The sequence below is a fragment of the Parasteatoda tepidariorum genome, chromosome 3 (assembly GCF_982258835.1).
Source record: "Parasteatoda tepidariorum strain Cologne lab strain chromosome 3, Ptep-v5.0, whole genome shotgun sequence".
NCBI lineage: Eukaryota > Metazoa > Arthropoda > Arachnida > Araneae > Theridiidae > Parasteatoda > Parasteatoda tepidariorum.
The window spans coordinates 119,306,875-119,883,590 of NC_141757.1; the positions used below are offsets into that span (position 1 = coordinate 119,306,875).

General features: G+C 30.7%; 7 protein-coding genes and 1 long non-coding RNA gene across 13 annotated transcripts; 6 read left to right on the plus strand and 2 right to left on the minus strand.

Annotated features, from left to right (window-relative positions):
- Positions 1 to 57,571: 57,571 nt before the first annotated feature.
- Positions 57,572 to 383,389, minus strand: LOC107449226 (homeobox protein extradenticle). Of its 5 annotated transcripts, none has more exons than XM_087159977.1 (10): positions 382,674 to 383,389; positions 382,399 to 382,472; positions 119,653 to 119,912; positions 97,258 to 97,448; positions 90,806 to 90,941; positions 85,237 to 85,330; positions 72,943 to 73,130; positions 63,448 to 63,549; positions 59,832 to 61,168; positions 57,572 to 58,562 (listed from the first exon to the last, which is right to left on the minus strand). In XM_087159977.1, the coding sequence occupies exons 1-9, from the start codon at positions 382,901 to 382,903 to the stop codon at positions 61,148 to 61,150; spliced, it is 1,296 nt and encodes a 431-aa protein (XP_087016103.1). In that variant the 5' UTR covers positions 382,904 to 383,389; the 3' UTR covers positions 57,572 to 58,562; positions 59,832 to 61,147. The 5 variants fall into 5 exon arrangements, with proteins under 5 accessions (XP_087016103.1, XP_087016105.1, XP_087016104.1 ...); XM_087159979.1 differs by having other exon boundaries at positions 63,432 to 63,549; positions 382,674 to 383,209; XM_087159978.1 differs by lacking the exon at positions 85,237 to 85,330 and adding an exon at positions 85,368 to 85,461 and having other exon boundaries at positions 382,674 to 383,141.
- Positions 249,139 to 252,568, plus strand: LOC147814230 (uncharacterized). The gene is made up of 2 exons (XR_015432723.1): positions 249,139 to 252,333; positions 252,378 to 252,568. It is a non-coding gene; the product is annotated as an uncharacterized LOC147814230 (long non-coding RNA).
- A 46,353-nt stretch (positions 383,390 to 429,742) lies between the features above and the next one.
- On the plus strand, positions 429,743 to 432,754 carry LOC147814231 (uncharacterized). The gene is made up of 2 exons (XM_087160281.1): positions 429,743 to 431,324; positions 431,369 to 432,754. The coding sequence occupies exons 1-2, from the start codon at positions 430,431 to 430,433 to the stop codon at positions 431,813 to 431,815; spliced, it is 1,341 nt and encodes a 446-aa protein (XP_087016407.1). The 5' UTR covers positions 429,743 to 430,430; the 3' UTR covers positions 431,816 to 432,754.
- Positions 432,755 to 465,992: 33,238 nt separating this feature from the next.
- Positions 465,993 to 478,521, plus strand: LOC107448811 (uncharacterized). 2 transcript variants are annotated; one of them, XM_087159982.1, is made up of 6 exons: positions 466,021 to 466,592; positions 468,885 to 469,032; positions 472,691 to 472,780; positions 472,860 to 472,924; positions 474,009 to 474,087; positions 478,272 to 478,521. In XM_087159982.1, exons 1-5 carry the CDS (start codon positions 466,289 to 466,291, stop codon positions 474,080 to 474,082), a joined length of 681 nt encoding a protein of 226 aa, XP_087016108.1. In that variant the 5' UTR covers positions 466,021 to 466,288; the 3' UTR covers positions 474,083 to 474,087; positions 478,272 to 478,521. The 2 variants fall into 2 exon arrangements, with proteins under 2 accessions (XP_015919643.1, XP_087016108.1); XM_016064157.5 differs by lacking the exon at positions 474,009 to 474,087 and having other exon boundaries at positions 465,993 to 466,592.
- Positions 478,522 to 479,168: 647 nt separating this feature from the next.
- On the plus strand, positions 479,169 to 479,951 carry LOC147814232 (uncharacterized). The gene has a single exon (XM_087160282.1). It carries the CDS (start codon positions 479,169 to 479,171, stop codon positions 479,949 to 479,951), a length of 783 nt encoding a protein of 260 aa, XP_087016408.1.
- Positions 479,952 to 529,726: 49,775 nt separating this feature from the next.
- On the plus strand, positions 529,727 to 534,454 carry LOC147814233 (uncharacterized). The gene is made up of 3 exons (XM_087160283.1): positions 529,727 to 530,323; positions 530,478 to 530,976; positions 531,123 to 534,454. The coding sequence occupies exons 1-3, from the start codon at positions 529,727 to 529,729 to the stop codon at positions 534,452 to 534,454; spliced, it is 4,428 nt and encodes a 1,475-aa protein (XP_087016409.1).
- A 12,417-nt stretch (positions 534,455 to 546,871) lies between these two features.
- Positions 546,872 to 547,874, minus strand: LOC122272873 (SCAN domain-containing protein 3). The gene is made up of 2 exons (XM_043056908.2): positions 547,629 to 547,874; positions 546,872 to 547,150 (listed from the first exon to the last, which is right to left on the minus strand). Exons 1-2 carry the CDS (start codon positions 547,872 to 547,874, stop codon positions 546,872 to 546,874), a joined length of 525 nt encoding a protein of 174 aa, XP_042912842.2.
- A 10,878-nt stretch (positions 547,875 to 558,752) lies between these two features.
- On the plus strand, positions 558,753 to 559,892 carry LOC147814234 (uncharacterized). The gene has a single exon (XM_087160284.1). The coding sequence runs from the start codon at positions 558,753 to 558,755 to the stop codon at positions 559,890 to 559,892; it is 1,140 nt and encodes a 379-aa protein (XP_087016410.1).
- Positions 559,893 to 576,716: the final 16,824 nt, after the last annotated feature.

A 576,716-nucleotide genomic window follows, 5' to 3' on the forward strand; every position in this document is an offset into this window, starting at 1 on the left:
TTAAAATTGATGAGAGCTGCAAAAAGTATAACAAATGATATTTATGTGTAAACAGTGACCCGAAATTCATACAAAAAATATTCTCCTCCTTTCTAATTTATACGATGAGCACTTTTTGATCTTCTCTCGGCTTTTATTAGGTGCAAATGTATAAGGAAAATGTTGCATACTACTTAATTAAAATTGATGAGAGCTGCAAAAAGTATAACAAATGATATTTATGTGTAAACAGTGACCCGAAATTCATACAAAAAATATTCTCCTCCTTTCTAATTTATACGATGAGCACTTTTTGATCTTCTCTCGGCTTTTATTAGGTGCAAATGTATAAGGAAAATGTTGCATACTACTAAATCAAAATTGATGAGAGCTGCAAAACCTACACGATGAGCACTTTTTGATCTTCTCTCGATTTTTATCGGGTGCAAATGTATAAGAAATGAATAACCATGAGACGCCAATGTGAAATGCGATAATCCCAGGATCAACGGTTCTTCATTCGAATGGTTATTCCGGCGAATCTCACCGGCATTCAACGAACATCTCACATTTCTTCAATTCTGTCACGCATCACTTTTAAGAGTGTGCATTTTGCTCAAAAATGAGTACATTCTGTTTCAATTTTGATTAGATGGGGTATTCAAATTCTACTATTATTAGCTTCGGTTATCTTAATCCATTTTTGCTCCATTTTGAAAAACCATTTTTTACTGTGTACTACAATGCATTTCTGTTCTGGAAGTTCTATTCGGCCTTTTCTATCGTAGCACGACTTTACATTCAGTTTAAATGCTCTCACGAGAACTGGTTTAGTTATTATTTACTTTTATAACCGTCGTTGAATAGCCGACCCAATTTTTTGGGTTTAATACTACTGATGTTCAACTCTGTAGCCTACTCCCTACTACTTACAAGTATGCAGATACACTCTACAAACTTACATTTCTAACCAGGTGGCGCTGCTATCGCTATCGTATTTCTCATGCTATAACGTGTGTCTACTTTTTATTAGCATAACCCTTATACAGTCTCTGGCCAAATTATTAGACGCACTTTTGGATTCTATGTGAAATCTTAATTATCAGGTGATACTCTATACAGCTTTATTGTTCTTACGCAGCTGTAACCGGTTTACGCTTTTTTATATTCACGTATCAATTAGTTAATATTGTAATGCAATACCTTAAAAATAAATACAAATAGGAAATCTCCTGAATAAAAACTCATTACATGTATGTTTAAATATAAAAGTATTATACGTGCAAAACATGTCATTATTAAAACACTACAAGTGCGTCTAATAATTGGGTCTAATTATTATAATGTACTAATATAATACCTGATGTAATAAATATTTTGTATTTATATAATATATAGTCTAATTTATCCAACCGTCGAATTTATATTATATATAATCTAATTTAACCAATTGATTAATCTAATTTAAAGAAGTGCAAACCGATTTCAGTATCGTAGAAACAATAATACTGTATCACCTGATCATTAAGATTTTACACAGAATCCTATAGAGTGTGTCTAATAATTCGGGCAGGGACCGTATTATTGTGATCACTCTGTGTACTGAGCACTAATTTGCACGAGTTGAACCTTCTTTGACTTTGATAACAAACTATATAAGTCTAGCGAGAATTTGATACTTCGATGATCTGTTGATGGCAAATATTATATCTTGTTAACGAAATATAGTTAGCTATTCCCTCTCATTAGTTTATGGCATTCCGGAGATTTGGACATACCTCACAATCTTATCACGAATGTTCTCTGTACTATACTTATAGTAATTAAAAGATCAATGTAGAATATAAATTAGGAATGATATATCCTAGGAAACGTTTTCAAAGAGAATTTATAAAATTCGGCGAATAGTTTTCAAGTGTAAGAAGAAAACTTTTGAAGTCTTCGTCGCATTCTCTCAGAGTAAGAAAGGTTGAATGCACAGATTGTTGAAAATAACCGAAAATATACGAGCAATATTCGTTGTAAGTTAAGAAAAGACTGTTGCGGTACAGGATTTAAATAACCATCCACGACTGCATATAGTTCCATTTTATTTCCTTATCAAATTATACAAATATGCTTTCAAAACAATATAAAAGCTTTCAAAAATTAAACACGTTAAGTAGAAAGTGAATGTGTACTACCTTTAGCGATATATCGCTGGTTCAAAACTAAAACGACACTTCTGCATTCACTTCTCATGCTATTTGAAGGGGAAGTGAGTGCAGAAGTGTCGTTTTAGTTTTGAATCAGCGATATATCGTAGAATTATTCTTTAAAAAAAGTTCAGTTTTGTATCTTTATTGGAATCCCAGACTTGGCGACGTATTTCGATAAATAAGAAGAACATCATTCTTGAAAAGAAAGCAAGTATATGACGTCGCAAGAGCATTGGATTTCATTGAACCACTAAAAATGACATGCCTTATGCTGGCATGCTCTTATTAAATCATATGTGAGATAAAGAATTTTTACTGTTGTTTTGCTGTAGAGGAAAATAATTTGCAAAAAACAATATTTATTATTCTTTCATCAGTTTCTTTAAATGCGAACAGAAAAACGTATATTTGTTATGATTCTTATATATCATTTTTATTCATTCTTATTACTAATTAATTGATCATTGTTTTTAATAACTGCTGTGATATTAATAAGAAAGAAAGCAAAAGTGAGGCTGTGTAAAGTTATTTCAAAAATGGTAGATGTTGGTTCGCGCTGGGAGCTTGGCATCCATTTGGCACTTGCATTGATAGATATATCGAATGTAACAAAAACAATGATAGTCTAATAATGCCCACCATCAGGATAGATAACTTGTGGTTGCACACGGGCACACCAGCGGTGAAGGCTTACTGACTGACAGGTAATGGCATCAACCAGCGGATCATAGGGTCAGTAGTTATGCATCGGCAACAATGAAAAAAATATTCCGCGAAAGATAATTATGTCGATTTGTCTGAGAAATCTAAGAAGCTCATTTAGGTTTCCTGCTGCGAAAATGCATACACTTCAAGTGCCGTTTAGTTGAATGTCTATTTCATGATTATTCAAAGTAGCATTGCGTGCAATACTGCTGTCAACTGATACAATTGGGCACTAAACGATTTTCATTCAATTTTTTTTACAAAACTAATCTAAGTCCTTGCAGCAATCATGCCACGTTCAAATCTTGCTTTTCACTCATAATTTCAAACTTGAGGAATGTAGTATATTAGGGGGCTCAGCCCCCCTGTTCACTGGCGTTTATCAGCCCCGATGATTGCTTTGCCATAATTGTTGTTCCTTGGCAGAAAACAGTTTTTCTACTAAAGTTAAAATTATTCACTTAACATGTATACTAAAAGGAATTCTGTTTGCTTAGGATTGTGTCTCGTCCCTCAGTGGATTAATCGCAAAGCCACGGTTCCCAGTAGAACACGGAAGTCAAGCATCCCTGACTGCGGTCAGTAAGCTTTTGGGTGGGTGACCACTTTGATCAGCCTGCGTAGGGACCGAGGGTGTGCGGTGTCGGTCCTCGTTTAACTGTTCTACCGTAAAGTGCTCGACTTCGCATTTAGGTCGTCTGGCTACCAAAGTAGGGGAGCTATCCCTTCTGCAGAGGATCAAAATTGCGATGTCATGTCTTCGAATCATCCTCTGGGATGTTTCCTAGACCGTCTCCAATAGCCCATTGTGCAGCTCTAGTGCGACGTAAATAAAGTACCTACTTTATTTATTTGTGCCTCTAATTCCCACGTCCAAATATTATTTTCTATTAGTATTATAAATATTTAGATCTATTGGTGAACAGTGATTTTTCGAAGTAATCATTTTATAAAATAACATTTGTATCGCTTTCACATTATATTGATCAAACACGTGAGTTAACAACTGTAATTTAATGTTTTCGCTTATCAAACGGGTGGATATCCTAAATACTATTTTTTGCTTGCATCTCATTATGCATGAAGCTGATCATTACCTTCTAAATCATCTAGCAGATCTCTTTAACTCTAATTTATAACAGTATATTAATGCTATTGCCACAAAAGTAATAATTGTAAAACAGTTAATAATAGACCGCTTTTCTAAATAACTTTATCTTAAAATGTAGTGCAGAATAATAATAAAAAAATTAAGAAAAACAACAATTCTCTTAGTTTTAAACTCTTGAATTAAAAGCGTAAAATAGCAGTACAGGAAAATAACTTTAAATTAGGAATGCGAAAATATTGATAGTAAAACAATACTTTTATGACCTTTATTATGCTGATGACAACCAAAACAACATGGAAATGAATGAGGAAAGACAGGATTTTCCGGCCTATAAAAATACACGGACAACAATGGAAAACTGCGACAACATCCTTAGATTTTTATCTATAGTAAGATTTTTGGCATGTAGTGTATAAAATTTACAGAAATCAAGAATTAGCTTTACAGGAAATAAACAAGCTTATCACAATACAGTGATTCAGTTTGAACGGAAAAATTTGATTTGTAACCCATATTTGAACAATATTTTGGTTCAAAGCACCATCTCTTCAACGTTATATTACGGAGTAAATATTAAGTAAAACGGTACGGAAAAGTGACTGTAGCACCAGGATTCAGGTGGCTGACAACCCAACTAATATTAATCGTTGATGAAAGGTTAAATTAACGTTTTAATTATATTCGATTTTTTAAAATAATTTTTTCCATGGTTTTTAAAAAAAAATTTACTTTTAAGAAACGCTTTTGAATGATTATTTTGATTTATTGACAGAAAATGTTGATGACTTGATTTTTGAATTTTTTTGGTCAAAAAATAATCGACTTTATTCTTGAATATTTAGGAAAAAATTCAAAACCTTTGAAGTTTTTGTGACAAGCTTTCTTCAATAGCCTTTTTAAAATTTTGTTTACCTATAGAATAATTACTCCTGATTTACTGGTAGAAATTGTTCACTTAATTCTTAAATTTTTTTTTCTTTGTAAAAAACGTTCAACTTCATAATTGCATTTTTGCAAGAAAATTCTAACTCTTTGAGTTTTTTGTAAAAAACATAGTTGGGTTTTTATTAACTATCTTCAGAAGCATTTTTTTTTTTTTTTTTGTGTTTTTATGTAAGTTTTTCTGTAACTACTATTAACCGATTATTCTTGATTTATTGGTTATCCTTGATTTATCCTGGATTTATTGAAAATATTGACTTGATCCTTATGTCTTTTGCAAAAAAAAAATTTCAACTTTATTCATAAACTCTAATAAATTCCTTCTCGAATAAATTCTCAAGAAAATTCCAATTTTTTAAATTTTTTTGTAAAAATACAGGTGTTTTTACCCTATACTTCTCCCCAAACTCTCTGCAATTTGATAGAATTTTTTTTTCAGGAAATCGCCAATACAGTCTCTAAATTCGCCAAAACAGATGGTACTCGAAGAAAGTACCATCATGTACTTTTTGGGAAGCGCGCGAAAGAGGAGGAGAAGCGAGGATAGAACCTCTTTCTCTTTTATCAAAAAGGTCCATCTGTCTTCTTGTAGCACTCTCTTTTCTTCAACGAAAAACGAAAGCCGAAATAAGATTAAAACGGGAAAAAAAGAACAAAAATTGTTCCTTTTTGATTACTTACTCCACTCAGAATTTAAGGAATGGGTCCCCCTTCAGCTATTTAGACTAAATTGATTCTCCACTCGAAGAAATTAGACATCATCAAAAATATCATCACTCATATTTCCGTGCTCTGCCCTTTTGCTGCATTATATTGTTCTTCGAAAGTAAGCACAACCATCTATAACACGATAAAGTTCTTTTCTTACTTTCTCAACTCTTTTCGATACTTAATGCTGCGTAATTGTTGCGGCTGCTTTCTTCTCCTCTTTTTCATTTTCCCAATTTGGCAACATCAACATTGTTTAAATGTGATTGGCTTTCAACTCACTTTTCCCACAGGAAGGAATGCTCATTAAACGCTTCCGTGATAGTGAAATAAAATAGGTTAACAGTGCATAGATTTTGTTATCTTACTTGTCTTATCTTTGTTATCTTTTACTGATTTCAGTCTTCTTCTTTTTTTTTTTTTGTTTAGTTTCCGAACTATTTTTTGAACATAAAAAACGATTAAAAATGTATGAATTTCCTTATTCTCCAAATCTTAATTTTGATTCATGATTAAAAGTACTTTTTTTGAATGCGTAAGCATTAATATAAATTTGAATATTGTAAGTTGAATATCGTAATTATTAGACATTTACTACTTCATAATTAAGTAATTTTCGCATGCATTTGACTTTTCATATTAAGCGTCTTTTTTTATCAGAATATGTCAGTCTGAACAGATGTCACTAAAATGTCATGTTAGTGGGGGATAAACTTATAATCGAAAATTCAACCGCATTAACACTTAAATCTCCAGCGGAGTTCCATGCGTAATAACAATACAAGCTTCGATCATTTTGTTTTATTTATTTTCTTAATTATTATTATTATTTTTTAGTAACAAACTGAAAATATTGCCATATCACCTAGAATAATTATTAATTAGAAAACTCTAATTTGACTAGTTAGATTATTTAAAACCGAACTAGAGCTCTATGCTGGATGACATTACAAGTTTCAATCATTTCCTCCCCACAGCAAGAATAATTTATATCACCAAATATAACTTATCGTCAATGAAACTCCCCATCACTTTGTTTCCTCACTTCAACAAACATAATTTATATCACCAAATATAACTTGTCGTCAATGAAACTCCCCATCACTTTGTTTCCTCACTTCAACAAACATAATTTATATCACCAAATAGAACTTATCGTCAATGAAACTCCCCATCATATTGTTTCCTCACTTCAACAAACATAATTTATATCACCAAATAGAACTTATCGTCAATGAAACTCCTCATCATATTGTTTCCTCACTTCAACAAACATAATTTATATCACCAAATAGAACTTATCGTCAATGAAACTCCTCATCATACTGTTTCCTCACTTCAACAAACAAAATTTATACTATCACCAAATAGAACTTATCGTCAATGAAACTCCTCATCACTTTGTTTCCTCACTTCAACAAACACAATTCATATCACCAAATAGAACTTATCGTCAATGAAACTCCTCATCATATTGTTTCCTCACTTCAACAAACACAATTCATATCACCAAATAGAACTTATCGTCAATGAAACTCCTCATCATATTGTTTCCTCACTTCAACAAACACAATTCATATCACCAAATAGAACTTATCGTCAATGAAACTCCTCATCATATTGTTTCCTCACTTCAACAAGCACAATTCATATCACCAAATAGAACTTATCGTCAATGAAACTCCTCATCATGCTGTTTCCTCACTTCAACAAACAAAATTTATACTATCACCAAATAGAACTTATCGTCAATGAAACTCCTCATCATATTGTTTCCTCACTTCAACAAACACAATTCATATCACCAAATAGAACTTATCGTCAATGAAACTCCTCATCATATTGTTTCCTCACTTCAACAAACACAATTCATATCACCAAATAGAACTTATCGTCAATGAAACTCCTCATCATATTGTTTCCTCACTTCAACAAACACAATTCATATCACCAAATAGAACTTATCGTCAATGAAACTCCTCATCATATTGTTTCCTCACTTCAACAAACACAATTCATATCACCAAATAGAACTTATCGTCAATGAAACTCCTCATCATATTGTTTCCTCACTTCAACAAGCACAATTCATATCACCAAATAGAACTTATCGTCAATGAAACTCCTCATCATGCTGTTTCCTCACTTCAACAAACAAAATTTATACTATCACCAAATAGAACTTATCGTCAATGAAACTCCTCATCATATTGTTTCCTCACTTCAACAAACACAATTCATATCACCAAATAGAACTTATCGTCAATGAAACTCCTCATCATATTGTTTCCTCACTTCAGCAAACACAATTCATATCACCAAATAGAACTTATCGTCAATGAAACTCCTCATCATATTGTTTCCTCACTTCAACAAACACAATTCATATCACCAAATAGAACTTATCGTCAATGAAACTCCTCATCATATTGTTTCCTCACTTCAACAAGCACAATTCATATCACCAAATAGAACTTATCGTCAATGAAACTCCTCATCATGCTGTTTCCTCACTTCAACAAACAAAATTTATACTATCACCAAATAGAACTTATCGTCAATGAAACTCCTCATCATATTGTTTCCTCACTTCAACAAACACAATTCATATCACCAAATAGAACTTATCGTCAATGAAACTCCTCATCATATTGTTTCCTCACTTCAACAAACATAATTTATACTATCACCAAATAGAACTTATCGTCAATTAAAATTCCCTTTACTTCGTTTCCTCACCGCAACAAGAAGGATTTACATCTCCAAATTGAACTTATCATTAATCAAAATCCTCATAACCTCGTTATCACACCTCAAAAAGCATAATTTGCATCGTCAAATAGAACTTACAACCAATCAAAAACATAAGTTTTTTTCAAATGTTTAAATTGAAAAAATGATTTTATTAAAAACAAAAGATGCAGGGAGCCACCACGGTGCATCACTTTTATAATAAATGTCTATCACCATTGAAATCCCCCCCCCCGCATTTTTGAAAGTGATACCCTCAATGTTTTTTGTTTTCAGACAAAACTAAAATATTCTTCTCAAAAAACTGCATTATTCATAACTACGTTTTTCAAATAGACATAAAGTCTATTTGAAAAACGTAGTTATTAAAATTTTTATTTATTATATTATTTAACTTGTTCTTATTTTTGTCTTCCATATAGAAACTATTTAGACATAATTCAGAAAGCATTCGACATCAATAAAGAATAATCCAGAAGTTAACTACAATATTCTCAATCAAATGTTAACTTACATAATTGATACCTTTTCAAATCATTCCGACGTCCTTGCATCTTTTTAAAACACATCGCTCGAAACGTACCACAATACCAGGAAGTCATCAAGGAATATGAAGTCGCATTTAAAATATTCATTAGAATCGATTAAACCTCTCAAAAGGGTTGAGGCAAAATTTATATCAAATAAACAGTTTCGACTGATAAAACTCGGCAAACGTTAACTCTATGCACCTTCGTCTTGAATTGAGTCGTACATCGATTAAGTCGACTTGCTACAAAACCCTCCAGGGATTCAGCCATGGAAATTAATTTAGTGATGCCATAATTCAAATGAAAAGTTTATAATTAATGCTAAGTAAATTTTCTACTAGGCTTCTGGGAAAGTAAAAGTTAATGTTTTTCCAAATATTTTAATTTGCGCTTTTTTCTAATTTAGAAAAATTTCGAAATTCGTTTATTTTCCATTTTGATTTTTAAGAAATTAATTGAATTAGTAGGTGATGTTAATAAATATCTGTTAATGTTCGCACATTTGTTAATTAAATTAAAATTTGAATCATAAAAGCTCTCAAAAATGAAAGCGATAAGTGGTTAGATACGAAAATTGCGAAAGGATTTGTTTCGATTTCAAATTTTTCTCTCAATATTAATTAGTGAAAAATATTTAATGTCAATTCATAAAATATGGTCTACTTTTTTTTTTAATTTTTTTTTTTTTTTTTTGATAAATGCGTATTTTTTAACTCCTGAAATTCAACTTTTTTTTTTTAACTTCGTGGTTTTAGAAATTTTTGATTTCAATTTTTTCACTATTTTTTTTTCCTTGCTATGCGTTTCCCGACTTTTTTTTTTTGTTTATTGTTTATAATACTAGGTTAGTATTTTGTCACCAGAATATTATGCCAAACTTAAGCATTATATGCTTTTTCTTATAATACTGATTAATAGCTATCGATCTGAAGATCTGTGGATTTCAAGTCATCATCGGGAATAGACCCTCGTCCTTCCTAATAACAGGGTTAACAGCGAGCGAATGCATCTCAGCATATAAATTACAATCGTATAAAATACGTAAAAATCTTAAACAGTTGATGCATGATGTAATGAGTCATTTTGTCCAATTGAAAATGGACATTATAACGAATGTTCATTGTATCGAGCACACACAAGGATTTCGTAAATATTTTCTCGTGACTAAAAAAAAATACAACCGTTCCACGTAGGAAAAAGACCTCTTATGAAATGGTTGTGATACTCTTAATTCAGAAGAAATTCAAGATGTTTCTCGTTTAATGTGCGATATCTTCGAAAGAAATTCTGGTATTAATAATTTCTTTTAAATTTTTGCTACATCAAGTGACTCATTTCTTTAATATCATTTCCTTAAAATTATTTTCCTTTTACATTTTGATTTTTTGAAACCGGAAATAAAGGAAATGTCATTTTGAAATCGATATTCACAGAAATTAGAAAAAAAGTGAAAGTGAATGTTGGTCGCTACATTGGAATGGACAGTTCAGTGCGAATGGTCTAGTAGGCGTTAAAATGACGCTGCGTCTAATGGAATAGAAAAATGAAACATGTGTATCGGTCGTTGTAATGGAAGTGTCGAAGTAAGGAGGTTCGTATTAAAGAGCACAGAATATATGACAACATCAAACATGCATTTAATCAGAATAATTTTTTAATCTAAACATTTATGAAAATTAAAATTAAAACGAAATGAGGGAACAAAAAAAAAAAAACTTATAAACATCAATCAAAAAATGAAATAAATTTAACCTTTTGCCGCCTCCATGCATGTATAGAGGAAAAGAAAACAAAGCAACATCCACCTGGTAAAAGTGAGAAAAGGTCTTTGCAAGAACAAAGTACACAGAACGATTTAAATTCCCTGCACTTCAAACAAACAATAAAATTTATCACCGAATAAAAGCAGTAATATATTACTCCAATAAATATAGACCAAGCAGAAGAGCAACATCAATTTTCTCAACACTTAGCTCCTCAGCACGTTTAACAAGACTTTTCTCCTCTGTTTGCAGTGTCAACAAGAACACTCCGCTTTTATGGCTCAGTTTTGTGCCGGACAACGCCACTGCAAGAGACCACCGCCACTGCATTCGTTTGCTCAGCTCTTATATCTACTCAACAACAAGCGTGAATTTTTATGGCCGTTTACCATTAAAAGCGAGACAAAGTTTTGAGAAAAGTAAAAATGTTTTAATAGAGCTCTAATCATTGTACTCTTGAAATCCATGCATACAGTTTGCATCCTTTTTCTATGGATTTTCCTGCATTATTTCTTTGTATGGATATCTGGGCATTAACTTTTAACGTACAGAACTTAAATACACATGAAACATCACAATTGTACATATAAAACATGATATTTAACATTAGATACATATGAAGCATCCCAAATGTACACATAAAACATCGTATCAAACATAAAATGTATATGAAACATCAAGAATGTTCGTATAAAACATCATACGAAACTTTAAACACATAGGAAGCATCACAAATGTACATATAAAACATGATGAAACATTATACAATATATATGTTACCGTTAAAGTATATAATGCAGTTATTTCATAGAATAACTAGTTATTCCATGAAATAACTGATTGTGTCCGTTAAAGTGTGTAATAGGTTATAAATTTGACACTTTAACTAGTTATTCTATGAAATAACTAGGTATTCTATAAATTAACTAATGAGAGACAGTTAAAGTGTAAAATAAACAATTTATCTAAAATGAAATAACTAGGTATTCTATAAATGAACTAATGATAGACAATTAAAATGAAAACGAAGCAATTTATCCAATTTATGCAGCGTATAAATGGTATTTATGGAAACGTACCATAAAATCATTTGTTACAACAAAGATTACTAAAATGACACTTGGACTTGCAAAGAACATTATTTCTAAAATAAAAACATTTTTTGTTGACACACGGGGTTTTACACGAACATTTTTTAAATCCCTGACCAGTACCTAAACTTTGAGCTGTAGCAACCGACCGGAGCGATATTTCTACATCCGGTACTTCTTCGATTTTAATTCATTTTTGTTCGCAGATACTGAACTAGGATCAGGAATATAATTGTTTTATGCGGCCGTTTCTTGTGCCCAATTGGAAAAATCCTTCTTCGGTAATTTTTATGATGATAGCTAAAATAGATTTGGCATCAACTTTTCCTCTGTCAACTTCAGGCACTGGGATACGGTCGGTAAACCCCACAGAGGCTTCAGAATGAGATTTATCTAACATTAATTTCATCTTTTTCGCTTGAATTTCTAAACATTTGTCGTGCGAGATCTATGATATAGATTATTTTACACTTTAACGGGCTGCAGATCGTTATTCCATGAAATAACTAGTTAAACCATGAAATACAAGAGAGTTTTACACTTTAACGGACACGATCAGTTATTTCATGGAATAACTAGGTATTCTATAAAATAACGGATTTCATACTTTAACGGTAACATATATATGAAGCATCACAAATGTAAACATAAGACATCATAAGAAACATAAAATGTATATGAAGCATAAAATTTAAAGAAACTTCATAAATTCTCATATAAAACATCATACGAAATTTTAAATACACATGAAACAAATGTATATATGAAGCATTATATATATATGAAGCATTTCAAGTGTACACTTAAAGCATCATATGAAACATTAAATGGGCATGAAACATCACAAATAGTCATATGAAACATCATATGAAACTTTAAATACGTATGTGAAACATCGCAAATAGTGCGTAAAAAAACGGACCACCCTGAATAACATTTGATCTAATGATCGGATCATCACGTTCTATGACTCAATCTTAACCGCTCGAGGGGCTGCTCTCAAATATGCTAATTAGTTAGCGCAGACTATGTTTTAAGTTACGAAATCATAAACAAAAACATATTTTAACTGAAAACATACCTTTTTCTCGACGGATTCGGATCTCTGACCCCCCTCCCCAAAATATAGTCGATAGCCATATTCTGGGAAATAGGGTCCTAATAATTTGGTCAAGAGAGCGCTCCAAAGTTTGGACCCCTTAATGTTAACTTTACTTTCTGCGTATTTCGCAATATATTGAGAACTTTTTAAGTGAATTGAAAAAGTTTTGCACACAATTATAAAATTCGTTTATCCAAAGACAATTCCATGTAAAAAAATAACTTTTAGTAAATATTTATTATTGTATTTAAGAATGGTCAAGAAAATGCTGAAGAGTAAGGTATGCAATTTTTTGCATCATTTTAAAGAATGAAATTTTATGCAGCAAAATACAAAATTTGAGCAAAATCGGTCGAATAGTTCCTAAGAAATCGAATTTTAAGTATCTCGATCAAGTATCAAAGTTTTTTCGACTATTATTTTATAAAATAATAAAAAATAATAAATATTTACTAAATCTTATTTTTTGCATGACCTATCTTTAGGTAAACAAATCTTATAATTGTGTGCAAACATTTTTCCATTCGCCTTGAAATTTCTCAAGATATTGCGAAATACGCAAAAAGTAAAATTAGCAATAAGGGGACCCTTCATTAGATCATTAGATCCAGACCCAACTATTGGGACCCTATTCACCAGATTTCGGCTACCCCCTATATTTTGGGGGACAGAAATCCGAATCAGTCGAAAGGTATTTTTATTCAGAGAAAGTACGTTTTTGTACCAATATCTTATTTGAAAGTGCGTATTGTTTCCTAATTTAAATATCGTCTACATTTACTACTTAGCATATTTGAGGCCATCCCTTCGAACCATTAAGAATGACTCCTGGAGCGTGAAAATTCGACCATTAAATTAAAAAGTTATTCACGGTGAAGAGTTTTTTTTTTTTTTTGCTGTTCATTTTATATAAAACAATATATGAAACATTAAATACATATGAAACACATAATTAAAAACTAGAAACTTTTTCGATAAGCAAGTTTTAAATATCAGTTTCAATCCTTTTTTTTCTCGAAAAAATATACCAGATTTAACTGATTAATAGTAAGTATTACTCTAAAATGAAATATAATATTGTCTTGTCTTCATAAACTGTTTCAACAAACAACTTTTAATATCAATTTTGACATCTCTCCTAGAGAAAATATACCAGATTTAGTTTGTTTTATATTGTAAATAATTCTATAAAATGTTATATAATATTGTCCCACATTTCGATACAACTTTTAAAAATCAATTTTGATTTTTTCTTGAAAAAATACGTTATATTTAACTTGTTATACATTGTAAATATTGCAGTAAAAGGTAATACAATATTATCCCCTCTTTATGCATTGATTAAACCCGAACACTTTTAAACATCAATTTTGACTTTTTTTTCTAATAACCGTATACCAGATTTAATTTTTTTTTCACGTAGAAAGATTTAAATTTCTCCTTGCAAAAAAAAATCCCCAAATTTTAAAATCTGAGCTGTTAAGAAAAGAAAAAAGAAAAGTTATGCTTCCAGCCAGCAACTCCATTTTTAAAAAAATTCTTATCAGCAAGCAGCTCAATTTTTTGAGAATTTCTAGGTAACCATATATTTTACAAGCAAACCATTATGAACCTTTTTAGAATCAGGTCTAATTATAGATGGAAGTAGAATTATTAATTTCATATAATTTTATAGTCTATTGAGTAAAATGAATTACGTTTGACTATTAATTTTGGAACTTTAACAAAATAATAATAAAAGTTTAAAATAAATTTTAGGATTTTAACTCAATGTTATAATTCTGAATTTGTAGTTACTGAATTAAATTAGAAAAAGCTCTTAGACAAAGCGTTTCTTAAAATCTTTATAAATTTCATTTTTGTTGACGTTATCCTTTAAACTGTAATGTTTCAATTCAAGTTCGCGAAGTACAATTCGTTAAACTGTAATGTTTTAAAACTAGTTCGAAAAGTACAATTCTTTAAACTGTTATATTTTAAACCAGTGCACTAAGTACAAATTTTTAAACTATACTGTTTTAAAACCAATAAGCGAAGCATTCCAGACAACAATATATCAGTTTTACGTTAGCTTGGAATCAATTTCTGCATGAAATTCATCATAATCTGAAATCCAATTGAATAATCAATCAATCACTCGTGTTGTAACTAAGCCACAAAATAAATGACCTGTGTAAATCATTAAGCGAAGATATTTATCCTGTATCTGTTAATCTGTTACGAAGTTTGTTTCTGAAAATTAGCTCCGTTTTTTAACCACAAAATATCGTATTTTTACCTAATTTTTCTGTTTAAAGATATATATATATATATATATATATATATATATATATATATATATATATATATATATATATATATATATATATATATATATATATATATATATATATATATATATATATATATATATATATATATATATATATATATATATATATATATATTCTGAATCTAGAATTTGGTTGAGTTTTTTAAAACAAACCTGTAGTAAATTTTAATGTTAGCAAACGATTTCTAAAACTAATGGACAAATACGATAGAATTTACTGATTAGTTTTCTGAAATAACTAAGACTAATTGTTTCATTATCATTAATAAGTAAGATCGCTTAATTTTCAAAAATTAATAAAATCAAATTTTTTTTTCTTTGAAAGAGTAAGGCCAAATTATTTTTAGAAATAAAAAAGATTAATTAATTTTAATTTTTAGAGACAGCTAAGATAAATATTTTGATTATATTTTTTAAATAATCCATAAACTAAACAAAGTGACAACAAGGCTAAACAAAGTGAAATAATATGAATCTTGTTGTTTGTTAAATCCAACCAGTTAATGAAATCTTACCCAAAATAATTGGCGGAAATGCATTTCATGTGAAGATTTTGGTGTTCTTTTAATTGTTAACCTCCCGCAGTGGACTGACCGTTAAGACACTGTTCCCAGCAGATCACCGAAGGCTGCGGTCAGTGTGCGGGTGGGTGACCACTTGGATCAGTCTGCGTAGGGACCGAGGGTGTGCGGTATGGGTCCTCGTTAAACTGCTCTACCGTAAAGTGCACGACTTTGCGTGCAGGTCGTCGGGCTACCGAAGCGGGGGTGCCATCTCCTCTGCTGAGGATCAAAATTGTGATGGCATGTCTTCGGATCATCCTCAGGGATGTTTCCCAGACCGTCGCCAATAGCCCATTGTGCAACTCTAGTGCGACGTAAATGAACAAATCAAATCAATTTAATCGTTAACAAATGATAGACCAATTCAACTACAGATGAGGTCACTAGATTTTTACATCTTGTCCACTTTCGTCTCTTTTGGTGCTCGAACCTCAACGGCATAAAAATAGTTGGATCTATTTATTGGAATTATTTAAGAATGACAATTTTTGCTGCATTTTAAAAATCAGAAATATTTCAATAAAAATCACCACGATCCTACGAGAGGCTGAACTATATCACTTGACTTTCATGATTATATCAAGTGCTGTAACATTGTGGTTGTCAAATTGCTTACACTGTTTTACTGTGAAACGGAACGTATTTCAATTTCTTACTGTACTTGTAACTGATTGATAATTAGATAAATTTCCAGTGTCAAGCTGAGAGAATTTGCTTCAACTTAGTCATCTCTGTTCCGTAGGAGTTGTTGTATGTAACTCAATCGCCACTTCAGCGCAATGATAGCTAATAAAGTAATTAATGCTTAAGTCACGGGAAACTTTTGAGTATGTGTCATTCAACAAATATTGATAAACTACAGATTAAGGAACCATCTTGTAGTAAAATGTAGAACCAAAATTGCTAAAAAATGACCTTCAATGACCAACATATTTAAAGTATTGCAAAACGAATCAACGTAAATGGTATATTTAAGCTACCGTAAACCGGGGCGAGTCTACCCATTTTTTCAGTTTGTCAACTTTCAAGTGGTCAAACTTTTGTAAATATTAAAGAAAAAAGGCTTTTAATAGGTGTTTCGGAATCACTATTTATCCCTCTTTAAAGCTGTGAAATCGATTTCAGAAAATATTAACAGTTACGCTGTTACTGTATATTTTTATAGAACTGCTGACAAATCTCTCGTATGGGGCGAGTCTACCCATTCTACTAAAATGAATGTTAACATTGTAAATAATCAAATTTTATTATTAAATTGTTATTTTAGTTACTATATAGGATATTTATGAAGTAAAATTCATAACTTTATTATATATTCCATTTTTTTATTCATAAAATAACACAAATTGAGTATTTGATCGATTATCACATTTTGATCACAGTTTTGTTTTTATAATCGTTAACATTATAAAATAAAAAAAAATTTCTGATTATTGTTGATAAAAATAAATTAAAATTAATATAAATTTAAATTAATATAAATTTGCAATTAAATAATTAATAAATAATAATAATTAAAGATTATTAACAAATTGAAATTCAAACATTGAGAATCATGAAAAATCCTTTTCCCATTCTTTTGGGAGGTAATAATAATTTATAAATAATAATTTATTTAACTTGCATTAAATAAAAAAAGTTAATTTTGTAATATAAAAATTGAAAAAATAGGTAAAATAAACATATTTTATATTTACATTTATATTTAACCTATAAATTTTCTTATTAATGATAAATTTATCAATGCAAAATTAAAATAATATACTCAAATTCATTTAAAATGACTTAATTTTGATATAAACAAAGTTCTAAATTATATTATTATGCTTTATTAAAACTAAATACGAATGGGTAGACTCGCCCAGCGAATTCTGGCTTTTTGTTTACAACAGCAAAACTTACATTCTTTTTGTTTGTTTTTTTCATATAAAATTAATGTAATCTTAGTCTTAGAAAAGTTTATCACTTAACCAAAGTAAAAATAGTAATAATAATAATATACTTACGGAGCACCAACTAAAAGTTTGCTGATTTTCAATACAAATCTCTCAAAAGACGTTTGAACAGGTCGGTTAAAAAGACACTAAATAAATAAAAACGGATCAAACTACTACAGCGCCATCTTCCTTAGAGTCTGAACTAAGTCCTCCGTTGGTAAAAATTTTTTTATTTGCAATTTAAAATAGTGAAAATTAAATAAAACTAAAATGGGTAGACTCGCCCCTGGATGGGTAGACTCGCCCCGGTTTACGGTACTAGAATTTAAAAACTCTCTTTAATTCTAGAATAACCCATGTTTTTATGTTTCATTTCAATGTATCAATCTATTTTTGTGTTACATATGGTTAAAAAAAAAAACATGAAAAACAAAGCATGTAATGCTTGAACCGTATATGCTCAGTGATTAAGACTGTAGTGGAATATTTCAGGTCCCCCAATTGATTGATTTCCGTTGGCTACTTGAAACCCACACACCATTAGATCAATGGATATCAGCTTGTCTAGGAAGTACCACCCAGCCATGACCCAGTCCTTATTTTGAAGAGTCTATCTTTCAAAATGTTGGTTGGAATGCCACGTAATTTTAATACAAGTTAAACAACGTGGACAAAGCCTGAGTCGCAACAGATAACTTCCGATTTCCGGATCGCATACTGTTGCAGATATGTGTATTACGGTAAAATGTCTTCAATTCATTACAAATTAAAGAGAAGTCAACATTGCTTTCTTCATTCCAGTGAATAAATGTGAATTCAGAACTGTAATAGTTATAGAATATTCTTCTTCTTTATAGAATAGTATATATTTCTGTATCTATATAATTCGAAAAGCAATAAAGAATCATCCGAATTACATGAAATAGTTTTATTTGTGCTGATTATTAATAAATTTTTATCGTTTTCTTGCTAAGTATTTTTGTTTTTTTTTTGTTTTGAAAGAATAATTTAAACTAGAATTCAGCTATTCTGTTTTTAAGTAACATATTGAAATTCATATCGAGATCTTACAATTATAAAATTTTGCTCTGTGGTATGTAATCTAAAAGTAATGAAGGGATAATCTAAGTACATATTTGAAAATAAAACTTTCAAACGAAGAACATTTCATTTGGAATTCTGCGGATTTATAAAGAAGGTAAGTGTCATGATTTTAATAATAAAAAATTAGCTTGTAAATTTTTTTTCTTAGTTGATGATTGTTCTCTACAGAATGGTTTTTTACGTCCGATTATGAATAAAAAAATAAAAAAACATGAAAGTTTTTTATTTTAATGTGAAGAATCTTTAGAATTGTTTTTTTTCCCCATAAACATTCTTTATTTTACGTTTTTTAGTTTCTAAATAATGATTTTTTTTGAAACGTAAAATTTTCTGATAAAAATTGTTGTCAAAAAACTCTTTTTACAAAATTTAGTTATATACAATTATGAGGCTTATGTACACTTTTTGCTTATTTTAATGTTTGAAGTAATATAATTCTTAAAACTATGGAATGTAAAGATTAAATAGGCCTTTCATGTTATATCATTAAATTTTGTAAAACTATTTCCCAGATATTAGATTTTAACTCTAATAAGAAGATACATACTTTTTTCTGTTTACTTAAATATTTTTCCGATGTGTTTTGGATGTTCCTTCTCTAAAAAAAAGAGATACCATTTTGTTTTCGTTTGCATACGAAAGAATATCAAACATTTTTCATTTTTAAATTTAATAAGCCACAATAAAGAAGGAACGTTACAATGCTATACGCTACATTAAAGACGTCTCTAGAGTAACTGTTCATATAAAAATCGCAGGTATTCGTCTCATACAACAACGCCCCCTATAGTTCGTTGCGATCGCGAATATCTTTACGACATTTGTTAAATTTATGCTGATGACAACCAAAGCAATAAGAAATGAATGAGGAAAAACTGGATCCAACCTCGTGACTTTTAGGCCAATAGAAATGCACGGACAACAACGGAAAACTGTGACACCATCATTAGACATTCTCAAAATAAAATAAAAGTCGCCACTCAGCTTTAGCTGGAAAGTTTAGTCGTAACATTTTAGCAAGCAGCTTGATTAAAAACTATTAATTTTTCACACACATATGAGTTCTCAATTTTAATTGGCTGTTTTGTGCGTTACTAACCGCAAGTCTCCTGTGATTGGCTATTTTTTATCATTTCATTGTTTTCTTATATATATATATATATATATATATATATATATATATATATATATATATATATATATATATATATATATATATATATATATATATATATATATATATATATATATATATATATATATATATATATATATATATATATATATATATATATATATATATATATATATATATATGTATATATATATATATATATATATATATATATATATATATATATATATATATATATATATATATATATATATATATATATATATATATATATATATACAGGGTGTCCCAAAAGGTCGTTTACAAACTTAACATGCTGGTCTGTCATATCATGATGAACAAGATTTACTCAGGAACTTGCGTCCGAAAATTAAAACTGCGACCGCTAGAGGGCGATAATTGCACGAAAACGGGAGAGTGGGGAAAACAATCATTTCAGGCGTGGACGTTGAAGGAGAAGGATGAATGAGTTTAGTAACGCAGAAATGGCCGACATGCATTACGTATACGGCGCCGCTGATGGAAATGGACGAGCCGCGGCACGGACGTACCTTGAGCGCTTCCCAAACAGATGTCAGCCAAGTCATGTTTTGTTTGGACGATTGCACCGCAGATTATGTGAATCAAGTGCTTTCGTAGCACGTAGCCACATCGGTCGAGAACGTGCTACACGCACACCTGTCGTAGAGGAAACCGTGCTACAGGAGTATGCCATCAACCCGCAAAGAAGTCTCCGAGAAGGCGAACGTGTCTTGGGTGTAGCTCGTTCTACCATAATGCGCATACTTTGCAACACCCAAACAACACTTCCAAAAAGTACAGGCATTGTGCGCTGACGATTATCCCAAACGCATTGCATTCTCACGCTGGTATTTGCAACAGCGGGTCGCACAGCCAGATTTTCCATCATGGATTTTGTTTTCTGATGAATCCTGCTTTACACGGGATGGTGTCGTGAACCTGCACAACATGCAAGTATGGGCGCATGAAAACCCAAGATGTACACGTGCCCATGCACATCAACAACGTTTCAGCGTAAACGTTTGGGCTGGTATTATCGGTCGGTGACATGTTGATTGGCCCTTACCTTCTACCTGAACGCCTCGACGGAAATACCTATCGCATTTTTATAGAAAGAGTTTTGCCGGATCTGATGGGTGATGTTCCAGCCGCTACACGCCGAAACATCTGGTTTCAGCATGATGGAGCACGTGCCCACTTTAGCTACGCTGTTCGAGAATACCTCGATAGGATTTATCCTAATCGCTGGATCGGTAGAGGCGGACCAGTCCCATGGCCACCGCGATCCCCCGACCCGACTCCCCTGGATTTCTACATGTGGGGACACATGAAGTCCATAGTGTACGAGACACCTGTAACATCGGACATGGATCTTATCGCCAGGATCGCGCAAGCGGCAGCACGTGTCCGTGACACTCCTGGCCAATTTGAACGGGTTCGTGAATCCATGCGCCGACGCTGTGAAACGTACATTGTGGCGAATGGAAGGAATTTTGAGCATTTGCTGTGATGTAATGATGTTTTATAATAAAAATCATATTAACACCACTATCGATATCATTTTTTTTTCTCCTCATCCAAACCTGCACTTATCGCCCCCTCTAGCGGTCTCAGTTTTAATTTTCGGACACAAATTCCTATGTAAATCTTGTTCATCATGATATGACAGACCAGCATGTTAAGTTTGTAAACGACCTTTTGGGACACCCTGTATATATATATATATATATATATATATATATATATATATATTGGTGAAAAATATATATATATATATATATATTTTTCACCAAGCAGATTCTTTCTAAAGATAGAGCCCTTTCCTTTCTGTATATATATATATATATATATATACAGAAAGGAAAGGGCTCTATCTTTAGAAAGAATCTGCTTGGTGAAAAATTCTGAAAACATTTTTATTTCGGAAAAAAAGGAGGAAATGCAGATGTATTTGTATGAAAGATGTACAATGTAATTTTTTTTCAATTGATAAATTCAATTAAAAACTTGATATGCAAACATTTATTTACAGAATGATATAATTTTACATACAGTGCTATTTTTGCATTTTCTCCAAACATAACTCAATTTCAAATTCGGTTCATAATATCTCATTTTTATTACATATCGTCACATTCACTAAAAATCATAATTAACTTTGTCGCACAATTCACTAAATTCATGCTCACTAAAAGTCCTAGTCGCACTCTTAACCCCTCATAGGTTGATGTTGGAAATAAAAATCGACCTTTTTTAATCGAAAGATGTATCTTTAAGGAGAAATGATTAAATAATTACTCCATATAGTGACGAAAATTTTGAAAAAAATAATAATTTTTGAAAAAGTAGGAAATAGAGATGGTTTTTGTTTAAGAAAAAAATAAATAATGTTTCTTTATATGATTTTACTACATTTAAATTTGAAGGTAACTACGCATTTATTCATGGAATGATATAATTTCACAAGTCTTTCTATTTTTAACTTTTTCCATAACAATAACTCAATTTCGATTGATAAAGTCTCATTCATTTTTGTTACCTGATATCACATTCACTAAAAGTCGCCAATCAACATCGAAGTAAGCGGAATTAATGTTTTAATAAATCAAATTCTTAACATACATTTTTTCCCCAATATCGAACGCTCGTTATATGCAACCTCATAATTCCTTATCGATTTGGGAACAAGGAAAAAAAAAACAGATCTGCAACCAAAATAGCGAGAGTACATATTTACCATTAAGACAAACGATAAAATTTAAAGAAAATAAAAATGTAAAGAAAAATCGAAGGAAAAGGCAAGATCTTGGAACAACAGAATAAAAAACCAAAACGACAAAAAAATAAATGCTTGGAAGGGAAAAAAAAAAAAAAAAGGAGGGTCTAGAGGGGGCAATACTATAAAGTGTTCCACTTTTTGCAGACTATCGACTATTAGTTAGTGTTTCAGCGGCGTGTAAAATTAACTTGTCAAAAATATAAATTAGTAGGGGGGAGTTGAGAAGAGGGGAGGGGGGTAGGATTGCGGGCCGATCTCTCCGATCAATGGAAACATCTGGTGTTTTCAGACCCTGTCAAAGCAAGGGGCATTAATTAAATCCAATCAATATCTAGCACAAGCAACCGACAGTTGTTGCTCTATACACGATGAAGGGTCTACTTCGAAAGGGGGGTATATATTCCATCAGCCCCTTTACCCTGACCCCCTTCCTTTAAAGCAAATGTCGATGTTTTAGTGGACGTATTAGGACATTGGTAAAGGAGGGGTGGGCATGATTGGGAATTTCAGGTATTACGATTTGTGACAGTCTTAAAATACATGTAATCATGACGAATTTTTAATTAGAGGGGTTGCTGGCGTTCTCCAAAGAAGAATGACGCTGGAATTCGAATTGGACGTCTTTGTTTCTAATTGTCTTGGTGGTTGGATCTTTTAATTATATTGGGATGAAGGATGATTAGTATTTATTACGCATTTTTATTGATCACTCATGTAGGGTGAAAAATTACCAGACTGATATGTATCACGAAATTGGTTTTAGGATATTCGAATTTGTCTTTTAGAAGTTTCAGTGCACACTCGAAAATTAATTGTCAACGAAAATGTCTCAATTTTTGCAATTTTTTTTCTCCTTTTTTTATAATATTCTTTTTTAAATTTACATTTTTATTTGATTTCAAAGTTCTGTGGGTCAATTCTCAAGAAAAATATTCTTTGTTATTTTAATGCAATTAAATGGGCAGCAATCCTTTTTTTTTTTTAATAGATCATTTGTATAATTATATTTTTTTCAAAAAAATCCAAGAAATAATTTTCAAACAATTAGGCTATTTTTTGTTATTCGCTTAGACATATTAATAAGACATATACATTAGGCATAATAATAATTTTGGTCGTAATGTCTTACCTGATAAATTCATATTGTATAATAATTATAAAACATGTTTTAAGTATAATTGTATTGCTTGCATCACAAGAAATTTTGAAATACGTGGCAATAATTTAGAGGTATTTTATTGCTTTATTCTCTCAACATTAAAGAAGCTAATTATAGTAAAAATGACTGTGAGATGCTCATAGGATTCTCAAACAAAACTGAAACACGTGACTTCGGCATGCTTTTCATTATAATAAAGTAATTATATTACTTTAATTTTTCCAACAGCACCTAATCGCATAAAATCAAAATTATATGAGCCAAGAATTTCAAGCAAGAATCTTACTTTCGCAAAACATGTTTATATCAAAAACAAATCCCATATAGTCAATATCACATTATATTCAGATAATTTAATCTCCGTAAGACCTGTCATCTCATTCAAAAATTATTATCTTCCTTTCAAAATTACATTTAATCCCTTATCTCTTAATATATGCAAAATTCTGTCTCTCTCTCTCTCTCTGGATGTATGTTCGCTAATAACTCGAGAACGGGAGTATTGATTTGGATTGTTTTAATTTTTTTGCTTCATTTTTTATTTTTATTTTATAACAGTCGTTGAACAACCGACCCAGTTTTTGGGTTTACGACTACTAGTAACAAGCCTAAGCCCGTCCCGCACCCGTAAGGGGGCATCCGGGGGCACTCCAAAAGTTCGAAGTGAGCGTAACAGTTCAATTACATGAGCAAACATATTCAAAATTTTCAAATTAGAGTTTTAACAAATAGGTAGAATATTAAATATGAAATTCAGAAAACAGTGCTACTTAGAAATAAACTAAATGCAAACAAACATTACGAAGAAATTAAACAGTAACAATCAGAAGAGATATTGATGTCGCATCTTCAGTAATAAAGCAAAGTTAATGAAAGGAAACAATTTCACATGTATATATTTCATATTTAATATTCTACCTATTTGTTAAAACTCTAATTTGAAAATTTTGAATATGTTTGCTCATGTAATTGAACTGTTACGTTCACAAAATTTTAATCACTTGTGTTCCTAGAGTTTATATATATATATATATATATATATATATATATATATATATATATATATATATATATATATATATATATATATATATATATATATATATATATATATATATATATATATATATATATATATATATATATATATATATATATATATATATATATATATATATATATATACATATATATATATTCCTTATTATATATATATAATTTCCTTTGTTAATCTATACAGTTTTTCCATGTGCAAATCCATTTCGGGCAAATCCGTGGATAAAATTGTTTGCTAAAAATTTCTTTATTAATTTATACAATTTTCCATGTGCAAATCCGTGGTTAAAATTATCTGCTAAAATTTTTTCTTTGTTAATTTTTCCATGTGCAAATCCATTTCGGGCAAATCCGTGTTAAAATTATTTATTAAAATTTTTTCTTTGATAATTTAAATAATTTTTCTATGTGCTAATCCATATCGTGCAAATCCGCGGCTAAAATTATTTGCAAAGCAGGCAATTTATGTTTCTCTTTTCTATTTTATATTTTTTCTTAAATAAACATCTATCTTCTAAAACTATTTATGATCAATTTTTAAAATTATCCAGTATAATATTACCTTACGCACATCCATTTCGGGCCCATCCTTGGTAACTAATAAATCAAAACTCAAAATAACAAATCACTTCAGCAGTGCAGTAAGAACGACACTTTAAAACCCTCTTGTTACACTCTATTTGCGCTTTTGTTTTCATATTTTGTAATCTGGCAATCTTTCTGCGAAAACATTTTTAAATCATTCTTGAAAAATATCCGTCCAAGTAAGTTGTTATGATTTTGCTACTCGCTTTATAGTCCCCCCTTTTTAATGTTTTTACTTTTTATTTTATTTTATGATCTGTTTCTACATGTTATTTTTACTTTTTATGATCTATTTTTATGTAGTTATTTTATAAAAAAAAATTTTTGAGTGCTCCTCACACTATTGTATTACTATATTTTGCTTTGGCTTTATTGATACAATATCAGAAAGCACTCTGTTTTGCGGATATAATCGTGTGGGCTGAAGAAAAGATTATATCTTTTTTTTCCGGCTTTTTTTCCGGTTTAATTAACATTTCATTTTTTTTTTTCCCCTTCTTCTTTTTAATAAAATGTTTGTTATTTTTTTACTTATTATTTCCCACCCCCTTTTTTTCATGTCTATAATTTTTCTTTGTTTTATTCTTCATTTTGAACTTATATATATATATATATATATATATATATATATATATATATATATATATATATATATATATATATATATATATATATATATATATATATATATATATATATATATATATATATATATATATATATATATATATATATATATATATATATATATATATATATATATATATATATATATATATATATATATATATATATATATATATATATATAAATTCTAGGAACACAAGTGATTAAAATTTTCAAAATGAGGAATCACATAGGTGCAGAGATTGACAAAAGCATGAAACTAAAGCACAAAAAGCATTTTAAGAGAAAATTCAAGTAAAAATCAAACCATAACAGGTAAACTAATAAGCCGTGATTTAAAGTGTATCTTTCCTAACAATAGGCAGCAAAAGGCCATCAGGAATCAGGGAGGTGCCTTGTTACTAAACAATTTTCTTATTACTTCCTCAATTCCTTTTTTTATTTTAGGGTTTGACCAATGCTGCTTTATAAACTCATAGGTGGTTTTTGAATGAAAAAATTTCTCTCTAATGTGCTTGAAATTTGTACACTGGATTAATATATGTTCCCAATCCTCAGCAAGCTGACAGGTACTGCACAGCTGAGCTCCCCCAAAAAACCTGGCCTGATGTTGTCCATGACAGCCGTGATTAGTTAGGAATTGATTTAAAAAGAAATTCCCCATGATTTTCCTCGTTTGAACTTTCGGGAGGAGCTCGAATGTGTGCCGTCCCTTTGTAAAGCTGTCACTCCATCTCTCCTGACATTCAATCAATTTTTCGCTTTCCAAAGTTTTTCTTGCAGTCCGTCTGCTAGGATCTTTACGACTACTAATGTTCAACACCGTAGCCTTGTCATTTTGCACCCAGTCCAGAAGACGAGGGAACTCCTGGAAGAAGTATTGGGAGAAATTTGCCTTCGTGAAGGACATTTTGATGAAACTAACCCGAATCTGCGTTACATGGCGAGAAAAACGATGAAAACCTCCCACGCTTAACCTGACGGCAAAGGAACTCTAACCCAGGCTCCGTCTACCACTGAGGATAATTTACGTCAGCACTGTGGTCGGGGCAAGTTGGATGCGGAATTCGTATCAATCAGCTATCGTTGGGATTCCAACCCGGCTCACCTCTTTGGATGGCGAACGCTCTATTCCCTGAGCTATCACGGCTCAGTGATTAGGATTGTGTGTGGTTTTTTTCCAGCAATTTGTAAATTTTTGAGGGGTGTTTTGTAAACAATTATCTTTTTCTGGCTTTATGTGGTTCAAGGAGAGTATCAAAAATACGAAATTTCATTGATGAAAAAAATTTAAATGTAAAAAATACAATAAGGAAAACATTACAATTAAAATACAGATTAAAACGTGCATTATCAAAGAAAGAGAGTTTTTACAAAATAATTATCTAAAATAGAAGAAGGCGAAACCACTGGAAAAAATTCCATATTCTTAAAGCTTACTTGTACAGAAATAAAGCATGCTAGAGACAAACATGCAGGTAAACATCGAAAATTTAGGAAATATGTATTATATTTCACCTTCCGTGGTAATGTTAAACACAAATATGCTTATCCTTATTCGTCATAACGGGATTTCAATTTCAAAGCTTTTAAATTTACTACATTTTTATTCTAAAATATTTCAATAGCATTAATTAATTGTAATAATTAATCGTTTATATCTTTTTTTTAATCACGGAATTAAAATTCTCTAACTTTATATTATTATCCTTAAAATAAAAATATTATAAACTTGGTAAAAATACAAAATTAGTTTGGAATGAAAATTAGTTTGTTTATGTTCTACGTGGCTTCGTACCTGTCTTTATGTTAAGCAAGAGATATATAGTGAAAGAGTTGAAATCTTTACGAAAGAATTTTTCTGAAGGAATATAGAATGTGTCACTTAAGAGAATTGATACTTGACGGGTTTGGCTCACTCGGAATAAAATGGAGAGAACAGTGGCTAACATAAACGAATGCCACGTTTCAGCAGCCAATCAGGATCGCGATACCTACACTACGTCACTTGCAAGTTTCCCATTGGCAAGCCAAAGAGCTCGCGATATCAAGCTACCAAAAAAATGACAACGATTCAAGTGATCGAATGAAATTAATAATACAGCGGGAGAAGACAATAAGAATAACAGATGATCGAAATTTTAGATAAGTTTGGAAAATACCTTCATTTAGCTATTGATTGATAATGGTTGAAATTGATCTGAAAACGAGATAATAAATGAATTCGAATACGTGGGGAGGAACACCAAAGTCTTAATTTGATGAATCGAATGAGTTGTTGCAAGATAAAATAAACACATACGTTTTTAAAACATGCAGCAATTTTTTAAGTGCCGAAGCCTGTGCCAGATATTTACTTCAAAAAAAAATCAAGAAATTAAAAATGGGATTATAATATTTCTACAATTGAATTCTCAAATAATTATTTTTCAAAAGCCTCAATAGCTCTTGGAAACAGCAAGCTAGAGCTTCCCAACAATTTTTACGCGACTATTCCTGCATCATGCACCACCCTCTCGCTTACTCCCTCCCCCCCTGGAACCCTTTTCTCTCCCAATTTATCAGGCTCCCCCTCACTCTCTTCTTCCCTTCAAAGCAAGAGAAGAAGAAGTGGAACATGGACACCTGAAAGAACTCTGCAAGACTTAGCAAAATAATTAATTTCGTTTTCTTCTCCCCCCTTCCTTCATTCCCCGATTCCTTGCCCTTCATTTATCAGGGGTGGGGGTGATTAAATTTCATTAAAACACAAAACTTTTCTTCGGCCTGCCATCCATTCTCTTCCTAGAGATTAAGAGGTAAGAAAAGTAAGTTATGATGTAATATTTTGTAATTTGCCTTAACCCTAATTTTGTCTTTTTCATCAACCGTTCGTTTTATTCTTTGAAGAGAGGTATTCCCTTTATCTGAACTGGCTGTTGCATGTGATTTTCAATTCAGAGCATCAAGCTAGGTTACTCTATAGTCTGCGGAAGTTGGTAAAAAAAAAAGAGATTGATAAAATTAAAAGAATATAATTTTAATTAAGTGGATGCGCATGAGCTGCATCAGTTTGCCCAAACTCCCGAAGCAACGGCATCGTTTTTAAATCCTAATGTGAGCTTCCAATGAAAACGGCTACCCACTTTTTTAACAGAAATTTTATATTTGATTCATTGCCTATAAACTTGCATTTTTAGCAAACACGACATTAATTTCAATGAAACTCTGTATAATAAAAAGTGAATTTGAGAACTGAAATTGATTTGTACGTACGAAAGAAATTGAAATGTAGTTGACGATCATTAACAAATTTAATAACATATATTTTTTTATCAAACTTATTTTTCAGGCTTTACTTTTTATTAGACTTGTATATATGATGCATTTTTTAACTTATTCTATTATATCTTTAATGATAAGGATGGAATCCTTTTTCGTCATCAACAAGTTCAACTCAGTGAAGGAATTAAGTTTAAGTTGAGCGTCGACGCGACTGGGATAGACAGAACACTTGCAATAAAAATAGATAATCTCACCGTACATAAACTCTTCACCAGTAGAGAAAGCCTTTCATCAATATCTACATGATATTTGAGGATCAATCTATTTGATGATGATCTACTTGGTCAATATAAGTATATTTTTCAAGATGATGAAAAATGATCGAAATTCATCGGGTGCTGAAGGAATTGTGATTTTAGGACACTTGTTTTACACTCGCATACCTTATTACATCTCGATTTGCTGGCAAACCCATCTGACTTGAGCACCATAAAAAATGTGCGGGACATTCTAAAATAGCGGGTGAAACAACGAAACGGGTGTCCCTATCGTTTAAGGGATTTATGTGAGGAAATATTTGACCAGTGGCTTGAATTGAATGTGACATGTTTGTGAACTCACTTTCAAACCGAATTCAAATGGTTGTTAAGACAGAGTTAAATGTAATTAAATTATGATTTTCATAATTTCTATAGGAGTGACTAATTCTCTGTCCGATGAACTATTCTACATATCGCACTTATTTTCGAAGCATTATTATTTCACAAATAGGATAATTATGGGATAAGAATGTCACTGTGGTTCTTGTCTGAGCTGATAACACTCTTTCCAAACTTCCACCCTACACCAACGGATGGGCTTTTAATGGCAATTTATAATTAACGCGAAACTTGTTGCATGCATGTAATGGATTTTAGTTAAATACTACACTGTCAAAAAATCAATTAAACTCTGAACCATATTATCCACACAGTTAGCAATAATACGAAGCAAATTTTCTAATAAGCAAATCGCTACTTAATTTAGCCCCCAGTCGGACACCGTGGTTGTTATCTGAACAGGTGCCTGTTTCTCCAATCTTCCAACTATAGCAACGACGGAAGAGCTTTCAATGACAATGTATCAACCAAAACCTATCTTGTACGAGCACCTTGTTGCATGCGCAAGATAGATTTTAGTTGAATACTACACTCTCAAAAAAAAAATTAAACGTTGAATCCTATTATCTGTACACTGAAACAATTTTGCTTGAACCTCATTGAACCAAGAGAAAAATTTTCTGTAAGGTAAATTGATGCGCAATTTTGCACCCAGGCAGACAGTTAGGTTGTTGTGTGAGCTGCTTACTGTCTCTCCAAACTTTCACTCAACACAAACGACGGAAGAGCTTTCAATTACAATGTATTATTAACTTGTACCTTGTTTCGTGTACAAGATGGTTTTTTATTCAATACTGTACGGTCCTAATAATCAATCAAGCGTTGAACCAAATTACTCGTACATTGAAGGAAACAAGTTTTTTGATAGGCAATTTGCCTCGTAATTTAGCTTCCTGTCAAACACCGTAGTTATTGTCTGAGCTAGCCATGCTAGTTTCTCCAAGCTTTCATGCTACGCTAACAACAAAAGAGCTTTTAATTACAATGTATTATTAACGTGCATCTTCTTGCATGTACAAGATGGATTTTAGTTGAATATCACACTCTCCTAAAGATCAATTAAACGTTGAAACTATTTCCTGCACATTGAACCATAACAAGATGCAAAATTTCTGAGAGGCAAATTGACACGCAAATTAGTTCCCAGATGGACACTGTCGTTGTTGTATCAACTAGTAACTGCCTCTCCAAACTTCCACGCTGCACCAACGATGGAAGAGCTTTTAATGACAATGCACTGTCTTGCAACCCGTATAATGAAATTGGAACATCTATTTCGCATATAACAGTCTCGCCCAGATACTTAATACAGGTTGCAGTATGCAGATTGCAGTATGTAAACCCGAGAGTCGATATCGGCCATTTAACATTGTCGAAAAAGACCACTATGATCCAGGTGGTCTGATGGTCTTGGCAGGCATCATGGCATAACGATCTTCATGTTTTCGATAGAGGTACTCTGATAGACAAGTGGTATAGGGACGAGATCTTTTTATTGAGACTTTTTCGTGGAGCACATGGACGAAATTTCATCTCTGGATACGAAAACGCCCGTCCACGCAGGGCTCAGTTGGTGAACAAATACCTTCAACCGGAGGAGGTTCAACGATTGGAGTGGCCTGCAATGCCCCCATACCTTCCTTAATCCCATCGAACACCTATGGGATGTCCTTTGACGCTCAATTGCAGCTCGAAGACCAGCTCCAACGACCATCGATGAGCAAAAGGGTGCAAGATACGGGCTGTGCCCATTTTTGTTTTTCAATATATTGGTCTTATATCGAATGATATTTTGGCAAGGTTTTATTTGCTTTCTTAGTTTTAATTGAAAAAAAAAACATTTGTTTTTTTTAAATTGTTTTCACCAATTCAAAGTATCGATAATATCGTTCAACTTCAAATTTCTGATAGTGTATAGTTAATCCTCTACTGCATTGAAGCTTCATTCAAATTTGATCCGTATTATGGTTCTAGACATCGATTATATGAATTAACTTTATACCGACTTTTCTGATAGTGTAGGGTTAATCCTCTTCAGCGTTAAAGTTAATCGTATTCATTTCATTTTCCATTTCATAAAAATTCTCATTTTGTTTTCTTCAGAATGCTCAATACAACATGACATTTTCTATCAGGACATTGAAATAAATTTCATATTCACATTTTTTGGACCGCCTGCTTGGATTTTAAAGTAAAAAGGAAACATTTCTATATTGAGGCGTTGCTTGCCTGTTTGACAAATATTATTTAATTACTAAAAACGTTTAAATTCGAAGGAATGATTTATGTGATAACGTTTTGATATTATGAAATTTCTATGATTACTTGTGTAAAGTTATTAACTTTCTATGATTTCAGAATTCTAATTTTGTACGAACACTATTACTCCACTATCACAGAAAGTTTTTATCTAAAACAGCGATCCAAATCGTTGTAGATTTTTCAATATTGTTTGTGCTTTAGTCCACTTTTTTTTTATCTTCGACTACTTCAATCTCCATCAATTAATCTTATTTCCACAATACGTGTGAGCATCAGTATTTGCAAAGAGAAAAGAACATATATTAAAAGAGAAAACTCCGTACTTATGGAATTCCATAATCGTCGTACGTGTATCACGTTCAGAATAACGGGAAAATAGTCGCCAATTATTGCGAAGAGGCAGTCAGACGAAGAAATAGAAATTACTTCACAATTTACCCATTTTTGGGGAGGGCTGAAGCAAAAAAAAAGGTAACGAAAACCAAACCGGCGAGTTACAATAAAATAAAAATTATTAAGCACCCACTTTTACTAATGGACTTTTAGAGCCCGCATACTCGAAAGCTTGAACGTCCTCATTAAAAATGCCCCGCACGTACAGCACGACTTAGCCCCGCCCACTCTTAAGCTAGATTATTGTACCACCGACGAGACGACACCTATATTCGTATAATTCGGCAGAGGGCGCAGTTATCATTCTTCAACTGACTAGTTGCCAGGTGAAATTTCTCCAAATGAATGTAATCGGAACCATTAATGGTTGCAGTGAGTGAAAAAAAAAGTTCGCACAAAACTGCTGGCATCAGCTACGATCGTTTCTACAGCTTCGTTTCAGATGCGAACACGACGATGCATTAATCATTGTTATATATAAAGGTCAAAATTGTGGATATATTTATATAAATTGAAGCGGGCAGCGAAATTTCGAGATTCTCTTAACTCCGCGACTATTATTATTTCGTTTGAGATTTTTTCTTTTATCTTTGTGTGCGTGGTTTAAAAGTGGTTTTCTTAATCACGTTTTACGCTTTTCGCTAGTTCTTTTAAAATTGCTTCTAAATACTGCTTTTCATTTTTTTACCACGAAGATCTTGAAACTTGTAGGTATTCATCCTGCTTTTTAATAATCAAAGTTATGCACACTCTTAGAAAAATCTGTCCAATGTTAAAGTATAGTATCGATTTCATAAACCATAATACGGTGCAAATTTTCTGCAAACTTAATAAGGTGTTAAATTAAACAATGTTTGCGTCCTAGTTGAATTGTTTATAGAACTGAAAACATAATTTAGTTTCAGAAGTACAATAATGTACAAGTGAAGATAGGGTATACTTTGTGTGACTCATAGTAAAACAAAAACAACATGAATAAAGCATAAATAAAATTTAAAAAATTGCTCATTATAGTTTCAGTTCCATGAACAAGAATCTTTCTCAGAGTCTCATAAAAAAAGGAGGAAGATTTTTTTTTACTATAGTATATCCATTTTATTCTTTTCTTTGTGCTTTATTCACGATCATATAATTAAACTTAGCACTACATTAAGTTTACAAGTTACAACAAATATAAAGAATAATATAGTACAACACACTGCAAAATTGTAAATATGTTCAAAACTAATAAATTGATTAATTAATTGATTGGAAATAAAGTGATTCGAGGCTAGAAGATAAGTCGTCGCATGAAATAATGCTTTTTTTGCAAATAATAGGCTATTTTCATAACTGCTGCGAGTTTGCAACAGCCATGACTGTTAGGTCACGTTTAGCCTATTTTTAACCAGTGCTCTCTACTCTTATTCTGAAAATAGCGCAAAATGTCAATATCGAGAAAAGCCACAGTTTTATGAAAATGATTTTTTAATATTTAGAAACTTACTCCAAGCTGCATTATCTGGGCTCAAAAAAACTTGCAAAAACTGAGATTTTTAAATAAGTTTTATAACTTTTAAACTATTCAAAATATTTGTCCCGTCCCACAAGATCAGATAATTCTTCACGGTAAGATGGCAACAGTGAAGAATTACACTGTGAATTTCACAGTGCAATTATTACATCACAATGTGATCTGTGTGTGTCTTATGACCTATAAAATATTTTAAAATTCGAGTCCATTTGATTTTTTTTTCATGATTAAAATATGAAGAAATCCACTATTAAAATATCCTACGATGTGCCAAAAAAATTTAAAGTAACATTAATTAATTTTTAATATTTTCATTTTATGTAAGAGCAAAAAATAACTTAAAGAAAGTTGATTAAAAAAAGTTTAATTGGATTTTCTTTTCAAAAAACTTGTTTTATTGCCTATATGAGATAATTTTCTTCATAGCTACAATTTTTGTTAAGTTCTTCTCATTGTAATTGGTATAAAATAAATAAATAAATATGTAGTGTCTTGCCCGGAGATATATCGTTTTTCTATCCATACAATTTTTTCACGCTGTATCAGTGCTGAAAAAAAAAAGAATTGTTTTAAGGGCCCTCCGAGTACATATAATTCAAATTCAAAGACTTTAAAGCCATTGACTGTGGGTTCTAGATGCTTTATTGTCATTAAGATACATTTTTTTGCCATCCTAGAATGTAATCCTTTTTCTATTCTTTTTCTTTTCTTTTTTTTATTTTGCATAAGTTCACTAATTTTTAATATCAAGTTAAATTCATCAACTCATGACTTTACCCTCAACTTAAGATAACATTCTCGCATCCTGAAAAGTTTTGAAACAGTTTGATCACATTGTATTGAAGGTTAGACGAATATGACTGTAATATTTTCTTTTTATCCAGCTCTCCAATATTTAAAGATTTGATTGGGGGGTCAAGAGGTCAAAAAAGATATCGTGAAACTCTTCTCACCCTCCCCCTAATTTCTCAGAATGATTTCATGAACATGCTGATCACGTTTCTACCATTGTGAAAACTCCTCCCCTCATTTGCCCTTTCGACCCCCCTCCTCAACACACTTTCAAAAATTATATTTTTATTATTTTTTTTCTCAATATTCTTTAATAAATTTTTGTTCCACCAAAAAAAAAAAAAAATGAAAATAAAAAAAACGTTCGTTTTAAATCAAAGAAATATGTTTCCCCTGAACCATAGTATCATCCGAATGTGACGTAGCCTTATTAAAAGATGGCGTCTAATTTCATGAATCATAATATCATTCAAACTTGATGCAGTTTAGTTTTTGTAAGATACTTTGCTTGAACCATAGTATCATACAATTTGATTTAAATTTATTGAAGAATGAGGTCTTTAAATTTCCTGAATCATAATACCATTCAAGCTTGATGCAAATGTAACGCTATATTATCGCCAATTAGAATTTATAGTCACTCGAAATTCTACCCACTTTTATGCTAGCTCTTCAATACTCAATGTTGTGTCTAATGACAATTCAAGTTACGATTGTTTCCTGAACGTTGCAAGCAAAATCTATCGTATAATGAAATTTTAACAAATTTTTAATACTAGGTTTTTCAATTGGAGAAAATGTAGAAAATAAGTCTGAGTTTGTCAGATCAAAAACTGAAAATGAAGCGTACATCCCTATCATAATGAACTTCTATCGCTACTAAAAAAAACCTCACGGCTTTCGAAAGTGATGCACCCTACGGAAATTTTTTTTTTTTTTCTTTATCCTTTTTAGTTCGCTTGCAGAAAGGGATTACAAAATTAATTTTTTAAATTTATTTTATTATTCAACAATTCAATCTTATTTGACAATCTAATAATTGTTATAAAACTAAATAATTTTTTGAGGTTTCCTTTAATATTTTTTTAAACAATTCAAAATTTTCTTTTTTTTCTTCTTTTTATTGAATAATAATAATAATTATAATAATAAAGAAAAAAAGAAAGAAAACGGAATTTTGGTATCTTTTGTACCCATGTTGTAAAACTATTGTTTATTTAGATATATTTAAGATGTTTTGCAAACTTTTATGTATTCCATGTTTAACAAAACATTTTCTACTTTGTCGTAAAGTACAAAAAGTAAATAATTTAGACGGCGTTTGACTGATACTTCGATTAGACTATTTAGACTTCTAGAGGCATTGTTTCTTAGGAAATTCTTAAAAGTTTTGTCATTTTATGCATCTTATATTTCATATACAGTCGAATAACATAAGTAAATAATTTAGATTCCTCTAATCTGAAAAAATAACTATTTCATCAAAAAGTTCAGCAGATCTACGAATTACATGCATATTCACAATTCATTATTTTTCATTTTAGATGAATAACAGTAAGTAAATAATTTAGATGTCCTCTCCTGAGCTCTTGTAGAAAAATTGTTCCTTCCTTGAATATTTTTTAAAAAAATGTGCAGATTTTCATGCATCACTTGTATGCATTCGCACTAAACCAACGAAGAAAGTGCAAAGCGATTGTAGAACCATTTACGGGTAAATACCCGGGGGATTTTCAACAGAAAAGGATTTTCACCCCAAACCAAAAGAGAAAGGACTTTAAATGGCTAAATAAAGTTTGCTTCCCCGCTCTCCGGAAAACTGTGAATATTTAAAAATAGTTCCCGTAAGGAAAAGTCAGGAAAGACGGTCTCCCTAATCAACCAAGTTCGAAATCGTTCGAAAATTGCATTAGCAACCTGGAAAAGCCTTTTCAAGAATCACTTTCAGGTTGCTTGGGAGTTACGGGAAAAGAGGGGATAGATTTGAAGACTTTTATTCAATTTCCTCACCGGGAGTTTTAAAAATTTGGAATTTTGTGGAAGAGAAGGCAGTTTCTTTTCTTTGAAGAACTGTTGCTTAAAGATTTACAGTCACAATGCTTTTTTATGCACCTATTGTTTATACTGTGTGGTAAGATTTTCTAATTTCAGTCATTGATTTTCCTGTTTGTGTCTCAAAACAATTAAAAAAAAAATACTCATACGGGAGCATGCTTTTACGTAGAAAAATAATATGAGTTGTTTTTCAAGAAAAAGAAATATTCATTCGCAGATTTGAGAACTTTTTAAAACTGTGCAAACCAAAATCTTTACTCTAAATAATCTCAAAGCTAGTTTTATTTCTTATCGGCAATTAGCTCTTAAAAACTCAAGTAACTAAAATTTTCTGTCTTCACAAACTTATTTTGAAATAATGTTTGTTTATAACGGAAGTCGAAAAATTTTAATCAATAAATAAAGATCAAAATGGGTGAAGGTTTTAAGCGACATTTCAATTAATTCGAGTAAACTAGCTTTGAAATGTATGAACTTTTTTGTGATAGTGTGAAGAAATAATAATCATATGTCTTGCTTTTTATTTCTTATCCTGAAACCTCCAATTGGCGAATAACATAAGAATTCCCGTAAAATTAAATTGTTGCGTTAAATTGTTAAATCTAGAAAAAAGCATCAGAACAACTGACAGTTTTAGGGTTCGTTCGTAAAAATGGAGCTCTGTGCGAAATATCAGCGTATTTTAATTATTGTGCAATGTTTTAAGTCATTCCCTGGTTTTCCGTTTCGGACACCAGATTCGGGCACCCATTTATTTATTTATTATTTTTTTTAAATCTTTTATGCCAACAAGCCTAGCTCCCAGCCTTAAAACAGGAAATTTTTCGCTCTTTCATCGAAATTAGGTTATAGTATTTATACAAAATAATAATTTTTATTAGAAATTTCGCAAAAGAATGCGTAGGTACGAGCAAAACTGTCCATGCTATTTACCGAATATGATATTCCATACACAACTCTACACCCCAATTACTTTTTGCACTGATTTTGAGACACCCTATATTGCATACTTGTGAAAATTCATTACGGATTTTAATGAAGGTTCTATCCAAAAATTTGCTTATTAACTGAAATAATGAAAGCAAAATTGATTTTACATCCACTGATTTCGTAAATTTTACGAGTCCACCAATGTGTGTAAAGAAACTTAATTTCTTCAAACAAATACCATTACGGAAATGTATTCACTACAGACAAAGAAATAAATGTATTTGGTAATAATGCTTTATTATATGTATTTGAAATATCAGTTTGAGTTGGCTGAGCGTGTAAAACGTGAATGTAAAAGTAAGTAAGTGTTCATTTCCAATTCATCCAATTGAGCCTTAGTCACGATAGTTGAATTCTCATTGGGCAACAGGAAACGTAATTATGAGTTCTGCAAAGACACACAAAATTACAGATGGAAAATTGTAACCAACTGACATTAATGGAAGGTGGGGTCGAAGCGGCGGTTGGTGAACCTTTAAGTATCTCTTCGACTGTTGGGCGTTACTACTAAAGAACTTTCTTTCAAAAACTAAAAGAATCGTTTGAGAAGGTGTTGATTATTTAGAATAACTATGTAAATTGAAGTAAATATTAATACAAGTACGTTACTTTGTTCATGTTTCTTATTATTTTGATGTATTCATAATAAGTAAGAATAAGCTGCAAAAGCTAGTAAAGATGAACATTCCAAACCCGATTGACAATAGAGTCGCTAAACTAAACGATTTATTATCAGACATTTAATTACGTTAATCTTTCAATTTATATTGAAACTATTTATGTTAAAATTATTTATAATAAAATTATTTGTATTAAAATAATTTTTAACTTAAATTGATTTTGTAACAAATTGCAGCTGCATAAAAACTTATGCTCATTTTGAAATGTGCATTGATGGCGTGCTGGAGATATTGTAAAATTACAGCAAAATTCGATTATCCAACACCTACAAGTAGGGCAGTAAATCTAAAACCTCGCATAATCGACGGTGCATTATCTGAGGATATAGTGAACCCAAAAAATATGCATCACCATCAATAACTGTCATTCAAATAATCGTAACTTTCTATGTTATTTCAATAACTGTTATTATAATGATCGTAACTTTTGCTCTTCTTTCAATGACTGTTGTTCTAACAATCATAATATTCGTTCTTCTTTAAATAACTGCGATCCTGACTTTCGTTCTTTTTTCAGTAACTGTTATTCAAATAATCGTATAACTTTGTATGTTCCTTCAATAACTGTTATTATAATGATTGTAACTTTCGTTATTTTTTTAATATCTGTTATTCCTTTAATAACTGTTGTTCTTAATGATCGTAACTTTTCTTCTTTCAATAACTGTTATTCTTTCAATCAATGTCAAATGATACTAACTTCCGTTATTCCTGCAATAACTGTTATTCTAACGATCGCAACTTTCGTTGTTTTTGTACTTCTGATAAACATCCCCCCCCCCCCAACTGACTTTGATTTTTGTTCATCAAAGTACGGGGTAGAGGTTGCCGAAATCTGCAAGATAATTTCTCAAATAGTTTATTCAGGACAACGGTTAAAAGTTTGAATCTCTTTATATTAATTTCGCTTTCCGCATATTTCATTTTATCCTGAAAACAGTTTCAGCGAATCAAAAAATTTGTGCACACAATTTTAAGATCCATTTATCCAAAAAAAAAAAAGAAAGGTCACGTAAAAATTAATAATTTGAATCATTATTTATTATTTTTCATTATTTTATTTAATGTTGATGGGGAAAAAAATTGAATTGTAGAGCATACGAAATTTTACATCATATTTAACTATGATTTTTTAAACCGGAAATTACAAAATTTGTTAAACTAGTTACAGAATAAAAAGAATTTAAAAAGTTGCCTTTTTAAATTTTTATTTCTGTTCAAATTTTTTATTTAAATTTTCATTCAATCGACCCACTCCTTTCAAATTTTGCATTTTCTCTTTAAATATTATGCATTTTAAAGTAGTGAAATCATACAACTTTATTTATTTCTCAAACAGGTTATTTCACCTTTGATATGGGGCAACTTTGCCCCTAAATATAAATTACATTGAATAACATAATAGGTTATAGAGAGACCAATGGATTAATTATTAGGCTTCCAAGAATTGTTCTACTTCACGCAAAAAAGGAGGGAAAAAATGCATGAGTAAAATAAATTATTATATTTTCGTAAAAACATTTTTTAATGAAATTCTGCTTTTCACATATCCAGTTTGTAGTTGTTTTTTCCTGTGTTGTCATTGTTTGAAAAAATTTAAGCATATAAACTAATATACAAATAATATGCAATGATACCTAATATTGTGTTGTGTTCATTGGTTATTTATTTATTATTATTATCTCTTATTAATATTATTCCCTATTATTATCATTCCTTATTATAACTATTAATAATACCATTGCCATTATTAATTTAATTGTTGTTATTAATTTTATTATTATTATTATTCCTTATTATAACTATTAATACCATTGTTATTATTACTTTCATTGCTCTTATTTATTATTATTTCATATTAATATTTTTCCCTATTGGTATCATTCCTTATTATAACTATTAATAATATCATTGCTATTATTAATTTCATTGCTGTTATTAATTTTATTATTATTTCCTTATTATTATTATTTCCTTATCATTGTTATTTCCTTATCATTATTTCTTTATTATTATTATTTCCTTATTATTATAATTTACTTATTCTTATTATTTACTTACTATTATTATCTCCTTATTGGTGTTACTACTTTGCCATTAATATTATTTCCTCTCATTATTATTTCATATTAATATTATTTCCTATTATTATCATTCCTTATTATAACTAATTATAATAAAACAATTAAATCAACATCGGACAAATTATTAGAAATTTTATCAATTATTAATTTTTTCTATTTGATTTTACTTGTAATATTAAGAAATTTCACCATGTCTTAGAAATATATTTTTCTATGTCCTTAGGAGAAATCGGTACCCCTTCGTTCACATCAACAAGTATTCTCCTAGGGTACAGTTTCCAGCAATACTGAACAACAACAACATCATGTTAGTCTTTCTTTCATTCACCTCAACCACTTCTTTTTTGTATTGTGACGTCAGAACAACAGTTTCATCATCATTGTTATCAGTTAACTCATAATCAAAAAATGATTCAAAGTCAAAATGCCATTACTCTAGATTTTCGATCTATTTAAAATAAATAGAAATGTAACTATATATCTATTTGTCAACATGCTGTGTTCATTATACTTGAAATCCGAATAATAACGCCGTAAATATGTACCATAGATATGAGATATTTCAGCCCAAAATGATCAATGACAATTTTTAAAGGTCAACAGATATCACAGGTATGAATGAACAGTAGTTTCACAACCTATAGTTCGTCTGGAGTAGTGGCTGTGACTATGGTTACGAGACTGGTGGACAAAATTAAGAGATGGAAAGCATTTCCGCACATTTCTATGACTCTATTTCTGGACGGTTATTGATATGGAGGGAACCTGGAACCCGATACCACACCGCTCCATGTGTTTGACAATGGTTCCGTGAATATCCAGAGGTACAGGCAGGAGGTCCTAGAGCCCTATGTGCGTCTTTTCAGGGGAGCTGTTGGCCTTGAGTTCATTTTTATGGACGACAATGTGCGACCACATAGGGCTCTCATGGTTGATGAGTATCTGGAAAGCGAGGATATTCAACGAATGGATTGGCCAGCCAAATCCCCTGACCTGAATCCTATTAAACATGCTTGGGATGCTTTTGGGAGAGCTATTGCGATGCGCCAACCTCCCCCCAGAACCATTCTGGAGTTAAAAATTTCTCTGGTGGAAGAATGGGAGGCTCTGCCACAAGTCCTCCTTAATTCTCTTATTAACAGCATGCATACTCGTTGTGCATGCTGTCTGTCTGTCAGGGGTGACCATACACCATACTAGAGGCAACACACACTGTACAAGCCTCACTTTTATTGTCCTCTTTTATCCTTAAGTTCAAACTACATTGGATTTATTGGCAATAGGTCTTGCCAGTGAATGGCACTTTCATTTTTGTTTTGCATACTTCATTATCATGGAATAAGCTATATCCATACCAAATTTCATAACGCAGTGTTATTCTTAGGAAAGCACTTATCTTGCCACTTTATTGTGAAAAATAAATTCCTTAATCCAGCTCAGGGCATGAATGTCTCTCTCTCTGTGTTGTACTCTGTTGTGTGATGTGTGAATGTGGCTCACCCTATGAACTGGTCCGTCACCCTATCACCTATCTGTGGCAGTGTGGAACTTTCAGTCGCCCTCGTGACAGAAAGTTCACAGGTGCAAACCGGGTAACATTAAAGATGTCCGGCATGTCAAAGAATTATGCACATTATGTGGGTTGCAAAATTAATATTCAAATGCGGACGAAGAGTAAACGGTGTCTTATACCAACTTTATACATATTTATATAACCGTCATTGACCCAATTTGGAGTTGGCGACTACCAATGTTCAACTCCGTAGCCTTGTCATTTTGAACCCAATCCGGAAGACAAGGGAACACCTGGATCAAGTATTGGGAAAAACTTGTTTTTGTGGAGGACATTTTTATGGAACTCACCAGCATTTGCGTTGCATGAAGAAGGAAACCACGATAATTTCCCCCAGTTTGCATGACGGCAATGGGACTCTAACCCGTGAACTGTCTACCACTGATGATATTTTACGTCCAGTTCGGTGTCAGCCCGGAACGGATATCGAAGCCTACTGAGAAAATGGACTAAGAACATCCAAACCAGTTTGATTGACAGAGGAACTATTACAAATGCCTCCAAGTTTAAACATTCGATCAAACTGGTTTTGATATTTTTCATCCCGCCTTTCTCAGTAGTGGTTAGATATATTTCGATACCATCAGCCGAGGTTGTTGTTCCCATTCTCTAAATAAAAAACGTTTTGGGTTGCAAAGAAAAGTTACTCATTATCCAGTAAATAATCAGTGCTGTTGAATATAATGCTGGAAATGTTATATAAGTTTCCATTAAGCTCATCCATGTGAAAATAATCACTTTGTAAAATGACTATTGAGCATTTAATTTGAGTTCCCTATCAACTTTGATCCGTGAAAGGATAAATTATTACAGTATCCATCCCATAGTGATGGATGATAAATTAAGAATAATTCAGTGACGAATGGGTGCATTGAATAAAGAAACTATATTTAATAACAAACAAATTTAATAATAGTAAAACAATATGATGGTACGAAATAATGGGGCTTTCCAATAAGCCATCCAGTTTACATTGCCTGCCACATAAGTGATTAAAGAATTATTGTGAGTGATTACAACGCCCTCTTTTGGTCAGGCAGATATTCGTAACATAAGTCATTCATGTAATTTCCATTGCGTATCATAACAATTGGCGAGATATCATAGCGGAACTCTTATGCTTTAATTTTATGAAATTTCTTTATGCAATGTTACCCCACAATGCATTAGAAAATATGGGTTGATTTTCCTTCCTGTTAGTAACTACCTGTTAGTAGCGATACCGAATCGAGCATAATGCTGACATTTCTACCCATGACCTAAGTAGTTCTGGTTAAAAACGAAAAATAGAAATTTATCAAAACATTTAAATGGATGAAATATCATTGAACTTGCAAACAGGAGAATTCGTGATTTGACTCATGTTTCCAAACTCGAAGGGAAAGATCCCCGGTCATTTTTTCGAAGAAGATTTCTCAAGATTTTTTCAAACCTATAAGTAGTAATATTCTGTACCTATAAGTTTTTCCTCTTTCTTTTTTATTATTATATTTGCTGATAATTATCTACTAAGATAATTATATAATAACTAGCGCTAATCTAAAAATTTACACAGTACTTAATACAACTATAAATTTAAAAAAGTAATAAATAGCAATACATAATTTTTTTTCAATTGTTCTCAAGTTTATTTTACCCAAGACAAAGGTAACATTTCGCAGAAATTGACCTTACAGGTATAGTTTTTAATAAAAAAAATATCTGCTGGGCAAAGTTACTCCGGCTGCAAGGGTGACTTTGCTCACCCGATTTCAAAATTTATACATATAGGGAAAGCAATGTAAAAAGCAAATACTTAACAATGCTTTTCGAAGCTCTTTCCTGAAAGAAAATGAATTAAACTGAGCGTTTTTATATTTTATATCTATTTTATTATTTTTTCAAGTGCTTTACTCATAGGGCAGAGCAATAATTTTCGTACATCTATACCATCTTGATGAAAAGAATTACCTGTGATTTATAAAATAAAGAACTGTAATAGTTTAAAGGTTTTTAAACTTCTTTAAATTCACCAAATTGGTGAGATTTTTTTCACTTGAAAGAAAATAATAAAAATTTATGAATAATTCGGAACAGAAAAAAAAACTAACATTGTTTACATTTTCAGAAGATATATATATATATTCCTTTAAATAATTTACCTATCAGGATTCTTTTTTCCTATTCTTTGGTAACTTCAGAGCTAATTCTGCTTTTTCTTACAATGTAATTGAAAATCACGTCAATTGAAAGGCCGTTGATAATAAAGGTCAATAGTTATAAAGATGGAACTCTTTTTTTTAAGCATTATAAAATGGTAGCACTAACATTACTGTACCATTTTATGAAAAATTGCAAGTAAAATTGCCAAACAACAAACGCAAATACTCATATAGTCCACATAATAAATAAAAATTTCAGCACAGGATTAATATTCTTACAAATAAACGCAAATTTGAATGACTCAATGAGTAAGACAAATGAAGTTGAATTCTCGTTTTAAGTGAAAATCGAAGGGTTCGATCTTTTATTCTTATTCAATTAGCAGCCTATTTATTACACAAGTAAATACAATTCGCAACATTTATATTAATTTTCCCGCCATCTAGAAACGGTGATAATGAAAGTATAGCATTTCAACAATAGATGGCGTTATTTGCCCAAGAAATATCGTGTATTGGCTGGATGAAGGATTGCATAAAGTGTATGAGGGAACATTTAAATTTGCAAGTATACTTTTTTATTATAAAGGAGATCTAACTCAGATAAGTAGTGGGCATATTTTCTTAACATAGGATTACTCAGAAAACGAGTATTTTTGTCCTAGCCAGAACAAAAACTAATGCCATAGATATTCTCTATGTTATATATTCTCTATATTATACTCAATATTCTCCATATTATATATTCTCTATGTTATATATTCTATATATTCTCTATGTTATATATTCCATATATTCTCTATGCTATATATTGCATATATTCTCTATATTATTTCCATATTCCATATTAATGTTATTATTCTCTATTAATTTCTCTAGGAAAAATAATGAAATACAATTCGGCAATCAACAGTTTTTGTTAGGTTGTTAAATAACATACGTTACCTGAATCTGTTTTTGAAAAATTTAAACAGTAATAAAATTTGATTCAAAAAAATTTAAAAACTTAGAAATTAATTACTAAAAACTTTAAAATTACTTACTTTATTTTTAAATTACTTACTCAAGACCACAATATGCATAATTTCATTGCTTTAAAGTTTTGGGGAAAATTCTTAGAAGTTATATAAATAATCAAGCGCTATTTTTCCTAATCTACCCTTGTATTTTCTTTTTTTTAACTATGTCATCTAACAATACAGGGTGTTAATAAAGTCCCGGACCCATTTTGATGTTTAATAACTTATAAAATAATAAAGATAGATTAAAATTAATAACATAAATGGTTAGATAGACTCAAAAAGCTTCATGACCCTTATCAATGAACTTCCACGTGTGCCCCCTTCGTCGCACGGAGAATATCAAGTCGATAGTCAATTTCACGCCAGGTAGTGGCAAGCATGTCGGCATCCACAGAGGCTATTGCGGTTGTAATTCTGGCTTTTAGGTCATCAATGTTCGACACGATCCTCCTGTAAACATTGTCCTTTATAAATCTCCAAAGAAAAAAGTCCAGTGGCGTTATATCAGGTGATCTGGGTGGCCAAGGAATTGAACCTCCTCGCCCAATTCATCTTCCTGGAAAATGGTCATTCAAAAAACTACGAACGATCATACCCCAATGAGGTGGTGTACCATCTTGTTGCAAAAAGACATGTGGCTGAAGCTCTTCTAGTTGTGAAAATACGAAGTTTTCCAACATGTCTAAGTATACGACTGATGAAAGCGTCTTTTCTGTAAAAAAGAAAGGACCAATGACTCGGTCGTACCTTAGTCCACACCACACATTAACCTTTGGGGAATCCCTTTGTGTCTCACGGTATTCATGGGGGTTTTCAGATCCCCATAAGCGCACATTATGGCGATAAACAATGCCAGAAACATGAAAGGATGCTTCGAGCAAAAGAGTGAAAAATGCAATTAATAAGCAGACGATATTTATAAGCAGACGAAAGTACAGATATTTAGACTGGAAAATGAAATTATCTGAAATTAACCACACGCGCAGATGATATTTACAAAAGTAAAGATATTCAAACCTGAAAAGGAAAATATATGAGTTATTCCATCAATAAATGCCATAAGTTTGTTTATATCATACATCCTTATAAACATCAAAATGGGTCCGGGAATTTATAAACACCCTGTACTATATAATCAAAAGTTTAAGAACAAAGAAATGTCAAGAAAAGATAAATTAAAATTTAAACCTTGAATCCGACATTCCTAGCAAAATTTTTACCTTGGCTCCAATTGGTCTACGTAAAATATCGTCAGTAGTAGACGGATCATCTGTTAGATTCCACTTGCCGTTAGGCTAACCGTGGGTGGTGTTCTTCTTCATGTAACGCAAATGGGGGTTAGTTCCATCAAAAAGTCCTCCACGAAGGCAAATTTCTCCTAATACTTGATCCAGGATTTCCCTCGTCTTCTGGATTAGGATCAAAATTAAGAGTTAAACATGAATAGTCGTAAGCCCATAAAATCGGGTCAGTTGTTCAACGATGATTATAAAATACAATATGGGTCCTATATATAGAGCTAATATCGGAAAAATAACGGCCCTTTTGAACCCTTACTCGTGACTATGGGTCCAGTGAGGGGGCCCCAAGTTATTGTGTTGCTCTTATCTGTCATAGAGCTTTATCTTGGAGAAAAAGAATTTCTTGTCATTATTCTGCATATTTTATTCGTCCCACAAAAATTAATTTCGGCCAGCATGATAACTTTATATAAACTAAATAACACCCGCATAAGTTTAGAAACTGTGACTGTCATGTATTTGTGTCTAATCTAATTTATTTGAATTGTGAATTTTATTTTATAACCGTCGTTGAACAGTCGATTCAATAAAAAAGGTTTATGTTCAAGTATTGAGAGAAATTTGCCTTCGTGGATGACTTCTTAATGACACTTACCCGTATTTGCGTTGCATCGAGAGGAACACCAATACCTCCCACGGTCAGCCTGACGGCAAGGGGATTCTAACCCATGATTCGTCTACCACTGAGGATATTTTACGACAACATTGTGGTCGGTGCAACCTAGAAGCAGAATTCCTGACAAACAGCCACCGCTGAGATTCGAACTCGATTCACCTCATTGGAAGGAAAAACAATGGTGGAAAGGATCTGAAATTTAAACAATGGTATCTAGACAAGAGAGGTATTGTGCACCTTTTTTGGTTCAATAGAATGAGATCATACCTAAATCAATAAAAATAAGAGTTTCGTGTATAAAAAATACAGTTTTGCACTTATACCTGTCTACACATTCGGTATCTAGACAAGTAAACTATTGTTTTTAACGTATTTGTTTATTTGATGAAAAAATTGGAGGAAATCATACTTAAGTCAATAGGATTTAAAATTATGAAGGTTATGGTTTTTTTTTTTTTTTTTTTTTTTTTTTACCTGAAGCTTTTTTCCCCATGAGATCCGTTTTACTTGGAAGCTATAAGTACTAATTATATGATTTTGATTTTATTGGATTTAAGATTTAAAAAAAAAAATGTTTTACTTGCCTAGATGGCAATATTCAAGTTCTTTAATATAGGTTTTTGTAGAATTTTTATCAAAAACAAAGACAAAAAAGAACATACATTAATATTCGAAAATTAATATTTCAGCGAAGAAAAAACTTAACCAAAATTTAATAAATGACAACTGAAGAAAGCGGGACTCAAGATATCAAAGCCTGTACAGCTGCCAGGAAAAGCATAGAAAACTAAAAGGCGATTTTCAGAAACACCATGCTTCCCCAAGTAATCAAACTGGTTTTAATTTTACTTTCTTCGCTTTACTAACTATTTAATCCACATACTTTTGTGTGTACTTTTTTTAACTTTATTTCCGACAAGAATTTTAAAAATATACATTAAGGGTTGTCATAACAGAACATATTGCACAAATACATGACGGATCTTCGGTGTTACGCGAGTTTAAAACTACGACTACATGCTCTCTAAATTATGAGCAGTGTCTCCGTTAATCACACCAACGAGATCTTAAATGTAGAGCTAGTATCCTTCTGCCAACTTCTCTTAGTGCGTAGAAGACAGCTAAGTTTGTTTCCCGTTATAACCCTTCTTTTCTTCCATCCTTTGTATGTAGCTGTCTTTTAACACGGCAAAGACTTATCAACTGGTTTTGAATCGAACATTCTTGGCTAAAGATTACAAATCTAAACAAGGCTCTTAGGTAACAGCACAGAAAAACATTGCTCTCTGAAGTATCTGTAAACGAACAACGTGCAAGTTTGTCTCCATTTATGCTATATTATAGAGGGTGTAGCAAAGCGACAGGTCGCAAATGTGAGGAGGATATAACTTGCCAAAACAAACAACTTTTACTAAACTTCAATGCGGGGTCGCAAAACGAATGGGCATGTTCTCTGGAGTAGCCTTTAGAAAAATCCGTCATCCAACTGTTATTTGTACGAAGATAGAAAGGAATATTCGAATGCAGAGAAGGTTTGCACTTGCGTATGGAGCTAAAAACGGCACATTTCCAACATAACGCTGTCCGATCGAACAATCACCGCAGCTACAGATGTTAAGTGGATGCCGAAATCTCCCAGCTTTTGCGTGATTTACTCTATTGCCAACGTGTTACCTAGATTTTTAATCGCTCTTTTGAGCATTTATTTAAAGTTTGTAATAATAACAATTTTCTACCATTTATTGTTCGCCTTTGTTCTCCCTTTTCAAACCGCTATGGCTCAGTGGTTAAGGTATTGAACTATCATTATAAAGAACCCGGGTTCGATCCCCGGTGGCTGCTTAAATCTTCATATCCATAGACACCAGCTTATCTGGAAAGTGCCCAATGCTGACCACAATGCAACTAATGCGACTTTGATCACGAAACTGTAGTACCTTAACCTCCGTGATTCAACTGGCCGTTGGGGGAATGCTTTATTTTCAATTTTCATCGAGCATGCACCATCTCGAGGCTCACCATTTTCTTTCCGACCCCACAGTGCATGGTGAAATTTGTTTGACTTCGAAAATTCCATTATTCTTTAGAGTGGAGATCGATGCAAATATCAAATAGGCAGAGTATCTTGTCTTAACCAGCATATTTTATCCTTGCATGTTTGATACATAAATCGTATGGCATGTATACTTTATTCAAGAGTCGATTGTAGCTTTTTAAATCGAAAGGTTCATAACTTAACGCTGCAGTGAGTGAGAGAAGAATTTTTTCTTTTAAAATGGGAAATGCTTTAAGCCAGCAGCAAACTTTCTATTCTCAAGGGCCTATTTCTGCTGCAGTTCGAGTACTTTTAGTCTCGTGACTAACCATATCTCATGATATTTGCATCTAAGTGCTGGTTTTTTCCAGTAACTCACAACATATACATACGATTGTCGCAAATACTAAGATTAATCTCTCAAACACAAATGACCAATCAATTTATTCAATGACGTATGCAGGCTCCTGTGCCCAATACAGAGAATGATTTGTAAGCTCTTGACAAATTCAGTTGTTATTGTAGCTCATTAACGTCACACCAGAGCTGCACAGTGGGCTATTGGCGACGGTCTGGGAAACATCCCTGAGGATGATCCGAAGACATGCCAAGGTAATTTTGATCCTCTGCAAAGGGGATGATTCCCCTGCTTTGGTAGCCCGACGACCTGCGCGCGAAATCGAGCACTTTACCGAAGAACAGGTTAACGAGGACCGACACCGCACACCCTCGGTCCCTACGCAGGCTGATCAAAGTGGTCACCCACCCGCTTACTGACCGCAGCCATTGATGCTTGACTTCGGTGTTCTACTGGGAACCGTGTCTTAACGATCAGTCCACTGTGGGACGTTGATTGTTTAGATAGGATGAAGAATTTTTAAGTGTGAATCTAGAAATGTAACCGTGAAGATAAACATCATGATGTCTGGAAATTCCTTCCAGAAGTCGAGTTTCTTCCAAAAATAGTAAGTTTTTCCATTTGTTTAATGCCTATTGTATAAAATTTATAACTGTTTTAAGAAAAAATTACATTAATGCACTTCATTGATGTTAATTTATTTAATTCTTCGTCTTGTTTACTTATGGAGGATTCATTCCAAAGATGTATACTAAGACTGATTTGATGGTAATTTTTGTTTCATTCAACGTATTTTATTTGAAATTAATTTTGCTTACAATATTTTTTATACTGAAATTTGAATGTCAGAATTTTTAATAATTTTCCAATTTGTACAATCAATTTGATATGTTCAAATAATTGGACGTTTTTCGCTAGAATGTTTTTTAAAAATCATTTTATAATGGTTTTAAATCAGTAACTAATTTCTATTATACAATAATATTGGTGTATTATTGTAATAATAATAACAATTGTAAGTATTGTAGTAACAATAACAATTATAAATTAGATGTTAATTTTTGTTGTTTCATTCAGCATATTTTACTTGAAATTCATTTTGTTTGCCGTATTTCTGAAATTGAAATTCGTTAAGGTCAGAATTTTTCATATTGTACATTCGGTTTTATTTATCCAAATAATCGAACGTTTTTCACTGAAAGATTTTAAAAAGCATAATTTTTTAATGGTTTCAAATCAGTAACTAATTTTTATATTACCATGATATTGGTGTATTATTGTAATAATGATAGCAATTATAAGTATTATAGTAATAATAAGTTCAGTAACAATAACAATTGTAGAAATGAGAACAAAATGCGAAGAAATTATAAAAGTACTTTTAAATTTAACTTTTAAACTTTTGCCACGATAAAATATTTATCTAAGTACAGAAATTATAGTATATTCAGTTGAACGGGTACAGAATTTATAGAGCACCTATACTAAAATTTCTTTCAATTATGTGAATTACTGAAAAGCTCGAATTATTTTTGGAATCTAATGAACTAGCGCAGTTATTTTTGAGAGTGCTATGCGCTCATGTCTTTGCCGTGATTTAAAAACATAGCATTTTATAAGAGAAAACATTTTACTTAAATTTGCTACTTATCTCAATCTATAAATTATTGTTTGATTTGAAACATTAACATTTGATTGTAGAATAACGTAATCATGCGTTAACTTTTTTCTAAACCTTAATGAATTAATAATCTTTTACGACTTTGAAAGAGAAGGGGTAAAGTTCTGTGTAAATAAAAACAGATAAACTGCTGATTCATGATGCAATCCGTTTCAGATTATTTTCAGAAAAAGTTACAGTTGTTCGTATTTTATTCCAATCAGATAATATAACTTTGAAACCTTATTTTTAAATATTTTAATTTAAAAGAATTTTCAGAAATATTCTGTAGTTTTTACTGTTTAAAATTTGTAATTTTTAATGTTCAAAGAATGCTCAAAATTATTTTGGCTGCCACGAAAATTGACAATTTATCATTATTTTATATATATATCTGTTATTTAAAACTTCCTTTTTCTCATATTTCAAAAGTTTTTTAAAAGATAATTTCAATGAAAGTCAAATTCCAGAGGCTTTTTCTTTTTACATATTTTTTAAACGTTTAAATAAGGTCAATCGGGAATATGGGAAAATAATTTAAACTTTCACTTTGATTTTTTATTCATTCAATCTGGGCAACAAAAAAACAACTTAATCTTGTTTTCGCTTATCGGCGTGAAAATTATCAAAAACAATAAGGAAAGAAATGAAAAGTGAGAGACACAGACTGTATTATATCTATCTCATGGTTTAATGGGTTGAAAAAACTTATCATTTTGTATCTCCCATGCACACACACCATCAAACGAATTCTTTTTACAAAATGAACCAGACCATTTTTGCTTAATTTACTAAGAATTATTAAACATAAATCACATCTTGACCCAGTGTTCTAATTTATGACTAATAAGAAGCCTTTAAATTTAATTGCGATTTTTTTTTCTCATTAATCTATTTAATTTGGGCGCATCGCAGTCTTATGGATCGTCTTAAAGACACTTCTCAATTTAAACCTATACACTGAGCAAGTGTATACTTATTTTATTCATTTTTTACTCTAGCTGTAGAAATCAAAAACTGACTTATTAAAAAAAAAGAGAGAAAAAAATTTTAAAAAAAAGAAAAAAGATCATACCTTTTTTTTTATTGTTGAATAAAACGATAATAAAATCATTTACTGGAATGTTTTGAAAAATTTAAGTCTTAACAGGAAAAGTAATTTAGTATACATATATTTCTTTAAAAAAAATTCCTTTTTGAATACGTTTGTAATGACTATAGATACTATTATAGGGTACTTTTGTGTTAGTCGGACGCAAGTATCTTCAATTATATATATATATATTATGAAATTTATTATTATTTTTTTGTAATTAGTTTTAAATTGATTTTTATTACTATATTTTTAGTCTTTTCAATTTTATTTACTTATTGAAGAAGTACGTTCACAAATATTTGAAATAAAAAAGACAAATTTGTAAAATTCGATATTAATTCCATAATTTTAAGTATACCATATACACAATTTCATATGCAAAACTATAAAAATACTTGCAGAAAAAAGTTTTTTAAATAAAATACTCGAATTGTAAAAAAAGAATTTTTATCTATATTTATAAATCTACATAATTTTTAATTTAATAATTCGAACAATACAAAATTTTCCGATCAAATTAACTATGCATGACATAAGAGAAAGTTAATTTTTTTAAAAATAATAGTAGTAATTGGTAAAAAAATAAAATAAATAGTATTCCTATCTAGCCTCAGGTAATAGATGTAAAAATAGGAACTTTATTCAAGGCTTCCATAAATTTTGTGACATTGAAAAATTACTCAAACATTTTTCAAATTTAAAAGTCGTTGAAAATATTTAAGATTGAGCTCTTAAAAAATAAATTACTTCTTCATACCCATTTTAGAAACCTTTAATGCTCTTTTAAAATGTTCGCATTACAGAGTTTTAATTTGCTGCCAAAAGAAAGGCTATTGGAGGTTACTCGTCGATTGTTAGTTGCCAACTGGACTTGGAACCTTCTTCCACTCCGGAAACCTTCATCCACTGAACCTTTTTTAAAGTACAAAATAGGATATGTTCACAAAAAATCTTTTTCAGAAATGTAACTGAAAACCTTGACCAGTTAACTCTTCAATCATTTTTCATGAAAGTAGAGATTAGAATGTGTTGTGAACAAATTTCCTAATCAACCATACAAAAATATAGATATACTAGGGGCAGATCTCCCTAGCTGCTTGGTAAAAATCCTCCCCTTCTAAACTTGAAATTAAATTCACTTAAAATGCATGTACTAAAATGTTTGCTCCTCACTTCCTAACATTTATATTATTCTGTTCTAACTTATCTACGTATTTGCGAATGTAAAAAAATATCCTACAAACCACTTTATTAAAGCAGGGTGCGTAGCCAGATTTTTCAACAAGATATAAGCACCTTTTAGGCAAGCAAAAATATCTTTAGTCACTTTCCAAAAAAAAGAAAAAATTTATAATTAGGATCTGAGCAGTTATAAGAATTATTTTTTTCTATCGTTTAAAGTTCTTAATTTAGAAACATAAAATCAATAAAATTCAAAAACATTTTTCAAAAACTTTACATAATCCTGATAAAATAACTAATTTCTGATTTTGCGGAGAAAATCATGCATTTTTAGTAATTTAGAACAATTGATACGGCAAAGAAAAAATCTCTTTTTAAAAGATAGAAAATTAAGCACTTTTTACAAACCCCGAATTGGAAAATGCATCTTTAAGTGCTTTTAAAAAACGTAAATCAAAAATTAGCACTTTCTAAAAATACTACGCACCCTGTCAAGTAATATATAAATTAAAAAAAACTATATATGATTGTGACTCTGTTTATAAATTTATATTTAATTCTTATGTAGCTATAAATTGGACACATTATTTCAATTGCATATGTTGACATGACAGATGTTAACGAAAAGCTTACAATAACAGTAAATATAACTTACTTACAGTCGGATAATTGTTAAAGCAATAAGTTTAGCCTTACATTTCAAGACTAAATTCAGAATAATAATCGAAAATAAATAAAAATCTTCTTTAACCCTTAGACTGCTATGTGTTGTGTCCGGTGACCAGCGATTCCCAATTTTTTTCGGCTATTTAACCCTAAATAATCGACCTTATTTTGGAGGAACTATCGAAACCTAAAGAATAAATTTTATTAGCATATTAACCAACGACTGACAGTTAATTATTTTGAAAAATATTGATGAATGAATGAAATATTTTTCCATCGTAGCGTTTCATCATCTTGGAACTTATAAAATCTTTTGAATTTATAGGTTTGAAGCCGGTACCTAGGCCTAGTTCTTGATTTGATTTAGTGTATGCATAAACTGAAAATGAATGGCGAATTGTGGTTTTCGATGAAATAATAACTTAAAAAAAAGAAAAGAAGAGAGAGTTAAAATCAGAGAAACTTACATGGTTGAATTCAATAATTTTTAGTCGATGCAAAACACTAATGCAATTTTACATAATCAATAATTTGTTATTAGAGAAGACATTTTCTTAATTTTGCTTTTACTTCTTCCCGAGTATTTTAACAAAGGTTTCGAAAATCATAACTGATTAAAAAAAAAAAAAACCTAACTTTCGGAACCCCTGCAATTTTTATCCCAGGAATACCTTTTGGGAAAAGATGGTGTACCATAGACAGGGGTGATTGTGAACCCAACTCAAAATTCCTGAAAATTTCTTGAGTAATGACGCATTTCAAACAATTATGCCAAGTATAAATTCTAGATATAAATAAAATATACAAGAATTTTTATGCATAAATGTTATAAGGCTTTCCGGAAACTTTCGGATCACGGTTTGCGAAAAATCTGGAAATCCGGAGCAGAATCATCTCTGAATAGATACATGCTCGCCTTAATTATGGTTGTTTACTGTTCTCTCACGGGTTATGCTATGGAACTCAGGGTGAGCAGCCAAATTATTCAACAAAAAATAAGCACCTTTTAAGCACTCAAGAAAAACTAAGCACTAAGCAAAAAATATCATTAATTAGGCTGGGTTGAAAAGTTTTTGACAATTGTCGGTTTTATCTTGTCATCATGCAAAAAAAAAAAAAAAAAAAAAAAAAAAAAATTTGCATTCTTTTTGACAATTGTCAAAAATTATGAAATTTTGAATCATGTAAAACGAATGGCGTTTTCATACGCTACGGACTGACAATACGCCGAAATAGATTGAGGTTGAATGAATTGGGAAAACGTTGAATAGAACAATATGAACTGTCTTTTTGCATAATTCGAAGCGAAAATCTACATTGTAAAGGAAAAATCTCATTTTGGAAAAGGGAAAATTAAGCACTCTTTAAAAACACCCAATGAAAAAAGCACCTTCAAGAACTTTTTAAAATCGCCTACGCACCCTGGAATTGTTTTTCTCGTCCAATATTTGCAGAAATCTCGATTAAAAGTCTAAATTTTCTGTCTTAAATTCGTTTCCAGAGATGTGTGATTATTGTATAAGCATTTAATGTTTCATTACATTTGTGGTATATGTGATTTTTATATTATTATTTGCTGCTATTAATACTTAAAAATAAACAGTTGTTTTCCAAACTGCTATTACTCTTCACTTTCGACTGAGACTTGAATAAAAACTCAGACTTAAGTGAAACTTATAACGGTGAAATACAAGAAACGCACCAATATATTTTCTGATTTCGAAATTAACACTAAATTGCCTAAAGAAGTCACTTTGACTGCCTTTTAATTTCAATTAGAAAAACAATGATGTATAATAATGACACAATTTCTTAAAATTTTGTACAACATATAATTTTTTTTTATTGTTAATATTTTCTAATAACTTTTTACATAACTGTAAATAATATAAAAAATGTTAAAAATTAATTTTAAACAAATTTACTTATGCATTCACAATCCTGTCATTTTGACTGCTTTTGGGTACTAATTTTCCGTCTTTCTAGTGTTAATAATGGGAAAGTTGTGTGTCAAAAGAAAGATAAACGAAGGAGAATATATCGAAGTAAGAGAATTTAAATCCAATTAGTATTTAGAGAATTCTGATGAAATGTTTGAATGAGTCATACATTTTCATATCACTCTTTATCTCTTGAAAGAAAGTTTTTGATAAATATAGCTCGTTCATTTTCCAATTACATGCATTATTTACTATAAAATCATGGCATTTTAAAAAGAGGTGGATGAACAATAGTTTATTTTATAACCGTCATTGGAACAACCAACCCAATTCTGAGTTAACGACTATCAGTGTTCAACTCCGTATCTTTGAATTCAACCCACAGAACTCATCGATCAAGAGCTGGAACAAACTAGCCTTCGCTGAGGAATTTTTGATGGAACTCACCCGTATTTGCGTTACACGGAGGGAAAACCACCACGGTTAGCCTGACGGCAAGGGAATTCTAAAGAATAATCAGTCTATCACTAATATTTTACGTCAGCATTGTGGTCGATGAGAAGAGGGAGCAGAATTCGTATAAATTAGCCACTACTGGGATTCGAACCTGGGTCATTTCTTTCATAGGCTCCATCCCCCCGAGTCGCTACGAATCTAACAATATATATTTTATTTGTATTTAAAATCTCAGATCGTCGTTGAACAGCCGATCCAATTTTGAGTTTACAGCTACCTATATTCAACTCCGTAGCCTTGTCATTTTATACCTAATCCCGAAGACAAGAGAACTCCTAGTTCAAGAATTGGGAGACATTTTTCTTCGTGGAGGAGTTTTTTTGACGGCAACTAACCCGCATTTGAGTTGCACGGGGAGGAAAACAACGAAAACCTCTCACGGTTATCCTGGCGGCAGCTGATCGCAACCAAAGAAACTGGTCTAAACTCGATCATCATTCCTGCTACATTTTCACTTACAGTAAATCTCGTGATAATTTTTTTATTGGCTGGGAGTAATAACGGCATTATTTTTTTTTTTTTTTTTTATATAGTCATAAATATATCCCACCCATCTTCCCGTGTTGAACAAAAAATAGAAAGAAAACAGACAAAATTCTTTAACGAATAACATAATTTATATTTCGTTTATTCAATACATTATGTGCAGTTTGCAAAGTTCATACAACATAACTTTTATTATTGATTGTACACTACGAGAGATTTTTTCTTTCCTTTAAGATTTGTATCGCGATATGTAAATTTAGAGACACTGCACAGTGGTAACAAAACGATTTATTATTATTATTTTTACATAACTTGCACATAGGGGAAAAAAATGAGTATTGTGAATGCTGACACTGCTTGTTCAAAACCAGACAGTTTAAGAGGGCTGGTATCACAGATTAAATCAGCAGTCAGCATTATTAAAAATTTAAGTACATTTAATCTGATCGAAAACAATAAAAGAAATACTGAAAACTGATATTTACAAAGCATTTTTTTTTAAGAAACAAAGAAAAATCTGCACAATCACTTTCTATCACTGATTGTTAGATGACACAAACATGTTAGGTACCTAAATTTTGCATTATTGCAAGAAAAAGTCTGGTTAAAAACTATTGTGACTGCATTAGTTGAGATAATTAAAGCATGTATATAGTCTTAATTTCATGTACTTAATAATGTTTACATATTAAAGTTTAAAAAAAAGTTACTAAAATATTAATAAAATTTTTATAATACTGTGCTTGATGATTAAAAATATAAATCAAATTCAAAGTAATTTGATAAATGTTTGAATAGAAATGTGAAAGGATTATATCTTGTCCTGCAAAATAAAATTTTAATAATATATCTAGTATTGGATGTTATATGCATAAAGGGAAAATCAATCCATTAGAATTTTATTAATTTGAATCTTAATTATTCCGAATCTTTTAAGAAGATCACCCGAGTAAATTGATAACCTAAAATGACTTCAATAATTATGGACTTAATACTCTTGATAAGTTGACCACCTGTCTATAAGGATTGTACTTAAGTGTACCAGGAGGGATTCAAAACTTTTACAAACGCATATTCTAAAGAAACTAATTGTTTTAACCCTTTGAAGCACAGTGGTACGACAGCGAAACCGCACTTTTTAAAAAATTATTCCTAGCGGCACAAAGGTCAATCTCCGAAACCAATAATATTAAAGTATTATTTTAACTTTACTAAACATCACCAGATAGCAGCACTACACTTAGATTATATCTTCCTTTGAAAAAAATAAAAAGTTTTCAAGGCCCTTTTTCATTACTACAAGTTTTTTTTTTTTTACTCAATAAAATACAAAAAAAGTTTGAAGCATATCACTCAGATTTGTTGTTTATGAGCTTCTTTTGACACACAAATTTTTCCCAATAAAGATTCCTCAGAAAAGTATTTAATTTTTACCTTTATATTTTTTGGTTTCAGAGTGAAGCCACTGTGCCCCTAGAACATTATATCCACCAACACGAGTCTTTATACTTTTTCCCCCTTCCTTCACTCAGATAGTGAAGTGGGTAAAAATTTATTAGGGTTTTTTCTTCATGGGGCTTATAAATGGGGAGCAATGTGTCTCTTATCTATTTCTATTGAAAATAAAGTCTATTACTTCAAATTTCTTATCTGAAACAAGTTAATTCTGCTCATTTGAGTTCTTTTTGAATAAGCGAACAGTCGTATTTAGTTGATGCTATAATATCTATTTTCTACTATTAAAATTTTTCTGCATTTTATTTGTCTTAAAAATTAAGAATTTAAATTTTTTATTATTATTATTATTTATTTATATTGTTGATTTTCAATTAAGATAATCAATTTCAATTCAATGATAATCAATTCATTTTATTTCATATTTTATTTTTATTATTATACATTTTATTTTTATTATTATATATTTCTGTACTATTTATTTTATCCTGATATTGTATAATATATATTATATTTTACTTAGAATATTTTTTGTGTTTGAAATTCATGCGTTTTATTTTTCACTAATATATATTTTATTATATACTATTTTTGTATTATATTATATTTGTTAAAGCCTTTTTTGGTCTTTAAAATTATATAAATAGTTTTAGTACTTTAAGTTTATTGTTTGATTTCTGAAAAGTGAAAATTTATTGTAAAAAAAGTTAAAAAAGATGATATTTTTTTTTCACATGAAAATGTTCTATGTGGACACTGGTTAACCACCGAAACCACCACCCCCTGTGTGGTGCAATGAATCAGAATTTTTTTTAAATGTCATTTTCCCATTCTTAGATCCTAAGCATCATAATTAGTTTCTCAATTTTAAAAAAATATGAAAATTTATGTTCGTGTGCCTCAAAGGGTTAAACATATGTATGTTAATGTTTGCAGTGCTTTGGGAAGGTGTTAAATCTTTTTGAAATGAAAGTTGACAGCAAAATCAGTAGAATACTTTTATAGATTTAAATGTGATTAAAAAAAATATAAAATTCTAATTAACGATGAAATCAAGATCATTCAGTACTCTCAAACAGGATTTTACTAGATTCAAAATTATTTTTTCATCTCTTTAGTAATGAATTCGTTTAGTTAATAAAATCTCTTGGTATACATTTTTGTGTTTAAATTAAAAATAAGTTTAACATCTGGTTAATTATTATTTTTTTGTAGATTTGAGCAATTCAGTGGTATTATAAAAAGCCAATAAAGAGCGCTAATCATCAAGCACAGTTAAAATGAGAGAGAGAAAATGTAAATTTGATGTAGACCGAAAGTTATGAAACTAAATCTCTCGTTAGATCGGCTACTTTAAGCAAAATTTATACAAGTTTTTGTGAAAAATTACAAACATATTTGGAACTTTGCTATAAATTGAACACTAGAAGTACACTGGCAAATAAAAAAAAAAGTTAACAAATTGAATAGACGAATGGACGTGAGTAACAGCAATCTTTGGGCCTTTTTTAAGAAATATTATATATAAAAAAACAACTTGTAGCATCACACAGCGCGTAATCTTGCGTGAACTGCACTCCAGGTGGCGTTCCGCTAGATGTCGCTTCTGAAGCGAATACTCAAACGATATAGCCACCTTTTTTTTTTATTTCAGTTTCAAATTCAAGATTGAATGGAACGAACATGAAAAAGTATGTTTTCGGTTATTTTTTTTCTGCAATAGCACAAAAAAGTTTTTATTTTTTTTTATATATATATACATACATGTATACACGTGCATATTGCCGATTGCTACAGTCTTAAAACAACAACACAAAGAAGACGCTGAACCATGATGCTGATGTTTTAAATTGCAGATGAATCATCACAATGATATTTTTTTGTTGTTGTTTGTTTAAAGTTTTCTGAGAAAAAAATGTACACTTAAAATCCTTATGCACGCACTTGATGAAAAAAAAAAAGAAGAACGACAGATGAAATCTTTTTTCCTTTGGAATCTGTACACACTCTCGAAGAAGAGATAAATGGAGTTGAGAAGTTCTTCAGCCATTTATGTGTGACAAAAGTGCAGCAAGAAACGATGTTTGAAGATTTGATGAAAAATGATTCTTGAGGTCTGAGATATTCATCCGAAACGTATATAAGTGAAGTACAAAGTCCTTCCTGATTGGCTAGTTTTGAGCCTGGGCCTGTACATCAATTGGCTAATTTTTACAATTCTCTTGCTTCACTAGGGATGAAGCTCTGAAGGCTGTAAAAGAAAATAATATAAGTTAAACAATCAATTGAAATTAAAAAGAAGCAAGAATCAGAAAAACGCTAGCAAGTTTGAGTGTTTAACAGCTCTGGGAGAAAACCTATGGCGCCCCAATGAATTATCATGACCTTCTTGTGGCACAGGCCTACAGAGTCCCCTGTGAAGAGGCACTAGATATCAGAAAGTATTTTTCTATTCTTTCTCTAATTTTTAATGAGATGCAATCAACTACATTATTATTTACATTATAACAAATCGCAATCTTTAAATTCCTATGTTCGTACCAAATCTATAATCAATATACGGTATTCTTATGTACTCCAAAAAATGTGTCGATTTCGGAAATTTTAAAGTATATTTTTTAAAGGAGGCGCTAAACCAAAGTTCATCATAGTCGACACCAGATCATTTTTGCTAAACTTATATGGGTTATCTATAGCTTTAGCAGTGGTTATCAACTGGCGGCCCGCGAAGCCTTTTTTTGTGGCCCGCGAACTAAAATATATTAGTTACTTTTTTGGCGGACCATTTTCGTAAAAAATATTTATGGGTTTAAAATACTTTTCTTTCGTTAAAAAAAAAAATCCAATTTCTTCGTTTCTGGGAAATTTAACATACCAACGGTGTAAAAAAATTTTTTTTCTCAGGTAAAATTCTACTTCGCATTTTGATTTGTAATTCAATACTTTTGTTTTGTACAACTTGATAAAAATCTGACAGTAATATTTAATGTTAATACAAACATAAATGAGTCCTATATAAAATTTTGATAAAATTGCAGCCTCCGGCCGCAATTAAAAGTAAGTTGGAAACCCCTGATCTATAGTATAAGAGTTTCTAGTGCCATTTCAATTTAACGACTCATTTTTAGTTAAAATCTTCAGGGAACCGTTAGTTTGGGCAAACCACTTATAAAATTATCATTTATATTATTATTAAACAAATATTTTAAACTATTTTTGCTGGGTTCCAAAACTATAAGGTAAACCCCGTTATTTCGATATCTTTCTCGTATTTTTTGAGGGCGCTAGACTAAGTTAATTTCATATTTGATCAGTTTACAAAATTCCTTTGGCACACTCTGGCCGCCTGTTTTGCTAAAACTCAGAATTTCCATGATTGAACAAGGATCCATTAGAATATTATGGAAACGGAAATTTTTAGTTTTGACTAGCTACTGCATTATTTATTTCATTTTTATAATAAATGAACCAAAAGAATTAAAGTTCAAATTGAAAAAGCATTTTGAAATAGATCTGGAGAAAAATTGAGGAAGGCAATTTTTAATCTGAACATTTTATGCATGGTCTTGTCAAACACCGATATCTGGATATTTATCATAGCACTCTGTAACTATTAACTCATAAGTATTTATGTTTAAAAAATGTATTTTGAACAATATATTCACATTCATTAATGAATACCCACCCGTATAGTTGTGAGTTTTTGCTTAACTCATGCTTTCTTAAAATAATCGAATATCATTACTTGACTAAACACTTAATTCACTTCATAAATATATAAATTGGAAATAACAGTCGATATGTTTCAAGCGCTCAAAAACAGGCACCCATTTTCAAAACCTGCCAGACGTGAAAATGGGCGCCTATTTTTGAGCACTCGAAACATATCGACTGTTTTTTCCAATCAAGTAATATCTTTCCGTTTCAGTTTCTTGGGACTATTCAATTCATCGAATATCATGTCAATTAGCTCTATAAATCAGGGCTAAAGAGAATAGAAGGGCTAGTTCATTATGCTCTTAGAGCTGAAGCTACGATTGGAAATTTATATATTTTTCCTTTTGTGTTTCTATCAGAATTTTTGTAAGTTGCAATCGCACAAACTGGCATTTCATAAATAATTTTAAATTTTTGTAATTCACATCACAAAATTGAGAAAAAATCATTATAGGAAACAAAGAATGTTTTGGAATATGTCACAAAAAGGAATGCTCCAATATTAGTTAAAAGCTAGTTAGACCGAATGCTTCGTTCTTGAAGTAAAAGCTCAAGCTTTGCGCCATCGTGACGTCACAGGCGAAAATCGAAGGTTCAGCGCGGCGAGAGTTAAAGGAGTGAACTAGCCCTTCTATTCTCTTTAGCCCTGTCTATAAATACAGACAAGACCTAGACCGTTAGTTTATAATAATTGAATCAGAGTCTAAAATTTATTTTTTATTCATTACAAATTAAAACAAAAAAAAAAAGGTTATACACAAAGATGTTTTTGGGGGAGAGATGATAATAGTTGATACCTCTTCATATACGCACCTGATGCATGCCTGCAGGATCGTACATAGAGGCTGAAGATTGTGGTGGCAGGCCATCAGGATATCCCGCCGTTTGAGAGATCACGTGCCTCAACGCATTCGCCTGAAAAAACAAAATATACTCATTTATTCAACAAAAAAAAATTTTTTTTTCAACGCATATGAAAATAATAGTTTTTATCTAGAGGAGAACTCGATGAATAAATCTGCCGAGTAAAGTGTGTTTTTAAAGAAAATAATTAAAAACTGAATTTAGGTCGAATTTTGTATCCTCACAGCGTTTTTACTGTCTAACAAGCACGAGATTTTAGTAAGGTTGCTTTCAGTTAGGCCAGCAATTATTTTGTTAAAATAAACAAAAGAATTTTACAATTGTAAGGAATAAAGTTTTTTATGTCAGATGCCGAAAGAAATAAGTCGAATTCTGCGCAAAAAAGAATTTTTAATTTCATTTCTCAGAAATAATTTGAGCGATTTTTATTACTCTAAGGCTGTTATTCGAAAGCTCGTCGTAATGTGAAATGCTTTTGTGAGAATAATATCCTATTTTTATAACTGCTGTGAGTTTGCAACTGTTACTCATGACTGTTACAGCACGTTTAACCTATCTAAAACCAGCGCTGTCTACGCTTAGTTTGAAAATGGCGCAAAACTTCAATATAGAGAATTTTTTATAACTAAAAAAATACCAAAACATATTAGTTTTAATTAGAGCATCAGAAAAAAAAAAAAAAAATTGGACACCCATCTGTGCTAACTAAAAAGTTATTTGTGATGATATCTTTTTTCTTTTGCAATTTACTTGTTTTAACGTTCCGAACAAAAATTTTAATTGTGATTTAGAGGTAGAAATTTTTTTATTGATACCTATTTTAGTAAAGAATGTGCGGTATTCAAAACTAAGTGTTTTTCCATTTTTGTTCAGTATACACATTGTATAGTAGGTATTTTAAGGTTGCTTGCCTATACTGATTCAGTAAATATATGAACATAATATGAGCAAGGATAGCAGTCAGGCAAAAAAATCATTAAAAAAAATTGCAATTTTAAATCCAAGTAAAAGAATTTTGAAAATATGCCAGATGTTGAATTAGTTCTCCCTTTTTGGAAACGTTATTTCAGGCAGTTTCAGATGGAAACAAAAACTAGTTTCTACTCCTGAGTTTTTTTTTTTCTTTTTCCGAAGTTGTGTGGATCGAGCAGCTGAAAGAAATCGATCGAAATTGAGTAGCTATCAGACACAACTTCTTCTTCTAGCTCCAAACTCCGGTTGAAAGAACGCCATCCAACTTTCTTTAATTACTCATTGGGCATGTCACCGCCCAGAGAAAAGAAACAAAAGAAGTCTTCGTAAATAAAATATAAAAAGTAAAAGGAAAAAAAAAATACACTAATAAAAAGTATCGTAAGAAAATTGAGGGAAAATCCACTAAACTGAGTAAAAAGGAATGAACGGGAAAAACAAGGATTGGGAACAGGAAAAGAAGAAAAAAAAGTCTATATCTATAAGAAAAGAAATGTTTTTTAGGTCTCTCTCTCCAATTGAATTTGGTGGCTGTATTCTTAGTTTAACTGGATTTCGTTGCCTGACAAGGCAGTTAACGAATTTGTGACGCCGCTGGTGTTCCAGGAATCAACTGGAGCTACCGCTCACAAATTAGGTCGCCTATAGGCCTTGTCGGTCCTCGATTGCCTAATGTCTGTCTTCCGCCGCCTTCCTTTCCTCTTCAATTTAATTATTTCGTCAATCTTTTTTCACACCTGTCGTCTACCCTTAACTCCAATTTCAACTACTTTTCCCTCCTTTGCTAAATGCAGCTTCCCTCGTCCCTTGGGTCGCTTTTAATGAAGATCTTTTAATTTAATTGCGACTCTTTTTAGAACATAAATCATAACTACAATGCGTTCGCCAAGGAGAAAAAAAAAACAGTTTAAGTATCTTATATTTGAAGCAAAGCTATCATTTTCAACTATAGCTGTTTACATCTTGTTGTGAAGAATTATCTGGGCTTTAGAACGGACAAATAACTAAAATATTTTTAAAGTTATTAAACTTTTTTTAAAAAAAAAAAACGCCAATTTAGCGACATTTTCCCACCAAGATGAAATTATCAAAATCAATGCCTCATTCAGTTTTTAAATATTAAAATATTAGACCACAAACGCCTTTCATTTTCTCAAAACTGTGGCTCCATAATGACGTTTCGCGCCATTTTCAGAATTAAGATATAACCAATGCTATTATTTGGTGTTTAGAGACTGAAAAAGGTTCCTGTTTATAGAATCGAAACAATAGTTATGTCCATTTTCGTTGCATTACTTGTGCTTTTTTTTTACGTATTTTTTGCTTTATTGCCTTCGTTTGTCAACAATCAAAATTCGGAGAATGCCGTCCGGTTTACTCCTAGCAAACTAACTTTTAACCATTAAAACTTAGTGGATTCAGAACCTAAGTAACATTAAAGAAAAAAGTGCATTTGGCTACAAACAATGTACGAGTAACCTTTGGTAGCCAATAAAAACGATAAGAGGGCGAACGCTATGAAGTTTAAATGAATACTAGCGATTTATAGATTTCGACAATTGGAAGCTTGCGGATAAGAAATAAAAGCACAACTCATTACCCAACCACGTCAAGCATTTTAGTGCTGCTTTTTTTGACGTCTACATAAGGAGTGCTAAGTACTTTAGACAGTGTTCAGACGACGTGAGCTAGGAAACCACCCCTTGTACCTTTCTGACCATACACATCGGATTTTCGTCGGCAGCCAGGATCGAACTCATGACCTCCAGTGGTGTGATTGACGTTAGAAATAAAAGCAGTGCATACGTTTCATATAGTCGACGCATAAATTTAAATCAGATACTTACTTATTCCAATTAAAAAATTTTAAAATTACTTCATCCACCATTAACTATTCAATTGTGGCACTTTTCTCAAATTGCATTTTCGATATTTTATTTTATAAAATGATTTTTTTTTTAAATCATAATTCCTAAAAATCCTGAAGTCAATAACTATAATGTTTACAGAACATAAAAAAGAAAAAAAATCTACGATACAAATTATTAAATTTTCACTAAACTCAACTAGAAAAACAATTTGGTTATAGAAAGAAAAAAAAACTTTAAATGTGGTGAAAACTTAAACTTACCGACATTGTTTTTAAATTAATTAATAGCAGCGCTAAGTACTTATGCAAATAATTTACAGCATAGTGTCATTACTTCAAGACGAAGAACAAAGAAGGGGAGGGGAGGAAGAAGAGGGATCTTTTTAGGTATAACATTACCAAAGAGATAAATAAAAGGGGAAAAAAAAATTAAAAATAAATCTCGTATACATGAGGCAGAAGAAGAGATTTTCCGGAAAGAGTAACAAAAAGGGGAAAAAAATAACTTCCTTTAGTTTCCCAAAGAAAAGCTAAAGTGCAAGGTAATGATGACAAAAGGAAAAAAATATATATAAAAGGTGGTAAGGCTGTAAAAAAATATTGTTAAGAAAAGGAATAAAAAAAAAAGTGGGATATACTTGAAAAAAAAAACTTCATTGCCGGATAAGTGCGATCCATTAAGTAGATTAACGAGGTTGGGTAAATAACAATAATGAAAAAAAGAAAAAAAAAAAAAAAAAAAAAAACTATCCCTTCTCACACTTAAACCGAAAAAAGCAAAAAGCAGCGTCACTAAGGGATAAGTGAAAAACCGACACTTCGGTTTAAGAAAAAGGAAGGGTAAAAAAAAAAAGGGGGGAAGGAAAAAGTTGTTTTTATTAAAGGATCGAAACTTTTAAACTTTTTTTTTTTTATTCGTTTAAAAAAATAGCGTAATGTTTGTTAAGTCATTGACGCTTGTGTTTTTGTCGCGTCTAGTTTGACAAATTGTTTCAATACAGTTATTGTGATTTGTCGCTACGTTAAAATATGCTCTAAGTTACCATTAAAATGTTAGAGGAAAAATTGGTTAAATGTCTTGCCTGGTCATTGGGAATAGGGTTAAATCAGGCTGCAAATAAATAGCTGTTTTTGATAGAGTGGTTAGGCAAGAATTTAATGAAATGTAATGCTCCGCGATAAAAAAAAAAAAAAAAAGTGGCCGGTCTGTAATTTTGAACTATATTGAATCGATTATCTTCCTATCAACTCAAAATTATTCGTGTTCTACAATTTTGGTGCTAAAATTTTTGCTGTTTTTAATATTTCTTTTAAATTTAATAAGTACTACAGCAGGAAAAGTGCAATTTATTAAGCAAAACTTATTGAACGCCCTCTAGCGGATTCTTCCACAGAACTAACTCTTCATGTAATTATGAGTTAAAGGTTTATTAAAAATTTAAATTGTCTGCATGTTTTCAGTTTTGCAGACTTTAATATCATTGGCAGTGCAGGTTTAGCAGTTCTGTTTATAAATGGTTTGAAATTTTTAAAGATTTTGTTATTTGTTTCAAAAAATATCAGCGTAACGTGTAAGGCAATGCGCTTCCAGTTTGACAAATTGCTTCAATTGTGAATTGGATTTAAGTTAAAATACGGTTATATTCCAGAAAATGTGCTGGAGGAAAATTTGATTGAATGTCCTTTAATGAACATTGGGAAAAAGAGTTAAATTGAGTTTGCAAATAGGTAGTTTGCCGAATTGTTGAATAATTTAATGAAATTCAATGCACCCATCTCGTTCAATCCGAAACGGACAAATGTTACCATGAATTTTAACTCATTGTACTTTTAATCTTTGTACGTTTTAATCTTTTTGGTGCGGTTTTTTGGACACTCCAGCTCAGAAATATCACAGGTACGTGAGGTCAAAACTTCACTTTGTTATTTTGTATGAAGCCGGGAAGGAAGGGACCAATATAATGATATGTTTGTAGTTAACTAAAGTTTAATTACATAATCTTTGTGGTAGAGCATGTTAGATTACTGAAAACGCTTAAATTCCCAGGTTTAAGAATATACTATGACTGATTGTAATTAATATATGACATTAATTTACTTTCATTAAATTAGGTGATTTTCAAAGCGAAAAAAAGTTCTATATAGTTCACATACTCAAAAATTGATTTATTCTTAATATTTACTAATTGCCATCGAGCGCACTTCTCCACCGAACTCTTCATTTAATTATTATTTAAACCAGTTAAAGCTGATGTTATTAAAAATCGGCTGCAAATATACAATTTTGCAGAGGGTTTGAAATTGGATGAAAGAATTAAAACTCGATTTTAATCGTCTGCAAAACAGCACGTTTGCAAACGATTTTAAGTTTCAATAACTTTAGTTTCCACAGATTTAACTCATAACTGGGTATAATATGAAAAAAACACAACTACTTCGATTTAGTAGGAACAACATATGACGCAATGCTAAACGAATGGAATTTAGTTGTTGTTTATTTAGTTATTGTTATTAGTAGTTGTTGTTATTTGTTTTAGTTGTTGTTGTTTATTTAGTTGTATTTAGTTTCAATAACTTTTCTTTATAATGCAATAAAATCTGGCGAGCAGCTATTTAAACGATCGAACACTTCGTTTGTTTATTTGTGGCTTGAAGTTAGGCTCGCAGAAAATGCCGTTCATGGGTTAAATTTAGTAGGAACAACACAACCTGTGACGTAGGCAATAGTATACCCAACTATGCATTTAGTAACTAATTAAAAAAATCAGCTTACTAGAAAGGGAATTCAAAAACTCTATCATGACAAAAATGCAGCGTCATAAAACATCTGCTATTTACGTACAAAGATTTGTATCAAAATATGAAGGCAAAAACGAAACCAATGTGCCTTGAAAGGGCTGAACTCTTTTTTTATTTCCAGACGATTTAAAATTTTAATACATGGCAGATCTTAAAAAAATAAATCAATGTTCTACATGCACGTATAACCGATCATAATTTATTCCTAATTTGGAAAATTAAATACTCTCAAACAGTTACTAAGCAAGTTATTCTATTAAGCTCTTCCCTTGTCAATTTTTTAAACAAAGTATAAAAATAATTTGCAAGTATATAAAGTTGTATCAAAAAAATCGAAAGGTTTTTATGAGCCCGCAGAATATATATGGAAGCTTTCTTACCATACTTTAATACAGGCATCCTCCAAATCGAATGGAACGAAAATGCATAGAATGAAAAGTAGAAGCTTTTTCTTAGACCAAAACTTGCGGCACAAGCGCCAAATGCCTAAGTGGCCATCTCTGTTCTCATTAGTATCCCAGTAATCCTGTTTAGTAGAAGCCAACTTACGTTTTTCCTTTTATCCTCTAACATATAAGGACGAACAGAAAAAGTAGGGCCTCGAAATTACGTATATCCCCCCCCCCCAACTTTTTTCGTCTCCCCTCCTTAGACTACCGAACCTGCACCATTATTGAATTAGAAGAGTGTTTAGCCATAGCATTTTTTTTTTCTCCCTTCTCTCTTTTTTTCCTTATTCAATCTTTTTTTACACATATATTCTTTAGAAAAAAAAAATTCGTTGACCAAAAGATTTTTCTCTGCTTTTATCTCTCTGTATAAAGATAGATTTTATTTTGTTGTTGGCAGGGAAAGGCAGTCTTTTCAAATTAGGGTTCCTTATTTGTCCTTAACTCGCGTCTTTTATAACGAGCTACGCCAAAAGCAGTTTTCACTGCCACGTTCTTCAAAAGAATTTCCTTACTTTTTCACTTGGTCCCCCTCTTCTTATTTTTTTCTTATTTAAGATTAGATTTTTTTTTCTTTTATTATTTTTATTATATTTCTTTTCTTTTTTTTTATTTTCGAGTTGCCGTTGTTTAAGTACTTGTTTTTACACCAAGCTCCTTTTTTTTCTACTTTAGAATACTTATTTCACCCCCTCCCAAGCGCTATACCCAACAGCTTGACTGTTGCCACCTTCCTACACAAAACTTCGATTCTCATTTTCTTAAATTCTCTTCAGCGGTTGTCTCGTCGATAAAATGGCTACTCTGATTCAATTTTTAAGAGACGGCACTTATTTTTGAACAAAAAAAAAAAAAAATAAATAAATAAATTACTTTATTTAATAATTCACTTTCAATGAAAAGATAAAATATTTTTAGAAGTGACGTCAACAAAAGAGTGAATATTTCCATACCTGATTTAATTCATTTTAAATGCATATTTTACTAATAAAAATTCTAAATATCAAATGATTCATTTTATTCTGAATGTCTAATCATTTATTCTCTCGCACATACAGTATGAGAGTCAATTTTTCCTGATAGCGAAAAATTGTTTTCTACACCATCATCCCCCGACTATAGCCAAGAACGTAGCCCCATTTTTAGGGCTCTATCTATAAACGGCCATGCTAGGAATGTCTCGTCATTTTGACCCTGACGCCTCAATTGATACCCTCTCTCCTCAACCGACGGCCGGACTTTCAATCACGACAGATTTGCGTATCAGCCTTTCAGACTTGTTGCTTAACACACGCCGGTTGTTTTGTTGGTTGACACAAGGATTGAACTCACTACCTCCAGAGTGACCGGAACGATTTTTTCTCCCCGATATCATCACATAGTGTTCATCAAAATATATATGCATCTCGAATCCGATACCGAAATAATGGCGATACCACCGATAATAGACAATCAGATTTCAGACAGTTTGAAAACCAAAATAGTTTCGAAATTTTTAAAACCTTATTAAGTTAAATCATAAAAATATTTTCACAGGTTGTAGTAAAAAGTATCACTAAACACACCATCGTGTAATATAACCGTTAAGTGTGGGATTCAAAATTATTGTTCCTTTATCACATCTTGCGTATTTAAATTATTATTAGATTTTAAATTGAGCTCAATAGAGTAGTTAGGTGCTGCACCACCAAAATCAATACATTTTTCCTAAATATCTAAACTTGCCCTATAAGAAGCATCATATGTAAAGAATGTCCCACTAGCCTATAAAAAAAACTTTAAAATATTAACCAAAATAGGATAACACTAACGAACAATTTTATTTCATTTATTTATTGATTGATTTCTGTTGCATGAGAGTTTTCAACAGACACTTTCATATCGCTGATTTCAAATCTTCTCTCTCAAAGTCAATTTTTAATCTATTTTTTTATTTTGTCGAAATGTACAAGTCTAAAAAGCGTTGTATATACGAGGGGGTAGTATAAGTATTGTGACAAACTTCTAGGAGAGTTAAGGCACATCACCAGGATTAAAATGACATAGGAATTCATTTTCGGAAAATACGCCGCCAGGGGCGCTTACCTTTTATGGACCGTATGCTTCTGAACAGTTCATAATAGAGAAGCGTTCCGAGCCGCACACAAAAAGATTTATGGGCATGGGCTCCTATGCAATTTCAATCCTGATGATGTGCCCTCACTCCCCCAAGAAGTTTGTCCACAATATTTATACGACCCTTTATTATATACAACGTTTTTAAACTTGTACATTTCGACAAAAAATACATAAAAAATGTTATTTAAAAAAAAAATGTGCAGTTGTAGGAGTAAAACTAATTTCAGATTTGAAATTTCTAGAACTCCTCAAGCGAATTAGACAACATCAAGTATTTATAGAAATGCAGCAAACAATTTTTTTATGTAATCTATACCCGCACAGTCTAATAATTAATGTTACTTCAGATATTTTATTATAGATCAGTAGTAGAGCATCGTTTATACGACGCCGAAGGAACCACCGAAAAACGTCGTATAATCGATTTTTACTTCTAAAACTGAAACTAACTCTGTTTTCAGTTAATTTTAATGTTTAACGTGTTGATTTACATAAATTTATAAATTAGACAAAGCAAAACAAACAAATAACCAAAGAAGAAAAATTGCAGTGAGCAATTTGAATGTATGTTACCTTTAATTATATTTTCTTGCTATTAGTCTCTACAATGCTTTGAATAGCGAGTAGAACTTACTGCTTTCTATGATGCAATTTTAGATTTCTAATCGCTGCCAAATCTAATGGCTGAAGCGCACTTGTGCAATTTGCATGAAAAAAGAGAGCTTTTACATTTTCCAAAATAATTAGTATCGATGGGTGCGCTGGACATTGGTCGATGAATAGCAAACTTTTTTTTCGTTTTTGCCTCTTCATAACATTGTCTAGTTTTTTCAGTCATCTAGTAAAAATTACGGTCGTCATCCAAGCATTCTTGTTGGCACCCTTTTCTGTATCATTCATTTTGGCAAATACCGCCCTTTTTTTAAAATACACAAGAAAAAATAAAAAATTTAATAAACGTGAACAAAATTTAAAAACCGACGTATAACCGATTCTGTGCGTCGTATAAACGATATATTTTTACATTAAAAAAAAATAGGAATGATTTGGGACCTCACTAAAACGTCGTATAAATGTAAACGTCGTATAAGTGATCGTCGTTAAAACGATGCTCCACTGTATTACGAACATTTAAATCTAGAATTGTCTTGCCTATTGCGTCAAACTAAAAAGTAGGAGAGACATGAACAAACTTTGGCAAAGATAGTGAAAGAGACAGAAGAATAAAATCCTTACCTGTGACTGTACGTTGGCTCCCATAGAGGAATAGGAGTCACCACCATTCATACTCATATTGTACATGGAATCTTGAGGAGTTCCCGAACCCGGGGGTGGACTGATCATCTGGCCCTGCGAAGAAGGAGCCAGACTGTAAGGTGAAGAACCTGCTGCTGAAGGAGGTGAGTAGCAGTCGTTTATGTAATCTGTAATGATAATTAGTACATACTTCAGACATTCTTTCAACAGAATTGGAATAAATCATCAAAAAAATAAACAACAGCGAAATCTCCATAATCTTACTCACTTTACTGCACGGGAATGCATTAGTTAATAAATGGAATTTTCCTAAAAATGACCCATACTACGTGAAAATAAATATTCGTTCCGAAAAATGTGTTCATCTATTTCGAATTCTGCACACTACTGTCCTTTATGAATCCAGATAATCTTAAAAAAACCGTTTGCGCTTGAAAACAGAAACCTAGCTTTTCATAGTATTATTTTTAATATTTGGGCTTACTTCAGAAGATTAATTTCCTGACTTTAACCCTTTGACGCAGAATTTTTGTTAAACATATTTTTCAGACTTTTTTTTTTTATACTTATGTCTGTATTAATTTAGGTCAAAATAAGTGAAAAGTATTATATTTAGCATTTTAATAATTTATGGTTATGAAATACAGCCTAAAACACCTGTGTCTTTTCCTGCGTTAGAGGTAAAATCTTTCAAACGCGAATTACAAACAGTACTGTTTCATATCTGCAGTTATTTCGATATAGGAGAAACAGTTGTTCATCATTTAGATTTCTTTAATTTTTAAAATTAAATATTAATTTTTGAATATGAATGAAAAAAAAAAATTTTTAAAACTATTTTTTTTAGATTATTACAAATATTTTATTTTAGCACAAATATAATTTCGATAGTCTAACAGATTTTTTAAAATAACTATTAGGCTATTTTTTGTAGCTAAAAAATATAAAAATATTAATTAATGAGAGCGTCAGAAAAAAATACATAAAAGGGACACCGATGTTCCATCTGCGTCAAAGGGTTAAGTTTCATCTGTCATTTTGAAGAAGAAAAAAAATTTTTTTTTTTCCAAACCGGTTTGGCAGAAGCAAACATTATCAAAATGGTAAAGTTTGCTTCCATCTATAGCGTTTGCTATGAAGATGTTGCGAATCTGACCATTGCTATAAATTTGAATCTCAAGGAGATAAAAAAAGTTGATTTTTCATTCAGCAAATCTAATTTTTTGGCTAATTTAAATAATCTAATTTAATCGTGAAAACAGATAATGTATTTTGCATTCGGGCATAAACTGTAGCGTTGATAAATTAAAAATGACATTTGGAAACAGCACTAACGAACAGATTAGACTGTAGACAGTTTTACATCCTGTTTGCTGTATTTTCAAGCAACGATTTTTCCAAATGGAGATTTCACTTTTGCTTTTCCTTTGAGTTGAATTAAAAGAAAACTCTACATTTAAATTTTCCATAACAGAGTTTTTTAAAAAAAAGAAGAAAAAAAAAAAACTTACTAATTTGCAAGTGCATTTGCATTTCTGTGAAAATGTTTGTAGAAAGAGTTCTAATTTGATTAAAATTCATGCTCCATTTAGTTATGGAAAATGTGTCGCAATAATTTTATCACAGAAAAATACAAATGTAGAGCTTTTAATCTTAAAAAAGCAGACCGTATAGTTTAATGCAAACACTTTAAAATTGCAATTACCCATTTTATAATACAGTGACTTGAAAATTATGAGATTATTAGATATTGAACTTAAAACAATGTAGGAAAGGAAAAAAAGGAGATAAGAAGAAGAAGAAAAAAATTATTTAACAGTAACCACATCTTACACACGCAAGTTTATTAAGGAATGGATTGAAAACATTCTCCCAAAGAAAAAAAAAAAGAAGTAATTAATACTAAGTCACGCATCTAGTTCGTCAACTAAAAATTCGACACGACTCATATTTCCACAATTAGTTCTAGACGAAAACAGAAACACGGCTTCTGTATGGATTTTAATCACGTGGAAAGCTTTTTGTAAATGTAGACTACAAGCAGATTTGGTAAAAAAAAAAAAAAATAAATAAAAAAAAAAAAAATATGGCGTAGTTCTTTTTATAAGAGACCTTAATTTCTTTAAAGAACGAATCGATAAAGTTCGGCAAGAAAAAAAAAGATGAGTATGCAAACTAATTTTTTCCTCTAACTTTAAAAATTTTAATTTCAAGAAAAGCATAAAAGGGTCTATCTGATTTTTTGTTCCCTGTATTTTTTCCCCTTCTTCTAGAACGTTTTTCAGTTGGCGGAGATGATGCAGACTGCCAAGCACTTGGCGGAATGAGAGTACGACGCCAAGGGTCCCCTTTGCCACCCACCATCACCACCCACGCACCCCCATCAGACAGACAGACTGACTAATGTCTTGTCATTTGTCCATCTAAGCCCCCAGCTAGGATCAGACAATTTACCAGATTAAAGCTTTGCTGCAAGAAACTGAGATTCGGCCCCATCTCATTAGACAAATATCTTTATTTGCTATATTTTCAGCTTTTTTTTTTTTTAATTTGAGAGAGAAAAAATTGATTTCTGTCACTCGATTAAAAAAGAAAAAATGGAAAGCGTAAAAAAAATGTTTTAAAAAAAATCAAAATAGTATTGAAATTCCTTGTCAAAAGGAGAAACTGACTTGAAAGCATTTGGAAATGATAAATTTATATATTTAAATAGTTTCCTTACAAGGTGATTAAGGTAATGTTTCTTCTTCTTTAAAATAATAACCATATTTTTTAGTAAAACTTCGTTAAAGATACGGAAAGTTACATTATCCTTCGCATTCTTAAAATCTGTTTCACAATTAAAAATTCTTCAACTCGAATACTCTTACAATCTTCCCCTAATTTAAATATTAGATAATAATTAACCTTAATTTTTAGATAATAATTATTTTTAATGAGACTATCAATAAAATCTTCGAATTTGCACACAAGTTGCTAATAACTAAGTTGGCGATAAGCTATACAAAAGTCATAACAAATTAGTTACAGAATTAATCTAAATTAAAAAGCTATTACGATAAATAATCAAATTTTGAAAAAAAATTCCTATTAAAGGTTTTTAAATTCAGTCCTTACAAGCACACATTTCTAACACTCCAAGAAAAACCTATTATTTTCAAAAACTCTGAAGTCTCCAATAGTATTCCAACTTAGAAAGTGTGCAAATTTTGATTTGACAGTATCAGACAAAGGCACACGCAAATTGATAACAACAGACTAAGCCCGGCGATAAATGCAATTTGGCGCAGAAAAGTTCCAAAAGCGAGTATTCACCATGGCGATACAGGCATTCCAAATGACTGCGAAGAAGATACGAAGAAAGTCGCATTATTCTTCGAATTCACAGAATCAGTTCCGTATTAAAATTCTTTTCAATTCAAATACTCCCACTTTCTTTCCCTAATTTAAATATTAGATAATAATCAACTGGCACTTGTTTGTTTGGCAGACCATTGTTGGAAGTCGTGCGGGGCCCTCAACACTAGATGCAAGGGAAAAAAATAGTTTGCTGAAAAGAATCTGAATTTTAAAGTTCTTTCTATAGGTTAATAAATGTCAATTTAAGAATTTGAGTGTGGAATGAAATCCTTTTTGTTCAGTTCGTCTGCGTCTTTGTAAACATTCCACCCCCTCTCACAATTCTATTTTTATTGTATTTGTTGAAACTGCGGCAATCTGCTTACAATTGTTGAGCTTATTTTTTTATTAAATAGTCTAATTTTTTTTTCTTTACAAAAATAAAGTAGATGCGATTCTTTTAAAAATGGAAAAAACTGATTCACAAAAACCAAAATTGACACATTTATCTTATTATTATTATACACTAATAAAAGACCATTATGTTAAAAAAAAAACGAAGATTTTAATCATTAGCGGCTAACCCATTAATTAACTAGTTTCTTTAAATAGCAGTTTCTGTTCAGTTAACTTTTCGACATAAACATTTTTTTCATTTTGAAATAAACTATTCCGCTTTCTATTAGAAATGGTATTAATGTAATATAATTATTTCATATTGCACAAAAAAAGTTATCTTTTAGCAAAAAATGGATTTATAGTTTTGTGCTGAAATAATTTTTCTTAAATAATTATAAATTAGTTGAAATTATAACCTTTTGTTGCATAATCCTCAATTTAAATCTCTCGAATTAAATTATAGGATAGTTTTGAACTAATTCCTTTAAAAACTATTCGTTTTGTTTATTAAATTGCTACCGTAACATTAACATAATTTTGAAAACCTGCAAAAAAATTATGGTTGAATAATTGAAGCTTTATTCTAGTTTAAACTATTTTCCATATTATATTATTATATGGATATGGTATGTCCATATTATATATATATATATATATATATATATATATATATATATATATATATATATATATATATATATATATATATATATATATATATATATATATATATATGGTATGTCCGGTGGAAAGAGAAAGAATAGAGTTTATACAAACTAAAGAGTACGTATACGTACTAATACAAGATAAAATACGAAAGTACAGTATTGAGATCACGCCTGTGTGATCTTGGGCCGCTAGAGTCAGAAAGGCTCATTTCATATCGTGGGTCGTGAAGGGAGAATCACGTGAACACGTATATGTGATAACGCTTCTAAGGGGGTTAACTTATACAGAACAAACGTAACGATACAACAGTGACTGATAACGCCAGACGAGATGCTTTCAGTAAGCGAGGATCAGCGAGGTCCGTTTAGAGGTTAAAAGGTTCATAAAATAAAGTATGAACCATTCAAAAGAGATAATTTTCTTTTTTTAGATATAATAAATATTTAAGTTGATAAAACAATGTCCTTTGAATTATTTTTTTAAAAGTTATAAATTTATGAATTTATTTATTATTTTTTTTAGTTATTTTTTTTTAAATAAGACATACGATTATGTATTTATTTTTTTCTAGAACAGACATATTTCCATTTTCATTAAGAGAGGAATGAGGAAGAAACCAATTGCAAATGAAAACGCAACAATTCTTTTCCACATAACGAATCAATCATTTCCATCTTTTTTTTTATTTACAACCATTATTATTCCTGTCGCAATAGGAGATGAAGAAAGCCAAGATAATATCTTAAGTATTTTATTTTATCATCGCAAAATGAAATGAAATAAAAAGAGAGATAAAAAGAAAAGAAGATATTCAGGGAAAAATCCTCGCACCAAAAAGCAAGAGGCAGCATTCCGGAAACGGCAAAAACTTTTTCAGGAAAATTTACCCTTCCACAAAATAATGCAAAAGGTAAGAAAAGGGTACGGAGGGGGTGGGTGATCAGGGGGTTACTTTCGATATAATTAGCGAGAAAGCATTCTGTAGAGAAAGAAAAGAAGAGGGGGAAAAAACATAAAGAAAAAGCAAAACTTTTCTCAACGCTAGTTGGCGCATGAGAGCTAGAACTTCCATGGAATGCGCGCGAAAATTTCCTAACTTATTTGATTCCCCGGTCTGTAAGGCGGAAGGGTGGGTGGGACAGAAGCAAGGTAATAAAAACAAAAGAATGCTGCTAAGCTAGCTACAGCTTCTAGCTGATCTCGAGTAACCAGCCACTAATATTAAATTCCGTAGATGCTTAGTGGAGGATCACACCAAGGGCTGCTGCAATGACAACAAGTCGCCAAGAAATGTCGCCAATTCAGGATATCTTCCATTCTTTTTAAGCTAAATTTTAATTTTTAAGAGAATTAGTTAAAAACATAATATGAATAGTGTTCATAATAATGACGATTTAAAATTGCGACACTTTAATGTGAGAATATTTTTTTAAAAAAAGTTGCTTTTTCGTCACTTTTAACCTACAGGAGTAATACTTATCAACTAGATTCTTATCTTAAAATTTTATTCTCGTCAAAAAATTGAAAAAATGGAAATAAAGACAAGGATGAATTGCAACATTTTAAAGTTTACTAGTCAGCTCAAAAGATGAAAGATTGTTACTTTTTTTAATGAACAGATTTTTCATTTCCAATTTAATTTATTTTTATCTGTTAAATATATTTTTGAAATCACTGCTCATTTTAAAAATTTTTTTACAAGTAACTAAAATTTTTTTTCCAAATAAATAAAATAAAAAACGAAAAAATAAAATTAAAACCCATGATAAGTGAAACATTCAAATCAAGACACTATTTGCTGCAAAAGAAGAAGAAAAAACGCTGCTTTTTTTGTTACTTTTTGAGTAATACGGACACACGTGTAACAATTTCTTTCGTCTTTCTCATTGTCATTCTGGTCGTAAAATAAATAAATGATAAAAACAAAGACGATGAAAAGTTGCAAGGTGTTAATATTAATAAACGCTTATGCCATTGCTATTTTTTTTTTTTTTTTTAGTTAACAGAGTTTTATTTGAACTCCTCATTCGAAACATCTTTAACTATTTATAAACCATTAAAAAACTAAAATATAGAAATAAAGAAACGATTCGTAAAAATTTAAATTACATATACGATTTTAAAGTAACATTAATTGATACTTCTATTTTAACTATGAGTGATTTAACTTTAAGCTCATTCTTTATTTTAATTATCTACATCAGCGTTTTTGCAGCTATGGAACCCCTCTCTAAATCCATCTTTTGCCAGAACCCCGACTGTTATAAACTTAGTGTATTAAGAAAAATAAAATACTACTTTATTTTGAAAATATTTAATAAGAGAAATGTGAAGTGAACCGGGTTCGAATCCCAGCGATAACTGGTCAATACGAATTTCGTATCCGGCTTGCACCGATACAGTGTTGATGCAGTCAGTGATAGACTGGTTAAAGCCTTGCCGTCAAGATGGGGGGTTTTCGTTGTTTTCTTCTCCATGTGACGCAAATGCGGTTAGTTCCATCAAAAAGTCCTCCACGAAAGGCAAATTTCTTCCGATACTTGATTCAGGAGTTCCCTTGTCTTCTGGATTGGGTTCAAAATGACAAGGCTACGGAGTTAACGTTCGTAGTCCTAAACCCAAAAAATTGTTCGACCATGGTTATAAAATAAAATAATAAGAGAAACGTAGTTTTAATTGTTTTATCATTAATAATCTCAGATAATGTTTTATGTCCGACAGATGAATTCGCAGTCCTGGAGTTGAATCTAGTCTAGTTATGATTTTTGTTGTTGGTGTACATACATAAGTTGAAAATGAATGAAATAAGCCGAATTATGATTTTTGTTGAAACTAAACTAACTGCAATAATGGTTGAAATCGTTAAAAGGGAAGCATGTTTCCTTTTTTTTTTAAGACGAATTTAGTTATTTTATTTCGATTTGAAAAGTGTGATGGAACTTCAATTTTTTTTTAAAAGTCCTTTTATACGTCCATTCAATACGTTGTTAATAAAAAAATTATATTTTCTGAAGAAAAAAAAACTTGCCATTTCTTTTTTATTGCTGTTTTAAATAATTAAAAGCAACTGAAATATTATGTAAATGGATTTAAATATGATTATTTGTTTCAAAAACGTTAGTAAAAAATTTATTTCAAAAAAAGTCTTAAATCTCGAAACCCTTGTAACTTTTTCATGGAATATTATAATTCCGCGGAACACTACTTGTGAGCCGGTAATCTAGATAAAATAGAATACTTCTAATCAAAATAAGTAAATAATATAATGGGGATAGAGGCAAAAATTAATTGCATTTAAACTAGATTTAACTATTTATAAAAGCTTTGAAGATTGCAACAAAGACGCTGCGTATATTGCCGCTTCGGAGCAATTGATTATAATGCTTGGGAAATTCTATAGGCTCAATTAAGAGCAAAAGAGATACGCAATAACTGAAATCCAAATTTGTAACTTTTCCTGGCATCAATAGTACGAATTAACTTTACTCAGATTTCAAACCATTGAAAAATAAAAATAAAAAACACCTCATTCATCAAATACATAATCACATAAAGGGAGAAAACCAGGAGAAATTAAAGCCGAATTTGAAAACTCCACGAAAAACAGACGAGGTAAAAAAAAAAAAAAATCGCGGCATACACTAGTAATTTGAAACCTGCAAATAAAAAAAAAAAAAGTCATATTTTTATACCCTTTTTTCCTATTTGTGAGCTATTTTACAGACACTTGGGAATGGTAGCGTTTTCAGGCCAATCATATTTTGGAGGCTTCTATTATGATGTTGGAAATTACAGTGATACTTTTCGCCCACGGCCCAATCAAATTGCGACGAGACAGAAATAGGGGCACAGGGAATTTCGCCTTACAATACAATCAGATTTCATAGTGGGTTGCCTTTTTAAACGCGTTGGGGGTCGAGTGTTTAGTACCTCAAGAATTATTAATAGATCCTCCTCCCCACCTCTCAAACTGAGAACTTCTTTTTTTTTAAATAATAATAAAAATTGTTATTGAATAATATTCTTAGTATCTCTAGACATCGATATTTTGCGAAATGATACATTTCATTATAATAATCAAAAAGTCAGATTTTATACCCTCAAAGTATCTATTTAAATCAATAAGATTATGATTTGCCATTGAAATATAAAATCACGATGAAAACTTAATTTTAAACGTCCTAATGTTTTAAAAATTTATAGACAAAAAAAAAAAATTTTAAGTTTGTAAAAAATTGTGTTTAAAAAATAAATACACCTAGGCAAAAATCTAATTTTAAAACATAAATATCAAGTAATTTTTAATATTAATTCAGTGCTTTGAGAAAATTCTGATTTCAATAAATTGCTATTTCGATTCATATTAAATTTTCTTTAGTTACGAAAATTATGTTAAAGGAACAAACGCATAAGGTACTTTATTAACGTTGCACTAGAGCTGCACTACGGGCTATTGGCGACGGTCTAGGAAACATCCCTCAGGATGATCCGAAGACATTCCATCGTAATTTTCTACCTCTGCAGAGGGGATGGCTCCCTTGCTTTGTTAGCCCGACGACCTGGGCGCGAATTAGAGCACTTTACCGTAGCACAGTTTAATGAGGACCCATGCAGCGCACTCTCGGTCCCTACGCAGGCTGATCAAAGTGGTCACCCACCCGCTTACTGACCGCAGCCAATGATACTTGACTTCGGTGTTCTACTGGGAATCGTCTCTTTAAGATCAGTCCACTGTAGGACATATAAATACATAAAAATTTCTTGTTTTTTTTAAAAAATTTTTTTTATGAATATATAAAAAAACATGATATTTCCTATTAACATAACAACGGTTCCATTATAAATTCTGTTCTTTCCAAAAATTGATAATTTTTCAAAAATGTAATTAACTTTTAAAATTTTTGTTATATAACTATAAGAGAATAAATATATACCGATAACCTAATCAAATGGGAACTAATAAAACAACGTAAATATTGTCTACAATGTTATGTTACCTCCAATTTAAGAGGTAACATGTTTAAAAAAAAAAACCGATTTGAAAGGAAATTTGTTTTAAAAAATGTATTAAAAAGAAAGTTGTTAAAAATATATATATTGTCTATTTTATAATAACTTATTGTTGGAAAACTAAAATAAATTTTTAAATAAACTGAAATTCATAAAAAAGAATCTAATAACATTAATAAAATAAGATAGCTATTAATGAACATAGATCAATTGTCAAAAGGCAATAATCCTTATTATTTCAAACACCTTGAAAATACTTATTCAACAACGCTAGATAGAAAACAAGAAAAGGTATGTTAAGTCGGGAAACCAAAAATATATTTTTGTTATTAACACTTTTATGTGGTATATATTTCGGCATTATGTTAAATGAGGAAACCAAAAAAATTGAAATAAGATACTTTATGGGATACATTTCGGCATCCATAAACCAATTCCATAGCACAACAGCTTTTAACAGTCGTTTATATTATTTACCTCCCCACCCCCCTATTGAAATAAAAGGATTGCAAAATAAGCAGGTTGAGAAAGAGATTCTCAGACATAAATATTGAAACGACCCCGGGGTCCCTTTGTAAATGGTCGGATAGGCCTAAGCAGGAGCGCAGAAGGGAAGTGTTGGGTGGACCCCCCTGCTTTGGCATACGTCATTATCGGCGTTGGTAGAGGAGGGCGACGCCTATGGCTCAGGGCCCTGCAATCAAGCAGAAAGACCTCCCCCCCCCCTACAATTCAAAGCTATCTACAGAACAGAAACCCATTATACTGATGAAAACGACGGACCATCGCGATTGCGGGTCACTCCCTTGACTTTTCATTCTTTCGTCTGTCTCTACCCCCCCCCCATGCACACTTGGCAGTTAAATAGTTTTTCATTTCAAAGTTACAATTGTGTTTTATTTTTCATTATTATTATTATTATTTCTTTCATTTCATTCAGTGTCCATTACAATCCCTTTTACATCAGGTGCAATTTGGTATAGTGATGATGATACCTCTCTCTCTAGAGTTGATGAAAAGCTGAGGAAAGAGGTAACTAGGTTTCGAATCTTCCAAAGAGTGAAAATCACGATAAGTGTGAGGCAATGAATTTAAAAAAAAAAAAAAAAAAAAAAACTAAAATCTAGAATTGAGTAAGGTAATACTACAATCTTTCCTACTAAATGCATTAACAACACAATCTGCAATTAAAAAAAGAAAAGAAAGAAAAAGAGAGGGTATCAATTATTTATTATTGAAACTAGGAATTGAAATTATCGGACTTCAGTCGAAAATTTAAGGAAATAGACAACTATATTATATAGATTAGGTATAAATATGGATTAGGTATGAAAGAGCTGCAAAAATTATGAATATCAAATCAACTGAAAACGCGAAATTTCTACTAGCCGTTGGCGATCAAATATTTAAGGCTTGCGAATATATTTAATCTTTTAAATTGTTGAGTCTTAAATTAAACTATGCATGTTTATATTATTGATCAACGAAACGACTGATAATGTAAAACCTTAAGACAACCTTATTTTGATTTAATATTACTGTAATAAATATATTTCGATTTTCATTCTTTTTTTTTAAAGGATTTCTACATTTTAAATTGTTTTACAATATTTTATTATTACCAAAATGCACTTCATATGTTATATCTGATGACATTTTAAAAATTGTTCATATTTTTCATAAATGTAAAAAGATTGGCGAGCAAAACTCTTTGATCTTCAAAACTGAAATTTATGTCCCAACCATCACCCTATATATACACTACCAAAAAATAAATAAAATAAAAATTGCTTACAGAATGAATAAAAATAATAAACTTCTGCATCACGACCTGCACAAAACGTTTCTTGCATATTTTTAAATGCAAAACAGTTCGTAATTAAGTTTAATTTGTAACTAATTATCATGAATACAAATCATTTTTTGCCTTTTAATCACTATAAATTTGGAGGTCTAAAATTATCAAATTTATATAATAGTAGTTGCTGTAGTGTAATAATTGAATTTTTTTTTAAAAATTACCTTAAATAAATGTGGTTTTAGAATATGTTTAAACATAAAAATCCATTATTTAAAGAAAGACAGGAAAATAAGAATAAAGGATCAGAATAATAAACATAAGTAAAGGAATAATAAGCATACGTATAGTAATGATAAACATATGAATAGTAATAAATAATATACATCTTTATATTCAAGTTATACCAATTAATGAATACACTTATGGAAATAAAAAAAAAAAATTTTACATTTTATTTTCTTAGTTTCTCATGCGAAGAAAAGATTACTTAGTTTTCGTTAAGAATATTTTTTAAAAATCATCAAATGCAATGCAATCAAAATAATTAAATGAAAATTTCAAAAATTTTTATAACACAGTAATTTACATTTCATGGTATAAAATTTTAATTTCTAATAGTACGTGCGTCAAAAAGTACTTTTAGTTTTTAATGAATTTTTGAAAAGTTATTGATAAAAAGTAAAAAGAAAGAAAAAAAAATTATTAATCAATAAATCGGTTTAATCAAGTATTTATATAACATTGTAATTCATATTATAACATTTCGAATATTCCACATCTGAGAAAAAAGAAAGATCATTTTTTGTTTAAAATGAATTTTAAAATTTTTTTAACAAAGGTAAAATTTTTTTTATTTAATCGACGGTTAAGTTTTTTCAGATATTGCAACTTTTATTTCATATTGTAACATACTTAAATATTTCTCATGAAAAAAAAAATTATTACTTTTAGTTTGTGCATTTCTAAAAGTTATTAAAACAAGTAAAATAACTATGTTCAAACATTTTTATGACACTTTTATGAACGCAATAGATTTATTTAAATGAACACAGCACCTGCTTTTTTCGCAGCATAAAGGTTGGCCTCTTCTTGAGCTTTGCCTATGTTCTTTTTATATCGTATCCTTTTATTACCAAACCAATTTGATATCTAAAATAAAAAATGGTAAAATTAAATAAAACAGCACCTGCTTTTTTCGCCGCATAGAGGTTGGCTTCCTCTTGGGCTTTGGTTATGTTCTTTTTATACCGTATCCTTTTATTACCAAACCAATTAGATACCTAGGGAAAGAAAAAGAGGAAGAACAAGAAAAAGTCTCAAAATTGGTGCAACTCAAAAAGTGACATTTTAAAACAAGATCTAAATGAATTATAATAGGGGAAAAAAATGTATATGTAATAATTTATAGCCCAAAACGTGACTAATACACATCTTAATTATATTTTAAAATGCATACTTTGTCAAACGTGAAATTACAAATCGATTTTATAGGTGTTGCAAAGAAGAAGAAAAATTATATAAAGACAACTTTTGCGTTGCAAAGTATTTGACTGCAATACTGCAAGTTGTACAAAATGTAAGAAATTAAAATTGATTGAAAGAGTTATGTTTATTGTTCATCTTATAAATCATCAAAACATCTGATCCAACTAGAAAAAAAAAAAAATACTGAAATGGCATGACTAAGTCAATCTGCAAACATATTTTTTGAGATATTAGCTCATAAAAATATTGAAAAAACCCCGCTAAAATGACTGAATTCAGTAAAGATACTGAAAAATCGCTTGTCTGTTTTATTAGCACAGTCTTGTATCAAATATGAAGCTTTATCGCGCATCTTTTTTGGGGGTGGGGTTAAATCTAAACACAAACTACGTGCTTATTTTCAGTTTAAAGGTTCTCCAAAAAGTAGATTGCGTCCCTGTGATGGATCAATAAATTCTCTCGTCTTCTGGGTGGAGTTTAAAATTACAAGGACTTTAACATTGGTGGCCGCATATCTGATATGGATCGGCTGTTACTCATTGGTATAAATGCATAATATTGTACAGTATATGTATAATATTACAAAAGTGTATCATGTACAGCTTGTACAGAAATAGCTGCATCATGTTATAAAGCTATTTCTTCAAGTGTTCAAATTTTAATTCCCATAGGGGAACAAATAAAAGCAAGCCAAAACTCAAAAAGTTTGTAAAAGTTAAGGTTAGAAGGCAATGCCAATAATCGAAGTAAAACGACTTCCATTTCTTATCGTCTGATAAATATAAATAAAAGGTATAACAGGAGGTGGTAGTGCAGTGGGGAAATCTGCCGATCACATGACTGATGGTGACGTCACGGTAAATAAGCGAGAAAATGCGAAAAAGGCATCACATGCGTGAATGCATGTTGAAGAGAGAAGCATAAATATGTTCTTTGAACGAACGTAACGCGGGTACGGATACAGCTACTCCTCCCTGAGCCCTGATTCATTATAATTTAATGAGTTTGTCGTTCACATTTCGCGATGAGGTTATAAATATTAATAACCTGTCGTGGATGGACTCGGTAAATTTTGAGCACACCCTAAATATGTGCTCTCCTTCCAACAAGATCTTCTTCTTCTTCTTTCCTTCGGGCTTCTTTTTTTTTCTTTCTTCAATCCTTCTTTTATTCGTTTATTTTGCTCTTCTCTTTTTCAACCACAACAGAGAATTTTTGTAAGCAAAAGAAAAATATCGCCATGTTTGCTATAAAAATATGCAAGAATTGTTGATTTTGTTTTTAACAGTAGACAACTCACCGAAGAAAGGTTTGAGGGGATGGCGGAAGGTAATAAAATGTTCGCGTATTAAGAACGTTTTGTCAAATAATGTGTATGGCTAATTTATGTTTATAAATAATCGAAAAGCTAGTTAAGTTTTACCGAATTTGAGAAAAATAAGGTTTAGAATGGTTAAATGTACAGAAACACCAAGATGGGGTTAACAAAGCATCTCTTTCTCTTCAAAACATCTTAACTTAAAAGATCTGATAAAATAAATTAATATTCTACAATGCTTATAGACAGTCAATCCAAACATGGCCTTCTAAAAATTGAAAATTAAAAAAGACAAAGTTGATACCATCAATTTAAGAAGAAAAAAAAAAAAAACCTTAACACGTAAGTAACACTCACTTTTCATAAGCTAGTATTATTCGCAACTCATAATTATTTCATTACTTTCAACTTCTTTTAATTCGTCTATTCATGGTATATTCTTACACTCTTATCTCTGAAATCTTGCACAGTTCTTTATAGTGAATCTTCTTGAGTTCTTTATGTCGATACAATATTAAAATATTTTTAAATATTAAGAAATAAAATTATAAATTTTTTTTCATAAAAATAAAAAAAAAACATATTTAAATTATGAAACCAAATAAAGTATTTTATACAAATAATAAAATTTTATAAATATATAAGTAATAATAAAAAAACTTAGGAGTTTGCTCACACTGTTTCAATACAAATCAACATTGCAAGCTTAAAGTTGGCATTTTATTATTATTATTATTATATATATATTTATATATTTTTTTACAGTGCATTCGGATTTTCCGTTATTACAGTGGTAACCATAATCACCGGTAACCTCAATAGAGAAATTTAGCATTTTGACCCATTATCCCAACATACTCACGTACGTATGTCTCGAACGAATAGTGTTTGTTCAGTCTACTTATGAAATGAAAGTCGTTATGTTCTTAGATTATTGGCAATGGATATCCGCGAAACTAGCTTTCACGCTATTCCCCTATAGTTAAGCATCAAGTTTTTACTTTTACCATTAACATCACTTTTTTAAATGTAAAAATATTTGCAATGATATATGTGGGTTTTGCCCAGGGTTTGAAAAAACCCGGGGATTTTTGAAAAAACCCAACCCGCCTGGGTTTTATTGAAAAAACCCGGGGAAAATTGAGTTTTATTTGAAAAAACCCGGGGAAAAGTGGGTTTTTTCATTTAGTGCTCATAAATTTTACTGTGAAAATATTTTTATTTATTAAATAGTGTTGTATAAGTAAGCACTAAAATTTCATCTGACTTTTACCTGTAATAAAATTAAACTGGAATAAATATTTATTGGTCTTCCATGTTTTTACAATACGATTAATGGAAAGTGAAATTAAAATTATGTATAATTATAAAGAGTATCAGTTACTTGTTCCTTTTTTAAAATATTTAGATAAATATATGCATTTTTAGATACATTTTAACTTTATAGTTTCAAAGAGCAAATTAATCTTAAAATTATAAAAAAGCATAGATAAAAAGTTATAGCTTATTTTTTTAAAATCAGAAAATAAAACTTTAAATTTGTTTATTGTTGTTTAATGTATCACTTAATAGAAATTTTTTTGTTTGCTTTCAATATTTTTAAACATGATTAAAAGAAACAAAATAAATTGTATTCAAATGAAATCTTAAAAATAATATTTAAAAAATCTTAAAAGTAATATTTTAATTGTTTTTTAATTGTGATAAACTTTCTCCAAATAGTTAAAAATTGTCAGCAGATGTTAGGAGTTAACTTTAAAAAAAGGTCAATTTTTTCCTTTATTATTATTATCATACAACAGATTCAAAGTGTCTACATTTCTCTCTTAGATGGTGATGCACTTTTGTGAGTTTTGTAACTTTATCTATTTCTAATCTATTTCGAAGTTTACTCTGCACCAAACCGAAAGTTGAAAAGTGTCTTTCGATAGAGACAGAGGATGCTGGTGTTGAGTGCAAAAAAAAAAAAGAATTGACAGAAGTTTTGCGAAAGCTAGGAATTTTATTTATTTACTTATTTAGTTTTTTTTTTGCCATAATTTTTCACTATTTTTTGATGAAAACTGTTGAATAACAGTGTCAAGCATCATTGATTTTGAAAAGTATTCAGGATCGGAAATTTTGAATGCCATAACACGTGGCAGAAATTCTGGATGGTGCTTAGAAAGACAGTTTTCTGCTACTTGGTCCTGCTCCTCATTTAAAAATTGTCCCCTTGTTTCGGGATTCAGGATGCATATGCTAATAAATGATGTGGCTGAACAGCCTGATTGAATCTTTTTACAAAATGTTTATGGGGTTCTAATTCATCACACGATAGTAAGTTTATTCATATTTCAACAGCTTCTGAAATTGAAATGTTTTCTGATTGAAGCTTTTTTAGAGCTTCAGAAACAATTGATATCTGTTTTTCTCAATTGATAGTTTATTGGTAAAGCCCAACAGTATTTGATATTTTTGACATATTATTATTAGATTCATTTTGATGTTCAAGAACAATCTCTTCATATTTATGGTAATTATTGGCAAAAGTTTTTACGCGCTTACAATATGAATTCCACCTAGTGTCATTGGGTCATCAAGCAGTTTTTTTCATTTACCCATCCATGTGGTTGATGCACGTTTCAAAAATATTTGTTAACTTCAACGATGTGTCCAATGATAGTATTAGGAGATACTTCTTTTTGAACCAAATTAAAAAAAAAAAAACAATTTGTGAAAAAAACCACCAAGTGGGTTTTTTCAAAGTGGGCCCACTTGGGGAACCCTGGTTATATGTATTCTATATTAAGTTTAAATAATGCATTATCACTATTATCACATATTTGAATCTTCTTTATTGTTAAGTACATTATGTTTCATAATTTTTTAACTCAAGAATTATAAAATATAAATGCAGTAATATAAAAGAAACAAGTTTATTAATCTTTTTGTTTTCACACACATTTATTTACTATATTTATTAAACATATGGATATTACCTATTATAAAATTATAATCTGTAAATATTTATAATCAGTAAAAGCTAAAATTTCATTTGACTTGAGTTAAATAAAAAACTGAAATAAATATTTAATGGTCTTACATGTTTTTATAATAAGATTAATAGAAAGTGAAATTAAAACTACGTATAATTATAAAGAGTATCAGTTACTTGTCCCATTTGTTTTTAAAGAATTAACCCTAGGAAAATGATTTCATTTTTCGATAAATAATTTAAAAAAATTCTCTTATAAAAAGTTTTAGCTTCTTTTTTTTTTTAAAGCCAGAAAATAAAACTGTTTAAATTTGTTAATGTATCACTTGGTAAAAAAAGAAAAAAATTGTTTCTTTTCAATTTTTTTAAACATATGAATTAATAATAATAACTTGTTTATTAATATATAAAGCATGCAACTATATTCGAAAAATTGATCTTTTCAGACTATATTATTTAAATTATTATTTGATTTAATATCATTAAAATATTACTTTTTGAAAAAACCCACTTAAAGTTTTCAATAGTACCTACTATAAAACTATATGAAGATTCGAGTTTCTTTTACTTTACTAATATTAAAAAATTAATCACATAAAACATGCAACTCTATTTGACAAATTTATGCTGCACAATAAATTATATAAAAGTAAATGCAAAACAATAAGTTTTAGTAAAAAAAAAAAAAAAAATTTTTTTAAAAAACCCACTTATCGTTCCAAGTGGGTTTTTTCAAGGTGGGCCCACCCAATAAAACCCAGGCGGGTTTTTTCAAAGTGGGCCCACTTGGCGAACCCTGGTTTTGCCACTGTGAAATCAGATAGTGTTACTATCCAGAACATACCTGAGAGACTGTGATTCCACACTTCCTGGCAAGCTCTTCCTTTGCTTCTTCACTAGGGTAAGGATTGCTCAGATGAGAATAGAAATACTCATTCAGGATCTCCGTCGCCTGCTTGCTGAAGTTCCGCCTTTTTCTCCTGAAAAACAAACACATGAAACATATAGGATGAAGAAAGAAAAAAAAAAAATACACCAAAATACATACTTTTGATAGGATTTTAAAACATCGGCATGAAATGGTAAATATGGCTGCGTCAATCTGTCATAGTCTAAACTATGATGAAATTTGCCAGGACAAAAAGGTCCATCACCCCTATTTTGAGGAGATGCCCAAAGGACATGACGATTTTATAAATGGACAACTTTTATCTATATATGCATGCGTTCCTTTAATCTCAGAAAATATACCATCAGCGTTTTGCATACAAATTTAAACAATAATAATATAAATGAAATATTTGTGATTGTTCGTCAATGGACGTATTTGTCTAGAGACGTCTTAAATAAATTTATTACAAGCTCAAACTTCCTGGCATCGGTGCCAGGATTCAGACTTTAAACAGCTGAGGGGATCTGCGACTTAGGTTTAACTTCCAAGCCTTCTAATGAATGAACCCAACCCAAGAGGCAAAGGATCTCTATTGTCGAAACATTGGGGCCAATTCAGTTTCAAGGACTATTTTGAGTAAAACTAGTTCCCATTTGCAAAACAGAGGAGGGGGAAAAAATCCAAAAACAAGACAAACTTGAGCCCATAATGCATCTATAATTAATGATATTTTAAGAGATCACTACGGTTGGTGCAAACCGATAATAATATATACTAAATCGAATAGACGCAGATTCAAATGTGGTCCTACAACGCCCCAAGGCAAATGAATGCCTTTTATTCCAACATGATGAAATCATTGCATTTGATCTGAAATTCTTCAATGTTACCATGCACTGTTTGAATACAACCTAAAAGTATTAAAATAAATGTTATGGAACTTGAAAGTTTTTTTTATTCACGGTATTCCTATTTCTGTAGATTTCATCACGATATAGAAAAGAATACCTTGCAAAAAAAAAGCTGCTTATTGGTGTAAATGAAACCTTGCATTAGGTGACGTCCGTCGTAAATAAGAAGGAAACAACAAGACACTTCTACTAATTTGACGATAGGTGTGGTTATAGAGAGAGAGATGTTCATTTTGCTGCAATATCTGGACCTTTTTCCATGCAGTCGACTCAAATTCACACGCTCTCTTCACGCGAGGGTTCCTTTAAAAATTCCGGAACACTTTTAAGGAGTTTTCGGGAATCTATTTCCGTGCATAAAACTTGTTCGAACCTCCATATATTTTCTCCTAAAGTAAAATATTCCACATTAGAGGTGGGGGGGATGAGGAAAGGGAATTTTAAACGCATTCAGAAACCATTAAAACGACATTTTTCAAGAGAAAACTTTTGCACGGGAGAAAACTTTTCCCTGTTTTAAAAGTGCGAGTCAGGAATAGGGGGTAAAGGGTAGGAGGGCAGAGATTATTCCAAGTGCGTTTATATTCCTGGTGTGTGTTAAAAGTGAAGCAAAGAGTCAGTGGGAAAAGAGGGAAAAATATAGGCATCCCGGCTCATTCAGGCGTTAGTCCACAAAACTAATCCCTTTACCTGCCATGAGCGTACCATTAATTAGAATTCAGATGTCATACGTTGAGCTGCTAAGCTAATTAGGCACGTTTCTTAAAACCTCGCCCGTTAACTGCTGCTGTTTTTGGTTTTATATGCCTTTTCTAGCTTGACTTCTCCAAAAGTTTTCGGCAGACTCTTTTCACTTTGAAGGGGGCACTTCTCTTTGGTTTTACGAGCGAAATACCAGGGCAGTACGTGGCGATGACACGGGCTTATTAAGAATCGTTTATGACTCTGGAAGCTCCTAAAAGCCGATTACCAAACAAAGTTTTCTTTCTTTTCAACTCAATGAACTGAAAGATGGATAATACAGTGAAAACCAACCATTTGCAAAGTTTGTAAACTTGATATTTTCCAACAACTTTTGAAAACAAAAATTCTTTTTTTCACCGATTAAAATAAGCTTGTTTAGAAAATCCAAATTCCCAAAAAGAAATCAAAACAAAAACATCTTCAATGGTTTCAGTTTTTCGCGACTTCTTTGCACCAATATTTGCTAAAGAGACACAAGCTAATATGTAACTTACAGAAAGAGAATGCCATAAAACTAAATATTTACAACTTCCAACATCAACAAAATTTAAAATAAACACAATTAGTAGGAAGAAATTCTTAAAAAGGAACTAAACCATTAAAATTTTCATCAATGTTTTTGATAAGCTTGTTTCTTACACCTTGCGGCTAAAAGCACAGGCTAATTAGTAACTTATAAGATGCAAAAAAAAACCATTTCTTTATAATTTCCAACATTAATAATGTTGAAGAAAAGAAATTGAACGACGATAATTCAACATCTGGGTAGTTGAACTCTCACGCTGTTCACATAAATTTAGTAATTGGTTTAATGAAAATTGGTTATTTCAAACTTAAAATTTTAATAACATAACTACAGAAATGCTATTTCAAATAACGCGGTTAGCTAGAAATTGTTAACAAATAACCCTCGCAAAAAAAAATTCGAGATATTTTTTTAATGATGCAAAATTAATGGTAAAGCATTTAATAATTAAAATCAAAAATATTATACATTTTAACCAAAATTTGAAACATATGGTTTACTAGACACAAGGTTTTAATAATCTTACATTTATTATTTCCACCTTTACATTTGCCTATCGAAATAAGGTTTATAAATCTATGCAACCAACCCAAAAAGTATAATTTAATTTAGATATTTTGTGTAAGAAAAAGAAGGTCCGTAACACATTTCCATGTAAACATCTTAAACATACAAGTATTTTATATAATACTTCAAAGATCATTAAGTTTGGATTGCTCACTTGACTAGGCGAACTTTTCATAGCAACTGCTGCTACTAATTTTCAGTCAAAGAAAATTTATTTCAATACTAAAAAAAATAATGCACTTCACACTACTTATTTTTTTAAAAACTGGAAAAACAACGCACTCAATTTATTTAAAAAATATACAATATTCACTCATAACACAAATTTTATATAATATTTCAATAATCGCTAAATTTGGAGCATTCATTTAAATTGGCGAATTTTTAAGAGCAACTGTTGCTACTAATTTTCATTAAAAAAAATTTTTTTTTCAATTCTCAAACAATAATGCACTTTAACTTCTAGCTCTTTATTTTTTTTTAACAACTTTTCAAAACAGGAAAAACAACTCAGTCAAAAATTTATTATAAAAAAAAAAACCTTCAATTAAGAGGCTAACATCTTTTTTTCAAGTTTTATTAGCTATAAGGAATATGGGTATGTAAGGTAACTACTTTTTTTTTTAACAGCCATTCTTGGCGACGGTCTTTTCATGTGTCAAGAAATAATTGATTTGGAAAACGGTCTCCTCTCTACACTTTTCCTGCCGGAATTCCGGAAACTTTCTCCCCTTCTCTCCTATAGGGGGCTCCCATTGTTATTAAAGAAAAGACTTATTGTTTCGCTTTTAAATTAACACTTTTTGAGAGAGGGGGGAGAGGCGAATTCCTAGCGAAATCTGAATTCTTATTATAAACGAATTTGCTGCCTTTTATTGCAGACCGGAGGAAAATATATATATATATATATATATATATATATATATAAATAGAAAAAAGCGAATGAACTACTTTAATTGCAGAATTACTGTTAGTTAATACATCACTGTGTATCAACAAACAAATCACTATGTTGAAACATTCGTAAAGCAAAAATATGAAATATTTGAATGAGTGTAAGTTGATACATGCCTACATTAGTAAAGCAAAAGTAAAGTATTCCATAATTATTTTAATAACTTTGATGAGCATAAAAAAAGTAAACTAAATAGTTGTGTTGGTATAAGTGGATACATAACTACGTGATACAGTACTAAAGCTTATTAATAAACCAAAAGTATAAAGTGTCCCAAAATTATCTTTCCAATTGTGATGTGCACATGAAATGTATAGAATAGTTGAATAGTCTAAGTTGATACATTACTTTTAATGGATACAATACTATTAGTTCATACACTACTATGTGCTTACATTAGTAAATTAATTATAAAATATCCCGAACTTATTTTTTCAACTATGATGTGCACAGAAAATGCATAAAGTAGTTGAAATGAGATATTATTAATTAGATATCGTTAATTTTTCTGATATTGTACTCAGAAAGCACTCTGTTTTGCGGATATAATCGTGTGGGCTGAAGAAAAGATTATATCTTTTTTTTCCCGGTTTTTTAAATAAAATTTCATCCTTTTTTTTTATTTTTTTACATATATTATATAAACTGTTGTTTGTTATTTTTTACTTATTATTCCCCCCCCCTTTTTTTCCCCTTCATATGTCTATAATTTTTCTTTGTTTTATTCTTCATTTTGAACTTATCTAATGAGTTCTGTTTACTTGCAGCTTAAGCGCAATAAATGAAACTTATTGTTTTTCTTAACTTTCTTCATGTTTTCTTGTATTTACTTATTTATTATATATATATATATAATGGCGAAAGTAAAATTCTGGCTTTGTTTATTTGTTTAGAATGTGTTACGTATAGAATACGAAATCCGCATTTTTTTTTTCCAAATAATATTTAACACCTTTCAAAAAAGAAATTTATTCAACGTTAAAAGAAATAAAATGATCAGAAAGAAACTAATATTTAATTCATTCTTGAATTTCCCGCCAAAGCTAATTTAGAAAACGAAAAAAAAGAAAGAAGAATTTAGAACTGTTTCAGGAGGAACTTAACACTCGAACATTAACCCAATTCATCTTAGACTTGTTTCTGTCACTCTTCAAAAAGTGAAATTTCATCTCCAACTCTCGGAAAAAAAAAAAAGATAAAAAGAAAAACAAAAAGAAACAGAGAACAAAAAAAAAAACAGACATTTCACTGAAACATTTTTCAAAGAGTAAAAATTCACACTAAGATACAGAAATGGCAAAAAAGGAGAAATGGCGAAATTCGACGCTGTATAAAGGGGCCATCCTTTTCATCCTCAAGGAAGAAAAAAATATATATATATTCTTCGTCCTTTACTAACATCTAAGCAATCCGACATCCAAAAGTGGTGCTCTATCTTTCTCTTATTCGTTGGCGATTACTCAAGAAATAAAAATGCGAAAAAAATTGGCTACTCTCTTATGCCGCCAAATTCACCTTTTCTTTTTCCGTAATATCCTTTCCGACATCTAAGATCTCTGGATGCGAAATAATAAGCGAATGGAAGAAGAGATCCCTTTACTATTTCCCACATTCTATTCGAATAGTCCGCGTGCATAATTTGGGAATCGTCTGTCACATCGAAGATCATGGAATCGAATAAAACTCAGAAGAGACGCCTTGCGTGCAAGTATTGGGGTGGCTTCATTTATTTAATATTTTGTGACAAAGGCCCTATTGATTTCATTTAGACGTTTTCAAAGGGTACCACCTCATCTGTGGTATATTCAGAAATAATATTGCATACATAATAAGGTAAAGAATTTTATTCCACCGCTGTCGAAAAATATAGCAGATAAAATTCTGTAATCTCTTAATGTTTTATTTTGCAATACTGAATGAAACACAACAGAGGAAGAAACACCGGCATCTTGACACTTGGGTAAACAACTGCATAGAAAACTTTTTGAGAGAACTAATTGGAATTTGCATTACTATTACGCTAGTAAACAGCTTTAATAGTTAACGCAATTAGAATGTTAATATTTTTAGGACGTGTGCCTCCAAATAATAGAATAAATATAATTTATTGACGAAATTAGAAGTTTTTAGTAGAAAATATCCCCCTTTCCAGAATGACCTAAAAGTTTAAGAAGGAAATAGATTTTTGTATATCCACGAGCGAATGACAAGTTTTTAGCAGAATCTTTTTACGAGGAAATTCGCAAGATTTTCGAAGAAAACAGATCCTTTCAAGACAAGTGTACAAGATTTTAGTACGAAATAGATCATTCGAAAAGGTAATTTTCCAATAGTTTAGAAGGAAATCGATCCTTTCATGACGGGATTACAAAATGTTAGTAGAAATCAGATTTGTTTATGAGCGAATAAGACGGTTTTAGCAACAAAAAAAAAAAAAAAAAAACCTGTTCATGAGTAAATAAGAAGATTTTAGCAGGAAATAGATCTGTTCATGAGTAAATAAGAAGATTTTAGCAGGAAATAGATCTGTTCATGAGTAAATAAGAAGATTTTAGCAGGAAATAGATCTGTTCATGAGTAAATAAGAAGATTTTAGCAGGAAATAGATCTGTTCATGAGTAAATAAGAAGATTTTAGCAGGAAATAGATCTGTTCATGAGTAAATAAGAAGATTTTATTAAGTTAGGCAGATAAAGCTTACCTGGCGTCTAGAAACCTCGACCTAAGGATCATGACGGCTTCACACGTGCTCTGTTTGAGCTGGACTTGGATGGAGTTGAACTTCTTGTGGATGATCTGAACCATACGTTCTATTTCTTTGGGCGTGATGGGCCGCGTCCGACTTTGTTCACGTAGCAGGTTCATAACATGCGTCGTAAATTCATTACACGCCTGTTAAAAAAAAAGACAAACATTTAAGAATATATGCAAAAGAGAAAAATAATTTTTTTAAAAATTTATTAGTTCAGTAATAAAAATTTCAGTACCGCGTTCGATTTCAAACGACCCTAGTCAAGTCGAAAAACGGTTATTTTTATATAGTCAGTAAACATTGGGTAGATCAGACAAATAAATCTTAGAGAATAAATGTCAAACTAGTGTTACAAAGAAAAATGACAAAATATGAAAAAATGTTGCAATTCTGTATTATCACAAATATTTGGAAAGAAAAAATTGCATAAGAGGAATAAAAAAAATCATTTTAATGCATATGACAGATGTCCACTAATTTATCATAGAGGAATATTCTATTCCATTTTTTTTTTTTTTTACTGAACGGTTGGATGTTTCTATAATCAATACACCATAAGTAGTTTCTTAACCCTTCGGTCAAAGATGCATAAACGCACCATTTCAATAAATACTTTAGTTTAACACTGTTACGTACGTTTTTCACTAATTTTATTTTTCTACTATTTTTCAGGGTTTTGAAGACATCATCTAAAATATTACTAATTCAATTGGGAAAAAAAATGAAAAAAACTTTTTGTTGAAAATTTTTACGCTGGAAAATACCCTGTTTTTTTCTTTTCTTTTTTACTTCAAACGGTTATTGATCCAAATTCGAGTAGAATAATCTTATATTTATGTTGTGGATTAAAATTGCAAGTTCTGTAAATAAAAATACCATCTATGCACCATTACTATTATGCATCTTATTACCATTTATGTATCATTTCATTCCTTAATTATAGCATTACTTTTCATCCACGAATTGTCTTCTTTATTTTTTTTGGGGGGGGGGGTGCCTAAATGAATGTAATTTAAGCATATTTCAATGAAAACAGTACCAGTAGTTTTATAAAATTTCAATGCTTAATCAAAAATGGGTTATAGTTTAGTATTTTAAAATGTAACTTATTTGATTAATGTCCAATATAACGTTTGCAGCACAAATAATATAATTGTAGGAGAGGAAGGTTTTGGAACTAAGACAAGTACCAACGAGAATTTGTTTCTCATTATGTTAATGCTTTAAACATTGTTTTAGGCTTTATTATTGATATTAAGGAAGAAAAAAAAACCTTATTTCTTTGAATAGTCATTAACTTAATAAGTTATGACTTAGAAGAATAAAGCATTTTAAATAACAAAAAAGAAAAAAAAGGAGCTAACAATTATACTAATCTTATTTACTAAAAAAGTAAATATTTTCGAGAAGAAAAATCAACATTTTTTTTTAACATTCTTAACTGATTTTATTACCGACAAAATTTATAATCTAATCATAATTTATAAACAAAAACAAATTAAATTAATCTTAAAAACATGACAAACAAACAATTTCTGTAAAACGACTTAGAAAGAATAAAAAATATACATTTTTTTTAAAAAAAAATCGTTTCGCTTTCTTTTAAATAAGTAAAATAGACTACTTAAAAAATAAACTTATATTTTTTAATTTCTTTTCCAATTTCCATGAAAAATGAGGGTTCAGAAATTACAGTTAAAAAGTCTCCACACTTCTGTCATTGAAAACTACCGTGCCATCACGATAAAACGGGGAATTAAGTTCCTTAAAAGCTCACGAAAAAGCACTCAGCTTAAAGAAAACGCTATAAATCAGAACGCATTTAAAGCATCCGGCCCACAATGACATAGCACACCCGTACACCATTATTTACTTCTTCCATTAAACAAAAAGTTGTTAGCAGAAAAAGAAAATCAGAAGGAAAAAAAAACATAATTAATCATTTGATTTTCCTTATCGACTACTCTTAAAGAAAACAACTCCTGGTGACACCTTGGCACTGTAATCAGTATCATTGTACTATTAAACTAAACACATAATGCTTGAGGGGCGAGTATAGAAGAACTTGCCCCCTTGTCAATTTCTTTCGATTTTTATTATTATAGGGGGTAGAGGAAGAAGTTTAATGTTTTAGTTTGGTGGTGATAAATGATTTTTTTTTCTCTGCCTCTTTGGTACGAGTCCTATTGAAATGGATTTCAAATAGTTGTTATGTGCGCAGTGTAAACCGCAACAGTTTTCCTGTCATTGTGATTGTTGTGTTTCTGCCTAATAGGTGTAGTTACGCTAAACGATTGGGATTGGGTTTTTTTTTTTCTTCATCCGCCAAGTCGGAAGTTTTATTGGATTATTTATTGCTTTTCGGAATTACAGTCTGGAAAGGAATAAGATTGTTATACCGCCGATAGCAAAGTTTGATATTTGCTTCCGGCACTGGATGTTCTTAACCTCCATAAATGTGTCGAATATGCAGTAATAATGCACTTATTTAAACCACGTATTAAAGCAATTAACCCTTCCAGCAGAACTAATCGTTAATTTCCATGAACAAAAAGGAACTCCCCTGGTAAGTAAACATTTAAACCGTAGCCAGTGACTTCATTTGATAGGGTTGCAGTGTGTAATGCATATGATTTGACATGGCTGCAGTGTGTACAAGATCATCGATCTGAATCGACTAGAATGTACAATGGATCACAGATATGATTTGACATGGCTGCAGTGCACACAGGATCATTTAAACGGTTTGACATGTTTGTTGTGTGTAATGGATCATTGATACGATTTGATATGGTTGTAGTGTGTAATAAATCACCAGACATGGTTGATCATATTTTTTCTCATGCGTTAAATAATATATGGCACTATCTTAATATGTGGCACAGTCTTAATATATAGCACTATGCTCCTTTTCAGAAAGCTGCTTGTTGAAAAAGAGCTGTAATAAAAGAATGCTTTAAAATTTAATAATTTCAGGTCTTATGTTCACGATGAAGTTCGATGAATTTCACTTGTATAATTACCAAACGTTTCCTTACCCTATTACATTAATAAAAGAAGAAGGCATTTTGTTGTTATTAAAAAATAAATATGATGGCTAAGCACTAAGAACTAGATTCACAAACATTACAACTTTATGTATCTCTTATACTACTAACAAGACAAAGTTGAGAGATTTTTCAGGCAAAGACAAAATTAATAAGAAATTAGACGAGGCAGAAAATTAATTATCTTTGGTTTTGCATCAGGCATTCCTTCTACCATCTTAATGTACACAAGAGTCCTCCAGCCACACTTCCAGACCCATTAGCACAAACAAACAGTGCTGTCCAATTTGTCTCCGCCGGCAGGGGAAAAATTAATAATGGTTGTAGTGGCTTGACCCCAACCAGAGGAGCAAGTAGAGGCAAGATGTAGGGGTTAAAAGATATAATATATATATTAGATGTCAGAGACAAGGACAATGATATCACTTAAGACTCGCCTTGTCATTAGGACAGTTAGCGGTTTGGTGGCACTTATGAGTTTGTAAACCATAGAACATGTCGCTGAAATGTGCAAGAATTAAATGAACAGCAGAGTGCAGTGCAATTTCCCCAGTAAGTGTTTATAATCTACTTCTAACTCGGCTAGATCAGTGCGAATACACAGATCTTAAAGCATGGCGTTAATGTTAAAATATTAAATGGAATAACTTTTTTTCAAATCATCGAGTTTGGATCCTACTGAAGAGAAAATAATTTCAGCCATTATCTAAGTCAAATAGAAAATAGAAGTCTATGTTGAGAGGAAGAGAGGTTTTCAATTCATAGTTCACTAGCGATCACCATTTCAAAATTAATACCAGCAATATTTTTACCTTTCGTGCTTAATGTTTCGTTAATGATGTATTTTTACTTGAACAATATATTAGTTATGATATCCAGAATCCAGACTAAAGTGCAACTACGTAATAGCCAAGTCTATTACTGTGAGGAAGGTAAAAGTGCCATTGAAAGTCGAATATCTGTTGTGAAATTTCAATTCCCTGTTGACTGAAGATCACTGTTGCAGTCACACCAATGGATGGGACAGATATATACCAGTTATAAATTCTGTCGTCATGGGGAGGAAAGGACGCTTGGAATGGGGTAGCGAGAAAATTACAAGGTCTCTTCTGCCTACTATTGTAATTAATGGCAACCGCCGGAATAGGTTGCCAGGGAGACCTACCATCCTTCTCCTAAGACACCGAGGGGTTAATTAAGACGACAGGGGGGAGAGGACAGAAGGAAAGGGGGGTGTCCTGACAGGAATCTTCCTTGATCCGTGAAATGCAGTGTCCAAGATCCCATATTATAACCCTTAGGCAAGTGATAACTATTTTAGGGGACCTGTTATTAGTTTCCAGATACTGATGCTTGATGAAATAGATGAGGGTAAAAAAAAAATGGCCACGGAAGTAGTGAGTTATGTGAAAGAGTGTGTGTGGGGGGAAAGGGTGGACATGATGTGAAGAATGATTACGTCCAAGGGTTGTCAAAGACTGTTAGTTGCAGGAAATATGATGTGGATAGATATCATCACTGTGTGATTTATTTCTATAGACTTTAATTCTAGAGTAAGCGTCATGCTTGCTATGGCGTTTAAGTTCCTGAGAATAAAAAAATTTCTTTTGTAATAAACGAGTTATATTATTAAATATGATTTTCGTAACTATCGTATTGTAACTGTCGGTTTTTTTGGCCATAATTTCTTATTAATAATTAATTATAAGAAAGAAATTGTTTAAGATATTCAGTTGAACAATTTAGAAAAATTTCTATTATCCCAAACTTTTTAAAAATCGGTGGGTATTTTGTTTTTACAAAGATTAAAAATTATTTCTTTGTTAAACTAAAATTTTTTGTTCTTTTTTTTTCTAAATGAATTCAATAATCAAAATTCAGAAGCATTTAAAACTACACGATAAAAAGAAAAAGCTAGTTACCGAAAAATTTTCCAGACCTAGTTCATTATTACAAATGAATCGAGCTACACGGCTTATTTTTAGCGACAACACTGTATTTGAACCAAAGTAAATTACTTTAAATTGCTAATTGGCTTTTATCTGACTATAAATTTATCAAAAATACCATCATGGCTCAGATGATTTAAGTTCAAAACCATATAAGAAAATTAAATAAATAAAACATTTCCAATAATCTGAGAGCAAGTGTTACAGTCGAAAATAAAGTAGACACGTTAAAAATATTACACGTCTGATTTTCTGCTTGCTGTTTTACTTCAATGAAAATTCATTGGAATAAAAAACGCTAAAAAGAATCCATAGCTGATTTTTTAATAGTTAAAATTATACATAGTAATACGAATACGTGAAAAAAAAATTCTATTACTGATTTTTTTGACGAATAATATTATACAATAAAGCACGAAATGCATTGAAAGGACCCGAAAAAGATTTTTTCGCTGGCTGATAACAAAAATGTTTAAATAAATTTTCAAAAGCCGATTTTCTGTTAATCGACAATATATATTTAAACAGAAAACCAATCAAGTATACTAGATTTAAAATTAACCAGCCACACATAATTTTGAACAGCACGGGGTAAATTTTCGTAACACGCTATTTTTTATTTTCTGGCTCTCCATATAACATATATGACAAAGGAAAAAAAAATTTCTTTTTTTTGCCCAAAATCTTAGAATCTGGGTTTAGTTTAATTATATTAGTCTTAACAGGATGAAACGTCAGAGGAAGGCCAATTTTATAAAAGCACTATTTATCCGATCTTTTCATTTTTATTTAGAATAAAAAAAGCATGCAGAAAAGCGTGATTATAATGAACCCGAAAATTGCCCGTGATACTGGTACACAATTTGGAGTAATCATTTTTTCGCCGCTCGTCTCTTATTTTTTTTTATTTTTATCATTATTATTATTAAACCTAAAAGGAACTGCAGAATGTGAGCAAGAGATTTGGAGAAAAAACTTTTTTTTTTTTATCGTGATCGAATATAATAAACCAATCACAGATGTAGAAAATTAAAGTCAATTATCCCGCCTTAAACACTACTTCAAACACTAGAATTAAACGGATTGCCATTGGTTGGCTATCTTATCTAAGTCTTTTTCTCAAGGCCTAGTTGCTGTGAGCAGAAAGCAGCAATAATAAGCGCTGATATATACACTACATACATGCAGGAAGAGAAGAAGAAAAAAAAAAAAGGAAAAGAAATTACACGTTTTAACCGCCTTTTTCGTACTTGTAATTTTGACAGAATTTTTTTTTCAACCTATTTTTATTTCCATCTCTCTTACCATGTGAACGTACGAGAAAACAGATCGGCCCCTTCGGTAAAAATAACAAAGAACTCGAATCATTTTCAGAAACATAATAACGTAATGGCGCCGAATCTATTCGGGTAAAGATGTTTAAAAAAAGAAGAAAACGAAAATTGTTTGTGAACCTTAAAAATCGTTTGAGCTAATTGCGGCTTATAATAATCGATATCAATTCATTCGGGAAAAATGGTAGCATTTAAGTGATGTTATTTTCTTAAATGGCTGTGCGGTTTTGAAAGCTTATTTCTTTATCAATTATGCCAGGCTCAGAATACGTGATTTTGTAGATTAAGAGTTAATATCCACTTTACATTAAACAAAAGTCGAAATATAATTTGCTCACACAATAAAACTTTTAAAACCTGTTGTTCATAATTATGGATTTAAAAAGAGAGAGCGGCTAGAATTTTTTTGTATTACACATTATTTGCTGATTAAGTTAATAAAAACTTCACACAAAACTACATATACAAATTATTTATTATCATTATTTTGGAGAATTTTTATCACTCAAATAGAAATTCATGGAAAGAAAGAAAACCAAAGAAACATTTCTTAATATCAAGAAAACTGAACTAGAGGCATATCAAGAAATAAAAACTACCGAAGTTTCAGTACATTAAAAAATAAATAATAATAATTAAATGAATGCTAGAACAATTACATAAAAATAAATAAAGTAAATAAAACTAGAAGCATGTCATGAAATGAAAACTAGAGACTTGCCGTGAAGTAGAAAATAGGGACTTAACATAAAATGAAAAGTAGGGATATGCCATGAAAAGAAAACAAGGAACATGTCATGAAAATAAATCTTAGAGCCATGAAACGAAAACAAGGCTAGCCACGAAACGATTTCGTTGCAAATAACATCTAACATAAAATTTCTTCGAATAATTCAGATTAAAAACAAAATTATGACACAATTTTAACAATGAGTAAATGTGCTTAAATACACAAAAATTTACCTCCTCATTTACCAATAAAGAGGGGATTATTAAAAGCAAGCCATTCAAAAACTGCCATCCAATATAAGCTCATCAACCATAAATCAAAAGAGCACAGATGCTTTCGCAATTTCAAACACTTAAAAGTGCAACTTTTATAGCCTTCGTTTCATTAGAAATGAAGTAACAGAGACGGAGACATTAAAACGACAATAGAAATTAAGTCCTAAACGAGAAAGGAGATAAAACATTGACAAGTCCCATTTCCAGTCATTTTAATTTTAGTACCGTTTATGCCACAACGATGGGATGTTGCGGTTACGCTCCCTTGATCAACCACCTCTTTAGATAGACAAATAAAGAAAATAAAAATACTAATCATAATAATAAAAAAACAATACTAAAAGTAAAAAAGAAAGTTCAGAATTTACGATCGTCATGGCAGTTTACGGTCACAGATAAGATGAAATCTCGATGGCAGTGATAAGATTTATTGAAATAACTACTCCGTGAATAAAAGAAGACGTTTTAGGCGAATTTTTCTCATTTTAATTTTTAGCATTTATAAACGTAAGATAGCAGAAATGAATAACATGTAAAAGTGATAGTTATATTTTCTTCGGTGGGCTCGTTTAAAAAAATTAACCAGCATATTGACCACAAAGGTCGAAATGGTGCAACTGAATTGAGTAAACTGGTAAACGATATGGAAGCACTTATTCTTTGAATCACAAAGGTTGAAATGGTGCAACTTCGAACAAATAGAGTAAACGGGAAGTCCGACATCCAGAAAATATTTTTTATTTATTTATTCGGTTAAAATACGTTGAATGGAATAATGCAGGAAATAGCTATTTTTTACGGTTCTGGTCAAACTTTTTTTTCCCTTCAAATTCTTATCTTACTATTTTGCGATATTACATTAAAGTGAATTAAAAGTCTTTATTTAAAAAGCTATTCTTTTCATATTCACGAAAAAACACGCACAATCTTCAGAAATAATAACACGTTTTAAAAATTATGAGCGCGAGTAAAACCTAGTAATAAGGTTTCAGACACCTGGTGAACCTATAAGGTTTAACGAGTAAAACCTAAAAATAAGGTTTATGAAACCTAGTAAACCTATCGAAGGGGTGGAGACGGAACATTCTAAATATGCTTTTAATCCTCCTTACTTAATTTTCACAAATAATAAACTGATGGTTGATATTTACATTATTCGGCTGTCTCTTTCTATACATGTAAAATACAAAGCTATCATCCAATCAGAACTGGACATATAAAAAGCGTGCGGTAATTTAGATTTTCTATTCATTTTTCTTCCGACAAAATTATATTCAAGTTTTGCAATCGGTAGTTTGCGAAAGGCAGTTCAGTAGTATACATTTCTCTGTTTTTATATTTTTGACAAATATCGTTGTTTTTGTGCAATTCACGTGATAAGAATCCTCCTAATCGATTTACATTAGTTTAAATTATAATAAAATTGAATTTAAAAAAAAAAAAATCTAAAAACTGACAAATGTGTAGTTTTAAATTACTGATTCAAAGCCACAAACCACAGATTTAAAATTTTGAGGAAAATTTCACAGAAGTTCTATCAAACTCCTATTTTTCCTTATCTAATAAAGTTACCTGTTCGGAAATATATTTTGCTGCCATATACTATCATCAGAAGTTTTTTAAGTGCAAAAGAATTTTAAAAAACGAAAATAAAAAAATTTAGCCTAAAATTTAAGATGACGCGGGGAGAGGGCCTCCTTAACAATTTGACACACACTGGAGTCCCTTTCATATATATATTTCTTTCTGACGCTCTAATTAGTAAAAAAATGCGCTCTAATTAAGCAAAAAATATTTTTTTGGTATTTTTTAATTATAAAAAACAGTCTAATAGTTACTAAAAATATCTGTTAAAGTATCGGAATTATATTCGTACTAAAATATAAAATCTTAAAAATATAGCTTGAAATTTTTTTTTTTTCATTCTTATTCAAAAAGTTAACAATAATTGATTTTGTAAGTTAAAAAATTTCAATGATGAATGAATGTTTTCCTAAGATCTAAATAATTGCAAACAAGTGCAAATTTGAAAATAATTATTGTATGGAATTGAGATGCGTTAGAAAGATTTTAATTGTAAATACATTTTTTTTGCAGAGAAAGACACCGGTGTTTCATAATGTATTTCATGACCATAAGTAATTAAAATGCTAAATATAATATTTTTCACTTATTTCAACAAAAATTAATAAAAAATAATAAAAAATACATTTAATAAAAATTTTACGTCAAAAGGTTAAATGACAAAATTATACTAAATATATTGAACGCAAGAAGAAATTAACAAATTGAAAAGTAAGTTAACAAATTGACACGTAACACCCAGAAGAAAAAGAGATCTAGATCCCAGTGATAAAATTTTTAAGTTTTTTAAATCGTTTATCTCATTAAATGACAATAAAAAATTTAAAAAAATAAACAAAGTGCAAAAATCTAAACCTTTTTAAAATTTTTACTTAGAATACCGCATCTCCACCTGGGATAAAATTTCCCTCCATAAATAAACAAAATGTGCCGTAAATCAAACTAAAAATCGAAAACTTTTAATACAAAAAAAAAAGGTCAAAATTTTCCAAATATCTCTTACATACTAGACAGCATCACATTTGCTGAGACTTTACAGAAAACTACCGCTGTCATATATTTATTTCAACATCGAAAACTACAGGGAAAAAAAAATATTTTTCAGAAACTACTCTTTTTAAAGACAAACGCTCATTTCTTACACAGCTATTGAATTTTAAAGAAATGAATTCTGGAGTTTAAAAAAAAAAAAAAAAAAAAAAAAAAAAAAAAGAGAAGCCATTTTCTTCAAAACCCGAAAAAAGAGTATAAAATAATCACCCGCAGAAACCGCATCCCTCACTTCAGAATTATTATTTTTTTTAAAACTTTTCTTCATCATTACATGCTTATTTCTCATCTTTTCCTTGGAGGGCATTATTAATGAGGGTACGGGAACCAAAAGAGGAAGAAAAAAAAATACTGTACCCAGACGCTTGTAAAGGGTACACATGACATACGGAGTCCGCAAATCTCGTAAAGATTATCACATTGCAAGGGGGGGGACGGAAAATTTTGGCGAAGAAAAACTTTTCCTTTACTTAGTATCATCAAGGCGGCGTTAATACATATTCTTCGAACACATATCTCATCCCTAGAAAAGAGGTAATTTCCTTAACTAGCTCCTCTGCCCAACTCTTGGCGAAGCCCCGGCGCGGCTAATCATATTCTTGTTTTACATCTTTATACCTTCATCAGTTTTACGCCAAGCTATGACACTTCATACGGATATATGGAAAAATTTTCCACCCCTAAGTGCGGACGGTGAGCTAATTCATTAAAAATGATATTCGAGAGAGGAGAAGGGGAGAGTGGACGCGCCTTTTTGCGTTCCTGAAGGGTTCAGCTATAATAATAATCATGCCTAGTGTTGGCGCGCTCTTTTCCCTTTTCTCGTTCTTCTGTATCGCCTTACCACGCGCTTATAAAGAACCTCAATTGAGGGAAGGGTTGCAAAACTCGCCAATTCCAAGGAAGAGAAGGTCGCCAAACAAGGGCCAAATTTCACCTTCCGAGACGTCTTATGAACATATTAATATTTGTAATTTTTTTTTATTTTTTTGCAATATTTATAGATCTAAGTGAAAAAGCAATATTTCTGATCTTTTGTGAAATATTTAAGGCTCTCAGTGAAAAAGACTGAAGATATTTAAGTTTTTTTGAGTAATATTAAAAAAATCTGTAGGGAAAAAATGTGATGATATTTCTTACATTTTGTACAATGCTTTAGCAGCTAGCTAGAGGGTGTCGGTTTTTCTGACCCTTTTTCTTTGGAAAGGGGTGATATTTATTTAAAGAGCTTAATGAAAAAGCATGACGACATCTGCCCTTTCTTAGGAAAAAAAATTTATTTAAAGATTGATTATTATGGAAAATGTAATGAACGACTTGAGTAATTTTAATAAAAATAATAATATAAGCATTAAAATGTAAGTAAGTAGTAGTAAGTTTTTTTTTAAAAAAAAAAAAAGACCTTTAAAAACATTTTTTCCTTAATATGTATACAAAAAACTCTGTTAATATTTTTCGTAAAAAGTCATATGGATAGATAAAATAACAAGTTTTAACTGAAGATATTATTTCACAATTAAAAGGCATACAGTGAGTTTCAGAAAATCAATATTAAAATACGTTTAGAAAGGTGTTAATATGTACAAAGGTGCTAGTCATATTCAAAGCTCCTTTGTTTAAAGCCATAACATGTTAAACAAGTTAATAGCAATAAGTTTTAATACGAAATGAAAAATGAAATATTTGTAAAAATGATTGCCCGGTGGAATATTTACAACATGAAAGTTGAATAGCATTAGTGTCAGTATCGGCTATCCTATCGCCAAATGCAAAAGGTACTATGCAATCTCAACGCGTCGATCAAACAATGCTATAAACAAAGTTTGACGAAAGAATTAGCATTCATTAAGAACTTAGGAATTTCTAAAAATAAGAAATAGATTTATTAAAAATGAATTTATGAACGAGTTGCAAACATGTAAAAAAGGGGAAAATTAGCAAAGTTAGGTAAAAAAAAAGGAGTAAAATTAAAACTAATTTATTTAATTGCATAACTAAACTTTACTATTTAAACAAAATGTAAAATTTTGCAAAGGAAATGTAGAAAATCGCATTACTTTTTTTAAGAAAAAAATTGCACGTTGCATCGAATTCATTTTAGAATATATATTATTTATTAAAAAAATAAATAAATAAATAAACAACACCCATAACTATGAATGATAAAGATGCTTCAAAAACTATTCGGTGCTTTTTAATTAGATAAGCATAACTCAAAAACTTAAATAAGCATTTTCAAATATAGTAGTTTCATTTGTTGAAGGAAACAATAAAAATCTTTTTAAATCTGAATTTTAAAATCGTGAAAAATAATTTGGAGGAAAAAAAATTGAGCGTAAAAAAAGGTAGAAAAGTCGCCAATGTGGCACACCCTTCAACCTCTCCGACGTCTTTTCCCTTGGCGTAAGGTATGGCTCATCAATCTTAAAGTCGACTTAATGTCATTATGTTCGGTCGCAAAAGGCTTTCGGAGAAGAGGTGGGGAAGGGTGGGGTGTTGGAGGGAGAGGGTGGGGGATGCAAAATAAGACAGAATAAGGCGTGAATATTTCATAGTTGATTTTACGCCGAAACTTCAGGAGGGGGAAGACAAAAACACAAAAAACAAGGTTTTCTAGTGGATATTACTACCACATATTAGGTTAACTGAGTGGTTCGTTCGCACAATGGATTTCAATCTCTAGTTTATTAAATTTTTTTTTTTTCTTCAGAGAGGGAGAGGAATGGTGCCTTTAAAAGCTTGATTTAATTGAAACTTATCCTCTTCTTCATAATTCCCCCGGTATATTTTCAGAATTGTTATAAAATTTGTTGGCGTCATCTATAATTTAAATCCCTTTTCAACTCAATTATCGAATATATCGTTGGAGGCTACTTTTTTAAAACCAGCGGTCCACCGTTGCAAATTTAGAAGCTACTTTAATGTTGTCAAGAGCAAGAATTGCAAATGTTTTGTGAAGGGTCGTTTTGAAAGATAAATATGTTAAGGTACTTAGTGGTAAGTACTACTTATAATTTAAATAAAGGAAAATCTTTAAGTTGTTCCTTAATGTTAATAAATTATATACAAAGTTATATAATTTTATTTAACTTCAATTTTTTTTTAAATCAAAAAGTTTAAGTTAGGCTTTCGAATTTTACAAACACAGTTTATGATCATCGTTTGCTCCTAAAACTGTTTTGGGAAAGGTTTTATAAGATAACGGTATTGGATGTTTAAAAGCACTATTCATAATAAATTAATTTTGAAACAATTGCTTACATCGTTTAAAAGTAATATTCATAAGAAATGAATTTTGAAATGTTTGCTTACAACGTTTAAAAGTACTATTCATAATCAATGAAATCTGAAACAATTACTTAGATCGTTTAAAAGTACTATTCACAATAAAAGAATTTCGAAACAATTGCTTACAACGTTTAAAAGTGCTATTCAAAATAAATGAATTTTGAAATGTTTGCTTGATAACAAATTATTTTCAAACATTTTAATGGAAAAAAGAAAACTCAAGTTATTCCTAAATGCATAAGTACATACTAACTTATAATTCTGATATTATATAATTTTTTTACTAAACAATTTTTAAGATAAAGATATTAATGTCAGCTTTTAAATTTTACAGTCTAATTATGCAAGTTGCAGCCCTAAATATGAACATTATATAACATTAAGAAAATAATACAGAGATGTAGAGGAGACAAATAAAAAATATTTTACATTGTATACATTGTATATACTACGAAGTTAATTTTAATTACATAAAAGAAAAAGAGACGAATACTTTACATTAAATTATTAACTACGAAGATTATTTTACAATAAATTATAACGAAGTTAATTTTAATTTAAATATGTTAAAGGAGAAGGAAATAACATTTTAAAATACGTTATTTATTACGAAAATAATTTTGCAATACATACATTTAGAGGAGAAAAATGAAGGAATATTTTACATTAAATTATTTACTATGAAAATAATTTTGTAAAAAATTATACAGGAGAAAAGGGAAGAATATTTTACATTGCTTTATTTACTACGAAAGTAATTTTACAATATATACATTTGGAGGAGAAAATGGAAGAATATTTTACATCAAATTATAAACTATTTTGATTTTGCAATTAATTATAAAAAAGATAAAGGAAAGAATGTTTTGCATCAAATTACTTACAAGGAAGATGATTTCACACGAAATTATGTATTTAAAGATTTAGTTCGCAATAATCCAAGCAATCTATGATTCAGACAATCATAAACAACTAACGCCGACCCATACTTGAGAATAAGTTGTTGAAAAGCTAGAAAGCATTGGTGTTAAAACACCATTTTCCACGAGAATATACGAAAATGTTTGAATTTACGGGAAATAACCATAGAGATATAAAAAAAAGAAAGAGGGAAGAAAAATAGAACACACGCAAAGCATCGCATTTGCTAAATCCGGGTGATGATAAAATATATAAAATAAAGTGGCTAGAGAAGGAAAATAGGAGGCAGGAAAAGGCAACGAAAAAAACCCCACACTTTCCCTTTTACCAGAAAAATCCCTAGCGCACCCTTAGAAAAGGGAAATGAAAAATTTAAACAGATCACATGGATTCAAGTTCCTAAATTCCAAAAACCTCCTGTTGGTCATACGTAGAACTGGACACATCTGGTATCAAAGAAAAGGGAAATAAAAAGGGGGGCCAGCCAACCATCCCTCCTTTTCTAGCAAGTACTATTTCACCTTTAAACCCCCCCTATACTTCCCCCTTGAAAACCATTATTCCCTCACAAAGCTTTCAAAATGCCTTACTGTTTTTCTTGCGTTTCTATTTTATAAAATATCTTTTGCCCCCTATATCCCCCCCATATATGCGTCCAGCTATTCCTTTTTCTCTTCTACGAAATCTTCTATTCTGGATTTTGTAGAAATGCAATGCAAAAGGGGGCCGAGGGGCTAGATGGACGAAAAAAAAAAAAATCAAATAAAATGGTTGAAATGAAAATTCGCTGTGTCGGCTAGCAGGACAGCTTGTCACGGTAACACGTGATACAACCCCGTACAAAATATATATATGTATAAAGAAAACAAAACAAATGTAGAATACGACCTGTTCCAAAGCTTTTCGTATGCTTCCCCCCCCCCGCAATATATATGTTGGTGTATGGTAAGCCATTTGAGGGAGGAAAGAATATCTTATCATTTTAGGAGCCGTTTACAAAGTGAATTAGTTTATAAAAGATTTCTAGTTTTAGATTTAAAAAAAAAAAGCAAAAATATAAAAGTTAAATTTATAATGCCATAAAAATATTAAAAGAAAATTATTACGAATGAAAAAATTAATATGAATGTAATGTATACTAAGTGCAATTTCCAAAAATTATGTACTACAGCTAGGCGATAGTGTCAAATATCGATAGTTCGCGATAAAATATATTTTATTATTTTAATATTATTTTATTATTATTTTAGTTCTCGTTGTTAAATAACCGATCCATGTTAAGTTTCCGACTATATTAATATTTAACTTTGCAGTCTAGGAATTCTAATCCCAGAAGACAAGAGCACACCTGAATCAGCATTGAGGTACACTCGCTTTCGTAGACGAGAGGGCTTAATGATGACACTATCGCGCAATTCCGTTGTGTTGTACACAGAAAGGAAATACTTGAAGGAAGAAAACAATTTTTTTTTTTTTAAAGTTCTCCGATTGTTTAGTAAAAATATTTTGGAATGTAAAAATATTTTAAATCAGTTGTATGGAAAATTATTGCGTATATCACATATTTCTGACGATACATCGTGATGTTAAAATACCTACATCACTCAGAACTTAAATACATACTGTACTGTATGCGAATCAAAGTAATTTATTTAAATCGAATTATATCTTAAAATCTCGTTTTCTGACGATAAATCAAGATACTGAAATTCTTGAACCATTTAGCACTACTAAATATGCAATTTATGAATAGTAGTAGGGAAAAAAAGAATCAAAATGACTGCTTATCTTATAATAAATAGACAATTTACTTTCATTAAGGGGAAAAAATGGACAACATGAGACAAGATAAAGATTGTTTTGGACAAGACAATCTATTTTGGACAAGATTGTTTTGCATGGGACAAGATAAAGATTGTTTTTGAGTTTTGCTTTAATATACTTTTTTTAAATTAAATATACTTATAATACAAAATAAAAAATATACTTATAATACATCTTAATATACTAATATTATATTTGATATGAAAATCGCTAACACAAATCAGATAGTGTGGAGCTTTTTTATGATTTTTTTTTTTTTTTTTTTGTTTGCTCCAAGTACGTGTTGAGTAATATATTCGGAAAAATCTTTTTAGAATAACATTATTAAGGTCAAGAAAAGTTCTATGAATAGGATAATTACAGGCCTTGGGTTACTTCAGAAACAAGTTCTTGGAGTGATATAAAACTGTTGATACTGAAAAAACTAGATACGATGAATAATTTCTACAACTGAAAACAGTTAAAAAGTTTATGAAATCACAGAAGTTAACTAGAATTTTCTATTTAAAAAAAAAATGGAGATCTCTCAACAAACAAATGATTTCTTGAAAATTAAGTTAGATTAATAAAAAAGCATATAGGTACGGTGACCAGAATTTCTCGAATGTTCAGGGCAGCCCTCGAATTTCATGGATCGTTTTTTAAAACTTTCAAACTCCGTGAGGACATAAAATGTTCCCAAATTTTAATATGTGCTCTCAAATCTTGCGAGCAGTCCACGAATTCATTCATTTCAAATTTTAATATAATGTCTCAAATGTTCTGGAATTTCTCCGAAAAACATATAATCTTTTTTGTAGGCAGTGAAATAACAAAACAAAAAATAAATAAAATAAAAAAAGCGCATGTTTTTCTTTGCTTCTTTTTTTTTTTTTTTTTTTTTTTTCAAAGAAAAAATGATGGTTTTGTTTTACAGAGAAAACAAACCAAAAAAAAAAAAAAAAAACATTATGCTAAAATCAAACAGATGAAAACGCCATACTTGTCTTAAAATAATTTCAGCAAAAAGAAACAAATATCAAACGTAAAATGGTTATTTTAAGTGATTTCAAATGCAAAATAGTATATGTATAATATTTAAATGTATGATGAAGGTGGTTTTGCATCTGGTATCAGTTATCACCAAAAAAAAAATTTTTGTTGAACATATAAATTAATATTTTCCATAAATATATGAGTGTCCTCAAATCATGGATTATAAAATCTGGTCACATCCTACATCAATTTCAACAAAGTTGATTTTTTTTAACAATTAAAATGCCAACAAGGGTTGAACTTGAATAAAAAATGCCAACACTCAAATGCAATGGTTGAAAAATTGATTGTCTACTAACAGATTTTTTTTATTTTTAGATTCATGAAGTAGCTTACTATTTTTCTGAAACTTGGAACAAAGGTGCTCATCCCAACTCATTTCTGAAAACTTCACACCCATAAATTGAAAACTGCAGTTAACACAAGAATGAAGGGCACAATTTAATACCTCTGGAGGTGAATATATTAGATACGCACTCAAAATAGGTAGAGGAGAGGGGATACTAGTGTGAATATTTTCTACAAATTTGCCAAAAAACCTCATTAAATATAGTTCTTAACTCGTGAAGCATTTTTTTTAAAACAAAAATTTGAATGTTTTACTGCATTCCTGATTTATATTTGGACTTAAAGTTCAGCTGAGCTTAAAAGTCCAGTTTTTCCATAATATTTTTTTTTCAAAAAGGTTGTTTTTAATTTGCATCGGAATCAATATTGATGTATTAGCTTCAGATGATGTGACAAGCATAAAAATGGTTGACTCTAAACAATAAAAAAATGTCTACACTGTTTACTTTAAATATTAAAAAAATAAATAAATCACAAGGTTGATTTTAGACCATAGAAAAATATCAACAAGGTTAACTTAATATTAATTTCCACCAAGTTGCCTGAAGCACTAAGAAATAGGCTAACTTGGCTGACTTTCAACTCTAAAATTGTCAACATGGTTGAACATCAACAATAAATTTATTTTAACAAAGTTAAATTTAAACAATAAAGATTTCAAACCCTCTTCCTAACAAATGGTTGAAAAACAAGTTGTCTACAAACTCTTTCGCATAATAATGATGCACCGCTTTATTCATAATACTATATCGAAAATGAACTCGCACATCGGTGGTCGATATATCGCACAGCTCTCGATAAGATAGGTCAAATCGAAGGTATCGGTATTCCTAATTAATAGAAACCTGAAGAATGTAAGAGTTGTTAATGATGGAAATAAAGAATCCAATTCCAAATATAAACACATACGAAGGTGCAATTTGTACTCCATCCCGATGTCTGTATTTTTAGTAGAGGGAAAAAACAGCATGAAGGGGCCGATTGATAAATAGGTGAGGGGTGAGGGGGAGAGTTTTTCCGTATCGTTTTACACTGATCATTAGATGTCTCAGCAGTTTTGCAAAAAAGGGAGGGGCAGGGGGATATCTAATACCAGAAGATGACCAGCTGCCCCCTTCGTCTCATTGTTCCTTCAAGCCCTCGTTTATTTTATTTTTTTTATGTAAGAGAAAAGATATTTTCCTGGTTTTTGCTAGATTCAGCAAGCATTGTATTTCAATTTTGATACTGTTTTACTGTTTGTTCAGTAAAAAAAAAAAATTTTACGCACCTAAGTTTAGTTTCAGAGGCTATGGAAAATAAAAGAAGAGTGTCATAAGCTTCTTAAAGGTTAAAATTAATGGATAACCATTCGTTAACTTAAATATTTGTCTAGATTATAAATTTCAGCCACATCCCTATAAATTCATCATATCATCCTATTTGTATAGTTAATGCAATAAGAAGGACATAGTCAACTTAATATTACAATTTAAAACATTAAATATCAATATAGTTTTGCAAGAAAGCATTATTGCATGGTAAATAAATATGATTGTTCTAAATAATAATATTTCAATGTATAGAATCATGAAGAATGTTTAAATTTTGATTTCACTAACAAGCAGAGACTGATTTACGGGAGAGCATTAGAGGCACGTGCCCAGAGCCCCCCCCCCCCACTTGTGGGGGATCCGCATCTCAAATTACACTTGAAAAGAAAATATTTTTATTTATTTATTTTAACTAATTCGGCCAGTAACTTATAAGGTCTCCCCCTCTCCCATACTTTTCTTTTACTTTTTTAGTAAAAAACTTTTTTCTTTAAAAAATAATGCTATAAACAAACACAGTAACATATATATAACAATAACACATATATATAACAATAATATTGTTGTAAACATACACTTACGCTGCATACAGAATTACGATAATTTATTTATGTGAGTTGCTTTCATTTCATAAATTTATTATTACCTCAAATATACTTTATAAATAGTAAATCTTACAAATGATTCTTTATAATGCTACAGATGCTTTGCTAGGTACTACAAGAATAAATATCTTCTTTCCTACATGGTTTTCATTTTTCGCATTTACAGTTCTTACTCTATCAATTAATCTTCAGCATTTTCTTCATAGTTAAACAAATTAAACTTTGAATATTTTTTTCTACATGATGTACTTAGTAAGGCTTCAGGTTGTTTACAATTTGCTGTTGTCTGAAAAAATTATTTTTTGATATTGCGATTTAAAGACCATGCATGTCAACAAGTATTCTAAATATGTACATATTTCGGAATTATGAACACATTTGGCTTATATAAGTACATATCGTACAAATTTTAAGTACATATGCACAGTGTTTCGCACTGTAAATATTCAGCAATTATTAACAGCTATGAAAATTATGATAGAATAGATTTTTTTCCCACTACTTTATAAGTGGTGGGGCATTATAAAATGGATACGATGTCCAGAACCATGGAAATAATTAAAAAATAAACAAGGTTTCTGACAACAAAATGAAATGAGAGCAACGAAAATGAATGAACGAAACGAAATGAATGGACTCCTTAAACACTAAAAAAAAAAAAAAAAAAAAAAAATATTTTGAAAAAATTCAAATTTTTAAGTGCACACTATTAGAAAACGTTGTTTTGAGAAATTGGTAACAGAAATTTGGCAGCATGCGAAATTATTTGTGAAATATATGTTTGCATTTGTGAAATATGTCTTTGTATTTGATAACTTTCATGATACTATGGTAAACAAAGTGTAATCAGAAATGAGAGTTAATACTGTTCTTCGATGCTTCGCCGGAATAGCAATACGATCCATAAAAAAATAAATAAGTTATGAAAAACAATACCCATTCTTTATTACAAAGCATTCGAAAATCCTAGAAAACAAATACTCCAGATCTTTCACCTAAACATACACACCTAACCTACATCTGATAAAAGTAAATAAATAAATAAAATAAAATAGAAAAAAAGAGAGTGAACACAAAATTTCTTCATTTAACCAATCCTTCAGCCATTATAATCAATTGGGCGAGGCTTATGAAGCAATATTAAAAGCATTCTTACTAAAGGGCCACACCTCTTCGCCAAGCATACATGTCACAGAAACTGGTCCAATTTGTATGCTAATTTCAGGGAGTGTTGGCACTAATGAATGCACCAAGCTGGTCCAGACCATCAGTAAAATGCAGGATAGTATTTTAAAACTCCATTTATAGATAATCCAAAACTCTGTGGGGTATCCTATCGGTTTTTCGAAAACGTCCTTCAGCGAAACTTAATAGATTTGGCTCAGCAGGTTATAATCCAGAGAAACTGACCATTGTAGAAGGCAGCGAAGGAAGCAAATGGTTTTTGTGTCACGTTGCTTTTTAAGTTTAAAAATTCAATCACTTTCAAGCACGTATAGATTTTTGCTAGTTATGATAGTTGGGAAAAAATAATAAATAGTAATGAAATTAGCAAAATCGGTGAAATATACAGTGATGCATTATGAAGGCAATCCACAGATTTCACAAGTTGTAACTCGCAAAACAAATTTCCTTAATTTTAATATTCCTAATGCTTTTGTAAAGTGAAATAGTAAATCCAAAACAATAAAGATTTATAAAACTCCAAATGGCATTCATTTAGAATGCAATATGTGATAATAACAAGAATGCAACATAAATTAACAGGCTAATTTATGTTGCAATGACTATGAGCGATAGGATAATTTATGTTGATTATGACTATGAGCAATAGTCTAATTAATGAGCGACTAATGTAAAATTTTTTGAACAGTGCCTATTTTAGAGTAGGTTGGAATATAGCTAGAATGAATCGGATCTGGATTGGAACAGATTGGAAGCAATTTTGCAAAAAATAAGTATGTTACATGCTGGATGACGACTGGAATAAACTGGATAAGGAGTGGAACAGGTTCGAAGCAATTTTGTAAAAAATAAGTATTTTAGAATATGTTAGAATACCGCTGGAATAAACAAACTGGATCTCTGGATTAGAATAAGTTGGAGGTAATTTTGCAAAAAATATGATTGTAACGAATTTGAGGCAATTTCATAAAAAGCATATATTTCAGAGCAGATAGGGGAATAATGAATGAAATAAGCAAAATCGGTTAAATGTACAGAATGAGTGATAGACAAGCAGCACAAACAAATTCAAAAGTTATAGTTTATAAAACAGATTTTCTCTATTTTAAGTGATTTCTAATGCGTATGTAAATTAAAATTGAAACTCCAATAAAGAATTATAAAACTTCAAATGGCACAAAATTAAGAATTTATAGTTTAATAATATTAAGAATGTGCAACATAAATTCGTAGACTGTATGAGCAATTGGAGCAAATTTTTTTAACAGAACCTTTTTCATAGTAGGTTAGAGCATAGCTATAACAAACTGGATCTCAATTGAAACATGCTTAAAAGCAGTTTTGTAAAAAGAAAAGTTTTTTGAACATGTTGGAACACAACTGGAGCATAATGGAATAGGATTGGAAGAGGTAGGAAGCAATTTTGTAACAGGTATGATTGTAACGGATTGGAAGCAATTTTGTAAAAAGAAAAGTTTTTTGAACATGTTGGAACACAGCTGGAGCACACTGGGATTGGAAGCAATTTTGCGAAAACTATATATTTCAGAGCAGGTTAGAGCACAGTTAGATTATATTGGGTCTAAATTGGAAAAAAAAGTGGAGTAATTTTGTGTCTAAGTACCTATTTTATTCATCTCAACTTTGTAAAACACATTTATGTAAATTTTTTAAGCCTATTTTCGTATCTAACAATGAAATATGGACACTCTGCATGACATGCATATTATTGCGTAAGAATTTAATTTTTAGAGCTGTAATTTTATCATAACAAAATTATTAAATGTATTAATTATTTATTAAAGATACAAAAGTTTTAAAGGCATTATGAAATAATAAATACAAACAGGACTTACCTGTTCATATTTTTCGAGCTCTTGGTGATATATTTGACGTATTTGGGCAAGTTTCGCCCGATAATCTGAATGTTCGATTGCATTTTCTGCCTGGGGCCCGCCAGGACTTTGGGACGCAGCGGCCGCAGATGCGTTCGCTGCTGCACCAGCACCACCACCTTTTTCAGGTCCCGCTACACCCTCAGCTATTAGCATGTTGTCCAGTCTCATCAGCTGAGGGTCGGGCGGTTCATCTTCTTGTGTATTTCTCAGACTGAGAACTAAAATAGAAGAGGAAAAAAATTAGAACATTCGAATAATATTTCTTGTTTAATGTAATGAAACAAGTAAAAATTTGGCCATTGAGATTTTTCTATTTTGAAAATTAACAATGCTGTTTAAGACAATTATTTTTAAGTTATTGCATTTACTTGTATTTCTTTATTATACTTAAATATCCAGAGTGATTCGAAACGAGTGTTCTTAATACATAGGAAATATAGATTTCAGATATAAATATTTCGATGTAAAAAAAAAATTTTTTTTTAATGGCTAGTGAATAAATATGAAATGAAGAAAAATAAAACACTATCGAATTAAGAGTGAGTTAAGCGAGGTGGAAAACATCAGAACCAAAGTAAGTGCGTGATAATACTTAGGGGAATTTTTAAAATCGCTTTTCACTCCTCAATTTTCCGGACATTCAAACAGGTTTTAACGTTATTTGTCCCACCTTCCTCAATAGTGATTCGATACCGTTTTGTGTTTTCCTTGTTTAAATAACTAACGATCCTCTATCTTTTAACGTCATTTTCGACAAGGATTCCAAAAATATACGATGATTGTAAATAAGTAAGTACTTTTTTATTTATTCATTTTTAATTTTACTCTAAAAATATCGAGAAGATTGATACAAACTACAAAAGAATAAGTTTAACATCTAAAGATATCAAATTATCAAAACACACGCATAAAGTGTAGAAAAGTACAAATATTTTTCACGCAATTCATGTGTATAAGTTATTAACATAAAATTTAATAGTGATTCACTTTTAGCAGTGACTCAGGTTACCTCAGAAATTCAAAAGAAAACTGACTCAAATCATATTTTATGATGCATTTTTTAAACTCCATCATTCTCAAAACGCAAACAATGCATTCATCAAAAATAGTTGACAACGTTTTATAAATCACATCTAATAGTCAACTAGCTCGCAAAATACTTGGCAGAAAACTATAATTTAAGTAAAATTTTTTTGAAGGTAAGAAACTTTGGTTTAATGGTTCTATGGAACAAAACATTCTAAAAATGGCAAATATTTGGAATCCTTATACCTACTAGTTATTAAAAAGCGAAAAAAAAAAATTTAAAAGAAATTTCCACCCCAGGCGGCGAAAGAAACACTAAGCCCCCGCGAACAATGCATTTAAATTTTAATTTCGGCGCGAGGACCTCTAATTATAATAATACTTCATTACTGCGTGTTTTCAGAAGTTTTTCTATCCCTCTCAGTGGCGTACGCCTCTTTTTAATCTTCCCGCACAAGAAACGTCGGGTTGGAAAAAAAAAATGAAATAAAAAAAACATACGCAGACAGAAAAAATGTATACCTAGTTTTTTAATAAACGTTACTTTCATTAAAGAAAAGGGAGAGGAAGAAAAAAAAATAGCGTACCTGGTTACCTGTGCTCTCGGAACATAATCAATTTTTTTAAATGTGCTTAAAGTTTTAGAATTTTTTTTTTTTACTTTCTCTCCAACATAAAACCACCTATCATTAATAAGATTTTTTCTCACGTTCCGCTTGTGGAGTTAGAAAAAAATAATAATGAAAAAAAAAAAAAATTTTTTTTTTTTTGATGAAAAAAATAGTGTTAATTCCGTGCCGTTGATTTCAACTGTTAAAAACTTAAGACGCAGAAGGAAAAAGCCGGAATTAGGGGAAAAAATTCGCCATTTTTTTTTCCTATGCACCTTGTGTGTTAGATTTAATTTCAACAAAGCTCTGATGATACGGCGGTTAAAAAATTGCAGGAATAAAGCTAAAAAAAAAAATATACCTGTACGGGAAATGGTTATATAAAAAAGAAAATATATCCCCCTCCCGAATACTGTTGTATAATCTTCTTTTAAAAGAGGCAAAGTGCAGCTAACTTGTGGTTTTTACGCTGGAACAAACTTCAGAAAATACTAGCATTAATTTTTCCATTAATTTTTGCCACCAAGTTAATAAGATAAAATTAACTTTTTGCGCAATTTTTTTAAAACTTATTATTTTTTTATAATGATAATGCGCAAGGAGGGGGACACAAGGGGAAAAAATTGCCTAAGTCCCCGTGCTTTAGAAAATGACACGCGTTTGTCATATTTCTTTTTTACACTAACGTAACTAATTTTTTTTTATAAAAGTAATAGTGTTAATTTTTTTTATGGCGACGATAAAAACTTTGCAGTGTTTTTTTTCCTCTTTATAAAACTCTTCTATCAAAAAAAAACTTATGAAAAGTGACCAAAATTATAAACAAGCTAAAATTGCACAAAGAATTTTAAAAAAATTAAGAAAAAAAAAAAAGAAAAAAAAATGGGGAAGAGAGAGACAAAGATTAAAACTTCTAAAAGTAGCAACATTATAACAAGCATTTCATAACGAATACGGAAAGGTAAAAAGTAAAATTGCAACACATAATTTAATACATGATTCAGCATGCTAATAAGGAAATTTATCTATAAAATACTAACAATGATAATTACAACTACGAATACAGTGCGACTTAATTTTTTTAATAGTAGCTAATTGTAAAAATTCATGACACAAATATTACGAGTGTGAAACCACTTAAAATCAGAATTCTTAAACTTTCTTTTAAACTTGTTTGAAATAATTATCAAATAAATAATAAAGAAAACAAACGTATCATTTTTCGTTAGTCATTATTAAAATGTTTTAGAAAAAATTACCCTTGTTACAAATTGAAAGGTAAAATCCCAAAATATATATAGTAATTAAGATCTACTGAAATTAAAAATAGCATACACTTGTCTACTATCAATGTTTAAAATGCCTTCCGACAATAGTGCTGACTTAAAATATCCTCAGTAACAATCGGATCTAGAGTCAAGAGTCCCCTTGCAGTCAGGCTAACCATGTGAGGTTTTCATATAACGCAAATTTCTCCCTAATACCGACTCTATTTAAAATTACAAGGCTACGGACACTGTTAGTCGTAAACTCAAAATTGGATCAACGACGTTTAGAAAATAAAAATAAAATCCCTTTTAGAAAAACGTAAGTTGACTATGAACTATAAATTTTGAAATTTTTTTGAATATGAGTTCAGAAATTAATTTATGTTAAAACTTAAAAATCTTTCGTTCTGTTTTTTCATCTAGCAAAGCAACACATCTTAAAGTTTTTTAAATAAATAAAAATATCAGCAATGACTGGTGTTGTATGAGTAATAGTACCTGGCACTGTTATTAACAGCTATAATAGTACACGTAGTATTAATTTCTATGGATAATAGTTATAGAAGTTACGTGTAAAACAGCAGTATCACAAATGAGTATTGAACTTAGAAAAACTGAGATTCACCTATTAATGACTTCACAAAGAAATATAAGATAATAAAGAAAACTGAGCAGCTACAGGTTTGAATAATTTAGATAACCAATTAAATATATTATTTAAAATAATCTCAGAATGCGTTTTTTAATATATACCACTGTAGTGTGTCTACCACTACAAAAATACAATTCCAATTCACTAGTATATAAGACTCGATTCTAAATTGGGATACCTTTTCATAGATGACATTGTCGATAACTACTAGCCTCTCATTGGTGACCTTCGGACAAGATATGAACACCTGGATAGCATATTTAAAATTTTGAGCTTTGATAGTCTCACATAAACCTGATCTTTAAAGATTTAAATTCACAACTAGCAGGTCTAGTTAATGTTGCCAATGTCCAAAAAAGGAAAATCTCATTCCTAAAATATACATTGACGGAATAGAAGAGTAGACCAGACGTTGTCCAGCAATTAATTATTGATTTATTTACCAATACCATATTTTAAAACTTTGAGCTTTGATTGTCTCACATAAATCTGATCTTTACACATTTAAATTCAAAACTAGCAGGTCTAGTTTATGTTGCCAATATCCAAAAAAGGAAAAATCCTATTCCTAAAATATACATTGAAGGTATTGGTAAAGTAGACCAGTCGTTGTCCAACTCCGATTTCTTATCAGTCCAGAAACAGGCTGCGGTGAATGAAAGTGCGAATTGCAGGTTTGAGCAAGGGGTCAAGCCGTGCAGGAAAATCGAGCAAGTCCACAATCTCGTTAGTTCAAAATTCCGAAGAGCAGAAAAATGAAACATGGCCGAGGAACGATAAGGAGAATGTGCTGCAACTGAAGGTCGGAAAGTTTGGGATGTATGGCCCCCAAAGCGGTCATCTATTACAATTTTAATGGACCACTCCGACTAAAGCCGCCTTCCAGAAGGTGGGGGTTCTAGATAGGAAGACCCCGGAGTAGAGACTTTCGAACTAGAACTTAGAAAACTGGAACGCACCAAGTTTTTAAGGATATGAAAAAGATTTTTAAAAAGTCGTTAATAGTTTCAACAAAAAAATTTAAATAGTATTTGCTGTTGCAATAAAATGATTTTGCGTTTTATATCTGATCTGAATTACTTATCTATATTTGTTAACTTTTACCTTCGGTAAAAATAGACGTGTTTTACTTCATCTGATACAAATTTCAATCAAAATAAATACAAAATTGAAAAGCACTCGTTTATGCGATTTCTAATTGGAAATAGGGTTTTTAAATGTTGTGAAATTGATTCCTAGTGATTATTTGAAAAATGCTCAGAAAAAACCTACATCTAACTAGTTTGTAAAGCGCTGTAAAAATAATGCTCAATAAAACATCCTACAAAATTCCTAACCAATGAAGCGCCTGTTTACGATGTAAAACCAAACTCCTGAAATTTCTAAGAGAAATTTCAGTTGGAAATATAACGATGGATTCTGTGTACATCGATAATTCTTTCATAAAAGTTCTCATTCTGTGCCAAGATTAGAAACACAGGAAAAGATTCGTCTTTAACAGATAAGTACAAGAGTACATGCCAGCTAAGCTATTGTTTTAAGAAACTGCTTTATAAATACCAGAATCACAACTTCTTGAATCTCACACATTGGAAACCGCTTACAACGGCATAACGAGGAGCTCTAAGCAGTAACTACACGACAAAGAAAACGTCGACTTGAACTACCATAGACTCTGTGTCCGAAAGAATCTTATAGACTTTTATTTTATAACCGTCGTTGAACAGCCGACCCAATTTTTGGGTTTACAACTACCAATGTTCAAGCCCTGTCATTTTGAACCCATTCCAGAATGACAAGGGAATTCCTGAATCAAGTATTGGAAGAAATTTGAGCTCTTTGATGGAACTAACCTGATTTGCGATACATGGAGAGGAAAACCACGGAAACCTCCCACGGTTTCCTGACGGCAAGGAGACTCTAACCTATGATTCGTCTACCACTGATAATATTTTACGTCAGCACTATGGTCGGTGCAATCCGGATGCGGAATTCGCATTGAAAAGCCATCGCTGGGATTCGAACCCGGTTTATCTCATAGGAAGTGGAACGCTCTATTCTCTGAGCAACCACGGCTCTTATAGACTTATAGGAATGATTGGAAATTTAAAGGTGAACACACCTAATGACGTGAATTCAACTCTTTTCTCTACAAGTCTACGCATGCGACGCACAAAGTCTGCGTGCAAATGTCTCTTAAGTTGATAACTTTTGCAACTTAGTAAAGATCAGGATCTTAGAGAACCAAACATACAACGAAAATATTTGTGAAAAAATGGCCGCTGTGTAAACGAATTGCTGCAACATGTCTCGCAAGCAAATCAGCACATCGTCCCAAAGGCACAATTACAATAAATAAAAATAATATAACATTAATTACGTAAGAATTTTTTTAAAAATAGATCAGAATTGAATGTAAGCTAATCAAGCAACAACTCGTGAAAATCTAAACAAAAAATAGGCATGAAGCAATTGTCTACAAATAATACAAATATATAAAACTTTCACTTTGTTTTTATAAATGGAAAAGGGATAACCGAATAACAACTGTAGACTTAAATATGTTTATACTTTTCTTGAGTTTAGATAGTGTGATTATTATGCATTTATCTGTTTTACGGCAGACATGTAGTATGTGTTTTATACAAACAGAGAACCTCTTTTTTATAATTAAAAAAATGCAAAAGAAAATTTATGATTTTATTGAAAAGAAATGATTTAAAAAAAACTCACAGCATATATTATTACAAAATATAATAATAAAAAATGGGAGGCCAATAATACTTAGTGGAAATAGTTACATACATTTTTTAAAATTGTTTTTTTTTTTTAGAAATAAATAGAAATAGATACAAAAAAAGGTGGAAAAGCAAATTCTATTTTGAGAGAAATATTATACATTTTTACATAAACAAACAAACAAACAAAAAGAATTTTAATAAATAAAAACTCATCAGCAAATCCAAAAATACCACATACCAAGCTAAAGTATCGGCTCACAGTTAAGAATATAAAAGATTCTCTTTTATTATTTTAACAGCACTCGATTCCTTTTGCATACTTCTCAATTCCTTCCTATTCATTTAGAATTCGAAGATACTTTTTTTTTTCTTATTCAACCCTCTTCGAATTTTTTTCCTTCCATTATTCTATCTCCTCTTCACCCTCGGAGGGCATTCATGTTACGAATTGTTGGGAAAGCAATTAACACTATCATCATATCAGTAGGGGGAGGGGATCAAAATTATTAAAAAAAAAAAAAAAAATCTAGAAAACCGAGAGCTTCCTTAGTTTTCTTTATTAACATTACAATCGCCTTCAGTCATTACCGAGAGATAGGGGATACGTCAGGATGAGGGGGGTTTGGGGGGTTAAATTGCATTTCCCCCCCATTCCTTAATGTTTATTATTAATAAGAAAAGGGGATTCTCTTGCTGGTATGAGTGTGGAAAATTATAAGAATTAAAAAAAAAAAAAAAGTTGAAAAAAAATACCACATTAATGATCTGGCAATGAAAAGGAGTCAAAGTAATTTGTGCTTTTAGAAATAATATACCTATGAAGAAGTAAGTAAAAAAATACTCGAGGGAGAGAAATTATTACAAAAAAAAAGAACTTTTTTTTTCGTCTTCATTTATTTTTATGGGATATTTAACTTATTTTTCAACCGAGTGTTTTAAAGTATTTTGTATATTGCGGGTTTAGGAAGAATGTATTTGAGAAGGTTGAGAGCAATTAAGAATTGGAAAGACAATATAAAGTGTTCAAAATAATTATATTCTTGCTCATTTCAAAGTGTATGTTAACTTGTTGTGCATAAACACATTTTAATATAAAAAATCCATAGGTGGAAGAACTTATGCACATACGAAGTATTGATTCGTTGTGCACAAATATATTTCAGCAAAAAAAATCTCTACGAGAATGAATTTTCACTTAGTTCAAAACGATGATTTATTATGCAAAAATACATGCATTCTGACAGGTGAAAGTACGAGTATTTCTGCTTATTTCAAAGAGTGCGTTGATTTGTTGCGCATGAATACCTTTTAGTATGAAAAGTTCATAAGTGAAAGAATTTTTGTTTATTCAAAGTGTTGATTTGTTGTGTATAAATACATTCAAGGAGGAAAAATCTCTAGATGAAACAATTTTTGCTTATTGCAAAGTGTATGTTGATTTGTTGAGGCATAAATACAGTTAAGCAAAAAAAAAAAAAAAAAAAAAATCTCTATGCAATGAAAGTTTCAAAATATGAGATATGATGATTTATTCACATAATACATACATTAATGCATAATAAAATTAATACATTCTGACGATATGTAGTACATTAAAAGTACTAAGGTGTGTATGTACTAATGTGTTGATTTATTCTATATAAATACATTTTAGTATGTAAAATCTCTATACGTATAAACGTTTGAGTATTTCAAAGTGTACACTAATTAGGTGTACATAAATACATTTTAGTATGAGAAGAGTATCATTTTAGTATCAGGTAAAAGAAATTTTGCTGACATTGAAGTTTTATTTTGAGTATAGTTAGCAAAATCTACTGATCTACGTGAGTGGACCAAAAAGAGCAAAACAATTAATTTACGCTCAAGTTTTCAACTTTATTGTGCAATGTGTACTCTTAAACAAAAATAAATAATTTTGTTTAAAATTCATGTATGCATAAATAGGCTGCATAATGTTACTTTATAGATATTGGTATTGTTAGTTTGATACAAAGTTCTTGTGTACGTTTAGAAAAGTTATTCACCAAATAAATTTCAAACTACGAGATATACATAGATTAAAACAAGATTGTTTTTAGAAGAAGAATTGCCTTGTTCCCTTAAAATCGTTAATGCTGTGCGTAAAAGATGATCATAAACAAACATCAATATGAGCTGTAATTCAACAAAAAAATCCATTATGCTAACTCAGTTATTTCATGCGGAAATACACTTTTAACGAGTTCAATATTTCATTCATAAAATATAAATACGCTAGGATCGTGAATTTTCATTCATAAAAGAGTTAATTAAGGCACCTGTATAAGGCGCATTATCATGTCACCCTTCAGGACATCGAGGGGATTTAAAAGCAACCAATCATGGTTAATGGACATGCAAGCAAGAGCAAGTCCACCCTTTTCCCAATCCTTTCAAATATATTCCCCTTCTTGATTTAAAAGGTTCGCCTGGATGTTGCCAGAATAATTTGGCGACTGACTTGTCAATCAAAGATCGTGGCGACCAAATTTGTAGAATGTCTTACAACATAATATACATTTTTTTCTTCTTCTTTTCTGCAAGCGTAGCTGAACAATTAATGGTAAAAAGAATGACATAATTTTGCCAAAGGTCTGAAGAAGAGCCTTGTCAATCAAAGAGCATGGCGGGCAATAATTGTAAGAGGTTGTATTCATAAACATACATGATGGCAATTCTAAGTGCGTTGAGATAAAACGATTTTAATTGAGCAATTAATGAATAATAGAATGATATCATTGTGACACAATTAATGAGAGTTGCACAACGTGAAATGAGAATGAGATGCGAAAAGATGAAATAAAGTGAAACACACATTGGTGAATTAATACTTTTTGCGTGTTTATATTCTACGTGTAAAGCATGAAAAGCACATTTTTAACATAAGGCAATCATTTGTTTCCTTACGAAACAAAAATATTCGTTTTAGCATGTATCAATTAAAGAGAAAAAGTACACAAAATCAAAATAAATATTGTAGTACAAAAAACAGATACGTTACATCGGGAATAATTATAATTTATTAAAATTAATAATCATAATTGGTTGTTAATTTAATTAACTTCATAATTATTTTAATTGTCGAACGGTTAAAAAAAAATTAAATAAAAATAAATAAATAAATAAAAAGAAACCAGTTTAAATTGCTAATCTGACAGTTAACTTTATAAGAAAAAGTTTTTGCACATCAAGATGAAATGTATAACGTTACAAATAAATAAACGCCGGTCAGGTGACCGAGTGGTTAGCGTGCCTGACTTCAAAGTCAATGGCTGCGGGTTCGAATCCTGCTCTGGGCATGGATGTTTCTCTCTCTGTGTGTTGTCCTCTGATGTGTGAATGTATGAATGTGGCCCACCCTATGAACGGGTATTTGTGGCAGTGTGGCGTGGGTAATGTTGCTCGCCTCCGTGACATTGGTTCACAGGTGCCCACTGGGTAACGATAAATGAGCAACACTTCCGGCGTCTTCTAAGGCGAAGAACAAAAGCTCAGTGCCTGCCGTTATTAAAAATAAATAAATAAACAAATAAATTAAGCGATTGCAGAGTGGGAGTTAATTAGTACCTACTTTGAAAAAAAAAAGTTGAAACATATTAACAAAGTTGATTCAGTTCTAAGTTAAAAGTTGATTTGACCATAAAAGGCAACATATAATTTCTTTTTAGGTGATTTGAAATTTAGGGCATACATATTTAGTGAAATTATCCCTCCTTATACAATAATTTTAGGTACGTTGATGAAAATAATAATATCTATAATTATTGAATAATTAGGTGCCAATGACTTATTAATTAATTTCAAATGAAAAATCATAAAGAAGAAAGGCAAGAATTCTTTCAGAAATTAAATTTCATTTCGGGGGTGAATTTTAGGGCATACATATTATCTGAGAAGGTATCTGTCTCATTCAGCAATTTTAGATAAATTAATGAAAATTATCTATAATTATTGAATAATTCGTTACAATTCACTGAATTAATTAATTTCAAATGGAAAATAATAATAAAAAATGACAAGAATTCTTTCAGAAATAAATTTCGTTTTGGGCGATTTCAACTTCAGAACATATACATTTCGCTACATTTTATAAACTAATAATTGTAGAGAAATTAATGAAAATTATCTTAATTAAAATAATCAAATTATTAGGTGCAATTTGTTAAATTATGTAATGTGAAATGAAAAATCATGAAGAACAATGGCAAGAACTCTTTCCAAATTCAGAATTTTAGGGAGAATTCAGAATTCGAAATTAATTTCAGAATTGGAAAATCATGAAGGAGAATGGTAAGATATTTATTTATTTATTTAATTTTTTTTTTTTTGGACGCTCTGAACTTCCGAACGTATTTTGTAAAATTGTTGTATTAGCTTATTCAATAATTTTAATTAAGTTGATAACATTTAAAGGTAATGTAAAAAATTACCCTCTCTCTCTTAAAATTATAAAAAATATAACTGGATTTTCATAGAACTTTAAAAATATACATGTTAATATGCTATTGCTTTCTCTTCACAGAAATGTTTTAACTATAAATTTGGCATTTACACTCAGTGAAATCATATATCAAAATTTTGAGTCATAATACTGAGTAAATTTGCTGCAGTCTGAATAAGGTATGTTTCCGCCCAAGACGAGCCATTGCATTGTGTAATCCAAGTTAAGAAGCACTATAATAACCTAATTTGGCATATTAAGGTTGCAGTAACCACTCTATTGTGGTTCACGTTACAAAATTTTTGACAGATTACGCCACACAAATCAACTTTGGCCATCATACATCAATTGACAATTCATATACTCAGATGAGATAATTGTGAACATCTTTCCAAACTGCATGCTAAAAAAAAAATTGAATTCTGCAATTAGTAGAAAAGAAAGAGAAGGCAATAAATGCGCCAAATATAGTTGACCACCCCTTTCAAATCCCAATCTAGAGAACAGAAGGAAAGATGCGAGGGTGGAAAGAGAGAGAGAAAAGATAGGTTGGACACAATCTCTTTTCTAATTACAGTCGTGGTCTAGGCTCTGCCCGGGGGCGCCAAGGGAAAACCCAAACGACACCCAAGGGGTTTACCTTGGCAGTAAATGGGGTTCACTGGCGTTCGAGTTTACTCAGGCAAGGCTAGCTTCCTTCCTCACACACTATTAGTGGCCTGGTATATTATGTGAGTTGGCAAACCTTCGAAAGAACAAACAATAGATACAATTGTTTCGAATTCGTAATCCATTTATACCTGACTTCCCAGTACAAACTAAGAAAAGTTCTTCTAATATCCAAAACTCTTTATTACGGTTTCTATAACTGTGCCTAAACCCAGAGATCGGTAATGGCATATACAACGACGAATATATCCGTCATTCGGGGAAACTTTTCCTTGTGACCACATTTCAGAAAATTCTTTAAGTTCTTCGTTGTAATAGCACGCTGTGGAATTTTGCATGCTAAAGCGGGGATGGGAGAAGCAAAAGTTTTGCAGAGATCAAAAGAGAGAAAATATTCTCTCCCCTTTGGAATGAAGTTTTAATGTCTGCAGCAGACGGTTTTAAGTGCGAGGGAAGGTTTCGTACGTCCTTCTGACTTTGTATAATGGCACGCACATTGGGGGTTTTGGGTAGCTGTTTTGAGGAAAGAACTTACATGGCATAGCACGGATTCTCGTGGCGAGGAATGATTACATCCCCTCCAACCACAATTTCGTGTAAAGGTCAACTTACGAGAACATTCCTCATGAATTTCTTGTATTTTTAAAAAGCTCTTCTCCAACAGAATTCTGCCGCTGTATTGGCAGGTTACGATTTTCACGAAAGCAAAACAACAGGCTTAATAGAGTCAGTTACAGGAATTTATTTGGCTGATGAATTAATGAAAAATCCCTTAGGAGTGGTCATTATTTATAAAAATGCCAATGACACCATACTAGAGAAGCGTTTGCTAAATTTGTCAAATACATACCCTCCATCATTAGAAGTTTAAGCGATAATTTTTTTAAGGGTACTGCTAAATTTTTTAAAACAAGTAAAATTTTATAAAACTTAGAAACCTGATTATTAGTCAATCTCACCTTTTATAACTGTTTAAAATAGTTATACGTAGCGATAGATAAAATTCCTTTTATTCTAATTTATTATCAATGCATTATCTTTATTACTATGAAAAATAATTTCATAAGCTACGGAAATTCCGTGTTTGTTGCAGGTTTTCTGGAATAGTTTTAATTACAGAAACATTCCATAATAGTTCAGTTATAGCAATTGTAATAATGTAAAATTTATTTTGTCAAGCAGATTTCGAGTCTTGCATACTTTCACAACTTATGTAGCTAGACCATGCTGTACTTTTTTCATTGTTCGCTAGCATAACCATTCTATAAGAAGTATAGCAACCATTTATAGTTCTTATAGAACTGAAACTGTTATTACTAAAACTATTCTATGAAGCTTATCTTATAACCGTACTATAAAATTAATAAAACCGCACTTACAAACATATTTCGAATTTATTTGGCCTATATATGGGAAATAGATTAAAGTAAGTTTACTACATAATATTCATAAACTAAACAAGTAAAACAAGTGTTCAATTTCTTAAAAATAGTTTTAAAGCTAAGCAACAAGAGAAAAAATGAATATTGTTCAAGAAAATAATTAATATGGTTCAAAGGACAACGTCCTTATATTAAGTCAAAAAAATCCTAATTTTCTCTTTATATATATATATATGCAGGAAATTTATAAGGTGCAGTCAAAATATTCTTTTGTTTCAATTAATATACAATTTTAAGAAGTCAATTGTAAAAAGAAAAATACGGTACAACCGACAGTGGCGCGAAAATAGAACGCTATTGTGGTTCAACTTACAACAGTTTTAGAACGATAATATGGTTCGTTTAACTTAACATAAAAACAAAAGTTTCAGTAAATTTGCAGACTATAGCGTACCAACACTCTAAACAGCATAAGGAAGAAAGCCTAGAAAATGCCAATACTTAAATTTTTTTTTTTTTTTTAAATATAGCCAAATTATTTATTAGGGAAAGATCGACAGTACCTACCACCACCATAAATCAAAATAATATAATTCATAAATAAACATCCTATAACGCGACGATTAAAACATAAATTCAAAACAGTTTAAATCGATATTTACGAAAACATATGCATTGTTATTTTTGTTTGATGGTGCTTCAAAAAAATAACAGAGATTCGAAACAAGTCATTTTTCTGAAAGGTTTGTTCCAAACATCATCGCTCGTCTACTACTTTCTCACGGATCAAAAGCGGCAGACAAGTACCATCAGTGTTTTCCTAAACCCCCCTTTCCACAAAAGAACATTCTTCGCGAAAGTATTGATGATTCCACTTTTTGCCTGTTTAAAAATCATCTGCATGCAACGTTTCGTTTGCTGATTAGATTTTAATGGCGCGCCAACACAGAACCAGATTCCCCCTCTTCGTGGCCCACACTACAATCATTTGCATGCAAATTTCTTTCGCATTTTAAATAAACCCTCTACAACAAAGCGTTTTCCGCGCATAAAACACAAATGAAAAGTGGAAATATATTTACATACGCAACGTTTTTTGTTGTTTATTCACCCCCCCACTCTCTTTTTTTTGTGATCAAAAAGAATGGAGCACAGGGTAAAAGATAATAATAAAAAAGAAAACAAACATAATCACGCCTTGGCCAGACTTTCTGGAGCATTAACGTTTCTTGTAGAGGGCCAACAAGTTGTAAGCGAAAAAACAAGCAAACAAAGAACAAACCTCATTCAGATCTTCCTTGCCAATGCTAATACGGTCGATCTTTTTCCAATAAGATTTTTTTTTGCTTTATTATTTTCCCCCGTGGAAAGGGTATTTGCAAAGTGCTGTGAACGAAGGCACATGGCTAAAAACAAAATACACAAAATAAAAAAAACGAAGCTTTAACCACAGTGGGATGCAAGTTCGTTACCTAGAAGACCCCCTAGCTTTGTGGGGTTATTATTTCTATACTCCTTCTTTCTTTATTTTTTGTTGTATTTAGGTAGCTATATAATGCACCCAGAAGTTTATAGCTTTCAATATAAGGAAAGGGCTTATTCGATTCTGGAATAGGAGGCTAAAGGGGGGTTGGAATTTGGATGCGCATATGTTTATGATTGTATCCACACAAAAAAGCGGGGGAGGAATGTCATTTTCTCAAGTAGGTAATGAACTGGAGCTAGAACATTCTATGAGTATTTATTTCGTTATGTTGATCTAAAGTGGTTATGTTTCTTCCCCCAGCCATATGATTTTATTATTTTTTTTTATGTTTATTTTCGTATTTCGTGCAATAACTTCCGCTAATGCATTTTGAATCGAAATGCATTTTCAGGAAAAACTTATCCAAAATCAAAATTCATCGTAGAAATAGTTGATGAAAATGAAATGAATGGTTAGATCCGTACCAGTTGTAATTTTTCGAATGATTTATCGCACTGAAAACTTATTTGCCTTTTTTCTTAATCAATGGAATGCTCGAAATTAATTTTTAACATTGCTCTAGTTCAGTGGTCGGCAAACTTATTAGCCAAATATGAACATTACAGCAATTTTTAAAAAAATTGGGAGCCAAATCTGCTTATTTCGTCAGCTTTTATTACACTAAATAAGTAGTACACTAAATAAAACTAAATTTCATACTTAATAAGTATTTATTAATGCGAACAATGTGCTTGCATCTCATGGGAAAGTTTGAGTAAGTCAGGTTTGTATGTTGTTGTTCTTAATTTTAGGCATGGATCCAAGTTCTCATCAATAGGACGACTTCTCAGTTTACTCTTGATAATGTTCATGCTTGAAAAAGATTGTTATCATATATATGTAGAACCGAAAAGGGAAAGAACAGCAAACGCGAGCTTTTTCAGCTGATCGAAAGAGTCAGGAATACTATTCCAAGCGTTGAAAATGATCATGTTTTCCTTCTCCAGGTCATTCAAAGAAGACCACTTGTGTTGTGAACTAACATCACATTTTTCCTCCTCCAATATTTCCAATTCAACACAAAGACGTTCGAATTTAGAGCCCCATATCTTCTTGTTTTTTAAATCCACCAATTGTATTTAAATTTTTTAAGTTTTTTTTTTTTTAAATGAAAATATTATTGTGCCCTCCGTGGATATTTGTGCCAGAGCCGCACTTAAGGAGCCAAAGAGCCACATGCGGCTCTGGAGCCGCACTTTGCCGACCACTGCTCTAGTTGAATTAATTATTTATTTTTCCAAACTTTAACTGTAAATGGCACTATATTCAATACTTGTACGCTTCTGCGATGACTGGACCACTTCCTGGGTGATTCTTTTTGAGCGTTTTCCTGCATTACCAAAATAAGGAAAGTTTAAAAAAAAGTACTCGGGTACTGTTGGAAATGTTGGAGCACGGTGTACTATAATTTTGCTCAAATTTATTTGCGACCTTCATAGGATGCGAAGTTGAGCCACATTATTGTATTTCTCAAACTGGATTGTACGATACTATGGTTCAACAATTCAATTAAACACCTTATTAAATTCACTGCAAATTTACATAGTATGTAATATGGTTCAGCGCTGAACCCATTTTTCTAATAGTGTGGCACCCTTTAAAGGCGGTTCAATCATTTCATTTTCCCGACAGTTCCAAATAATTAATAACAAGAACAAAATAAATGAAAATTAAACGACAAAAATAGTTTTTGACAAGTTTTAAAATTACGCATACAATTTTGAACAGGATTTTGGAACAGGAGCGATAGAGAGAAAATCTAACTTCAACAGCACTGAGACCATTGAGTTCTATTTTATAATGCAAAATTAGCGACTCTTCAAATTATATAAACCGGTCAAGTGGTATCAAAATAGATAACATATTAGAATTCATATCAAAATTTAATACATCATGCTTCTTTTCTTTTACACTTGGTGCCATTTCTCCCGTTAGTTAGGAAACTAGAATTATGATATGAACTGAGAAAAGGCTAATTAAAGATGAAGAAAAAGCAAATAATTTTTTCCATATATTTTTGTTCCACAACTCTTAAATGTAGATATTTACTCTCAGGCAATCGGGAATATGCATTGAGTCTGTTTTTCCAAAACAAAAATAAAAACCATTAAAACCTAGACTTAATAGCTGAAAAACATTGATTTTCCTTTTCATTAACTTTTCGCTGTCAGTAAGTTAATATTTTATTCATTTACCAATTAGAGTTGATATTATGACTTTTTGGACCGTGACAGGTACTTTTGGACTAGAGAACTATAGACCGAAACAGTATTTTCATTTTTCAATGCTACTTCATTATTTTTATGGCACGCATTCTAAAATAGCTATAATGATGAAAGAAACATTTTATTTAAACTTTTATAGTGGTTATATTGAAGTTTTTTTTTATTTTTTTTTTATTTGTTTAATCATTACCTTGTAGTTTAGACGATTTTTCTTTAGAAACACTATTTCTTAGAAATTACATGATTTATGTAAGCTGAACCGATCTAAATCTTTGGGGGAAAATGCCTTTGGTTAATACGCATTTTCAACTGCACCCTAATTTAAGTGGGAGCTGGCAAGCGAGCCACATATAACTTTAAAGATTTAAATAAACAAAATAAGACTATAAATTGGATTTTTTTTAAAAATATTTTATGGAAATTCTAAAAACCATGACAAACTAAAGCCATTTCGAAAGATGGTACACATAAAGAAGAAAAACCTAACCTTAATGGAGTATCGAATATAAAAGGGGAAAAGCATTTTAACGACTTTGCCAGAAGAGATTTTTTTCTGCGAGCTGCTGTTCAATAAATAGAGAAGAGCGAACCACAAAGTAAAAGATCTCCACACCAACCTAATGTTGTTCTAAACTAGAGAGCAGAGGGGGCCTCCTAGAGTCGACCGCCCTTGTATTTTGTTCCAAAGAGACATCTGGCAATATCGACCGGGCAGGAATTGTGCTGGGGACCCCCTGCCCAAACGCCCCATCTCTCTCTCTCACCCCCCAGCTTCATCACTAACTAGTTTTGCATGAATGCCCCCCCCCTTCCTCGAAGCAAGCCCCAGCACTACTGGTGTTCCGAAGGGCATGTTATCTACGGAAACAACCTCTGTGCAAGAAAATGCTCTGAACATTCATTGGAGATAATGCACGATATTTCTACGCAATGAAACATCGTTATGAGATCTACTTTGCTTCTGGCTATGGAAGGAAAATGCAATTAGTTTATCTCTCTCTGTTGTTAGACCAATAGTCCTTATAACAATCGAACTACAATAAACAGTCGCCCAATGGAAATTACTAACATAACCAAAATTCAAAGTAAAACAGAAAAAAATAATTTCTTTTTTTGAATTTCTACGGAATATAAATAAAAGTGGTTCTTCATATTTAAATACCGAATGAAACATTTTATTTAATTTTAAATACTGCTACAATTTATAGTTTTAATTAAAATGAAGGGGTTGTTTATGCACGTAAGTAAATTAATTGAAGACATAGGAATAAAAAAGGGATAACCCACATTTTTGAAATTCAGTTGCTCATTTTAAAAATTACTGTTTGGAAGATTTTACCTTTAACGTAGAAAAAGACACCGATGTCTCATGCTGTATTTCAAAACCATAAATTATTATAACTCTAAATATAATTTTTTTCCACTTATTTTGAAGTAAATTAATACAAAATAAGGAAAAAGTAAGAAAAATATGTATAATATAAATTCTGTGTCAAAGTGTTAAGCAGGCGTTTGACAGAAGAATAAATGTCAAACTTTTATTTATTTTAAATCGCGAGGTTACCAAGGTTGTGAGGAGTAACCGTCAAAACAAAAGTGTCTGAGCTAGGGGAAATGCATATTATACCACAATCAGTTTTAAATGACTTCGTCAATTAATGATTTTATCTTTAATAAAAATATATAAGAGCATTTTCGCACCAACAAAATTTAAGGAAGGGAAAAGAAAAAAGATTTTTCAAATTTTATAAGTTCACCCAGAGAATAAAAAAAATACAGTTAAATGAGTTAAATTTCAAAATCAACTCGCTAATTTTCGAACAGTTTTGATTGTAAAAACAATACATTTTACTGCCAGATTTAAAATATAATTATAGATTTTTAAATGATTTCTGTAGCTTTGAAAAATAAATTATATAGTATAAAATAATACCACTTTCGTAGTTATATTTTAATCAGTTCAAATTTTGTTTTGTAGAAGAATTGCATTTGTTTTGTAGAAGACTTATTTTATTTTGTTGCATTATGGCACAAAACAATTTAATTGTAACTTTAAAAAATTTATATGATTTTTATACTTTTAATTCACATTTTTATGATCGGGACTTAGCAAAACACTGGTTAACTTTTGCCACTGGAGAGGTATTCATTTCTTCTAACCGAGTCACGACCATTGTTTGAAAATCTTCTTAAACACACTTAAGTTTTGATGCACAGAACATTAGATATAAATGTGGTGTGCAAATAATATATTTCTTGCACACGAAAAAAATGTGAATAAATAAATTAACAAAAAGCTATTTAAAAGTAGACCGAAATTCGTAGCCTATATTTTTACTCTATTACAATAATGTAAACAGATATGACACATTTTTTTTAATCATATTTTTTGCTACTTTATAAGCTTAAAGTTCGTTTGTTTAAACGCAGTACAGACAGAATACTAATGGAGGTTCTAGGTATGAAAATTGCGGTTTCTTTCACAGATTAAAATAAGTAAAATTAATTAAAAAAAAATACTTATCTTTGAATTGCATTGCACCATTTGCACGCAATGAACGCGGGCTATGCATAACAAGATTTAAAATAGGCTAAATTCTGAAATTTATAAATAAACCAAGGTTGGCAGTTTTTCGTATACATGAAAATACTTAAAAAAAAAAAAAAAAAAACAAGGGACTATATCACGATATCGAAGAAAAGATAACTGTTTATTATTTTAAAAAATAGTTTAAAAGCTAGCTTAATGAAATTACCAAATTAAAAAAAAAAAAATTGATTTTCGAAACAAGTTTATGTTTCTACATAGTATATAAAGAAACGTAGATACCGCCCTTTTAGTACATATACATTCCTAAAAATGTGCAAAGTTTAGCCTTTGTATATTTTAAATATGTTTACCTTTTTGCATGTAGGGAATTTTATATAAACTTCAAAGTTATTTAGTAATATTAAATAATAATAGTATAATTTGCAGCAAAATAAAAATATTTACTTAGTTTACTATAGCGAAAAAGTTATGTAGTAGTTATAGTAAAGAGTTATAAAGTAATTCTAGAGTAAAAACTATACAGTTATCCATTAAAAATATGCTTATAAATGCTATAGTTTTTTATACATACATATTAATATTAAATTACAATAAAGAACTTACTACGCATCAAAAAATGGCCATACACAATAAATGCATAAACAATTAAAACTAAAATAAGTGTTCTTCCATACTAAAAATTAGCTAAACAAAAAAGTATTAATAATTTGGCCGAAAAAGGTAAAAAACAAAGAAAAAAGAAAAAACGGAAAGAACAAGGGAAACAGGAGAGTCACAATAAGGAAGAAAAAAAAACAGTGGGAGGGGGGGGGAATATGGCAAGAAGAGATGCTTTAAAAAATTCATTAAGTTGCCCAACAGAAAACAACTTCATTGAAAGACTTGACAAATGGTTATTCATTTCAAAAAAACCAAAATTCAAAAGTCTGCCAGTGTTTAATACAGTCGACGCATATCTTTATCCTCCAATAAGGGGGACGAGAAAAAAAAAGATTTTTTTTTTTTTTTATTAGACGATGAACCAAAGAAGGGAAGGAAAAAAAAATGGTAAAATGAAAAACTACAGGCGTTAAGACATATACGCAAAAAATATTCATTACAGCGTGGTAAAATAATAACCCAAACAAAAAAATTGACCAGCGTCGTCTTTCTTCTATCAAAGAGTTGGCATCAATCATATAGGCAAATGGCGATTTTCAGCTCGTTTTTTAAGACCTATTATATACAAGTAATTTTTTTTTTCCAGAAAAAATTTCTTCAACAGGAGAAGTTGGGAGGAGGAGGATAAAAAGGAGCACTTGAGGGCACTTCGTCGGGAATCTGGTTCATTTTTTTCACCACCCCCTCCCACACCCACTCCTTTAAACACTGCACCCCCCAAATCATTAGAAACTGTGTTAATGTATTCATAATGGCGGAGGCAGCTGGATATCATTAAGTCTGAAGTGGTTGTGGGGGGGGGGGTGTATGGCTAAAGGATCCACCAAGAAAAGGGGGGTAAAAAAAAAAAGAAGGATCTGTTTAACAGCTCCTTCTGAATTTCACTCAATTGATCTCGCCCCCGCCCACCCCCTTAATTTTTTATGACTTCCACACCCCCCCCCTCCCTGATAGGGTAGTCTGTCTCCCATCAAGCTCCCATCCATATTTCACAGGAAAAAAGTTCTGGAAAAAAAAAAAAAAAAAAAAGGAGAAGCGATTATAAAACACTGCAGGTTCCAGATTTTTCTATCTCCTCTATGAAATTATTTTAACGAAATTAAAATAAAATCTTAACTTTTTGGGATTAATTAAAAACCAACGCTGATGATATGATCTTCGGATCATTTATTTTCTTTCTCCCCCTCCCCCATTGATTGTCAGTTCAAATGATTGTTCCCCCCCGCGCATTTATGAATGACCTTTTAATTCAATGATATAAATCACGAAATGAAGTCGCAATTTATAGCTATGCAAATGATTAGAACTTCATTCATATTTATAGAATCACTGAGAGTAGATAGTTAGAGAATCAATTTTTAAATCACAATAACGATAAAATGAATGCAAAAAAAATTTATATTTTTTTAAGTTTATGATTTTATATGTGAAATCGGGGAGACAAACATTTAAACAATGCGCAAAAAAAAAAAAAAAAAATTATATATATATACTTTTTTTTTATCGTATCCAAAATAAAATTGTGGGATTTTGCTATCAGTAAATCAGTAACAGGTTTTTTGAAATAGTATTTTTTAATTGATTGTTCTTTTTTTAATAGCTTGATATGGTCAAAAATTTCAACTTGTACTGTAGGAAAGTGGCTTTGGTTTATAAGCAAGTACATCGAAATTAATTGCGGTAAAACTTGCTAAAAAAAAACTAGTTAGTATAATAAAAAACGAATCTTATCCGTAAGGCTCGTATAACATAACATTCACATTCCCCCCCCCCCCTCCTTTTTTTGAGATTTTCATTTTAGGCATTTTTAGAAATATTTTCATTTTAGGGCTTTTAACACTTTAAGATATTGGATCATGTTTGTATACGTTACTTTTCTAATAATTTTGCCCTTTTTTTAATGTCTTTTACCTTGTTTTCCCAATAGTATGTAAATTTTTAATTATTTCCGACATTAATGAAAAATTCCCCTCTCCTTAAATTTCTCGTAACAGAAATTTAATACAATTACACATTAATTATTATATAAAGAAAAATGTTTTAGATTGAAATTCTTGTTTAATTACTTTCTATTTTTAAAAAAAATTCTTAGATGATTAAAAAAAAAAAATATTAGGGCATTTTCAATTAATTTTTGGTCATCAAAATCTGGGATTCAACTACGAGCTTTTACTACAATCCATAATGCATACTGTCAATTAATCATTAATTTTGAAGCAATAGACCACTAAGTATGAAAACTATAATAAAAAAATAAAAAAGTTTACATTACAAAATCTACCAAAGGTTTGTGAAAACGAAGAAATAATAAGCCTGTTGAAGTGCTCGTTTAATTTATAGGTTAAAATACGAAATGAAATAAAAGTAAGCATGCTCATGTAGTAATGCGACATTACTCTCTGAATTAAAACTCTCACTTTTGACGATTCGGCAATCTTTGAGCTGTATTTCATTAATTTCGAAAATCATTTCCTAATGGAATCACGTGATTTGTGACGAAACGCGAACTCCTAAATGTATGACAAAAATGTTTTCCGCAACTCGAAACCTCATCACAACGCGTTGTGGGAGATTGCTAACTCGAATGAAGACTAGGCGATCGAAACTAAAATGGCTAAATAAGACGATCGAAAATAATGGTGGTCTAAGTGTTGAGCTCATACCAGGAAGATTCTGGGTTCAAATCCCGTTTCTATCTGTCCTTCCTGCGTTGTTGTGTCCACGAAGAAGTGATAAACAGTAAATGATCACAGCTGTTAAACACCATGAATAGTCAAAAAATATATACTGACGAAATATTTCTTTACTTTCGGTGAAATCCTGATAGTCTTTTTCCTTGTAGAAATGACGATAGTTATTTCGTCCCTTTGACGAAGTGTTCACTCGGAGCATATAACAGAAAACGGTTTCGTCAAAAAAAATCTCCATTATTAACAGTACTAACAAATTGAGTTAGATCTCTTTTAAAAGTTTTTACGAAGCCAAATAGCTCGGAGCGGCATTTTTACAACCTCAAAAGATTCTACGACTCAAAACTTTAAAAAAAAAAATAATAATAATAATAATAAAAAAAAATAGGGAGAAAGAAAAAAAGCTTGGAATTAAAGAATAGGTACAATGCAGCACGTGGGGATAACTTCACAATAAACTCGCGTCAAATAAATTATTAGTTCGCAAAATAGCTGATGCATCCATGTGAACTCATTCATTTTTTTTAAAAGCCTAACACTTTTCAGTTTATTTTATGGAAAGCAATAAGAGAAGATTTGTGCACTGAGAAATTTAGTCTGAAAGTGCCATTGAAAGCGAGTGTAAATGAGACAAATCGGTCGTGAAAAATAAAATATACCTATACTCTCTTTAGGTATATATATTTGAGATAACACCCGTCTAAATATGCATATATATATACATATATTGGCAAACGATTTCGGGAGGGGGTGAGGAAAGTAAGTAACCTAAAACCGATTTTAAATAAGAGCAATTTTTCACTTCAAAGGCAAGGGCTGCACCCTTCTTAAAGGTAAAATATTGTAATGCGATAGTCGCGTTCTGGGGAGAGAGAGTAAGGGAGATAGCACGTTAAAATGAAATAAATAAATGAATAAAAATTGAAGTGTGATCCTCCCCGATTTTTTTCTTTCTTCTTCTTTTAAACAATGGAATTTTAAAAGGAGAAAATCGGATATATTCTTGATTTGTGACACCCCCAGCTAACGCTATTCGGAAAAATGGAGTAAACATTACGAAAAGGCACACTAGAAAAGCTAATTCACATCTTTAATTTTTTGGGAGATTCTTCGACACTTGTGTACTCTGCAAATGTTTGATTTTTTTCAAAAAGATAGCCATGCAATTATAATATTTACATCTCTAAACTGTTCGTACAAAAATATATGATTTACAAGTTTTATTTTAATAGGAGTTAAAAAGCTTTAGATTTATTGTACAAAACCAAGTGAATTACAAGATTTGTTTAAATATTAGCTTCTAAGCTTCATTGTCTTCTATTTCTAAGCTTTAAATTTATCTGTATTTCTTGAATTACAAGTTTTGATTTAATATTAGTTTAAAAGCTTTAAATTTAATGTTACTTTAATTTACAAAATTATATGAATTACAAGATAATATTAGTTTTAAAATTTTAACTTAATAGTTCGTGATTATCACTTTGTTTTCTTGGAATTTAAACAGCAACTCAATATCAGAGTATCCGAAATGGAATGAAAATAGAATCCGAAAATAGGAACGAAATTAGGTCCCAAAGAAATCTGGTAAAAGATATAGTTAGTCCGACTGCAACGAATTTATCATTCTTAATTTTTAAGTCGCTGCATTTCGATAAGTATCTATTTATAGATATTTTGGCAATCGAGATTCGAACCTGGAATGATTTTGATAAGAGAATGTTTAGCCTCACGTATGAATATCTAACACATGACAATTTTAGATGAATGACTCCACGATTTTAAAAGAAGAATCAAGTATATATTCTTGATTTGTGACAATAATTTAAAAGCTTAAGCGTAATGTTACTTCAATTTAAAAAACTATATGAATTATAAGTAAATAGTAGTTCTTAAGTTTTAACTTAATTGTTTTTGATTATTACTTCCGGCACAGTATTTTTGTTTTATACAGCAACATATAAAATAATTCAAAACTTAACGTGCTGATAAATTAGTAATTATTTATATCAACCTCAATTCTCTATTAATAGATCCGTGGTGGCTCAGGGGATAGAGCGCTCACCTCCCATGAGGTGTCCCTGGTTCCAATCCCAGCAATGGCTGGTCGATACAAATTTCGCACCAACTTCAGTGCTGACGTAAAATATCCTCAGTGGCAGACGGATCGTGGGTCAGAGTTCACTCGCTGTCAGGCTAATCGCGGGAGGTTTTGTGGTTTTCTTTTCCAAGTAACGCAAATGTAGGTTACTTGCATCAAAAAGTCCCCGAAGGAGGCAATATTTGATGCAAGAGTTTCTTGTCTTCTGGATTGGATTCAAAATTACAAGACCACGGAGTAGAACAATTGAAGTCGTAAATTCAAAATTCAGTCGACTGTTTAAAGCCGATGATAATACAAAATAAAATTCTTATTAATTTACTATCTTGCGTTAAACTATTAAAAAGAAAAGAAGAAATAAATTGTTGAAGGAAACGCAGAAGTAAAAATAAACGTGGCAGCACAATCAGGAAATACCCAGTATCTATTCAAATAATTTAACGAATCATTTAAATGGAATCCACAAAAATCATGTGTGCCAGAGGTAAGCACACATAGAGGGCTTTCCAACTTACTTAGTTGAATTTTATTAATTTATTTTTCTTTAAAAAAAAAATATTGTTAAAGGCAAACTTAGAAACCAGTAACAGACGGGTCCGCACAATCACGAAATCACCAGTACCTATTTAAAAGATTTAACAAATCATTTAAATAGAATGAACCTAAAATCACGTGGGGCAGAAAGAAAGAACATCAAACGGACTTTTCCAATTCTCAATGGTATTTTGCAAGCGCTTTATCTATCTCAAGCACAGGAATTGGGGTTGGAAAATATGGCCTTCACTGTCATCACATGCAAATCTACCGTCGTCACGTGACAAATTTAAGATCGGACTTACCCCCTTCCTACAGATAAATATCCCCGCTATTCAAGCCTCATCGCGCACAAAGTAATGGGCCAGTCAACTGACTGTTAAAAAACTGAAGGAAAGGGGAAAAAAAATGCAATACTATAAAAATCAGCTTTATATGCATCGCGTAATAAATATTTAGAAGAAGGGGGAGAAATTTTTATCGTCTTAGAGAAGGGTGAAAATGACAATGTGCAGGCAAAGAATAGGTTCGCATTTGATATCCAAAATAGCCAGCTCAGAGTTAGAAGATGTCTATTTTTAGTAAAGAGATAGTATAAATCTATTTTTAGTAAGAAGTTTTTATTAGAATTCAAAGTTTAGAATTTTAAAATTAAGTTTAAAATTTTAACGTACATTAGAAACCATAAAAAAATGATGCTTTAATCACAAGTACTAGACATGTGCGATTTAAATCAAAAATTACCAAGAAGGTATTAGAATTCGCTTTCCGTTTCAAAGAGTGTAAAAGAAAAGTCATTAGAATCCACACATTTCTATTTTTAAAAATTTGCTTCACAAAGATTTCCGTTTGTATCAACATAGCATATGAAATTTAAAGAGATCTTGAGGGCATTCGTGATTGTGTAGGATCAGTAGCGGTTTGAAGCCCACACAGCTTCAGATTGATGAGTACCAACTTATCTGGGAAGTGAAAAAGACAGGTGGGTCACCATCACACTGTAATCGTGAAAGCTTCCATGAACCTTCCCTTTGTTTGCCAACAACTGGCTGTTGCTGTGATAACCAAATTTATGAAGCTTCTTACCTATTACTGTAACGTTTTTAAATCACCCTACTATGAGTTACTAACCAAGAGAAGATTTGGTCTATTAGTTCAATGGAGGAATAATCAAAGTATTTATTCTATTTGGAGCATTATCGCGATCTACAGAAAATGCTCCCGCTAGCTACTAGTAACTCGTGATCAACGATTTGATAATAACTGGTAATTTGAAAGTTATCGTGGGTTATTTAACCACTCATTTCAAGCATTGAAGAAAAAATGACTGTTTAATTTTAAAAATAAGTATTTTCTGGATAACAATTTTTCAATAATGTATTCTAAAATTTCCTTGCGTGTGTATCTCTCTCTCTCTCTCTCTCTATATATATATATATATATAATTCTTAAAAATAGATACATAAAACAGACTTTAAAAGAGTAATAGTATTCTTCAACAAAAGTACGATCTAAAGTGCGTTGTCACTTATGTAAATTTAATACACTTTTTAATAACTTAAAAATTTCTTAGAAAAATGGTAACGGCCATTAAAGAGCAATCTCTCATTCTAGATATTCCGTACAAGGAAATTAACTTTAATCATCCGGAGATTCGGATATGTCAGAACCGGATAATCGAGGTTCTAGCACATATCATCCACTCAACATCTCATAAAATGTCTAAAAAAAAGCGACATGTAAGGAATTGTAGTTTCTCTTTTTTACTAACCAAAGCATGCAAGGAGAGAAAGATGGCTTTTCCCCAACTCTCCAGGATAGAAGTGGGAAAAGGAGGAAAAGTGGGGGTTCTGGGTGGCTGAGGGCTGTGTGTCACGTGCAGCTGCAACGGGAGATAGCACGGAAGCTGATTGGGTCCGAATGCAGTGGTCTGTCTCCGGGCGATAACCCCCCCTCCCCTTCTTTTCGGACATTAGGTTTGCCACGTTCAAGACATCCAAAACATTGGCGACGCTGTGGTTTTTCTGGATTGCAAACAATAGGTTGCAAAATATTATTTCTACCCGGATAGGAACATTTGGATTAAAGGATTACGCTTATGTATATATTTTCTTTTAACTGCGAAAGAACAGTTTTAGGAGAAAAGGAAAACAATGTTCCTAAAAGCACATGTGGATATTTAACATGTTAGCAGTTTGCAGCGATATTTTACAATAAAATATATTTACAAGTGTTCCAAACGGAATATAAGATCAGGTTTTAATAACAGCAAACAAACTTCCAGCAATATTAGCATATCAAGTTGAAATCAGGGTTAAAAATTTCCAACGTCCGATACCAAAATCAAAAAAAGAAAGAAAAAAATGAAACAAGCATATTATCAACTATGAAGAATGTCAACATTATTGTCATAAAAAAACAGAAATGTCTGTTACTCTTTCAATGAATTTCTTATAGAGTTAACGCGTGTATCCGGTTTCAGCCCATTAGAGAGTAAAGACCGAGTGATTAAACCTTTTATAGAGAAAAAAAAATTATAAAAAGGAAGTACATCTATGAATTTTTAGGAATGATACATCATACACAACTAAACAATGTATATCTTTATAAAATCCAATATTTCCAGGTCGAACAGTTCAGCTTCAACAAGCCTTCGAATCTTAGTTACCCAGTCTTGCTCCACTTTCCACACTGTTGTCCCATTCAGGGGACAATACTGGCATTATTACAACTTGGTTCTAAATTAATTACTGTCAATGTAACTACTATTTTGAACGTAACTCAAAATTGGGATTATCGAATTACGTCTCAGGGGTATTGAATTGAATTGTGATTTTTATCTGATTCAAAGGATTCTTATCTGAATCGAACCAATAATCCATATACATCTTAATCAATTAAGCATTTTGCATAGATATATCCCTTAGTTACGTTTCTTGTTTCGCAATACAAACCAACTGGTTACAAGCCTATCATAGTTTTCTTTCCGATGTTCTTTATTCTGTTTAACAAATCAAGTGTTGGGTATACATCAACGACGGTAAGCTGACTTATTGCTCATGCAAGAGTTTGATGAACGTTCAAGAACGCTTTGATGGGTTAAAGAAGACAACCCAAACTTGTTAGAAACTAACATAACCGAATTTTCTTAATCAATGTACGCTGAGTTAGAGAATACAATTAAACATTTACATTTTGATTCAACAAATATAAGTCCATTTTAATCTGAAAATTACACGCTGATAACACCCAATAGCTAAAGGTGGTTGATATGTTACTTATGCTTGTTAATTTCACTAAACAAACACTGTCCCAAAAATATGAGATTAAATAACTACCGAATCCATATCCTCATCATAAACACTAAGTTTAAGCAATTTCAGAAACAAAAATCAGTCAATTCATCAGTCTTCTAGTTTATTTTTGAGCAGTATTCAAAAACGGGTGGAGATTAGTAACTTCGTGCACACATCGGTTAAGAATACGAAAACATAATCTTCATCATTAACACTAAGTTTAAGCAATTTTAGAAATAAAAATCATTGGATTCATCAGTTTCCCAGTTCAATTTTGAGTAGCATCCGACTGGTGACTAGGTGCACACATCGGTTTAATAATAATAAATTATGTAACTATCAAGTCATAACCCCCAAGTTTGCAGCAGTTTCAGAAATAAAAACCATTCTATTCATCAGTGTCCCAGTAGTTCATCTTTAAACAGCATTCAAAGGCGATCTTCATCTGATTAGAATGGATGATGCACATATTGGTACATAGAATTAAACAACAACTATCAACTACTCATAATCTTCGCCATAACCCCCAAGTTAGCAGCAATTTCGGAAATCATCCTATTCATCAGTTTCTCAGTAGTTCATTTTTGAACAGCATCCAAAGGCAGATCTGACTTGAACCGATGGTGCACACATTCCTTAATGTAAAAGCACATAAGGAATCCTCCCCTCCCCAGTAAAGACGTGGCATTTAAAGGTATTAAGCCTTTTGTTCCACCGGACCCAAGGAAGGTTTCCAAAGCGCCACCAAATTGCATCTTACCCATTGCGATTTAATTGAAAGCAGCTTTTGTGCCGGACCGATGCGAAATTAATGGGATGCGTAAACTTGGTTGGATGGATGGACGGACAAACGAGGCAGGGGTGCCCGGGTGGGCAGGGGGAGTTCTTAATGGTACTAGGAGAACGATTTAGATATTAGGAGGAAGATTTTAAAAGCGTCCAAGGAATGGGGTGGAAGAGGTGAAAGAGTTGGCACACAAATTGGAACGCTGGAGTTAGCCAATACAGAATTAATACGGAAGGTACTGTCGAGGAAAAGGAGAATATAAAAGTGAGTTTTGACTGTTAAAATGCTGAGAAAATTAGATGGATTCACCACCCGTGCATAAACTGCTCTAGTTAGATAAATGAAAATTCGTTTTTGATAACGATGGCTACAGCTATTTAATGGATTGATTAAGCAGTGGAAGCTACTTTTTGTTAATATGGAAATGCATGATTAAAATTCTTTTATTCATAAACAATTTCGAACCATAGTTGGCCAATGCAATACGAATTGCGTACGTTTCTGATCAATGCATCTACAGTATATTGGAAACCTAAAAGTTAACATTTAAATACACAGTAGTGTACTTAAAGATCACAATAAATCAAACATAACAATTTTATAGATTGTTCGTCACTCCACCCACTAAGCTTTTCGGAAAGTCTACAACTCTGCATAATACTTGGTATCTTCAAGAAAATAATTTTTGAGCTTCCGTTAGTTATAGACACTCATGAAACAAGGGTATCTATGGTTAGAAGGAGAGTCTGATTTTCTGATTGCAATTCAAGTGTGGCCATGCTGTTGCTTTATACTGATGTATCTAAACGTACAGAAATCTTGCAACATTTTACTCAATATTTACAAACATACTGTAGGCGAAAAAGGAGTATACGTGACTAGAAGTAGGACAATAGGATCTCAAAAGATACTTGCAAACTATTTCGAGAGTAATAGACAATGATGTTTCTAACAGGACAGAATAATTTTGTATAAAAAAAAAAGCTTAAGTGCCAAGAGAGTCTTTCATTTTTGGTTACAGTCTTTGGGTTAAGTCCAGTTAATCATGAATAGTTAATCTTAGTAGTATCAGTATCTAGTTAATCTCGGAATAGTACAATATTCTATTCGAAGACAATTTTTAAAATAAGAAAGATATATTTAGAAAAACAATTAATAACGAAACCTGACCCAATAACACTGACATTTTTGTTTCCAATTCTCTTTGCATTGATAAATATAAGGTGAAAAGATTCTAAATAATTCTTTCTTGATTGCTACACATAAAACACGATGAAAGAAAAGTGCAAAAAGCAGAACCGGAATCAAAAGATAAGAAAAAAGCTTCGATGTTATGACGCAAATTTTATTCTACTTATCCTTAATCGCGTCTTACACTTCTTAGAAAGATACCTACCAGAGACGCAAGGCGATAACGGCAACAACAGAAAGAAAAAACACCACAAGGATCCTCCAACCCCAGAATCCTTCAGGGGGGTGGACTAAAGAAGAACTGCAAGAGATAGTGTGTGCAAAAGGGAAAAGGGTAGTGTAGTCGATAGCCCATCAAATCATCATCCCAAAGCATTGATGTTGTCCCGGGGGTTGCATTAGAGGCAACCCCCTCTCTCCTTGATGACGTCAGGACGGGGTAGGGGGGTGGAATGCAGTAATCAGCCAAAGGGGTCAATAAGCGGTGGCAAAGGGTTAGGCCCAATGGACATTGCGGGGGTGGAAGAGGATACTAACTAGATGGAGATGAACGTGCTCCACATGATATAGTAAGATGCTGCTAATTCAGTTAAGAGGTGGACGATCTGTGAATGATATTCCGGTCAGGGGTGGAAGAAGTTGTTTTTAATCAGGTGTGGTACGGGATGCACGATTTTATAAAAGCTTATTGCAATCTATCTAGCAAAATCACATAGGTCTGTTAAAATACAATTGTTTGTTGACATTACCAATTTGTTTACATTAGAGCAAAATATGCTGTCAAGTTCAAAACAGAAATTTTTTATTTTTTTTTTAAAGATTTTTTTTTTTTTTTAATTTGATGACATTCTTAGATGGTGGACGATGTGCGGATGAGATATTCAGTCAAAGCATGAAATTAAATTAATTTAAATATTAAGGAAAAAAAACTTAAAAATAAAAAGTCAAAATGGAAAAGCGCTGAAAGCAGTAACACTTCACTGGAGCCTTTCTGTAGAAGAAGTGCTGCAAACATCTTTAGAATTTCGTTTTTACTTTCCAGCTTTTTATTTAAATGATATATTCAGGTCAGACGTGGAAGAAGTTGTCTTTAATCAGGTGCACGATTCTTCAAAAGTTTGTTGTAATCCATCTAGTAAAATCGCAAAAGGCAGCGAATCTGTGAAAAGGCAAATTATTTGATGACATTTCCAATTTGCTTATAGTAGGACAAAAAGTGCTGGCAAGTTCAAAAAGCGAAGTGGACGATATATTCAGGTCAGACGTGGAAGAAGTTGTCTTTAATCAGGTGCACGATTCTTCAAAAGTTTGTTGTAATCAATCTAGTAAAATCGCTAATGACAACAGATCAGTAAAAATGCAATTTCAAACAATTTATCTGACTAACTTAGTCTTTCATTTCTATTAGACAATCAAGTTGGTTGACTTTATTTTTCATCCTGTTAAACACATACACAATTTACTTTTCATTGTTCTTCAGAATTTGATAACATTTTTGCCATTTCACACTTTCAAACATTAAACGGAGGCCATATTTGACTTCATTTATAGGAAAGATTCTAAAAATATCTATAAAAAAAAATGCAGTGCTAACAGAATATTTTGTTTAACATTATAAAATTTGGACCATTTAAATTATGGTATTCTCATGACAAATACAAAGAACGAAAAACTATTTCAGTTAAAATCATGCCCTTTAGAGATGAGTTTAAAATAAATGGTAATCATAGATGTTTTCAGCTTCAGCGCCAAACTGGTTCGAAGTCATATTATTCGAAGTACTTCTTGAAACCAAACTGGCTTCGATGTTTGAAAGTTTTGGAATGATCAAGGTTCAATCATTATAATCATAGAATCGCTTTCATCAACCATTGTTATTAATCAAGCAGGTACCAACTTTGATATAGATTTTTTTTCTTCCTTTTGAGTGTTTGCAGTGTTCTTGCCAAAATTTGCGTAAAGATTTAGACTATAAGTCGAGTAGAGCCTCGATTAGCAGAAATAATTGTAATCAAACCCATTTCAATTGGGGATACTCAAGGCTCACCGTTTTAACCCTAAAATTTCCTGTATAATTCAGGGAAACTAAATTTAGATTGAAATTTTTCGTTCGAAAAAATGACACACACAAAAAAAAAAAAAAAAAAAAAAAAATGCTTTAGACGTATTATAAATCTGTCCCCCTATTTTCAAACGATAATAATTTTTTTTTTTTTTAAGTGAGTTAAAATACTAAGTAATATTTTATTTGAATAGATTTTAACAATTTATTCAAAATCATAATTAATAAATACACAATCAAAGAAAATATAATGCTTGAAAGTTCTTAGTAACGATAACTGTCGAATAAAAATTTATAAGTACAATTATGCACGAATCAAAGTTATCTTCAATGAGAAGAGCAGAAAAAAAAAAAAAGGCAAATCTTCGTTCTCGCTTATTTCCAACCAGCGCTTTTAAAATCCGAGACAATTTAGGAAAAATTTAATTTATAAGATTTCACAAATTGAAAGCAATCGCAGAAAACGACGCAACAGAAAAGGGAAGGAAAAAAAAAACACTGGAGATTAGATTTATTTTTATATGAGCAGATGATCCACCATTAACAAGTGCATACTTAGCCAGAAAATACAAGGGTAGCAAGTGGAAAAAATAAAACGAATAACAGCTCAAAATCCCTCAGAATATTCTCCGCATTTTAATCAACGAGCTTGTTTTAAAACGGAAAAGAAAAAGAAATCAGGAGAAAAAAAAGATTTTATAAAAGAGATATATATATACAACCAAAAGCAGTGCCGGGTAGATCAAACAAACTTTCTCTTCCTTATTCTCAACTTTTCCCGTTTTTTTCCTATTTATAAATGCACAGGGTTGACCGGATTTCCCATTATGTAGGCAAATTGCCGTCGCCAAAGATTTTAATCCGGAGGAATGAAATAATAAAATTAAAACGACATGGTTGGTGAGGGGGGGGGGTGCAATGCAAAGTAAGAGAAAGGTTGAAAAATACCAAAAATAAGAGATCTTGTTCGGTTGCAGCTTTAAACACGACAGAGCTCGAAAAGCAAGAGGAAAAGGGATATAATGGAGAAAAATAAAAAACGGAAATAACCCCATCACTAGTTCTGGCTAGGAAAGAAGAACGTGCATTTTGAATGAAAGTGGTACAAAGGAAAACTTTTTAAGTGGAAAACATTCACCCAAGTATAGTTGACATCTATAAGAAGAAAAGTAAAGTGATGTGATTGGATGTTTGATGTTTCAGATAAGTCTGGAGGAACGGCTGCTATCAACATTTAGAACAAAAAACTTGTCCTTTTGGAACATTTAGAGCTGTATTTTTTAATGTTAATGCAATAAGGAGCAGTAATTTTAATGTATATAGAATTATTAATAATAAAGCTTTTCTTTTTATTAATGCAACATAAACCGTTAACTAATAGTATCTAAACTAAAGTTACCTATTTCCCAATTTTGAAACCGATTGATGTGAATTTGGAAACATTTGCTTACAAAGAGAATATCTGTTCTGATACCAATTGATATGACTTAGGAAATATTATGTATAAAGAGAATATCTGTTTTGAAACCGATTGAGTGAATTTGGAAACATTTGGCTATAAAAAGAATGTGTATTTTGGAACAAATAAGAATTTGGAAACATTTGTTGACAAAGAGAAAAATTTAGAAACTCTGTACCGAAAATCTGAGTTTTGAGCAAACTGGAGAATTTTGGAGCAAGAATCATATCACTTTAAGCTTGGGCTATCATCAACCCAACAGAATTTTCTGTTGTTTACAAAAATAGAGAAATAAAATTTTAGTAATGATTACACAGATCTACAAAAATATCCATTTGTTGAGAGACAATGATGTGGCAGTTATAAATAAATAAAAAGAAAATAAGTTTTCTACTTCTTGAAGATAGGGTATACCAATGAGTGCAAAATAATTGAATTTGTACAAATTAGGTAATTATCACAGTCTATAAAAAAATTTTGGGTTGTTCCTGTAAGTTTTAAACTCTCGACTAAATTTACTTTGCTGGCTTTAAATACGGAAAAAAAAATTATTACATCCACTAACGTTTGGAAATTTAGCATACCTTAAATAATTTTGTTGTTGAACCTCCAAAATAAAAGCTTGTGTACTGCTACATGATTGAAATCTGAAAATCGTATCATCACATAAAAATAAGTATATAAGATTTTTTTTAAGAAAACCTAAATTTAAATAATTCAATTCCCTGCAACGCCAGTTTTAATTTAAAATCTATGAAATTGCTCAGCTTCATTCGATGCGGCCTTTAAAAAAAATTCTATTGCCGTGGTTATTGAGAGTACAAAAGCATATTTGATAATGAACAAATCCTCAGGGGGTATTTTAATTTCTTTAATTAAGTTTCGTGCCGAATGGAGCTGCAAGTATCGCATATAAATAACTTGAACCAGCATTAAAAATAAATGTCATATTATTTTTGCTACAGCACGTTTTAGGCGATATTAAATAAAATATAAAGAAAAAGAAATATCTGCTTTATATTTATGGCGGTCAAGTATTACGCTTCTTGTAAAAGAATTCGATTTTTATTTTAGTAGACATGATTTAAACGATTTTAATTACTGAGACTATTGATTCTAACTTGTATAAAAGATTTTAAAACTATGAAAAATGATTTTCAGATACTAAGGAAATGGAGCAAATTTTTTGCGAAATTAAAAAATTTTTTATTATGTTACTGCAAAAAAGAACAAAACTTTAGAATCGGAAGCTTTGTTATATTGAGTCTTAAAATTTATTGAAGCAATAGACTTCAAAAATTAAAACTTAAATTTTAGGGAGCGGGGAAAAGAGGAAAAAAACAGATTTAAAAAAGTAAATCTTGAAATCAAAGATAACGTAATGCGAAAATAAGATGATGCATTTATACATGCCAATGCGCTGCATGGTTAAAATTAAACTGTTTTTATTTAATATTTTATCCTTCAATAAATACACTTCACCATTGATATTTAAATATAATAATTCGGAACAGATGGGAAACAATTAATACTGATTAAAACCTTAGGGTATAAACTATAATACTAAGTTTGTTATTACAGCAAAGACCGGATTTAAGAATCAATCCACTTTGCCTCTAAAAATCTTTCATTTTTCTATCCATTTCGGGAAAAGGGGTTGTTGGGAAGGAAGGAGAAAGAATCGGTTATACGCGACCCTCTCTCTCTCAGACCCCATCTCTTTGCGTCGGTGTGTTCCCAGCGTAAAATGTCATTACAAGACCTGTCTTCATTTGCATGGGAATGAGAAATTAATGAAGTGTATGATGGAATTTTCGCAAACAACAGGGGGAGGACGAGAGGCCATTAGCCATCTTGTGCAATTTGAGTTCACAGTAGTGTAAAATCTAAATGGCTCCCTCAACGTTCGTTTTCTTCTTCACTTACCTCTTTTTTCTTTTCTTCTTTCTTCTTCATCTTTACGAACAAGAACTGAAAATCTTTCTTGCGCGCGATATCATTGTACACGTTATTTCATAATTCGTTTTTCGTTCTTTCCGAACTGATTCAATTGGATCAGAACACAGCCCAACCATATAAAGTACTTGGATCTTTTTTTTTCCTTCCCTTTTTCATTTTTGTAAAAATTCGAATTTCCTGGAAATTTTGTAACAAATGCCTCAAGATACGAACGAGATAATAGACGCTATTATTAGAAAAACGAAATAAAATTCTAGTTTCTATATTTGAAAATATGCAAAAGCAAGCAGCAGTTCGCTTCCTCGTCTTTAAGAATAAGAACTGAAAATCTTTTCTGCGCGAGATGTCATAGTACACGTTATTTCATAATTCATTTTACGTTCTTTCCGAACTGATTCAATAGGATCAGAACATAGCCCTATTCATAATTCGTTACTTTTTTCTCCACCGAACTAATTCAATTGGATCAGAACATAGCCCAATCATACAAAGTACTTGGATCTTTTTTCCTTTTGTGTAAAAAATAAGAATTTCCAGGAACTTTGAATATCTGTAACAAGTACTTGAGCACACGTAAGAGGTAATAGACGTTATTATTCGGAAATCGATAAAAGTATCTTGCTCGCTACTATATTTGAAACATATGCAAAAGCAAGCAGTGGTTTACTTCCTCGTGTTTACGAATAAGAACTGAAAATCATAGAGCGAGTAATTTCATAAAATGTTTTTTTTTTTTTTTTTTTTTTTCCCGAACTGATTTAATTGGACCATGTCATAGCCTAATCATATGAAATAATTTGATTTTCATTTAATTTTAGAGCTATAGAGCTAACTTCTTAATATCATTTGCACGAAAAAAATCGCGATTTTAATACTTAGAGTATTACTTTATTTCTATTTCGTAATGTTGCCAGTTCGTAATGACGCCTCACTTTATTGCAATTTTTACAACTCGAAGAAACGAGCTTAATTCTCAACTCGCCCTTTTTTTAATTTCAAGAATTCTAAAAGAAAATTCTAATTTATCTTTATTATTCAGCTTTTTATTTGGTGAAATCACTACTTTAAACCCAATAACTTTTTGGGAATCGTATACTAACACTTCACTAGTATTTAAAAAACACATAATTAATTCTTCATCACTCATCCTTTTACGAACAAATTGTCTTAAGTAAAATATTTAAGCACTAGACGATTCTTAAAAGAAAATCAAAGTATTTTCGCCCCCATCGAGATTATGGCCAACATAAAACAGCCAAAGTTTTAAATCTGCGGCTTTAGAGTACAACTAAAAGAATTAGAGCACCTAAAATAAGCAAAACATTCGACAAAATAGGAAAGAACGAAGACAGTATTAAAAATCAAAACAGTAACTTATGCATAAAAGGAAAAGGGCATTGCCTATTAAATAAAAGCGCTTTATCCAAAAAGGCAAATATTCTCTCTCCTGAGCGGCACGACGAAGAAAAGTATGGAAATAAGTGAGTAAAAACCCAGAATTTGGTTCGAAAAATTTCCGGCGCGACATTTTATTGGCACTTGAGCATCAAGTGCCGTATAACGGAGGTTATTAATTCTTCCTAAAGGAAGAGAGAAGATACTACAAGAAAAGAATACGGCAAAACGGATACTGTGTCGTGAACACAGAGGATTATTAGGTGAGGTAAAGAATGCAAGGAAAAAGTTGTTAAGGTTTGTAGGAAGTAAAAATTGCGTGGGCGGAAAATATAAACCGGGAATAGTGATTGGGTACTTGTCGACGCTTCCGTTGGAAGATATAAAGAAGACTTGTAGTGAAGGTAGCGTCGACAATGAAAACTAAGTATACAAACCCTTTTCGAGGACTTTTATAGAGCATAAAAGTATTTTAGAAAAGAACGATAGTGTTTTTAGTTAAATAATATGGTTTTCGGTTACATTTTTTTATTTTTATTAATGTTTTTTTTCAGGAGTCGGATGAAATTAAATAATGCATTAAGTTGATGATGATTAGATCTAAACGAGTGTAAAATATCAATTCTCAATTAATTTCGAAGTATGCATATCGTATTCAGGTAAAAGCAGTTGATATATTAAATAAATTTCGAAATAGTATATCTATTCAATGAAGTGAAAAAAAATTATATTTTCAATTTTAAAGTATGCGTATTTAATTGAAGTTTAAAACTGTTGGCAATTTCAATGATGTTTCAGGTACACCTATTCAAACTGAGGTAAAAACAGTTGGCATTTTCACTGATTTTGCTTAGGTATACTTATTAAACTGAGGTAAAAACAGTTGGCATTTTCAATAATTTTCAAAGTATGCTATAAAAAGGAGATAAAACTATCTTAATATTGATAAATCTTTACATTGTAAACATTTATCAATATTAAGGTAAAGAATACAGGTAAAGAATGGTAAGGTAAAGAATTTACAAACGAACAAATCAATTGATGTTTCTTTCCCCTTTAACTCTGTTACAACGAAGCCATAATAAACTATTCATAGAAATATTCAAAAAATGTAAGTGAAATATAAATAAGGCAAAATGAACGGCCGCCAACGGTCATCTAAATATGACATATGGCGATTAAAAATTTGTTTGCCAGTCGCCATCCGATTGCTGACTAAGTGCATTTTATTGTTATCTCTTTTAATGAATATGGAAACATGAAATATTATAAATAATTAATAATATTCTGAAAAAGCACTTTATTTAAGGCTTATTTTTTTAGAAATTTTTTCTACATTTTAGAAATGAACCTTTTATTGTTTGTTTACTATATTTTGAGAGATGCTTCCAAAGAAATGCCGTACATTATAAATATCAAAAATTTTCTTTTCTTTTAATCGTTTAAAATTTCTAATTTTGAAATAATTGACCACTATTAAAAAGGCTTCAACTAAACACTGGATAATAACAAAATTTCCTAATTTTGTCTTGTATTGCTAGTACCTTTTATTGAAATATTAATAAATTAAAATAGAAACAAAAAAGAGTATTATAATTAGAAGTAATTAAATGACAACGTATTCAATGTACTTTTTCTTTTGTGAATTTAAATTCGATTCGATTAAATGCTGAATTTAGACAGGGCTTTTGGGAGAAGTAACAACTAAGATTAATGCCATAAAAATTACACAATGAAAAAATAGCTTTATTTTAATTTTCTAATCAAGATTTGAAAATTCAAAAAAGATTCGTTTTGCATGTTAAAATCTTATCATAAGCAAACAAAATTGAATAGATAAACTGACGTACGAATTCTTAAATCTTTTTATTGATATTATTTATTTAGTACGGTTTAATTTAAAATAAATAAAGATAGGATTGTTGGACAACTCACATCAGCTCATCTTGATGCCTTGGAATCTTGTTTTATTCATATGACAGCTGATTCCCTTGTTAACAACATTAGTTCTCACCACCTCTCGATTGCAGGTGAAAATACAATTTACCCTAATTTGCCTCCTCTACGCTACAGTTTTTGGTTTTTTTTTTTTGCCGTTTTAAATCGTTTTTCTTTTTCAGCTACTTCAAGTTTTGTTTCTCACCTTTATTTTTTTTTTAATTTTTCGTGGATAACTTAACGTTTTATATTTCAAATCACTAATGTTCAATCTCATTCATGTCTCGCAAGTCCTGAAAATAGGCGCCTGTGTTTGAGTGCTTGAAACATCTCAACTGTTATTTTCGATTCGAATGAAGTTTTTAATCAAGTAATATCTTTTAATTTCTCGGAATTCTTGGAATATCTAAATTTTGATGTTCGAATTCTTAAATCTTTTATTGATATATAATATATTAATTGCGATTTGATTTAAAATAAATATATTTAAAAAAAAATTTGCAAGAATTTTTAACATAATTTATTTTATTATTTTTTCGATTTGATTGTTCTAAATAAATACACATATTGAAAGAATTATAAAACTAAAACAAGGTTAAAAAAAAAAGAAGTTAAAAGTAGGAATTTTTATAAGAAAAAATACATGTCGGAAACTATATTTAAAATATACAATATATATGTGGGCAATATATATTATATGCATATTCTCAAAATAATAGCAATACTAGGGAGGGGAAAATGGAAGGAAGAAAAAAAAATGAAGAAACGGGAAACCATCCGTGAAATTGGTTGGCTACCAGGACTGCCCCCCTAATTCGCTTGATTCTTCATTATGTTCGATGTTGCATAGCCATTTCGCAAGATGCCGTTCCTTCCATCTCCGTTCTTCCCATTCTAGAATATTCTTCGCCAGATCAATTCTTTACTTTATTCATATAATTATGTTAGAAGGTAAGAGGACGAAGATAACAAGGTATGGAAATCGAAGGCAGGAAGATAATGGTATTTCTTTTGGTCAGCAATGCGTTTCAGAGTACAGAAAAGTTTTATATTTAAAAAAAGAAAGAGTAGGACAAGACACAAAACAATTGTATTAAAAAATAATGCCCTCCTAAAAACAGTCGAAGTAATGATTCAGATTCTCAATATTTTTAATCTTACATAGTAACGATGAAGTTTTAATGAAATCAAGTCTCAGCACGAATTAAGTTCCCACTCAAATTCAGAAAGAAAGAAAAAACTCCCCGACTTTCCTATGTTCAATGGTAAGTAGAGGTATTTTATTGATGTAGCACTCGAGCTGCACAATGAGCTATTGGCTGGGAAACATCCCTGAGGATGATCCCAAGACATGCCATCACAATTTCGATCCTCTGCGGAGGGGATGGCTCCTCTGCTTTGGTAGACCGATGTCGAGCACTTTACGGTAGAGCAGCTAAACGAGGACCGATACCGCGCACCCTCGGACTCTACGCGGGCTGATCAAAGTGGTCACCCACCCGCTTACTGACCGCAGCCAGTGATGCTTGACTTCAGTGTTCATTGGGAATCGTGTTCACAGTTCAATGGAAATCCATATAATATTTTTTAACTTTAATCTCAATAACTGATAATTCTAAGACTGGTTATTTTCCAGGTATAATACAGGAATTTTCTGGGCTTTTTGTAAAAAATTTGCAACTTTCCCGGCTTTTTAGAGTTAAAATAGAATTCAATGACAATTCCAGGTTTTTCCTGTTCTCCCTGAAACATGGGGGAGCCCTGTTATTAATCATAATCAAGCAAATTCCAGATAATCGAATAGACCAAAATTTCGTAATCTTTTAGCAGAGGGGACCCAGCAGCATTTACAAAAATTTTGTGCGATTCCATAAATATTGTGCAAACTCGACGAATTGTCTGTTTCTTCATTTGTACTGTAATATACTATTGCATTTTTTAAGTCTTTAATTTTTAATTTTGAAATATGGAGTAATAGAAACTTTAAATAGGTCACAAACTTGAAAATATAATATTATAGCAAAAATAGGTAGAAAGTTTTTCATTTTTTCGTTGTCTGTATAGTCTTATCTTTCTCTAATTTCAGATACATCGAGTAAAAATATTTTGTAATTGCGAAAATATTATAATAAGTTCAAAATTGCTCAAATTTTTGGCGATCTTTCCTACAGGTCCCACGAACCCCAATTGGGGTCGTGAATCACAGTTTAAGAAACTCTGGAAAATACAGCCAAAATAATCTAGTAACTTTTAGAAACAAAATATAAATTTCTCTTAAAAGAGATTTTAAACACCATGAGATGGGAAATATTCTTAATAAAAGGAATGCAGTCTTCATTTAAAATTTAAAAAAAAAAAAAAAAAAAAAAACAGGAAACAATATAAATAGTTTCAGACAAACATAAACACTCCATGAACATGATTTGTAATTTCGATTATAATCATTGAATAAAGATGTAAACGCAAAGTTCTCAGTTCCACTTAAAAAGAAAAGAAAAAAATTCTTAAAATACCTGTCAAGCTGTTTTTTAGATAAGATTTAGATAAATTAGATAAGATCACACATCACAAACTTATGATCAAGAGCTTACCTGAAAAAAGAAAGAAAAGTATATTAACAATATGAAATGAATGAGCATGAATAAATGTTTCAATACCAACTTGATGATATGAACAAACAATATTATCAAAAATTAATCAATTAGCAAAATATCAGTGAACTATATCTTACAATGTTTCAATTCATTTTCTAATGAAAAAAAAAAAAAATTTAATTAGCAACTCGAGTCTTAATCTTTCGTAGCAAATAAATCGAGACACAGTTAAAATAGTCAGCGTCACAAGCAAAACAATAAAACATCACAACCCGAATTTATGCATCACCATTAAATTTACCATTCGTCATATCACCAATCAGATAATCACCCATTATTTATTCAGAAATTTTTTTTAAGATAATCTTTAAACAAATGCCTTAATAACAACTCGATGATAATACGATGAACATTATTATCATAAAATTAATGAATACTTTGAGTAATATCAGCAAAATAAATAAATCTTATCATCATGATTATTTTTTGTTTTTGTTTTTAATAAACAATAAACAAAAACTAAATTAGATGCCATAGTCATTCGCACTTCTTTCTTTCATAGAAAAAATAACGATGACTATTAAATTAGTTAGAGGCAAAAAATGAATTAATGCACCAGATTAGGATTTTTTTTAAATTTTTAAATTCAGTATTATAGTTCATTTTTAATAATTTTGGTCAACAATCAGCTTTGATAAACAAACAATGCAAGACATTAACGCGATATTTTGTGCAATATCAGTGAACTAAGTAAATTTAATCATAATTTTTCAATTCATTTTTGTAAAATAATAAAAACTAAACTAGCAGCTAGTGTCTTTCATTCTTTCGTAAAAAAGTAAATGATGACTCTGTTAAAGCACGCAAATAAAAGGCGATAGAAAAAGCTACCGAAAAGAGTGGAAAAAAAATTGGCGGAACATTCTTGAAAGCATGAAAGAACAATGATAATAACAAAAAAAGGGTTTCCACTCATAAAAACACGAACAATCTGCATGATTAATAAGTTTAATGGTCGAAAGATACATTTCAAGCATTGAAAAGGTGTTCAACATATTAATATGTGAATCAAAAAGTATTCATTTATAATAAATTCGTAAAAATAAATCTTTTAATGCCAATTAAAAGATGCGATATGATAAACAGTAACATACTAAAATTAATCGATACCTTGAGTAACAACGGTGAACTAAATGAATCTTATCATCATGTTTCCATTCATTTTTTTAAAACAATAAATAAAAACTAAAGTAGCAGCTCGGGGCTTTCATTCTTTCGTAGAAAGTAAATGATGACTCTGTTAAAACATGCATCAAATAAGTGGTGATAGAAAAAGTTGCTGGAAAAAAAATGGCGGAATACTCTTGAAAGCACGAAAGAACAATAATAATAACAAAAAAAAGGGGGTCTATCCTCATAAAAACACGGGCAATCTGCATGGGTAATAAGTTTAATGGTCGAAAGGTGCATTTCAAGTATGGGAAAGGCGTTCAACGTTAAAACCATTAATTACAAAATTAAGCATGGCGTTTTAATTTGCGCTATTAAAGACAAATTAACACCCTCAACGCAATGTGAAACGACACATTTGCGCCATAGAAACAAAATCACAGCGTTATTTTAGCGCCATTTAATACACGAGTAGAAAAAGTAAACATTTAAAAAAAAAAAGATTTTTTTTTTCTTCATATTTTAGTCATTTATAAACGTTTATGTATACTATCTCGACAGATTATTATTATTATTTTTTTCAACTCTCCTCAGTCCACTTAACTTTTTCATCTCCCCCAAAACAATCGTTTGTCACGGGGGTTTTATGACTTTTCCCTTTTCCCCTACTCCATTTTTTACACGCCGCCCCTTTTTACCACAACTGGTATTCGTTATTCAATTAGAAAAGCCACAAATTATAATAAGTTACGACGATGAAGGAAGAAAAAAAAAAAAATGGAAAAAATGTATTTATGTATTAAGCGGAATTAAGTAAGAACAATAAGTGAGGGAAAAGCGAGGAAAAGGGGAAAAAATCATAAATAATAAAACGACTCTTTCAAAGGTTGAAGGAAAAAAAAAATAGAGAGTTATGGATTGAAATACCTTAGCTAACTTAAAAAGAGGGGGAAAAAAGGCGAGCATTTACGGGGGGGATAGTAATTGAGAAAGACGGACACAGACAATTTTTTTCCTGACTAATTTATATTCAAATGCTAAGTTAGTAAAGTGTTTTGGCCATATGTTTTGGCAGTTCTGTCAAGTTCATAATGCAATTAAAAGACGTTTTATTTTGGAAGAACAAATTTTTTTTTTCTTGTTTTTTTTCCTTCTCGTTCCTCAGATTAAGAAGAAACATTTTTATCACAGAGAGTTTTTGAGAAAAAGTGAGAAATTAATTCTAATTTACAGTCAGCAGAATTGTAGAGTGATGATATAAAACGTCGGAATTGAACATTATTTTCTTATTGTAATATGATACGATGTTTTGTTTAATGGGCGTTCGAAACATATTTTTGAAACATATTTAAAAAGGAAATATTTATTTACTTATTTTTTGTACTGTTTTACCATTAGCAAATAAAAACTCTTTAAGAGATAGTTTAAATAATAATTATTATTCTTTGAGAAAACAAAATTGTTATTTCCACTTTTTTTTTTATAAAACTCAAAATATCATGCCTTAATATTGGAAAAATGAGTCATTATTTTGGGTAAAAATAACCATGTTTCAATTAACCTTCGGTATATTTTTCTAAACCTAAAACTTCAAAATGTATAATAGTTTTACATATTATTTCACTATAATTAAACGTAAATATTATATCTAACCTTATTACCAAAACTAAAATTCTAAAATTTATATTCCTGTTTTATTTATTTTTAGAATTATTGTTACTTATAATTTTGAAATAGAATAAACATGAAGACAACAAAAAAAAAAAAGTCGACATTTCGGCACAACTTAAAGTTCAATATATATACTATAGAGAAAAAATGAATCTTAAAGATCGATTTTTAATTGTCTTTATAATATTTTATATGTCATTTTTAGCCTGTAGTTGCATTAATTCTTATTAAAATATTTACATTTTTAATAGGATTCTAAAAGGTCAGAAACCATAAAATATAAATTCTAATAGTACACTTATAATAATTTTAATGCCTGCATACTTAATGAACGACATATTCAATTACCTGATAAGGTACTAAGGAAGCAAAAAGTACACTTATAATAATTTTAATGCCTGCATAATTTATGTACGACATATCCAATTACTTAATAAGGTACTAAAGAAGCACAAATTATTAATTCTTATAATTCACTAATGAAATTTTAATATCCATTACTTTAGCAAAAACATATTCAGGTACTTTTTAAGGTACTAAGAGGTCAGAAAACCACAAAATATTGCACTTATGAAACTTAAATGCACATTTACTTAGGAAACAGCATATTCAACTACTTCCTATTCCTATTTAAAAGGGGCTCTCCTAAAAAAAGAAGAATTATTATAAAAAATATACTTCACCCCAGAAGAAAAAAAAATACAACTACCAGGGGACTGTTCCACTTAAGTTGACCATGACTCTTATGGTCTTTTTACACAGAAGCAACCATCGCTCTAAGCACATTCCATGAAGAGAAGGAACTTAAGAAATTTGGTGCTTTTATATAAAACTTCTATTCTTTTAGAAGGGATTTCTTTTCGGGGGGAAAAGGTTTCTTTGGAAGGGAGTGAGGCAAACATTTTGTCTTGTCTCCGAGAAAAATGGGTGTTTCCTGTTTCCTTGAATCCGCAAATTCATTTGGAAAGGGGGGGAGGGAGAGCATCAAATTTTTCCAAGTTTCGCTTCCAAAGTTCTTTTTGCGACAACAAGACAGAGGCATTAATTTTGACGCCCCAAACTCAAACAACCCCTAAGAGTAGTTCGCAGAGTGGAAAAAGGACAAAAGAAAAGACAAAAGTTTTCTTTGGGTTATAACTCTTTTTTAAGACGAGGGGGGCTAGGGGAAAAAAATAAATAATCCAAGAATCTAAGACCGACTTTTTAACTTAAAATAGGTTAGGAAATGCGTTTCGATTTAAAAAAAAAAAAATTAATCCATTGATGACAAAGTATTATTTAGTAATAAATTTGTACTAATAATAATGAAGTATCCTATTATTTTATTTTATTATCAATGGTGCCTCACAGAGTAAATTACATTCTTGTAGAGCTGTTAGGGATTATCAAATTGCTGTAGTAGAAGTGCGCTGAACCATATTCTGTTGTAAATTAAGCCTAAATTTGCTTGTCAGAATAATTTAACCTGAATCTGAACATAGTACAATTCAACAATTTTGTTGCAATCTTAATCTTATTAAGGTCGCAGCAAATTTGCCCGATTCTTTATGGTTTCAGGAACGGATAATATGGTTCAACGTTGCACCGATCTTTCTGAAGTGTTCAGTTCTGAGGTTCGTTCAGATAATCGTATGCAACTATAAATAGTTAAATATTTTTGCGGTCAACTACCATAAACATAAAATTGAATAATTAGACGGTACGGATAACCAGATTCGTGATAGTCAATCAACAATCATAATTTTATAACCATTGATGAACAGTCGACCCAATTTTGAGTGTATGACTATCAATGTTCTACTCCGTAGTCATGTAATTGTGAACACAATCCAGAAGACAAGGGAGAATCCAGAACACAATCAAGTATTAGGAGAAATTTTGCCTTCTTGGAGGACTTTCTGATGGAACTAAACAGCATTTGCGTTACATGGCGAGAAAAACACAATAACCTTCCACTGTTAGACTGACGGCAAGGGGAGTCTTAATCCATCTACCACTGAGGATGTTTTACGTCAACACCGTTGGTGCGGAATTCGTATCGATCAGCCATCGCTGGAATTCGAACCCGGTTTACCTCATTGGAAGGCGAACGCTCTATCCCTTGCGCCACCACGGCTCAACAAATATAATTTGCAATTATCTCATATTTTAACTCAACATTTAAATGAAAAAGTATTGCTTGCTTCATTTTTTTCCTACATAGATAACATATTCTTTTGCCTTGTTCCAAAACTTCGTGCCCAATTGCAGTCCAATTTCTTTTTTTCTTTTCTTTCTTGATACGAAAATAAGTGAAGTTCTTAATTGATCTTAATTTCCTTTATTGTAAAAGAACACAACTGAACATAATATCTATCTGTTGAGTCTGTAGAAAATCTTTAAGTCAGTCTGTTAAGTTCGTAACAGAAGTTGTTTTCCCTTCAAATAAAAAATACAAAAAAAAGTGGATGGTTTATAATGTGTTTTGCATCAGAATGACACAAATAATAGTGCTTGCTGGTAAGTGAAAAAGAGTAAACCGCAAGGTTAAAATTTTGACTATATTTCTGGCAACTTTTGGAGGATTAAGAAAGTCGTTGATCTTATTGACTTATGATGTCCCACAGCATTCATTAAAGTTTACAATAATCAAATGCCTCGAGTTGTTTACTATGCACTATTTGCCATATTTCCACTTTTATGAGAAGTAGCCACGCAGCGATGTAGTACCACCTCGGGAGCAATTGTTGTTGGAGAGCAACATTTAAAGTGAGAGAAAATCCTTCTCCAGTTTTCACTTTCAGCTCAATTCGTTTGGGCTAAAAATAAATGCTAATTGCTCTCTTTGGCTTCCGTTTCTTTCCCTCCGCACCAATCTCTGTAAACTCGCCTCTCATGCAAATTAAACAGACAAAAACCGAAACGTCTATGTGGTTCGTGAGTTTTCCAACTATTTATTTTTCATACCGTCTCCGGCTGATGTAGGACATTATAGTAAATATGTATGTTACATTTACACTTAAATTAGCCACGTAAATCACTTTTCATGCCTTTCAGCGCCTGCAAATAAGAGTGGAGGAACGGAAGCAAAAAAAAAAAGTTGTTTGCCTATGTGGGAAGAGTGTATTGTTTTAGTTGACGCGTGCACTGTGTTCTTAATTATGGGCAGCTCTTTTCCACAGGAGTTTTAAAAAGTTGGTTAAGGGGTCTTGCATCGAGTGCTGTTTTCACTTCCTTCGATCTAATATGCATTTCTTGATGGGACAGAAACAGCATTAAATACTGTTCCGTGGTGTACTAGAAACATTCCACACGTTGTAAAAGGAACAGTACTATGTGAAATATTGTACCGTGGTGCATTAAGGAAAGAATTCGACATATTACACACACGTTGTAAAAGAAACAGTACAAGCAATTCTTTAAAAGTTTTTAAAGTTCCTTTTACAATTATTTCGCTTTCTTTTCAACGATATTCTGTAACAGACCGCACTCTACATCAATACTTTTTAGATATTTTAAAGTTCCTTTTACAATTAGTATTTCGCTTTCTTTTCTACGATATTCTGTAACAGAACATCCAAGTTCTTAAAGCTACTACGATGTATTCTATTATTACTCCGCCTTTTGCAGTTGCGTTAACGATTTCTTCTACAATTCTATAACAGAACTTCTTACTTAACATCATGCAATTTCTAGCCTCTGTTTTCGAACTCGGTATGACTTAATCAGATTTGTTCCAATTTTACGTGAATAAGTAGAGAATCAGTTACAATTTTATGCACAAAAATAAATAAATCTAAAATGTGTATAATTTCCCACAAATAGATATTTAAAAGAGTACACCTAACACATTTATTGGTTTTTGCAAATGGCCGAATTTGCATTTTTCAATGCCAGCCTTTCAAAAAGAAATAAAGTACAGTTTATGCGTTCATTAACACATGCATTCATTAACATGGGTAACATTCATTTATAAAATGAAAACTTTTGGTTGGGATTTAAGATTCTTAAGAAGCTATTTACATAAAAAATTAATGTTTTTTTTAATTTTTTTATAAGTGAATGGAAATGAATATTTTAAGTGATTCAATTCAAATTTTTGTACGACAGCTTTTCTGACAACAGAAATGCAATACGGTGATTCGTAGAAAATCAATGACACTCAAACACAAAATAAGATTCCTTCGCTGGAATCTATAGATGTTTATAAAAGTATGGACATCTTTATAAAATGGACCATTTTATAAATGCATATAGTTGACTCACGTTTAAAATGGTTGCATTTTGGCAATTTTTTGTCCTAAATAAGGATAGAAATAAATTCCATTTATTGTTCTTTTTAATGGTTCAATTCACATTTTTCCTTCTCAGCTGGAAGAAATAACTTCCCTTCCTAGACTGCGTGTTTCAAATTTTTGCGCCTACCCCTTTGGGGCCCCGAGTTTTCCATCTGCAATAGTATTTACTTTTCTCCCCTTTCCTCAAATGTCTCTCTTATGGCTCATAAAAGCAAGAGAGGCCCCAAACTCTAAAACAAAAATAAAACAAACATTTTTCCCACTCCTATTCTCGCGCGCAATAATAATTGTACCATTCGAGTAGCTTGTGAATTTTTAACAAGATTTATCGCCAAAACACCTCAGCTAAAATTTTTACCCGCCAAAACAAGAAAACTTTTCTCTTCCTCCTCCCCCCAAAACAACAAGAAAATATTAATAACGCCCCACTTTACGAACGAACCGGAAGAGAGAGAAAACCTAATTGAAGAGAACGAAATGAAATTATTCTTTTAAAGCATAATGGGGGTGGAAGATGTACAAAACTCTTGGTATCTTGTTCATTCTTTGTAAAAGAGGCTCCACCAATAAAAGGGTAATACTGATGCCACTTAACATTCAGCTAACACCACTGTGAAAAGCATGTTTTTTTTTTTCCCACTTCGCTTCGGGAGCTGTTTATGATGGGTGGAAAGAGAGAGAGCATTATAACGTTATATGTTATTGCCGCGTGTTAATCATAAGTAATGATGAATAAATGTAATTGGTTTTGTACTGTTATACGTCCGACTTTTGGCGGTTTTCGCTGAAATTTTGGTTTATTAGAATTGGCCCTGAGGGGACGTTTATCCCATTGTCCAAACAAACGTTCGCTCAATGCTCTTTCACTAGTTATTGCTGCGCGGAAAAGGATATTGAATAAAAGTACAGATGCGGAGCTGCTTTACGTTTTGTTTTTTCACACTTGCAAACAAATTAGAAAATTTTCACTAGTAAAAACAATTGATAAAGAGATGATATAAATACGAAAATCGTAAACCAAGTTGACCGTTTATTATTTTAGTTCATATGCTACTTACTATTTTCGGTTTTAACAAAATTTTAATTTATTCAGGATATTAGACATGCTCCTCACTATATTTTTCTATAAAGCAGATATTAAAAACAAAATGCAACATTTAAAAATAGCAGATATTTTCTTATTTAAAATGATAAAATAGTACATTAAAGAAGTGGCTCGATGTATACTGTTTAATATACAAAAACAGATATTTTCTTATTGAATTAAATGTAATTAAAAAAATATGTTCTTATCTAAATTTCGAAAATGACTACTAAAATTATCTTTTTTTGTACTTATATCAAATACCATTGGATTATTACGATTCACTTAAATTTTTTTTATTTAAACATAAGGAATAAAAAAGCTAATTTATTTAAATAGCTTTATTATAATCATTTTTATTTCATATGAAGGGAGGTCCATATTATAAGCAGAGAGTTTCAAATTCATCCGAAAGGTATAAATTTAGAATTCTTTTCAAAAAATGAAGTAAAAAAGTTGGGGTGTGCAAATCGGTATTTATGCAACGCTATTGAAATCTCTCCAATCATTAGTGAGGAAGGTGGTACGAAACATATTAAAAACTAATTTGATATTTCTGATTATACTTGGAAACGTTTTCAACACTATCAGAGCTTTTGTCGTTTTAACTCGTTCTTTCTGAAGAGTGTAGCTTTTTTTTCTTGCCTAAATATTAATTTGCAATACTTAATGCGTATGCTTTATGAAATATGTTTTAAAAGTATTTATGAATACACGCATTATGGATTATCTAGTACATAAATACAGATATAACAAGTTTTATTACAAAAATTAAGTTTTTTAAAAAAAGGGCTAAAAATCCCTGACATAACAATTGTAGCTTGTACGGCAATGTTTTAGAATAGCAGCAAATAAAGTAAAAATAAGAAAGAAAGAAAAACTTATTCAATTTAAAGAAATACCAGAGATTTTAAAAACTTTAAAAGTAACCAATTCAACAATCGAAAAACTACATTTCATCCTTTGCTTTTCCATGAGAATATAGTTTTTTTTAAAAACAATTTCTTCATGGATGTAAAAATATTTCAAAAATCTGAAAAATAGGACTTTTTTTCTTCTTTTCTTTCAAAAGAAAGTAAAATTGAATAAGGAAACGAAAAGAAAGTCTAAACCAGTTTGTTTTGAAAAATACAATAGAGATTGTCATGTGTTTTCAATTCTCCATTTTATGATACTGACCAGATAGCCCTCTATACTTTAATACAGCTCTAGCTTTTATTGAAACAAAAACTTTTAAAAAAAAAATTTCGCTACGGCCGTTCTTTTTGAACCCCCCTTCAAACCTGGAAGTTCTAGATAAATAACTTTTCGGACGACAAAAAAAAAAAAAAAAAAAAAAAAAAAAAAGAGAGAGAGAGAGAGAAATATTTATTTGTAAGGGTATCTGTATCTACGTGAACAATGGAAATGTGTATGTTTATTGCCTTGTGAAAACATCTCTATGTTTCACTATTGCCTTAGATTTCAGGAAACAGAAAGAAAACATAAGGGGGGAAAAAATGAGGAGGTTTAAGAGAATAGATTTTTAAAGGATCGGAAACATTTTTGGAAAGTTTAAAAACATAGGCGTCAAAGTAAATGATTTTAACATGCAAAATATAAATCATTTTGCCGGTGACTTAGGATTTCTTGTACCGAAACAATTATCTAATATCGTTAGTTTTTATTATTAGTTAATAAATTTTTACCAGTTTTTCTTTCAATTTATCACTAAAAATAAAAATTTGAAATATAAATCGTAATTTGATTAATTATTAAAATTTTTCCGATTTATATTACAATGCGAACGAATAACAATAAGAATGACAATTATTAAAATCTTCGACTACAAAATTTGTACACGCAAAAAATAACTATACACCACATAAAATAAAAAAATAAAAATGGTTTAACGTTGAACAATATTTTGATGAATGATTTTGTTGAAGAAATGAACTGAACTAAGTCATCGTGGTAAGTTTAACCACATTGTAGCGCAATCAAGTTGAAGTAGTACGATACCATGTTTCAGCTTAAAACCATATTAAGTTTGTAGCAAACATTTTGATCGTTCAATACGATCTAAAATTTTTAATAGTGTGTAATATGATTCTTGAGAACTTTAATTTGATAATTCTTTTTACTTTAACTTTATAAGCTGATAAGAAAAAAAATAAATTTTAATGGTATGTACAGACAAGAAAAATTTTAGAAAGAATAAGTGGCATTGAAGAAAGATACAAAGAGTATTTTGATCAGCTTTTAAAATTTTTCTAATTTATATTAAAATGAATAAATAACAATAACAATGATTATCAAAACTTTCAACTGCATAATATGCACATTCAATACATAAATAAATAAAATAATAATAAAAAAAAGGGTTTAATGTTAAACAATATTTTGATGCGAAGTTGAACCATATTGTGGTGCAATTAAGATCAAGAAATACTATTTGTATTATGTTTCACCTTAAAACCATATTGAGTTAGGAGCGAACTTAAAAAAATTTTATCGCTTAACACGATTCAAAATTGTTAATATGACATATTACAATTCTCGAGAGCTTAAATTTAATAAATCCTTTAACGATAACTTTTATATGAATTATCTGTTAAAAACATAAATATTAATGGTTTCTACAGGCATGAAAAAATATAGAAAAAATAAATGGTATTGAAGAAAAAAAAAAAAAAATCTTTTCAGTTGCTAACCATGTTGCATACCGCCTTTTAAAGCGAATAATATGTTTTTTTTTTTTAATATAAAACTGTTGTAAGTTAGCAACTGTTACTCATGACTGTTAGGTAAATTTTAGCCTATCTAAAGCCAGCGCTTTTCTACGCTTATTTTGAAAAGGACGCAAAACGTCAATATGGAGAAAAGCCACACTTTAGTGAAAATGATAAGGTTTTGCTATAATATATATATGATAAGGATTTTTTAAGATTTAAAAATCCAATGCTGCCTTACTTGGGCTCATAAAAATTTACAAAAACTGAGAATAAGGCAGCGATTTTGATAATTTTCACCCAGGTTGGGAAATGTCGCAAAATTGGCGATTTTTAAAGAACTTTAATGACATTTAAAATATTTAAGTTAAGTCTGTTTTAAAGCTCAGATAATTCTTCACTTCAAGATAATATATATGTTTTTTAAAATCATCGCATTGTTTTATAAGGCACTTAAAGGCGTTTTTATTTTCCTTGGCGACAAAGCTTCGAAAAACAGCATTAAGTTAATCATTCTAAATCCAATCACGCAAAACAGGTTAAAATATTAGAAAAATAAATAGTCACAGAAAAAAATAACACCAATCATCACGTGTATTTGATGAATAGCACTAGTAAATCACGGTTGGTTTATTGTGTAGCTACTGTAAGAATTTCAAAACTATTCTTTTTCGTATTTCTTCATTTCGTGGAGGATCTTAAACACTGAGCCACACCAACATCTGTTTCCGCTGGACTAGGCGTAATTGTTAGAGATCACGATAATCTTTAATTAGTATAATCTTTCAAAGCATCTTTAAATTTGCTCTTTTTTTTCCCTTCTCTACACTCTCAATCGGATGTAATGAGTGTTGTTTGGCGAGGCCGAATTAATTACGACAAGCATAATGACGCCTGACACAGACTACGTTAGAAGTGGTGTTATAAAACTTAATAAGCGTATTTAAGTGTTAAAGTAACCATCTCTACGTAAAACATAATTATTTAATAAGCATTAATGCTTTTCCGTGAGATAAAATGAAAGAATAAAAATAAAATAAAAAACTACCAGGAGGAAAAATGAATTCCGTAATTAAAAACGAACTGAGGTCTAAGGATTTATTCCGTTTCTAATTTATTTTATTTCATTGAAAGAGAAAAAAAAAATTTGGGCTGTGTCATCTTAATATAATAAGCGGAAATAGTGTTACGTATATCGTGATGATGTAGTCAAGGACTTTAACGCATTGTAATTCAAATGTCTTCTTCAAAAACATATAAAAAAAAAAAAGGCTGAATAAAAAACGCATTTGTACGCGGAAATGCAAGTTATGAAACTTTACATGTGATTGTTTGAAACCAAAAAGAAAATCAATACCGTTTATTTTTCAAAATGAATTAAATGAACAATATAAAATTTAATAATTAGTGTAATTGAAGATTTATTTTTTTTAAATTTCAAATAAAAGAACAAAAATAAAATAGTCTGTGTTAATAAATGTTCAAATTTTACATCAAATTATCTTAAATCGAAAAGAAAATCAATACCATTTATTTTTCAAAATATATTCAAAAAACAATAATAAAGTGTAATAGTCAGAGTAATTCAAGATTTATTTTTTAAAATTATAAATAAAAGAACAAAAAAAAAACAGTCTGTGTTAATAAAAGTTCAAATTTTACACGAAATTGTCTTAAATCAATACATTAATTTTTAAAATATATTCCATAAACAGTAATGAACTTAAGTTAGTGTAAATACTAATTTATTTTTTGGAATTATAAATAAAAGGTCAAAAAATAGTTTGAGTTACTAAATTTTCTAACATAGTATGAAACTGTTTTAAATCAAAAAGAAAATCAATACCATTTTTTTTTTCAAAACATATTCAATAAGAAATATTGAAGTTCAATAGTTAGTGTAATTCATGATTTATTTTTAAAATTATAAATAAAAAGTAAAAAGAAAAATAGTCTGTATTAATAAATTGTAAAACTTTGCATGAAATTATTTCAAATTGAAAGAAAATCAAAATCATTTATTTTTCAAAATATTTTTAATAAACAATATTGAAGTTCAATAGTTAGATTAATTTATGATTTGTTTTTTTTAAAATTTTATATAAAAGAACAAAAAAATAGTCTGCGTTAATAAATTTTCAAACTTTACATGAGATTGTCCTAAATCAAGAAGAAAATAAATACCATTTATATTTCAAAATATATTCAATAATGAATATTACTTGATTATAAAAACTACATACACTTCAAATATATAAAAAATTTAGTGCCTATTTCTGAGCACATGACGGCTGTTATTTCCAATTTGTATAATTTTGAACGAATGTAGTTTTCAATCAAATAATATCTTGGTCCTTCAGTTTCTTGGGATCATTTATTTAAATAAAAATGAAGTTTAGCTAGTGTAAATAATTTTTTATGGAGTTATAAATTAAAGGTTCAAAAATAGTCCGTTGTAAAAAATTTTTAACTTTAATTTTCTTTATTTCACAAAATCATTTGTTTTGTAGTTGCAATTACAATTTATGATTAATTAGCTTGAAATTTTAGTTCATTGAACATTCTAATTCAAATAGTAAATCATTACACATTCTATTTCATACTGAAAATTCATCAAATATTCAAATTTGAAATGAGACTCATTAAACATATCAATTCAGCTATTCGTTAAACATTCTAATTCAAACTGCAATTCATTAAACATTCTAACTCTGCTACTCATTGAACATTCTAATTCAAATTGTAATTCATTAAACATTTTAGAGGTACGAAATCTTAAAGTAGTATAAAAGCATTAAATAAGAGTCAAAGTAAATTTTTTTTATTTAATACTAACTTCTTTTTAAACATATTAAAAATTCTGGCTTAATATAAAAATTTAAATTATTGAACAGAAAATAAAAATTATAAATCTTTAATCATGCATTTAGGTACAGCAGTGATATAAATAATTATACTGTAAAGCCTGAGATATGTTAAAATACTTATTTCATAAGATATACTATTATAAAACAAAATTAATTTTAATATCAGTTGAATATATGTAACTAATTATTACTATTTTTAAATTATAACTAAAAAAAGAAATGTATTATATTCTCATTGTTTTAATTTAAAAATACAATGTTAAGGAAAACTCGAATTTTCCATCAACCCAAAACAATTTGATATTTATAAAAAACTTTAATTTATTTCTGAGAAGAAAAAAAATGCAAAAAATAAAATAAAATCAAACTGTATAAAAAGGGAAACGGAATCAAATGTTCCACATATATTAAGTATTCAAAGATTTAGAATCTAAAAGTGGATAATTTTAATAGCAACCGCGCTGTAGTAAATCCAATCTTTTTGATTGAATTTGGAATTTTAGATTTTCAAATAAATACCAAACGAATAAATAATTCGTTTCAACAATTTTTCCTTTGATATTATAATTTTTTTTAGTAAGAAGAAAATTAAAACAAAATAATAAATAAATAAATAAAAAAACATACAACATTTTTTCCAACGATATTCTAGTAATAAGATACGGAAAAGCAACAAATAACCCAAAAAACTCATTAAATGAGGAGAGGGATTTTTTTCCCCCAATTTCATTTTATTTTTCCCCGAAACAAAAAGTTCAATCAACAAAGAGAAGAAGAAAAAACGTAATCGAAAACTAAAACCTGGAACCTAAATAGGAGATGGAAAATAGAAATGAGCTAAAATGAATAAATAAAAAATCTATTATTTATAATATGATTGGATAAAATATTCCGTTACTTTACGAACGATGAAGACAAATTAACTCTTATTGATTGAAATGAAAAGGGGGCGGGGGTGAAACTGTAAAGTGTGATGAAAATAAAAAGGGAAAACTATTTAAATATTCGTAGAAACATTTTAAAAGCGATTAAATATAATGCATACTTTAGAAAGTTAACTGTTCGCGATGAAATTTCTCTCTAAATGTCGCAATTAACCGCTAGAGGGCACTCAAATCTTAATTTACAGCTTTTTTTTACCACCACCCTCCCCTCTTTTTACCAAGAAGAGAGTAAATGAATTTTAATATTGCAAGTTTATTTTTCATAAAAGGAAGAAAAAAAGAAGAAGAAATTTAACACCCCGAATGTGTTTAATTTATTTTTTATTTTCCTTTCCCCGCAATCTAAACAAAAAATCTAGAAGGAAAAAAAAATGGAAATTTAAATAATAATCAACGGTTTTATTATAATCAGACTTTATCAACTTATGTCTCATTCGAATTAAAAACAGTTTTCCGAAATGATTAAAACATACGTTCCGTACGCGTTCGTATACTGTTAATAGGTGCTACCCCCCCCCCCACTTCATCATAAAATTTAGTTAAACATTAAAAAAAAGCATTAAAAACAAGTAATAAAGATATATTAATGGAGGGGGGATTTTAAGTTGTACTCAATTACTTTTCAACTATGTTATTGCATAGTTTCAAAAAAAATTTCCCCGTGAATTCACATTTGAATTTTTTTAAATAATAAATGTAAAGAGGGTATTATTTTAATTGTACTTACAAATTCAATCATGGGACAATAAAATTTTGTCCACTCGTTATAGTTATTAGCGATAATTTACTTTCAAATAAAATGTTATACTTCAATGAGTACACGCACTCATCGTTAACTGATTTCTACAGATTAAAAAAATAATAAATAAATAGAAAATAAAGGGAAAACAAAAAGAAAAGAACGCAGAAAGTAATTGAGTATATATATACGAATGCTTTAAAAGAGCAAAAATTTAAATTGAATTTTATCAATAAAACGCAACATTTCGCTGAATTTGATATTGTAACTGATTACTATGCACTTACAAAAATAAATGAATGAAAAAATACTAAAGAAACTAACATTTATGTCTTAAATGTTTCCTAACAGCTAAGATTCAAATCGAATGCTATTAAAAAATCTTATCAATACAAAATGTAAAATTTCACTAAATATTGTGCCTTTTTTTTTTTTTTTTTTAAACTTGAGGAAAAATCAAACTTAATAATTGTTACATAATTCATGTTATAAGGTACACATCAAAAGATATTAATTGCTATACATAAGACTCTAAAACTAATTAGGTTCATTAGCCCATAAAGATTGAAAATAAGTATTTATTAAAATTAAGTGTAAAAAGGATAAAATAATATTAATAAATAGATTCAGCATAGAGATTAGAATGTTAAGACCAAATAAATGAGGAAAACAGAGAAAGTAAGAACTGACAAAATATTACATTAAAAATTATCTAAAAATATAATTATAAACCAACTATAACATCAGTTCATGAATCTAAAACAGAGCACAACAGACAGAAGAAAGCACAGCACAAAGTATTTTGATTAAATTTCACCTGCACAGTGGATTATTTGATAAAATTTTCTATAAACGTTGAATTGTTTTATGAAATTTAGTTTGAACACTGTATGGCGTCCGTTTAGATTTATAAAAAGTTAAAACACTTCCATCACTCAACAAAAAAAAAAAAAAAAAAAAATAGTTGTATAATATGAATCATAATCAATCAAAAAAAAAAAGGCCCAAATAATTTTTGGTGTTATGATAGGATTTTCAACCATTAAGATGCATTCTTAAAAAAAAAAAACTAAAATAGGTTGAGTAATAAAGGCAAATTATTAATTAAATTGCGAAATTGGGCGCAAGCGTGTCATTTCTTCGATATGTTTGGATTTTGATCCTAAAAATATGGGAGGGGGGAGATGCAATTTGGGAAATCGGGAAAAAATAAAAATCTAACGTTAACGGACAGACACCTGGATGCGTACATATTTGAACAGACCTATCTTCATGTCATAAAATACATCTTTCATAATAACCCTAAAACAGAAAACAAACAGGATTTGATACTTCACTACAGTGACACACGAGACATATGTTAAATTAAATAAAATACAAATAAATGACGCTTTTCCATTCATACCAACAATCAAGTTAAAAAAAACTGTTAAAAACAACTCATAAATTTATAAAAATCGTTAATCTTTCTCAACTCTGAAGACGATGTTTTCCTATCCATCTCTAAAACTTATACATGGCGCTCCAGGCAGAACGAATTTTCCCAAATTATTCATCCCAACATGTCCCTGAATGTAACTTCATTACAAGGCAGGAACTAGTTGTAGTCACAATCAGCGCGACGAATTCGAAATCAGAAAAGAGGGGCACAATACCCTTCCTTACCCACCCTTTTCGGCCTCACTTATCAATCAAAATAGTGTCACCGCCGCACGGCCCCATTTTCGAATGAAAACGCTACTTTTCTCTCGTCTGCATGTAATTGCCTATCCATTCTACTATTGTGTTAAAGCTTTGGGACAAGGGCGCGATTACAAGTGTTTTCTCGCCCGCCCCGCTTGGCGCATCTCAGTGCAGCCCCATTCTACTGCTTTGGCATATCCCAGTACGCCCACTGGCTATTCAGTGATTGATCAGTTTCTCCCCTCTCACTGAATGTGATATGGAATTGGAAATTTTCGTGTTGAGTTGTTGGAGACAATGCCAACTTGAAAAAAGAATATTTTATTGTCCTCAAAATGCATTCTGCATAGACGATGAAGGACATAAACAATCAGGCATTTTTTCAGGAAATGAATACGGCATATTTATTTCATCATTCTTTGATTTTTTTTCCTTCATGTTTTTATAACAACTGGATTTAATATAGTAATTCTAGCCATTCGATACATCGCGATTTTGCTGCATTAATAATCTTAATTATACATTAAATCAATCAGACAAACTGTTGTTGCACTAGTATGCCAATGTCAGACAAACACTGGAAAATCTTATGGAACACTGTTGAGGAACATTTGATCACGAGGAACAATTGACTATAGGAACAATTGACTATAAGATGTGACGACCTTCCAGAATTTTTAAAAATCTCGCCAAAAATGGAGCAAAAAAAGTAAGCACATTAAGGATCGCAAAATAATATTTAAGCGAAAGAAGAAAAAGTAAAAAAAAAGCTATCGAATTATTACTACTAAAACACTAAAATCTGAAGAAACGAAAATAAATTGAAATACAATAACCAGAAATACACAATATAATATTTAAATGGAGAAAAAACAAATGTTATCGAAATATAAGGAAGCATTAATGAGGGAACATTAAATCCTGTTTGATGGTCGAAATAAACAGAGTGAAATCAAAAGGTAATAATTAAAAAAAATTTCATAAGACAAAAAATTTTTAATAAATTTTTCATAAGACAATCGAACTGCATCAGATATTTTCAAATAGTGATTCGATAAGAGCTTTTTTCTAGCTGAAATGTATTTATTTGTGATTCACAAAATGAATACTTTTTTTTTTTTTTTTTTACTTCAGTTTTGAAAGGAGTCCAAAATATAAATGAAGGACAGTCCTTACGGAACACTCTGTGTAAAAGCAATATAAACTAGAGTTGTATATAATTGGCAAATGTTTTATAAACCCTTTGTGTTTCTTACTACACCCTTTAACATAGTTTTAGGCATGGGCACAGGAAGCAAGTGCTTCCCCTGTAAAATTCTAGGGGGGGCCCCAAATGATTGAAATTAAGGGCCCAATTTCCTATTTTTTGCAAAAGCAAAAAATAATAATAAAAGAAGTAAGAAAAAAATTGGCGTAAAAAAAGAGACTAATCTTGCAAAGAACCTTTCGTATAACAACAAGAAATTTTATAATTTAATTTAGTGAAATATTTAAATTTTGTTAACGTATGTGCTAGCTACTCCCTCATGTTTTTGTTACTATAAAGCACGTAAAGAAGGGTCCAACATGATTGCATAAGATCTCCGTATTCCTTTCTAAGGTTCTTTTAGTTTTCACATGGTTCTTGTCTCTTTAAAATGTACTGTTTATGGGCGAAAAATATCAAAAGTTTCTTTTGCTCAAATTAGGGGGGGGGGGCTCCAAAATCCAATTATGCTTCCCCTATTTTCAGAGGTTAATCGGGCCCTGGGTGTGATCACAACTGTGTTACGATTCTAATGAAGATTTAATATACAGCAATATCTAGAGAGGAATCGTTTAAATATTACGTAAGCACACAAAGGGTTTGTAACTTTTATCTTTGTTGAGAAAGGAAGAAAAGAAATGCTTCTCAGGGTGCGTAACCAGATTTTACAGCAAAAAGTATGCACCTTTTAAGTACATTTTAAGCACTCAAGAAATATTTTTAATCACTTTCCAAAAAAAAAAAAAAAAAAAAAAAAAAAATCATTATTAGGATCTGTGAGGTAATAAAAATTATTATTTTTCAAACGTTTAAAGTTCCTAATTTATAAACATACGATCAATAAAATTCCAAAAAATTTCCTTAATCTTAAAAAAAGTAACTAGTTTCAGATAAATATTACATAGAAAATTGTGAAAATCATGCATTTTTTGTAATTTAGAACGACCATCGACATGACAAAGAAAATATCTTTTTTAAAAAGATAGAAAATTAAGCACTTTTTACAAATTCCAAACAAAAAAATTCAACGGCTTTTAAAAAACGTAAATCAAAAATAAGCACCTTTAAGCACTTTTTAAAAACGCTACGCACTCTGCTTCTGTAAGAACCGAAACCCTATTTTCTCATTTTTAAAACAAGAAAATGCAAGGAAGAAAAAAACCTGGATAAAAATTACACCTGGAAAAAATTTTAACTCCGAGAAGGAAAAATTAGAAAAAATTTCTTGAAAAAGCTGCTTTAAAATTCTATAACAGGAATCAAAACTTAAATTTTGTTTCATGCTTGGTCAAATGGTCTAAAATAGGCTGACGCTATATTTGAACGTTTTCCAAACGATTTCCATCTCTAATGATCAGAATTTTCATATCGTTCGACCCAATTTTTTTGTCATCAAATTATAAGAATACAAAAACTTTAGAATAATGAATTCATTTTTTACAAGGATTCAAAAAATACATATTATATTATATACGGTAACATACATTAGGATAAATAAACAACTTGAAATATACATCCGGAGAAAAGTTTAGAAATTAGCAGATTCATTTCAAAGGCTAACAGATAAATACAAATTCAGAAATAACTACAATCGACTCTATAAATCAATGCAATTTAAAAGTTAAGTCTTGATATCGACAACATAGAAATTTTCCCTCTTCTATTTAGCCCTGGGCCGGGGCGTATCTCGGTTTAATATTCAAGTCTCGCGACGTCGGGGCAGGGCGAAGATGAGGGGCTTAAAACGGCTTTAAATCCTCGATAAGGTGCAAGGTGCTCCAGCGATATCCAACCCGTTATTATGGAAAACGGGAAAACGAATTGATACTTCAAATTTCGGGAAAAGAGTTTTCCCGCCGATTATCATAAGCCTTTCATTAAGTTTTCCGGTTTAGATCCGAATACTTCGAAAAGGGGTTCCCGTCGAACAAAAGCGAGAGACTGCATTGAAATTGCCACATCGATAATAATTAGGTCATTAAGGTTTCAGAAACTGCCTCGGCCATAGTTACAGGAACGAAAAAGACAAGTTGGTTTTTAATGTAAAGGAGAATTAGAACGCCTGGGGAATTATCGGGAGGAATTAGCTCATTAAAACAAATCTGATGTGAATTTCGTCCGTCCTATGGAATTCAGAAAATGACTAATGGAATTGATAATAAATAGAACTAATTATATTTTCGAATTAATATGATTGAACAAAATAGAATAGGACGAGCATTCGAAATGAAAGAATGTAAAATTGTAAATCGAAATGTAAAAATTAGCTAAACAGCTAGATTTAACAGGTATATTAGACTTACAATTCATTCAATCAGGATAGGTTCCGTCCAGAAGAATTGATAATAAATAGGACTAATTATATTTTCGAATTAATATGATTGAACAAAATAGAATAGGACGAGCATTCGAAATGAAACATAACAATGTTTGTAAAAATGAACTTAACTGCTAGATTAGAAGAAAAAATATAATTCATTCAATCCAGATCGTTATATGGAATTCTGAAATAATTAATGGCACTGATAATAGAATTTGATAAGCATTCAAAGTGAGAAATTTGTTGTTGTTGTTGTTAAGTTACGTCGCACTAGAGCTGCACAATGGGCTATTGGCGACGGTCTGGGAAACATCCCGGAGGATGATCCGAAGACATGCCATCACAATTTTGATCCTCTGCGGAGGGGATGGCACCCCCGCTTCGGTAGCCCGACGACCTGCGCGCGAAGTCGAGCACTTTACGGTAGCACAGTTTAACGAGGACCAATACCGCACACCCTCGGTCCCTACGCAGACTGATCCAAGTGGTCACCCTCCCGCACACTGACCGCAGCCAGTGATGCTTGACTTCGGTGATCTGCTGGGAACCGTGTCTTAACGATCAGTCCACTGCGGGACCTGTGAGAAATTTGCAAAAATAAACCTAACAGTGACATTAAAAGGTATAAAACAATATGGAATAACCCTTTAACGATAGTATTTAAGAATTATAGTTAATTGCAGTTTAGAATGAAGTGAACTGAAGAAACTGAAGCGAGAAGGTAAACTTATTAATGGAAAAACTTATGAAGACTGTTTGAGAAATACTGTTTAGTATGTTGAAATGTCAAATTTAGTGATTTAGAAATGTTATTTCAATTCACTTTTATAACGCGTTTCAGACATGGAGACTAAAAATAGTAATTTTATAACAATATTAATAGTAAAAAAGGTTTAGCAATTAAGAATACTAGTTTCAAATGAGTATCTTGCAACGTCACCTTCAGCGATAAAGAATAGGAATTTTAGCTGTGTTATAATATGCTGAAACGGCAAGTTTAGCAATAAGAACATTAGTTTCAGTTGAGCATGTTGAAATGTAGTCTTCAGCTAAAGGAATAGGAATTCTAATGAATGAGTTAGAAGATGCTGAAATGGCAGGATATTAATTTTAGTTGCGAAGGTTGAAATGTCGTTTTTAGCTATAAGAATAGGAATTTTAGTTTTGTTAGAACACATTGAAGTGGCAGGTTTAGCAATTAAGAATAGGAATTTCGATATCCTTTTATGGTATGAAACAAGATTAGGAACAGAAATTTAAGTTCAATGTAATATCACATTAAAAAGGTAGAAACTAATAATTAATTTCAGCTTAATATTTTGAAATGACAATTTTGACAAATAAATTAATAATTTCAGTTATGTATTTAACGCGTTGAAGGGTTAGGTTTAGTAATTAAGAATAATAATTTCAGTTAAATATTATAACACGTTGACATTGTTGTATTAAGAAGAAAAAATTCAGTTCGTTAAAAACTCACACGATTGAAAAGACAAGTTTTATGATGGAAAACAATTGCAGAACAAAAGTAACTTGGTTAACTGGAACCTCATATTTAGTAAGTCAAAGACTAACTACTCACAGAGGTATTTTTTGACAAGGTACAATCAGATAACTGCAATAAAAGCATGGAACAAAAATAAAAGAACCATAATTAGTCTTCACCCTGCAACCCCCCCCCCAAACTACCTTATCCAGGCTTAATTCCAATCGCGATGGATTATGGGTCCAGTGTGACGTCAGCAAGATAAGACTTTTCTTGCACAAGAACAAGACGAAGAGACCAAGGTCCGAGGAAAGGAAAATGAAAAAAAAAAATTCCGGGAAAAAGGCTAAAATAAGTCGATAAACAACTAAATAAGCAAGTAAATAATAAGGAAGAGAAAAAGGCTTACCAGAGATTAAGATCATTTGAAGCCGAAGCAAAAAGAGGATCGGGAAAAGTAAGAATTCCGGAGAGATGGCAAGACTGCTTATCAGCTGGCTGCGGACTCTCAAACAATTGGGCACGCAGGGATTATGGCAATCACTAGGGGGACATTATTTTCCACAATTTTATCCGCGGCCTTACTTTTTTTTTCTTCCCTTCCATCCCTGGCTCTTCTTCCTTTACGTCGAGCAAAAATTCTTTAGGTAGTTGTTTTTATAAAGCATCCTCACGTCTAGCGTTAAAGCCAAAAGTTTTAAGAGTAAACAAGAAACATTCTTAGTTCTTTACTTAAAGATTTCAGCATCTTTTGGGCCCTAGTAAATATTTGAAAGCGTACATACATTCTTTTGGTTAAAGTTTATAATAATACTAATTAAATTAAGAAGTTACGAAAATAGGGGGGGGGGGGAAATTGAAGGGGGCGTTTTATAATAAAGAAAATATAAATGTCGACGCTTTGGGAAAAAAAAATTACGAAATAGAATCCAAAATTGGAGCGATTTTAAATAAAAATGCTTTTTATAGGTATATTAGGGGCCTTCTCAATATCACGTAATCAAATTACAAGAGGGATTGTATGGTGCACAGTAAGAAAAAAAAAATTCCAGCATTGGGGGATTGGAGGATACTGGCACTAGTAAATGGCAAAATATTTGGAAAAAAATTATAACATAAACGTCGAGGAAGCACTTTGAATATTTTTTTTTTTTTTTAAAAGAGCGAAGTTAGAAAAAACAATGAAGTTAACGTTAAATTTACAGAAATCAAAATGCTTTATCATCTAATGATAGTTTGTTTGCAATGGTGCCGTTTAGCTCAATATGTTGTTATATTTTCCTTTTTTAAAGAAAAATATAATTTTTTTTTCAAAATTTTTGTGCATTATTTAAAAAAAACTTATTTATAATATTCATTCTACTCATAATTTCTTTTAATAGTAGATAGTCCTTTTCTTTCGCTTAAACACTAAAGTGGACAATCCATCCATAAAATAATAAAGACAATTGAAGAAGAAGAAAAAGAAGAAAGAACAATAAACTCCCAATTGCGCAATAAATGATCTCTCAATGATATCAATTCCTCATGAAAAAAGTATACTCAACATAAATTTCAGAACGAATAATTATTTGAAGATATCAGTTGGAAAAACCTTCTCCTTAAATGATGCTGTATACAGTATTTAAATATCTTTTAATCCTAAAACAGGAGAAGAAGAAAAAAAGTAATGGGGATTAAGCCTTTTCTTTTTTAGACCTTTGAAAGAAAAATCACTCTGAACTCTAAAACATAAATAAATTAAAAATGATTTCATTTATTTATTTTAACAACGTTTTTCACCATCAATAGATGAATCCATTTCGGGCCAAGCATAGAAATTTAATGAAAGGTGGAATGGATTTTCCTTAAAATATGCATACATTACATTTATTGAGACACAACAAAAAAAATTTTATTTTAGAAATAAGATGATGCGTAAATGGACAATTGGCAAAATCAAAGAAAAAATTATTTCGATGAAATTTAGTTTTTTTTCTTATGACAATTGCATTATTTTTGCATCATAACTGCTAACATAGAAAAAATCCAGTAGATTTCACGAAATATAAATTTCATGATAATAGTTGCATAATGTATTCTACACAAAGGGATTTTTATAGTCATCAAAATAGAAAATTTGCAATATTTTTTCAGTCATGATTGGCATTAAATAATGTTTGGAAATGTTTACTCACAATTTTGAACAGTAAGAGGCATCTCATTCATAAAAAATAATTAAGATTTTTTTAATTAATTTAAAAAGGGAGCGCTGAATAAAAATAAACTGAACATTTTAGAACAAAGAAAGTTTTAAACTTATTTCTATAAATGAGGCTCGCTTCATTACATATTAGAAATACTTATTTAAACATTCAAGCAAGCAGTATTCCGAGCAAAAATTCTATTTCAATCGGGGTTTTTTAGGAAACTCACTGAATTTTAGAGAATTTTCTAAAATGTACAAAAACCAGTAGACTAGGAGAAACTGGCAAAATCCAGTAGAGTTGGCAGCTATGTTGTTTTATTTACAGAACTTGCAGCTTTAATCCATCATAAAAACATAGGATTATTTTCAAATGGAATAATTATAATTTTTTCAAAAAGTAAAATTTGCTTGAAAATTTTTCTACAGAGAAGTGTTTGTACCAATTGAACAATTGAATTACTATATTTTATAAATGTCCTCAGAACACTTTAAAATAGCAGAAAAATAAAATTAATGAAAAATATAAATCACAGTGTTCAGAAAAAAAATTTTTTTTTAACGGTTTGTTTAAGCTAATTTCGGCCGAAAAAGGGTTAAAATAAAAATCGTGAAAAATTGGAACGGTACGTAACATAAAGACTAAGGAAAAATAAGGAACATAACAATTTTTTAGCTGATTTTTATTTAAATTTTTTAAACTAATATAATTACTCAATGGCGGTGACCTTTTGCATGCAAATGCGTATTAATATCATGTGATCAACTGACACGCTTGACTAAGGAGTTCCTTTGTTTTCTGGGTTAAGCTCAAATGTATTAGTTTACAAAGTTAGACTTTATAAAGCGGACAGGAAACAGCTAAGTAATTTTCAAAGCTGATAAATTAAAATAAAAAGTAAGTTAAGGTAGGTTTTTCTTTATACTTCAAAAGAGCATATTTCTATATAATCAATTCTATATAGTCAAATTCTTTGCAATTACTGACTAAAATTGTAGCATTCCATATTTGTTTAGGTCAATTTCAAACAAAATATGGTAAGGTTACATAATAAAAAGTTGTTTGTCTTTTTTTTAAATCTCAAACGATTAAAAAAATAATAGTACCGCAGCTAGAGATTAAATGTAATATCATAATTAAGGAAATAAAACATAAATAAATGAAACATAAGAACCACGCCTCTTAAGCAATATCATTCGTCATCATCACACGCTACCTGTGACGCAAACAGACGTCTTGTGTCATTGTGACCAATTAGAGCAAATGGATGGGAAACACTACCAGTTGATTGGCACTAAGAGTAACAAAGATTGAGATGGCGGCCTCTGAATAGTTTTGAATTATTTTGTTCCTAAGCTCATGTTTGAAGTCTTATCAAGTTTCCCCATTTTATATGTAATAAATTATTCAAAAATATAAATATTAAAAAGAAAACTGAAAATTTCAAAATACGACAAAAATATTTAAAAAAGACAAAAAGTGGTCTATAAATATTAAAGATTTGGCCAATATATATTCCTTTTATTTTATAACCTTCCTAATGTCTAACAATTCGTCTAATATTCATTAGACGAATTAATGAAAATAGTTAAAAACAAACAAGTAGGACTAAAAATTTGGCCAATATAATTTTTTCTTTTAGTTTAATAACCTTTCTACCTTTCATATTAATTAGACAAATTAATAAAAATATCTAATAACAAAAAAGTTGGACTAAAAAATAATAAAAATTTGGCCAATATATTTTTCTTCTTACTTTAATAACCTTTCTACATTTAATATTCATTAGACAAATGAGTAAAAATATCAACAAAACAAAAAATTGAATCTAAAAAATAAAATATTAGACCCAAACACTTTCCCAATCACTTTACATATTCATGAGACATCTGCAATATGAAATTCTTAACAGAAAAAATTGGCTTAAAAACATGAAAGACTTGGTCAGCGTATTTTTATACCAATTTAAACTCGAACGGGGGTAGGGTAGTAAGGGAAGGTTTAAGACTTATAATCATTTTTAAGGAAAAATTGGACAAGGCAGAGAGACATCAAAATCCCATTATGTGTTTGGGGCAATCCTAACCCTCAGGGGTCAGGTGGAAGGAAAATAATCACTCATCATGTCAGGAGGTTTGAGAAAAGTGGTGTCACAAGTGAATATTTTTCAACATCCCAGACATGTCCAGTTTTCCGGGAGACTGACAGGAGATAAATCCAGGAAAGTGTTTATTCCAACGAAGGTCGTCCATCTCGCATTTTATTCATACTATTTTCATTTAAATATTTAAAGCTGATTTAAATATAACTTACGAATCATTTTATGATAAGCATTTCTATAGTTAGCGTTTTACAATCATGGAATGGTAATTTATTTGTATACGAAATTTCAGTTAGGATAAAGTAGGATGCACGTTTTTTAACATTAAAATTAGAATATAAAAACTTTTAGGTTTTCAGCATCGTTACGCACATGTTGATTGGCCGAAATAACTCAAAAGTTATGCCACTTTTGGTGCAAAATATGAAAATGTTAACAAATCTGCGAAATCTAGAAAAAGTGTCCTAATGTAGTATCAAAATGTATTAAATATATAAGCACTAATCGCTATAATCTTGGAACTAATAGTGATATTCTATGACTTACAGACAATTTTATGCCAAATTAGAAGTCAAGGCTAAATCAAGAAAATGTGTCCTAATGTGGAGTTGTTCAAAAACATAGATTAAATACGTAAGCTCTGATTATCATTATCATCTTGGACTCTAATTATTATTATTATCTAGGATTAATTGTTATAATTTAAAGACTATTTTGTACCAAATCGAAAATCAAGACGAAAACAAGAAAATACGTCCTAACATGGAATCCTAACGTACCGAAATATAAGCTCTAATTGTTATAATCTATAATTTTTAGACAATTTCATGACAAAAAAGAAATTAGATGAAACAGAAATTATTGAATCGTATTTGACTCAATTGACTAAAAATAAATGATGAACACAAAGGAAACTTTTTAAAAACATCATCGATCACTACATCGAATAGAAAGATTTTGTTTTCTCACTGTCGTCTTTACACAACCTTCACATATGTTTTATATTGTGTTTGGTTGAATCCATTATCTTTTTCGGCTATAACAGGGGTATAGCATAAAAGGAATCTTTCCTCTAAAACTATCAGCAGTCGATGTGAGCAATTTAAATTTGAATTGCAACACTTTTAGCACTATTGTTAAATTAAGATTTTTTATTTTTTAAATAAGACAGAAGTATGGAATTAAAGGGGGAAAACATTTCTGGATAATGCAACGGTGATGGGTTAAAATTTTATTAACTTTCTCTATAAGAAGAAAAAAATATGACTTTCAAATAATTTTGATGTAAAAATCTGTTTATCGCCAGCAAACATAAACGATTGCATAGAAATAATGTGGTTTGGGGAGCGGTGCAAACAGGGGGAAGCAATAAAAATAAAATTGTTTTCAATATAATAAGAAATCACCAAGGTTTTTTATCCCCCCCCCCCGTTATTTCCATATCTCGAATATGAAGCAGCGGTGGCTCTGAAGAAAGAGCGCCCACCTCCCAATGAGGTGACCCCGTGTTCGAATCCCAGCTTGAATAACTGGTTGATACGAAATCCGCACTGAACACAGTGCTGGCGTACATTATCCTCAGCGATAGACGGAACCTGAGTTCGAGTCCCCTTGTCGTCAGGCGAACTGCGGGAAATTTCGTGGTTCTCCTCGCCATGCAACGCAAATATTGGTTAGTATATCAAAAATTCTTCAAAAGTTTCTCCCAATCCAGGATCCAGGAGTTAGCTCGTTTTTTGGATTGGGTTCAAAAGTACACGGCTACGGATTTGAACGTTGGTAATCGTTCTCTCAAAATTGGGTCAGCTGTTCAACGGCGGTTATAAAATAATATATGTCTTGAACATGCTTGTTATAAGAATGAAATATTTCTCATTAAATAAACTGAGACATTTTCAATACACTAGCCCCTTTATTTTGAGAGTTTTAGCTTTGCCACCGATCAACTCCACATAATAAGGAACTCAAACTCTAAATGACATTTTAATAAACTCAACTGCTGTGACGGTAATTCAAAGCAAAACAATAATAGAATCATAATTTCTTAAACCTTAAAAACAAAACAAACAACAATAATCAAATTCTGAGTATTAAAGACATTTTACGAAGAAGAGAAAAAAAATGTGGGCAGCTAAAAGAAGAAGAAGACTATCGCTTAAATTGAATGTTGCGAAGGAGTATATTTTTGTAAAGTAAGTTAATTATCAGTAGCCTTCTCATCCATTTGAAGTTAAAAGGGCCATTTAAAATCACTCCCTAACCACGCCAGTATTAAAATTTTAAAGACACGCGGTCCATAACAATATCGATTAGGCTCTAACCTCCGGGTATCACACTCGTTCAATACTTAAAACGATCTCCTACGAGCAGGAGAATTCATTCATTAATATGCAAATTAATGACGTCACAGGCGATAAATTTTCGCGCCCGAAATCTTGATAATTTATCATTTGGTTTCCTCGGAAGAAGAGGGAGCAGCAATGGCCCCAATTACGGGTCGAACAGGGGCTGCCAACCTCTTTTGACACCCACAGCCGAAGGGGCGCGCCCCCTTGTTGCGGGACCGAAAAGTCGGCTCTGCCCCCTTTTCATCGGAGTGAAATGAAAAATTGCACTCTAAAAGGTTTTTGAAGAGTAACATGAAATAAAATGAATGTTGTTAAGGATTTTATGACTTCCATTTTTACCATTGATAGGGCTATTTGGTTTTTACAGTGATAACAGAAACCTGATTTGTTTAGAGAAAAAAAAATTCTATGCTTACAGATAATGAAAAATACTTTTTAATATGTATTTATAAAAATAATTCATTTCAATATTTATCAAAATATATTATTATTATAATCACTTAAATTACCGCACCATAAGCCACACTAAAAGGTGACATTTATATTACGAATTGTCCTTGATTATTGTTTTCAGATAGGTACTTTACAAGTTTCCAGAATTTCTCCACGATGGCAGCACAATGCATAAAATTATCGAGTTGTCTACACAGAAATTACGGTGTTTTTCACCAAAACGCATCTAAAAACATTTTTCTGAACAATTTGAAAATGTGGCTTATCACCCTTGCCCTTCATTTTGGAGATAAATATCTTGCACATATCGTTATAGTGCAGCCTTCATATTGCAAAACTAATGCATTTTGAAATATTAGTTATTTATTACTTTAAATTTTCATTTTCATCCATACGATTCTTATTAATATTACGAAACAGATGACAGTGAATTGTGTGATAGGGGATAGTTGAATAAAAAAAAAATTAATAGAAAAGAGACATTTAGTTCTTGTAAACTTCTGTCTCGTTAGTTTGGATCAGAGTTGGGAGTGATCGATTTTTTAGGAGGATACTTCAATATGTTAGAACACCAGCAACCACTTGTTTAAAGACAGGAGCTGTACCCCAAAACTGTACTATGTTTCGGTGAATTAAAATTTTAGTCTCTGAATTTAACTTGGTCCATAATCGAACTCATGACATTAACGACACTATGTAATTTTAGGCATGACGGACAAATAGGGAGGGGCATTGTAACACTATTGGACAATCACAAAGGCACATCGGTGTCTTGGAATAACCTAATCTTGATAGGAGAATCATTCAAATTTGGAAGGAGCTTGTTTTTCCTTTAAAAAAATCATCTACGATTCACAGAATATCTCAAAATACATTAATCGTAACGTGAAGCCAGAAGGTAAATAATCAGAAGACGAAGAAAAAAAAATAGTTCGATGGAAGAGCAGGGGGTGAGGAGGGGAAGAGAAGTAGGTTATCCGGCATCTATTTGTTTCGTCGGCTAACGATCCAATCCGTCAGAAACAATACATTCGATACAGACTCCAGAATCACATAAATAAAATGGAAAAAAAAAGAGAAATAGGTCGATTTCTCGAAAATAATAAAATACTAATAGTTATAATAGGAAAAAAGGGGGGTCGAGCCGAAGGAAAAGAGCACCCTCAATGCGTAATTACCGATAGAGAGAGAGAGAGAGGGAGTTTATATGAGTTCTCAATGATCTTGCGGCTATAACTCTGAGCCGGACAGTTATGGTCCTTGTAATTGCTCAATAAATGTCAGAACCTTTTAATAAATGTCTCCTTTTCCTTCGAGGGCCTTCATTTATAGCACTCTTTCGTTTCGATCGGACATCAGGTTATCGTGGGAGGAGGGTGCCGGGACATCGGAAATCGAGGCAGGTATTATGAGAAAGGGCTTTGTGGGTGATGCATGTCCAATGGATAGAGTCTTCTTCCCGTAACTACAACTGGAAAGAAGAAGAAAAAAACGTTCGAGAAACACGCAGACAATAATAGTGTTGTCAGCGAATTAAATACCAGAAGCATATTTGCGGTCACCAAGTGCTTTTGCCTAAACCTAAGGGGGTAGGTTAGGTTCACATCCATCAGTCCCAAACCGAAATTCGGCTCAGACAGGGGGGGGGGGGGTGCTAAGCCAAAGAAATGTAGATTTAATTTATCAATAATATCATTATATATCATAATGAGTGACTGAATGACTCCTATACACAGGTTTCTGTAGATCCCTAGGTGGTATTCATTTTAGATGGATTCTGACTTCTATAAAGAAATTACTTATCACCATGAATGATTCCGATAGAGAGCTTTCCACAGTTCTTATAGAGAGAAGATAGGTCATTATGGATGATTCCCATTGGGAAGTTTCATATCATTATTGCTGCTATCACAGGTTTTTGTAGGTAGATTGGATATCATTTTGGACGATTCCTATGAAAAGATTACTTGTCATTATGGATGATTCCAACAGAGAGCTAGCTTTCTATAGAGAGATTTTATATTATAATGGATGACTCTCATGGAGAAGTTTCATATCATCCCCATAGAGTGATTTCTATAACTCTCATAGAGAGATTTCATATCATTTTGGATGACTTTTATAGAAAGACTTCACATCCTCATCGATGACTCCGACAGAGACATCACTTCCCTTCACAAGTATAAGTTCTGCGCTATGTTGTTACTAAGAAACAATCTTTGTTCTCTACTATGGAGTTGGGAGATACAAATATCATAGACACAATTAAAAAAAAAGTGATAAATTTCTGTAGCAGTTCTTTTTTTATAAGAAACTGCCCTACTTATCCAGTGTTATCCCAGTTATTAGTGAATCCACTGTTTTCTCATTACAAAAAATTATGTTTTTACTTATTTGTTCACTTATTTTTTATCGGAATAAGTGAAAATGAGTATTTAATAAACTATGTTAATTTCCGAGTAGATATTTGGATTGAGAGGCCGTTCTAAGTAATTGGGTCACAGCTGAGGGAGAAAAAAAAAGTTTCAATACTCCTGGGTTAACATAAATATTAATTCATTTCTTTTTATATGCATACACGTTTGGTTTAAATGTAAAACACAAACCAAGCAAAAAAATTGACTGAATCTAGTCCTGACTTTTGTAACTTTATTAAATAAATATTCTATTTTTCATTTTTATTCTTAGTCTACAAATTTAGTACTGTACTAATTGTTTACCTCTAACAAAATGGATTTATTTGAAAGATGTTTGTAACAAGGTTTCTGCTTACGAAACTGGTACTTAATTACAATAAAAAATAGCTATTTACAAGAATTTTTCTTCTTCGTTCTTTATAAATTAGATAGAAATCGACAGATTGCCGCACAAAATTTGAAGTTATATACTAAATGTTTTAACTTAGCTAAGTTGGCTTTTTCAATGCACAAATAATGGCATCATATGAATATTTCGGACTTCTGAGAGGAGTTGGACATGCTTAAGGCATGCAATTAACTTAGTGAATGAAAAAAAAAAAAATGTTTATTTATTGGTAGCATGGTCCAAAGCACGTGGCTATTTTGATTATTAGATTACTAAGTGGCGATAAATCTGCAGTGTAATCAAATGATTAAAAAAAAAAAAAAAGCGCACTTGAAATATTTATTTACGATAATTTCCTTAAAGCAAGTAAATCTCAATAACCCAAAAAGAAGAAGGGAAAAAAAAGATTCAAAGCTAATCTACTAAAGATTAAAAATAATAATAAATAAGAGTGGATGATAAGATTGATGTTGAACACGTGGCATAATGAATTTCGGAAATACTTCAAATGATCTCAGAAATATTATGAGTTACATTAATTTATGAGCGAGCATTTCCTCATTGCTATTATTGAGCACTTAAAGAACTTTCAAAAACATCTGTTATTCTGGATAGTATAAAATTATCACTTTATTTAGTTCTAAAAAAAAATAAATCACCGAAACTATTTGAGAAACTCTGTAATTTAGGGATACGGTCAAATAATTAAGTTTAGTTTCAATATTTCCTTTATTTTCGATTCTGCATCAAAAATAAATGTATAAGCAACTATAAAAATAAATTAAGTTCAAAACACTATTTAATTCCAATTTTTTTTTAATAACTATGTAAAATAGCATTCATTTGATTTCAAGCTTTTTTAGACACAACTCAAAAATAAATACGATACTATAGGAAGCAAAATATAATGAAAATGCTTTAATAATAGAAATATTTTATATATATTATTATAAAAAAAAGAAAGAATTTATTTGTTATAAGTAGCATAAATAATCGAAACTGGTTAAAAACAAAATCGTAATACTTTGATATACGTACAGTTTTAAACGTAGTTTAGAAATATAATGTAAATATTTACTTTGCCTTCTTTTAAACAAATAATTGCCTTTTATTTACTAGAGCTACATTATGAGCTATTGGCGACGGTCTGGGAGATATCCCTGAGGATGATCCGAAGACATGCCACAACACTTTTGGTTCTCTGCAGAGGACCCTCTCTTTGGTAGCTCGACGACCCGTGAGGGCGGTCGAACATTTAACGGTAGAAGAGTTTAACGAAGACCGATACCGCACACATTCGATCCCTTTGCAGGCTGATCACAGTGGTCACATACCAACGCACTGACCGCTGCTAATGATGCTTGACTTCGGTGATCTGCTGGAAACAATATTTTAACGATCAGCCTACTGTGGAACCTTTTTTCGACAAAACGGAAAAAAATATTTATTGCTTAGGCGCCATGAATCAAGAACAGATTATAAAACGAGTGCCATATGACCTATTTGCACTGTTTCAAAAATAAAATTAAAGCCTAAATGCATAAAAAATAAGAAAGATGCTAGTTGAATCAATTTTAGTCGAAATATTAATTTACAAAAAAATTCAGAATAAATAAGTGCAAGAAAAAACAAATAGATAAGAACAAGAGCAATGAGCCTCAATTGCAATGAATAAAAAATTGAAATAGAATATAAATCATTAAAAACAAGCTTCAAACATTGATGTCAGATGCATCAAAACTAGTCAAAATGTTTAACAGCCATAAAAAATACTTAATGAATAAGTGCAAGTGCAAACAAATCAATAAGAGCAAGTGCCATGAACCTTAATTGTATTATAACGCATCAATAAAACAGAAATCTAAATACATTCAGAGTATGCTCGAAAGACTAAAATAATGCAGAAAAGTAGAAATAAATAAAATTAAAAAATAATTTTAAAAAAAACTCAAACCAATTGAATTATTATTTAAAATGACTACTTAAAGTATTAAATTTTAAATTATATAAGTTGTTAATAATGAAAAAAATTAAAATCCCAAATTTTAGAGTTCAAAAAGAAGAAAAAAAGCACAAACACTGGACACTAGAAATTTGAAAAAATAGCGCAAACATACATTTTAAAAATAAATAAAAACAAAGAGTCATCATTCCTAACAAAGAATAAACATCAATTTTTCTTTCTTTCAAAAGGAGAGAGAAATCCAACCAAAGAAAAGTTTAAAAACCGCTAAAGGTAGAATGTTAGCCTAATTCAAAGCCAATCAAATCATAAACAAGAGGCAGAAAAGCGCAAGTTTAGGAAAAGAGAGAGCAAAAGCGGTTGCGTGAGTGCGACAGCATCTGTTCATCTTCCGCATCCTTTTCGCTCCGCATCCTCTCTCTTCAATAGTTTTCTCCATCGCTCCAGGCCATGCGAATTTCCCCTTTCTCTTCCATCCACCCCTTTAAGCGGGGGGAATCAAATTACTCGCCCACCTCCTCTCTCTGATTACCGATAATTATCATTGATCGGCTACCTCGCTCTCCCCCTTTCGGAGGAGGGGGGGGGAAATCGGGGGGAAGGGTGGGACTTACGGACGACATAGTATTCTTTTTACTCTTCTTTTTCACAATCGAGTAAATCTCACATACATATATCGCACAGAAATGGAATAGGATGGTTTCCGACTTAAAGGAGAATTTTTTTTAAAAGAAAAAAAAAATCCTCTAAAAATTAAAACGTAAAAAAAAACATCCTTAGACAAAAATCGTTTTCGTTCGAGGGCAGAAATCCACTATGCCACTTCAAAATAGGAAGACTGTTCTAGGATTAATTGGGAATTTATCAGGGAAGGGGAGGGGGGGATGAAAGGGAAAAGGATTTTGGGGAGAATTGTTATCGGACTTTCACCATCCCCAAAATTCCTCTTTTTTTTTATTTCCAGTAAAAAAAAAATTTTTTTTTAACCAATAAATCAGTTAAAACTCATAGCAACCACTACCCTTTCTTTTTGAAAAGCATGTCATAGATATTACGATTTCCGTTAAGTTGTGAGGAATTATACAATAATTTTTTGTTTGTTAGAAAACATAAATGGAAAGAGGAGATATGAATAGATAATAATATTGTGAAAGATGAGACCCCGAATAACAACAAATTGTTTTCATAAAAATGGGAAACTGAAAACGCATTTCCCAATCTGTAACAGCCAGATTTTAAAATATAAATTAGGGATAAATTTAACTTCGGGAAAAAGTCTCTGCCTCTAGGATTAAGGATTCTAACCTTTATTTTTTTTCCCAACTCAAACGACTCAAAACCATACTCGTCCGTAAGATTTGCTGGCAAAATTGGCGTATTAAATATTAGTTATTACGTGAATTACATAACGGATAACCCATCACTTAAAAAAACAACACTAAAATATATTAACATAATCGGTCATCAAACATTTAACATTTGCAAAGAGCTAAAACAAAAGGATAAAAAACAAGTTTTTTTTCTTTTTTAACTGAAACATTGGATGAATATTAAGAATGTATGCGATATTTTAAAGTTACTAAATCACTGTAAGATAACTATAGAAAATATAATTTAAGCATACATAAGTTAAAGTATCTACGCATTTAATAAATGATTGACAGTGAGGAAAAAATGTATTCCCTATTTTCTCATAAAATACATAATTACAAAACTTATACTTGCTATGATTTGAAGACAACGTCAAGTCATTTATCTTAGTGGTAAATCAAAAAGAAAAAAAAAATTATCTCAAAACACAGCTGATTTTAATGCCTTTTAATCTGTTATTTTCTGTAAAACTATATTTTTATTTTATAACCGTCGTTGAACAGCAGACCCAATTTGGAGTTGACGACTACAAATGTTCATCTCCGTAGCCAAGTAGATTTGACATAATCCAGAAGACAAGGGAACTCTTGGATCAAGTATAGGGAGAAATTTGCCTTCGCAGAGGATTTTTTGATGGAACTATCCCGCATTTGCGTTACATGAAGAGGAAAACCGCGTAAACATCCCAAGGTTTGCATGACTGCAAGGGTACTTTGACTCATGATCCGTCTACCTCTGAGGATATTATACGCCGGCACTGTGGTCGGTGCGAAATTAGTGTCGAGCAGCTATCGCTGATATTCGAACCAGGGTCAGCTCATTAGGAAACGAGCGCTTTATCCCCTGAGCCACCACGGTCCTTAAGACTATTGTTAAAACACAACTAACATAAAATATTATTCAAAAGAAAAATTTTTTTTAAAATTTGCTCACAATTAAAGCAACTCATTCTTCAAGCAAATTCATAACAAAAGCTGCATAAACTGCGAACATATTTACTATTTCAGACAATTTTATTTTTATTTTTTATTCACTAGTTCACAACTATTTTTCATGAAGGAAAAAAAAAAAGGTTTAAGCAGCAGGAGAATAGTAAAAAGAAATCGTTCCGCCAAAGCTGATTCAGGGCATTAGCAGTAGAGTTAGACAAACATTACGAACCCACTCCTGATCCACAATTAAGATCATCTCATTTTCAAGATCATCTCATTTTCAGTCTCCATTTCCCTGATCCTGGTTATCTTCTCTCTGGAGCACTGAATACAACCTCTAACTATGGTCAAGTAATGGACCATGTTTTCTAAGAGTTTTTAAGAAGATAAGTTTTTTTCTTTCTTCTCTATTTTATTTAGCAAGGAGAACAAAAGAAAAAGTAACAAAAATAAAGCTAAATTCCAAGTCAAGTAAAAAAAAAAAAAAGGATAAGTTCTTTCGGATGTGGTGGCCGGTTTCGCTTAACACGTCATTTCCTCCCGGTTCCGAAAGTGATCAGTTAATGGGTTCACTGGTACTTTCTGGTTCGTCATCTGGACTTGACAGACATGAGATTGATCCAGAACGCCAATCTATTCTTTTTTTCCTCTTTTTCCGCCTAGAGCTAATCAGGACTTTTTTTTTTATCATGTATATTTATTCCATTCTATTTTTTTATTCCTTTCTTTATCGTTTCTTCAAACTCTATACCAAAAGAGGAAATTCAATAACTTTTCTCTTCCTTCCTTTATAAATAATATACACGAAAGGAATGGACAGACACAAATAATTTTAGAAACATGAACATCAGAAGGCACGAAGATGGTGCACATAGTGCGTACAATACAAGCCCTTGACAGTTTTTTATTTTTTTTCAATACAAAAATAAAATATTATCAAAATCAGAAGGTATTAAAACCAGTTAAATTTTCCGTATAACAACAGAGAGCGGTTTCATTAAATTTTATTCGATAGAGCATTCGGCGGAACCCTGGGATTTCTTGGAAGTGTCACAGGGGTTCCGTGGTTTAACCCTCTTTTTTTTCTTTAACAAAAATGCTTTAAGAAACCTGTAATCATCTTTATAACCAGACATTACTCATTTAATATTTCGGTTATTTTTATAAAATTATTGAAACAATTATGTCAGTGAAAAAATAATATTTAACCATTAGAAAAAAAAGTTTTTTTTTTTTTTTAAAATTCCCCATCTAACTTTTCAATAAAATAAAATAACAAGTTTAAAAAAGAAATATATTTTTCTGATTCCCTTTCTTTTTCGTCTCAATTCGAACGATCAACCTATTCATTTTCCGAAAGAAGAACCTTTTCAGAACTAGACAACATTTCGTTCCAGACCAGAAAACTGCTTGCCAGAATACCTAATTTTAAGACTATTATTGATAAAACGAGAAGAAGAAAAATTTAATTCCTCACAATAATTATTTTCAAAATGATTAACATAGTTTATTTGGTTAATACGCTTACAACTGCTGATGAACTTTCTTTAATCAGGAGGTCCGAGGTCAATCATTTAGGGATCCATATCAGGAAAAAAATGTGGAACCGTTGCATTAGACAGTGAAAAAAAAAAACTTTTTTTTTTTTTTTTTTTTTTTTAAATAGTAGATAATAAAATAAACAAAAACAGATCACACTTTCATGTTAAGCAGATGGTAAACCACATTTTAACATCTCAGTAAAATCTTCTCTGCATCTCGCATTTCTATAACTAATTCTTCAATAAAATACACATCAAATAAATATAAATTAAATAATAAATTTCTTAAGAACTTAAGGTTTTAAATTGGTAGGTAAAAATAACAATAATATATTTATAAATTTCTCGTAAATTGAAAAACACAGCGAAATTCTCTGCTTAGATTCCATTTTGTTTACTTATTCACCAGTCTGTCAAATCCAATATAATTTTCTGCTTTCCATTATACGAGACCCTAAATAAGCAAGTCGCTACAAGAAGATCACACCCAATCCAGAAGACAAGGGAACTCTCGGATTAGTTATTGGGAGAAATTTGCCTTGGTGGTGGACTTTTTCATTGAACTAAAACGCATTAGTGCTGTTACAAGGAGGGGGAAATCACGAAAACCTCCCACGGTTAGTCTGATTGCAAGGGAACTCTAACCCACGATCCGTCTACCACTGAGGACATTTAACGTCAGCGCTGTGGTCAATGCGATGCGAAATTCGCATCGACCCACCATCGTTAGGATTCGAACCCGGTTCACCTCCTTGGAAGGCGAACGCTCTATCCTCTGAACCACCAAGGCTCATCCAATAATTACTGTTATTAAAGGCAACATGTTAAAATCAATACAAAATATCATGAAAGGGTATTAATATCATAATATATATGTTAACTGGGTCCGAGTTATCTTAATCTCATAAAACGGATATCAAGAATTCAATTTCAACTTCATGATTCGAATTGTGTTAAAATTAAATTGATAAAAGATATTGTTAACCTGTTATTTATCTCTCATTTAACGGTTCTTTTCTTTTTTTTTTTATCATTCTGTTACACTACTTTTTTTCTGTTTTCCGTGACATTTAAAAAAAAAAAAAAAAAAAAAAAAAACTTTTTCCATAGGTCAGTAAAAAGAGATGTATATTTTCCTCAGCAGTCTTCACCATGAAAATTGTTAAAGCTCAGTAAGGAAAAAAAAAAATCCTTTTTTTAAAAAATTGTAAATTTAACTACACAAATATAGAGTGAAAAATTATAATGTTGGAAGGATCCATTCATTTATAAAATGTGAGGGGATTAAAGCCTTCGATCCCTAAATATAATGGACGAGTATATTTAGGGATCGAAATATAACAGTAATAGTGTATAATAATGTCATTGGTGAATAAAAAATGCCAACAAACTATGTTTTTACCTGTCCAAGATTTGCAATACAAAAGAAATTTCTTACCTGAAAAGAAGAAAAAGAAATATATATATTAAAATTATAGGACACATTTAAGAACAACAATAAATTTTTATTATAATTTTTGAACTACTATTAAGATTCAATTTCATACTACATTCAGATAAATTGTCTATTTAAATAGAATCAAAAAATGGCGTTACACTACGTAAATATAAATACGCAAATTTTAAAATAATTCTAATTACTTTTTCTTGAAAATGGGTAACTTGTGCATAAAATTAACCATTTCTTATAAATAATTGAATGCCTCATAACAAGGCGAAAAAAATAAAATAATAATAATAATAAATAAATAAATTTAACCTATCAACGCTTTTTTCATATATCATTTATGAAGAGCTTGGGTGCATAAAAATGTTACTTATTCCATAAAGATGGATTCCTACCAAACTGTTTCCTACTATAGCTTCCAATGGGTCCTTCACAAATTTTCATAATATTTCAGTAGATAATAACACTATACAGGTTTATCACAGCCCTACGTTATGTTATTTTAGAGCATATTTTTCTTTTTCTGATTGATAAATGTACAATCATTTTATGTTATTTTATTAACCGTCGCCGAACACCGGACATAAATTTCAGTTAAAATCCTCAGCCTTGACATTTTAAACCCAATCCAGAAGAATGGGATCATGTATAGGGAGAAATTTGCCTACGTGGAGGACTTTTTTGGATGGAACCAACCCGCATCGCGTTATATGGAAAGGAAAACCACGAAAACCTTCCACGGTTAGCCTGAAGGCAAGGGGACTCTAAGCCACGACCCGTCTACTACTGAGGATATTTTACGTCAGAGCAGAGTTCGAATTCGTATCAACCCACCATCGTAAGGATTCGAACCCTGTTCACCCCATTGGGAAACGAGCCTCATTGGGTTCTATACCCTAAGCCACCACAAAATATACAACCATTACATTATTTATTAGCCTATTCAAAAATATTTCCAAACAGCGGATTGTAAGCGATACTCTAGGCGGATCACTCCGTCTTTACATCAAAATTGTAATTATAGACGGAAACAACGACAAAACAATTATAATAAGTAAACAATAATAAAATAAAACATCCATAATACAAGTAAAAATTCGAAAGAAAAAAAACGAGCATCTACATACGACACAGCTTACCTTGAAATAAAAGAATAGAGAGAGAGAGGAAAAAAAACGCAGCTACCGATCATCACATTAATTCAAACGGTTTACCTTAACTTTATTACAGTCGCATCGCCAGAATAATCAAGCGTCATTTTATACAGCGGTTTTTACGAAATCAGAAAATTAAAAGGAAATAAAAAAAAATATTATAAAATAAAACGAAAAAAGAACGGGGGAAGGGGCCTCACTAATACACATTTAAAGTGTATTTTTGCTTCCTGGTCATTTGCATGAAGCCATAAAAATAAAGCTTCAGCAAAAGAAGGAGAGAGAGAAAGTGCAAAGCAGAGGGTAGATTTTGCCCGTCCACGCAAATCACCATCCGATTGGAGAAGGGGGGGGGGTGCTTAGAGAAAGCACTTTTACACCCGTTGATAGGAGAGGAAATTTTATGCCCACTTTTCTTTTCTTGTTTCGGAAGTGAAAACGGCTGCTCAACAGGCAATGGATAATTTTTATCCTTTCTTGACTCTCTGTTTTTAAACTGCAATCAAGCAATGATGGAAGATTTAGATAACAAACCGGGCTGAGATTGTTTCTTTTTTCCTGCATGCCTTCTGATGCCAGTAAATGTTTTTTGGGAATCATTTTTGATAACACAGCAAAATGTATGATATGATAATAGCAATTAATCACAATCGGGAACAAAATTAATTTAAATACAAACGATACGCAGTTTAACGTCGTATAAATGAAAAAATCGTAAAGTCATGATATATTTTTAACCATTTAAATCAGTATTAGGGTTTTGGACGACCGAAACTGGTTCTGGACAGGACACGTGGGTTTTACTGTCTTAAAGTGTCTTAAACAGGATAAAACTGTCTTAAAGTGTCCAAAACCCTAAACTTTGGTAAAAGGTAAAAATTCTACAGGTGTAACCATTGTACACATAATAATTACATGTATCAATAAATATTTAATATTTTTAATGCAATTTACTTTAACTTATTAAAAGAAAATAATATAATAGGAAAAGGTTTATAATTTTTGAAGCTCCACAATGAATGAATACAACAACAAAAATGAATACCTAATCCTTTAAATATAAATATGCTTTTAATACTGATAAATAATGTTTTTGCATAAGGATAAATAATGCAATATTAAAAAAAAAAAAAAATTTCAGAAAAATAGTAAATTTGTTTAAAAATTAACCTTTTATTTTTCACAATATTTTTTTAAAATTTTTTTTTAATTTCTGCATTACAGGATGATAAAAAACACACCTATTTAAAAAAAAAATTTTTAAATATAAATTTATTAGTTTAAATTGGAAATACAAAATAACTGAAAAATGTATGAACAGTTTTGAAGGGCATAACATCAGTTTCAGTTACTGACACTGGTGATGTATCACCGCTATGCTAAAATAATCGAACATGAATGAAATAAAAGTATTCTTGAATAGTACTATAGATAAATAAACCTGCTTATGACTAACCAAGCACTTAGTCTCTAATAGCTTAACCTGCATGGTAAGGTCAAACTTCAATTATGTACTATTTGAATTTGATTACTGATTAATCTACTTTTAAAAACCAATATTCTCTAGTAGATTTAATTATCAATATATTATTAGTTCTACGATTATTTTACCTTTTAAATATTGCTCAGATAGAATTGTGACATAATTTGAGTAAAAGGGTTTTGGACAGTTTAAGACAGTTTTGGACAGGACGGCTTAAACCGTGGATTAATCCATTCTGTCCTAAACCTTGCCAACCCTGATTTAAATCATTTAATTACTTAATGTATACGATGTAGACTTAATTATACAACGATTTCACCATTTGCGAAATTCAAAGATTATCTGTCTTCGTCAACTTTATTTTTATGACGATTTTTCTCCCTATTGCATACTTTTTCGTCTATGACATAATATTTTTTCGATCAAAAAAATGGCTAAGGAATTTTAGAATGCTGGAAACATAAAGCAAAGGAGTTGGATATAAACGAATTTTCTAATTCCAATTTAACCAATTATAATACTTATAATAATTATATAATATATATAATAATGCTAATTTAACAAATAATGAAAAAATCTCGAAACAGTAAAAAAAATATAAAAACGCGATTTAGTTTTTTTTTTAAAAAAACCTTTTTTGTTCTGTGTTAAAACCTTTGAAGGAAACCAAGAAAAACAAGAAATTGTAATAAACATTCAAATTATGCAAATTATGAAATTAATTTACTAAAATTTTGTTTTCACGTATTACTCAATTTATAAAGGAAACAATAACTTTTATTTTATTTTCATAAATAATAATGTGCAAAAGTTAATGTTTCAGCTCTATTCTTTTCGAATAAATAATAATAAGATTTGAGAAAAAAGATTTTAAATAATATTCTTAAAACTTACATGAGGATTTTTCACTAAATATTTTGCATACAAACAAACAATTAATGATACATTTTATTTGTTATTCGATGATTAGGCAGGCAGAGCATATTATATTTAAGCATATCATACGAAAATACGACGTTAACACAACAAATCAGTAGAATTTTGAAAAATATATACATCATATCAGGCAACTAAAACTAGAGTGGTCGTTAACATTGAGTGCCTTTCTATAAAATAGCATTGGACAAATACAAATTGAATAGTCCAGATTTTATTTTTTCAGCACTGCATAGCATACTTTTTTTTCTTCTTTTGAATTCGATGATTTTGAAAGAAACAAAGTTAAACACCATTTCCTTGACCCCACCAAAAAACAATCCAATTCCATACAAAATTCAAATCCCAGGATTTTCAACAACATACAGAGGGCAATCATACAAGAAAACTGTATACATCAAAGGGTAATCAGCACAATTCAGAACCTTTTTCTCTCCCGTAAAGACAAGAACACACAAAAGAGAACGTTTCCGAGCCGCTTGCGTAAAGGAAAATAAGGATTTTAAAAACATAAATACGAGTGGAGTAAGGAAAAGAGAAAAAAAAAAAATGGAAGAAAAGCTTGGTATGTATTGGAGAGATTGTTGGAAGCAGGGCCTAGAGCATCATACCACCTTAATCTTCCCACGGAATACCAAGACGAAGCTCCCTAGGGGGGAAGGGGTACCCACCACCAGATTAAACCATCGACCTCTTCCACCACTGGCCGATGGGGCCAATATGGGCGCAATACAATAACAAGGCCAGTGTGCAGGCAGCGGTTATCCGCAAAATTGATCGAAATCCCACAGCTGCTAGATCTATCGAAACCTCCTGCACCAAACAGAAAAGGGTTTAAGCACCACTGCTCCCGAGATGCGATTGTGGGGAGAGGGATGGCGTCCGGTGGGGGCGATTTGGATGTGTGGGTCAGTAGTGATGTAATTAGTATAAAGCAGGATGCAATCCCCCCATCTTCCACTCCTCTTCTAGGCCAATCCTCTTTTGCTGTGTAGGTCTTGGGTGGGGAGGAATGCGTGGGTGGGGAATAAGATGGAAGGCTGCCGGGGCTTAGAGGGTGTACATGCATGCGCCCTTCCTCCCAATGCGACCCCTTTCCTCCCGAAAATCAGCCTTAGAAATTCAGAATCGTAGTCAATTAGCTTACGGCTGATATAATCCGATGGCGAAGTCGAAATGGATGCATAATTAGATACATTTCTATGAATACTTTTTCATATAAGATACAATCAGGTATAATCCACAATTTAAAGATTTCTATAAATAGAATTCGTTCGATTGCCCCCCCACCAAATAATTCATCTTTCGCTAAGAGAAGAGATATTATTCAATGAACTTACTTCTTAAAATAAATAAAGGGTTCCTTGACTCAGACGTTTCTGCGTCAAACATAGTTTCAAGCACCGTTTAGTTTCATCTCCTTGAGTTTAGTGCAGCCTACTCATGTCCAGCTGTAGTGCCACTCTTATTAACTTTCTATCTGAAGAATTTTTATAATATGGAAGAGTTTTTTTATTTTTTATTTCTTAATACTGTTAGATTGGTTTATTTAATTAGCAATAATCCCTAAATTTGATGAAGGGAGAAATGAATGAAGAGACTAAAAAGATGAAGAACTAAATAGATGAAGGGGAAAAAACAGTTTACACTCATGCAAATTAATTCGGAGAAAAACGTCACAAGCATTTATTTACATCCCTTAAAAATTTCAAAACGAATTTACAATTTTTGATGCCAAAATTGCAATAAATAAATAAATAAAATTTGAATATCCGGTCGGACAAGAACCGTTTTTTTCTGAAAAATTACTCCCAAACCAATAAATACTTCTTCACTATGTTTCCATCCTTTTCTTCACAACGCACTTCCTTGTCAAGGCTTGAACAGGAACCGCTTTTCTCCAGCATAGTCCATATTCACTGCGTAATAACTCTCAGAGAGATATGATTTTCCACGTCATTGATTTATCAAAACTTAGTAACCCTCAAAATGCAACAGAGGGCGATTCAATCGTCATTTTCTTGAAAAATGGACCTGATTCGTTCTTCCCACTTGATTTTCATTTTAAATATTAAATAAATTAATAATTAAACGAATTAATAATTAAATAAAGTCATAATAAATAATTAAATAGTGAAAAGTATCCAGAATATACAATGAAAATTCAGAAAAATCCGATTCTTATTCCTAAAAAAAAAAAAAAGGCGATATTTCTTTTCAAACTAACAAGAAATTAAATGAAAGAAAAAATTGGCTTAGTTTTTAAAACGTTCACTTGTTGGTTAAGTTGTATAAAAAAAATTTACAAAAAAGTATTAAACTCCGAAACTAGCTCTCCAAAAACAATTTTAAACAAAAAGCACAAACTTCTTAATCAAAAAATTCAAAAACCACGCGTGATTATAGAACATATAGGCGACCGAGAAGGAATAAAAAAAATAAATCCAAACGGAAAAGTGGTTTGTTTTCACTAAGCAGGTAGGAAGATTTCAATCACCATTTTTTTCTCGCCACCTCGTCTTAGTACCTCTTTTCATCCGTCACAATCTCGACGACACAAAGAGCAAAACGCTTGGTTTCTCCATCCCCATCTCCGCCAATAGGATTTCATCTTCGCTTGTTCTTTACAATCTTTAAAAGAAGAAGGAAAAAAAATCGCGCCAAGAGGGAGAAAAAGCAAAACTCCCAAAAAACGCTTTTGATGGATTGCAGGTTGTCAACCGACAAGTGACGGTTGCGGATGGACGATCCGGAGAAGACATTTTTCGGCACGTCTGCAAAACAGAGGGGATGAGAAGAAGAAAAAAAAAAACCAGCGCCACCGACGACAAGCAAAGGCTACAATTGGGCAAGAATACGGACGCTTATCCGACCGTAGAAAACTCAGAATAGAGGATATTGCCTCTCAGAGAGAATTTCCAATGTAATTCTACATACGTAATTTCCTTTCCTGAAGATCGAAAATGCTCAAGATATGATCTGCATCAGTCACATTGGGAAGAGGTAATTTGCATTTGGCGAAAACAAATTACTCCTCTCTGCCATTTCACATTCAAATCGCGTGTCATAAAACTAATAACAACCATCTTTTGAGTGTAATGTTATGATTCAATGAAATACTATCTCACAATGTCGACTGATGGGAGATAAAATAGAATAACCACAACTCGAGATAAAAAAAAAAATCAATCAGTCAACTGCTGTAAAATTTTTGACAAAGAATTGAGTCACGTTCGATAACTAGTCAAAGGGCATTGTAACTAATATTAGAACAAAAAGAATTAAGTTGAAGTTAGTAATGCTTCGACATTGAAGAAAGGAGGATTGGAGGCGATGAAGTTATCCAGACTTGGCGATTTTTGATTGTATTTCATTATTTATAATTACCTGAACTTTCCTGTCCTTACCTCTAAGTGTAAACCAAGCAGCATAATAAAACCAAAGTAAGTTTAAACCAAGTAGTAGAATTAAAATTGGATCGACAATGTTCACGATTAAATGTCTAAGATATTTTCTGGCTCACTCACATTGTCTAGGATGTGTAATGTGCATTTGACGAAAAACATACCTCGCCTTTATGTCATTTCACTGTTAAATAACGTATAACAAAACTAATAATCTCATCTGATAGCGTGTAGATTGCAGTTTTTAAAAATTAAATGTTAATAACTCTAACAGAAAATGACGGATTAAAGAACACTCGGAAAGTTCATTTAGGAAATGATTTGAATTATTCTTATTCATAGAATTAAAAATTATAATGCACGCAACATATTAGCGTTAGGCTTGAAAATTACTTTTTAAAAATAAATAAATAAAATTAAATTAAAAAAAAGGTTTGGTCAAATGCGGTATTTTTTATTTCCGGTCACTCGACAATTTTTTTTTTCTTTTCTCATGAGCTCCCCCAACATATTCTGATGGAATTCAATGCCACTTTGAAAATTCAAACAGAAAATGGCGGTCAAATTTTTTTTTTCTTCCTGAAGAATCACAATAATGATAGATAAAAATATATAAAAAAAAGAGAGAAAATAATAAATAAAAAAAAAATTGAATTCCAGGAAGACGAGACTTGACGAGATCTCGCACCATCTCAAGCGAAATAACGAGATCGGGGACCAAAAGCTCCTTTCTTTTCTGCTGATCGGTCAGAAAAGTTGTTTTTCGGGAACGCATTTATCTTTTGATCGTTTTTATTTTTTCTCTCCTTTCTTTCTTTTCCTGAAGGGAGGGGTAGCACAGGAACACTGACCACTGGTCAAAAGCCCACCCCACAGCCACCCACGCTTCCCATGTGACAAAAGTGCGGCGTAAGAACTTGGGAAAGGAAGGAAAAGAAGAAGAAGGAAAAAAAGAAGAACCAGCAGAAAAGAAAAGAAGGATTCTTCTTCAAGATTAGGATGAGAGGAGCCTCAAGGATGGCAGAGAAAGATGTGCGAACATTTTTAAATTCACTTTTGTACCGGCTTATTGGCCCTGGAATCTATCACGTGACAAAGCAAGAAATTCAGTACCATTAAACAATCCTACGAAGCAAAATAATACTCTAAAGAATCGTTTTTAAAACGATATATTGCTCCGCAATTTTAAATTCATACGATTTGTTTGCAAATCAAAAGATGACAGTTGAAATAAGGTAGGACCGTGATTATTCGAAGTTGGTGGAACAGGATCTACTTCGAATATTCAAATAATAAAGGTAACATTTGTTTTTAAAGATATTCTCATAAATAAACTCCGGAAAATCGATTATTTTATAAATTAAATTACTAGGAAGTACTTTAATTTCAATACGACCATTTCATAAATGTCTATTTTCAAGTAGCTATGAAGATATTTATTTTGAAATTCACTTGTACTATTGCCCTAGCTCAGAGGTTCACAATTTTTTTTCGGGGGGATATGGAGCCCTGGCTGATCAACATTCTTTTGACAGAACCCCTACTTTAAAAGCATACTTAAAAGTATAGAAAGACAATTGTGAACGTATTAGTAATAGACTGCTTTATTTTTAAAATATTTAATAAAGAAAAAAGTAGCATTGTTTCATCGTTTAATCATATCCGACAGTTGAAATCCCAATCCTGTAACTGAACCTTGTCTTATTGTTATGTGAATAAATATAAGCTGAAAATGAAAGAAATAAGCCGAATTATGGTCTTCGTTGAAATGAAATCTAAAAGGAACTGCTACAAACGTTACACATTGCTAGTCGGAAAACATATTTCTTTATTAACAAATTAGTTGTTTTATTTTAGTGTGAAAAACTCGATGGGAAGTACTAATGGAATATTTTATAAATGTACTTAGTTTATTCTACACATTATTATTTACATTTTACTTTAAATAATATCGCAAAGCGAGTCAAAATAAAGTAAATAATGGAGTATTGATTGGATGTAAATATAAGTGCAGGTTTCAAAAATGTTAAAAAAAGTCCTACTTTTCGGAAACCGTTTACCTCTTCCTCAGAACCCTATTTTTTAACGCTATTTGGGAACCGCTTCTCTAGATAGTAGTACTTTTTCATTAGCTTTTTTAAAATAAAACATATGAAAAAAATCAAAATATAATTCTGAATCGACATCAATGATTTTCAAAGTTAATTTCATTGATTTATATTTTTTTAAAATTTGTAAGGATTTTTTCGGATTCCATTCGCATTATGAAATAATACTTTTCTTGGCACATAACACTTTTTTTCTTTGGAGCAAAAGTGGAAGGCAGGATGATTAAAGTAAACTACACAAGTAGTGGTGAAAAGAATAGATAAAATAACGGAAATGACAACACTCCGCTATCTTACTAACAAAACGTTAAATTGTTTGCTAATTTACTTAAAATAATCAATTCTATGAACTCATACAGTACTGATTTTTGTTTATTTATTTATTTCTTCTGAAAGGGCATATGCAAAGAAGAATTAAACGACGTTATTGAAATTGATAGGGGGGAATTAAAGGCGGAAAAATAGAAACTTAAGGTTTATGGAGGAAGATGTTCGGATGAACGAGATTCATTCATTCTAATGTTTTTGAAACGTTTCAGTGAAGAAGAAAATGTTGGGGCGTGAATATAGACACTTTTTTCCACCTTCTAAGATGATAAATGTGCTGTAATTTAATTGAGGTGTTCGTTCACACAGTAAACAATAAACGGATCGCAAAACTTGATTACCGGATCATTAACCACTGATCTTTTATTATTATTTAACACTCCCTCCCCCTCTTTATTTTTAGTATCTGCGTCATTAAAAACTTCAGATCTAGTAAACAATACAATACGACAATCACACAGATTTTGCCAAAATGATACCATATTTTTTGCAATGATTACTAAAAAAGACATTCCAGTCATTTTTTAGAATCATTTTTACATATTCTCAGATGACACTTACTATTTACATCTCATATACATTTAGAATTAATTCATATTTAACTTCGTTTACAATACTTATCTTGATTACAGTTTTTTACAATTAATATACAAAATACTTCGCAGCATACGATCATATAGGATATGAAATGGTTCATGTAGGTAGAAATGGAGGAAATATCTTCGTTTCAGCTATGAAAAGTTCTAGTGTTAAAATCCTACAAGTCCCTTTAGTGGAAAATATTTTTTTGTTCCTCAAGAAAAAAGAAGAAAGAAAAATCGCAAACTGAAAATCCAACTCCTCAAATGGCAACTTCAATAAAACGATTCGAAAACAGTGAATTTAGAATCTAAAATAAAAACGCAAAAAATAAATAAATAAAACAAATGAGAATTAGGATAGGGGTGAAGTTGTGGAATATGCGGGATATATAAATAAAATGCATTCATAGATAGAATACTAGAGATGCAGTGGTAACGCGATTCCGTCTTTTTCCCTTTGCATGGATGTCCACACTATGAATGCAAATTTCGCAGGAATGCGAAATATTAAAATCATTTCCATAAAGAAATGCGAAAATTATGCCTCACTTCGATGCGAGTGTGCTTTCAGTTCAGACTTCTTGGGTCCTATTTTATATTTTCCCTATTTTTTCCCTAAAAGGAAGGGAGAGGGATTTAAATCTCTCTCTCCCAATTCCCGACAATAGGGGTTTATAGAAACGAGTCGTCGCGATGCCACGTTCCACGCCAAATGCAACTCGCCAAGTTATGTATTTTCTTTCACACATTATATAGAAAGAGATATACTTTACATAGCTAAAGGCGTCGGCAATGGGTGCCTGCATAAAAGCAGATAGACTAGGGTGGGGAAAAATAATAAGAAAAAAATTGGGCTATGCCAGGCTATTACCACATAAAAGCCCCAGGGGAGACACCAATGCATACAAATGTATGCAGATGCATAAGCCTTTTTTCCCTAGCGTTTCCGCATATTGGAATTGTTGGAAAAGATGGCGGCTTTGCCCTTTCTTCTCTAGCCCTCAATTTATTCCACAATTTTTTTTCTTCCTCTCCCCTACTCGTCCAAAGCTCTGTTCTGGAAAGGTTTAAAACCGTACAAATAGAGTGCACTCACTCGTCATTGCTCTTCTACGTACAACGAATAATGCCAGTATGAATAAAAATTAACCGATAATACGAACGCTAACTGAAATGATCGAAGGGAAAAGAAAAAAAAACATTTTAAAACGAGCGAAAGCTTGTTCAGTAAAATCTGTGAAGTTGACCTCCATTGTCATGAACCAAATTCATCCTATATAATAAAAGGATCAAAACATTTGTATCTTGACCACTAAAATAATAAGTCAGATTAGTCTAGGAGCATTATTGAAAGGCTTTTCCAAATCATTCATTAAGTTGAACAAAATTAACTAATTAAATTAAGAAAACTTTTTAATACTATTCCAGTCAAGCATTAAAATGTCACTGAATTAATAAAATTATATTAAAAGCTAACATAAACCTCTTTGCGAGTAGAAAATCCATTAATGGCTTTTGTAACAGATCAATTTGTAAGTATTTAGAACAAAATAAATTTTAAAAACTTAAATATGACTATATTGTTAAATTTTTTAATTGCAAATATGGCATATATTATTAATAATTGTTAATTATTAATTTAATCATTAATAATAAATATTTGGCATATATTACTATCACAATATGAGTATGTTTTTTTTTAAATACTTGGAAATTAATCTCATTCCTTAAAATATATTTAGTATTTTATAGATAAAACCATTAAACCATTAAAAAAAATAAAATAAGGAACGAAGAAAAATAATAAAAATTGGTATAGAATGTATAAAAGAGAAGAAAAAAAATTATAAATATTGTTAAACAATTTTTTAACGGAACAATAACAGCGAATAGATATAATCATGTCACCAGCACCCACGATTATATCCGCAAAAGAGTGCCTTCAAATATTCAAATATTGTATTAATCTAGCCAAAGCAAAATACATTAACAATAGAGAAAATACCAACAAAAAAAGAAGAAAAAGTGGAAGAAACCAATTCGTAAACAAAATTTTATGAAGTAAAAATCACAAAAATTCAAGAAAAATGCAAAATAATAGACAAATAGGAACGTTTAAAGCGAGAAGAGAGAACCGATGAAATCTCGTAACTTAGTTAGGAAAATATTTAAATATTTTTAAATAATTTTTTACAATGGGTCGTATGTACATGACATCCGTTCACTATGTTCTGCTCTCTATGTTCCTATCTGTATATTATTTTGTATTTTTTGTCAATATGTACTCAGGGTAAAGAAATTGAATAGCGTTATAAACTAAACCTGACGCAAAAACAAAACCGAGGAAAGAAACAAAAAGAAGAAATCTGTTACCTAGGAATCGCGCAACTCGTATTTACATGAAAATATTAAGTTCCTGAAGGTAAAAGCATTAAACACAAGTTTTCTAAAATTGCAACTTTACTAATTTATAAGTTAAGACTTGAAACTGATTTCGGTAATTTAGTTACAGTAACATTAGAAGTTTGAACGCTTAATATACTTGTTGCAAAATGACTTAAGCTCGCTATAATACGGTATACAAAAATATTCAAGTAAGCATATACATTCGAAATGCTAGAAGTAAAAAAATAAAGCAGTGAGAAAAAAAAAGAGTAAAATTTGAGAAAATTCCAACCGTGCGAAAGGTGAAATGGTCTGAAAATTTGATCCATCTCCTTTTCTTTCTCACTCTTCCGCATCCTTTCGCTTCTCCATCCTTTTGCTCTTGAGCTTCTTCTCTCTCATTCAAATAGAGAGAGACGATCTAACGAAAAAAGCAAGAAGCGATATAGAGAAAAGGAATAAAGAGAAAGGGAGGGTGTTCCATTGAAAAGAGAGAACAGACAGACGATAAAAGTAGAGAGACCACAAACGATTTTTAAAAGCGAATTCGAAGCCGTGAAGTGGGAGCCATTATCGGAGAGGGGCATTAATGTCTCAAAAATGACAATATACATACATGGAGCCCCCCCCCCCTTCACTGACAGGGATCAATAGAACGATGCTTGGAATTTTTTTATTAACATTATCCCCCCTTTTTATCCCCCTTGACTCCAACTCTTTATCACACGTTCTTACTCTCCAATGAAGGGGCCGCTTTTTCGGCATATTGGTGCGAGATGAGTTGTTTCGTTACTGATTTTTGTATTAGCGTTCTGTGTTTTCGTTAAGATTTTGACCCGGAGCGAAAATAGGAATTGCTGAGCCTTATTTTTTTTTATTAATTCATTTATTGCGATTTATGTATCCCCCCCCCTTCATCCTTTTAAATAAATTATTGACTTGAACGTTAAAGTTGAAGACGTTTTAACTGCAACCGAGATATTTTCACCTATGTAATTTCTATAAAATTTAAAATACATTAAAAAGAAAAAAATAGCTTAGTACATTTTATTAAATTTAAGAGTCAATGCAAACTATTGGGTAATGTCTTGGATATTTTAAACACAAGAAATTTAAAGGATTTCTCATAGTAAATGCGGTACAAAAACTATATTACACTGATAACTATAATTATGTTAATTAATTATGTTTATGTTAATTAACTATAAATATTGCTTCCATTTATGATTGAAATTAAATGGACTTAAATATAAAATGTTTAATATATTTCTGAGGTAGCATATTTATTTTAGATAGTTTAATTTAAAATATGCTTCTGAACTTAAAAAAAAATTTCAGTATCTTAGAATATTTTTTTTACAAAAAAAAAAGGTTTCAAAGTTATTTTTAAAAATGAGGCTACCTAATTAAATATCAGTAATAATTCTAATTTAAATATTTATTTTTATTTCAATTACAAAAACAGAAATGAGAAAATCCAGTGGTAAAAGGAAAACAGAAGAATTAATAGCTAAAACATTTTAAATATTTTTACCTTCACTAATAAAATTTATTAGTAAAATTTATTAGAAAATTAATTAGTAAAAAAAATGCCAAAAATATAATTTCTGGTTGCATAAAAAACTTTTTTCGACGATGAGCACGTCCGAAAAGTTCGTTTAAAGTAAGTGAAATTATTCATTTAATATTTAGCTCTGAGCCGAGCTAAATATAGAGAGAAGTCTCTTTTTAACGAATAAAACTGTGTATCAAAAACAATGAATAAATCAGCAATTTATATAATAATAATCAATTCGCCTTAATATTAAAAAAAATAAATAAATAAAAAGCCAATACGATGAAAATTAAAGATAGCTAATATGCGGAATGAACTCTATATCTAACCTCGTATAATTGGGTAATCGACAAATGCCACTATTTACTTCCGATGACGTCACTTTTTATTTTATATTATAACCGTCGTTGAACAGCCGATTCAACTTAGGGTTTACGGCTACTAATACTCAACTCCGTAGCCTTGTCATTTTAGACCCAATCTAGAGACATGGGAATTCCTGGATCAAGTATTGGGAAAAATTTACCTTCATGAAGTACTTTTTGATGGAACTAACCCGCGTGTGCGTTACACGGAGAGGAAAACCACGAAAATCTTCCACGGTTAGTCTGAGGGCAAGGGGACTCTAAGCCATGATCCGTGTACCACTCAGGATATTTAATGTCAGCATTGAGGACAAAGTGAGCCGGGTGCGGAATTCGAATCGACCCGTTATTGCTGGGTTCGAACCCAGGTCACCTCATTGGGAGGCGAGCGCTCTATCTCCTGAACCACCACGGCTCCAATGACGTAACTTGCAGGTATCCAATTAGCGTAACAAAAAAAAAAGAAAGAAAAAAAGACTCAAAAACAGACAGTATGATAACTTAAGTTTGTGGTAAGCTATATTTAAAATTTAGGGCACGCGTGAATTTCTAAAACCATTTTGTCGTTATTGACATCGGATTTTAGGGACAATTATAATGTGTTATTGAATCATTAATAATCACAAAATCAATCCAAACAGTAACATAATAACTCACTACAATCAGGGTCAGATAAACATGACGTATTTAAATAACTATGCTCTGTTTCAACTTTAACTATGCTGAATTTACTTTAAACCTTTAACGTATCTGTGCTTTTTAACAAACTGCCAACTTATCAGTTCTTTTTAACTAAGATTTGAATAACTAAATATTCGGGTTTTTTTTCTTCTCATTGAAGCATTTAGTTTACGTTGACATTCATCGGAGAATATTAACATTCTCTACCTTCAGTCTTACACAGTATCTCTGAAAAACATATTAAATGGCATTTTAATGAATTTGAGTAAAACAGCCTTTAATTGAAAAAGAAAACATCAGGAAGCTGTTTAACAAAATTTCTTATTTAAAGCTTTATACTACTGTTCATATCCAAAACCTATCCTTAAACCAAATAAAACTGAGTGTTAATCACATATTCATCCGGAGTTTTCATATTCGAATGTAAAGATTACTTTCTTAATGTCCCTTAAACTTAACACCCGTAAACACCCTTAACCTAATTATTGGTTTCATTTAAATGTATTACACGAAGTGAAAATTTAGAATTTTCATACAGTTAAACTTTGAATGTATAGAAATTCAGAAACTGGTCATAAAACATTTCCATAAATAATGATCTATTCTACCCAAACTAAAACCTGTTCCTAAACCTAAAAAACTCAGAACAATGGTACGTAACATATTCTTTAACTGAACATTTCAAATATTAATTCAAACAGAAAAATTACTTTTTTAATGTAGAAAGTAAATAACACTATTAAGCATAAAATGACTAACCCATTTATACAAATATACATGACATGAAAGTTTTCACGTTTCATATTGTTAAGCCAGCGTTGAAAACATTTTTTTTTTTGCCGGGAACATTTTTCAGCAATGGCCATTAAACAATATAAATGAAAAGCTTTTTAACTCAAACCTTCAGAGACTAAACCTTTTTTAGAACCTTTTCAAAGCAATTAAACATTGGGATGGGAATAGTATTGTAATTGTTACCCGAAATAAAATATTTAATTTTCTCCGTGGCAATACTCAATTTGCATTTCATAAAAAGCGAAATATTTGTGGTTTTCAGGTCGCATTTAACCGCAATTCTCAGAAAACTCTTTTCTCTTTTATTGCAATTTCGGTTTTGAAATAATACTGTTAGGGAAAAGTGGGGGGAAAAATTGAATGTTTCCAAGACACCCAAGCGCAATTACAAAAGTTTTTGAAAACCCATTATCACTTAAGAGGGAATTCTTCATTTTACTTTTTCTTTTTCGTCCCGATTTTTAAGCGATGGGGTTCTTCCGGGGGACACAAAACTCGAGACATTTCCATTTTTGGAAGAAGAAGAACTCATAACAGTTATGCCGCTAACACTCGTTCAGAAAAATTTTCATTCCATTTAACGACTGCGAGAATGGTTTTCCCTTTGGCTTCTAAGTAATAAAACTCAATTATAACGGGTTTCCCCAGCAAAACAAAACATCAAAATGTTTGCGCTTTTGCAAAAGGCCGCTTTTGCGGGAAAACTTTTAAAAACCTTCGGCTTGTTTTGTGTTTGTTGTGCGCGTGTGGTATTCTTTGCCATTAAACAGAAGGCTCCGAATCCATTCCTGAAAAGAGAGAATACGGGAAAAAGGGTTGAAGGAAAGGGGGGGTGCCAGGAAATTAGTGAAGGATTCGAAAGGGGGGGTTGGATGATGTTGGTGAGTAGTAATAAGCGAGATCCATACAATTTGGAAAGGAGAAAAGGGGATTTTTATTTAATTACGTTGGTATTTTTCACGAAGAATTGTGGTCGGTAAAGGGTTAAAAGATTTTTCCTTCTTGAGTGCTGCTTAATGTTACTGTTTTCCTAGTCTAAGCATACTGAAAGGGATTTAGCATTTGCTCTCTTCTGTTTCTCACTCTACTTTGCTTAATGTATTGTTTTTGCTCTTAATGAGTCGTTCGGGACGTGCCCATGCTCTAATGCCTCTCTTTGCTGCAGGAATACACGTCACGTAAAACTTCACAGAGATTAGTTTGGGAAAAGCGTTTAAGATCTTTTTTTTTTTATCCCTCCTCTATTCTGTAACGTGTTGGTTATGGTACAACAAAAAACTCATTTATTTAGTAACACTTGTCATTTATTTTTTTAAACATATGAGTTCACAATTGGGCGTCCATGTTTGCATACCATTTGCCAATTAAAAATCACTAACCTAACAAAATGAAACAGGCTGACCTGCCCACTCCTGATGAGTCGATCGCTTGCCTCATTCTAAACATAGGCCAAAAAAATTTTACAAGCTGACTACCTATTTAAATCAACCAAAAAGTTGATGCAACAAGAGTGATATTAATAGTTGTATTCAAACAAATGAAAATAAATGGCTGTAAAATAGGCCATTTTAAAAATGTCTTCCAAGGGAACTGTCATACATTCCACAGCTTTGTCCATTTTCGTGAACATGCATTTCGAATTTTGTCCAGGTTTAAAATCTAAACAACGAAATGAAAAATGTTTCAGAACAGCAGGAGAAAAATGAGTATTTAAATATTTAAGGAACAGTCGGAATTTTCGGCCACGAGTTTCGGCCACTCTACATTGCATAGAAGCTACATACCTTACATGACCAGCCAGTAATAAGACTATGGATCTCAGCCCCATTGCATACATCCCCCTAGAGAATCAAAGCTATCAATCAGCTATATTTTGTGTCCCAGAGATTAATTATGACCCTCACCTGTATAATGCCCAATGTAATCGAGCATTAAATTTACAATACAAGGTCAAAAAAAGTAAGCTTCTTTTAAAATCTTTAAATATTCAATTCCACATATAGAGCAGACCTTCAAGGCTGGCTTTCTTCACTGGTTTTCTAATAATCCATATTTTAAAGCAAAAAGGCGAATTAATTGAGAAAACAATACAAGGATTGATGGCTATAATTTGATGTTCAAGTGGTTATTCTATGTTAATCACACTTTGGAAAGGTATTAAACCCACGAAATAAACAAGCTAAAAACTTTCAAATGAAGATTTGTGGTAAAAAGTTCATATTTAAGGTTTTATGCCAAAACCTCAATATTATTTTCTCTTTCAGTGTCAAAAAGTTTCAAAAATTGAGGAGCTCTTTTCTTGCGCCACTGTTACCGGAAATTGCATTTTTCCTTCAGCCCCAGTACAGGATATTCCAGGCAATTTTTCACTGACATCAAACGGAATTCCGAAACTTTCCAGCAGAACTGGATCAGAGATGGGTGGTGAGTTTGGAGTCAAACCAATTGCCAGTACACCCCCTTCCCATGCGATCGCAAAATGGCATTCCTTGAAGATTTTCGGAATTTCGCCAAATACTGGCAACTGAAATAAGGACATTAGGCAGACAAAGATCATACAATTTGCAACTAAAATTCTTCCCACAGAAACTCGTCTCAACTGTTATAATCAACACGTTGTATTTAATTATAGCAATCAATATCTTTCAAGCACATTTTTCTCAGACACGATTCAGAATATGAGACTCTGCAAAGCTAAAAATCTTATTTATTTTATGGGTTATACCCTGCTTTCGAAGGTTTAAAAAAAGTATGCAGTTAAGTTTTACAATTTAAAAAAAAAATATCGTGCTAGATTATAATAATTAAATACAGAAAAATAAGTTAGCTATCACGTTTAGGACACAGTTGAGCTTAATCATTACTTTTATGACATGAATGAAAAATAAAAAAAGGAGATTTCTTAAAACCTTCTTGGCATAAAAATTAAAATAGCGGTAACAAATATTTTTTTCGTTCAGTTACGGAAAATGGAATCGCCGAAAAAGTAATAAAAAAAAGTTATAACAACTTTTATTAAACATATTTTACATACTTTTTTTCATTATTTTGAATTAATTTAGGTCATGAGTAAAAATTATTAGACTTACCATTTTAATAATGAATGGTTATGAGATACAGCATGAAACACGAGTGCCTTCTTTTGCGTTAAATCTCCCAAACACGGCAAACAATAACTTTTCAAAATTGCACTTATTTGCGGTAATTTAGATCTCAGAAAAACAGTCCTTCATCATTGATTTTTTTTTAATTTACAAAATCATAATACATTTTTGAATATGACTTTTGAAATTTTCAAATTACTTTTTTTTCGATTTTATATTTTAGTTCAAATATAACTACGATCGATAGTCTAACAGACCTTTTTTCGTAACTATTAGACTTTTTTATAATTAAAAAATACCGAATATATTTTTGCTTGCAATTAGAAAGTCAGAAAAAATATATAATAAGGGGCACCGGTGTTTTATCTCCGTCAAAGGGTTAATAACATTGTTATACCATCTGGGTTTTTTTTGCGCTAGCTATTAGCTAATTATTAAGCATAATTAAAAAATGATTACAAAAATTCTGCAGATTCAATAATATACAAGAATCAAACAAAAGATACAAAAATCAATTTTAATTTAATTGTAACATACGCCATTTAATTACACATCTTTTAGTTAGTTACTTTTAATTATTCATGAACATTTTTGAAAACAATTTTGGTAATTTTTATACCATTTTTCTATTATACATACAAAGCGAACTTAAAAAATTTTTAAAAAAGACTTCTTCGCGTTTTTCACCTCCAAACTTAACTAAAGCTGAATATATTTCATGAATTCTAAACTTTTAGAATGGAGAACTAAGGTCTGAACAGCTTGCGTGAAACAAAAATAAAGTCCAAATCAATACTAAAAGAGTTCGTAACAAATATGCAGCCACCAAGAATTTTCACACCTTCTTTCTACTATTTCCCTTCAAAAAATAAATAAATAAATAGATTTGGGAAAAATTGGAAATAAAAATTACCGAATCCAAAATAAACAAAAGTACTTTTTTTTAATGCAAAACTTTCTTCTCGGATGACTTAGTACCTTCTATTTTTTTTTATTCTCAGAAAAAAAAAAAAAAACTCAGTAGAATAAACGCATGGAATTTATAGTAAAATAAAAAAGGAAGCGAAAGGAAGAGAGCAAAAGTTATCTCCTACTACGGCACGTTACATACGAGCGAATAGAACTCATACGAGAGCAGACGGGCAACTTTTTTTTGATAAACATCATTCCGTGGGCAAGGAAGAAAGAAAGAAAAAAAGTTAAGCAAACCGAAGGAATAAAAGATGGTCTTAGGGATATATTATCATATTTTGTTTATTATAATAGTATTCCCATATGAGGACAAAGAGTTGGAGAGAAATAAAAGAGAAGCGTGAACAAAATATAATATACGAAGATTTGATTCTGTTTTGGTGCAGTCGGGCAGAAATAAGGCAAAGTGGAATGGAAGAATAGATAAGATATTTCAATATCGAAAAAATGTTTAATTTCCGAGACGTGCGCGCTTTTTATTCCAAATATTGCAGCAGCAACTGAACTAAAATGCTAACATTTCATGGACGCTTCAACAGTAAGCATCAAATTAATGAATGATTCGAAAGTTCTTATGACAGTGTTCATCCTCATGACACAAATCTAATATCTAGCAGAATGCCAATCCAAAGTAAGGATTTTCAGTAGTTGCAGAGGTAATTTTACTGTAACAAGGAAAAAATAATTTTCCGTGATACTTTTAATAATTATAATAACTAATAGTAATTGGTAGTTGCGAACTGCCACAAGTGACATTGAGACATTGAGTGGATTGCAAAATAGACGTTAAAAGTGGGCAAAAGCAAAAAGAATAAAAAAAGATTGAGCACAATTTACTGATAACAACAGATCAACCGCTTAATGGGAGACACACACACATATATCCATGGCAAGCAAGCAAGAAGACAAAGGGAGATGATGATTCGGGAAAATAGGGTAGCAGCAGCAGCAGCCTGAAATCCGTGGCTGAGACCATGTGCCTTACAGGAAAGCTAACGCAAACAAGAAGTCCTAGATAAGGTTGGTGGATATCCCAGAAAACCGTGTTTACATAGGAAACAATAGCTTTCCTTTCTCATTGATATGCTAGTCCCACAGAATTGGACTGAGTATGGAATACAAGGGGTAAAGGCAAAGGAGTGGTTGCAAAACCCATTAGGATTTTCTACCGGTTCATCTGTTTTGCATGTTATCGCGAGGCTTCTTGTCCTCCTGGGCAAATAATAGGAAGCATCTCTTTTTTTTCTTTTGTTATTTATTTTTATTTTATTATTTTTTGGGGGGGAGGAAAAAGAAACCTCCTCTTTTTCTCTTTATCTCGTTCTCTTCCTTCTTCTTTCATCTCGTCTCATTTCGCGTGGCCTCAACTTGGAACCGCAAAAAAAAAAAAAAAAGACAGAAACCGAAAAGAAACTTTTTTCCAGAGTTTTGATTGCGAGAGAAGCTATATATTTATTTATTTATTCCCATTCTTTATTTTATTTCACAATTTTTATTTTTATCAGTTCCTCGAGTTAAAACTGTTTCCTAAAAACGACCGGAGTAGTTCCCTTTAAATCAGATTTCTTCCCCTTTCACCGGAAAAAAAAAGAAAGCGATTTAAAAAAAAGAAAAGAAAAGGGGGTGGGTAGAGAGAGTTATTATAAAGTCAAATAGTGCCTACTTTCCAATCTTCTTCAGATAAGGCACGTGTAGGAGGCTCATGTTAGGAATGAAACCCTATAAAAAGACGGAAGAAACAATGTTTCTGGTTTTGTCGGGATCTGGAGATGGAAAAAATGTCGGAGACAAAGTCGCCAGATTCATCGCATTACGAGACCTATCCAAGAATGAAAAGAGGAGGAGGAAATAGGACGAAATTTAGTTTAAAATTTATCAACTACTTAGAATAATGCGGAATGTTTCAATCTTATATGTAAGAACCCTATTTGTGGGTGGTTATGGCAACATGCGGTAATAACGGGCATTCGTGGAATGCATGTTCGGCAATACATAGAAGGATCAAAAAGCGCATTCTTACTGATTAACAGAGATAAATTTATCAAAGATTTGTCAGTAAAAATTTATTTTTCAATGTATTTTACACAGAGAGCTCAGGGGAGAGAGTTCGTCTTCTAATGAGGTGAACCGGGTTTGAATCCCAGCGATGGTGGATCGATACAAATTCCGCATCCAGGGTTAGAATCTCTTTGCCGTCAGGCCAACTGTGAGAGGTTTTCCTCACCACGAAACGCAAGTGTGGATTAGTTCTATCAACAAGTCCTCCACGAAGGTAAAATTTCTCCCAATACTTGATTCAGGAGTTCCCTTGTCTTCTGGATTGGGTTCAAAATGACAAGGTTACGGAGTTGAAAGTGGTCGTAAACCCAAAACATTGGGTCGGCTGTTCAACGACGGTTATAAAATAAAAAAATATATAACGTGTTTCAAGCAGTTCTAATAGACAAATGAGAAAAACGTTAAATACCTTCCGGTAAACAGTTTTTTTTTTTAAAAACTAAAACAAATAATTTTGTTTAAATTTCAAAGGTTACAGAAGATACCGTAATCGCAAAAGCACAAATATGCGACTTAATGCAAGAGCAATCAGTGTCAGTAGGTTATGAAAGGAACAAACGCTTTGATCGAACCAATGCCATATCAAAAACACCTAAATAAATTTTCGAAAAGCAATTCCTGTTATTTTAACATTGGTTCTTCTTGCACTATGTTAAAGAAATGTATCCCTTCTAAAATACTTCATATTGACTTAACAAACAAAAAAATACTATTAAGTAAAGTACTAATCGTTCTTTAAAAATCTTCCCAAAAAAAACAAAAATTTTCCATTTCTGTCACAACTCAAGAAGACAGGAGTTGCCCTCCCAGGATGTGGCCATGGCCTCCAACTTCCTGCATGCCCAGGAGATGGAAAAGCCACAAAATTTTTACCCATGGCCCCGCTAACGAGATCTCTCGGTTACAAGGGTTGGTAATCCATCATGCATCTAGAACACGGCGGTGACAGCAGCCTCCTTCACCACGTGTAGTATCTTCTGCAAAAGGAACATAGATCCCCTCTCCGTTTAGTGGCACGTCTAGGCTTTTTAGCGCTGAGGCCACTTTTGAGGAGGCGCTTTTTAGCGAAAGAGCATAGGCAGTCTTGGCAGGGTTAATGCCTCTCGATGTTAAAAGCGATTAGGGAGGCATCCACACACACAATCATGATTTCGGCAGATATTAAGAAAAATATTTTGAGATTTGTATTATTTCAATATTCTTTAAATCAAATTGGTTCATTCAAGTTAACATAAGTCATAATAATTAAATCACCTGTTATTAGGTTTTCAAAAATTTAACGAAATAAATTTTATATGCACAAGTTAGTGAGAGGGAAAAGAAAAAGATTCCCTTCCAGTTTTGCTTTTAGTATTTTATAAAATAAAAAAAGGGTAAAAAAAAAAGCAATTCATGTTCATTTTACTGTTGAAAAATTTGGAGAGTACTAAACCACAGTATCGTTCAAATTTAGACTACAGTTAATTTTGTACTGTTCAACCGAATACCATAATAGAGCATTCAGTCAAGGTACCTTAATAGGGTATTCCGAATTCGGTAGTATTCGGTTTGGTATTCAAAATTCTTAACACCTTACTAAGGAGACAGCAGACATTCACCGTCTTATGATTCAAAGTACCGATATTATGGTTTAATATTGAACAAACTTTAAAGAGAGTGTATAAGAAACATTTAAACATAAATCCACATTAATTGCAATTAATCATTACTAAATTACCTAAAACCATTGCTAATCAAATCATTACTCGCATTAATTAATACTTAAGATTCCAGTTAACGTCTGATGATTGCATTCAAGTCTAGTTAAAACACAAATATATTAACGAAAGGAAATTCATGAGTTGCTTCAAAGCAAAAAGCAAACATAACATGGTATATATTAATCATAGAAGGAAAAAAAAAGAAAAAGAATCAGCATGATTTTATTCCGAAAACAACTCCAATAAAGAACTTATTCAGGTTTCTCACACAATTTCAGAAATAAAAAAATTAAAAAAAAATTTCCAGGTATATCAGGTAAGTTTCAATGAAAATCCAGACCATATTTTACGTATATCCTGCCATTTTCATCAGAAAACTTAACTTGATTTGCAATGCCAATATATATATATATATATATATATATATATATATATATATATATATATATATATATATATATATATATATATATATATATATATATATATATATATCATGTCAGTTTAACTAAAATGTGAAATTTTTACAACAAATAATTGTAATAGATGTTAGAATTATTTAACTTCAATCTCAATAACCGATTACTGTTATTGAAAATTCATAGACAGGTTATTCTCTAGGTACAATTTAGGAATTTTCCAGGTTTTTGTAAAAAGTTGCAACTTTCCCTGATTTTTTAGAGTTAAAGCAAAATTCCCTGACAATTCCAGGTTTTCTCTGTTCTCTCTGACCCGTGGGAGTCCTGGTATTACATCGTAGAGCAAAAATTTTCAACGCTTCTGCATTATTATAGATAAGAGATTTATACATTAAGGAAAAGAAAACAAGAGTTGCTTCAAACAACCATAACATGATATATTTTTAACATGATCACAGAGAAAAAAGAGAGTCAGAATAATTCCTTCCAGAAAACACTCCAATAATGAATATATTACATTGTAGAGCAACAGTGTTTAACACTTCTGCACTATTACAGCATGCACTGCATTTTTACAGATAAGACACAAATATATTAAGGAAAAGAAACTCGGTACAAGAAGAATTGCCTCAAAGCAAAAAGCAACCATAACATGCTACATAGAAAAAAAAGAAGAATCAGAATAATTCCTTCCAGAAAACACTCCAATAAAGAAGGCATTACATAGTAGAGCCGCAATGTTTAACGCTTCTGCATTATTACAGTCTCTCAGCAGGTCAAATAATTCGTCGCTGTGTGAGATAGAGCAGTTTTGGTTGATTTATGGCGAGGAATCAAAGAGGCGAAACCAGGGACAAACCGCCTACGATTATAAGATAGGATAGAGGCCACGTGCTGGTTTTCAACAAGCAAGAAGATTATCGCAGCGATTTAGTTTTATAAATTGAGAGAGCGCATATTCATCAAGAGAGTTATAAGCGTTTCACTTTGTAAAATCATGATGGACAAGAACAAGCATTCAGGAAGTTAAAACTGTGTGTGTGTCAAGGTTAGCTATACTCATGGCTAATGCCTTGAGTTGGTAGAATTAAATAACATACTCTTTACTTTATTAGCTCTGAGATTCTTAATACTTTTACACGCAGAGTACTTATGCTGTTTTAACTAATGTTAATACTAAATCATTTATTCCTAAAATAATGTGGAAACTAATAGTTAAGATATAAAAATTGCAAGTTTTAGATTGGTGCCTTCTCAGGGGGGGGGGGGGGGCAATGAAGCGCAAAAGGTTAACATTGTGTTCCAATTTTCCTTCCAAATTTGCAATAAGCTTAGGCGAGCCTTCAAATCTTACAGCGGTTAAGAATCGGTGATTTCAGCCTGAATGAAAATTATAATACCACCATTCTAACAGGAAGACTATAAAGTATATGACAAATGATTATACTTATATTGCTAAATAAATATTATATTGCTAAATGATTGCTGTATATCTTTTAAATAATAAAACTTATTAAAATATACTTATATAAATAATAATAATAATAATAGAATCATTTAAAAATAAATAGTTGTTAAAACAAATACCGATTTTTTGTTTTTGTAAATATTTAACATACTCTATACAATGAATTGATCCCTGTAATTTCACTATTACTGCAAATTATTAGATTAGTTAGATTCCACGTAATTAAATAGGCAATTGAATACGATTAAGAAAATAAAAATGTAATTATAAATATATAATTTTTTCCTAGGTTAAAAAACAACAATACTGCGATAATCAATTAAACTAAAAATAAATTCTAAACAAATAATATTTTTAATAAATTTTAACAAAGAAATAAAATCGTAATGAAAGCGTTTGTTAAATTTGTTTGAGTTTCTAAGTAAAACAAATAATTAATAAAAACTGGTCTTAACAAGGCAAAAAAAGGCATAATTAAATGTAAAAATCCAAAAGGGTGAAATTTAAGTCTTCTCTTCTATGCTTAAGATTAAAAAAATAGACATGTTGTATGAGTTTTTACAAAATAACAACTAGCTGACATTTAAAATAGGATTTGAGGAAAATTATTTCTTAAGGTAAGGATGATTATTTCCTTTTTTTTTGTATTCTGGGAAGAACAGCATGTTATCTACTAAAATGTTGAGTTCATTAAGCCCTCTCTTATTTTGACAAACAAGACGGATGTGTTCAGATTGAGGTGGAGAAAAAAAATAGCTAAGCAGAAAAAAATAAAACTGAAAAATAAAATTTGAACGTTAAGCGCCGTTGACACGAAACATGTTTTCATAATTGGACTCAGTTGGCAAGAGACATCATAAGAAGCATTCAGGAAATGATGGATGATCTGAGAAGAAAAAATTAAAAATGACCCCTTCTATATTTTTTCGATTCATAAATAGACGCGACTATATGCTAGTGGTAAAGGTAAGTAGACCGTATAAAAGATTTCAATGAAAAAACATGTTAAGTTACATTTTGAAAACATATTTCCATTTAAAAGTTCTTACCTTTACAAAAATGTAGGTAAGTAACATCACTTCACCCAATCCATAAATTAGGATGATTTTCAATGGTAAAACGTGCATCATTTTTAAAGCAGCCCGGTGATTTGTCTACCCAAGTGTCACATTCACTTTTCCTAATAAGGACGGATTTCGCCTATATCCTGACCGCTATGTATAAAACGTGAATTCGGATAGTTGCGTCCTCAGTTGCTTCCAGTAACGGACGTAATTTACCGAATAGGTAAAAAAAAAAAAAAAGAAAAATCTAAAATTCATTAAACAGTCTCTCAAGCCTTCTATACAAACCCTTTCATACATTTCTTCATTTCATAAATAAATGTGAGAGCATTTGTGGTAAAGATGTGTAGAGCCTATTTTTAAGAGCTTAGTGAATGAAATAAGATGTTAAGTAAAATCTTGAAAACATCCGAAATTCCGTTTTTCAAGTGTTGCGTTTCCAAAAATAATAACGTATAATGCAGTCAAGAACATTCTACCAAGCCCTAAAATAATGAGGTTTCCAATGGTAAAATGAGTTTTTGTCTCGAGAATCATATACATATATATATATAAATATATATATATCTCGAGAATCATATATATATATATATATATATATATATATATATACACACCGAAGAGCCATTACATGCCTTAAGATGTATATGATTCTCGAGACAAAAACTCATTTTACCATTGGAAACCTCATATATATATATATATATATATATATATATATATATATATATATATATATATATATATATATATATATATATATATATACACACACCGAAGAGCCATTACATGCCTTAAGATGTATATGATTCTCGAGACAAAAACTCATTTTACCATTGGAAACCTCATTATTTTTTTAATTATTTTTCTCATTATTTTTTAAGCAAATTACCGAATACGTTCTGAAACTAATTTTTCTCAAATTTAAGGTCACTTAAGTCTTCTATATAAACCCCTACATTTTTCCATTTTATAAATAGAAGTGGCTATATGTTTGTGGCAAGGTATATAGTACACACCTACTTAAAGACCTTAGTGCAAAAAAAAAAATACTAAGTAAAGTGTTGATCTCGAATATTCGGTTTAAATCGGGGGTAAGTAACGAGCATAAATTTATTCAACCAAGTCATAAGAACTGGCATTTTCAAAAGAAAAAATGGTTTTGGAATAAGATTCTCGATAGTTTCATACATTCTAAAGCAGTCGCCGGTAAATTGGGAAGTTTCTTCCGGTGTGGGTTCTGCATTACAATCATATTATCTAATTGAATTCAATGGAAGTTTAGCACTTTCACGTGGCCATTCGGCACGTATGTTCTGCGCAACGCAGTTACCACAAAATAATCTCAACTGTGTACAGAATATACGAACAAATATGCAACGCGAAAGTGCTATATTATGTTAAACTTTTTGAGTTATTCGTTCGTTTTTTTTCTTCCACTTTTTTATTTATTATTTCTTTTAAATTCAGATTTTTTTTTTTATAGAATTTGGAGGGTGTATTTTGTGGAGTTATTACCTTTCAGAACGAATTTAGGCCAATCTGATGTTTAGTATTTAGAGGAATGACAGAGATGAAGAAGCACTTTTCATCATTAGTTGCTTTTGTAAGAAGTTACAGCACCAATAAGATGATTATCTTTACCCACTGCTCTGTTTCACAAAAGAGGAAAAATATTCTTTTTAAAGAATCCCGGCTACGAGGCGCTTTTCCCGGAGAAGTTCGAAGGGGGGAAAAACATCAAAAATAACAATAACCAAAAGGCATCTGCTTTAATTACACAGCAAAACAAAGGCTTGGAACAATAATTGCGCTGACAGTGTAAACCAAAAGCTCCATTGTCAGTCGGAAAATTCTCCTAGCAAATAACAAGCACCGGCGACAACAAAGAAATTCCACCATTTAGGGACTTCCAAGACATCGACGCCCCCTGCAGGGACAAACAGATACCAAGCAAGCAAATTTTCTTTTCTTTTGGGTCTGCTCGCTAAGGCACACTTCCTGAGATTCAAAAGACTAAAACTTTTCAGTCTTTACTACAGAAAAGTAGTACAAGCACAAGTTGTGTTCCTTTCGTCGCCAAAGACAAATGATTTCTTAAGAAATCCTACAAAATTTTCCTGGGCGACAATTTTTCCTTGGCGACCTTCTGCCATAACTCATCACGGCCTCACTGAACCTATTATATGTCGGTTTTAAGTGTTTGATTCGCTTCCGTTAAGAATTGAGCAACTTTTCTCTTTGCAAAACGCGGGGACGATCAGCCGGCGGAAAATGCAAGAGGGAACAATTTCGGGAAAATAATTTCTTTTCTTTTTTTCCTTCTTGTCGTCGTTGTTTCTTGACAGATGGGCGACAGAGGTGGGATTCAGACAAGACAGTAGTAGGAATAGAAATGCATGAACGCACGAAAAGGCGTCGCAAGTGAATGAAGGACGAAACACAATTAAAATGTCTCGTCAAGGCGATGTTGTTGGCCAAGTACAAATTCATCATTTTAATGCTCGGATGTTCGGAAATAAACACTGCGGAACGATACGCTCAGCAAATAAAATTTTTGTTCGACAGATTTCTTACTTTCTCACGTTCTTTTTCCTTAAACAATTAGAAGAAGAATTAAATCACACGCTATAACTCCAACCTAGGATTGTAAACTGATTTTACTAACTAGGGGTTTATAATATATATATATATATATATATATATATATATATATGCAATCCCTTAGGAGTGACATTTCAAAATAAAGAATAATTATCCTAAGATAAAAATTACTCTTTACAATGCTCTTCACAAAACTCTACTCACATCTTAATTTTTTTTTTCAATCTAAAACTTTGTAATGTAATTTTTCATTTACATTCTCTTAAAAAAAAATTTTTAACAAAAATCTAACAGAGACAAAGACCCGTGAAAATGTGAACGGAATAATAATACCTTTTAGTTACTGACTAGCGACTAAATTTTCTTGATCTAAATTGTAGGATCTCAGTGTAGTTTTAAAATTACGAATTAACGGTGACGCCATCGAGTTTACAAAGAAAGAATATTGAAATCACTTCTTTCTTTTTTCCTATATCTTTACCAAAATCGAAAAAATATTGTTTAGGATCTGCTATTCTCATGTGTCTGATGCAATAATCTGTGAAAGATCCGATAACGGACCGAAATTTATGTCCAATAGACTCCTACCAATATAAAGTGGGCATAAAATATAAACAAGTACTTAAATCCGAATTGAAATTACACTAAATTTTCTATATCTCTTTCATTGTTTTAAATATAATCTTTCTCAACAGCTTCACCTTTTAAGATTTTCGAAAAAATAGGCTTTAAAGTAATCCATCAGTACACTGAATTGCGCAAGCTTGCAGTGGCAAAGTTTCACTTCAGGTTGAAGTATTGTATCATATGTGAAATTATTAGCTGTGTGGAGTACATTAACGTCCATTGCAATATGGTTAAATTTAACATCATACGAAAGATGTAGCGATTTAATCAGTAATATATTCTAAAATAATATACACAAATATACATTCAGCGCAACAGAATGTTTAAGGTTTCACAAATAAGATTTCACTAGTTACCATCAAGTGGTCAATATTGCATTTCGACCAACAACTGACACGATACCGTTTTATAAAATTGAAATAATATGACTAGTAACAGCGGTAAACGCTTCCTTTCTTAAAAACACAACGTTTAGTTTCGTATTTGAACAAAAAAGAAAAAATAGTTTTACAGTCACACACGAAATGTATTGAATTTCAAACATTATAGACACCATATGCATTCATCAGATACAATTATTTAACATTTTATTGACTTTTAGTAAGAAAAAAAATTTTAAATAATAAAAAAAAGACATATAACTGATAAATAAAAAATTAAAAAAACTAATTTCATCCGAATGCTACGTTAATTAAAATAAACAGTCTCAAGAATTTTGAAGCAAAAAAAAATCCTTTCAATAGCGATTTTTCAAAAATTCCAATATTTATTCCTTTTGGGTGTAATAATAAAAAAAATTAACTAAATATTTTTGAAGTAAACAAAGAAAAGGGGAAGGATCTCATGTAACAAGAAAATAAATATATTCAGAAATATTAACAGGTGAAGATATGTTTTTTTATTGAATTTTATTTATTTACATATCCCGTTAAATACCATGGAAATAGATAATCTTTTACCAAAATATAGAGCAATGATATGGTAACGTGAGATTTAAAAACTTTTAAAAAACGCTAAATCGATTGACGATAAATCTCCAATAAGAGGATTAATAAGAATTTAAAACATTAACAAAACAAAATAATGGGATTTAAATTATTTATTAAAAAAAATTAAGTGAAAAAAAATCCTGAAACATTAACCCACAATAAATTATTTTAACAATCAGATTAAATGCAAAAAAAATAGCTAATCTTTATCGATATGGAGGGGGGTGTATTAATTGAAAAAAGTCACTATTTCACGCTTGATGGTCAAATTCATGAAAAATACAGTTAGAGAATGAAGTTATAACTGAGATGATCGATTAAAGAATGGATGATTAATCATTGGAAGGATTTTCCAGTACGTTAAAAACATCATAAGCCAAAAGAACTAAATAAACGATTTCAATGAAGGTACGAAAATCGATTTTCAATAAATGTTAAATCGATTGACATGTAATGAACATTTAACGATAGGAGACTATGATCAATCACTTTATAAAATTTTTCTTATTGCAATAATTTAGGACAAAAATTAGCAAAGTTAAAAGAACTCAAAGAAAAAATGGATATAATATTTCAATAGGGATAACAAAAAAAAGGAATTTCCATTGAAAATGTTAAATATGAATTCAAGTAGTTAAGTTCTAGAACTTTTTAAGCACTCAATTACGCTTAACTATTCCTACATATTTAAAATGAATGAATGAAAACAAATTGAAATGAGTATGAAATAACAAAAATCATTTTATTTGTCAAAAAGAAATAGAACACAGATAAAATTTTAAGTCATCATAAGCCTTAGTTTTTCTAAATACTGTTTATTTTTCAAACAAAATGTTGTTTATTTTAAGTGAAAAATATTAGTTACTGATTTGAATAAAATAAAGATTTAAAAAAATCTCAACTACTAAATTATAAACTCTAAAAATGAAAAACTGCTTTTGATTTTTTATTGATACTGATAAAAAATAAATTGATTTTAAAACCCTTAACGATTATTCTCTCTAAATCAAAAATTATGCTGTTGTAAGAACGTAACTATAACAGTGTTTTGTTCTCTTTTTTTGTTCCTTTCTAAATCAAGATAACAGGATTCTAAGAAAACAAAGATTACAAGGTTTTGTTTTTATCCTCTCTAGATCACTTTCCCATATGACGAGTTTCACTGCAAGTATTGTACTATTGTAAGAAAACAAAAATTACAGGGTTCAATTTATTACTCTTTAAGTAATTTTTACTTGATCAGAGTTTTGCAGTAGATACAAGCAAACAACAATTACAGGGTCCATCAGCTACGAATCGAAATTTTCATGCAGATCCTGACTTGGGGAGGGGAAAGCGAAACATTCATTAATGAAGAGAGCTGCAATTTCCTTTTAAATATGCAACACATTAAGTTATTTTCGTTGCTTTAAAAAAAATAATTAAAATAAATTTAGGAAGCAGAACGCCGCACATTGACCCTCCAATGGTCGCAAGTTGAGCACTGGAATGCAATGCAATTAAAAATTTTAAAAAATGGAAGGGGGCAAAACGAATATAGAACATTTAAGACGATTTTAAATGAAATTTTTAAAATACTGAAATTATTTTAAAAATTTTATTCGGAAATCATGATAAACTCTTTTTTAAATCTTATATTAATCTCGCGAGCCAATATAAAGAATCGCAGATTTAAAGAATATTAAAATTGATACACCTCAAATCCAATACAACGCTCAACTGCTTCTTTGTCTCTACCAACCCTAAAAAACATCTCAAAGAGGGGGGGGGGGTTGAATCCCACCCTCTCAAAAGACCATCTGATGCGTTATACTTATTAAAAGATGTCAGTTACAATAGGTGGCAGGTCGCAAGAGGGTGTGGGGGGGGGCAAGGGGTGACGAAAGGTTCAATTACAGGCAGCAACCTGCACCAGCAGGTCAGAAGGTGTCAGCCAAGGTGCTATACGATTGGGAAGTTCTTTATATCTTCTTAAGACTGTCAAGTAAGTTATCGTTCTATCACGACGATCAGCCCCCCTCCCCCCAATAAATAAGAAACAAAAAATATGTAATAATGCAGTCGACTTCGACTATCCCCAGAAATAGAAAGCGAAGGCAAAGTCAGAGTGAAATATTTTTTTTTCTTTATTCTTAAACAAGAAGAGCAGAAAATATTAAATTTGGAATGGCGATTGGTAATGTGTAAGTGAAAAGGGTTAAAGAAATAGTTTTGAACAATTGCCCATTCTTTTCACAATGAAAACTTTAGATATTTCAACATAATGAATAATTTATGGGGTGTTAGAAAATCACCACCTTTAAGTTGCATTTTTAAAATCCTTACAATCCTTAAAATTTAAAGAGGTTTATAATAATCATCCTTCTGTTTCCTTGGCAACAAAGTTTGATGTTTTTCATGCTGTCTTTCTCAATAGTTTTCCGTCTTATTTCAATAACGTTTTTAATTTTCCTCGTTTAAATATTAATTTCCAATCACTGAGTGCGCACTTTTTTTTTCTTTCGTTTTTGATAAAAATTCAAATAATACGTATTAAAGGCGGCGTTCACGAAACACCCTGTAAATAAATAATGTAAATAATAATTTTCATAATTCACAAAAATTTATTTTGCAGTTATATATATATATATATATATATATATATATATATATATATATATATATATATATATATATATATATATATATATATATATATATATATATATATATATATATATAAACTGCTAATTTAATTTTTGTGAATTATGAAAATTAAGTAATATATTAAGAGATTTTAATAAAAAATTCTCTTTGATATAAATAATCCTCATACGATAGGATAATATAAAGTAGTTGAAATAGACTTCATGTTGTTAATTTGTTTTTCATTTTCCATATCATATTGTAAATATCTTAGAATTTTTAGAGGAAAAAAAAATTTAATCTAACAGGAAAATATTTTAGTAAGCAAATTTTTTTCAAAAAAATATTTTAAAAAAATAAAGAAAGAAAGAAACGAGAAACAAATGCGAGGTTGGAAAAAAAAGGTAACCTAATTTGATTGGTGGGAAGCAAGATCAGAAATTTTGAACGGAAAAAAAAACCGCTTCTTTTTATACGAGATAAATAAAAAGAAAGAAAACTAAAGTGACAAAAACCCTTCGTGCCAATCAGAAGCGTGAGAGGGGCGAAAATAGGGAAAGATGGATGGAGAGGAACGGGAACCGCGAAGACCAAGCCAAACTTTTTATTTTTGTCCATTCCAGTTTACAGTGAGGGAAGTTGACAGGCCAACAAGCGGGCAAAACGAGAAGTTCAAACATTTAAATCAACTCACAGACAGACGTATATGAAATAAAATACACCAAAAAAGCCTTCGGTCGAGGTATTTAAGAAACAGAGACAGTGTGGGTTGGAAGAAAAAAAAGAAGTGCAGAAAAACAAGTGCAATCGGAATGGGTACTGCAAGAAGCACAAAAGGAATTCAAATTTTTGTTCTTATTTTGCATTGTTTTATTAGGATTTTGACGGGTGAGCCATTACGAAGGTTGACGTCTGCAGAAGAAAAGAACACAACCCCCAATTCTCGCCCCGAAACAAGAGGACTTGACGAAGTACTTTGCATATTGCCGTTTGTCTTTGCCACTTATCGTCAAAATCAAACTCAGGTAAAAGCATAGACGAAGAAAGAAATTCCACTTTCGCGTTTCTTTATTATTATTTTGTTCCAGTCCTCGCGGTTGGAGAAGAAAGTGGCAAGACGGGTGGGGAGAGGACATGATAAGATTCTACATCAAACAAACGGCATCGATTGGAAGAACTAGTTTGTCTTCCAGTAAAAAAAAAAAAATTTTTAAGTGTATAGATGTATTTTGCAGCTTGCGAGGGTATTATTTCATTAGGAAAAACTCTCAACAAGTAAAGAGACTTTCAAGTGCTGTGTTTTAAAGACTTTCAACAACTAATGTAAACGTACAGAAAAATATCGATTATTATTTTGTTTACAATGAATAGAGTAAAGCAAATAATTGTGTAACATAAACATGAAGAAAAAAATCCTAAATTCACATTAAAAAGAAAATTAAAACGACCTGTAATTGTGAAATACAAGATTATCTTAAATGATTCATCCAATTTCAAAGGATGGGTTGCTTACAAGTATACTAACTAAATACAAAAGATGAGAAAATACATAAAAAGATACATACACTCACCAAGTTTCCTGTACATACTATAAATCCAAAAGAGGACGGGGTATACTTCGTGCTACACATGAATGAAGTACAAATAAAGATGCAGGTATACTATAGTTCTTTAAACAAGAACATTCTTCATTAAACAAAATGTTTAGACACCCAGGAAGGTTCTTGCTCATAGAACCGAGAGTATAGTTTGTCCATATCCGCATCCTTATCTGTGCTTATGCATTCTTTTATATGCTTTATCTATAGATAGCACAAAATATAGTTTAGTCTTATTTGAATGTATGTTATGCACCAGAAACTTGGGGAGTGTATGTATTTTTCTGTGAAACTGTGCTTTATTGACATTTGCTTTATTCATATGTACAAAATATATCCCAGCCTCATTTGGATATGTAATATGTACCAGAAATTCGATGCGGGTTTGTGTCTTTCTATCATACTGTGCTTTATTGACATTGTTTTGCTTTACTCTTAAGTAGCACAAAATATACCATAGCCTTATTTGGCTGTAGTACCAGTTCTATCAAACTAGGCTTCATTCGTGTTGTTTCGCTTCATTCATACAACAAAGGTTTAATGTGTACAACCTAAATCACTAGGGACACATTGGCTACGAAAATCAGTACCACCCAAATGTTCAATTGGCATGTTTCTCTCAATGTACTTCACACACAACAGTAGTGACGTGTTCCTGCAGTGACATAACTCATGAAAGACAAAGTTTACGTACCCACAATGCCAACAACACTTCAAGTACATATCATTGCTTCTGTGAAGGACAGTAATAGAAGCATTTACCACTGAGATGCTGTGCCAAAGTCGCACAGATGGCACATTTATAGCATGCACCAGAAACATGGTGAGTGTGTGTATCTTTTTATGTATCACCCCTCCTTTCTTACGTAGTATTCTTGCAGAAATAAATATTTCTTTTGAAACAGGTATTCCAAAATAAAAACTGCATATAAATAAAAATGCATAGTTTGGTACTGCAGAAGCTGCCCTTGATTAAAATAATTCTTTGTTCGGTGGATTTCTTATTTTAACAAGCGAGAGACATTCTAATCAAGCTATAGTTTAAAAAAATATAAATATATATTTAAAATTTTCACGTTATATCATATATTATGAAAAGTTGAGTGAATTATTATTCAATAGATCAATACAAAAATTAAGGTCATAAATTCAGATGAATTGGTAAACACATATTTCATTAAATGAAAAATAAACTTTAATTGGCTATATAAAAAAAATAATAATAATAATTCTGAAACGCATATTATGAAAGCATTAATTAGAACGCAACTGCTACAGAATAACAAAACCAAGATAATAAACAAGGAAATAAAGGAGAATGTAGACGTAATTTAACAGTTAAGAAAAAAAAAATTTAAATTCAAAAATAAAAAAGACTGAAAATTAAAACAAGATGTTCGGCATGACCATATGGATGAAAAGTTGCTGGAAGGTCAAGGCGGCAGTCATTCAATCAAAAGCCACTGCTTTTCCTCAACTGGGATCAGGTTATTTTAATTTCCTGGTTCATCAGAAAATGTGACATTACTTTATTCAAACAACAAGCTTTCATTTTTAAATCAAATTTTTATTTTTTTGAGTTTAACTTTTTACGTGAGGTCGAAAACTGCGACCAAGTTCACTCTAAACCGCTTGTCCATTACCAAATCTAGTACTCTATCTGATTATAAAACAACTTAATAAAACTGTAATAAATTAAACAATAAAGACAATTATTTTACTTTTACGTTTCAAAAGTAAATTTTTAAAAGTAAATATTGCTAGAATGAAGTATGTTTTATTTTATTTTTAAATCATTCACCAGCCGTACTAAATTAATATCAAAACTTTCACTGTCTTTAACTTTCTTGACAAATCTGTGCACCATGTAGATAGCATTGAACATAACAAGTTCACGGCAGAAAATAAGTTTCGGATTCAAATATCACATAGAAATGATTCAATGGGTACGCTGGTTACTTTAAAAGTACTTTACACAATCTTAATGATACTCCGACCCAATTTTTACCCGCTAATTTTTTAAAAAAAAAAAAAAACATTTAACATAGGGTGATACAAATAAAATTAAACCAGCATTTTAAAATATTAAATAAAAACATAAACAGCTAAAAAAAAACTGTAAGTGCGCGAATCCTAAATTTCATAACGCTTTTTTAAATAAACTCGACAACTCAACACATTAGCATATTTCAAAAGAGCAAGTCATAGTTATCCAGAAATTAACTGTTCATTGAAATTTTTTACAGAATCTTTTTTTATTCCAGCGAGCAATGGACGGGGACAGGGGGAAAAAAAACATTTTTACAAATCAAAACATCCTCAAATGCGCAAAATGACACCCTCACATTCTGGCGACACTTTTGAAAACGAATTAATCATCTCCGAATGTGGCAGAAAACATTCCTCCAGGACGTTCTTAAATAACGACCCTCCAAGCATCCGCATCACTGGAGCAAAGACCCTTTCCTTAACTATGTTTACATTGGCTCATCCTGATCCCTCAGCATCCATCTGAAGGAAGAGGAGGGGAAGACTGTTGACACAATACTTTGTGTGCAAGAAAGTATGTATCTACTTGGAGAGGGTACCTTCGCATAAAGAAGTGAGATTTTTATGGTGTTTTTGTTGGTTCGTTGCGAAAAACTTACCGACTTGTGAAAACAAAAGAAATTTATAGGCGAAAAATTAACTAAATCTCGGCGGAAGCTTTTACTGGGTGGAATAGGAAGAAAAAAAGAAAATAAGTTGTCTTGAAACAAGGTTGTACCATCTTTCAACACTCTGTAGATTTTAAGAAGTCACATTTCTCCTTTTGATATGATTTTAAATTTAAAAATAAAAATTGTAACAAAGATCCGTAAGTATCAAAAAATACTTATAGCAAGCATTACCAGAAAAAAAAAATCTAGGTTAAGAGGGGAAAAATATGTTGAAAAAATAATTGCAACATAGATGAGAATCTTATAGGCTAAAAATGACCTTATCTCGACAAAATGAATAAACAAAATAAAAACTTTTCCAATTTTTATCTACATAATATACTTCAAGGCGATTTTATGATAATAAATAGAATAATAAAGTAAAACAATGAAAAGTTTATTAGCAAAAAAAATAATAATAATAAGTGTTCGACAAAGCTTCTTCTGCTTGGATTAAATGAGAAAACATACGGTCATTTTTCAAATATAAATTTACATACATAGTTGTATTTTTAATTTCTGTATGATTTTTAACATCATTACAGGACGAATAAAAGAGAAAAAAATCGAACGAGGTGTGAAAAAACTTAATAATTAAAATCCTCTTTCTAAATTTAATCATTAAAAAAGAGTAACGTATAATTTTAATTTACATAACCAAATAAAGTTAATGATCTATCCATAAGGTCAACTTAAAGGATAAAAAAAACCAGTTTTAGTATAACAAAAAACAAAGATTAAAAATAAAAGCCAATATAAACATTATAAAGCAGGGAGGGGTTGTCCCCTAAACGGGCGTAAACCAGGTAGTCAAATGGAGGTCGTGGACAAGACAAGAAAAGAACCTTTTCTTGTGGCAAGCATTTAGCACACTTCGACTTGTTGTTTTTTCCTCCTTTTGGCACACGCAATTGACGGCGGTTGGTTTTGATTAATTAATACAATGTGAGAGTTACTTTTATTGAATTATCCCATTTTGAAGAATGAGCTGCAGATATCTGTCTTCCAAGTGGTGGCTTAATTATAGGTATTCAAAAATTTACCCTATTAGTTCCCGCTGACAGTTGATGATCATTGTGTTCGCTGAAATTGCACCTTTTCAAATCTCGGTTATATATTCGTTTTTTATGGTAATCAGTTTTTGAAGAAAAAAAAAGGTTAGCTACCGAAACACGTCATGCGGGAGGAAATGATGAACTGTTCTTAAGATTCTACAGACGGGGAGGATTGCAGGCGGAAAACATGTGGAACAAAGAAAATTGGCTAATTTTACTATTTATTTCAACGGAGCCACAGTGCCTGATAGCAACGAATGGTTGTTGACAATTTTAAGATACGAATGTTTGGCTACGCTTTTATTTCAATAAAGCAGATATTAAAGGAAAACTATTTTTATTAGATTTATTTTTAACGTAAAAATCTGTAAGTGTAATGTGACGCAAGATGAACATCTTTAAAGATTCAAGAGACACAAGGATTGCAGGTAGAAAATATGTTGCACAAAGAAAATGGGCTCATTTTATTATTTATTTATTTCAACGGAGCCACAGTGTCTGATAGCTGACAATTTTAAGATACGAATGTTTGGCTACGCTTTTACTTCAATAAAGCAGAGATTAAAGGAAAAGTATTTTCAATAGTTTAGCATCAAATTCCTTAAGTGTATGAGGAGCAGCTCGGAAGATAATATGGCCTAGGATTGCAAGCGGTAAAGTTTTGCCTAAATAATTAATAATTTTTTTAGTTGTTTATATATTTTTAATGGAGAAACAATACAATGATAAGATAAGACATTTAAACAAAAGTTTTTGAATAAGCAAAGAAAAGTCTTGAAGAATTCTAAATTTATAAGATTAACACCAAAATCTTAGAGTATAATACTTGATGAACAAACAGAACAGCACGCTGCTATGCAAGGCCACGAGGATTGCAAATGGAAAAGTTGTCGCCCAAAAATATTTCTTTCTTATCTTGTTTATTTATCTTTTTAAATGAATACAAACATTTAGATAAAAATTTTATAATATATTTCAATAACAATATTTAAGAAAACTTGCTTCCCATAATACTAAACTGCATGGCACTAGCAGATAAATGGCTGCGCAAAGAATATGGCTTTGCTTCTTATTTTTAACTAACTTCCAATACTTAGTTATGAGATACAATTTTAGGCAATAATAAATAGGGCTAAGAAGTTGATGTGATTGATGATTTTTATGTATTTGGTCCCCCCTCTTTTTATAGAGTATTATTCCAGAATCTTTTTTAAAAAATACTTTTTTAATTAAAATGTGTCTACTTTCTTCAATTTTCTTAAAATTGAAGACAATAGACAATCTGACAATTTTAAGAATATCAAAAACATATGATAATACAATGCATATCTGATGTTTTTGTAGATTGCAACTAAATATTAATAAATATTTAGTTATTTTTTGATCAGGTATTTATTATATATATATATTTTTTATTTCCTTCATAAATTAGATACTAATTTTAATTACAACCTATTTTCCACGTAATTTTTCAATACAACCCCAGCAGCAAAATAACTTGGGGCCCCCTCACTGGTCCAATATTCACGAATCTTGGCTCAATAAGGGTTCAAAGGGCCGTTATTTTTCCGATATTGGCTCTCTATATTGAGCTGTCTGATTCACCCGATATTTCACAGCCACTTTGTATAAAATGTTTAGATTTACCCAACATTTTATATTTATCATTCAGCAAATATAGACCCCCATACTGGCTCTATAAAGGCCGTTATTAGCAGAACCAACATTAAAAAACCTAGACATCCTAATATGGGTGCATGTTCATATTGAACCCATTTTGAGCTCAACTGGGGCCCCAAGGTAAAATTATTACTACGGAATTTACAATTCCCATTCTTCTTCTAATTTTTTAAAAAAATTATATAAACCATGATTTTGAAAATTTTTAAGTTTATTATTTTTTATTCTAAGGTCATTTTTGATGGTTCTTAGAAGCTGCTTTATTAGGGTGGGGGGGGGGGAATCAAAAATTCTAGCCAAGATAATAAAGGATTAACATTTAGATGAGTAGCTTCTGAAAAGATTAAAAAAATATAATTAAGAAACTAATTTTTATTGGGTTAACATAAAAGTTCTATAATTCAGATGCATCACGGTCAACTTCGAAGATTTTGCTACAGAACTGAATGATCTTGCAATACACATGCTACAACTTTTGTAAGGAATAGAGAATGGATTTAGAATTATTTTTTTTTCTTTGCACTGCTTTGTTAGAGATGAAGAACAATAATGAATAATACAATAATGAAGTAACTTTTCTATGAAAAATACCTGAGGCAATATTACATTTTCGACTTTCATTCAAAACTTCAATAAGTAAACAGTCCCTACCGGTTAAGCCTAAATCAGATTTTTTTTTAAAAACCAATTTCTTCAAAAAAAATTTTTTTCCTCTCTCTCTCTCTAGTAGCGTTTAACTTTATAAGCGCACCCAGCCAAGGTCACAATAGCATCGTAATAATAAAGGAGTAGGAAATAATAATAGTAATATACAAATATAAAAATATAAGGGAGAGAAAATACTTCCCCATTTTACACATCCGGGCTAGTTTTCAATGAATAAAACCTAACAATGCCATAGATGTGGGGGGATGGGGGAGTGACTGGATTTTTATTCCTTTTTTTATAAATGTACGTCTTGATTTTTTATGAGGGTATAATATTGCTGTAAGAAATCTCTCAACAATACCGACGAAAGCGATCAAAGCGGTGATTTTCGGATTTAAATTTCACCACATGCTCAAAATAAGGTAATAATTGTTAGGTATGAAAGGCAATCGTACACACTCGTCATTTTTACTATTTCTATTCATCATTTTTATTAACAAGTTGGATTTCTTAAAAATAAATCAACAAACGTAAATATATAAATAAGATGAAAGAATAACAATGCATTTACTAAAGAACATTTTGGGGTATTTAAGAAAAATTTGGTCGCATAATCAACTGTTCAACGGAAATTTTTTTCAAATAATCCTCAGGAAATCTTTTTTCAAAATTATCCGCCGTTTAGGCTAAATTTTGTCAAATAATTAATCAAAAGAAAACATTAATTTTAAAGAGAAACATTAAGGGAACATCCATATTAATAAATTGGATTCGTTTAAAAAAATCAACAAAACAACGGAAATATATAAATAAAATAAACGAATAACAATGCATTTACACAAGCCTATTCTGTGGTATACAGGAAAAATTTCGTTGAATAATCAACTGCTCAAGGGAAAATTTATCAAATAATCCAATGTTCGGAAATTTTTTTTTGTCAAAATGGAAGATTGTTCAGGAGAAATTTTGGCAAATAATCAATTAAGGGAGAAATTTGTCAATTAATCAAAAGAGAACGTTTTGTCATATTAAATTTTCCATTGATCACAGGAAATTTTAAAATACACAGTTCAGTGGAAATTTCGTTAAATAATCTGTGGAAGTATTATTAAATAAACTCATTCCTTAATCGAAAGTTATCTTCAAGAAGTTCAACTCCTCCTATAGCTTAATCAGAATACCAAAGAGCCGTGGTGACTCAGGAGATAGAGCGCTTGCCTCCCAATGCGATGACAGGGGGTTCGAATCCAAGCAACAGCTGGTAGATACGAATTCCGCACCCGGCTCGCACCGACCACAATACAGACGCAAAATATCCTTAGTGGTATATGGATATCATGGGTTAGAGTCCCCTTGCCGCCAGGCTAACCGTGAGAGGTTTACATGGTTCCTCTACAGGTAAAGCAAATGCAGATTAGTTCCATTAAAAAAGTCCGCCACGAAAGCAAATTTCTCCCAATACTTCTTGATACAGGAGTTTCCCTTCTCTTTCTAATTGCAAGGATACGGAGTTGAATTTTGGTAGTCGTCAATTCAGAATAGGGTCGGCTGTTAAATGGCGGTTATAAAATCAAATCAGAATACCAAAAACATTTTTTAAAAATTTGAAATAGTAACAAAAATGTGAAAACAGGAATAACAATTGTCTGGTTCATTTTTGAGGTAGTTCAAAATATTATTTCTATTAATTATAACCCTGCGTTTCAAGTTTATATGAAATTCCCAACCATAAGAAATATCGAAGGTTTTTTTTCACACATCGTGCCTCTCTCGGTGTTTTCACACCTACCTGACGATGGGTATGGGACAATGTCACTTTTCGAACAAAAAGAGATCTTTACCTATGGGCTTCCTGCAAGCAATACCGTCAGAAGAGCTAAACAATGAAGATTCCATTGGAAAGCAGCCAAAACGAAGGGGGGGGGGGGGAAACAGAAAAGAAAAAGAATACATGAAAATTTTTGGTTTGCCACAAAGGTAGGTTTGCAGACACTGGCAAGAGGCCAATGAAATTCTCTGGCCACTTATGGAAGGTTAGAAACGAGATTTTTCCCCCTAATTTTGACTCATTTGACATTATTTTTAAAAATAGTAAAACATTCAAAGAAAGTTATATAAATAAATGACATAATACAGAAAAGAAAATTTTCCTATCATCACAGGCTAGTAAACGTGTAAGAATAAATTCCAAAAAGCAAGGAATACATTTTTTTGCACGGACATCAGGCTAGTAAACTTAAACGAATACATTTATTTCTTAATGCAGAAGATAGAATTTTTGTATTTTCAGCAGGCTGGAAAATTTAAACTTCAAAAATCCAAAATACCGTACTGACTATTAAGGTATTTACAGCAACTCAGTCAACTTATAGGAATAAATTCCCCAAAGCAGAAAATACAATTTTTGTATTTACACTAGACTAGTAAACTTATACGGTTATACCAATTAAATCCATGACGCAAAAATAAAATTTTTAATATTTTCAACAGACAAAATACATAAATGACAATTTTCTCAGGCTTAATCCATTAAAATCCTTAACACCCTTAGTATTTTTTACAATTAAAATCTCAAAAACACAATTGACTATTTTCGTATGAACAGTAAATTTATAAGAATAAATTCCATTAAGTATAGAAAATTTTTGCATTTATAGCAGGCTAGTTAGTAAATGAATAATACCTTAATGCAGAAAATACAATCTTTGGATTTTCTACAGGCTAGAAAAATATACATCGATACTAATAAAACCCATAACACCGTAGTGACTATTTTTGTATTGACAGCAGCCTAGTAAACATACAAATTCCATATAGCAAAAAATAGAATATTTGTATTTACATCATGCTAGCAAACTTATACGTTATACTAATTAATTCTAAGATACAAAAATAAAAATTTTAATATTTGCAACAGACAGAATACGGAAATGACAATTTTCCTATTATCAAAAATTTAATCCATAAAAGAGAAATCAAATTCCTTCTACGTATTTAACAGCAAAGCAGATAAAATATATCGAACGAAATGTCACTCCAGTTCATCTAGAAATTAAATTTCGGAAATGAACACAAATTTTATAATTTCAAATCACTTAGATTAAATTTTTTAGTCATATAAAAACACAATGAGAAATGACGAGTCTGAAAGATAAAGCAATGATTATTGATCCATTATAATACTTAAAAACATTTTTTTTCTTTCTTTTTTTTAAATTAATTTTAAAATTAAGAGTTTAATAAAGAGCATGTTAATAAGAATTAAATAGCAAAATGTTTATTATTCTTAAACTAATAATCAAAGCAAATAACGCAGCTGCCACATGTATTTAAAAACATTTATATAAAATGAAAAAGAAACTTCCTACATTAAGAGCGTCCATTTATATGTAACGAATATTTCAAAAGGACAAAGAATTTTTTTTTTTTTTAGTGGAATATATTCACGTAAACAATGGAAATTACTACTACAATGTTCGAAACAAACACAATGGAATAGAGTGTTTCATTTCTGACATAAATCATCTTTTAGCATTCCTAGCCAGGACTTTTTTTTTTTCTCCTTATAAGTTTTTCAGTGCTTCCAGAATAACGCAACCCTCTTTATTTCTCTAACTACATTAACAATTATTATAACATTATTCGGCAAAAAAATAATAATAACAATAATAATAGTAAAACAAAGTACACACAACCAAACAATTGCAATACAATACTAAGTTTCAAAATATATCCAGGAATATTTAAAAGATCAACTCTATTGAACGATTAAAGTTTTTTATGGAGGACAGAATAACAAATGGACATAAACAATGATGGTTCTCATTAAAAAGTCTAATGAAACAGTTAAAATCTCAACAGGCTGATCTAAATCTTGATGGAGTATTTTGGATTCGATCACAGACCTTGTTTTAATTAACAAGAGTTCGATTCGACAAGATATCCTTGTATTCCCAGTATGACTTTGGTAATAAGAGTATCAGAAGGAGTATTCTTAATCTTACTTTTGTAATATGATTCATTAGTATTAGAAAGAGAATTCCCAATTTAGCTTTAACATGAGTATCAGAAGGAGTATTCTTGATCTTACTTTTGTAATATGATTCATTAGTATTAGAAAGAGAATTCCCAATTTAGCTTTAACATGAGTATCAGAAGGAGTATTCTTGATCTTACTTTTGTAATATGATTCATTAGTATTAGAAAGAGAATTCCCAATTTAGCTTTAACATGAGTATCAGAAGGAGTATTCTTGATCTTACTTTTGTAATATGATTCATTAGTATTAGAAAGAGAATTCCCAATTTAGCTTTAACATGAGTATCAGAAGGAGTATTCTTGATCTTACTTTTGTAATATGATTCATTAGTATTAGAAAGTTTATTCCCAATTTAGCTTTAACATGAGTATCAGAAGGAGTATTCTTGATCTTACTTTTGTAATATGATTCATTAGTATTAGAAAGAGAATTCCAAATTTAGCTTTAACATGAGTATCAGAAGGAGTATTCTTGATCTTACGTTTGTAATATGATTCATTAGTATTAGAAAGTTTATTCCCAATTTAGCTTTAACATGAGTATCAGAGTATCTAACTTTTTGTAAACACAAGTATCGAAAGAAATATTCTTCACCCTTCGTTTGTTAAATGAGTATCAGAAGGAGCTTTTTTAATCTTACTTTTGTAAGCGTGAGTATCAGAAGGAATATTCTTCATCCTATTTTTGTAGCATGAGTATTATAGAAGGAGTTTTCCCAAATTAAAAATGCTTCTTCTGATACTTAAGTTTATCTTATATTTTAAACATGAGTATCAGAAGGAGTGTTTTCAATCTGACTACTAATATGAGTATCAGAACGAGTATTTCCAATATCTCTATTTAGCTTTTTCTTATTTAGCTTACACTATTTAGCTTTATTTTATTTAGCTTAGATCTATTTAGCTTTATCTATTGTAATAGAAGTATTTCTAAACTGGCTTTCGTTAAAATTAGTTAAAACCCTGAGTGTCACTCCTTGATTCCGCACACTCAATCCATTTTACAATAAGGTCTCTAAAAAAATGACTCCGGCATTAAATCTTTTTGCTTAGCAAAGGTTATTCAACGTCGGGGATATTGTTCGCTAATTGAAGTAAAATTTCATTAAGAGAAAAGCGTGATTTCTTATCGCCTCTATCTTACTTTCTACGAAATGAGAGAATCAAAATTAAAACACAAGTCACGCTTCGATAGTGCACAATTCCCTTTCGCCCTTGAACGGAAAAGAAAAAGAGTTACCCTAAAACAGATAAATTATTTATAAACGTGTTATATATACATAAATAACAACAAGGGACACTCAAAAGTAAAATATGAGTGTCATTTAGGGTTGTAGATACATCACCCATTAAAACAGATGAGTCATAAAAATCTTTTGCTCCTCACCGGGCAATAAATTAGAACAGAGTACTAAAAATTAAATCGCAGGTGTTGTCAGTGCAAAAATCAAAACACGCTGACACGAATTTATGACAATGATTTAAATTATTCCATATTCTGTGTTATAGAAAAACAACACTAAAATATAATTCAGCATAAAATAAATAGTCTTTTTTATATATAAACACGGACTTAAAAAAAGGATTTTTGTTAATTAAAATTAAGTTAAAACTCCTGTAAGTACAAAAAAAAAAAAAAATTCTACGGAGTGGGTACAAGCTTTTAGGATAAAAATTCACTGACTTTTCCAGACCGATTTTTACGAATTTTTCAGCTGTCCATTATTCTTTTATAAAAAATAGATTTAAAAAAACACATATACTTGCTATTAAAGTTTAATAAAAAAAAAAGGATTTTATTTAAAATATATATATATATAAACATACGCATGCGCACTTTGTTTTGTACCTAACTTTCAAATAAAATCGCAATTACATTATACAAATACGTAGAGAGAAAATAAACTCTAAAAAAGTGAAAAAGGTTAGAAATCATAGCCAAACAATGGTCTAGGAATAAAATGCGAATGAAATTGTTCAGGTAACAATAATAAAATCCCAATCTTCGAGAGGAGATTCGGGTAGAGACATGAAAGTTACCGGAAACAAAATCAGAGAAGAGGTGGGGAAAAAAAAAAGATAGTATAAAATTATCGAGGGGGTGGCTAGTGGTCTTTTTAACCTCACTCTTTGGAGGGAGCTTCGCAAATAAAAACTTTATGCCCCGTAAAAAAGCGGTTTACGGCAGGGAGAGAGAGAGAGTGGAGGAAAGCAACCTTTTTCGAGAGAACATTTTTCCGCAACTTAGGTAAAGCGACAATCGCTCCTTGATGAGGGGTTGTCACTTTTGGCGAGAATTTGCACATGACAGTCAAAAACATTTGTTTCAAAATTGATAACTCCAAATCTCTAGAACGCGTCTCTTTATTGTATTTATATATATATGCATACTTTACAGCAAATAACCATAAGCAGAGGAAAGGAACATAATTTTCAGCAAATGTCTGAGAAGTTGTAAGAATGTTTTTTAACCTATAGTCATTGCCATAAAAAAAGACTAACGATAAGTTTAATAAGACCCACTAACTGTTGAAAATCTTTTTCTTTTTTTTAATTTTTTTTTGCCATTGATACTTTATTTGGTCAAATAACTTATGACGAGAAAAAGTTGAAGCTCGGGTTAAGGGGACGTTACAGCACGGGAGAAACTTTCCATCACAAATTCTCTTTCATCTTCATAAGTAATTTAAAATTTTAATTATGGAATAAATAAGTTCAGGCACACCGAGAGTAAGACACAAAGTTTCAAATATTGAAATTTTCAAAATATTAATTAAAACAAATTATGAGTGGATAATTTAGGAGGATTACGTGTAATGAGACATTTTTATAAATAGAAATTTTTCTTTTTTTTTTCTTCATCAATTGAAACTTTATGGCTTACTCTGGGTTCATCTTAACTCACTTTCTCTATACTTTAAATTTCAAAATAATTGTAAATGGGAAACAGAATTTGCGAAGTAAAACGTCCTCTACCGCAGGAAAAAACCTTCATGTTTGTCTTTCATCTACACATGAATTATTTAGAATTTAAAATACGATTTCAGGCAAAACTAGGTTCAATCATGAATTTTCAAATGGTGAAAAAAAATCAAAATTATCACTTAATACAATCAGATTAATTCTTAAAGATTAAGAATCTACATGTTTTAATACTAAGAACCAGTAGGGAACTAATATCAATACACTCAAATATCTGTTGTTTTTTCATGTTTTTCTTTTTTTTTTTTCTTCCGCCCCCCAATTTTATTAGCAATCTATTACATTCTGTTTTGTAGAGGTAAAATGAGAGAAAGAAATGCACCCAAATCGAATGTTAAGTGTAGAAAAAATAAATAAATAAATAAATAAAAGTATGGCATTAAATAAAATTAAGGTGAAATGAGAGAGCAAATCTACGTAGATTTTTGTTGACAAATATTTACTTTCAAAACGTATTTAATAATTCAGTCATTTAATAATTCAATTCTATTCATTTAATTCAAATATATTACAAGAAGCCATGTTATTCTACGATTCAAAGAACAACAAAAACTAAATATGTAGGCAAGGAAGAAGTCACTAGCAAATATGTAAAACCTAACAGCAATTTATAGTTGAAAAATAAAGTTGATATAGTTGAAAAATATCGGAAAAAAAAAAAAAACTATTAAAAATTCAGATGATCTTAGTTTTTCAAAACATGCATATGTATAATGTAAATAAATTTCAAACTTCACAATACTATTACAAATTGCGGCATATTAAATATTAATAATATCACGGATAAAATAAAAAAAACACATTTATCATTAAGACACGTTGAACAAAACTTTATTTTTTTTAATCTAAAAGGTAAAACTGCAGTAAAACAATCGAAAACTTTGTTTGTGAATGCATAGCACTTTGTAACGATACGTTATTATTATAGAACTTGTCAGTCTATTATGAACTCATTAGCTAAACCATGATAAGCAACATCTGACAAAACACGCAAGCAGCACACGAATTTCGATTTTAGACAAGTTATGATTAGAATAATTGAGTTATCAGCATAAAAAAAAAAAAAATTAAAAAAAGAATTAAATGAAATTTTCTATTTCTGGCATACTTTTAAATATATAATGATTTTTAAAAATACCAATTTTAAAAGCAGCTTATTTTCAAGACTTGACATCCATGAATGAAAAGAAATAAAAGTGATTTGATATATAAAACGTAAAGTTGGCATCGAAAAATTTAAAAGTAAAGGTTAGAAACAAAACTAGAAAAACCATAGTGACCGAAAGGGACAATGCAGGGGAAAGAGTATTTCCAAGTGCTATGGAGATGTGGCGAGGAACTAATATCATTAACAAGGGAATCGGCATTCATATGAATAAAACAAGATTCCAAGACATCAAATTGAGCTGATAAATCGGAAATAATTTTGGCTTTGTCGAAATTGTATTTTTGTCCAAGATTCTAATGGCCAAACGGGAGTAGATTTTTGAGCACTTGAAACATGTCGACCGTTATTTCCAATTGGTATATTTTTGTAGCGAATGAAGTTTTTAATCAAGTAAATATCTTATCGCTTCAGTTTCTTGGGATTATTTATTCAATAGTTCAAGTAATTAAAAGATAAGGGGAAAATGCGTGCTATTTAAATTTTGAATCATGCTCTTTTTTTCTCTTCTTTGCAGTAAAAAATTAGCCGTAGAAATAAGCAAGAGTTACAGATAAAGTAATTTTTTTAAAGGAGAAAACATTTTATCGTTACTTTATGCATTAAAGTAGAGGCGATAACCCGACGATAAAACTAGCACAATAGACTAGCATGCTAATCGTACAGATTTAAAAGATACATTTTTTTTTAATACGCACACATGAAAAACTCAGAGAGAAATAAAATAAAAAAATAATAACAAAGAATACAAATAACAATTGACTGACGAGAGGAAAAATGTGCCATTTTTAGAATCGTTGTGAGTTCAATAGCAATTTTTCATTATTTTCGCCCTCTATACTGATTGTGGAATCCAAATAAGAAAAATCAGTTGTCATTAGAAAATGAGAAGTGTTTATTATCAATTAACTTCATGATATTTCGAACGCTTATGGAACTATGCGAAATTAACAATTATTCAGATTTTAATCATTTTCAAAAATTTCGACAAATAAGCGATTTTTTTAAAAAAAAAAACATAATTCTTTTCGATAAGGTAGCATAACAATTATAAAATTAAAGTTTCGCATCGAATTTTTAATAATTAAAACCCAGCCTTTTTTTCATTTCACTCGGCGAAATAGCTTCAAAAAACCATAAAAGTATAAAAATAAAAGGCGTTAACATTATTCACCGTTTCATTCCAAAACCCTTAAAAATTGTGATATTTTATGAATGAATTTTCAACGACAAACAGCCTAGATCGAAGCATTCACATTTCAAATGGGATTGGAGTTGGAATAAAGGGTTGGGAGGTCAACTAAAAAAAAAAAAAAAAAAAAAAAAAGACACGAAGCCTTCCCCTAAAAAAAAAAGAGGGGGCGGGGGGGGGGAGGCACACATGTAGAGAAAAGAACAAGATGGGTGTGGAGGTGGGAGAAGAACAACTTCAAAACATCCTTTTAAAAACATCTCGTTCAGTACGTGCATAGCATGTTTTTCTTCCCGGTTTTCCATTTCTTGGTTCTGATACCTTCTTTCTGAAGCACGAGACATGTATATGCGTGTATCACTAAAATATTTCGATCTACCTTTAAATCCACTACCTCGCTTTTCATCTATGTTATCCAACGCATCAAAAACGCTTCCACATATTTCGGAATTTTTTTTTTCCCCCCTTTTCTATACCAACCTTTATACACATAGATGCACGCATTTCTGAGTTTTTAGAATGTTTTCGACTTATGTATTCAAAACGTTACCACCCGATCAAGTGAGTTTGGGGGATCTTATCATAATTTTAGAATATATCTTCAAAGGATTTAAAAAGATTACTTTTTTTAATTTAATTTTATTTTTTGTTACGTAGACAATGATTTTTTTAAAGCAGCCATAACAAAGTAAGCAACTAACTCGCACAGATAAAATAATTTATAACAATTACTATACATTGACATTAATTAATTTTTATTTACAAAAATAAAAGACTAATTTAAACATTAAAATTCAAATACTATTATCCTAAGTCAGATCCATACGAACCAGGAAGCAAAATTGGCCGAAGCATAGTAACAACACCAAATTCCGGTTTGTACAAATCAGCGACCACCGATAATAAGCAAAATAGGAGAATAAAATACGACACTATCGTGATCATTAATAATAAAAAAGCATATTAAATGCAGTAATATCGCGATCATTAATGATAAAAAAGAATATTGAATACAGTAATATCGTGATCATTATGGATAAAAAAGAATATTGAATACAGTAATATCGCGATCATTAATGATAAAAATGAATATTAAACACAGTAATATCGCGATCATTAATGATAAAAAAAAAATTTAAAAAATTATAAAAATATTGAAATCTGAAAACTTGTTATGGGACTAAACTGTCATGTACAACAAATAATGTCCCATTACCAATTATCATAATAAAGCGTTAACTAACTAACTAACAAAAAAAAAAAAAACATTCATTGGTAGGATTTAAATACCACTTATACATCAATTCGTATAATAAAACGTAAACGGTCACTTCAAAGGACCTTAACATATGATAACCCAAAAACAACATAACAGCACAAAACACCAGTTTTAAGATCGATTGTATCTCACAAATGCCGTAACATCAATTACACTCGCAAAAAGATTAGAAAAACAGTAACAGTGTAAAGATTAAAAATAAGTTAGCGCTATAACTAGCTTTTAAAAATACAAAACTAAGTTCTACAACGTTGCACAAAACACGCCTTCTAAATTCGAGGTAATAACAATCTTAAGAAAAGAAGTTGGTTCGGTAAATTATAAACTCATAATTGAAGAGGCCTGACACTTCCATATTGAAAACAGCTATCGATATCCACTGTATGAAATTAAATCAAACCAGTTGAAACGAAGATAAACAACGAGATCAATGACCGTGTTCGTAAAAGATTCAATTAAATCGATTCTCCCGAAAACATAACACCCTCTCTGGAAATTGCTATTGAAGAGAAAAACTACTCATTCAAACAAAACTGAAAGCACCGAAGGGGAACACTTTCTCCAGAAAATTCTTCTCAAGATATAAAAGAGGATTGAAAACCGATACAACAAACCGCAATCTTCTCGCACAAACCAAAAGACAATGGAAGTAATTTAGGGACTGCTGCAAAGACCAAAATTCTGAAACCCTACTGAGCGAGAAATAAAAATTACGGACTCGAAGAGAAGTAAATAATAAAAGAAAAATCGATCCGAGGCCCGGTATTTCGGACCAATCGCGGGCAACCGATGTTATTATACATTGATAATAAGGAATTAAGTTTCCTTGAAACATTTATTGATAAATAGATCAGTGAACGGTTTATTAAGCTCGCAGATAATGACAATCACAAAAGACAGGCAGATGGGGGAATTGTGGGACGGACTTTAAATAATGCAACGTCAAGAAAACGTATGAAAGGAAAAATAGATGAAGGCCTGACATTTAACGTAATGTTAACGACTAATAACGGGAGTAATTCAGACATTCTCGGAGGCTTTTAAATAAGAAATGAGTTTTTAAAATGATCCAATAATCGTTAATACGTCACTGGTCAATGAATTAATCATGAGGGGGCATGAAATCGATTAAGTATTCCTTCAGGGTATGACAAACTGAATTGCAGATAATTTTGGCAGTAAGGGGGAAGAGAGAAGAAAAAAACACTTTCGAATGCACCCACAGATAAGGAAGTGTTTTAATGCCAGTCCACTTACTAATAACGCAGAGAAAACAAGCACTCAATAAAAAGCAGGAAAAGGGGGTGCTCCAACCAAAAAGATAGCACCTAAACCAGTGAAATGACAGAAGAATTTTCAAAGGAAAACTTTTCGAACGTTTTAATCAGCAGGACAGAGTCACAATTCATTTGGGGCTTTTAATACGCGGGCGTCGATAAAGTAACAGATTTTTAAAGTTTTCAACTTCTCTTTGCTGGGGTCTTATCGTCCTCATTTATTTAAAGCTACAATGGGCGTGGGGGAGTGGGAAAGTGCAGAAATTGAGGAAAAGGTGGGGTGAGGGAGTTTGCTTTTATTAGCTCTTTGTCGAGAATTGTGGGTGGTGGAAAAGGGTTTGAAAAGAGTTTTCTCTCAGCCCCTTTTGTTCCAACGATAATGCCAAAAGGGGAAAAATCGGCAAAATTATTAATTGTTCCCCCGCTTTTCATTCAAAAGCGCCCGTGTAACAATAAAAACCGAAGATATTGTTTTAATTACTTAATTTGGCGACGAAACTGGCCATTTGTCTCTCCTTTTTCGGCGGGCTCGCTGAAGGCTAATTTATTTCTCGCTCTCCCCCTTCACAAAAGAAAAGAGGATTTCTCGTATAAATATAAAAGAGAAAACGTTTGGCGATTAAAATGAAAAGAGACGAAGACTGAGAGGAGGTGGGGAAATGACGTATAAAAATAACAGTTTTGACGGAGAATTGCAGTTTTCCCTCCAAAATGACAAGATTTTATGACGCGAGTATTGACACCTTTTCTCCTCGCTTACAACGGTCTCCAGTGAAGGAGGTAAATGAATTGGTTCGCTGAGATAACTCAACGACTTTTTAAATGAATTTATACAAATCATTCAAAGGATTTTTAAACAGAATTTAATTTTCACCCTTAAACGGTAATATTTTTAGATAACTATGCACGAATAATTTCAAATGTTATTCTAGATTATAAATGTGCGAAATTTAATTGTGAGGTAAGGAAATCAAAATTTAAATTAAATGAACTATTAAAATATCTAAAAAAAGATCGATGAAAATTAAAACTATCCAAAAATTTATAATCAATTAGATGGAACAGTGGAGGCTCAGGGAATAGAGTGTTCGCCTTCCAATAAGGTGAGCCGGATTCGAATCCCAACGATGGCTGGTCGATACGAATTCCGTACCTAGCTCGCACCGAACACAGTGCTGTGCTGACACAAAATATCCTCAGTCGGATCATGGATAAAAGTCCCTCGTCATCAGGATAACCATCGGAGTTTTCGCGGTTTTCATCTCCACGTAACGTTAATCCGAGATAGTTCCATCAAAAATTTCCTCCACGAAGGTAAATGTCTCCCCGAAACTTGATCCAGGAGTTCTCTTGTCTTCTGGATCGAGTTCAAAATGACAAGGCTACGGAGTCGGTAGTCGTAAAGTCAAAATTGGGTCAGCTGTTCAACAACGGTGATAAAACTTGTCAAAAATAAAACAAATAAAATTGTAACAAATTATTATTTCATTTATTATTAAAAATACTATAGTTCATTAAAAATACTCTCAAAAATGTTTCATTATCAGATTAAATCGGTGATTGTAGACAGTTAAAATAACAAGTTATTTTAGTTTGTTATTGGAAATTTGAAATAATGACTATGAATCAGATTTCATTTTATCGTGTAAAAATGATGATAAAAATTATTATAAATTGAGATCAACTGAATAATGTAAAAAAGGAGGGATTAACTATAAAATATTTCTCTTTCTCTATAAGAAAAAAAAAATGAAATAATATTTTTACCCCCAACATTAAAAGACTTCGTTACTGACAACTTTATCTGTCAAACGACGACACTTTCTAAGAATAGTGATCGGTAAACGAACGACCTCGTTTAAACGAATTAATCCAAATATCGCTATCAATACAATACGAATATCAATCAGAGTAAAAGATAACTAAATCGCGGAATTCTTTTACGAAGTAAAGTCGCTGGTACAGATAATACAGTGGTAATAAAGTTGGACATTCGCTAATCGTGAAATATGGATGCATTATTAGATACTTTTATTATATTTATGGTAAACAATGACCTTATCAGTTGCTTCACTCCCCGACACCAGTTAAATCCCAGTCACTCTCTGCATTTCATTTAGAAAATGCAACCTTCACACTATTTACAAGAAGTATTTTTAATGGTTAATATGCATAAAATAGATAATTCAATTCTAAAATAAAGGTGTAATTAATTATTTTAATTATATCTGGTGTTTATAACCTTAATTTTTTAAGGTAATTTTAAAAGTGAATTTTTTTCATGTAACGAATTTCCCATTGCGAGCTTTTTGTGGAGAATTAAGCGACTCCGTTAAAGAAAGATCCGATTGCAATTTTTTATTTCTAAATTATCCGGAATCATGATTCGGTATGTCACCAAAAACCTAATATTTAATTTAGTGTGAAAAAGATTTATCGCAGTTAACAGAAACCGTGTAGCATGAACCTTTTTTCAATACAAAAAGATTCAGAAAGCAAGACTAACAAAACGGGAAAAAAGAATAAGTTCTAAAAAAAAATGCCGAAATTAAAAACACGATGTTTATGAAAACGGAAGAAAAAAGAAAGAACGTATATAAAACTATAGGAAATTTAGATCTATATTTACATAATTTTGATAAAATATTTAATTTTATAAAGTACGAATATTTTTCAATGCAAAAAGAAAAAGATTCAGAAAGCACGACTGCCAAAATTTTTTAAAATAAAAAAAATAAAGATCTAAAAAAAAGTATCAAGAATCAAAAATGCTTATAAAACGTTAGAAAAAAGAAAGGAAATATATAAAACTTATTGAAAGTATATATCCATTTACTTTTGATAAGACATTTAATATTTTGCACAGAAGATTTTTTCGCAAATGCCAGAAAACGTGTTGTAAAACGTACGAACCTTCTTCAATGCAAAAAGAAAAAGATTCAAAAAGCATAAGCACAACTGATGCACACAAAAAAAAAACTTTAAATTTAAAAGGGATAAGTTTTTTTAAAAAAATGCCAAGATTAAAAAAAAAAATTTATAAAAAGGAAGGAAGAAAAAAAGAAAGAAGGTATATAAAACTATTGAAAATATATATATAAAAAAGAAAGAAAGAAATTTCGGATGCAATTCTGGAGTTATGTTGTCGAAGCTTTTATCGCAAAGATCCGGAGACTCAGTTTCAAAATATCGTTAGCAACCGTTTAAACGATTCCCGATACTGATTGAGAAATCGATACGTCCAGCATCGATAAGGAAGGTTTGAAAGAGTGCAGGGAAGGAAAAGCATAATTCCTTTCTATACAGTGAATGAATAAAAGGGAAAAAAAGGCAGAAGAGCGGGATAAAACTTAGGTTGGAATAGAATCGAAACCTGCAAAATGATTTTTATTCTTTGCTCTGCCCGGAAAAACACTCGTGGAAAATTACGCACTTAACACGAAACGAGTGTTTTATACAGAAATCGATCGCGGCCTAAATTTCACTGCAATTGTTTCGAACCAGCTCTCTCAGTATATTGGTAGGTGGTAAAAATGGGTAAAAAAAATAAATAAATAAATAAAAACAAAATAAAAATGTTCGATAAATGGAATGAAAAAAAGTATTGAAAACGCGTAAAGTATTGAGAAATATAAATACAATTGTAATATTTTATTTCTTCTTTAAGATAAGAAAAAATTTAAAAAAGAAAATTTCCAACATTCATTTTCTTCGAGCAAAAAAATATTATTTATATTTTTGCGGTTTCATATATAAAGGAGTTTAAAATGGAATCAAATGTCTGCTAAACGAATTGCATTTCTTTAAATTCCGCGAAAATCTCACAACGCTTCTTTGTATTTAAGCATATTTGCACATATTTACCTATAATTCACAAGAAACTATTAAGGAGATTTTTTAAATTCAGTAATATAAAAATTGAATTTTTTTTTCAAATTGTTATTTTTAAAATAAAAAAAAAACATGAGATAACAAAATGAATTACAAACCAAATATAATTTTCACTCATACTTTACAACTGAAAATTTGAAAGACAGCCAAATGATCAAGAGCTGATGACATTTCTATATTCCTTTAGAATTCTATATCCCTTACATATTTAGATTCATAAACAAAGATTACCTGCAAGAAAAATAAATATTTATGTAAAACGAGTTTGATGATACAATGAAATAAACATAATAAGTTAATTAGTGATAAGCAAAAAAAGAAGGAAAAAAAAAACATATGAAATAATTCAGATTTTTACACAAAACAACTGAATTAATTCAAGATGTAAAATTACGAGTCATGCTTAATAAGTGAAATGTTAGGCAAAAACTTACAATACAGTTAAGTACGAATACGCAGTTTTTTATTAGCGTGTAATTAATAATGAACCTTCGCAAAATTAGTCAATTATTTGTCCAAATCCAATCATCAAGGCAGTCTGTAACAAATTTTACACCCTGTTAATTTCTATCAGGAAATCAAGAATGCATAGACTAGAGCTTCTCAATTGGCAATCCCAGGCTTAATAAAAATTATTAGATTAAAAACATTTCCTCCACAGCACGTTTAAACAAGAATTGTATTTTAACAGAAATTATCATGTCTATTTAGCCCCCCGCACCTTAATTTCAATAAAATGAAAGCAATAAGCACTCTAAAAGATTAAGAAATTAGCATCCATCAAGAAGTTAGCAAATCCCGTTAACCAAATCGTTTAATTTATTCCTCCATCTGCCAAATCCTTAACGATGCAGCAATCCCTGAGAGACCCAATAGAGGGGCGATCAGTTCTTCCAAATTCTCGAAACAAAACGAGGCATCCGAATTTTTCCTGGGGAACACGAGTATCCTCGATAAACCATTTACCTAACAACTCCCAAAACGACGCAGGTCTTGTCTAACTAACTTAACTTGCAAGTTAGTCGTTAACTATTTTACAAATTTAGCGGCCCACTTTTTGTTTAACTTCACCTACTTAACTTTCATCGTGAAATCAAGAATATATAGACCAAAGCTTATCAGCTGGCAATCCTGGAGTAAATAAAAATCAGAGGATTAGAAATCATTTCACCCCCAACACTTTATAGCTCGAGTGGTATTTTTTACAGAAACAATCACATGTCTATTTAACCCTTCGATTACGGCTTGTACAATAAGCAGGGGTCTGTCCAGACATTTTGTGAAAGGTCCGTTTTTCGCGAAATTGTGAAAAAATTACTCACATTCTTTCAAGCAGGGTCCGCTTTTATGAATTTGTGCAAATAGGGTCCGTTAATGCAAAAAAAAAAAAAAAACTTTTTCAAGGAGTTTTTAAATTGTAAAGACATACAAGATTATGCTCAACACTGTAAAATTATAAATAAAAAAATTAAATTTTTAAAATTAAACAACAATTGCTGCTTCTAAATTAGAGATGCAACATACAAATATTTGGTATTTAGCCTATAGTACTGCTGAACGCAGAATATTAATTTCGGACGAATAATGGAAGAAGCGTCTGCCGAAGACAAAACTTAATTCGTTTACATCCATCTTTCTTGTTTTCAGCCCTGGAAAGGGTTTATTCGATTAACAAAATAATAATGAAGATAAACAAATTTGTGAAAGGTCCGATTAAAAGAAAAATCATTTTGTGAAGGGTCCGTTTTTATGAAAAGATATTTTGTGAAGGGTCCGTTAACGGACCCAAATTTCTTCTAAACAGACCCCTGATAAGTGCACCAGAACGACTTCATCATGCTAAGAGCCGTAAGCAAAAGGTCCACCCCCGTCTCAATAAAATCAAAAGCACTTTAAAAGATTAAGAAATTAGCATCCATCAAGGAGTTAGCAAATCCCGTTAACCAAATCGTTTAATTTATTCCTCCATCTTCCCAATCCTTCACGATGCTGCAATCCCTGAGAGACCCAATAGAGGGGGGCGATCAGTTCTTCCAAATTCTCGAAACAAAACGAGGCATCTGAATTTTTCGTGGGGAACACGAGTATCCTCGATAAACCATTTACCAAACCACTCCCAAAACGACGCAGGAGAAGAAAAGTCTTTATATTCTCACCAGAATAGAACGCGGAGGAAAACTGGAAGACTCTCTTTTGCCCGAGTCCCGACTTACACGGAATGGCTTTTAAACAATAACGGGCGGCTTGGTCAATGGTTGATTTATTTAGGCGCCCTCCCCCGTTCTTTGCCCGCCAAAAGCTTGTGTGAAAGAGAAACGTGTTCGCTTTTCTGCAGTACCAAGAGTTTGATTGGAATCTTTAGAGAAAACTCAATCGCTCAGAGGCTACGTGATGCTATACATCGCCATGGTATACACGTACGACCACTTTTGATTACATTTTTCCTCTCTCTCTCTCAGGTCTGAATAGATGGGGTACACACGGGAAGAATAGGGGTTGTCGGCAGCTTTTATTGTGTCTTTTCTTGCTTCGTTAGCAACATTCGACAACACCATCGAAAAGTATAGGCACGACATCAATTAATTGAAGTCGGTAATTATTTAGATATTTTGAATGGAAAAACTCCAAAAGACTCATTATAAAAAGATTCTTATTAACTGAGAAAATAGCTATAAATGATGGCGATGATACAGTCAAACGTAAGTTACTGTCGAGTTTCAAAAATAAATAGGTAAAATATAATAATAAAAACATTTACACAGCCTTTCAATACTTAAAATGGCAATGATGAGCAAATATCATCATTACGATTTTGCTATTCAATACATTCAATTCAATATTTCGTTATTCAATCCAATGGTAAAAGGTGGATTCCATGATCGAATTACTGGTCTTCTCTTCTGCAGTTTTGGGAAGAAGAAAAAAACGAATTCAGTAGCCAAAATTACTAAAGTACATATAATGAAAGTCTTCGGCACGACACCTCCTATTCATTGAATTCGATAGTTATTTAGATATTCATAATAGAAAAAGCTCCAAAAGGAGAGACTAATTATAAAGAGTCGTTAAAAAGTTTCTTTTACACAATTGAGAATTTGGTGATGATAAATTCAAACACAAGTTGCTTCACTAGTAAAAATAAATAGAATAAAAACATTTACGTAGCATTTAATACTTAAAATGGCAATTATTATCAATTTTACAGCTATTCAACCCATTCAAAGAATACATTTCATTCAACGGCTCGCTATTTAATCAAAATGGTTGAATTCAACGTTTACATTAAATTCAATGGCCAAATTACTTCTCCAAAAGCATCGAACTGAGATGTTACATATTAAAACATTCTTTAATGGATAAAGGTTTAATAAGGAAGGTTGGACTGCACTATTTAACTAGTACAAAATGTTGAGAATTCCTGAGCTTTCTTGCGAATATTCAGCTAGTTATATAGAATACATTGAATTCAATGGCTCATTATTCAATCCAATGGTTGAATTCAATGTGTACATTAAATTTAATGACCAAATTGCTTTAAAACAATTAGTTAATCGAATTGATAAAAGTTAGTCGGAGGTATTTATACGTTAAAAAAATCATTAAATGGATGAACGTTTAATAAGAATGGCAGGGACGATTGGAGCTCTCTGTTCAACTAGTGTCAAATTCGGAGTATTCGAGACGTAATTCACAACGTACACATTCATAAAGGGAATTCTTTTCTGGCTCTTAAGTCAATTTAGGATCTCAGTGGGAGAATACATCAAACGACATTTTAGCGCTGCTAAAGTTGTCCTTCAAGCGGTGTTAAAACCAAAGACGACTATTTCATATTGAGTCGCACTTCACTTAATTTAATAAAGGAATTTTTTGTATTTGATATCTAAGAAAAGAGATTAGTTAACAACAACTTAGCGATATCGAAGCTTTCTTTAATTAGAATAATTATTACATGAAATAATGCTTTGTCTTCAGCCAAGAAAGTAGAAGGGGGAAATTCACGAAATACAAAACTGTTTACGAATCAACTTGAAATTTCCTTTTATCTAAGCAATATTTTACGATATCATCATCTTCAACCATTATCACTCCATTTATAGAAGAAGAAAAAAAACTTGCACTTTGTCCTCGATTTTAAACTTGAAAATTTCCTAATTTTCCAGACCATCTTCTCGTGATAATTTTCCTGGTTATATTACGTCATAGATGACGCATGTGCAAATCAAATTCAAAATAGACTACAAGAATTGGTTTTTTAAAAGAAAGAACTAGGCAAAATAATTTAAAGCTCTGTAACGTTGCAAATTCAAGTGGTTGTAAGGATCCTAATTTTCATAAAAAAAATGTAAGGATAATAATGAGCGATACAAAAATTAACCATGTCAGATAGGAACGTGATTTTTAAATGACTCGACAGATAAATGAGTTCAATTAATATTTCTTTCAATTCTTCCTTCTCAATTTCTAATTAAAACGAGAGCAAAACACAGTATTTAGCATTTCTCTGCAGGGGGGGCGAACTATCCATTCCTCCTCCCGAACTTCCCTTTCCGCAACCTCTGGGTTTCTCTTCCTGTTCGGACATTACGCTTAATGGACAACAGCCAGATGGGATGGGGCGCACCATTCCCCTGGTGCCCCATTAACACCATCCCGCACACCACCACCACCACGCGCAGGTAGGGGATACCAACAAGCACGTGCCTAGGTGCTGATAGAACTATGCTGTTTCTAATCTTATCAAAACGGCAATTGCAGACCAACCTAAACTGCGAACAGAGTCCTGTTATAAAATAGAGGAAACGAGCCTTCAACGCCTTAGGTCCTATCCTGTACTACGGACCAGGCGTGTGGACATCAAAAATTGACAGCGGAAATTCTCGGTTTCCTTGGATACCCAAGTCATTTATTTGCGTCTCTGGATACCTTCTCTCTTTTTTTTTATCATTCTTCTTTTCGTTCACGGAGTGCTAAATGGGAAATTGTTTGAAAAGGCATTATGGAATATAATTAAGGCCCCTCATAATAAGTCCAAGAGTGAAAAAAAAAATTACACGTTTTCAGGTAAACTTCAGAAGGAAAAATATTATAATTTCGAAGGGGGTAGAATTTATACCGCTATTGAATTTACATTATTGAAAGCTCAAACATTTTTTGAGAATGATCTCATTCAATCATAAGAGGTTTAACCGCAAACATTAAAACAAATTTTTTAAATCAATTCTGTAAAAAACATCAGACAAACAATTGATCGAACATCTATGACATGGCGGTGGACATCTATCAAAAACTTACAATGAAGCGGAAAGTAAAAACTTATCTAAAATGCCTTTCTTGCAAACAATTTTGGAGAATAAAACTAACATTTTCTGATATTTAGATTAACATCAAAATTTTTGCCAACCATGCAATTTTGAATCGTAAAAATTAGTCTAAGGCTGACTCCAAGGTGACAGAAGAACAGGCAATATTATATAATATTTCTTCATCCCTTATATTAATCAAACACCAACTTTTGAAATGAACGTTTTATTGAAATTTAGTTCTGCCACACACCTTACATTCATATTTATTACTCAATATATTTTTAAGTTTACAACAGGATTACGTAATACCAATCGAAGCAAAAATTCTTGCTTGGAGAAAAATCGAAAAGGCTAAACGAACTACAATTCTAACTTATGTGATCCAAGTTTTCTCAATACTCATATAAATATTTTTAATCCATGTTCTAATACTTTTTAATTGAACGGCACAAAGCAATGAAATATATTTAAACAGTATAAAAATGCGCAAGTATCCAAAGTAAAGCTCTATAGAATAGGCCTTGCATCCTCTGTATTTGAGTTGATTGTGAGTCAGATGATAGTTGATATTTATATAAATTATAACACTACCACAAAAACGAGTTTTCTGCCTTTTTTTGCACCCTCCTTGCATCGTCTGCCAGAATTTCAAAGCTCCAAAATATAAACTATAGAGCTACCATATATTCGCGTTTTTCTTTCATTCTTCTTCTTCCCTGCTTGAGAGATCGAACCTCAGATTTTCTACGTTCTACAAGCAAATTAAAGCTATGGATTTTGCTTTTCTTAAGTGTCAGATCCTTCAAATTATCTTTTCCAAAAGCTGTGCCAAACAAGCTAACTAGCGGTAAGTATATCTTCTGAAAATACTTTTGAATACACAGTAAGATAATCTAAAGAACGAAATAAATACATCCCTGATTGATACAAATAAAACTAAATCCATTAGATTCTTACAAATGACATGAGCGTTCTGACATTGATAACTACATTACAAAAAATATCTATTACCAAAAATATTTTAAATTAAGTCAAACATCTAAATCAAATTATACATAAAATATTATAGCATCGATAAAAATAATTTAAAAAAAACTGTAATCGATAAAGTTCTGAGTAGAGAAACTATGTTTTACAATAAAAGAGAAGACAGAAACTACTAAAGCATTTTCATCAAAACCAAAAGCTACACTTCCATCCGTATCTTTGGCTCCAGAGGCAGTCCCTAACCAAATCAAAACCACAGAAGGCACCTTTAATTTCATCCATTCCTCCATTTTTGCCTTTTATCACCCGCTTGTGATCAAATTACTCTTTCTTACCTTGGAAGGAAAAAAAAAAAAAAAAAAAAACAACTAAAGTAAAACGAAGACGCGATACGGACTACTTTACCTTCTAAATTCCAAGGGGAATATTATTAAACTGGCCAGTTTCAGAAAGAGCCATACACGTTTAGCTGTGGTGGAAGAACTCTGGAAATAGGTTCCACCACCCTTTCCAATTTCCCCCAGCTAAAACCACCAACTTGACTGCAGGCACGTAGGGCCTTTTTTATATTTAGTACTTTCTAGCTGTCCATCTATCCACCCTCTACCACGATACAAAATTGTTTTATTGGATTTTGATGTGGCCTAAAGTTTAGTTTCGTCTTCCCATTTCCGAATGTGTTAAAGAGATTGGAAGTTTTCAGTTGGCAGTGGCAACAGGTTCCTCCTTTTCCATTTGCGTGATTCGTTAAAATTGTTGCTCCAGGATTCATTTTAGCATTTCCTAAAGTGGAGAGATACGTTCTATTATGGGTGTTCAAATTCAATGGTAAGGCAGAGAAGCACTTGTTGCACAGACAGTTTTAAACATGTTCAAGACCTAGTTACAATCGTTTTTTAAGTTAACAATGACATGATCACCATGATTTAAATAGCCGATGCAAGTGTAGAAATAAGGAGAATTTAATCACTGGTTCATTAAAACATATATCTGGTTCGTTTACATGTTGTTGTTTTTTTTAAGTGAATTTAAATGAAAAATTACAATACAAAGAATGTGTAATAGAATTATGATGAAATATGCTTTTTTGAGAAAATAAAACAGGTCAAATGATCTGAAAGTCAAAAAACGAAAACAGCTTACATACCATCCTTTACATCGATTGAAACAAAGCTACTGATAATACTTTTTTAGTGGTCCGAGTAAACTCTTGGTGGTCCTGCACCAAGGGACTAATGTTAATTTCCGAGTCCTGAGATAATTTTTCAATTTCGTCAAAAAAAAATTAGTATCATTACGTTTTATTAAGGTACAGTGTAAAGACAATCCTATCGACGGGCACTCATATGCTATGGTATATATGGGTTTTATTGAAGTAGTAGTTTTAGAAAAATGTACACTTAATGCTGAAGTTTGCAGGTTTGTGGGGGGGGGGGAACTAAAAGGAACAAACAAACGTGTTAACAAGAGACATAGAAAACTTTTGAAGAGTCATAAAAATGATTAAATGGCAGAAAGAATAAAAATGAAAATTATTTTAGGATTGTTAGAATCTGAACTTTTATGAAGTGATCTTGACGTTGAACTAAAAATGTGATGTGACCTCGTAATAATTTGTTTAAGCTCCTACTTGATACTTAATATTTGAAAAAGATTGATAGAAAACAAAATGAGAACAATAGAACAAACATATATAGTTGAATAAAACAAACATAAATAGTTGAAAATAGCTCCAAAACAAATATGGTTGAATTAGAAAAAACCCTATGTACCCACCCATTGAGGATAGTGACATGTTCAAAACTGAAACAGCTCTGAAAATTCGTCTTCATTAGTAAATAAACAATGGCGGCAAAGGTAGGAAAGTGATTGCCGCTCTGATTCTCAAAATAAATTTAGAATGAAGACAGCAAACGTTTATTCAACTAAATTTTCTTTCTGAATATTGGATCGCTATAAACTAACAAAGTTTGAATTTGGTCACATTTCAAGACGAGGATTCAGTTTTGAAACTATGCACTTTGCTCAAAAATGAGTATACGCTGTTACAATTTTGTGCATGTCACTATACCCAAAAATGGGTTTTCAAATTAGACTATATTTGTTTTGGAGCTATTTTGATGCATTTTAACTCAACCTTTCTCTTTTTTTCATTTTAAAGTGAAGGGTTAGTGTTTTTCTTAACAATGGCGATTTAATATTACAATAGATATCAACATTGCAAAACAAAATAGCTTATGTCAACATATATGAAATAAAGGCTCTTCAGATATCATTTTTTATCTTCAAATGAAGGGTTTAAAAAAATAGGATAACACTTTTCAATAGAGAATAAGCATAATCGAACAACCCTCCTCTTCTCAAATCCACTGTACATTTACGCTCAAAACGTGCCTGTAGGGTATGTGCGTTAAATACGGACATCCATCCCTCAGCGCTCGAACATCATCAGGATCAGTGCTCGTGGTCAGCGAGCCCTGATTACGGGCTGACGTGAGAGTTGAGCCCCAATGGCCAGTTGCCACGAATGACCGCACACGGGAATGGACCCGCCCCCTCCGGCCATGTGTACCCCCTCCACCCCAGTAGAACTTTCATAAATCACAGCCCCTCAACGTCCGACATATCCCCCTCCGACAAAGCGTTACCTGTTAACCCCTTTACACGACGGATTCGCATACATGGAGAGCAGTCTACATACGCATGTATTTATATATACATATATATCCTCGCTCTATCATTATATTCAGAATGGTAATCTCTATCGTTAGGCCAGGATGTGAATCAGCAATGGGCAGTTTTCGGTTTAGAATTGCTGATGAACTTACACGGCGGAGAGGAAATATCGCTCGTGCAGACGAGGAATATAGAGATAGAAACTACTAGTAGTAATAAACCAGTGAACTACTGCTAGAAACCCAAATTACCTATATTCATAAATAAATGACCGAGGTACATAATGGCTTAGTGCCCGTTAGAAATTTTAGCAGAGTAGGAAAAAAAATTCTATATATACGGTTAATTTCGCATCTGAAAATAATAGTATAATTTAACTACATCAAGCTAGATATAATGAGAGAATTCAGTATAAAAATAGAACAAAACTATTGAAATAAATATGAATACAATAGCTCTAAGTTGAAAACTAGAAAACGATAGTTTAAAATTAAAAACTAGAAAACGATTTCAAAAATGTAACATTTTGAAATGTAACATTGAAAATTGGAAAACTATTTAGAAATCTTAGAATTGTTTGCTAATGATAAATTACAAAAAATAAAGTGATAAAATCATATATAATGAAAAATTCATCCAAAATATTTAACAAAATTGTTGAAATAAATTGATAGGAAGTAATATGAGATGGAAGAATTTTAAAAGAATTCTTTCGACAACAGATTTTTCAATATCAGGCAATAGATCAAACTAAATACAACTTGCTACAATAATTTTATGACCAAAAAAAAAAAAAGTGTTTTGGCATAGAGTATTTTATATAAAATCAAGTGTTTAAAATGGAAAATAAGAAAACTATTTAGAAAATATATCAGGGTGATTTACAGTAATTCAAATTAAGAATTATAAACAGATTTCGAAAATGTTTTAGATTTGTTCGTTAAATATAATATTATAATATAATAATTAGATTGACCATCGTCTGCTATATTATGTATAGATTTATTAAATTATAAGTTTATTAACTTCTTTTACTTGCAAATAAAATTTTTTTTTTTTAAATTCACTCCTACATTAAGAATCATCCATAGTAAACAGCTATAGTGACTTTATGTTGAAAATAATACCCATTCAGAATTATCCCTATTTAACTTTAAATTATTTTTCTTCTTCACAATACTATTTTAAAAAATAATAATAATAAAATAAGTAAAATAAAGGCAAGCAAAAACACTTTAAAAGAAAAATTAAATTGAATATATTTTCCGCATATTGACCTCAACTTTTATTTTGCACACAAATAACATATGATCAGTTACAAGTCATTATAAAACTGTTTCTTTTTTTATTTTTTTTTCAACTATGATTCAATGAAATATAATTATTAATATAAAGCAAGTCAAAATATATTATGTTATATGGGGGAAAAAACACTCAGAATTTAAATCGAAGTCTTAACCTTAACATGTTAAATAATTCATTGGAGGGGGGGGGGAGAGAAATGGTCGAAAACAGCATTTTTAAAAAAATTTTCATTCACTCTTGTTTCTTTCTCTCTTCTTTTTGAAGTTATCTTTAAACAAGATCCCACAGTTGTGGTTCAATGAATTTGAAGTCGCATGATAAGAAAATAAGGAATGAAAAAAAAAGGGGGACGAGTGGGAGGCTAAGAAAAACTGCAGAAAAATGAAGTAACAAAAAACAGAATGGGATAAACTCGGAAGGTAAATCGAATTTTATATTTTCCAGTTTTGTAATTTTGGTTTTTATTGTGTTTCTCTACTTTTTGCTTATGTTTAGAAGGGAAAGAAAAATTTGCTATCTCTCAACAGATGTTGTTTAAAAATTCCATTTTTACGAAATTTAAATAATTTTCTATTTCAATAAAAACTTTTATATTTTTCTTTAAAATGTAAGTTTTAGGTTGTGTGTGTTAAAAATTATGAGCGAAAAATAATCAAGATCGTTATAGTAACAGCCAACTGGAATGCTATTAAAAATGTCGTTTCAGTCTCTGTTTTTCGCAAACAAGCTTGTCATCATTAATTTATGCGCAAAGAAACACAAGCATGCACACGATTAAACTTTATCTTAGGCACCTTTTTGTCTGTTTATGTACAATAAAAAATGATACATTAAAACAATTTAGATTCCTCTTAAATCAACAGGATAGTACAGTAACATTATAAGTTTTATAGATTCTCATATGTAATAATCAGATTAATTTGAGTTCGGTGGCTAAAGACTACTGTGTTACCGGTCTGGAGTTCGATTCTCTGTGGCAGCTTGGAACCCAGCCTCAAGCCGAGAATATTGACCACCAAAAGAAAAATTGAATTTTAAGACACTTTTCACAACGGGCTGTTGCTAAAATGGTTTTTAAAAAGGTTTTACTTTAAAAGTCAAAATGTACAGAGGCAAAGATATATAAAATTAAAATAAATATTCTTCAAAATTAACGGTAGAAAAGCATGAGTGAGGAATCAAATCAATCATCATCAGAATTTGAACCCAAGAAATCTATTTTTATTTAAGAAAATAGCTTTCTAACCTACATACCACCTCATCACACAGTTTTAACGGTTTTAAAATGAGCGAAAAGACCGGAAGTGATGATACAAAGGTGGTTATATTGGTTATAACTGGGTTCGAATCCCAGCGATGGTGGGTCAATTTGAATTCCTCAACCGGTTTGCACCGACCACAGTGCTGACGTAAAATATCATCAGTGGTAGATGGATCATGGGATCATGGAGTTTCCTTGACGTCGGGCTAACCGCGGAAGGTTTTCCTTTCCGTGTAATGCAAATTCGGGTTAGTTCCACCAAAAAGTTCTCCACGACGGCAAAATTCTCCCAATACTTGATCCGGTAGTTCCCTCGTCTTCCGGATTGGGTTCAAAATAAAATAAAGGGCACATTAAGAAATAATAATGAGCCAAACAAAACTTGAAAAGAGGAAAAGTGGTAATAAATTTTTGGCTATGAGCGCAAATCGTTTTTACTTCATCAACTTTCAGGCAAATAAGTTAAATCTGAAGTAAATGTGCAGAACTTATCATTTACGGTTGCAATAGTTCGTTTTTCTTGTGAATATTAATAAAACATTTTCATAAAAAAAATAAGTATTTCTCACATCTGATGTTAAAAAAGAATTTAAAAAAAAAAATCAAATTTTCTATTTTGTTTCGGGGGAATAAAATTTCTGTCAAAATTTTGCAAGTACTTGATACTGCTTAATTCAGGTGTGGGGAATTCAAATCTGCAATTAGGTTTGCTCCTAAAGCAGCGGATTTTTAATGACATTTTTCGTACATTTTTAAGGAAATATAAAGTAAAAAACTTTATTAATAACAGAGGGTCGAGAAAATATTGCTACAAACTTTTAGGGAACTTAGGACACATCATCCAATTTAAGAAGAGGCAAGCGGTAAAAAAGAGGCAGACAGGTGGCTTAGAGAAGATATGCGCATGCTAATGCAAAAGCATGAGAATCTGCCTTTCGTAGGTCTCTTGCTCACAGCTTACCTCCTTAGTAAAATTGCATAGAAACACATGCCAGGAAATGTCGTCGCATGCGGCTAGGAGCACTTCCCTCTAACCTGGTCAGAAGACACGAAGAAACAATTCATAATTAAGAAGCGCCCCTAGAGGAGTATGACATTTCCGGACATGAATTTCTATGCAATTTTTATCCTGGCGATGTGACTCAACTTTCCTGGAAGTGGGTCGCAACATTTATGCGTCCCCCTCTTACTACGTTTTTAAACTTGTACATAAAATTGTACAAAAAACTAGACCAAAAATTTCATTAAAAAAATGGAAGAACAGAAAGAAAATTGTTTTCTAGTGTTATCCAACAGATTTTAATCGTTATTGAATCTCCTTTATTTCAGAAAACAATTTATATGCTTTTAACTTAAGTCAACTGTAATGAGCAATTAATAATTCATCCGTTTAAATCATTGACCTCCAGACACATATGAAATTATGTTTCACTAAAAGACTCCAGCGTAACAATTGTAACAACAGCGTTTATCGTACAAAAATAAAAAATCATCTGTAAGAATGTTAAACAAATCGTATTCGAGATTTCTTAAAACTAAAGAAATATTTTCGAACATTTATTCTAAAAAATACCTAAAAATCAGCGAAGAATATTGGTAGAAATATAATACAAATGGATGAAAGAATTCCTATCGTGTTCGAAAGTTGAGAGTTGGTGGGGGTGGACCGAGAGAAGCGAACAGAAATGTAGTTTGGCCATCAACTTTCATTAAAGGTAATCGTGGGGGTAGGGCCGAGGGAGCTGTTTGTCACAAAAACTGGAGTGGTTTTTCGTGTACCTAACGCTCTGCTCCCACCTTTTTCGGCAAAAGGTTAAATTGCCGCTTTAGAATACTCAGAAAAGAAAAACGGCAGGAGAAAAAAATATATATATTTACTTTAAAAATACGACTTAAGTCTTAAAGAGACAGTAAAAAAAAAAATAGATTAAATTAATTAATGTATAAAAGTATGAATAAAAATAAAAATGTTGGTAACATTTATTGCAAGAAAGAGACTATCGAAAAGTACTTAATTATAAAAGTGAAGGCAAGAGGAGGAATTGAGAGAGATCCAACTGTTCAAATCTATTTCTAATAAGTATCTGTTTAAAATAAATTATTAAAACAAATTCTTAATAAACAAAACACATAAATGAGTAAGAGTTTAGTAACTGTGATAGTAGACAGGCAATAGAAAAATTATTTTCTGAAAGATCGGATGGGGGAAGAAAAAAAAATAACGATTTTCAGGAAAGTCACAATAAAACTTTTATTATCAGGACAAAGTAACCTACATATTTAAAAAAAAAAAAAGAATTTAATTGTTTTTAAAATCAAATTACTAATGCACCCATACAACAAATGTGTTGACTTTCTAAAACGAAACTTTTGAGAATAAGCCTTAAAAATGAATAAATAACTACCCTTTACAGCATGAATTTCTTAAAATTTGTGCGTTTTTAAATGTTTGAATGTATTGTAGGATTGCCCCTCCAATATGGAAAAAGAGTTCCCTGTGTTTTCCTCATATTATATACGATATATTAAGAGAAATCAACAATCACCGTGCTTTTGAGCGACCTATATTATTCTAGCTATACTATTTTTAATTGCTGGAAAAACTTAAAAAAAATAAGGAACAGCATAACATACTTAAAACAAATAATGCTATAGTAAATGTGGAGTGGCAACCCTGTATTGGGTTTTAAGCAAACAATTTCACGTTAAAATGTACAAAGAAATTTCAGCCAGAATTAAAGTAAAATTTCAGCATGCAAATTTCCATTTGCGCTATCAATAGGACCTACAAATCAAAACATTTTTGAAAGTTGGGAGAAATCAAAGAGGATCAGAGAAAAAATATATCAGGTAGCACAAAATTTTTGGAGACATGTTTACAGACGATGCATATTTACATTGTTTGGTCAAGACAACGTTTTTCAGTAGAAAAAAAGACTTTTTATTAACAGTGTACATTTTTCATATTTTTAAAATTTTATTTTGCATATTGCTATAAAAACTTTAAAATCAAAAATACTAAAAATATGCAAGATGGTTCGAAACCATTGTTTCTTCTAAGACAAAAAAATACATACTTAAAAAAAGAAAAAAAATTTTTTTGATCGTTTTACACTTTTTTACTCATTTTACGTTTAAAAAAATAATTATGTCTTAAAATAAGCATTAAAGTGGAAATGTTAAATTACAATGAAAGATCATCCTAAAATTCCTTAATATAACTTCATCAATTTAGAAAATTTATCAAGTAAAGTTATCAAGTAAAAAAAAAGAAAAGAAAAAAAATTCATTTAGTCACCTCAAAATTTAAAAAAAGAAAAAGTAAGACTTTTAGGATAGTAATTTTATTTTGCGATCTAAAGTACGAATAAAACATAGAAACAATTTAAACCTCAGCAATTTTGCCATCTCTTATCGGCAAATAAAGACCGAGCCGATAAAGGCAATATTTACTAAAAACTGCACGAGTTCACACCTGGATTTCAACAGCAGAGAAATTTGTTCTATATTTTCTTTTATCGAAGACTTTTGGTTCTATTTTATCTTTACACACCCCCACACCTCCATTGCTACGCCAAATCACTTTCCATTTCTTACTGTCTCATACCTCCAGGATAAGATACTGAGTAAAAAAAAAAAAAATCCTTTAATATTTTTTTTTTGTTCATTTTCAAGTGGCTTATCCCTATCTTAGTCGGTGTCAACACCTTTCATGGCATTATCTTCGCGAGCTGTCAGCCTGAATTCATGGCAGGTACATACAATGTAGAATAATGAAACAAACAATAAAATTTGTAAGATAATGCCTCTTACAAGGAAATTATAACTTAAAGGGAATTATACCAGTCCATTACGTATTATGTTTTTAAGTGCTCTTTTTGATAGATTTACCATGTTAAATACACATTATACAACCACACTAAATCTGCAAAAATAGTCATTTATAAACACAAAAGACTACAAAATAATTAACAGGGGTTAGAATTAAGAAAATTCAGTCACTGGTACACAGAACCTATAACTAAACGATATAACTAGTCCTTACAAATTTTTTCAGGATATTAGACTAAAACTTCAATATAAAGTACGTGAAATGTTCACAATAATGATGAAATATGTTTTTTTCTTGTGACACTAACATAGACCAAAACACTTAACTGAAAATCGAAAAACACAAAACAGCAAACCCTTCCTTTACATCGATTGTTGGTGCGGGGGGAGCACTCATAATTTTTTAGGGTGATCTGAGTCAAATTTCAGTGGTTCTGGACAAACCATTGATTTCGTGTCCTGATAAATATAGCATTACTTATAAATAAATTCTAACACTTATAAATAAATTCTATAGCAATACTTATATATAAATTCTATAAATTTTAAAATAACCCAAATATGTATAATACATACCGATATATATTCTCATTTAAATATTTTCTTAGCGAATTTATTTTAAAAGAATACAGATAGATATAATATATAGCAATAAATATTAAATATAGGTATAAATATATATAATTTTTACATAAATATATACAAAAGTAATCGGGGTTTTAAAAAAAGGAATTCGCTGATAAACGTACTCATTTAAACATAAAGTAGGGGATTAAGTTAAACTTAAAATCAATGATACTTATGAAAAAAAATAATAATAAGGAAGATTTAAAAGTATGGTGTCCTCTAACAATTGATTGAAATGTGACGTGACGCGCTTGGACTCCCCCTCCCCTCGAAAAAAAAAAAAATACAACAAAAAAAAAAAACCAAAGAAGGGGTGGACTGACGATTCGATCTCATGTCACGTGATCGTGCTCTTCAGTCGAGAAAGAATCACGTTCTCTACATCTCCCTCTTCATTTTTGGATCCTGTCTCGTGACAGGCAGCGTGACAACCCCTGCCAATTCAACCCCACGATTTAATTTAATTCTTTCGCTTTTACTAACCTCCACCCCCCTCTCCTTAAAGAATAAAATAAAAAAAATAAACCGAGACAAGGAAAAAAAAAATCTGCACCCAAATAAAGGAGCTATATCCCGGGAGAAAATGTAGGAACAATTTTTGCCTTTCTATGGAATGAAAGTGTGCACGAACCAACAGTAATGGATACCTTATTCTCATATTTCATCATCGTCTGAGCAACCCTAATGATAAAGAAATGAATTAAGACAATTAGATTCCATCATTTCTTCTCAATCTCTACCTTTTTCAGAGTTTTCAGATCTAATTTAGAGTTGGAGCTATAAATTTAATGTCATACAGAAATGGATTTTTCAAATGAATATTATTTACTAGAAATTAAGTATAAACCTAGAATTGTAAATTATTTATTTTCGAGAAAAGCATTTATCAGCTTTTCATAAAAGGCCACCCATCTGTTTTTTCCCTTACTTCCGCGATTATAGTAATTTTTGATTTGTGAGGATTTGAACTATCTATGTAAAATGAAATATATAATTTTTATACCCGCACGTAGAAAAATTGAATTAGCTTTTATTAAAATCTTTGAAAACATTGAAATGCTCCATACATTATTCTAATAACATTAAAACATCGTAAAATGGGACTAGGTACCCTTGTTTGTTTAAATATGCAAAAGAACAAAAACATAAATTGATTAAGCGAGCAACCCTTATTATTAATATAAAAATTTCTTAAAGTCTAATTAATAAAAAGTATATAAGTAAATATAAGTATATATAAGTATAAAAGTATAGAAAGTAAATTAATTAAAGTAAAATCTAATTAAGTTAAGGTCTAATTAATAATGCTATGAAAGATTTAATTTAGAATCAAAATTTAAAAAAGATATCTTAAGCTTTCTCGACCCTTTTGTTCTTATTAAATTTCGTTTTAAAAATGCATCAATAGAACTTTTTCACATAATTGTAACAAAAAAGCGTAGTTTTAAAAAAATTAAATTAAATTCTTTAAAAAAATAAACAAGCTTTATTTTTTTTTTAAAAAAAAAACATTTCATAAGATTTGTAATTTTTTTACTCTAAAACTGTTTCAATCTTTTGAGGTCCATTTTTTTTAAACATGATTTTCTCTCTTAGTCCAATTATTTTTAAAAACGAAAATAGTACAATTTAACAAACATAGAATTTAATCATTACAAAATAATTTACAAACAAATTAATAATTTATTTTTATGCTTTTTTTCTAACGATGCAAATTAATAATGCACATTTTTAGTTTGCTCAAACGTAAAAACTTAAAAAATTCTATCTAAAATTTAAAAAAATTTCGAGCAATTCATATGTGTTGAAAATTTTTACGACTTAATACTTACTACAAAATGAATAATCAAATAGAAAAGATTCGAAACGGACCAATTTATTCTTTCTAAAATCATTCCATCCCAACATCTCCAATTGCGTCACTGGGGAACACCACTACGTAAGCGTCGACACTTTCCTTGCCAAACGATCCTCAAGTATTATCCATTTGCGCATTAAAAGAGAGCTCAGTTTATTCATTATTCAAATTTCTAAAGACATTAAAACCTCGGCACTTTTGAACTCGCAGCTAAATAAACGGTTTGCAAAGGAAACGACCCGAGAAACGCGACGTGAACGACCTATAAACAGAAATCTCTCTCTCTGCGTGCTCAACTGCGAGTCCTCACGTAAGATACTCCAGAAAGATGGACAGATTCGTCATTTCGCAGAAGAATATTTCTCTTCCAAGACTTATCCCTGACCTCGCTTTTCGAAATGAATAACTCCTGACCCTCCTCCAACTGCCCCCCAGACGAGGGACCATAATTAACGATGGATTAATTACTCGCAGACGCTTGAAGTCTGCAAGCCAAGTTAGCGAAGCATTTTAAGAGCTTCTGTCTTAGTTGGTGAGAAGAAAAGCGGTGTATGTTATCGGGTTTTCCTGGTCTCATTGTTGGTGTCAAAATCTTGTATAACCAACATTTAATCAACGACATCATCTAGTACTGAATCCGTTACATTATTATAAATTCAAGCAACATATCACTTAGCAAGTTAAATCGTCCATTTTGTTTCTCGCAGTTTGTACACCATATCATAGAAAATATTGGAAATTAAAAGATACATAAAAACGATGAATATACGTACATTAGATCAATCAACAATCTACTTTAATAAATAGCTTTGCGGAAAAACATGTTAAGTAACGTTATGAAAACACGTTCCATAAACTTACCAGATTCCTAGGATTTTTCGTCTAAGACTGATTTGCTCGAAGGAAGTAAAATGTTAATTTAACATGTTCGTCCATTGAGTTCTTCAATCATTCAATAGTTCTAGCAACACCTTAGAATGCGTTGCGGCTACTATTTTTTAGTTTATAGATATATATAATTCGTACTTCAAAACGTTCCTACATTTGCTGATCTGCCCCACAAAACATTCGTGCGTTTTCTGAATGTGTTAAAGATAGCTCTTCAAAACAGTCAGCAAATGACATCTATAGTTTATTTATATTGTAGATTGAATTAATTTTTAATAATAGTATATCAAAGATCATGATAATTCTAGAATGTCACTTTGAACTTTTTGATAGAATAATCAAAATATCAAACCTAGCGTGATTGTAAAACCTCATCAATCTTAAGCGGTTTCATAATCTACATAAGTTCCATACTTATTCACGTGTGTTATGTAAGATAAATATTATGATTCTGAATTAAATCCAAGTGTTCTGCGGATGTTTCCAAAGGATGAACATTTTAAGAATAAAAACAAAACCCAAACCGAAAGTATTTCGGAAGAAAAAAAATGAAACAACTAATCTCTTGTCAACCATATAACTGAAACAATACAAACTAGTAGTTAGGTATTGTTTCAGTTATGCAATTCATTATCCAAGAAATTCATATGTTTTAAATTTTAGAAAGATCAGCAAAGGACTACAAAGTCCTTTGCGGACATGAATTCTTACAAATTAAGATAGATGACTTTAGCAAAGAAACGATATGGAATGAAAAAAATTTGCAAAGCTTACATAATTTTTGCTCTCAAGGCAATCTCAGGGAGTTATATCTTACAGTTTAAAATTTAACAAAATATTTATTTATGTGTGGATAGCTGTTAAAGAAAAAAAAAAGATTTTTTGTAAAATATTTGGAATTTGATATTTTTGGTAGCTATTTATTGTAGTAGGGACGATTTTCAAGTGCATCAATAATTTAATCTGATAATAACTCTTTCAAAGTATTTTTCAAAATTTTATTACAAAAATTTACAAACTGATTTAAATTTTCCAACAAATCTTCAAAATTTGTTAATTTCTAATTGGCTACACGATAATTTCAAGTCTAAACATTTTTTTTTAAAAAATAGAGCACTAGAATTGTCAATTTTATTGTCATGACATAGCTTGTCATTGCCATTCAAGGAAACAATCCAGGGTAGTAACTCAACAAACTTAGCATTTCATCTCCCGCACTCATCACCAAGATGAATTCACAGAACTTTTCACTCTCTTGCCAATTTGGCGAAACCCACAGTAGAAATATTTTAAAAGCAGCTGAAAATTTTCATAACCCATCTCCAGTGAGGTGTATAGGGTCCACCTTGCGTGCCATGTAACCGGTTGTCTACAGATTGTTCAGGCAACTGCTGTTGCTGAAGGGGGGTAGCACCCTGTTTAATTTGTAGATGTCAAGAAGGGGCTTCAACACTTCAACACCCGGTCACGAAACGGGGGAGAAAAGTTTCTAGATTTTAATAATGCGTGTAAATTCCAGTGTGTCATGCGTCATGAAATGGGCTTCCTTACTCAAAACTTTTCAAGTGCTGCTGGAAAGTGAAGAATCCTTTGTCATCAAGTCAGGATGGCAAACAGCATCCATACCACAAGACTTTCACTCTGTTGTGAGTTTTGGGAGAAAAATTGAACTTTCATGCTAATGCAGTCAGAGTGGTCAAAGATTTGTCAAATATAGCTTTAAACTATTCTAACACACGGAAAGATTAGTTACTGTAACAGAAAAGTTATCGCTCCTGACTTAACGCGAATTTCAACGCTTGCTAAGATTAGTTACTGGAGCAGAAACGTCATCACCTACTTTATAACAAGAGCAGTAACCACCATAAAAACGTATTTAACAATTTTTTTTTTAAAACTTAGCTGTTGGTGACCGTTACAGCGAATTATTGAAAGATTTTGAAACTTTACTGCACAGCGATAAATAGCAACTTTAAAAACTTCAATTATGCTTACATAACAGTATATCAAATATGTTTATAAATAGCATCTATGTACAGATAATAGTAACTTTAAAAACATACAATATTAACTAATTATCGAGTTAAACAAATTATTTTTAATCTGAGTTCAGCCATAAATTTTGTATCCTAGTTCTCTTAGACATCACATTTTAGCCAAATGTGAAATTTTAAAAATTTCAAACAGTATTCTTCAGCGTATTAGTATTCAAATAATATTTTTCGAAGGAAGTCTTTTTCGGAGTATTTAATGGGATTCTTCAATAGAAAATAGTTGGAAAATCGAAAATAATAAATAGTTGATCGGATTCGCAATCAAGTATAATACGCGATTCGCTAAGTCAGACGATGCCTTTGAAACAAGAACCCACAAAATACAATTAATATTACAATATTTTTTTTTTATATTTTTGAAAATGCTATTCCCATGAGCTTTGATATTTTACGCATTTATTAGTGAAAAAATAGGAAGTATAACTTAATTCGGGCAATTTTCGGGCACTAGACGGGGAAAAAGCTAATTTTCGGTAAAGCAAAAGTGAAAACACAGTTGCCACTGATATCTGTAAAGTAAATTCCCTGTGTTTTCCCTGCACATATTTATAAACAATATATTCAGAGGAAACACATATTCACTGCACTCTTGTGAACTATATTAGGATAGCATCGCTAGTTTTAGTACATAGCAGAAAAACTTGGAGAAATACGACAACAACTCAACATAAAACAAATAATGCTATAATAAGTAAAACAATATAGCTGAACTATCATCTTTAAATATCCCACAGATAGGGCTTTGAGAGGGCTGCATTTTTTAAAAGACAAAAATAAGAAATAAAATTCCCAGTTTTTAAGGAAAAAATCAAAATTCCCAGCATTTTCTCTGCTATTTCAGCTGATTTTTAATTTTTATATTGAACCAGGAGACTAGAGAGAAAAGGCGAATTCCCGTAGAGTTGGCCGATATAAATGAATAACTAAGCTTAGAATTTTCATGGTATTTTTAAGAGAAGAAAAATTCCACAAATGGCCAGAACCATGCCATTACTTATATTGTTCAATCGTCATAGCTACAACTCCACCTTATTCAAAGTATAGGATACTCATGAACCAAAAATACCATATGGATGACTTAGAACAGTATTATAGCAGAAATATATATGCCAAAAAAAGAAAAGCGAAAAAAAAAAAGGTAAATAAAAACAGAGAAACTATATCTTATGAACCATGCAAAAAGCTGTCATTCACCTTTGAGTTCTATCTCATTCATTCTTTTTTTTTTTCCCGAAGTTTTTATTTATTATATTTAGGTTTATTTTTTTCTTTCTTTCCCTCTCCTTTCAGAGTTCCTCGCTTGACGTCTACAGTAAAGTAGTGGTTTGATCTGTCAGGGCCTAATTACATACTGTTATATATCAGTGTCTATCTAACGTCTCGGTAACCCCTCATTCAGACAAAGACCCTTGCTTTCCCTTTTCAATTCCCACACATTTCCTCACCTCAATTCAAAAATGGTAAACATCTTCGTAGATTTGTGTTCATTGAGAAAATGTCCAAACACTATAGAAACCCTTTGTTCTCTTCAAACCAACAATTCGTGTATGATACTTCCATTTTTAATTGAAAAAAAAAATATTAAATAAAAATTCTAAAGTTTTAACATGATTTTTTTTATTAAAAATTAATGCGCATAAAGCAAAGACTATATAATCTCAAAACATTAAAATTTTTAAACAATAAAGATGCATATTCTTTCCGTTTCGGAAAAGATCAGAAGTAAAAATAAATTTTAATAATATTATTTATTATTAAAAAAACTGCATACATACACAGGAGTGATTGTGAGTCCAAGTCAAAATTCCGGAAAATTTCTTGAGTTAAAAAAAAAAAAAAAAAGTTTAAATGGAAAGAAAATTTAAACAAGGTTTTTTTTCCTTTTTAATATTTAAAATTTTTCAACATACTTATACCATTTACTCATACCTATGATAACCTGGAGAAGTAAATGAAATTTACAAATATGTCTTTCTTTCTTTCTTGAGTTTATGATTATAACTATTTACTGATAAAAAAAATAATATTAATCTTGAATATAAAGCTTATGAAGTACCTGGCTCTCCCTTACAAACAAATAAAATAAACTGTGTTTTTAAGTTCCACCTTTCAAAATTTGATTTCCGGAAACTTTTGTGATCAATGATTTTTTGAAACGTCAGGACCTTCGATCTCCGGAAACTTCCGGATTACGGTTAGCGAAAAATCCAGAAATCCGGATTTTTTCCGGAGCACAATCAGCCCTGCATACATGAGAGTTTTGTTTAGTTTAAATTAATTATTTGTGTAAGCATTTCAATACAATATAGAAAAATAATTTCAACAATATGTATACATTATTTACATTCTTTATTCCTAAACAACACTTCGTAAATTATACTTCAATATTTCTTTTTTAAAAAATTGAACTTTTTAAAGTATATTATTTTACTTAAAAAGTCATTACACATATGAGAATTATACATGGTTTAGATCGCATTATTTTTATAAGCATTTCCAAACAACGCAGAAAACTATTTTTGAAAACTACTTTCGAAAAAATATATGATTTACATGATTCATGCTTATCTAAACAACATTTTCAGCGTGATTAAGATTTACTACAAGAAATACATTAATATTACAACTTCTAAAATTTATAAAATTAGTATTTCATTTCAAACCTGCTAAAAGAAGGCATGCATCAATATACAATTATTTTAATAAAAAATTAAAGAAAATAAAAACTTATAAGTATATTATTACTTCTAAATTGCAATATTTTCAAATATATATTATAGAATAATGATATTAGCAACATTTTTACCGAAAGAGCTATTTAAGTTTAAATAACTACTAAAAATAATATTAGTATAAAAAATATAAAAAACCCATGGAAAAAGAGATTGATTATAATAATGATAACTTTGCTCTTTTAAGGGAAAAAAAAAACAGTATGAAATTTTTGAGACGTAATTTTCCGAAACTAGGAAGTTTCGTTTGGAGCGAGCTAACCCCCTTGCAACGCCACCGAACACCCTCAATAGATGGGAATACTGAAATTAGTTCGATCCAAGCTTTCCTTACTGTTTTTCACGATACGGTTTCTAATTTGTTTCGGCTACGGAACCCAAAATAATTAACTTTCCTTTGGCGGAACCCCCATTTTATATAAAAAGTTTATTAAGGTAATTGTGAACGTAATAAGCTGTAAAAAACTATTTTTAAAATATTTAATTAGCGGAATGAAGTTTATTCAATGTTTTAGCATTAATAATCTTAAATTAGGTTTAATGCCTGACAGCTAGATTTTCAGTCCTTGTTCTACATCTAGCCTAGTTATGAATTTGTTATTGGTGAATAAATAAAATAAGCCGAATTATGGTTTATTTCGAGATGAAAATTGCGGTTGAAATTGGTTATAACGGAAACAATTTCTTAATGATTATTTTATTTTGATTTCAAAAGCGCGATAGGAAATACTTATCCAATATTTAATAAATGCTTGTTTTTTATTCATAATTTGTTCGAAACATTAAAATTTTATATTTCCTTTTACCAAATGCCACTTTCATTTTATTGGTATTTTACTTGAAATAATGTCAAAAAGGTAATCGAAAGACTAAGTACATTATGAATTATGGGTTCGTATCTCAATATAATCGGAAGTTTCAAAATTCATCACTGATACTCACTAGCGGAACCTCGGGGTTCCAAGGAATACCAATTGGGAACAAGCTGATTTAAGCAACGCAACTTATTCCATAAAATTCTAAATAAAATTAAACTAGTGAGTATCATTGTGAAAAAGAAAACTATCGTACACAACAGAACTGTTAGCAGACGATAATACGCGAAGACATTCGAATTAGCATACGAAACCACACAAAGAAAAGGGCATTGATGGAAATGGAAGAAACAGAAATAGCATATCTAATTTGCCGTAGTGTGGGGAATGACTGCCATTCGCTACCTTCATTTAAGACCTGTAATTTAGATCACCTGCTCTCCCCCGTCTTCCCAAAAGGTGGATTGGTAAGGAAGTGTGGATCACGTGAGCGGATCACGCCTAATAATGTGATGGGCCGGCTCTGTTCTTATGGCAGCTGCACTCATCCCTTATCATCGTGTTTACGATAACACATAAAAATCGTCTGATTCCAGGTCAACACAAAGAGTTTTTTTGAAAGAAACTAGTGTTATGCGAAGAGTAAGTCTGCTTGTAAGAATGGCGTGGAATTATGATTGATTTTGATGGGTTGAACAAATGAGCGTGATTACTGGAAATAACTGAGGCAAGCCGCAGTATGGGTGGAAAGGCATAGCTGGATTCGGCCAATCCAATACTTCATTAGGAAAATAAGTTTGTTAAATTTCCTACACTTTCTTAGATTATTTTTTTAAAAAAATGATAGTATAAGTACATAAATCACAGTTGTCCCAAAAATTAAAATACCAATTTCGTCCATTTCAAAATAAATAAAATAACGTAATTGTCTTAATCGGAACCAATGTTACAGTAATGCACGTAAAAAAATATCAGTATTAGTTCTGAGAGATGATTTATTTACATATGCCATACATTTTGTCCTATAGTTAAGATACAATTAAATATGATTTTGTTCATTCATAAATAGAAAGTCTTATCCCCCCCTTCCTCCTTTTCCTCAGGAAAATTTCAGACTATGTTTAAAAGTATAACAGCAATTTTTCGTTAGAAAATCACGATTTGTGAGATATTACTATTATTTAGTATAGTGCAAGTATATAGCACTCCTTACTGCCGATATAATCGTGTGAGCTGATGAAAAGATTATATCTTTTCATTAATCTTTATTATTTCCATTAATCTTTATTATTTCCTATATATATAAATTATTAGGGAAGAAACAAGACAATGCTTTGACGGTACAAAATAGTTTAGTGCTAAATTTTTTAGCTAATATGTTTACATAAAATAAAAGGAAAATTGTAATAATTTTTTTTTATATACGGGCACTAATAGAACTTCAGCCCCCTCTTTTTTTTAAACCTGATAGATTTTAACATGTGTATCAAGATAAAATATTCAACATCCTATTACATTAAAACAAAATGTATACTTCAACTAAATCAATATTTAGATTCTAAAAAAAATAATATTGGTTGCATTATAATCACAGACAATTAAGAAAAAAAAAATCTCTTTAATAATCGAAAAGCTATGGTCTTCAAAATCGAAGCAATTTTGTTTCCCAAATCATATAGCAACGGTCGCGGATATACATTCTTAAGCACGGTCGTTCTAAATAAAGAATACAACAAACAAATCAATAATAAAAATCAATTTTCTTAGAACAATAATACAAAAGGTGGAAGAGACCCACTATCGCCAGTTAAATAACAAAGTTTTTTTCTAAATATATACTATGATTATCTGCAACTGAGAAATAAATGTACTTTTGTGCGAATAATTATTATTAAACAAATTATACAGAAATTATATATTTAAGCTCACCATTGTACAAGATCGGAAATAGAGCATTAAAGCATCCATTCCTTCGTTCTCTGCTTTTTACGTTTTCAAAAGATTCCAATTTTTATAATGAAGAAATAACAATATTTGTTCAAATAACACTTACCTAAAAGAAAGAAAAAAAATAACTTTATAAGTATTAAAATAATTTAAGTCTTTAACAGTACAATATAAATACATTTATGTCGTTCATTGTAAAAGTGTTGTATTTTTAAAATCTATCTAAAATGAATCATTATAAATGCCAACTTCAATCATTGAATCAAAATGCATTTACAAAAATAAACCAATAATCAAAAAACAAATTTTATACTATAAAAAAATAATATTCAAATATTTATTAGTAATCAAATTTAATACGTAATGGTTGGTAAATAAACTAGAATTCGCTACATTGCGCGAAAAAGTGATTTCTCATATTCAAGGCTGCTGTATCATTATTCAGTTTTAATCTTCTAATTTAATGGCAAAACATTCTAGTAAATACAACACTAAAACATAAATCATTAATTTTATGCAAAATTAATTTCATTTAATTTTCAAGTTCAATAGCGATACATTCTAAAATATTTAACACTAAAATATTAATCATAAACTAAATTTTATTCAAAAATGTTTAACATTATTAAAATTATTTTAATAGTTTTTATTAATAAATTACTATTTTTTACCTAAATAGAAAAATCTCGCCAAATTGGCGATTTTTTTTATAAAAAAAAAAATAAAAAAAAAAATAAAAAAAAGATTGAAGCTACTTGTATGTATTAAGAGACCATCTTCAATTCCGTACAACACAGTTTAATCTTATTCAAACAATTTTAAAATTATTTTCCAAATTCGAAACAACACATTCTAATAAATATCAGAAATTAGATAATACTAACTTATGCAGTTAATTCTTATTCAAAAAGTAATTCACATAGACACTAAACGGCACATACTATTCTAGACTCACTCATAAACATGCCTATTATTGACGAATTTTGCTCGCACCAAACAAAACAAAAAACAGAGCATTAAATTAAGATTGGAGCAAGGTAATCACCTGTCTTCATTGACAAACGCTATATTCAACAAAAGGAAGAAAAAAAAAGATGCCGGTCTGTGAACGTCTGGCGAGTTGAGACGTTAAATCGTGGTCAAGTATTACTGATTTGAACTGTAGGTATAATTACCGTTTTGTCGCAGTGACGGCAGAATGATGGATGAGTGCTGGCCTGCCGCTAAAACTCTAGACATCCACAGCATATTAAAAGCGAATCCGTGATTTCCACGGCTGCTACTCCGGAAACACGGCACCTTTTTTTTTGCGCAGAAATCACAAGAGAGATTAAAAAACTTTTTTGTTTACAAGAAAAGAAAAGAAAAATCATGTTGATTTATTCATTTTATAGGTATCTTATATTAGAACACTGAGAATTGTCTTAAGCGTAGCGCTATAAACAATGTAATGCATAGCTGTCTACATGGATAGGAAAAAATCCAGTAGATTTCTCGAAATAATATAAATTTCATGATGATTGCCGCAAAATGTACTAAATATTTTACACCCAGGGAATTTTAGAGATTTTTATAGTCATCAAAGCTGCAATATCTTCCAATTATAACTAACATTAAATGAACTTGAAATGTTATCTATTATGTTTACTCACAATTTTGAATAGTAATAGGCCTCTAATTCCTCAGAGAGTTAAAAAATTATTTAATTTTAAAAAAAGGAGTTATGAATAAAAATAAATTTTAGAACAAAAAAATTTTTTTAACTGATTTTTAGAAATGAGGCTCGCTTCATATGTATTAGTAACACTTATTTAAATATTCAAGAAAGCAAGAATCTATGCAAAAATTATGTTTCAAAAAGAACTTTTTAAGGAAACTTACTCAATTTTAGGAAATTTTCTAAAATATACATAGAATTCTTATGAAACTAGTAGACCAGGAGAAACTGAAAAAACCATTAGAGTTGGCAGTTATGGTAATGAAACTATTTTTTTTTTCCTAAATCAACAAGCGTAGCACAAAAAAATAGTTAAGGTAAATGCTAAAAATACAATTAATACTATGAATTAAAAAATAACCTATAAGTATTTTAATACTCTTTTTCTTACTGAATTTGTTAAAAAATAAAAATTTATCGCAATCATATATTTAGTGGGATTATTCATTTTTAAATTAAAAGAAATGTATACAGAAGGAAAATAAAATGTATACAAATGAGAGAAATATAACGAATTCTATGTACTTCAAAAATTGCGTTATTTGCCAAATTAATCAACTCCACTTTCTGAAATGTTCAAAATTTTATATTCAAAAGCACTTGATTCACTTATATGTGTAATAAATGCATTTGTAAAAAATTTCACTAATTATGCATTCGCTAATGTTCAAGTTCGTCAATGTAAGTATTAACTCAACTATTATGACAAGTTTTTTAGCCATAAAATAATTAATTATGTATTCAGACTATTATATATGCAGCTAATCGATATGGCAAGCAAAGCATGAGATAAAAAAAAATGTGATCTAGAAATGTGTATTTTTGTGGATAGTTATAAAATTTTACTAATAAATTACTATTTTTTATCTAAATAGAAAAATCTCGCCAAATTGGCGATTTTTTTTAATAACATTGAAGCTACTTGTATGATATTTAGAGAACATCTTTAACTTTAGGGATTTACTAATCGCAATACAAAACATAATTTTTCACAAAAATGCCACTGGGACAATTTTATATTATTGATTAAATTAGGCCATAGAAATTACAAAGGGAAATAAAAGATTCTACTATGCGAAATTCATGTTACTTTGAATCCGATAGTAAAGTCAGCACTGCAAACAGCAGCGTCACCTGTTTGAAATACTGTAGGGAGAATATGGGGATATAGCAACATTATCCTGTCAACCAACCCGAGTAATAGCCGTCGAAATCATTAACACATGTAAAACAAAAAATACGCGTCACTTTAATTAACATTTCAGTTCTTCCGAAATCTTTTTCTTTACACCTTTTTCTGCAGTGTAATAGCGAGAAAAAAAAATAATGATTAAAAAAAATATTACAGCACAATAGGGGTCTACTAAAACTGGTAAAGAAAAAAGAGGGGGGGAAACTTTTGACAAACGTCACATATTTGATGAGTGGGCGTGGTCAACCAGCAGGAAAAGGCGGTGAGTGTATGAGATGACGTGTTGCGTGACGTCACGCAAAGTTACTTTTCCCATAGGTACGGGAAACTTATTGTTTTAATTTCTTTTTAATAAAAAATTTCAAAATTGCTATGAAAATATAGTTTGTAAAAGCAGCATATTTTAAATTCCTGATTTTTAAACACAGCTGATACTGACCAATCAGGCAATTATTATTGTGAAACAAATCTTAGATTGAATTAAAAGCGTGTTTGGTTAACAATTAAAAACTTTATATAAATATATTAATTAATATATATAATAATTTTCTATGCACTTAATTTTATTCAATTTATAATATTTTCAAGAAGATACTTTTAAATTATTTTGAATACAACTTTTCTATTTTCGAAATTTTATAAATAATGCCTGCAGTACATTTCTAGAACAGAAAAGTTCTTCAAAACAATCATTACTATCTATTTCAAGTTATATTAGACATAATAAAAATGTAAAACATGACAATAAAATCTTCTTTTCCTTTCCAAGGTAAAAAAAAAAGTATCTAATAATATCTGAAATAATAGTCAAGTAGAATTAAAGGGATCTTAAAACCTTTTCACTAGAAAGTTGAAATTTTGGTTTTTCCCGTTTTTAATCAGAATTACAACTTTTAAATGAAAGGGTTTTAAGATACCCTTAATTCCACTTATTTTAAATATTACCCTATATATGATGGTATATATCAAATATTGCACAAGACCTAAAGACGTCATTATTGTTTTTCAAAGAATGATTGATGCTTACACCAGACAGTAAAGTATTCTGATAAATGATTTTTTATTTTTAAAAAAATCAATAATAAATTCCAAAAAATAACAAAAATTTGACAAAAGCATAGGATAGTTATTTGCTAATTTATTGCAGACAAGCCAGGAGGAGCGTAATCTAGTATCTGCAGTTTCATAATCTTTCTTTTCTTTACAGATCGAATTATGAAATCATTTATGATACTAAGATCTGAAAAAATTTAAAGAGTTTAATTTTATATCTTTATAATGCCTTCTTAGAAGCTAAGCTTAATTTTAAATTTATTAAACTTTACTTTTACTTAATTTTTTTTAAACTTTATTTTTGTTTTGTTTTTTAATTTAATTTTTATTTGATATTTTTATTTCCTTTTTCTAAATTGAATTTTTATTTTTTAATTTTATTCCACTTAATTTTTTTTAAAATTTAATTTCTTTAATGTCAGTTTCATTCAATTTAATTTCTTCTTATTTAAATTTTTAAAATTAATTCTAACGGCACTTTAAATTAATAAAATGTTTAAAAGGCTTATATAAGTAAAAAAAATTATTTTTTCAATTTTACGAAAAAAAAATTTTCTTCTTTTATAAACTTTATTTTTTTTCTTCTTTTATTTAATATATTTTCCTTGGAAAAAAATAGAAAAAAAATGCTAAAAAAAAAGAAAGAAAATTATAATAAACCAAGTTAACAACCACAAAGCAAAAACGCATCAAGTTAAAACTAAACACACCAACGTCACGCTTAGAAACATATCCTTTTCTAAGTTTCGTGCATGCAAATTTCATCGCAATCAACACAAAACGACATTTTCCCTCAAGACCTAATTCGACATATTGCAATAGACTTGGCGCGAAATCGGAATAAAACAGTCAGAAAAGTGGCAGCTAGTGAGTTGAAAAGTTAAAGAGAGGAAAATAAAAGCCAAACAAACAGCCAAAGCGAAAAATAACAGATAATAATTCGATCGTAAAAACTTTATGGCTTCTAAAAAGGAAAAAGGCGAAGAACGAAAGGAGAGGGGGGAATAGGGGTGTCCTGCTCGAGCACCCCATCTTTTTATGCGTGGCGAGTTATTTTTATATAATAATACTCAATGGAAAAACCGGCTGGAGACAACAGAAAGGGATAAATATACCGACACACCTTCCAAGACAGAAAAGGAGGTATATAATAAGCCGCGATTTGTGCGACTTTTGGAAGATATAAAAATCGCTCACTTAGAGAATTTTTTACTTTATTTTTGGAAAATAATCGTTCTTGCAAGTACCAAATGATGAATGTCACACGATGGCCAACAGTGCGAAGAAACAATGGTGCAGGGTCTGAAATGAAACCACAACTTGGCTTAAAGTTTGGCGGGTTTATTCTAGAAATTAATATATGAAAATTATTAAAATTCAACCTTTATTCATTTTTTAAATACAAAATTAATTTTAAAAAAATTTAATTCAATATAGTTAAAATACTTTTTATTCCCACAGAAATAATTTTAAAAATTTATATACGTTAAAAAAATACAAAATAAAAATTTGATTTTTTTTTTTTTTTTTTTTTTTTTGTTAATGCAATTTATAGCACCTCAAATCAAATTCCTTTTTTCCTAAATTGATATCACTATTATTATTAGGTATTCACACAATATTAATCCAAAACTAATAAGTAAATAGTATTTTTTGTTTTTGTTTTTTGGAAACGATTAGGGCTATTAATTTAAACGTCCTTTGAAACAATATATTGCAGATAGCTAAAAAATCTTAAGAATGTAAGGAATAACAAATTTAATTTTAAAAAAAAAATAGTTTTCCAAAAGATTTTTTACTAAAAAATAATAAGCTATATAAAAATGATTTTTAAAACAAAGGACATTAATCCGATTAAAAAATCTAAACGTATAAAACTTACTTGTAAACCAGCCATATATGTTCGTTTAATAAATTAAATAAATGAATAAAAAATATAGAGAGATTGATAAGCCTTGGACGTAGTTCGTACAGAATCTATCAAGATCCAATAATAAAAAAATTAGCCGATATTCAATTTACGATAACTTAAAATGACGTAACAATCAAACCTTGATATTATTTCATACTTAATATTTCTAATCTTGAACATTTGAGGAAGTAAAACCAAAATAAACTAATTGACGTTAACTTCATTACAAGAGTTTCAAGAATAACCACAACAAATCATGTTCTGGTCCCAAATTGTATGATTTGTGGAAAAAAGTAGGTGGTCACTGATGACACAAGTTGCATTTTATAGACGATCATCAGAAGACGCCTAATTGGGTAGGCGCCTGATCGCTGCACCACAAGGACAACAATACACAGATTTAGGCGCCACAAGTTAATCGAAGATGCTTCTCGGACGTTGTAAATTAATTCTGGTCACTTACGAATCACTATGTAAGATTTCAACATAAAGTTGCAATTTTAGTTGGCAGCCTGAGATATTTTCATAAATTTTTGGAGACACGTTTACGACAGATAAAAATAATAAAAATTAATGAGGCATAAAAACAGGCAGGATACGTTATTCGAAATCTCAAGTAAGATTCAATTCTGCTGCAAATAAGAAAGTAACAAACAAAAATATAAAACTGAAAGTAAAACAATTTTGAGAAATGTTACATGAAATAGAATGCGTGAAATGAGAATGCATGTAAATAACATTAATTTCATGCATGATATTGGATACAGTAAAAAATATCCGATTTTTTATGTTAATAGATGGTTGTGTTAATGATGTTAATAAATGTAATGATGTTCTATTTTAATGAATTTTCCATTTTAAGAATAAATTTTCTACGTTAAGAAAGGAAAGTGAATATTTCAAGATTGTTAGAAATTTGCTACATGTTGAACCATAACATCGTTTAAATTTGCTGCAACCTAAATAGAGTGCTAAGTTAAACCATATTATCGTTCATCTGATTATACGAAACAATGATAAAACCTGAATAGAAACTAATTCGACTAAACACCCTATTAAGGTTGCACCGTATTATAGTTCAAAGGACCGATATTCTGGCTCAACTCAGAACAGATTAATCAAGTTCTCGATAAAAACAAAGCTATAGTTCAAATTAAATAGAAAACAAGTTCAACTTAACACGATTTTTCAATGTTTTTTTACCAAAAAAAATAAAAAAATAAAAACACAGTTTAAGTTTCTTACACTTGAAGCAAGGTTATATTTTAAACTCTACATACCATCTTACAGTGAAGAATTATCTGTGCTTTAGAACGGACAAAAAATAACTTAAAAATTTTAAAAAATTGTGTAACTTTTTTAAAAACTGCGAGATTGGCGACATTCCACGGTACATAAATACGAAAAATTAGTACAATTGAACGGTATAATGGATCAACAAGAAAGTACCGATATTAGGGTTCAACACTGAAGCTATTTTTCTGAGGAGCACATATTTATCAGATAATTGTAATTCGATTTTGTTTTATTATTATTTATTTGATAATTAATAAAATTCACTTAGTTTGTGGTCTAGTTATGCCAGGCATTCTCGCCCAGAAAGCAGTGTCTGATTTATAATATCCGAGAGGCCCGGGGCTTCCTAAATGTTACTTTTTTTCCCTTAGGAATTGTCTAGTCGACATATGAGCTAACAAAAATTATAATAACTATATACTCAAATTTTCTAATATATGGTAATTTACTCATGTTCTAAATAATTTAAAGACATTTCATAAATAAATAACAAGTAAATTTGGTTTAAAGTTAGGACCAGGGAGGCCTTGATCTAGTCCTCCCACATTTCTAAACCAGGGCCTGCCAGAAAGGCGATTTTTTTTTCTCTCATGGACTTCAAATCAAATGCGAAAAGAAAGAAAAAACGGTATTATGTCCTTTTAAATGATAAAAGTTATTATAAAACAAAAAATCTCATTAGAAATCGAATACATGAATCAATAATTGTAATGACGCTTAAAAAATTCGTCCCGTTTATGTCAAACCGATAAAAGAGACATAGTCGTCAAACAAAAACAAACCCAAAAGACATGTGATAATTTTTATTCAAACGAACTTTTTTTTATTTATTTTTTATAGAAAAAAGATAAATAAATAAAAAGTTAAACAAGGGGTAGAAATCATCCCATTTCATCACAGCAAGAATAATTTGCCAAAATGGTAAAAGGGTAGAAAAGAATGAAAAATATGAAAAGCGACGCATAAAGGTGAACTAATCATAGAGTTCATGGCATGCCAAGTCCATTTATCAACAGTTTTAAGTTTCCGCTGTCTTCTGGCATGGCATGGCCCAGCCCGACCATTTGACTTTTCACTCCAACCCCAAGCCTAGACGTGCTTTTGTTACTCGCACCCTCCCTCCTCCAGATTGCGGTGAAAAATTAGGTTCGCAAAGAGATAGAAAAATATATTGGAGGCAATGAAAAGATTTTAATTCAATAAACCAGGTTTTTTGACACTTGTTAGGCGCGGTGGTAATTCGCACTCAATTTAGCTGTCAACCGTAGTCAATGGCAGGGTGAAATGATTGCAGAATACCAGCTTCTCGTTCCTGCCAAGAAGTAAATAGAATTGTAAAACAAACTTAGCTTACCAGTTACGCTATCCCCTTCCCCCCCGTTTAAGTAGGGGGGGGGAGAAGAGAAAATTAACCCACACAGTGAGATTACAAACAAATGAAAATGTTGACACACTTTATGAAGAACATGTAAAAAAGATTTGACGAGACATTTTAAAAGGCACGCGAAATTGAATTAGTTGAGTTCCAATCAAACTGGAGTTAACCCTTTCAGTCCCAAATATTTATTTTTCAATAAAAAAATCTGAAATTTGTAAAACAGACTCATTTTGCATTCAAAAGAACAAAACAAACAGAATTTTTTTCTTTTTTAAATTTCTTTAATAAAATTTTAAATGATTCCAAATGGCATCATTGGGAATAAAGTAGTGAAGGACGAAAATCACTAGAAAAGTTTTTGAATATATATTATGCATTATTTAAAGATTTATAACTATATAAATGGGGTATTTTTTAATAACTAAATAAATTATAACTATTCTGCAAGAAATATTTGGCACTATTATATTTATTATACATTGAAAAAAATTGAACCAATTTTCATTATTATTGATATGGTTAGATGAGAACCTTATTATTTCTCAGTATTACTTATTTATTTTACATGAAATGTTTTGAAACAGTTCTTAGTATTGTTAAGACAGGTATGCATTGGGGTGCATCCAGAGCCGGATTATACCTTTCGTAGGCCCTAGGCATAGCTGTTCTTGGGCCCTCCCCTCCTTCCCCCACTCCTCCCCTCTTTTCAAAATATATGCTAAAATTTTCTTGCATATTTTTCTTTTACATTTTTATTAATATGGATTTTAATTTACAAATTTGTTTATCGAACTTTATCTGCAATACCGACATACTGCCGATATTGCAGCTGATATCGATAATACCATTATGATTAGTTCGATCGATAACTATGTAAGCACTTCACGTCAACAATACAACAACAAAACAGCAAAGAAAACAGTGAAATTGATAGTGAGATTAATTACAAGAAGTATTTATACTACAAATAGCTTCATAGTTCTTATGATACTACTATGATAACTAAGTGAAGGAAATTAACATTGTCAAAAGTTAATCTTTTGAAATTATTGATAAATAAATTTGCAAGGTAGGTTAAATGTTTACTAATAGAAAAAAAATTATTTTTGTCAACAAATTTTTTTCTTCCAAGTTTTTCGTAGGCCCCTGAATTTCGTAGGCCCTAGGATTAACTTTAGATTCCATTGATATATCACCTAGAACATTATCACTAGTTTCTTCATCTGAATCCAAGTCTTCTATTTCGATGTCAGACAAGTCTCCATTCATAAGCAAATGAACCGCTTTATCAATAGATAAAGCCTCTGCTTTTTGCTTTGGCATCAGGAAAAATAATGACAAAAAGAAATAAGTCTTTTTTATCCCAAAATCTTAGTAAAACTTGAAAAAGTAATAAGAAAAAGCAAAGAAAAACGATATAAATTCAAAATAAACAACGCATTAGAGAATGATATAGAGTTGTACTCAACTCCCACTGATTCCATTTGGAATCATAACTTTTCAATAAATAAAAGCAATAAATTTTCAAAATGAAAATTGTTAAAAATTGTTGAAATACTATTTATGAACATTTAAATAAATAAAAATGAAATATTTAAAAATATTCTTTAATTTAAAATGCCTCAAAAAGATATTTTATTTCAATAACTTTTATGGATTTGAACAAAACTGAAACAAGCATCATTTCAATCACAAACACATGTAGTGCCGTCATCTATTGGTGAAAAATAAAAATATATTTCGTTAGAGGAATGTTTGTAGATTAAAATACCACATATTTCAAATCAAATGGAGTTTTAGGTAAACAGATAAAAAATCTTAAATGTAATGATTCCAATTGGAATCACTGGGACTGAAAGGGTTAAGATTGTTCCAATTTATATGTATGTTTATTTGGAGTTTTGCAACTAACAAAAATAACATTGGATCAATTTCTTTTTCTAAGAGATTTAAAATTTTCAATTTAAAACGTTGCACTGTTAAATAATAAAATATTAGATTTTAATTTCTAATTTACAAATTGATCTATTATATTATTCTTTTTTTACAAAAAAAAACAATTGTACGAAATAAAATGTATGCGATTTAATATCCTTTTTTTTCGTCATACAAGGCACTTAAAATACTTCGTAACACAAACTCATCAACTTTTTCATTCAAAACGGGTTGTTGGGAATATTTAGAAAACATTTTTGCTCTTTAAACATATATTTAGTAATTTTTATTACGCTATTAAATATTAATTTAAAAGCATTTTCCGCCCTAAAACATTTATTTAGAAATATTTTTTGTCTCTAAAAAAAAAATTTCTTTTCTTAAATTATGAACTTTTTTTTCCATATGAAGTTAATGAAGAAGGTTAATATTTTTGAAATAGTTTACAAAATGGGTCAGTTGAACAAAAAAGTTACGGAAAAAACATGAACAATTCGCTAGTCTTTATTAGCATTTTATCCCTAAATTTTGCTAAATAGGATTATTAGGATTGAAAAAAAAAAGCTACACAATGAGAATAAAGTACAAATAAAGCCTCAAAAATAGACATACTATAATTTCGGTTCTATAATGAAGAACCTTTCTCAGTGTCGAAACGCATAATGAATGATGCTGAAATATAGAACATACGCATAAGTACGGTGTAAGTCTTAATAATAAACCCTCAAAACAAGCATACTATAGTTTCAGTTCCATAATGAATAACCTTCCTCAGTGGAAATACATAATGAATGATATTTCAAACACTGTGCTGAAGAACATTCGTATTTCAACACCTAGGAATGTCCTTCATTAAAGAAGCAAAACTAAAATACGCCTGTTCTGCTGTTTTATTCGCGTTGTCTAGCTTAATTTTCGTATATAGCACTAAGTATACTTTTCCTTCCTTTAGTAGATTATTAGAGTTCGTTGTCAATAGTATATATTTGTTCATGAAAGCATTTATTTGATAATCTATGGGAGATCAGAACATTAAGAAATAGAGCTTTTTACAATAATATGGTAACTGTAAATAACTATTCATAGATAAAAATGCATAAAGAAAAAGAAAAATCAATATAAAATATCACGGGAAATAAAAATAAACAAATAAAAATATTCAAAAGTGTGCAAAAAGTCGATTTTCCAAACTTCAGCGATATCTATTAAGTTCCCTGAAACAAGCACAATCATCAAATTCCGTAATAACGATAGAAAAAACAAATCAAATCGTGTTTATTTTTACAGAATATTTCGTTCTATCCCCCAACAAACCTTGAACGAGGAACAAAACTGTTCCATAGGATATAGCACTATCACTAGACCAGGCAGAAAATCTTTCTAAATCGTCCTGGTATTAAAACGGGCCGGTTTCGCATTTCAATTTCCGGTGCGTCCCGCTTTCCGATCTTTTCCTTCTCTCCTCCACCCTTGACTTTTATTCTACTCCCCCGAACTCATCCCCCTGCCACCCCCAAGCAACGGAATTTCCTGCTACTTCCAAAAGAGCACCCGAACGTATCCTAGATACTAGCTTGAAAGAGAGAGAGAAAAGAAATATGTATAAATATATTATTTATATCGATACGTTTACATAGATATATGGTAGAAGCAAGAAATCCAATTTCTTTTATATTCAAAAGAGAACCCTATCTATAGTAAAACATTTCTGATAAAATGAACTAGAGTTAGAAGTTAAATTCAAAACATTTATAAAGAGTATTTAATCTTTTTTCGGAAAATAAATTTTAACAAACGACACTTTGCAATGTCAGAGCAAATAATAATAGGGATCAAGATTTATAAAATATATATATATATATACAGCCTCCTTCCTGTGGGCTTATAATTTTTTTCTTCACATTATTATGATTTCTGTAAACTTATAATGCATTTCAAGGTCTTGCGAAAAGGCTCCCTTTTTCCAACAAGACGTTTTGACATTAAACTTTCCCTTTGTATTGTTTACTGGTAGGTACTTCATCAAGTTTCCAGAATTTTACTAGATAACAGTAAAATTTACAGCAACATCTTATTACCTATATGGAGATCATAGTAATCTTTATTTAACAAAAACGCTATTTTGAACATTTTGAAAATGTGGCTTATCATTATGCCGCCTCGAGCTCTTCATCTCAGAAGAGAAGTTGAGCGATAATGGGTTAAAGTCTTGGGTATGAAATCTGTACGACTCCAGTCAATTAAAAATTTTGTCCAATAGGTTAGCAATCGAAAAAAAATCTTAGATCTTATGAAAATTTAGAAAATTCAAAATTATATGTCCTATTACTCGAACAATTATTACAAAGTTTATTAAGAATATATATGATGCGAACATAAAATTACGATTCAATGTAAACTTCACTGAAGAAAAATTCAAAGTCAAACCCAAGGAAAAGTCTTGCATTTCAACAATAGACTTCAGCGCCCTGGTTAAAATAATATCAATGCAAAGAGTGTCTATCTATTTAGCAATTAAAATCATTATTAATTTTTATTTTATTTTATGACCGCCGTTGAACAGTCGACCCAATTTTTGGGTTTACGACTACAAATGTTCAACGCCGTAGCCTTGTAATTTTGAACCAATCCAGAAGACAAGGAAACTCCTGGATCGGTACCCCCAGAGGTATTGATTTGTTATGGGAACATGGAGGACTTTGAGACTCGACAGATTTAACGTGCATCAGTCACCATGAATCATTATTAATTGCTAAAAGAAACTTTCGACGTTTGAGGATAGATTTTCTATCGCACACATTTCTTATTTATTTATTTTTTAAAGAGAGACAAGGCGCTTTAAATTAGGTATATTTATAAATCATAAGGTTTCTAGAAAAATAAAAATAGGAAAAATAATAATAATAGATAAATGAAAAGAGTGATAACGTTCAATTACCTATCAATTAAAATCACTAATAATGACAATCATTATGAATTGTTAAAAGGAACCTTCTGACACCTGAAAATAGATTCTCTGTCACAACCACTCTTCTTTTCTTTTGATTAATTTTTTAAGGGGAAAAAAGTGCTTTAATTTAAGTATATTTACAAATAATAAAGCTCCCAGAAAAAAAAATTCATTATAAATGACAATAATTTATGAATTTTTAAATAAAAGAAACTTTTGAAGTCTGGGGATAGTTTTCTTAAAGCACACATTTTTTTTATTTATTTAAATTTTTTTCAAAGCGCTTTAAATTAGGTATGTTTAGAAATCAAAGTTTCTGGAAAAATAAAAATAGCGCAGAAATAAAAGTGTGCAAAATGCTAACACAAAGAGTACTAATGTTCTAATAACTATCCATTTAGCAATAAAAATCAATATAAGTGGTAATTATTATGAATTGTTAAAAGAAATTTATGATGCCTGTGAACAGATTTCTTATCGCACACATTTTTTTTTATTTATTTACTTATTTATTTAAATTGTTTTAATTTAGAAATTATGAAGTTTCTAGAAAAAGAAAAATAGCGAAAAAAATAAATAAATAAATGCATGCAAAAAAAGAGTGCTAACGTTCAATTAACTACATATTTATTTAGCAATAAAAATCATTATTAATGATAATCATTATGAATTGTTAAAAGGAACCTTCTGACGCCTGAGGATAGATTTTCTACCGCAAACATTTTTTTTTTTTTTTTTTTTTTTTTTTTTAAGAGGAACAAAGCGCTTTAATTTAGGTATATTTAGAAATCACAAAGAGTCTAGAGAAATAAAAATAGCGAAAGAAAGGAATGAGCTACTATCTTCTTTCTATCTATCCCATTCTTCACCTCTATTGCCACTTCAGACCTGCCAGCGCTCTTATAATAAGCGCATAATTTACATGGAAGCACGCGCAATAACTACTACCTTCTTTTTTTTTTTTTTTTTCCTGTTTTCCAGTTCACTTTTCTTGAAAACTCTCTTTCCAAAAGACTAAGGATCTCTCATTTCACGAACGTATATTATTTATTATTCGAACCCGATGACTAAAAAGGCGAACCAGATCCGATATATCCGTCCGGTTATCCCATTTAATGAGGCCTGATTGAAATTAATAGCCAGAACTGAGGCTCTCTGCATCGGCCATAGCACCTAATGACGCAACTAATGAGGCATAAGCCTCGTTCTTCCCTTCCTCACCCCTTATTGTTATTATTTTTCGACTAATGATGTCGTTTTTTATTTAGATTTTTCTTTCCTCTTTTTTAGGCTTTCGCGCGTCTCCCGGGATTTTAAATTTCTTTATCGTCTCTCCACTCGAGGTATTGTTTCACTTCTGTTAGGGTACCGTAATAACAGATCGGAATCAAAGAATTGGATCATCAGTGATAAATGCGCACACAGGAAAGGGTGAGAAATGAGGAGTCTTGGTTCTCCTGAATAGGACAAGTAATATTCAACACTATATGGAGCAGGACAAAATCGAAGCAAAAACTATTAGGCATCATCTTGGGATGCTTGGTTGTGAGAATAGAACTAAGTTAAGCATTTTGATCGAGCATCTTTGGGCGGAAATAGTAATTTATTAGTATTTGTGAACATACTAACCAAAGAAAGACTATTAATTATTGTGATAATATTTAATGTGAGAAATAATTTTTTTAAAACGATCATTTTATTAATAAAACTCTTGAGGTAATATGCCTTTTTTTTTTTTTTTTTTAAATGTCAAAAAAAGTTGCAGGGCAGGAGTGGTATAATCTGAATTTGTTTTCGGTGTCTACATTTATTGAAAATGAATAAAATAACTGAATTATGGTTTTTTTCAAAAATAAATCTTATAAATAATAAAACCCATATTATAATATATATACCCATAACATAAATAGTTCTTTTTTACTAGTTTAATAAGTTTTTACACATAATAAAACAAATAAACAAGTTTTTTCTTTTTAAATTTTATATTAACATTTTTAAAAAAAGTTGTCGAAAGTAGTCAGGTACCTTAAAATCGTGGCCTTTTATTTTTTATTTTCTTAGTCTTAAAAGCTTTTTTTTTTTTTTTAAATAACCTTTTAAAGTTCGTTCTGCAAAGCTAATGATGAACAGCAATGAATATTTGCTTGAGAAGAAAGAGCAGATCAAAAGTGTGAGTCCCATGCATCATTCATTGTAGCAGTCACATTCAATTTGTCTCGAGTTTGTCTCCCATTGAAGCATCGGCGCCATTAACAGGAGGGCATCACATTCGAAATTTGATTAAGGACGTCTTACTTTTTTATTTATTCATTTCAGTCATGTTTCCTCCTTTCCCATCACACTTTTCAAGAAAAAGAAAAAAAAGGAATTGATTTTGCATGAAGAGAAATCAGTATCCAATTCCTTTTTCCATCTTGAGCGGCAATTAGCTTATCTGCTTTTTTCTTAAAGTAAGGACCCTCTTCTTTTTTTTTTATTTTACAAAAAGAATTTCGAATTAAAAACGTAACTGCGAGTAGTTTTGCATTATGAAAATTAAAACGAATTTGGATAGAAGTAAAATTTTCAACGCTTCACTTTTTTTTTTTCAATACGCCATAAAATCTATAGAATAGATGTGAGAAAAAGAGAACAAAACTTTTTGCCCCGTTTTTATGGATTTTCGATACATCTTTAAAGTTAAGATATCTCGATGAGTGTACCTGTAAAATCACAGTTTAATTTCATAATAACGGCGCCGTATTTCAAAAACAAGTTAAAAAGTCCCGTTTTTTTTTTTTTATTTTTTTTTTTTATAAGCTGTTAGATACGATATTCTGAATTCGAAAACAGAAGTTTTTTTTTTAAATGGTTCTTTTTTCTTTAGCGCGAAAGGGCGATCAAAGAGTCTTTTTAACTGTAAAATAAAGACATATAAATCAGTAATACAAAATTCACATTAAAAAAAGACAGCCCTCTTCCTGTGTCTAAGTTACTTTAAAATACATTCTATCTAACTTAATTACGATCTATTCCAGTTACTCGATTATGATACAATTCGTTTCCAGTTACTTGATTTTAATACTTTCCGATTCCTGCTACTTATTATAAATACACGAAAGAACAACGCTTTTTCACTGTTGAATTATTATTTTAAGCATTGTTGAGTCATTCTCCAGTCTTGTCATTTCTCGTTTTTGGGATCACAATTGGTCAACCAGATCAACTCAGCAAGTTCCTTTTCTTTTGTTGTGTTTTGATGATCAGAGTTGGCCATGGAATCTTTTTCTTACCCACTGGAGGCTATTAATGCAGACACGACCCTATATCTCCTGAGCGCAATGCTGACCACTTTGCCACAATTATGCTGTTGGCAATGAAATGGTGAAGCCTTCACTTCCATGACCCCCAGACCTCAACAAGCTGTTACAGTAATGCTTTATACAACCCTATACTGTATACTTTATGAATCAATAAAATAAAAACTTATAATCTGAATCCTGTGCTTCCTATCAAAATTACTATGTACACGAATGTTGATCCACCATGAAGAAAAGTACCGCGGAGTAGATTAAATACCAATTATCACACTATTTCTGAAAATTGTCTGCTTCCAGCTCGCCTTGACCACAGTCTGACGTGCAATGCTCTCAGTGGTTGTCGGATCATGGGTCAGAATCTCCTTCCCGTCGGGCTAATAGTGGGGAGTTTTTTCATGGCGTTCCTCACCGTGTAACGAGAAAAAAAAAAATCTCCACGAAGTCCAGTTTGTCACAATACATGATCCAGGAGTTCCCTTATCTTCCAGGTTGAGTTCAAATCCAAAAGGCTACCGATAGCCGTGACCCCAAAAATAAGTGGGGAATTATAAAATAAAATAAAGTATTCCGAACGTTCTCGGTATTCCCTCATTTCCGACAGTTTAATTCCGTTGCCAGCAAAAAGATGTCTTTATGCTCTTCACAAGTATTTAGCTTTCTACATTACTGCTACAAATAAAACAAAAACTAAATTAAACTCTTTAATTCCGCTATTATTAAAAAGAGAAGTAACAATGAGAGGAATCTGTAACATTTGTGACGGAGTGGAGGAGAAGCGGTGAGGGAAGGGGAGGGGAGAAAGATTTTTCATTGTTTGTCGTCAACAACATTTAAGCGATTTTACACTAAACACACACGCAAATTCAAGACCCTGTTTCCACTTAAAACACCCAACCAATGTAACTATAAAAACGTTAAATAAAATATAAAAAAAATCGCAAGTATAACAAGGCGAAAAAACGAAAGAGTAAGAAGAGGAGGAAAAAAAAGAGAAGTTCGTAATGTAAACAAGAGTATTCTGAAAGCTAAGAGAATGGCTCGTCAAGAGATAAACACTGCTGCAGAGTGCTTTATAAACATAAACGACGTTGTTGGAGTTTACACTGAAATAAGAATGGTTGTATATAGAGATAATGGTGTTTGTTTCAGAAATCTTGCTGCTCTCGCTCCCAACCGTATCTTACAGCTATTTTTTTTCATTCCATTTTTTTTTCTTCTTCAGTCCCTTACTCTAAAGGGGAAGTCATTTCATCTCGCATATGTGAATAGTACGTCGCCACTTCGTTCGTAAGATAGTAATGGAGTTGGCAGAGGTCCGTAGATAAAATAGCTTTAAGTTCCCCCAAGAGACAAATTTCTTTAACAACCAGAAATAAGCGCCAGACTATGGAGTCACAGAACAGATTCGACGTTACCAATTCTTGTCACTTCAAAGGGAAGATGCTGCTGCTGCTGCAACAGTTTACAGGAATATGGCAACAGCTGAAACAAAAAAACATGCAACAACAAGCACCGTTAAGTCAATGTCATTCTTCCTAGCAATATAGACTTGATCTTCGGGCTATTTTCTTGCCATGGAGAGGAATTTAAGGATTAATAGCCCTAGTGGATGATATTGAGAGACTAAATTAATCTTAAGTGTGACGCATTTGAGTATAAATCAAGCAAGAAGGTTCTAAAGGAATTTCGAAGACAGACAACTTTTTTTTTTAGTTTTAGTCCTGTACCTTGGTATTTCCTTCAGGTCACTGTGGTCGTCGTCTATGGGTAAAAAGAAATCATTTCGAGAAATCGAAAGTTCCACATCCACTTTTGTGAAACAAATGTGTCCGTAAGTTGCTTTCAAACTTATCTTACAGGGGATAAGCATTTTTTCTTCATTTCAATCAAAAAATGTTCTTGAATCCTCCCAACTATTTCTGAATCCTTACTGAAGATGTTAAACCCTTCAAATGTAAATAGCTAATAGGTTGAGAATCTGTACGGAAAAGGATTCAGTCACGCGTGAATAACTAACAGAAAAGAAGGCTCCGGAGTCGAGCACAGATTTGATGTCTGCCACTTCAAAATTAGTAGCTGCAACAGTTTTTATGGCCCAAAAAAAAGTAACACTTGTCACTATAACTCAACATTGGTCAGCAAGAAACCGAAAGGAGAAAACGATTTTCTGATTTAACACGATCTGATTAAACATTTAAAAAAATCAACGTAAACAACAAAAAATTAAAAACTGAAATTTTTATATATTTGGTATCTTTGTATGGTAAGCTACATATTACAAATAATAATAATAAATATTGTTTTATTAGTTTTTCGAAATTCTATTTTAGCGTTCATAGCATTAGCAATAGAAGGAAAATAGTTGTCAAACCATTTCTCTCGGAATCAATCGTGAAGCACTTACGTTGTTTTTTTGAATTGCACGGCAGTACCCAGAATCACTTTTTCCTGGAACAAACAATTATTAAAACCATAAGATTCATAAAATGAGTAAAGAGAGCTTATCTGATGAAGTGAATTTCAATATAGGTTTGCACGACCTAGAGTAGATCAAGGTCCACGATTATTACAAAACATGTTCGTGCCTCGAAATCACTGCAGAAACTCCGTGCATGGTAGCAAACCTTTACACCATTTCAAAAATGGGTTTAAGGTTGAGCCATAACGGTACTTCATGCCCTACAACATTTACGAACGATATTTTCCAGCGATAGCCAACTTTAGCATTACCCGGGGTTTAAAAAAATCTCATTTAAAATTATTTTAACCACCACAGCATAAAGAAAAACTTATAAAACCCTAAAAAGTATGTGTAAAAGCCTGATAAAATTTAAAAAATTGTGATTAACCTTAATGTTTTTACTCTGATTTTTAATGACACGGATGAAAAATATCTAGCAAAAATCGTAAAAGTTGGCCCTTACGACACTTGATTACTTGGATTAAGTGAAAATAATAGTTATTTAAACTACGAAATTATGGAACTTAAAACTAATAAATTCTTAAGCAACGAACATCCAACATTAGCTTTTACAAAACAGTAGTTGGAAAATGTGAACATAATGTTGGAAGAATTCGGGGAAAGAGAAAAATAAATGACTGGTGTTTGTGCCCCGAAAAGGAGATAACTGGTAGTAAAACCATTTCCTTTCGAGCTTATTATCTAAAGGATTAAATGTCCGTGATTGTTTAACATTTATTAATAGTTATTTTTCATACTAGAAAATATTTTGGTATGAACGCTAAAAATTATTATAAGTTTCCCGATTTATAAATGTTGAGTTATTTCCCGAAAACAAGTTAGATATGAAATAGTTTTACTACCAGTTTTCTCTCTTTTCTAGGACACAATCAGCCCTGATAATTGTATAATTACAATGATAATGACAGAATTTTGTTTCAATCATGACGATTAGAGGTAAATACCAAAATGAAGGATATCCATATAATATAAATTTTAAAATCGTTGCAATACGTACAGCTTTTTGAACGACAAAAACTAAACCGGTAAATGGAAAATCGAAATGAGGGATATATCCGTTACAAATTTTTGACGATATAGAAAAAGAAAGAGATCGAAAGAAATTTAAGATCCTGTTATATGAAAATAATGAGGGAAAATTACTTAAAAGTCAATATCTCTTCCGTACCATTTCCATACGTTGGCTTTCACATCCATAGGCTAATTTTTTCTTTAGAAAAGATTTGGTAGCGTGAGCTCGCATGATTTCGGTATCGCGTGTTCAACCCAGAACATATACGATAAATTGGCATCATTTTTTACTTGGATGTTCGCCGAGTGTAAAGAAGAATTTTATTTCACGAAGAGAGCGGATGTGATTTCGAGATCCGTATGATATTCTTCACAAAAAAAATGAAATTTTTTTAATGCAGGAAACACAATTTTTTTGCCATTAAAACATTAACAAGATAACTTAATTAAAAATTGTTTGATCACTACAACTGTGTGCAGAAGGTATTAAAAAATTCAACAATAGGTGCAGTTGTGCAACTTACTTTTGTGCAAGCAATAAATGACTTTTCCAGTAAAGTTGTAATTTTTAACTTTCAGTGACAGAAGATTACCTAAATATTTATGTGGCAATTGTAATAAATAACGCAGGAAATAAAGTTCATTTCATTTAGGGACATATTTCACAATTAAATGATATCTGTTAAGTTGGTCACCTCTTTGGCAGAAATCAAGCACCAAATTGGCAAAAACTATTGCATTGATGTTTTGTTGATTACTTATTTGCCTCAGGACTTCTAAAAATGTTGCGCTGTCAATAGTCAACTTACACAATCTTCGCTGAACGCGCAAGCACAAAATAATCGCATAAACTACTCTCATGAAAAAGTCAGTTCAACAGTGAAACATAATATCGGTACGACAACAATTGCTCCAACCCTAATCAGTATCATGTATTAGTGCCGTAGTAACCATGTTTAAGAAGTACAACATTATGGTTCAACTTGGAAATATATAAAGGCAAGAAAGAATTTGAACGATATTATGGTACAGCACGCCCTCTTTAATAGTGTACTACTAATAATATATGTTTTTCAATACAAAATATATGTCAAGTAACATTCCTAGTGAGTTAATAAAAATCAAGCTTAGAATGGATCATGTCTTAATATGGAATTTCTGCACTAAACATTTTTTTTTTTCTTTCTCTTTTTCCCTCTTGTAATTCTCAACCACAACTAACTATAATAACACGAATATATTCATTACATTTATTAGGAGGCTAATAATAAATGTCTTTAAACTAATGCAAAAAAATAGAAAAATGGATTGAAACGACGAAAGCTTTTCTGTTGCAATTCTCATACAATTATTATGAGGTCAATAATACCTGTTTTCCAAGCGACATGAAAATTTCTTTGCAGAAAACAATAAATTTCATAAATTTTCGAGAAGTTCATTTACATTGTAATCGGCAGAATTACTTTGAGATTAGTAGACGGCATTTAAATATTATTACAAATATCAAAAGTAGAAAGTGTGCAAAAATGCGAAAGTCACAGCAGAGGAATGCATGCCCAAGTTGCAATGAAAATTTTCGTCGCTTAAAAAAAAAAAAACAAGGGTTATTAACTGGTGAGAGTTACCAGTAATTAATGTTTAACGATTTACGCAGAGCCACTTTGGTTATCAAAAGATATGGGATTTTGATAATTAATGGTCGATAAAATTCGGCCCCTAGGTTACAAAGAAACAAATAAATTAAATTCCATTCTGTAAGAGTATTATTGTCCAACAGCATTGTTATTAAAACAGAACTGGAATAACGTTATTCACAATGGATTAAATAATACCTTGAAAATAATGAGATGATATATCAAACACTTGATGACTGTGAAAGCATACATCATGCATAAGTATGCTTTTTCAAGTGCCTGACAGAAGTGCAACCAAAAACAGTCGCATATTTTGAATTCCAAAAGCACAAACAAACGATCCTGCATTACCACCAAGGAGGAAAGAGGGGTGGGTAGAGAATAAATGTTCCAGTTTCCAAGAAATTCGTGGTACCTCCTCCTGGACCCCTGCAGTTCTTCCACTTTAACATTTGACCTCGTGCTGATGGAAATTCGAGGAGGGGGGGGGCGAAGAAGGCGCTGGAAGTCAACTCCCCTTTGCAAAAAGAGCAGAGAGTGTCGGACTCAAGGTCAGCTCCTGGGACTCAAAAACCCAAAACAACTTTGGTATTAGCTTTAAAAATTCGAAAAAAAAAATTGTGAATATATATTTATATATTCCCGAAATCAATGACGACTGCAACACACGTTCCATTGCTTTCCCGATTCCTTTAATATCTGATTTAATGTTACTACCTACTTCGATGATAACGACGAAGATGAGCAAAAAATATCGGAGGATGTACCTACCACCAAACGCCCAAGACTTTAAAAAAAATAAAAACTCAGAAATATTTTACAAACGTAAACCATAATGCAAATGTGCAAACAATAGTTATGTATTGAGAGGGATATTTTTGAAACCTTATCTGAAAGAAAAAAATTAGTAAAGATTACACATTTTTTCTAGTAGTTCATCTCGTAAGTGTTAGTTTTTGAAAAACAAGCTTATATTTTTTATTACCCCGATTTTTCATTATAACGCTTCGAGCATCTTGTAAGCGGATTTCCACCGTAATTAAATATTTGTATATATTTTTCCTTTGATTTTCTTTTTTTTAAATTGTCCTTGAGCATAAGATTCCAAATCAATTGTTAAACGGTACGCTTTTAACAATAAACATATTTATCATCTTTATAAACAAATAATAACAATTAACAATTGAACCAGTCATCAGTGCAAGAAAATTACAACGCTAAAATAAAACAATTATTCCAAACGCCAGTAGATTTAACGTTGGGAAGACTGGGAAATGGTTTGAATTTATGCTACTATACCGCTAGGTTATCGTAGATTTATTACTGTAGTTAGATAAATTCTCGTATTAATTAATTATAAATCATAACGCTCCTGATTAATTACTTTCATGTTAGTAAATTTGATCCAAAAAATAATTTGGTAAACATAACAGATGGAGTTTATATACAAGCGCACCAGCGTGAAAAAAAAATTTAATATTTTTTTTTCAAAAAACACAGGTAAGATTTATAGACAATCGATAACAAACATTTAAAATAGTCATTAATGTAACAAAATTGCATTGAAACAGAATTCGGCACCATTGGAGGAAAAAGTTTTAAGATTTGTCCTAATATCACTCAACAATAAAGAACAACAAAAATGAAAGGATATGGTATTTGAAAAAACAAAAAAAGGGGGGAATATCATTTTCTGACCTTTTGTTTACGGTTAGAACTAAATCCGTCGCCACGGCAACCTGGACCAATGGTGAGAAACCAACTATAAGTGCCAGAGTAACCAAGAGGCGGAGTGGGGGAGTATAGGGCAGTAGCAGCAGTCCGGTAATAACTTGGCCTACCAAAACCGTAAGCGGTTAGAAGCGTAAAAAACAATAAAAAAGGAAAAGAGAAAAAAAATAATAAAACGAAAAATAAAATGGCTTATTAACGAAGAGAATATATTTACCAGGGTGCACCACGCCCAAGTATCACACTACTTTTTTTGTGTGGTTCCCCTCTGGTTTTAATTCAAGCAATAACGAGTAAAATTTGAACTTTTTTCATTAGTATATTTTTAAATATGTTTTCTGTAAAAGAATAAGACGCGTGCAAGCTAAAACGCACTATAAATGATTTATAAATAAACGAATCTGAATATCTTTTACAAAACGCTGATGTTCACTAAATAAACTGATGACTGATGTTCACTATTATTATTCACTACCTATAACCTTCCTAACTATTACACGCCTGTTCTTATTAATCATTCAATGCTAGTAACATCTGTTTACCCTGTTATTACTATTAACGCATCAATAATTTATAAAAGTATAATTCAACATAATTTTTGGTTTATTTATTTTTATATATTTTTCTTTATTTTATAACCGTCGTTGAACAGCCGACGAAATTTAGGGTTTACGTCTACTCATGTTCCACTCCGTAACCCAATCCAGAAGACGAGGGAATTCCTGGATCAAGTAGTGGGAGAAATTTGTCTTCGTGGAGGACTCTTTGATGGAACTAACCCGCATTTGCGTTACATGGAGAGGAGAACCACGAAATCCTCCCACGGTTAGCCAGACTGCAAAGGGACTCTAAACCCATGATCTGTCCACCACTAAGGATTTTTTACGTCAGCACTGTGGTCGGAGCGAGCCGGGTGCGGAATTCAAATCCACCAACCATCGCTGGGATTCGAACCCGGTTCACCTCATCGGAAGTCGAACTCTCTATCCCCTGGGCCACAACGGCTCCTTTTTATACATTTTATTTTATTTTATAACCGTCGTTGAACAGTCGACCCAATTTCATGGGTTTACGACTACTAACGTTCAACTCCGTAGCCTTGTAATTTTGAACCAATCCAGAAGACAAGGAAACTCCTGGATCAGTACCCCCAGAGATATTGATTTGTTGTGGGAACATGGAGGACTTTGCGACTCGACAGATTTAACGTGCATCCGTCACCATTTACTACACGGGGAGTCTTCGGCCGGCGAGGATCGAACCCACGACCTCTTGGATATGGGCCCAGCGCCCTACCGACCAGGTTATCCCGGCCTCTCCTTTTTATACATTAATTTAATTTACATTCAACAGCTATAAACTTTCTAGATACCGCTTTAAGATTCTTGCTTGTTGTCACAGCGATGCGTGAAAAAGCGCACGTGATAAATAAGACAATTCTGAGGAAGTAGGGGATGATATCCATAAGACAGAGAATATACATTTATTTTGACATTTCAAACACTTACTTTAATACAGCTTATACCCTTAAGTGTAAGGCATGTGACTTATAATTCAGTGACCAAAAAAACTGTTCAGAATGAATAAAATAAAATTTTAAATATAAAATAAAACTTTTCTCCATAGTCGATATTTTTTTTCCGTTTCTCCTTTTTTTCACACGGCTAAGTAATAAGTGCCTGAACCACATGAAACTACATCATCCATGGTTATTACATGGAACCACACAGAAATGCCAACTGCTTCGGATTCGACACAATATTTTAAACAACGGTAGAGAACTACAAGCTAATCTTTTCAAATTTTCGGTTAATTTTGTCAATTTTTCAAAAAGCACAAGACGGCATAACTGTAATAAAGTGGCGCATAAGCTTTTTAATTGTTCAGAAGTAGTGGCGAGTAAAAACCCTATAAATCGACTTACCAATAATAGTACATCGAAAATATTTAACCTCTGTCTGGAGCAAGATGACTACATGAAACCACATCCTCCGTAGTCACTATATGAAACCACATCGTCCATAGTACCATAGTAACTAAATAAACCCACAACCTTCATAGTTAGTAACTACGGAATTTCGTGAGTTTCAGAAAATATTTTTACTAGAGGTCGATACCTTAGATTTGGGAGAAATTTTTCCACTTTTTACATACGAAAAATTAAATTTAAACAGATAAAGAACAGGTCGTATGAAGAAGAGGACATGTTCTGATTAAATAGCTTCAGTTTCCTACCATTGGAAAAATTATTTCTTAAAAAACCTCAAATGTTGTGGGGTATGAGAAACAAAAGATTAAAAATATCACAAACCTATAAATTCCCACAAACTATCTTAAGCATGATGTTTAAAATGGTTGTCGAAATCTCAATAAGAAGGAAGATTTAAATCAACCATGTGACCACGCTATCTATGGGGACGTCGTGTTTAGGGGAGAAACGCTTTGATAAATCTGACAGTTATGGGTCTCTCTTGCGCAGTTCAAAAGACAACCCGAGCTCGCGTGACCTACCACCTTTTCCTGTTTTCAGTTAGGTTTAAAAAGAGGGTAAAGAAAGAAAGAAAAAAAAAAAGGACGAAATTTGCAAATGTTTTAACATGACGTCATCCAATAACCCTTCCCTTACCTTTTTATAATACTCGACAATAGTGAGGCCCGCGATATGTATAGGGGAGTCATGCATAATTTAAAATTCATTGAAGCAAAAAGAATAATAAAATCATTGCTTACATTAATTTCAGTGTAAACTACACTTTTATATAATTGGTAAATCAAGCAGAGATCAAGTAGGTGAAATAAAGTGAATCAAGATTGAAGTTTCCGGTAATATCAGAACTGACAAAGCGCAAATCATAAATTAAGGCCATCCTTTTTCTTTCTTTTTAATTGAAATTAATAATGAAAGAGATTTTTAATCTTACGAGGACACTATAAAACGGGGAAAACACTTTTCATGGAAAATTTTCAAATGCTGAAAAAATGTTTTCAAAATATTTAAAAGGTAGACAGATGATGACATCTTCTACTGCTTAATCCTGACATAACGTGTTGCACTCTGATTATTTCGAAAACATTTTTTCAGCATTTCTTGTTTTACCCGAACTCCCATTTTCATATACTTCAAATTGAAGCCGAGCTGGTTCTGGGGATGGAGCGCTTGCCTCCCAATGAGGTAACCCGGGTTCGAATCTTAGCGGTGACGGGTCTGTACGAATTCCGCACCGACCACAGAGAGGACGGAAAATATCCTCAGTGGTAGACGGATCAAGGGGTAGAGTCCTCTTGCAGTCCGTCCAAGCGTGGGAGGTTTTCGTGGTTTTCCTCTCTATGCAACGCACAAGCGGGTAAGTTCCATCAAGAAGTCCTCTACGAAGGCAAATTTCTCCACTATTTGATCCAGGAGTTCTCTTGTCTTCTGGATTCGGTTAAAAGTTACAAGGCTACGGAGTTGAACACTAGCAGTCGTCAACTCAAAATCGGGTCTGCTATTCAACGACGATTAAAAAATATATATATTAAAAAAATAGACTTCAAATTTTAATTTACCTATATTGGGAGACGGGGTTGTACATTAAACGCTTTTTCAAAAATCGTCTTTTAGCCAAATTTAATGCAATTACAAAATTTTTTAAGTATTTTCTTTTTTGTCAGTATTCTTATCTACAGCACCCTTTTATCTCCGAGTACTTCTCCAGGTTTAAGTTATCACGCATATTCATGAAGAAATGAAAAGCAATTAATAAAAAAGCGGGTCAAAAAATAACTAATAAAATATTAAATCAATGCACTCATTTAAATTGGAAGTTACATGAATATATCCAATGTAGAAGATACAGTCATTTCAGTATGATTAGGCAGCAACGTAAAGAAGTGAAGGCCGTAAAAAAAGAACTAGATTAGTTGGATCTGTACAATTCTTTAGCATGCTACCCAGGCGCAAAAGTACACGACCGTATTAACCGGACCGGTGCGTTTCCATGATTAAATAATAAACCTCGGCCGATCGATCCACGGATGCCCAGATGATGGATGGCCACTGGGGTTAGAAGGTTAGTTAGTTAGCCGCTGGCAAGCATGGGAAAGTAATAAATATATACCTATAAAAATACCTCTCTCTCTCTCTCTGAGACAGAAAGGTCAGAAACCGTAATGTCACTGAATAAAGTGAAAACATATAGACGTTGTGGAAAACATTTAAATTGCAAATCAATTCCCTGGGAATAATGAAATAGAAATTACAAGGCAAAATACGGCAAAAATCCAACCCTTATGAAGCTAAAAATCATCGATGAGAAAGCAAAATAAATATTAACCTTATTTTTGCCAAGTTTCCAAGTTAGGCGCATGTTTAAAATCATATGTAAACAGAGTTTTATTTTATTTTATAACCAGGGTTGAACAACCCACCCTGAATTCTGAATGAACTATCAATGTTTAACTCCGCAGCCACGTAATTTTGAACCCAAAAGATAGGGAGCTCCTGGATCAAGTATTGGGAGAAACTAGCGTTCTTCGATGGAACTAACCCGCATTTGCGTGACACGGAGAAGAAAACTACGAAAACCTCCCACGGTTAGCCAGACAGCAATGGGGGCTCAGGGCCCAGGACCCAGGATTTACCACCGAGGATATTTTATAAATTATTCACGGGAAAAGTTATTTTACTGGTCAATAAAATAGTATATGAATATAACTATATGCACGATAATAAAATGTAAAAATGACTCTCTGAAACACATGAAAGAAATTTTCAATCAATTTTCACAATTGATTAAACATATTCCTGCCACGAAACAAAATTTTAGAAAAACAAATTACAATTTAAAGATTTCGTACCTTTATTGCTCTTTTTAAAGGAATTGCTGATGAAATTGAAATGAAAACGCAAATTTAATACACTTGAATAACAGAATTATTTTTCTAACGAAACAACAAAGAAGAATCTCCAAAGCACACAAACTATAAATAATTTTAAAAAAAACATTTAAAAAAAAAATACACGGAAAAAAGTGCAATGTACACGAGAGCTGAATCAAAATTCCAACTCACGAAGCTAAGAATTCTTCTAGAATTCTAGGTTAAGGTTCTGTATTTTATTAAGATATGCAAAAATAAATATCCCAAATGAATAAATATTCTTATTCGCAAAATAACGGTTAATAGTTATCGAATATACAGAACATGAACAAAACACAAAATCACTCGAAAAATACATCCATTACATAAATAATTCGCTTATAGTATTCATAATAATTTATTATGAATACTTATTTGAATAATAATTCATAAATAATTATTAATGTATGTAAATAGCTATTTTCCTTATCAAAAAGTTATTATATGAATGCACGATAATAAAATTTAAAAATAACCCACTTAAATACATGAAAGAAATTTTCAATTTAATTTCACAACTGATTATTTTCCTGCAACGAAACAAAACTAAATTAAAAGTTTAGGATTTCGTACCTTTACTATGGTTATTCAAAGAAAATTGTTGATTCAATTGAAATCAAAACGTAATTTTAACACATTTGCAAAACATAATTATCTTTCTTATGAAACACTAAAAAAAAATCACTAACACACGCAAAATATATACAAACAAAAAAAATTAATTAAAAAAAATAACCCATTTTAAAAAAATTATATACCAAAAAAAAAAAAAGAGCAACATACAAGAGAACTAAATCAAAATTCAACTCACGAGGCTAAGAACTGAAAAAAGAAGTTGAATCCTTACGATAAGAGTGGGGGGGAGGGGGAAATTCTGTATAAAATCAGTCATTGCTCTCACTCTTGGTGCCGAGGTTATTTTGTGACACAATGCGATTTTAAATGCGATTCACCATTTTTTCTTTTCGCCAATAGGCTTTTTTTATATATATTAATTTAGTCATTATTATTATTCTAGCTTGTCTCCGAATACCGATGATGGCGATTATTTGATGTTGCTTGCGGAACTTCAGTTCTTTTGAGGGTGTGTGATCCATCATTCAAGTAGGGGAGTGGGTTTTACTCATCAACGGTGGTACAAAGATTCGAAGAAGCCTCCCTTTTCTCAATTCTAATTAGTAATCACTCCGGGGGCACCAAATTCATCACGTTTTTCTCTAAATTTCTTTGGAACAAAAAAAAAAAAAAAAAAAAAAAAAAAAACCAGATGATACTCATCACCCCTCCTACCAACCTCATTTGAATAGTGCGTGATCATGTGACATGTAATTTGGTTTTGTTTCCCCAAACCATCATTAAAAAATATCATTTTAATAAAAAAATTTGTTTTTATGTTAAGATTATCATTTATTCGTAACAGTTTCGATGTTATCCATTATATTCAAAATTATCAAAAAATGCAGCTTCTGGCCAAAATGTCGTGCGAAGTTACGTATCAGGTTTAGTATCATGAGGATTTATCGCTGCTATAAATTATACACAAAAAAAAGTGTTTCTGACCATGAGTATTTGTGATCAAAATTATTTATTGCTGCTTTCGCAATAAAGGTAATTAAAAAGGCTGTTTCTAAATAACAATACGGTGTAATCAACGTAATAATATCGAAAAATAAACACGTAATTATTACATTGTTGCAATGTAAAACTACTATATGTACTTTCATTAGAACTGATATTTCTAAATAATATTAATTAATCTTTTGTAAAAGTATAATCGAATGAGACCACGAGTCAGTAAAATGGATAGTTCAAAAGTTGCAAGTACTTTCACGCATATAAAGTATAACTTTATACGTCTACTATTGCACACGGCCAAAATAGTGCGGTTGGCAGAGAGTTGGGCCCATGTCCAAGAAGTCGTGAGTTCGATCCCCATCGGCCGAAGATTCCCTGTGTAGTAAATGGTGATGGGTGCACGTTAAATCTGTCGGGACACAAAGTCCTCATGGCCCCATAACAAATTATACCTCTGCGGGTACAGAATTGGAGATGGATCGTTTTCTGGTTCAGGTCAAAACTACGATCTGTGGATGAATGAATGGATCCACCCCATAAAACGGGCTGTGACGAGTGTGTGGCTGAAGTCGTATTCTTAGCCACAGATGGCGTTACTGAAAAACAAAAAACGCACCTTCTGCCTTAAATTCGCCTGGTTTCACCAAGCATGCTTGCTAATATTAGCAAGCGGCATTACAAACAACAATAACTATCGCACACTCTACTATTTATGGGCCATAATAGTAGAAATCCGTAAGTGGTCACAGCAGATTATCAGAGCACCTGCAAATAATTTTTCAACTCAAAATTTAAATAATAAAAATTATCACAGCACCTGAAGATTATTTTTTCATCTCACATATATATATATATATATATATATATAAATATATAAAAGTCTGAAATAAATATTATTGGACAGGAGACACAGAAAAAAAAGTTTTATTTTAATACTTAGCAACAAAAACATTTTTTTGTTGCTAAGTTTTAAAATAAAACTTTTTTTTCTTGTTGCTATTTATAGATATATAACACAAAGGAATTTATACTTGTTGCTATTTATAGATATATAACACAAAGGAATTTATACTTGTTGCTATTTATAGATATATAATACAAAGGAAAAGTGATGCAATATCAAAAATTTTATCGAAAGAAAAAGATAGTAGCCATTATCATAATTTTTTATGTATTCGAAAACAATAATTATTCCATTTTAAAAATGTCTCTGTGGCCTAATGAAAAAGAACTCATCTATTCGCTCTCTGACAACATGAAGCCCGGTGGAAGGGGTTTTTTTTCACTCCTTGACCTTTCCGTCAAAAAAGTGATATCATGACAGATGGGGAAATACCCTGAGTGTCACGTGAACAAAATTCCCTCCCGCCTCCACACAAATAGTCCCCACATGAGAACAAACCCTTCCAATTTACACACAACCATCGCTGCTGTAACTCATTTTCAAGTCTTCAATATCCATCATCAATCACTTAGGTAGCACTTTTTTTTTTTTTTTTTGCATTTCTGTCTCTCTTATTCTTCTTCTAACATCTTTCTTTCTCACTTCATTTCAATTGTTATTATTTCATCATCAGCGTGCTTTATTGGAAGCATTTATTTGTTGACGACTGTTTTTCCTTTATTGAATCATTGGAATATGTTGAGGGTAAAATAGAGATGATTTATGATATGAATTTAAAACTTCTATTTATGATTTGCAGGTTTGAGGCAAGGTAAGAGTTCAAAATGGCTGGGTGAAGCATTGTTTCGATTTAATATTAAAAATCTCTAAATAAATCTATGCGCTCAAATATAGAATTCAAATTTCGAGCATCTTTAACTAATTCGTACATAATTCGTAGCAAAAGCTTCATGAATACAGATTCAATTCAATACCCTCCTCTAATACTTAGCAGCATTTTCTTTTAATTTGTTTTGTTTTAATGTATTTCTCAAATAAATCAATTTATCTCGAAAAAAAAAGTAGTGATCTTTCGAAAAATTAAATCCATGCGCTCAAACATGTAATTCTAATTTTATGCGCTTACAAAATAAAATGATACTTCGTAAGAATTTTTCATCGGCTTTTATAAAATGGAAGATTTAAATCTACTTTGCATCAAATTTTTAAAAAAATCACAAAATAAACATAGGGTAGAAGATAGTTTAAAGTCATTTTAAAATAAGATTTGCAGTTATAACAAAACTTATAACACAGTTAATAATAATATAGCAATTTATTAAATAACATTTCAGAGTCATAAAATGTATATTAATATGAATATTACAATTAATATTCATATTATTACCATAACTTATATATTTTTTATAGTCACGCAAGTTATTTCAAAAATGAATATATTTACATGACTTTTTAAGCTGAAGCCCCAAAACTTTTAAATATTAATTACAACATTTTAAAAAATACGACTATTTATTGTATTTACTATTTATGTTACTTATTCTTAAATTGATTTTACAGAAAAAAAAACTTTATTCAAAATCTACCCCTCTAAAAACATATAATATAGAAATTACTATATAGCATTGCTAATTAATATTTTCATCCTTTAGCTCAAAAGTATGAAAAAAAAAAAATTCATAGCAGTAGCTTTATAATGCCGATAAAAAAAAACAAAAGAGCACATATATAACCTACAGATTTATGAATCTTCCAACAATGGACATACCAATCTAAAAAATGATAGGACATATCACTTTTGAAAACAACACTTATGGAATTTTTTTTCAAAATGAATCAATATCGCCAACTGTCCGCCAAATTATTAAAAGAAGGGGGGGGGGGAGAATGTTGCATTATATTATGATAAATATTGCATTCAATCAAGGTCCATAACTATCGATGCGGGGAGATTTCACAGCGCCCAATGTGACAGCACATCGTTTCTGTCCTGCATTTTTTATGCCTCAATTACTCGGTATGTGACATGAGGGTGGAGCACCCGTCTCACGACACCACTTCGCGTCACTAAATAGGCGAAAAAAGAATCAAATTTTCAAATGCCTACTCAATAAATAATTACACCATAATAGAATACTTGGGAAATTCCAATTTAGCTATATCTTAACAATTAATATATAATGATTACGTTGGAGGAATTAAAATTATACGGCACTTTCTACGGGGTCGAGAACACGTTCTTTTGAAATTGACAATAAAAACAATGTGAAACAGACATTCCAAATAAAAGCTAATTCCTTGAGATTTAGCTAATTCCTTGATATTAAGTTAGCACATTTCAAAGCGAGTTACTTAAATTTGCATAAATTCCTAAATGTATTGAGAATTTATATCTAAATGTTAATTCAATTCAGGATAAAATTTTACAGAAAAATGAGATAGGTAGGTACCTTATTTAATTCGCACTAGAGCTGCACACTATCTTTAGGCGACGGTCTGAGGAACATCCCTGAGGGAGCCCGGCGACCTGAGCCCGAAGTCGAGCACTTTAAGGTAGAACTAGAGTGCCTAGAGTAAAAGAGTGTGGACAAGGGAGAAACGATTCCTGATTGGTGGGGAAAAAAACTTTACCACCGGAGGCGAGAATGGAAAATTCGCCATTGGAATTACACGGAGTGAAAATTATCTGTCTCAAAAAATTTATGTTCTGTATTAATAAATGCATGTAATAAGTTCATTACTTACTTTTTTTCAATAAGAAACTTCACAGTTACAGTAAATGTTAAAATTATGGCTGAAAATTTGGATAGTTGTTAGTTATTCGAATTTATCCTTATCATCACTTACTTGGTTGCATATAAAGTTATGTTTATCTCATTGTAAAGAGAACAAGATGATGAAATAACTAATGATTAGATAAGAATAAATGTATTTACTTTTAATACACATAATTTCTATCTAAATTACTTATAAATTTTAAGATTTGAGCATCTTTTTATCAAAACTTCAGAAGTGCAGACTTTGGCGATATTACTTTGACATGTTGGCGCGTTGCAATGTTCGCGTTACAATGTTACAATGCGCGTTACAAAGTAGCATTTGTTTACTTTTCGTTACCAACTGTATAAAATGCTAGTTTGTTTTAAATTTCAACTAATTATGGAAATTTTTGTTTACAATTTGTTGAAATAAACAATACCTTTTCAGGTGAATATGCGATAATTTTTTCCTGAAAAAGTAATAAATAATAATAAATTATATAATTTGTTTCATTAATTATTATTTCTGAAGTAAATGGCATGATCATTATTAATTTTTATATTTTATTTAAGGCATTTATTAAAAGCTGAAATCTTTTCATAAGTCTTTTTCTTTTTTTTCATTGACGTTAATTTTTTAACAATTTCAGATGCTAGACAATGTTTCTTAAAAAATCTGTAATATCATGTGCTTTCCAATCTTAAAGTTTATATTATTGATACTTTACTATATACTCTTAGAATAACAGAACCTTCAGAATAACACCAAATGAGCGAGTGACGCCAATTTCGGTGTATCATCTGGCAACCCCCTTGGACAAAATTATGACGGCAGCGCATGCGGATATTGTCATCACTCTTTTCAATACAGGCACTCTAGGTAGAACAGTTAAACGAGGACCGATACCGTGCACCTCGGTCCCTACGTAGGCTGATCAAAGTGGTTACCCACCCGCTCTCTAACTGCAGCCAGTCATACTTGACTTCGGTATACTACTGGGAACCGTGTCTTTACGATCAGTCCATTGCGGGACACAAAAAAATCAAGACATTTTTTGTTATAATACACTAAACTACATAATTTTATGAAAGGGGAAAAGAACGTTTAACAGCTTTGAAATTTTAGTCTCGTTTGGCTTATTTATTTAATTGTCCGCAAGCTTTGAAAGGAGAAAAAAAAGATGGGCAACAATCGATTCTTAAAATACTAAACCATTACTTAAAATAATTGAATACTTAAAAGTATTTTCAACTGTACAATAAACATAAAGAAAAGCATAAGAAATAAACAACAATGTTTTCACTTCAATTTAACGAGCAAAATTTTAATCTTAAACACCACTTACCAATTAGTAATCGAACATACGAGAAAAAATTTCGACAGCAAAAATGCTGCATTCTTTTTTTCCTCAATAAAATGACTAAAAGTCTGAAAAAAGATTAACAACTTAAACATCGGGATTTTGTGATTTTTTACTAACATTATTAATTAAAATATTAAAAAAAAATTATATCGAAAATCAAAATATTCTGATTCTTAAAATCTATTATTTTAAAACCCACACTTCTATTCGTAGAAATAGGAATATTTTGAACATACACAAAAAAACCAGGAAAATGAGATAAATTATCTTCTAACGCAACCGAATGTAAGACCGAACAAATGCATAACGAAAAAAGCTATTTTGAACAAATAAAAACCAAATAAAGAAATAAATATTAAAGGTTTAATGGTTTACCAGCGTAAGAAGTTTTCAACATTTACTATGCTCAATTAAAATTTCTCAATGTTGAAACTTATACAAATATACTTTAATTGCAGCTTTGGTTGCGTAACAATTTTAAAAAAATACTAAGCTCAAAAAGTGCTAATCACTAAAATGTCGTTTATTACGTGTTTTTATTAAGCTCTTCAATTATATGTCTAAAAATGGTTGAATACTAAAATATTTTTCTATTGAAAGGCTTGAATGAATAAATTAACGCAATTTGACTTTTACCACAATGGTCACAGCAAGTTTTAAAAACCTTGCTTTTCGCATAATACAATTATGATTTCAAATAAAATTCAGTGCCTGCCATTCGGAAAAAAAAAAAAAAAAACATTATGATTCATAAATTTTACGCATAAGATATTACATTAAAAATTTCACTTTCAGACTAGGCCAAAGCGTAACTAACAGCACTTTAAGAAAGTATTAAAACTTTCTAATTTAAAACGTTCCCATTTGAGCTGGATCCACTTTTAAAACCTTTTCAAAGGTGAAGTAAACATTTTGGAAATAATCCAGATTTAATAATAAGAATTATTTACATTTAAAAAACGAAATAAAATTAATATTAAAACGTAGAACAAATCTTTCTCTTAGACCAATTAAAACAAAAAATATTTCAACAAACGGAAGAAGAAAAAAAAATATTTTTAGTGTTTATCTTAAGCATTAAAGAGAACATTGCACAGCGACTTTTTTATTAAAAGAAAGAGAGAAAAAAATCCGTAGCGAAAATACGGTGTCTGAAAAATAATCCGATTTTTACGATACATGAAATGCGCCTCAAGACACAAAAGTTGCCGAATTGAAAAGGAGTTAAAAGCATAACTTTGGAATATTTTAAAAGAGCCTACAGCTTGAGGGTTAATTACACTCTCTCGCCAACCAATCAAAAAAAAAAAAAATTAGTTTTTTTAGTCTTCTTTTTCGCGAGATGATTTTTATTGTCTTAATACGCATTCGTTGGTATCATTTAAAGTCGGCCGGCTAATCACTCAGTTCGTTCGAGAAGTGGTGTGTATTAAAAACTTTTTTTTCTTCCCCTTCTAGCTTTTCAGAAGAAGTAAAAAAGCTTTAAAACCATCCGCTGCAGCTTCCAGCGATGAATTAATAAATAAAAGGAAGCAAAAAAACTGCAATGAAAATTAATTATTGCTCCCGAACGTACGTCCTCATCTCCCCCACCCTCTTTGGCTTTTATTTATTTCTTTTCGTACCGTTTCAATTGTGAGTAGCAATTTGAAGAGAAAAAAAAACTTTTAAAACTAAGTTTTTTCAGTTATTTTTTTCACCATTCTCTTATTTCAAAATATGCATGTATAATTGTGTAAGTCCCTTTTATATGGAGTTAAACTTAGAAAAAAATATGCTTTTTTTTTTTTTTTTTTTAAATTTTTTATTCTAGATTTAGCAGTGCCTTGCCCTTTTGTTTCATATATTCTTATTCTATGAACACAAAAACCACAATTTCTTCGAGTGAGTAAATTTTTTTTTTCGCTCTCAGCGATTGCAAAGAATTTTTAAAACAATTTTTTTTCGTTATTATTTCTCTTAAAGGACTCCGTTCTTTTTTTTCTTCTTTTATTTCAATTCCGCAGGGGGAACGTAAAATTTTAAAATAAATAATTATAAAACCCCAATGTGTGTGGTCTAAAAAGCTCTGTGTTTCCGACATTAAATTTTTTCTTACATTGTTTTAATTCTTTTATGGGGGGGGGGCAGATTTTCATTGTTTTATACGCTGCATTCAATTCATTGCATTTTTTTTTTTTTTTTTTTTTTTTTTTATCTCCTTGATATTTTTTGTACCCTTTTTCTATCCCACAAAGTTGAGCACAATAGCGTACAATAAGAGTAGTTACCCATCTTTTTAATACAGATACATTTTTTCTTCTGTTTTCTAGGCATTCTCTTCTTTTGGTTGGGGTTATAGAAAAATTCGCTTTTTGGGAACAAAAAAAATTCTAAAACTTTAATGGGATACAAGTTTTATTCTGTTCCATGTGCCCAGATTCATTTGCTAAGGGATTGTGGGAAGGATGAAATAACATTAGTGAGAAAAAAATAGCTTATATTTTTGATGATGAGAGGGTAAAAAACTGCATTAAATTGATGAGCAAGAAAATGAATTAAAAAAATGATGAGAGTCTAGAAGTTACAAAAGAATTTTTAGTAAGATATAATTTTTTTCCTGATTTTTTTACAGTCTTTTTCAAAACTTGAAACGATAAACAAAATGGTTCTAACTGTATGAATATTTAGAACCATACAAGTAGCTTTGTTATAAGAGAAAGAAAAAAAGATACTTTATTATCGATTTTTTTTTATTTGCACAATGAATTTTTTTCTTTAATATAAATAAAATAAATAAATACGAATAGGTAGATTAAAATAAGATAATTTACCATATTATCATTTATGCCTAATATAAAATTTCAATGAGTAAACATTTCCAACATAATGATATTTTTACGTTATTCAAATGAAAAAAAAAAGTAATAATAAATTTTTAAGTCCAAATAAAGTTTTAAGTAGATCTGTATTTTGGAAAGGATCTTCGTCGGAAATTTTTTTCAAAAATTAGAAGCAGTAGCAAAATTTTTACTTTAAAATTACTTAGACGACCACTGCATTTATACAACTCAAAAATCTATGAATTGGTCTCAAAATTTCAAAATCTTTCGAATTATTTAATTGTTATTTCTCTCCCACTCTAAATATTGTGGAGAACACAACTTCAAAATAGCAACAAAAAAAAAAAAAAAACAAAAAAAAAAAACTTTTATTTAAAATAATGAAATCTTAATACTATGCCCTACAATTTTAGGGTAATAACTTTTCCAAGTTTCATTATGTGGGGAAAAAAATTTTTCTATGACTCGTGAAAAAATTAATATAATTAAAAACTTAACTAGATTTAACAATACGGAATGAAGAACTTTAAAAAATATAAGAAACTAAAATAAAAAGTAAATAAAATTAAATTAAAAAAGCAGCATTCTATGTCTCAGATGCAGTATGAGGTCTGTTTAAAATTTTATTACCTTTTTTTTTATTATTAATTTCCTTGAATTAGTAAAATTATAATAATAACAGGGGTTACTCCAGACTTATTGTGAAAGGTCTGTTACATGAAGTCGTAAAAAATCTCCGCATGGGCAGCACACCAATCTACACATTTTGTGAATTTGTTAAGATATGGACCTAACTTTTTTTTTTTTTTTTTTTTTTTTTTTTTTTTTAAGAAATTACAATAACTGGTGGTTAGGCCAAACCTTTTGTGAGAGGTCCATATCAATGAAAAATCTATTCGTAATTACGTGAATAAAAGAAAATAAGGTTTTGTTTTTTGTTTCTCTTTTGGAAGAAAAAATACAAAAAAGTGTCTTTCATGAATAAACTATTTTGTGAAGAGTTATTATTTTTTTTTCAGGATAAAAATTTTGTAAAGGGTCGGTTTTAACGATAAACTGTTTTATAAAGAATTATTTATTTATTATTTTTTTTTCACGATAAAAATCTTGCAAACGGACTCAAATTTCTTCTAAAATAATACATGAATACATTAAATTAATTTTAATAATTTTATTAATTTTTCATCATTGATAAAATGAAAAAAAGAATAAGAGCCAGCGAAACATTGCGACCTTTGTTGTGAAGCTTAAAAAAATATTGTACAATTCCTATTATGTATAATTAAAACTTACATTGTATAATTATATAATTATAACTTAATATTGTATAATTACAACTTAAATTCACTATAAATAATAAATTTTAACGTAAATTACAGAAAATGCGTGGCATTTGATATACATATAACAACACACACACAAAAAAAAAGAATAATAAAATCGAATATCAAAATTAGAAAGAGTGGAATGATATCACAGAGAGTCCTTTTCATATGTGTGATTTAAAATTGCTTTTTAAACAATTCAAATTCCATAAGAGGAAATAAAAGCAACCTACTGATAACAAAAGATGCTCAAAATATCGATTTGAAATCACGCGAATTATACATTTTGAAGCGTAATAGCCTGAAGGATAACAAAGAAAAATCTCTGTCGTCATCGTGATGAGTGACAGGACTGAAGGCCATTGAACATCGGTATTCAGACACCGATTCCAGTCAATCGTTCCATTCGAAGACCAATGACTGTCTGACAACAATCCACACACAAAACAGACTTCATAAAAAAACGGTTTAAAAATCAAATTATTTTAAGACAATGAAATATGTTTTCTTCAGCATTATTAACCATTAGGTTTTGAATTTTATTTAATTGCACTATGATATGAAAAGAAATAATTTCTTAATGAGTAGCTTGATTCTTTATAAAATTACTTTATAAGAAATTAAAATATGAGAGGGGTGAAAAAGGTATAAATGAACATATTTTCCTGTAAAAATTAAATACGTAGTGATATATTATATCCTGGAGATTATAAATTAAAATTAAAAAAACTTTATGGATGTTTGAAAAATTATTTATTAATTAGCAATTAATGTTTTTTTAAGATAAAATGGGGTTCGTAAAAAAGGAGGGGGAATTGAGAGGCTCAAACAACTTGTTCAAAGCAGTCTCTGAACAAATGGACTACGAGGCAAGGGTTTAATTTACAAAAATTATCATGCATTGAAATAGAATTATTTATAGTTACCATCATTTCGTGCTTAGACACTGAGAAAAGTTTTTGTTTAGTGGAACTGCAACTGAAGTATGTTCATTTCCGTACCAAATTTGCACTTTAATTACAAAATATACCCAATCCTTTTGGATTTACAGATAGTGTTATTCATTAATCATAATACAACTTCATTTAATTTAACTAGCTTTTAAAATATTTAATTAATAAATTATTTTAATAATAATCTAAAGAATAAATAAAGATAAGGGAGGTTCCACAACTTGTTTAAAGCTATCTCTAAACAATTCATAAAAATTATCACAATTACAGTCATTTGGTGTTATCATTTGGCACAATTATCGAAACTGAGGTAAATTTTTGTTCAGAGAATTGAAACTATAGTATGACCATTTCTGATACTGATTTGTGCTTTATTCGCGTTGCTTTTCACTTAAGTCTATGCAGAAGTATTCCCTATCCCTATAGAGTTATAGTTAGTCTCATTAATTATTCATAACACAACTTTGTTATTAGCAAATCTAATTAGCTTTTAAATTATTTAATTAATTATGAAGTTCTAATAATGATATCCTAAAGAATAAAGAAAGACAATCAAATGAATTCTATGGATGTAATACTATTTATTTATTTCGGCAAATGTTTACTAAAAACAAGCGCTATAAATTATAGGTCTCGTAATTTAGACAAAAGGGAGAAAAGAAAAATATTTTTCACAATTTTACAAAGACATGAAATTTAAACATACGTAAAAGCAATAAAAAAAAACTGAAAATATTATTTTAAAAAATTCACTTCAATAGAAAAACATGCTGATGTAACAATGCATGCGACTGAAAAGAAAAGCTATTTTAAAATGGAATAAAGAACCCACTTGTGCCAAGACAGACTTAACAAGATGTATTGTAACCAAAGACGACATTTTTACCCCCTGCAATGTCATCATTGCCCCCCACAAAACTCTAGCTAAATGACTTTTAAATAAGAATAATATCAAGAGAGAGGATAAACAAAAACAAAAAAAAAAAATCTTTTTGAACATGTGAAAAGGGGGTAGTGCAAGTGCAAGGAGAGTCATTAGTCACGAAAAGCTAACAGGTGTTGCGACGGAAAAGCATGGCAATTATTTGGTTTTGATGGATTGCTAGGACGAGGATTCTTGACTTCGTTCATTCAATCAAACAGAAAACGAATGTTGGGTGGATTTCTTTTTAAAAAAGACTGCGGAAGTGGCTGATAACTGGTTCATAGAGCTTCCATCTGAACTCAAATCTTAATTAACTCCTTGTTTTGATCAATTTTTTTGATAAAATGGAATAGCATTCAGATTAGGCGAAACCTATCAAATCCCAGAGGCTAAAAGGGGATCCCTTTAGTGAAAACGCTATAAAGCGGGAGATATATTTTTCAATCTCCATCAACTGCATCAGTTATTTAAAATTTGCAGCACTAAAACACGTGAGTTCAGATAAAAACAAGAGTTAGCTAGGAAGCATTGTTGCCCACTCAAATCTGGAGAGAAAAAAATTCCCCTTGTTTTCCCTGTACATATTATATACAATATATTAAGAGGAAACACACAATTACTGTACTCTTGAGTGACCTATATAAGTCTAGCTATACTATTTTTAAATGCTGGAAAAACTTAAATAAGGAACAGATTAACATACTTAAAACAAATAATGCTATAGTAAATGAAATAGTTTGGTATAGCTGAAATATCCTAAAATATCCCAAAATATCCCATATCCACTTTTAAAAGACGAAACTAATAAATGAAATTCCCTGTATTTTCTAGGAAAAACTCGAAATTCTCCGCCTTATCTCTGTTCTTATAGGTGATTTTTAAATTCCCTGTATTTCCAGATTTTTCCTGTGGAGTGACAACCCTGTGAAGTTTCAAATGTAGAAAGTTTCTTTCTTTCTTTTTTTTTTATCTAAAAATATAAAATTGCAAGCAGATTGCGGCAGAATTCCTCTTCTTAATAGCAGCTAATCCTGCCGTAAACTGTTCACAATTTGATACTTTTGAAAGAAGAAGAAAAAAAAAAGAGAATACTTGCCACACTATATATAACCAACTTTTTCAATATTAAAGTTTAATAAAAAATAAAAAAAATAGCGTAAAATGTACCACAGGAGAAAAAAAATTATGTTACTGTAAAACTAGGGTAATTTGCGAAAATGACACTTCATTAACACGTTGCCGCCCACTTCTAATTTGACAATCGTGCTCAGAAACGAATTTTTTACCCCATTGTTTAAAATTGAACGTCAGTCGTATAGTTGGAAGTAAACACTGTCACGTTTTGTCACAGTTTTTCATGAAATTTCTCGACGGTTGTTATTTGATCAACACATTTCTCCTTCGCTTCCCAAAGTAAATGACGAGATGTCCATGTATTAGTGAATAATTAACAAATAAAGGCATCATTCCATCTCGTATTAATGATTTTCCTTTTCTTTTACTAATAAAAATGTGCAGGACTTCTAAAACCGTCATTTACGCCAACGTGTTAATATTAAAGTTCTCCCGTTGCTTGTTTCGGCCCCTTAATGTTGATTTCACTTTTTGCCTATCTTTTACTGTAACCAGGGAAATTTTTTAAATGAATATAGAATTATTTTTTTTTTAACGCAGTTATAAGACTTGCTTACCTAAAGATAATTTTTTATTATTACTATCATGAAGCGATAGAAAGTCCTTTTCTTTAACCCTAGTAAAGAAAGAGTGAATTAAGTTAAAATTAGGGCAAACCACGTACTGTCAAATGTTGAATTTTAGAGTCGTGGTGGCTCAGGAGATAAGAGCCTCCGAGGTGATCCGGGTTTGATCCCAGCGATAGCGGGTCGCACGCGGCTCACACCAACCACAGTGCCCCGACGTAAAATATCCTCAGTGGTAGACGGATCATGAGTGTCCCCTTGCAGTCAGGCTAATCCATGTTAGTTCCATCAAAAAAATCTCCTTAAAGGCAAATTTATCCCAATAATTGCCTTTTGGATTGGGTTCCAAATGACAAGGCTACGGAGTTGAACATGAGTACCCTAAATTGGGTCGGCTGCTCACCGACAATTAATTAAATGCTAAAAACTACCCTATTGCGAAATACCAAGTTATATTGCCAGTTATTTGCATTTTTTCATCGTGATTCTATTTTATTTACTTCAGCGTTTGAAGCTTCATTTTTCTCTTAACTTTAAAATACCATAGAAAAGGGAAGCAAAATTGGCCACGAAAAGTTCCTCCCGCGGTATAGCGCCTTTTCAAGAGTGTGACCTAAATACGTAACCATTACGTGAAAATCCGTACATTATAAGTTATCAAGGTGCTCACCCAATTTTTAATGTATTTATTAAATTTTTTTTGACGCACAGCACAACTACAAAATAAGCGAAAGAAAACTTTTTTTTTTTTTAGAAAAAAAATTAGTTGATAGAATTTGCATGCTCCCCCCTCTCATAGAAAATTTTTTTTTTCTAAAGAAAGGTGGAAAATGCAGGTATGTGGGGGAGGGGGTCCTGTAAGATCCTTTTCAAGAGAAGAGAGGGAGATAGCGGTGCCAGATAAGCTTCCAAACCGCATGGAGAGAGTTACTCTTCAACCCCCGGCCGGGTTGCATGCCCCGCGGGGTAGTAGCGAGAATGCCAGTTCGGGTAAAAAAAGAAGGGAGGGAAGAAAGCTTCACAACAGTCCGGCATATCCCGCCCTTTCTTTCACGCAATGGACAGGCCTTCTTGCCTAGCTCAAGAAAAAGTAAAGTCGAGGCAAAGTTTGGGGAAAAAATAAAAAACTCGTCCGTTGGCTTTCAAAAAGTAACTTTTTGTTGATTTCTTTTTCTGGTGGTCTTTTCTGCAGCTAGGCCTCGCTGAGGGACAGGAAAAAAAAATAGGGGGATGGAATCTTTCAGAAGAAAATAAAAAGTGAAAAGAATTTGCAGATTTTTCCGCCTACTTTGGCCCGACGGCCAGCTAGCAAACATCTTAGTTGAAACTCTTCAAGGAAAAATAGAAAAATATCATAAATTTTTTGTTAATATTTATTTAAACGTCATTTTTATCCTTCTATGCACCATCAAATTTTAAAAAACAACTTTTTTCTTCATTATAATCAGAATTGAATATTAACAGAATATATAAGAAACAAAATTATCCATCTAAACTCTAGTAACGATGCTGAATAGTATAAATAATTAACAACTTTAGTTAACTGTTAACTTATTATTTAAATTTAAAATCTATTACAATTATTATTGTTACTTCGTTTTGCTTTTAAGTAGGAAATGCAGTATTTAGACTATCTCATAAAGCTGTTGTTCCCATTTTCAAATAAGACAAACGCTAACTTCGCAGTTACGAGAAAAATAAAAAATAAACAATTTCTGAAAAGTGACTTGATGTTTCAAAAGTATTACAAAATTTTGAGACAGAAAATTAGAATTATTCTAAAATACGTCTTTTAAAAATATTTTGTTAAAAAAAAGTGTTCTTTCTTTTTAATTTCAACAGTTTACTTTTTAATGAATCTTTCTTCTTTCTGTGTTGATTAACTTAGTACATAAAAATGTTGATTGCAAGCGGTGTAAGATTTGAAAATGTTAATAGATTTAATTGAAAAATACGAAGGTAAATTTTGTCTAAAAAAATTTGAAGTTAGATTCTTCATAGATTTAAACAAATAAAAAATTAATTAATTATTATCAACTACTTATCTTTGAAAAATGCGAAAGTAGAATTTTCCTAGATTTTAAAATTATGAAACAACAGCCTTTAAAAAAAATAATAAAAAAAAAGAGAAAGAAAAATAGAGAAAGAAAGAAAGAAAAAGACGATAGATTGAAATGCGATGGAGCATTCCTAACAGCTTACTTCACCTTTCAAAGTATAATCCATTGTTACTCCACTCTCAACACTTCTCAAATATAGTTTCAACAATTGTCAAATTTGTTGGAAACGCAATTTCTACATATGTTAGAAAAGTAGATTTCTGCTAGATTTTAAAGTTACAAAGCAACAGCCTTAAAAATAAATGATAGACTAAAGTAAGATGGAGCATTCCCAACCGCTTACTCAAAATATAATCCATTGTTACTCCACTCAACACTTTTCAAATGTGATCCCAACAATTTGTTTTCAACAAATCGATAAGTTAAAAGAAATATAGACGCACGATACATATTTTTCGGTCGAATGTATCCATCCTGCCAGGGAGACGAAAAAGCGCCTTACCATAGTTAAGACACTAATACATATGTATCATTTTGTACAATATTTATAATCTGTCAAAAACCTTTATATGGCTTTTAAGAGAGCAATGAGGCTTTCTATTTCTTTTCGAACAAAGCAAGAAATATGTACATAAAAAAAATCATAAAATAATTCAAGGGGGGGAAGAGATCTATATAAAAATCCCTTAATATCAAAAACTTTGCTGAATGCATTTCCTCGAGGGGGTACTGTTGGCTTTTCCAATACCACCCGCCCCCCAAACAACTCAGGGAGATTTCTGATTAATGATCTTTGGGTGTTATTGATGGTGTTCGGAAACGACCCCCTTTTACTCGACCCTCCCATTTCTTATTGGTGCAGGTACCCACTTTTAAAACTTACATTATTATACAGGTAAAAGGAGAGGTTTTTCCCTATCTTTTAGCATCTAAAACCAACCTGTTCCCTTTTCTTGTAGATGTCAAAGCGGTCATTTAAACCCTGAACAGTAGCTGAATGCATGTTTATGTCTTTGTGCCCCACAGACGATTAGGAGGCAAATTGGATCCCCCCTTCTTTCGATTTTTTTAAAGATACTTGTTATCTAGGGGTGTATGGCTGTTTACTGAAATGAGATTAATGATTCCAACAGGCATGAGCAGCACAAGGTGTACTATTACACGCGTTCCCAGATGAAGGAATAGCGGTGAAACTACAGATACAATGTAGGCACGCGCTGAAGTATCATTTTCTCTATTAGCTTTGGTTAAACATTGAATTAAGATTGAAAAGCAGAGCTCATCGAACACAATTATCCACTAAAAAAGAGAAACAAAATTATACCAGTATTTGAAAGCTGCATTACGAATAACTATCAATTGATTTAGATTAAATTAATTTCGACAATGCCAAAATTATTTCGACCCCAGGTCACTTCAGCTCATCTTGATGCCCTGGAATCTTGTTTTATTCATATGAATGCCAATTCCCTTGTTAACGACATTAGCTCCTCACACCTCTCCATAGCGCGTGAAAATATATTCTACCCTGCTTCCCCCCCCCTCGGCTACTGTAGTTTTCCTTGTTTTGTTTATTGGTTCTTTTAGTTTTGTTTATCACCTTTTATTTCTCCATTTTTCGTTGCCAACTTACAGTTTTTATTTCAAATCACTTGTTTCTTCTCTCTGGTAAGTCTTGAAAATGAGCTATTAATTTTTGAGCCTAATGATATTGTTATTTCCTACTTAAATATTTTTGAAACGAATGAAAATTTTAATCAGATAATATTCATTCAGATATAATAATTATACATTATTGTAAAAGAACAAGTAATAGACGTAGAAGATAATATTAAGAGTGAAAGATAATTGAAATCGCAGTCTAATTAAATTAATGAATGCGAAGTTAAAATTTTCTAAAACGATAAAAAAAAAAAAATGGATTTTAAACATAAAGGCTGGACACATGGAATGATCCATAAAAATTCCCATGCGTCACAGAATTATTGGAAAAGTGTTATAAAAGAAAGACTAGAAATATAAAACCCTGCACGCTATCAAAATAAGAAAAAAAGCAAAAATTACAAAACGAACTAAATGTCTAGATTGTTTATAATATTTTCTAACTAGAATATTTAAACCAACACACATAATTTGTCATAAATTTGCATGTCAAGTGCATCAAAAACAAAACAAAAAGAAACTCACCCCATTGCCCATGGTGTTAAAACAAATATATGATCAAAAGTTATTACATACCTGAAATGAAAAACAAAATGGGTTTAACAAATAATAAATAAGTATGAAAAAGTATCTTTAAATATAAAATTACAAAATGCGAAACAAATGATGTCCATGAATTGATTGTTAAGACTTAACGTTTAAATTAGGCTTAACTGTGCATATATCATGCATCTAAATACATGACATAATGTTGGAGGCTAATTGAAAAATCCGACTCTTTGCATCATTATGAAAAGGGCTTTACTACTATAAGCCTAACAAATGACGTCGGCAGTTTGCAAAGAACCGGATTTTTCTATTGGCTCATGACATTTACACCATGTTTATGCTAAAAAATAGAATGATGGCATACAATAATAGTTTTACTTTCTTTTACTTAAATACATAGGATTATGTCTATATTATGCTGTTACTCCAAACGAACTTTTCTATGCTCCGTCCCTCCAATAAAATACAATACACAGGATCACATTTATGTCATCCTGCTACCACAAACCAACTTCCCTACGCTTCGAATGCCAAAACCTTCTAATAAATTACAATATTATTCAAAGAAAAATCAGTATGTTAATAAATAATTTTATTTTGAAATAGTAAAAACATATTAATTCTTTTCACAAAGTTTTAAATTAACAAAAACCCTACATTTCCTTTCTTTTGTTTTGAAAATAAAAACATTTCGCAGGCGTGGATAAAAAGAACTATGGTTACAACTCAACAAGAAGAAAAATGATAGCAAGTTAGGGGTTGAACGCATATCCAAGGCGATTAGATTCCAAAATCCTAAACACACAGAAGAAAACGCCTTGATTGCCGTTGGGCTCAAGTCTCTGCTTTGTTCACGTCTGTTGCAAGTACGGATCTGGCGTAGACTTGGAAAAAGACCCAGGTGGTCCTAGTATAACACTCATTTGTTTACAAAGCCAAATCCCGTTCTTTCCCCCTGGAAATACAATCAGGAGTATTTAGAGAGGGTGTCCTCCTGATCTTCCCCGATGCTGAACACCCCACGACTCGGTCAATATTGAAAAATTAGGCTTGAATTTGAGGCAAGAAGGGAGATGGGATTTGGCAAATCTTTGCAGCAGGGTTGAGTCTACACTGTATTTCGAATCGGGTCGTTTTTAAATCATGAATGTGTTCATAGACGAAGTAGATTTAATCTGATTCTGCCGCTTCACCATTCTTTTCAAATGCATTTTTTTTTGGGGGGGGGGGAAGAAACTGAAATAGAATATTGCCCATAGATGAATCAATATGTTCGGTTTAAATCAAAAGTGGAGCAGAAGAACAAGTTTGAGGAGAAAGTTTGAAAATAGTCATACTTATGGGTTTAAGAACATGTTGCGGAATGCTTTAAGTTTATTTTATCAAATTAAGACAGTTTTCAGAGGTATAGTAAGCAGCTTTGTAGACTCTAAATATTTTAATTTCCAGAAAATTTCATCTCACAAAAAAGCTCTTTTTAATCGTAATGAGGTTCATGTGACATCATACATAACCACGACAAGATAAAAACAAATAAATGACTAAATTATCAGATATTTTTTCAGTGGCAAAAAAAGAAAAGAAAAATCGCAAAGCCATTAGCATATAATAGAATTAAGGTGAAACCTAACTAAGTACGTCCAATTTTATCGAAACACTTTTGAATGGATTTTTGACCGATGGCAAATTGGATCTCACTAACAACATGGGAATCTGGATATTCTCATCCAACCATAACAATTTTCAAGATCAGAGTGGGGTCTGGTTGTATTTGCATCTATACATATATCTATCAGTAGTTGTTGTATCATAGTTGTTATGCATCATATATATTTATAACAATTTGCAAGTTCGTAACTATCATACATGATTAAATCATAAACAAGATAATACAACTTCACAAATTATTTAAGGTTGAGACAAATTTAGATACTATAGGACGCAAAGTAGCATTTTTTTTTAAACTGGACAAAGAAGTTAAAAACTACCCAAAACACGGGTAGCGCCAAAACGTTTACACAATCATAAGCAAACGGATATATATACCCCAACCCCCTTCCTCCAGTTTGAAATTATCAGAATAACCAAAAATCTAAACAGTAAATTTTCCAAGATTCAAAACGTGAACTCAAAAAAAAAAAAAAAAAAAAAAAAAAAAACATTAAATGGAAGAATAAAGAGACTATTTAAACACTATATTAAGTACCATAAACAATGTATATGCATTAAAAAAAATCTTCGTTTTTAATCTTACGTCAAGGTTCAAAGATAAATGAATGGAAAAAAAAGTAACATTGCGATATCTGAAAAGGGGGGAGGGAGTTATAATCCGGAGCTGTGCGCGAAAAAGTCAACAAGGAGATACCATTCACATGAACAAGTACAAAATCTTATCAGTTAAATAGGGATTAGATAATATTTTCTCGCACATACTCCAACACCAGATATGAATGCCTAAAGAAATAGCCTCTTCCATTAACCGAAACAGAGGCCATATTTAACCACACACTCGAGAGTAAAAGAAAATATTTACAGTCATTTACATCTGGTTTCAAAACCAACGAGACCAATTTTGAGAAATTTCATACATAAGAAAGACAAAAACAATTTCTCAAAACAGCCTGAATTGTGGAAATAACTGAAGTGCACTTCACAAAGTTTATTTTGGATCGAATTAGTCTTGATTCAAATTGTCTGTATCATTCTTTAATTTCGGTTTTAACAATACTTTAAAAAAAAAAAAAAAAAAGAAGATACTTGCTCTATTTTGCTGTTGATAGGATCAGCAAAATGATATGATTGTGTGTAAGAGTTTAGAGTCGTAATTTTCACTGAGGTTTTGCAAAAATTTTGAAAAAGAATTTTTGGAAATAAATAATTATTTTTTTTTAGAGCAGATTCTTCTAAAATTGATCAATAATTAATTTTATAAATTAAAGAAATTTCAATGATGAATAATCTTTTCTTTAAGATAAAAAAATACCGTTCAGAAGTGAACGGTATTTGAATATTTTTGCTTTAACTTAGAAAAAGAAACCGGTATTTCAAGTTTTATTTTATAACCATAAATTATTAAAATGCTAAATATACTATTTTTCACTTATTTTAACCTAAATTAATACAAAATAATGAGAGAGATAAACATGAAAAATATGTTTAACAAAAATTCTGAGCCAAAGGGGTAAAGACACAAAATGGATGGAGATGATATTGAAATCAAACATTTTAGTAATCTAGAAACAAGCAAGTAGAAAATAAAAATTTATTTGTATTTTACGGCAATACTCTTTTGATTAATGTCAACTTTCACCATACATTTTAACATTATCTAGCCACTTTGTAGATTTGCTTAATGGTCAACGTATGAAATATTTCATGTCATGGCTTATCGCACGATTTTTAAAAGAAACTAAAAATGAAGTAAATAATACTTCGCGTGTTCACCAGTACTTACCGCTATTTCCTGTAATAACGATATGAATTTTCCCTATTTCATTAACAGCCTGGAAATTGAACTTACCAGCCACGGGAACTCAATCGATTGTTTTTAACACATGCATTACACAATTTGATAGCGTAAAGCGATCATAACTTTTTGATAATTATGATTATAGGTATGTGGATTATTGTTATAAGTCGCGAAAAAACAAGCTGGTCGTGAAGCGTTCAATTTTTATGGTAAAATACAAAGCTTATAAATTGATTATTTACTATAATATACAAATGAAGAAATTTCGCCATGAAGAAGCGACAAATAAAGATGGCACGCGGTTTTTCACAAAAACAATGCTTAATCTAATGCTTTTTTTTTTAAATCTAAAAATTTGATGGAAAAAAAAACAGAGCACCCAACAAGTTTACAACACACCATTGGTGAGCTTTTTAATTTCTTTGTAGCTCAAAATGAGTGTTAAAGAAAATGGACGCAGCTCAAAATGCATAGTTAAGAGAACGGACACACGTCAAAATGCGTGTTTAAGAAAATTTACTAACCTTAAAGTGTGTGTTAGAAGAAAATTGACATTGCTATTGAAGAAAACAGACATAGCATTTGATGATAAAAAAATCTCCTTAAGAATAAACTAACGGATTCAAATATATTCGCAATGTGATGCCGTTCATTTACCTAAATCACTTCACACGTTTATATTATTTTTTTATTTTTTTTAATTAGTCTTCTTCATAAGGATATTTAAAGCCAACAGTTCTTTTTACATAGTTGTCACAGGTCCTATTCATTTATAATAGAAGCATTAAAATAGCATTAAATTAACATTATAATAATTCAGATTTTTTAAAAACTACTTTATCGTTTAGTGTTCTGAAAGTGTTCGGTGCCTGAAAAGTTACAGTTATCTCTAACATAACCCGACCCCTTCATTTTAGGTATTCAAAAACGAAATTTCTCGTTTAGTTGTTAAATTTGGGATGAACATTGAAAAGGCGTACTTTTTGCTGTGTCTATTTTCTTAAACACGCATTTTAAACTGCGTTCATTTTCAAAAGGGCTCATTTCGGGTTTATGTCCTTTTTCTTAAAACACACATTTCGAGCCTTCTCCGGAATAAAAAGCTCAGCGACGATGATATTTTTAATCGTCAAGAGCATTTATTGAACCACAGATTAAAATAAACAACACCGTCTCTATATTTGACGAACTCTAAAACAAGGAACGATTCATAGAAGCGTGCTAAAAAAAGTTGGAATGCAGTATTTTGCTCTCACACAACCACTTTACACCTCTCGACGTGACAAAAATTTGATGAACAGGCCTTTGCAACGAAAGGGTGGATTTCGGGCGTTCGATCTGAGTTCGATTCGATAGTTATTCGGATGTGGCGGTTTTCCACGATATCGTTAAAATATAAAGATGTCAGAAACAAATGATTTGGTTCGACGCCGTTCGAAATTTATTAGGTTTTTCTCCTCATGACCTGGCACTCAAAGAAGACTCACCAATAACAAAGGTTTAACCATTCCTTTTTTATTTTTAAGGGGAAATTTCAGTAAATAATTTCCCCTACGTGTCAAAACGAGATGTCATAAAGTCATGCATTGGCACACAAAATCAGAAATATTTTTTGACATTAGGTTTTCTGAAAATTCCGCTCTGGTTAGGGCATTAGCTCCATACAAAGCAAGTATCATGATCATAAAAAAAAAGAACATATCATTTGAAGTGACACCCTATCCAGTTAATATGTTTTTATGTGGGAACGTTTACTACTCTTGTTTTATTGGTAAATACATGTTTTGTTCATGTGAGCTCTAAAACAACATGTCCACAGGATAAAAATAAATCAGCAAAATAGTTTGAAGTAGTTCTAAATAGCATGCCAAATCAATCTCTCAATAAAGATACTTTGGAATAAAAAAAAAACTGCGGCTACGTTGAAACATGGCTCGATATTAATAATTGCTCGTTGGAACGAGACCACTAAAATTTGTCCCAGACCACCATAAAATAATTATCAGAAATCCCTAGGACCAGTAATCGATGTAAAGGGTATGATATGCTTTTTTGATTTTCAATTTTGGTCTGCGTTATTTAGTCACAAAATAGCACATTTCATGTAATTTTGAATTACAGATTCTTAGTATTGTAATTTTTTCCAATTAATTCCCTTTATCAACTTTTAAAAAAAAAATATTTACTCAAAACAAGCAAGCTATTAAAAAAAATAAATAAATAAATAGGGACACGTAAGCGGATCAGTGAAAGTGTGTCCGAACTAGTATAATTGGTTGTAAAGACTTTTAAACTTTCTCAGAAAAGACTAGTAGCTTGCATCTTAAATTATTTATTCACAAGTTAGAGATGCACAAAACAGACATAAAAACGACACATAACAGACAAAATTTAACCAAAACATTTATCAAAATACCGTCATCATCATTTTTAATAATCTCGACTCTACTCTCTGGAAACAAACAGAAACCTAAAAGAAAGTTAGTGTGCCATCTAGTGGTCAGTTTCTTACAGTCTTCCTCCCCTCATGAAAAAAACTTTTCTCGAAGGGAAAAGTTTATATATTTCCAAAGATAAGTTCTTTGATTGAAAAATAAACAAATATAGTATTGAAATATAAACAAATATAGTTATGAAAAATAAACAATTACAGTATTGAAAAATAAACAATTGCAGCATTGAAAAATTAACCATTGCAGCATTGAAAAATAAACAAATACAGTAATGAAAAATAAGCAAATGCAATATTGCGAAATAAACAAATACAGTACCAGTTCTATCTGAAAAATTAGCACCTTAAAATTTTTGCAAAGCACTGTACCTATCCCTACTATTCTAGATCAGGAAAGAATTTAAACACACATAATATACAAAATATTGAAACATTTATACAAATACTGGAAATTTAAGAACGACAAAGAAAAAAAATTTTTTTTTCATTATATCTGAGATATTTTATGATGGTATATGATGATATTGATTTTAAGGGATTCGACTCAAACTATCAGCATTCTGATGTTGTTTTCCCTTACGATGTACAATCTCATAACTAAATGATTGCAGAATTAACGCCCATCTTAAAAGTCTAGGATTTGTTCCAGTGTTTTTTTCCAGCCACACTAAGGGATTATGATCAGTTTGTATAAGAAATTTTTTGTGTCCATCAAGATAACATTTCAATTTTTGCACAGCAAAAATAATGGCGGCACATTCCCTCTCTGTAGTGCTGTATTTTTGTTCTGTGGGTGAAAATTTTTTACTGAGGTACAGGATAGGATGTTCTTCATTTTCTATCATTTGCGAAAGCACAACCCCAATCCCAAGATTGGAAGCATCGCACTGAATGATGAATGACTTCGTATAGTCCGGGCTATACAAAACTGGATTGTCACAAAGTCTTTCTTTAAGCTCCTCTAATGCCTTTTGGCAAGAACTATTCCAGTCGATATTTGATTTACGATTTCGGCCCTTGAGTAAATTTGTAAGTGGAGCTGCAATTACAGAAAAGTTTTGAATGTATTTTCTGTAATAGCCAGCTAATCCCAAAAAAGCTCTGACATGAGACTTGGTAGTGGGTATTGGGAATTCTTTTATGGTCTGGACCTTCAGTTCACCCGGTGTTCTTAAGCCTTGTCCAACTAAATGTCCGAGGTACTTTACATAAGATTGGCCAAATTGGCATTTTGACGGTTTTATGTGCAACTTAGCAGCACTCAACTTGTGGAAAATGTCTTCAAGGTGTTTTAAATGTTCGTCCCAGTTTTGGGAGAATATGGCCACATCATCCAAATAAGGCACTGCATACTCTTCACACCCTTTTAATATACTTGCCATAAGCCGACTAAAATCATATGGTGCGTTTTTCAAACCAAAAGGTAAACGCAATGGCTTGAAAGTTCCGAAATTCGTCACGAATGCAGCATACCTTTGGGCATTTTTACTTAATGGAATTTGCCAGTAACCTCTGGTTAAGTCCAGGACTGAAATATATGTAGCAGCAGATACTTTCTCTATCAGCTCTTCAATATTAGGCAACGGGAAAAATTTTGTGCGGGTGACTTTATTTAATCGCCGATAATCAATGCAAGGTCTTGCTTCTTTGCCATGGGTTTCCACTAATATCAAAGGAGAAGTAAAATCTGACTCTCCTGGTTCAATAACTTTTAGCTTTAGCATCTTTTCTACTTCAGATTTCAAAATTTCAGATTGTCGGGGTGAGAATCTATAGGGTTTGGCACAAATAGATTTGTCACACTCTAGTTCAATGTCGTGTTCAGTCAACGTTGTACATCCAGGCTCATTTGAAAAAATGCTGGAATATTTTCTAATTAACAAACAAAGTTCATCTATCTGATTTTCAGACAATCTAGTATTCGATTGAATATTTTGCCAAATTTCTAATAATTCATTGTCTTTAGATTCTAATTCGAGATGAGGAATTTCCTCGTCTTCTTTGGTTAAGTTGCTTTCAACACACAACAAGTTCACATTTTCTTCTCTCTGAAAGTACGGCTTCAGCATATTTGCATGATACACATGAGTTTTATCATTGTCTGGGTAACGAATGATATAATTGGTTTCCGAGAGTTGTTTAATAATTACGCCTGGTCCAATCCAATTAACAGACAGTTTATTTGGTTTGGATGGAGCGATGATAAGAACTAGATCACCTTCCTTAAACTCTCGCTTTTCCGCATTAATGTCGTACCACAGTTTTTGTTTCTCTTTAATTGCTTGCATATTCTGTATAGCAAGTTCTTGGCAACATTTCATTCTATTCAGAAGTTCAAAAACATACGAGATCACATTGTTTTCTTCGTCACCTTGTTCTGTTAAGTTTTCATAGAGCAACATCATTGGAGTTCTCAAATTTCGGCCATGTACTAGTTCCGCTGGACTAAATCCAGTACTATCATGAATAACTGTCCTCAACGCAAATAGAGCATGAGGTAAGACTTTCTCCCAATCTGTTCCAGATTCTAAACAAAGCACTCTAAGAATTCGTTTCAAAGTTCTATGCATCCTTTCAACTGGATTGCTTTGGGGATGTCTTACTGAACTTCTTACAACTCGAACTCCGAATTTGTCCAAAAACTCAGTTGTAAGAACACTCATGAATGATGTTCCCTGATCGGTTTGTAGTTCTTTAGGAAAGCCAAGACGACTGAAAATTTGTAGTAACGCATCTACGATTGTTGTAGAACACAAATTAGGAGTAGGTATTGCATCAGGATACTTAGATGACATGCATATTACCGTTATGATATATCTGTTCCCCGAAGTACTGATTGGCAAAGGTCCACAAGCGTCAACGTTCAACTTGGTGAATATTTCTGAAATTACAGGGACAATTTTCAACGGCGCTTTTTTCTTATCTCGAGGTTTTCCAACTCGTTGGCAATGGTCACAAGTCTTAACAAACTTTTCTACATCACTAAAACAGTTCGGCCAATAAAAAGTCTTAAATAAAGCATCTTTAGTTTTATTTGCACCTAAATGTGCAACTGTACCTTCATGACAAAACGTTTTTAGTTGTTCACGAAACTTTTCAGGAACGACTAATAGTTTTCGTTCCATTCCGTTTTTGTCTCTTTTCTTATAAAACAGCATGTTTCTTTCTAATACGTATTTGTTTGGTTTGGAAATCGTCTTTTTCGCTTCATCAATGAGAGGTTTCAATTCTTTACTATCATATTGTTCTTTGATAAACGTTTTTGGAGAAGTTTTTATGAGATCTTGCAATGTCAGTTCCTTAACTACTGGTAGGACTTCTTCAATTTTCTCGTTATCTTCAGATGTGTTCTCATTCAGCTCTTTGTTAAGTTTATCGTCACATTGGATTTGGTTATCATTTTCAACATTTAAAAGTTTTTTCTGAGCTCTAGTTTGTATGGCATTTAACATATGTACTTGTAAATCTTCTTTAACTTTGCACTCTTCAAATAGCATAGCAGTTTTGTTTCCAAGCAGATATCTACCTTGATCTAAGGAATCTCTTAAGACTGCAGCTTTAGTGATTATGTGTCCCATCTCACACTCCAACTCAACTTCTACAAGAGGCAAACATGTCAAAGTTTCTTCCAAAGGTGTTCTTAACCAAACCTTTTCATTTGTATACATATGTGGTTTCACATACTTGTTGCAAATTAGATCTAGAGTTGCACCAGTATCTCTCAAAATTTTCATCTCAACTCCATTTACTTTACCCACACTAATGTAACGTGACATCAGTTCATCAATACTTTTGTCAGCTACAACATGCGAAATAGATTCCTGAGTTTTCTTTAACTTATCACATTGAGGTCTAAGATGATTGCTAGAGCCACATTCATAGCAACGAAGGGGTTTTCTCTTTTCAAATTCTCTATCTCTTAGTTTTTCTTGAGATATTTCCGATTTTGTCAACAATTTCGGCTTGAATTCTTTATTATTCTCGCTAAACTTAGAGTTCCAATTTTGGTTTCTAATATTAGAAAAATTCCTTTTGGGAAAATCTTTCTTTTTAAAACTCTCTCGAATACTTTCAAAATTGTCCAACTTTTCAGCTAATTCAAATGGAGTGATAAATTTCAGCCAATCTTCTAAGTAATGTTCTCTTATCTCCACAGGTACTCGAAACTTCAATTGCTCAGTTATTATCAGATCTTTAAGCTGCTGCAGGTTCTCAATCTTTAATTCAGTAATCCACTGGGTAAAATAACTAGACAGTTCTTGTGCATAATTTCGCCAAGATTTGTCCTGGGATTTTTGATGTCTATAAAAACATTGCTTTAATTTTTCACTATTCAGTTTATATCTTTTCAAGATAAGATCTTTTACAAAGTCATAGTTAATAGCATCGTCAGGTTTTTCTCTTGCCAGCATGTTTGACAATTCTCCAGGTAAAACCGCTAACAGATAGGCAACCCAATCCTTCTTTGGTACCTGAGCCATCTCTGCTCTTCTCTCAAAATTTATAAGGTAGAGTCCCATTTCATCGTGCTTTTCATCAAATTTGGGCGTAATCTGAGTAAGAGGAATTCGATGAGAATATTCAACTTTATTTTCTGAATCACTATTTTGAACAGGATCCTTATTCACCAGTTCTAATTTTTTTACTTCCAGTTCATGTAATTGGGCTTCACGCGCCAATCTATCTTCTCTCTCTTCTTGTCTAATTCTTTCTTGTCTATCTATCTCATCTAGTCGAGTTTTCTCTTCTTGTTTTCTGTCCTCAATAATTCTATCTAAAATAATCTTTACTTCATCTTCCTTATAAGCCGGGCTGTTCAAAATTGAATTCTTAATTTCCACTACTTTACTAGAAGAGTCAGCATCAACACCAATTTCTTCACACACTTCTAATAAGTCAATTTTTTTAGCTTTTGCTAAGTAAGCCATGACTTAAGGATCAACAAAATCAGAATGCTTTTAATTTATTTTCCTTTTCTTTCTTTATACTTCAAATTTAAGATTAAAGAAAATTGTGTTATTTATTACTTAAAAAATAACAGTAAGAAAACTAAACCACCATTCACAACCGAAAGAAAACTTTAAAATGCATTACGAATAACAATTCTAAGATCTATTATTTCGAAAATATAACATCTATTATGCAATAGTAACCAACTAAACATTTTTACGCTAATTTTCAATATACCATAAACAATGCAAAATAGTTTCAAAAACACTTTTTACATATTCAACAAATTGCATAAAATTTCACCCTACTTTCGAATTAAAATCGAAACGAATCAGTGAATAAACTCTATAATTACATATATAAAGCTTCAATCAATAATAAATTCTCATGTTCACTTAAAAGCTTCAAATATAACCTCATATATATATTTTTTTTTACAAAAAAAATACAATTTATTTAAAATTTATTTCACTATAAATTGAACTTGGTTTTCAATACTACCAAATAAACAAATGCAATAAACTTTGTGCATAAGTCAACAAAAAATTATATTCCTGTATCATAGAATACTCAAGGATAATTATAGAAATATTAAATACAACATTTAATTATTCTTTTTTTAACTTACTAAGCAATAATCCTAGCTAAAACCACAATGAACAAAAACAAAATTAAATGTTCTTTTCAATAAGTAATAAATCTTTCTTTTTTAAACAGAGATCCTTACTCAAATCTCATAAATTTTTCATGAACTGAAACTTAACTCATGTTGATCTGGAATAAAAATATTACACATACATCTACATTGACGAATGAGTTTACTTTCACTTTCAATATAATTAAACACTATGCTCAACTTCAGTTTTCAAACAAGTTTTAAATCAGAATACACTGAATAAAACAATTTTGTATTTCTTTAAAGCAAACACTTTGTAATTTTTGCTTTTTAAATTAATATTTCATCAAAATTTATGTGTAATAAATGTTTTAGTAGGGATAAGCATGTGCGTTCAAATCAGAATCCAACGTTTAATACAAAATGTGAATTTAGATTTATATGACAGTATTTAAATTACCCAGATTTTAATACAAAAATTGAGTTTTAAAATACTAAGGCACTTTTCAGATAGAAAAAGTACTTACCCCTAAGTTGTTTCATTAAGAAGGCACTGACTATTTGTTCGTGCCGAACGCTGCCACCAATTTATTTTTAGTCTGTAAAGACTTTTAAACTTTCTCAGAAAAGACTAGTAGCTTGCATCTTAAATTATTTATTCACAAGTTAGAGATGCACAAAACAGACATAAAAACGACACATAACAGACAAAATTTAACCAAAACATTTATCAAAATACCGTCATCATCATTTTTAATAATCTCGACTCTACTCTCTGGAAACAAACAGAAACCTAAAAGAAAGTTAGTGTGCCATCTAGTGGTCAGTTTCTTACATGGTCCACGATTATACTAGAGCTCGACTAAGATTTCTTAATTTCCACTCTTAACCTGGGTATTAAGCGTATTTCGCCAATCATCTGGTCAACCATGAACGAATAGGAAACTGATTCAAATTGGATAATTGGGTATACTATAGCCTACGTCACAGATCGTGTTATTCCTACTAAATTTAACTAGTAAACAGCATTTTCTGCGAACCTGATTTCTAGCAACAAGTAAAAGCATTAAACGAAGTGTCTTGTTTATAAGTCGCTACTCGCCAGGTTGGAATTGTATTAGTCTAGTTCCTTTGGAAATAATTTATATTGTTGTTTTACCGAAGTTTATGAATTTAGTAAACATATTTAAAACTCAGTTTATTAATTAAACTAAAAGGTAAATGTTATTCCTAGTAAGTGGAAGTAGTTGTGTTTTTTTCATATTATACCCAATTTTATCCTTGATTTTTTTTTTTCTTTTCCTTGCGACGAAGTATAAAATTATATATTTAAAAAAAAAAATATTTTTTAGAAATACTTCACGAGATAAACTTTCTTTTAGTTACTTAATGTTAAGAGACAAGTGCTAGTTTTGTCTTTTAAGACCCAGAATTCATTCTCTAATAATTACTTTCTCAGTTCAACAAATGATATCGTTCTATCTCAACCACAATATGGCTGAAATATGGTTTGGAAAATGACGATATGCCAACTTTTTCTTAAATTATTTATTTACAAATAATCCATTAAAATGACAACACAGATTTATGTCCAAAAATAAATTCGTTTAACCTTTAATTGAAAGCGAGAAAAATATGCAAATTAATACTTCTACTTATTCTGAGGTTAAAATACTCTAGCAGCAATTTTAATTTGGCCTCAGTTTGGCACATTACGGATCCTATAAGAACATGCACCGAAACACCAATATTTGTCCTATATAGGGCCAATATCGACCTATACTGGTTGAATAATGAATATAAAATATCGGGTGAATCGGGCAAAGGCGGCCAAAAGTGGAAAATAACGGCCCTTTGAACCATTATTCAGCCAAGATTCGTGATTATGGGTCCAGAGAAGGCCCAAATTATTTTGCTGCTGGGGATGATATCGTTATGCCTCAAACCATAATATGGCTCAAGTAGGGTTTGGAAAATAAAGATATGACAACCTTTTCTTTAATTATTTATTTGCAACATAGAATTATTTCCTAGAATAAATAAGATTAACCTTTAATTAAAAATAAGAAAAGTAAACAAATTAATACTTTTGAGGTTAAAATATGTTCATCCCAAAGTAAACTGAATTTTAGATCTTCTTCCTCAAGAGCAAAATGAATTACATGTTAATAAAAAAAAATTTAAAGAGAAGAAGAAAAAAAAAAGCTATAATCAATGAGGGATCAGCCTCAAGAATATACAGCAGTCGTTATCTACCAAGAAATCTCAAAAAGAAAAATAAATTACAAGAAAAATAAGAAGAAAAAAGAAAGTTGAACTGATTTCGTAACAGTCAGTCCATTAACGTCTTCCGAGCCTTAACTTCATTGAGAAGGAATAAAACGGTTATTTCAAGGACCTTGACCACAGGGATTATTGAATTTTGTGATAAGTAATGAAACCCAGCAATCAGTAATATCATAAATAAAGATACAAAAAATTAAATATAAAAAAATAATAAAAATAATTGAGCGCTATCTCAAGTTCAAATAGACATAAGTGCTGACGCACATTTCCCCCCCCCCCTTACAGCCTAAACTCACGTGGGTGTCAAAAAATTCGAGATAGTTGTACATTATCAATTCGCAAGTTTCCGATAGCATAGAAAATATGTGTTATAAACCAATATCCGGCATTGTGAGAGCTGATAGTCGCTCTATGAAACATTTAGTGATAGGTCTCTTTCAGTCTTCAAAGCAACAATTAAGTCACTGAAAGCTGAAGTGTGGTGGCCGAAGAAAGCTCAGGCGAAAATAAAAGAGGATTTAACTGACAAACACACATCCTCGTAAAAATAAAGATAATAATTTGCTAACTTTCTTTCTTTTCTGTCAGTCAAGAATGACGTTAATGGTTTTCAAATTTTCAACACAAAATGGATCTTTTCACTTTCAATAGACTGATTGAGTTTTCAATAACTATGAGTTACTTGTGGAAAGACTATTTAAATAGATAATAAACAATAATATGTCATCAAGCAAAGGGCGATAAAATCCTTGCTTCTGTCAGATTGTATTAATTATATGCAAGAAGAAGACGCTCAATAGTTTTAAGTAAGTGCGACGACACTTAATAACCACTTTTTTTTTCCTTCTTTTCTTTTCCTTGAAGTCAGAATATTCATTCAATACAGCATGGAATTCGCCAAATCAAATGCTACAACTGAATTTTTCATAATCAAAATTTTCTTTCCTCCAGTTGTAGTTTCCGATAGCATAGGAAATATGTGTCGTCACAAACCATTGAGAGAGCAGTAGTTGATAGTTCTCTACGAAACATTTAGTGATAGGTCTCTTTCAGTCTGTACCGCAGTAATTAAGTCACTGAAAGCTGAAGTGTGGTGGCCGAAGAAAACTTAGGCGAAAATAAAGAGAAAATTTAACTGACAAATACACATCCTCGTAAAATTAAAGATAATAATTTATTAATTTCTTTCTCAGTTTTTTCTGTCACTTAAGAATGACGTTAATGGTTCTCAAATCTTTTCGCTTTCAATAGACTGAGTTCTCAAAAACTCGTGGAAAGACTAGTAGAAAGAAGCTAATAAACAATAACCTGTCAGCAAAACACTATTGTAAGGGCGATAAAATCCTTGTTTCTGTCAGATTGTACTAATTATATGCAAAAAGCTTAATAGTTTAAAACTTAAGACTAGAAGCTTAATAGTTTTTTTAAGACTTAATCACCTCACTTCGTCTTGACTTGCAAATACCCAATTGTTAATATTCAAACGGTGAGTTTTTTAAGCATAAAAATTAAAAATAAAAATAATAAAAACTATACATTTAATTTATTTAACACTTTGATTAATCTAAACTACTTGGCTAAAATGAAATTGAGCTTTTAATATTGAATGCATAGGAACTTTCCCAATATTATTATGATTTTTCAATTAATTTCTCTCGCTCCTCTAATCATAATATTCATAAAATTTAATAAGAACATTACGAAAATAATTTTTTTTATACTTTTTATGTTTTAATATGTAAAAACATCCTCAAATAAAATAGCTGCATAGTTTCTATTCATAAACAAACTCCAGTTGAAAATGCTAACGATGAAAATTGAATTTACTAATCATGATATCCGACTCTGATCATAGCAATCAAATTTCGCGCCAAAAATACACCCGCGAAAAAATAATGAAAGAAAACGAGTTACTTGGAAGTCGGCGAAGCCCTTAGTCGGAGGTAACGGCAACCCGAGGGGCAACACAGCGGGAATTCGCCTCCCGATATCGGCCAGCTACTGAAGGAGTGTTCGCACCCAGGAGAGATACAAAACAATCAAAATCAAACTGGTCCCCCACAAATCGTAGTTTTACAATTTTCCACCGCAGTCTGCTTTTAAAAAATTGCAAATTTTTGAACTACAAACGATTATTTACGCACCACACCAATACAGAAAAAGACGTAATTATCGGGCACGATTTCGCAGATTAAGCGAACGATACTGACGCACTAAAAAAGAGCAGGAATCTTAAGACAAAAACAGCAAGCGATAGCAATTTTAGTATCTAAATTAGAATTAACGACGTTTTATACGACCCACTGAAATCCATATATTGGTAAATGTTAAGAAAAAATAGTTAACACCCCAAAGCATGTAAGAAAAATCAGCTTTTTAAATAGATACAAAAAGCTACTCACAACCTATATTTTTCCTAATAGCCTTATTTAAGCGCTTGATAAAATAAATTAATGTTCGACTTGACCACCACAGCCTAAGCAATCACGTAATTTCAAAGCGCCATTTTACACGTTCTTCGCTTAACTACTTCAATTATCAAGGCAGCGGCCAAGTCAAACGGACACGGTCATCGAGACAAATGGACACTAAATTATCAGAGGTTGCAATTTTCTCTTTTTCTAAACATGATGGAAAGTATTAAAATACGTGAAGTCTGAGACATTCTCACATTTAGGGAGACAAGATCTACTTCTTAATATCATGTGACCGCTTTTACCATGCCTAATAGTTAAAAACTAACAAACAAATCACCCTATTCGATTGCGAAAACGACACCCTATTTGATTGTTCGATTCTCATCACATTTAGGGGATCTATTTCCTAACAATATGTGATTATCTTTAACATAGGTGATTATTAATAATAATTTTATCACCATTTCCTAGTTTAAAAATTATCAAATCACCGCATCAAACTTTAAAAATCAACAATCATATCAGGAATTATCCAATTACCCATGAATAGGCTAATATTAATTGAAAATTTGTGATTATTGAAAATAAATATCAAATCACTATTTTCGAGTCTGACGAGTTCTTCTCATATAACGAATCATTCAATCAGGCTAAAATGAACTTACTATAAACAATAATAATCCAGAGAAGATAGGCAAGTGAAGCAATACTATATAGATGCACATTTGTTGCCAACCAATGTGCAATGTACCAATGTTGAATAATGGAAACTAATACAGCAAGTTATATCCGATCAACCTTTCATCATGATAGTAACTAGACGATTTTTTTTTTTTTAATTCCAATTATTTTAAACACTCTTTTTATTTAAAAGATATTATTTTTCAAGTTTATTCCTTGAGCCTGAAACTACTGGCTGCATACTTTCTTGAAAGAAAATCACGCCAAGAGGCTTACAGAGCAAGAAAGGCTAGTGTGACCCTCAAATCACGGATAACGATTCCCATCACATAGTTTAAAAGTATCGACTCTAAAGGACTCAATTTACTCGAAAGAACTTGGCGAAGAAAATCCTTAAGGGAAGGAATAAAAAGGTTCCGTGTGTGGAAAAATGTACTGAAGGCTAATCCTCTTTTTGTCCCTTTTCCTCCTCTTACATAAATTTAAAAATCCTATCACATACATGGAAGGTCTTCAAATAAACCTTCACACTCTCAGTAAAGCTTGTTTTAGATAATTTCGACCGAAGATTACAGATCAAAGAACAAAAAACGTGATTCGAGATTTAGACAACTTGGGTTGTGTGAAATGTTTGATAAGGTGCTGCAATTGGATCACACAGGCATTCACTTAAAATTATATTTTTAAACAAAAGAGGTTAAATCAATTAATCTTAAGCAAAACTGTGGAAAATTTTTATGCGCCGACATTCTTCATCAAAATTGCATCCATTTTCTACCAAGAACTCACGCAGAATGGTTGTCACATATATCAAAACTCTGAACATTTTTATACCCAATCGCTACCAGTGGTATGACCGAGACTGTTGATACTTGTAGCAAAACTATAAATAACACTATAATTTGTCTAAAGTAAGAACTCCCTTAGCCATTCGTCATGACCCATGGCGGTGACTATGGTAACGAGGTAAAACTATTTCAAGTAGGGGGTGTAGGGTCATTGTTTAGGACAGGTTTTGGCTCTGTCTGGTCGGTGAAAGAAAGAGAATCTTTTTTTTTTCTTCTGATCTACTGTGTTAGCCCTAGAATGAAGAGAATCTAATCTCCCTGAAATGAGCAATTCTTGTTTCCATAGCAGCAGACGGGCTCAGACTTAGTGGCGGGGGGAGTTCTTACCGTAAACAACTATTGTGAACCAAACAGTGGTATGAACAGAATCGTAGTCAAACATAGCAAAACTCTGAATTATGTTATACCAAATTCTCCACCAGTGAGCCAAGTAGTGTTCATACATATAGCGAACCCATAAGCCACACTGCGAACCAAGCAGTGGGATTAACAAAGTTGTCAAACATGACAATTTTGAATAAATTCTAATCTACATCACATCATTAAACTACTACTGTTACATTGTATTTAGTTCAACCTATCCTAACGAAATACCTGTATGATTACTATTTGCTAAAAAATATCCCACTTTCAAGCAGTGTGAAACAGGAATCAGAAAGACCGAAAAGAAGTGATGGTAAAATATGTAACATTCAACCCAAAACTACAGGTGATTATCAAAATAATGGAAACACTTGTGAATAAAAGGGACATTTAACAATTCGCTTCATAAGCATTAAAATATAATCTTAGCTACCAGTTTTTTTTTAAATATAAAAATTACATATATTAGGTGACATGAAAGAGCTTTAACAGAGTTGTCTACGTTTCGATTTTTTGTCAGAAGCGTAAAATGTCAGACCTCACAGATTTTCAGAGAGGCCGTATTGTAGGAGCCCGACTAGTTGGAGCAACAGTGACCGAAACATCCCAGCTTTTAGGCGTTTCTAGAGGTACGGTGTCTAAATTCATGACAGCATACACACAGCTCATCAAAGCAAAATAGTGGACGGAAGAAGAAGCTGAGTGAAAGAGACCGACTGGTATTGAAGAGGATTGTATGTCTAAAAAGAAAACAACTGTAGCCAAAGTGACCGCAGAGCTCAATCAGCATCTGGATTCTCCAGTGTCAACAATTACAGTTAGGAGATACCTTCTTAAAGAGAACATCGACGTTTTTTTATAGGAATCTCAAGTATGAACTTCAAAGTTTTTTGGCACAATACCCGATATCAGTTATACTTTTCAAAACATACTTCCTTGAATCAAATGGTGTCTTTTGCTAGTAAGTATGTACAAAATGTAAACAAAATCACATAAAATTTCTCTATGGGAAGAACTCACCCTCGCCATTCGTCTGGAGCAATAACGGTAACTGGTTACGAGATTTAACGACTTCAAGTAGGGACAATATTTAAGACAAGTTTTAGGTCACGTCGGCGAAAGAATGAGAATCAAGGAAGAGAGAACCCACGACCTCTTGGACACGGGCCTAGTGACCTACCAACCAGGATATCCCGGACGGCCTTAGACTTAGTGGAGTTCTTTCTATAGACAAACTATACAAGGAAATAAAACGGTGCTGTAAACGGATTCTGACACAAGCAGGAAGGAGCAAAATTGGGGAAACTGGTCTCGTTGTTAAATGAAAAAAACCTCTTTTAGAAGTGAATTTCAGGCAGTCAAAAAATTTAAAAAAGTGCCCAATCTTTCATAAAACACAACCACATGAGCGATTGAAAATAAAATATTGAGAAAAAAAAATATTTCTAGACTCAAAAATTCTGAACAATGTAAAATAAACGGGGAAAAAATAAATTTCATTTCAGAATACTTAAGGGGCAAAAGTAAATCACAAGCACCCTTTTCCGTAGCAGCAAAACGTTTAAAAATTAGCTTAAGTATTAAATGGAACAATCACACATACGATACTTACTTTAAACAGATGAGACCGAAAGAGTGAGAGGGGTGGGGGGGGGTGCACGATTTACAAGACAACAAGGCAGACTGTGAAAGTCATTTAATTAAAAGGTGCCAATCTTAACACGGCAATCTGGCACTATGAGGGGGGGGATAGAAGGGGGAGATTGAGGGGGACGGACGATTTAAAGAAAAGAGGCACCAGCGAGAAAACAAAGCCTCTTTTCAGCTTTGTTTGAATTGCAAATGATTCGAGAATGGAATCTTTTAATGCGAGGTATAAGCAGGTGGCCTTTTCGCTCCCAATTTTACAAAATCCAAGCAAATAAAATTTAGATAGCTATTTGGGAAAACAGGATGGGTTTGCAAAAGAGACGGGAAACACCTCCCCCCCCCCACCGGCTATAAAATATATTTTATTATTATTATTTATTTATTTTACCCCCACATTATTTATTTATTTAAATTGTGAAAAGTTCTCGTTATGATTATTTCGCCACAGAACGTAAGCCTAGATGTTGTACAGGATAGGCATAGCAACTTCTTTGATTTAAAAAAAAAAAAAAAAAAACTGTTTCCCCATACTGTGCTAATAACTATACAATTCAAATCAACAATGTTTTTTTTCCCCTTTTTTTATGATTACTGTTAAATCCACTGGAACATAAAAAATATATATATATCATGCTCATTAAATCTAAAAAATCAATTGAACCAGTGAGAGTTGTTTATTTTCGACGATGAACACAAAACATTAGTTCACTTTCATTAGTCCTGTTACAGAGCATTAGACATAATTTTGATCCAGTGTACTATGCTAATAACTATAAATTAACAATGCTATTTTTGATTTCATGATTAATGTTAAACACACTATATTTATACACTATATTATAATATATTATATTTATTGACTATTTAAACACATATAGTTGAGATGATATTAAATGATTGCCAATAAGAGGCCGAAATATACCAAAGTTATCTTTGAACGAGAGAAAAGATAAGCGTTACAACTATCCATATAACAATGCAATATACTTGTTTAATTTGTGTTAACTGTGAGTTTGAACATTTTCTTGAAAATTAAAATAATTCTATTTTTGGAACTTTCCTAGAATTCCTAGAACCTAGAATTCCAAACAATAATGAATTTTGGTATTTTTTATTTATAAAACACAAAAACGGTCTAATACTTACCAAAAAATCTATTTGATTATCGAAATTATATTTGTACTAAAATATAAAACTAAAAAAAAAAAAAAAAAAAAAAATTTCATACACATTCAAAAATTTATTAATAAATAATTTTGAGATGTAGTTCAAAGAGAAATAACTGTTTGGAAGTGAACAGTGCTTCTACTTTTAATGCAGAAAAAAAAAGACACCGATTCTTCATGCTATCTATATAATAACTATAAATTATTAAAATGATAAATATAATATTTTTCACTTATTTTGACCTAAATTAATACAAAATAATGATTAGTAAAAACTCTTCGCCATAGGGCTTCAATGAAAATACCCCAATCGGCTAATATTAAAAATGACTTTCATAAAATTCTTAAACCAATGGAATAAATAAAGCGAAATTTAGCTCAGACGATACCCAATAAGGAATATTCAACAAAACACTGTACCAGACAACCTTTTGTGAAAGCATCAAGAATATTTGGATAGAAAAAAAAATCACAAAAGGCCTTTTAAACTTTTCAAGTTTTAAGAATGGCGTAATGTTGCTCACTGAGTAAACAAGCACTGAAACAAAACAGTCGTAAATCTAATATGACAATAGAAAAATCCTTTATAGTCCTTTTGAGTCAATACCAACCGATTTTCTTACACGACTCCAATTCTCCGAAAGAATTTCGAACAATAAAAAAACGAACCACACTATTACTGGCATGATGCTGCAATCAAATCATTATTGTGAAGGAATATTAGGTGAATTTTAAAATTAGAAAATGATCAAGATGTTCTCAACAATTGCAGAGACAGATATTCAGGGATCTGTCCAGACATTTTGTGAAAGGTCCGTTTTTCGTGAAATTGTGAAAAAATTACTCAAATTCTTTCAACCAGGGTCCGTTATTGCAAAAAAAAACTTTTTCAAGGAGCTTTTAAATTGTAAAGACATACAAGATTATGTTCAACACTGTAAAATTATAATTTAAAAAATTAAATTTTAAAAAATAAATAGCAATTGCAGCTACTAAATTAGCGATGCAACATACAAATATTTGGTATTTAGCCTATACTGTTGAACGCAGAATATTCATTTCGGACGAATAAAGGAAGAATCGTCTGCCGAAGACAAAACTTAATTCGTGTACATCCATCTTTCTTGTTTTCTGCCCTGGAAAGGGTTTATTCGATTAACAAAATAATAATGAAGATAAACAAATGTGTAAAGGGTCCGATTAAAAGAAAAATCATTTTGCGAAGGGTCGGTTAACGGACCCAAAATTTCTTCTTAACAGACCCCTGATGATATTAAGTCAAACAATTGAGATGCCGTATAACAAGTAGATACTTACAAAAAATTATTTATGCACTTCATTATTAAATTTTGAAAGTTTTTTTTCCTTGTAATAAAACATTTTCAGATTAAATAATGTACATTGCATCAATTTCGAAATAGAATCATAATTAACAACGAGTACTAAGTGAAATTTTCGAGCTTAAAAACATCAATTTTAGAAATTTTGAAGGAAGTCGTTTTGTTTTATAATTTTAATATGCAAATAATGAACTTTATAGACCACTTCAACGAGTTCAAAAATAATAAATAAATAAGAACAAGTTTAAAAAAAGAGTCAATTTGGTTTCAAAATAAATCACTCATTTTTTAAAAAACATTTAATTATATAATTCATCAATAATTGAAAGACAGATGGTACCCATTTGGCTCCTTCTCGTTTTTACTGCTCGTTAATTCGAAAAATAACTGAAATACTGAACTTACTGAAAGTGTTGAGTATTTCTGACTTTTCACCATTTGATCCCATGTTTATTAAATCATTCATGTATCAGCCTTATAGAAACGCATATATAGAATATTACCTAGAATAACGGGAAGGTCCCGAGTAGCCCCATAAGTATTTTATTAGGTATCCCACAACCCCAAGCAATTTTGGATATGAGGCACTCTTTTATGTATATAAAATACCCCAGTTCCATTACAAAAAATATAAAAACAAGTACATTTAAACTTATCTGTAATTATTATTTATAGAGAAGAGAAACTCTCAATTATCTAAGAAACTAATGCATACGTATAATTGAAAAGTCAGTGTTCCATTAAATCAAATATTTCCAGTAACCAAGTCTAATAAAATACCATAGAATTTCGATGATTTAGTCTATAACATGTTTTATTAATTACGATTATATTTTAAGATCTAGCATGTCTAACACACAAACCAACCGGGAAGGGCAGGTGTATACAGCAGTGTTCAGTCTTTCTAATGTTCGAATAATTTTTGTTACTTGGACATGTCTTAATAACAAATAAAACACGCTATTTATGTTATTCCACGCATTAAATAGCCAAGCGATAATCGAATTTTAACCAGAAACTTTCAAACATAACTGAGACCGAAAAATGCTCATAATTTCTTGCTTGCACATTACCAAAAAAATTCTACAACAAGAAAAAATTTTCGACATTAAAATATAAACAATTTTAAGAAAGGAAAAAACCTTCTTTAAAGATCTTTACAAATACCTTCAAAAAATAAGAAAGAAAGAAAAAGATAGATAATAAATTATAAACAATTTTTTACGATAGAAAAAAAAAAATCTTTTTTCAACCAACAAAAGATCTTAAACACATGCAACAAAAAAGAGAGAAAAATATTTTTATATTTATATATAAATAATTTTAAGAAGGAAAAAAAACCTTCTTCACTCTACATAAGAACTGAACCTTTGCAAACACCTTCAATAAGAAAGAAAGAGAAAGGGTTTTGCACTAAAATATAAACAATTCTATGATAGAAAAAAAAAAAAAAAAACTTTTTCACTGAATAAAAGATCTTTTCTTATAATTAAAGCTCCACACACAACAAAAAAGAAAGAAAAAGATTTTTATATTTATATATAAACAACTTTAATAAGGAAAAAAATTTCTTTTTCACTTTACATAATAACTTAAACCTTTAAATAATAACACCTTCAAACAATAAGAAAGAAAGAAAAAGGTTTTAACAACAAAATATAAATAATTTTAAAATAGAAAAAAAAAAAAAATTCTATTCAGTCTACAAAAGATCTCTACCTATAACTCAAGACAAATGCAAAAAAAAAAAAAAATAAATAAATAAATAAATAAAATTTTTTACATTCAAATATTAGAAACTTTAATAAAGGGAAAAAATATTTTTCATTCGACAAAAGTTGGAACGATTAATAGAAGTTGGAACGATTAACAAAACCAAGATATTTTAGTGAGCCTATTTAATTAACACAGGTATAAAGATTTTCCACAACCGTAAACCTTTACTCCCCCCCTCACCAATAAAAGCTACATTAAAAAGAAGAAGAAAAAATCAAAATTCAAACAATCCCATGCGCATATAATTCCATTCCCACTTAATATCTTAAGACATTAAAGCTTAGGCGCTTGAAATCTTATTAACAACATAATCGAAGAACATCTGTAGATTTAAGAAATGAGCATTGGAAAATCTTTTAAGGACCTCCTTAACGAGGAGGGGTGGCCGAAACTTTTATGACATGCAGTACAAGTAGTGTAAGGAGGGTTTTCGAATGATAGCCGATTTTATAGGAAAGGTTCTAAAAGCCGATGGACAAGCTCCTCATCACAACACGCAATATTACGTTGTCTCGAACTCAAAGTTTAATCTCAACTTTTACGACAAAGTAAAGAGGTTTGGGAAGGGGGGGGGGAAATCCTGCCTTACAAAAAAGGTGCTTATTTTTCAATTCGAGATTTCTTTTATGATTTGTTTTCAAATTTATTTTATTGCCAATTTCGTTGGGTGCCGCGAGAGAAGTGTTGGTAATGGTAACTTGAAAAGGTACATTGAGACATCAGATAAATAATTGTCTTACATAACGCTTATCGTTAAACATGTATTCATTCATCTGGCATTGAAAAAAAAAAAGGGAATGTCTCTTAACTGATAACATGATTACAATTACCTGAATGAATTTAAAGAGCTTATTTGTTACTTTGAAAATAAAAGCAAATATCGCGTTCTTCTCCCACCTCATTGAAAAAATATCAATTAAAAAATACGAGTACTTTGTTAACTAATAGTTAAATTTTAAATTACGTCGAATTTTAAAAAATATATATTATTAATTCATAAAATAAGTACATGATATCAATATTTATTAAGAATCTGATATAGAGATGCCATCACACTACCGCCTGAGATTCTGAGCAATATTGGACAACTTTTAATGCAATTTCATCACTTAAAAATGAATACCTTAAGATTTTGCTTCCTGCTTGCATGCATGTATGAAGCAATTGTCTATGTAAAAATATAATAGGATCTATCTTCGTTTGTCGAGAAATAAAAATAGGTCCGGTTTTTTTATTCATTTATTTTTAGCCACTTAAAAGTCTGCTTTTATAAGAACAAGGGTCTGTCCAGACATTTTGTGAAAGGTCCGTTTTTGTAAAATTGTGAAAAAATGACTCGTAATTTGTGAATATAAAACAAACGTTAAGTCACATTCTTTCAACCAGGGTCCGCTTCTGTGAATTTGTGCAAATAGGGTCCGTTATTGCAAAAAAACTTTTTCAAGGAATTTCTAAATTGTAAAGAAATACAAAATTATGCTCAACAGTGTAAAATTGTAATTAAAAAAATTAAATTTTAAAAAATAAACAGCAATTGCAGCAACTAAATTAGCGATGCAACATATAAATATTTGGGATTTAGCCTATACTGCTCAACGCAGAATATTCATTTCGGACGAATAAAGGAAGAAGTGTCTGTCGAAGGCAAAATTTAGTTCGTTTACATCTGTCTTCCTCCCCCCCCCCTTCCTGGAAAGGGTTTAACAAAACAATAATGAAGATAAACAAATTTGTGAAGGGTCCGATTAAAAGATAAACTATTTTGTGAAGGGTCCGTTTTTATGAAGATATTTTGTCCGTTAACGGACCCAAATTTCTTCTAAACAGACCCCTGAAGAACTAATATTTTTTCTAAAACCATAATAAAAAACGGGTATAAAATTGTTATTTAAGTACTACATTGACGTGAATATATGTCAGGAACAGTAATATAAACAATTCAGAACAGTAACTTGGCACTTTCGAAATAGTTAGAAACAACAGTTTTAACCTAATAAGTGTTAAGAACAAATATTTTTAACTACTTGGAATTACAATTAGAAAAACTTTTTTAATGCAAGTTTATGAATGTCTAAGTTTATTACAAAATTAACTAGAATTGCCAATGGTCAGACTTTTTAAACAAAAAATGATATTTCGAACGAATCATTTATGTACAGTTATATGGAAAAATGTTGATAGAAAATTCATATCAATTTTAAAAAAAATAATAATAACTTATTCTTACTATAATACTGAATTAATATAAAGCAAAATTAGATTAAATTAGTACACGATCGGAGAAATTTCGGACAAAAATAGTCTGGTTTTGAAGCTAATGAGCAGCAATTAAAGCATCAGCGAAAATCTAATAACTTTTTATCCATTTATGTAAGAAATACCCTTAAGAAAAAGTAAAATTATTAAAATACCATATTTTACTGATATTGTTTTATTTAATAGTCATGTATAAAATAAATTTAAATATATGCAGGTTTATTACGAAAAAAAAATTTAAAAGGCCAATAAATGAATAAAAGTCGGCCAGGCCTGCGAAAGAAAAGCATGCCTACAATTGTTACAATTGTTTAATGGCATATAGCTATCTTAGGAAGCAAAAAACAACATAACTTGCTTACTTACGACTTTATTAAATGTTTTGTCAGGTTATTTTTTATTCAGTTTATTATTTATCGATATGATACGTTTACTTAAATAAAATCTGATTAAAATGTCCCAAAATATATTTAAGCACAAATTTTCTTTTTTTTTAAAAAAAAAAATTTGACTCACAGTGATATTATATACTGTGAGTTAGTTATTACACAACATAAAGCGAAAGTTATCTAAAATTCTATACATTGAAAAAAAAAACATATCATAAAAAGGCATACATTTAAATGTAATACTCCTCGTACAATAGAAAAGTTTTTTGCACAATGAAAGAAGAAAGATGATATTTCACTTCAACGACACATAAAAACCTAAAAGATCACAAACATGTTTCCAAAAGGTAACTAAATGTTGTCATGTGCACAAAAAGCTCAGCACAAATAAAAATTGATGAAAACAATAAAATAAAAAACACTCCATACGACTCAAAAAGCGGAAAGTACCACTGCATTAAAAAAAAAAAACACCTTTATACAGAATATGTTCTAGTTGCCTATATAATACAAATAATACGAGGAAATCTGAACTTATTCGAAAAGGCAAGCATGTGACACGCCCACAAAATTCAATAACTTTTTTTTCCCAATCCCCACCCCCTCTATTATACCTTTATAGGTGTAAAATAAATATTTACTGTCTTTCATACCCAATGATGAAAAGAAAGAATCAGACAGGAAATGCGAGAATGCCATGGCGTGCTTCTGCCTGTAAATCACAGGATGGAATAAAATTAAATAAATTTGAATTCATAAAAGGGATAAATAAAACACAGTAAATATAGCACTGTGATAGAAGTGTGTTTTACAACTATAAATAGAAGGTAGGAAGATGTTAAACAGGATTTTGCTTTTTAAAACTAGTTAAATTAATGTTAGGTAAAACCAAAACATTTAGAAATACAGTCGAATCTCGTTAACGCGAAATCGGCGGGACGATCATAATTATTTCATGTTAACCGAACTTCGTCTTATCCGATACATCATGAAAACAATTTATTACGTACTATTAATACATGTTATGTACTTGGGGACGGGATATCCTGATTGGTAGGGCACTGAGCCCATGTCCAAGAGGTCGTGGGTTCCATCCGAAGACACCCCGAGTAGTAAATGGTGACTGATGCAAGTTAAATCTATCGAGTTACAAAGTCCTCCAGGTTCCCATAGCAAATCATACCTCTGAGGGTACTGATCCAGGAGTCTCCTTGTCTTCTGGATTGGGTTCAAAATGACAAGGCTGCGAAGTTGAACATCAGTAGTCGTAAACCCAAAATTGGGTTGGCTGTTCAACGACGCTTATAAAATAAAATGTTATGTACTTCATTCAATGCATTCAAACAATACTATTATGAACCAAAATAAATTAAAATAAGCCTTAAAAGTTTTAACTACTTTATTAAACTATTTTATTTATTCACCCATCTCCTCTTCTAACAAAAGGAAGAAAATAGAAATAGCATCTCTCAAAATAACTTATTGGAATCTTCATTCACATGCTTATTACCTTTACTGTGAGCAGTTTCCTTTCACGATAATCAGCTTGATAATCAGCTTGAAAATTTCAAGTTAAACATGTAAAATATACAATAATAATTGATTGCTGACACACGGAACCCAACACGCGTTGCATGTAAAGCTATATTTAAAGTTTCGCGTTAGCGAGGTTCAACCGCATTATACTTTGAAAATTAATACTTTGCTTAGAAATAAAGAATATTTTTTACTAAAAGTTGAGTTTTTTAACCTGCTAAGTTAAAAATATATACATTATTTTACAGTTAGGATTTATTTTTAATTGGAAAAATGATGTACTACTTACTCTAGGCTTGAGTAGATAACTATTATTAATAGAGTATAATATTTTCTATTATTATAGTAAACAAATCGACCTTACCTACTGATGAAGACCATAAAATAAATTTGAATTCATAAAAATGATAAATTAGACACGTTAAATATAGCACCATGACAGCGAAGCGTGTTTTACAGTTATAAATAAATAGGAAGATGTTATAATGGTTTTGCATTTTAAAACCTCTAAGTGTTAACCTCTACGTTTAAAATGCAAGGCTAGTGTCGGGAAACATGTCAATTTAGCAATATTTTGAAAATCAATATTTCGCACAGAAAAAAATAAATATTGTTTCATTAAAAGATGAACTTTGCCGTGTGAGTTTAAAAAAAAAAATTTACTTGTTTTTCAAGTACGGATTACAATTTTTTTTAAATCAAATTTTTACCAATATCAATAAATGGCGCACATTTGAAATAAATCTCTACTCATTTAAACCATAAAATTAATTTGAGACGCGATAAAATTGAGATCGTTTCTGCTTGTTTAAACCATGAAATAAAGCGACAGGGAAAAAAAAGAAAATAAAAAAAAAAAAAAAAAAAACGTCAGTTAAATATAAGATACGCTTTACAGCTATAAATAGAAAAGCGTTCTGATAATTTTGACTCATAAAACGTGTTTAGTGTATATGTGGAAAGAAACGGAAAACATAAAATGTAGCGATATTTTGAAAATTAATATTTCACACAGAATAAAGAATATCGTTTCACTGAAAGATGAATTATTTTACATTGAGAGTTAAAATTATGCGTTGAATCACGAACATATGAATTTCGTACTATATAAAAGATTCCGCCAAAATTAATTCTATAATTTCTGAGAAAAACTACTTTTTGGATCTACGAATTTAAAAAAAAAAAAAAAAAAATCCTCTTTAATAATTTTTCAATATCTGATTATAAGAATTAAACGTATATTTTCATTTCGAACCGAATTTTCATTGAAATATATGACACACGTTTAAATAAATTGACCTCATTTACTCATTAAGACCAAAATCACGACATTTACAAGATACAAACAGGCTTATGACACACTTAAATATTACGAGAACTTCAATTTAGTGGTTTTCGATTTCACTCTAGAACTCTTAATCTCATTCATTGTAATGCTAGTCTAGAAAGGATTTCTTCTTCTTTTTTCTTTTTTTTAAACTGTCACCATTTCGTACTCATCATGAATTTTTCAATTAATGATTAATTAATACATGTTTAAAATTTTTTTATTACATAAACCACAATAACCTGTCAGAAAAAAAATCAAGTTCTATACATTTAGAGCTGACCGTTAACCCTTTGACAAAGAATTTTTATTTAACCTATTTTTTCATATATTTTTGACTGTTTTGTATTAATTTAGGTCAAAATAAGTGAAAAATATTATATTTAGCATTTTAAAAATTCATGGTTATGAAATACAACACGAAAAACCAACGTGTTTTTCTACATTAAAGGTAAAATCTTCCAAACAATAATTTTTCAAATTTGCACCCATCTGCAGTTACCTAGATCTAATATAAAAGTGTTATATATCATTGACATTTCTTTCATTTAAAAAAGCAATTATTGATAAATTTATAAAAATGAATGATGGAAAGTTTTTCCAACTTTTCCTTTTTTACATTTTAGTACCAATATAACACCGATAATCTAACAAATTCTTTTAGTAACTATTAGACTGTCTTTTTATCATTAAAAAATACTAAACTACATTTTTGCTTGTCATTAGCGCGTCAGAAAATAGATAAAAGGGACATCCATGCCCCATCTGCGTCAAAGGGTTAACGCCCGACTTAAATACTTACAATGCAAACATTGAAAAATACGCAAATAAAAGCATAACTATCAATATTTTCAAATCATTCTATTCATTAACCAAAATAATGACACGGTAAAGATAAGCATTAACATAAGTAAAGGAAGAAAACGCTTCAAATATAGGAAAAGGGCAAAAATGCAATTTCGTATCAATATGCGATAATAACAACTCGTCGTTACTAATTATTATTTATCTACAAATCCTATTAAAATAAAGCGTGAGAGAACAAAGGAAAAGGGCAATAGAGCGAGGGTATTAAATAAAATAAAAACAATAATAAAAACAGCAAACCAAGTATTATACGAAAAATTTAATCCCTAAATAACACTGAAAACAGTAATTAAATCAAGTGCTACGAACACTGTTATTGAAATTAATAGAAGGCTGGAATCAAAATGAAATAAAAAAAAGATCAAGTTATGAGACACAATTTTATTAATAACATGAGAAAAATCTATTGTAGCCAAATAGAGCCTAAAGGCAAGGACTACGCAATGTTTTGAAAAAGAGCTCAGCAAAACTTGTCAAAAAGCCGACACGGAAGCGGACGACCAACCTAAAACAGGTAAAAGAATCGTTTGAAGGAAGACAAGATGGCTTTGAATTTAGATCAGGTTAACGGGGTGCAAGGTACGACACTCGTCACGATATTATAAATAAATAAATCGAGTATCGGGCAATGTTTCTGGATCATAAGAGTATTGAAATCAATCTTAATGCAGACATCTTTTAACAATACACCTTAGCAAAAAAAATCTCGAACAAAATATTCCTCACTCTTAATAATGTTCTCAAAAATCTAGAGAATCTGAACCAAACAATTTAAAAATCTCAGGGTTCGTTCATTTAAATCAGCTAGATTTTAATTACGATTTAAATCAACTGATTTAAAAAAAAAAATAATGATTTAAGTCAAGTTATAAAACTGCGTAATTACTTTTTATTTCAATTTATCTTTCAACAGTCAATAATGGTATATACGTCCTTCGCCTTTTCAATAAATAAATGTGAATCATGCATTTGCTTTATTATGTATTAATGTAAAACAATTTTTAAAGTGGTAATATAGTTTGAAATGTATTTTGATTTATAATGAATGATATTTCAATGAATTACATTTATAAAATTTAATTCTTAATTAAATTTCTTATAGTACTAAAAAAATACGATATAAATTAAAAAATATTATTCAAAACAAATATATCGGATTTAAAAAATTTACCAGCAATAAAAAATCAGAACATTAACAATTATTAAAAAAAATGTTTGATTTTAATCTAAAATAAAACGCGGTTTACCTCATATACAGAAGCCTGCGTTTTTGATTTATTTATTCAACTTCTTAAACGTAACACAAATTTGGTGACATACTAACAAAAAAATGAATAAAAATTTAAATGCATGTACTATTTGAAAAATACATTTTTCTCATAATAGTCGATTACTATTTTAATAAAAAATAATTGATTTGATATTAAAAAAAATCGGCTTCAAAATAATAAAAATAAAGCAACAACAACATTTATGGTTAAACCCGCAACCTCCAAATACAAAAAAATTAATTGCGTACAATTTAGCAATTAATTGCGTACAATTTCCCTAATTTAAAGGTTAAAATTACCTGTATGTTATTATTACGTTTTTGATTTAGTTCGATTTCTAAATTAAGAGTTCAGGAGGATTGTTTTTATTATTATTAGAATAATGTAATTCTACGTTACATTTTAAGATAAAGTCATTTAAAACGGTGTCTGATCTTATCAACTGTTTTACAATTATTATTTTTAAAATACATTCGTCCATTTGGTAAGCAAAAATATTAAATTACAATTGTGAACTCAGCGAATTTGTTACAACAATATACTTTTAGCTTCCTTGTATAACATAATATACTACAAACAAATCGTGAAAGCAGTTAAAAGAAAACATCTTTTTTTGAACTAAAATACAACTTTCACTTTAGACGAAATAGAAGTTTGAAATACATATGAGTTTTCAAATTAAACCACGCGGGAGAAGAAAAATTCGTTTACAATTCATTTATTTATTTATAAAATCATTTTAAGAAAGAAAAAAAAATACGCATTTTGATATATGCTTTACGAACTAGTCACTGTAAAACTAAATCATCTGGTCCGTTTCAAGGAATAAATTTTTATTACGATTTAGCCGTTTTCTTCCCTCCCTATCCCCTTCCACTTTCTCAATACTTTTGCAGCCTCGGGGTTTAGCACGCTCCAATGGAAAGAATCATCCCCACGAGCCCCCTCTAACCTTTTTTTTTTTTTTTCGAAAAAAAAAAATATGGAATGGAAAAAAAAACGTTCTTTTTCTTCTAAGCAATTCAGACATTTAAAAACTGAAACAGGCGTTTGACCCCTTAAAAATAACATGAAAAGTTTAAAATATACAGCATATAGGGGTTAGCTTTACTTATGGGAGGTTAAAGTTATACCATCTTGTGGTAGAAAATTAAGTTCTTTAGCTTTAATGTCAGAAAGCGTTGGATATTGCGTCGTTTAATGGAGAAAAGGAACAACAAGTCAAAAGAGGACGCCACACCTTGGGAGAAATTTTTCATTGCAAATTCTATTTCACTTTCACCTTTATAACTCATTTAAAATTTAATTGAGTTCAGGCAAATCTAAAATAAGCCATGAAGTTTCAATTGCTAAAAAAAATTTTTTTTTTTTTTTTTACAATATCAAAATGCGAACAATTTATTCCCCATTGCGGATTCCTCTGTTATCTTTTCAAGGTTTATTTTGATATTTTGGACATTTCTTTTCAGTATTTGAAACTTTACGGCTTACTTTATGTTTGCTAGAACTCACTTTTCTAAACTACATATTTTAATTTACCTATGGAGGTGAAAGAAAATTTGTGATGAAAAGTTTTTTCTGTGGTATAGCGTTCTCCTAAGGAAGGGAATGATTTCCCTATTTAACTTATGCATTTTGGTATTACATATTTTAATTACGTAAAAACAGGTTGTTTTGTAAAAACCACCTTTAATTTTTTTAAAAAAAAAAAGGTTTTCACAATTTTCGTCAAAAAAGAAGTAAACAAATTAGAGGTCCAAACTAGTATTGGGGGAAAAAATAGATAATTCTCTCGGAATTTGACAAATTACTACTGAGGAAAACGGTATTAAAAACCACAAAACATGTTTGATTGCGAGGAAAATAAGAGAAGTTGAAAGGTGATAATTATTAACAGTCAAAATCATGGTATCAAACGGGTTTTGATGTTTTACACCCGCCTTTCTTAATAACGATTTCAGATTGCCCTAGCATTTTTTATTTTTGTTTCGTATTAAATATAAAGTTTCAACCGTGCGCCCGCCCGTTTTCGACGACATTTTTGACAAGGAGTCTCAAAATATTTTACATCTCTAACACTCAAAAAAGAGAATACTTATTCTTGGAAGTTACTATTCTAAATAAGTTTATAAAAATTTGTATGACATCTTTTTGAATGAATTCTTTAATAATAAATCAAATTTTTCAACTAACTCTTAAAATTGTGTTGTCAAATTTTGAGAAAGTGCTTGCTAATTAATTTTACTTTTGTCTTTTTTTTCCCCTTCTTTTTCTTAACAGTTGTTCTTTAATTTTCACTTAAAACTAAACACATATTTAACTTTAAAAAAAAAAAACTTGTTCCTGTAAGATTATAGTCGAATTATAAAGAGTCAGATTATTTAAATTGAAAGTTTTATGAATTTGGAAGCTAGTCTAATATATGAATTTATCTATATTAGATTACTAATATATATTATATTATTTGCAATAATATATTAATTGGAAGCTAATATATTAAAAAAAATGATAATATTCACTTTACCAGATTAAGCAATAATTTATTAAACGCATCAATGCAATATCCAATTTCAAGATTAATCTAGTTGCTAAACTCCGGTGAACTTGCCAATTATCATTAAATCTCAACTTTCACCCACGTGAGACACGTGATCGCGCATCCCCCCCCATCCATTCATAACACTGAATTAAGAATAATAGCACTCAATGCTCGATTAACATTCATACAACACAAGCTATTTAAAAGATGGCGTCGAAAGCCAAACAATACCATTCGCCAAGACAAAAAAAAAACAAAACCAAAACACTACTTAACTATTACCATTCCTCAAAACAAAAAGCGAGAAGAATTCTAATCTTATTCATAAACCTTGCATGTAAAATAGAAGGCTGGTAGGTGGAAGACGACTAAAAAAAAAAAAAAAAATTACAAAATAAAGCAAAAAGAAAAAAGAGATGGAATAACAATGAGGTAACAAGAAAAAGGAATGAAAATATAAGTATAATGCGTCTTCGTGTGAGTGACTACGCTTTTCTACGCGTCGAAGTTGCTCACCAAAAACTCAGCAATAGGTAATGAATGCTATCACAGTGTACTAGCATTCAATTCTACGGCCTGCAGGTTCATTATACAAGATAGGGGTTTTTTTTTTTTTGGAGATCTTTTTAACACCCATTTAAAAGAGAAAGGAAAAACGCAGCGGGTTGGGAAGACGGAAAAAAAAAAATTCCAAGCTCGAAATAAATAATATACGGTTTTATACACGATTTTCAAGGTGAATATGCAATGAGTGCTTGCTTATTCATAGCGCTTTGTTTCAGTTTGCCTTTTTAAAAAAGGTATAGGGCATCTTTTCGCAGCGGCACGATGTCAGTTTCACTGTCTGTTATGTAAGTCTGTTCCTTTTTTTTGAACCAGATTTTTATTTCAAATCAGGAAACATGAACAGCACAAAATTTTTGTAATGTAAGAAAGGTAATAAGGGGGGAAAAAAGGAGCAGATAGATATAGCGCTTTTTTTTTCCATCAAAAAGCACAATAATTTAAAAATTCATTAATAGCGGAGTATAATTCTTTACGCAACATTTTACAGTAGTTTAAAAAGGGTAGCTAAATTTCAAAAATAATAATGATCATAAAATTTAAAAAAAATAATGCATGTAGTTAAGAAACCTGTCTTCTAAACTGTTAGAAACTTTAGAGCAAGTTATAACTACTGCAATATTGTTTTAATTGATCGTTTTCTCGACAGGGTGCTGAATTGAGCCCAATTACCGTAAAAATTTTAATTGACACCACTAATATTTTTAGTCAGAAGTTATCTTCAGACGTTGTGTATTTTTCAGTTCACCGCTATATCAGCAAAATAAATAAACAAGCAAATAATAATATACATAAAATAATTTAATATGAACATACGTAGTCTGCTAAATTCAAACCACATGAATACAAATGCTTATTACCTATATATTCTAATTTTAAAAATAATAAATTAACTTTAAAATAAATTACACTAAGATAAAGCTGGCTTTTAATTTTAAATTGTTAGTTGTTTAAAAAAAAAAACTTGTGGTAATAATCTTCATAGGTTCATTGTTTTGCATTGAAAACCGTTTTAAGTAAATACTTAAGAGAACAAATAATGAATGCTGTGTACTTTGACCCTATATTTTCATTCCAGAAACTTAAGAACTTTCAAAATGCCACCTTAAAATTCAAGCTTACGTTTACATAGGAGAACAATATATTCTAATATCAAGAAATTTAGGTATTTTCATAACGTCAATGTTAACATGTTCTTTCGCAAAGTTCTCCCTTCATCCGGTAATTTATGTATTCTCAAAATGGTACGCAGGTACTTTATGAACGTTGCACTAGAGCTGCACAATGGGCTATTGGCGACGGGCTTCGCTGTTTTGGCAACCCGACGACCTGCGCGCGAAGTCGAACACTTTACGTTAGAACAGTTTAACGAGGACCGATACCGCGTACCCACGGTCCCTACGCAGGCTGATCTAAGTAGTCATCCACACGCTTATTGACCGCAGCCAGGGATGCTTGACTTCGGTGCTCTACTGGACTACTACGAGACTTCTCTCAAAATGTCAATTAATGCAAGACAGTTGTTACAGCCGACTTCAAAAGGTTCTGATAACAAAAAATTTTAGCATTTTCAAAATGTCACTTAACATGTTCTATCATAAAGTTTTCTCTGTATTGGTTATCTCAACCCCGCACAATTCAACTATTATATGTTCATACAATGTAATTTACGTATTCTCAAAATGACACTTAACATTGTTCTTCCACAAAACTCCTCCGTTATGTGTAAACTTTTACATTTAAGGAATTTGACATTAATTATTTTTTTTTTTCAAAATTAAGACCATTGGCGTAGAAAGAGTTAATAGGTTTTTAAAACTTGATTTCAAAGCGCCAATACATGAGAGAAGCAGGCAGGGCAATCTTCCAATATTCATCGAAGAGAGAAATATTGAAATGAGTCATGTAAGAGACACGTGACCCAAAGAAAAGCTTTTTTTCCAAAAGAAGAATCGGCATGGTGCAGTTATTCTAATGAATGGGCGTTGTCCAGTTGTATTTTGGGGAGACCACCCAGTCAGTGGCACTGTCACTGACAACGCCCACTCCTTCGAATTACAACTAAAGCCCTACGACTTTCCAACCTCCCCCTTCTTTTTAGAAAATATGCAAAAAAATATTACAATTTTTTTTGCATAATCATTATAGATAAATAATGAGGATGCGTTAATATGGTACTGGTTAGTTTCTAGTCACTGTACTATAACAATCAAGGGAATGGGTTTTAAAAAAAAAAAAATATTTTCTTCTTTTCAGTTTCTGTAATCCCATTTGATCAAGGCGTTTCCTTAGGCTTGGAGGAAGAAATGGAAAGATAATGAAAGCAGAGGGGGAAAAAAAAAGTATTCAAAATTTAGATAACTAAAAAAGTTGCTTAAAGATTATACATGAAATAAGTAATGCTTGACATAAAGTTCACACAAGGAATTTAAAACCAATGAGCCATTGATTTGAAAACAAGTAAACAAAAATGCACTCATATTAAAGAAATATTCCCAACTTTTTCTGGAACTCCTCCACTTAGCCAACACTTCTCATAAAAACACGGGCAAAATTCTTAACGAATCATTCATGGCCCAGGGATCTTTGTCTACTAAAGTTAGACTCGGACTTACTTTTTCATCTCTGAAACACTTTAAATCCGAGATGTCATAAAGTTAAGATGTCTTTGAATCCGTGCTCGCTGAGTCCAACATTTAATGTGACAGATACAGAACAAAATCCGCAATAATTTAAAGTCAAAATTAATAAAGAGAAACACCAAAAGGAAATAATTATTGAAATTACTTAGATATAAAGAGATGGATTTCTTACACTTAAAAGATTTTATGTATATATTTTTTTTAAACCTAATCACTAAAATACTTAAAAGCCCGAAAACTCTTTCCAGCTAATGAGCCCTGAGTCGAGCTTTCGAGATGAATCCGTCTCATCTCTCCTGTTTTCCTATAGAAATTTCTTGAAGGGATTAACCTAAACAAGGCGTAGTTTTGGCTATGGTAGTGTTCAGCCCTAGCCCATCAAGAGATGAACACCCGTTCTGACTGACACCTCATTTTGTGACTCAAGAATTCTTACCATATATAATTCTAAGATTATTAAGGCAAACTTTCGATAACTGGGACAATGGCTAAACTGCAACAGAAATGACAAAAAAAAAATATATATATATTTTTTTTTTAACTAAAGAAATTATGACAGTATACACTTTCGTACAAATTAGTTAAAATACGAACATAATCTGTACACTGTCGGAAAAACTGGTTCAACGATACAAGGTAGATTGAAAATAGAACAATACGAATTTTGACTTTCTAGCAACGTGTAGCAGCTAAATGAATCAGTATACTGATTTATTAAGAGAGAATTTGATAATAACTTAAATTCCAACGAACATCTCTCTTTAGCGAAGATATTTATTTGTCCCAAAAGTGTCCATTCTACCAAGATTTCCCTGAAATAAAATTCCAAACAAAAGTAAAACATGTCACACATAAACCGATTATTTCAGCTCAATTATATAGAAACTGGTGGAATATATGGATTTCCAAAACTACAATTATTTTTATGTAAAAGGTTAAGATTCTGAATAGGATGGAGTCGAACAAAATAAGCATTCTCCGGCACTAGATACCTCGTAAAAGTATGGGTACCCGGTACCGGGTGTTGAAACTCTAAACAGGGTTCAGATACCCGGTAGTGAAATTTATTTTATAGGGTAATAAAAATCTAGTCAGGTACCTGGAAAAACTGAATTAATATAACTTTATTATGTTGATTATATTATTACATGTAAGGGTGATCTTGGGCTCAGGTCAAGTAAAGTGATCAAAGAAGCTAACTCGTGCAATAAAGGAGTAATATGGCTGAATCGATTACAAATATTTTAACATTACAATTTAAAACTAACTGGAAAGCCTTGTTTTATTATTATTTGAGATTAAATTATAACATTTTCAGGTTAGTTTGGGTCTCAGTTCAAGTTACGTGATCAAAGAAGTTATTAACTCATGCAATGAAGGGGGTAATATGGGGGAAGGCACTCATCACGGGAATTGCATCTTATCTCGCTTTTGCTAAAGGAGTGCCCAACCCCACTTGTCCACCAATCAGATATAGATATGATGTACAGATAAGAACTACCCTGTTCAATCTCTGGGATATAAAAAATAAAAAAAGTCAATTTATTCGTTCATCACGCGTGACGTTCCAAAAACAAAAGATTAAACGATATAAAAGTAATAATAAAAACGACAACTTTATTTTTGCGGTGGGCACAAAAAGAATTTTTTAATTTTATCAACTCCGATGGCCATCCCTTCTTTAATACACCAACTGAAACGATAGCAGCAAGAAGAAAAGAAAAGAAAAAAAGTTAAAATTTGAAGATCACATCATGCAAGAATAAACCAGAAAATCGAGCTACCAGTTCTGAATAACTAAAAGGAACTCTCTCCAAGAAAAAAAAATATAATCTTTTTTATTGCTGGGGCAAAGAGAGCTACAAGCTAGGGTGTATGCCAAAGGCCCTTTTCGTGTCTGAAGCCATAACTCATGAAGGGGATATTATTGTGTCACTAAGTTTACACTACACGCTGCATCATTGTCCCAGAACAACCACTTAAACACTTCTTAAACATTGTATAGATCATTTAAATTGTGCTCTTATCAAAAGCAATTTTTCAAAAAGAATCGCTGTGATTATAAGCAACTCCTCGGGTGAACTATACTCTTCCTGATGGCCAACTTGACGGAAAGCTGTCAGGAACGGAACTTGGTCAAACACAAGGTAAGCGAGCGATAAACATGAGATGATCTTTGCAATGGGATAAAAACTTGTTTCTCATTGAGTAGACGTTGGTCATTTAAAAATTTTATGAGCCTATTGTCTTCTAATGAAAATAAATGTCAAGGGTTTATCACAGGTGGAACAGATAAAAAATGCGGTAAAGTCCAAAAGTTTACTTCCCCAAAAGACTGAGACATAAAATTAAACAACACCATTTAATACAATGATACGTTTAACTTTTAATAAAATTTAAAAAATTTTCTTAGATAATAATTTCATTTTACTCCCATAGAATTATTTTTTGTTAGCCTAGAAATTTCTAATTTTTAAAAAATTTGCTCAATTTAAACTATAAACGTTGAAATTTTTAAAAATATTTTTCGCTGACTTCGAGTACAGGCGTTTTAATTTTGAAAAACATTCTTAATTAAGATATAAGTATTAAATTTCGAAAAATGTACTTTGCTAACTTAAAACTGTCAAACTTTTGTTAGAATGCAATACAAGAGTTTGAATTTTAAAAAAATCTTCCTTGTTAACTTAAAATGCTTGAATTGTCAAAATTTATTAAAAATAAAAAGATTAAATTTTTTATTTTATTTGATAAAAGCTACTTTTTGAGAAGTAGGATCAATTTGCTCTCATTTCCCGGTTATTCCGCTTCCTAACAAAAGTTTTTTTAAAAAAAATAAGAGTAATTCGGGATTTTAAACTACATTAATAATTCGAGAAAACGGAAAGAAATTTTGCTCATTGTATAGTTCAAAAGGTAAACATATTAGAAATAGATGTAGATATAGATACAAATAAGTACTTTACCTTCAACAGGATTACTGTTTAAAGGAATAGATAAAATTATTTCCATTTCCGGCTCACTTTGTTTTTTAATAAAATATAAAAACTTCGGGATTATAAGTGAGTGACAATTTTGGAAAAAGTGGGGAGAAATGTTATTGATTACGCAGGTAAACGTATCAGAAATACCTATAAGATGCATAAAAAGAAACGTAACATAATTTTATTTTGTTTTAAATAAAAACAAAATCACAAAAAAAATATTTCATGCTCATTATAGCAGAGAAATTTTCAAACTGATATTTTTTAATAAATTTATTCCGATTAAAAGTAAGTAGTTCCTAAATTTCCAAGTTTATTATTCTTTTTATAAAAAGTTAAGGCATATTATTTTAATTTACTACATAAATAAATAAAAACCTTCCTTAACAAGTTTAGTGCATGCATTATGATAAATTGAAACAAGATTACAAAGAAAATTTTTATTATAAATGTAAGAAAGAAAAAATTATTTCAAAAAATATTTACATTATTTTATCGAAATTTCCTTTCCGTCGTTATATTGACATATTTTATCGGCACATTAACTAAAAATTTTGTGAACAAATGCGGTGTAAAAGTTCCAGGGGAAAAAACAAATTTTACACATAATGTTCTCCGAATATATTATAAAAAGGAAATAAATAATACAAAGTGGATCCTAACAACATTAGATCGAATTCCGTGAGAACTTCAAAAAATCTAGCTTTATGAATAAATTCTAAAAATGAAATAACTGGTAAAAAGTAAATCCAAACATTCGATCCAATTTCGTGTGAACCTAAGATTCCAGCTCTACGAATAAGTTTTAAGAAGGAAGTAAATAATATAATGTAAATCCTAATAACATTAGTTAAAATTTCGTGCGAACCTAAAAAATACAGCACTCCTATAAAATGATGAGCAGAATTTTTCTAAAAGATTAATAGCATTTACCATGACGCCCCATTCGATTAAAGTGCCTTGATTATTTAAATGAAAAAGCTATATAATTTAAAAGAAAAAAAAAAAACTTAAGAGAAATTTTTTTTTCCTTATGGTATCAATTTACAAAGATTGAAAAAGTGCCTTAATATCACCTTAAGAGATTTTTTTCTCTTTCTTTTCTTTCAGTAGTAATCTTCCCAAGTTAAATTACTACGTACTACAAACAAGATCAATTTTTTTTTTTTTTTTTAAAGATTCCGAGACTTCTTTTTTAACCGCTTGCTTGGGTTCACTTCACTTAAAATTAAAGCTGTGTTTTGAGAAATCGAACTTATTGAAACGGAAGAATGATTCTCCGTCTTCCCAAACATGTTTTTACAACAAATAGGAAATTTAAATAATAAAAAAATTTGGAAATTATACTTTAATAAATCAAGCGCTAACCGTAAAAGAAATGAATCAAATTATTCACAACAAAAAAAACACAACACAAAAATCGGTATAAAAAATATGCAGCTACTATCAAATCTAACGGTTAATTGAGAATAGCAATTCACAAACTGAATATTTCTAAAAATATGCTAATTTTTCGCAAATATAGCACATTACATACACATGGGTGCCACTTCAAAAAGCTTTCAAGACTGAACTTGTTTTTTTGACCAATTGTCATGGTGTAGCGCTATTTTGAAGAATTTTTCAAAATTTTATAACTCACTTTCCATGAGAATGGCTCACACGCTATAGAAAAGATAGATTACTTTTTCTAAAAAACATTTTTCTTCATTTTATTATTTTTACAACTAAAAAAAAAATAACACCCTGCATATTTCTTTTTTACGCTAATTGCTAAAATACACTACTAATTTTTTGGGGGGCCATGCATATTCTACTTATTTTACAACTTCATTATCATTAATGCTTTGTCATAGATCTATAAATTTCATATTTTAAAAAATAATCTTAATTTAACTTTTCAAATGGATTGCAAAATTTTCCATTTATAAATGTTATTAAAAATGCACTTGAATATAATTTTTTTTTAATTAATCATATGGGTCATTCCAGACCTTTTATAGCAGGGTCTGTCTTCGTAAAAATGTGCAATATCTTATCTTAATTTTGTGAAAATATGTCTTGTTTTTGTGAATAATTACAAAAACCAATATCTATCTCGTCTTTTTGTAAGAGGTTCAATTTTATTTGATAATCTGTGAACAATCTACTCATCATTTTCTAAATCTCACATATGCGCATTCTTCTAAATAAAGATCCTATTTTTGGAGGAAGAAAAAAAAAAAAAAAAAAAGATGTCTTTCAAGGACTTGTAGTTAAAAATTCGTTGAAAGATTCCTTTCTCTTAAAATGGCCCCTGGTTTATTACAATATTGAACTCTCAATTTTGAATGGGAGGTAAAAAATACCATTATAGGTAAGTATTTAAATCATTTTAAACAGAAGGTAAAACAAAAATGAAAATTTTTAGAACATATAAAAACGAAAAGCTTCAATTGAAATCGAAAATCCTCAAATCAACAAAAATTCAATTACCATAAATTAGGATAACTGCATAATTTAGCGGTAATATTTATATAAATTCTCAATAAGCTGATCCAGCAGCAAAAGGCACTTTTTCTTTCCAGAAACTTTCTAAATTTATAGAAATTTCCTAAAATCTACAAAAACCATGTATCTTTATTATGTATTATTTGCTTCACAATTAATATATTTCACACAGCAGAAACAATTCAATCGTAAAATTGAAAGAAGAATTAAAAATAATAAAATAAAAATAAATGTTAGCAAAAAAAGAACTGGGAGTCTTTTACAAAATGGCTATCACAGAAGCCTGTAGTTGATAGCAACAACAGACGCTTTAGTCCCATAAGAAGCTTTGTATCTGCATGGGGGCAGGCTATAGCGGCCTCCCCTTCAGCTGGGACAACCTAGAGAGGGCCCCCTCCCGAACCATCCCACTTTCGGATGTAGAGGAAAAGGTTTTGGGGAGGGGGCAATTTTATCCCTCTCCCCTCATTTACTTTTTGTTTGGGAGGATGTTTCAAAAATGGGCGATGCGTTGAGTGACAGCAAAGCTCAAAACAGTTCCAGTGACTCCTGTCAGAATATTCGAAATGCAGAACGAAAATTAAAAAACTAATATATGAGTCAATGGTAAATACTAAGATAATTTTGATTATAACTAATAATAATAATATAACTAATAATAATAATATAACAAATAAATAAAACTATGATTAAAATACTTAAAATATTACCAAATCAAAAATAAAATATTACCGAGATTAAAAATTCATATATTTCAATTATAAGTAATAAAAATAGAATTAATGAATTAAAAAAATGTACAAACATGAAAAAACGAATGAATGATCATTCACGCCTGGCAAGTCTAGAAAATGGCCGTCTATTTTTGAAGCTCTCGAAACATGTCGACTGTTTTTTTCAGATTTGTATATTTTCCAAGCGAATGAAAAAATATGAGTATTAATCCTTGTAATATGATTAGTAATCTTAATACTTATTCGATAATATTAATATTCTCAATAAATATCTAAATTATTAAGTTTATTAAGTGAATACTATTTTAGATAATTCTTAATATTATCCTATAATAATTACATTCTAAATATTCTTTATAAATACGATACTAGATTTTATCAGCAATACATTATTCCATAATCGGATTTATCCGTAATATAAAATACTTATGATTGTAGGTATAAAATAACTTTTCCATCGTCCAAAAAATAACACAAATGAAATCAATAATATATTTGTATTATGAGATGCATTAAAACGAATAAAATATTCTTCCTTCTCAAAATATTTTTTTTGTAAATTAACAACTATTGTACAGAGAATAGCTTTGAATCAATTTTATATGAAATTCACGACTTTTTAGGATTGATACGATTGCTTTTAGAATATGCGATTATCAACACAGAATATGATTTAGGTATATCTGAAGTATTCAGTTCCAACATAGATATACAGTTTACACGAATCTGAACCTAGAGTAAATATGGTAAATTTACAAAATTGAAGAAAGTAGTACACATTATTTTAGCAAGTTCGGTGCAAATATTTCAGAATACAGCGATGAGTATATAGCTAAGCTAGTTCAACGCTAACGTGAAACTTTTCAAACAATTTAACAAAACTTGCTTTCCATGAATAAAATATTGTTTATCCCCTGAGTATGTTTATGACTAGAAGTTTGTACGGTATAATATACTTGACACATTTCGAAATAAAAAGTGATTTAATTCCTTGCGATTCATTTTATCGAGTTCCGACACTCAATGCATAAAAAATGCTTAACAGAAAAGTTTTTTTTTAAAAAAATAATTAAATTTAGGGTTAGGCATTTAATTTATAACAATTAAGATGCGACCAACAGTTTATAATTTGGCTCTCAAAGAAAGATTCAAACATAAGGGCATGTTCAGCTTGAAACATGGTAATAATAATCATACAGATCTTTTAATATCGAAACGAGATTCAATTAAATTTCTAAGGAGATAAAAAAAATTTTTATAAGAAATGATCTGCCTTAACTCATCGCTGAAGGAATTTAAAATTCTTTCGCTAATAGGACGTTCCAGATATGTATCTGGTCTGTCTACTAATCAAAAGAACCATTAGGAAAAAGAACTTAATGAAACCCGAAGCTTGTTGTAAGAGATAAATATGGAAAGACCAAGGTCGAGAGGAAAAACTGCTTTTTGCAACACTTGAAACAACTTAGCTTCTTCAACTAGTATTTCGGGGCATTTCTAGTTTTTTTTTATTTTTTTTTTTTATCCATAAGCAATTCACATTTGTCACTCAACGGTATTAAGTTTCGCGCGTTAATATTTCTTTTTACATTGTCACTAAATCATTTACACTCCCTCCCTAAATTAGTTTTTTTTTTCTTCCTCTTGCTATTTTTCAATTATTGTTAAAAGCAAAAAAATAATTTTATATGACATATGATATTTCATATTACATAATTAGAACCGTAATTTTTTTTCGTGTCAACAATCTAATTTGTATAATACTTATTGCTATCTAATATTGGCATGCGACTAAAAATAATTTGAATTTAATAGTTATTCTCTATCTTAATACAAAAATTTAATACATATTAAGGTATTTTTTATTTTTTAGATAATGTCTTAAATTTAATGCTAAATAAATCTTTTATATGCATGAAACCGTTGGTTAAATCAATTTTAAAGTGTATTACTAGAAACCTTAAAAAGATAATTTTAAAAAAGGAATTTAAAAAAAAAAACATGATTAATTCGGATATATCTTTTAAATGTTAATACAAAGTGGAATGCAAACATATAATAAAAACATGTCTTTTTTTTAATCTTAAGTTTAAAGCTAATTTTGAAGATCTTAATTTTGGAACGATACCTTCGGGATTATAAAAGATATTGTTCTAAACTATAACTTAGAACAATAACTACTGTTTTAACTTCCACTGATAAAAATTCTAAACGATATTGTAATTGCAAAAATTATTGATCCTATAGTTTTTTCTGCCCTGCCTATAATGTGAAGTCTTTATTGTCTATTTCTGAATTTTATATGTACTTTTTTCACGCTGTACTTTGCTTTAGTCCAGACAGTGCAAAGAATTACACCTTATCCCCCTCTTTTTCAATAATATGAAGTGTATTACGAAACGGATACGAAGCAATAATCATATCAATTCTATTATAAAACCACAGCAAAAAAAAAATAATACATATGATGTCACCACTTTTCCCATATAGGGAAAAGTTTCGTAAATATAAAATATTAACTAATCAGAAACAAAATAAACGAAATTTTCAAGCTTAAAAATCATTATTTTGTTTCTCTAATAATACGGTTTATTTTACCAATTGTAACAAATTCAATACAAATCTCGAAATTTAAGCGACAGTAAAACCAAGCCTCCATCCAAGAGAACAGAAATTATAATGAACAAGAAAGAAAGAAAAAAACATTAATGAAGCAGACAAAATGGAAATTTGGAATATATTAACTGATATTCTAACAACAGAGCTTATCAAATATTGACATTCTCCACTCTTCGTGTTGTTCTAATTTAAACGTGAAAAAATACGAATTTTCCTGACCGCTGCTAGCGCTCGACTATGTAAACGATAATATTAATTACTGCACATCGACTTTTATGTTTGAAAAGAACTTTTTTTTTTTCTTCCTTCCAACATCTATGAAACAAGGGTCATTGAAAATTGTTTGCATAACACGTCGGTGTTACGGTTAAAATTAGAGATATTGCTACATATTAAAAAGGACACTGATGTTTGTTCAAGTTATTTCTTTTATACATAGATACAATTCTTAAATTGTTGAGAAAATTAAAAAAGTCACGACGCCTAATTCCAAGCGTTATACACATGAATTTATTATTATTAACGTTATAATATAATATTGCTACTATTAAAATTAATATAAAAATAATAAAATAAAATAATCAGATACATATTTTTGGAAGCTATTATGTTTTCAAATTGATTATTAGTTATGAGCAACGCCTGATCAAAATTTCAAGACCTAGAAATATGTATATACAGTTAACTAAATGTACAGTATAAAATAAATATTTTGTAAAATCAAATTTAGAAATAAAAATTTAATTTTGAATAAAATGCTAGATATTTAAATTAATGCACTAAATTTTGTTGCTTTAAAAAAATGTAACTCAAAAATTCTGAAGCCAACTTTAACCAAACTGTACATTACTTTAACCCCAATGCGATTCGTAAAAAATAATTATTAAAAAAAAAAGTTAGAGACTTATTTAATCAGTTAGTAATGATGAAAGCAATATCAGTTATCGAAAACTAAAATTAAGGTGATTCAAAGAGATATGTAATCATCATAAAAACATAAATAAAAAATATATAATTTTAATAAAAAATATTTAAAAAAAAAGTTAGAGACTTATTAATTTCACAATGAAAACATTTAACTGGCATATTAGTAAACTGCTTAAAATCATACTTAACACAAAGTGTATATGAAATTGCTTAAATAACACCAAATTTGCAATTACAATGTCTATCTTCTAAGCCTTCTTTCCTTAATATATTATTTAAGAGAGATGCTTTATCATTATTATGGCTATATTATTATGGGACAAACATAATAGGATTAACAATTTTGTCAAATAAAAAATCAAAGTAAATAAATATACACCATATGTTAAATTCAAAAAAAAAATCTGGTTATCTATTTCTTATATATTTAACAGTTGTAACATTATAAGATGTTACATTATATCATTAAATGCATTAAACAATAAAGTAGTTAAACTATAAGCTATTAATATATTAAGCAATAATAATATAGGAAAGTGTACACCATTACAATTCAAACTTTTAGTGAGTGAATTCAGGCATAAACTTCAAAATTTTTCATACCCGCAACAAATAAAGATGTACAGCATATTGTGTATCCTAACTTTACAGTAAAATGAAACTAAGGTTATTAAAGGAACCACTTCATATGCATAGGTTAACTTCTCAAAGCAGTTTTCTGAAGCAACCCTGCTTCAAAATAATAATAAATAAAAAAATATTGGTAATATAAAATTTCTTAAACATTATCCAGTGGATTATCAAGTACACTAATTTCTTAATAAACAACTTATTTGAAAAATAAAATAGCAACAACTAATATGTATAAAAAATTCAGTGTCAAGAAGATAAAATATAAATGCTTTCTACATGCATACAAACTGTCAATTTTTTCTAAAATGTCTGCTATGACATACTATAACAAATATGAAATGAATAACAAACAAACAAAAAAATTTAATTCATTAATGTTATCACATCAAGACCCCAGAATAAATTTTTGATTACTTATGCGATTATTCAAATGAATATCTAGTTCAGTATTAGAAAAAATATATATATATAATGCTAACTCTAAAAATTCTTTTAACAATATAGCTTTAGTTTCCTTATCTTAAATATAAAAAATCAAATTAATGGAGGTAACAAAGGAATAAAGGATATAAATTATATAATAAATATTTGAATCTAAAATTACGTCTCTTTTTTTTTTAAAAAAATTTTAAAATGTTAAAAAAAATTAAGTTGAAGTCCAATAAAGAGTAAATCATATTCTTAACAAAAAAAATTAAACTATTTATATTAAATGTTAAGAAAGTGTAAGATGAAATCAAATAAAGAATGTGTACCTAAATCATATTAAACCAAAATTGATTTGTTTAAAAAAATTATTCATATTAAACACCGAAAAAAAATAACTAAGCACTCAAAAAAATTTTAATAAAATTCTGCCTGTATAGCTTATGTACTATTTTTAAGTTAAATTAAAACTCAACTTCAGAGCAATAATAGAAGAAAAAAATCTAAGCAAATATATAAAAACTAAAAGAACTTAGCAGAACATTTTATATAATCACATCTAAATTTTAAAGAAACATTTAGAAATTGATATTCAGACAATCTGTCACAAAGTGATAGAATAATATATCCTGATGTATCTAATACAGCTATATTAAATACTTCACAGAGTAAATGTTTTAAGTATACGAAAAATAACATGACACGGTTAATAACACAAATTGCAATGTGTAGACTCAAAATTATCAATTAGTAACAAATGTTTATACTCTTAAATAAATTATCCAGCTGACAAATAAAAGTGGGGGAAGTAAACTGCTGAAATGCACAAATGAAAATATTGCATTGTATAAAATCGAAATGCAAAGGCTACATGTAACGTACATGAAATTTAATCAAAATAAATTTTTATTGCTATAACAATGCTTACATGTCTTCTTTTTTTTATTTAATGATAAAAAAACTAACAATTACTTCCCATGAATGAAAGTTTTTTTTGGAGATAATTTGGAAGGTAAGATCAAGAGTTTGTAGATGAAAAGTTCTAGGCTCATTTCAAAATTTTCTGAAATCTAGACTTTTGAGTTATAACAAAGTAAAATTTTAACCGAAATCAGGGAAAGTATATAAAGCTGCTTATTTTTACAAGATCATATCACAGACCTAAATTTAAAATTTTTATCAAATCTTCCGATTTGGTAAAAATCCCTGGAACTTTCCGAACACATAACTTATTTTGCCAAGTAGGGAAGATCGTATGATAGAAATGTAAAATATTAGAGAATAAAAAGCATTAGCCTTTAAATAAATTATAATTTTCAATTATCTAAAACCAAAATGTCAAAAGCTACCGACTATTTAAAAATAATAAATACAAAAATAGCCTATACTGAGACAATCTCTGTTTTTATTCTCTCTAACCATATTTCTATATTATTTTGAACCATATCAAAAACTTATACATCTAATATATATTTTCTATATATGTAAATGTAAACTTTAAACTAAAAATTCTTAACAGCTAAGGAATAAATATTACATTTAAAAATACAAGTTACGTTATATTTACTATAACAATGAAACAAATCTTGGTACATTAATGTTACAATTTAAAATCTTTATCCTATCTATCTATTTACAGTTATAATACAGACAAAGTAATGAGTCATAATTAAGAAAAAGAAAAATGAACTAAAACAGAACTTGATATTAATATATGACAATGAGTATATATCTAATCACACATTTAGTTACGGTAAATTAATTTTACACCTACGAGTATACAACATCATGCATTTAATTTAAAATATATACTTTTATGCTTAAAACCCACGTATTCAAAACAAAGTACTACAACAAGTCTCCCCATGTTATAAAATTTAATATCTAACATCCATCAACTTTAAAATAAGTAAATAAAGAAAATATAACCAGAAGCTATGAAAAACGGTTATAAAATTTTTTATTAATTACAACACTGTTTTCTTTTAAAGTACATAAAACTAAAATTAGAATTTATTAATAGAAAATCATTATTCGAGATTAAATTCACAACAGTAATTTACCTATTAATAACATCTTTTGTCATACAACATATAAATTTAGTAACTCACATGTCAACAAAAGAAGCTCTTTGGTGAAGAGTAGGAATGAAGTATATATATAATTAAATATTGCTATATGTGATCACATGTATTATACATATACTTAAATGTTAATTAAATAATGAACTAAAAATTATTTTTATTACAATATATTAAACCTCCTCCAATGTCAATTATTGGAGTACTACAACTATGGAATTAAGAATGAAATATTAAAAGCTATTTATCAAAATATACCAAATATTTGTCATAATTTGAAAACAAAGATCGTGTGATCATTTACAATCAAAAAATTTCTTCAACAAGTAAACAAGCGGAAGAAATAAGCACATCTTCAAGTAAACAATGTTGTTTACATTTAATCAAGTTCGTTTACGAGCAGAGTAACGACTTGAAAACAGAAAACTTGTAATTCTGGAGTAAAATAAATGTGACAATTTCATCCCCGGTATATTGTTTAAATTGATTATAAACAATGTCGATGGTAACTATTCTCAAATGACGCGATTGTTGTAGCTTCACGGGGAAAACAAACATGTAAACAATGGAATTCTACATAAGAGCTCGCTTTTATAAGAAAATAAAACTGTAAACGAAGAGAAAAATTGCATTTGTTTTAATTATAGTTATGTAATTATAGTAAACTTGGTATGCAAACGCTGTACACAAGCTACGTGATTGTAGTAGCTTCATTAAGTAAACAAACATGTAAACAATGGATTGGGCATAAGAGTTGGCTTTTGAAGGGAAAAAAACTGCAAACAAAAATAGAAGAAACGGATTTAGTTTGATTATCTTATAGTAATTATAATAAAGCAAGCGCTGTAATAAAGCTACGCGACTATTGCTGACTTATTAGGTAAACAAACATGTAAACAATGGATTCGGAGTGAGACCCAGCGTTGAAAGAATACGAAACCTATAATTGGTGGGAAGAGATAAGATTATATTTGAATATGAATTCATGTATAAATAAATGACTTACCTGTTTTTTCTTTAATTTCACAGAGAACGCTAAACAATGCAGGCTTCATTCGATGACAGTTCAGCGTGTGTTTCCTACACGAGAGGAAAAAAACAACTCTCAGAACAGGGTAAATCCAATAGATAACATAAAATTTTAACAAAAAATAAACAAACACTGTATGGAACATGCGGTCTACTCATTGCTAGACCGATCGGTCAAATTAAGCGCGCCGTCGTGTTAGGCTTAGCACGATCGTCGCATAATTAGGACGATATTTCAAGACTGATGCATACCTAGCTTGTGCTTCGTCCAGACTTTGGTCCGTAATGTTCATAATTTGTTGAAGGATTTCAGATATATCGTGTTTTGGAGCGTCCTGGTCAGGGGTGCCCCCTTGGGACCCTTGATTAACAACATGAGACGGTTGGGCTAGTCCGTAGCCGTGTTGGGCCCCTACATGGCCGGCCATGCTCGCTGATGGTAGTTGGGAAACAGGATGCATCATTGTCTGTTGATCATTCATACTACGAGTAACACTTAATATTATAGAGTAAGGGGCCTGATTGTATCGGGGGCCCCTATCGCCGGCACAGTTTCAGCTCAGCACCAAACCCTTTGGCGAACTGCATCCATAAAATCCGTCGTACACCACCACGCTGCACTAAAACGGACTGTAATTGAGTGTTTTGATTGGGAATACTTTTGACGGACAGCAAGCGGCTCCAAGGTGGGTTGAACGATAATGCCAGTCAAGCCACTTCGCCATAAAAGATGAGCGTATGCCGCGACGATGACGACGTCATCGATTAGAACGACCAATCACAGCTCTGCGTCGTGCTCGCATTTCCCCAGCACCCGTACGTCAATCACGGAATTAAGCTCCTCCCATTGCTGTGATGGATGGCAAGCGGAAGTTCCGGTTGGATTTGAGCGCATGCTCCGAGATTTTTACTATGAATGTCGGGAATTATTCTGCAATGCAATGGCGGTTGTGTTGTAGCGTCTGCCCGAAATTTCGTCGGTTTCTTTACATATATATCTTCGACGATGTTTTGTGATGTTTACGTTCATATTTCATTTGGTTTTGGCTGATATTTTCTTAATCTAGTTCGATTCTGCCGTTTTTCTATTACAAAGGAATTACTATAATTTATGCTATATTATCGAACACCGAAATTATAATTTTTTTTTATTATTTCTATGATAATTTTTATCATATAAATGCCACTGAGTTGCGTTTGTTATTATATTTTAGTTTATTTTCTGCAATCCATTTGGAATGATAATATTTTATATGATTTTTAGTTATTGCTTTTTGACTTGGAGATTTCGTTTCAATATTTTTGTTTGTATTATAGCTGCAATTTTTACTTTTTATTGACACTATATGAGATCTCTTTGTGTAAATCTGTATTGTTAATTAAAATATTTGCAGTAAAAAAAGGTTTTCATAAAAATTTTCAAAAGTTAATGATAGCAATAAATTGCATCCTTTAAAAATTTGTACTTTTATTTTTTTAATGGTTGTGAAAGATGTTATTGTTTTTTTTTTTTTTCTAAATTTTATGTTTTAACACTTTTTTTCTAGTCTACTGCTTATTTTATGTATATGTTTAACGAAGTTTCTTTATACAATTATCTTAAGCACTATAGAAGTAGTAGTAGTTATATATTACCATAGGATAAATTGAAGATTTTGTAAGAACTCATTTATTACTTCTTATTTTGTTATAATTATAACATTAGGTTTTTTTTTATAATTATAATGAAAAATTTTTCTTATGTTAATCTTAAAGTAAGAATTTATATTGACTACACAACACTAGTTTATTGTTATTGATCTCAATATCATTAGGATTTTTGTACTAATAAAATTATATTTTTTACATATTAACAATGAATCAAAAATTATCTTTTGATTCATTCTGATTGATTATTGTTAGTTTATTCAACTGATTTACCACAATAGAATAGAGAATTTTTCCTTACAGCAAAATGCTTTTTTTTTTTTTTAAATAAATGATTTTTCTTAAATGCAATGTTGTGATTATACTCTTATTTATTTATTATCTTAATTAGAGTTTATAAGCTCTTAAATCACATACTTTGTTAATTTACTATTAAAAAGTATCAATTCTTGCTACATTATTATTTAAAGTATAGCTACATTGTTAGATTATAATTATTAAGTATACTTTGTTGCAGTTATTTTTAAGTTAATATTAAAGAATTATTTTCTCAAGTGTACATTATTGTAAAATAAAAATTCTAGTTACAATTTTATGACTTAATGAAATTAGGTGAATATAGATTATTATTCCATGCATTATGAAGTATACATTGTTCTTACACGTAATTTTGTAATAAAATTTTTTATCATTGTTATGTTATTCTTATAAAGCATTCTAGCTACAATTTTGTTCTTTTTTACAAAAACTTTTTTTTTATGACAAAAGTAGATAAACATAGAATATTATTTAATTGTAAATTATTGTATATTATCAATGGCAGCATCAATTTTTTTTTTCTAAAATTATTATATTTTTATTTTATATAAGTTTGCAGCAGCCATTAATCCATTGCCTTGGTATTACACCTGATGTCATAATTTAAATATTTATCCTGCTAATATTTTTTGTTTTTTAAGTCAAAAATGATTGATTTTGAGCAAAAAGAGCACTACACTTTATTTGCCAAAATCTACTAGAAATTTTGAGTTATCATGCCATACAAAAAATATGTATAATTTATTTATCAAATTTTAGTGTACCAAAAAAAAAAATTTTTTTATTTTATTGTTAAAATGTGTCTTACAAAATAAAATCGCACAGATATATTTTTATTCAAAATAAAAACAAAAATCTTCATACTTAAGAGTTAATACTCATTACAAGAAATTAGTGACACTTAACAGATTTTTAAATAAACTCCAAAAGTGGTATTTTAATTTGTATTAGATAATGGAGTAAAGATTAAATATTCTTGTCTACTGATTTTTAAAATTGCATTAAGCAAAAAAAAAAAAAGATTAATTTAAAAACTATGCTTGTAAAATAATAGTTTAAGCTGATTATATTAAGTTTTATAATTTATATTTAATATTATTAATAAATTACATTACTATATAATTAATTATGTTAATAAATTAAAATAATGAATTATTATTATAAATTATTAAATTGTAGTTAAGCTGCTAGCTTTTATATATTTTAAAAATATTTTTAAAACTTTTCACATTTTACATTATCTTCCTAATTTCACATAATTTTTAATTATTTAATTAGTTTTGATTCAAAGTTTGTACATTAAGGATATAAATACCACTTATTACAAATATTAAGTCTCTTAAGAAAACTACTGGCATTATCATTTACATCACCATAACTTTCACTCCTTATATTTTGTACTATGCAAGTTATTTAACTTTTTTTTTCTTTCAGTTTGTTCATTATTATTATTTTTAAATTATTATAATTTTTTTAATTCATTGTGAGCTATACTGAATCTACTCATAGTCAATAATAGCGTGTTCCTATTTTTCAATTAAATATTATAATAATAAACCCAATATATTTCCTCAGTTTATCTCACAAAATATGAAAATTTATTTTATAATCACAGTTTTAAATAAAAATGATATACCGTATTTAATTTGAATGAAATATAATCTTATGCATCTTTTTTTTTAGTTATTTTATTTTTTTAAAACTTAAATTTTATGCCAAACACTTATGCTTTAGCAACATCGAATAAATAATTGAAATTTAGTTACGAAAATTTCCAGTGCGCTTATGTAAAAATATTATTCAGAGTTTTAAAAAAAAATATTTTGACATATTTTTGATACTTTGTAATAAATATTTTTCCGTGTTTAAACCTCAGAAAAAAATTTATGTTGGTGCCATAAATTTTGCTGTAAAGGAAAATGCAATTTGTTAGAAAAATACACAGAATTTTGGACTGAAATATTGTAAGATTCATTTTCTTAAAAACATTGTAGAAGTTAGCACTATTTTTCAATGCTTACTTTTCATCAATTTATGCCCAGAATTTCTTTTTTTTTTTTTTTTTTATCATTATAACTGATCTTATAGCTATACTTTAAATTCATTGAAGTTTGAGAATTCAGAATTTTTCAAGAAAGCTACTGAATTCACATGTAAGAGTTATTTACTTTTTTTTTTTCTTTTAATTTTATTTCTGTACATTTTGTTCAAGGACTATTATCAGTATCATCTCAGATTTAAAAAAAAAAGGAAAAAAATAAACTTATTTCAATTGTTCAACAAATGTTTGATAAAGTATTTCTGAAATATTATTGCCTATGTATCTTAATTATTCAATTATTTATGGAATTTTACTGAATATAGCACCCGCTGCATGGTTTTAATATGTGCACTTAAAAATATTTCATTATTCCATATAATTTTATAAATGATCCATCATATTATTTCATTAAAGATATTTGTAAATAATGACTTTTATACTTTAAAAATAAAATTTTAAGGAAAATATTGTAGGAGTAATTTAGAAAAATAATTTGTATTTTTACCTTATGTAAATTATGAATTAAATATGTGTTATCGATTCTCTTTTTCTAGGTAATTTATTAATTTAAATAAAATAATATTGTATGATATAATGTATTTTTTGAAAAAATGAACTGGAGTTAAATTAGTTGAAAGACAACTGTTTCTACATATAGTATTTTAATATGCTTTATGACATTTTTTTGCATATTGCATTAAGATTACTTTAGTAGGCTAATTAAAATAATTTTTTATGTGAAGGTTTCATGATTTACTTTTTCTTGCTCAAAACAAAAATTTATTAATTTCATTAGCATTTATTTTTTTACAAGTTAATTCTTTTAAATTTACATTTTAGTACACATCTTCAATGTTTTCTTCTGAGTTTACCATATGAGATTGGATATTGATTTTCTTTTCTTTATGATACTTTAAATATGATCTTTTTTAATACTAATGTTTTATATAAGTCTCAGAAATTTGAACTTAGCATTTTAAGTTAAATTAATGTTATTAATATTATTTGCATTAAATCACTTTATAATGTTGCTTGACATTTTTATTATTAATGAAACAGTAGAATTTATCGCAGCAGAAGTTAAATAAGAATGGATAGTTAGGTAGAATTAAAAATTTAAATCAGCCATGAAGCGATTTTACTTTCGTCTGAGAAAATGCGATCTCTCGGAATAGTAGCGCCATCTACACGAGTAATGGCTCATTAAGGTAATAAAAGAAATACCTTTAAATGACAAAAAAATTAGATCTTTCTCCAGGTGTTTAGTACAGTATAAATTGCTAGCATTAATAAAATTTTATTGTTTTTTTCCTCAATTGTTAGGTAGCAGAATTTTTTTATACCCTTCAGAAATTCTCTTTTCTTGAATACTGCATACTAGTCATTTTTAGACGGAAAACAAAAGAACAACAGAAATATGTCTTTTGATTTCATGAACGAAAAGGTAAATTTTTTTATCCTCCCACGACGTTGGCGGAAAGGAATGGTTGATATATGCCACCCTACCAATATTTCAGATAAAAAAAATTAGTCACTATTTTAATTATGTTATTAAAAAATTAAAAAAAAAAACAATTGTTAAATTACCTTAATTATTAAAAGTTATCCAAGTTAATTAGAATTATTTAACTCATGCGATTTTTGTGCTAACTATTCAAAAACAACAAAAAATAATTGAATATATATATATATATATATATATATATATATATTTGTATCTTTTCTTGAATAGTATATATATATATATATATAACATGTATATAAAACAATAAAGAGACAAAAATGAATTAAAGAAAAACGAAATTTTCTCAGAAAATAAGTTTTATTAACTGCTTATAAACTGCAAATGCATTGAATCCATAAAATATGATAAAAATGCATAAATATATTTAAAAATTAACATCACAAAATTAGGAGTGTGCTTAGTATTTATTTATTTTTTTTCACTCTTTTTTTATTTATTTTTCGTTTCATCTTTCATAATAATATTCCTTGATCAATTATTTAAAATTACTGTATGAGTAAGATATTAATATAGGAAGTATATTTCCCTCGAAATTTAGATTTTAATAACAAAAAATTTATGGTAAATCTTTTTTCTTTTCTTTCAACAAGCCATGTATTTATACAGTAAACGCAGTACAGAAAGAAGCATATTTTAAAATTAAAAAAAAAAAATTTGTTAAAATTAATTCCTAGAAAAATATAAAAAGAAAAGTATGATTTTAAACGTTTATCCCCTTACCTACAGACTAATGCGATTTTAACAAGTTGTGCAAAATATTCTTTCGGCGAAATCAATGAACCTTTTGAAAATAATTATGTAGAGCAAAAAAGTCCTTGATGATAGTCGCATACAGAAGAGTTGCAAAGCAATGTAATGAAATTAAAATGAAATAAAAAATATTTCATAAATAGTTTTCTTTTGCGTAAGATATAAAAATGCTTACATCCTTTTAAACAAAACAAAAAAAAATTTAGTATGCCAGGATACAAATTTTAGACTTGGTTTGTAAGATATAGTTACCGAATAAATAAATCTGAAAAGAAAGTATATTTATTTATTGTAACTTCTTAAAAAATATTCGAAATATTTCATTCAAATTTTAGTTGTACCATTAAAAATTGCATTTTTTAACAAATAGCAAAATCTTTTTATCTTGTATTAAAAAATTCCGTAATATCATTATTAAATTTAAAAAATAAATACTTATTTATAGTTATTTTTAGTCTTCTGGAAATAATCCTCAGATGAACACAATATACAGAATGGGACACCCATAGTTTGGTCAGGAGAGTAAAATGAACATTAAGGGATCCAAACTTCGGATCGTTCTCCTAACCCAACTATAGGGACTCTATTTCCTAGATAGCGGCTACCCCCTATATTTTGGGGGTCAGAAATCCGGAACCGTTGGGGAAAAAATGTATGTTTTTTCAGAGAAAGGCGTTTTTGTGTCTGATTTCGTAACTTAAAATATCGTCTGCCCTAATTAATTAGCATATTGGTGGTCACCCCCTTTAATCATAATCATTAAGATTGAGTCCGAGAACGTGAAGATCCGATCATTAGATCAAAAGATATTAAGGATGGTCCGTTATTATTATTATTTTTTCTGCACTACGTACTTATTTTCCATTAAAAGAAGGAAGAAAGCTATTTAACTTTCAAACTATTTGTATACATTATTTTGTAACCTACAGTAGCCAATTAAATTTTATTTCTTTCACATCATTCGGTTCATTTTCAGGAGGTTTATGATTTATTTTCTAATGTACACAGCCGCTCATTTATTTCAATGCTTTTTTTTTTCCTTTAAAAAAAAAGTTTATCCATGACACACACTTATTCTCACGTGAAATTGCTGTAAAAAAGTATTTTTACCCCTATGTTTGATGCAGAAATAAATTAAAATGGCCTAACAGATAACAGGCTGCTTAAGTAGACATTCTTATTTTTGCTTGCATTTACAGAAACTTAGAAATGAATGAGAAATAGTGTACACGTTTTGATGTATTTACACACTCATTATGTTAGTTTGCGTTGTTATCCCTATGCTTGTATAATGAAAGTGAGTTCAAAATGTTTTTTTTTTTCCCTCTTTGGGTATTTTAAACATTTAAGCTAATGAAACGGAGATCTTGTTTAGGTAAAGTTTTATCCTTAAAACAATGGTTGTGGTAGCTTCAGGGAGAATTATTTTTTATCGAATTACTCGTTTAGTTTAACTTCACAGGTTTTCTCATTCTTATTATAATAGATTGTTCAAATGACGTAAGAAAATGACCGTGATGGCTCATAAGTTAAGGCAGTGAACTCCCAGTATGAAAATTCTATCCCCAGTGGCAGCTTGAAGCCCACCCACCTCCCGATGGATGGGTACCACTCTGTCTGGTAAGTAAAGTTGTCCCCCGCAATGTTGACTACATTGTCCCAATCATGCTGTAGGTCTTGAAATTGTACAGCCTTGTATACCCCGTGGCCCACAAGGAGTTGTTGTGGGAATACTTTACGTTGGATAAGGCTGCTTTTCGAAGCCTCCATCGTAATATGAAATGATGCTTTTTTGCTAATAATATGCTATTTTTATAACTGCTGTGAGTTTGCAACTGTTACTCATGATTGTTAGGTCAAGTTTAGCCTATTTAAAGCCAGCGCTGTCTACGCTTATTTTGAAAATGGCGCAAAATGTCAATATGGAGAAGAGCGCCACAGTTTTGTAAAAATGGAAAGAGTTTGTGGTCTAATTTTTTAATAAAAACTTACTCCAATGCTGCGTTACCTGGGCTCATAAAAATTTGGAAAAACTGAGAATACGGCAGTGGTTTCATGTAGGTGGAATAATGTCGCCAAATTGGCGGTTTTTAAAAAAGGTTTAATAACTATTTCAGTTATTTGTCTATTCTAAAGCCCAGATCATTCTTCACGGCAAGATTATGGTTTAAAATCATCGCATTGCTTCATGTGTAAGGCACTTAAACTATGGCTTTTTTATTTTCCCTCGCGACAGAGCTTCGAATAACAGCGTTAAGCACAAATATATTTGTTTTAAGTTATTCTTCTACCAGCATTACAATCGACCTTAGCTGTCCCACATTACTTCATCTCGATCCAATATGTGATCCGCCCTCTCTTCCTTTTTCCCTCAGGATTGTGGAAATTTATTTATTATTTTTACATATTTCTACTGTGCTATAGTTGTCATATCTATAGATAATACCTTCTGCAGTGGCGATCACAGATACAAACAAGTTGTTGTAACTGATACAAAAATATCTGTTACACTAATACTCTCCATCTCTGTTCTGGAGTGTATTAATATTCAAAAGAGGCTTGTTTATAGCGTAAATTAACGGAAGATATTTCTAAAACGAACCCGCTTTCGCAGCGTTGTGGTCATAGACTTATGATGCATTTACACGCTGCAGCCCCATCACGTGACTCGTCGACCGGTTCAATCCTTTTGCGGAACCACACATTATTTCTAACGAGAAGCTCTTCGTTTTTCTTAATTTATAATCAGACAATGAAACAAAAAGCTAAGTTTTTATCTCTAAAATCAGTACAAATTGTAAATACAAATGTAATGATTGTTTATAAGCAATGATTTCTACAAGTAATTAGATGGAATCTCATCTGTTAGTGTTTATTTATTTCAATTTTTAAAGATTGTAGAGACAGTATGAGTTTATTTAAACAAACATTCAACTTAAAAGTGTTCGTCATATTTTGTTCATGTAGTAACAAATTGAAATAATTAATTTCATTATCTCCAATTATAAGCAAAATAAATAAATTTTTGCTAAAAATATTGTTGCGTAATTAAGAAATACAAATATGTAATGCTATTGCTGTTTACTATGCTATTGCTGCTATTTACTGAAATTATAAATAATTTATAGTTTTAATTTAACCAGACTTGAAATTTATGAACTGATTAGAGAAATCATTATCTGAATTTTTATTATTAAATTATTTAACGTATTAACAAATTCTTAAAGTATGATATACAAAAGAATTTCTCAATAAAAAAAAATTGCGGAAAAATTAAAAGATTCGAATTAAAATATGAATATATTTATTTATTTATCCGCATAACATGTACTACTTTGAAGTAATGTTTAATTTTTAAGCTATGAATTGTTTATTAGAAGTTATTAAACTTTACTCGAAATATTTTAGACTTTTGCTCAACTTGTTAAATACTGGTGATAAAATGTACGAATGACAGCTGAATAATAGATTTTAGAAATACTTATTTAATTTAAAAAAAAAAAAGGAATTTTGTCATTAAGGGTAGACAACGTTTGTCCTAAATTTCGCTGCTATGAGGAAAATGCTAAATTCCAGGGATCACCTTAAAAAGCATTTTATGACGTGTTTCACCTACTATTATCGCCAAATATAGGGATGAGTAGCCAACATTGCGTTTTAAAAAGTGAGTCTGATTTTACCATTGCGATAGCTGTCTGGTTGTGGCGTGTCCATTTTTTCCAAATTAAAAAATTGATCAACAAACACATTGTAATTTTATTTAAGTTTATTTTAACAGTTGCAAGTCTAAAGCAAATAAACTGACACAGTTAGAATATTATTGAAATAGCTTGAAAGTATTAATTAAAAAACAACAGTCCATTTATAAAAATAACCAACGAACCCGTTAAACTAGTTGTGCAGTGTTGTGGTTTGTCCATTTCTTCCGAATTAGGAAGAAAAAAAATGTCAACTAACAGGGTGTAATTTTATTAAAAGCTTATTTTTACAGTTGCGAGTCTAAAGTAAATATATTGACACCGTTCGAATATTATTGTAAATAGCTTGAATATATTTTTTAAGAAAAATGAATTTATGAACAATTCAGAAAATTTATTTGAAATAAATATTTTTTAATTTATTTTCAGGTTTAAAAAAACATCGTTAATAGTTTGAGAAGTTATGCGTGAATAATTTGATCAAACTCTCTAACTACTTTTCCACCGAATATTTTTGTATAGCTTAAATTCTATATAAAAATCCATGCATCGTAGTTATTATTTTCAATAGGATGAACCCACCGACTTCCCGTCAGGAATTTTTCGAATTATTTTCAAATTTCTAAAAGGAATTGCCGAAGATAAAAATAATACTTTTCCTCCATTTTTTTTTTTTTTTTATATCTTATATTCTATAAGAACTGCATACATCATATTTATAATTTCCTACGAAAAATTATTGTAGAATACTAATCTACCTTTATTTTACTGGGAGAAAATTTTAGAAGATGGAGAAGAAAAAAATTCGAACTTGCTCCGTTTACTTTACCATCATAAAGTTGCCAAACTGAAGACACATTATCCCCGAGCCATCCATGTTTGCCAATTAGCTCACTGTCCCTTCTTAATGACCGAAACAAGGCTCTGCCAATGGTACTACTTTTTATTACTTTATTGCCGACGTTGACAGCAGTCGAAAATTACGACTTCGAACCTACCTGTAAACTTTGACTTATTAGTGATTTTAAGCTTCATGAAAATTCATGACGTTGTACAGAAGCTACGGCACCGTGCAACTGGGCATATAAATTATGCCCATTCGGTTGAGATTGGTATGTGCTCTGTGCACTTTTGCCTTCTTTGAGAATAATGTCACGTACCATCAGCGTCTGGTTCGTTTTGTTTCTCTGATTGGTAAATAGGTATTGTTTGTTGGTATCTCTGTGTGTTTTTTCTTTCTTTATTTTTAATGAGTGTTTAATGGTAGACAGTATCTGGCAAATTATTTTTTGGAGATAGGGTGAATGACGTAATTTTGATAATATCGACGTGTGATGCATTTGAATAAAAAATAATTTTATAAATACTTAATTGAGGCTCCTTTGAATGATAAGGTAATTGATTTCGATATTTAAAAGCTTTCCAATGAAGTTTGGAGTTCTTTTCAATACGAGATGAATGGAATGTAGAGTTTAGTTGTACGATCCGGTATCGATTATTGCACGTTGCAAAATGTCTACCTAAAGGTTTGAAAATAATCATGCTCGTACTTATAATATATATATATATATTTTTCGCAATAATTATAATTTTGACAACATGGTGACTCAGTGTATAGGGCACTCGCCTCCCAATGAGGTGACCCGGCTTCGAATCCCAGCTTTGTCTGGTCGATACGAATTCCGCAGCCGGCTCGCACCGACCACAGTGCTGACGTGAAATATCCTCAACGGTATTGTGATTCAACGGTTTCGTATTGTTGTTTTAATGTTTATAAAAAGCCGAGGAAAAAATATTTTGTCGATGGAATTTAGCTTCCGGGAAAATTTTAAAATATTAAAAAAACAAAAGTCTCTCGACTGGTCAACTATTTACATAATACTTTTTGCAATTTTGAAGATTTCTGAACGAAATTTAGTCATCTATGCTCTTTGAATTTCAATTTAATCCTTTGCACCTCGAGAGGCCACCATCACTGCCACCTATAAATTACTTGCCGTATTTAAATATTAAAATTTTTACCGCTTTATTTAATGGATGCGATTAGTAAGCAAATATTAAGTTGTTCTTGTGAACTTAAATGATTAAACCCATTTTTTTTTTTTAACTGCTGAAAGAATCTGGAATGCAAAGGGTTAAAAAAAATATTTATGGGTTAAATCGCATAATTTGGAACACACGTTTTACTTTGAAGCTCCTGAGAGGAAGAACATGTTACGTGAAATTCATAAGCTATGTAATATGATAATTCATAGCCATAAAATATGATTAACCTCTTAGAATTGGCTTGAAAATAAAACAATACCACCTGTCATTTTAAGATCTCTAGTCAACTATTTCATTATTATTCAGGGTCTGATTTAGAAATCCGGGGGCCCTTCGCACAAAACTGTATCGGATCCATTTGCAAAAGGCTTTTAAATTTTTTTTATATCGACAGTAAATTATAATATATTTGGAAAGAAAAAGAATAGGTATGAATGTAATATATATTTAACAAATACAAAATCTATTAGAGTACACCACATACAATTTATATTATAATTAAAAATCTTGCTTAAAGAGCATACTTTACGAGAATGAAAGAGTTTTCACTTAAAAAGAGTCCTTAATACTTTTTTGTTTTACATTACTTTGGTGCTTTTCTGGAGCAATGTTTTACCATTTTTTTAGGGTTAACAGGAAGGCTGATGTCGCCTCTTCTTATTGTTCTATATACTATTCAATAGCTTTTAGTCCATCTGTAGGAGAGATTTTTATAAGTTGATTTTCATAGTCACTGTCTTCATCATCTTCGCTGGATTCATTTTCATTATTGACGATATTAATGATCATTTCATCGGCCATCTCGTGTTGTCCTTCAGCTTGTTTTCCCGGGTGTTAGGAAGATAAAATTCAGAAATTTTTTTCGGCAGTAATCTTAAAAATAAACTAGAACAAAAAAAAAATTCCTTAAAAGTATTTGACAGCTCGGTAAAGCGGAAACTCGGACAATCGGGACTCTACTGCATATTTCAAACGCGCGTGTTGTAATATTGAAGAGCCTACTAGAAGATGATACTAGAGATGAACATTTAAAACCTTCTAATTCAGTGATCTGCAGAAATGTGTGGATCCCTCGATATCATAGCCTCTGGTCAAAGATTACCCCGAATCTTTTAAATATATCTCCGTTTTCATCAATAGTGCCTGTAATTTTTAAAAACACAGATAAAATGGCACTTTAAAACAGGATTTAAATGATGACGAACTTCTCTCTCGTTGACAAACCTCGTAACACTTAAAGAGATCAAAATGAAAAATTCAGTTTCCATTCGTGTGAATTTTGCCAATTTTCTGTTTGACGTATAAGTAGATCTCTCAGATGCCAAGTTTCTTTTTAAAGAATGCTAAAGGGGGGAGGGACGAATCACCTCATCGTTCAAATATAGACGCGCATTGGAAAATGTTGGCCCCGGCCCAAACTTAGTTTCGCAGGACAGAAGTGTGTAAGAAAGAAAAAAAGTCTTGTTGAAGTCAAGGGCCGATGATTCTAATAATAGACGACGCGCGTTTTCTCAGTTCATGTCCAAGGCTGAACGAAAAAAAAAAAAAAAAACTAGATTTTTGAGTTTTATTCGTCTTTTTTATTTATTTTTTTTTAGGGTTCTTTTTTTTCCCCTCTAAAATTCGTCGTACCAAAAAGATGTTGAAAGAGAAAATAGACATAAGCGCCATCTTGATGGTTTGTTGAATCAAATAATCATTTTTGTGTTTGTTTATTGCTATTTATGCGGGACGAGTCGTTGAAAATGATTAGTGTAGAGAATTAAGGCTTCATCCAAAATTAACTAAAGTGCAAGTTATCATTGGAATGATGCAGAATAAAAAATAACTTCAACTTATACTTACGGACTAGAATTATGAAGTAGAATTTCAGTGAGATAAATTATGCTTTTTCTTTAAAAAAAAAAATTATTCATAATCAGTTCATGTCCGAGTCTAAATGACAAGAAAAAAAAAAGGATTTTAGCGTGTAATTAATTTTTTTCCTCTCAAAAATTCATATTACGAAAAAGATAGAGAAAAAGAAAATACATCTTGATAGTTTGTTGAGTCAAATAATTTTTCTACTTGTTTACTGTTACGTAAGCCCGCCGCGAATTTCCAATCCAGCGACGTTGACATTCAGTTTGTTTCATCAATAACAGTCTGATAATTAGGTTTTATTAGCTTTTAGCCGATTACTTTTTGGCATAAATCAAGTTGAATAAAATAAGCTAAATGATGCTTTTTGAAAAGAAAATGTGAGAATGGTTATCGGAGAAAAATAATTCGCAATTCTTGATTTGAGTTATTTTATTTTGAAAGTGCAATGAGAAATACAATCATTTGTGAATACGAATCTTTTTGTAATTTATTCAATATAGTGTTATAGGAAGAAAAAAATATATAATTCAAAAATTTGGTATTTATTTTTATATTGGCTTTATACCTAAATAATTTCCATAACTACATTTATTTTACTTTAATAATAAAAACCTGATTATTAAATAAATAATCGATTCATGTTTGAATGCAAATTTATTACAGGGTACAAAAATCATTACTGGTAAACACAAAAAGGGTCCTCACTTACGAAAACCCTGTAACTTTTCCACGGAACCCTAAAGTTCCTCGGAACCCCTTTTGGGAACCGCTGTTTTAAAACACCTTAAATATAAAATTATGTATTAATGTGGAGTGCGCAAAATAAAAAAGTGAATAATCTGAATGATCTAATAATTGGATTTTCACGTATTATAACACAATCTTAATGGTTCGAGGATAAAATCTTAAATATGTTAATATATTTAAGTTATTAGCTATTTTAAGAGGACGCCATACTTTCTGAAGAAAATTTTATTCGCAAATTTTCTTTCTCCTTCATTACTCATTTAAAGTGTAGAAAAAGTGAGTTCAGACAAACCCTAGATTAAGCCACGAAGTTTCAAATACTGAAAAGAAAATACAGTCAAACCCCGCTATAGTGAACCTTCAAGGAACCGAAATTTTGGTTCACTGTAACCGAGAGTTCACTATATCCGTTGCACAGGCAATTTCACTAATGGTTCCCAAACTCCTCCCTTTTATTACATTATATTCATATAAATGACTGAAAAATATTATGTAGTAGCAAAAAATGTGTTATTTTCATCACTCTTCGTCTTGCGTACAAATAAAAATTAGTAATCTTTTAGCTGATGAGCAATTCTCAACATCAGATCAAAGACATCAGATATGGAAACACTTCCCGACTCTCAGATACTTTTTCCTGAATTTCTGTTACTCCGCTTTTTAAACCTGTCTAACCTGCCACTCGAGCACATAAAAGTAGTTTCTATAGATAGTTTTAAAAACCGGTATATGTATTTATTTTGAAGTACAAATTTCAAAATTATTACAAAGAAAATGGGGGGGAAATCAGTCGAAGATAGAAAAAAGTTCATTATATCCAACTTCCTCACTTTTTTGGTTCACTATATCCACTAAAAATAACATTATACGAGTATAGCAAGGCACGGGACTGAGCATTTCGTTCACTATATCCGGGAGTTCACTATAGCGGGGTTTGACTGTATTAAAATATACAAATGACAATAACTGATGAGATGATAACTTGGGATGACGCAACGGAGAAGTATTCTTCTAATAATTTGTTTGCATTTTAATGTTTTGAAGTATTTTTTTCAGCCTTTCTTATAAATTAATGAAGGAAAAAGAGAATTTGTGACGAAAATTTCCTTCCGCGGTACGGCTTCCTTTTAGCTCACTGAAAACTTAAAAATGCAAAATAGAGTTGATTGTAATTTTGAAATTAAAATTTAGTGTCTGATTTTATAACTTAAGTTATAAAATCAGACACAAAAACGAGCTTTCTCTAAATAAAAATACCTTTTTTTTATTTATTTATTTATTTTTTTTTTTTTGACGGATTTCTGTCTCTTAAAACATGAGAGATAGCCACAAATCTCTAAAATAGAGTTCTAATAGTTAGGGTAAGATAGCGATCGGAAGTTTAAACACATTAATGTTAATTTCATTTGGATCTTTTGCTATAACTTTAGAATCGAATAAAAAATACACAGTAATAAAATTCATTCAAACAAAGTTATTCCCCGTAAAAAAAAAAAAAAATTCTAATATTTATTTTTTTATTTAATAATAGTCGAAAAAGTTTTGAATGAAATGGTTTACCAATTTTTACATAATTTTAAAGTATGTATTTTTAAATTTCCAAATGCAAAATTTTTGAACGAAACCGGTTGAATACCGCTTGTGAAAAATTTTTTTTAAACAAACGAATTTTTTAAAATTAGATTATTCCGAAACTATAACTCGTTTAATTTTTGTCATTTGAAATTACATTAAAATTTGCTTACTTTACGACTGTTATTAAAAATAAAATAATCATTAAAAATTACTTTTTATGGGTAAACGAATTTTACAATTGTATGCAAATATCTTAAATTAATTTGCTTTTATTCGCATAACTATAATTTAAACAAGAGGTCTTAACTTTTGACCACTCTCTTGATTTAATTATTGAGATCATATTTTTCAGATTGTAATTGCTCCATTATTTATTAATCCTTTAATTTTCGCAAATAAACTGCTGGTAGATTTTTACTCTATTTTGCTTTATCGTTCGATACCTGTAAATCAATGCCGTCACAAGGTTGGAGTTATAAAAGCGTGCGGTATTTTAGATTCGCTGCAAATTTTTTTTTCTCACAAAATGATGCCAATACATATCTGAAATCAATAGTTCTTGAAAAATGCGATTTTTTTTTCATTGAATTAGATTCATAATTCAATTAGATTTTTCATAAATGTCCTTGTTTTTATGCAATTAACATTAAAGGAAACTTTTAGCGTCATCCAAATCGCTGCAATAAGATTCCAAATTGTCAATCCAGTCTTACAAATCGTCATTTAGCCGCAATTAGATTAGATTTTAAAAAATCCAAACACTAAGAAATACACACAGAACCACAAATCGCATAATTTTATTTCTTTAAATTTTTGAGAAAAAATTCAAAAAATAATTACAAAAGTGTGCAGAGCAATAGTTAATTGTAACCTTTTCAAATAAATCAAACAACAAAATAATGATGTAATAACATATTTATTAATCATAAAATTATAAAATGAATTTCAAAATATATTTATATATAAATGAAAAATATAGAGAAAACATGGAAAATAATGAAGATTAATGAAAAGAGAAGAAGAAAAATTATTAAAATAAAATATTTAAAAAAAATCTATTTATATTGAAAAGCCGAAAATCAAAATAGTGAAGCGATCATCAGCTCACACGATTATATCCGCATAAAGGAGTGCTTTCTAATATTGTAACAATATAGCCAAAGCAAAATATATCGATACAATAGAGTGAGGAGCACTAAAAAAAAAAAAAAAATTAAACGAGAATTCTTCTTACGACATTAAGTAAAACCCTTAACGATATTAAGTAAAAAATACATACGAATGAAACAAATAAAACATATCAAGAAAAAAACAGAAAATAAAATGTAAAGCAAATACAGAACAAAACATGAAACGAAATCTATAAAGCGAGTAGCGAATTCAAATTAACTTAAATGAACGGGAAATTTTTCAAGAATGACCTAAAATAATTTCTTAATAAGATTGCCAGATTACAAAATATGAAAGCAGAAGCGCAAATGGAGTTAGACGCGAAAATAGAGGGATTTTTTCTTCGCGCTCTTACTGCAGTACTAAAGGGCGTTTAATTTGATAGTTACCAAGAATTGGTCCGGAAATGGTAATGCGCAAAGTAATATTATACTGGATAATTTAAAGTTTATAATTAATAAAGTTAAGGCCGGGATAGCCTGGTTGGTAGGGCACTAGGCTCATGTCCAAGAGTTTTTGGGTTCGATCCCCGCCGGCCGAAGACTCCCCGTGTAGTAAATGGTGACTGATGCTCGTTAAGTCTGTCGAGTCGCAAAGTCCTCCATGTTCCCAAAACAAATCAATACCTCAGGGAGTATTGATCCAGGAATTTCCTTGTCTTCTGTATTGGGTTTAAAATTACAATGCTACGGAGTTGAACATTAGTTGTCGTAAACACAAAATTGGGTTGGCTGTTCAACGACGGATATATAAAATTAATAAAATTGATATTCATTCATATAATTTTAATGATTTTAGAAAATTAACATTTATTTATAAAAATAAAAAAAAAAGGAGAGGGAGAGAGAGAAACATTATTTTGCACAGATTTTTAGCCACGAAATTGCCCGAATTGGATTTACACATGGTAAAAATATAAATTAACAAAGAAGTTTTTAGTAAATTTATTAATAATAACATACAATTAACTCAATCATTTTATTTAGAACTTAAAAACTAAGTTGGGTATCCATTGTTTTTTTCAAATTTTGAAAGAGTTTGTCTATTTTTTTTTGGATATATCTATTTGGTATCTTCTATGATTAGAATTAAAAGAATATGATATATCTTTGGATATAACATATTCTTTTAATTCTATTCGTTTGATTAAAAATGGTATTTAAATAGGTGATTTCAGAAGCATTAGAATTTCACCCAGTATATATATACTGGCGAATGAATGCTTTGTTGCGCAATATGGATCTTGTCGGTGGCATATTAACAAATTATAACATAGTACATAAATGAATTTTGTCATCTTCGAAACGGATCCAATCTTTTTTTTTTTTTTTCATTTTTATTTTCGATCTATACTGTTTAGACCTGCAGTGGCTGAGGGGATAGAGCATTTGCAATCCAATGAAGTGTCACAAGTTCAAATCCCACCGGTGGCTGGTTGATACGAAGTTTGCTCACACCGACCACAGTGCTGACATAAAATATCCTCAGTAGTTGACAGATCATGAGTTAAGAGTCCCTTTGCCGTCATACTAACAGTGTGTGGGGGGTTCGTGGTTTTTCTCTCCATGCAACGCAAATTCCAGTTAATCCCATTAAAAAGTCTTCCCCGAAGGCTATTTTATCCCTATGCTTGATCTAGGAGAACCCTTGTCTTCTTGGTTGGGTTCAAAATTACAAGGCTACGGCGATGAACATGGATAGTTACAAACGCACAGTTGGGTCGGCTATTGAACACCGGTTGTGATATAAAATAAACATGCAGAGCAAGGCCATCTATGGCAGAAATAATTTGCACAATTGTCATTCTGTAAATAAGAGCTTAATAATTTGGAGTTGAGCTTTCTTTAGCATTAGCAGACAAAACCAGAGTGCGCTTTAAGTAGGACAGTGGGGCAACTGCTTCATAGAGAAATATAAATATTAATTTTACAAACTTTTTTTCCCTTCGTTATCCTCTTTTTTTATACAAATAGTTTCTAGGAATGCCATTCTGTTAATTCGTATATCGTTGAATATTAATAGGATTATTCGTTGAAGAGATCAAAATGAAACTTGTTGCCGAAAATACCAATAATATGCAAAATAATCGTGAAAAAGAAATTCTAAAGCCTGCTAGGTCAATTGATAAAAATAATGTATTTCTTGTTTTATCATAAATCTGACACACTCCTGAAAAAGAATCCAAAGGCTTTAAGCCGTGAAGAATGATATCTAAAACTTTGAAATATCCATATTGACTAATGTAATAAGAAATAGAAAGGTTATTTGATACATCAAATGATTAGATTAAGTAATCGGATTAGGTAATGGGGCTTTTCTCTCAATCTATCACTACGCGAAAGATAATATTGCAAAAAAGAATTTTTCAAATGAACTGATGCATCATCATGATGCGGCCACATTCGATTACGAACGATAGTCAAAAATGTGTTGCTATTGCTGATGTACTAATATTTAAAGGGGTAGATACCTCTTTGATATTACTTTATGGGGTTGAAAATCACGAATAGTCATTGCCCTCTTATGGATGTTCTCTTGCTCTTTATTTATTTATTTTTCAACGAGGGAGAATTTTTATTCCGCCTAAATGACAAATCTCTCAACAGTTTACTTTCTCTCTTTAGTGAGATGGAATGATGTTTACCTATTGAAATCAAATTAAATAAGTTTAGAAAATATTTGTATTTTCTAGAGAAGAATTTCGCTAAATCTGTAATGTAATGTAATATTTATCTGTAATGTAATATTTATAAAATGATTCCTCCTCTTATGCTGTTAAATCTTTTAATAACATTGATATTTCGTTTATACAACTGTTATTTCACCTCTTCTGCTGATTTTACTGAGATTTAGTTGAAGTAAAAAATTGTGACTGAATTCCCAAACAACAGATGCCAAAATAACCTCTTTTTTCCAAGCCTATTTTCAATCAAGTCTTACGATTTTACAAGATAGATTTATTAAATACTGCATAGTTTCGCAGTAGTTCATGCTAATTAAATAAAAAGCACGTGTGAAAAATTAAAACCTGATGAAAGTAAAGTTAACTTTTTATTATAAAAATTTAAACTTAACTTTTTCATTAAACAGGCTTTCAATTACCTATTATTTTGTTTTACTATTTTCGTAAATATAGTGTAAATAAAAATTCAGCGACTCACAAAAATCGTACTCAAAAACTTTGTTAAATTTAATTTCTATAAATTCTTGTCCTTTAGTAAAAAGTTTGAAATAATTCGCGCGAGTAAATTCGTTTAAACGCAATTTTTATTAACACTCGAAAAAGCAAACGATAACATGACAAGCTATTTTTATGAACACGCGCGAAGAAGCAAACGATAAAACAACAATTTATAATAACAAAAACACCCCTTACCATCAAGATATCTACTGAAAAGAAAGAAATGAAAAAAAAAGAGCTAATTTTCTCCATCAAATAATTTATGCGCATTCCCTTAAATTAATTAAGAAATGGAAAAATCAAGAAAAAAAAATTACCGTTAAATAAGAAACCTAATCAGCATCTGTGTTGAGCTTTAACGCAATTTTTTTTTACTCGGGATTTATTTTTTTTTTATTATATCCTTTCCCTTTTTCCTGGGACATCATTTCAAACATGCAATGACAAGCATGCTGTCACACTTCCCTATTGTTTCTTTTAACCAATAATTATATTTGGGAATTAGCGCTAAAACCCGCCTGTCAAAAACACAATAAAGGTTCTCTTGCTTAAAGTCTTCGCAATTAGAATTCTGATAGCTGAGTTTTTTACCCGGCTTTCCTTTTTGGTACCTTTTTTTCGCTTGATAAGGAATGTGTTTAATTAACACACCTGAACCAGCAATGCTTGTTAAAATATTAAAAACTTTTTTTTTCTTTTCCTTTTTTATCCTACCCCTTTTCTTTTTAGTGCCAGCTATCTTCTCACTTGATTAGTCTAATGCGAACGTCTAAGTTCATCCAAAAAGTATAAATTCATATCATGAAAATTCAACTCAGTTTTTTTTATCAGAAAAATTCATTTTTCTTCACGAAAGTATTAATTAAAACAAAGAGCTTTAAGAGCAAACAAAGAGGATTTTTTTTTATATATCTTATTTTGTTTTATCTAATTTTGTTTTCTTCTCGAGTTCTTTTATTTTCTTTTCCAACAGAAAAGCTGAGAGATTACCTAACTATGGACGACATTTCAAATATAATTGTTTTTTATTCCATTTTAATTTGTCGTCTGCTGGTATCAGCGGATGCCAGATAACAAACGGTAAATTGGTTAGAGTTGTGTTGTTTGTTTGCTGCTCTTTGCGAAGACTGCGAAAAAACTGCATACGAGTTGGAAAAAAAAAATTTTTTTTTATTGTTAAAGGCTGTTTTTAAATCTCAAAGGGTCGACTCCGATAACACAAGAAAGGTTTTTCACTACAAAAGTTGTTTATTAAAAACGTCTGCATATTTGTTTTTATAAAAGCACCGTAACGAAAATGATTGTGACTTTTTATTTCTATTGAAAAAGGAGTATAATTAAAATAAGTGACATATGACTTTTCTAATTTGTCATTTGAGCTTCTGAAAAAATGCTTCTGTGGGATTAAGTTTTCTTGTTTTGCTATCGTGAAGTATAAGAGGATTTAAAAATCATATTAATTTAAGAAAAAATAATTAGTAGAAGAGAATTTTTAAATTTTTTATAACTGCTTTTCGAGAGTATATTTTTTAAATAATGTTTTTCTTCTACGCTGTATATTTTAAATACTTTTGCTCACATATAAAACTTCAAATGTTTTGTTGAAAATATATATACTTAAATTAGTCAAAGTCTACCCATTCAAATTCTGCTGACTTTCATAGATGAAGTATATATTTAATGTAGTACATTGTATACTGTAGTATATTGTACTGAAGTATAATTGTGACATTAAATTTTTTTTAAAGTTGTAAGAATTTCTTACGTAGAAAATTGTTTAACTTGGCCCTTAAAGTTCTGTCAACCACAAAAAAGTTATAATAAATAGATATTTTATGGATGATAAGTATTGAATAATGAAATGGTTTGTTGCTCAGTGTCTTTTAGTGTTTGTTATTCTGTCGAAGAAATAAATAAATAAATACAAATTGAAAAAATCAATTAGTCTAATAGCACTTAATTTTTTTTTTTTTTTAATTCTATGCCCTGCCTGGACCAATCGGTCATGCGCTGTCTTTCTGTGAAATATAGATACGAAAGACCAGAAGAAGTGTCTCAAATGACGATATCGTTTAATTTGAAGCACACAAAAAGATATTCATTCATGGAACCATCCCCACACAGAGGAAACTGAGTAATCGAAAAAAGAAAGACCCTATAAATATTTGCAAACAAAAGAACATTTAAACAATAAAAAATAAACTTTCAAAAAAATGGAAAGTGAACTCACAAGATATCAATATTTTTTAATCATCACTCTGGAAACACTATTTTATTCTAATTAACCTTTTGAATCACAAATACTAAATTATTCTTCAATTTAAGATCTTGTTTCTAGGAAAACAAGATAAGTAGTCCCTTTTATGCTTTTACACTTCTTTCGCGCTTCACCAAACGTTAATTTTAATCAATCACTGAGCAAAACGAAGTTGAGCAATCATTTTCAGTTTTCGAAATAACCACCACGAAAGCGCAAAACTCCGTAATATCACAGACTTGAAATACACAACAGTTTTTTTTTTTAAAAAAAAAAAGAAGAAGACAAACGCATTGGCTATTAATTAAATTACAGAAAGATCTTAACTTCTTCCAGTTCAAGAACAATATTCATCAAAAGTAATATCTTTTTCAAAATGTATTCAATTTTTGGTGACATCATCGTCACTGCAATAATCATACGATTACATCGTTTCACTTATTCAAACAAACCTTTATGAAAGGAAGCCATCATTTTTAATTAGCATTTAACGAGTGGTTCGTTATTTCTCATCTAATTAACTAAATACTTAAACATCATCCAAAACGCAGATCAAACGAATAACTTGTAATGCATGCAGAATTGCTAGAACAAAGCTTTTATAAAGCAAAATCATATAACTTCGTTTTCAACACAAATCAAGGAATTTAAATCTAAGTAACTTATCTTTTTCGGATGATTGTAAGTTAAATTTTAGGTAATAGCTAGAATCAATAACTTGCACCACACCTTTAACCGACACCAAATGAAATAGTATAAGGAATGAAGCTGTTGTTTGAGCGTTTGTTCAAAAATCATTTGCTTTTTGAAATGAAAGATGAATTAGATGTTATTTATTTTAATAATTTTCCTCGATCGTATTGACAATTTCTCCATTTGCATTTTTATAAATTGTAAAATTGAATTTAAAATTTTACTCAAATGCAATTTAAACTACGAATTACTAATGAAACCTGAAATTGTCTAAACACACTATATACTTCAATACAAAATGCTTTATATTCTATTGAAAATTCGTCGACATATCTTCCTGAAAAATGAAATCCTTATTGTGTAAACATAATCAATTTCAGTCAAATTGTTCGCAAAATTGAATGAAATATTTCATTTAAAATTAAAAAAAATTCCGAATCATTTACCAAAATGCTCATTTTTTATGGAATTGTTCACTCAAAAACTGTGTCACTTTCCTACTTCTGCAATAATATTTTTGTCTAAAATAAATCTTGTCAAGGCTGTTTCCGGCTATAATTTGGGTAAATTTTGAAATTTTCAACATGAATCTTGAAGAAAGTGTAAGCGTATACACTAATTTAAAAATTAAAAAAAACAGAAGGTAGATATATGTTCAATCCTTCCTTTAAATAGATCATATTAAAATAGATATATTTAAATATTGTTCGGTATCTATTATGTTGGTATATTTACGTTTAAAATCAGATTGGTAGGGCGTTAGGCCCATGTCAAAAGGTCGTGAGATCGATCTCCGCAGACCAAAGACTCCAGTGCAGTAAATGGTGACTGGTGCACGTTAAATATGGCTGGTCACAGCGTTCTCCATGTTCTCTTAACAAATCAATACCTCATCGGGTACTGAATTGGAGATTGATCGTTCTCTGGTTCAGGTCAAAATTATGATGTATGTCCTATAAACAGGCAGTGACTGAAGTCGTATTCTTTGCCACTGAAAAACCAGAAACGCACCCTCTGCCCAAAATTCGCTTCGTTTCACCAAGCAGGCTTACTGGTTGGCAAGTGGCATTATGAACAACATTTAAAATCTTTTTTTCTGACACTGAGTGCTGAAAAATAGAGAAATGTTGCACAAAAACAATTTTTTTAAACAAACACGTTCACGGGAACAATTTTTTTTCTTCAAAATTATATTGATAGGAACCAATTAAACTGATCACACATGTGAATGTAATTATTGTGACCATTTGTGACTTTATTGTGTTAATTTTAAGAGATAAGACGCAAAGAAAAAAATTTTTTTAACAAGTATTTCAAGTGATTGGTCTAACTTTCCTCTCTCAAGTCATGTAAAAACATGCACGTGACTTCAATGAAACAAACTAGATGAAAAGTACGTGTGAGCGCACAAAAAAGTCACAAAAATGTCCCTGTGACTATAGAAAGACGAGAAATGAAACGCTTCTCATTAAAGTATAGTTGTGAATGTCAACCAATAAAAGTTACAATAAACAGTCAGTGATACTTTTAGGTGATGTCACAAGGTGACACATTATGACATCGTTGGGACAAAGGTCACACCTCTGACTGCTGTGACTTTTTTTCCTTTTATCATCTGTTATCTGGGAACTGAACTAGAATTTTGGTTAGATCTTACTTTTGACTATAGAACCCCTTGTGAATCAAAAGATTTTTTCATGCAATTAAAAGACACTTTTTCAGAAAATAGTTTTCAATAGTAATTTATTCTTTAGCATTATAATTATAGAAAAGTGTTTGGTTTGAATGATAAGGTATATGTGGTTTTACTTAGTGATAACGATGCACTTTTAAATAATAATAAATAAAAAAAAATGGAAATAAATCATTTAAATAGTATACCAAGAAGTCGCAATTGGAAAATACTTAGTGTTTTTAATAAAACGTCGGATTTTTTTTAAAAAGTAGCTCCTCAAAAATTATTTATCAACTTGTAAATTTTTTTTTAATTTAGATTTTGTCATTTAAAATAACGTAAAAATTTTTTTAAGAAATTATTATTTTAAGAAAATTTCGATTCTTATAAATCATACAATAAAAAATAATCGTAAATTAATAATTACTTTTTATATGAAATTATGTTTGGATAATAATAGCGTACACTAAAAGTTTTTTTAAAAAAAAATTCTGTTTAACGACATTAGTTCATATATTTAGCCCAATAACTTTCCAGCAAGAACTGTACAATAATAACCAATTCTAAAATGTTAAAATTATTAATTTTTTAGTCTGATATCTTTTAGAAAAACGAAATAAACATCTATTTAAGTGAAAAGATTAAAATAATTGCTATGAATACTGACTTATAGCTTTGATAAATTGAGGTGAGAATGTCTGATACTGCAATTATTTGCAGTGATCCGTAGAATTTGTACACGACCCCTTTTATTTTAACTCTTTAAGAGGCTATGGTTAGTTACTGCTTCTTTGAATAAAAATTTGAAAAAAGAGAAAAATATCTCCCCTTTTTTTTCATCTTTACCTTTCCTTTCTTCATCACTTTTATTTTACTTTTCAAAAGAAAAAAAAAGAAAAGAAATAAACAGCAAAGGGGGAAGAAAAAATTAAAAAGACGTTTATTGGTTGAAAGAATCTCCCTTTGAAGGGTTTTCGTAGCGCCACCTATTAAGTGGTAATACCAAACTCAACAAAAAATGAACATAAGTAGTGAGCAAATTAACCCTCTATACAGAGTCCTCAGCATTAAATCTCGTTTTCTTTTCAAAGTACTGTGCGTTAATTCTTCAGTGACGATGCAGCCACTTTTCATTGCTTATAAAGATATGGAGGGGGGGGGGAGAGAAAAATTGAAGCAGCCCCCCTCCCCCCACGTTCACCTTTTCAATGTTCTTAAAACATTCAGGCATGTTTAATCGCGTTATTTTGACACTGAAACGAAGTTTAGGAATTAATTGCGATTTCATGGTTGATTAAGCAAATATATGCTTTAAGGGTTAGAATATACGGCAGAAGAATTTTGGTTAATTACTGAGATGAAAAATTTTGCATACTTATAATTTTAATGTGTCGTGTGATTGAAATTTTGTCTAAGGAAATATTTTATCTCTTTTAGCTTTAAAATGAAATTAAGCTATTTTTTTATGATTTTTTTCACCCTCGTGGAAATATAAGTATGATTATTATTAGCTTAAGTGTTATAATGTGGCATAGGTATATTTGAAACAAGAATTTAGTGAAATAATATTTTATCCCTCCAGAGAAGGGATAATATATAATAATAATTCTAGAAGGAGATGAATTAGAATTTGTAAATTATATAAAAAACCAGGTAATATTGACGCAAAAAAGACGGCCATTTTGGCCCTTTTCGTTTTTTCCTGCCGTGTAATTCAAAAAATAACTCTTTGAAAGTAAGTTCTGACTTTTCATAATTTAATCTAATTTGTGTCCCTATTTTATCATTCACGTTTCAGCCTTTTAAGAATGTATATATAGAACCTTTTGCATAGAATGTCGAAAGGGCTCCTAAGGTGCTTGGTGTCTCTTTACCCCAGGTACCCTTTAGATATAAAGCACCACACTGTAAAAAAAAGAAGAAGAAAAAAGTGTATTTTGACGTATTTTCAATTATTATTTATGGAGAAAAAGAAACTCAATTAAAGAAACTAACATATAATTGATAAGTCAGTCATTTGTTTAATTAGAAATATTCGTCTAATCATATCGAATGAAATACAATAGAATTTTAATGACCTAATATATCTCTTATTAAATTAACTCACTATAAGATTTTAGATGTCTAATTTATCTATACGCGAGCAAACTCGAATGGGCCAGACTTTCTAAGCATACAGCAATGTTCAATCTTTCTAGAGTTAAATGTTTAGCAATTCAGAGGATTAAATGAGCGGAACACTTAATAAGATTGGATGATAATCAAGACGCTAAAATATCTACTCGGCAAAACCATCTGGTTACGGGGAAAATAGGGGGGCTTAAAAATTAGGTGGATTGACAACCTGGATCCGAGAACTATTAAGATGTAACATTGAAAAATCTCAGCCAAGAACAGGACATTAAAATTGTGAGGAAGGCCATATCTAGGGCTATCCTACAAGTGATAAGGAAGAATATAAAACGACTAGAAATTTAGTTTATATACCAGGATAAGAAGTTGTTTGTTACATAATTTTAAAAAATAGGTGACGAGATTTTACAAGATTTGATTTTAAAGTCCTTTTCTTGACTAAACCGTTATTACCGTGTTATCAGTTGCCGATTTGACTAATGCTAAGAAATTTGCTAATTTTAATTTTAAAAAAATAAATCTGGATTGGAAAAACACGGGATTTTTTGGAAGGATAACAGAAAATTATCTGATGCTTGGAAATCCGGAGCAGAAAGTCTAGATGAGGACAATTTGCATAAGCAGTAAAGTAAAAATGAAAAAAATAAATAAATAAACTACTTACCTCTGAGCTAAGAATTAATTTTGGGATTCTCGGAAATGTGGGGGTCAATAAAGTTTCGAAAAACTTAATGCGACAAAATGTCGGAAAATCATCGATTTGTTTCAGATCACAAATCTTATTCTTATTAACTGCGATCAAAAAGTTCAAAATAAATAAATACAATGAGTGAATATCACCTTTTTTCCCACCTTTTCCTTATGGTAAATATATAAACCTTACCATTTCCCAAATGCTTGCCTATCTTGTCATAAATGAGGTTTTGAAAAAAAAAATAAAGATTTTAAGGAAATTAACTATTAATATAAACATGTAATTTATTTTATTTATAAGACCAAAAACTTAATCTATTTCAGGAAATTTTTAATTTTGTTTTTATTCATAATTAATTTTCTTTTATTAATAATTACTTTTCTTTTATTAATAATTATTTTTCAAGAATTTAATTATTAATAAAAATGGATATTCTATTTTATTTATAACACGATAAAATTTGTTTATTTTAGATAATCCTGAACGCTTGTGTCACTAATATTCAATTAAATTTACATTTTGCAAAAAAAAAAAAAAAAAAAAAAAAAAAAAAAAAAAAAAGAAGAAAGAAAAGGAAAGGAAGGAATAAGGAAAGAAATTTATTAGTCAGAAATATGTTCGATTATTCGAAAAGCGTATTTCCCAAAAAAATTTAAATTTTCCTTATGATTTGCCATTGTCAAATTTATATATAAAACAAAATAATAAGGAGCTAATTTATATTCAGCTATGTCTTTAGCAATAAATGTTTGGTAATAAAAGAAAGAAAATTATGAAAGATTTTTATAATTTTTTGAAAAATATCCTTTCACCAAAGACGAAAACCCTCCACCAGAATTAAAAAAAAAAAAAGAGAAGAATAGAATCTTAAGCTAATAAATTACACATTTGTTTTTACCAAAGAAATCGAATTTATTTTTTATAAAGACGGAAAATTTTGGATATCCATTACACTCATATCAAGTTCTGTTTTAATGACACCGGACTTGAATGTTAATTGATAATTTTTATTGTTTTAGACTACTTTTTTTGGAGTACAATCGTAAATACGTTCTTTAAATTTTGGTAAGTCGCACTGGTACCCTTTTTTTCGATTCTAGGAAAAAAAAGGTACCGGAAAAAAGGTACCTGGAAAAAAAGGTACCGGAAAAAAAGGTACCTGGAAAAAAAGGTACCTGTGTAGGGAAAATTCTGCAGGGGAAAATATTTGAAATGAGAAGATTAGATTGAAGCGCCTTCTGCTGTTCCGTGCATGTTTTTTTTTTTTTTTTTTTTTCGTGTCGCGCGTTTTCAACTAATTGAAAAGGATCAATACTTTCACCTCCAATCACGAATAAACATCCAACACATAAATCTTCCCAATTTCCCCGATTGGCTAGTTTGAGCCTCACATTAGCAACTTCATCACAAAATATAATTTAAAATAGAAAATAACTTATTTTTCACTTAAAAAAATTTAAAAAAAAGTAAAACATTATTTAAAAATTTAAATAGTATCTTCCCGCTTTAAAAAGTAATCAAAGAAAAATAAATAAATGAAATAAAATTTAAAAAAAAAAGCGTAATACAACCAGCCCATAAGTTCCCCCTTCCCTTCTCCTTACCTCAATGATCTAATCTGAATTATTACAGATAAAAAGAATATTCCTTGAAACAGCGAGAAGCATTCATGCTGCCCAGAAAGCGAGAGGGGAAATATCCTTACAGATTTTCCGTATGGAGGTACCTTTTTTACCGGGACCTTTTTTCCAGGGACCCTTTCTTCCGTACCTTTTTTTCCAGGGACCTTTTTTACCGGGACCTTTTTCTCCGTACCATTTTTTCCGTCTACCCTTTTTTTCTTCCCCGTCAAAAAGGATAACTTTAAATTCTCGCAATTTCTAAACCCCATCATCAATATCAACTTCAAACCAAAAAGACGTAATTTTTTGCCGTTCAGTCATAAATCACTTTTGTTGATAGATGTTATCGTTTTTTATGTAATACCAGATCTCTAATTAAAATCGAGTCAATTCAAAAATCAAATAAATCAGATCAAAATCACTTCTCGCAAAGCCCAATCTTGTTTTGTGGTCAAGAAGTCACGATTCGTGAATTTATCGTCTTAGGACAGACAAGGTTGTTAAGGTATGACCCTTGGCCATCATCACTGTTACTAGTAACTATACCCTTTTAAGATAAGAACGGTTATTTAAGAATTAGGCAAACAGCTATGAGCGTGTCATTATCGTCAAAATTTGCCGAAGAAGAATCATTAATCAAGAACTACCTCCTCACTCCAGTGCGAAATGGAAGTAGTAGTGCTTGATTTTAACTTCTACTCAGTAACTTCCACTTGAATGCATGAAGTTGGAATTTGAATTGGTAATTCAAATATTTAAAGCGAGTTTTTTTTATTCGAAATGGTGATTCGAGTTTAATGAGTCAGTTTAATTTGATTCTAATCTCTGAATTAGTCTTAATCTGTAATTCCTATCCATTGATTCGAATGAATGCGCGAGGTTTTACTCACACACGTTTATTTATTTTAGAGCTGGGAACTGAGTTTAATTCGAATCTTTCATTTGATTCCTTGATTTGAATCAAATCGGTTACCTGGATTTGGTTTGAATCTGCGAATCAGTGGTTTTTTCCCCGTTGATTCGAATAACTGTGCAAGACTTTACTTCCATTCGTTCGTTTACTTCAGAGACTGAAGTGGTAATTCAAATATCTAAAGTAATTCCTTGATTCGAATAAAAGCAGTCACCTGAATTTGATTCGAATCACTGAATAAGTCTTAATCAGTGGTTCTTATCCGTTGATTCAAATAAATGTGCTTCCACTAATTCATTCCTTTTGGAGTTGGAGACTTAATTGGTTATTCAAATCTTTAAAATGAGTCCTTGATTTAAAATGATGATTCAAATCAAGTCATCTGAAATTGGTTTGAATTTATGAATTGGTCTCAAGAATTAGTGGTTCATTTCCGTTTATTCGTAGGAATATATGTGGTTTTACGTTCACTCCTTCATTTCTTTTTGAGTTGGGAGACTGAATTGGTAATTCGAATCTTTTAAGTGAGATCTTGATTTGAATAAAATCAGTCACTTGAATTTGTTTTGAATCTCTTATTTAGTCTCAATAAGTGGTTTTTATTCGTTGATTCGAATAAATGTGCTATGTCTTACTTCCTCTCGTCTATTCCTTCCAGATTTGGGGACTGAATTGGTTATTCGAATCTCTGAAGTGAGTACTTGTAATGAAGATTCTAATCAAATCAGCCACCTGAATTTGAATCGAAACTGTGAATAAGTCGTAAGAATCTGTGGCTCATAACTATGCTTCAAATGAATGTACAAGGTTTTACTTTCACCCATTCAATTCTTTCAGAGTTAAGAGACTGAATTGGCAATTCGAATCCTTAAAGAGTTGAGTTGAAAAGGTATTTTATTTACGTTGCACTAGAACTGCTCAGTGAGCTATTGGCGACGGTCTCGGAAACCTCCCCGAGAAGGATCCAAAGACATGCCATCACAATTTTGATCCTCTGCAGAGGGCATTGCTAATTACGACCTGCGCGAAGTCGAACACTTTGTTGTAGAACAATTTAACGAGAACCGATACCGCGCACCCTCGGCTGAATGAAGTGGTCACCCACCGCTTGACTTCGGTGTTCTACCGTGTCCACTGCGGCTCCATAGGTAAATAGAAAAATAAAATTAATTTTCGGCACTTTTCCCCAGTTAATCGGCAAATTACTTAGATCATCTGTAGAATAAATAAATTCTGCGCTTTAGCAGTTAGATATAATTTAAAATTGTAGATATGCTTCGTAATACTACATAATTTCCTCCCTAAAACTCCTTTTCACAACATGGTTTTTCGAAGCTCTTTCGCGCCAAGGAAAAGAAAAAAAGTCACAATTTAAGTGCCTTACACTGAAAGCAAAATTATAATTTTATACAGTATATGCCATCTTGCTATAAGGAATTATATGGCCTTTAGAGCGGACAAATAACTGAAGTATTTTTAAAGTTATTAAACTTCTTAAAAATCGCTAATTGGGTGACATTTTTTCACCTGTATGAAAATTACCAAAATCAATGCCTTGTTCTCATTTTTCGCAATTTTTTTTGAGTCGAGATAATACAGCGTTGGAGCAAGTTTTTAAACGTTAGAAAATTAAACCACAAACGCTTTTCATTTTTTAAAACTGTGGCTTTTCTCCATTTTGACGTTTTGTGAAATTTTCAGTATAATCATAGAAGGCGCTGGTTAAAGATTGGCTTAACTTGAACTAACAGTCAAAAGTAACTGCTGCAAACTATTAAAATAGCATATTATTAGCAAAAAAAAAAAAAAATAATGTAGAAGAAGGAAGAAAAAAAAACATCAATTCATGCGACTACAGAGCCATTGAAAAATAGCCTTAGATTTATTACTATTTCGGTGCATCATTAGGTAAAAAATGGGTGCAGACAGCATCAAATAACTACAAATCTTGTATTTTGGGTGTATCTAAACTGGCGACTTACCATCACATAAATATACAAATTCCAGTATAGTATCTCCTTCGCCAACTTTCTTTGTCCAGAACCCTCTCCTGTTGTTCCCCCAAGGGAAAAAAATAATGGAGAAAGTCAAACATAAATATGGAGGTGACCAAGAAGGTAACTTTTTTTAATTGGTGGGGTGGGATTTAACTAAGCTCAACCTCTTCAAAGCAAACTGAATAGAATAGAGGGGGAGCGGTCAGCCTTATCTTCTGCTGCATTTTATAGCTGCAACAAGGTGGGAACTGGACATTGAATTGTTGTTGGGACAATTGAAGGTTTTTTTTCACAAGTAGGGTTTGTCCTCCTGTAACTATAAATTATTGTTTGTTGTAGGTATTAACGAACAATTTTCTACCAATACTTTGAAGAATTTTGTTGTACTGTGTAGGGTATGATTCTACGCTTAGAAGATTCTTGTAAATTAACTTTTTCACCTGGGGCATGTCACCAACAAAACACTACAGCATTTGAAGACCTTGTGTTGAACTTTACTTTTTAATAGTCATGAAATATTTTATATCAAATAGTATATCATATGAAATGATAGCTCGTGAGGTTAAAAATAAATAAATAAAAAATAACAATGAACAAACTAAAAAAATTGATTTCAAGTTCTTTCAAATAAGAAATAAAATAAAGTTCTTTAAAATAAATAAATAAAAAATAATAATCAACGAAATAAAAAATAAGTATATAAAATTGATTCGAAGTTCCTTTCTATATTCCTATAAACAAATAAAAGAAAAGTTAACTTGACTTTTTTTTCTATATACCTATAAATAAATAAATAAATTTGATTTGAAGTTCTTTCCTATATTTCCGTAAATAAATTAATTAATTAACTTGAAGTTCTTTTCTGTATTCTTAAATAAATAAATTAATAAAATTGACTCGAGATTTTTTCTATATTCCTGTAAATAAATAAATAAAAAAGTTGATTTTGGATTTTTTTTCTATATTCCTAAAAATAAATAAATAAAAAAGTTGGCTTGAAGTTCTTTTCTATATTCCTATAAATAAATAAAGAAAGAGTTGACTTGAAGTTCTTTTCTATATTCCTATAAATACATTTAAAAAAATTTGACTTGAAATTCTTTTCTATATTCTTGTAAATTTCTCTAGCCATTCATATAGTTATATATTACATCCTTTTTTTTTAAATAGCTAACGTTAAACAACCCACTCCTTTTGGATTTGCAACTACCAGTGTTCAACTATATAGCCTTTTAATTTTATACCCAATTTAGACAACTCCTGCATTGGGACACATTCGCCTATGTGAAGGACTTTTTGATAGAACTCATTTTCATTTGTGTTATATGGATAGAAAAACCTCTTACGGTTAGTCCAACGACAAGGGTTCTGTCTACAACTGGAGATATTTTACTCGTCATCTGTGCTAGTTCAGGGCGGTATTCGAACCGTTTAGCTATTTTATAGGATTCGAACGTCTCCTAGTTGGATGGCGAGTGCTCATTCCTTCGATCCACCCCGATTTCATTTGCTTCATAAAAATGTAGCTATATTTTACAATTTAATTATGATATTGGGTCGGCTGTTCAACGAGCGATATAAAATTTAAAAAAAAATTAATTATGATTGTTTCTAAATTTCTGACACTATTATATATTCATAATTAATCTCAATTCACTCAGTGAAAAAGTCGCGGGAGAATTTTAAGTAAAATTCACGCTTTTTATTATTATTATTCCGCGTTTTTATGTTTAGTTACAAGATCTGTATTTTACGTTAATAACGATAACTTTTAACTACATTTTTCTTTATGCGAATCCATCCTGTATTTCTCTGTTTTTTATCGTGCAAAAATAAAAATAAAAAATTTTCTTTTTTATTATGTTACTGTTTCGTGCGCCATTTTTTTATTATTATTATTCAGTGTTTTTATTTTCAATTACTAGATTTGTATTTTACATGAATAACGATAACATTTAACTACATTTTTCTTCATGCAAATTCCTTCTGTATTTCACTCACTCAGAATTCACGGAATTAAACATCAGAATCTGCCAGTATTAATTTAGGTTGATCTATGTACCTTCAGATAGTTAAACCAAACGGAGCATTATTCATAACGCCCTTAAAAGTGACCTTTGGCCGTTCTCCAGATCTCCCATGGAGGAGAAAGAGGGGGAAGGGGTCGAATTCTTTTTTTCCAATTTCGCGAAGTGGGAATCCTTTTGTTGGGGGGAAGCAGGGCCATTCAAAGTAAAATGCACAAAAGAACACTTCTCAGAAAAGAAAAACTGAAAAAGGAATCATAGAAGAATTTTTACCTCCCCTTACCCCTTAAGCACAAAACACGTTATTTTAGGAAACTAGGGGGCTTTTTATAGACCACAGTTAAATTTGTCAAAGTTCGTAAAGTTAAATTTCGTAAAGTTAACTCGAAACGAACTTTTTCAACCATGTTAGGTTAAAATATTGTAAGAACATATTACATTGACTATTGAATTAAACTTCAATCGTTCGTCTTTGGTTTATCAGTTGAATTGGTTCTTGTAAAACTATGTTAACTATTGAAGTCAATATATTGAGCTTCAATCGTTGTCATTGGTGTTTCAATTGAATTGGTTAGAATAAAAATATATCAACTATTGATATATTTTTATTATAAATGTAATTTTTATTATAAATGTGCATTAAAATTCACCAAAATTGGAGCGTTTTTTCCATTTAATAATTTGTTGCAATTTTTTTTTTCTTTTTTGCAGGAGGGTAAAATATTGGAAGCAGGCAGTTAAAAAAAGCTGTTTATCTCAGTTGAAGTTTTTATAATCGCTAATAATAATTAATAAAGTTGGAAAACAATGTTATGACCAAAATGAAAAACAATAATTATAAATACACACAACAAGAATAAATAAATAGTTTAAGGCTTAAAGCCATTAGCAATGTTTACATGATCACTATGTAAAGAATATTTTAAATAAATATTGCATTCTTTAATTTTTTTCCCTTCTAGATTTGAAAAAAATCACTTTTTTTTATTTTTTAAATAGCAATAATTTGTGATGATTTTTCGTTGATATTTGTGGTCCTTTCTCAAATCATGGGTGCTTTGACTCAGTCGTATTGGGTCGAGGTCTAGGTGATAATCAGGCTCTTCACTGTTTACTGCTTGCATCTACAAATTTTATAAAGCAGTTTTCTCTTAACATAAGACTTTTTTCAAATCATTCGGTTTCTGACACAAAGTTTTTTTCCTTAATGATCGAGTACAAATTTAAACTGCATTTTTTTAAAAATTATATTCCTCTTTGAAGGGTGTCAAAATTTTCTTTTAATTTTTTTTTTTATTAATTATGTTATTCACAATATTTTTCCTTCTTCTTTTTTCTAACTCACCATTTTTTCGAAATTTAGTACTCATCCTAACTTAAAAGATGTTCCTTTGGCGATGATGTTTTGCTCTAAAAACTGCACACATAACAGTTAATTAATTTAATTTAACTTAATTTTTTTTATGAAATTGTAAACCAAAAATCTTTTATTCCCTTTGCGTACCACTTAACGATCTTTCCACGGACAATTATAGTGGTGCGTGTTTTAAGATTCATTCTGTGAAATAAAACTTAATTTTTTTTCTTCTCCAAAATCATAACTCAAAGGATTTTAGAAGGGAACGATGAAATTGTCATCTAGATAATTACCTGTGGATTACCCCCCTCAAAAATATTATATTCTTCATTACCCTAAAAAAAAAAAACCTCGCCCCTTCTTCATTAGAGCATAAGCTGATTTGTCAACGAGACTGGGGTAGAGGGTGACGTAAATTGTATTTTATAAGGATATGATACTAACATAGTCTTCTAGATTATGGACGCCCAATTGTAAATTGCATCCAAGTCGTAAAGAATACAAAACAGGTCCTCACAAGGTTAAAGATTAAATATGTGAGAAAAGCTTTACGCTTTTAGATTAGCTTTTTCTTTCCTTTTTTTTTCTTCTTTCTTTAAAAAAAATGATGCATAAAATAAAATAAAAATCGGGAGGGGCGTGTTGTATAGCTTCCACTTCCAAGAAATGAGTACCGCTAATGATCAAAAATCTTAATAAATTGGGTGAGCAATTAAAAGAAAGTGCAAAGGTCGGTAACTAATTTAATTTTTATATTTTTTCATGCTTATTTTCCAATTGTTATATTTCTCTTTTTTAATTTCAATTTTCTACATTTTACTGTTTAAAGTTCTATTAATTTTAATGTTCATATGTTTTTGAGTTCTTGTATTTTATTTTTACAATTAACTTTATATATACTATTCCAGTTCTAAGAGTTTTGTCTTTTTTAATGCTTGCATATATATCTTTTTTAGATACTTTTTTACTTAGGGTGGAGGAAATGTGCTGAAATCAATAATACTTTGAGTTTGAATCTGGCAGAAATTTTTAGAACGGCTTACAATATATCATCTTTGCTGTGATGCAATTTTTAAAAGTATTTGAGCAAATGAGGACATCAATAATGAATTTTGAAAGAAATTGGAAAATATTTTTCCCCGCTGAGGATTTTAACAATGCACACATAATTTCAAAATCAGAATTCTATGTATATTCAAAAATTACTTTTAATTCAAAACATTTTTGAATTATTATTAAACAAATAATTGAAATTTGACAACTCATAGTGTCATGAAATCAACAGCAACAATTTATCAGTATTGAGAGTAAATAGTAGAGAGTGGAGAATAAGAGACAATAGTGAACTGACCATTTAATCAGACGAAAAACATAGTTCGATTTATTAAATCCATACGTTTGGCATGGTTGGGGCACATTGAAAGATTAAATTATAATAGAAATTAAACAAAACATTTAAAATGGAAACCTTTCAAAAGGAGGCTAAGTGAAACACCGAAAAAGTGATGATTGGACGATTCCAACAAAGATCTAACCGCTTTGAAGGTAAAAAACTAGAAGTTAAAAGCCAAAAATTGGAAGGTTTGGAACGATATTGTTCAGCAGGCCAAGGCTTACAACAGGATGTAGTGCTGTATGAATAAATGAGTAAGTACTGCAAGGCCTTACAGTTAGTTTTAATTCGCTAAAAATTTAAGAAAGAAGCAAAATTAAACGAGAATGATTATCGCTACTAAGTTAAAACTACACACCACAATTGCAACTAGCTTTAATTACAATCAATTGCATCTTCAAATTTGCTGCCCCGATGTCATGCCGCTTTTGAATGCATACAAAATTGCTATTTTAAGCCCATAGTATCGCGTAAATTAAATCATTGATTACACTATATTATGGTTTGACTAGAACATGGTTCAACTTCACACTTTGTTAAGGCTTCAGAAAATTTGCAACTAATTATGGTTCAAAGTTGAACCGATTTAATTGAAAGCGCATACTATATTAGAAAAAAAAAAACACGACATTTTGAAAAACGTGGAATCTTTTATTGTTCAAGTTTGCAGCAACCTTCCGTAATATGGTGCAAAGGTAAATCCTATAGCAGTACAACTCTTTCTTTTGTAAGCATAATTGCACGATACTATGGTTCAACGTGTACGGAAACAAGATTCAGCACTTTATTAAGGTTGCAGAAAACTTGCGCCTTATTATGGTTTATTGTAAAACCGTTTTTCCTTTTTTTTATTTTTGAGGTTGTACTAATTCTTTATGAAATAGCAAACGCTGTACGATATTTTGAAACGCGTAGAATCGTTCAAGTTTCCTGCAACCTTTTAGCGCCGCAAGATTATTGTGAAAAAAATTGTTTCATTAGGATGACTGCATAATAGTTACGTTTCAACATGTGCAAAGAAATGGTTGGTATGTATGCAGCAAATTTGTACCGTATTATTGTTCAAAGGATCCGATATTATGGTCCAACATTAACCGGGTCTGCTTCAGAGTGTAGATACAATGATTTTTTCTTCGATATATGAATAAATAATGCACGATGCTTGTTGATGCAATTAATTTCTATCAATTTATAATTTAGGAAATATAAGATTCATCTTTGAATGATGTATAAAATAATCGCGTAACGGAATTGTACAGCTGTTTTATTTTAACTCATCACTGCAGAAAGGAGAGGAATCCGCCTACACATACAGAACTTAAAAACGACATTTTGACGAATTATGAAATAAAACAAAAGCATCCTAGGTGGAGGTCTAAAGTTTGTGGGCACAATTTATTTTCGCTTAATATGTCATAGTCATAAGCTATATAACATGTGAAGTATCTACTACAACAACTGAAAATAGATAAATAAAGGAAAATAAAGATAAAAATTCAAGCTTTCACAATATTATTAGAAAACTATTTTACACTTGCTGTCGAAAACTCAAAAACAAAAAAAAAAATACCATTTCTCCTCTAAATTCATATTTTTTTATTTATTTTTCACTGTTATTATAATTTTTTTAAAAATTTGAATTTTAACAAGTCCAAATTATAAAAAGGCAGCACCAACATTATTTCATTATTCAATATTCATCAATGTAACCACACTTATTTATATGTGAAACCAAGCTGACAGCATACAAAACTTTAAATTGAAGAAATAAATAGATAAAACTTCTTTTTCACCCTAAAAACTGTCTTTAAAGTACATACAAGGAGTTCATAGTGTAGTGCTGTGATATTATTATGATGCACAGAGGGTTGAAAAATTCGTTTTAAAATCTGAATGAAATCTTTATCATTTAGAATTCAACACTTTAGAATTCAACCATTGAACCAAATAATATCCTTTTCTCTCTCTTTGAAAAATTTTTTTTGACAAGTAAATACATTAATTTTGGAGTCAAACGGTTAGGGTTTAAACGGTTAAAGTTATTTTAGAAATTCAAATGTTTTATAAATTACCAAATTAACTCATTAATGCCAATGTTATAATTTTTTTTTTAAATTGTGTATTTAAATTAAACATAGTGAAATCAATTAAAAATGTTTTTTTTCCCCTTTTTATTTTAGATTTAGCACAATGTTTTAAAAAATAACCACTTTTTAATCTCTAAATCTTTAGTTATATTAATACCAAAATATCAAAGCGGTCGCATTCGAAAATAAATAAGAACACGAATTCTTACTAATAATTCCCAAAAGTTTATAATGTATTTTTGGAACCATCTCTGAATATTAAGAGGACATTAATCAATAACAAATCCCAATGTTGAAGTACGTAAAAAGGGGTGAAATTAATGTTTATTTCTGATTTATATTCACAGAATTAGTCTGACAATTCAAAACTAATAAGACTGTCATCCAATTTCATTATTAAAAAATGACCCCGAGGAATAAGTCTACCTTTAATAGACAATAATTCACTTTAAAAAGGAAAGAAATGGAAAAAAAAAAATTTTTTTTTAAATTTTTTTTAATATTTGAATAGTAATTAATGACTCCCCTTAAATATATTTTATTAATGAGTCTTATAATAAATATTCTTACAACTCTAACCTACAGCCTCGAACTTAAAACAACGTAAAATTGTTTTTTTTTTTTTTTTTTCTCTCCTTAAATTTGCTGAAAAGTTGAATTCATTTTGCTTCGTTTTAATCAATTGATCATTCCGTTACTTTTTTTCACAGCACCTCAATAAAGAAACAAAAATCAAAAAACAAATACTATCACTTCATTCACATTTTGTTAAACAATGGTTGGATGAAATTTATTAAGCATTCTAAAGTTGTGGTTAACTTTCTGCCCCTCCCACAATTGGGCTGAAACTGAAGCAAAGCCACGCCTTTTCCTGCCCACACCTGTCTGATCTTCCTAATTGGACAGGTAAGATTAGACAGGTAATTTCGGTTTGAAATAGTGTGGTGCTGCCATCTAGTTGTTTAAATTCGTTTCAAATTTTATATCGTGTCATTGAAGAAATCGCTATATTTGTGTTTTAATTGAACTGAATTTTTTTACAGTCGTTTCTAAAACGCTCCCAGATTTTTAAATTTAAAAAGAAAATGAAAAGTGTTATCGAATTAGAGAATCTGCGCTCATAAATTCTATCTGTATAATTTCTTGCGTATTTTATCCAATACAAAAATTCATAAATGGATGAAACAGAGTAAAAAAAAATAATAATAACTGTTTTGATCTATATTTAATAGTTCTATTATTGTGGCTTAAAAAACATGAATGTATTTTTGTAAGCATTGTTCTCAGTTTTCACGAGGAAAAAAAAAACGTAGAATATTCTTTTATAAATTATAACAATTTCTATGGATTTTATGATAAAACTTTCTAAATTATTAAAATCAATTTATCTGAATAATTCTTTAGATGATTAGCTAAAACTTGAGTTATAGTGGTATGCATAAAGGGTCGAACAACAGAAAACCTTTTTACAAAATTTTAAAAATAGTCGCATTTGTTTCTTTTTTTCTTTCTTTTTACACAGTTATTATTCCTAATGAAAAAAATAATATCTCTTGAAACTCGAAATCTTGCAATGTTATTCACAACATTAAAAGGGTAGAATTTAATACAATTTATGTAATAAAAAAAAATAAATATAATCCATAGCTATATTCCTTCGAGTTATTTTTAATTTCTCAGTTTTCTTTACAATTTTACAATCAGGAGCTTCAGAGTAATTACTGATAATAATTAAAAAAATAAAATTTTGGAACAATCATATTTCTGTAATAAATTTGTACTCGTTAAAAATAATGTCATTTCACTTCCTTAGCGATTTCAAATTATAATTAGCAATGGCTAATAATTAAAAAAATGTCTTTAAGGATCATGTAATAATGATTTGATTCGTGTGGCATTGAGCCAATTACGCTGAGAACTTTCACCTAAAATAAAGGTCTTCTTTTAAATATTTAACAACAAATCGCGTCTCTAGTTTTTATAATACCGTATATGGATGAGCCATTTTTTTCTTCCAAATAATATCCAAAGGGCCGGGAAAGCCTGGTTGGTAGGGCGTTGGACTCGCGTACGTAAGAACGGGAGTTCGAATCCAGCCGGCCGAAGAATCCCTGTTTATTAAATGGTGACTGATGCACGTTAAATCTATCGGGGTCACAAAGTCTTTCAAGTTCCTAGGACAAATCAGTACCTCTGTGGATACTGATCCAGGAGTTCGTTTGTCTTCTGAATTGGGGTTCAAAATTACAAAGGCTACAGAGTTAAACATTGGTAGTGGAACATCGGAATACTGCGTGTCAACTTTCTTTCAGCTGGTTATCCACGGGTAGTCCGCACCACCCTCTTCATTCTTCTACTTCATTCACTCTTCAGTTCTCTCTACTCACATCTTTCCGCAGTAAATTTGGGTCGGCTGTTCAACGACGGTTACAATACAAAATAGTTTCCAAAGAGCCGTGATGGTTCAGGGGAAAGAGCGTTCGTCTTCTAATGAGGTGAACCGGGTTCGAATCCCAGTGATGGTTGATCGATACGAATTCCGCATCCGGCTTGCACGGACCACAGTGCTGACGTAAAATATCCTCAGTGGTAGACAGATCATGGGTGAGAGTCCCCTTACGTCAGGCTAACCGTGGGAGGTTTTCATCTCCATGTAACGCAAATGCGGTTTGTTCCATCAAAAAATCTCCCACGAAGGCACATTTCTCCCAATACTTGGTCCAGAAGTTCCTTTGTCTTCTGGATCAAAATGACGAGGCTACGGAGTTGAACATTAGTTGTCGTAAATCCGAAAATCGGGTCTGCTGTTCAATAACGGATATAAACCACTAGAAATATATAACTAATTGCTTTTAACTACCCTGTAAAAAATCTGGTTAAACGTTTAGCCAATACTTGGTGCAAAGTTTCTAATTGCACCATAAATTGGTTTAATGAAAAATTGTTTTAGTTAGGTTGCACCATAAATTGGTAAATATGATCGATAAATACATACATGGTTGCACCAAACTTTTGGATTATGAGACGCACAAGCTTTAACCGTGACCGATAACTTGTTGACTAATGGCGGATTTCGTTGTCTGTCATCTCATGCAAATTGGCCTTGAAGTTGTGTATTTCTTTTGCAGGTAAGTAAACTTTTCTTATTTATTTGCATTAATTACTGTTCATTTCCTTCATATCATCTTTAAAAATTTAGTTGTTTGTTCTGAAAGAGTGAGTTTCAAATTTCTTCTCAAAAACTATATTCGCTGTATGTATAATTAAATATTTTAAAATCTGTATTGGCTCTTTTTCAGTAAATAAGTGCAATGCCAGTGAGAAATTAAAAGTGAATTCGGCAATATTTAAGCATCATAGCGTGCTGCCAAATTTACTGCTAGCGAAAATTATCTAAATCCGCGTTTTAATTGAATTCTCTTGCGCAACAAAAAAAATAGTATTTTCTTTTAGGATTAAAACGTTTTATTAATATTTGTGCTTCTGTTTTGATTTTCATGTGGCATCATTCTATATCGTTTATTTTTGTTTGTGAAGTCACATAATTGCATGAGTTTTTATCTATGCATTATTAAATGGCTTTGAAGTAAAATTTTCAAAAACAAATTAAACTCCATTTTACCTCAATTTAATACTGAAGAAAAAGGGAGGTTGTCATGGAAACTGGGTTACTATTTAAGTTGGCCGGTTGCACGAGGTAGCAAACAAGCAGAGAAAGCGGACAATATTGGCGTTAAGAAAAATAAAGTGCTGTTAAATTTTTTTTGGCCATTACTTTTACTAAAATTTAGAACAAAATGCAGAAGAAATCAAAATATTTTTAGAGCATTTGGAAGTAAACTAATTTCTTATTCAGATTTTTAAAAAACAGATTTCTTCTTATTTTTTATCTAAGGGAAACTAATTAAAAAAACAAAATATTGACTTAAAAAAGTTTTTTTTTGAAAAAATCTTAATAAAAAAAGTACATTGATGCTCATAAATACTTTACTTTAGATATTTATTTTTCTACTCAACCTTTTTTCTTTTTACAGTTTCCTTATTGTGGGAGAAGGAAAATTCAATATAGGAAAAAAATCATAAGTATGCTTTATAATATTAACAATTCTTTCCTTTTTTAAAAGTTTTCTAAACATTTTTCTTCTCGCTTATCAGAAATTTTCACCAATGGTTTTAATAGTTCCCTATAAATATTGATGATTAAAATGAGGTATAACGTAAAATAATTAAAAATAAAAAGGCATAAAACATTAATTATGATATTTGGTTACATCAGTTATGATGACCGTAAATTGTATGAGTACCAAAGTGCCTTTGAGGAAAAAAAAATTCTTAAAACAGTTAAGATTATTTGAGACTCTTACTTATAGGAACTCTCTACTTTCTAGTAAATCTAAATCAAAATTGTGAGATTTTTTATCATTTTTACTGTGTTAATCGATATAGTATAATTTTTTGTATTTTATATTTCATATGAAACAAAACACCATTCAGAAAATAGTCTTAATTCTTATTTTTTTGTTTTGTAAAATGTTTACCATTTATGGCATACTCGTTAAGTTTAAACAGTGGTTGCCAACACATTTAAAGTTTTGAAAAATTATTTAACATTTTATATTGGAATTGCAAACGGGTTTAGGTACTTGGTTAAATGCCTTCTATACTTTCCCCCCTCACACATTAATGGTTAATTGAAAACTTCGATGAAATAAAAAAAAAACTCAAAACTTCATTTTTTATTTCTAATTTAATCTAAAAATTGTAATATTCATTTTCATATTGCCTCATAACAGTAATTAATAGTCTTGTATTTTTTTTTGTTCTGATTATTTTAAAATGTATTAAAAAATGTATTATTTTGTGACATTTACTGTTAAAATATATTTCTCGTTAGCATAAAAAATTATCAATAAAAGGCCAAGTTTACTTTAAGTTAGATACGGATTTTCTTCTAAAACAAATTTACTTATGATTTTTATGAAACTAGACAGTTTCTCCTTACCATTGGCAAGCGAATATTTTCCTTGAGTTAGCATTTACTTGCAAAATTTGGGATGAAAAACTAATGCTTAATTTCAGTAAATCTTTGAGAATGCATTATTCGAAATTCGTTAGAATGATTTTCGCAGAATTTATATAAAGAGATCACATATTTCTAATGTAGCATATTTTGACTCTTTTTTGACTATAGCCGATAGGCAGTGGTATACAAATATAAAGTCGTAAATCTTTCAAATTACAAGGTATCCCCTCCCCCCCCCCAAAAAAAAGAAACTGCTGTTTTCATTTGTTTTAGACTGTTTTTGACCAAAATTTCTTGCTTTCATGGCTAATTTCTTGTTTACATTATTTCTTCATAGTTTGACTCGAATGAATTTGGGGTTGATATTTTATTGTATTCCAAACAATTTAGAACATGGAAAATTTTGAAATTTTCACTATTTTAGTATGTTTGCTAATAATTTTTAGACTACAATTTAATATTTTCTTATGTAGACAATGAAGATGCAGTAGGAACGGTCTTCAAAAATTGAATTTGGGTGAAGGTATTTATGATCTTGTTGAGAGAACGTATAATCTCTCCCCATATTCATATATTATAAAAAAAATTGATAAAGAATTCAAAGAGTATGTTGATCTTGATAATTTAACTGAGATTTCTAATAAAGACAAGTTTAAAATTGAAAGGATAGAACGACCTTCAACATCCCACAATTCTACTATTTCAGACTTTTCAGCATTTCTTTCCGAAAATACCCTTAAGGAAAATATAAGTGTTGAAGTTGTTTTGAATTTAAAAACTAAATGCTGGCAAAAAACATTCTTTTACCTATAAAAGACTTTTCCAAACCTTTAAAAGTAGCTCTGGAACAAATGAAGGATTTAAATTGGGAACATTCTAAGGAGCTAATTGGCCATCTGGCAAACTATGTCTACCAATTCAGCAAATACCCTAAATTACAAAGGCAACAGATTTGTCTTTCTCTTGTTGAGTTGTATCCATATTTAAAAAGGGATTTAGGATTAGGTATTGGATCCTTGTAACTTAAACTTATGAACAAACTGAAACGATTGCGACAAGCGGACGACTCATTAGAAGTGTCAGTGATGAAGAAAGCAGCACATGGACAGAAAACTCCAAAAAGAGTAAAAAGACAAGCATCGGGTACATTAAATTGGGCGCCAGACCATTTTCCTGGCGAAGATGAAAATACTCAACAAGTCCACATTGAAATATTAAAAGAAGAATTTTCTAAAGAAGATGGGTGTCAAGACAAAAATAAAATAAAAAACTTAATGGCCTTAACTTATTCCTTTCGCCGCGAGCACATAAACAATAAAATCTCAGAAAATGATATGTTATTGAAATATCCAATTTTTTTTCAAGTTAATGAACAGTTGGATGAATTTCTTAGATTGACTTCCATAGATATTAAGAAAGATTTCCCACTTAATGCTATTTGCAAAGGAACGCAATTATTAAAGCTGTTCAGACTTAAGAAACTAACTGATGATCAAAAGACTTTTCTGAATAAAATAGACTTTCATTTGAATAACATAGATATTGTACCCAAAAGATGCGAAACTGAAATTTCATATGGAATTATGATTCTACCTTTTTTGCTTAAGGAGTCTATGAATCTTTTTTTTGAATTAGTAAGTTTTAAATTTTATTTTGATTTTGAAACCTATAATTAATGTAAATATACTTATTTTTTGTTTATTAATTTTTTTCTATTGCAAAATTGTGCCTTAAATAAGAGTACGTTTTTTTTAATCAGCTGCTGTTACCATTTTTTGATGAAATACTGAATACTGACGTTAATATCTTATTGTATTTGTAGAAAATAATATTGGTATATGCAAACAGAAATGTCAGTCTATGAAGCCTCTTAAACCAATTTTAAATGCAGAAACATTTTTTTTTCTTTTATTCATTCAACTATCACATTCTTTACCACAAAGGATGCCAGAAGTATTGCTCATTTAACGTTACCCAGCGGGCACCTGTGAACTTCAGCGGTGGAGGCGAGCATATTACCTATGCCACAGATACCTGTTCATAGGGTGGGCAGCATTCGCAAAACAGAGGACAAATGCATGGAAAGAACATCCCTGCCGAAGCAAAATTCAAGTCCGAAAGCATTGGCTACTTAATCGTGCTACTCTGACCACTTTGCCAACAGTGAAAAAAAAAACTTCAATACTAGTTTTTATGTTAGATAAAATGAATTTCTCTTCGAACAAAAAAAACAAGTTAATTGTCAAGAAAATTTTTTCGCCTCTTTAATATCGTGTAAAACTTAGAACAAAAAATATATGACTAATAAATTTTCAAATAAATTCATTAATGTCCAGGTATTTAAGAATTTAGAATGAAAACCCTAGGTACCTATTTACCCTAAATTATTAAATCTCTGGTCTTTTACAACACTGGTTACTCGTTACATGTCTGATTTAATTTTGGTATAGATTTAATTATTTTAGTGATTAATTTTTTCAGGTTTCTCCTGATGATGATACTCCCAATCTCAGTTCTATTCATCCTGTCATTTATGGTGATATTGATTTTGAGAGTTATTTTGATATAGTGATTGAAGGACGCGCTGTTACCAAAGTTAAGACTTTTCTCTTGGCCGTGACATTGTTGATGTCGTTTAATTATACTCTGAATATTACGTATGCCAAAGCTGTTACTAACAGTATGAAATTCATCCAACATGTTCTGTTAGGTATTTCTGAGGAAACTTTGCCTCCCAAAGTGATTACATTGATTAAAAATTTATAAATAATTTAATTTCATGTTGAATTAAATATTAATTATTAAGGTAACTACCGTGATTGTGATAAAAAAGGAAATTTAATTTTGTCATTAATTTAATTTTTGAAAAAAATCAAAATTGTATTTTTTTTAGTATGTTTAAATGTTATAACTGCAGTTTGAACTTTAAAGATGCTACTACATACTTAATCCATATTAAGAATGCTCATAGTCATGTGCAAATGTTTCGATTTATGTGTTGATTTAATGAATGTCCAGTTCTTTGTAAAAATTTTCATGAATTAAAAAAACATCTGTTTAAGCATGAAGAACTGTGTACTGGACCTACTAAGTTTACTTGCGTAACTTGTGGATTTAATTCATTCTATAAAAGGAAACTAATATCTCATTATAAATCTCATTCTGTAATAGAATGCCCTGTCAATAATTGTAATCGATCTTACACAAATTTTTCATCATTTACATCTCATATAAGCCGTAGTCCTCCAACATTTCTAGTTGATTCTAAGCCTGTGGATGGGCCACGAACAGTTTCTCATGATATACGTATCTGAAATTGACGATGTCAGAAATTTTGATGAATCTTTCAACTCTCAGTCAAGTGACTTACAACATAAAGTTTCAATATTTATTTTAAAATTACAAGAACATTTTATGTTACCACTTTCAATAGTAAACGAGATAGTTCTCGGAATAAAAGATATACAAGAATGTCATAAAATCTGATATATCACGCATCTTAAGGGAAAATAACATAAATGAATCATCACTTCAAACAGATTTTCACATTAATGAAACAGATATTGCTCTCGATTCCATGAAATCCCCCCATCTTCGTAAAAAATTAATGAGCTATGGAAATATATTTCCAGTTGAATATAAATTAAGTAGTGGAAAATCTTTTCAATATATTCCTATAATTGATCATTTAAAAGCATTTTGTAAGAATAGGGAAGTACTAAAATACATTTTAATGCCTTTTGAAACTCAAAATTCTCTTCTTTGTGATATTCAAGATGGCAGCATATTTAAACAAAATAATTCATTTAAAGAATATCCAAATATTCAGATAATTTTGTACCTAGATGATTTCCTTGTAACTAATCCTTTAAGGGGTAATCAAGCTAGACACAAGTTAACTGCGTTTTATTATACTATTGCCAATTTGCCATTTACTTTTAGATCAACTGTTTGTGATATGCAATTAGCTATCATTTGTAAAAGATCAGATATTAAGGAGTATGGATTCAGACCCATTTTGACACCTCTTTTAAAGGATTTAAAACTTTTAGAAGACACAGGTATAAATATTGCTGGTATATCAGGAATAGTAAGGGGTTCTTTAGTGTCAATTGTTGGAGACAATTTGGCATTGCATGAAATAGGGAGTTATACAACAAATTTTTCTAGCAGTACAGGTCGTTTATGTGGATTTTGTATGGCCACATATAATGCCATGGAAAGTAATTTTAAGGAAAAGTATTTTACACGACGTACAAAACAAACTCATGAAAGCCAAATTAACCTCATAAATGTAGATAATAGCTACATAAATTTGTATGGATATAAATTTAACTCTCCTATGAATGATTTAAGATATTTTCATACTAGTACTATGCTTCCACCTGATGCTATGCACGATCTACTTGAGGGTATTGTTCCATTAGAATTAGCTCTAATAATTAGTGGTTTAATTAAAAGTAAATTTATTAGTCTTCCTTTATTAAATAGAAATTTGGTTTTAATGATAAACCCTATAGACCATATGACGTAAAAGTAAACTTTGCAAAAGGAATTCAAATGCCAGCTTCCCGTATGTGGTCTCTTCTTAGATTCTTACCTTTAATGATAGGTATCTTTGTCCCGGAAAATGAAATTGTTTGGGAATTTCTATTAATTTTGAAAGATATTGTAGATATTATTTTGTCTCCAGTCATAAATACTGATTATGTGTCTTTGTTAAAGGATCTAATTTATGAACATCATACTATGTTTACACAAATATTTAAAGAAACTAAGTTAAAACCAAGACACCATTTTTTAGTGCACTACCCACGACTTATTTTAGAATTCGGCCTTCTTGTACATTTATGGTCTATGAGATTTGAAGCAAAGCATTTGTATTTTAAACGTGTTGCCCAGGCTTCTAAAAATACCAAAAATTTACCTCTTACATTAGCACAAAGGCACCAACAGCTATAATATTTTTATAATAGTCAAGAAAGGGTCTTAGGAAAAAAATTTTATATTACCAATGCAAAACCTCTCGATAAAAATATTTATTCTGCAAAAATCACCGGCATTTTAGAAGGCTATGAACAGTTTTTCCGAACTTCAAAAGTCTCTAGTATCAGGAATAGCTTACAAACAAGGAATGTGTGTAGTTTTAAGTTTTGAAAAAGAAGAACCTATATTTGGAAAAATTATTATTATTTTGTGCAAAGGCACCAAAGTTTTATTTTTGTGTAATCTCTATAAATCTTGTTATGTTTTTCACATAAGAGGTTATCAACTAAAGAAATGTAATGTAATTAAAATAATAGCACCAGAAAATCTTTTAGATTCCTCTGTCGGAATATAGATATGGGAATGACAGTGTTGTCATTCCCAAACATCTTTTATTTGATCATTAGTACATTTTTAAATCTGAATCATAAAATTCGTATCTGAAGTCCTTAGTTTGAGGAATAACAGGAATATAGTTAGAATCTTATACTGCTTAGCTGAAAAAACCTTTTGACTGTGTTTCTTTTATGCTGTTACTGTGTACACCCTCAGCTCAAAAAACATCAGTTTTTTCTTATTTACAGATTTCTAGTTTAATAAATTTTTGCTCAAGTTATGCATTTTACTTCATCTATCTTATCTTATTGGTAACCGGATATATGAAAATTACATAAATCGTAAAGATATATAAACATTGATTATTCTTAAATACTCACCACTATTTATTAATTTGTAAAGAAATGACAGTAATTTTTTCCCAACTGAGGGAATTTTTAATCTTTTTATAAATTAGTAAAATTTGTTTTCGAAAAAGTAATTTAGTTAAATTGTAATTTTTAATGCGGATCAGGGAATTGAAAATTATTTTCAGATAATCCCAAATTTCATAACTGTAAATAACAAAAACATACTTATCTGCCATATTTTTGTGTAAATATTTTGTATTCATCTTATAAATGCTGTAATATGTATGAAAAAAATAATCTACATATTTAACTTTTAAGATTATTATTTTGTATCGTATATCATTTTGTCTATGTATATAAATATCAGTGATTAAAAATGAATAAATTATGCTTGAATATTGATCTGGATGTGGTCATTTTTTCATTATTATTTCCAAGTTATATAGGTATTTTTATATTTTTAAATTTACGTCAAATTAATTATTTCCCTTCGAAAATGCAAATAATGTAGGGATTTTTCTCTAATTAGACATTGGGGGGTGATGATCAATATTTGTCTACTCTTTCATATAAAATTTGCTTGTAAATTATAATTTTTCAATTTTAAAGTATTAAAATTCTTTTGAAGAAGTTTTTAATTTGAAGAAAGAAAAACAGACACTATAGAATAAGTACCATTAATGTTTTAAAGAATAAAATATAAAAAAGAATATAAATACTAGACAGAAGCAAATTATTATAACTATGTATTTAAAGAGAATTTTAATATTTAAAAATAGAAGTATTACTTTCGCAAACAAATATATATACACATATATAGATATTAAAGCGCCAAAAGCAGAGACAGTTAGCATCATTATTAAGTATTTATAAAGCACTCAAAAGCATATATATATATATACATATATATAAAATTCAAATTTGATTTATATAAATGTCATGCCAAATAATAAGGAAAAGTTACAGTATTGTCTAACTGATACATATTTGGTTTCAGTAAATAACCTTCTTATGGCAGAACCTCCTAATTTGGGATTACTAAAATATCAATCCATCGTGCAATCTTCTCCTACTTTTGAGGGCTTTATAAATACTTAATAATGATGCTAACTTTCTCTGCTTTTTGGCCCTTTAAAAATACTTAATATTGGTGCAATCTTACCCTACTGTTTAACACTATAAAAATACTTTATAATGGTGCAACCTTCCTCGCTTTTATTTCCCTTCAAAAATACCGAATAATGGTGCAACCTTCCTCGCTTTTATTTCCCTTCAAAACCCTGATATTTGGTGCAACCTTCTCTCGTTGTTTGGAGCTAGTGAAAGCACCAATATATAGTAAAGCTGAACGCCAAATTATGTAGCCAGCAAATGAATGCCAATGTTCGGTGCAGCATAGCTCGAAATTTTTTACAGTGTAGTTGCTTAAGATAGTAACCAAAGAAATTTAACTTATGCACCCAATAAACTATGTAACTCTTCGGTCATTGAAATATTGTTGTCTTCAGCTTATCAAATGTCATTAGAATTTAATGAAATGAATAGAGCTAATTTTTTTTTCTCAATTTTGTGTTACTTTAAACTTGATTTGACTTATTGAAATTACATACATTTGCTGACTTGTGTGCTCAATATAGGCTTATAAGTCATTGTCAAGTAGAAAATACAGATAAAGACATCACAAAGAATACGGCGGGATTCGAGCCCGCTACCTCCACGCTTAACAGAGCGTTTGGACCGGCGATACCGCTCGGCCAGGGAGGGAGGCCCCTACTCTTTAAACTTCTTCCGATTTTCTCTTGATGATTCACTTCACTTCTTCGATCACTATATTACCGGACTCACTTGAAAAGGATATTTTTCATCTACAAAAAAGTAACTTTAGTTTGATTTAAATGAAATTTTTTACCAGTCAGATCTCTCTCCGTCGAATAGGGTTTTTTTTATAACCACTAGCGTTTATAAGTTATACACATACTTTCATAGTTTTTATAACACAAACTTTATAGACGTTGCAACTTTATGAAAGATCACCTTCAAAGGACAGATGATTTAACTGATAATTTGTATAACAGGTAAAATATTTCCAACAACAGTCTGCTGACAATATCATCTGTGCGGCCATTACAGTGGCATAAAAACCTTTTCAATTAAATTTCTGATTTGTCTTTCTTATAATCAAAACTCACAAAAAAGAAACAACAAAATACATAAAAAATATTATAGATTTAGATTTTTTTTTATTACTTATAAGAATATTGCAAATAGCTATTTTTCAAATGAGAAAAAAATTTTGCTTTGTCTCATATAAAACGAAATATAAGTTAATTTTTTTCTCCGTATTGGAGTTACTTTCATACATTTACTACTCTTTTCACAAAGATCGTATTGCTTCGAAATATTTTGCCCAATTTAAACAGATGTATCGTATAACCTATTGCACATAACTACATGAAATTTGAAGTGTATATAGTTTAGTTACTTAACTTCAAATTTTCTTGAGGAAATGTGAAAAATAATTTCAAGCTTTATATATATATATATATATATATATATATATATATATATATATATATATATATATATATATATATATATATATATATATATATATATATATATATATATATATATATATATATATATATATATATATATATATATATATATATATATATATATATATATATATATATATATATATATATATATATATATATATATATATATATATATATATATATATATATATATATATATATATATATATATATATATATATATATATATACATATATATATATATACATATATATATATATACATATATATATATATACATATATATATATATACATATATATATATATATGTATATACATATATATGTATATATATATATATATATATATATATATATATATATATACATATATATATATATACATACATATATATATACATACATATATATATACATACATATATATATATATATATACATATATATGTATACATATATATGTATATATATATATATGTATATATATATATATATATATATATATATATATATATATATATATATATATATATATATATATATATATATATATATATATATATATATATATATATATATATATATATATATATATATATATATATATATATATATATATATATATATGTATGTGTATACATAGACAAGTTACATAAACATTTTTCTGAAAAAATAAACAAAAGCTTTCAAAATTTAATCATAATATTTTTATTTATCTTAAGAATTCGAAACATCGTTTTTTAATTTTTGAATCTTAATTTTTTTTTAATCATTTCACGGAATATTAATTTATTTTCTTCTTTTCTTCTTTTTTCTGTTTATTTGTTTATAGTATTATACAGCAGTACAGAAATCAAAATAAATTCCTTTTTAGAAAAGTTTTTAAAATGTTTCCCAGAAGCTTACTTAATGCGTTGATTGAATACAGTGGACGGGAAAGAAAGAAAAAAACATTTCTTTTTTTTAAAATCATGATCACCCTGGTCTACGATATTATTTTACTTGGGTATTGTATTGAATCTTCATCAAGCAGTGACACTGGACTCCTATTTGCTACCAGCATTTTGTCCAATCAAAAAGCTTCCTCGCTATATTTCAATTTTGCCTACTGTCCTACAATCCAACTGCTAATTGAGATTAATGAATTGTAAAGAAACCTGCCTCTGATGCAAACTCACCAATCATGGATAATAACACAGTTCGTAATCACACTTTCTAGTAAACGTCTGGCACAAGGCGTGTAAATGGAAAAAATGATTTTCACTTCTCCATCTTACGCGGTTAAAGTTAGTTGATGATGGTGATTATTGTTGAGTCGTTTGTCCCCTTGAACGAAACTATCGTTTTCTTAGGTGAAAACAAATGATTGTTCTTTGAACTCTTTTGTTTTGTTTTAGAGTTGATTTCGGAGATTCGTAAATAATATGCTACATAAAGTTTATTTTATTTTATTTTATTTTATTTTATTTTATTTTATTTTATTTTATTTTATTTATCTTTTATTTTATTTATTAATTTTTTAATTTATTTTACTTATTTATTTTGTATTTTATGATTCTATTAAAATTCTACTAAGGTCTATTGGTAATCTTAAGTAATTTTATTTAGCAATAATTTTTTTTACTAACATATCAATTAAAGGTAGATTATTATCACAAATTCAGTGAGTTCACATAATGTAATTTAATATTTTCGCTTACCAAACTGGCTGTAATCTTAAATACAATTAGTGCATGCATCATATTGTGTATGAAGCTGATAGTTAAGTTTTACTCTTTTAGCTTCAAACTCTTAATTTAGAAATCAAAAACATAATTCGCGATCGCAACGAACTATAGGCAGTGGCGTAGCTAGGTAACCAAGGGCCCTGGGGCAAATTAAAAATGGGGCCCCTCTGCTATGTAAACTGATTAGGTTTTATCAAATAAAAATATGAAATATACAAATACTTTAAAAATGCTAAGCTACTTAAGCTCTTTTTTGTGCACTGCAGGGCAGGTAATAAAAATATTAAACAGTAACAACATATATTACAATTAATACTTGATGTAGGTTTGGCTAATAAAGCGAAATGGAGAAGATTCAAGGGTTTATTATATAAAGGTCGGGCCTACCAACTGACTAAATAACAATTATATTTTTTTCCTAGCCTTAGTTTTTGCAAAAGTATCAATGACTTCGTTTAAATCCAGGCTTGATGCGGTTTTGTTTTCAATTGCTATTAGCGATAAATGTCGGAGTCGAGTTTGGCCCATATTATTTCTTAAATAATTTTTTATTATTTTTAATTTGCTAAATGACCTTTCAGCTGCTGCAGAAGTGACAGGAATTGTAAAGAATAATAACATTGCTGTAAATACTTCCGTGAGGCCGCATTCTAGCACTCCATATTTGCTCATTATTTCCTTACATAATTGGCGAACAGTCCATGCTTGAGTTAGTTGAGGTAAAAACAGGTGGTAAATATTAATAAATTGAAGTGAAAAACTAGGGCCTATTATATCTTAATATTTTCTTTGGAATTCGTCACACTTTTGTAATACAGCTGCTTCATCAACGTGTAATAAAAATGTTGGTGTTAGAAAATCGAATATATGACAGACTGCACTCATAACAATAAAACGTGTATCTAATTGAGATATTACTGTGTCTAGTACATTATTGAAAATCCAAATTTTAAATATTTTTTCTCGGTTTGGAAATCGGTGATCAGCAGCTAATTCATCAAAATGTTTTTTAAATTTTCTTTGCCTTTTTTCTTGAAAATGGGTATCAATACCATATTTTCTTGCAGTTTCACTGGCTTTGCACTTGAATAATTCGAAATTATTTCTATAAATTTGCAACTTTGCTTTGGTCTCTGCAAAAACTTTACTCGCCTCGCCCAAATTGATGTCGCATTTTTGTAAAGTTTTGGATGCATAATTGATGTCGTTCAATACACTGTGCATGAATTCGCAAAGCAACACGAACTCGAAATTTAGCATTTTTGTTTTAATACTCTCTGCTTCACTACGCTCATCTTTATTAGGACTCTTTATAACTATTTCTGATAATGCTTTGATAATATCAAAATAACGAAGTTTTATTGCAGATATCATATTGACCCTACTGAACCATCTAGTCGGATTTAGTTTTCTTAGAGTGGTGTCCGATTCGCCAGTAATTTTAACAGTAGATCCCAACGTTTGATGCTGTTTCCGAAAAAGTTATACAAATCTTGCAACGTTGTGAAAAAAATCTGTATTTCCACACAACTGCTAACGGCATCATTTATCACCAAATTTAAATTATGAATGGCACAATGTACGTACTCTGCGTTAGGCTGGATATCTTTAGTATGTTTTTGTACACCATTATACACACCACTCATCACACTGGCTCCATCATAGCCTTGCCCCACAAATTTTTTTAAATCAATATTTTTGTCGATAAATAATGTTGTCACTTGGTTGACTAAATCTACGGCGCCATGTTTGATGGCTGCATAAAAGCCTAGAAACACTTCTTTTACTTCTATATCAATTTGCTGTTCATTTTACGATCTGATTATTATTGCATACCTCACAATAATGCTTAGCTGATCTACCTTCGATATGTCCTGTGTCGGATCCATTATGATGGCAAAAAACGGTGACGCTCTAATTTGTTCTAGTAGATGGGTTTCGAGTTTGGTCCCCAAGCTCTCAATCATTTCATTTTGAATTGTTGCACTCAGATATCTTGTAGATCCTAAAAACATAAAAAAACACAATTTCAAAGAAGTCCTGATATTAAACAGTTAATAATTATAAACAAAATAAAACGATAAAAAAAACTTAGAAATAATTATTATTACCTTTGGGCATATCCTAAACTTGCCGCAAAATGTGATCATATCGGGCGACAAGCTCTACAAAGGACAGAAAATTTCCATGGTATCCTTTCTGACTTAAGTCTTCTTGATGTCCTCTCAAAGCCAAAGAACTCTCTGCTAGGGTAAGTATGATATCGAATAACCTTTGAAGAACCATTTTCCAAAATGATGCTTCTATGCGAATTTCATTTTCAAGTTCCTTGACGATAGTATTAGTATCGTTTTTTTTCTCCAAAATTCATACACAGCACATGCTTCCGAATGGCCACTCGAACAACTGTGTTGTTTAATTCTTTCTGATAAATGCTTCCAATCTCGAATTCCAGTACACCAAACATTACTCCTTTGTGAAGCAAATAACCAGCAGGGTTGACAATAGGCAGCGTCTAGTATTTTGGAATAACACAACCAAAAACGATTAACTGGCCCAGATTCAGAACACGAAACGTAGTACTATTTTGAAAAACACCTATTGTTCTGGTTGATGTCTGTTGCAGGGGTGAAAGCGAGACGGAAAAGAGGAAGGGCTGGTAGTAAAACCATTTCAGTTATAGCTAGTTTTGGGGAGGAGTTTACTTATTCTTTTTTCAAATTTTTCAACAATATCTACTTTATCTTGGAAAAGAAGTAGTTTTATATATATGCCTGAATTATAAAATAAATCTTGATAGTTACAGATATTTCATTTTTTTCGAAAAAAATGCTGGAATGAAATGTTTTACGTACCAGGTTTTTCTCTTTTCCGTCTTGCTATATAATGGCTTTCACCCATGGTCTGTTGGAGAAGGTCCTGAAGGCTGTAAAGGCCCCATATCAAGAATTTGACGTTTTTCGTTATCACTTAATATCTTGTTCGTGAAGTTTCCCAAGTCATAAGAAGATTTGTCGTACACATTTTCGAAAAATGTAGAGGTCTGTGGTTCCTCCTAACCTTCCGCTCTTATGTGTCATGCAAACATCATCCACGTTCACATGATCGGCGGCGGAGGTATCTCCAACTGCAATAATTGTCGAATCTTCTTCAGTAGGTGACTTTTCCCGATATTTCGCGTTATACAATGAGCTGTAGCCAAAATCTATAGATTTGACACGATTTATTGACTTAATGGACATCAATATGAGTGCTAAAATCAAATAAAATTGAACCACTATATTGACCAGTACATCCCGCAGTGGCCTGATCGTTAAGACACGGTTCCCAGCAGATCACCGAAGTCAAGCGTCACTGGCTACGGTCAGTCTGCGGGTGGATGACCACTTGGATCAGTCTGCGTAGGGACCGAGGGTGTGCGGTATTGGTCCTCGTTAAACTGTGCTACCGTAAAGTGCTCGACATCGTGCGCAGGTCGTCGGGCTACCAAAGCGGTGGTGCCATCTCCTCTGCAGAGGATCAAAATTGGGATGACATGTCTTCGGATCATCCCCCGGGATGTTTCCCAGAGCGTCGCCAAAGCTCATTGTGCAGCTCTAGTGCGACGTAAATTAACAACAACAACAACAACGACCAGAACAAAAAAGTTTATTGACATTAGCTTACTTGCTCCTGATACAGCATTAATTTTTTAACCGTTCTCGAAAAAAAAATCTTAACTCGAATTCACAATAAAACGCACATATCACTATCCGTCAAATTGACAACACTGCCAACCTACAGAAGGAATTTTGGGGAATTCCCTAGGCATAACTTTTAAATTTCTCTCAACTGAGTTGTCATGATTAAATTGGGATTGAAACCTGTCATATTTATTTTGAAAATGGGAAAAATTTCCAAAAGTTCAGTTCGATTGAGATTTCTGGTAAGGATTCGAGGGCCCCCTGAGCTTGAGGGCCCCGGGGCACTGCCCCGCCTTGCCCCTAGGTAGCTACGCCACTGACTATAGGGGGCGTTGTTGTATGAGACTAATACCTGCGATTTCTATATGAACAGTCATTCAGTTACTCTAGAGACGTCGTTAATGTAGCACGTAGCATTGCAGCGTTCCTTCTTTATTGTGGCTAATTAAATTTAAAAAAGAAAAATGCTTGATATTCTTTCTTATGCAAACGAAAACAAAATGGTATCTCTTTTTATTAGAGAAGGAATATCCAAAACACATCGGAAAAATATTTGTACATTAACAGAAAAAAATATGTATATTCTTATAAGAGTTAAAACCTAATGCCCGAGAAATAGTATTACTAAATTTAATGATATAACATGAAAGGCCCATTTAAACTTTACATTCTATAGTTTTAAAAATCATATTACTTCAAAAATTAAAATGAACAAAAAGTATACATAAGCCTCATAATTTTATGAAATTTAATTTTGTAAACAAATTTTTTTGACAACAATTTTTATCAAAAAATTTCAAGCTTCAATAAAAATCATTATTTAGAAACTAAGAAACGTAAAATAAAGAATGCTGACGAAACAAAAACAAAAAAACAATTCTTTTTTGTCGCCATTTTTAGTGCTACGAAAATTCGTCTTTGGGATTTGCCAAAAACAATACAAGATGCAATTTTATTTTTTCAGGAGGGAAATATTTTACCGAAAAAACGAAAACGTACCAATTCCCACAACATGAAACTTTATCTTGGTAAACGTACGTTTTGGAAATGTTATTTCATTTGGAATCTTATTCATCAGAGTTCATATGGCGATATGATTGTTTTGAATCTATGCTAAACTCTATATCGGCTAATTTTCCACCGAAATCTGACTGACTACTTTGATTTTAAATAAAGTGTTTTATTTTATGATTTGTCGAAAAAATTTTAAGTGTAGATTGGCGGCACTTAAAAACCGCCAAATCTGTAGCGGCGGTGGCGTTAATACGTAAGTACCGAATTTTTATTCCATACTTTTCTGAATCATATTACTTCAAGCATTAGGATATATAAGAAGTATACATAAACACATAATGTTATACCATTTAATTTTTCAAAAAAAGTATTTTGAAAACAATTTTTATCAAAAAATTATAAACTAAAAAACGGAAAATAAAGAATTCTTAGGATAAAAAAACGATTTTAAGAATTCTTTACATTGAAATAAAAACTTTCATATTGTTTCTTTTTTTATTATTCTTATAGTTCTTAATCAGAAGTAAAAAACCATTCTGTAGAGAACCATCATCAAATGAAAAAAAAATATTTACAAGCAAATTTTTTATTGTAAAAATCACTGCACTTACCTGATTTATAATTCCCGGAGAATTCCAAAATGATAAGTTCCTTGTTTGAAAACTTTATTCTCAAATAATAGATACATAGTTTATCCCTTCATTACTTTTAGATAACATACTACACAGCAAAATTTTATAATTAATATGAATTTGAATATGTAGCTAAAAACAGAATAGCTGAATTCCAGTTGAACTTATTCTTTCAAAACTAAAAAATACTTACCAAGAAAACGATTAAAATTAATTAAGAATCAGCACAAATGGCACTATTTCAAGTAACTTGGATAATTTTTTATTGTTGTTTTCCGAATTATATGGATACAGAAATATATACTATTACAAAAACGAAGAAGAATATGATATAACTATTACAAGTCTGTATGTTCTGAATTCATATTTATTCACTGGAATGACGAAAGCAATGTTGACTTCACTTTAAATCGTAATGAATTGAAGACAGAAGAAATGCATTTTACCTTAATACACACATCTGTAACAGTATCCGAAATCGGAAGTCATCAGTTGCAAGTTTGTTGATAATAGAAATTAAAAATTATTGAGGAATTTTTCTTCAAATGTTTGGCGTGTTCTGGTCCTGAAAGATTTACTAATATTCTGGAGATTTTTTTCAAGTTCTTCGGCCTTTTCCTTAGAGAAATTTTGTTTCTTATTTGCTGCTAAAAATGGCGTCTGATTTTGTCAATGATTTGGATGGAACTAAATGAAAACGTGATAAATGAATGTCTGATATTTACAAGCTCCCGCTAGACGGCGTACTCGAGGGTTGCGATCGCGAATAATAGCAGAATATAATAAGGAAAATAAATATCACAAGTAAATACCCTTAAATTAGGCATGCAAAAATATTTTACAGTAAAATAATACCTTTATGACTTTAATTAGTTCTATGCTGATGGCAACCAAAAAATAGAGAAATAAATGAAAGAAAAGTTGATCTTACCATGGGATTTGTAGCCAAGCATAGCGACAACAATGGAAAACTGCGAAACTAACATTAGACTTATTTATATAGTTGGATTTATTTACTTCATTTATTAATTTTTTTAAATTTTATTTTATTATTTATTTAGTTATTTAAATCACCATGCTTTTTTAATGGAATATTTCTCTGTTATTTCTGTTTAAATTTTGAACAATTGACGTGTTTAGCAGAAGAGGACTATAAATTACTCTATAAGGAATAAAAATGGAATATTTCTCTATATAGAATAAAAATTAAGAATTCAATATTTTAAATTTAAAATCTTTCTTTTTTAAAGTTTACCTAGGATTTTCGATTTTTCTTCATTTAAAATGTAGGTTTTTGTGAGGGGAAATCTAAAACGCATATGAACATGATGATTTCATTTTATAATCATGATTCAAATACATGATGATTCGTATGACCACATGATGATTTCATATATATAGTGAAGGAAGGTTCCAAACGATATTTTTTAAAAAAAATGGAATTTTGAAATCCATTTAATGGAAATCTACACAAATCAACATCAGGTTGAAAATTATAGGTTAATATTAGGGAGATATATGGGGCCATTTATATGTACAGTATGTTTCGCTTTTCAACTTAAAGCAATTCTAATAGGGTAAATACACCGAAGATTTATTACTATTATTAGTGAATATATCCTTTTCTCTCGTTTTCTTGATGACACAAGAAAACTACTCAATAATTACCAAGGGGTAAGTAACAAAAATATATTTAAATAGTTAACATGATTAATACGGTACAATGGTAGACAATGCTACTACTACACTACAATGTAGATGTTCTTGCTTTTTACAAAATCTTTGTTTGCAGTTACGGTTACAATCTAATGATAAACTCCGCCATCTATCGGTGGTTCAATAACATGTATTTCTACAGTATGAGAGCAATAATTCCTTAATTTTAGCACTATTTTTCGCACTAAGAAAAAATAAAAATAATAATTTTAAGAAAAGGAATATTTTATTTAAGTTATAATGTCGTAAAATAAATAAAGTAAACTAACTTTTTATTAAACATAATTTACAAATATTCTCCATGACCGGGGCTTGAACCCTGGATGCTGGGGGCAGGCAATTTCTTGCTTTATATCAATTAGCCCCAACGGCCACACCGCGCTTGACATTCTGAATTGTAGCAAGCTTTAAGTAACTTCCCGTATTTTTCTTCTTTTTTTTCTTTTTTTTGGAACCATATTATGCCACATTGTAGACCCCTTAATTTGTTTAAAATCATTTCCTATGGTAGGGTAGTGTAGTATATTACAGTATAATATCTGGTCAAGTATGGAATTTATAGGTTAACATTAGAAGTGACATGGGGCCATTTATACGTTCTGTATATGAGCAACAATTTCTTAATTGTAAAGCTATTTTTCGCACTTAGAGAAAAGAAAATAATGACAAAGGGAATATTTTATTTACGCTATAATATCGTAACTTACTTAACATATTAATGTATATTTTATTTATTATCGTAGAATATATATTAAAATATATATAAACCCTGGATCCTCGGGACAAGACCTTACACGCAGGTTGCAGAATAAACAACAACAAAGCAAAAAGGGTTAATGGGGGGTATGGTCCCCTCTTACAGACCTTGTAGCGTGATTTCATACTTGAAATAAGGCAGTTTATCATTTCCTATGGCAAGTGGTCCCACTCGTCCAGCCAGGGGCCCCCATCAGGGGGGAAGGTGGGCTCACGATGCGCCCACTTAAAGCTTGGGGGGAATTTTTACACTAAATAAAACGAATAGTTTTGGGGGGGGGGGAATTTTTACACTAAATAAAACGAATAGTTTTGGGGGGGGGAATTTAGACGAGAGAATTTTTTTTTTAAGTACCTGAATAAAAGAAGCAACTGGCAATGCAAGCAAAGTAGCACCATTTCGAACAAGCTAACATGGAAGGGGGAAGTTAGTAAATTTTTTTCTTTTGGGGGAGGGGGGTGAAAGCGGCCAAGAGCTTAGGGGGGATGGGGGCCACTGCGTTCAGCAACGCTGTTTTCCTTCCTTGGAGGGTTCTTGGAGGGTTGTAGCGGGTTGCAAATACCCTCCCCAGAGCGTCCCAGATATGCTCTATCGGATTGAAGTCTAAAGATCTGATAGGCCAATCCATCCAACGAATATCCTCACTCTCTAGAAATCCGTTGACCAGAAGAGCTCTATGTGGTCTAGCGTTATCGTTCATTAAAATGAACTCAGGGGCAACTGCATCCCTGAACTAGCGAACGTAGGGCACCATTACCTCATCGCTATTGTCGTTTGGAAACAGTCACCCTTGACACACGGGTTCCTGTGGCTGTATGCAAGTCACGAGAGAGCTGAAAAGCTGTAGCCCCTCTGTTACGTCTGGCCATAATGTGCAAATGGCGATCTTCTCTGGCCATCACGGTTGTCCGATGTCCTTGCCAGGCTTTCTCTCGATGGATTCTGAAACTGTTTCCATAAGTTACACACGACGCTGGGCGTTAAATTTAACTCTCTACAAATCTGGACCTGAGATTGGCCTGCTTCTAGCCTCCCCGCAATTAGCCTCCTCATTCCATCATCTAAACGTTGGTGGTTAACTCATTTTTACTGTTACAATTTGAATTTAACCTATTGATGCAAAATAAACTCAAGAAATTCGCCGAGGTGTGCTAGCGAACAAAATGCATCTTAACTTACGCGCACTTTTAAAGCCTGTTTCTCTACTGGCTCCGCCTATACACACGTGTACACTTACGTATTTCATGCACTAGATTTGCAATTTTATCTAGAAGCAGTGGTTTTACATTCAGTTCAGTTTTTTTCATGAAATTCGATAAAAGATGCAAATTCTCTTAATTTATTTTACCAGTGTACATATATATCTTTATATAATATAAGAAGAGAGTGGAATGATAACATATAGCCAATCACAGAAGACTTCTGGTTAGTAATGCACAAAACGGCCAATCAAAATTGAGAACGCATGTGTGTGAAAAGGTAATAATTTTTAATAATGCTGTCTGCAGAAATGTTAGAACTAAACTTACCAGCTAAATCTTGTTGCGATTTTTATTTTCCATTGAATGTGTGAAATATATTGAACAGAGTTTACTTTAAAATACTTATATCTTTTATAAAAAATGGATCACCGTGAATATCTTAGGCGATATCAACAGGGACATACAGCTGAACACAATTTAGCTGCACAAAATTACCGGGAAAATAATCGTAGTGCTATCAATACGCGACAGTGGAATGTGCGACGAAGAAACGTTGAAGAGTCAAGACGTTGAAATGAAAACGAATAATATGGAAAAGAAATTGATAAAAAATGTTGTATATAAAGAGGTTTTGTAAATATTTTTCAATTTTATCATCGTTTTTCCTTATTTTTAATTGTTTTTTACTTACTTTCAAAAAAATCGTGCAGCCAGAAATATTAATTAACAGTTCATATTTGTTTGACATATTTCTTAAATAATGCATGTGCAAATAAATCATTGGTACTCAAAATGATGTGAAAGGAAAAATCAATGTAAAATGTACATAGCTCGGTTTTGTGAATACTCAGAGATCTATTGTAAATCATTTTTTATTTTATCGTTTTCACCTTATTTTTTTTATAACAATTCAGACAAAAATGTTTATTGATCATTGATAACATAATTATTTCATTTTACATTTGTTTTTTTATTAGTATTCAATATGACAAAAAAATTAAATTGCTTAATTTAATTTGTCGATTTTCAGTTACATATGTTTTATTATATAATTTGATTTTTGTCTGATGGAAACTAAAATATTTTGTCAGCTGACAGTATTGTAGTTAATTGGACAATTACTTGCAATGGTTTTTGACTCTCACCATCATCAATTGCTCAGCATCAACTTATTAATATTACATGTTTTAATTTGTTTGCCATATTTTAAAGTTTTTTTCATTAGGGCTTATTTGTTTTCAGTTTAAAATTTAAATTACTGGGGGGGGGGAGGAGATGAAGCACCATAGGGAGGGTCCGGCATCCTATAAGATCAACAATGATTTGAGTTAGGGGTAAAATTATACTTGAGGATGCCCCTTTGCGAAATTGGTGACTTATGCTTGGCGCCATTCCTGTTTGCGCTGAACACCGTGATAACAGGAACGACAGCGAAAATATATTGATATTTCAATAAAACATTGGAAAATTTCAATAAAACATTGGCCAAAACTTTATAAAATTGCAATGAGCCCGATATGAGCAAAATTAATAAACCCAATAAATGCATTTTGAATCGAAACAAAAATTAATGGAGTAAGCACAGAAAGAAAGGTAAAAAAAAAAACAATTCACTTCTTCGTTAAGCTTGAATATTCTCAGATTTAGGTGCGCCGAATTCTCTAATAGCAGTTAAATACTGCCTAAATTTATCATGAATAGAATCTGTGTACCTCCATCGCCACATAAATTCGGCGAAATACGAATCGAAAATGGCGTCTGTGGTACCGGACTGGCGATGACATTTTTTTCTAAAGTCCCTTTTTATGACTGCCCACATACCTTCGATCTTATTGACCAGAAGCAAAAGTAACCTTACCAGCCGGTATCCAACGTAGAACTAACGGACCTCTGAAATTGCATATACCGTTGAACATTTAAAAATAATGCTGAAATCTAAACCAATCAGAATCACGATTGGATTTCAACATCGCCCAGCTTGATGATCAATCGTAATCACAACTTGGCGAGAATCAAGGGGCACACTCAAATATAATCTACCCGAGTTAGGCTCTGCCACGCGTGCTTCGGATACGGAGATTAATCTCCAGCTAATGCCCTATAATAATGTGCTAAATAATATTGCTTCCTCGCTTTATATAAATTTATGATATTGTTTGGATTAAAATTGTTTTATATAAGTTTATAATGCTGATAATAAAAACCTCTGACATTTTATAATCCTATCATATTCTCTCTATATGATGTTGGTGCAGAAAAATTGCCAGCTAATCTCCAGGAAAACGACTTTAATTTTTTTTGCGACGCGAACAAAAATGTATTTGTATAGCAATTATCGGGGGTTGGCGAGCGGCAGCGAGCAGGGGGCAGAGTCAGAGTCCTCTAGTATATAATGTGTATACATGTGTAATGACTGCGCTTCATTAAGTAGTAAGATGATTGGAGTCCAAGAGAGATAGAATTTAAGAAAACCACATTTATAAATGAATTAAAAATTTAAGAATTATACGTTAAATAATGTATAAAAAAAAGAAACACAGAATCGAATTAAATGCTGTTAAAATATTATACATAATTAGAGAGAGCTCCAAAAAAATAAATTTCGGTTAGGTATTAAAACATATATTCGAAACGGGTTCTGGTTTGAATTATATATTGTTGAATTTTTGTGAGCATAAGGAGTCGGAACTCAAAAACGTTGCGTGCAATTTAGTGAAGATAGTTAAAGATTTCTTCACGTTTTAAAATATTTTGACAAGAACAGTAATTATAAACATTTAATTTATTGGAGTTTTTCTTTGAAAAAAGAAGGAAAACAAAGAGGACATTAAGAAAATGTAATCGAAGTTGTTGGGGATTCGTAGAAAATGTTGCGGATTCGTAGAAAAGGACCCGTGAAAAGTTTAAATAAAATTAAAACTGCTAGAATATCAATGTTTACAATATTGGCCTTTTTTTAGGCCGAGTGAATTTTTAAAAGCGATACCAATATGAAGGAATAAAAAAGCGTACCATACATTATTTTAAAAGTTATTGGATTTTACCAACATTTGGAATGGTGTCTAAAACGAAATATTAATGGCGTAAAAGTAATGGTAGAATAAACAAAGCTTAACCCTGTCCCGCTCCCATAGGGGTCATACAGGTACCACTGGTAACTCGGTGCACGCTCGTTACTGCATCAGTAAGAAAAGTGACTCTTATTGGAAGAAGCTTGGTAACGATGAAATGGCAACACAAGAGAAGATGGTAGGCCTGTGATTTGGGCGTAGGACCCCGCTAAGAATGATGCACGGGAAATTTTATTAAAAAATAATTTTTATCTGTATCAATTCTTAATTAAAGATCTAACTAGATCTGGATGCAGCACCTGTCAGAGCAGCACCTGTCCCCCGCTTCAGGCCGGAAGTTCGTAAAGAATTTATTTAAGAAAAGCAAACTATACAAACAGACAATTTAGCAACAGGTGAAAAACATGAAATGACAATGATAAAAACAGATGAAAAGAAGAAACTCAACAAGCGAAAAAACAGATGTAAAGTAGCGTCTTACACGAAACAAAAAAAATGAGTGGTTACAGATGGATAGATGATATCCCACAATTTAATCTTAAGCAGAAGTTTATAAAAATGTCTATGTATAGATGAGTAACCACAAGAAAAATGTGTATGTACAAATGAAAGAGTTTTCCAAGGAAAAAGAGTGCAATGTAAGCAAATCACAGGTTCGGAGTATTTGCACCAAAATGTTGTTTAATGATTTTCTCTATGCCATCCCTAATTCTTTGAATTTTCCAGTGTTACTTGATGGATGGAAATGCCAAATTTTTTGGAGAAAAAGTATTTCTAATGTTTTCAAAGTCTGGACAGGCCAGAAGTATATGGTTGAGGTCTTCAAATACATGGCATGTTCTGCAAATTTCTGACTTTAGGTGAAATTTAAGTTGATAATCACCCTGAATTCAGTGGTTGGTGAAGAATTGGTTAAGGTAGAAATTTGAATATTGCCTTTTACGATTTACTGTTGGTATTAATTCATAAGTATGTTGCCCTTGATTTTCTGGGTCATCCCACCTATTTTGCCAAATTGATGAATTTTGTTTTAAGTATGATAATCTAATTAAAGTTTTGGATGGGTAATCTTCAAGATCTATTTTAGTTTTCCTGCATGCAAATTTGGCCAGGCTATCAGCCTCCTCGCTGCCCCTGTGCCCAACATGGGCCTTAATACAATGAAAAGTAATATTTGTTTTGTAATTGTCCTTGATCATCTTCGTTAAGTAATCTCTTTCATCAGTCCTGTTTAGAGATCGAAGGCCAGATAGGGAATCCGAAAAAATGTGTATGATTGAGTTAATATTATTATTTCTTATCCAATGAATCGCCTGGAGAATAGCCCATAGTTCTACTTTATAAACTGTTGAGTGATTTTGTAACCTGTAGCTATAGTTTTCGACACGGCGACCCTCTGCGTAGATGGTGAACGCGCAGCCCACCCTGAATTCATTTTCGTGGACTAGCCGGGTACCATCTGTGTAAATTTCAATATAATCATCTGAAGGTAGATCTAAGTTGTAAGGGATTGATCTATAAGCTGCGAGATGTCTAGATGGTAATTCCTGCTGATTTCTGATCGATTCCTCGTGAAGATAGATTTCTGCTAATTATGTTTCGGATTGAACAATGAGGGCCAGTGGAATTGTCCCGACCAGCGCCTAAAGGGCCGTTGCATAGGTCGTTCTGTAAGCTTTGGTAAGATTAAGTAAAGGGATTCTTTCTATTTTTTTTACTCTGTTAATGGTTCTGACTTGATTATTAAACCATATTTCTGCTCCGTAGGTAATAATTTTCAGGATAGCTGTTTGATATATGTATGTTCTAGTATTTGGGCCAATTCTCCAGTCGACTCAGGATAGTCTATTTAGCTCAGACTGAAATATGGAAATCTTATCATAAATTTTATAGAGATGGGGCAGCCAGGAGAGCTGACAGTTAAGTCGGAACCCAGGGTAATTTATCGTATGCTCGACAGGAGCATTTTGTCCCGATAGTTTGATTGTAGGCTTCCTTGTGATTTTATTAGCTTTAGGAAAAACAATTCCCTGAGTTTTCCCAGGACTGAAAGTCAAGCCATACTCGTCTGCCCAAGCTTGGTATTCGTTGAGAATATTAGAAGCCAGGAGACCCAATCTATCGACTATGGTCCCCGTGACTACCACTAAGAAGTCATCGGCAAAAGCGATGGCGTGTTCATTTTCCATTTTTGCCTTCTGAAGAATTACATTTGCAACAGTGAGCCACAGTATTGGTCCTAAGCACACTCCTTGTAACATCGTGGACTTCACCCAATCGGTGTGTGACTGTGCGATTGCTGAGAAAGCTTTTAATCATGTTGTTTAGTGTATTACTTCAATTTAATTTGACGAGCTCTTTAACTATGCTGCTCCACACTACACGATCGAAGGCTCCCTTAATATCAAAGGAGACCCCCAATGTGTAGTGCTTCTGCGACCTAGTATAATCAATAATATATGCCAGAAATTTTATTCCCGTTGTTGTCGATCTCCTCCTCCTGAAACCATGCTTGTCTTTGTGAATTAATCCATTTGACTCAAGGAAGTACGTTAACCTGTTGGTGAGCAACTTATCCAGTATCTTTCCCCACGTCGCAAGCAGGGACACAGGTCTATATCCATCTGGGGAGGACGGATCTTTCCCCGGCTCTGGAAGAAGAATTAACCCTGCCCTCTTCCAAACAGTGAGGAAATACTATAATTCCACGCACTTATTGAGAATCCCTTGAAATCAAACCGGTTCAAGACAGTGGATAACCTTCCTTGTCTCCGATGGAATTCCGTCAATGCCCGGGGCTTTGTTATTTTTTAAATTGTTGACCACGTATGCAATTTCTGTATCCGTGAAGGGTTGCTCTAAGTTATTGTTTTCAGTTTCAGGTAGTGGTTGGTCAAAATGATAATTAAGGATGGTTTTTATGGTTTCCAGATTACTCTCTGTATATGTTCCGTCATGGCGTTTCTGCTTTCGCAAGGTATTAGTCATCAAGTTGGTTCTTTTCGCAATATGGTAATCCGGTCCGAAGCAGTCTTTTTTTTCCAGATAGTTACGTAAAGTAAGTTTCTTTTGCTTCCTAATTTTGTTTGTGTAGATTGATCTTTCTCTTTTGAATTCTATCAGACGCAATTTTCTTGTTGTGGGATCGGTTTCACTCTGAGAACGTCTTCTCTTAGCTCTTAGTCTGCTTCGATACACTGAAATGTCCATCGACCACCACTTTGAACTTTTTGTGAAAGTTTTGCCCATTTTTTTTTGACGAATGACTGATCTCAACAATAGATTTTGGCTGTTTCCTCGATTACAGAGTTCAATTTCAAGGTGGTATCAATCCTGTCCAGTTTTTCCGCTTCCCTGTGAACCCATTCCTTTAATTTTACAGAAAATACGAAAAGGTCAATGTCTGCAGAGCTGATCCTACACCTCCTTGGTCGATGTTGAACTTCTAATTCTATCAAAAGCAATCTGTGGTCACTATGTATTTCTTTATCCATGACCCTCCAGTTTTGCAAATCCATGTTATTGGTGTGTAATGTTATATCAATCCAGCTTTGCCCAGTAGTAGAGTGAAAAGTTGCTAGAGAATTTGGGTCATTTGCGACGCCTAGCTCCATGAGAAAAATAAAATCCAAGATTTGGTCTCCTCTTTGATAGTTCGTATTACCCCAAAGGGTATTTTTAGCGTTTAAATCTCCATTGATTACAAATTTGCCCTTTGGGTGTCTTGAAATATGGTGTTGTAACTCATGCAGAGGGGCTGTCAAATCAGCAGTATACTGAAGTAAAATAAAAATGCATTTGATTTGATTTTACCTCAGCCACCACCAAGTCTTTCCCAATAGCGACCGGGAAAACTTCAACTTTGTTTTTTCTAAAGATTACTGCACTTCTTGGTTTTTCTTCAGCTGCAATAATTTTAATATCATTTCGAAAACAAGTTATTAAATTTTATTTATTGTAATAAGTTTCATTTAGTGAACCTACTGAAGTATGAAATCTACGGAATATTAAGAATCAGCAATTTTGGTATGATTCAAATTGATATTATAACCATAATTGATATTATAACCATAATTTATTCCTTTTGTGATTTGATCTCTCTCCCACAGATATGATTGGCAGTTTTTGCTAGTGGCGCTATAATTTATACCGAGATTTAGACTGTATTTCGTATTGGATTGCTTGCAGTTTACACACTTGGATTTTCTGTCCTGTGGCCCTGTTGTGAACAATTTGCACATATAGTTTCATCTTTGCAGTATTTTGCTATTAGGCCGAATTTATAACAGTTGTAACACTGTGTTACTTTAATATATTCTCTCACCTTGACCCTGTTCTAGTCGAGATTTAACTTGCCAAGGTACATTATCCTATCTATGGAAGGACTCAGGGTCAGTCGAGAGTATCCAATGATCCCCGTCTCTCAGTGGAAAGCCGATATCCATGTCAGAATTTTTGAGGGCTGGATTTTTGTTCTTATTTTATCTAGAAGATTATCCTTATCAATATCGCTTGCACATCGTAAAGAATGACTCTGGGATTTATTTCTTTTGGTTTCGTGCATGTAAAACTGTCTTTCAATTTACTAGTTTCAATTTCAGCCTATAGTTTTCTGATTTCTTCGTCATTTGTTAACTGTATTGCGTTTCCGCCCTTCCTTACCTTGTTTATTCTTTTTACTCCTATTTTCAATTTAATTGGATCATTAGTGTTTGTTACAGCCCTCTTCGTTTCTTCGGATGTGTGAGTCTCATCTGTTGGCTGGACAAGCAATACATGCTTTTTTTCACCGCTTTCTTCTTCCCGAGGTCTCACATCTTGACTCATTTGTAGGGCCTGGTCTCCGGTCAACACAGAAGCGTACGTAGGTTTAAACTTATTCAGTTGCTCAGTTTTCTCGTAAATTCTTCCCCTTAGTTGGTTGATTATCACGTTTTGTGTAGTGATTAAACCGAGGAAAAATCCTGCCATATTCTCCATTTTCTCTCTGGTTTCTTGGGGTTATTTTTAAAATTTTGTTTGAAATAATAGAACTAAATTAAATTTGTGTATTATAAAATTATAAAATCCCTCTTAGGGTCAATGGATTCCGGGTCAATCGCCGATAAATCTGCGGCAGGTTCATATTCGTCCCCAGTGTCCGATACCGAGGAGGGTTCGAGTGGATCCCTCCCCAATGTCGACATGACCTACCCAGGCGGTTACCCTTGTCCCAAGAAGGTCGGATCAGAAAGAAGGAACTCCGAAGAGAAACGGTCGATCGGCTGGGAAACCCACCGAGAAGTGTCGGCGAAGCAGTTGGTGGTAATAGCGGGAATCCACGTTGGGGAAAACTCCTTGAGCTTTCTGCAGGGCTGCTATGGGCAGTGATGGAACGGCACCCGTCAGTGATCCCGAACTCTTCGTCTCGAGTGCTAGCTATTCAAGAAACCGAAGACCAAGAAGGCCGAATCCACGCATCCACTCAGAGAAAGTGAGGGCCCCTGCTGTCAGGAGGCAACTCCGAGAAAACTTTTGTCAAAAAAGAATCCAATATTTGTCCTCCTATGTGGTGTCGATCGGGCAGAACTAGATCACCTAGTTAGTTATTGTAAATCAATCATTAGCGCATCGACAACCATCAGTGAAATTTATTTGATGAAAACGAAGCCAATCTCTGTGTTGATTAATCAATTTGATCAGGGCCTTTAAGGACCTATGGATGATCAGTGCGATGAACGGATGACACCAGCCCCTCCTAGAAAGCAACTTTCCTGGATCCGTAAGGTGTCGTCAACACCCCAGAGGTCCGCCCCAAGTGCAGATGTAAATAATGATCTAAGTGAGCTGGAAGCAAATAGTGGCGGCGTCCAGGAAGGAGACCAGCAAGTGCCAGTGCAGCAACAACAGTTGAGTAAACAAAGTAGTAATTTCGCTCCACGTCCAGCTGATGTCTCAATGATGTCACAGTACGTCAGATTAAGGCTCCTATATTATGAGAGCTGAACTATCAACTATGTTGGATCAAACAAGTTCGCAGGTTAACTTTATGTTAGTATTAGCGAGAGAGTTTGAAGTCTATTTGGATGCCTAAAATTATCGATATGGGTGGTTATGCGGCAGTAAATTGCACAAACAGTTTAAAAAAAAGGCTTTCGTGTATTCAGATTTCCTTCAAATGTGAAAAGAACGAAGAAATGGATAATAATTAGCAGAAGATACAACTGGCAACCTGGAAGTGGAGCTCGCTTATGTGAGGTAAATGCTCATCTATTTGTAATTTATTATACTTTTTTAATTATATATGTAGCATGCAAACGATATGAAGTTGTTGGAACTTGTTTTTAAATGTCTGTTTTCGTCTATTTTTTTAAAAAGAAAATAAGGGAAAAACTTGCAGGGTTAGTTGAATTGTACAGTTTTAACTATGTACAAATATAGGAATATTCATTGAAAATTGCATTTATTAAGTATATATTTATTTAAAATATGACTTTTAAACAATATTTATTGATTTATTTAACAATTTTAAGTGCTTATGTACAATAAAACTAATAAATAAAGGCAAGAGATTGGCTGAATAAGTGTTCGCCAAACTTATTTCAGAATCGTCAAGTTTTGCATTTACTTTTAAGTATTTCTTTTTGTTAAAAACAAATATTAACCTGTTTTTTATTGCATTCCTTTTTATTTCGCTAAGATAAAGTAGTAGATAAAGTTTGTTTTTTAGTTATTTATGGTAATATATCGCTTAAAGTTCAAACGATTTGTTTACGTTTATCATAAGATATCTATTTAATATGCAATCTTTCATCTATTTTTGGATCTACCAATGTTTTTTTTTCCTCTGAAATTCTTGTGTTAAATTGCTGAAATAATTAGTTTCTCTGTTAGAAAATTTCATGGCAGTATGTTTAAGCATTGTAAACTCTAAATTTTCTTAATGTGATTTAATTTAAGTATGAAAAAAGAAAACGTATTCAAACTATTTCTTTCGGGTTCATTTTGAAGAATCTGAACAGGAAATGAATAGAAAAGATGGTCACAATAAATTAAGATCTGCTGCTTTTCTAACAAGTTCCAATGTTCAAAATTCGGTAAAAATTACTCAAAAAAGACTGAAAGGAATAGGTTGTCCAAAACCTGGATCAATTTTAGATGAGCTTGAATCTGGTATAAGTATAAATTTACTCATTTTTCTCCATTTGCTTAGTTTTTATTATTAAAGAACCAAAAATGCATAAAAATTATTTCTATCTAGTAATGAATATTATATAGATATATTTTTTAAAATTGTATTCCTTATTCATGTATTACTTATTTAAATAAATGTTATGAAAATGTGATTTGAAATAAGATGCTTATTTAAATAAATTATTTAAAAATTTATCATTCGTCGTTTCTTCTCCTCCCTCTCTAATTCTAGTTTCAATTTATTCTACTAATTCTATTTATATAATAATGGCTAAAAATCTTATGAAATCGATACATAACATTATTACAAAAATGTTATATCATATATTATATATACAATGTTATGAATTATGACGATATAAAAATTTTATGTTTTAAAGAAAAATCAATGTCTCAATTAAAAACACTAATTTTAAATCAATTCTTGATTTTGAAACAAAATTTATTGCTTCTCATGATTGCAGACATTTACATGAGGAATTTAATTATTTTGATTATAAAAACATACTTAAAAATATTTCAGGTCAAAACATGTTTTTCTTCCATGTTAATTTTGTTAAAAAAAATCTGAAAAGAAATTCAAAAATTCCAGATCTAACTGAAATATAAAATTTAGTACCAAATTTACTTTAAAATCATTTATAAAAAAATTGATATAATAAGCAGATAGCACATGCAGCGTTTTTTTTATTTAAAACTTTCAGTCGGTAATAAAATTTGCAGTGAATTTGCATAAGCATGAAAAAAAAGTTTCCGAAAAACAATGTTAATCGATGCAAGGTTTTCTTCACTGATTATCTTACAGTTGAGGTCTTGTAGCTCTTCATTATTGGAGGAAAAGCTTTTTCTCCGAAATGAGTGATAAGTCGGCCTGTCTAATTCAGGGGCTCTACGTCAGATCAAGCAGCGTAAGCAAAGACGTGGAGACGCCTCAAAACGCACACCTTGTAAACAAATCTGTGATCAACTATCGATCATCAAGATCCAAAAGAGTTAGTTCCTGTTCTACCGGAAGCGGAAATTAGTTGAGCACAAATAGTCAATGATAACACGAGAATAAATTATAATGATATAGTAGAATCAGCAGAAGCGCAAACAATCACAATGTAACTTCATCATTTGCACTGTATAGCTACGCAATTTTATGGATACTAATTGCACATTGATTTTCAGTCACAAGTCCAAGGAACCAATTCAATGACCAATTTCACAAGAATAGATCATCAATAGCAGTAGGCCTAATGCTGGTCCAAAACATGTAAACACTCTAAGAAAGAATAACTATGCTCAAGCTTGAAAAACCGTCAAGACCAAGATTTAGGCACTGAATAAATTAGATAAACGGGAAAGTTTTCTGGTAAATCAAATTCCAAACAAACAACTATCAGAAGCAAATCGTATATTAATAAAATCTACCTGATATCACCCAGACTGTGCTCGTTAAATTTTGTTCAGGCAACTTCGCCAATCACTCTCAGTTTACACACAATCACTGGTTTATCACAATTTCGTATAAATTTCCATAAATACCTTTTCAAATATAAACACAGCATCAATATTCTACTCACTTAACGTAGACACTTAAGTCAGTCGCTGAAACATTACATTTCACTGTCGCTCAAAACTTGCCACGTTGGATTCTGGACGTCATCTTATCGGTAGTATGACTAGTCGATTTTATAAGTAAAAAAAAAAGGAATTTTCACTTCAAAACATCAGTAAAAAGCACTTAATTCATATATTCAATAATACTAACAAAACATCCGGAAAAAATAAGTAATTTTCCAAAAAATGACTTTCAAAATATCTCTTGAAAAAACACACGATCTTCACAGGCTGCGAGCTGTTGCCAACGTCACTTAACCTTACCGGTCGTACCTGGGCACCTGACTTAAATCATGCTTTAGTACTTCTCCGTCTAAAGTCGCATAAAAATTCATTTGCGTTTCTTACTTTGAATGTTATGTTAGGTAATGACCTAACTGACACTGGGTTTCATGGTTGGTTGGTTGGCGTCGTATCCTCTATTTAATCATATCTCATGGTGTGCTTGAATAGTTTTTGCTATCTCTAGGGCATTAAATGAATATAAATCTTCTTCTGTAGGGTAGTTTAAGAGGTGAATGCCTGCAGCGACAGCAGGGCAGTTACATGTTTGATTTTATGTGAATTCCATAGAAAGATAGTTAGAAGGGGACACCCAAAGAAAATTTATATTGGCTATCGCAACGCTAGAATACGCCATCTGGGGAGAGACCGGTTTCATGCCTTTGACCCTTCTCCCTTCGCTCTCCTCCTCTTTTGAGTTGTATAGGAATGTACTACGATAATTTCCCTTTTCTTAATATTTTTCCTTTTTATCTAATAAAAATTTTTTTAAAAATTTCCTTGATACTTTTCTTTAGAACTATGTTCAATGTAGTTTTCAGTTCCATAAAGTTTTCTAACTTAAAAGATTTTAATCTATATATGAAAATCAAGAGAGAAACTAATGTACTCTCTTCCTCTATGACTCTCCACACGCTAATGGAGAAAGCATGTGAAGTTTTGCCATAGGTAGAGAGTTCTGTTCTACGCCACCACCTGCAGCCCATTTTGATCGCCAATTTTGAATGAAGGAACCAACTCGAAGGGTATAACTCAGTACTATTGCGTAAACTTCAGGTTTTAGCGAGAAAGTAAACCAGCAGTGTTTTCACTACAAAGCGAGAACGCGAGACCGGTGAGAAGACCGGTTCCATGCTTTTGGCCCTACCCCTTTTTCCTCTCCTCCTCTTTTCAGTTGTATAGGAATGTTCTACGATATTTTCCCCCTTCTTAATACTTTTCGTATTTAATTGTCCCAAATATTTTTTTAAATTTTAAAAATGCTTTTTTTAAGAGCTACGTTCTATGTAGCTTTCAGTTTCGTATAGTTTTCTAACTTGAAAGGTTTTAATCCATTTGAAATTCAGGAGAGAAACTGACGTACCTCTTTCTTCTATGATCTTCCCCATGCTAATAGTGAAAGCATGTGAAGTGTTGCCATAGGTAAAGAGTTCTGCTCTACGCCACCTATAGTTCATTTGGTCACTAATAGAATTTATCTCTGCAAATTTCAATTCGCGATCGCAACGAACTATAGGGGGCGTTGTTGTATGAGACGGATACCTGCGATTTCCATATGAACAGTGATTCAGTTACTCTAGAGACGTCTTTAATGTAGCACGTAGCATTGCAACGTTCCTTCTTTATTGTGGCTAATTAAATTTAAAAAAGAAAAAATATTTGGTATTCTTTCTTATGCAAACGAAAACAAAATGGTATCTCTTTTTATTAGAGAAGGAATATCCAAAACACATCGGAAAAATATTTGTACATTAACAGAAAAAAATGTGTATATTCTTATAAGAGTTAAAACCTAATGCCCGAGAAATAGTTTTACTAAATTTAATGATATAACATGAAAGGCCCATTAAACTTTACATTCTATAGTTTTAAGAATCATATTACTTCAAAAATTAAAATGAACAGAAAGTATACATAAACCTTATAATTTTATGAAATTTAATTTTGTAAAAAAAGTTTTTTGACAACAATTTTTATCAAAAAATTTCAAGTTTCAATAAAAAACATTATTTAGAAACTAAGAAACGTAAAATAAAGAATGCTAAAGAAACAAAAATTAAAAAAACAATTCTTTTTTGTCGCCATTTTTAGTGCTACAAAAATTCGTCTTTGGGATTTGCCAAAAACAATACAAGATGCAATTTTATTTTTTCAGGAGAGAAATATTTTACCGAAAAAACGAAAACGTACCAATTCCCACAACAGGAAACTTTATCTTGGCAAGCGTACGTTTTGGAAATGTTATTTCATTTGGAATCTTATTTATCAGAGTTCATATGGCGATATGATTGTTTTGAATCTATGCTAAACTCTATATCGGCTAATTTTCCACCGAAATCTGACTGACTACCTTGATTTTAAATAAAGTGTTTTATTTTATGATTTGTCGAAAAAATTTTAAGTGTAGATTGGCGGCACTTAAAAACCGCCAAATCTGTAGCGGCGGTGGCGTTAATACGTAAGTACCGAATTTTTATTCCATACTTTTCTGAATCATATTACTTCAAGCATTAGGATATACAAGAAGTATACATAAACACATAATGTTATACCATTTAATTTTTCAAAAAAATTATTTTGACAACAATTTTTATCTATATATTATAAACTAAAAAACGGAAAATAAAGAATTCTTAGGATAAAAAGCGATTTTAAGAATTCTTTACATTGAAATAAAAACTTTCATATTGTTTCTTTTTTTATTATTCTTATAGTTCTTAATCAGACGTAAAAATCCATTCTGTTGAGAACTAACATCAAATAAGAAAAAAAATATTTACAAGCAAATTTTTTATTATAAAAATCATAACACTCACCTGTTGTATAAATCCGCAGAATTCCAAATAAAATGTTCTTCGTTTGAAAATTTTATTTTAAAATAATATATGCATAGATTATCCCTTCATTACTTTTAGATAACATACCACACATCAAAATTTTATAAATGTAAGATCTCGATATGAATTTGAATATGTAGCTTAAAAACAGAATAGCTGAATTCTAGTTGAAATTATTCTTTCAAAACAAAAAAAAAAAAATAATTACCAAGAAAGAGATACAAATTTATTAATAATCAGCACAAATGAATCTATTTCAAGTAGTTTGGATGATTCTTTATTGTTGTTTTACGAATAATATAGATACAGAAATATATACTATTCTACAAAGAAGAACAATATTCTATAACTATATATTATACAGTTCTGTGCACATTCTGAATTCTTCTTTATTCATTGGAATGACGAAAGCACTGCTGATTTTACTTTAATTTGTAATGAATTGAAGACAGAAAAATTTATTTTACCGTAATACACACAATCTGTAACAGCATAAGTGATCATGAAATTGAAAGTTATGTTGTTGGCAATAGAAAGGTAAAAATTATCTAGAAATTGTTTTTCGAATGCTTGGCGTGTTCTGCTTCAATGTTTGGCATGTTCTGGTTAGTTTTTTCAAGAAGTTCTACCTTTTCATTAGGGAAATTTTGCTTCTTATTTGCTGCTAATGAAATAGCGTCCGTCACTGCCAATGGCTTTGTGGGAGGCTGGGATTCAACTGAAACAGTCTTAAGACACGCCACTCGACGTATGCGACGGTCTTAAGTTCGGGAAGTTACGCCTATCGTCTTAAATAGCTATTCAAGTGAAACACTTGCGTCGTATCTTAAATGTACCCTGGCTTAAGACGGGGATTTTGTTACCTGTTTCTCCCTACGATCAGCAGTGACGTCAAAATATTTTTGTCCAATCAGATTCTTTTGCACAGTGAATAAACAAGAAAAGAAAGCTACAAGCATATATCGTATCTCGCGTAATAAAGCTTCTTTAAAAGCTCCATGATTAGTTTCCGTTTATTAATCGTTGATGTTTTAAATTTATTTGAAAATAAAAATATAAATTCGAAAAATGTTTACGAAAACAATAGTGATTGCAGAAATTTTCAATGTGATCCAACGAAAGAAAAACAATTAAGATTCAAATAAAATCATACACATATCTAATAACAATTGTTATTTTTATTATTAATAGTTTTAGTTCTAAGGTGTTTAAAAATTTTAATAAATAAATTTAATGATGGTAGTAAAAGAGAAAGAAAAAACATTTATTTATAAAATAAATAAAAAAGAACCTTTATTTTGTGCATTGAATTAATTTTTAGTTTCCTATTGGTTAATGCATAGTCTTATAAATGAAAAGTAACATATTTCAAATAATTAACAATATCAATATTAACTTCAAAAATTACTGATGCTTATTCTAAGGTAGAAAGGCTTTATAAAATATTTAACTAGTTTGCTAGACATGTGAATAATAATTTCTCATAGCACATTTTATATGTATAAAAACAATATTTTTATACAACTCAATTACAAATAATAATTCAATTATCTATGCGGTGCTGTTTGTTGTTGAGTGTACTTTTGAATTAATTGTTGTTAATCACTTTAAAAAAGAAAAACAATGAAGCTAATGACTATTAATATTTTAATAAATGCATTGTCGTATGCTACTTTTAATGAGATTAAATCGTAACACTGAATCCTACATTTGCCAAAAGTAAATATGAGATATATGTTAGTTGAGTGTGAAATTGTTTATTTGAACAAATTCTTACTCTTAAGAATGACATTCATGAGTATAAGCTTATCAGTATGCTTTAATTTATCTTGTGCCTTTTATATATCGATTTCTATCACATTAAGTTAACCTGTCCCTCTTTTAGCAGAAATGCACTTCAAGGGGAATAATTTTTGGAAGAAAAAAACTTATCTTTTAACATGATTCAAAGCACTTTATTCTCAAATGAATACCACTATAAATTGAACAAAAAAGCTGGAACTTAATTTAGTAAAATCCATATTATAGTTTATTTCTAAAGTTGCTATCAGTGCTTCTTGCTTCTTTTTAAATAAAAAACAAACTTTAGACCACTTTAACTTTTTAGATAATGAATAAAAAATAATTGAAAATAACTATGAAAATAAATATAAAATTGAAAAAGACTATATTGATATAAAATTGAAAAAGACTATATTGATATAAAATTGAAAAAGACTATAATTCAATACTACTAATCATTATTCAGAAAAGTAAAATTTCTAACTAATTAACTCTGACTTAATTTATGTTATTTTCTAAACTTGATTTTTGGTTTAGAATAAAACTGAATTTAACAGATATTTTGAAGTTAGTCAAACTTAGATTTAATCATATTATGATAGACTTTGAATCAGTAGGTCAGTACTCAATAGATTTTAAAATCGGTTAAATATTATTGATCTTTTTTGTGAGAAATATGTATTTCGATAGCCTAAGTGCTATATACAAGTTATTTTATGTATCTAAACAAACTGACTTAAAAACCATATTTGATAACTACTTTATGCTAGTCTGCAAGAACTGAAAAATTTAAAAAATTATAAATTTCAATTTACTATTAACATGTACCTAACAGTAAAAGACAGACTACTTCTGAATCTTATTTACGTAATATAACTTTACATTTTTTCTCAATTAGTGAAATTTTCATTACAAATATTAATACTAATAGTAATTTTAAATATTAATTAGGGTTTTCACCACTTGTCATTTTTTAAAAGAAAGAACAAAACATTTAGCAACAGAATTACAAGAGATAATTTCTTAACCCAAATTTATTCAAGTAAAATCAAAGAGGAATAGCTATCAAAATATGGAAATATCTCTGTTAAAAATTTTCAAGTCTCATCTTTTAAATTAAATACCATGAAACAGTAAATGCGCCTGAAAGTGCTCATTAAATTTTCTCATGATTTTGAGCTTAGAATATTAACGTTGTATTTCGTTTTTAAAAATTTTATGTTATTATTCAACATTAAGAGTTCAGCATTAGAGTTAAAATTCACCATTAAAAAATTATTAAGATTATTTTTATTTTATAATTTTACCAATTGGTAACATAAATAATGAAATCTGTATAAAAAAATATCTGTTGAGAAACGCCTTTGGTATATTATCCAAGATTTGTTTCAAGTACTCATACATAACAGCACTTATTTATGGAAATTAGTATGCTCTTCGTAACTGAGAATACAATATCTATATTTTGCATACTATAAGTGATAAGGCAATTTAAAATTTGATCACAGTATTTTTAAAATTTTTGATACACATATAAAACAAGTCATCAACCAAATACTATTCATTTAATATAACCCAATAAAGAGACCTATAAATCCTAACTAATAAAAACTAATTGCAAATCTGAAATTAGTTTTTATTAATTGGGATTTAATTACAAAATTTAAATAATTATTTGAATTAATTATAAGCACTCTTACCTAACAATAATAGACGGTCTATTCAACTTCAGAAACAGGCAATAATTGTATCCTGATCTTCAATCACTCCTGGATGTTTTAAAACAAGCCAACAAATTTCTGCTAGAGTGTATGGCAATTTTTTATTACACCATCACAAAAGCATTAATTACCAAGCTTGTAAGCATTTCACTTCCTAATTTCTGTAAAGTTTATATCCATAAACAGCAGTTATGTCTGTAAAATAAGTTCACACAGCCAATATTTTTTGGGAGATTTTCGGATCGTAATTTATTGCCAAGTCTCGGCAATTTCTGGGCAGCGGCCCACGAGAAACAAAAACATCATAAAAAGTATAACTCGTAGCCACCCCTGGACAAACATCTACACGTTTTTTTTCTTACAAAAATTTGCAAGTTTAAAAGCTATTTGGGACTTTAGCAATTGTAGTTGGCATGACAAATCATGATACAGAAATAATCCCTTATTTTTAATGAACATATAAGTTTAAAAAATCAGTAATTGTATTTCTAAAATTGTTAAACATGTTTTATGATAGGATTTCAATAAATATATCTTTATACAAAACCAATTTTTCTACAAAAATAAATAGTTTAAAAAAAACAATGAAAAAAGTTATTCTTAGTTTAAAATGTAAAAATTTAGTGCATTTTGAAGTATTAAATGCTAGCAACAGTTAAATCTAAAAAGATAAAGAGTTAAAAGTTATTAACAATTAAAATGAATAATAATTATTATAAACCAAGAATCATTAAGGGATTTAAAATTTTATAAACCTAAGAACTCAAATTGATTATCCATAAGCATATCAATAAAAAATAAGCATAATTTATAACTGTACAATAATAATGATAACAAAATGTGTATCGATACAATTTTAACTCAATTTCGTAAGATTACTCGCTTTGTAACCAAATAAATTACTTACGTATGAAACGTGCACTTTTAAGAAAAATTTATATTCGATAATAGCTTTAGTTCAAAACATACAGCAAACAACTTTGATGAAGATATAAAAAATAGTCAAATAAAATTTACATACAAAAGTCTTTAATATGCATACATTAAACAATAGAACTCTTACGTTTTACTTCAGTTCAGGAAAAATAAAATTAAACATACTTTTTTGTTTACAGGAATAAGAGTAAAAATAAGGTGTTAGGTTCGTATTTCTTTATCTTTTTAAAACAAATTTTGTAGATATTATTACTAATAACAAGTGCAGACTGATAAATGAGAAGGATTAAATCAATAATATTTAAGAATTAACAAGAAAGTTTTGTTTCATGGCGATCGCAACACTCGAATACGCCATCTGGGGAGAGACCGGTTTCATGCCTATAGCCCTTCTCCCTTCCCTCTCCTCCTCTTTTCAGTTGTATAGGAATGTACTACGATATTTTCCCCTTTCTTAATATTTTTCCTTTTTATTTAATAAAAATATTTTTTAAAATTTCCATGATACTTTTCTTTAGAACTATGTTTAATGTAGTTTTCAGTTCCATATAGTTTTTCAAGTTAAAAGATTTTAATCTATATGAAAATCAAGAGAGAAACTAACGTACTTCCTTCCTCTATGACTTTCCACACGCTAATGGGGAAAGCATGTGGAGTGTTGCCATAGGAAAAGAGTTCTGCTCTACGCCACCTGCAGCCCATTTCGATCGCCAATAATCACCAACGGATCATCATAACAAAACAACACAAACGCCATATTGGATTAGGGCGTCTTAAGTCAGTCGAACCACCCGTCTTATGACCGATTTGTCATTTTCAGCGTAAGTGTTTCAGTTGAATTGAAACTTACGAGATTTCCCATCATGCATTGCGAAAGTTACGATTTCACCCGTCTTAAGACAGTCGATGTTGCAGTTGAATTCCACCCTAATGTCCGATATTTTCAGTCTCCCGCTAGATGGCGTACTCGAGCGTTGCGATCGCGAATATCGATATATAAGTTTATAAAGAACGCCCTCTTGCGGATTTAAATTTTATTTTAACTATGTAAGCTTTGAGCTGATTTTACAGTTACTCAAAACCTATTAACAAGTTCTTAATTTACTAACAACTTGCAGGTTCCCGCATTTTTACTCGGAAATTTATAATCAAGCTCGTTTCCTACTCTGGATTGATTGAATCCAGAAGTTTGATTTTTCACTTTCTGTAAAGTTGTAACTCAATATAAATCAAAATGATTCTTGCTTAAAATTATAATTTTGAATCCTCAAATCGATGTGATTTTTCGTTTAGAATCTATTTTCAATATTTCTCTTATTATCTCCTCTTAAACAATTTACAATGTCATTAAAAAGGAAAGTAATGCGAGATATCATTCAGAAAATGAAAGACCCCGTGGTTGTGACCAAGCGAATTGTGAAAAGAAAAAATATCGATAAACTTGATAAAACCTATTGCTGTGTGCCTCAGTGCAAAACCTATGGTTTTAAAAATGCTGATGTAAGCTTTCACTGTTTCCCATCGGAAACATCAGACCCTCTGCGACGTAAAAAATGGATTTTAGCTCTAAGAATAGGAAAACCAGTAACCACTGGTATGAGAGTGTGTTCCAGACATTTTCGCACTACTGATTATATGTACCCAGGTGTGGTTCTACATTTTAATTGTTAGATCCTTGAAAAAAGTAGTAAATTTAAGACTTTCTTTAAAATATATGTGGGGATATTTCCGTATCTGTCACACCTGCTACAATCGCCAAGGGGCCCAAATAGATTTTAAACTGCCAAATTTAAAAAAAGAAAAAAACATAGATGCTTGCCTACAAATTATACCTTTCGAGTTGGTCCCTTTCTGTGTTTTTTTTTTTTAGTTTCATCCAGGCCACTGCCTGGAAGTCTCTAAGACTTGGCGATTATTTTGCTGGAGATCATGATTCGGAAAAATCTCCCCGAGCTTGTCCTTATAAGCAACTACACATGTTTGATATTAAGGTTAAAAGAGTAATTCTAAAAAAATGAAACAGAAATATTTACCCTTTTTTCTTTTATTTTGATTAAGTATTTCCCTAATTTGAATAAAAAAATTGCATACTATAATTATTAATAAAAAATATTTGAATAATGAATTTTTTTTTTATTGTAGTAGCAGAATGCTAGAAATGGGAAGACTCCATGCTCTCTATTATAATGTAAAAATATTGTATCTAATTGTTAACTTGAATATTGAAAAGTAATTTAATTTGAGGTAGTTCTGAACTTTACCTTTCAAGTTTACCTTCTCTGTTAAGTGTTTTTAGTTTCTTGCTTGCCAGTTCCAAATGTCCTCAAAACTTCCTGATCATTATCAATATTGAAGTGCTACTTTCAGAATTGTAATAGTTTTTTTTATTATACATTAAGTTAAAGCTTTTTGTAAGGCTTAAGGTTTTTATAATATTTTTAAGTCTTTTGAAGAAAACGTAAAAAGTAATTAAAATATCTATTAATGTCCAAAATTATATTTCAAAATGACTGTTTGTTAAGAATTGAAATTTTCTTTATCATTCAGAGTATTATTAAATCAAAGTGACTGATACAGCTATAAATCACACTTTTTTCTTTTTCTTTTACAAGCTCACATCCTTCAAGGCATTTGCCCTTCTTACCCCAATTTTGAAAGAAAGTATTTTCTTTTATTTCTTACCTCTACCCCACTTCAGACTCTATACTCTTCAATATGGTTACCTTGAGTGTGTAATCTTGTTCAAGTTAGGGGCTGTATCTATTGCCGATTCTAGCTTTAAGACTAACGATCTGTAAATAAATCTAACTTATAAACTTCAAATGAAGAATAATTATCAAACCTTTTACGAATAAAAAAAATAGGTGTTTTGTTTTTAATATGTCATTTTATGGTACATTTATAAGTGTTTGTTTCTTTATGGCTATTTTATTTTTTTCTCTTTTATTTCATAATACTTAAGAAATAAATAATTTGATATGATTGAAAATATACTCCTACAAGAATCATTATGGGGGATATTTCCGTATCGTGATCTGTCACACCAACTACAATCGCCAAGGTGTACAATCGCCAAGGTGTACAATCGCCATGGTTTTAAAGTTGCAAATTTTTTTAAAAAAAACATGTAGATGTTTGCCCGGGGATGGCTATGAGTTATACCATTTGAGTTGGTCCCTTTCTGTGATGTTTTTTTTAGTTTCTCGCGGGCCACTGCCCGGAAGTTTCCAAGACTAGGTGATTATTCTGCCACAGATCACTGAGTTCCTGTAGAAGGATTTTTCCTTTGGGAAGCAAAACAATTTGGTTTTCTTTTCTGCAAACATTTTCTATTTATTTTTTATGCAATTATTAATATTGATTTCCACATAGTTTTAAAAATCCTACATTTTTAATTTATTGCAACAACTGAATCTCGATATGAAAACATGTATTTAGTAACCCCTTTTTGAAGAGTCTGATTTGCATGATTTCGCCGTCGATCTTCATTTTTCCGTTAGTTACACGGATCTCACGAATTGTTTTCTTAATGTGATGATATACAAAATGCAAACCAGGAAACAATTATTGTGTTTTTCCCCTACAAAATACTACAATATTGGTCATAATATTAGAATTTAAAGAATATTACATGCCAAATTAGAATCATTTTTTTTAAAATCCGTAATCTGATCACTTTTCTTCTTCTTTTTTTTTAATGTTGACGCTTCTGTTACTTTAAATTAGTAACATGTATATTTTTTATTTTTAAAAGTATCTTGCAGGAAGATATTAGTACTAGAGAGGTAGGTAGCTGAAAACCCACAGAATATTCTGCCGCAGGGAAATATATTATAATATTAATAACATTTAATATATTTATATTATGATATTACTAACATTTAATATATTTATAATTAATAATATATTTAATGTTCTTTATATTTAAATGTTTTAGAAGTTTCTACTTGGAGGCCCTGTTTGAAAAAAGACAGTGTACCATCTTTAAATTTACCTGTGGATAATCCACCTCCAAAACCGCGTAAAAAAGTTACTCTACCTAAAAGTAAAGAATCTGAAGAACCTGCGGAAAAACCTGTTCATTTGTAAGTAATTTCACTCTCATTAATAGTGAAATATTCTAAAAAATTATAATTTGTAAAATGCAGTTGCAGAAATATTTTAAATGTTATGCAACACTTAAGAAAACATTTAAAAAATTTATATGCAGGGTGCATGAGAAACTATGAAGTCATTACGCATTATTGCCTAGCATTGTTTATCAAACTGGTTGAAACTTATTAACTGAAAAAAATTGGGCCACTATTCGGTATTCAATACTTTTACAGAATATTCGGTTGGCCGACTGTTCAGTCAAGTATTTGGTAAAATACTTTTCGTAAGAGTATTTTTCGACAAAGTTTTTTGTTGTTGATGCTGGAAATTTGAATTGATTTAATAATGATTAATCTAAAATCGTATTTTTTATTATACATTATTCGAAAGAGTTTTTACACATGTTTGATAAGTTCTGAAACATGTTAATTTATGTTCTGAAAGAAAAGTGGAAGAGCAAAATTTGAAATTAGATTACTTTATACTGAAACATGAGTTTTGTACTATTAATTATTATTATTTTTTTAAAATTATATTTAGGCAAGTTAATTTTGTCATTTATTCAAGCTTTTTATTTTAAGAATTGAAAACTTTTTTATTCTGTTTATTATAGCTCAGCATTTTAACGAAACGTATCTTATAGATTTCTTTCTTTCATTGTCATTTTTTCCCCCTGTATAGTAAGACAGATTTTCGGTAGTGCAGAAAACTATGATTCTTAACATTAAAGTTTTATTTCAGAACTGAGAAAAAGTTTCTGTTTCTCTTTTGCTTTTTTATTATCTTTTTAATCTAATTTTTTTCTGTTTTAAGACATTTTTTTTATCAAGCGTTCTTATTATGACGTTGCAATTAAAAGAGTTTCTATTACAAAATTCTATTAGAGTTTTTCTTTTCTTTACTTTTCTTGAAAATACGATAATTGGAAAAGTTAATCATTTAGTTTAAAAAGTTTTTTTAAATTGCTTTTTTATTTTTTCTGTTTTGCTTTTGTATTTAATTTTTCTTTATGAGCCTTTTTATAATAATGCAACTTATGATAGGATAGTACAACTTTTTAAAGCTTTTCTGATCGATTATATCTTTTATGGATACTTTTTTTTCTGAAAATATTATTTTTAGCAATAAGGTTTTCTTTTAAGAATTAAAAGGTTATATTTTTCTATTTCTCTTTTTTCTACTTAAGTTTTTTTAATAGCTGTTATTCAGTGTTTTATTTATCTTAAATATTTCTATTTATCTTAACATCGTATTATTCTCTTGTTATCTTTATTGTTTTAATTTTTTTTTATTTTTTATTATCTATTATAGTTTTTTTCCCTTAACCCCATACCAATAATACAACTAAGTTTTGATTATTTTTCAATATTGACGACACTTATTTATATATAAAAATAATATTTATTAATTATTTTAAAAAAAATTGCTATTCCATTGTTTTTTTTTAATCAAATGTTCAGCCAAATGACTATTTGCTCCATTCCTAAAAAATTACACATACAATTTAAAGTGAAAAGAAAATTACTCAAAGTCTTACTTTCAGTTATTTTTATATCATTTAAATTATATTACAGGTAAAATAAATCAATAGTTTTTTTTTTCTTTTCATAGAATTGTAAACTTAAATTTACTTGCTATTGTTGTTGAAATAAAAAATCTTTTACAGTTAGCAGTACTTTTTACTTATGCCCGTGTCAGATTTGTGTCAGTAAGTTCCGTATCACGGTAGAAACATTATCAAGCAGTTAAAATAATTGCAATATTTATTTTAAATGAAGAAAAATTTTACTTTCAAACAGTAATGAAATACATGGATTCATTCTAATGCAAGCATGAAACAGTTCATACAGTTCTTCAAGCACTGTTATACTCAAATTACAGAGCTATATTATCCAATCAAGAATTTGAGGTAAAGACAATGAATTTTAAATATTTCACTTGATTCAAAACATTTCAAAATGAAGTGAAACTCATTAATTTTATATTTTCATCTTTTATTGCATTTCAGCACTAAAAATTATCCTTATAGCACTTAAAATTGCATTATGGGAACATTTCCTGTTATTAACTTTCTTATTATAACAGTCTTTTACTATATATTCTCTTTTTTATTTAAATTTTTATAATTTAGTATGTGATGATGTTACACAGATATTAGTACAGTGCCCGCCGTTTATTAAAATCACTTTCGTTTTATGCTCTTTTGGTTTTATTAAGCGGCTGATTTTATTAAGAGGCGATTTAACATTTGAAAAAAGAAAACTTTTTTACGATACATTCTAAATGCACACACTTTAAAAGCTGAAATAATGACCACATTAATGATTTATTTTAACAAATTTAATTATTTTAATAAAGTAAAACCCTACAAAAGATTAAATTTACAAAAGGTTTGCACACAACCAATCAATGGTTGCTTGAGTTGCAGTATTTAAAATTAACTTTTCAACATCATTTGAGAGTTTATAGAAGTTTTTATAGTTTTCGATATTCCTCCTTTTTTGTTCTAAAGCTTTCCGCAATACATTAAGTGCTTTTCTGACTTCCATTGAAGATGGCACTGATGAGTTTATTTCATCTTCTGAGTCTGATTCCTCCATTTCTTGATGGGGAAAAACTTTGCAATTTTTGATGTCTGTAACAATTTCAGAATCAGATTTTTCTCCTGATGTTTGCAGGTTATCTTCAAAAGTTACGTAACGTGAAAAATTCTCGTACATTTCATTTTCTTCATTGCTGATCATTTCTTCGAAACAGTTATGAGCCCCATCTCCATTGAAGCTTCACGTTGACTACATTTAGGAAACTTATCATAATTTTGCAACACTTCGAATTTATCTTTAAGACTTAAATCCATCCTTTTCGGCATGCTGATAAAATTTAACACCAAACGAACTTAAAAATGATATGCGCTCTAACTATAATTTACTCAAACGGCTGAAATAATATGCACACAGACAGTTTTTGGAAATCTATTCATGTTCTCTGTTAAGATAGATAACAAAAGAAACTTCTCTCCCTTCTATGGTTCATTCAATAAAAAGTAAGATAAGAATTCGACCCCCTGTTGAGTGAGATAGGTTTCTCCAAACTTCATTCAAGTCAAGGAATTAACATTGATTTCTATGAACTCGCCGCTTACCACCCACATTTTTCCTTAACTCTTACACTATGTATATCGCAGAAAAGTGCTAACCACACCTGTTTCACAGGTTTGTGAGTAACTGTTGCTTCTTCTAAAAAAATCTTTCAACTTCGAAAAATAAAATTTTATAAATAGGAACAAAAAAAGCTGAAATATTGCACCTTTGATTTATTATGTAATCAAAATTTTGATTTTAAAAAGCGGCGGCATTGATTTTAAAGGATGTTTTTAACATGTATTAATATTGTAACGATTCGGTTCTTGCCGATTTGATTTTATAAAGCGGCTGATTTTATTATCCGGTGATTTTATTAGCGGCGGGCACTGTAATGATGATAGTAAAGTGGTAAGAATAGGTAAATATTGCAACATATTAGTAATGATAATAAACATTTCAACAAGTATTAGTAATGATTTTGCTACATTTTTTATATCTATTGCGATATTTATTGACATAATTTATTCGCACAAATAACCTATGAATTTCTGATTTATTTTTTAAGTATCAAAGTTAAACCCGTGAAAAATGCAGATGATATAAAGGAAGAACCTAAAGAGTATGTGGATGATGATGATGATCCATTTGCCTTACAGTATGTGAACTTTTTAATTGTCACCTGTCATTTATTCCCCCTTTAATTATTAGTTTTAAAAACAAAATTTTTTTTTCAGAATAATTACTAGTGATGAAGAGTCATCAGATGGATTAAGTGAATCTAAAAAAATGAAACTTACATGTGAGTTATGATTTTTGTTTGAATAGTTATTAATAAAATTGTGTTAAAGTAAGTGTTACAGCTTTGAAGTATGAAATATTGCTGTATTTGTTATTTATATGTGGCAGGGTTGGGGTTATGGACATCCTAAACTGGTTTGGACAGGGCATTTGGGTTTTACTGTCTTAAACTGACTCAAACTGTCTTAAAGCGTCCAAATCCTAACATTGGTAAAAGGTAAAAATTCAATACCTATGTGTAACCATTGTACACATAATAATTACATATAGTAATAAATATTTGATACTTTTTATACAATTTGCTTTAACTTATTAAAGGAAAGTAATAATGTAGGAAAAGATTTATAACATTTGAAGCTCCACAATTCATTAAACAACAAAAGTGAATACCTTAAATATGAATAAATATGCTTTTAATACTGGTAAATTATGTTTTTGCATAAGAATAAATAATGCAATATTAAAAATAATAATAAACTTTTTTAATAAAACAGAAACTTGTCTTTATTTTGTTTCTTGTTCAAAAATTAATATTTATTTTTCACATTATTTTTTTAAAAATTGTGACATAATTTGAGTGAATAGGTTTTGGACGGGGCGGTTTAAACCAAGGATTAATCCATTCTGACCTAAACCTTGCCAGCTCTGATATGTGGTACATAAAACCATTTTGTGTATTAAACCTCCAATTTTGTTGCATTACAATTTGTATTAATTTATGTATTGTGTGCTATATTGCTAAATTAGCAGTTCAGTTGGTAGATTGTGCAGACACTGTTTTATATACATGACTTTAATTTTGTTGACCTACAATTTATAATTAATTCTTGTATTGTGTAACTTATTGTTAAAAGAAGAGTTGAAATGTTGGCATATAAAGACACTTTTAGTTATTATAACTAGGGATGTTACGATTATTCGGTAGACTGAATATTTGGTTGAATATTCAGCAAAGTATTATTTGGAAAAAATTTTAACGGAAATTCTTATGGATATAATAAAGAATAATCTAAAATCGTATTTTTTTACTTTGCATTTTTAGAAATACTTTTTATACATATATGTTAAGATGTAAAACTTTTTAGCTAATGCTCTGAAAGACACATGGAACAGCAAAATTTGTGGAATTGAGACTAGATTAGCTTATAGTGAACCATGAATTTGGTAATGCTGATTTCTTTTCTTTTATTAATTAGGTTTGGGCAAGTTAATTTAATCGTTTTTTCAACACTTTATGTTTTTAAAAATTGAGAGCTCTCCCCCCCCCTGTTTTTTTATAGTTCTGTTGTAACTCAAGCAAAGCATGTTAACGGAGCGTTTCAACTGAACTTTATTCTTTCATTGTCATTTTATTCTTGTAAGGTAAGACAGATCGCTAGTAACATAGAAGTCATTACATGTCTCTCTTTGGGTTTTTTTATTAACTTTTCTTTTAGCATTTTTTAAAGTACGTTTCCAATGAATGTTATTCTTTTATGGTCACTTTTTTAAAAAAAATACGGCAATGTGACAAAGTTAAATCAAGATTTTCAGCATTAAATTTTTCGTTTAAAAAATAAGATTGATTTTTGTTTTGATTTCTGTCCACCTCCTTTTTTTTTCTTAAGAAAACTTATGTTTTTACAGATGTTTTGACGCTGCAATTAAAAGGGTTTCCATTAGACTTTAATTTTTCTTGAAAATATGGTAATTGGAAAACTGAAATGTTAAGCTTTAAAATTTTCTTTCAAAAATTAAGATAAATTTTTATTTTTCTGTTTTGTCTACAATCTTTATTTTTTATAGGTATTTTTATGAAACTACTGCATTTTTAAAAGCGTTCTTGATAGACTTTATGTTTTCATTAATGTTTTCTTAATTAATGTTTTTTTAATAATCTTTTTTTCGTAAAATATTATTTTGGCATTAAAGCCTTATATTAAGAATTAAGAGGATATTTCTTTTTTTTTTTTTTTCAACTTTACTATTTTTAATTTCTGTATAAAAAATAATCTTTATTAATAATTTAAAAAAAAAATTTTGCTTTTTGATTGCCCAATGTTCGGTATTCAGCCAATTTTTTAAAAAAAAAGGTATTCGGCTATTCACCCAAATCACTATTCGTTTTATCCCTAATTATAACTCCATTTTAAAAAATAAACTAAATATGTATTGGAAATTGAAATTTTATCGAAAATTTTTTTCACTCTTTAATAGACTTAAATAAGAGAAGTATTTTTGAAAACATTAAATAATTTCAGAATTTATTAGGTACAATTTTTTTTTTAAATGGACACTACAATATTAATTGTTTTAAATTAAAGGTCTTTTGATACATAATTATCACAGACTGTCAAGTTAATTTTTTTATGGTTGTAAAACATTTCAATTTTATAGATAATTAGCAGTTTACTGTTTCTAATATCTGGAGACAAATACTTTTTTTTGTAAACTTTCAACAAAAAAATTTTTTTTTCTTCTTTTTTATGTCAAATAATAAAATAATCATATGAGAAGCAAAAGAGAATATGTATTAATTACAAATACATCAGTAAAAGCTCACTGAATAGAATTTTCTCTGAACAAAATATGTAATTTGTAAAAATGTGTAAAAAAGAAAAAAGAATCTATGAACGTAACATCAAAAGGTTTTGACATGCATTGTTCAATAAGAAAAAATTGCTAATTTAACTAAATTGGTTTTAATTAAGGCTTTAGTATGTTTCTTTTTTGAAAAGTATTATTAATTTTATTTAAAGATTTTTTTCAGGAAAGTCTTGTTTTTAATTTGCAAAGATTAACGATTTCCTGTTATTTTTTTTTTCAATATGACCATTAATTTTATTGTCCCCTAATTTTTTCAATTCACTTTATTCTTGTTTTTAATTTGCAAAGATTAACGATTTCCTGTTATTATTTTTTTTCAATATGACCATTAATTTTATTGTCCCCTAATTTTTTCAATTCACGATTAGTTATGTTGGAAATTATTTAAATGAATATTAGAATTATTGAATAGAAAAAAGTGTCTTGTTACTGATTAAGTTAGGTTAAGTTCAAATAAAATAATTTCTTGTGCTTTACCTAATTATTCAATAAAATGACTTAATTAGCCAAATCTGTTGCAAAAAGGGGAAGATTTTTCTCATAGATATAAAGTTGAGGAAAAACCATACTTAGGCATTTTATTTTCTACTTGATAAATTTGATTTAGAATTATTTTTACCTCCACTATATATAAACAATTCAAAGAGGATAAAATTAATTTACTTCTTATCAAGGAATTTAAGCAAAACATTAAACCTTAGATACTTACTTTATACATGAATGACCTCTGACACAATTCTTATGGTGTACATAGTAAAATTCTCAATTTTTCATGAATTAAATAAATTTCATTCCGTCACATCAAGTGCACTGGTTGTCTTTTATCTACGTTAGTATGTATTAATATATTTGTTTTAACTTTAAAAGCATACAGGCCATGATTTTATAAAATGTTAACTGTACATTTTTCAATATTTAACGATGTTGAATTTTTTCTTTTAAGATTTATTAAAAAATTTGATGCTAGGGTGAGGAAAACATTTTTTGTTCAGAAAATAAGTTCGGTTTAATGTGATCATAGTATTATTGTGACATTCCAATGTTACCTAAAATATTCCCTAATTTAGATTTTGGCAACAGAGAATTTAGAAAAAATATTTTTGCCTTTATAAAAATAATAAGTTGGCAAGTTAAAGAATTAAAGTAACTTTTATGTTTTATTGCCATGTATTTTATTTTGACTTTTAATTTTTTCCTTGCTCATTCTACAATTACTTCTGGTCTAGGCCGTTGTTGGCTCCTTCAACAAAAGTGCTCTCTAACTTCAAATTTTGTAAAATATTTTAAAAAATTTTTTCAAAGCAATGTATTACCTTGAAATATCAATTTCTAATTATAAAATATTAATTTAGCTTCATGGTGCATAGCGTTTTTTAAAGATGCTTATTTTTGATTTTCGTTATTTAAAAGCCCTTTAAGGTGCTTTTTTCATTGGGTGTTTTTAAAAAGTGCTTAATTTTCCCTTTACAAAAAAGGGATTTATTTTTTTCGTTACCATGTCGATTTTCGCCATGCATTATTCAAGAGCCTGCTTTTCGCATTGTTCTATTCAACATTTTCACAATTCATTTCGGCGTACCGTCGGTCCATAGCGTATGAAAGCGCCAATCATTTTACATGTTTGATGAAATACTTGCGAGTCAGTGTGTGTGTCTACTGAGCTGGGTTCTGTGAGATTATTGCCTTTTCATGTGCAACTCTGCTGCATTTTGCAAGATATTCTCAATTTCAGACTTCATTTTCCGCCCTCTGATATCGTACCGAAAAATCTCCCTATCTTTTTATGGTGGCTAATATAATCCAGAAAAGAGTTCTTTGTCTGTAATTAGTTAATTTATCATGATCATCTAAAGTCTTTGAAAATTATTTTGCATTTTGTTAATGTATATTGTGCTTAAAAATATTTTTTGAGTGCTTAAAAAGTACTTAAAAGGTACTTATTTTTTGTTGAAAGATTTGGCTATGCACCCTGAGCTTATTTTATCGGAAGCTTTAATGTTTGCAGGTTTGATTTTTTGTTATGTACTAAATTTGAAGAATTCTTACAATAAAGCTGAGAAACATTGCAAACATAAATACAAGAAAAACATTTCGTATTACATAAAAAATACTATTTAAAAATGAGATAAAATGATCCTCCCTTGCGTACAATCTTATTTCTGGTTTATGTTTCAGCATTCAAATGTCTGCTAGATCTATTTATAATTAAGGTGGGTGCCTTTATTTAGTTTAATCTTAAGACATTTTCGAAAAAGTTCTGGGTTATTTTCTATTAAAATATGTGTAAGTTAAACATAAAATAAAAATGAATTTTTTACTTAAACTGATTCTATCAGTTATTTCAAGAAACAACTGGGTACTATGTTAAATTTCTTTCAATTTTATACTTTAATGATCATTTCTTGTTTTTTTTGTTGATGTCTTTTGATAAATGATGATCGTTCAATGCGATAAGAGTGACATTTAGGTACCTTTATAACGATGCAGAAATGGAATATCGACAGAACAATAGTTGCCATTATGCAATTTCAGGCTAGTTAAAAATATTTTAAGAGTTCAAGTTAAAAAAGGTTACGAATAAAAATTCATACTTTTTATATTATTTCTTTATTTTATATAGTTTTTATTATTAATTAGTTACTAAAAGATCTTTTTAATGATAAAACAACCAAATTTCAATATCATTTAAGAACTTAGAATGTTTATTGCTGTTTACACTTTTTTAATTATTATCATTAATTAAAAAATTTTTTTTTTTGCAGGATTAATCTTCAAGTTCAGAAACTTGCGAATTTTAAAATATGAAATTCATATTTGTTTTCATTTCAAGCTGATGCAATTTTTTGGATTGAAATATTATTGTATATTCATGTAAATATCAAAGTTATGTCATTTTTTTTATTTTGGTTATTTATGTTTAAAGATTGTCTTTTGTAATACTCAACTGCTAAAACCGTTTCCATGTAGTGGAATATTGTATGTTTGTGATATGTATTAAAGTGTGTTCTTTTATTTTGTTTCTTTACATTTATAAATTGCTGTTGATTGTACTAAGTTGTAAATACCTAGATTCCAGTATTGAAGTGTCTAACGTATCATTGGGCCTAGAGGAGACTGGTACAAATTTTTCTTTCAAAAAATAACTGGGGATCATATTTTAAAACCAACTTAGATTTGTATTATATAGTAAAACTAGGCATAGCCTTGAAGGCTTTGCTCATAGCCATTATGATTGCTTTACAATAATTTTTGTTACTTGACAATTAGCAGATAAGTGCGGCGACTGAACTTAACTTAATCGTAACCGCAACAGTTACGATCAGTAACTGTCTCTGTCAACCGCCATTGTAGACGCACTGCTCTAACTTTCATGTTTCCCCCTTTGTACTTTATAATTAAATATTTAAATAAATACTAATTAAAATGTAAACTTCGTCTATTCATCTCCTGGACACAACCAACCACCACAGTGGTGACAGCCGGACGTTCATATATTAAGGAGATTATGTTTCAAATGGAATAACTAATTTCGCTTTGGATATCGGAAGTTTCACAAAAACGGTACTGTGGCTTTTCAATTTTTGTTTCTTAATTTCTGTCGGAATGCATACTGTATATTAATTTAATTTCAGTACATATATATATTATTACATTTTAATATGCAGCCAAATAACGCTGAAAATACTCACGTAGATAAGATTGCACTTAAATTACCCCCCTTTTGGCGTACAAATATTAAACTTTGGTTTTTACAAGTTGAAAGTGCATTTACTTTATCTAACATAACCAAAGATGAAACTAAATACACAAGTCTTATTGCACATATTGATGCAGAAACGCTATCTCATGTATCAGACTTGTTATTTTCACCCCCTGCTACTAATAAATATGATACTTTAAAAGAACGTCTCATCACCGAATTTTCGGATTCTGAAAATAAACGCATTCGAAAACTACTTTCAGAACTTCAATTAGGTGACCAAAAACCCTCTCTTCTCCTACGACAAATGCGAGAAGTTGCTACCGATTCAGTAACTGAGGATTTTCTTAAAACAATATGGCTACATCGTTTACCCCCCAATGTGCAATCTATTTTATCAATTTTAACTGATCAAACGTTGGTCAAATTGGCTTTACTAGCTGATAAAATACTTGAAACTTCCCCCACCCAGCAAATAAATTCCATTAAACAAAATGAAACTGAAACCGATCTAAAAAGTAATTCATTTGTTGCTCTTCAAAATCAAATATCAGAGCTCAGCTTACAAGTAGCGAAAATGTCTGTGCAGCAATACCGGCGCCGATCAGATTCTCGTGGCCGTACAAACTCAAGGACAAGAAATAAATCAGAGGAACGTTCTCTTTGTTTTTATCATTTTCGTTTTGGAAAAGATGCGTTAAAATGTAAACAACCTTGTTCTTTTAATTCGGGAAACGAATAAGTGCCACGTCATCTATTTTGCCTGCAGATTCCGTGGCTAATAAATTAGGCAACAGATTATTCATTTATGATAAAAATACAAACTTAAAATTTCTTATTGATTCGGGAAGCGCATGTTGCGTTCTGCCTATTTCTAACAGTAAAAATAAATATACGCCAAGCAGCATAATGCTATATGCCGCGAATAATTCACCCATTAAAACTTACGGAACAAAACATTTAAAATTATCATTTAACCTCCGTCGTTCATTTGGCTGGGATTTCATTCTCGCGGACGTCACCTCGCCAATAATTGGCGCTGATTTTTTAACGCATTATGCATTACTTGTTGATCTGAAGAATAAACGTCTCATTGATAGTGATGTGCCAATCGATTCATTTAAATGAATCGATTCTTTAGAATCAATTCACTAAAATGAACGGTTATATGAATCGATTCTTTGATTCTTTTTTTAATGGTCGTTATAATGGAAGAGTCTTTATAAAAGGTGGTCGTACAAATTAGTTTAGACTGTTTTAGTATTTGAATTAGTTGATCTAGGTCAGGGGCTCTCAGTATTTTCTGCCATGGAACTCTAAATAATTAACGTTCTTTCGGCGGAACACCTGATAAAAGTACAATCTCGTGTAGCCGCTGTAACCTTTCCACGGAACCATAGGGCTTTACGGAACACCAATTGGGGACTATTAATTTAGATTTTAGGGTGCAGCAGCAGAATATTCCAGTTAAGTGGTCAACCGAATGTGGCTAAAAAAAGTACCAATTAGCGAAACTCTTGCAATTCTTGGCGGAACTCTAGGGTTCCATGGAACACCATTTGGGAACCACTCTTTTAGATCCTATACTCTAGGGGTCAGAAGTTGAATGTTCTACTTGGGTGGCTATAAAAGTACTATCTCGTGTAACCGCTGTAACTTTTCCACGGAACCATTGAGCTTTCCGGAACACCAATTGGGGACCATCAATTTAGATCTTGGGCTCTAGGGTGCAGAATATTCCAGTTAAGTGGTCAGCCGAATGTGGCTAAAAAAAATACCAATTAGCGAAACCCTTGCAATTCTTGGCGGAACTCTAGGGTTCCATGGAACACCATTTGGGAACCACTCTTTTAGATCCTATACTCTAGGGGTCAGAAGTTGAATGTTCTACTTGGGTGGCTATAAAAGTACTATCTCGTGTAACCGCTGTAACTTTTCCACGGAACCATAGGGCTACCCGGAACACCAATTGGGAACCATTAATCTAGATCTTGGGCTCTAGGGTTCAAAAGCAGAATGTTCCACTTGGGTGGTCCAGTTGAATGTGGCTATAAAAAGTACTAACTAGTGGAACCCCTGTAATTCTAAACGGAACCCAAGGGTTCCGCGAAACACCATTTAGGAACTGCTAATCTAGGCAATGCTAATAATTTTTTTAGAATTTTAATATATTTATTTTTTTTTAATATTTGTTTGACTCATCAATTTTATTAAAAAATGATTATTTTTTTAAAAAAAATTGTTAATATAAAGACCAATAATGAATAATAAAGATATTCGTAAAAAAATAAAACGGTAAATTCACATATAATAATGAAAAAAATTCAAATTGTATAACGTGAAACAAAATAAAAAAATAGTTAAATTGCGTTTTAAAACTTAAAAAATTGAAACTTGAAAAAGTGAGAGGATATGAATTGATATTCAATAAGTTTGTCTAAAAGTATTCCTAACAAAAAAAAAAAGAAAAGAAAAGGGGAAAAAAATAAATAAATAAAATAATTAAAAATATCCCTCCCCCCAGCAGTAAAAGAATATTTACTCTAAATACTCACATTTTTCGCAATAAACAGTTTTTCAATCATTAAAAAAATAAATATTTTTTTTTTTTATCTTTTCTTTAAAAAAAAAAAAAAAAAAAAAAAAAAAAAAAAAAAAAAAAAAAAACCTGTCCTTTTTTCTGAAAATTTTTAGTTACTTGCCCCTTTTCATAACCCCCATCCCTCTGAAGGCATCTTTTAATTTTAGAAAAAAAGATAATAGCGAAAAGAATCGATTCGTTTCTCAAAACAGTTCTTTTAATGTTAAAAGATATAAAACCGCTCAAATGAATCATTTAAACAGTTCAGTGAATCGAATGCAATGTTAAAGTATAGGAAAACGACTCAAAAGAACTGATTGGAAATCTAAATCAACTCTTTGAGCCGATATCAATGTTAAGAGATACGAAACGACTCAAATGAATCGTTTAGAAGTTCAATTCAACTCTTTGAGCCGATTTCAATGTTAAGGGATAGGAAACAGTTCAAAAGAATCGATTCATTTGGCTTTATGATTCTTTTAATGCTAAGAGATAGGCAAACAGTTCATTGAGTCGTTTATTCGACTCTTGATTCTTTTTCTCGCATTCGGCTCGTTTTTAACCAATCAGAGGATCGTTCATTCGATTCTCGACTCTTTTTGTCTCATTCAACTCATTTTCAACCAATCAGAGATTTGCATTCATACGTAAGTTCATTACCCAATCAGCGCAACGGTTTCATTTTCTATGGCTCTCGCTCCTTGGCATAGAATAAACGATAACATAAAACTCTGCTTTACTTCATATTTACTGAAATTTATAATTCGAAAATTAACCATATGAATGAAAAAATTCGCTCTTTAATATTAAAGGACTGAAAAGTAATATCTGAGCTTTACAGCATTAATATCTTTTTTATTTGAAAGGAAGAACCGAAACTGGAGAAGACAGCTTTTCAGTTGTTGTTGCCATTTTTAAATTGTTGTTTATCTATAGAATTTATTAATTTCGTAGATGAAAAGAAAAAAAGAGAGTGCATACAGTACGTATTGCATTAATAACTTTTTCAATTCCCTTCATCCTTCAAGTGAGTTCATTTTATTAATCACCTCCGGAAACCGGTTGTGCGCTAACGTTGACATCGGGGTCATTCTCATTGGATGCGATTTTTCCGCTTGCGAAAACTCTCACACATACGAGTACCTTATTAGCTAGTAGAAATATTTTCAACCAATCAGATTGTCATTCGCATGATACTCGAGTGAGAATGGACCTGTGTCTATTCGACTGAGATAGGATTTTATCAAGCTCCAATTGTATAAACGAAATGCTGTATCAAATGCATATGCGGATGTTTAATATGTATAAGTACTAACTCTGAATAAGCTTATAAAGTGTAGAGTACAAAATATTGTCAAAAAAAAAAGGAAAAAGAATCGATTCTTTTTCAAAAACGAACTTGATGAATCGATTCACAAAAAAGAGTTGATTGAAATATCGATTCGTTCGTTTTTCGCACATCACTACTCATTGATTCAAACACTTCTTTAAAGTCGAGCGGCTATTTTGCTAATTCTTCTCAGTGCTCAGTTAAAACTATATCTAATAATATGCCTTTTCAAAATTTATTACAAGAATTCTCGGATATTACTAACCCCTCGCAAGAAAGAAAATCTATTAAACATTCTACCGTTCATCACATTGAAACAACATGTTCGCCTGTACATTGTAAGCCACGTCGCTTACATCCGCAAGTTTTCGAAGCAGTTAAGCGCGAATTTTCAACAATGTGTGAAAAAGGTATATGTCGTCCTTCAAAAAGTCCCTGGTCTTCTCCGTTACACGTTGTTATTAAAAATTCGAATATAAGACCAGTAGGAGATATCCGACTTTTAAATTCAAAAACCGTCCCGGATAGATATGGCATTCCATATTTACATGATTTCGCACATGCTCTCTATGGAAAATCAATATTTTCTAAATTAGATATCGTCAGAGCATACTATCATATCCCAGTTAATGAGGCTGATATTCCTAAAACCGCGATAGCCACCCCTTTCAGCTTATTCGAGTTTCCTTTTCTAAATTTCGGACTCTGTAATGCTGCCCAGACATTTCAACGTTTTATGGATGAAATATTTCGAGATCTACCTTTCTGCTATTGGTACTTAGATGATATTTTAGTCTTTAGCAATTCAGAACAAGAGCATATTCAACATCTTACTGAAATTTTTAAAAGACTCCGAAATTACGGTCTGACATTAAATGTATCAAAATGCATACTTGGGGTACCTGAAATTTCTTTTCTAGGGCATTCAGTAAACGATAAAGGTATCACTCCTCTTACTGAACGCATCGAAGTAATCGACCGGTTTCTAAAGCCAAATACGACCAAAGAGCTTAAGCGATTTTTAGGCTTATTAAATTTTTATCGTAGGCATCTACCTAACGCGGCAGCAATTCAAAAACCTTTACATGATCTGTTAAAAGGTAGCCCAGCTCGAAACAAAATCATCGATTGGACCTCAACCGCTACCGAAGCTTTCGATAACTGTAAGGCGTTACTTCGAAATTCAATGCTTCTTGCCCACCCTTCCCCAGATGCTAACCTCGTCTTGCACGTCGATGCTTCAGATTTCGCCGTTGGTGGGGCATTACACCAACTGACAGGTAACGATTTGCAACCTCTCGGATTTTTCTCCAAAAAACTTACTCCTAGGGAAACGCGTTACAGCGCTTATGATCGGGAATTGCTCGCGGTATATTTGTCAATTAAACATTTTAGACATATGCTTGAAGCACGTTTATTCACAATATACACTGATCATAAACCTTTAACGTATGCCTTCCGACAGAAATGTGACAAATATTCGCCACGTCAACACCGTCACCTTGATTTCATCAGTCAGTTCAGCACCAACATACGTTATATTAAGGTCGCAGATAACATATCTGCTGATATGTTATCTCGAGTTGAAACAATTCGTACACCTACTGCAGTGGACTATGACGAAATAGCCGATTCGCAACGTGATGATCCTGAACTGAAATTAATTTTGAGTACAAACTCGTCACTTGAATTACAAGAAGTTGTAATTCCTGGCTCCTCCAAGACACTTTTTTGTGACACAAAATCTCAAATCACTCGTCCATATATTCCACAATCGCATCGTCGTACAATTTTCAATACTTTTCACAAATTGTCACACCCTGGAACTCGAGCTACATCAAAACTGATCCGTTCCAAATTTGTGTGGCCTTCCTTCAACAAAGACTGTGTGAAGTGGACTCGAGAATGTCTTGCCTGTCAGCGATCTAAAATCAACAAACATACTCGAAGTCGGGTTGAATCAATACCCATACCTTCAAAAAGATTTGATCATGTACACTTGGATCTCATCGGACCGCTTCCGCAATCTAGAGGATTCCAATATTGTCTCACGTGCATAGACCGTTATACACGCTGGCCAGAAGTTATCCCAGTCACTGACATGTCAGCAACGACTATAGCATCAGCGTTTTTCACAGGCTGGATTGCCCGTTTTGGCATACCAGCCTTCATAACGACTGATAGAGGAACAAATTTTGAATCATCATTGTTCTACAGCCTGACGAAATTGCTTGGAATTGAGCGTTGCCGAACAACAAGTTTTCACCCGCAAAGCAATGGCCTGATAGAAAATTTTCATCGGCCACTCAAAGCCGCTTTGAAGTGCCATGCAACAACAGATTGGACAGATGTTCTACCAGTGGTTCTCCTCGGTTTGCGATCCACAGTTAAGGAAAGCATCCAAGCAACCCCAGCTGAACTAGTTTATGGTGAGACATTACGCTTACCAGGTGATTTCTTGATTCCCACTACAAATGATGATCCTCCACAAGAATTTGTCTGTAAATTAAGACGTCTATTTCAAGACTTAAGACCTCGACCGACGTCACACCATGAAAATCGTCGAATTTTCATACATCCCGAACTTAGAAATTGTTCACACGTATTCGTACGTAGGGACTCCGTTCGAAAACCTCTACAACCTCCGTATGACGGACCATTTAAAGTCATACGAAAAAGTGAAAAACATTTCACCATCATGATACGTGAAAAAGAACAGACAATTTCTATTGACCGTCTCCAACCAGCATTTGGACTATTTCAATCCGAACCAAACACGATCCAAACTTTTCCCTCAAAAGAACCGAGTCTACCAAAAGATTCTCCGGACAAACCTGCACAACGGACTAGATCAGGCCGCAGAGTTACCTTCCCCGATCGTTACGTATCAGTACCCTGATACTGGCGGGGGAGTGTGCGGTGACTGAACTTAACTTAATCGTAACCGCAACAGTTACGATCAGTAACTGTCTCTGTCAACCGCCATTGTAGACGCACTGCTCTAACTTTCATGTTTCCCCCTTTGTACTTTATAATTAAATATTTAAATAAATACTAATTAAAATGTAAACTTCGTCTATTCATCTCCTGGACACAACCAACCACCACATAAGTAATAAATTATACAATTAAAAGAGCCTATGAAATTTTATTGTATTAGCAGAGATTTAATATCAAGTTCTATTTTAATAAAATTTATATCTAATCATTACTCTCGGTTATGCTTGCAACTTAATTCATAATGTTTTGTTTTTTAATTATTTAATTTTTGGTAGAAGAAAAAAACTTTTTAAATTTCTTTCTTTCTCCAAAAGATAATATATGTAACAGTAGTGCTGGGAAATTAACTTCTTATATTGTTTTGCAATTTTAAGTAGTTATTATTTTTATTTCATGTATTAATTAGGCAGAATTTTGCATAAGGCACATAATATAAAATTAAACATAACTTAATTGCAAGATAGAGTTAAACCGTAAGTTGCAGAGTAGGCCAAAAATGTAATCAATTACTTGTAATCACGATTACAATTTTCAAAAATTTTGATTACAGCTGTAATTATGATTACAATATTGATTACAGTAATCAATTACTTGTAATCGTGATTACAAAGTTTGATTACAGCTGTAATCATGATTACATAATCGATTACAGTAATCAATTACTTGTAATCATGATTACAACTTTCAAAAAATTTTGATTACAGCTGTAATCATGATTACAATTTTGATTACAGTAATCGATTACTTGTAATCTTGATTACTTGTAATCATGATTACAAGTAATCACAACAAAAATGATTACGAGTAATTATGATTACAAGTAATCAAAATATATGATTACATGTAATCATGATTACATGTAATCTGATTACAAGTAATTTGATTACATGTAATTTGATTACATGTAATCTAAATACACGATTACAAGACTATTGTATTCTTATAAATGATTATATTTTATAGTAGATAGTAGAATGTATTTTATAATGATACATTTTGTACGTATTAACATGTACTGCATTTTGTACGTATTTGTATACGTACAAATGAATGTAACTAAAATGTTTGTACATATGATTTTATCTAGTGCATATGTTCAGACATTTTAGTTTCACACACATGTACATACATTTATATTTTAGGTATAAAATATATATACGTATGTATATAGATAATAATTACGTATGTATATGCAAACAATGTAGACATGTACATTTATACACAATGAATATATGCATTTTATGCAAATATTTGTGTATGTAAAATGTATATCTATGTTCATGTACGCATGTACATGCAAGTACTTGTGTTTGTACGAACATACATACATTGTCTGTACAATGTATGTCCCATGCATGCATGTGCAATTTATTTATGAACAGTATAATATATGTATGCATGTACAATGCAGGTATATCTGTAGGATGTACTATATATGTATGTATGCATGTACATGATATGTGTCCAGTGTATTTATGTACATATACATAATATGTTCATGCGCAATGTATGCATCCAAATATGCATAATACATTTGTGTATGATTGTACGTACATTGGGCGTATTTATATTTTACATATATTCATACATACATTCGACATGCATAACGTACGTACATACACACATTCAAAAATGCATATATTGTACAGATGTATATACATATAGCGTACAGATGTATATTCATGTAGTGTACATATAATGAAATGAACATATAATGTTCATATAATATACATATGTGCGTACATATACAGTACATATGTGCATAAATATATTGGGCGTAATTCTTTCGTACAAATTTTACATGTGTACATGCATGCTATCCCTATCTATGCATATGGTGCAATGTATATATGTCCAATGAATGTATCCACACATGTACAATACACGTATGTTCCATGTATGCATATCCATATGTACTATTTAATGACCAGTGCTTTTAATGACTCAAGCAAGTTAAATGACAAAATCAAACGATATTTAAATTTAGTTTTCAGCTTTAATTGTTCTATATCATCTTGAAATTCTCTGAATAAAAAATTCTTTTCAGGTATTTTCATGAAATCTTTGACAATTCAGATTTATTTTTTCTATAACATAATGCATGACTCATAGAAATTTTTTAAATGGTAAGAAAAACGGTAAATTTTATGTGTGGAATTAATATTTAGAAATTCAAAATAAAATTATCGTTTGCTTTCTAAAAAATATGAGGTCGAGTTTCATATGCCTTAGAATAAATTTTAAAACAAATTTTACTAACCTTATTCATATAAATTTTCTTAATGTATGCACAATGTATGTGTATATTGTAATTACATATATTTAAATGTACGCATGTATTTGTACATTACTCGTAATTATGTACATGTATACGTTGTATGTACATGCGTACATTGTGCATATAACTATTTTTTTGTACATATATGCATTACATCATGCGCATAAGTATTAACAAAGTATGTAGTTATACAAGTACATACGTAAGTTGTACATAAGTACATAATTTGCGTGCACATATATCGATGTACATATAAATATGCATGTATACATGTGCGCATTTTATTTACGCAACTATGTGCATATATTGTACCTTTAAATAACATTCTTACATATCGTACGTAAATACGTACAATTTTACATACATACGTACATTATATATATGTGCTATTATCGTAAATTTATACAATATATGTACTTAAGTACATAAAAGCATGCAAACGCATGAACATTATTTTCATATACGTTCATACATACATTGTCTACGTATACAAAGATACAAAACATTGCCTTTTTGTACAAACTAACATACATGCGTACATGTATCATAAATGCATAATTATATGTACTTAGCATATGCGCATTGCATTAAATATATTACAATATAATTATAAATATTGTACGTACAAACAACGTTTGTGCATACATTGTATGTATAGGAATCGTAAATTGTACGTTCATGCGTGCGTATATTCTATGTACATAAAAATATGTAAACACATGAATACTTATATAAAAAATTTGACTATAGTATACAATCGTAATAACTTGTAATCGTATAGTTTGATTACAAGTAATCACAATTACTTGTAATCAAATTACATGTAATCATGATTACATGTAATCATATATTTTGATTACTTGTAATCATAATTACTCGTAATCGTTTTTGTTGTGATTACTTGTAATCATGATTACAAGTAATCAAGATTACAAGTAATCGATTACTGTAATCAAAATTGTAATCATGATTACAGCTGTAATCAAAATTTTTTGAAAGTTGTAATCACGATTCCAAGTAATTGATTACTTGTAATCGTGATTACAAGTAATTGATTACTGTAATCAAAATTGTAATCATGATTACAGCTGTAATCAAAATTTTTTGAAAGTTGTAATCGCGATTACAAGTAATTGATTACTTGTAATCGTGATTACAAGTAATTGATTACATAGCTGTAATTATCTGTAATCAATTACAGTTGTAATCGATTACTGTAATCAACGGCCAACTCTGGTAAGTTGCTTAGTTTTAATTCGAAAAAAAAAAGGGACGAAAAATTATAAAGCTACCATTTGCAGATCTAATCCGTATTATATTGTGTTATAGATGTAATTCATTAGGCTAATTCAAAAGAAAAGACATTTTAAATCATAAAAATCAAATCTACCCACTTTGCTGTCTAATTATGCCATAGGCATGTTTGTATAACAGTAGGCTGTAATAGTTCTGAATCCTTAAAGAAATATTAATACTATTTTTTAATAAATACTAATTTCGAATGGTATCTTTTTTTTTAAATGTACAATTGGAGTTAAACGTGTTTTAGTTAAAACTATATTTTATAAATCAGCATTACGTAGTTGGCATAAGTTACGTAGTTGAAATCCAAAGTCTTTTTTAATTAAAATAATGGATTTTTTAGTAAATATGGCAGAACTAGGAAACTATTACAAATATATTGCATTGAATTCATTTGCATATCTTTTTAATTAACTTAAAAGACAAAATTGTTTAATTCATGTAATTTTAAAACACAAAATATTCAATTTGATTTAAAAGCGGTCAAGCAGCTCTCGAGTAATGACAATTTAAAAATCAACCGAAATCATCAAGTTTTGAATTTTGTCATTTAAGCTTATATAGTTTAAAATTCTATAAAAAGTTATAAACCTTTCAATTAAAAATGTTTTAATTGTTAGAAACCATTTTAACATAAAGTTATCTTCTGTTCGAGCAGTTTTTTGTTGTTTGTGTTGGCAGTTATGATGAGCCAAGATGAGAAATATTTAACTTGTTACGTTTTAGTGTACTACTAGTGTTTTTTTTTATTACATTTTAGTGCCTGATTTTAAAAATTAATTATTATTTTAGCTCTACTCTGTTAACCATCAAGGTTGGTTTTTAGTGTATAAATGCATAAAAAATCTTATCACTAGAATAACAATTATTCAGGGTGGCTGTTTTTTTTTTTTTTTTTGGTTCATTATGCAATCACCTGAGAAGTTAGATAACATAATTTTTAGAAATATTTATAAGAATTATATATATCTGTAAGGATTATACATGTAATGTCGATATTAAAAATTATTTTAGATAAAAATTACAAATTTAAATCCCATTTTTATAATTTTTATACACTGAAGTAAAATGCAATTTTCAATTAAAACTTAATTTTTGCTGTGAATACTTAATTTACATGAATTTATAACACACATGTGTATGCTTATTTAACTTTTCTAATTTTAAAAAAGATATGGATTGTCAATGTAAATGAAAAGGAAAAACTAATTTTATGTACGTAAAACTCTATTTTTCCCAATCGTTAGTCTTTTTACTCACACAAAGTTTGAAGAGGATTGCATTATAGGATGTTCTGGAAAAGTGTCTGCTTCTTTAAAGTTAAAAAAGAACTCTGTGTGGTCAAAAGCATCCCTGGATGGCGTACAAACTTACACAAATCGTCTCCAAAAGCATCGCTTCCTTGTATCTCTCTGTATACTCAAAATATTTCAGTCATACTTGTGAAACGTAGTAGTTTCCTTTCAAGTTTTACCAAAACATCGAAATTCTATTAGATATGTTTTGTGGTTTCCCTGGGAGCAATAAATTTCAAGAGATACTGCCAGTCTATTTAACAAAGTTAATCGATCTTCTAGTTTCTTATCTCTTTCCCTGCATTTGTGAAAAGATTTTAAATTTCTTGAACTTGGTCAAAAGGAAGATTTTTAGGCCAAAGCGAATGAAGATTTGAATAAAGGGGGGGGGGGGGGAGAGAAGTACTAAAAACAACTATAAAAATTAATTTTTTCTAAAACTCTTAATAAATTACTTCTGTTTACTCTATCTTTATGAAGAAAAAAATTTTTTTTTCTTCATAATTCATATAAACGAAGTTCAAACATCACTTGAGCATAGGTATTCCCCCCCCCCCTCCATTTCAGGGGTGAATGATTATTAAGATGCCTCTTGCCTCAATCATTTAGCGACTGGGGCCCCAACTATATGTCGTTCCCCATATTTATTTAAATTGTGATGTATTAAATCATGGCTTTGGTCTGATTCATTTAATCAAGTTCTAAAGAAATATTTTAATCATGATGCTGGGAATGAAACGAATTATTATAAAGAATGTTCTTAAAGTATGTTAATTTTATCAATACTGATTTTGTTTTTATTGACCAAGGGGTCTGGAGCCCCACCTAGTCACCCAAAAGGAGAATCCACCACAGGACCGCGACTTTACACATTGTCGACTCCCGGGCACCTCCACTCGCCGCGGTTTTATTTGTCAACTGTTTCACCGCCTTATCTAGTAACCCTCACTCAGAGGCAACCCTACGCTCGCCTCAATGCAGCACTCGCAAAAGTCATAAACGAATCTTCGCGCTCATGGATATTTTTAAAAGTTGCTTGTTGAATTAAGTTAAAATTTTATCCTCGTTTAAGACTAGAAAAATTCAAATATCGAGAACAAAATACTTCGTCCTTCTATAAAGAAAGAGGAAGAAAAATTTGCATACACACAATTATTTCAGTTAATTGCATACATATTTCGGTTAAAAAAAATTTCAAATAGAAACTATTCTTGTAAATTAAATAAAAATCTGGAGTAATAAAATATTTATATCTTCAGAATAATCAATTTCTTTTGAATATCTTAATTAATAAACAAAGTTTAAAAAAATAATCCCCTATATAAATCATCACATTATTAAGTGTACATATTTTTAAAGATGAAACTATCAAAAAAAATTTTACGCAGTTTGAAAAATAATTATTTTCATTTCCTTCATTTTTACCAGGTTTTTTCAATTGTTTCTATTTTGGAAAAAATATGTATTCTTCAAAATGCTTGCAATATCTTAAAAAAATTGCATATATTTTATACTGAACAACTTTTGATTGACAATATTTCCTTCATAAGAGAGTCTTTAAAAAAAATTTGAAAATATTTTAATTAAATTTGTTCAAATATTTTCTGTAAAATGCGTGCTATTATGAAAAAAAGGAGAAAAAATATTTTTAGTAAAGCCATGACATAAAGAAACAAATCTATGACATACTCACTACTATTTTCGTATAGTTAATTTATTTTTTATAACATCAAATCATATTTATTAAAACTTAAAATTGTGGCTGCTTAACTTTTTTTAATGCTTCTTAAATTTGTCAGGGAAAATTCCGATATTTTTCATTTTTCTTCCTTCTATCACTATTATTTGTATAGATCTGAAATTACTCATTGTTTCCTAATTAATTTTATCATATATTTTGCTATATATATTTATCCTTTCATTCTATGCTTCATTAATTTCATAACTTATCCATCTTGTAACTTTTTATTCATAATTTTATAACAACTTTAGCTTATTAGATTCTATAACTCAACAATTGGTCTATATATTTTATAATTTTTTATTCAATTTTTGGGCTTCTAAATAAGATATGGAAAAAAATACTATTAAAATTATTACAATTATTGTCAATCTAAATTTAGGCCTTTTTTTCCTCCTAAGTGCGAAAACACATTTACTAACTTAAGGTAACGTAATTTAACATGATTCATCTATTTTAATAAAAACGATTCAAAGAAAAGCAGGATCAGAAAAAGTGAGATGTGTATTTTAATTTATATTCTGCTTCAAAAATGAGACAAAAGAGACACAGAAAACTTTTCTGTTATTATTTAATAGTATTCATTAGTCTTTAAAATTCCAAAAGAATTTTTTAGTTGCTGGAATCATATAATAGTCTCATTTGTAACAACTTGTATTTTAATTTTTTTTAGACAATAGCTTTTATTGTATGTAATTTGCTTTAAAAGTTCAAATATTTATTCTTAGATTGTCATGCAGTCTGTGTGTCTGAATCTGAAAACTGTATGACCTATTTTATTTTATTTGTTCCTTGCAAAATGGTAATAATTGTTTCTTATTTGATAATAAAAATCTTACTTTTGCTGAGATAACTGATCGCAAGAGTTTTGTTTTATTATCATAACATCGATTAATTTTTTTTGAGAAAACTGTAAGTCCTCAGCCTTTCAACCCAAATGCTTTATAACTACTTTCTTTATTTAAAGTAAATTATAAAATTTAAAAATTGTTAAGATTCTCTTATTTGACTCAATATCTTGTCTTTAATGAATCAGAAATAAATAAACAGATTGTCCTTAAATTGTTATACAGTTACGATATGAGAATGTCAAAGTTGATGCTTACTGTTTACATTATATTTTTATTTTACAAATCATAAAAAGTTTTCTTTAATCAAAATTGTGTTCACCTCATAAATATACTTTAACTGCTACAAATTTTTAAGTCTTGGCTACCAAAGCTGTGGACGTATGAAGGAATACGTATGAAGGAATTTATCGTTTGGGACATAACATTTACAAAAAAGTGCCAAATCTAAGTACAATTGTTTGGACGCAAATATTATTAGCACTGCAAATGGGAATCATGACATCAGATTTAATCATAGATATCAATGTCAGAAAAGTAAAAAAGAATAAATTCATGCATAAAGCTGACAGCAACAATCTCCTCTTCATTACACGTATATAAAAAGAAAATGCTTAAAACTCATAAATTGTGTAGTTACTTAAATTAAAGGTTTTAAAAATTAAACAATAAGGTACAAAACCCTGCTGCATTATTGAATATTGTGTCCACATACTTGGCAAAGACACCATAAAATATTTGCAATAAATTTATAAAAATAATTAAAAAGCTATACCCTACTCATATATCCTACACCCACAACAAAACTTTATCCTAAAAAGGAAATAAAAAAGTAAGAAATAAATATGTGTTTCAGGAAGTCCGAATAAAAAGAGAGTGATAATACACAAAAACTTTTAAAGCAGCTAAATTTATTCACACCTCATGTTCACTCATGCGTTTTTTAAATCGTATGTCGCAAGCGAAACATGCGCGAATTAATATTCGAAGATTTTCTCGAGAAAATTTGAAAGCCGACTTGGCGAATGTAAGATTGGCGAATTTCAAAATACGGTGCCAAAGAAGTGCCCGGGAGTCGACAATGTGTAAAGTCGCCACAGGACCCAGGGAGCTATTACAATTTCACGTCTATGATCACGCCTAACTCGATATGGAAAAGTAATAACTGGGAAATTTAGTAACATAATTGTTTAAATTGAGCCGAAATAAAATTAAAAAAAATTTCTATTTAAAAATCTTAGCTGGTAACCATGGTATATTGAGAAAATGACTCATCTATTAGTGATTTTTTTGAATGATTTTATCTGAAAAAGTAAGCGTTATTAAATCCAGAAAACATGTATTTAGTAACTAAGTGAAAATCAAAAGATTTCAGCAATTAGAATGGCCTGTATTTGTATCTATAGATCGATATCTACCGTTTCTGCCCGATTGTGAACCTGAATTGACAATTACGTAGTTGCAATGTAATCGCATCAATAATCATATTGTTCGGTAGATGTGAATTTCGCAGGTAAGTGCTTTTCTAGATCTTCAAAATATCATTCGCCTTGTGCAGCTCAGAGTTTAGCAAAAATGTAATCGATTACAGTAATCAATTACTTGTAATCAATGTACGTTTACATGTACATCGACACATGGTTTGTACACGCAACCAATGTACGTATATATCTTTCATGCCACCACGTCATCATAACGTAATGTTTAAGTATAGCTGTAGTTATTTGGAGAGTTCGCAGGAAGTGTCTTAAGAAAACAAGACGTACTTTAGTAGGAGTCTGGGACTCCGAGGAATTATTGGTATTTGGGCAGTGCGATATTACAATATCTATATACTTTGTTAATACATGTACACATAATGTAGGGATGTACAAAATATTGTTATATGTACAGATAATATACGCATGTACATACGACGCATTCATGTACGTAATTACATGTAATGAATAAATACATGCGTATATTTAAATACATGTATTTACAATGTATGTATGCACATACATTGTGCATGTATTAAAAGATTTTGTAACTGTAAAGTTATTCAAGTTAGTTTTAAAATAAATAGTCGTAAATAAAGTACCTAACTACCAAATACGATTTAAGTTTTTGAAAATAGACAACGATCCTATTGTCAAAGCGTAAATATTTTCCTCTTCAAAAGAAGTAGCTTTTCACCAATAAGAAAAAGACTGAGATTTTCTTTCTCACACAGAATAAGCAGAATTCATTGTATATTATAACCAGTTGAATCTTTTACGCCAATGGTCAAAGCATGTGAAGTGTTCAGTGGCGTGCCAGCCGGGGGGGGGGCAGAGGGGGCAGTCGCCCCCTTTGAAATTTTTGTGAGGGGGCAAATAATATGTTTCGCCCATCCTGAAATTTAAACATTCGAGAAAATAAAATCAAGTAAAATTCCAATTAAAAAATAGTAAAAACGTAAATTTTTAGAAAAAAAAAACATTTTAAATTGAACTTTAAAGCTATTTTCCTCTGAAATTAAAGTAAGAGGTTATAATAAATATAAAGACAAGGCTCTTTTTTCAACTTAGAAGCTATTTTTCAAAAAGGAAACTTTATTTTCCTCTGATATTTAATAAAAGGGCGAATAATGCGTTTCGCCCCTTCTGAAATTTAGACATACACAAAAATGAATTCAATTTAAAGTAGTAAACTTAGAGGGAAAAAAACCTTTTTTCCCCAACTAAATTGAGAGGGCGAAAGGTAAATTAATTTAATTGAGGGAGCGAATTAATAAATTGATTTCATTTTAATTGAGGGGGCGAATAATACGTTTCGCCCCTTCTGAAATTTAGACATTCACAAAAATGAAGGCAAATTATATATTAGTAAACTTAGAGGGAAAAAAACCCTTATTTTTTTCAACTAAATTGAGGGGTTGAATTAATAAATTAATTTAATTTAATTGAGGGGCTAATGATGTGCTTCGCCCCTTCTGAAATTAGCCATTCGTGAAAATAAAGTTGGATTGGTAGTTTTAGAAAAAAAAAACTTTTTTAAATTTGAAAAAAAAAAAAAATTATTTTCTTCTGAAATTTAATTGAGGGAGCAAATAGTGTGCTTAGCCCCTTTTTAAATTTAGACATTAGTGACTGTAAGGTCAAGCAAAGAAAAAAAAGGAACCATTTCTTTTTCTACTTCAAAATTATTTTCGAAATCAAAATTTTTATTTTACTGCGACTTTAAGTTGAGAGGGCGAACAATGTGCCATTCGTGAAAATAAAGTTAAGTTAAATGAGTAATTTTAGAAAAAAAAAACTTTTTTTCAACTTCAAAGTTGTTTTTTTTTAAAAAAAGAAAGCACTTTTTATTCTGAAATTGAATTGAGGGGGCGAATAGTGTGCTTAGCCCCTTATGAATTTTAGACATTCATGAGAATGAAGCTAAATTAAATTAGTAACTTTTTAAAAAGTCTAATTTTTTTCTATTGAGAAGCTACTTTTAAAATATAAAATTTTATTTTCCTCTGAAAGTTAATTGAAGGTCGGCGAATAATATGCTTCGCTCCTTCTGAAATTTAGCCATTCGTGAAAATAATGTGAAGTTAAATTGATAACTTTAGGAAAAAAAAACCCCATTTTTTTCTACTTTTAAGTTATTTTCGAAATCAAAAACTTTATTTAATAGTGAATTTAAATTGAGGGGGCGAATAATGTGCTTCGCCCCTTCTGAAATTTAGCAATTCGTGAAAATAAAGTTAAGCTAAATTGGAAATTTTAGAAAAAAAGTACTATTTATTTCTACTTTAAAGCAATTTTCAAAATCAAAAATTTTATTGAAGGGCGAATAATGTCTTTTGCCCCTTCTGAAATTTAGACATTCGTGAAAATAAAATTCAGTTTAATTGGTAATTTTAGAAAAAAGAAACTGTTTTTTTCTTAAGACAAATACTTTTTTTTACATACGAGTATTTTCTATATACGTAATTAAACGGAAAAAAAAAACAATTTTAAAAACAAAATACTTCTTGAAAAACTCATTGCATATAAAATATATCAAATGTTTAGAAAACTAAAATAATTTCATTTCTTTCACCCTTCCCTGGAAAGAGTAATAAAAGGCATCCTCCACTGATAAAAATTGGTTTCAAAGAATCCTTGACTTTCAAGAATTTCCTTTCCACCCACCTTGGCATATAATTCTGGTGGCCAAACCCCCCACAAAGACAGTTATTTGACTCCTCAAAAACAGCCACCTCATGTTACTCTATGGGAAAAAGTACTTTTGCTTCTGTAATTTTCATTTTTATGCCCCTTTGACTTCTTTTTAAAATGTCAGATATCCACAAAACCATATCTTATTTGGATATCTCTTCATAAATTGTCTCAAACAAGCAATTATCTAGATTTTCTGAGAAAACAGATGTTTTAGGCGGGATCTAAACTGGGGAAGAATCTTGTTGACATTTTTCTCTGGTCATTTTGTGATGAGACTTTTAACGCTCTCGGTTGAATTTTCTTTTTTAGCTCATTTAATTACGTAATTTAAGCTATCGATTTTAAATTAAAGCATAATTTTTTTTTATTTTGTTTAATTGCTTTAAATTATTTGGTTGATTTTTGTAGTTGTTTTTTTACATCAGTTTGATAAATTAGTTGCAACAGTTCTTTTTAACCTAAATCGTGTCATCCATCAATAATTCAAATTCTTAATGAAGCTTCTCGTTGAATAACAATAAATTTCGAAAGAGGTAAGCAAATGTTTTCATTCCATTAAATTATTTAATGCTTTAATAATTATGTACTGTTAGAATTGTTTTATATAGTTGTTCGTATAGTAAATGTTTTTATTATGTTTGTATATCAAATTCATTTATATAGTGGATTAGGTCATGATTTTACTGTTTATTGTGTATGGATTTTGTTATCAATTTATATTAGGAATTTATTTATTTTTAATTGTAAAATAATATTTCGAATTCTTTTTGCTTTGAACAAGTTTATTTTGATTCAGAAATGAAAATCAACCTTTAATTTTTTTATGATTGATTATGTAGAGCAGAATTCAAACACCAAATCCGTTACACATTTAAATCCGTTACACTCTTTTTCTCTCTCATGTCAAATAAATCATTTGAAAAAACCTTTATAGGCCAACTATAATTTGCATAAATAATGATAATTTTTATCGTAATACGCAAAAGTAACTACCATTTACATTTTTAACAATAAAAATGCAAAAAAAATTATTCTTAAAAAATGCTTCGTTAAAATCTCTGTAATATTTTATTATTTTCAGTAATAAAACTTTAATTAAACAAAACATATATTTCTAAGAATGGGGCAATTTGTTTCCGTAGCATTGGAGGGAAAAAAATTTCAGCGTAATTTTTGTACTTTATTTTAATCATAATTTTATGGGATGGTCAAATTGTGTTAATAACTTGTCCTAAATAACATAGTAAAAGCTTTTTTCATGAATAATTTTTTTAAATTTAAAGTATTAATTTTTGAAAATTTTAATGCTGAAATTATAAAGGCTGTTGATAGAGGATAAAAAATTGATCCGATTGTAATTTAATATTTCTTAAAAATGTGAATATTTCTCTATTGAATATTTTTATTTTCCGTTTCCAATTTCGATTTAAATCCAGATAAATGAAACTGGAACAAGATGAGAAAAACCCTACACATAAAACTGCTTAAATGTTATTTTTCCACATTTTTTAAAAAATTATATTGTTCTCTTTAAAAATCCGAAAGCAAATAATATTCATTGACAAATCATTAAAAAAAGTTGTATGACGTTTCTCTTTGGTATGATATTTGCTTTGGAATTTCAAATAAATAAATAATCCTGTGCCAGGATTGTTTGTCATATATAATTGCATGGCGACGTGTATATATATATTCTGATCAGATACATGTCATTCTGATCAGAAGTTTCAACAGGCAAAATATTCAAAAATGAATTTTTTTTTTTTAAATATAGCTATATTTTTAGGACTGGATAGGAAATATAGCTATATTTTTGGGACACACTAAAGTAACGCAATTTTATTTTCCCCTCGATGTTAAAGATATAACTGCCGAATATTTTTTTAATTGTGACTTTATAAAAGGGTAGCAAATGTGATACATAAAACCCTAAAATTTTATCCAGTTTCTATAACACGTGGCGAAAATTTTCGATTTGAAACCAATAAGTGATTTCAATTTTTATAACAAGTTATTTCCTAAAAAATAATTTTGGAAAGCTAAAAATATGCAAAAAGGAAGAAGTATGCATCAGTATGATAGAAGTATGCATCAAAGAAAAAAAATTGATAATTTCTTTTAAGATTTCGACTGAAAGAGAAAAAAGAAGTCCCTGGGCAAACTAGAAATCAAGAGCCATCGTCGATTTTATAGCTAATACATTTAGTGTAAATTTCTGTTCTAATAATTAGGTTTCTGGATCGCTCAAAATGAAAATCCTCGCCTTAAGTTCCGATTGTTCATGCGATTTCCTAAAAATTTTGAGGAATCTTAATTAAGAGAATATAAATTGTAACAATAGTTCATTTCGAAGAAGCAAACAAAAAATCATAGCCGACATTTACATCCAATTCTTAAAAAAAAGTTTAAATTCGATCTAAGAGTGTTCGCTTTGTTTATTTATTTGCGCTCAATACATTGTTCGATTTTGCTATAAAATAGAAAGCCTCTCGTTCGTTCACGTACATAAATAACGCGAATCGAGATTATTTGAAGTGCCTGCACCCTGCACTGCACAGAATCAGAAATTAAAAGAGCGTGAGCGTGCGAGATATTACGCGAAAGAGCTCTCTAATAACGTTTATTCCTGAACGAAATAATAATTTGTGTTTGGCGTGGTTTAGCCGCTTCAGTACAAAATTCAGTTATATAAAGAATTAGCATCGCATTTTTTACTAAAAATGATAAAAACAAAGATAAAAGAATTGTTACATTCTAATTGGTCAGTTAAATGTGAAAATTTACGGAATATGTACAGAAGCGGCTAAACCGCGCCAAACACAAATTATTATTTCGTTCAGGAATAAACGTTATTAGAGAGCTCTTTCGCGTAATATCTCGCACGCTCACGCTCTTTTAATTTCTGATTCTGTGCAGTGCAGGGTGCAGGCACTTCAAATAATCTCGATTCGCGTTATTTATGTACGTGAACGAGCGAGAGGCTTTCTATTTAATAGCAAAATCGAGCAATGTATTGAGCGCAAATAAATAAACAAAGCGAACACTCTTAGATCGAATTTTCGGTGTCTTCTTCTTTTCACCTAACCCATTTCAGACCTAAAAGATGATTAATGATGTGCACCTGTGGAACCGAGGGTCCGTTTGTAGGGGGAGGGTACTATTTCCATAGAGGGATTTTATATAGGGGACAGAATCCTTTTCTCCAGGAAAACAACTTGAAAGAGAAAAACATTTTCCCCTCACCACCGTTCATTTATACTCTCGTTAACATATACCGTTCACCTTTTTTTTGGAGCCATTTTCGAAAATGTCTGAGTTAAAATATATCAAATCCTCCAGAAATGGTTATCTTTTGCTTTACAAAAGTTATCTCTTCAATATATATCGAAAATATAAGGGCGACGCAATTTATTGGCGATGCGAAGATAACAATTGCAAGGCAAAATTAATAATGAAAAATGGTATCGAATTTATACGATTATTATTATTTAAACATTATTATTTCATTTTAATATTTTTGATATAATCTTTTTTTGATATAAATATAAGAACCAAGTGAAAATTTAATTAAAAAAAAACTCATTTGATTAGGGCCGTAAACAAGAGTCTGTGTAATGAATCACATATTTAATAAGAAAATCGCTCATTCATTTTATACAGTAAACAGACAATCAAAACAACTTTTTAAACTATTAAACATATTGCTAATTTATTAATAAATTTATTTTTATATCAATTTTAAAATACAAATCTTTATGTAAATTTAAAAATTTAACCTGTAAATTTGCCATTTAAAAAGCAACAAACTGAAATTTAGCTACAACTTTGAAAGTTTAATCAAAATAAAGTCTACTCATTTAGAAAATATAAGATTAATTCCCTGTTTAGTTTATATGACAATCTATTCTTCTCAAAAATGGTAATTGAAGAAATAATTCCCGGCAATTTGTAAATTTGCTAATTAATGTACGTTGTTTGAACAATTATAGAACAGTTAAATATCATAACTGAGACATATAATTTAATGAATACTGTTTTAAAGTTAATACAGAATAAGAATTTATTAATTTAGAAAATATTGAATAGACTTACAGCTAATTAACTGGGCATATTCCTGCTAAGAAAGTGGTACAGATAGATACTCAGTGTTTTGCATTTTTAAAAATGAAACAAATTCTACTAATTATGAAGATGGGCTTCATGACGATTTCTTTGATAATGAAAAAAAAACCTAAAGTAGTTTCTATCAAACTAAAGAGAAAAAAATGAAAGACGTAAAAAAAAATTAAACAAATATTGAACAAAAAAATTTAAACAAGTTTAAGTTAGTATTGATTTTTTAGTTAAAGTTACTCATCATTAATATAAAAGTGAAAATAAAAAAACCTAAAATTGGAAATCAGAATAAAATTTATAAATTTTTTAAACTAAAAGAATTACTTGTCTCCTTAACAGTTTTATACTTAAGTTTATGATCAATCTGTTTTATACTTATAACAGTTTTAACTTAATTTTATGATAGATTAAAAAACTGTTGAAGTGTCCTATACCAACTTTATGTACGCATTAAATTTAACAAACCTTATAATAATTACGCATAGAATAACTGTTGATCCATTGTATCCTTCGCAAATAAAAATAATATATATTTTAGATACTAACTAACTCAGTGGCGCGACAGCCCATTAAGAGGGCCAAGGCCGACTGTGCCCATCTCAGTTTTCCTGACCTTGGGCTCTGGGGTGCAGGAGCATATGTTCCGGTCAGGTGGTCAGCCGAACGCGGAACCCCCAGTGTTAGTTCCCAAGCATGCTTGGTACTCATTTTATCGACCCACTGAAGGGATGAAAGGCTGAGTCGGCCTTGCCCGGCCCAAGGATCGAACCAAGGACCTGTGGCACGACAGCGCGAAGCGCTACCGCTCAGCCACCGGGCGTCATATTTTAGATACTAAATAATAAAAAATTTTAGATACTAAATAAAACAAGTGCAATTACGAAAAATGTCTCGTAGATAAAATGCTTGAGGTATTTTAAATTAATATCTATTATGCAGAATTTATGTTTACATAACTTACCAAAAAAATATTAAGTAATTATAATTTAAGAAATGAGCCTAAAATTTTTTAATTCAATTTTGTTTTTTTAAAAATTTAAAAAAAATATTTGCATTTAAAAGATAATTACATCAAATTTAGAGTATTGATGTTGGAAACATTGATATTTGAAGTTATTGAAGTAACAATATATAGATGTTTTAATTTGCAATCTTTTAATATAGGGTACTTTTAAAAAATGGAACTAATTTTGGTGAGTAGCTCATGACAGATGGCTTAATAAAGTTTCATACCATACAATTTTTTTCTTCATATTCTGCAGATTTGAAGTATCCTGCCTAAAATCTACAATTTTAAGATAAAAACTAATTGTTGTAAATTCATTATTAAACTATGTTTATTTTTCTTTTTTTTTAAAAAAAAAACTAATATCTAAAGTCACTAAAATACATTAATATTAAAACAGAAAGGAAAAAAAATAATAATTATAAAAATTTAACGAATAGAAAAGAAAATTAACAAAGCAATTTAAAAAAAAAATTATTTTAACACAGAGTTTTTTATTATAAAACTAAAAATATAAATTCATGAAATTTGGACCAAACTGTACCTATTTATATAGGAAAATAATTAATAATTTTTTTACCACGTTAATAAAAAATAAAGATTAGGTAAATACTAAGATTTCGTGCGAAACTACAAAAATTAGTCACGAAATAACTATTAAAAACAAAAGAAATATAATTTTCTTGTAATATATTGAATTTTATTTTTGTTATACTTATAAGATAAATTGTACTTATACTTATTGTAAACGAAAGTTGGAACAATTTGAATTGAACATCTAATTAAATAATTTAAATTTTTTATATAACAATCTGTTTGTCGTTTAAAAAAATAAACCTAATAGCCAAGCAGGTTACATTTCAACAAAACAAGTGACAAATAGTAGTAATCTTTCAACTTTGATGCTAGAAGCAAGCTATATAAGAGTCAGCCATCCTAAGAAAACCCGAAATACCCCTTTTTTTTAAATAAAAACGTGATAAATCATTGTTTCAGTTATTATTTGTTAATTAATATGTTATTTATTAATTAATATATTATTTATTATATATATAAATTACTCAGCCAGTCGCCAACTCTTGTAATTGCTTCTCATTCGCCTCATTGCTTCATATTCCTTAAAGACCGATATTTCCTACAAAAGATCGAATATTTTGTTTTCAAAATATACAATCATTTTGTTAACATGTTAAACATAACGATTAACTTGATTTGAAATGCAATCATACGAACTTGATGAAAAAACTCTACCTAATGAACAGAAAATGAATGATTCAACAAGAATTAGAAGATAGGTAATTTTATTTGTTGACGAAACTTATAATAATTTAAATAGGAAACTGTTCTTATCACTATATATTAAGTTTTTTTTCCCCCAGCATATCTTGAAACTTGAAAGTTTTACTGAATTTGGGCAGCAAAACAAAATGTAATGCAAACTTAAAAGTAATAAAAAATTAGCGAAATAAGCTTTCAAAGTCTAAAAAAGCTAAATAATAAGATAAGTATTATAAATTTTGTCCTCTTATATTTATTTTCCTCTTTATCTTATAATTTTTATACAACATGTAAGGTTAAATTGAACACCCAAAACAGCGTTACGAATTTTTAATATATAAAGATTGTATATTAATTTTGTTTAAATACGAGTAATTTTTATTTTCCATAACAGATCAAAAATGGGACGAGATTCTAAATAAATTAGTAATCCTATTCTCTCATTAATTGTGTAACAAATTTTTCCAAGTTATCTTCATGCTAATCTGAATTTGCATTAAAGCCTAGCTAGTTATTTAATTTTTTTGTAATTAGTTGCATCTGTCCAATATAAATATTTTCAAATTATTAAGAAAATTATTTTTTAAACCGAAGTTATAAATTTAAGATCTTAGATTATTATTATTTTTTCTTTTAATACTTTAAGTTATTTTATTTTACTACTTCATTAATAATATGAGTTTGGTTTTCAAACAGAAAAATTTTGAAAGCAATTCTACTTCAAATTATAATTAATTGAACTTCAGCATTTTTTAAACTTAAGCAAACAACTTTATTTATATTTGAAGTTTCATAAAAATTAATTTGTGATACGATAAAATCTGTACAATACTATCTGCAGCTAATGAAACTTGCAGACATTAAAAATTTAAATTACTAATTGTTTTGTTAACATATATTAAAAAAAAAATTCTTTACCACATTTAGCCTAGACGAAATGTAGAATGTAATTGTAATAATTTTAGAAAAGGTTTTGTAATAATTAATTCTATTATTAAAATTTTTGTAATTTTAAGAAAAATTTTATTATTCATAAAAGTTTTAAAAAATCATCACTTTCAAAAAAATAAAAATAAAGTTTTTTATTTAGCATACAGTACACCATTTCAACTATTGTTATAAATTGTTAAAATATAATTTTGTACAGAAAAATAATGTATTGAAATATGCAGAAAAATGAAAAATAAACTATTTTTGAAATAGTAAATGATGTTCGAGCTCATTTCTTGCTTTATTTATTTTTTTGTAATTATTTTAATGCACAAAAATTAAATAAATAAAAATTCTGCAGCTTTTCATACTAAAGATCAATGTATTTATTTATTTTTTAACTATAATTAATTTTGACAAAAATATTTTTATGTTATTATTGTAAAATATATTATTGTTATCAAAGCAATATAAACTTCTTGTTTTATGTTTCCACTTGAGAATCACGCAATGTTTATAAATAAAGGAAAAAGAGTTAAAAAATATTGTAAAGATTTATTAAAAGATAAGAAAAAAAAGAAACAACAGAAATAGAAATTGTGAATGAATTTGCGTAAAATAATAATGCTAATTATTTCGCTTTTGTTACGTTGAATATGCTATCAAGTACGTGAAACGGAAAATAAATAAATAAACAGTTTTTTAATTGATACTCCTTTGCATCACACTTATAGCGTTCCAAAGCAGTTAAAAATCCCTAACATCATCTTCAACACGCTCTTTTCCCTCATGTGTTTTCCCTTTTGCTGAAGAACAAAATTATTTTCTTATCTTTGACTACCGCACCTGCTCAACCCCACCCTTTTTTCCATTTTGACAGTTTAGGTTAAAAGAAGTTTTGGGCAAATGAAGATGGAACCGATCGCAGGACTCAACTTGAATGGCTCGAGAGCCTAACTTTAAGTATGCGAAATAATTAGAGTAGACGGACAAGAAATTTCCCCCACAGAAACGTTTTGAATAAACATTTTTCTTTCGACGTATGCAGATTCCTTAAAATAATGGGGATAGCCGCAATCTGGAAAAAAAAAATGGTCCTAGCAATTTAGTCAGAGCCTTCTCATGTTTGCGATTTGTAATTTTCAATTATTAACAGGGCGATTCTAAGGTTGCTCAATGATCTTTTAATTTACTCCTTTTTTTTGTGCGTCAGACATAGTTTAATGCATTTTTTGTCAGTATACATGGCGCAGTAATTTGATTTCTGTCTGACTTTATTTACTTTCTATATTTAATCAGGTATTATTGAAATGCATTTTCCTCACATTTTAATTTTCAAACTTCGCAGTTTACTTTAATTTTTTGTTAGTTATTTTTAAAAATGTTATTTTCTTCGGATTTTTTTTCTCTATAATTTTCTCTATAATAATTTTTATTCTTCAGTCCTTGCTATTTTTCAAATATTTTTAAGCTAATTGGGACATTTTGTTTTGCTTTGATTATTTTTGCTTACTCATTAATAAAATAATAAGTCTTCATAAAAACTATGTAATAAATTTTAAAAGTACCACAAATTTTTCAGATTTATTATTTTTTTAATTGTAAATATTTTTTTCGATTTCCTTTTTATCGGATTTTAGCTTTTACGTAGCTTATGTTAAGGATATTTTTCTTAATTGTCTTCTCTATATTTTGTTATAATAATTTAAATTCTTTAAATATATTTCATTTAATTTATACTTTATTTAAATATTTTAAAATTATATAACATATAATTTCCCAATATCATTAGTTTTTTCAAAAGATCTATCCAGCTATCCATTTTTGTTTTGAATAGCTATAATTCGAAAAATAATATTACATTGTTCAGTTTAAAAAAAATAATAACCATGTAACCTCAAATATACAATAAAATTTTGGTTATAATTTTACAATTAATTAATGAAAACCCCTTAATTTGTTTTAGTTTTTTCATTCCTTTTCCTTTATCATGAAAATTTAATTAATATGATAAAGTTAATTCTACTTCGTTGAATTACAGCATATATGTTTTAAATTGTATATTTTCGTTTTCTTTGAATATATTTACAACTTTTACCTTGGAATAAACCAGAAAAATTAGAAGATTTCTTTAAAATTCAAAGTAATTTTTAAATAAGATTTAATTTGAGAAACCAATCTATTTTACGTCATTCATTTGTTGTAATTTTTATAAAACTTGTGCTTGTACTTGTGCTTTATCATTAAATGATAAAGCACAAGTACCAAGATTTAAAAGGAGAATTAACTTTATCATATAAATTATTTATCATTAAATAATTAATATGATAAAGTTAATTCTCCTTTTTTGTATACTGAAAATTTGTATTCATGATCAAATTAAAATCTATGCCAGAATCAAAATGTAAATCACAAATTACTTCTGATTCAATATGTTTTTGAGAAGCAAAAAATCATATTATGTCATTATGATTAACCCTTTCTGAAGCCGTGGTAAGTATAATTACTCCCTATTTTTAAAGTTCATGGTGAACTGTTTTACCAATTTTAATTTAGATTTCCATTTGTTAATAATTTCAGCTTTCTTGCAGTGCGTTTGAATAAAATTGGTTACAGTTTGTTAGTTTAAGAAAACGTATATAAGTTATAAAATGCATAATTCCTTCTGAAGTTTGTAGTATTTATAAGATTTATTTTATAAATAACTAAAAGTAAAATTCAATAAGCTTCAAATAGGTTGTGATAAATACCAAAAACAAAATAATAATAATAATATTAAAATTTAGATTAATTTTTTATAAGCTAAATGGGTTATTCTTTCTTGTATCAATTACTATTCTTATATCAATTTCAATTCAAAAAATACTTCAATTACCTTTACTAGAAATAAATGGCTCATTAAAAGGTTAACATGTATCTATAAAATGTCCTGCTCAGCATTAATGAATTTAAAGAAGTAAAATTACAAAATTAATTAATTAAATTTTAATACACTTTTTTAAAAATTTGTTTACAGTTGATAAATCACTTTTTGTTATCTAATTTGTTGGTGTGAATGTAATAGTTAAATCATAGTCATCCTAAGCAATGGAAATAATAAAAATTAGATAAATTACAATATTAAAATAATACAACTTATTTTAAAATACTAGATCGGACAAATTGACTTAGAATTGGCTCGCCCCCCAGTCAAAAAGAAGTTGGCACGCCACTTCAAGTGTTGCCATAGGTAGAGAGTTCTGCTCTACGCCATCTGTAGCCCATTGCGATCGCCCTGAGAATGATCCGAAGACATGCCATCACAATTTTGATCCTCTGCAGAGGGGATGAAACCCCTGCTTCGGTAGGCCGACGACCTGCACGCGAAGTCGAGCACTTTACGGTAGAACAGTTTAACGAGGACCAATACCGCACACCCTCGGTCCCTACGCAGGCTGATCCAAGTCGTCACCCACCCGCACTCTGACCGCAGCCAGTGATGCTTGACTTCGGTGTTCTTCAGAGAACCGTGTCTTAACGATCAGTCCACTGCGGGACCAGAGGGGAGTTATAAATCGACTATGTTATGATGAGGGGAAGAGCTTTGCTTCCCCGTCATTAGCCGTATAGTTGATAGTGGTATATATGAATGTTCATTTAGGCCAATATTGAATGAATAAAACAATAACAGTTGAGTTTCCAGGAAATAATGTACAAATCATTGAATGTAAATTTAGATTTTATTAAGTATAATTTGAATCAGATAGTAGCCACATCTTCAACCAAAATAAGAAATCCCTTAAAGGGATGAAATAATAATACTCTCTATTGAGAGATCATAAAGCCAGAACAACATTTCTGACCGTTAGAAAAATTGAGACTGGGAGGCCCCCCCCCAAAGGGGTCCCAGCCTCACCAATTTAGAAATTAAAAGTGAATATATTTATTCTCAACGGACAGAGAAAGAGTATGGGTAGGAGATCCAAAATTTGGCAATTTATCATAATATATCATAGCCAAAAACAAAGCCAACTAGCATATCCACATGGGTTAAAAAGAACACCTTGGCAATCACAAGTCGCCAACAAATTTATGTGAATTATTATAACCATGCAACCGAAACATTTAGCCGTTGGAAAATTAGAATGAAAAGTTATAAATAGATTTTTGTTTTCGATTAGAGGCGACAGTGAATTTATGTGTCTGCATAATAATGAAATAAAAAGAAAGTATCCGTTACATTGATCTGGAAGAGAAGAAATAAATATTTTATGTTCGTTTAAAAAGATTAAGTTTTTGATTTATTTTAAAAATAATTCTATTAATAAAAATAAGCTTAAGTAATGAAGGATATTTTAAAAAGATAGGAAATACATATGTAATGCCAAATTCTGGCATCACATATATCCCCGCTGGACACCGAAAAAAAATATATATACATATTTTTTTTTTTTTTTAAATTGGATCTCCCCCCATGTTACAAAAAAATTTTTATGCATTGAAACATAATATATTCAAGGAACAAAATATGAAATATACACTTATGTATAATTAAATATCAAAGTAAAATTATTATTCAAAAAAAATTTTTAGAACATACAGTTGTAGTTCTAAGATATACTTTTAACACTCAAGTTACTAAATATCATATGTAAATGTTCTGAGCTATACATGAAAAATTTGCTGAGTATTTAAAATGCTACATTTTCTGAGCATTGTCATGACCTGGCCAGGATATTTTTAATTTCTCTCAACTCAGAGAGAAGAGCAAACGTACAATATTATTATTTCTTCCTTTTCGTACAAGTCCTTTTCTTGAGAAAAATAGTTTACTTCAGTTTTGTTTGCCTCCATTATTTCAAACTTATATATTTCAGCATGAAAAAAAATCTGAACATTTTATTATGTTCATCTAAATATTTATACTCAGCAAAAAGAATTCTTATCTTTATTTTAAACAATTATTAAATAGCTCATTTAAAAACATTCACTAAAAGTTGCATTAGCTTTTCACAGTAAAAGTATTTAAATCAAAAAGTAGTATTTTGGTGTGTATTACTTGTATTAAATAACCCTTTTCTTTATGCACAGGAAAGTATAAATATATTATCTTATTTGAATTCACCTTTTAAAAAAATTTAGGACTGAGTAACAAGTCCAATATTGTTAATAAAAATTATTGTTGTTACATAATTTACAACTTAAAATCCATGTAATCTCTACACTTGTTCTCAATTTAAAAAAATTATTACCATTGAATTAATTATTCATATGTTTATTTACATTGTAAGAAAAAAATCTTATCTGTACGTCACTTAATGAATTTAATTACCTGGCGCCTAAGTAAAGAAAATCACCATAAATCATTCCGCACAGATGCCTCCATGCAAAACAACAGAAACAATGAGATAGAGTTTAATCAATATAGATATCAAAATTTATTTATACTGTACTATAGTATTTGTTAAATGTGAGCATGTGGTTGAAATTCAATTAAATATATAAATACAAGTATTATTTATGAATTACATATCTTATAAAATATTCATTATTTACCAACTAATCCTAGAATGCTTTGTGTTAGCATCCATTGTGCATAAGGGTTAAAGATTGAAATATAAAAATTTGATGAGTTCTTAGAGTAAACGATATCTTTCATGTAAATATTTATATTGCTTGAACATTTAATCAATCATACAGTTCTTCATATTTTAACTGCACAAAATATCTTTACACCAAAATTTTACTGTGATTGCAACTTGTTTAAGTCTGTTTTCATTATCCCATATGTAAACCAAAAAAATTTATAACTTGAAATGCAAAAATAGTGAATATATAAATTGAAAATACACTTGAAATAAAAAGATATTTATATGAATGGAAAAAAAAATGTTTTACTTTATATTTGTAAACAAAATGTTACTGCCTTTACAGCAGGAAAGACTCGAAAAATCATATATCTTTCATTCACAAAACCAAAAAATTTTCTAAACGATTCTATTCCTTAAATTGTAATGAGATTTATAATTATCATTATTCCTAGAGACATTATCGTTATCATTTAAATGTTCCTTTCTTTTATTCATTAATAATAATCTATCAATATGTATTTTAAAAATCCTACCATGATGATTATCTAGCATTTGAATTGAATATGTTACATCAGTATGCTTTTTAATAACCTTGTAAGGACCAGAAAACTTTTTGTTATATTTATACCTTGATTTAATATACACAATATCATTATGTTTTAAGCATCTGAGTTTCGATTTTTCATTATTACTTTTGTTTTGTTTACATTGGGCGTCTGCAATATTTTCATAAGTTTTATCCTACATTTTATTTAAATCCGAAAGAATTTTATCCAAATAATGACCTTTATTTATTTGTTGTACTTGAATATCGGGATTATAAGTATCAAAAATTAATGACAAATTTCGACCGAAATGTATTATATTAGGTGAATATCCAGTTGTGCTATGCTTAGCACCATTATACAAGTTTTTATGAATTCTTGCTGCATTTTTAAAATTTATGCCATCTTTCATTAAAGAATTTATTGTTGATTTTATGCTGGTTCACTATTTTATGCGTTCACTAACAGAATTAGCGGCAGGATGTGCACAAGTAGTGTGATCAGGGGTCTGTCCAGACATTTTGTGAAAGGTCCGTTTTTCGTGAAATTGTGAAAAAATTACTCACATTCTTTCAACCAAGGTCCGCTTTTATGAATTTGTGCAAATAGGGTCCGTTATTACAAAAAAAGACTTTTTCAAGGACTTTTTAAATTGTAAATAGATACAACATTATGCTCGGCACTGTAAAATTACAATAAAAAAATTAAATTTTCAAAAATAAACAGCAATTGCTGCTTCTAAATTAGAGCTGCTGAACGCAGAATATTCATTTCGGACGAATAATGTTAGAATCGTCTGCCGAAGACAAAACTTAATTCGTTTACATCCATCTTTCTTGTTTTCTGCCCTGGGAAGGGTTTATTCGATTTACAAAACAATAATGAAGATAAACAAATTTGTGAAGGGTCCAATTAAAAGAAAAATCATTTTGTGAAGGGTCCGTTTTTAAGTTAAAATATTTTGTGAAGGGTCCGTTTTTATGAAAAGATATTTTGTGAAGGGTCCGTTTTTATGAAAAGATATTTTGTGAAGGGTCCGTTTTTATGAAAAGATATTTTGTGAAGGGTCCGTTTTTATGAAAAGATATTTTGTGAAGGGTCCGTTAACGGACCCAAATTTCTTCTAAACAGACCCCTGGTGATTCATTTTAATTCCTAATGATTTTGAAAAATATTCAAATATTTCTGATGTAAATTGAGTACCTAAATCTGTTAAGATCATATCAGGTCTGCCATAAGTGCAAATATATGCAAAAAGACAATCAGTGACAGCTTCGGTAGTAATTTTTGTTAATGTAAAATGTTCTAAATGTTAATTAGAAAAATGTTGATTAGAAAAAGGTCCTACTATGTCTAAAGAAACAAATTCAGATGGTCTTTTGGGAATAAAATTATTTTGTAAAGGAGCGTGAGGTATTCTATGATGTTTATTTTCCATACATTTGGGGCAAGATTTAACAAAATTTTCTGTATCTGAATACATACCATACCAAAAATATCTACATTTTAAAAATTGGTAAGTTTTCTTAATTCCAAAATGTGGAAGATGAATTATTGCAAGAACTTTAGATATTAAGGATTTAGGAACAACAATGACAGGAAATTCTCTATCATTTTCCATATGTACATACATTAATAATTTAGTGTCAGAATCAATAAAGTAATGTTGATTGGATTTAGTAAATTGTTTGTTTTCAATATTGCTATAAATTTTCTTGATATTTTTATCCAATTTTTGTTCAATTAAGAATGTATGATTAGAAATTTCCAAAAGGGGGTCTTTGTTTACATTGGTATTATTTACATAATTTTGTTCATCATTTGCATTCTCAATAAAAGGAAATATTTCATCATTTATTTGAAGTAATTGAGGATTACTACATATATCTTGTTGGGGAGGTTCTTGTTCTAATCTACTAAAATAATCTGCCAAAACATTTTTAACTCCAGAAATGTGCTTAAAAGTAAAAGAATATTCGCTTAACTGAATTAACCATCTAGTTGTTAAGTCCATGGGAGAAGAAGTTTTCTTATAATGTTTAAGGGGTTTACTATCAGATAAAATAATAAAATGCCTATTATACAGATAATGTTTAAAAGCCAAAACTGATTTTACTATAGCCATTAATTCGATTTTGATAGCAGGGTACTTTCTTTCTGCATTTTTAAGTGTTTTGGAAAAATATGACACAGGAGACAGTTTACCATCAAATTCCTGTAAAAGTACACCAGAAATAGCAAAATTTGAACCATCTGTATTTAAAATAAAATCTTTATCCCATTGTGGGAGTCTTATGAATGGTTTATTGAAAAATACCTCTTGTAGAGAATTAAAAACATTTTGATGTTCTTGAGTCCATTTGAATTTAACTTTAGGGGAGGTCAAATCAATAAGCGGTTGAATTTGCTTAGCATAACATGGTATTAAATTTCTATAATATCCACAAACACCAATGACTTTCTTAAGTTGTCGTTTAGTTTTTGGAATAGGAAAAGATGTAATTTTAATGATGTTTGATTCAATTGGTAAAACTTTCTGTTCTGATATTTTAAATCCTAAATAATCAATTTCTTGAAGGTGAAATTTACATTTACTTGGTGAGAGAGTTATATTATATTTAGTTAAAACAGAAATGAGAACCTTTAGTTTTTCTACCGTTTCCTCAAAATAATTACTTGCAATGACTATATCATCTTGGTACGCGAAAATTCCCTCTAGTCGAGTTTCCTCAATTATTGAATCCATAAGGGCCTGAAAAGTTGCAGAAGCTGTTTTTAAGCCAAAAACTAATCTTTTATTTTTAAAAGTTCCCCAAGGGGTTGTAAACGCTAGCTTATCTTGGTATTCTTCAGGGAGGTTCAATTGCCAAAAAGCACTAGGAAGATCATATGATGAAAAGAATTTATAATTAGATAAATTTAGAATGATATTTTGAATCTTAGGAAGTGGGTAAGCCGAATGTTTAACAATGCTGTTAATTAATCGTAGGTCTAAAGCTAATCTAAATTTTTGTTTTTGTTTGGGGTCATTAGTATTCTTTTTCTTAACCAAAAGCATTGGGCAAGACCACTGTGTTGCACTCCTTTCGATCAATCCTGCTTCGACCATTTCATGCAATTGCTTAAGTGTCTCTTGTTGAAGAGCTTGAGGCACAGGAAATGGCAAAGTGCGAATAGGATAATCATGAATAAAAGAAATTTCAGGTATTACTTTATCTGTGTGCCCGAGTGTCTTTAAAGATTTTGAAAAGACTTGATAATTTTCTAACAATAAATGTTTTAATTGCTTTTGTTTTGCTTCATCAAGATGACCTAGCTGGAAATCATCTTCTTTCAATTCCCTTTTTCTTAAGTCCACAATATCTTTTGTTGGTACGATTAAATTTAAAAATTCCTGTCTTTTAGTTTGGTCTAGTTCTTGATTATTGGCAATAGAATCATTTAAATTTAATTTTGAATAGTCATAATCTTGGATAGTATCTATAGGATACATTTGGCCGATAGCTTGTCCTTTATTTAAATGTAAAGTCTCTTCAGATTTATTTTTAAGAAAAATATTACAAGCATAGTATTTATTATTTTTGTTATAGAATCCATGAAAATTTTTAACCTGTTCTAAATTATGTATTGAAGAATATATTTTAATATTTTTATAGTCTATTCTTGGTTCAAAAATTACATTAGTATTCAAAGGATTCTTAACTATTACTTTAGCATAAATATATTCTTCAGGATTCAACAAAATTTTATGATTTAGTACAGCTTGTCCATTTTGTTTAGTGTCCAAATTTTGTTTGTTTACATTTTGTTTATTTACATTATGAATCTCTCCACAAATATCCGACACAATATCTCCATCAAAATCAATGTCTACATTATCCGTACATTGTTTTTGTCCTATTAATGGTACTTTTTCGCCATTAATTGTTATAAAATTGCCCTTAGGTGACAATTGAATGTTATGCATTAGCATAAAATCATATCCCAATATCCCTTCAAAAACTGAATTATCTAAATGTGTAACAAAAAGTGTATGTTTGTATAGCTTGTTGTTAATTTTAAATGAGATTTGAATACAACTTAAAAATGAAACCTTAGAGTTTATAGTACTAATTGAAACTGAACGTGAAATATATTTATATTTAATGTTATGTTTAAGTTTATTAAATGCTTCATTAGAAATTATTGAAAGAGAAGAGCCTGAATCAATCAGAAATGGGACAGAATAATCTTTAAGTTGTACATTAATGAGGGGTAGTTTAGGTATTTCATTGTGTACATTTGCAATAATTTCATTAAATTCATTAGTTTGAGTAAAACATTCATTTTGCATTTTTATTTTATTAACTGTTTGGGTAAAATTATCTTTCTTTTCATTAATGCTTGACTTATTATTAGCTGATGACAAAATATTAGGTGATAGCTCAAATGCATCAGCCTTATTTGAGCTAAAATTTAGTTTAAATTGGGGTTAAAAGTGGTGGCATTAGGATTTGGATAAGTTTGTTGTCTATTATCACTATTATAGTTAGGATTATTATACGAGTGATCTTTATTATTTTGGTAACTTCTATTAGGATAAAATCTATTGCTTCTAAAGTTCCTTCGAGTTTGAAAATTTCTATTATGTTGATTAATCTGCACATCCGATTGAGAAATATTCAAAAATTCTCTACAAAATTTCATAATGTGACCATGCTTGCCACAGAAAACACAAAAATTCTGCCGAAAAGTATGTTGGTTATTATGATAAGGGGCTTTACGATAATTGCTACTATTCGAATAAGTTTTCGATTTAAAATTCCTATTTTTGTTTTCAAATTGTCTTTTATTTCCATCAGATTTATTTTTATTATCATTATTATTTGAAACTATATTGTTTATCTGCTCTTTTAAATTTGAAATTTCCGAATTTAGATTTAAGATCTCATCATTACCTTTAAATTGGTTGTTAATAGCTGAGTCTATATTCTGAAGTTGTTGTGCTCTTTCAACAGCATTCTCATAAGTTTTTATATTTTCTTTCAAAATTGTGATCTTAATATCATGAGGAAGAGCTCCCATTAGATGCGTGTACTTTAAAGTATCAATTGCATCTGAATCATTTAAATTCGGATATACCTTATTGAAAGTTATCCTATGAGCAAGGGATCTTATTGTCTCCTGAGGTTTCAACAAAATATTATTCAAAGCAAAAATAGATGAATTATCATCTTGTCTAAAAAAATCCAAAAATTTATGTTTTATTTCAGTTAGTGTTTTCATTTTAACCAATGAAGGTTCTTCGATATAAAATTTTAAAGCATTGCCTGAGATTAAAGATCTAAAAGTTGCAATAGCTTGTTCTTCATCTAAAGAATTTATCTTAACATAATCTTCTAATTGAAGAAAGAAAAACTCTGATGTGGTTGGATCACCAGCAAAGGGTTGAATATGAAAGTTTATATTATTTTTACGTTTAGACATATTTAATAAACAGATAACTTAAAATTATATATTGATATATATATATGAAAAATAGTTATACCAATTAAAATATCAAGTTAAGAAAAATAATAATCATTTAAAAAAATGAAAATATAACAGCAATAATAAATTGTAATCATTAAAATAAATAGAATATAAGATATTCATATTAAATGAAAATTAATTCCAAAAATATTTAATGAGAATAAGAAATAATTGCTTTAAAAAAATGTTATGCATTGGAAATATTAAGTACTGAATCTGTAAAATAATCAGTTAGAAATTGAAAAGCACTAAATGCAATAATTAAAATATTGTGTTAATTTTTAAAAAAAATTTACTGCAAAAAAAAAGCACTGCAGTTTGTGTAAAAAAGTTTCTCTCCGATTTTGATGAAAGAGAGAGAAAAAAAAATTCACTGTTGAGCACACACACAGTTGACCTTTTCCGTTTGCTTTTCTTGAGAAACACTTTCCTGAAAAACACACTATTTAAACAGGAAGTCACACTTTTGAAGAGGTAAAGAACACCATAGAAATTGATTTCAATCTTTTGGAAGAATATTATGAGAAGCACAGAAGACTCGTTTTTCTTTTAAAAACATCTACTGCTGGAAAACTCACTGGTAGGCTGCGCTGGACAGTAGTAGATATTCATCAGGATCTTGAAGATTAGAGAACACCGGCTGGAGTTTCAAACAGGATGTAAATAGGAATAGGGATGATACATGATGCATGATTTCTTAAAAGATACGTTTCCCCGTCTTAAGGCACCATTTTATGATGAGGGGAAGAGCTTTGCTTCCCCGTCAGTAGCCGTATAGTTGATAGTGGTATATATGAATGTTCATTTAGGCCAATATTGAATGAATAAAACAATAACAGTTGAGTTTCCAGGAAATAATGTACAAATCATTGAATGTAAATTTAGATTTTATTAAGTATAATTTGAATCAGATAGTAGCCACATCTTCAACCAAAATAAGAAATCCCTTAAAGGGATGAAATAATAATACTCTCTATTGAGAGATCATAAAGCCAGAACAACATTTCTGACCGTTAGAAAAATTGAGACTGGGAGGCCCCCCCCCCAAAGGGGTCCCAGCCTCACCAATTTAGAAATTAAAAGTGAATATATTTATTCTCAACGGACAGAGAAAGAGTATGGGTAGGAGATCCAAAATTTGGCAATTTATCATAATATATCATAGCCAAAAACAAAGCCAACTAGCATATCCACATGGGTTAAAAAGAACACCTTGGCGATCACAAGTCGCCAACAAATTTATGTGAATTATTATAACCATGCAACCGAAACATTTAGCCGTTGGAAAATTAGAATGAAAAGTTATAAATAGATTTTTGTTTTCGATTAGAGGCGACAGTGAATTAATATGTCTGCATAATAATGAAATAAAAAGAAAGTATCCGTTACATTGATCTGGAAGAGAAGAAATAAATATTTTATGTTCGTTTAAAAAGATTAAGTTTTTGATTTATTTTAAAAATAATTCTATTAATAAAAATAAGCTTAAGTAATGAAGGATATTTTAAAAAGATAGGAAATACATATGTAATGCCAAATTCTGGCATCACATATGTCAACCTTCATCTACCAAAAGGTACCTCAAGATAGAATCAAGTTAACATGTCTCATATACTAAGTGAATCGGTATTCAATATTTATAATGTTAGTTACGCCACATTACACCCCTTCCAGAATTTTATCTGTGATAGAATTCGATGAACGGATACCACTAGTTGATTCATGCTGTTTATTTATTTATATCAATTTTGCTCATTATATTTTTTACTTCATTTTTTGTTTATAGCATTTCACTCATTTTTTAAAAATTTTTTTTATAGCATTTCGTTTATTATATATTCTTCCTTCATTTTTTTTTAAAAGTATTTCGCTCATTATTATTCTTTCTTCTATTTTTTTTTTTTATTGAGACTTAATTTACTTCCCCGGATTTTTTTTTCCCTTTCTTTGAGCAGTAAATATTTTTAAGCAAATCAACTGTTTAATGTGGATCATCACCCTTATATAGAAGGAGAATTAATTAATCGACTATGTAAACCTTCATCTATCAAAAGGTACCTCAAGATTATGTTAACATGTCTTAATGAATTGGTATTCAATTCTAGTTACGCCACTTATCCACTCTGTATACGATTTGTCCTAGACAGGCGTGGATCATCCTCGGGATGTTTCCCAGACTGTCTCCAATAACTCTAGTGCGACCTAAATAAAGTACATGCATATACCTAGACGAGTATGCGAGTGTCACGCATGTGGGAATCGTATTGTCTTGCGATCGCATATGCGAATCACACGCACTGAGAATGCTCCATGCTCAAAGCAGAGCAGTTCGTTAACGTGTCCCACAATGAACTGATAGTTAAGGCAAGTCAAGCACCACTCTCTGTGGTCAATGTGCGGATAGGTGACCACTTTGATGAGCCTACGACAGAGGTTGGGTGGAATCGGCCCTCGTTAAACTGTTATACCATAGAGTGCACCACTTCTAGCGCTGGTCGTCGGGCTACCGAAGCGGGGGTTCCCATCCCTTCTGCCAAGGATCAAAATTGTGATGGCATGCCTTCGGGTCATTCGATGGGATGCTTCCCAGACCATCGCCAAAAGCCCAATGTGCAACTCTAGCACAACGTAAATAAACAACATCATCTAACACGGTTTCTAAACATTTGCATGCCCTTCTTGGGAAATCGTATGCCCTTCACTTTAAGATTAATTCCGTTTACCATCAAGAGAAGAAGAAGGTACCTGATTGGTGAGCAGAAAAATATATTTCACCGATCAGGTTCTCTTATTTCCTCGACGATAAGTGAGGCAACGGCACTTGGTGATAATGCTCCTTTCATTCCATCCAATTCTCGCACATCCACATTGCATCCGATTTCCTCGGGTCTCTATCTTCATAGGAATTGGTAACTAATTTTAAACCATAGTTTCTACTACAGAATGGCAACAAGGAGATGATAACGTCGGATCAATGGGCTTTATGCATTGTGATTGGCTGTTGACTATCACTCATGGTTGCAAGAATTTGGGAAGTTATCGCGTTTATTGTGAATTAAAATAAAAATTTCAATAATTTTGTGCACGCCTGTCTGTGTTCTCGCGTAATCTCGTATTTGGTGTGATGAAACAATTGGTTCATTGATGGATTGTGTTTACATTTATTTCGTAAACAGCCACTGGAAAAGAGGAAATTTGTGTTTAAAAAAGAAATTAGGCGAAAATGTTTTCGAATTTTTAGATATTTATAAATGTAACAATAAAAATGAATGTTTTCTTTGCTATGTTTATCATTTGTTTTAAATAAAATTATGTCATTTTGATATTAAGAGTATGTTTACGGGTGCTCTTAAATACTTTTAAATTAAGTATTCTCTTATAAAAGCTTAGCTGCAATATTTATATAATTTTCTTACGTTCTGTTGCAAGGAAAAGAAAATTCGGATCTAAATTAAAAGAATAATTATGCCATGTAATGTCTAATCATCCTATGCATATTTCCTAACATTTGTACTTAATTATTAAGCATTGTAATTGTAACATAAAAAATAATTCTGCAGTAAAGTTCAAATTGATGTTTAAGTGTTTATATATTATGTTTATTCGACATTAAAAGTGTTTCTACTTATAACATTTTATAAATGAATTTGTAACGCGCAGTTTTAATAAAATAAAATTATCGCTAGTTAATAAAACTATGGCAAGAGTTAAAAATTATCGATAAAATTTTTATGTGGTTATCAATTATTATATATTTATTTGGAAGTAATGAAAAGTAATAATATATTTGTGAATCTAAGCACATCATGATAAACAATAATATTGAAATGATAAAAATTCTGTGGAAAAAACAATAATATTGGAAGTCAAAAAAAATTCATGTTACATGAAATCTATTTTCGAATAGTCGACTACTTACTTTTATGATGATAGATTAGATTTTCGATTACATATTAGTTACTGCTGTGTATTAAGAGTTAGGTCAAATGTGCATCAAGTGGCTAGTATAAAAATGTTGCTTTTTTTAAACTTACCACTGCTTTATTAGAAAAACAATTTTGTAACAATCAAATAATATATAAATAAGAATCTATATTTGAAGCATATAAGAGTAAAATTTTTTATTTTTTGATTTAGAAACTATCAATCAAGAAGATCCTTTAAAATTTGAATTATATTTATTAATAAGTAGAAGGAAATGTTAGCAAAGGAAAAATTTCATAATGAGTCATTGAACAATTTGTCAATCACTTTTGAACTGACCCCCCTACTATTATAATCAAATTTTGTGGAACATGCACACATGATAAAGTTAACAATTCGAACAGTTTTTAATTTGAAATTTGTCCAAGTTATAAACACTTGAAAAAATAAAATTTTCATTGAAAAAACCACTAACTTGCATACATATAAATAACTGTATTTTTTTTTCTTTTACTTAAAAAAAGTTAATTCAAGAACTTTACTTTATAAGTTACTTTTTTTTTACTTTAGAAGAAAGTAAATGGAAAAAAGATTTGAAACACCATTGCAATAAACCTTTCATTTGATACCTTATATGACTTTCTGAGGCTAGGTCAACTTTCAAAGCAACCTGATTTGACCTGTGATATGTGGTCTCAAAGAATTACGAAAGAAATATTTTTTTTTTACAACAACATTCTTCTACACCTTTCAAATTTGTAGCATAGAAATTGAAATTTAAAAAAACAAAAAAAAAAAAAAAAAACATTAATTATTGCAAAGCAAAATTTTTATTAATTGAAAGTGGTATGCTGTACAACTTTTTTCCCCTTTAAGACATTTCATACGTGGAAAACTGAGTAAAAAGCCTAAAATTCTTAAACCAATATATAAATCAATGATCATTCATATCAAAAGTAATATTTATCTCATACTTTTGGCTCCTAAGATGTATCGAAAATAACATTTTTATTTTTAGCAAGTGTATTATATTTTTCTTATTAAAAAATGGTTTACCTTTTGATATGCAAAAAATATGTGAAATAGTTACAAGATATTAATAACATTTATTTCATAGAAAATATTTTATAAAATTAAAATTATGATTATTAACTCTGTTACAATATGTTATGAGCAGTATTAGTAATTTTTTAAACATATAAGCATTATAAAATTTTATGAAATAGTTAGGAATGATGTAGTGCTATTTTTTTGTTAATTATTTTTATCTCATTAGACGGTATGAAAAAAATCTTAACCTGTTGTTAGTACTTCAACCTTCTAAATGATCTGTGATTTATTTACTTTCAATATCAAAGGCTTCCGTGGGTACGAGTATGACAGTGAGGGTCCATGAGGCTGTAGAAAACGTATCTTAACTTCTTCGTAGTTTATATTTACATCTAAAATACACCGTATCCACCATTGGCTGTACTGAAAAATAACAACATACCCTCTAATATCTTCTAAGAGCAGTTCTAAAGGATGTAATACCACTGACTGGATCTTACTTTCAGATGAATTTGAATACATTTTCGTTTTAATTGATGTGTGGCTTTCGTGTCTGTTTTAATTGATTTTTTTGTGTACCGGAGATTGTGTGGCTTTTCAAAAAAGTGTCTCTATTTCTCACAATCATAATATGATTTTATAATACACAGAATTTGTTTATTGATGACAATATTAAAAAGTGTAAATAATTTACTTTCAAGGGGGGTAATGCCTGCCGCCTCCACGTGGTGCCCCCTGGCTACCCCTCACTGGGTAACTGAATGGAAGGCAAACATCATGATGAGGGAACGAAAATCCTTGGATACGGCATCATCCGTCGCGCCGGTTAACAAGGGATGCGTTCAGGAATTAGGCAGAGGTTCCTGTTCGAAAAGTCTTTTACAGTCTCCAGTAGCATATGGTAAGCCCTCGGGTGAGCCCAGTGCTAATACCGCTGCTTTGCAGTCTGCTTCGGATGCTGGTGAGGCGTCCAAAGGTTCAGGCCCTTCCTCTGTAAGAGTCTCTGGTCCCCAGAGGCACTCGGGGGACAGTGTGTCTGGTACCATTGGACTGTCCAAAAGCCGGAAGAAGAAGTTAAGGAAAATGAGGGCCATTGCGGCGAGTGGAGGAGCTAAGAGACCTAGGTCTTCTGATGCAACTCCCTCTCCCAATGCGCCAACCCAAATTGGAAAGAAGCCCAGGGAGGATGTTGTTCCTGGGAGGAAAGCCCAATCCAGCGGAGTTGTTCCCCCTAGTGGGAATAGCCGAGCTGGAGAGGGGGATCCAACCGGGGGCCTCCAATCTGGGGTCTCCTTTGCCTGTGCAACTGGGTCTACCAAGATTGCTATAGTCCTGGAGGATTTTCCTCCGGATAAGCTTTCTCTGGAAAACGCAAATAACATCTTGAAGGAAATCTTGGAGCGGACTGACGCCACTCCTGGTGGCGAAAGACTGCCCGAGATTTATAGTAACCACCTCCAAAGAGGAGCGCTGGTAATTCAATGTAATGATTTTACTGTTGGGTGGATCAAAGACCACTTTAACAACAAAGCCTTGGGTAACCTTAAGCTCAAGGTCATAGGGGCAAACCAGCTTCCCAAGCCCGTGAAGGTTGCCTTTAAAACTAAGGAGCAATTCTCTAAACAGAGCACCTTTTTATGGCGTCTTCAGAGACTAAACCCAGGGTTGAAGTCGATGGGGTGGAGGGTTCTGCAAAGTGCTGTGGGACCTGGCACCTCTAGATGGATCTTTGAGGTGGAGCCTGAAGACGCTGAAGCAATCGCAAGGGCAAACTTTTTCGCACTGACTAGAGTGGATCGTGGAGTCTTTAAAATTATCCACGATCCTAACAGGAAAAAAGCAGTTGAGGCTCCAACAACATCGGACCTCTCTGTAGAACCTGATGTCCAAGAGGACATGGAACAGGAGGATGAACCTTGGCCGGCAAATTCCCCTGATTCCAAGGTAAGTTCAATTGGGGCTCTTGATTTTTCAGAGCTTGGGTTGGACTCGGGGTCAGACGTAACATTACAACCTGACTCACCAGTTTCCATGCTTGGTATTGATGAAGCAATGGAGCTGATAAAGGAAGATCTTTTTTCCAAAAATAACCAGGATAGGTAGGAGCCATTCTGGTTTCATTCATACTGCTAACCAATGGCTACAATCAAGGTTGGTCAAATCAATCTCCATCATAGCATTGCTGCCTCAAGCCTTATGGCCAAAAAGGTTGAATGATGGAGAACTAGATATTGCTCTTATACAAGAGCCTTGGACCCGCAAGGGCAGAATAATGGGTCTCAATGTTAAAGGTTTTAATATCTTTTATGATACCCATTGTGATCTTCCCAGGACCTGCATAATGGCTAGGTCTAATCTAAATGCCCTTAATCTTGTTAAATTTCTTAACAGGGATTTAGTTGCAGTAAAGCTAAAATTCTATGATAATAAGTCAATCTCTGATTTTGTCATAGTTTCAGCCTATCTCCCCTATGAGGAGAAGGATCCATTAGCTGACATTACTAGGCCCCTAATTGCCCACTGTAGTTCAAGCTGTAGATTCATCTTCGGCTGTGATGCAAATGCTCACCACACAGTGTGGGGTAGCAGTGATTGTAACCAGCGGGGGGATGTACTCATGGAACATATTTTACATTTTAATTTGTATGTTCTTAATAAAGGCAATGAACCTACCTTTGTTACATGTAGCAGAAGGGAAGTCATTGACCTTACTTTATGTAACTCTAATTCAGTAGATTACGTTAATGATTGGAAGGTATCTGGGGCAGTCACTGCCTCAGATCACCAACTAATTACTTTCTCTATTAAAGGCCTCTCAGGACTGAAGGTCGTAACGAGGAACCTCAGAACAGCTGATTGGGGTTCCTTTAGAGCAGCTCTGGAGAGGAAGATAGGGAGCTTCTCTGGTAAGTACAATAATGTTAATTATGTGGAGTGGACTGTTGACCAAGTGCAACAGATCATACTCGATTCATATCATATTTCTTGTCAGGTTACGTCTACTAGCTCCCCAAGGCGAGTTCCTTGGTGGTCTTCTGAGCTTAGTAAATTACGTAAGAAATGTGGGAAGTTATTTAACAGAGCAAAGAAATCTGGAGAATGGCAGTCCTACAGAAACGCTCTAACTGCTTATAACAAGGCGATCAGAGCATCTAAACGTCGCTCATGGCAGACTTTCTGCGATGGCATTAATACTAATTCTGCTACCGCAAAGATTGCAAAAATTCTTACTAAAGACTTTAATTGCAGTTTAAATGCCATCCGTCTTACAAACGGAAAATACAGTGAATCAGGGGAAGAGGCTCTTGGAGAATTACTAGAAGCACACTTCCCTGGATCTCATCCTGTGGAGAATGAAAATCTACATATTACTACCACAACTACTTGTAGTAGGAATGACTGGGAGGCCGCCAAAATGGTGGTCTCCTATGAGAAGGTTGTATGGGCCATAAAGTCTTTTAAGCCCTACAAGTCACCAGGCATGGACAACATCATACCAATGATGCTTATCCAGGGGGTGAATACACTGGCCCCTATTCTATGTAGGATTTTTCGATCCTGCATAGCATTTGGGTATATACCTCTCTCTTGGAGGAATACCAGGGTGATTTTCATACCAAAACCAGGTAAGGAGAATTATTTTGAGGCTAAATCATTCAGACCAATCAGCCTCACTTCCTGTCTGTTGAAAGCGATAGAAAAGCTAATTGACAGACACTTCAGAGACACTGTGCTCATAGAAAGGCCACTGTCCTCCACACAGCATGCCTATCAACCAGGCAAGTCTACAGACACCGCTCTGTATGAGTTCTCCTACCTGCTTGAGAAATCTATCACAGATATGGAGATGGCTCTCGCGGTATTCATTGAAATTGAAGGTGCGTTTGATAAAGTCCCTGTTGAGACTATCATCAATGCACTTAGGAACAGAGGCATAAACTCAATAATTACCAGATGGATAGCGAATTTGTTATCCTCAAGGTATGTTTGTTCCTCTCTATTGGGTGCAAGCATGAAAGTGTATGCAACTGCAGGAAGCCCCCAGGGAGGGGTTCTGTCCCCTATCCTATGGTGTATGGTAATGGACTCCCTGTTAGTTCGGTTAACTGCTCTTGGCATTCCCTGTATCGGGTACGCTGATGACGGTGTTATTGTTGTCAGAGGCAAACATGGAAAAACTGTCTCTGATATCATGAATAATGCACTCCTAGAAGTAGCTAAATGGTGTTTTAAATCAGGCTTATCTGTCAATCCATCCAAGATAAGTTATGTAGCCTTCACACGGAAAAGGCAACTTGATCTAGATAATGTATACTACCTGGACCATAAATTGGAACTCACGGAGAAAGTCAAGTTTCTCGGGGTTTATTTTGAATCCAAACTAAATTGGGGTCTTCAACTTGAATACTGTACCAACAGGGCCAGGAAAATTTTCTGGTCTTGTAGAAACGCTATAGGTAGAACATGGGAACTGTCCCCCAAAATAGTCTACTGGATATACTCAATGATTATTAGTCCTATCATCACTTATGGCGCAATCGTCTGGTGGTCAAGGACTAGATTGAGCTCCGCAAGGTCTAATCTTAACAGACTACAAAGAATGGTCTGTGTAGCCCTGTCAGGCTGTCTCAGGACCACTCCTACAGCTGCTCTAGAGAGCTTACATGGGCTTCTTCCATTGAACTTACGCATTGAAGTTGAAGCTCAGACAGGCGTAAAGCGTCTTATGTACCTTGGCCTATGGAAAGAGAATTCCAAACACTTGTCATGGGGACATCTTGTTTCACAAGTGATGGATTTATCCTCTTTTATTATGCCTAGTGATTATATGTCACTAAGATACGCTTTTCACAAGTCCTTCAAGATCCATTTTCCTACTAGAGATGAATGGTTTAATTCTCCTCGGTGGCTTAAAGGCAAATGCCTGATATGGTACACTGATGGTTCAAAGATTGGTGCCAAATCAGGAGCAGGAATTTATTGCTCCAATGATGGTACCAAACTTCACTTTCCCCTGGGAAATTATGCCACCGTTTTTCAGGCTGAGGTCTATGCCATTATCTTGTGCTGCAAGTTATGCCTAGACAAAGGATATCAAAATACGACTATCCGCATCTGTTCTGACAGTTAGGCTGCTCTCCTATCACTGTCAAGGTGTAAATTCACCTCTTTGTTAGTGTGGGAATGCTTCTCGGTCCTCTGCGACCTGTCCGCTCATAACAAGGTATCCCTGCATTGGGTACCAGGACATATGGGTATCGGTGGAAATGAGCTAGCTGACGAAGCAGCACGGGCTGGCTCTAATGCAATTTTCTGGGGCCCTGAACCTGCGCTGGGAATTTCTCCCTCCTCATTTAGGGCAACCATAGTCAAGCTCTACGGCAAGATCGCCCATGAGCAGTGGCGCGCTGCTGACGGTCAGAGACAAGCTAAGGAGCTGAATCGAGACTGTCCTAGTGTACGTCAAAAGGAGCTCTTAAAGCTTAATAGAAACAGTATAAGGAAGATCATAGGTCTTCTTACTGGTCACTGTATCCTCAGGAGACACATAAACATTATGGGAATAGAATCCAATTCTCTTTGTCGGGGATGTCATCTAGAAGAAGAGACATCACGACACATACTCTGTGATTGTGTGGTCTATTCTGCTCAAAGATTTGAGCATTTAGGGCAGCATATCGTCAATGCCTGGGAACTGCAAGATGTTCCTGTAGGGTGCTCGTTGAATTTTATTTCAGCCATAGGGCTTTCATGCTAATCATGATTTTAGGGTTTGGGTACAATAGACCTCTGGTCGATGTGCCCTGCTCGTCAGAGCTGCCCAACCTCTAAGTCTAAGTCTATTTACTTTCAATATCAAAGGCTTCCGTGGGTACGAGTATGACAGTGAGGGTCCATGAGGCTGTAGAAAACGTATTTTAACTTCTTCGTAGTTTATATTTACATCTAAAATACACCGTATCCACCATTGGCTGTACTGCAAAATAACAACATACCCTCTAATATCTTCTAAGAGCAGTTCTAAAGGATGTAATACCACTGACTGGATCTTACTTTCAGATGAATTTGAATACATTTTCGTTTTAATTGATGCGTGGCTTTCGTGTCTGTTTTAATTGATTTTTTTGTGTACCGGAGATTGTGCGGCTTTTCAAAAAAGTGTCTCCATTTCTCACAATCATAATATGATTTTATAATACACAGAATTTGTTTATTGATGACAATATTAAAAAGTGTAAATAATTTACTCTAATTTTTATTTCATTAAAGTTTTTTTTTTAAGTTTTTTTATAGGATTGTTTTGTGTTGAATGAATATCTAATTTAAATTGGTCTAAATGTTGCTAGCATATATATATATATATATATATATATATATATATATATATATATATATATATATATATATATATATATATATATATATATATATATATATATATATATATATATATATATATATATATATATATATGTATATATATGTATATATATGTATATATATGTATATATATATATATATATATATATATATATATATATATATATATATATATATATATATATATATATATATATATATATATATATATATATATATATAAAAGAAAGTCGTGTTAGTTACTTCACTTATAACTCAAGAACGGCTGAACCGATGTAGCTGAAAATTGGCAGGGAGGTAGTTTAGAGCCAGGAGAAGGACATAGGATACTTTTTATCCCGTTCGACATCATTCCCGTGTGACTTGACATGTAACGTCAGTCACTATAAAACGTGGTATTAAATATCTATTATTACCATTAATCTATTATTACTATTAAATATCTACCATTAAATATCTATTATCAATATATAACTCAGAAGTTTAAGTTTCTGACTTGAGAAAACAAAAGCTAATTATAAGTAAATATATTTTCGACTATATAAGGTTATTATTATGAAACAAATGTTTACATGTTTATTTAGTACGATTTATTAGATTTTTTAGGTGATTACATTGAAGTAGTAAACAAAAATAAAATTCTCGTGCTATGATAAATAATTTCTAAAATAAATATTCTCTGCTTAAGTTAACGAACGTATTCATTTATATATGTAATTCTCACGCGAATTAAATAATTGTATTGCTCTTTAAGTAAATAAGACTTAACTGTGCACTTAAACAGTACCACTTTGTTTTGCATTTCGCTTATAAAGTTATTTACATACATTTTTTATGCAGCTTTCATACATCCTTAAAGTAACGAAATAATTCATTTCGTTTAAATGCTCTTTGTATTGTTTGAAATGTCGTTTTACATATATATATAAGTAAATTCAAATTCAGCTTCATCGCCAAAATAGAAATTCTCGAAAGATGAAATAAGATGAGATAGAAATTATCTAGGTTAGTGTATTAGAATATTAAAAAAGACTAAAAAAGCGAAATACTGTGCAAGAACATACTAAATCTTAGTAGTAAATATTCTAAATCTTTAAATTTTAGTAGATAAAATTTTTTACATAATTGGAAATGATACATGTATAAATGAAAATTTAAAACTTTAGCTTTGTCGATTTATTGAGCACTAATATCATAGCTTCATAAATTAATACGTATAGTTCAACTATATTTTTAATTTATTTATCAATAGATGGTGTCCAAAGGGTCTATTAAAGGTACTTACGTATTAACGCAACAAGGCCAAAATTCGCATAAATTGCCAAATTTGGCGACCCTACTTACGGCAACCCTACGTGCTATACGTGGTTTTTCGTAATACCTTATCGAATTTATATGGCGCCAAGCTCAAGCTGTTAATGGCGAAGACGGTTTTCAATCAGTGCTAAAAGCAATAGCCAAAAGATTTCCGCCGAAAAAATATCCGCCGAAAGAATAACTTACTTTATCTATTGGTACCTATGTAGCATATTTGCTAATTCTGAACTCTACTCTCCCACCGAAAAAAGTGTTTATAACCCAGTTAATACTGTCTGGTTTTTATTTTGTAGATACAAGGACAGATTCATCATCGAATTGGATCATTAATAATTAATAATGCCGCGACCAAGACTATCGAATCTTTCCCGACAAAGCCGTGATGCAAGAAGAATACGAAATACTGCAAATGAAAGGACTGAAGAAGAACAAGAAATTGCACGTGAACAGCGCCGCGATAGTATGGCTCGACTTCGTGCTTCTCAATCACGAGAGCAAAGTGAAGCAGCCCGTGAAACAGCTCGGTTGGCAATGCAGAATCGTCGAGCGAACAACAGAGGTCAACAAATAGATAATTTGCGACGCAGAACAAGATATTTATCAAGTGCTGATTTGAATCGAGCAGCGTTTCAATACGATTGCAGCAATGATTACAGCTTGCATCCTAGCGTTTGCATTGGGCAAATGGACGTAGTTTGCGAGTATTGTGGTGCATTAAAGTTTTCCGGAGAAACGCCTGGATTATGCTGCCTTAATGGTAAAGTGAAATTGCCATTGTTGACTCCGCCACCTGAGCCATTGTATTCATTGCTTTGTGGCGAAACACAAGAATCACGCCACTTTCTTGCAAATACTCAAAAATACAATGGTTGTTTCCAGATGACGTCATTTGGGGCAGATATTATCGAAGAACGGGGATTTAATCCGACATTTAAGGTATTTATTTTTGTACTTATATAGAATGTAGTTAAAGAATAACTTACTTTATCTATTGGTACCTATGTAGTATATTTGCTAATTCTGAACTCTACTCTCCCACCGAAAAAAGTGTTTATAACCCAGTTAATACTGTCTGGTTTTTATTTTGTAGATACAAGGACAGATTCATCATCGAATTGGATCATTACTACCTTTCGAGGATACACAGAATAAATTTTTACAAATATATTTCATGGGCAACATGGAAGAACAACTTGATCGACGCCTAGAGATCAATGCAGGAATGAAGCGAGCAATTCTTCAAGACTTGCAGTGTCTGCTTCATGAACATCATGCGTTGGTCAGGTTGTTTAAAAGTGCTTTAGAGCGCATGCCAAGTGATGACTATAAAGTTGTTATCAAAGCAGATAAACGACCATCTGGAACACACGAAAGGACATTTAATGCTCCAACAGTAGACGAAGTTGCCATCCTGATTGTTGGTGAACAATTGGAAAAACGCGATATTGTGCTTACACGTCGCGATACTGGGCAACTGCAACAAATATCTGAAACTCATCGATCATATGACACATTGCAATACCCGCTGATGTTTTGGCAAGGAGAAGATGGATATTATTTTAATATTAAAATGAAAAATCCATTGAATGGTGAGTATCAGTATCATAATTTATTTCATTTATTTGTGAAAGACACTGATTTAAAATAATGTTTATTAAAAAAATGGTTAATGTCTGTATTGTTTGCCTTTAAAATTTGCCTTTGAAATGGTTAATTATCAAATTTTTAATTTCAGGTGAAGAAACTACAAAGAAAGTTAGCTCAATGAATTATTACGCATATCGTTTGATGATTCGTCAAAATGCTGACAACTATTTGCTGCGGTTTCGTCGATTGTTTCAGCAGTATTGCGTTGACATGTATGTAAAAATAGAAACGGAACGTTTAACATTCATTAGGTTGAACCAAGCCAAACTGCGTTCTGATGAGTACATCCATTTACGTGATGCAGTTAGTACTGAAGGAAATGCAGCTAATATTGGTCGATTAACTATTCTGCCGGCGACATACATTGGTAGTCCACGTCATATGCATGAATATGCACAAGATGCAATGACATATGTTCGTCATTACGGTCGGCCCGATCTCTTTATTACTTTTACCTGTAATCCAAAATGGATAGAAATTACTCAATTGCTGCTTCCCGGACAAACATCAAGTGATAGACACGACATCACAGCACGTATATTCAGGCAAAAAATTCGGTCCCTGATGAACTTTATTGTTAAACAACGCGTCTTTGGAGGTACTCGATGCTGGATGTATTCAATCGAATGGCAAAAGCGAGGCCTGCCGCACGCACACATTCTTATTTGGTTAGTGGAAAGAATTCAGCCTGACCAAATAGATGATATCATATGTGCTGAGATTCCTGATTATGAAGTCGATCCAGACCTACATGATGTTGTTACTACTAATATGATTCATGGACCGTGTGGTGCCATCAATCCCCAATCACCTTGCATGGTCGATGGAAAGTGCTCTAAACGATATCCACGGAAATTAACGGCGGAGACTGTCACTGGCAATGATGGTTATCCGCTGTATCGGCGTCGATCACCAGATGACAACGGTCGAACTGTCACAACGAAAGTGAAAAGAATGGATTTCGTTGTCGACAACAGTTGGATTGTTCCATATTCGCCACTTATTTCTAAATCGTTCAAGACACATTGCAACGTTGAATACTGCAATTCAGTTAAGTCCATTAAATATATTTGCAAATATGTCACGAAAGGCAGTGATATGGCGGTTTTTGGATTGCAATCCTCGAATACCAACGATGAAATTTCACGCTATCAAGTTGGTCGTTATGTGAACTGTAATGAAGCGATTTGGCGTATATTCGCATTTCCCATTCACGAACGTCATCCTACTGTTACGCATTTGGCGGTGCATCTGGAGAATGGTCAACGAGTATATTTCACGGCTTCGAATGCTACGCAACGTGCTGAAACACCTCCAGCAACTACATTGACCAGTTTTTTTGCAATCTGCCAAAGCGATCAGTTTGCACGAACTTTGCTTTACTCGGAGATGCCACGTTATTATACTTGGAATGCTTCATTGAAGAATTTTCAAAGACGGAAGCAAGGCGATGCGGTTCCTGGGTATCCAGATGTGCGTTCTACTGATGCTCTTGGTCGTATGTATACAGTTCATCCAAAGAATAATGAATGTTTCTATTTGCGGTTGTTGCTGGTAAATGTGCGTGGGCCAACGTCATTTGAGTCACTACGAACTGTTAATGGTGTAATATTCCCAACATATCGTGCTGCATGTGAAGAATTGAAGTTATTAGAAAACGATAGTCATTGGGATACGACAATCGCTGAAGCCATTATCTCTGCATCTCCAAGTCAGATACGCACATTATTCGCTATCATAATTTCGACATGTTTTCCATCAAACCCATGTAACCTGTGGCACAAATACAAGGATAACATGTCAGAAGATATTTTACATCAAATTCGTGTCAGTTCCAGAAATCACGATATTGAGATGAATGAGGAGATACATAATCGTGCTTTACTATTGATCGAAGATATGTGTTACCTCATGTGCGGTAATTTATTAATCAGGTTAGGAATGCCAGCACCATATCGTGAAATGAATGACGCATTTAATCGAGAATTGGAACGGGAACGTGAATATGATCACCAGGAATTAGATTTAGTTGTTCAAACGAATGTACCCCTGTTGAATTACCAACAAAAGGAAGTTTATGATACTTTAATGAAGGCAATCGATAACGAATATGGTGGTTTATATTTCCTAGATGCCCCTGGTGGAACTGGCAAGACATTCCTCATGTCATTAGTTTTAGCAACTGTTCGGGCGAGATCTAACATAGCGGTTGCAGTTGCTTCTTCTGGAATAGCAGCCACATTGTTAGAAGGATGCCGTACGGCTCATTCAGCATTCAAATTACCGTTAAATCTTCAAACTATTGAAGAACCAACGTGTAATATTGCAAAACACTCAGCAATGGCCAAAGTTTTAGCGGTATCGAAAATCATCATCTGGGACGAATGCACAATGGCGCATAAACGTGCATTAGAAGCACTTAACCGAACATTAAAAGATTTACGCAATGACTCGAGATGTTTTGGAGGAGCAATGATTTTACTTTCTGGCGATTTCCGCCAAATACTGCCAGTAATTCCAAGATCTACGGCTGCCGACGAAATAAACGCTTGCCTCAAATCGTCAAATCTATGGCGCCATGTGAAGAAACTGCAACTGACAACAAACATGAGAGTTACATTGCTTAATGATACATCTGCTGAAGATTTCTCGGAGCAATTGCTGACTATCGGTAATGGTCAAGTACCTGTCGATGAATCGAGCGGATTAATATCATTTCCAAATAATTTCTGTAATTTTGTCTCATCAAAAGACGAACTTATCAACAATGTATTTCCAGAAATTATTTCTAACTACAAAAATTATGAATGGATAAGTGAGCGAGCAATTTTAGCGGCTAAGAATAAAGATGTAGATGACCTAAACTACATAATTCAAAATAAGATCATTGGAACAATGCATTCATTCAAATCTATTGACTGCGTCACAAATGAAGATGAAGCCACCAACTATCCAATTGAATTTTTAAACTCTTTGGACGTGCCTGGCTTACCACCGCACAATTTACGCCTAAAGGTTGGCTCCGTAGTAATCATGCTTCGAAACATAAACCAACCAAAACTGTGCAACGGTACGCGTTTGGTGGTTAGAAAATTGATGAACAATGTAATTTACGCTACGATAATGATAGGAAAATTCAAAGGTGAGGAAGTTCTCATTCCGAGGATACCGATGATCCCAACCGATATGCCGTTTGAATTTAAAAGACTTCAATTTCCGATACGTCTTGCATTTGCCATGACCATCAACAAATCACAAGGCCAATCCTTAAAAGTTTGTGGTTTAAATCTAGAACATTCATGTTTTTCCCATGGTCAATTATACGTGGCATGTTCACGGGTCGGAAGACCATCTGCGTTGTTTGTTTTTGCGCCTGATAATAAAACAAAAAATGTCGTGTATCACAAGGTACTTAAATGAAGAGCAACCTATGTACTAAAATACAGAAATAATTATGAATGATTGATGTAGAAATTTAATTTTTTTTGTATTTTTTCCAATAAAAAAAAAATCTGCTTATTTATTGACATTAAGGCGGAACAAAGTTCGCCGGGTCAGCTAGTATATATATATATATATATATATATATATATATATATATATATATATATATATATATATATATATATATATATATATATATATATATATATATATATATATATATATATATATATATATATATATATATATATATATATATATATATATTTTTCTTTTTTTTTTCTGAAAAAGTTATGTATGAATGCTGAAACATGAAGGAAGAAATTTTTTTTACTGTACTACTGTATCGTTTTATGTTAAAAGGGCATTTATTTTTCATGCTTTGTTTAGAAACATAAAGAGACCAAAGAACATCTTAAGGGATTGTGGATCTCATTTCAAATCAGCTTAAGTAAATAGAATTAAATTGTTTGTTATTATTTGAATTAACAGTATTTGCTTATGCTTACATGGTTACTGTTACTTCATAGCCTAAAATAATAATTTTTTGTTTTGTAATCAAATGGAGAAGTGTATTATTTCTTCTTAGTCTAAATCAACTACAGTTTAAATGGTCATAAGAAGTATATTAAATTCTTAATTTATTTACCATTTGTATCAATGTTAATGTACTCAAAGTTTGGTATGAAATAAAACCTAATATAAAAAAGAAGCTGCTTTTGTACATAGTCTTAAAAAAAGCTACAAGTAAAGTTTCATTTTTTCATAACAGGTTACACATATAAATTTTTTTTTTTTCATTTTTTTATCATGGCTAAAATAAATTTTCATAAATTTCATACAGAAAATGAGATTTGTTAAATATTTAGTTAATTTTTTACGCATGAAAAAAAAATATATATAATTTTTATTTTATTTGCATGTATAGAATTGGCATTTTATGTATAATCTGCACTAAGGCTCTTTCTCATACTGTTTAGCAGTTTTGGAATTTTGACATTTTTTTCAAAAAATTATTGAATATAGCTTTTTTTTATTTTTTTTTATTTTTGTCGTTTCTTAGATGACCCTTTGACTATCCTTGGGCTGCAACCCGCAAACAGTAAGCCTATACTTATCCCCATGATTCATGCATAGTATGAAAAGGCATACCCCATAAATTTAACAGTACTTTTTATTATTTATTTTTAATTGTTTATTTGTAAAATCGCTGTTTGAACTCTAATGCACCATTGAAAAAGATTTTCCTTAGAGCATGAGTGGTGAGTTTTCATTGCTTATTACTAAGGAAAATAGTGAGGTTAACTGGTAATCAATAAATAATGTTTCAATTTTGATTTGCTACGTTTTATATATGAATTAATTGTATTTGAAGAGAAGTGTGCTTATGATGGAGCTTAAACTGGGCTAACTCTTTCTAGATGAAATTTCATTTATAGTTTAATGACAGCATTACCAGAATCGACTATACTGTTCCAAACGTCAATGATATTAAAAACTCTAAGAAAGCTCATCAATATTTGCAACATGCCTGATAAACCTAGTATGAAACACAAGGATAAAAGCAGCAGAATTTTATTTATTTACTTCTTTTTTTTTCTTTTCCAGAGTGACTTCGACATTCTAAATACTTCTCAATATCGTTTGAACACTAAGTTGTTCGTTTTTTCGTAAAATCTATGCAACTTTTTGCAATAGCTCATTCTAAAGAGCGGTCGAAAATATGAGCACAAATGCTATGTCAATTCGCATTTCCATCTATGAAGTTAAATTCAAGAATTTAAAAATATTTTCACATTACAGTAAAATTCATTTGTCCAAAACTAATGTTGAAGTTCCTTTAAGAATTAAATATTATTTGTATTTTATTCATTAATGATTATAAAAAGAAGTGTATTTTAAAAGGTATGAAACATTTTATATCATTCTTAACATCATAATTTTTCAACATAATTTTGAAGAGACGTAGTAATTACAGGAAGTTAAAAAATGATATTTTTAAATTTTAGGTATTAGAAAAGCTATTTATCTTATTAAAATTTAAATTTGATTGTGAAAATTACCTAATTAATAATCACGTAAAATACTGTATATCATACAGGGTGTTCTGTAATTACATCTAACACGTTGTAAAAGCTGCAAATTGATATTTCATAGAGGAGAAAAAACGACAACGTCATCGTATCAGTTAAATTAATTGTTAAATAGGCGGTATGAAAAATAGAAAACCAGTTTGAATGGCCGATGACACACGAACGTGTTAAGCTTTAATCGCCTTCTAAGTTTTGTCTTCTCTAGTAATCACAAGTTTTTAGTCAATCCCACCTTCATCAGTCATGATTCATTAAATTTTGATTTTTTTTCCTTGCCTAATTATTAATTTATGACCCTTAATGTGTGTACTCGTTTTTTTACTTAAATTTCATCAAGGATTTTAAAAATATACATTAAGGTTGAACTTTATCAAATGCCCTGTTTAAGCTGAAACCTTTTATTGTTTTTAAATGAAATTATTACGATAACCAGTTTCGACAACAATGATTGGAGTAGGATGATTTGAATGCAGTTGCAGCGGATCGTCTCGCCATTAAGGCGATAACGAACTATCCTGGAACGCCGGTTTGGCGTGAACATTCAAAGTTGGCAACCCTGCCACAGAGACTGTTTTCCCGCCTTTGGGTTACAGCTTCGACCGGTGTAGCGTCGTAATGTTCACGTTCGTGCTAAGGCACGTGTTTATTTTATTCAAGATGTAAATTTTCTAATTTCCTATTTCATTAAATATGTTTAACTTTTTATCTATGACTGGCATATATTAATTCCCTTTTAGATGTTTATTTAACTTTAAGTATTAATCTTTAAGTAATTAATTTAATTGCATGTGGCTTACCCATGTGCACTTAACAGTCATCCAACTCCATCCAAACTCAAATATGTTATGCAGTTTAAGTAATGATATTTAAGAGCTTTAAATCTGACTCTCAAAAAAAAAATCGGGATATTACTGAAAAATATTGTGATTGGAGCGCGTGGTTTTTATTTTATTTCATAATCGTCGTTCAACAGCCAATCCAATTTTGGGTTTACTGTTACCAATGTTCAACAACGTCGCAATGTAATTTTGTACCCAATCCATAAGACAAGGGATCTTGAATCCAGAAGACTCTTGGATCAAGTGTTGGGAAATTATTTTTATTTAAACTAACCCGCGTTTGCGTTACACGAAGAAAAAAACCACGAAATCCCATAATCCGTCTACCGTGGAGGATATTTTGCATCAGCACTGTAGTAGGTGCGAGCCGGGTGCGGAATTCGTATCGACCAGCCATTATTGGGATTCGAATCTGGTTCACCTCATTCGGAGGCGAATACTCTTTCCCTTGGTTCCATCTTCACTGAGTATTAACTGTACAGGATGTTCCAATTTTATTGTTTTGTCTAAATTTAGTCATCTTCAAAATGTAAATAGCAATTCAATCGTAATTTATGGAAATAAACGGTTTTTTTTTCTCTTAATCCGCAATGATTAATGAGAAGCAACCATGAGGGTTGACCAGCAACGTAAACAATGGGCGGAACTTTCCAGTTTTTAATTATAAAATTACAAACTACGGAGTTGAACATTAGTGGTCGTAAACCCAAAAATTGGGTCAGCTGTTCTAAGACGGATATAAAATAAAATAAAATCTATCTATTATAGGCCTGGATAGTAGGGCACTGAACCCATGCCCAAGAGTTCGTGGAATCATCCACAGCCGGCCGAAGACTGCCCGTGTAGTAAATGGTGACTGATGCAAGTTAAATCTATCGAGTTGCAAAGTCCTCCATGTTCCTATAACAAATCAATACCTCCGAGGGTACTGAAACAAAAATTTCCTTGTCTTGTGAATTTGTTCAAAATTACCAGGTTACAGAGTTGAACATTAGGAGTCGTAAACTTAAAATTGGCTCGGCTGTTCAACGACGGTTATAAAATAAAATCTATATTTTAATAAGGCGAGTGAAAAAGTCTTTCTCACAGTTCAAATAAGGGGAAAAATCAAAACTGTTACTCAATGCATGATTTGAAACCAAAAGTAGACTACAAGACAGGATGTGAATATTAAAGTGCAAGAGCGTTTAGTTTAGAATAGTAAATTAAGAAAAGGACTTCGACAAAGGAATAACATAAAAAGATTAGTTGAAGCGTTTTATGTTACACACACACATATAAATATAGGGAGGAGGGAGAGACTCCCCCCACTCTATAGGTACTGCCGCGGTCATAATTTTACTGCTTATAATCTTAGTTTAACTTAATTACGCCGAGGGAAAAAAATGTAGCTTTAACTTAAACTAAACTCAGTGGCACGACAGCCCCTAGGGGGCCAAGGCCTACTGGGCTCATCTCAGTTTTCTCAGTGCCTGAGGATCGAACCCAGGACCTGTAGCACGGGAGCGCGAAGCACTACCACTCAGCCACCGGGCGTCTAGCTTTAACTTAAGATAATTTAAAATCTGTTCTCCTATTTATATCCAATTATGTTAGAGGCTATGTGTCCTTTTCGCTCGCACTCACTTGTTTTTTCCTATATTTTAAAAACATGAATGTAATTATAAATGGATGCAGAATTTAACAGAGTATTTATAGTTTGTCTAAGCTAAGAACTCCCCCCGCCACATGGTCTGAGGCCGTATGCTGCTATGGATACAAGAATAGCGTATTTCAGGGAAGGTAGCTTGTCGACCGGCCTGTGGAGGGGTTAGGGAACTGCTCTTGCACCAGAAAGGTTCTGGGATCGAATCCCGGGCAAGGCATGGATGTTCTTTTCTTCTCTGTACTATCTGTCCTTACTGCGGGAGCAACGTTGGCCCACCTAATATGGTGCCCTTGTAAGAGAGGCCAACAAATCTGCCCTATGAATGTCCGAATTGACGAACAATGTTAACACAGGCGGGCATTGGGGGGAGAGGAGGGAAGGTAGCTTCTCTTCACTCTAGGGCTAACACAATAGACCGAAAAAAATGTCCTCTTACTCTCACCGAATCTTAGCCAAAATCTGTCCTAAGCAATGACCCCACACCCCTTGAAATAGTTAGACCTCGTTACCATAGTCACCGCCAAGGGTCTTGACAAATGGCTAGGCGAGTTTTTACTTTAGACAAACTACACGTTAAATAGTTCATTAAACATTTTTTTAGAAAAAAATTGCACGTTGAGACATAAAGGTTTGCCACCCCTGGACTAAACCATCCGACAGAGAGTAATGAAATTTGGCATACTAATAGTTCGTCGCACGAAGGTTACTGTTGACATTAAAGCATTCTATTACAAACCGTTCGAGCGAAAAACGGATTGGAATTTTCTTGCGTCATGTCCACTTAATTGCATGTCGGATAATCGAATAACCCGCTTACACGAATGGAACCAAATCATTTTATATGCAACTAATGTTAAACTTCCCCGTTTAAACTGACATTCTTTGTTTTTTGTGCCCGCCTAATTGCATGAAGAAGAGGTACTGAAATGAAAAAAATTTGTTTGTTTTGGAGAAATGCTTCACTAACTAAAATGAAATTTTCGTTTTTCAGTTAAGATAAGGATACAATAGGTGGTCACTTCAAAAGGGTCCTGTTCATTAGTTGGTCTAAACAGGTGTTAGGGGTAAAATTGAAAAAAAAAAATCAATTCTTGCTGCTAGTTATACATTGAAGTGAGCGACGAGTGTTTTACCCCTCTTTGACTTATAGTTCGTTAGAACTCCCCCCGTCACTAAATCTGAGGCCGTCTGCTGCTAAGGAAACAAGAATAGCGCTTTTCAGGGAGGGTAGCTTCTCTTTACTTTAGGGCAGTGTTTCCCAAACTTATGACTTTCGTGTACCCTTTCTAAATTTTTCGTAACGCTGTGTACCACTAATAAAAAAATGAGTGTATTTTTTACTATAAAAAAAATTGCACAAAAGTTAAAAATCACAACTGGCTGTTGACACCACTAATTATTAACTGCTAACTCCGCAAAAAAATAGCAAATAGAAAACTACGTAATCGTAAATTTTCATGGCTAGCTTTGTTTTTAAATAAGTTTGTTTGAAATTTTCGTTTATTGTAAGATATTTCGCATAAGAACGCGTACCCTCGCTAAACTGTTCCCGTACCCCTGGGGGTACGCGTACCACACTTTGGGAAACACTGCTTTAGGGCAATATGAATAAAAAAATTACCTTTCTCTCCCCCACCCGAGACAAAATATATCCTAAATAGTGACCCACGCCCCTATTTGAAATAGTTATACCTTGTTACCATATTCACCGCCACGGGTTCAGACGAATAGGGGAGTTCTTACTTCAGACAAATTGTACTTACTTACACATCTTTTAGAATTATAAAAAGGTACAGAGTGATTTGTTTTGTAGTCAAGATTTTTGGTCCCCTCCTGGTGCGTTATTAGCTTTCATAAGAAAAAATTTCAAAAACATAACACATCAGTATACAGTGTTTCTTTCTCTTAAGTAAGAATAATTATTGCTTAATCCAGAGAATAACTCTGAGAATGGTTGCAAGTTCAGCGAGAAAAGGATGGATTTGAATTAATCGGGGGGGGGGGGAACAATAAATCTGGGAAACGATATATTTAAAAAAATTCCAAACTAAAATAGCTCATTAATTTAGAAATTCTCAAGACGAGGTTAGAAAAAAAAATTAAAAATAAATAATCTGAATATGCGTTTGAAAGGAATAATTGCGTTTGAAAGGAATACGCAATTATTCATGAAAGTCTTAATAGAAACTGAAAGGGAAAATCTAATTTTGATAAATTGACGAATTAAACGGGTATAAAAATAGTCTTCAATTATAGATTTTTTCGGAAGGGATCAAATAATATTTTAGTACCTATATATTATACTATTCACTAATATTGATTTATTTTTATATAACTTTAAATGACATTTATATTTTATGATACTAACACAGATACTATTAATCAAAATTGTTTATTGATCATAAAACTAAGTTTATTTAATCAAAACACTATAATTTGCATTAAATACCATTAAAAATAAAATTTCACAGAAATTTAGGATAGAATATTGCACTCTCCTTTTAATCGAATAACCCTCTCAATAGCATAGATTTGGCTGGAACTGATGATATTCCTTTAAGCGGGGTTGACTGGTTAAGCCTTAGCCGTTGTTTCCTCAAAAATCTTAAAGATGACATCATTGATACTTTATAGCTCTATTTAATAATAATAAAAAAGAGTTATTGCTTGTACTTCAATTAGTTTTTTTTCCCGCTATGTCATAATTTCAATCAACAACAGTTCCGCAATTGACTGATTGTTGACACGTTCTCAGCAGATCACCGAAGTCGAGCATCACTGGCCCCTTTCAGCGTGCGGGTGAAAAACTATTTGGATCAATCTGTGAAGGGACCGAGGGTGTGAGGTATTGGTCCTCGTTTAAATGTTATACCGAAATACTTGACTTCACGCGCATGTCGTCGGTCTATCGAAGCGAAGGGAGCCTCACCTCTGCAGAGTTCAAAATTGTGATGGCATGTCTTCAGATGATTGTCAGGAATGTTTTCCAGACCGTCACCAATAGCCCATTGAGCAGCTTTAGTGCGACGTAAACAACAACAACAATGAAAAAAAAATTTACGTGGTAGCACTATGTCACCAAATTATCTCGAAAGTTACCTGAAATCACGTATTTAATTTGTCACGTCTGTCAAAATATGTTTCGGTATAAGTAAATAATTTAAAAACAGCGGTAATTAAAATATAAAAAAAATTCTTTTGCAATGAAAGGCAAAATTAATGGGAAAGGGGTACTAATTTGCTTAGGAAAAACGTAGAAAATTACTTCAGTTTTATTAACCGCTGTCCCTTTTTTCTTTTTCTCTGGCCTTTTAATTCCTAGTAAGAATATATATATATTTTTGGTATTCCCTCTTTAAAAATAAAAAGTCAAACAGCTGATAAAAAATATTTGTTAGATTATGGTATTATATATTTTACTGAAATATAAAATTCAAAATAATTAGTTTGGAAAAATCTTTTTTTGATTCATATTCAAAAATATATTAATCATTCTGTAAATTAAAGAAGTTTCAATTATAAATAACTGCTTCGCTAAGATTTAAATAACTGCATATTAGTTAAATTGTTTGGAAGTGAGCCGCGTTTGAAATATTTGACTTTTTATGCAGAGAAAGACATGGTGGTTTACATTATATTTAATCTCACCAAATATTATTAAAATTCTAAATTTATTTGTCACTTATCCTGACATGAATAAATACAAAGAAATAATGAAAAAAAATATATTTAATGAAAATTCTGAGTCATATTGTTAATGCTGACGCTCAGTTCATTTAAGTAATGTAATAAATGCATATTAAAATACTAAAAAGTAAGCCATTATGTTACAAAAAGCAACATTTATGGCGTTCAGGTACTTATTCATTTAGATTAATCGTAAACAAGCGCCATACTATTATTGTCGCCAATGATGCTTAATTAATATGGGTAATTCCTATTATATAAATTAAAAAAAATACTTATTTACAAAAATTCCAAGTTAATGGTAAATGTCGATATTATGCCTAGTAATGCTGAATACAGTTAATCTCAATTTTAATGGGCTGAACTACAAAAAACAGGTTTTGTTATGTTTTTGCTTATTAATTTTGTCAGTATATACCGTTCAGTTTTGTACACGATTTCATTGGGTTGTTCAGTTCCGAGTTATTGTTTTTTAATTTTATTAATCCTGTTCGAAGAGTGGATATTCAGCTAGTTGAAAATAAAGAAAAGTTGAATTACAGTTATAAAAATTAGTTCGTTAAAAATAAGTTAACTAACGCTTTTCGTTTCCCGAAACTCTGGTTTTTTTCTCAGGTCAAGAGCTAGCTCTTGTTCAATACTTATTAATATTATAGTCAAATGACTTCTAAACGTACTATTGGACGTATTTTCAAAATTTTAATTAAATATAGTAGCATTAAATTCTAACTTGAGATTCATTTAAACTGAAATAGTTGCAGTGTTATAGTAGTAGCACCTTGGATACATACGTACTATAAAATAGTATCTTTCTCTTGATATACATCTTCAAGAAAGAATAGATAAATGAGATAAATTTTCTTTTGAATATATTTATTTTTAGTGGTAAGAGTACAGCATAAGTAAAAAGTATAAAAAAGGAAGGAAAAAAAATCATTCAAGTTGGATCTGAGAATTTGAATCATGTATATTTGTTTTTGTTCTTAGACAATAGGCAGAGTATGGTAGCTAGCTTGACTCTATGAAGGTGCTTGCAGATGCAATCATATAAGGTCTATGACCACTACTAGTGGCATCATCCTGAGGAAAAGAGAAGCTAAGTCTTTCTTTATAACTATTGTATAGCTGCCAACCTTGGGAATCAAAAATTAGGAACACTATATGCGACAAAATTATACGCCCTAATTACGAGAGAAAGATAAAAATTTAACTATTAAATCATAACACTAATAGACATATATTTAAATATGTAAATTAGTAAAACAAAACTATAAACACTATCTTTTGTGGGAAACTTATAATATTAATATTTTATAATTAGGAATACCGGTATAATATATTAAAAACAAACATTACCTATTAATAAATAATTATTTATCTCCAAATTATAAAACACAAATTATAAATAATAATCTACATCATAAACAAATATTTCTGATGCAAGTGTTTAAATACTACAAAAAAAATTTCCAAAAATAATAATTTAGTGAAATAATCAGCAACAGACAGCTATTGGAATAATATTTTCCAATAAAAAGCTACTAAAAATTACTTTAGCACAATAATCACAGGATGCGTGCTTGTGGCGATCAGAAAAAACGATTGGTTTAAAATCAAAAATTTTATGAAAATTCAGATTTTTAATAAAAATATCAGATTTTCAGATTGGATTTAAAAATTAGGAACAAATCCGAAAAATTCTGAACAGTTGGCAGCTATGCTATTGTCTGCTTAGTCAGCTGTAAAATAAAAGCATTTTTCTAGATAAAAAAATATAAATCATGTTACTTTAAAATTCTACAGTGGATCAGAATCCAATCAAAGACTTCAGTTATATTAATAACTGACAACCGTGCCGGAAAATAAAGAGCTTAATTATTTTTATGAATTTAAAAAATATACAATTATATTTAATACATATAGCAAAATCAATGACTGAAACGTTATCTTTTTACGGTACAGAGATATTCTTCAAACTAAATGAGATTCTGCATAAACCATTGTAGAAAATCAAGTCCTGGTAAACATATCTCACAGAAAAACTTTAAGCAGACAATGCTGTGAGACTATTCCCCGGGACAAACATGAATCATCAGTAGAATCCAGGCAAAAGCTAGAAGAAGAGAACAAGTTGCTTCAAATTAATATTGTAATCAAGATACCTTGTTAAGATTTCAACCAATGGTTAAGTATATAGATAAAAGCACAACTCTTCAAATTGTGAATCTAATAAAGGATTGCATACATTAGTTTGAATCAATTTGAATTACAGAGCGAAAGAACAATTAGCACAGAAGTATACATTTTAAGTTATAAGCACAGATTAACAGAAAAAATTTTTAATTATTAAACCTGGCATATCCATCTTTTTCCACGCATATGGCATACTTGCAACACTTTCAGAGTGGTCTCACAACTCTTTTGGGTGGAAGCATCACTCAAACTCATACTTGGGGATTCGACACATCTGTCACTTTAAAATCAAGACGTAAAAAAGGAGTGTAAATTATTGCAACGTTAGGTTTGTTGCTGGATTTTTTCTTTTAAATTCTTTTTGCAGATCCCCAATTTAGTCAGGTTACTTACATCTGAAAGAGAGGGGAAGATCTGATTAATATTATTTAATATTTCTATTGCAGCATCAATCAGGGTTTACACATAAAGACTAATGGCTTTAAGAACAAGACAATCACAGGACATTACATCACAGCATTTAATAGTTAGTCACAGCACAGATTTTCTTATATTTTCTTTACACAACATAAATGACCCCACAGCCAATTGTTCAGTTGGTGTGTGCACTGGTGAGTCACTGTTTACCCTAGAGACAGCCACATAGGCTTCTTAAAGGCACGAGTCCATGATGGATCATGGAATGTGCATGTTGTGTTATCCCCACGCTGACTTTTAATGATGAGCCAGTACATGTTGATGTGTTTGTCAATTGTTCAGGTTTGATTGCACTGCTCCCAGTTTTTTAGTATCTAATCACCTAAATTCTGTCGACATCACCAGTTCCTTAATGAATACTATTTTCTAAACCGTTTTCAAGAATAAAAATTAAAATCATAAATTAATTTTCTAAACTTATTAGTATCCAGATCAAACATTAAATTAGTTTTTAATTAGAATGCAATAAATGCCACTGATAAAAACAAAAGTAATAAATATTTCTGAAATAATCAAATTAAAAAAATATATATTATTAATTTTATTAATAAAAGAGGAATATACTAACTGGTGGTGCACTGTCTTTTTCTTAACCAGGGTTTGATTAAAGACAAATACTGATAAACATTAAAAGATCATTTAATTCATTATGACTTTAATTATTTTATTAATACTGTAACAATTTATAAACAGTGCTGTACTAACAGTAAACAATCCATACTATTACAATACAGTTGGGGAAAAAAACTCACAATGATTAAGGTAAAATGCCACTGTTAACAATATACAATTCACCGAATAATCAAAACAAAAAACATTATAGTAATAATAGAGAAAGATACTAACTGAGACACTCGTATTAGCTTTTGTTGAGTCTACATCTCATTTAAGCTAACAAAGAATAGAATTAGATTAATCTCCGTGCAATCGAAAATTTTTTATAATCTCTTTCAGTGTTGAACAATATACCCATTGCTATTTTGAAATAGCAATGGGCATTATTCATTAGCGTTATTAGCATTATTCGTTCAGTATATTTTACCAAAGGTGTTTAAAGTGGAAGAGTATTTATAATTCAGGGACAATGCTTTACACCAGCGGTTCCTAACCTTTTGTGAACCATCGCCCCTTTCTCTTTTTGCTCAAAAACCATTCATTGCTGCTTGTGAGCAACCAAACGCTAAGTTATATTTGATTTTAATTTAAATTGTAATGCAAATAAGGAGGCAATTTTATCCTGCCATTTTTATTAATTAAAAAAAAATTTCACCTTTTTTTTCCAAAAAGAAATGATATTTAAAACGGAATAATCAAAACATAAGTACCTTTTTTAAAATTCATATTTTAATGTAATCAAGAAAAAGTTAAAACGTTAGCAACTAAAATTTGAGAAAAAAATGAAGAGTGAGAAAGTACATTTTTACCACTTCATTGACTACCCTGTGCTTGGTGTATTTCAGTTAAAGCTTGAATGCCAGTTTTTATGTTCGTCAGACTTAAACGCAGGTCGCAGGTCTCCTTTGAAGCAAATGTCCAACCCATTTATTTGCTTTGTGAGGAGCTGGACGACAGAACTAAATCCTCTATCCACTAAATATGTTGACGGTAACGAGATGAGGAGCGGCTCAGTTTGTTTCCACAATTGTGGATAAGTGTTCATAAGCTTTACCCTAGCTAACTTGTAACCGTACTTTTTAAAGACGACTTTAGTATACTTCAAGTCTAAAAGCTCAGTCTGCAAAGAGGAAGTGAGCTTATCCACAACTTCAAAAGAGAAAGGATCGAAAATCCAATCCGGAATTTCTAATTTCATCAAAGCTTTAAATCTTGATTCCATATCAGTTTTTAACTGATCAAGGTGATCAGTAAAAATTAAGATTTTTTTCGAGAATCTTGATATCTGCCATTGAACTCTTTCTAAGAGTTGGAAATTGCATTAGCTCTTTGCGACCGATATTTGACTTGTAGATATCAAACTTGGCGATGAATGCAGATATGTTTCCCCTAGCCTTGATAATGTTCACTTTATTTCCTTGAAGTTTTACGTTGATTTTGCACATTTTTTCAAAAATATCCGTGAGGTACGCAGTTTCCAACTTGCGTTGCTTCAAACTTTCACTTAAAACAGGATCAGTGGTATCGAGAAACTCAGTAACCGAGTCAAAAAATTCGAAAAAACGATGCAAACAGTTTTCTTTTGAAAGCCATCTCACATCTGTATGTAGGGGCAAGCGTTCGAAATCTTCATTTTCACGGCAAAGTTCTCGGAACAAACGGTCATTGAGAGAATTAGCTTTGATTTTATTGATGGCAGAAATAACGAATTGTAAAGTGTCATGCAGGGCACCATTCAACTTTTTTGCAGCCAAATATTGACGATGAATGACACAATCAATGGTGATGACCTCCGGTACTTCATTTTTAAGGTGCGCTAGAAGCCGAGTATGACGACCAGACATGGCAGGAGCACCATCTGTTGCACAAGCACTTACATTTGTAAGGGGAATTTCTTTTTCCACAAAATAGTCTTTGACCAATTTAAAAATCTACGATCATTTTGTATCAGTGATCAAAGTTCTTGTAAACAACATTTCCTCGTTCATCCAATCATTTATGAATCTCACGTAAGCTAATACAATAGCTTTGTTATCTATCACAGTTGAGTCATCAATCTGCAACGCAAATTTACCTTCTCTCATAAATTTGATGAGTTTTGATTTAACGTCTGCGGCCATCTCATCAATAAGTCTGGAAACAGTATTACTGCTCAGAGGTTTTATCTTATTGCTCGATCCCTCACCCAACATGATTTCAACAGTTTTTTTAGTAGCAGGTGAAATAAGAGTTTACCAATTGTATGAGGTTTAGAGTTATATAAATGTTTCGTCTATCAATCTTATTACATGCCTTTTAAAATCGGAGGGATGACAATGAGACGAGAGAGGAACATTTGATGAGAAGGTATATAAAAGACCATGACTTTCAATAAAAGAGAATTCTTGAAGGTCAGATTTTCGCCAGCGATACCAAAACGTATGACGAAAACGATCCTGAACTTGAAATGTTTTAATTTTTAACTATCGTAATTCTTTGTCTACACCAGATCCGTAAGCTTCATATATGTTTTCAATTTCGATCTCAAATAGATTTTGTCATTAATATTATTAGCAATTTTTATCTTTTGAATACTCGTCGACCCCTGATCGCCCCCCTAAGGATTATCGCCCCCATGAGGAGCTCTATCGCCCCCAGGTTGGGAACCACTGCTCTACACAATCTTCCCTCTGTTCTTTAAGGGTAGAACCAGAATCATTGAGAGAGAGAACTAGTCATAAAATATTCTATTGCATCTAAACATTTTTCTGCATTGTGTAAAGTAGCACAGATAAGAATATTAGAAAAAAACACTCTCTACTGAATACATTCTGAATATTTTTCTTTACAGCATCATAGTACTAAATCTGTTCGAGTACTGTCAGGGATCTGTCCAGACATTTTGTGAAAGGTCCATGTTTGTAAAATTGAGAAAAAATTACTCGTAATTTGTGAATATAAAATAAACGTTATGTCACATTCTTTCAACCAGGGTCCTGCTTATGTGAATTTGTGCGAATAGGGTCTGTTAAAAAAACTTTTTCAAGGAGTTTTTAAATTGTAAAGACTTACAAGATTATGCCCAACACTGCAAAATTATAATTAAAAAAATTAAAATTTAAAAAATAAACAGCAATTACTGCTACTAAATTAGAGATGCAACATACAAATATTTGGTAATTTGCCTATACTGCTGAACGCAGAATATTCATTTCGGACGAATAAAGGAAGAAGCGTCTGCCAAAGACAAAATTTATTTCGTTTACATCTGTCGTTCTCCCCCACTCCTGGGAAGGGTTTATTCGATTAACAAAACAATAATGAAGATAAACGAATTTGTGAAGGGCCTGAGTAAAAGATAAATTATTTTGTGAAATGTCCGTTTTTATGAAAAGATATTTTGTGAATAGTTCGCTAATGGACCCAAATTTCTTCTAAACAGACTTCTGACTGTGACTACTCTTTCTTATTTGTATGGGATGAGTTCTGGTTATCTGGCTAAATGTCAAGACAAGATTACAATATTTTCATATAATTAGTATATTAAGTTATGTATAAATACACTTCCTTTTTTAGCAACTTTGCTATGCATTCTACAAAGATGTTTGCCAGTTGAATATGGCCCTAGCAGTTTAAATGTATGTGATCTTAACCAATACATTCATCCACAGATAAAGCTGATTCACAGAACATTAGCCCAAGTAAAATTCACAAAGTTTTAATTACTTCATTGAATGGCTATATAATGACGTTTTCAAGATTAACAAAATGTTTATGCATACTCAGATTTTTCAGCAATAAAAATTTCTAAACTCTTCGTTCGAGAAAAACAAATCAGGAATATTTCTGTATTCTGCTCCGCCGCGCCAACTACAATCGCCAAGGTGCTTAACAGATTTTAAACTTGCAAATTTAATAACAAAAAAAAAAAAACACATGTTATGTAGATAGTTGCCTGGGGGTGGTTACGAGTTATACCTTCCGAGTTCCCTTCTCTTTTTTTCTAGTTCCTGGCGGCTGGCTGCCCAGAATTATTCTCCCACAGATCACCAAACAAAATCTCCCCAATAACCCCACAAATTTTATCAACAACAAAAGCCAGTTTTTTAAAGTTGGGCTTTGTACCCAATTGCACATCATTAGTTCCTTTATTTTTAAGAAAAGCAAAATAAATTATTATTTTATAGCACAACCATAAGTAATATTAATAAATAAATAAAAAAAAAATCAGTATCTGAATTAGAATAGTTACACAAGATACAAACAATGCCAACAAATGGTTTAGATACATAATCATTGAATATGTAAATAAATTACATTTCAACTTACCAACATGAATTAAGACAAAAACACAGTCGTCCCTAACTGCACACTTAATTTGTTCACACCGATTCCAGGGTGTACAGTCCGCAAAAAAAAAAAAAAAAAAACGAATCACCCTGAATAACTTTCGTTCTAATGATCGGATTTTCACGAACTAAGTGTCAATCTTAATGGTTCCTGGGGGTGACCTCAAATATGCTAATTAATTAGTGCTAACTATTAATTAAGTTACGAAATCAGACACAAAAACGTACTTTCTCTGAACAAATATGCATTTTTTTTTACATATTTGGATTTCGTATCTTCAAAATATAGGGGGTAGCCGCAATCTGGGAAATGTGGTCCCCATAGTTTGGTCAGGAGAGCGATTCAAAGTTCGTACCCCTTAATGTTAATTTCGCTTTTTGCGTTTTCAGTCATATTTTCAAAACTAATGAAGCAATTCAAAAAAAATTGCTCCCACTCATAAAACTCATTTACCCAAAGATAATTTCATGCAAAAAATATTTTTAATAATTATTTATTATTTAATTAAAGTGAGGATGAAAAAATATTGAATTATAAGGTATGAATTTTTTTATACCATATTAATCTACATATTTTTCAATTGAAAAATCTAAAGTTTCAACTGTTTTTATTTATTAGAAGCTGAGAAAAATTAAAATTAATTATTTTTAAAAAAATAATTTGGCGACAATAAGGAAATAACTAATTGGGGCGATTAATATTAAAATGTGATAAACTTACGAGGAACTTGACTTCGCGCGCGTAGCGTAAAATTTCATTCATATTTTTTTCGCTAATAATCGTTTGCTAATCTTTTTATCTTTATTTCCTTCACACTATAAAATACGATGTTTCTTTTTTAGTCATTTAATAATTTATTTGCAATTTAGTAAAGAATTTTGAATAAAAAACACTTTATTCAACAAATGTCCAGTTTTAAAAAAGCGTGCTTCTGATAGAATACACCAGATTGTGCTTATTTAATGTGATTATTTTTTATTTTTTTTATTTTGTTTTTCAATAACTGATACAATTTCAATAATATACATACGTATGCATAGATTTGGAATAATATATTTATCAATTTCTTGAATATATATTTTATAAATATTAATAAAAATACGTAGTCAACATTTTTAAACATCTCTCACAACATCGCAAATTTCTCAACATCTTATAGGGTAAACTAAACAATGAAGGAACACTTAAGTTTAGCTTGCCTTTAAAAAAAAATCATAAAAATTTCAAAATTTGTAATTTTAGCTAAATGATGGTGTCGACATATTTGTTATTAAATGCAAATTATGTATGTTACATCTTCCTTCCATTAACTTAAATTTTTACCTTGCGATAGATGGCGCAGTGTGCGCATCTGTAAGGATACATAGCTTTTCTCTTCAGTCTTTTGTTTGTTGTCGTTTCGTTAAGTTTAAATAAAAAACACTAAAAAATATTGGCTCGCACTGATTCATTTCAAACCAATAGCCAAAAAGATCCCGAGATACAAAATCTGGCGCTCCAACGTAGATATCCATTGACGAAAATATGGATAACAATTGCTTAATTCAAAGAAAAGTTCTTCGAACAGCCGTAACAAAAACAATAAATGAACTGGAATCTTCAATCGAAGGTAACAACATCCAGTCAGCATCAGTAGCATTTGCTAAACTTGAAGAAAAATCAAAGAGATTGTTTGAAAATGACGAAATCGTTTTTAAATATCTGTCTTTAAATCCAGAGGATCAAACCGAAACTGATAAAGAAGAAGTAAAATCCAAATCCTCAAATCTTGATGAAGTTTTAGAAAAAGAATTGGAACAATGTGAAAATTACAGAGATAACGTCACTGCAGCGAAACTGCGCTTCCAAGAGTTTTCGAAATCCTACGGAAGTGTAAACAAACAAGCAGAAGTCATATCGTCAGATCGGATTAGCATCAATTTACCGAAACTCGAGCTAACAGACTTTGACGGAAATCCCAAAAATTGGTTCGCATTTTGGGCTATGTTCCAAAAAATCGATGAGGATCCTAAAATAGAGGACGACGTAAAATTCGCCTACCTGATGCAAACAACAAAAGGTAAGGCTTTCGATTTTGTTCAGTCTTATCAAGTTTCTAAAAGTGAATATAAAACTGTTATTAAAAATCTAAAATCACGTTTTGCGGATGATAAAATGCTAATCGAGTTATATGTACGCGAATTATTAAAACTAATTTTAAATCAATCCCAAAACATGCCTTTCATTAATTTAGTAGATCAATTAGATACTCAATTGCGCTGTTTAGAAAATTTAGGTGTTACTAAAGAAAAATACGCGTGCATGCTTTATCCGTTAATCGAAGCTTCAATTCCAGAACATATTTTAATTGCGTGGGAAAGAGAGAGAAATTCTACTTCTCGTTCAACAAATGCAAACATACACGACCTTGAATTACTAATGCAATTCCTTCGGAACGAAGTGATCGGTTCAGAAAGGATTCGTATTGCGAAAAACTTTTGTACCTCGGATAAAAATAGAACGGGGAAATTAAAAACAGAAAATAATCAAAACATGATCTCGGCGCCAGGCGCGACGGCTTCAACTTTGTTTAATCAAATAAAAAATGATAAACGCAAAACAAATGTATTTTGTTTATTTTGCCAAAAGGGCACTCACAGAAGTTGTGATTGTTTTACTGCTCAGAAAATGACACTTCAAGAAAGAAAAGAAAAAGTAATAAAAATGAAAGCATGTTTGGCGTGTCTTAGAATTAATTGTCGTGTGGATAAATGTGGAATGAGTGTCCGGTGTGTAATTTGCTCCAAAAAACACTTTCCTATTTTGTGTCCTAATTTATGCAAAGAAGAGGAAAAAACTTTTTCTTCTTTGAACAAAACCGAAACTAATAACGTCGTCAGTAATAGCTCATCCGGTTCGGCAGATATTTTATTACAAACTCTTCAAATAAGAGTATTAGGACCTTCGAAAACAAAAGTTGTTCGTTGTTTATGCGATTCAGCTTCGCAAAGATCGTATATAACTCGTGATGTTGCAGAATATTTAAACTTAAAAACTGATCATTCTGAATTTCTGACACACAGTTTATTTGGCGGTATTGAAACCAGGGCTAAAGAGAATAGAAGGGCTGGTTCACTCCTTTGAAGTATCTCTCGCCGCTCCGATCCTCCGACGTCACTCTAGTGACGTCACTTTGGCGCAAAGCTCGCACTTTTACTTCAAGAACGGAGCGTTTGGCCTTACTAGCTCTAACTAATATTGGATCATTTCTTTTTGCGAGATATTCTAAGACATTTGTTATTTTCTATAATGACTTTCGTCAGTTTTTGCAATGAATTTACAAGAATTTAAAACTATTATCGAAATGCCAGTTTGCGCGATTGCAACTTGCAAAAATTCTGATATAGAAACAAAAGGAAAAAGTATAATTTTTCGCGTGTTCCCTAAAGTAAATGAACAACTATGTAAAGAATGGATTCCGAAATGACACAGTTAATATAAAACAGCAATACGTTTATTCTGTGGTAAAGAACTTTTATAAAAATTCATTATCTAAATAGAAGCTGCCTTGTTACTTCATAAAGAAAGGCAGGTGAAAAGAATTAAAAAATAGATAAAGTCAAAGAAAATTAAAATGTAAAAAGTATAAATAAAATATATAGTATATTGTTGAAATTCTCCTAATTTCATAACATATTTTTTAATGTAGTTATTCTAAATATTTATGATTTTTTTTAAAAATTATATTCTCTTAAATTTAAATATCTATAAATTATATCATCGTAAATTTAAATGTCTATAAACAATTGTAAAATTTCTAATGTCATTATGAACCTAAATTATTATTTTGTTTCAGTAATTAGCGTTTAAGGTTGATGTTTCCTAATGATTAAGTATGAACAAATTGCTATTAACGACATATTTTAAAATCAGGGATTCTAAATTTAACTTAACTTATCTTTATAAAAGAATATGTAGATAAAAAAAGTGTCGATATATGCCTTCATTTTTCTTAATAGTTAAAGTTAAAACTGAACTTTTTAAAATAAAGTATTTATCGTGTCATTTTCACCAACTAGCAAAACATTTTTATAAGTTTAAAATGGTATTTTTTTAATATAATAACCAAGAAAGTTTTTTTTAAACTATGTTTATGAACGGAAATAATGTGTTAATTACGTAAAGTTTGAAGGCTAATAACCAGAAAAAGTCTAACTTATTTTTACAAAGAGAAAGATGCAAAGTTATCATATCTTTGCTTGCGATCTCCGAGATCTGTAGACACAGTGACGTCATGAGGAGGGAAATCGTAGCTTCAGCTCTAAGAGCGGAGTGAACTAGCCCTTGTATTCTCTTTAGCCCTGTATTGAAACGGAAAAAATAAAACATTCAGCCTTAAAGTGTGAGCTTCAGGAAATTCGAGGAAATTTTTCGTGTGAAGCTGTATTATTAGATAAAGAAACTATTTGTGGTATGATTCCTAAAATAAGAAAATCTGATGTAGAATGCTTCACTAATAATGGAATTTACTTGTCCGATAGTGAAAACGATAATTCGAACATATCAGTTCTTATTGGCGCTGATTATTTAGGAACATTTTTGACTGGTTCTATCAGCCAGCAACCAAATGGGTTAACTGCTGTCCAAACATACCTAGGGTGGGTAGTAATGGGGAAACCATCATCCTATAAAAATAGTTCTACTCATGTTATGCCCATAATTTCGCTACATAGCGCTAGCAAAATTTGCGACCTTTGGTCATTAGATATTCTTGGTATTAGAGATCCCGTAGAAAATAAAACAAAAACAGAAATTGATATTGAAACTTTATCTTTTTTCGAAAAAACTGTTAAATTTCGTGATGGTAGATATGAAGTTAATCTTCCATGGGTCGAAGGCCATCCGGAATTATGTGATTTGCGATATCAATCGGAGAAACGTTTAAACTCCATGGCTTTGAAGCTCATCTCTTCGGGAAAATTTGATTCATATGACAAAATTTTTAAGGAATGGGAACAAATGGGAATCATAGAACAAGTGTCTAGTAATACAAATATAAAAAATTTATCTGACATAAAATGCCGATATCTTCCTCACAGAGCTGTTTATAGAGAGTCTAGTTTAACATCTAAATTAAAACGTATTTGATGCTTCCTCGAAAGACGAAAATTCTGTTTCCTTAAATCAATGTTTAGCTACAGGTCCAAATTATATTGAATTGATTCCTTTCGTTCTAAATAAGTTTCGCAAAGAAAAAATTGGCGTCATTTCCGACATCCGCAAAGCATTCCTTCAAATAAGCGTGCCCCCTTCTGATAGAGATTTTCTTCGCTTTCTTTGGTGGGAAGATTTTGAAAAACGCAAAATTAAGATTTACAAACATTGCAGAGTGGTATTCGGCCTTACATCGAGTCCGTTTTTGCTCATGGCAACAATTTATCACCATTTGGATAAAATGAAGGAAACTGAAAATGATATCGCTGTGAAATTGAAAGATGCATTTTACGTTGACAATGTAGTGACAAGCGTTGAAAACAAATGGGAATTAGAGCGATTTTCAAAGACAGCTTGTCAAATTATGTCTCAAGCAGGGTTTGAGCTTACGGGTTGGGTTTCTTCCTCACAGGGTGAAAAACAAAATCTAGATTTAAAAGAATATAGATATTCTCCTGTTCTCGGACTTTTATGGCAACCCAATTTAGATACAATAACATGTGATATTAGCAGCGTCACAACTGAAGTACATAACAAATGTACAAAACGGCAACTTTTGTCGATTTCCCAAAAAATATTTCACCCAATCGGTTTTACCGCACCCGTGACGCTCATTCCAAAGGTTCTAATGCAAAGAGCATGGAAAAATGATAAGCTGGGATGGGATCATAAACTTCCATCTGAAATAGTGGAGGAATTTAAAAACTGGCTATCCAGCTTAGGATTTTTGAAATTAATTCAAATTCCGCTTTATTTTGGAGGATTAATTAATAAATCAACTACTACTATTCACATGTTTAGTGACGCGAGTGGGAAAGCTTTGGCGGTTTGCGTATTTTTGCGAATTGAATGCGAAAAAGAAGTTCAAATTAAATTAGTGCAGGCAAAATCACGTGTCGCTCCTCTAAAAAAGGATCCCATCACCAAAATCAAAACTGAAATGTCTATTCCAAAATTAGAACTTTTAGCTGCACTGATAGGTACTCGTCTTGTTCAGACAGTCAAGACTTCCTTAAACATTTCTAATATCGAAACCTTCTATTGGACTGACTCTAAAGTGGTTCTTTGTTGGATCAAAAATCCCGGAACATGAAAAACATTTGTGAACAACCGAATACAAGAAATTCACTTGAACTCATCTAAAGAACATTGGTGTTATATCCCATCTCAAATGAATACAGCGGACATCGCTTCTCGTGGGTGTAACGCACAAACTCTTTTCAGTCTTCGTTGGTGGGAGGGTCCCACATGGTTAAAAAATCGACACTCTTGGCCAAACACTCACAATGCTGATTTTTCAGACGCTTTAGAACTTGCTACCTTGGAGAAAAAACCTACAGTTTCGACGAATCTTTCGTTAGGTAATTCCGAACCTAATTTTTTCGAATGGACTAAGCGAATTTCGAAATTTTCTACAATCGTTCGAATTTTGGCCTATGTTAAACGATTTATCTTCAATGCTAAATCAGTAGTAAATAAACAGAATGAATCCCTCTTGAATGGAAACTTAAAAGAAGAAGAGCTCACCAAATCTGAGCTCGATATACTCCTTTTCATACAAAATGACTCATTTGGGAAAAATCGTCGACTGATACCTCCCAATTTCATCATTTACCGCGACTCTAGTGGTCTTCTAAGAGTTGAGACAAAACTTATCTCGACTGGTGATGGTGATTTTTTCAGACGTCCTATCCTGTTGCCAGACAGGAATGAACTACACTGGTTATCATAAATTAAGGAAAATTCACAAAAATCGCGATAACTCAAGAAATTACACATGGAATTTTATGAAACTTACCCACAATATACAACACATAGTAAGGTATTAAACAACATAAAAATAAATTATCAGACATTAATAGTAGTATAGAAATTAGCACATGTATAAAATAAACAAATTGGAAGTATCGGTTTGCAATAGAAAAAGTACCTTTAATATGGAATATGATTGCCTCTAGAAGCAATACAGCACAAACAGCGATGTGTGATGCTTTCAATTATGCGGTCTATCAGTTCAATAGGAAGTGAGAGCCATTGCTCTTGTAAAGCAGTTGCAAGCGTGGCAAGGGTCTGAGGGGGCGGATTGATGGCAGATACACGCCTCCCTAGAGCATCCCAAACGTGCTCGATAGGATTCAAGTCCGGGGATCGAGCTGGCCACTCCATGCGAGTAATTGTTTCCTGTTGAAGATAATCATCAACAATGCGAGCTCTGTGTGGTCTTGCATTATCGTCCTGTAACAGGAAGCAATCACCAATTGCCCCGGCATATGGGCGCACATAAGCATCAAGGATGTTGTCTCGATAAACCTGAGCATTCACGGTTCCCCTTGGAAAGACATGGAGGTATGTGCGCCCTCCTAAGGATATGCCTCCCCAAACACAGACACTGCCTCTTCCGTATGCATCTCTTTCACGGATGTTTGATGGATGATAACGGGTCCCAGGTTCTCTCCATATCAAATAACGTCTACTGTCACTTTCTAGACTAAACCTGGACTCATCCGTAAAGAGAACAGGCCTCCATTGATCTGACGTCCAGTGGACATGTTGTCGGGCCCACTGCAAACGGTCTCTCCTATGGCGTGATGTGAGCGGCACGCAAATGGCTGGTCGTCTCGCATACAGACCACCTTCGTGGAGCCTTCTGCGCACAGTTGACGTTGACACCAACCTTCCGGTGGCTGCAGCAAGAGAGGATCTAAGATGTGTCGGAGTAGCGGTTCTATTCCTGCGTGCACTTAATGTCAAATATCGGTCATCGGCACTGGTCGTAACAGTTGGCCGTCCTTGACTGAACCTCCTAGATGCCGAATCTGTGGTTTGAAATTGCCTCCAAAGTCTATGAACCACAGATGGACTCACATTTAGCCATCTGGCCACTTCTGATTGACTCTGCCCTGCCTCTAGTCTCCCGATGGCTCTCCATCGTAGTTCTTCAGGCAAATGATGCCTAGAGGTCATTATTACGAATTGGCTATCTCAGATTTTCAATGTCGCAATCACAGTAAAATTTGTGTGCTTTCTCTCAAACTTGGACTTTTATGCTCCAGGCAGATGACGTAAGCCGAGTGCAGCGCCACTAATTTGCATATTGCAATTTTACTCAGCTACTCTTAGTGGACAACATATGCAAATTTTGCACGGTTTGGCTTACTTTTGAAAGAGTTATCGCTATTTTTGTGATTTTTCCTTAATTTATGATAACCAGTGTAGTTTTCAAACTCATCGAAGAGACTCATCGGACCTACAGCCATGTAGGTGTACAGACACTTGTCACAACCCTTCGTGAAAAGTACTGGATTTTGCGATCAAGAAAAACCGTTCGATCAGTTGTTTCCAAATGTGTAATTTGCCAAAGATTTAAATCCAAATCTGCTACGACGATGTTTGCTCCTCTTCCAGAAGAACGTGTGCGAATATCAGCAGTGTTCGAAACAACTGGAGTTGATTTAGCTGGCCCTTTGGTTCTGCGAAATCGTGACAAAGTTTGGATTGCAATCTTCACGTGTGCCGTGTACCGTGCGGTACATTTCGAACTTGTTTCGGACATCTCCACGCAAAGTTTTCTTCTCGCATTGAGACGATTCATTTCGCGTCGAGGTCGAGTAAAATCAATCTATTCAGATAATGGCACAAACTTTGTTGGTGCAAACAACGAACTGAAAAGTATAGACTGGAATGTCATCATTGCTCACTCAGATTTGAAAAAAATCTCCTGGCATTTCAACCCACCTACCGCTGCTTGGTGGGGGGGTTGGTGGGAGAGGGTGGTAAGAATGTTGAAGGAATTGCTGAGACGCAATTTAGGAAAAGCGTGTCTTAACTACGAAGAACTGTACACCGTTGTGTGTGAATGTGAAGCTCTACTTAATAGTAGACCTCTTACTTACCTCTCCGAAGAACCATCAGATCTAGTGCCATTAACTCCTTCTCTCTTTTTACAGGATCAGACTGAATTTTGTGTTGATGATCTCGATCAGAATGATATGCAGAATCTTCGCAAACGCGCGAAACACCTTCACTCCATTAAGCAAAAACTAAAAACGCGTTTCTATAAAGAATATATTTCGCTCCTTAAGCAATCCAGACACTCTCATCAATCCCCACTTGAAGTGGGAGATATGGTTCTAATCAGTTCAGATAATAAAAAACGTGTTGATTGGCCTCTAGCCAAAGTAATTGAAATTTATAAAGGACGTGATGGTGTTTCCCGAGTTGCGAAGGTTAAGACTCAAAATGGCGAAATAATTCGACCATTTCAACGATTATTTCGTTTAGAAACAACAAGCATTGCAGGTAAAACTCTGAGATCTACAGTCAAACCTGTTAAGCTTTAACTTCAATTTTGTATTATACTTTAACTTTTATTTAATATTTTTGATAATTTTAAACTTTAACCTTTTGCGGTTGGAGGATGTTACATCTTCCTTCCATTAAATTAAATTTTTACCTTGCGATAGATGGCGCAGTGTGCGCATCTGTAAGGATACATAGCTTTTCTCTTCAGTCTTTTGTTTGTTGTCGTTTCGTTAAGTTTAAATAAAAAACACTAAAAAATATTGGCTCGCACTGATTCATTTCAAACCAATAGCCAAAAAGATCCCGAGATACAAAAATGTAAAAAAAAGTTAGATAACTTACATAATATTGTTTTAAGCTTTTGGTGGTTTAAATAATAAGTAGTAAGATGACCAAGTGAAGGAACACTTCTTACTAGTGAATAAACACTAAATTTTCCAGTGAATGAACACTTAATTTTGAGAATGTTTGATGCTCGTTAGGAATCCATAGGCCACACAAATGTCTAAAAACAAGATTTTTCTTGGAATTACGACATATAACCATAGTTAATGTGGAAAATATTACTTTTTTTTCAGTCATGGAATGGAAAGTAAAATATGTTTGAATACATAATTTTAAAAAAATGTTTTTCATTTTTTTCTCACAGTTTAATAGTCCGTTCTAAGTTATGAATGTTTATCATTGCGTAATCCGATGATGTTTTTATTATTATTATAATTCGATCATTTTTTTGTTTACTCTTTTCCCCATATTTTTTAAGCTTTTTTTAAAATCTTTTTAAGTATTTTTTTTTCTCTTCGTCATGAGTAATTTATTTCTTTTTCTTTTGATTTAACCTTCCTCTTTTTTCCAAATTTTTGGCCAATGTAAATGTATCTTTGAAAATTTCTTTTGATTTTCCAGTTCCATTTCCAGAATCCAGAATCCAGTTCCAATTTGGAAGATTAAACTTTTCTGTCAATGTTCCTTTAAAAATTTGCAACATAACTTGTGAGATTTCCTTCTCAAGCTTCTGAAGAAATAGCGCATCGTTACTCTCGAAGCATGTGTTTTGTTGATAAGTTGTCTTGCTCATTAACTCTTGGTGTCTGTTTTGCATGCATTTGTTAAAGTCAACATTTTCTACATCGAATGGAAAAATATCGCATTTCATAAAAGCATTTTAACTTCATCAGTTGATGCCTCAAATCTTATTTAAAAATGGATGTAAAATTTTCTAGACATATTGTTTTACAATTCTTTTGTTTTCAAGATCTAACGAGAGATTTCCTTGAATTAGGTAGAAAACTAAGCCAGAAAATTTGTTTTGAGGAACAAAACTTGATCAGTTTCAAATTGATATGAGATTTATACCTATCCAGAAGAAGCAAAATATGGAATTTGATTGCATTTTTAATTAGCCATGGGTAGAAACATTTGCAATATATTTGTAAAATGTTGCTGCGGTCATCGTTTCATTTCATGAATAGCTTTTTCCAATGAAATATGTAGTAGAGACTGATTCTGTAATATCTCAACGAATTCTTCTGTAAGGAAAAATTACCAATGGAGGTACTTTTTCTTTCCTAGGTACTTTAGAATATAAATCCTTATAATTTTTAAGACCGAAGATTTTTCCCGTTTAAGGGCAGTATTCAACTCTTGTTTTATTCGCATCAAGAGTGGCGCTAGACTTAGCCCGACAGGGGGTCAGCAATGGCCCGACAGGGGGGCTAAGATAATTTTGAAAATAAGCAATAATTTTTAATATGCGAAAAATAATTAATATGACATAGACATATTTGTTCTGATAAAAAAATTATCATGATTCAAATATTAACAAAGAAAAAATATAAAAGTGATATCTGAATAAATAAACAATATATGCACATCCATCATAAGATTCTACAGTGTTCTCAATTAAATATTCTACTCAAACAATAAAAAATTTATGCACAACTAGAAAAAATTCCAAAAATTCGAGCTTACTACTACTAATGTTTAATTCCGTAGCCTTGTAATTTTGAACCTAATCCAGCAGACAAGAGAACTCCAGGATCAAGTAGTGGAAGAAATTTTTGCATTCGAGGAGGACGTTTTGATAGCCCGCATTTGAGTTACATGGAGAGGAAAACCACGAAATCCTCCCACGGTTAGTCTGATACCAAGGGAACTCTAAGAAATGATCCGCTTACCACTGAGGATATTTCACGTCAGCACTGTGGTCGGTAAAAGCCGGGTGTGGAATTCATATCACTCAGCCATCACTGGGATTCGAACTCGGTGCACCTCATTCGGAGGAGAATGCTCTATCCCTTGAGTCCAACTTTATTGAGTAATAACTCTGCGGCAGGTACCAATTTTCCAATTTTATTGATTGGTACCAATTTTATTGATTTACTTAAATTTAATCACCTTCAAAATGTAAATGGTAATTCAATCGTAATTTTTGTAGAAAAAAAGGGAAATAAACCGTTTTTCCTCTAAACCTGCAATGAATGCAGAAGCAACCACGAGGGTTAGTGAGCAAAATGAACAGGTAGCGGAGCCTTCCAGTTCTTTAAATAATTGTTAAATTACTAGTTATTAACATGCATACTTAAAAAAATACGAAAAACATTTTTCAGTATTAAGAAATAATAATTAAAAACTGCCATCAGCTGGAATAGAGCCCCCGATCTCACAGTTTTGTGTTAGATTTCATAATCATCAGCCCCAAATATACAAACCTGCCTTGCGGATATTTTTTAAATTTTTTTTTTAAATTCAATAAATTAAGTCATTTGGATACTTGACATTCTTGAAAAATGCTTTCCAAATTACCATTTTTAACGTTTATAACAAGTATCTTCAGTTCATTTAGGCTTATCTTATTCATTTTCAGCTTATGTATATACACCAAAAATTATTCAAAACTAGATTAGATATAACTCAAGGACTGCAAACTTAACTGTCGGATATAAAATCTTATTTAAGATTGAAAATGGTAAAACGAGGAAAAATCTACATTCCTCGAATTAAATATTTTAAAAATAGTCTGTTTTTAGGTTATAATATTCGTAATTACCTTAATAAACTTTAATCGTAATGTCGGGGTTCCGCCGATGGAAGACATTTAATATATACACACTAACAATTTATATCAATTAGCAATTAGTTTTAGAATTACAATTATAGAATAATTATTATAAGATTATTATAGAATTAATATAGAATTAATAATTATTATAGAGTGAAAGGTTTTAAAAGACAAATATTTGTTAATGTTTAATATTTAATCTATGAAAAAACATAACACATATTGAAATCTAACGAATAGCCCCTGATAAATTTCGTGACATAAAAAAAAAAAAAAAAAATTGAAGCTTGATTGATTTCCGGATTTTAGAAACACCTTCTAGTTTTACTATTCAATCAAATTGATTTCGATGTCGTTCATCCCACCTGTCTCACTAGTGATTCAGCATATATTGATATCATTTTTGTTTCGTTCTTACTTAATATTAATTTGCTTGCGACAATTATTTTTTTACGTATTAATTGTTTAAATATTAATTGATTTTTGAATTGACAATTTCAATCATCTCTTAGGTATTTAAAACTGCAGCATATCACATGAAAATATTAAGTATATATCATTTTTACAATAAAGTAAAATGAAAAAGAATTCCGATCCTTAGGAACAGATATTAAATAGTCTCATGATCGAATGATGGAGCATAATTACCTTTTAAACAAATCAAATTTTTTTTTACCTTTTAAACTAAAAATTTGCTTATTTTTATATAACTTATTAATACTCAAATTATTCAAAAGATGATATGACAACGAAGTTTTTTTATTTTATTCAGTCATTTATTTACATTTTTCCACTTCTTTATTTATTTTTATTTCATTAAATTAAATGCACACTGTTAAAATAAAAACAAAGCTGTCAAATTTTTATATATAGTTTCGATTTATAACTTTAAGAAATTGCTTCGACTTTGATTAGGAAATTTAAAAGCCTTATTAATGAAAAAATTGAGAAGCCTTATTAACTTTAAACACATAATAACAACAAAAAGGAGTTAAAAATAGAATGATCAATAAACAATAAAATCGTAAGCTAACTAAATTAATTAATTTCGTGTACGAACTATAATATTACAAATTAAACATATTTCATATTTAGGGGAAACATGGAAAATTTGATCATACAGGAGTTTTAGACAATTTTTTTCTCATGTTTTAACATTTTTTTAGCTGATGATCATTTGATTTCAATGCTCTATTAAACAAAATCATATGTTGTTTCTGTCTATTAGCCAGAGGCGTGCCAACTTTTTTTTGACTGGGGGGGCGAGCCAATACAAAGTCATAAGCTTTGCTTGATTTAATATTTTAAAGTTAGTTGTATCATTTTAATATTTTAATTTGCCTAATTGTAATTATCTAAACTATTTCCGTTGTTTATGACGACGATGATTTAACTATTACATCCACACCAATTTAGTTAACAAAAAATGATTTATCAATCCGAAACTAATTAAAAAGAAAAAAAGTGTATTAAAATGTAAGAAATTTAATTAATGAATTTTGTAATTTTACTCCTTTAAACTTGTTAATGCTGAGCAATACATTTTATCGATACATTTTAATCATAATGACGCAGAATGGTTTTTCGCTCCTCAAAAACATATTGAATTAAAAATAACTTGTTATTTAAATTTTGATTCTAGCATAGATTTGAATTTAATCATGAATATAAATTTTCAGTTTACAAAAAAATGGAAAATTAACTTTATCATAATTTTAATGATAAGCACAAGGTATAAAAACATTAAAATAAATGAAGGAGTAAAAGAGATTGATTTCTAAAATTAAATCTTATTTTAAAATGACTTTGAATTTTAACAAGTCTTCTGATTTCTCTGGTTAATTCCAAGGTAAAACTTAAAATGTATACAAAGAAAAAAAAATACAATTTTAAACATATAAATATGCAGTAATTGAATGAAGTAGAATTAACTTTATCATATTAAGTTTTCATGATAAAGGACTAGGGATGAAAAAATTAAAACAAATGAAGGAATTAATTTCCAGCTCGCCATATTTAAATATGTTTCTTATTTACAGAAGTATAATCTAAACACATTATAAAATTATAACCAAAAATTTTATTGTATATTAGAGGCTACGTGCTTTTTTAACTTAACAATGCAATATTATTTTTTGAATTATAGCTATTTGAAACAAAATTGTGGAGCGAAAAAGACTAATGGAAATTTAAAAGAATCTTTCGAAAAACCAAATGATATTGGGAAATTATGTTATATACTTTTAAAATATTTAAAAATTTTCAAGTATAAATTGAATGAAATATATTTAAAGAATTTAAAATGTTCTAACAAAATATAGAGAAAACAATTAACAAAAATATCATTAACATAAGCGTAAAAGCAAAAATCCGATAAAAATGAAATCTAAAAAAATTATTGCAACTAAACAAAGACTAAATCTGAAAAATTTGCTGTACTTATTAAAAATTTGTTGTATTATAACATAGTTTTTATTAAGACTTATTATTTTATTAATGAGAATAAAGAGTTACTGGTCACAAAATTAATCACAAAATTTCCATTTAGCTTAAAAATGTTTGAGAAATAACAAGGACAGAGGAATAGAAATTATTATAGAGAAAATAAAAATCCGAAAAAAAATTATTTTTAAAAATAACTGACAAATAATCAAAGTAAACTACGAAGTTTGAAAATTAAAATGTTCGGAAAAAGCATTTCAATAATACATGACTAAATATAGAAAGTAAATAATGTCAGACAAAAATCGTAATTACTGAGCCAGATATACCTGCAAAAAATGCATTAAACTATGTCTGACGCACAAAAAAAAGGAATAAATTAAAAGATTACTGATCATCACTGAACAACCTTAGAATCGTCAGCTCTGTGTATAACAAAAATATTCAAATCGCAAACATAAGAAGGCTCTAACTGCTCTGACTAAATTGTCGAACTGTTTTTTTTCCTTCCAGATTACAGCTATCCCATTATTTTAAGGGTCAAGAATCTGCATACGTTGATTGAAAAAGTTTATTCAAAGCAAGTACGTTTTCGTGGGGGAAATTTCTTGACTCTTAAAATCGTCTACCCTTACACTAATTATTTCGCATATTTAAAGTCAGGTTCCCGAACTATCCGAATTGAGTCCTATGAAAATGCGATTGTTTGATCTAAGAGTGCTCGCTTTGTTTATTTATTTATTTACGCTCAATACATTGTTTGATTTTGCTACAAAATAGAAAACTTTAGCCTCTTGCTAGTTCACGTACATAAATAATTATTACCTGCACTGCACAGAATCAAAAATTAAAAGTGCGTGAGCATGCGAGATATTGCAAGAAAGTGCTAAACCTCACCACTCAAGTAACGAAATAACTTTAAAATTTGAACAAAATAATAATTTGTGTTTGCACGGTTTAGCCGTTTCTGTACATGTTCCGTAAATTTTCACATTTAACTGACCAATTAGAATATGAAAAGACAATAGCTTTCTTTTATCTTTGTTTTTATCGCTTTTCTAGTAAAAATAATGTGATGCAAAAAAAAAAACTAAATATAATTTACTACTAAATGGATATTCAATTATTTTAATAATTCTTTATGAAATTGAGCAATGTTTTAAACTTTTTTTTAAGATTTGGGTGTCAATGTCGACGATGAATATGTGTTTGCTTCTTCTAAATGCTACAATTAATAATTTTAGCTGAGATTCCTCAAAATTGTCAGGAAATCGCATGAACAATTGGAACTTAAGCGAAGATTTTCGTTTTAAGAGATCCTGAAAATTGATTAGTAGAAGAGAAATTGACATTGAATGTATTAACTATAAAATCGGTGATGGCTCCCGACTTCTACTTTGCCCAGGGACTTCTTTTTTCTCTTTCAGACGAAATCTTAAAATAAATTATCCCATTTTTTTCTTTGGTGCATACTTCTATATTCATTTTTGCATATTTTTAGCTTTCTGGAATTATTTTATAAGAAATAACTTTTTTTTTGTACATAAATTTCAAAATTCTAAAAATATTTCTGAAGTTAATTTTTAATTTTTAATTGAACTATAGGTTATAGTATTATTATGTTACGCAAACTAAACGAAAAACAAATTAGTTATAGAACTTTTAAAATTGGATAAAAGGAATTTGAGAACTGATGATAAAAACGACATGCGACGTGCGTTATTTATGTTAATTGATGAAACAACAATCTTATAACAACAACAATCTTAACGCCAAAGTTTCATTGATATTGTCTATCAAATTTTTTTTTTAAAAACAAAGCTATTAAGGCTACAGGCCATCAAATAAAACCAAAATATTTTGATTCAGATTATTATTATTATCCGGTATACAGAAAGACAGGTATGATGGAATTAACAGGTCAGACACTGAAAATTGTATTTCGAAGGTTTTATAAAATCAAAATATAAAATTTAATATAAAATGTAAATATTAATTAACAAATTTAATATAAAATGTAAACTTTGAAGAAAGTATAGCTCTGTCTATATATAATATGGTTACCATATGACGTATTAGATTAAATGATATTGTACTATTAAAAAAAGAATAATAACAGTTGGAGCTAATTTAATTAACTAAGTTATTACTTTATTATTATTTTTAAACTTAATTTTTCAGACAATTTTAGTAAATATCTGTATTGTTGTATAAATTAAGTTTATAAAACTGGCGCATATATCACTTATGGGCAATGGAAGCTCATAACTTAAAATTAAATAAATAAAGTAATCATAAAAAGTCTTAAATAAAGTATCCCTAGTCAACAAGCTAATTATAATGCAAGTCATGAAGTGTCAGTTTCATAAAACTTCTTGAATCTGTTTAATATATAATTATAAAAAATGAAATTACTTATTGATTTCAAATTAAAAATTTTCAACACGTTTTATAGAAATTGGATGGAATTTTACGGTTTTATGTATCACATATGCTCTCCTTTTAAAAAGCCACTATAAAAAAAATATTCATCAGTTATATAATTAACATCGAGCTAAAAATAAAGTTACGTTACTCCAGTGTGTACAGGGACCTAAAAATATGGCTATATTTTAAAGAAGATTCTTTTTTGAATAATTTGCCTATTGAAACTTCTGATCAGAAAGGCATGTAAATATATATATATTCGCGACGTCATATATGAGTAAACAATCATGACAGGGAACTATTTATTTATTTGAAATTCCAAAGCAAATATAATACCAAAGAAAAAGGTTATACAGCTTTTTTCCTAAATAAAAAATTCTTTTTAATGGCTTGTCTTGACAATGAATTTTATTTGCTTCGGATTTTTAAAGAGAAAAATAAAATAAACAAAAATATAACACAATAACATATATATAACATATATAACACATAATACATATATAACATATAATATGACACAAAATGCGGAAAAATAAATGAAATTTAAGTAGTTTTATGTGTAGTATTTTTCTCATATTGTTCCAGTTTAATTTATCTGGATTTAAGTCGTAATTGTCATGTTTAAAACGGAAAATAAAAATATTCAATTGATAAAGAGAAATATTCACATTTTTAAGAAATGATGAATTACAATAGTATTGATCGCATTAATTTTTTAATCTCCATCAACAACATTTATAATTTCAGCATTAAAATTTTGAAAATTAATACTTTAAATTCAGAAGAAATATTCATGAAAAAAGCTTTCACAAAGTTAATTAACACAATTTTAGCATCCTATGAAATTATGATTAAAAAAAAAAAGACTACAAAAATTACGCGGATAATTTTTCCCCCTCCAATGTTACGGAATGTGTTTTACCCTCCAATATTGCCCCATTCTTAAAAATAAGTTTTTTTATTACTGAGAATAATAAAATATTATGAAAATTTTTAATGAACCTTTTTTAAAGAATAATTTTTTAACATTTTTATTGTTAAAAATAAAAATGGTAGTTAATTTGTTTGTATTAAAATAAAAATTATCATTATTTAAACGAATTATCCTTATTTATACAAATTATTGTTGGTGTATAATGTTTTTTTTTAATTGGTTTGTTTCACATGAGAGAGAGTAAATGTATAACAGATTTGGTGTTAGAGTTCTGCTCTACGTAATCATACGATATACATAATATAATAATAGTTATCATATAAGATAAAAATAAAATAGTAAATTTAAAAAATTGGAAAAAGGAAAAAGAAAAACACCTTTCAGAGCTGATATGATGCATTCTCAATCGTGTTATTTTCCTGTTTTTAGAATCAATAGGTTTTCGGTCATTTTTATTTATTTATTTTTAGTATATTAATCTGCAATGAATATCACTTTTGTGCCAAAAGAGCAGAAGAAAATTAATTTCAATAAAATAAAGGCATTGATGATCTTAAGGAACCGATATTAAAATGTACCTCCTAAAAGTTGAAAGAATAATCGAAAATACGAAAACAAATTTTTTATTTCAAGGTACTTTATTTATTATTTTTTTATTGACTGGGATTTTCTTAAAAAATTAAAGGTTGAATTTCATTTTCGAATAAAAACAAAGTTTTTAAAAGTAAAAAGAATTCAAAATATTATTTAACAATTAAAAAAAATTAAATTCGTAACATAAACTAATCCATACACCAACAACAAACGGTAAAATCATGAACTAATGTACTATTTAAATGTATTTGATATACGAACAACTATCTGAAACAATTCAAATAGTACATAAATGCATAATTATTAAAGCATTAAATAATTTAATGAAATGAAAACATTTGCTTACCTCCTTCGATATGTATTTTACGTTTCCTTGTTATTTAATTTATCAAACTGATGTAAAAAAAATAACGACAACAACAACAACAAAAAAAACAATCAAATAATTTAAAACAATTAAACAAAATAAAAAAATATGCTTTCTTTTGAAATTGATAACTTAAATTATGCAACTAAAAGAGCTAAAAAAAATTTAACAGAGAGCGTTTATTTACGTTAGTCTAAGAAATGTCTCATCACAAAAAGACCAGACCAGAGAAAATGTCAACAAGTCCTCCCCAGTTTAGATCCCTTAAAAGCTTAAAACACCTGTTTTCTCAGAAAATCTAGATAATTGCTTGTTTGAGACGATTTACGAAGAGATATCCAAATAAGATATGTTTCTGTGGATATCTGACATTTTAAAAAGAGGACAAAGGAGCTAAAGGCCATAAAAATGAAAATTTAAGAAGCAAAGTACTTTTACCCACAGTGTGTAACATGAGGTGGCTGTTTTTGAGGAGTCAAATAACTGTCTTGGTGGGGGGTTTGGCCACCAGAATTATATGCCAAAGTGGGTGGAAAGGAAATTGTTGAAAGTCAGGGGTGTCTTTGAAACCAATTTTTATCAGTGAAGGTTGAATTTTATTACTCTTTCCGCCAGGGAAGGGCAAAAGAGATGAAGTTGGGATGAGATTTTCTTTTAATTATATAGAAAGTTATACGTGAAAAAAAAGTCTTTGTCTTAAGAAAGTTTTTTAGACAGTTTTTTTTTCTGAAATTATCAATTTAACTTAATTTTATTTTCACGAATGTTTAAATTTCAATAAGGGCAAAGCAAATTATTCGCCTTTCAATTAAATTTCAGAGGAAAATAAAAGTTTTAATTTCAAAAATAGCTTTAAAGTAGAAAAAAAAACAGTACTTTTTTTCAAAAGTTACCAATTTAACTTGACTTCATTCTCACGAATTTCCGAATTTCAGAAGTGGCTAAGAACACTATTCGCCCCCTCAATTAAATTTCAGAGGAAAAAAATGTTTAAAAAAAAAACTTTAAAGTTGAAATTTTTTTTCTTCTAAAATTATCAATTCAACTTTATTTTCACGAAAGGCTAAATTTCAGAAGGGGCGAAGCACATTTTTCGCTCCCTTAATTTAAATTCCCAGTAAAATAAAGTTTTTGATTTCGAAAATAACTTTAAAGTAGAAAAAAAATAGGGCTTTTTTTCTAAAGTTATCAATTTAACTTGACATTATTTTCACGAATGGCTAAATTTCAGAAGGGGCGAAGCACATTTTTCACCCTTCAATTAAATTTCAGAGGTAAATAAAGTTTTTTACTTAGAAAATAGCTTTAAAGGGGAAAAAATAGTGCTTCTTTCCTAAAGTTATCAATTTAACTTGACTTCATTCTCATGAATGTCTAAATATCAAAACTGGTCTAAATGTCTAAATATTACTCAATTAAACTTCAGAAGAAAATAGTGTTTTTAAAAAAAAACAACAACTAAAGTTGAAAAAGGGTTCTTTTTTTTCTTTCTAAAATTGCCAATTTAACTTAACTTTATTTTCACGAATGGCAAAATTTCAGAAGGGGTGAAAGCACATTATTCGCCCCCTCAATTTCAATTCACAGTAAAATAAAGTTTTTAATTTCGAAAATAGCTTTAAAGTAGAAAAAGAAATGGATCTTTTTTTCTAAAGTTACCAATTGAACTTGACTTCATTCTCACGAATATCTAAATTTTATAAAGGGCTAAGTACACTATTAGCCTCTTCAATTAAATTTAAGACAAAAAAAATGTTGTTTTTTTTTTAAAAAAAAAAAGTTCTTTTTTTTTCTTCCAAATTACCAACTTAATTTTATTTTCACGAATGGCTAAATTTTAGAAGGGGAGAAGAACACTATTCGCCCCCTCAATTGAATTTCAAAAGAAAATAGTGTTTTTTTTTATAAAAACTTCAAAGTTGAGAAAAAGTTCTTTTTTCGTCTTCTGAAATTACCAATTGAACTTAACTATGTTTTCAAGAATGACTAAATTTCAGAAGGGGCGAAGCACGTTATTCGCCCCCTCAATTTAAATTCACAGTAAAATAAGTAATTTTTGATTTCGAAAATAACCTTAAAGTTGAAAAAGAAATGGTTATTTTTTTCTAAAGTTATCAATTTAACTTGACATTATTATCACGAATGGCAAAATTTCAAGAGGGGCGAAGTACATTACTCACCCTTCATTTAAATTTCAGAATTAAATAAAGTTTTTTTCTTAGAAAATCGCTTCAAAGTTGAAAAAAGTTTTTTTCTTCCTTTAAGTTTACTAATTTAAATTGACTTTATTTTTGTGAATGTCTAAATTTCAGAAGGGGCGAAACGCAATATAGGCCCTTTTATTAAATTTCAGAAGACAATAAGGTTTTCTTTTTAAAAAATAGTTTCAAAATTGAAAAAAAAAAAAATTTTTTTTTCCTAAAATTACCAATTTTACCTAAATTTATTTCTTGCCTTCATATTTATTATTACCTCTTACTTTAATTTCAGAGGAAAATTAGGTTTTTTACTTGGAAAATAGCTACAAAGTTCAACTAAAAAGTTACTTTTTTCTAAAATTTTACTTTTTGACTATTTTTTACTCGGAATTTTACTTGCTTTTATTTTCTCGAATGTTTAAATTTAAGGAGGGGCGAAATATATTGTTTGCCCCCTCACTAAAATGTCAGAGGGGGCGACTGCCCCCTCTGCCCCCCCCCGGCTGGCACGCCACTGCTATTAGCAGTAAGTAAAATTAAAATTAAATTACATTTGTTATATCAATTTTATCCGGAACAGACCAAATCAAGAGTTTTGGCAAACAGGCCAGTCAAAGAGGGAATTGAATAGTGGCCCGCCATTTAAATAAACAAAACAAAAAAATCTCAATGTATATATAAAAAACTGCTCAAATCTTTCACGTTTTGATTGATTTACCAAAATTGATTTAATAGAAACATTTGCTTACCTCCATGTGAAAGATTTATGTCTTCTTAATATCCTACAAAAAGTTGATATAGAAATTCCTATTTCATTCTCTTACGATTGATTTGAAAAATAACAGAATTAAATCAACTACAATAATTAAATAAAGTAAACAATTATGCTAGTTGAAACATTTAGGATGATTAAAGGAAAGAAACCTTTTATAATAAATTAGAAAAAATACCTTCAAAATTTTGTAAGAGAGAAAAATTCGAATGGAACGAGTCCCAATTTAAGGACAGTATGGAAATCTCAAGACAGATTCTAACAAGACCCTCCCCCTATCTACAGCCCTAGAAATGTTTTCTTCTTAGAAATTTATGACCAGAAATCAAACAAAAGGGTGTTTCTGTGGATATCTGATATTTCCGAAGTTAGGAGAAAAGAGCCCCTAGGCAATATCAAGAAGCTAAAAACATATTCTCACAGTGTAAAGTGAGGAGGCTATTTAACAACTCTGTGGGTGGTAGCTACGAAAGTGGGGACATTTTCATCAGTAGAAAAAGCGTTTTATTGCTCTTTTGGTTAGAAAAGTGAAGAATAACAATTATTTTATGTTTGTAAGCACTTCGATTAGGTTTTGAAAAGCATCCAACTATGTAAAAAAGAAAAAATAATCTGAATAAATCTCTGAATAAAACTTTAAAAAAAGAAGAAAAAAGTGGGATCTGGTGGCCCTCTTGAGTTATAAAAAAAAAAAAAAAAATTAATGCAATGAGATTTTAGACTTTTCGGGGGCCCCATCAGAACTCGGGGCCCTGGGCCAGGGCCCAATGGGCCCATCCTTAAAAACGGCTCTGGTTCAAAATTACAAGGCTACGGAGTTAAACTTTAGTAGTCGTAAACCCGAAAATTAGGTCAGCTGTTCAACGACGGATAGAATAAAATAAAATAGCAAGATATACAAATTTTTATATTATTTTGTGGATGGTAATTTTAAATTGCAAAATACAAAATTTGAATAAAATTGATTGAATAATTAAAGATAAATGAAATTTAAACAAACCGACGTTTTTAAAATTTGAACTCAGAAACTAATCGATCGATTGCTCTGAAAGTTTGTGTTTTGAAATTAAAAGGATGTAAAAATATGTAGAGCATACAATTCAATATATTTTATTATTATTTAGTAAACTAGTAAAAAATAACAAATAATTATTTAAAATTATTTTTGCTTAAAAATTTGTGCATAATTTTTCTTCTTCTTTTTTTTTTGTAATTTAATGTATACATTTTTCAATACACTCAAGAAGTTCTCGAGATAATGCGCAATAATCGAAGTATGAAGTTAAAATTAAAGGACCCTAACTTTCCATCTCTCTTTTTGCCATAACTTTGGACACTATTATCTTCCAGATTGCGGCTGTTTCCGCATTTTGAAAATTAAAAACCTAAAACTAAACTTTTGACAAACTTGCACGTTTATCCTGAACAAAATGCGCTTTAGTGCTCTTTTTCGTAAAAATATGGTATTGACTCTTTATACGTGAATATACGATTAAATCAAAAGTTAATCAAGGTGTTCCCTTTTTCCATTTCATACACTGTACATAAAATAAGTCAATGAGAATCTATTACGTTGATTAATATATATTTTAAGATATTGAATACGGACAGTAATTGTTTCTCTGAATCAATCAACAATCTTTTTACTACTAAGAAAATGATAAAAAAATAATAATAAATTAAATCTGCCAAAAAAATTAAAATAAATTACAAATATTTTGTTACTGTTTGTTTTTCTTTTTTTTCCGACTGCTTATTTAATGCGTTGATTAAAATATAAACCTTGAATCCGAATAAGTAAATGATTTTCCTCATTTAAAAGTATTAAAAAAAAATGAAAAAATTAAAACTGAATTTTTTTTATTTTATTCTTTTACTTTCATTTTGCTTGAAAATTTCACAAAGCAATTATGTGATCCCATAAACCATTAATAAACATGTTACATAAAAAAGAATTTGTAAAGAGGACCTGCCTCTCTCTCTCTGTCCCTCAGGCTTTTGTCAGTTATTCTCCCAGTAAAGAGGGGTGATTATCCATCCCCTCCTCAGTTCTCCAGAAAAAAGAATAGCAGTTTGAAAGATAAGTTTCCAAGAAAATCAAGATGTGTTTGAGGGGAAAGGATTTCTATGGGTCTTCGAAAAGTCTTCAATTTCAACCATGTCTAATCGCATCCGGACTCTAGTTTAACAATGTATGAGCAAAGTTAGGAGTAGTGGAGTGAAACTACAATTACATAGAATTTACAATATATTTTACTAAATTTTGTTACTAATTCTTAAAAATAAATAAATAAAAAGTCAACTACAAAAATTTTTATTAGGCATTTGTAAATGAATTTTTGACTTTTTTTAGAAAAAAAAAATGTGACCAGACTATTTTCCCGACGAGACTTTAAATTTTTCCCGATGGGAGGGCTGGCCATGCCCGACGGGGGTGCTCCTGCCCCCCTGACCCCCTACTGGCGCCGCCCTTGATTCGCATTGTAAATGCAATCACTTTATAAAATGATGCCAGGGCTACTTCCCGCTTAAAGATTCTTCTGAAGTTCTTAAAACCAGTATTTCGAATATTATTCTCTAAGGGAAGTTTTGCCTTTTGAAATTATCTTCGCATTGCACTGAGTTATCGGTCGATGTCGCCTTAAAAAAACTTCACCCATTTTTCACCTAGATAATTGTCTTTAAATGGATTTTTCCTACCAGTTCCCGTTAGGACATTAAAGACGGCAATAAGATAATAATTTAGCTAATTATTGGCACAAAATCCTGCAAAGAAATTTTCCATTCAAGCTTTTATTATTATATTTAGTTGTTATATTTAGTTAATAAACATAGTTTATTAAGGTGTCTAAGGTATGATGTAATAACTAATCACTACATTTATTAAGATAAATAATAAATTAATTATTATTATAATTCTTTAAATAAATTTAGCAATTAAATTTGCATATTTAAATGAAATTGTTATAGGAATTATTCATACAACATTTAACTGAATTTTAGGAGACCTCTATGTCGCTGAACTACTAATTATCCATGTAAAATCATATTTCACACATACTATTCATTCACTGGGAAATCTATTCTCAGTGAAGGAACATGTCTGTTCCTTCACTGGTTAGAAGTTTTTTTTTTTTTTTTTTTTTTTTTTAACATAAATTTGATTTATAATATGACAAAAGGTACAGAAAAATAAAATTTTTCTTTTATTTTCATTAACTTGAAAAAATCCCAGTAAAGGAACACTTGTTTACTCATTGGTTTTTCATCGTTCGGTAATCCAGTTAATAAACACCCCCTAATCTCAGTACTTGCTTATGTTATGATGCTTAAAATAAATAAAGCGTTACTTCAATGACCATATTTTGAATTCTTTTTTTCACAATGAGAAGAAAAAGCATTATTATATGCAATTAATTGTAGTTTAAACGGATAACAACAAACACTGACCTTATAATTTTGTCAAAGAAACAAGGCGTTGAACAGATACTAACAAATTCAAAACTTTTTCCAGAGAAGACTCAAAGACCAGGTAACTAAATGTATTGTTAGATGACTTCCTATTGTTAGGTAGTAAGCTACTGTTACCAATCAATCTAAATTAAAACGTTTAAAATTTTATTTCTAAGAAATATCTATGAAATGCTTCTTCATTTGTTGGTTTTTCCTATATCATCCTAATCTTAAAAGAAATTTCCGGAAGTGTGTCGCAGAACTATTTTACCAACTATTTAATTAAATTTTAACATTTTAAAAATCTTATTCTCTACCATTTTACATTTATTATTTCTTCATTAATATACTAATAAATTTTTTTAGAACTTTAATTTAGATTTTCTTTAATTTAGGTTTCCTTTCTAAATTATAGTCGAGTTTTTTTAAAGAATTATTGTCTGCTAGCTAAGAATGAAACCTTGTTAAGAAATTAAAAACATTCTGCTGTTTAAAATTATTTAATGCAAAACAGCTGATTATTTACTTAGCATACTATTTTTTTTGAAAAAAGAATATAAATTATTGATTGTCTTTTTTTTTGTTTCTTGTGACTTCAACTTAGATTATCTAAA

What these genes read in the sequence shown, in the direction of transcription:
- LOC107449226 (XM_087159977.1), bottom strand. Translation starts at nt 382,903, where the DNA reads ATGAATGATCAACAGACAATGATGCATCCTGTTTCCCAACTACCATCA. An exon ending in GTGGAATCACAGTCTCTCAG is followed by an intron (nt 85,331 to 90,805) that starts GTATGTTCTGGA and finishes TTTTTATTTTAG; the next exon opens with ATATCAAATTGGTTTGGTAA. An exon ending in ATCCTGCAGGCATGCATCAG is followed by an intron (nt 61,169 to 63,447) that starts GTGCGTATATGA and finishes TTTCTTTTACAG; the next exon opens with CCTTCAGAGCTTCATCCCTA.
- LOC147814231 (XM_087160281.1), top strand. Translation starts at nt 430,431, where the DNA reads ATGAAATCCCCCCATCTTCGTAAAAAATTAATGAGCTATGGAAATATA. An exon ending in TAATTAAAAGTAAATTTATT is followed by an intron (nt 431,325 to 431,368) that starts AGTCTTCCTTTA and finishes AATGATAAACCC; the next exon opens with TATAGACCATATGACGTAAA.
- LOC107448811 (XM_087159982.1), top strand. Translation starts at nt 466,289, where the DNA reads ATGTCATTAAAAAGGAAAGTAATGCGAGATATCATTCAGAAAATGAAA. An exon ending in TACTGATTATATGTACCCAG is followed by an intron (nt 466,593 to 468,884) that starts GTGTGGTTCTAC and finishes TAAATGTTTTAG; the next exon opens with AAGTTTCTACTTGGAGGCCC. An exon ending in GCGGAAAAACCTGTTCATTT is followed by an intron (nt 469,033 to 472,690) that starts GTAAGTAATTTC and finishes TTATTTTTTAAG; the next exon opens with TATCAAAGTTAAACCCGTGA.
- LOC147814232 (XM_087160282.1), top strand. Translation starts at nt 479,169, where the DNA reads ATGCAGCCAAATAACGCTGAAAATACTCACGTAGATAAGATTGCACTT.
- LOC147814233 (XM_087160283.1), top strand. Translation starts at nt 529,727, where the DNA reads ATGCCGCGACCAAGACTATCGAATCTTTCCCGACAAAGCCGTGATGCA. An exon ending in GATTTAATCCGACATTTAAG is followed by an intron (nt 530,324 to 530,477) that starts GTATTTATTTTT and finishes TTTATTTTGTAG; the next exon opens with ATACAAGGACAGATTCATCA. An exon ending in AATGAAAAATCCATTGAATG is followed by an intron (nt 530,977 to 531,122) that starts GTGAGTATCAGT and finishes TTTTAATTTCAG; the next exon opens with GTGAAGAAACTACAAAGAAA.
- LOC122272873 (XM_043056908.2), bottom strand. Translation starts at nt 547,874, where the DNA reads ATGTCTGGTCGTCATACTCGGCTTCTAGCGCACCTTAAAAATGAAGTA. An exon ending in GCTTGCCCCTACATACAGAT is followed by an intron (nt 547,151 to 547,628) that starts GTGAGATGGCTT and finishes TCCTCTTTGCAG; the next exon opens with ACTGAGCTTTTAGACTTGAA.
- LOC147814234 (XM_087160284.1), top strand. Translation starts at nt 558,753, where the DNA reads ATGATAACCAGTGTAGTTTTCAAACTCATCGAAGAGACTCATCGGACC.